Source organism: Grus americana, chromosome 13 (genome assembly GCF_028858705.1).
Source record: "Grus americana isolate bGruAme1 chromosome 13, bGruAme1.mat, whole genome shotgun sequence".
Lineage (NCBI taxonomy): Eukaryota > Metazoa > Chordata > Aves > Gruiformes > Gruidae > Grus > Grus americana.
The window spans coordinates 17744214-18260000 of NC_072864.1; the positions used below are offsets into that span (position 1 = coordinate 17744214).

The 515787-nt window shown below is 38.9% G+C and overlaps 4 protein-coding genes across 17 annotated transcripts; 1 reads left to right on the forward strand and 3 right to left on the reverse strand.

The window, feature by feature from the left end:
• Positions 1-3349: 3349 nt before the first annotated feature.
• AKTIP (AKT interacting protein) lies at positions 3350-17144 on the reverse strand. Of its 3 annotated transcripts, none has more exons than XM_054840215.1 (10): positions 17009-17144; positions 12416-12530; positions 10875-11080; positions 8811-8875; positions 8623-8723; positions 7249-7337; positions 7077-7175; positions 6751-6858; positions 5991-6051; positions 3350-4275 (listed from the first exon to the last, which is right to left on the reverse strand). In XM_054840215.1, the coding sequence occupies exons 2-10, from the start codon at positions 12455-12457 to the stop codon at positions 4165-4167; spliced, it is 882 nt and encodes a 293-aa protein (XP_054696190.1). In that variant the 5' UTR covers positions 12458-12530; positions 17009-17144; the 3' UTR covers positions 3350-4164. The 3 variants fall into 3 exon arrangements, with proteins under 3 accessions (XP_054696190.1, XP_054696192.1, XP_054696191.1); XM_054840217.1 differs by having other exon boundaries at positions 3350-4272; positions 17009-17109; XM_054840216.1 differs by lacking the exon at positions 17009-17144 and adding an exon at positions 12911-13351.
• A 44378-nt stretch (positions 17145-61522) lies between these two features.
• RPGRIP1L (RPGRIP1 like) lies at positions 61523-138304 on the reverse strand. 4 transcript variants are annotated; one of them, XM_054840447.1, is made up of 27 exons: positions 138258-138282; positions 136467-136698; positions 133829-133920; positions 132902-133046; positions 129498-129796; positions 126677-126776; positions 124369-124512; positions 118084-118189; positions 114186-114332; positions 112961-113034; positions 108777-108916; positions 105698-105804; positions 105415-105465; positions 104132-104311; positions 103494-103611; positions 101978-102430; positions 100228-100379; positions 97517-97883; positions 94828-95042; positions 93540-93623; positions 91834-91905; positions 90039-90216; positions 88806-88903; positions 79623-79806; positions 73831-73915; positions 67336-67469; positions 61523-63964 (listed from the first exon to the last, which is right to left on the reverse strand). In XM_054840447.1, the coding sequence occupies exons 3-27, from the start codon at positions 133911-133913 to the stop codon at positions 63861-63863; spliced, it is 3822 nt and encodes a 1273-aa protein (XP_054696422.1). In that variant the 5' UTR covers positions 133914-133920; positions 136467-136698; positions 138258-138282; the 3' UTR covers positions 61523-63860. The 4 variants fall into 4 exon arrangements, 3 of the variants coding, with proteins under 3 accessions (XP_054696422.1, XP_054696423.1, XP_054696424.1); XM_054840448.1 differs by lacking the exons at positions 136467-136698; positions 138258-138282 and adding an exon at positions 135841-135921; XR_008579097.1 differs by lacking the exons at positions 61523-63964; positions 67336-67469; positions 73831-73915; ... (17 more) ...; positions 129498-129796; positions 136467-136698 and having other exon boundaries at positions 124376-124512; positions 138258-138304.
• Positions 138305-138475: 171 nt separating this feature from the next.
• On the forward strand, positions 138476-389694 carry FTO (FTO alpha-ketoglutarate dependent dioxygenase). Of its 7 annotated transcripts, XM_054840452.1 has the most exons (11): positions 138482-138620; positions 182332-182409; positions 186726-186807; positions 187939-188599; positions 197528-197671; positions 206893-206972; positions 208630-208773; positions 216042-216161; positions 249971-250095; positions 292234-292292; positions 386100-389694. In XM_054840452.1, exons 2-11 carry the CDS (start codon positions 182390-182392, stop codon positions 386210-386212), a joined length of 1548 nt encoding a protein of 515 aa, XP_054696427.1. In that variant the 5' UTR covers positions 138482-138620; positions 182332-182389; the 3' UTR covers positions 386213-389694. The 7 variants fall into 7 exon arrangements, with proteins under 7 accessions (XP_054696428.1, XP_054696427.1, XP_054696426.1 ...); XM_054840451.1 differs by lacking the exon at positions 186726-186807 and having other exon boundaries at positions 138485-138620; XM_054840453.1 differs by lacking the exons at positions 186726-186807; positions 292234-292292 and having other exon boundaries at positions 138476-138620.
• A 113529-nt stretch (positions 389695-503223) lies between these two features.
• Positions 503224-507281, reverse strand: IRX3 (iroquois homeobox 3). 3 transcript variants are annotated; one of them, XM_054841017.1, is made up of 4 exons: positions 506611-507281; positions 504937-506065; positions 504297-504363; positions 503224-503568 (listed from the first exon to the last, which is right to left on the reverse strand). In XM_054841017.1, exons 1-4 carry the CDS (start codon positions 506830-506832, stop codon positions 503514-503516), a joined length of 1473 nt encoding a protein of 490 aa, XP_054696992.1. In that variant the 5' UTR covers positions 506833-507281; the 3' UTR covers positions 503224-503513. The 3 variants fall into 3 exon arrangements, 1 of the variants encoding a protein (XP_054696992.1); XR_008579169.1 differs by having other exon boundaries at positions 503514-503568; positions 504537-506065; XR_008579170.1 differs by having other exon boundaries at positions 503518-503568; positions 504560-506065.
• Positions 507282-515787: the final 8506 nt, after the last annotated feature.

A 515787-nucleotide genomic window follows, 5' to 3' on the forward strand; every position in this document is an offset into this window, starting at 1 on the left:
ATCTTTAACTGTGGTGTTTTCTAAACCCCAGCACCAATGGGACAAAGAGCAGCCACCACATCTCTGAACTGAGGTAACACGTACTGGCATTTGCCGGGTACGTGTTTCACCCCCAGCACCACCAGTACGTGTGGGGACACGGTCGCTTTTCTGCCTGGTGCAGCAGCAGGAATCAAGCCCTGCGTCTGCCCTGCTGCAGCCCAGATGAAAGAGCAGCCCAAGATTAGAAGGATTAAACTTCTACGCAAGTCCTTCATCTAAGAGGCTTAGGGAATCTGCAAGTCAGTGATTTATTACAAAAGCTTCGGAATCATCATACAAATAAATAAAGAGGAACTACCACATTCCCATTCAACACCCTAGTCCTGTTCCTGGCCCAGCTGGCACATCGTGCTCGGGCACAATACTCGGCCCATTTTCTGCTTCACACCAAGAGCCCTTTAACTAAACTTTTCTAATGCTAAATCTGAAGCATTCAAATTTCCATTTCAGCCTTCCAAGAAAAGTTTAAGAGAAGTAACAGCAGGAACAGATTAATGTTCACAGCACTTTAGTAGCTACACTCCAGACCAGCACACCAACCCTCAAAAACTATTCCCATGTGCTTTCCTTGAGAAAAAAAACACCACCACACACATCACCACTTCCCAGGCAATCCCAGCAGAGCTTTCAGATCAGTTTCTCCATTTCTGTTTTCTATAGCAAACTCAGAACAGGCATTTGACAAATCCAAGGCACTTGCAATTCCTCATCACCTGTCAGGTGTCCGAAATGCGCAGGCTAACAGGGGCACTGATGCCACACAACAGAAAGCTGGCCAAGGTAAGGGGGACAGAGCCATCGCTGCTTCCTCTGCACTGGGGTACGAGGAAGCTGGCTGACAAGTGCAACCCCATGTTAAAGCCCACTTCAACCGCACTGAACCCCATTCTAGGGACCTCCCTAGCAGAAAAGAACTACTGAAAGCAAGCTGCTTGATAGCAGGGTCATGCTTTACTAAAGCCCTGTATTGGTTAGAAAGGTTAACGACCAGTGGCACATGACATGGAGAATGGAGTGAAATTGAACAAATACCTCTTTAGGATTATCAGAATCTGTTCCCTAGAATGCAAACAACAAAAGCCAGAAACACTATGAAGGATTTTGTTTTTTTAAATAACAATCAGCTGCACAAGCAGCAAGAAAAAGGTAAGAGAGCAATAAAGGAAACATTTTCCAAATACTAAGCAGTTGTTAGCTACCCTGCACTCCCAGAAGTTTGATTTAAGCACAAGACACGAGCCATGGCTGCTGCAAGCGCTCCTCTATGTGTTGTGCTACACATCCACCCCTTCCCATGGGCACAGGAAGTGCAGGGAAGGCGCAAGCTGGATGCAAGCTACTTCCTGCACATTGCCATCCTAACACCACAAATTGCAAGGCACAGCATTACCTAAGAGGTACTAAGAGATATCCAAGAGCATCGGAGGGATCTAGACCAGAGCAAGTGAAGAGCTGAACCCTGCCCAAGCTACGCAGAGAAAGGCCCTTCCCCATGCGCGCTGCCTGCGGGTCTGCAAAATTGCGAGCACAAGAAAAAGCAAAACAACCTCCTAAGTACACTCTTGAGAACAAAAGGTCTTGGGACAGTTCCCTCCTTCAGCCCCGCTCCATGTGCACAAGCACTCGAGGCCTTTGCTTCTACCAAGTATTTCAGAAGTACCTGAGGCAGAGAACAAGCGCAGTCCCACAATACAGCCACTGTTACAGCCCTGTCCTGCACTACCTACGAGCGTTTTTCTGGTACCAGAGGAGGGAAGCTGAACAAGACACCAGTTCCTCCACTATCACCTCCTGCTCTCCCTCCTTCCCTCCGGAGCAGATCAGTAATGAGATCACTCACCTTTCCCACAAGGGGTGGACGTGGTCTTCAATCTCAGCAGCAAGGTCCCAGGGAGAAGCAACCAGATCCGTGCTGGGAGAAGAAGTCCGGAGCTCTCTGCAGAGGCGCACGGGGCCCAGGGAGCTGCGCAGGGCCACGCTGGCCCAGGAGGTGCCAGCACACGCTTAACGTGCCACCTCAGGCAGCACCCTGCACCGGAGAGCGGGCACCCAGCCTGCAGCATTTCCTCTCGCTGATGGAGGTGGGTCAGACAGCTTCCCGTGGCTGGCAATACAGGGTAAGAATGACATCCTTTGCTTTGAAAGACTGAAAAACCAAGTTTCAAACTTCTGTTTTACACTAGCAGTAGTTTCCTAAAATCACTGGGTCAGGAGGACTGGAACAGAGAGGAGCAATGCACCCAGTTATTTGTCCCTTTGCTCACACAGGAGGAAAACCACATGCACACACATATGCACACCCCCTCACACTTTATAGCACTGTTACTCACTAGTTTTTCAGAAACAGCTGCGGCACCAAGCAACTGCTCCAGAAGGTTTCTGCTTCCTTTTCCTTTCCCATGGTGGGTAAGGAAGAGAGGGAAGGGCAGAAAGTCTTTCTTCCTTCTCTACCTTAAAGAAGATCCTTGCTGTCTGCATACCCTCTGCATTCTTCTGTCTAAAGCGGAATTCCAGCAGTACTAGAGACACTCCAGGCAGCTCCAGGAAACAGCTGCATCTAGAAGGCAGAAGCTTTAAAAGGTTTAAAGCAACATCATGCAGTAAGATTTCAACATTACCTAAACCAGAGTAAGTACTTAATGTTAAGTGCTGCATAGAAACCACTCAAGTCATCCTTAACAGTACATTAAATTAATCATTTGGTATATGCTAACATGTAACTTGTGAAGTCTTTATCTATTTCCTTAAGAGCTAGGAAGTTGTTCTCAAAGGGAACAGGGAAAGGTTGCCACATGACAAGTGGCTTTAGCTTCTCAGACAGTAACAAAAGACAAATAAACCCCACAAAACTCAAAACATACATCACACCGCTCCCACCCTCCCCAAACATCGCATCATGTTTATGTATGAAGTCACTACTACTTATTACTGGACAGTGGGGTTTGAATTAGTGCCATCAGTACAGGTATGAGGATCCAAAGAAAAAGCAGCCCAGCTGTCAAGGGTTAACATTACAGGTTTTGATAGGCAAACCCTGTTAGGCACGAATAAGGCATTGTGCTAGGTTCTACCACACTAGGAAGACTCCCGTGAAAAGTAAAAGATTCTGTCCTGAGCTCACACATGCTTGAGAGAGGTTCTCCTGTATGTGGAGCAAAACCGTATTTAACCAGTCTCCTCGGTGCGCCCTGTTATCCCCTAACATCCCAAATACATGTGCAGGCAAGTACACATGTAGCCAGGTGCTTCCATTCTGGTGCCAGTCTTTGCTAAATGTCCAAAACATAATCAGACAGAGGGACAAAAGCTAGATCATGGTTTCTTTTTATTTTAAGATGTCACTATTAACACACATTAGTCAAGCTATCCTAAGTCATCCCCTAGACACCTAGGGAATCTAAAATCCTCTAAGATTTTATTAGCTCAAGAGACCACCATTAAAAGCTTTGATTTTAGTGTTTATGTAATAAAGTCTAACAAGCCTGACATTCTGTTTCACCTTGTCAGACTAATGTGCGCTTTAGTGACAACAGCCATTTACAAATCAATAATACATCATACATCATCCCCAGCTTTACCTCTGGAAAGTGCTAAATGGAGTCAATGAACCGTCTATTTACAATTTCAAATCCTAATATATTTACAATAGAAACCAAAAGTATTTAAAACCATTAAATATAGTGTTTAACTCTGCTATATTAGTTTACATGAACACAGCTTACCTCTGGCATCATATTTCCAATGCTAATATTTCTGCCAGGAATTTAAGATTTTTTTAAAAAATTGCTATTCCTGGAGGGGAAAAAAATAAAAGCTTAAAAACCAACCCAAAACCTCCAGGCATTTCAGAGCCCTGAGGAATAACCCACCCTAGACAGTCTTCAGGTAGAAGTACTGCAGTGTTCAAGAGAGATTTCCAAACTCCAGGCAAGCCTTTAAAACCTAATGCATATGTAAAACATTAAGAGTCAGTAATCCATTGAACAGGTTTACTGGAGTCACTGCTACCATTCAGTTTTCACTAGTCCGTAGTCAAGAAGGAAACCACTGCTTTGCTGTTTCTCCCTCCATCACATTCCCTCCACCCACAGAAAGTGTTTTGTGCACCATCATCCAGAAGAACTAAGTAGGCATCGTCTTCTCCTCTTTGCTGAAAGGCTGAACCGAGCCAGGCTTTACCCACGACAGCCCAGAAACGTGCGTGCTTTTGCAGTGCTGGTCTTCTGGCTTCTTCTAGGTAGAAGAGAGTTAAAGTCAGAATTATGAGATACCCCAAACCCTCTGAAGTCCCTCCCCATCCATTTTACCTTTGGCAAATACAAACACAGAAGAGGCTAGCATCGTTTCCTCTCCTCAAAGAGGAACAGTAAAACGGCTATTGCTTCAATTTCTGTGAATCTGTGCGGCATCTGTAGAACTACCTGACATTACAGGAGAGCTTTAATGACTTAGTTCATGTCTTGCTACCATAAAGATCAAGATACTCCTTGAATAGTGCCTTTTGCTTGAAGGCCATGGCCCAGCACCACTGCACTGCTATTTGTCAAAGTTCTTGGTTCTACAGAAAGAAGCGTCAATCCAAATCAAAACATTTCTGTCCTTATCCTGACATTTTAACTGTAGCATACTACCTCGTGACACTGGGCATACTGTGGAGGAGTACCGCACCCCACTGAAGGCTTCCGAATGCAACTGTGGAGTTTCTTAATGCTTTCCAAGGATGGTCCTTCCCTCCCCTGAGCATTTATCATGGTTAAATGCTTGAACAGTAACTATTTCTACCCACACGATGCAATGAACATTTAAGACTGACTATCGCAATTTAGAAGACAAAAAAAAGTTTCAAGTTGACGGATAAAGGTGCAACTTCAAGCATTTGTAGACTTAAAGTAGTTTAAGAAGATTAGTAAATTAGATACCTACTCTAGCAGGTCAAAGAAACAGAATAGCTTGCAGGTTTTTTGCATACTAGGAACTAGCCCTTCCTCCACACCGCTACAGGCTCATCAGATCATTTGTATGCCAACTACATCAAACCTGGAATGACACATCAAGTTCTAGAAAGGGATAATTAGGTGAGTAAACTTTATCATACTACAGGAAGCCTTTTGCCTGACAAAATAAATTAAGTCAGCAAGAAAACCAGACCTGTACTACTTCTGTCCCTCCCCATGTTTTGTGTAAAAGGTAACACTGCGTGACAGAATTGCCATAGCACATCAGACAACAGCAAACAGGAGGGATCACTTCAGCTTGAGCCTGGCAGAGTAGCACCTGCCCATCACATGCTGCTCGTGGGACATCACCTAGCAAAAGCCACGTGCTCAGCAGGGAACCGGGACATCACAGCCTTTCCTGGACTACAGCTCTAGAACAGCCTAGTTGTTTCCCAAGGCACAGGAATCACACGGATAATGAACAAGGATCCAGGGTTGCAGAAGAAAGGAAAGAGGATGCATGCTTAGGGAACTTCCCTTTGCAAGGAAGGAAAAAAAAAGTTTGGAATGAGAAGGCGGCCCTGAAGCTTTGATTCAGTAATGAAAGATCTCTCAACAGAAGAGAACAAAGTTGAGGACTGTCAGGTTAGGCAGAAGTGGTAACAGTCATGACAAGTTCAGAACAAGCTAATAAGCAGTCTGCAAATCTCCTCTTTCCCCTTCTTCCCTCCTTTCCATTCCTAAACAAAAAAATCTGCCAAGTGTGCCAACAACTGTACCAACAAAGCTTTCTAGCTGGCTAAATGACCGATTGCTCAACACAACGAAGTTAGAACAGTGACATAACTGCTTAGTGAGGAGACCAAATCAGTTTCAGCACGCCTGCTGATCCCAAAGAGGGGTGGAATAAGGTCAGTCTAGTACATGTTCATCACAACGAGACAGAACACCTTTCTTCCCTTATCAGGCAATAAACCCTTACTATAGTGAGAATCTGGACTTTGCACGTACCTTCTGAGTCAACATCTTCTCTCTAGCTTCATCATGTATAGCTGGATTCCACGGAGAAAAGCTATGGAGAAAGTATAGTTATCTCTTACTTTGCATTTTTGCAAACTACAGCATAGACAGAGTAGAAAGCATCAATTGTCCTTGGTTTAGGTTTGTTGAATTTCAAGTAAAGTACAAGTCTGAGTTTTCAGTGTTAAAACATAGTTAAGAACTAAATTCACATTGTCACAATCTTATTCAACAAGAAATATTCAGGTTTTCATTTTTATTTGCAATGAGAATTCAGCAATTCAGCAGGTGTTGCATGAAACACCACTCATATTCACTATGGAGCTGACTGTTCCATCCCCCACGTAGTCAAGCTTAAAAGTATTTAAAAGCATGACGAAAGCTACAGTCATGCAAAATGAGTTCAGGAAAACTTGAAAGCAATATTTACTCCATGGGTATCTCTACTTGAGGGAGGTGAGGTGGTTTGGGAGCTTTTGTTTGTTTATTTGTTCAGGGTTTCGCTGAGGTTTTCTTTAAGTTTTGATTGCTTAGTGAAAAATCAGTAAACACAAGTGTCTGATTATATTTAAGATTCACTCAATACTAAACAGAAAAAAACAAGGGTAGGAATATTCAAAGTATTGCTATAGATATAAGAAAAAAACCCAACAGGTCAGTCAACTTGGCAGAGAAAGGCTTCAAATCAACATCTACACTAACACTTGTTCTCAAAACATTAGGGCATGGTGAATTTGCTCATGGTACTCACATGATTGCATAGGGATCCTCTATTTTAGGCTGATCAAATAAATGACTGCTGCATAGTTTGACACTGTCCACCACTTTACTTTTGAACAGCTGAACATCCTTTTCATACCTGCAAGAGAGAAGCAACATTAAGTATTTGCAAGGAGGAACAAATTTCCTCTAGAAGCACAGACAGACTTGGCAAAGCCTTAACTTTAGTTCCTAGTGCAACCAACTCTAGAGGTAGGGAGCACGAACTGATAAACAATTTTACAGATCTCTTGTTTCTGCAAGTCTATGCAAAAAATCTCTTAGGAGACCGTATCTGTAGGCATGGAAGATACTTACAGCACTGCAGCCTCAGGGTTCAGAGGACTAGTCGTATCAATCTTGTAGAAGACTCTGCGAGCATACATTAATACTTGCCATATGTGATTATGATTTCGCCTGAAAAGAACAAAACACAATGAAGAAAGGAACAAACTTCTTTCAAATTATACATCAATATGTTACCACTAACCTCCATTTTGCAAATGCTCTTTTCACATCCAGTTCACCAGACAAAGGATCTACCAGCGGATGGAAGACAGGCAGATCAAAAACCAAGCGCTGCATTAGAAAAAAAAAAAATTCATTATGACAACTTCAATCCTTATGTTAAAACCACTGGGTGACGGTCAGTCAGATGTTGCTTCCAAACACTAATTAATTGTTACTGTATTAAAAAGAAAGCAACCTGAAGTGATTTATACCAACTGTGAAACTGTAACCCAACATGCCCATGTTACACGCAGGGTCTTGTCCTCTCTCACATGCTTATCACCAAATCAGGAAACCAATCCAGCTAACTGCACAAGCACTAATGCCAACACAGGTAATAATATCAGATAAAATCAGATTAAAGGAGTTTTTCTGGTTTAGCTATTTGTGACTGAAAGCTTTTTACATACTTGAGCTACAATCAATACTGTTTTTATCCTACACATTTTTAAGTAAACTGTGCAATGACACCATGGTGCTTCAGTTCTGTACAGCTAGTTTCCTCTGGTCTTCATGCATTCTTCCAAAGGAAGGTTTTAAAGCCCTATGATGGCTGCATGAGAGACACTAAAGTCTAATCTTTGAAAGAAACTGTTTCCCACTAGGTCTGCCCTTTTTAAGATGACAGCTGTACACAAAACTTGACACCAAGCAGACAGCTTCCTGACACAGCAACTTGTTCTCAGCTACAGCAGTTACACAGACCTGTCCCCCAATCTTCCTCTCATAGAAATTTGGCCAAGAGGGCCGACTGCTCTGCTCCGGAGTCAGACTGCCACGAGATTTTATTTATTTATTTATTTATGTAATAACTTGGATTCTCCCTAAAGAGAAAAGGAGAAAGCAGAGATGGAAGGTAACACCATACTATCTATCTCCCTTTGTTTCACCAACTTTCTCCTCAAGTTCTTTTAGTTCTTTGTTGCAAAGTAATTTAGAAGAGAGACAGGCAAGAAATGCTGTAGTAGTACAGCAAGCACAGCACAGATGTCTGGATTTTATGTCACATTCTATTGCTACTCAGAATTTAGATACTTCTTTAAGCATTTCAACATTAACTTCTTTGTCAAGGAAGTAGGAGATCAAGAGCTGAGGTAAAGAAATGGTTGATTACTTAATATTCTAACGCATCTAACCTCAGGAAGTTCACTCAACACCAGCCTCGGTAATCAGAGCAACATGATTCCTCCACAGATGTTAGTAAATATGTACAAGACGTCGCAAATGAGCCCAGCCAACTGAACAAAACTAGTTCAAGGAAATGAGAAGCTAATTGGTATATTAGCTTTAACAAAAAGTCATACTTAAAACACCAGAAAACAAGAAAAAAAACAAGACACACACAACCACTTACCGGGCAGTCTCCATCTGGGTAATTATCAGGAATATAGACAGTAAATTTAAACACACCATCCTGGTAGAGTCCATGTCTTATGAATATTACACCAAACCACACTGCAAGTGAGAAAGTTTGCTTGAGTGAAAGAATTTAAAAATATATTTTTATATATATATTTTTTAAAAGTTTAAATTTAAACTTACTTAATGCTGATCGGTAAGATGGCTGCACGTAGACACCTGGCAATTTCTGCTTTACAACCAAGGTACTGCAATTGGAATCAGTATTTAGAACAGCTCCACAACTACACTAAATCTACAGCAAGCTGCCAACAATAAACCCAGAATGTATTATCAATAGCTTAACAGGGCACTTCTTCACAAACTTACAATCAATTCCCAAGGGCAGACTGCTCACAGAAGGAAGGGGCAGAAAACTAGTGAAACCATATTCTTTCCCTCTTGCTTTTCTTACTCTTCCACTTAAAGAGATACTAAGAGAAAATATTCTTTCTCCTGATAAAACTGTAAGTAGAGGAGTAGAAATAAATTCTTCCCCCAGTACATGCATGTAATGCGTGTCAGTACTGAAATTTCCACTTATTTGCTGAATTCCCAGTTTCAAAGTAAAGAAGAAAAAAAGAAATGCAATTAAGTAATTTTGAATGCAGATTTGCAGTCAATTGTAGTTAATTCTGAATTGTGACCAAAGCTTTAACTTCCATTTTAGACAAGCAGTTTTCCACTTTTAGATAAAACTATGCTGCAGGTCAAACAGAAATTACACTGGCAACCAACAAAACAAAGTAACAGAGAATAAAAAGGACGGGTAAGAAGCAGGGTATGTTAAAGATCTGGATGAAGTGATTCCAGGCATCTCATTAACAGCATAGGCCAAGCCATTTTCCCAAGCTTGCACTTATTTGCTGTTTCACTTCCTGTGATGATAATCCAGTCACAATCTTCAGTCATCAATGACCAGTGCATTATGAGAAGAGTTTCTCCCTCTCCCTTTGCCTTTTAGGAAAGTCCATTTGATAACCAACAGTACCACCAGGGCAAAATGTGCTATTTTTACTATTTTTCAAATCAATGAACACAAGAAGTTGCCAGTAAGTTTAACCCATTGTAGTTGTGAGGTATGCAGATTCTACTGAACACTACAAATTATAAACCAAATTATTCACTTCATAGGTTTTCCAGTTACTTGGCATAGAGGTCCATTAAACTGAACGCCATGTGCTTGCACAAATAAACAATAATCTTAAAGCAAAATATTAACACAGTTCTCCCCTTACGATTTCTATAATATTTCCCTAATAATTAATTTATAAAGTTTACATTATGATACCAATATATTTTTGCATGCTGCAGAAGAAAAACATCTTTCTTGAATTAAGAAGTCAGGGTCAGTTCCCTGAAAAAAAAAAATTAATGTTTTGAGAGTTCTCACTTTCAATTTAATGGTTAAATGCAAGAATTGAGACTTGGTGTTGCATAAGGACTCCAGGGATTTCATTCCAAAAGGCACTACATACTTGAGAATCCAGTATGTCTGTTACAGAGGAAGTCCCTTCAGCTTTGTAGCACAAGACAGTTTATGTAACTTTATATGACTTGGAAGTTTTGCAGACAAAGAGAGATTTGTGTGCTCCCACAGCAGTCTGCAAATCACTAGATTGGACCAAACGCAACTGATCCAAAGAAAGCTATTTAAATTGCACTACGTCCTCCCTCATAAGTTTCATGTTAAGTATCACTGAAAGACAGGAAAGAATACAGTCTTCCTAATATCCATTTAATAAGCCATGTCAGGCAGCATTCAAGTGTTCCATGTAACAGCTGAAGGAAGCTCCCACATCCTAACTCCATTAGACAGTACCATACCTTCATAACCATCTTCCCACTAGACATCTGCTGGCTTCCATTTTAATATTGGTTTCAAAAAGTCAGTATTTCTGAACAGAAGGCTATTAGGATAACTCGTCAGGATGCCTAAACCCAAAATGCATTATGTGAAGACTGAGATATGTAATAATTCAGAGAATCACATCCAAACACACTCCTTAAAATCTCATTTTCCTCTCCCCTGCTACTTCAGGAAATTGAGACTGCTGCTCCAGAAAAAGAATTTTGTGGAACCTAAGTTTTACTGCCTTCTTCAAGGACTAAGGCAAAGACACCATGGAAGAACTAGATCCCTGCACGTTACTCCCACTGAAGCATAAGCCCAGTGACCTAAAAAAGACAAAAAAAGTTAAAACCTACAATTCTGCAAGGAGGGAATACTCCAAATAAAAAGGCCCATAAGAAGCATGTGTTCCATTTGTCGACTGGGATGACGTGGCAGGTGAAGCAGGCTTGGTTATTGGCACAGCATTCTTTGGAATAGAAGGCAACTGTTTCTTTGTAGAGGCTCGTAGAGGACTGGTTCGCACCTCTCCACTCAAAGTTTTCTCTTCAGCTTCAGGTCTCTGTTAAATTAAAAGAGAACCATGAGATTACAGGTCGTATTTCATAAACATTTAACATATGAACATATTTTAACACAGGTTTAAACCCGAGCTTGCTAATTACAAGTTTGGCCAATGAAACATATCTTGGGTTTTGTTGTTCTGTTGCATGGGGGTGGCGTCTCTTTGGCTTCTGTTTTTAAATAGACTTTTATTCAATCAAACCTAGCCTACAAGTACAAAAGTCATCAATGCTGAATAGGAAATCTGCAGATTAGGACAAATGCTTAAGGAGGCTTATATTTATTTAGAAACTGGAACCAGATAGTATATAACTTCAGCTTAGAAGCCATGCTATTTCTAGCACACAGTGCATCAAGATAAATCATTTCCACTGACAAGCCTCCTCATGTTCTAGACTTCAAAGAGTTTTTAAAAGTAGTGTAGTAAAGCTGAGATGAAATAAGAACCTTCTACCTAAAATTTCATTTATTTCACTTCCTGCCTGTGCTTAAGACACCAGCATCCCACTTGGAGCTGGTTATGTAGTCCATTCCCACTGTGAAAGAATCACCATTTGACAGTGCTATCAAGCCCAGTTTAAATAGTTTTGCTATACCGACCTTTTTATGCCTATGCTGTCTTTTAATAAAAAAGAGAAAACAAACAAAAATCCATTTTCTACTTAGTACAGTGTTCTTTAGCAGTGTAGCAGTGACCAACTACGTACAGACCTCAAAATCATTCTACAGATTGCCAAGAGAAACCTGCAGACCACAGACTTGTGATTACGCTAGTTGTGGTGACTAAAGGCATGATTTAGGCTACAGTGTTTTGTAGCACTTGAGACTTGCACTAGTGACAATACCTATGTCACAATCATCATCATCAAAGTTATGTAATTTGCCCTGGCACTGAACACCTGAGAAGCGATTAACCCTAGAACTATCATGCTTTTATACATACAATCTAAAGTAGCAATAGCATTATGGAGGCTCAGTTTTATCAACACTCGCTGCACATGCAATATCTGGCTAAGGTCTATATAAGACAGTAAACAGATATCCTAAGTAAAAAGTGTTTCAGCCATTTGAACAAGTTTGTTTCATCTTTCCTACTTAAAAGATGCTTGAGATAAGAAAAGTCAACAAGTTCTGGAGTAGACTCCAGCCACAGTCACATTCCAGTTAATGCAGCTCAAAGCTAGCTTACGCTGTTACTGAAGATGATCACAATCCTCGGGATAACACACACACTCCAACTGTATTTGTAGATCATCTGACGGTCTTTTCCAGAACCGCTACTGCCCCTCAATGCATGTTAACACCTTATGGCATCCATCCGTTAAATACCTACCTTGCGCACAGAACTTGTAGACATGCTCCAGAAAGGGTTCATAACGTGTATTCCAAATAAAGGACTGCAACTTCTCAGTGTCTTCAGAGTGTCCTCAGGTCTCTCTGGTTTATTCCTTAAAAATACACAGAATGCATTCTATAAGATAAACAGGACTTAATCTATAAATAGGATTCAGAACTAATTCTGCAGCCAGCTTTATATTTTTGTAACTTCAGAAGAAAACGTCTTGTAGTTAAGATTGACAATAGTTAAAACTGCCAACCAGGATAGTAATACAGTTGTCCATGAACTAATTTTTGTGTGTGAAACCCTGCCTTCTTTCTGCTAGAAAGACGCTCTAGGTTCTGCATTCCACGTTTTGTCTTACTAACTGGAAAAAGAGACCATCTATTGGCTCAGCACAGTCAAAAAAGATCCTCTACACACACAAATATTAAAAAGTTATCACTTCACAACTCAAGTCCAGCTCTGGACAGTAATACAATGGCTTACTCTTGTAGTTATGGTGAAGCGTTGCCCCTCGCACACACTGCTGACTTTGCATGTTTTTGAAGCGCTCCAGTTTGAAAACATCTCCGCTGTTCCCAGTGAAACAGATGAGCCTCCCATCGAGTTTGCATCACGTACGTGTCATTTTGTTTTCAACTGCATTGGAACATCACCAGGAATAGACAAAGCCGCAGAACACAGAAGTTTTTCTGTAGCTTATTTAATGGTTTTGTTATAAGCACTAAGGCTTAGTGCTCTTCAGATCAGCAGTTCAATAACAAGAACTTCAGCAGTATTTAGAGTTTCAGTGTGCCATCTACTGTGTGTGTCCTTGGCTTTCTCACTTTTTTTTTTTTAAGTCTTCCTATTATTTGTGCAAGAATTCTCATCTACAGCACCTCTCATCTGGCACAGCCTATTTCCTCCACTCTTTTTTTCCCCCTCCTGTTCTCCTAGTTTCCCCGCCCCCCCATTTCTGGCTACATTAACTCAGGTTTTGAAGCAATTCACTTTACTCAATTTCTTTAATAGGAAGTTGTACAACATTGACCCAGGCAATTCATAGGATGTCAGAGAAAGAGAGAGAATGGTGCAGGCTTCTATTGAGGTCAACACTAAGTTTTTCTACAGTACACAAGGCACCACCTGTTCACCCATTGATTTGATTAGTTTATAGAGAAAATGGTAACATCATGATCAAAAAATCTTTCTAAAATGAAAATAAATGCCAATCTTGTTAAAAGAAAAAAAAAAAGCCAGACAATTTGTTCGAAGAAAGTCTAGCAGTGGTAAATTTTTAAAAGAAACATTGATAAGAAATTATAGGTATCCTTCTAGGCTATATAGCAGCGAAGCATTCAAAAAATGCAAGCACCATTTACAAAAGTGATGAAAGTTAATTAATTTCCCCACCCCAAAATCATCTCAAACATTCCATTACACACGATACTTTTCCTCTTCAGCAGCCATAGAGTCTCACAGCCACTGAAAACAGAAAGTCAAAGCACAGGTCCTGCGCTGGGGCATGCCCTGTGACCGCAGTGAGATGATGTTTTCACTTTTCCCCATCTCCTGTCTGGAAAGCAGGGCCATGCCAGAGGGCTACGCCATCGGCTTTTTCTCTTCTGTGGAACTCAGCCAGACTAAGACAGCAAGATGCTAGGCTAGGAAGGTACAAGACATTTCCTCAGGAAACTTCAGTGTAACCAGAGGGAGGAGGAACTGACGCACAAAGACAGCACCTGAGTGCTACAGCTCTGACGACGGAAAAGTGCTGGAAGCTGACGTACAGGTTGGAGAACAATCAGCTGGAATCTGGCATGATTATGGGGTTTGAGTGGGATTTTTTTCTTTGTTTGGGCTGATGTTTTTTTAAGACTAGGTAACATAAATTGCATTATTTTAGAACCAGAAATATGACATACAGGAGCTGAGCAGGACAAAGAAAAAAAAAAACCGAGCCTAACCTATTACCAGTGAAACAGGGAACTGATCTAGAGGCATGATAACTGGTCCTAGATGGAGTTCAGTCACTGACTCCGCCTTTCGGAAAGCAGCTCTGCATCTATCTCAGTACACTTCCAGCTTTGTTGAAAAGCTTTTAATTATAGAGATGCCTATTTACAGGCTATTAAGACTGGTTTATATCTCCAAATAAAACATTGTTTTAGCTCTAGTTAAACTACAGAAATTCTCTTACACAGAGATATTTTATGCAGTTGCCTGCCAGTAATAAGGGATACATGGCGTTGTCCTAAACTTACTGTTAAACTGTTTCCAGTCTCATTCACCTGTTAAAATACTATTTATAATGGAGAATTAATAACCTCAGAGTACCAGCTTCCCAGAGGATGGTCATTTAAAAAGCCTTTCAAGGTGTTTAGCATTTGTTTATTTCAAATCACACTCACTTCTTCTAGCTATGCTACGTAACAGTGGAGAATGATTTCAGTACAGGAAACTTACCCACAACTGCTTATGCTCTCTAGTGCCTTTACCTCACAGCTGACTACCCCATATCAATCACAAGAATAATTAAAAAATAATAATCAAGTAACAGCACATTTAAGTTAGACCGCTCATCCTCCTTCTCACTACACAGAAAGTCTGCAGCAGACAAGTAGAGCCAAGACCCAGTATCACTAAATAGAATTTCTAAGCAGTTCAGGCATTCAGTATCACACGGGGTTACAATGTCTACTACAAGGTACCCACTGTTACGGCAGCTTACGGTGCCGCAACTACTGAAACCATCAGCTTCCCAAAGGAACCCAATACACGCTCCTCATTTTATGAAAAGGGAATGAACACACTCAAAATCACCACCCCGCCTCCTTTCACATTGTCATTATTCACAGTGCCTTAGTTAAGAGCAGGCTTAACAGCGTGCCGCTCAGTAATACTTTCTACTAATTTCTACTACTTCAAGAACAGAAAATAACAGCACCCCTCCTAAGCAGTCCTCCTCCTATGGACTTTTTATAGATCTCTTTTTCTCTAGTGCCTTCCTTTGAGTACAACAGCAATTAAAAATACACAACACAGACTTGTGAAGAGACATTACTTCAAAAGCTGCTGCTTCTTCTAACTCCTATACAGCACCGCATTACTGAGGTCCTACCATACCCGGACCAAGCAAGCCACCTGCCGCCAAGCATAACCTTACGTTGATGTTCACCAGCACCAAGGCACAAAATACATGAGAGCAGTGAGAGCAAGTGTAAACTCATGCAGCATCATCACTCTAAAATACATCAAAAAACAGTTATCACTAACAAAACCCAAAGTTTTAAGTACTCCGCTTTTGCGCCTTTTCCTTCTCTACACTAGATATTCTCGTTAAAGCTTACTTCTATTATTTATACCTACTGTCATATCATGTGTCAAATTTTTCCCCTATCATCAGCAGAGTCATTAAACACAACACTAAAGCAATTTGACAAATGCTTTGTGTGCTTCAACAAAGCACTTCTCTAAATATTTTCTGGAAACATAAACAACTCCTCAAGAAGAAAAAAACGTATAGACAAACATACAACACATACAATATAAATTTTTACGTATACATGTTTTTAATGCTTTTTATTCCCTGCCTAAAAGGGAAGGGAACCACTCCTATATGTGAGAATGAACAGAGCTGATTAGGCAGAGCACTAGCCAAGAACAACACATGTTGATCACAACACCATTACATGTTTGTCCAGCGACTCTGCAGCACATCTACTCCTGGTCTTCTCGGGACTCAAGGACTTTGCTAGCCCACGCCTTAACCCACCGGACAACGAGGGAGTCGCTGAAGGAATGCTGGCACTGAACAGGAACACTGACCAGTCAAGCCTGTTCCTCCACAGATGGATTACAGCTTCCCTGCCGACACCTGCTGCTATGACTTCAATCCTCCAACACCCCTCTTAGGGAAATCATAATCTACGCCAACGAAACCGGCCCTTAAACAACAGCTACCAGGTTAAAAGACACAAGGGGACGACCCGCCAAGTTCCCCAGGACAGCCGGGCTTGCAGAGGGGACTGTCAGCTGGAGGAGAACTGGTGGGTCAGAGCAGGAAAAAAAACTAGCCCTGCGGAGCCCCGAGAGCTGAGCGGGGCGAAGCCTGCCCTGTCAGTCCCGGCCGTATTTCACGCCGAAGCCGCGGCTCTGCCCGGCACCGCAGAGCGACGCCGCCTGGAAGGGTGTGGAGGGAGGCCCGCCGGGCCCCAGCCCCGCTGGCAGCCGCCCTAGGGCCCTGGTGCTCGCCCCCGCCGGGCGGTCCCCGGAGGGAAGGGGCCGCGGGGCCGGTTGCCCCGTGAGGGACAGGGCCGTCCGGGCCGACAGACGCTGCGCGGTGGCGGCAGCTCCTCACGGGGCGAACGGACGGGCGCCGCCCGCGCCGCCCCAGCCCCTCCCGGCGACAGGTGACGGCCCCGCGGGGCGCAGACAGACGACCCGCCGCCGTGGCCGCCCCGGAGCGCTGCCGGGGGCTGTCCGCCGCCCTCCGGTGCCGGCGGGGACCGTCTCCCCGCGACCCCCGCTGGCGTTACGCCCAGGGAGGCAGCGCCGGGCCCTGTCGTGCCGCCGCGCTCAGGCACGCACGCGCTCGCTCACCCGCGCCCAGGCTCCCGCCGCTCCGCTGCACGCGCGGCCCAGGCCCCGCCAGCCGCCGCCGCCGCCGCTCCCCCTCTACCCCCGCCACTGCCCCATTTAAAGCCCGCCCCTCCGTATCGCACATCCGGACGCGGCCTTCCCCTCGGCCAATCGCCGTCCGGTTTTTCCGGGAGGGCTGCGCGGGGTGGGGCGGCGGCGGCAAAGCTAGCCACTCACAGCCACCGTCCTCTCCGTGATGCAATAAGGCCGACTGCTCTCCTGTCACGGCGCGGGGCGCACGGCCGCTGAGGGTTCCGCCCTAGGGACGGGGACTGGCCCGCGTGCCTGTCCGTCTCGGGGCGGGCAGACCAATGGGGCAGTGGTGACGCACCTGTCACTCTCTCAGCAGGAAGAAGGCGCTAGGACCGGAGCTTAAAGCAACGAGCATTTCTCATTGGCCGGCGGTGGGGAGCGGGGAGGCGTGCGATTGGCCGGCGGGCCGGGACAGGGAGCAGCCAGTAGCTGGCGGGGGGCGGGCCCGAACGGCTGCTTGGGGGCGGGGCCCGGGGCGCGTGTCCGGGAGGGGCGGAGCCGCAGCAGAGCCGTTCCCGCGGCGGGAGGGGGCGCGGCCTTCACCGTCACGGCGCGGGCCCTGTCAGCCGCGGCGGCGTCGGTCCGTCACTGCCCTCTGTCCGAGCGGAAACCGCCGCTTGTGCGGCGCAGGCGGAGCGGTTAGACGGCCGGACCGTCGTCACAGGGTCCACGAGCTGCGGAAAAAGGCGGAGAAGGGAGAAAGGTGTACCCGGCGGGATCCCTAACAGCCGTTACTTCCCTGCGCACGGCGAGCGGCAGCCTAACGCGGCACAGGCCGGCCAAGGGCCGCACAGCGGCAGACTGCAGACGCGGATCCCTGCGCTACGGGAGCGGGGCGTGCCTGGGGCCCAGCGGCTGAGGAGGGCTGCGGGAGGAGAGCACCTGGCCGCCGTGCGTCCGCACTAATGGCCTCGGTGCCCCCAGACAGTGGGGCAGCTAACCATGCAGGCACGAGGCAGGACCTCCGACCTCCCACTGGGGATGACTTCATCAGCTCGGGACTTCTGCCGCTTTTCTTTAGCGTTCTTCTAAAGATGGACATGGTACAGAACACACTTTAGCTGGGTTTTCCCCCTTTTTAAGTTAATACACAACCAGCTTCTGATACTATCACTGAGAAGGTAGACATACATGCACACTGTTATTGATAGTTACCTATACATATACTTATGTGTACATGCAAAATTTAGGTCTGAAAAGCTGCTGAAGGAGCAAAATAACAAACCTCAGGAGTTAGGTTTTGTTTGTAATTTGAACAGTTACAAAAATGCTATACCAAAACTAAAGTAATTTCTCAAGGTTTGGAAGATGACAACAAAATCCACGCTATCTCAAGAATAAAAATTACACAGAAAATCAAAAATCAATGAGTACCAGGCGGATTTCTTTTGTTCCTAAGCTATGCGCAAAAATACCAAGCTAAGGTTATCACTTTGTCTCAATTATTGTAACTTTCTCCTTTCTTCCTGTCCTCAAAACATCACTTTAATATCTTCAGTCAGTTAACAGCGTTATTATTCTGGCCGAACCAGTGTCTCGCTAAAACCCTTTTGCAGTTTCCGACTCTTCAGCATTTCAAATGCAAGCTCTTTGCCCGTGCCCCTGAAGTGCTGTACAACAGCCGTTCAGGTTCGCACATCCTACATTCCCTATCTGCCCTCTGCTGCTACGCGCAGCAGCGGTCACCTGGCACCTCCTTTTCTTACTTGGGCTCTTTCCTGCTCTATATAATTTCTTTTTTCTGCTCTAAATCTTTTCCCACCATCTCTCCTTTGAAGGTTCTGTTTCCAGAAATCTTTTTTTTACATGGTTACCTTCATCAGTGGGCTTTTCAGACCTAGCCATTCCTCAAAGAGTCTTGCCAGTGTTAGGTCCTGCTCTTGCTAACAAATGCAAGATGATCACGAAATGCTCATTTGCATGTTGTGCAGGTGTCATGGATCTTATACTGCAAAATTCTGTGGCTTGAACAACGTTTTAGTGTTGAGTGAACATGTTCAGGATGTTGCAAAACTGTATCACAATCATAACGTGAATAATATTTTAACTTTGATACCAAGGATTGAGAGGAATACTTTATCGAGCCATGGAACATAACGCTGTTAATCCTCCAGACCCCACTATCATCCAAAGTTTCCTATTTTACCAACTACAGAAATAATACTTCAACAAGAAACAAACTAATTTTTGTCTAATACATTTTCTTAGATTATTTCTTCTGAACCGCTGATAAGGAAAACACTTTTTCTATCATTTTTTACTACACCCAGCTGTAATTAACGTACAATGTAATGATCTACAACACCATCATTTGTGTGAATCCAGAAATGGAATCTGCTTGCAATCTGGCTGCAACGTCATCACTTCAAATAGCGTCTCTGTGCTCAAATGATGCTAAATGTTTTCCTAAAACATCACAGCACTCTGCTTTAGGTCCCTTGATTTGTTGCATCATTTTGTCCTGTGTATGATGAGGTGAGGAAATCTGAAAACATGGCTTTCAATAAAATGCAATAGTAAATCTTTTGGTGTATGCATAAACCTCACGTAGCAGTACTGATTGTACAGCTGTAGTGTAATAAAATCTATTCCTTTTGCTTCTGAAACCCAAAGCCCATCCGAGTAGAAGTCCTCAGGTGAGCTTTACACATCAGGAAAGTTACATAAATATATATTTACATGCTGGTAAATCAATAACAGTTGAATAGCTAAACTTAAACATAATGACTTTGAAGAGGAATGCAGAAAGTTGACCTGGAAGCTGAACTAAAATACAGAGCCTCAAAAGTTTACATGGTAGCCTAGATTCCCTTCTTAGTCATACCAGATCTGAATGAATTTGACTTAAGAAAATCTTTGTATTTTGACCATTATAAGAGAATAATCTGGCCTAGAATGCTTTTTTGTACATTGCTTACCTTATGAAAGGTTTCTTTCCCTATGGCTTGGTGCCTGTAGAAAATATTATAAGGTTAATGCAAGTCTAAATAACCTTTCGATACTTTTTTTTCCCCTACCTTTAGATACTTTATATCTGTTTCACCCAGAAGTGTAAATACAGTAAGGCATTTCATTTAAAACAATGCTTTTAGGCTAGCATAGGAAGAAAGCGGTAGCCAAGATATTTCACAATCAGTATGTTCATACCCCAAACCCGTATATACTCATAATCCAAACCCTAAAATTGCCAAGCACCCACCTACATCTCTGTGGAAGAAGGAAGAGTGCGATGGTCATATCCTTTAAGGCATATTCAACATTACATTTAATTGTTCGGCGTGCAAAGACTCTGGATAGTTCTGACTGACTTAATCTGGGCCAGATTTTCACCTTGCAGTGGCAGGAGTTCCGAGAAGTAATCTGAACTGAAGAGATGGGAGGGCAGCTAAGCGATGACTTGAATTAGCTGGGGGGAATGCCCGGCACCACTAGATGGTGGTCTGCAGCTGTTCCAGTCGCGTATTGTACCCATAGGCAGAGGCTGACAGCAACACTTCATCGACTCAAACACAATATATGCTGTATGACAAAAAGAAATGATCAGGCCTAGTGCAAGCATGCATGCTTATCTCCCACTGAAGTCCCCAGTAGTTCTGTAGGGAGACTAATAAATGAATTTTGAAAAATAACCTATATAACTACACCCGACATTACCTTACTTGATAACTATCGATATTAACATGACTTTTTCTCTCTGAAAATGCAAAGGGGAAAGATGATATTTTCTCTTTTTTCAAAGCTAAAAAGCAGAATTACAAACATGGTTAAAAACCTGAACCCCAAACATCTTTTTTTTTGTACTTTCAAGTGATTTGTATACTAGAAGAACGTACTATCAACACTTTATAGAACGATCTAAGTAAAAATAAAAGCAGTCAAGTAGTCAATTTAGATACATTTTTTTAACCTTTGTGAAAATGGTGTACTCTCTGATGCAGGGATTATTTTAAATTTCTCCATGCTGGTCTCTATTTGCATAATTACTGAATGGTGAATGTGGAATTGCTGATAATAGGGCATATCCTTTCAATGAACCAGGAGAGAGAAATTATCAGATCCCTAAAATATGTTGATAAACATACTAGAATATTTAAAAATGGGTGTTTTCATTTTAAATACATCTATGAAGCAGTAAACAGAAGGAGGTTATTTTACAGTGCACAACAAATGGAAGTTGCCCATAAGGAGGACTATATCATGTCACAGTTCTCCCATCATTACAAAGGACAGTAGTACAAACAATATCTGGGTAAACTGTTTGGAATTGATATTTTCTGGTAAGAAATGTTGAATGTCTCTGACCCTTTTTGCTAGGTAATGCCAGGTATATGCCAGAAAGGTATTTGATTTGGGAAGTCCTCCCTGAAACTTGTCACCCAAAATGCTAGTTCCCATACAGGCCTTCATAGCTTGACAGAAAATGCTGTCCAGATGCATGGTTCCCATTACCTGTGCCGGGGTATGGGTCTCTGGAGCTGCTTTGGCACACCGCTCCATCTGCATTTGAAAGCAAGCACTTTTTTTCTCAGTTTCACCCAGATTTACCTTAGGGCAAGACAAGCCTGTTAACAAAGTACGAGAAAGAAAAGGTCAAAATTAGTAAAGATTAATTAGAAGTTCAGGGTTTTTAGGAACAAGATTGGAAACAAACAGCAAATCAAATACAAACCCGCCTTCTAGCTTACACTTAACAGTGAGATATTTCTCTAGTTTCTTAAAACCAACCATAAGCTGAAAACTTTTTCTTATAGTATTGTCAGTTAAAGATGTTGTACTTATTTTTCCTAATGTTTTTATTACAATGAAATTGCTAGAATGGACGTAGCTATAGATGCACTAACATAAAAATGCTTTTGACTGCACATTTATTTTCCCTGTGGAAGAAAAGAGACAAAACAGGGCTAACTGCATCATCAAAATTTGTTACTTAGTTCTTAGGGTAGAATCGCAGGATCTACTGTTGGTCTCTGCTCAGTCAGAGCAAAAGGGTAAATCTTCAACTGCAAACTCACTATTATAACAGAGGGTCAGAAATACTAAGTTTATTTATTCCCCATAGGAAGCCTCCTATCTTCCTAGACTCACTTCATATAAAAAAGAATACATATGTATATAATATTCAGATGTTTCTATCTTTGCATGGCTGTCAATGTATTTAACAACATGAGGGATTGGCTGTATTAATGGCTCCCAAATAGTAGAAGCTATCAATGACTAACTAAAGATCACACCATAGCCTTCAAACTATGCTTTCTTCAACACCTCATGTTGTGGAAAAACTACATTAAACATTTAAATCTGAATGTATTTCAGATTCCTTAATTTATGAGCTAGAAGCCTTAATTATCGTGAGTCCAACTGTGCAGAATTCAGAACCATGAAACTTCTAAAACTGATTTAAAGTACTTTTTTTATTTGCTTTCCTAGTAGCTCTTATTTGAATGGTGAGAACTACTGTTCTAAGATGACTTTTGATTCTGCACAGTTTGATTTTGGAAGTAATTCTCCATTTTGAGAAGAAGAAGGACTATTTCATCAATAAATTTAAAAAAAAAAACCCAACATTGGATACTTGAGTCTGACTACAGGCTGATAATGTCAGAATAAATCCCACAAAAGAAGTCCGAGATCCCAATTGCACTGTTTTCCTACTTAGGGGAATACTTGCTTATAGGGTACAATATCCCAGAAAAGATAAGTGGTTGAGAAGAACTTGATTTGTTTGTCACACATTTTGAAAATATGTTCCATGGTTATCAAAATCTGTGCCTTGTAAATGCTAACATGTAAAATTAACCTAAAAACAAATCCGTACAACTTATTTATATAGAGACATTTTCAGAGTAAGAGCCTATATTTAATTCTCACCTACGTATGTCTACTGATGAATTAAAATTCCTCATTTTAGATTTTTACAGCCATTCTTTGATGATTTTTCATAAGCTGTTAATTAGACTTACAGCTGTAACTACTATTTCCTTATGAATGAGGTTTTTTTATTATTATTTTTTGCAATACCTTCCTTTCATGGAACATTTGGAATCATAATCATGTAAAACACACTTTCAAAGAAATATGTATGTGATTTTATATTCTCAAGAATAACTAAGATTACAGAGTAATCAGATTAAAGAATATTTTTGAAAAATCAGTTTTGCAGAGAAGAGTCATTAAAGTGCATCTGTATGAGACAACTTTGGCAAATCAGTGAACACAGTCCATGTAAACAACCTTTGATCAGCAGTTTCCACAATATCATTATGAACTCCAGTTTTTCCCGTAATGGTATGATATGATGAGTGAAAGGCAGACCAAAACCAATTCATAACTGTGATTTTCCATCTGAAAATTAATTTGTTGACTGAAAAATACCTACATAATTTCAGAGATGATAAGACATAATAAAGTAGGACTATTTTTTTTCCCACTCACACCTTGAGCCTGATTTCTACACAAAAGTCACTTTCCTCCTTTCATCTTCTTATTACTTTCCTGGTAAAGTGACATATTAAGCAGGTATGTAAGTGGTTGGTAATTTTAAAAAGCTGCATATTTAAAAAAAACTTAGTGTATGACTGATCAAAGAACTGAATATGATGAGTAAAGAATGGAGAGAGAGGGTGAATATGCAAAGGAAGCTATCACATTCAATGGGAAATAGCTATGAAAAGCTACCAAAGACTGTGCCTGCCTAGCTCAACTAATACAGTTCCAAACAGAGATGATTTAGGGCGCTCTGCTGCACAACACATCAATAAGAATTAGCAGGATCTGATACTTAGAGAAATAATGTGGAATGTCCTATATATATAGAAATATATATACATTTCTGGCTTGAACTAAACAGAAATACTGTAGACAATATATAAAGACAACAATTACTACATTTTGCTCTTTCTAAAGCTAGACTGAACCCAAAGAGAAATAAAAGACTAGCAGCCTAGCATTTTCCCACAGCCTGCGCATCCTGAGGTTTGGGGTAGATGTGGTTCAGTCATTCTTCCAATGGAAACAGGCATGTAGGAGCTGGTCATGTCTCAGATCTGTTCTCAAATTTCTAGCCAACACAAGCAGAGCTGATGGATGATGTGGGAGAATAGAGGAACATTTTGGTTCCACTCCATATTGATCCCTTGCACTAAGCAATAGAGAAGCAAGGAGAACACTGACTCAGGTGACTATCTTGGAAATGCAATTGGATTCAGCATCTGGCTGTCTTCAGTTACAGCTGAAGAGCCTCAGAAAAAAGAACATCAAATATCTGCTCAGTAGGAAGCAACTTAAAGTCAAATAAGGTTATTGTTAGCTTCTACTGCATCGTGACCAAGATATAGAAACTTCAGTCTGCCTCCCAATTCTGACTATTCACAACCAATCTGATGAGTCAGAAATTAATGTTTTAGGGATATTACAGACCAATTAAAAGTATTGACAAAATTCCCATGAACTTCAACAAGATTTCAGTTGAGATACTTCATCTATGAATAAGTACTTACGTTGGGAAAAAAAAGTCTTCAATAGAACATCTCTGTCCACATCTGCTTCAAGTCTTTTATTTTTTAGCTGGATTTTGGTAGCTTTCTATGCCATCTGCAACCTTTTATTTGTAGGTTAGTGTAAATTTGTACCTCTCATTCAGTTCTTTCTGTTTCCTCAAGGTACTGTGATTCTCATTTCATTCAGTCCTACCTTCTATCCATTTGACAGTAACCAAAACCACAAGATGTTGGGAAGTTTCATTTTTCTTCTTTTTCAAACGACACAAGTAGTGTCTCTGCAGTTTCGAAACGTGGCTTGGCTGTTTGTGGTTTTCCTTTATTACGTGGCATGTCATTCTAAAAAGCAAGAGTGAGATTAGATTTAAACTATTTCCAAACATCATGAGAATTCCTCTATCAAATAAAACTTCATCTTAATTATCCTTAATAATTTCCACTTTGCAAATATAAGGTTCCTTAATGCCTTTGGAAAATGAAGATTATGAGAAAGAGACTATATGAAGATAATCATGTCTCATTTTGCAGAATTTAAACACCTTCTTTCAGATAGTAACTCTAATGTTAATTAATAGCAAAGTATAATATTAGATCTCTCTCTCTTATGAAAATCCTGGATAGAATGTTCCCTGATGCAGTATTTTCTGTGTTATTTCATCTATCTTTTCCAATTTATAGCAGAGCATATTGCTGAAAAATGTCAAGTAACTTATTCAATAGCCAAGCAAAGAGCTACTGCCATAATTGAATTACTTTTCATTATTTCAATTATAAATTAATTTTTCTTTTTCAGTACCTCTGAAAATCCTGTCCACCAAAGTTTTGAACACAGACAGGTGCTTTAGGTATTTGGGCTGGAGGAAAATTCCCCGTCTTCTTTAATTTATGACAGCCTCAGTCTATGTGTAGGCATATGCACAAGTCTGGATACATACGCATAGAGTGCTAATCCAAACACACCAATACCTAATTTAAGTAATTATGGTAGCTGCACACCAAGCTAAGCACTGTTTTTTTAGAAGAACTCATATTATTTTCATTTTCTGCAATACACGATTCAATATCCTATCAACTTCTAAAAACAATTTGTTTGAAACTAAGATATCTCTACAAAAAATATAGGCAACAATTTCTTTTTAAGGCTGTTGCTATTTCCCATTGTAAATTGCATAAGCATGCTCTTAAAAAGAAACATGCAACAGATTGTATACAAAATGGAGAGAGTGAGCCAACATTAAAACAATAGTAACACAACAGCTGTACTTCCATTGTGAGAAAACCATTAAGCATACAATAGTTAACATCTCTTCCAAACACTCATTACATTTCATAAAGCCAAATCAGCCACCATGACAAAATAAGCCTATTTAGAATTAAGATCTTTTTAATATTAGAGATTAGAAAATATCAACAACCACCATAAGGACAGGAAAATGAAACTCTCCTTCCTTCCTCTCTGAGTGTTTTTGTGATTAATCTGAAGATTTTGTTTCAAAACAATCTTTAGGGCTTGGTGTTGAAGTTTTCTATGACTGGCTTCTTTAAAAATCTGGTTTAAAACCTACCTACCATTTCATTAGCAGAAAATATTTTGAATGTGCTTGTATTCAAAATGGCATGGAATTGGTCGGGCCTAGAATTAGCAAAGTAGATTTGTTTTGTTTAAAAACAATGCCCTCCTAAAAAATGAACAAACAAAAACCCCACAACACCACAAAACAAAAAAACCCAAAGCCAGAAATGAAAAAAAAAACAAAAACCAACAAAAAACCCACAAACAAAACAAGCAATCAGGTAAATTAAGTTCTTTACAACCGGGAATGCAGATTAATATTTTGGTCTCACTATAAAATTATTCTTTACCAAACTATGACAATAAATAATATTACATCTTTATATCCTTTATATAAAGAACTTTTACAAGTCATACGGCACTTCTACCTCATTGAATCACAGAAAGGATGAGGTGGGAAGGGTCCTCTGGAGATTGTCTGGTCCAGGCCCCCTGCTCAGAGAAGGGCCAGCTGGAGCAGATTGCTCAGGACCACATCCAGCTGGGTTTTGAATATCTCCCAAGATGGAGAGACACTGCAGCCTTTCTGAGCAACCTGTTCCACTACTTGATCACCCTCACAAGACCTTCAGTTTCATGATCTGTCTATATAGGCTACTGTGTAGTAGTAGTAACACCTGGTCTGTAGTGAACAGCTATTTGGGTCAGAACACAATATGAAAGCAAAGGTAAATTATGGAAGAGGACAGGATGAGGAACTGTATTCTACAGGAGAAAAAAAAAAAAGCCATGTAAACTCTTAACAGCCATGCAGACTGGTGAAAAGATTTTAGTAGTCTCAACCTTAAGAGAAAAACCTGTCATCTCCCTTTCCTACTCACTAGATCTTCATCTATGGGTGTTTAACTACCTGAAGGAAATTTATATGCTTTTACCAATTTCCTTTGGTGAACATTTTACTATTCAAGAAGGACAATGAGAGTTCTGAGTTGGAATAAATCTACACTGCTATGTGCAATGTAGAAGAGGAGCACTCAAGATCGTTTATGAAGTAGAAGCAGCCTAGGCAAGTCACGTTGTGGCATCTAGCTAGAGTGTGCTTCTGATACCTACACCCCACATTTCACGTTTGGGTATCTCTGTACTACACATAGTCCATTGCACAGACTGTCAGATTTACAATATTTCATATCATAACCTAACTTAGCATGAGAGATCCCACTGCTGGGTTGATAACAGACCTAATACATCTTTCCCTAGGAAATAAAAATTACAGGCATACTTGGATAATACAAATGTTTGATCCATTCCACAGTGGTAAATGATCAAGATACATAGTCAAAGGGTGATCACAACTGCTTCATAGGTATGCTCAGTCAAACAAAAATGCAAACTAAATACTAAATGATACAGTGAAGAAAAAAAAAGAAACCACAGAATCACAGAAATGCAGTCCTTTCTTATATTTATAAAAAAAACCCCTCAGAACTAAAGAAGCTCAATATTAGCTGCCCATGACAATTGCTATGCCCCTCTGCCCCCCCAAAATAAAGATTAATGTTATACCAAACACTGCTCAGATATATGACATCATTGCTTACTTGTGATAAAACCAAAGAGCCATGTACGCATAAAAAGCTAGTGAAATGCCATGTTAAGGGATATGTTAATTTTGCTAACAACTACTGAGAAAGAACTCAATTACAAGACGAGAGAAAACAGAGAGAAAATGCTGGGAGATAGATATCTTTTTAATCTAGTGTGGAGAGCCATAACAAGAACCAATTTCAAACAAGACATTCAGTAAATATTTTAATAGTGAGAATGATTAACCACTTAATCTAACTACTGAAAGGAGTTATTTTATATCCCTTGATTTCTTCAAAGTGAGTTTGAATATCTCACAGTATAAATTTGTTTTATCTAGCTACAGGGCTCAATATCACATTGACTGGATGAAATGGAATAGCCTACCACAAAGGCTGGAGGTGACTTATTAGTCCTTTTTTGGACTTCCAAAAGTTAATAGGCTCTTCGATTTAAATGTGGACGTTCTGAATTCAGGCAGCTAAAGAAACTATCCCCATGTTAATATTATGACTAATCACTCTATATTGAATACTATTAGATCGAGTTTATACAAATAGAAGTAAGTCCTCAAGTTCAACTGCCTTAAAATATTAGTACTTCCTCTGACCTAGCAACAGAGTCCCAGTTCAGCTCAGTGCAGGACTTTGAATAAAAAGAGGGAAGCTGAAGATACACATATTCTCTCATAGGCAATTTTAGACTGGTTTTTCATTTTCTTGAAAAGAAACCCTTAAGTACTCGCTGTTTGGAATATATTTAAAATAGAAGTATTTTAGGCTTCTAATGAGTATGCCACTGAGATGGAATCACCCCCAAAATAGGGGATCATGATTATTATCACATGGCAGTAACTGCTATATTAACTGTGCAGTGAAGGAGCTAAGGTTTGTGTTACACAGATAGATTCCTCATTTTTACTTCCACCATCCATCATAGTAGAATCTACTGGAAAATGGAGTACAAATCATTCACGAATTTACAACAGTAAGTTGAGCTAGTTCTGTGCTATATCATTTCTGGAAGTGAATGCCTTTGTTTTGTGCCCTAAGGGCTGCTCATATGCATAAATAGCCCCCTTTTTTCTGTTTCTGAATCACAGTGTCCAGCCAATACAAAAAAGATTATGAAGTATGAAAACTGCACATACCTCCACCACAGAACAATAACAAGATCCATACTTTGATTTCCTGGGAAATAAAAATTGTAGCTATACTTCCTGTCAGCCCATTCCTTTGAACATGTTCTCTTCATAATTTGGATTTTGAATCGAGTTTAAATGGCAGTTAAAAATTGTATGTGGCAGTACACAATGAAATTTAGCTTGACAGCTTGGACATCAAAACTAAAAATAAATGACTTCACATCCAAATAATAAGTAATAACAATGTTAGCCTGCATAAGAATAGCAGGACTGGATTCAAATACAATATTAATTTTAGGGATATGAGTGACTAGGGAGAGACAGAGGCAAAGAAACAAATCCTTCATATAGCAATAGTCTCTTCTTATCCCCCAGGCAACTGGCTGCCTTTCACCTCAGCGGCAGAGCAATTATGTGGCATAATGACTGCAGTGCAAATAAGCAGAGAGATTTTATTAAACCAAATGAGCAAATCATCTGCGTATTATTGCGATTTGATTGACAGTGACAAGTGTCGAGCAGACACGGATGTGAATATGATAAAGAAGCTTGCAGGAAAGCTCTTGATAATGTTACTCTTGATAAAGTTGCTCGGCAAACCTCTCTAAGTAAATAAAGGGGAAAGAATATGATGCATATTAATTCGCATAGTTTGCAACCTGCCACAGGACTAGAGGAAAAGTTGCAATAGGTTCAGCACATGGCATTTCATATGAATTCTAAAATTGCGTTTATGAGTCTCATAGACTTTACAATAATATATTAATATTAAAAGTAAAGGTCATTCCACATAACAGTTAAGCTGCCTGAGCTTCAACCTTTATATCAATAACAGACTCGGGCTGGGGGCAAGAGGAGGAGGAAAACAAGCGGAATGATCTGAATAATGTAAAATGTTACTTTGAAAGATTGCTGCTTTTTGCTGGGATGTCCATTTACACATTTGTACTTTCAGTGGACAATTACATTTCTGACAGGCCTCCCATCAGAATGATTAAATTGATACCTTTCACATGGGAATGGGATTAATTGGCATGGGCCTTCAGGCCTCCATATAAGACACTCTTACATTAATGACTCCCTTATGACATCATAGCTGCACAGATTCCAAAGTTTCACGTTGTTGCAGTCAGCATGGAACTTAGGATAATTACTTTTGGCACATGGAATCAATTAACCAAGGTGATTGGAAAGCTTTGACAGCAACGCCCATGGAAGAAAAGCAGCAGGGATAAAATCACTTGTGCTGTTATGGCACTAACATCATGAATAAATTTGGGCTTGCAAGTTGAAATAGTTTTAGTGGATAAACCATGTGATAGTTCTCTCTCCTCCACTCCCTTTTTTTTTTTTTTTTTTTTTTACTATTTTAAATTTGAACGTGAACACGCAACAGCATTATGCCACACTTCAGTTAACATTCTTTTGCCATCAAGTACCATCAAGTTGAAGATTTTCACTCTTTGAAAAAGAATTATATCTGAGAGGAAATGTTCTTGTCATATGAAGTACACTGTAAAATGTGGAAACCATTTCTGATTTATGTTGTAATACTGATTTGAATATCTATTTGGACATATTTCAAAGAGACCAGCTTTGCAAGGTTCTGCATACTCTGAGCTGATTTCTACAAATTTTGTGCTTAAATTTAGCAATGCAAGTAAACTTCAGCAGAGGCATTCAAGAGCTGACATGCTCAGAATAACTGAGGCTTGATAAAAAATACTTAATCCCTCTATAACTTACTTACACGAAGGATATCACAGATACATTTTCCACGATGTCAGCCCTGCAAACTAATGAGTAGTCCAAGGGGTATGAACTAAGAAAAAAATGACAATAGAAAAAACCACTTAGTACAAAATCCATTTGTTATAACATTTGTTATAATTTGTTGTATGATCCATTTGTTATAATAAAAATTGTACTTACACAAATATTATGAATTATCATTTAAAAGCATGAGATGACATTAATCCGACAAACAGGAACTAGATTATTCAGTAAAAGAAGTTGCTGTACAAACCTAGCCCAGTTGCTAGAAATTAATTAGTAATTTGTTGTTTATATGAAAATCAGAATGAAATTTCATAGAGATGCAGGTTTTCCACTGTTTTGGAGTAAAATGTAGCAAAAGTATTAGAACACTATCTACACACCAGGAAAAAATTGTCAGCATAAGAATTTCCTGTGGTTTAAAATTACTGGTTGTGGGTTTGGGTTTGTTTTTTGGGTTTGTTTTTTGGGTTTGTTTTTTTTAATACCTTGAATATAATTGTTAACTTTTTTTTTCCCCTCCTTTTTCATAAACAGGTTTAAGAAATAGTAGAAGCTAGACAATTTTAGAGTGCCTAATATTCTTCAAAGTGTATCCAAGCTGATGTACTCTGTTCATTACATATAAAAGTAAATACTCAGGTTACCAGATTTTGATCATCTTCAAAATCTAATTACTGATATGCAGCATTTTTTACCACAAAGCAGCTAAACAAATATCTAAATAAGTCAACTTCATTCTAAAAAAATTAATTTTCCTCTAGGAGAAAGTCTGAAATTTTGCAATGAAATTAATTGTTAGATTTTAAGATTTAGATACGAAGGAAACTATTGATGTTTAAACCAAATATTAACTACTTAAATAGTTTTATGAGTTTTCTTAAAGTCCTTGTGACCCTTCTAGTGTAAATTATAATTATATAATTATTGTCACTTCAGAAATAGTGCATATTATGATCTAAAATGCAAAATTTCTTTTAAGAGACAATTTAGAACCTGTAGGTATTAGAAACAAAAGTATTAATCGCATATTCAAAGTTAACTGGCACAGCGACATTTTCTGAGACTACAGAGAGTGGATTTGAGAAAGTAGTGTTAATCTCTGTTCATTCTACTGAGATGCTGTTAACTGTATGCCAAAAAATTACTTAAAGTTATTATAGGAAATTAAAGCAGTATGGAAATTTATTAAAACATCATACCAATACATTCTCCTGTTGCCATCACAGTGTGGAGAGATATTAAGCTGGGGGACTAAACAGTTTGAAGACTTTACTAACCATTGGAAAAAAAAAAAAACGTCTAATCTGTTGTATTAAAATTATTATCACTTCTGTCACACTTAAAATAGAAATGAAAATAAATAATTCCTCCTCTTAAAAGAACTGAATTTGTTAAGAGTGGTGAAGCACTACCTTCCACTTTCAGTGTATGGCTAGAACTTCACATGTCCCTCCTTAACCTTCAGGGTCCTTTAACAATATCAATGAAATGGGAGGTGTGCACATCTTCAATTTAAGTTTTAAATAATACACACACAAAAAGCTATTATTTTTCTGAAAATTTAGAAAAGAAGAAAAAAAACCAAAGTTTTTACAATTAGGGAAATAGGACTGAGAAGATGAATGAATGATATATAAGTCTTACTTCTTTGTAAAATTATTATCATCCCCTTTAAAAAAAAGAAGAACGTGCTTATAGTGGAAATCTGAAAATTTTGTAGAAGACAACATGAATCTGTTCACTGTAAAGAAACAATTCAATTTTATTTTAAAAAGCCATATGTCTGTCTATTCTGTGCAAAATGGGTATGGATATGCAAGTGTGTGAGTTGAACAAAACCAGACATTAACCTAGTTGTGATTACTGGGCAGATTAAAAGGTTGACTCACTTTGCAACCCTACTTTTCAGGGTATGCAAATATTAGGTAGTCCTTTGGGGATACAGTCTTCATTCCTTGTTTTTGTGGAATCAGAATTGATTCTAATGTGTAGTAAGGCTGGCCTTCCTGGAAGGAAAGAAAAAATAAAAATTTTTTTAAAAAAATCAATCAAACAGAAGACAGATTTTAGACTCTGATCCGAGAGACTCAATCTCTTGAAATGAAGTGTGCAGCAAGTAGCATTTGCTGACCTTACATTTTTTGTGTTATTAAAATCTTATCTCTCTTACTATTTTAACACAATATTTATGAGGAACAAAAATTTGCTAGTAGTCCAGTACTGGAAAAGAAATATTTCCAGAGCTAAAATATGAATGAGAAAAACTTTCTACATTTATTTTCTAAAATAGTACTTCTTAATTATTTTCAGGGATCCTTTGAGGGAGATAACTAGATGTTATGATAACCACTATCATAATGTTTCTCTAAGATAATACTTCAAAGCAGAATTGCAACCTAAGCAATGTTTAAACAATCATGCCAAGCTTAATTAATTTTTTTATTAAATGTCAAACAGCAAGCATCTTCAGCTGCTCCTTTTTTTTTTCCCTGAAAAATTAAACTGATTTACTTAAAAAGTAATAATAATTAGGGACTTACCTTAAGAAAACACTAACATTGGTGTTAATTTTCACATTCAGTGTTCCCACATTTATTCAGTGAAATATTTAAGCACATATTGAAAAGTGAGCATATGCTAGGTATTATTTCAGATTTCTACTGTTCTCAGAAACCTGGAGGATATGCGCTATTGAAAGCTAAACCAAAACATGTTATGGGCTATACGTTTTTATAAACTAATTGATGGCTATAGAGATAAAAAGCATGTATCACTGCACATGTCAGTAAGCATGCAGCAAAAACCCAACCACAACTTGCCAATGCATCTGGCTCTAGATTCTTAATCTTTTAATTAGGCAAAAGCTTTCATTGTTCTGGAGTTCTTACAAAGCTTATTGAGAATCCCTAGCAATCAATTTATTGGCCTTTGTTATTGCTGCTAATATAACTGACTGTGCTCGATATGGGTCTTACCACACTTCTCTATTCTTGTGTTACTTTTCCAAAATGGAAGCTGATAATTAGATGTGAACTAAAGACAGCAAGTTTACTCTTAAAACCAAAAATATTAAAGATAACTGTTAGTGTTTTGGTATAGCACACAATTTCTATTGTGTGTATTAAATATTCAATTTAGGATGAAGATGTTATGAGAAACAGTCTACCTTTAGGATTAAGCAATACCTCTTCTTCCACTCTAAAGATATCACTGCATCAGATAAATTATTTTGTTACGACAAGCCAAATTTTGTTGGTTCTTAAATCCAGGTATCAAATGCCTGTTCAGCTAAAAAGGTTGCATCCAAAATAACTTATTTTTAATAAAAAATCTGAAACAAAGTGTAGTGAGAAAAGAAGTACTCAACTGTTGTTAGAGAAAACTACATGTTGGAAAGGACCTAGCCACTAAATCCTGGGCTGGATTTAGTTTCTCTGGTAATATCAACAGCAGTGCAGCATATAACATAGTTTTAACAGCAGATAGAACTACTTAGGTACTGTTATGTAGTTAAGATAATTAGATACCAAGGTCATTTTTGAATGGGCTTCTTTCTTACCATGCAGGCCGAGGCTGTTCTAACTCATAATTTGAGAACTGATCTTGGTCACAAGAAGATGGAAATATAAATACATTTCAAGTCATTTTTGCGTCATACTATCCAAGCTTAGGATCACATGCTATCAGTTATAATCTGCATTATATATGACAATCTGTCACCTTACTATAGTCATTGTAAGAACTAGGTATTATGTATATAATAATAAGTGCCAAATAAAAATTTGCCATTTAAAAAATAACATAGAAGCATTTAAACCAAATGCTTCCACTGCACTTCAGAAATAATGAGATGTTACAGATAGAGGAGGCACTGATATGAAACCCTCTTTGGGGAGGATCATAGCATTTTTTTAACTGGGCAACATTTTAGAAAAAAAAAAAAGAATCAGTTATATTACAGGACACTTCAGGCAAGTATTATTCATCTGTTCCATGAACTGCGGCTCTGCCTCAGCTCCATATAGTCCAATAATATCTCTAATGATGAGAAGTCACGATTAGTTTCTGTTTTACATGCAAACCTGAAAATCTGAAAGCAAAGTCCTAGGTCAGGGGTTCTATGCTAGCTCAGAGGGTAAAGTGATTCCTCCTTACAGGTATCCCATTCACAACTCATCTCGCGTGACCTGTTAGCTTACGAACTCTGACAAGATCACTGCCTGAGGTGAGGTGGTATGGCTGGAGGCCATAACAAAACGTGTGAGCAGTACAGGCATTCCAGCTAGGCTACTAAATTCTCAATGATGTCCGTAACAAAGAGCACCTTTCTGAAACAGCTAACGCAGAGGTCACAGACCATTTGTAAACTTAATCAAACTGAAATACATCCTGCACAACACAGAACAGTTTGTAAAAACTAAAGACAGTCATGAAACAGAACATCAGATCTTGTCTCAACCCTTTCATCCTTTCCAATTAAAAGGAAATATAGGAATCATCATTAAAAAAAAAAAAAAGCAAACCAAACCCAAGTACTTTAGTCACTCTACTAAAACCTGTCAGTTATTTTGGTACATTCTGTGATACTGGCACTAATGAACTTTATAATAGAGATATGAGGTTTTTTATTTTAAAAAAGAAAATAGAAGGTTATTACACAGAACTTTGGGGAAACTAGGAAAGCTAAGAACTCATACTGCACAAAATATAAACCACGACTACCTCTTTTTAAATTAAGTTTTAAACGTTTGAGGGAAAGCTAGAGAAACAAAGCAATGAATATGTAGCTCAAAATGTCATAAAAAAAGTACATAGACTTATAGAATGGATATTCATTATTAATATTCTACCTCCAGCAAAAAAGGGGGAATATTCTGTGATAGGAGAAAGCAAAATAGGTGAAGTGATTGTGTCTAAATCTCAGCATTGGCCTTGTATCCAGCTGGGACATAGGTAGGGTTCCTGCTACATCTCTCAGTCCCAGTCATACCCCCTGTCCCACCTGATACGCTCCTTCCCAAGTTGTCAAGACTGCAGGATGGCTTCTTAGACAAGTTAATCCTATTTCTATATCAGATAATTTCATGTCAACATGCTAAACTTGTGTTCTATAGCAAAACCCCTTACTATTACCAGTAATATCTCAAAAGAACTGAAGTAGGTGGTTGACAGTAAAAGTGAATTTTTTTTGTTCCTTCAATTCAAACACTCAGAGAGGAAGAAAAACATGCCTCCAAACCAATGAACATGCAATTCTACTAAACCCAGCATATGCTTAGCCAGTGGATGCATTTCTGTTGCTCAGGGTGGCACCAGAAGTTACATGTTATATTTTTCATTCTCTCCAGTGGTAATTTCTTGGTCATTTACCTCCTCAGTAATAATGTTTAGCTGAGTAAAATAATGCTTTAGGCTTTAAGTCTTAAAGGTTCTTCCCCCTTTGCCCCCCTCAGTAGGATGACTGATTTCACCCCTTTAGAAAAATAAGCTTACTTATGAGACATTAGTGGCATTATTGCCTCCTTTAATATTCGTGACAGTCTCCAGCAAATGTATCACAAGTTGGCATTTATTAGTGCTAGGCACAAGTAAGGGGCATGTTATTTGATTTGAATAACAGCTTGGAGCTACAGTTTGAGTCCAGAAATATATTAGTCAGAAACAATCTCATTTAATAACACAGAAACTAATAAAAGAAAAGTATTCCAACTGATTCAAAATTGAATTTATGAATATTGCTTAGCAGGATTAATGATCAAAAACTGAACCTGTTTGTCACGTTATAACAGACTTTTCGATTTAAATGCAAAACTAGAAGTCAATGAGTCCAATGGATTGTATATTGCTTTGAAGAAAACCAGTTCATTTTACACATAAGCTTTGAAATTGGCAATAAACTTTAATTACAGGGTCAGATAATCAAATTATAATCAAATAGCCTCACATAAAATCTATGTTTGAAATTAATGAGATACAATTCTACTAGTCCGTAATATTGTACCTCTGAAACTTACTAAAAGACATTTCATTTTCATTTAAAAGTCACCTTAAGGACTTTTCCCTCAATTTCTTGCGCATAGCTCAATTTTATTTGGAAATGTCTCATTTTTAGACCACACAGTTCTAAAGATTTTTGCATATGGAAAAATCATTTGTTATTTCACAGATTTTTTTTTTATTGATAATAAGAATTTTAATATAGCAATATTAGAAATCTTTCAAGTAGATGCATATTTATGCATTTTTAGAGAAAGCCACAGTTCAGATAATAAAGCTGTATAGTTGTTCAAATGCACATACTTATTAAAATTTTCATTTGAGATGAAATTTTTGATGACTGATCTTAACTTGCAAGTGCAAACATATATGCTAATGTACACTACTGCATAATCTATTTCTTTTCTGGGGTATACAACCATGATAATTTCTCCCTACATGTCTTACCTTATTTAAAGAAGAAATATATCTTATATTTAAAACAAAAGATAGAAAGAATAAATCCAAACCCACTCTGGCTTTCTTAAAGATTTGCTGTGGCTTCAGACAAGTCACATTATATTTTATAGCTAGGCTTTCTCAAGTAAAATGGCAGTGACGTCTTAGTACAACTTCATTGGGTTTATCATGGGACCTTATTAATTGTACTATGATTATCAAAATGGAGATGCAACTTTTTTAGATAGGTAATGTCAGACCTCATTAAAGATGCAACTGTAAAAGTACAGAAAAAAAATCAAATACTTATATAAAGCTATCATTCTAGTCAATGGCAATTTAAATGTTTGATAGCACACAATGTATTTTTTAAAAACCTATGCCAAAATTATCAAACCTCAGCTCTCTCTCCCTTATCAGTGGAGGGCAAATGACCTTTTCTCTCTCACACATGGAGTTTAAAGCAGAAAGCACTATGCAATAACAGGATCTGCAAAAGAAGCTGACTGACAGACCTATAGGTGTGGGGTAGCTTAAGTGTCTTTTGGTAAGTAGCAAATTACTCCCGTTTACCAAGAACTGAGACAATATGCACAGCTTCTTAGCATAGAGCAGCACCTATTCACATGTCTATGTTCTAAAACAGTTCTCTTAATAAGAACATTTTTTCAGAGAACACAAACCTTTAGAAAGTTAAGGGAATATTACAATTCCTGTTGATTCTTCCAGTGTCAGAAGCTATGTCATATCATTTCAATCACAACAGAGATTTTTAAGAAGTAATTGTCACTAGTATAATTGCTCCAAAATTGTTAATATCCCTGACTATTATGAGTCATACTGTGAAATGTTAAGTACTGAGATGGGATAGGAGCCTTTGTCATTCATAGTTCAGCCTTTTTGTCTGTCCCAGATTATGCTTGAGAACATGCACTGTATTTGGAATAGTTTTAAAAACTCTTAAGCAGTGTGGATTCCCTAACCCCATTTGTGAGATTAATCTACAACTTTACACATCTCACTGTTCTTAAGTTTCTTGTCTTTCAGAAGTGCAATCTACTTTCTGTCAGTCTTATCACTTCATAACAATGTAAATAAACATCATCTTTGATGTTTACACAATTGAAATATTAGCTTCTTTCTAGTCTACCACATACAGCTATCATTTAGTCAAGTTATGCTGGCTAATACATTCAAGCCAACCAAAAACTAACCACAAAACAAAACAGATGATAGAATATATATTGTTAAAAGCAGAACTTCCTTCTGTTTGCTGCTAAGCAAGGTCGAAAATGTTCACATTTTACATGGAATCTCTGCCTGCCACAGATACAAATGCCTCATGGTTTCAGTCATAATAAACCTGTGTTTTGTCCTCTTTATTTTCTGTATATGTATTTAACCAGAAAAGATAAATGACAATTAAACTTCTGTCTGTAATACATTTCACTGGAAAAGAGTGATAAGCACATATGCATACTAAAATTATGCTTCCACTGTGGTATCAATACAAATTTGAAGTAAAAATATCAAGCCCAAACTTGCAACTGCTTTAAATTCTGATTGAACTCTGTACAAAAAAATGCTTCCCCCCACTCCATAATGTTTTAAAGCTATATATGTTCCTTCCATCTCTATCAGTTTCTGAGTGTTTTATTTCCTTGCAGAGGACAAAAGCCAATAAGGGCAAATACAACTTACCTACTAAACACCTAGAAAGCTGCAAACAACTTTAATTGAGCACCTGACATGTTAGCACTTTAAGGCAACAGGTCATGAAAGCAGATAAAAGACAAAGTCAAGGACTGACCTTGCTCATGAGACTTCTGTGAATCCATTTGTACAGCAGCAGTTTGCCAGATGCTTTGCAGAATGGAGAGAAGGTCCAGTCAAACACCTTCTGTGTCAAGGCCTTAAGCACTCTCTTCAGATGGACACTTTGCACTCTGATGGTGACAAGGTATATTGATTTGAATCATGCTGGCTAAAGTGTGAATTTTGATGGTGATTAAAATCAGCAAGTACCTCAAGGAATAGAAGTTCTGTTTTTTCCAACTCCAACTTCTCAATTTTCAGTGGGCATTAAAATGAACCAATTTGGTGGCATAGTTTAGCATTAAAATCAGAGTTTTTCCAAGCAGAATATTTAACAACAGTTTAGGGTATATAGAATTTCACAGAAATAAAGCCGGAGAAGAAAGGAATTGTGAAGATCTTGCCCGTATCGTAGTGATCAGTTGAAACTGCAGCTCTATGCAGTGATTGTCATGCAGTCTAAGAACTGCCTGGAGGTTACAGGCAACTCGCTGGTTGCCAGTTGAAGCACACTGACATGTTCATTTTGTACAAAATTTCTTTAGCCTCAAAGTTTTTGAGGGTTTTTTTTTCACCCCTTCTGACTTTTCAGAAAAACATATGTTTTGGATAGGAATCCAAATTCCTTCTCTATGAACGCAACACCAAGTTGTTACTATCGGACATACTATTACCTGAGTTTTGAAAAAACAAACAAGCAGAAAAAAAAAAAAAAATCACACCAAAACCACTCCAACAGCCAAAAGCTTACTAACCTTCGTTTGTTTCCACTTGAAAAGAAACAGATGCTGAAATCAGGTGGTTTTTTCCTTTAATCCTGTGTGTTTATAAAGAATGCACAACATTTTTGAACAGATGGAAATTGTTTCTTTGCTTCTTGCTTCAAAGTCTTTGTTAGTCAGCACATCATACAATCATTCTATTGAGGCAATTTTAGTGAAATCCTTGTTATCACATCATCTATTCCTTATGAACAACTCTGAATAAAGTCTTGGGATCCAATGTATCCCATTCATTACTTCTGGTATACATATTAGTATTTTATTGGATCTCTCAAAGGAGTCCTGCTTTTCTTTCTCCTAGTAGTGTAAAATCATGATTGGAGACATTATAAAAAGTACAGCTAAGTGTCCTCACCTGCTAGAGTATTTTAATTTTTGCAGAAATAAACATTATTTTTATATACAGGTTTTCTACATTATACAATTTATATTTTTTTTCCTTTTTAGGAATTTCATCAATGAGAATAGTATTTCTTTTTCAGTTTACTACCAAACACTGTATGAAATCCTTTGAGGGTATTTACAAAGGTTATGCTTAACCTAGTAGTCTAAGCTCTCTTGATCTCTTCTCTCTGGCAAGAAATGATTCCACCCAAAAGGCGGTTGATCAAGGTTTGGTTAAACTCCTGATCTGAGTCACTTTGCGAGCAACTTGTCTTTCTCTACAGACTAGACAGTTTGGCAAACTTACTAAAGCAATTTAAGTCTTTAACCTCAGCCCAAGGGCAACCAGCTTCTCCTTGGTTTCTTATAGGCCATTTTGTGAAAATACCCAGAGTTATTAGACTGCGAGAGCCTCACTCAGGTCCAAGCATAATGTGCAAAATGCCAAGGTTCCTGCAATTCAGCAGTTTAAAAATCATGATGTTATCTCCTTTTTCTCAAAAAATTAAGTACAGTCTGATGTTACGGGTACCCATCACTGGAGAGGCACAACTAACATAATTAAAATGAGCCTACACTTAGAGGGGCCAGATTCTGTTCATCTTTTCACATGTCCTGTGATCTGACATACCAACCACATTTATCTGTGTACACCAATGCCCCATCCTTACCGTCATCAACTGTTTTTCATCTCCTGTAGAATACTTCATATTTCACATTGTGAACAATAAGCTTTTATTGTGATAGCTCAAAAAGATACTTTCTCAAGAAAGCAGTTTATCAGCTGCTTGTTCATATATAGCACAGATTTAAAGATTCTACTTTCAGTTTCAGCAACTCATGGGTCTAGAATTAAAAAGGCTTTTTTTTTTTTTTTTTTTTTAACCAAATTCACTCATTCCTGTTTATGGAAATACAACTAGCAAGCAGAATGCCATATGAATGCAACATGGCATCACCATGATTGTGTTCAAGTCTGCGGCACAGTGTGGTAGATCTGTAACTGCTTGGCAAGTTTCCCTAAGAATACCTGAATCTACAGAATCATTGAATGAGATGCATAGTCTATCCTGATCATAAATTTCCAACTAAGCAAATAGTCTTTAACCATAGTCATGAGTTACTTTTGCAATAATTTGTCTTTGGAAAACTCCTACCCCCACACGTCCTCCCCCTGACCTCCCACCCTGGTAATAAGCTAGCAATATCTCAAACCCTTTGTGTTCCTGTGTCAACACGATCCCCAAACTGTAAATGTTAGCAGCTGTGCACAATATGAAAGGGTTTTTGAAACACAGGGAGAATAAAACAGGAGCAATCACAAGAGCCTCTTTGACTCTCAAAATGCTAAATCACATACTGCTGATCACTGAAATGGTTTCCTTTCTTTACCCAACTTCTGTAGTGGTTTTGCTGTTCTGGCCAACCTACAAATGAACTTTTTGTAATAGGAGGCCTAAAAACTCTGAACATATGTGAGCATCCAAAGAGTTGGCAAGTTTTGGACAGCCTCAGCTTTCTTTTCATTGTGAAAATTTCTCCTCACTGATTGTATACTCAGAATAATTTACTTGTTTTAAAAACTATTCACATTTCTTTGGATTCAATTTTAAATTCATACTATAAGGTACTGTGTTTTTTAATGTGTTGGTTCCTGCTCATCAAAATTTTGCATGCATCAAAAAACAGTTTAGGTAGGCTGAAAAAAAAAAAAGAGAGAATACAACAATGTCCTGTAAGCCTTTAAAACACAGTGACACAACAATACAAGACAAAAAGCCATCATTTTAAATGACCACAGACCTTGTCCTTCTCTGTAAGGAGGCTCTTTCTTGTCTTCCACAGTTTCTTGTATTTGCTGGTATCTTTTTTTACAGTTCACTCTAGAAGAACAACAGAAACTTGCCACAGTGTTAAAGGTATGATCTACTCATGATAAAAAACAAAACAAAACCCAACACATAAACCCCTTCAAAATTATTTTACTGAATTTCCTATAGTTTGCCAAAGAGCTAGTACTGCAAGCTTTTTCTTTAGTTGAGCTGCGAACACTTTTTATGCCTCTCTAAGAATTGTAAAGAAATTTCCCTTCCCCCTACTGGCAAATGGTGAGATAACTGCACTAACAACGGTTTCTCTCATATTTTCAAACTTGCATTATTAGCTCAGGCTTGTTGATTTGGAGCACTATTCCTCATTTTTAGCCGGATAGTTTCTTTAATAATGTTGCTGTTCCTCATTTAAGTGGGGAGCACTGCAATGACACTACTCTAGAGAGGTATTTTTTGTGCCCACATCCAACTCCCTTTTCTTTACAATATTTTCTTATAGCAGCATCTGCTGGAGCTGCTTGTTCTCATTTTGCAACTCTTGTTTCTTTCCTTAATATTTCTTACTTGTCACAAACATTCAGGAAACAGATACACATCCATTCCAGTTTCAGACCCACAAGGACATTAGCAAATAATAGTTTTGACATACAGGTTACCAGAGGGTACCATCATCTGCTCCACACTAACCATGTGTGAATTCTCGTACTGTACACTACCCTCCAGTAAATAGGAAAGTAGTGTACCTTGCTGCTCTTGAGGTACTGGAAGTAAGCAACTTAAATTTACCCTCAGCAAGCAGCTATTGTTAAGACTTTTGCAACTGCATGGAGCACTGCTGCAAATGGATGTAGAGAAAGCATTCACTTTGTGTGAGCTTTATTTTAGAAGAAAATGCAGAACTGGGTTTTTTTGTGTGCTATTTATTAAAAAGTTAATAACTATTAAAAACCACTAAGGAATCGTTTATCCATTATTTCAATTACTCAGTCTTCCTTTTCTAATTACAAAGTCCAGCGTTCAACCTTAGTTACTAGACAATTGTCACATTCTTTAACACTCTTTTTAGATTCTTACAACTTTTTAACGTGGTTGGTCATGCTCAAGCAAATGCCCACTATTCCATGCATTTCTTAGCTACTATTATGCAGTCGGAAGCTAAACTCTCATTAGTACAGATTAAGTGTTCATATACAAAAACTGCAAGACTGATCTTTGTACCTCTAAGCTTTGTCCTATCAACTTCATGTCTCTATTTGCTGAAGTGTGAGATTTTCAGTAAACTATGTCAAGGCTTTGTGTTGTCCCATGTTTAGCCCTCTTTCGATTGCCATTTTTGATATTTAACTATTTCCCTTAATTTGCTGCCTACTTCTACTTGTTTTACAATTGAAGGAAAAGATTTGGGTATTTTTTGTTTGCTTGTTTTTACTTATATAAGATTAATTATTCAGTAGATTAACATACAGAGAGTATTAGAGAAATAAACATACTTACATATTGCTCAGCTTCCATTTTCCTCATGAGCAGCTGTTTTCTGATTGACTTTTCTAAAGAAATGGAAGACCTAAGTCAAATTCCAATTCATGTGTGGATGGCAAAAAGTACCAAATAAAAGAGCACTATTTCAGTTATTTAGTTATGTTAAGTACTATAACTGTTTCTAAATGTTATCTTAAAGTGAGGGTGAGGATTACATCCAATCTATTTTAACTCAAGGCTATTAGTGGCTTAAAATCAAGAGGATACCAGAAGCCCATTAATACATTTAGACTTAAAGTACTGGAATGGTGCTCATCATATGGCGAATTATGTTCTTAAAGAGCCTCTCAAACTGAAATAGTGAGGGGGCAAGAATCCTAACAATTTTAAAAATGGAACTTGATAAATGTGTGAGTGAGATTATATGATAAGATTCTGTGCCTGCTAGCCATTTGATAATAAAACTATGTGAAATTTAAGCCAAGCCTACCAGAATGCTGGCATATAAGGAAACAGTCAATATAAACTTATTTGCTGCTTTACTGGAAATAACTAGAGATCAGATACTTTAACTGTGGCTGCAAATCAGCTTGAAGTATGCTGACCCAAATAAAAGGAGTTTATGACGTTAAAGATGGTGAATCAGTGAAGCCCCAGAAGCAGATAGCTGCCATCAATGGTAAGATTTTCTTCCTCATGACTGTAGATGGAGCCCTAACATAAGTAAATACACTCTTGGCAATACAACGTCAGAATTTTGTAGCATCTATTTAGAGACTTTTCAGCATTTTTGTATTATTGAGGTTTTAATTTTCAGGAAAAAAAGAATGCGAGAAGCCCACTGTTTTCCTGGTTTCTCAATATTCCAAACTGATTCGGTTCTGTTCAAAAATCCAGAAAGAAAGAAAGACAGTTGTTCAACTTTTATTCTGTCCTGCAATTATCACGTAATCTAACCTTCTCTAACATTTTCTCTGCTTAAGGGTACCTCTAGGGCTGTCAGTCCAGCTGAATTCATTTAGAAAATGAAATCCAAACCTGACTATTCTTATTCATCCCCTACACCCATTACTCCTTTCATAGTTTTATGCTACTGTACTAAAAGGCAAGGCAACAGCACATTTTGTGGATTTTATTGTATTACTTATAAAACATACTGCTGAAATATGGATTGTAGGAATCTTAGTGAGGAAGGAGGGATCTTAGCACCATCTGACTGAAAGATGTTAGATAAAAGAAGAGCTATTTATAGGAGTAAAATATGTCTACAGTTATCACTGTGGCTAATAATACAGGGTTCATGAATATAATTAATCCTTTCCTTCCTATAACTCACTTGCTCAAAACCCAAATATTTCTTGATTCCTTGCAGCAAACCAAACACAAACCTCCACAGAACAAATAAGCAGCAATATCACAACAATACACTCTTTCATCCTTTTCAAGATATTTTGTCTGTTTCAATCACTAAGAAACAACTGGTATCACTAATGTTCTGGAAGTCAAAATATATATGCAGGGACTGTTGGTATTGGGCTGGTATTTGGAATCAGGGTGTGAACACAGAGAGCTGTAACAACCAGAAACACTTTTAGAAAACTACTAACTACTACTACTTGTTATTGTTATTATTATTTTACAAAGTTAATAAAAACCCTAATTTTATATCATGGTTGGCAAATCCCCCTGGTTCTAAAAGCCTCATACCAAAAAGTTGGCATGGCCAAAGGTCATCTGAAAGAGAGAGAAAAGGGAAGGAACATCACAGCTTACAGGTAGAAATAGGGACCCTGTACCGCACTGTGTGTTGGGACTGAGTCACTTCGTTCCCTCCTAAAGCCTGCAGTTTAAGGTAATTACAAGCCCACATATTGCCTTCTATATTCACATGACATAGCTTCTTCACCAATACTCAAATACATATGAACCGCAGGTGATTTAAAAGATAGCAATCGATCACAAATGCTTTATATCCCTTAATTTATGTGAAATTAACAGGTACATGAGTTTATTTTGAGACCGAGGTTAACTTCTGGTAAACATCTGTGAAACTCAGTTTTACATGCACTAATTGTCAAAAAAAAAAAAAAAAAAGTATTTTTTATACATGTTCATGAACGTGAATTTCTGATTGTACAGTGAAGTTGTACAATTACCAGTTTATGTTACATTAATTAATGATGGGACAGGTATTTCTATTTGAACTAGCCAATAATTCCAGGTTCAAGACATCTACATTGAATATAGACAAAGAATTTGAATATAAACTAGAATTCAAACTACTGTTTAGTTGGGTCAGTTACACACCGTATGCATTTCATACAAATTGTATATTTAATATCAGTAATTGCCATGAAGATGATTTTTGGATTGAAAATTATTTGCTGATTCAATTAACATGTTATGTTAATAATAAAAGCACTTGGGAATATCTAGGTTTATTGCATAGTAATGGATTCTCAGAAGAGAAATATAATATATCCTATTTATTATAAATTGTTTCTTTCAGTTGGACTTGGACTATAAAGGTACTTAAGGTTAAGAATATCCTCTGCTGATTTGGAGCTTGATTTTGTTAATTTACCTCATTTTGGAGCTGATTATTTTGTCGTCATTTATAAAATACAAAATTGTCTATAGGGGAGATGAATTTTTTTTAAACCAATGAGCTGACAGTTATCTTCTCATCACTCAGAAAAATTCCCTAAATGACTGATAATAACCCTCTTCAGTTACTTTAATTTCTTTATTCAGTCATAAGACAGAGATATCTGGTAAATTTCACATATGATTTTTTTAACTCCAGGAAAAGCAGTCTGTACAGATGAATGACATTAAATTTAGTCTATCCAGATGCTGAAATCTGCTCCAAATTATATTGTATGAAATATAATAGATGTCTGTGTTTTCTATTTAAATACCATTTTTCAGATTCTAGCTAATTAAAATAAAATTAAGTTCCTTTTAAAAGCTAACCTGTCCAAAAGATGCCAAATAAATTCTTCTGTGAGCTATTTATTGTTTAAATTTGTAATCACTAATACAATACTATTAAATAGATGTAGATACTGTATAACATCAAGAGATCTATTTAACTCTCTTTATAAAGATAAATAAAGAAATGAGCAGAGAGAAAATGAAGAAAATAGGTCAGTTCTGTCCTATGGTGACAGAATCAATATATTCAAACCAGCACAACATAGTTCAGAGAACTCCCTTTACAGCTCCAGTGTTTGAAAGCACTTATTTGAGCTTCTACTTCATGACTTGGATCACATCCAAGAAGTGAGGAAACTGGATTTATCTGCAGCCTCTTTGGCTACCTGTTGACCCACAGACTGAATCATGAATCTGCAAGCTTCTAAACCCTGGAGCAAATACGTTACACAATTAGGTGTAAAAAGATACTCTCATATTTCAAGAAATTCATTAGCCAACTAAAAGAATCCTTTAACTAAAATAGTTATAGCAAATAATTTTATTAAGATCAACGTGTTACGTCTATTTCAGAACTCTGCTAAGGCCTTTTTTAATATATGGCAGTAGAATTAGTTTTCTGGTGTTCTGGCTTATATTAGATAACCATTTTTGGATTTTGTGCAAGACATATGGAAAAATTCATCACTGATTTACTGCACATTTCCACACACAGTCAAACTAATATCTGATCACTATTGAAGAAGCAAAACCCTGCTTGGCAGTAAATACATAAGCAAATTCCCAAACACATGGATGTGTGCAGCCTTGTGCAAGAAAGCCTCTGATAGTCAAAATACAAACCAATACACTGCAGCATTTACTGGGGAAAGATAATGGAAAATTTGAATTGAGATTTATTTTCACTTCAGAAACTACTGCAACCAAACCAATTGCAATAAAATCAAATAAAAATATTGCAATATCTATCGCCAATACTTTGCATAATAGGTTTTGCGTTTTATAGTTTATCTATATGATAACATCTTGGGAACTTTTTCTTATTTTTAATAACTCTAGAAGATGGCAGTTTTGAATGTTAGTAATGAAGATTAATCTTTGGTTATCAATTAAGTATTTTTAATTCCATTAATCCTTTTGGGTGGCAATTTGCAGATACCCGTACTGCTGCTTCCAAGAATAAAAGGTGAATACTCTAACTCAGTATTGTTTTCAACTTTCTGACCTACTTTTTTTCTGAATTTCAGTTAGGCCAACAAGTCTAGTTTTAGTATCGCCACAGCAGGTGGAATGACCTTTACCCCATTCCTGTTTTACTATGTGTTTTGTGACACTCTTGTCTAGTTATTTCAGAGCCCATTAGGAACAATATACTGCAGAAGTTAGTGTCTTCTAAAAGTAAGATTTAATTATTTTCACATTTTATTACAGACAGAGCTAATAATTAGAAGGTGTTGTTTCAGTTAATCAGAAATCCATCCTCTGTTTAAGCATTCATGCCTTTTTTTTTTTTTTTGTGTCCCATTGGGAAAAAGCCCAACAAAACAAAACAGTGACTGCTAATCCTGATTTGGGAAGTATTTAACTGCAGGGCATGGTTCACAGATGGTTTTGTATCCTCAGTGGCTTTATGGGCAAGATAGTTAACTTTAATGATATGAAAAAGTCAAGAAGAATTATCAGGGAGAAAAAACTCAAAAAGTTTTGAGGTTAAATGGCAATAAGGAGCCATCTTTCTTCAAGAAGCAGAAGGAACTATAAGCCATTTTTGATGAGCAGATGGCCCGCTCGAACAAAAGGAGGAGTTCGCTGTAATAGAGTATTTGAAAAGCAAAATCATGCCTCTTGCTAGATATTTTCTGTCATGTGTACATAGTAGTTAATCCATTTTTTAGCAAGATTAGCTGCCAGATTAGCACATTATCCATGCAAGTCACAGTTAGTCTAAACCAAGGATGTGCCTGAAGAGTGATGTGCACCCACATGAAGGAAGGTTTACAGAGGCTGACTTACAACACTGCTGTGGAATGCAAAGCCTGCTTTTTTTTTTTTGCTAATGCTGGCCAGAGCTCTACAAACAGCCATTCTCAATTGCTGTATCATGCTGAGTTGATACAAGCCTTGATGTGGATTTGAACATCCATATGCAGGCCTTGCATCTGCCACACACATCCATGTATTAACTCCAGGGCATATATGCCTCTATTGTTCTGGTCAATATATATTAAGATGTTAAAGAATTTACTTACTCTTTAAATACAGTGTTTTTATCTATTCAAGAGCATTTGACTTCTTCTGGAAAGCCAAGTTTAAGTCAATTCAATTTCAAAATAGAACAACAAGATACAATCTGCAAACAGCGTATTTTCTTATCAATCAAGGGAGCACAGATGGAAGTTTTCAGAAGCAGCTGATAGGTGTCAATATCCCATTTTAAAAACACATCTTGAGTATATGTACCTATTGTTATATCTCTCAGACATCAGGTAAAGAAATATAATAGGAGTAATTTCATCGCAATTCAGTGATGGGCCATTTGGAATAACTCACTTCTGGAGACATCACTTATAAAAGATTGCACTGTAACATGTGACTGCAGCTCAGAGTTAAAGACATTTCCCCCACCAGCATTTCATTTCACTGCATTATTTTACTCTCCACTGTTATTCAATCTGTGGCTTTATCCACCCTTCAGCAGGCTAACAAAGCCCCTTTTTCGCACAGCCTGTATCTGTATCTTTTTATAATCTTCCAAAGTTAATAACCAAGCTAAATGAAGGCAAAGCCTGCTCTGAAACAAGCTTTGTTCAAATACATGAAGATTTGGCAAGAAAAGGAAGCCTTCCTGTGGAAGCTTCTTAGAAGACAAGTCACAGCCAAACATTCCAAGTGGTGTCTGAAGGATCTGAGGCTTTTGTGCATAGTCAATGTTTGCTATCTATAGGAGCAGCTAAAAGTAAAGAAATAATCTTTCGTTTTCTTGCCTTTGGTCATGAACTATCTAAACAGTACTGGCTTATCTTGCAGGCACATGGACCAGCTGGTCTCTATGGGCAACCCCATGTATGCAACAGAGCACAGATCAGAATATGAATGTTATGTGTTTGTAATCTAAGGACACTCAACTGCCATTTGAGTATAGTTCACAGCTACTTGTAATTAGAAAAATCTGTAGAAGTCAGCAGATTTAACTCTAAACAACAAGAAACCGACCCAAAACTTTCTATGTACAACTGTATTAAGGAGCTGAATTCACTCAGAAATGAGCAAGCATCAGATTTTAGACCAAAGACATTAGACACAGAACAGATGATTTCATGCAGTCTTTTGTATCAAAATAAGCTTAAGACAATTTATCAATTCAGGTCAGAAAAGATTCTAAAACTAAATTTTAAAAAATTTGAGGCAAAGAGCATCTTAAATAGAAATTTGGAGAAGACAAGTATTTTCAAGTGGCACATCTAGTCTTGCTTTTAAAGCCAAGTACGCAATGTGAACACGAAATTAAATATTCTTTGTCAAAGCAATGCAATTTCTGATTGCATCAGAGTTGGCTTCAAGTCTTAAGTCTTTTCAATGTCATTAGAAAACATTATAGGAAGAAGCAAGGGAAATTCCAATCAAGTATTATTCCAATCATCCACATCCAGTGCACTGTAATAAGGAAACAGTGAGGTAACTGTCAGAGGCTGACTATTTACAATCTTACTAATAATGAGTTATTCAACAGAATCGACTAATTAAGATGTCCCACCTATTTCACATTCTCTCTAAGTAACAACATCCCAGAATCAATAAATTCAAAAGTAATAACAGAAGCAGCAAACAGGGACATAACTTATGTTCTAAGATTTCCTGAATTCACCAGGAAACTAGAATCCATGTTAAGATCAAGCTGAGATTCAGTATTGTCCTGTAACTTCGGACATTCAGCTGACTAGTAGCTCCTGCATCAAACATTTATCTCCACAGAGAGAAACAATAACTACTAATACTTTTCATTCTTTGTTCTAAAAATGAATTATTGACATAAATAGTATCCCAGTACAAATGCTGATGTCATTTCATGTTGATAAATTAAGGTAGCTCCTGCCCCTTTATTTTAGCTCCAAAGCACCAGTGTAGATGTGGGGAATCATCTGATTTAATGTAGATGATAATGAAATAGCAGAACACCAGATGAGTAATGAAAACTGACAGGTTTTGGTATGTGTTTGAGGTAAGAAATTTTTTTTTTTGGTCTAGTAGAAACATTGTTTGAATTGTTTCTCCTTATTTCATTTTATATTTCAAAACAACATTCTGTTCTAAGTAGACAATAGGAAACAAGGCAAGAAACTCCATTAAATAAAGCTCTCAAAATCTTTCTAACAGGTTTCAGGCTATGCTGTAATTTTTCTTTCAAATACTTCCATGTAAAATCAGATGTTAGCTCTCTGAGTGAACCTATGTGCAAACTCTTTATTCATCAGATTAATGGCTCTGGAGCAACAGGCAACTGAACACATTTTCTCTCACATAAGGTATTCATGACTTTCTAGAAAACTTCACATTATTGCAACTACTTTTCAGTCAAATATGTTGCATCTAGTGAAGAAGGAAATAAATTGCAACAAGGTTTAATGGGAAACTTCAGTAAATGTATTGACACAAGTAGGAATTTGTTTCTTTAAACAGGACCTTGTTATTTGACAGATGGATTTTTGCCTTACTATACATTTGAAAACAAAACAAAAAACAGCTTTTGCCCTGGGATACTTCAGATCTTCAGATTTCTCAGTGCAGTATCTCTCTTGGAAGGAAATGGCAGGCACATGAGTCAGGGCAATTTCAAGCACAAGTACAGGCTGGGCGGAGAATGGATTGAGAGCAGCCCTGAGGAGGACTTGGGGGTGTTGGTGGACGAGAAGCTCAACACGAGCCAGCAGTGTGCGCTTGCAGCCCAGAAAGCCAACCGGATCCTGGGCTGCATCAAAAGCAGTGTGACCAGCAGGCCGAGGGAGGGCATTCTGCCCTTCTACTCTGCTCTCGTGAGACCCCACCTGGAGTACTGCATCCAGCTCTGGGGTCCCCAGTACAAGACAGACATGGACCTGTTGGAGTGAGTCCAGAGGAGAGCCACAAAGATGATCAGAGAGCTGGAGCACCTCTCCTATGAAGACAGGCTGAGAGTTGGGGGTGTTAAGTCCAGAGAAGAGATCTCTCTCCAGGGAGACCTTATAGCACCTTCCAGTACCTAAAAAGGCCTACAACAAAGTTGGAGAGGCACTGTTTACAAGGGCATGGAGTGATAGGACAAGGGGTAATGGCCTTAAGCTGAAGGAGGGGAGATTTAGATTAGATATTAGGAAGAAATCCTTTAGTGCAAGGATGGTGAGGCACTGGAACAGGTTGCCCAGAGGGGCTGTGGATGCCCCCTCCCTGGAAGTGTTCAAGGCTGATCCAAGGCACAATCAATAGAAGATTTTACCTTCTGTGCTATACCAGCTAAGGAATATGTTAAAATTGATAATCTATAGGGTGAAAATATAGAGGAAAATACAAAAAAGTCAATATTCTATATCACATTTGCATTTATATTGCATATTAGTACATGCATTTAAATTTGTACAACATACCTTCTCAAATATACACAGCTATATACAAAACTAATGGTGGAGTTTCACTTCTGATCAGGAACGTGGTAGATATAGACCAGATAAAACATGCTGGTAATGGTGCTTGTGCCACAAGAAGAGCAATGAACTCAATAACATTTGATATAAAGGTGACAATATAAAAGTGAAATTAAGATATGACTCAACATTCAAACATATGATAAAATCCGAACTACAGTAGTAAATGTCAAAAAGCAAAACCTTGGAACTTTGGAAAAATCTCCTCTTCAAATACCTGCTCAACCTTTCTTTAATTTTCCAGGATTAATTTTTTTCTTTTTCTTTTTTTTTTTTTTTCCTGAGAACATCATCTGCAATATTAGCAGATGCCTGCTTTTTAGGTTGATCATTCTACATCCTTTCAGAAATACCTGAATCAGATCTGTTACTTGGTCTGACTCAGTTTGTGAATGTTTACAAATACGATTGTTATGTTGTTCTTTTTGATTGTAATTTAATGCAGATAAATTTACAGTGTCTGTTTGGGTTGCAGTGAAATCTTGTTAAACTGAACATTTTGGGACCACATCACAGTTCAGAAGAGAGGAAGTTCAAACTTGTGCAACACAGTGGTTGCTTGTTCAAATATGTATTTTCACATATACTAATGACTTCAAAGCATACGTACTAAACCCTAAATTCTTGAAATGATAAAAGTGGCTGGAGGAACAGAGATAGCGGCAAGTCAGCAAACCACAGAGTGATAATTTGATTACTGGGTTACAGAATAGTTAAATTACACTGTGACCCCAAACTTAAAACTCTGTACAGTTCACAACTTCTGGCATGCAAAGAATTCCAGAAAAAAAAGAACCTGAGCAATTAGAATACATGACCTGTATTGTGCTTCAGCTTTCATAATGTCAGTTTCCAATTGTTTTTAATTCTTTTTCCAGTTTAGAAGCATCTGCTATACTGTTTTCGCAAGCGGGACTAAGCTGAATGCAGTATACTGTTGAAGAGCTCTTTCAAGCAACAAAGTGGAAAGCCTAACAACCAAGAGGCTAACATATAAGGCCTAACATTTTCAGCTCAGGGAATTCTGAGTCACAAGTAGTTTCTAAGTATTTAGTAAGCCTCCTTGGATTTCTGTTCCTTAAAGTTGTCCTGTTGCTCCGTGTAGACATGCAAAGCTTAACATTTAGAGCAACATCCAAGGAGAAGCTGCCATTCCTGGTTGGTGTCTCCTCAACAGTGCCAATGAATCCTCAAAAAGAGAAACAGATCTTCTACAGAAATTTAGTACAGACAGGAGCAACAGGTACTAGGACTGAGAGGAAAAGAACGTGTATTGCTTTCAGAAGTATACCATTACCCCTGCAATCTCAGTTCTTGTACAGTTGTGCTGCCATTGACATATCACCAACTCCCACCAACTGCCTCCAGGCATTTTTTCCCCTTACTTTTTCTCTTTTCAAAATAATTTCTGTGTGCTACACAGCTTGTGAAATGCTTTAAGGATTCTTTGTTAGAAACTGCAAATCAAAGATTAGATTTGAAAAAACTTATTTCATAAAAATATCCAACAAAAATGGTATCTAAAACTTAATAAAAACAGTGTAATAAATCTTAATAATATCAATGTGATATCGGTTGTCATCTGCTACAATGTTATGTTTGCCATTTATTACTGAATCATTTAAGATCCTTACGTGCAAATTGTTCTGACAGACATAATTTGAAAACATAAACATTGGCAATTGTTTTGTTACCACTGTAGCTGTTTTCAAGTACCATTTGTGCAGTATAAATAGGAACGCATACTCACATTGTGACTAGGACAATGCTTTACAAGCTTCCCAGAGGTTTGGCATTTGTGATTAATTTCTCCTCAGTCTTTAAATTATTTATGCGTGTAATGATTTTGAACTGCCAACTTGCATTGCTGACAAATTCTCTGTAAGCATCCGTAGGTAGTTAAACTGAACTAACTACTACTATTTAAGGGATAAACAAAAAGTAAATTTACAGTATTCTGAAAAGGTGTGTTTTAAAAACTTAAAAGCTTGTATATTTGTTTCTTTCTTAATGTCCACAATGATTCAAACAAACAAAAAAATTACTCAAATTAACCATGTGTGGTTGGTATATCATGGAAGGATACTCTATTACTGTATAATTGAAATCAGAGGTCAGAAATGGGTAGTCTGCAGAAACTAGCTAGAGACTGAAAATGAATATTTTTAAACCAAATCCCTTTAAAGGTTTGTAACACCAGCATGGATACAGATTCCCTCAAAATTACATTTTTTTTAACTCCAAATCTTACATATAGGGAATGAAACACCGATCAATATCTCAATAACATTTTTGTTACCTACACATTTATTTCCGTGTGTCTGTAATCTCTGTTTTCCCCTCCTAAACTCGCTTGTCACCGTTTATCTAACACTGTATGCATTGAAAGGTAAAGTCACACAGTCTAGAAAAACCATGCTATAAATAAATAAATAAATAAATAAATAAATAAAATTTAAATGCCAATCATCTTCACATTCATGGACAGGCCTAAATAAAACTAAACAGATCACTTAATTTTAGTATTTAATCTTTTCACTGCTACCTGTTGGCTTTCACTGGTGCACTCTTTAAGCTTATTTTCTTCCTGTAACATCTGATCTCGTACATACCATACATCCATACGAAATTCTAAAATTCAGACTTAAAATATGTTCTTTAAAGAAACAGTAGACAAATTAATGTCAATTTTTCTGAATTACTATTCTATATGCAAATGTCACATCAGACAGTAGGGGGCAACTTTCACCCACAAGTCGTACTTTATGCATACTGATATATAACATAATGACATGAAGTGGGTACTTTCGATACTTACCTAAGTTTATTGGGTGGTCTATATCAATTTTGTAAAATGGGAGGTTTCATTTTTAACTCCCATTTTGTTCTCCAGGCAGCATGCTGAGGAAATATCTGGTTTATATACTAGAAAAATGCTGCAAGATAAAATAACAAACTACAATCTCAAAGCTCTTGAGAAATAAAAGAGAAGGATCATTATATTCCTCTAGTTTGCTGTCACAGGATTTGTGAGAAACGAATCTCAAAAAGATCATTTTCCCACACTTACATTTTTATAAATAATTCTTCCTCGAATAAGCAATTTATAAAAGCAGTAATTTAACACTCTAAAAACCAGAACAGGGAGTATTATAAAAGTTGATATAAATAGCAAAATATTCATTAATGATATTAACATGCATAATTAGACTATGTTTAACAATAAAACTATATTTAAGAGTAAATTGATGTTCTATATTGTGTGTCAAATTTTGTATCACTTTAAAAAATGAAAGTTTTGCCATGAATAAATGCTAAAAACAGGCATGCCATCAAAGGAAAATCTAGTCAAAGTTGTACTTTTTCCAAGTATGCTTAACTATACAATACAAGTATGATTTGTAGATTAAACGATTATATAATTTATATAATTTAATATGCAACTAACTGATTTCCCTTTAAAATTTACATTTCATTTTTAAAATTATCAGATTGGTGAAAATAAAGAAGGGTAGCACTGAAAGTATTTTCACACCAAATCTGGTCAAGTAGAACAATAATACTTGTAATAAACCCACAAAAGTAGGGCTAGTCTTGCTATAGGTTCACAGAATGAAGTGGTTAGGCCTAGGGTGAATTTTTAGCAAATTTAGGCAGAACCATGATTTCAAGGGAAGGATGTCAAATACTGGGAACCAAATCAAACAGAACTTCATGCCCCGTTTAAGCTTCAAACTTGAGAGTAAAACACACTGGATGTCAAACTGCAGTAACAAAGTGAGAGACTGACTGCAGACCTTTCTTCTAAAGTGTCCTGAAATCCTTCAATAGTTTCAGTAGGTAACTAAATGCAACAGTCTTTGTTAGGGGGTCAGAATAAGTTGTTCTGAATGTCTCATCTGGCTTTAAACCCAAAGAATGTGCACTATGTATTTGTTTTTCTCAGTGATGTAGCTAACAATTATTTCTCTAAACATAACCCCACCTTAAAATATAAATCTCCTGTTTCAGTTAGTGCACTTAAACTGTATTTTACTTAATAGACAGAGCATAACATAAACAAGGATTACAAGATGTGAAAAACATCCACCCTCCAGCAGTTCCTGAAATGAACTTACATTTTCAAAGAGCATGTGTGTAACTAGTATCAACAGTGATACTTTACAAGCAAAACTAATCATAAAAAGCATAGTAAAAACAGCAGAGCAGACATTTTACCACAAGAGATTACTTGAGATTACCTCATGATCCCATAATTTGTGCTGTTTTACAAATTACTGGGTGGGGTTTGTTGTTGTTTGGTTGGTTTTTTTTGGTCTTTTAACCTATGGCTGAGAAGTATCATGCTGTTTTATTACTGTGTTTTGACAGGACTGAACCCCAGGTGAAACCAAACAGTTGATTTCCACTCCTTTTTCTCCCTCTGATGATTTCCTCTCAGAGCACCCTTTCACAAGTTCCATGCCAGGACTCAACTTCCAGTTCATTTGCCTCTTCACTTGTATCCAGGGTTTGATCCTGTTCAAATGGACAGGATGAGATGTGGTTCCTCAGGCTGAGGAGGGTCATCCTGGAGGTTCAGTTGTGTCCTTTCTCTTCCCTTGGTACAAAATAACCTATACGTGACAGACTTGTTTCTGTTAAAACTCCGGTAAGTGTCCCCAAAAGGCAAAACAGCCACAGAGGTTTGTGGACCCCTCCTTTTTCCTAATGTAAACGCTTCAACAAAACAGGCTCAATACTAAAACAGGCAAATGAACAGAGGCAAAGCCAGACTCACGCCATCCCCTGCCTGCTGTCCCTCCAGTGTAAACGCCTGCGGCCCTCCTGCTCCTCTGCATCAGCCTGGTCACACCTGCTGAGGAGAAGCTCGGTATGAAAGCTCACTTTGTACAGGACACCAACTTCTTTACAATATTTACTTCTCTCTCCATTTTCTTTTTCATTTCCTCATCCTATTTCTAATTCCTCCTTGTCTCCCAGGATACCCCTGTGTGACTTCCTCTACCTCAGACCCACCTTTTCCCTCCATTTCCTCACTGACACACAGCAATCCCAAGAAGGACCACATATTCCTCAGGCATTAAAAAAATTTGCCACTTTTGCAGCCACGTGAGGTAGACATAACACTTCAATCTCACAGGTCCTACCTCCACTTTCTTTACCATCCGCTGCCAGGCTGCTGCGTGCCGTCTCCTGCCTGGGCTGGTGAGGGCAGGACAGCGCCTGGCTGGCCTCTGCTCCAGGGCTGCAGTTACAGTGCTTTTCCTCAAACAGCCTGAGCGGAGGCTGGAAAGGTTATGGAAGATTGCGAGCCCTTCCTGCATTCTCCCAGATAACAGGCACTGATGTAGAGAATTAGCGTAAATACAACAGAACAGTCACAAGAAGTTATGTTGCTTCTCTCATTAATTGTAAAGCCTTGTTTCCTCACACGATGAGCATAAACATAGAAGGGAAAGTTCCAGAAAATGGCTTATTAATTTCATCTCTCATTTGAATAAAGCCTGTTTCACCAATATCCCAAATGCTTTTATTTGGCACCTTTTCAAGGATTCTTTCTGTTGGAAGGAAAGAAAACTTTTGGGAAATGGTGGGGTTGGGCAAGGTAAGCTCCATAGGTCCTCTCAGCCTCAACCTGTCTGTGATCCTGCGGTTTGTGAGGCAGTGCTCCCTGGTTACAAAGAGGAGATCTGAAGTCCGTTGAGGGTGCAACAGGAAAGAAATTCTAACAGACAACATCCACAGATACAATATGGAAATCTCCAAATCTGTTACCCTCTTAACCATAAATCAATTCTACACCCCAAAGAGCTTCATCTCTTTGCTCTACATCTTTCTGCACTTTTTTTTTTTTCCTGTCGACATAGCAACTTGCCCAAAGTTCATGAAAATTTACAGCCAACCAAGCACAAGAATTAAGGCTATGGGCCTGATAAGATGTGGACTTCCCACTTACTGAAGTGCAAGTTAAATACAAAAAGTATTTAAGAGGAGTTCTTACCAATTTTTCCCAAAGCCTTTCTATATGTTGATTTTAAAAATAACCCTCACCTTTAATAGAAAAGTCATCCTTCCACTCACCTGCTGTAGGGACACTGTCCCCTACAGAATGATGAAGATGAGAAACAGCATCTCTCACACCCTATGGACTTCATAACAGTCAACTTCTGTACTCTCCCTCAACAGACCAACTCAAAAAGAGAAGATACTGAAGAGTGATTTAACGAAGCGACAGTCATCAGTGCTTTCCACAACACATATGCTGTTGTAGGATCCATTAATAGCTGTACAGGGGCTATATGTTACAGGCTCCTATCCTATTTGTCTGCTGTCGTGGGTGGAAATGTAATCCCTCATTACTCTTACAAACCTCTGTGGAAAACTCTGTTACTAAAGACTTTGCGTAGATAACTGTAAATTCCATTCTAAGATTAATTACAAGTTACACTAACTTGTTTGACTTAAACGTAGATAGGCTACAAACACCCCTCATCCCCCATCCCCATATATTCTTGCTCAGGTTATATTTACTGTATGCTGATACACAATTGATACCGCTTTATAAATAGTTCCATTTTTTGTGTGTTTCATTTAAGATGTAAACTGTACCATTGACATTACCAACCTATTGGAAAGTTTCCAAATGGGTCTGGTTTTGGTATACTACAATAACTACGTATTACAGAGGAAAATGGTTAAAGAATATTTTCAAAATGCACAAAGATTTTCTATATATTATCTTCTAAGTTTGCTGTAGTTTATTTACTATTTGTGTACAGTGTGTTTGGAGTCAGATGCTGATTAGTGTTTCCTCCTTTCATTTCTCTGGGAAAATTGCCCTATATATGGTAACACATTTTCATTTTTTCATTATCATTGAAGTTAAAGGCTATCAGCAATTGTAGCTATTTACACTTAAGAGTAGGTAATCAGAATAATCACTGGTTGCCTGATACTCCTCCTTCAAGCAAAAGAAATTTCACATTATTGGGTTTTGGTTTTTTTAGTAGAAAGACATTTTTCCAATGTTTTTTCAAGGAAAGTTCAATTCTTGCTTTATGCTTTAATGCATAAGGAAATAATTTTGCATTCAACAAGAATGACAGTTTGTTTTACTACTGAAATTTACAGAAAAAATATCTGAACAAACCACATTGTTAACAATAACATAGCTATTTTTTGTCAATTGCTTCACAAAACTGGATGGAAATTTGATGGCACACTGCAAGGCAGTAGACATGAAAGTCAGTACTGCAATGCCTAGTTATTTGCATTTCTGTGCAACATGTCAAATGGCTGAAACAAATGACAAACAAGGTCATGCTTATGTAATCCATAGAATTAAAAAAAATAGGTATCAGATAATATATTAAGTGCAAAAGCTGTTTGCATGTGCTTAAATCTAGATTTGGCTTCCATTTGGATTGAAGTAATGTTTAGAAATGTATCTCCTTTTTTCACCATAAGGACAGTCAAGCATTGGAACAGGTTACTCAGAGAAGTTATGCAGTCTCCATCCTTGGAGGTTTTCAAGACCAGACGACACAGCCCTGAGTGGCATGGTCTAACATTATAGCTAATCCCGCAGCACATTGGACTAGAGACCACCTGAGGTCCCTTCTAACCTGAATGATCCTATCCTGATATAGTACTGTGTGAGAACTACTACTATTAAGAACCAATAAACATTTCCGTTTGAAGGTTCGTAATCACTTCTTTTCTTAGACAAAATATCTTCAACTGGTATCTGATACTTTACAAGCAGCTTTTGTTTGAAATGAAACTTTGCTAGGACTGAGTTAGACCTTGATCCCATGAAGCGTTGAGAACTTGAAGTATGGACAGCAAGGACCTTAGAAATAAGTAAAGCTTTTAAATACCTCTAAAGCCCACAGATGCATGATTTAAAAGGAGCTTGGTGCTTACAAATTAAGACCGAAGTCTCTATGTTATATGTGACTTTCAAGGCCAAGCCCTGTGAGTGCTAAGATTATACTTTAAAAGAAACAAAACATAGGTCAAATTCTTCCCTTGAGAAATTACTCTGTTGAAATCAAGTTCTTCAAGTTACCTCATCCCATTTTAAAAGATGCAAAGAGAATTAAAATTTGTCAGCAATACCAAAAAGGAACTAATGAAAAGCACAGAGCAGTACACCTGTAGCATACTGTGCCAAAAGCAAATTTTTATCACATGCATACAAACGTATCAACTTGAATTTACATTCTGCAATTAATTTCATACAGGCAACATAATGCATTCAATTCAGTAATAGTTGCAGGATTGGGATCTAGTCCAATTACTAAGACCTATATCATAACCAGTAATGTTAAGGAAGTCTTATAAAAAAAAATATTTATTCTCTTGTAGAATATCTTGAAAAACAGATAGATAAATCATTATCATCACCTGCAAAAAGTCCTGTCTATGTAACTGCAACATAAAATATTTCTCTGGTTCCGAAACATGCAATAAAGCTTGTTGCACAATTTTAAATCTGTATTTGAATTTATTTCTCAGTTCTAATACAAAACAAGAAAATTAAATTTAACAGCTAATATTTAGTCTTGATATATTTGGTGAATTCTTGAGTTCTAATTATGTCTTACTATGTCTTGAAATAAAAAAGCATTTTAAAACAATATTATTATTAACTTAAATACTGATCTTCAGTTGTAGAAGTTGTGCGAGGCCAGTTATTATAATTTTTTGTCATGTGATATCTACTCTTATAAGCATATAACAAGATAAGCTGCGACTTACTGTACGGCAAAATTGATTGAGTTCACACAGATGTTACTTCGGTTCATGATGTATTTGCTCTTATAACTTCCATCCCTAGGTTAAGGTTATAACAGGTTAAAAGCAACATTGGGGAAAAAAAAAACAGGTTTCTTGAGCTAAACTTAAGTTTCCATCTTGATAAACATACTTGGGACACCTGGAGAATAGCAGCTATTATATCACAGAAGAAGATAGCACAGCAAAGCTATAAGCTGTAACAATTAATGAGAAAAGATATAAAATAATATCATAATAATCATCTGACCCTGCCCAATTAATCTTATACAGGACCACTGTTGCATCCAAGTAACACCACAGAAAAAATTTATCTATTCCACAAAAATTAATTTTAATTAAGTAACATTTTAAAGCATGGTAGTACCCAGCATTAATAAGGCTCCTTTTTTAAAAATGCAAAAAGGATTGTGCTTACTAACATATTGCACACACAAAAAGGATACTTTTTGCCTTAGGCTAGAGAGTACGTAGATGTAAGTTTTCTTCAAGTTATTCATAGTTAAAATCTGGACAGAATAGTACTAGATTACATTTTCCACTTTCCTTGCGCAGTGCAACATTTAGACTTAGGATTTAAGAGCATGTTGGAAATACAGACTACTTAATGCAAGAACAAAACTTTCTAGTATGTTCGTATGTTTATGTTGCATAAGATAATACAATCCATCTGTTGGAGAAAATCCTCACTGAATATTATATCTATCTCAGTTCTAAACATGAATAGAAATCACGATTTTTTTTTTTTTAAAATCCAAAACTGAGTAATAGTGAGCCTTACAAAGAAATATGTTTAGGAACCTGAGGCAAATTATACATGTTAATGTTGGAGTCACTGAGAACAGTTAACACAATGTAACCAAATGTCAACTGGAATATTTTGCAGTAACTTACCGAAGAGGTCTGTGTTTAATGAATATATGAATGCTCAGTTTAAGTTTTCAACTTCAGATGGTGAAGATTGAGTGCTAAGGGTGTTACTGTAAATGTTTAAGTGAGATGAACATCACTGATTTTCTAATTTTACCACATGGTTTATTTCAGAAGAAAACAAGCACCAGTTACATAGTTCTCCTGCAAGTCAGTAAACAGTCACACACAAAAACTCAATGCGATTTGCTTCTTTGTTTATGTGGAGGATATTTAGTTTGGTTTGCAAAGTATTAGAAGAATAATAAGAACCTCCTGACAGAATACCACAACTAAATTTCCAAAAAGCCACTCAGTTAATCTCAGTGTTGAATCTAGCTGTTTCAAATTATTGTAATGTATAATAACAGTCTTATTGACAATATAGATGCACAGAGCCAAAAAAAGCTAGAAATAGTGGCCAAGATGATGAACTAAGCGCCAACCCAAACGACAACAAACATATGGCCATTAACTGGAGAATGCAGGGGTTTAGGAATGCAGCTGTCTGTGGTCTCCTAAAAGTTCTAGAGGAATGAAATGCCACAAGGATTGGCAAAGTCTGGATGAGAAGTACTACTGAAGATGGTAGGTCCTAAAATGGAGTCAACCATGGGTTCATGTTGGAATTCAGAGATTTCTGTGGTCAGAATATATTCATTCCATTGGCCTCGTAATGTACATCAACAAATTAATATTGTATGGATGTCATTTCAAAGCCTACTGAAGACGAAGAGCCATTATTGAAGCCATTAGAGCACAGATGGTTCAAACTATATGCAGATATTCATACTTGCATTTCTGCATTATAGCTGGGTTTTTTTTTTTTCTGTTGAACTGTAATGAATTGTCTCATAATCTATTCCATCTTCTTGCCATTAGCAGGCTTTGAATGTTCACAAATAGGAGCAAAGAACTCATTTTCCAGAGCTTTAATCACACAAAGAGGGAATGCCTAATTCTCTAAATGAAATGGTCTGTGATCACTGAAGCAGAGATTTAATATATCACGGCAAATTAGGTAGATTTTAATAAATTACTTATCTCTCTGAATACTTTACATATGCTTATGAAGAAACATAGCCTGTTTGCAAACAGTGGAAATCCACAGCCTATAAAATCCTTTAAAGAAAATGACAAATAAAAAAGTAAATTAAAAAATGAAATGTATTATATCCTCGTTCTCAAGAGACAGTCCTTTTGCAGCATTGATTCACAGCTCCATTAAAAATATCAATTAAATCCTTCACTGAGATTGGTTAAAAGCTGGAAAATCAACTTTCCAAGCTAGACACTGGTTATTCAGATACAACAATTCATTGTGTATGTTTGATGTAACTTCTAAAAGTGACAAAAAACAAATGAAAACATAGTTGCCTGTCCCCACAGCTGAAAGTAGGTGAAGCAAAATCTGATACTGCATGGCTTCTTTTTGTGCTTTGACAGATGTTGGCTGAAAGTAAATCTTTTACTGGACAGAAAAATGGTTGTGCCTGCCCTCCCCCTACTTCAAATCATGATAATCATAAACAGCTGATTATAATGTTAGTAGAAGGATAAAAGTTATTTAAAAAAAGGTTGCAGTAATTTAATAAGTCCTGCAACTAGCCTCATTTTTTACATTTAATTGATAGGAACTGCATGCATCAAAGAAAACGCATACTGAGATTTAATGTGCATAAAATGGATATTAGCATTTTAAAGAGGCAGATTAACACATTAATCCAAGTAATTTTCATATATTGCTTTTAATAAAATCTTCACAGTATAAAATTCTTAATGAGGCTAATCACAGGCATTCCATTTAGTGGGGTGATTAGGGATAACATAAAAGTATTTTTAATCAGTTTTCTAAGGCTTATGGTTTTTTTTATTAAAAATTAAAAATTTGACTTGCATTTTTATTACTGTTTTATGTAGGCAAAAATCTTGAAAATGCAAATAAAGCACATCATTCAATCATGTAGGTATTAATTATTTACAAGACGTTGTCCATTGTGGAGAGATTCTTAGCCTTAGGGGGGAAATATAAAAACAAACAGACTGAAAAGTATACAAAACTTTACAACTACAAATCAAGCGTCCTTTTCATATAAATTATACATTAAATATACTGTAAGAATTACAAAGATCTCATCTTTGAAGCACTATCAAGCATGTATTTACACTGCAAGAAGGAACTTCTGTAGGCAAACTTCCCTTTCATGCCTCCTAGTCATCTTTGCATTCCTCATAGACTGCACGCAGCACATGGAGGGCTTCCACTGTTACTTTGAGCTTTCCAATTACTACACTATCATCTTGCGAATCGAAAACTGGAAAGGAAACATCAGAAAACAGCATTAGCAATTTCATTTAAGGTTTTGCTTTTGTTCTCATAATTTTCCTTAGCATTTGGACAGATTAAAAGGCACCCAGCATATGCTTAAAAAAAGAGAAAAAAATAATAAATAATAAAGAAATCTTCCTGTTCAGGCACTCAGCATACTGGAAACTGAGCACTCTAAGAATTAGAATGTACATCAATAAAATAAACTTTGAAATTGTATGGTAATTGCCTATATAAATTATTCTCCGCAATATGTAAATATAGATTTCCAAACTCTATTAAAGACATATGTGCATACTTACAAATAGTTTTAAGTAAAAAAAAATACCAATTAATGCCTTTTCTACACTGTGTGTATGACTGGTCCAAATCAGCCTGGATAGTTATTAGTATTTAAATAGTAAATTGCTTTTTCCAGTTGGTGCAATGCAAAATTAGTTTAATTCCAGACTTCTATGTATTGTAAAATAGCAAAATGTAGACAAAGATGGTATTTCCCCTAGACTAAACTATTTAACTACCTTCATCTTTGTGTATGTGAGTTTTAAGGTAGTATTTAAAACTCCTATTTTACAGAAATTAGCTAACATGATTTAAAATTGCACTCTTCTATAATATCTAAGTAAGCCCAGAGGGCCACAATCTCTGCTGCTGTGATTAAAAACATGCTGCTAACAGTCAAAAATGAGGCTCTTTCCCAGTCCTGCATAAAAAGCAATGAGGCTGCCTAACATGAGTCTAGAAGGAATTTGAATAAAAACAAATAATCTTGACAGCACATCTTTTCAAAGCAAATTATACAGCAGACAAATGGCAAGGTTATGTATTTACTATATAAACTGGGATAAGTACCCTGGGACATGCAATTATGCTGCATGCTACAACTTGCTGGGACAACTCAGAAGAGGTTTGGAGAAGGATGAACATGGGATAAACCTTCCATCATTTACTTTGTTGATGGAGCTATTATAGGGCAGATTGGATGCTATTCTTAGAGATCCAAACCATTTCGTATATCCTTGGACAAATCACTCACTGAACTGTCAACTTAAAGAGCAGGCTTCAGGGGACATTATTCTTTTTACTTATAAGAATGGTAGGATAACTGTAATTAATGACATCAGAAGATAACATTAATTCTATTTTCTCAGTTTAAATATTGTCATATTATCTCTGAGACATACTGTCATATGTCTTGTCTATACACTTTTTCATCCAGCCTCTTGCTTGGCAGTTCACTTAATTGCTTCAAATTTCATGTAGGCCACTTTCACATAATCAGCAATGAAAGGAACAAGATATGAAAAAGATATATGCTTGCAGTCCTCAGAAAGAATGAAGGAAGTTTATGGTATCTCACTTCAGAATGTTTAGATCTTCATGTGTTACTGTCCTATGAATTTCCCTGTGTCTAGGTTTATTCTTTTTCCCTCAAATTAATATCCACCTCAGAGAATGTGCACAATATTATTCAGAAATTCTATTTATTCTGCCATTAAATTTAATTGAAGTCTGTGTCCAGATCTTAAGAAGAGATCCTTTTACAATGACTTTGTCCAAGAAAATATACCAATACATTCTAGTTTTGCCATGATCTGACATATGTTGATGTAAAATTCATTTCAATTCTCTGAAAGTTCTAAATTTTCAGAAAATATGGTTACGGATGCAATTAAAAAAAATAATCTAATTTCTATCGCATCTTCAGGGAAGGGGAAAAGTGTGGGTAGGAATAAGAATAAAAGAGTTTCTATTACTATCACTTTCATAGATATAATGTGCATAAAGTAAAAATTAGTTCAAATGTCTTATGATTAGGGGAAGAAATTCTCCTCGCAATATTGTTGTCATTACATAGTAATGTTACCTGTTAACAGAACAACAACTAGGAACAAAAACCAGTCCTTCCTGTCATAATAATTATCTCAGAAGATGATTAGGAGTTTTAAGAGTTTTGTGAAAGGTGACTTTCAAGGGTACAAAATTATATTTATATCACTAATCGATCTTATCAAACAGGAATTATGACAAAATGGGAATTATGGCCATAAAATCCAGAACAAAAACAATTCTCCAGTGAGAGACTAGGAAATACCTTTTTGGAGGAGATGTGCTTTTGTACAACTACTCTGAGAAAAATTATTGGTGGAAAAAAAGATTAAGTGGTTCAACCACAGTAAGAAATGCATCAAATCTGTATATTATTTTTCCAGGGGATGGAAATTTGATTCTTAGAATTTTCCTTATCGTGTTCCTAGAACTTTGATGCATACTTTGAGTATTTTAGCTACAGCATGAATGCAAATCATGCATGATAATGGAAATGGATAAGAAAACCTATTTCTTTCCCTCACTACTCAGCTCCCCATCACTCAAGGTATGGTAATTAGACACAGCAGTAGAAGTAGCAAAGTCCCATTAGCTTGGCATTCTACTAGGGCTAACTAGAATTCTTGCTATTGCAGAGTGCACTGTGTCTAGCAATTAAGCTGATTCGCTTACCTGTATACGAGAGTAACTGTTTTGTAACAGATACACTCTCTGCTCCTTCACTGAGCTTTACCACAATGGGGAAAGAGGATGGAGAAGAACACGTAAGGAGAAAAATGCACCATTGATAACCATGTCCCTGCTACCTTAGGGAACAGGAAAGTCTAAGCAAGGAGAATATGTTCCTTCACTGTCTATGAAAGGACCGAGAAGCCTTCTCAAGTCTTATCAGCATTATAAAAATGTTGTCATAAGACCAATGAAATGGAAGATTCCACACCTCCTACTCACCTCCCCTTGCTTTAATGAGTCACAGTGAAAGTTTGGTCACAGTCTGTTACAGAAGGGTGCTTACTCTAAACTGATACCTAACCAAAGGCACCAGTATTTCATATTGTCTCAGATACAGGTTTCATATGGAGGATACAAGCTTGAGGTACTCTGGTGATTATAATGTAACTTCAGACAAGATATAGACATTAGCAATACCGAATTACTGACATAAATTTTAACAACAAAATATGTATCTATTGTCTTACTAGCATAAAGTATGTTGTGCAAAATAAAGAATTACAGTCAGTGGACATGTCCTGAAAATTCTTAGGTTTTATAAACTAATTACTATGAGCTGGGAATGGTCATTGGTTTGGGTTTTTTTTTAAACTGATTTTAAGGAATAACAATAGTACACACACAATTTTTGGAGACTTTTGCAAACAAATGTGGAAGCTGTTAGTTCATACTAAAGAATTTCTTATTGAAACAACGTCTATTACTTGCACAGTAAGGCTTGGAGAGAGAAGCAGAAATTCAACAAATAATTTTTAGGTTAAAAAAGGTTACAACAAAGTAATCTCTAAAACTTACCATCAATATCTTGCTCAATGATGTCTCTTCGTTTCTGCAGTATCTCTCTCAAACTAACGTAAGCAAAACCGATATCTTCACATTCAAGATCTTGTTCATGTTCTGGAGGATCACTGATCACTGTAAATCGTAAGCTAAGCATAAAAAAAACCCCAAAATAGATAGATACCTTCAAAAAGGGTTGAAAATTGACTCAAAAATCGGGGTTGGGGGGGGGGGAGGGCAAAAAAAGAGCACTCTATTTTACCAGTTAAGCATAAACCAGAACTCTCTATCAATTATATTCAACATTTTCCATGACAAGAATAGTCTGAGACCCTTTCTTTTAAATCTTCCCTCCTTTAGCGCTATTTAGCAGTACTAGAAGGACAGAGTGGTTGTAACCACAGGTCTGCAGGCTTAGAGAATTTTTTCATTTTTCTCCCCTGCTCCACACCACCCTGTGGCACAATTCTTCTTCATATGGCAGTGACAGAATAGTATAAGGATTAAAGACTTTTTCTCATTTGAAACTTGAACGTTTAACTCAGCTGTTGAATCAACTGTTCAAGTCACTTAATTTCTTTAAATTTCCCCACCCATAGGTAAAAATCAAGATTGTACCTATGTATTTTGAGGCTTTTAGTAAAACTCATTTATAAAATACCTAAAAATATAGTTAGGGGAGTTTTTTGTGGATTTTTTTTTTTGCTTGTTTGTTTTTAATTTTTACTGTGTCGACCATACCATGCAAATTATTTGATATGTCAAAATGAAAACAATTCATAAGCAATAATAGAAGGTTTACATTAAATATAATTATATTTTGTTGGTTAAAACCTTTTAATACCATAAACTTGTTAAAAAAGTTCAACCACTTTAATTCAGTCAGGCCACATAAGATGACCCTGTATGATTATTTCAGCTTTGATGTGGAGTGTGCTTATAAAGTAAAACTTCTCAGTTGTCCCCAATTATGGTGCTTTATTTGCATAGTAGTCTTGGAACACATTAATTGGATTCCTCGTGGACTGGACTAAACTAAACTGAAGATGTGCTCCAGGAGTTCCTACCCCTAATGCATTTCACTGCAATACACATTCAGTCAATAGGATCAACTAGTATTCTGAATTCTCAAAAGCATCCTAAAAATCTATGTACTGTGAATACCAGACCATTAGCAACAACTGCTTTGTGCTAGAGATTCTCTGGTCTGCACCACTTGATAATTTAGATCTAGCCTTAGTAAATTTTAAGCCATGCATTTCCTTGGCTTTACATTGAGTGGTGTGGGAGACAAGAGATAAATAATTGAGAAAGACAAACCGTATCAAACATTTTCCTGATATCAGAAACATTAGCCATATTCAATGAAACAAGTATTTCCAAACACCAAGTGTAAAATATTTAGCTGCAAGTTATTGAGAATTTTCATACCTCATTTAGATACTTGGAGAGCATATTCTAGCCAAGAATACATCCCACAAAAATAACAGGAACCTAAAGGCAGTTGTCTCAAAATAGTATCTTTGTAACATTGTCTTGTGTATTCATTATTTAAAGTTGGACCTTACATAACAATTGTCCTGCACTTGTTCCCTCCAACCAATACATCTCATTTTATCTTCATTATTCTCTTCCTGGTTTACACATAAAAAACTATCCGTGAGCACAGCCTGGATACAAAGGCCTTTGTGTATTTACCATGCTGTCGAAACACAGCCTGTTTGTCCACCCCAAACATCTAAGCCTGACAACTATACAAAATATCGACATTTCTTCTGTGAACTTAAATTACACTCATTGCATCCAAGTATGGCTTTTCTTTTAAACACATAATTCCAGTATTGTGCTGGAGCTGACTTGAGTTAGTGGCTTGTGTTGGGGCCAAAAACACTGAGACTGACAAAATGACAGGAATTCAGAGCTAACTAATTTTTTGGTATGTCTTGGCAATGTTGTTTAAACTGTGAATGCCTGTGAGCTTTACAGCCTAAAAATGTTACAATAAGCATAATTCCAAATAAGTAACAATCAAGTTGTGTAAAATCCAAGTCTACAGGAAAGGATATCTTAGACAAAATATAACCAAATCTTCCTAAAAGACTTTAAATGTAACAACAGCTGCAATATGCTTTTATAGTAGTTTATTTTTGTGCTTGGCTCTTACTAGCAAATATGAGTTATAGAAAACAGATACATAAATAATTGTTTGTCACTAAAATCAGACACCTGTGTGTCTTTAAAAAAATATTTGTGGAGGCAAAAAAGGAAAAATACTGTAACTATTACCAACAGCAGGTGCCTTGATTGAGTATAATGGATCTCACTTAAGATTTTGGCACAGAGCTCAGCAGAAGCAAAACTGCCAAAACTCAATCAAAAACAAAGAAATACTTAGATGTGTAAGATAAATATTTAATAAAAAAAATAAAAATTGTAAGAATAACTTATAAAACTGTTAGGTAATGGGAACAGATCTGTTTTGTTATGATTCAGTGTCAATGTTAAATCAATTGGAGAAACCAGCTTAGCAGTTAAGACAGTGACAGAAGAGAAGGAGATTAGTGCTGGATTAATTTTTATCACTTAAGGGAACCAACTGCTACTAAAATTTTCACTAACGCATAAACTAAAAGCAGGCCTAGTATCATTTGGGACAGTACCTTATAGCCAAATTGGAGAGTCGTTCATACTGGTCCACTTGTTCAAATCGCATGCAAGTATTTTACATGCATAGAGCAAGCTTCAACAAAACAGATCAAAAGAACTGCACCTCTAACACCTTGTAGTTCCAATATGCTTAAAATATCATATTATTGGATTAAATCTTTGTAGCTAATCAGGAAGGAGGAGATTTGAACTCTGGGTCCCAAGAGACTACTCCAACTAGTAGACTGCAAGAACGGTCACTTTTCACTTTTGTATTTTTTAAAAGTACTACAAATGCTTAATGTTTAGAAAATATTTAAATATGATATTCAGTATGCTTTAACTTATTTTCTTCATTTACCAAAAACTGCACGAGTTTTGTTTTCAGGTTGAACTGGCTAAAAAGACACAGTTTACATCGCCTTGGAACAGCCTCCTCACTCTGCTTCAGCATAGAATGCACAAATGTGCAGCTAGTGTCCCATCTTACCTTGACACTGCCTCACTGACATAAGAATCTTTGATGGAAGTTGGAATATCAAATTAATACTAGCATTTCTTACATAAAGCTATGTATAGTGTTCCTCTCCCATACTTCTCTCTAGGAACCTAGATTTTCTGTCTACTTCATTTTCACATTTCTTTTCTGTAACATCAGGTATCAGTATTCACTTCCTTGCAGGAATCCCATGGCTACTGACAGAATAAGAAGAAATCTTGACATCCTGTTGGAAGATATTTGCTAGCCACTGCAAGAAAGACTAGAGAACTAAATGAAACTTGTCTGCTAATAAAGGACCAAAAGAAAAGTAACAAATAATAAGTGCCTGAAGCTTAAAATATGCTTTACAATGAAACAGAAAAACATGGACAAATATTTGTTGTTGTTATCATAATAACACTTAAAGGTGTTATCACCAGCAGGGAATTTAGAGTGCCTGGACAAAGCTGTGAGGTAGGCAAATTTGATTCTAATTCTTTATTCCAGAGATCAGTCATTTTTAAGCAGCAAGGAGAAAACCTTGTGTGTTAATATAATATATTAGTGTGAAGCTAACACTCTACACATGCTTTATACTCCTATAACATGGATGCACATATTTTCTTACTTTGGAGAACAATGACTTCATATCATCAATTTCTTGGAGTAACAATCATTTCATACTAAGAAATGATACACCTGTCAGGATCAGCCTGCAAACCTCTTGCATAAACCTGTTCACTCTTGTTATCACAGCAGGGTGACTCTTAGAAGAATGGATTCCTCCATTCTTCACATATGTCTCTTTTGACATTTGTCAGAAGAGCATATACTCCACCGCCAGGTCTGCAGGCATTGCAAGTACAATCTGGCATGGGAAATCAGGTAAGTTCCTCTAAATGACCCAAATTCCTACACTCTTAAAGTGCTGAAAGGCAACAGTGGAATACAAACAGGATGAAGAATAAAAGATAACTATGGCACGATTACAGTAAGTTAAATGGACTGCCAGAAATGCCTCCTGTTATTAACTGATTGGAAGACTTGAACATGTAAGTAAATAACTATGGGGTTCAAATAATAAAATAAAAGAATAATTTTGTATATTTTTTTGCAAAGTTTTACAAATATTCATAAGTATATCTTCCTAACATGAATAAGCAATGTAATTTGAATCTCTATTATACAGAAAAAGAAACAAAACAAAAAGGTTGCCCATGTCATACAATACAGCTATAAGAAAAAGCAAGTGTTATGACAAAATTTCCATATTAATGATAGAGACATTGTCTGTCTGAAAACGTACAGACAAAGATGCTTGTCAAAAGAGAAGAACCATCTTTGTGGTATGCAACAATTACTAACCTAAACAGGATTTCAGTCTTCCTAGTCTCCTACTACCTCATGCTCAAATATTTTAGATTTTATATTATTATTTAATATTTAGATTTTATATTGTATTTTATTTGTATTTCTAGTTGCAACTTTGGCTTAGTAGTAATTTTATGTATTATATTAATATCTCTTTTAACACCTCAGAATATTTATCTTTTTCAAGGGACATTCATTAAAGTGACTTTCCTTTTAGAAGACAAAAATAGCACGTGATGTATCTATTAATTTATGTTTTAATATGGACCAATCATTTTGAGTATCATTTCTAACAACATTAACTGCGATGGAGAAAGTTCTCCTGAAAACTTAATACACCACTGAATATACATTATACACTATCTATACTCCTATAATCTGGCATAGCACAAACACCAATAAAGTGTCAGGCTAAACCATGTGCAGGCAATTTTCAATGATATTTATATCCTTGATAATTTGGTTTCCTGAGCTTTAAAGCATTAGTTTAGTTCAGTTCCTGTTTCAGCTGAAAAAGCTCTGATATTAGTTTGTAAGGCTTGTGATAGAAAACATGTGTTGAAGATATAACTAGGCCAGGTTTAAAATGCATAGAGTTGAAAACATTTGGTGTATAGGCAAAATCTTTCCATAAATTTTGTTTCTTGGTGGTCCTCTTGCTAAGATAAATTCGGGAACTGGACTACTGATGAACTTCCTGCCTTGCTGTTTAGTCAACACAGAACTGAAATTTCACCACAAACCAAACTAGACACACCAATAAATGTAGAAAACAACCTACCTCGTAACACAAGAGACAGTACCATGACAGCACACGTAAAAAATGAAGGCTTCTGTTGTGGGGAAAAGCTCACTGCTCTTATTTTTACCTTGGGTTTGATAAATATTTAGTATAGAAATCTAAGTATTTATAGGTGAAATTGCAGCCCGCAGACTAGCTATTTTCCTTTGCTGAATTATCCCTCAGGAAAAAAAGAATATTTTGTCTATTGTTAAATTCTTAGTAGAACACGTTACCCACTTTCCTAATCTATATGGTAAAGTAAGTCTTCTGTTTACTTATTAAGTGAAGACTTTTTTTTTTAAATCTCCAAACCTAAGAATGTTTTGGTGTGATATATCCATCCCAACAAGTAATAATTTCATGGTATTCCCTGCTCCATTCCAGTAAAACCTGTTTTCTGGCCAAGATGTGAAATGCAGCTTTAGAAGGGAAATGGAATGAGGAGAAATGACTCTCTTATTGCTGAGTGAATCTGTGATTTGTGACTAAATATGTATTTAAAAGATTTACAAGTAACTCCTACACTTGAAATACAATCAGCAGGTATTCTCTTCTGCAAATTAAATTAATCTTTAAATTAATAATTGTTCATTTTAATGAAGATTGATGTTCAAGAGGAAACAGAATCAAAGAATATCATTCATTCTAAGTAATGCGCATGCTATCTCAATCAAAAAATTTGAATAAGAACACATTTATTGTTATGAGCTTGCACAAGACTAATTTATACTCTTTCTCATATGTATACATGTAATAGCTGCCTGCTACATCTCTATATATAGGTTTTTGGAAATTCTAGGGCCAAGAAACATTTTCTGAAGCTTTTACACTACTTGTAGTACTCTGAATTGAGAAAGCGACAGATGCATTACTCTACCATCAGGTAGATACGTGCTTTTCAAATTCATTACTGCTAGAATGGTGATGATAGAATCTCTCTTTTGCAAAACAAGGTTGCTAAAAAACCCAACCCCAAAACACAGCACAAAAACAACATTAAGAGAGGTTGCAGTATTCCATGCCACACAAACCTACTCAGGGAAGAAAGGCAGATCAATTCCCACATCAGAACGTAGGTGTCATCTCTAGCTGAAACAAAATTTTCTCTAGTTAGTTAGCCATGTATTAACTTCTCAGGGATACCACCTCAATAAAGTCAAACAACAAGGCAAACCATAAGCATTATTTACAAAGACCTTTTATAGACTTTTTCAGCACTCATATGTACCTGTCAGTATGTAGATCTGGCTTTAGAAGCATAGACCTGAGATACTCTCTTCTTGCATGATTATTTGCCTTATCCACGTGTATCACTGCAAAGCAAATTGGAATTAATATAAGTAGTTATCAATTATTTTTCATCTTTTAGAAGAAAGACCATGAAGAAGAGAACAAAGAAAAATAAACATTTTTTTCCCTTGTCTTTCCTAAGGAAAAGCAACACTGTTAGAATTAAATTTGAAAGGTCATGTGATCTAATGGCGTGTCACTGGCAGGTTTATGTGCACACTGTCAAAAAAGATACAAGCAGCATCTAAGCATGCCACATAGCTGTCATATTCTGTTAATGGCAATAGCAGTCATGATTTTAAAAGCCAGTGGTCTTTATTGCTTTGTATTTGAAGTGATTTACTGCATTTTCTTCCACTGAGGAAGCTAGTGATAATGATAATGTATGGCAGAGTGCTTGTCCTTTTTGACAGCCTCAGTAATTTAATCCTCCTTTCCTGCCACAATATTTCAATAAGAGAAACATCTAGACCAATGGACTGGAGAAAATCCACAGCCTGGGGAGTGTGTGTGAATGCTCTGAAAGCCTTTTATTGTTTTAATTTAAAATACAAACACAAGGAGTAGCTTTTAATTTTTGTACCATTAATATGACCTAGAGTGAAAAATAGCCTTGGTTTGGAAAAAAACCCACACCAACAACAAAAGAATGAGAAACGAGGTTTTATGAAATTCTTTAAGAAGTTTTTGGGCATCTTATATTAAGAAAGTAGCTTCTTTCTTGCAAATGGTATCAGCCTACAAGTATCCGTAAACCACTGAGAGATTATAAAAATTCAAGAAGCAAAAATTGAAAAATAGTATTAGAAGAATTACTTTTACTTTTTTTTTTTTAAGTAAGAAATGCAGCTGAAAAATGTTTAGGACAGAACTATAATGAATGCAATCCTCTGAGACACAAACATAGCTCTAAGGAACATTTTTCTTTCTTTTTTTTTTTTTCCCCCCTCCCTGAGGGCAGGAGGAGGAGCTAGAAAATTGTCTGTCTTTAAATTCCAACATCTTTAATATTCACGTACCTCACTGCCTTCTAGTTACTCTGCCACTGTACTCAAAAATGCTCTTTTTATCTCTCCACATCACATTAAGGTTTCCTTTTCCCATGTGCTGACAGTAATCTTTAACATGTTTCATACTCTCTTCTACTACCCAAAATAAACTTATTTGTATAAAGAAAAAATACCAATTTACCAATGAGCAGAGAGTATTGGAATACAGGGGTATAAAAGAGAGATAAGGCAGCTTAATTTCTTGCAGAGGGATTTATTGAGGGACATATCTCTATAAATGTCTTTCTAGGAAGCACACCTTCCAGAGCTACTGGTTCTCTAGTTTTCTCCAAAACTGCTCCTCAGGTCTTACCTGGCCAGCAGAATCACTATCAGGAATTAGTTACTTTCAGAAAACAGCCAGTACTATTGGTATCTGAATCATTCAACCAAAGGAACCTACAATTCAACACTTTTTTCTGTATTAACAGAAAGCAAAGCATTGGTACTCTATCTTGGAATCCTTAGTTTCCACTCACAATATTCTTACTGTCTTAGGTTAAAAGAAGCTGTTACTGCCATCTGCTATTCTTCAGGGCATGTGGATGACTTTCCACATGTGCTACTCTCATGGCCAAGTGCTCCTGGGGCCACCACAGGAAGTGATGGGGAGGCAGCAGGGAGACAGATGGACAGCCAAAGAACTTCAAAGGAGCTGCCACATCAACAGATTCTTCCCTTCCCCATAAGCATCCCAAATGGAATTTCCTAAGTTTACTAATTCTGTATCTAAACCAATTTTAAATGGAAATTATTTACAAACCTAAAAAGTTTGAATTCATTCCACTCAATAGAAAAATTCGGACTAGAAACAAAACATTCAGCACAAGAACTCCATTCAAGTCTGGGGAAAATGATTAACCATAGTGAAAATAAATTTTTAGGTCCTGATGAATACCATGCTTTCATATCACCCCTTAGAACTGCTTGAACTTTATTATAACATTGCTCCGAGGCACAGAACATCTCATATTTGTATCCCGTTAATTGCAAAAATAATTCAAAATTAACCTGTGACAGTTTGCATCTAAAATTATCATTTTAAAGTTTGTCCTAAAGAAGCACTAAAACCTGAAGATTACAATATTTTCTGATGCAAGGCCTTAACATTTTCATTTGAGTTATACTTAGGAATCCACCTTTTAGAATATGGATCTTCAGAAGCTTATTTTTAATTAAAAAACCCAACAAAAAACGTACCCTCTTTCTTTTCCTCACCTCCCCTTCCTTTGCTCTACTTACACTTGTACTTCAAGTTGTTCAAATAACCACCTGGTTCACTGAAGAGAGAAAGCTTTCCAATTAAATGTCATATAAAAATCTGCAAAATTTTGTAAATCTTTCTCTCCTGCTGCTGCCTGTTCTCTAGAACCACTGTATACATTGATAAGGACACATTTCAGAGCTTCTATCAATCTTACTTTCTAGTAACTTTCCTGCCATCTCAGCATTTTCTTAGTTATGTCTTCATATTTAATAAAATATGAATGCTTTTTGTTAACAACATTTGTGAACTAACCTTACCTTTGTAATTTAAGTAATTGTGGCCTTGACCAAAAAAATGTTTATTTTACTGAAATTAAGAGTCAAATATCAAGAGATGCATTTATACCTGAGGAAGACTGGGCTTTGTTCACTTGGGGTAACATGTTTCCCTATGTTTTTCTCACAGTGAAACTGCCATTACTTCACTTTAAAGCATATATTGTGACATGACTGGAAATAATTAATTTCCAGCACACAATTTTAAACTGCATTTAAAAGTTAAAATATTAATTCATTGCTTACTATGACCTGTAACACACCCTAACATCAAAACCAAACCACACCAAAACAAACCTCAAAAAAAAAAAAAAAAAATCGGAATCCTTCCTTTTTACCAAATTGCAGGACAGAGTCACGGTGTAAGCAAAATTTGGCAAGTTCCACTTTTCTTTGAATTTATAGGACTGTAGTGTTTGGAAGCATTCTTGGATATTCTAATAATTCTTTCCACCACTAACAAACACAACAGCTTCTCTCCTCAGCCAGTATGGCCATCGGTAGATGTAACAATGTCATGGGAAATGAACAGTTATGTGGTATAACCCTAGAGCATATTATCCTCCCATTCAAGTTTCTGTTCCAAGACCTTGGAAGAAAGAAAATGATCTTCTAACCATTCCTAGTCAAAAAGTCATAGTCAAAATAAACAATTAATGTCAAGTTACATGCTCTAACCACTTACTTGTGAAAAGGGAAATTCACAGTATTCATTCTTGTAGGTCCAGATCAATGGAGTTCTCTACTATATTGTTTTTCAACAAGATTCCATTAATCTTCTGGTATCTTACATATCAAGCAATGACAGCGAAGGATGTGCAAAAGGTGTGGAGAAACTTCAAATTTTTTTTTAAGCAATGAATCTCATTGAGCCTTCTGTATCAGTTAAGATGTTTTTAAAACACTCAAGCTGTTCCAGTTATAAATAAAATATTTTATTTATAAGAACTATTTTTTTAGATTACTTACGGACTTACCCTGATTTTCTCCATGCAAAAATCTGGAATACCATTAGTTTCCTTCTAAGCTCAAAGTAAATGCCTTTCTACCCATGCAAATACCATTTTTATTAAAGAAAATATTCAATTAACCTCCAATATTCAACATACTCAAATCTAATTAGACATGAATAAGAGATGCAGTAAAGCTATAGTAAACACACATGCAGATTTCATTACTATTATCTTACTGGCTTTCCAGCTAGACATTATCAAACAGCAGACTCATTAGATTTTTTTTGTCCTTTATGCAGTTAATCTTGAGTAGAAATTAGATGACCAATTATCTAAGCAAAACCCTTCATATAACAACCACATTAGTATTATGCTGCAGAATATAATCCTGAAGCAATTAAGACCAAAAACACCTTTTGATATTGATTCGTTAGGATATTTTAAAGTTTAAATAGTTTTGAATTTGACACTTGTGCAGTAAATAGAAAAATTACAGTTATGAAGCCAGGTTTTGACTAGCAAAAATAATATGATACAGCAGTACCAGATTGGAAAGCCTTGTGAATTATAGTCTCTACAAAGCATGATACTATTTTCAAATATCACAGCTTGAAATATATTTAAGTTTCATAATTGTATAAGAATTTTTATACATTCTGAATGCTTCTTATATTCAATGAGAATTCAAGAAGCAAGAGAAATTAAGTCTTAAATAGCTTTTATTGACTTATGGTGTTATTTCAATGAGATTTTTAAAAATTTATTTCAATTATGTCTGCCTATCTAGAACGTTTGAAAAAGCGGTTTTTTTAGCAGCTAGCAAGATGAATATTGTTCAATTCATAAAAAGAATTCTTAGTTATCTGATGTCTTATTTAGTAGATGATGCCCAAAATTCCATTTGTTTGAATGGAAGTAAACCTCAGTGAATGAGAGAGAGTTTCAAGTGCCATTAGTTTTTGTGGTTTTGTTTTGGTTTGGGTTTTTTTTGCTAAAGCCTTACAGAGACTACTGTCTTCCTCAGAGTCACAGAAGTTAACACATTGTGCCCTGTCCTCTATGTTCTCTCTCAAATGGGCAGTCCCACTATAGTGATGGTTGATGTGACATCTACAAGGGATTTCAGTCTTCAACTATGCGGTAATCCAATAGTTTATGAGTATTAGGAGGATATAAATGAGTAAATTCTTTGGCAAGTCTCCTTCTAAAATCAGGTTTCTAGGTGGTAGCAATTTGAAAGATCTGACTGTGACACCGCTTTTGCAAAGCCACTTTTACAAAATTATTTTTTAAAGAATGCTTATTATTAAAGAATGTCTATATTAGTGGTGTGTCACAAATATCAGACTGATTCATCTGCTCCAGGATACTCTCAGCTAAAAATGCAATGCTTAAAGTGCAAGACAACATGAAGCACTTGGACTGAATCTTAAATGAAATAGATCTAACAAGGAAAAAAAAGTTAATTAATACTTGAAATACTATGACATAGCTGGGAGAATAATTAACAAGAGAATTATCAATTTTTACAATAGTTCTGTATATGCTATTAGTGTAAATTACATGGTGTATTGACATAAAGTATTTTCAAATGTTCATTTATTAGACAATAGCATATGGAGCATGCAGGAGTAAGTATTATGAAATAAATAGCAATGTATTAGTATTAAACATGGCTGAATAATTTCCTATTTCAAAAAATTCTTATTAAAGGAACACCAAGTATTCCCAAGTGACGATCAAGTCCAATTACATATTTTCTCTTTTCAACTGTATTTTAGGCATACATGGTTACATGGAATGTTTTTCTTTCACTGTATTATCATGTACTGATAGAGAAATCATTTCATCATGTTCTTTTATGAAGAATATATACGTTTTAGATATGTATAGCCTAATTTTTAAATCTATGTGCTAGCAGCAAGTTTAAATATATTGTAATGTTACCATTTCATACACAAGCCTACTTCAAGAATTCATTTTATACTTGATAATTGCATCCTTACCTCATCGCTTAAAACCAACCTTTAATATTTTCCAAAATATTTGGGAAATAGACAAATACAACCAGTACACAGATAAATGCAACTACAATACATGGAAGAAGCAGGCTTTATTGGCAGACATTTTCATAAGACAGAATTTAAGAGAAGAAACAAGCCTGCTCAGGAATACATCATACTTACCATTGCTATAGTTGTAGTGAATCCTCTGACCACTTGTTGGTTTTGGAAGTGACAGTGGGGTCTCCTCTGCAAGGAAATTGTATAATCTGCATTCTACAAACAGCTGCTGTATTGTTTCATCTGATGCAATTCGTGACTCAGTAAGACAGAGTGATATAATTTCAATCCGGATTTTTTCAGTTGCCTATTTAAAAACAAAGCACAAATATAATACAAATTATTTTGTGTTTCTTGAAGTGTTAACACAAACCAAACATACATACATGTAAATCATTGGTTATTTTCTATGATTAACACTGATTGATTGATTTTGACAGACACGCAATGAGATTCTAAGGCCCCAGGGTTTGCAGTTAAGAATATTGTTGCAACAGATACTAATTTACATTTGGTGTTGAAAATATTTTTGCAATAGTCATACTCTGCTGGAGAAGATTTGGTTAAGGTTATCCTCATGTACAAATCATATCTGAACCACAAATTTCAGTTGCCATTATTTTTAGCTACACAGCAAAGTGATTTGTATCCTGATCCTGTAACTGCTTGAAATAGTCACAGTAATATTAGGTACCAAAGTTTTCTAAATGAGAGGGAATTAATTGTTAGACTCAGTGCCTGCTGCAGACTATACTACAAATAGTTCAATAAAAATCCATCAAGTCACAGAGTAGCTGGCATGTAAAGTAACATTGTATTTATATGGATTCAACTTCATTGACTGAACTTTTCTAGTTAAATCAAATACACATTTAAAAGTTAAAATTAACAATACGATAATAGAAGTAACATCCCAATTGTTCTTCACTAGAGCCTTTTTTATTATCTTTAACTAAAATGGCATTTTTCTGTTGCTTATATGAAATTGTTTCATACTGTTTGTCTATATTATTTGTGTACAGATCGATTTTAATAACCTTTATGTATTTAAGTGGGAATGTCAGACTTGAGAGAAAGAGTGATTACAAAATTGGAGTACGGAGGTGAGCATTCAAAGATGAGATTCTTCAAAGAGCAAACAGAACACATTGGAGTTCAGAAACGGCAAAGAATTTTTTTTTACTTCTTTCTTTTCAAGTTCATAAATGTATTAAAAGTATTTCCCCTATACGGAAATATTTTGACAATTTTTGATTGTAAACTTAAATCATTTGAAGTAATAAATTATATTCAAAAGATTAGCTTTCTAGATTCAGTGTCAGAAGTGCAAGTCAATATTCTAATTTATTATGGAGATAGTTTATATTTTTCCAAGCAAATTATATAATTAATCAAACTGAAAAGCAGGTGTATCCTATTGTAAAAATATCCATCATATAGAACAATTTCCATTGCTGTCAAGCCCTTTCAATATTTGATGAAGTAATTTTACCCCCTCCTTTCAAAAGGCATTTCCTTTTATTATGTATCCTAAGACACTTTAAGTAAAACCCAAATCTGAATATTTCAATAAGGTTGTTTTATTATTCAGTAGATTCATGGAAATTTTACTAGGATGACAGAAAATTCCACACCATTCTGTCTCCACTAATACAGGTACATGGCTTCAGCTGGCAATATTACTGGGATTAGCATAGAATGATGAAATATTTAAAGGAATTTTTTTTTCTAAAATCTAATAAATCAAATGACTGCCAAATGTCATTAAAGTGATGGTCTTTGACTTGAATATGCTTTTCATATTCAAATTTTAAAAGAAAGAGATGAAAGCCTAGAAAGGTTACTCAGTTTCAACTAATAACCTCAAGCACTCTACATTCACATGCATTAAAAATGAAATTGGCTCTATTGTCTAATTTTACTTCAGAAACAACTCTTCTTGCACTGAACAGATGTATTAGCATCTGTAGTTAAAGCAATATGCTGAGTGGTTTTGTTCACCCCAACGTATTTAGCAGCTATGTCAAACTAGTTTGTACACAGACAGTAGTTTATGAATCAAGTCCAAAGACAATATCCTGTATTATAAAGTATTCCTTTTACATATCTTAAAATTTGTTTGACATATTTAACATTTGTAATTGCATACTGTAGGCAAAGAACGTTGCAGTTTTTCAAGGACAGCAACGTAAATCCAGGTATTCTGCTTTCTAACTTAGAAGAAAGCAAATAACTGAGTCATGCTATTAGAAAATTGCAAGAAAAAAATAAATTACTTTAGAGTTTAATAGTCAAGAATACTTTAAGTCCTGGTTTTATTAATATTAAACATGAATACAGCATATACAAAGGAGAACACAAGCTGATTTAAAAAAATATTTACAAATAAAAAATTTAGAACTACTTAAGAAGCTAGCAAGACATATTTCACTGCTAATACAAAAATGCTCATATTATGTAGCCATGCTGAAAATATATGCAGCATCCAATATATGATGGGAATTAATTTTTAAATAACCATATATATTCCTATGATGCAGAGTGAAGTATGTTATTGAAATCTTTTCCTAAGTTGTTTTCTTTTAAACCTTGGTCTCATTTATTAGGTACTATTCAAGTGAAAAATGGATAGTTTGTCATGACCAATTACTTCCCACAAATAATTCTACTTTGATGGGAATAAAATTAGTCTTTAAATTTAGTATTTAAAATAAAATATAGCATGAAATTTCCTCTAGCAGAGAGACTGGATACATGTATTAAAATAAAGAATACTAAATGCTTTCAAAGACTGTCTCTGAGAAACTGGTTCAGTGCTTTCATTTCAAGTGAGGAAAACAAAACATGGGCAAGATACTTAGTCTGTGGCAATATTCTTTCCTTACCATTTAATATTGACTCTTTGTAAATGACACTACCCAGAGAATCAGACTGAACTCCTTCGGTTCGGTTAAGTACTAAATGCATTGGACATTACATCAGAATTTGAAGTCCCAACATAACTTTTCTCCTTTTTCTGAGATTAAAAAAAGCTTTATTCCCATAAGAAGTCTTGACTGCCATCCTCAAGAAGCTGTATATTCCATATTTTGATTTCCTTTTAGGTCACAATAAAATGTTAAGACTTTGATGTGAATAATAAAATTCCAACTGACTCAAATGATCCACAATAGTATCCCACAGAATCAAGTGTTTTACAAAAAAAAAAAAGTTTGTGCTTTGTGCACAAAACAGCAGCATTGAAAGTGCCTTGCTTATAGGAACAATGTAAACAATATTCCTATTTTTTACATCCACAGTTTTAACTAATATATTGCCCTTGCAAAACTCAAAACAAAGAAAACGTCTTAACCGTAAGACCAACTTGAATCCTATCTTTACTAATGCTCAAAAATATTTATGCTGTACTCCTTAATATTTTATGTATTTATTTCCACAGTCCACTTATGCACCTGTTCCCTTCTCTTTCAAGCAAGGAGCATATCAGATAAACTATAAGCTATTGTCTAATAATCACAAGTAATCATCCATTTGCTATCAATACTTCAATCACTATCAATATTACTTGATTGACCAATATAGTAATGCTGTGAGAAATTAACCTCTTCCTCTAACAAGTGCCAAATTCCTGTGATCATCCTATTAACAATGTCAGAACAGAGCTGCAAAGGAATGCGATCACAGGAATGTCAATCTAATATAACTGTTCAGGGACACAAACATTACTCGTTAAGTAATTATGATTAACAAGGCAGCATCTTACATATACATATAAAAATACATATTACAAAAAATTATTCTAGTCCTTAACTGTGTGCACTGACTTTTCACGTTAGGAACAACATCTTCTATTTTTAGATTTTCCCCATAACAGTGTAGATGCGAGAATAAAAATAGGGTTACGAAAATGCTCCTTGTTCCTTCTCAAAATGGATGGGACTGACAAAAGTGCACTTTAGACTCTCCTTAAGACCTAAGGCAAAGGGATCTCTCCTTGTTCAATGGCTCCTTTGGAGCTGGATTTACTGTGAAGGAGGGAAAGGCACATATACTCTTCCCCCAGCATCACTGTTCTTTGCCATGTGCTAGGAGGAGAATGCAATGGTACAAGGTTAGCACCATAAAGGGTTCAATGCAATCCCTTCAGCTCTGTCTAGAATTAAGAGCACACTAAACAAAAACCATCTATTTGTGACAAGTAAGTATGTCTCTGGCCATTTTATCTAGTGCAGAGTCCAAATTAATCATTTTCAGAACATGAATTCATCTTTAATATCTTCAAAAGCATGAATTACTTGCTACAGTTTGAGAAATTCATTGATTAGGTATTGCCTCTTCTATGCAAATCTGTAACGTACCCGTCAATGTATTGTTTGTTTTCAGAAAAGAGAATTTCTAATTCAGTATAAAACACCAAACATTTTAGAAAATACTAAGTTCTTGAGGGATCTGAAGCTTTCCCACCATGACAACTACACATCTCAACTTCAAGTCACATTTGCACTTTGCTCATAATACAACTTTCGATGGCCTGAATAATATAATTTCTTCCTTTCAAATGGCTTGCCTCCCCCACCCTTTCTGAAGAATAAACATAAAATTGGTCAATGTTTCTCCTGAAGTTGAATTGTTTTGAAAGATTTGTTTTTTCAACTTGCCTGTGGCATTGCCTCAACTAACAGCTTTTAAAGACAAACTGTTTCTAGGGATGAATAAATACAAAAAAGCAGATATATCTGGAGCTGTTTGACTGGGGACATAACTTCCTTAACTCTGAGTTTTATTTTCTCCCCAAGAAGTGGGGAAGGCTACATAAGCAATATTGTTACAGTCCTGAACTAAGCTACACCCCTCTCTACTGCAGGTTATCTCAAAGAGGAGACTTCATTTTTTTTAAGTGTTGAAACGCTCACCATTGATTATACCACTAGATAAAACAAAAAACAAATAGCAATTTTATCAAATCTCAAAGCCAGTTAGCTACATCAGTATCAACTAGTCACACAATTCAGTAATTCAAATGCTCTGTAAATTTACAATTACCTTTCATTTCAAAAGGAAGCATGATCCTTAGGATCATCCTTCCTTTAAGCACGAAAGACAGAAAATTTCTTGATAAAGGAGGTCTTACTCTACATTTCAGTATGCTAATACACATCGAGGTTTACTTTACAGAAAAAAAGATGAAATAAGTAGCAGTATTATGTAAAAAACTAAACAAAGACCAATATAATAGCATTTCTAGTTTTGTATATATCTATCCCTGTATTTTTCTATGTATAGATCACAGACTTCTGGTTTGATTGAAAAAATAAATAATTTCTTTTAAATCTGCATTTGAAAGTTATTCCATTTAGAACACCCCGCCCCGCCATTATAGTATTGTGTGGCAACAATATAGACATGCAAAAATGAATGGAATTTGATTCTCTCTCATATTACCCACAGTGTGAAAAAAATTATGCTTTGTGATATATATCACAGCCAATCAAAACTCTAAAATTTAGAGTTTCAAATCCCATCCTTTGCTTTTTAGACTTCCAGTTAGAAAAATACTCCTTTCTAGTTGTAAAGTCACCATAACTTACTTCCATGTCAATAAGTCTCTCAAGTAAGCAAGTGAGGAGCATTCGTATTCATAACCACAAAAAAAATATTACCAGCTACGTTAAAAATGGTTCCTGTTGATGCTTTTCCTGTGGGCTTATGCACTCATCCTTAAATCTGACTTTCTACTTAATATTTGGCCTAATTAGTTTTATTTGCTACCTAAAAAGTAATGGGTTACCTCATGACTTAAGATTCTGTTGTTTTGAATCATTTTAAAAGATGGCGTTTAAGGTTTTTTTGGTATTATTTCTCCCTCTTCTTTCAGTTCTTCCATCAAGAAGAGTGACTTGTAGCACATGCTTCTAATTATTACTTTAAAGTATATTCGACAAGTGCTAGAAGTTGTAAATCCATTGTTTTCATGTACTGTCTATTCAAACTACTGTCATCTCGAACTTTATCAGTGGCAAAAGACAATGTAGTTTTTTCCTGGATTCTTCAAAACTTTCTCTCTTTTACTTTAGTTCCTGTCTACTAGTGACCATAATACCAAACAATCACCTAAAGATGGAGAATGGCAAATGCACTTTGTTAATCTTAGACCCATCAGTAGTCTGTGAAAATACTGACTATAAAACTTTAATAAGTTATGTTTATCTTACTCTGATAAGATAGAACTATTTCATGAATTTTATTTCTTGTTTTATTAAATATGTTGGTGCAGCATTTTTACTTCCACAAATGGAGAAATCTCATAGGAGGAAATGCACTATTCAAGTAATTGGCATAATAAAAGGAAAAATATTTATTGCTTTGCTACACACAAGCTTTATGCTTTACATCTTCCCACCTTTGCACAAACATGTTTCATTGACCAGCAGAACCACAAGTGATTGGTATTGCTTTTTAATGGTGTTTAAGAGGGATTTTCATGTCAAAATTAATTAGACCTCAAGATCTTAATTTACAGGAACTGATAATGCCAGTTTGCAATAAACTGCTCTTACCACAAGATAACGCGCTCACAGTATCTGCAACAAAAAAAGAGAGATGTGAACACACCTATAGAAAAAATGGGACCACCACTGAATAAATTGTTTTTTTCCAGTAATTGCCTTATGGGCACATTTTAAGACAACTTGGAAGCTGACAGCAGTAAATTTTATTGTGATAATTGAATGGTATATTATCTCCTGTAAGAATAAAGTGTAGACATGGGGGTGAAAGGGAAGAGGGGATGGAAGAGAAAAGATGATTTTTTTTAATATTTTTTTTAAATATAAAGACCATGCCAAAGAAAATGCAAATTCCCAGTTTTGATGTCTATTTTGAGGATCTGAAACAAGGCTTTTAATCAATGTATTATACATCAAATTGATAATGTTAACTTCTTATTATTCAAATGTATGAAATATTCATAGAGAACTGTCCAAACTTTTACATTTCTCAGACTTCTTTTCTCTATTAATTATCATGCCTGGAAGCTTTTTAGTAAAAGCAGCAGCCATCAGCCTGACTGAACCTGACAAGCTAGCAAGGCCCAATTACACTGGCACTCTGTGGCACTTTGATGTACTGGAAACGAAAAGAGATAGGGGCAAATTGTATAGCACATTATGTTAATGACTTGATTTAATCCAGCCACTAAACTTTATGTAGCCTGTTAAAAAAGATGCTAACACTAATTACGCCACTTTGGAAAGGAAAGAAGGGGACAAGCATTTCATACCGACAAAGTGAAGCTCATAAATGTTGTAAATGAAATGAAACAAAATGAAGTAATCTATGATTAATTATACATCATAGACAAGAAGAAAAGAGAAAGAAGCAAGTGGTACAGCTAAGTACTGGAAAATCTGCTAGATACCCTTTATGATCAACATATCTAAGAAATAACCATGAACTGTCTAATTTGCAACATGCGAAAAAGAAACAGTATGATCTTAAATGGCTTAAACAGTTTGGCATACAACTCAGATTTATAGGATAATTAGCATAACGATCTCTAAAAATCACAAGTCTTATTTACAGTGTTTGATTACCAGCAGGATATCAAAAGATAAAAGGCACTGATTTTTAATCTTAAAAACATACAAATTCAATCACAATTTTCACATGCTGTATTCTATAATTAACCCAAGATTTCAAATATACCAATGCCTATTTTTAAATTACAATTTGTATCAAACATGTTGCCTTAATAGTTTATAGCTTTTGTTGTCTTATCTACCCTTCTTGAACATGCACTTCTTTAGCAGAGGAACAGATCAATGGACAGAGGTAGAAATTGAACCTGAAATGAACGTACACTCAAAATCCTCTCAGAAGCGTTCTTAGATAATTTTGATAAAACAAAATACAGGATGACTAGAAATGTATACATCAACTATATTATAGTTTGACTTAATGGTGATGGAGTAACAGTTATTTTAGTTCTCAAAACACTGGAAACAATTTTTTAACATTTTACATATAAACAATGCAATGATATCTTCAAAAGTACCTTCTGTATCTTTCTGCACCATATATAAGCGATAGCATTTCTAAATCCCTTCTACAACTTAAAAAAAAAGGAGAAATATTGCTCATACCAAGCATTGCTTCTTGTAGCTAGTTGCTTTGTAAGATGTCACATAGCCTTAAAAAAAAGGTTAAACAACCCCCAAAAGTCAAACTACCTCTAGGTTATCACATTGCAGAACATAAAAAAAATTTAGACTGAGAAGATATAACAGTATACCCCTGGCCCTTTAAAAGAAGGCTAAGACAGACCAGAGAAGTATTAACTGTTAGAAGTATTATAATCAATACTAAGTGGTAGTTTTATATTTTTTAAGATTGTCCAGTCAATGTTAGATCTAAAAGTATGAAATGTCCTTATTTGTTTAGAGAACAATACTATTGAAATACTGTTCAAAATAAATTTTCCAAATTTGTATTATGCTGTATTGTTTTGTATATATGACTTTATGCTCATTAATTGCTGATTTTAAGAACAAGTCAAGAGAATATCATCACTGTATATGCCCAAAAATAACAATAGAAATAGTAGTACACTGAAATGATTAGACACTGTATATGTACAAACTTTATTGAAAACTGATGTTCAGTTCCAAAACCGTTGGGAAGTCAGGAACAAAAAGAAATCTATGTGGATGAACTAGAAAACATATGCAAGGTTTGCATGTTATTAACAACTTCAAGCTTATGCAATTCCCATTTCAACGACATTCAATCAAGTCAACATACTGGGATGAAACACAGTGGATAGCTAAGCACTGTAGATTTACTACAGGCCTTGACAAGTGAAATTATCTTCCCCTTCCTCAGAAACCACTGGAAGAAGCAGCAAAGCACATTTTCCCACATGAAGGCAACAGGTAGGACTGAACAAGACTAAGTTCTTTAGACATTCACATTACAATAACCATTTTTTGTTAGGGAGATTTTGTGCAGGACTAAAATTTGGATTTACATTGAAACTAGTTAGAAGTGTGTATGACAATAATGGAAAAGATGACAACAAATTTCTCCATGAAAAAACCACCTATAAATCACATGCATAATACCAGCAGGCTAACTTTTCTTTTTTTCTGTGAAAAGGCGTCTACCTGAACTGCAAACAGGAAAGCATACATTCATTGAAAATGCCTTAGAATCTGACCTTAGATATAGCAAAGCTACTCTTAGAGGACATTAGGCTTAAAATATATTTCTTAGACTTACCAAATAATTGCCATAAATACTCCAACTCACCTGTTTAATGTTCTTTAATACTGGACTTGAAACAATGCAGTCATCGCTGTCAGTTATTATTGATTCAATGTCATCATTTTCTTGTCTATCAGCTTGATCTGGGGAAAAAAAAATAAATCCATGTAGTTAAGACCCCTGTATTTGTAGTCCGTCTGAGACTTGCTGGACTTGCTGAGAAATCTGATAGCAATATATTTGCTTTTCTAATAAATAAAGTACAAGTGGCATGTAAATCTCTTCCTTGCAGAAGATTAACACTGGCAAATCAATGACCTTAAAAGCTGTCTAAACCGTATTTTTCTGATTTGTTAAAAAAATAGTAATGTTTCCCAGATGAAAGTTGATGACTGGAATGATATAAGTCCTGTGATGAACTGAAGTATGAACAACAGTTAGCTTTATACAAGAACATGGCCTGAATTTGTGGATTTCCTCTGACTACATTTAACACCATGCACATGTAAAGAAGAATGTTGGTTTTTTGTTTTTTTTTTTTTTTTTTTTTTAAAGTATTTCTGTTTGCAGGCAAATTATTTTCTAAAGCATTCAGGTCTTTCTTGTCTGGAGCAAATTACTTATGAACACATCAGAGATTCAAAATCATGTTTTTAAATTTTTTCTGATGAATTCTTATACAGAAGCTGCAAACAACTGAACATAAAATTTTAGCATTCTGCTTGTGCTTTTGCTTTAAGCTTGGTATCATGGACTTGGTTTATTTCATTGATAAATAGTTTAAGCTTTCAGGTGGAACAAGATGACCTGGCTTTTATAATCTTTAAATAAATCTGCCTCTAACAACTTTATGTCACAGATGTGATAAGACATACTAGCCCTCTCACTGTCTGAGAGGATTTCCAATATCAGCATTGGCTGTTATCTGCAGACAAAAAGAGCATATTCATTAAAATAGTCTTTAGAACAGCATAGTTCTAAGGGAGAATATAAAGACATTTAAAATAGAAGCCAGGTTTCGTTTAATATTTTATGAATCTAGGTCAGATACCAGATTTTTTGCGTTCAATTACAATACAGTTTCCATTTGGGCAGAAAATAACACTACCATATCCACCACCCAGCTTCAGCTATAAAGTACACCAGAATATCATTTCTGTCATGAAGCTTCTCATAATGAGGCAGCTCCCACTGCTAGTAAGAAATGCTTAAGAAAATGGAAAGAGACATAGATTTATTAAGAAAATACAGTTACTTATTAATAAAAATGAATGCTACCTTCCGGTTCCAATTCTTCAGTTATTTCTGTCTCATCTCCAGAGGTAATAGAGCCTTGGTCGGCCAACTGCCCCTCTGACAGTTGTGAGAGGTCTTCTTTTTCCTGTTGAATTTCTTCAGCCATCTCCTTCACCTTATCATCTGCTAGCCTTTCTTGTTTAACCTCATGTACCACATTCTAAATAAAAATAGATAAACTTACAGTCTTTGTAACACTCCTTGAATAGTAAAAGTTACTAAAGTTCAAAACTTGAAGAGTTATGGCTCACATTCATTATACATAGCCTTTAAACAATTATATTGCTTATGCAGTGCAGGAAACAATGAGAAGTTGTCAACTGCAGTAACAAATAATTGATACAGTAGAAAGACAATTCTCTAACGATGTACATTTCTGAAAACATAACTATTATAATCATTTGGTAACTGTCAACATATATACAGCCTGTTAGGTTTCCAGATTCATTTATATTTCAGCTCTTTCAGTTCTACAAGAGTCAATTTTTAAAAAACAAACAAAACAAAAAAAAAAAAAGGCAAAAAACAACCAACCACCAAACCCACAAAACAAACCACCACCACCTTACTCAGTTGGCAATTTTATAACTTAAATTATACAGTATTTTCTGTTTCAAAAGCAAGCTAAAATCACATAAGAAATAACCAGCTCTGCTACAAAATACAAAAACATTATCCAAGGTAAAATATCTTTAGTGCATAACTTACTCTGAAGTAATCTTATTCCCTTCTTTCTCTTTGAGTACAATTACATAGAATAATACCTCATCAATCAATATAACATTACAGGCATGGCATCTTCCATGGAAATTTTCTGGAGACCTATGCATTATTTATTATCCAACAATTCTCCTCTAGGACTGAATTTTTCACAGAGACACCTCCCACCCTCAGAACCCATGAGGTAACTTTCAGCTGTCCACAGAACATCCAGGTTTTACAAAACTGGACCTGAAGAGTTATTTCTATTCTAACACTTTCGGAGCTACACAAAGCAAAGCAATGTTAACAAACACTGAAAAGCCTTATTGTATAAATAAAGGTTATTCCTGAAGTTTTCAAGTTGTAGAAAACCGACTTTATTTCTCTTACGCTCCTCCTTGGCATAGATGATATGTCGTAACCACTGCGTTTTAGACAATATTTGGCCTTTTATTTTTTAATTCCTTCAGTGACAGAGTTGCATTTTGTGGATAAAATTTTCAGACGGAGAATACTTTTTGATTATTCTACTTGACCAATACCACCTGATGTGGTGGAAGGGAGACTTAACTTCTCAGTCAAAGCCCCAAATGAGCTTTCAAGTAGAAAAGTGAAAGGAAAATAAGAGCCAGTGATTAGATGTTGTGTTACACCACTAGAAACTACAGTTTGCCAGTCTGCCACAACTTACTTTCACAACCAATTGGACCATTACGAATTACAATATTTAATACTTTTCTTCTCCTTGGAATACTACATATTTAGCAATACTCCGAAGTTACTCCATTTCTTCTTCATTTCCCCCTGTTATATAATGGTAATTTTTAGAGGGAAGACAAAAAAAACTGCATCAAAACATTGAAGGAAATAAGCAGAGATAGTCTTCCCTTTCTAATGACCAAAAAAAGAAGATTGTCGTCACAGTGAATCAATTTTCTCATATTTCGCTGAAGTTTTTGAGATCTTACTTCACTCTAGTTTGACTTTTGATGCATGACTCTGAAGAAATAACATACACATGAAATTCAAATGCAATATATTATATAATAACTGCAAAACTGGAATAATCTCATACCTCTGAAACTCTTGCAACTCTTGAAGCCTTCATCTTCTGTGGAAGTTCCATGTTATTTTCAACAACAGAGTCCTAAGTTATGGGTAAAATAAGGTGAAGCCTTTAATATTTAGTAGACAAACAACACACAAAAGTAAGTATAAATTTACTGGTGGAGAAGCACTTGGACAGAAAATTATGTCCTCCTTTGCTTCCCTTATTAGCATTACTGCTTCTATCCTCTGCTACAGCTTCTACCTATGAGACTAGACCACTCTTACAAATGGTTTGCGCAAGTCAAACCATTCATCCCACCTTTTAGTGAATCTCCTTTTCCCAAAACGACTATTTGCTTTGGCATGTGTCACATTAATATCCACAAATTAGATTCTCTGCTATTCAGAAAATGAACAGGAAAACGAAACAGACTGTTCTTGTTCAATTTTAATCTGTTGAGCTTCTGATTCTCTTGCATGGACACTCTCTTGCCATTTCACCACAAGATTTCGCCATCAGAGAAGCCCCAGCAATTTCATTATTTAGTTCTAGCAGTACTTTTGTCTCTAACCAGACAGCAAGGCTTGGATTTTTAAAATAGCTAGGGGAGCTGCCCACTCAGTAATGAAGACTTCTGATGGAGACCAAGTAGCTGTCTCCCTTAGAAAATCCTCATTTGTGAAAAACTGTCGAACTTTGAGCAGTAACTGTCTGGACAGTTGAAGGTATGTTGTGTGTATAACTATATGACTAACATTTCAGTTTTCCATATCTAAGCTCTCGAAATATTTGATTTCACCAACATTTTACTTTTTTAATTAAAAAAAGTTAATAAGTACAAGAGATCAACTTAATTCTTACTTCCAGTCTATACTGTATGGCTCAAAACAAAGTTCTAGTCACGGTAAACTAAGCAATAGCAGAAGGACCTGTGACTTGAAAACTGATGTTAACATTTCAAAAAATAAATCCAATCAAGGCATTTAAAAATGGGGAAAAAAATAATCATGGCTAGTTTTTAATTAATGAATGCAACATAATATTATTAATAAATAATAATAGTCATAACCTTCTATAATAAGCTGTTGAAGAACCTACCTTAACTTACTGGATTTAATTAAGAGTAAATACGGCCTATTCTTAGTTCTCTGAAGGCAGATTATTTAAGATCATATGAAAATTTACACCATACAGCAGATATCTTTGAGTTAGTTCCATGTAGACTCTCTTTAAAGTCTGGAAGGATGTACACATGATAGTGCATCCCAAGTTCAGAAGTGTAATTGTTTTCACAATGTGTGTAATCTCAGCAGATAAACTTTGTTTAAGGGGTGACTCTGAACTGCGTCAAATTGTGTATCTCATTAGCACACTCAGGATCTGTTTGGATCAAGCTGGTTTCTGTAGAGCCATTTATATGTCTGTGCAAGTGGCACAGAAACGCAGTGCAGAGACACTTGATTGGTCCTGTTAGAATCTGCCCTAAGTCTATGAAAGTTGAAACTTTGTGGATGATAGCAAGCAATTCTGACGGAGTCGCACAAATATACCTGTATTGTATCCCCCACCTGTATGCAGTACTACGCTATCATTTACTGTCTGGGATATCCCAGTCCTGTGCTGCTAAAATAATTGAGTGTTCTCGATTATTAGTTCAGCACATTGTTCATACTGAGACATAAGTAGTCTTTCTTGCTTCAACATGCATGAGCAATATAGTTTAAACTTACTGCTGTCTGTAGTGTACTAAGATCCAGAAAAGATACTTTCTTGTCTGCTTGAGCTGCACGCTGCCTTGGTTTGGGTATTGGTTTCTGTAATAAAACAAGTATAGTTGAAGGCCATTTATTGCCATATTCTAACCATCTTATTTTACAGTAAATTTTGAGGGACCCTAATTTTTCTCTAAGCCAAGTCTAACTGCACTAAATTCAAATCTAAACAGGCAAGATGATGTAGATGCTGTTTGAATAAGCAACTCCCCTCCCCAAATGGAGATACCTTTCAAATTCAATCACAAATGGGTATAAAACTCTACAGAACATCTATGGAATGCAATGGAAGTTCCAGGTGAGAAATAATTGTAGGACTGAAGTCAGTGGTATCATATTTACAGCAGAATGATTTTATTATAATAATTTATGGAGTGCTTGATTCCTTTTCTTGTTCTGCAGGCTTACCATATCTTTGACACCTTTCCTCATCACACTCTCTTTGGAGAATTTTAATACAGAAATAGAAAAGAGACTGGTAGTAGCTGCGAAATTAACAAAATTATCCAGAAATATTTCTGTCATGATGTTGTAATACAAAAGACAAAAAGTAATACAGAAAACGTGGTTTATTACTCTTCATGCTTTACTCTCTTGATGAAGTTATAAATCATCCTCCATTTCTACTGACTTTTATACACAAAAAAATCCTTATACTACTTTTAATTTATGAGTGATTTTTAAGAAGCTATTGGGTATCTTAGCACCGTGCTCCAGGCACCAGAATAACAAAGAGCGTGGTGCAGATACACCTACGTATCTGTACACGTGGCTTTGGCTGGGCTGCTTGAGAATTCTTTTGGCTCAAGGCTACCCCAACCAACTGACTTCTGTCTGAATTTCTAAGAGACCACAGAAATCATAGCTGATTTCATGACTGTCATAAATTTCAACAGTAGTTGCACAAGCATGCAGCTACGTTTTATGTAGGACACCTACACTGGAAAGAGAATTAATAAGCACTAAATTTATAGGGAAGACATTTAATGTTTGTTATTTCTTCTCCTTTTTCTCCCCAGTCTTTTGCTAACCAGTCATCTACCATTATAAAAGACTTTAAAAAGTTCTAGACATTTCAAAGATTTCACTTCCTAAAGGAAGTTGAAGATGGTGGTTATATGAAGTATTTGTACTATGCATTATTTTACACTGAGGACAAATCCTGGTCATCAGGGAAGAACTAAATAACCTGCTGTAATAGGTCTTTTATATCTCTCAACTTCTGTGAGTTTGTTAAATTACTTACTGTCACTGACGAAGTAAAAGGAGGAGACAGGGCCGGAGTCGGCATTTTTTCCTCTGCTATTAATTTAGTTGCCATTGATTTCTCAGTTTCAATGTAATTCATTAAGTCTGCAGCCATTGTTGATCCACTTGGTGGTAAGTAGACAAAATTCCATTTTAATTCAACGGTGATGGTACCAGTAGCATGTCTTTCCGGATCTGTTAGTTCAAAAGTACCTGAAAGCAAAATGCAAACCTTGTCCAAATTATCTTATTCTAAACATATACAAGAAAATGCAATGCAAAACTGCATGGGATTCAGGAATTAAGTAACTTTAAAGACTTCATTTCAGAAGCTGAATAGTGTCAAATACATTGTGTTTTGTAGATCCATATATATCCAATATAACACTGTGGACATTCAAAAATATTTAGGATGAGAAAGGGAAAGGATTTAGAAGGGACTGGATTACTGTGTTCATTCAAGAGGGCTTGTAGGTTTCTCAGATAATCCAATAACAGATAACTAATTATTATTTACATCTTTCAAAAGATCCAACTAAAACATTTCCATGTTTTACTAATACTTACTTTTGCTAAAGAAAAGGGTTTAAAAATCTGTGAGTTGCAAGATCTTTATCGAAGAAGAAACACCCTATATTCACTTGCAAGTTTTCTCCTATTACCCTTTTATACAGGATAATTATAGAATCATATTTTAAAATTTTCATTAATGTCTTATAGCTGACAATGACATAATCATTAAAACAGCTTTTGTATTATAAACACCATAGCAAATTTGTAACTGATATCAACTTGCGGGGAGCAGTTGAGGCACTGAAGGCAGGGCTGCTATTCACACAGTAGAAAAATGGGCTGATGGAAACCTCATGAAGTTCAACAAAAGTAAATGCAAAGTCCTGCATCAGCCCAGGAATAGCCCCAAGCAGCAGTACAGGCTGGGGTTTGACTGGCCACAAGCAGCCTTGCAGAAAAAGAGCTGGTCCTGTTTGACGAAAATAATATAAGCCAGAGAAGCTGTGTCTTTGCAGCAAAGAATGCCAACTGCACTCTGGCCTGTATTAGCAAGAAGGGAAGTTTCTCTATTCGACATTGACATTCTGGAGCAGGTCCAGTGGAGGGCTACAGAGCGCTTCACGGCATTGCAGCACATGGCATAGAAGAGGCTGAAAGAAATTATTTGTTCAGCCTTCAGAGGAGGAGGCGGCTCAGAGGGGATCTTATTGCCACCTAATAGGAGGGTGTGGAAAAGACAGAACCAGAGGTGCACAGCAAGAGGACAGCCAACAGATACAAGTTGGAACATGGGAAATCCTAGATCAGTAAGGAAAATGTTTTTATTATGAGGGTGATCAAACATTGGAAGAGGTTGACCAGACAGGTACTAGATCTCTGTCCTTTGAGATACTCAAAATTTAACTTGGCAAAGTCCTGAGCAACTTCCTCTGTCTTGGTCAGGACATTGGACTAGATCATATCAGGAGTTCCAGTTGACAATGATTCTAAGATTCCAAGTGTAGCTCTTGATCTGTTTTTTTCCCCCCAAAGAGGCTGATTTCTCATGTCAATTTTGCAATTTATTTAAGTGTACGTTAGCCTAAACTAGAAAAGGCAACTAATGAGAAAAAAAATGAAGCCGTGCAGAGAAAGAAACCATGTTATAAATTAGCATATCAGTCCTGAATAAAAGAAGTAGCAGCAACACCAGAAGAAAAGGAGGTGGAAGAAACTATATGCCAGGAAATATTTTTTATCATTAGAACATAAAAAAGGATCAGTAAAAGAATATATCAAATATTTCCAGGTTTCTTTTGAACCAGAGAGAAACACTCGATTTATTTTTTTCAAGAGTTATTTCAGACACCTACTATTTTTGTTTCACAGATATCTTGTCAGTTATGCAAGCAGTAAATTTTGAAAGTCAGCTTGCAGCCACCCCTTCCCTCCTGATGTTAAGACTAATGGGGCCTTTCTACCTAATAATCAAAGATACTCATAATATAGTAGTGTGAGAAATATAACTGATAAATTTGCTAGGCTTCTCAAGGCAAAAAACAGTGGTAAAAGACAGATGCAAACAGATTACTAAGATGCTAACAAAAAAGAAAACAGCAAAAATTGATTAGCAATTACATTTAGTCTGTGCCAGAGTGACACATCATTCCAATTGTAATTATTTATCAAATCATCATTATTCCATACTTGGGCCAGTATAGAGAACAAAAAAGGATTTAAAAGACTTTTCATCCTTGATAGGACCATGATAAATGAATGTTTGGATACCAGGTTCCTTTGATTTAATTATTTTTGTTACTCCTGGATTTTAAAGAAAATATTTACTACTTTCTCTTAAATCTCAGAAAACGTCATGAGGGGAAAAAACCCCTGCTATTGCAATCGACCCTGTAAGGTGCAGGCATTCTGTTCGGATTCATTGCAACACCAACACCCCCAGGTCCTTTTCTGCTGGGCAGCTTTCCAGCCCGTTGTGTTGCATGGGGTTGTTGTGACCCCCATGCAGGACCAGCACTGAGTCTTGTTGAACGTCATACAGTTGGCCTCAGCCCATACATCCAGCCTGTCCGGATCCCTCTGAAGAGCTGAGCTTTAGTTAGGTTCTTAAAGAGATTTAAAGAGATACAAAACAGGAAGTGAAGATTTTGTTAAGTTTAAAGAGGTCTAATTCTTACCTGAGATATATCTGTCATGTGCTAAAGAAATAAGAGGCACATTGGCTTTCCCTACATAAGCACCTTCTTCCATTTCACCATCATCAAATACATAAAAGGTTAAGGATTCTGATTTTAGGTATCGGTCTAAATCTGCATTCATTGGCACTTGGAAACACATATGGTCATCTATTTGTGGGTTGTTGCTGTTAGGAATGATGGGAGTATCATGGTCCGCAAAATCAAAGAACTTGTAGACAACATAAGGATTTGGCTGAAGATGTTTTTTTCGGGATTGCAGATTGTTACAACATTTTATTGTAATGTGGAGTTCATTTAAATTGCCATCTGTTGAAGTGCTGACTTGGGCAGTTCTGAGTATCTGCTGCTTTAAATGAAAAAGAAGTTAAATTAAAAACATTAGAATTCTTATGTTGGTGAACTCTAAGAACTATATAAATAGAACAAATAACTGATTATTTTAATGACACTCCAACTACTGTTTAATTTTATATGTCAAAAATATTACTTGTTCTATAAATTCAGTGACATCTCTCTTGGATTGGTGGTATAACAAAATAAGAGGTTAATCCTTTCAGGTCTGTGATTGCTTGCTTTATTCTTCCAAAGTTTTATGATCTACTTGTCATTTGATTATCTACAAAGCAGTGAAGATCAGTTTTAAGAGTGATTCATATCTAGTGCCACTTTAAAGTTAGGGATTCTGATCTTGACAGCTATTCTCTGCCAAGAAATTTTGATAACTGTAGTCCCTTTTATATATGTACTTCTCAATAATTAAAATTGCACTGTAGATTCCTGTTTTTTTCTTCCTCCAAACCCTTCACCTACATAATAAATTTACAAAAATTAGAAATCAGCATGTGAAGAGTAATTATAAATGCTTGAAGTAAATTAAAAACCTCAATGTTATCACAAATTTTTAGAATTACCTATCAGCATGGCTTGTACATACTGTGGAACACATAGTTGGAAACTGGGAAATTAATTTTAATAAAAATTAAAGAAGAAAACAAACAACATTACTATCTTAAATGAGTAATCCCCATCTATATTGATCTCAAAAGGCTCTCCCTTTTTACTGTAATATGTCACAGCTATTTTCATTAATTGCACATAATTATCCTGCTTGGGGAAGCCAGAGTTCTGTCTTCTGCTATATGGGGAAACATGTATCAATTTGATTATTTGTGATAAAATGTTAAATATTTTGATTAAATAATCCACACCAAAATAGTTAACGAGAAAACCAAACATGACAGTTTAAGTCCTTAATATGCAACCTTAAGACTACTATTTCTCGCTACATACAGAACTGGAAAAAAAAATTTCTAGTTTATGTACAGTTCATATTTCCATTATTTCTGCTGCTATGACAGAACATTTTATAGGTATGTTTAACTTGTGCAAGCTTAAATTTTGGAACACACAACTGAAGCTACTTTTGCAGCTGCAGACTGATAGAACCCTTAACATAATGTAACCATCTGCTATAGCTATATGACTTTTAGTTTCTGCCATTAAACAGTTCTGAAAACTGCAGTGTACCAAAAAACTCTGTAGAAGCTGTTCTTCATTTCCGCCATTTTTCCTATTTTATTTTCTCCCGTATAATCAGAATATTTCAGTTGCCATGTTTTAATTTGCAATTTTACAATAATTACAACAAAACACTCTGTTCCACATGCCTTACCTTTCAACTGTGTTTGGATTGGTAACACAGCTAGAAATAACATAATCAAGAATAGAGAAAACTAAATAACAGATTTTGGCATTTAACAACAGCCAGATTTTGTGAGTTAGCTAAAAATACCTTTGATTCTTTTAAAAATTAGATTTAAAGCAAATGTTACAATGTTATCAAACACAAAGTTATTCTGAAAATGCCTACACTGACCTTTAATAGAATTCATACACTAAACATACTTCTCAGATTACATCATGGAATCCATTGAGATTCTAGTATAATATAAATTTACATTATGAAATAATATAAAACAAAAAAGCTACTCCAGACTTACAGTAATTCGAACTGCTATAGATAAAAAAAAAAAAAAGCCTGTTAGAAACTCTAAAGTGGTTTAATTTACACATTTCAACCTGATTGTTTTTATTTCTTGAATAATTGGTAAAGATGTCTGAAAGTCCCTTCTTTTTCTGTCTGTAACCCTTATTTAAACATGATCATACAGTGCATTATATCATCAGAATTATCTCCATTATCCAGCTTAAAAAAACCCCAGCAAAACAAAACAAAGAACAAACATGAAATAATCTCGATCTCATAATAATCAAACATTAAGAACTTTGAGACCTTTCTGAACAACCACTTGACCTGTTATAATGATCCAACACCACTTTGTTTAACATTCCTGAATATTGTACTAGAACAAAATGTTAACAAAATCTGACACTTACAGGTTAAGAAAATGAAATATAATAATTTCAAATATTCTAGTGACAATTTCAGGAAAAATAAATAACTGAAGTTTAAGACTTTGTCTCTTCAGGAAAGCTGTAATTCAACAGATTCTTTATCTCTTTATATGAAAACTATGTCAATTCAACTGCTAAAGATGTTCTCCAGTTCAAGAACCTTTAACTTTGTTAACCTCAAAGATATCAAGACTCGAAGTAAACTATTTGTACTTAAAAAAGTAATTTTGAACAGTTTGTTCTATCAAAACTATGAAGTACAAACCCAAACATACCTGGGATGGTTGTTCACGTTCCCTAAAATGGGATGTTATATACCCCAGAGCCTTTGACCTCTCTTTGTACAGACTAATAGCTTGATCCATAGGAACTCGTAAACTGATCCAGTATTCTATGGTACCATAATTTTGAATGTTTCCTTTGATTCCTAAGGAATAAATACATATGGGATTGCATTAATTTTCTTTTCAACATTAAAGTACTTAGGTCAAAAGCTAGGAAATGCCACAAATTAAAGATTAGTTATCTTGTGACTATGCATTATGATAGCGTTTGTGACATGAGATGTGCAGTTCATGCTAGAAACAGAAACAACAACTACTCTGGCTGTCCATGCATGATCCAAAAAATCTAAACATGACCATTTTTTCTTATTGTAATCTTCAATATGTACTGCCCAAGCTATAGAGTCAAGTTCATTATTTTTAATCTCTTCAAGGCAAGTAAAGCTTAGGACAGTTCTGTATGTCAACAGTTGGAAATGTCCCATAAAGTGGTATGCAGTTTAAATTACAAAAAATACCACTTTATAATGGCTTATTAAACTAGCTTTTTGTCAGAAGTGGGCAGTTAGAGGTCTCTGAATAAACTGATCTGACAAAATACTTCTAAAAGAAAAATTAAGCAGCACAGAATATTAAGTACTTCTTAAAAAAGGCTTGTCTGGGATATCTTAAAATTATTTTAAAAGAGTGGATTAAATTAAAAGGAAAAAAAATGCACAACACCTAAACCAACTCCCCTATAGATTATGCTACTACATGAAATATTATTAACTGTAATCACTATCATTTCCACCTTTTGGATGCCTTACGTAAACCTTACCAGTTTAAATTACAATCACTGTAACCATTTCTTCCTTTATTTATTGATAAGGAATGAGGGGATATATTTCTGACACTTGGTCCAGATACAAAGCAGTGATGTTTAATAGTCTTATCATGCAGAAATGTTTTTGGTTTTAATTTATATTCTGCCAAACAGAGAAATTGCATTTGCAAAAGTAGAATAATTTAATTTCATTTAAATATATTACGAGACTTCACAAAAATTACTGTATGTTTCGCAGTTGAAGTAAGAAGGGCCCCCTTCTATCAGTAACAGTCTCAGAGGATGAAGGAAACTTGCATTAAGCAACTAAAAGACAATTAATAATATATAAAATAATAAAGCAAAATGAAAAAGAATATCAGACTTATTTTAAAATATCTCTTCTACAGTATTCATAGAGATACTCTAACATATTAGTAGTACCACAATGCAATCAAGTACACCACTCTGTTAACTACTTTTCTCCATGTTGTTTTTGTAGAATCCTGTTGAGTAAGGTGATACTATCTTTCATTAAAATTCTTTACATATGTAGTAGTAACACTTTGCAAGTAACCTTTATAGAAGACAAAGAATCACTTGCTATTTTCAGGCAAGATTCTCTAATGCCATTTCCAGCATGTCACATACTTCTAATGTCATGTACTTCAGGATCACTATATTAACACCATATTTGTCCTCAGCCATTATGGACAAAATTGCACCCATCGGAGCTTTCCCACAACTGTCGGTAGAATCACCAGAACATGCTGCACATCCAACAGGAAATACCATGTTCTGCAAAGCTTTTTTTTTTGTTTTGTTTTGTTTCTTTTGAAATAGTAATACACGAATTACTAATTGGCCAAAACCACATTACTTAATTGTCACTTACAATACTGCATCAAACAGAATACTTTATGATATGTTAATTACCAACTAAATTTGCTGTGCTGTAGATCTTCCCTTTGTCTTCCAAGATTTCATGGAACTTCAGTTGACATGTAGCAACTGTTTCGTAATCTGTACCATATGCATGATGAACCTCAAGCATGATACTGTTTCGCTGTATATAGTGGAAGAAGCAGTCATCAGCCTGCACAACATACTGAGAAGTGAAGTCATATGATGGGCTACACCCATAAACTACTGGGGTAGTCTGAAGTTCGAAGTCATAGAATGAGTAAGTACAAAAAGTTGCAGGTTCATGGTCACCAAAAGCATGCATAACTCCAGAAGAGAAGATCACTTTGCTGATATGAATTTCAAAAAGATTCTCTCCTTTTTCTAAATGTAAAGTTTCATCAAATTCATCCACTGCATCACTTGGCAATATTTCTGGTATGGATTTACGTGGTTTTGTACCATAGACAGTATCTCTTAATTGGGCTGCAACAAAAAAAAAAAAATAAAATAGAGCTACAATATGACCATCTTCTTTAAAAATCAAATATAATTAATGACAGAGTAGAGAGAAAAAAAATATAATTCAATTATATTAACAATGTTAGTTTCTTAAAGACTTTACCAAAAGAGGAATCACACATCCAAAATCATACATCTACTGCTCATTTAGCACACTGACAAGAATCAAGAATACCTCCACAATGGAGCTGCTTCAATATACATAGACACAGGGCCCTAACAATTAGTAACAGATTACAAGGTAATTAACAAGCACAAATTCAGAGGTCTTATGCAGTGATCAAAATAAGTATCACTATAAAATGTAGCGGAGACTTAAGATACATATTTTTGTAGAGTTGAATTAAATTTGCCAGGGAGAGAAATAAAGAATACGTCTGACTTTTAACCTCTGTAATATCTCGAGTGGACAGAACTATCAGCAAAAACCTGTACATGTTGCCTGGCTTCAAGGTGGTAAAATGGTGAACACATCAAAATACACGCTTACAGAATTAGGACATAATTCACCATGCAGTCCTTTAGCACAGGGGACACAACTTGGAGACAAAACATGAAAATTGTTATGACATTGGGGTTAGTAAGGTATCCTGTTTCAGGCTTCCTATGCACCTTTTACACACTGAAGTCATTCAACTAGCATTTTAAATTCATCATATTGAAATATTCTGTACATATATTATACCATGACTTTGGGATTTTTAGCAACATATAAAATGATTATGTAATGAAAGGACAGCAAAATAAAAGGTTGACCATAAACATATGATTTATTTAAAAAAAGTAATTTCTAAGTTTGGTAGTTATTCAGCAATAGCTCAGCATAAATTGCTTTGTTGAATTTTCTTTGATTAATAACTTTATCATTAAGTCAAGGAAACAGCACACAGATAATCTTCCATGAAGGAAGTGACTTTTCTGCAAGTTTTAGTAATGTAAAAGTATTTCAACAGAAGAACAAGTTTACAACATTAATTTCAAGAGAAAAAAATATTAAAAAATTAGGAAGAATATACTTTAAAGATACCTTCTAGTTTTCTGATGCGTGCAGCTCTAATATCAAGAAGATGGACATACTGTTTCAGTTTTAACTCGTAGTCTTTCTGTAGACATTCCATCTTTTGTGTCACTGCTTCTACCTCAGTCTGAAAAAAATTTGCACGTAAAAAGGGCTTTAGAGGCTTCTCTGCACTGATGCCGCACATGCTTTTGGCTACAAATTAAAATACAGTTAGATTTGAGGAAAGAACATTTAGTGTACACAAAAATAGCAATTTTTAATTCAGCAATACAGCAATCAGTCAAAATATGATCTGCAGTAATCCAGCACAAGAGAGTAAAAGCAGAGTGTTGTGGAAAAGGAAGTTTATTTCATAAGTATCCAGCTATTTTTCCTGTGAGGACTGATAAGAGCTCAGAGATAATCCCAAGAAGGCATAGTTTGAGGGCTCCGATCAGGGTGAGTTAAAAGACTAAAGTTACGGTCAGCTGGATCTCACACTTTTTAAACAATACTTTCAACAACAGCAAAGCTTATGTCAGGTTACCTATAAACAGATTGGCTTTGTTGCTGAATTTGCAAGGCTTAATTATGACAAGTTCCAGTGCTACAAATGTTAAAATATCATTATTGGGTTATTTTCCACTGTGAGTAGAGTTTAGTACCTGGTAATCTTTGTTAATTTTGTGCTGCACAATTAACATATTCCTTGTCTTTTCAAGCTCTTGCACTGTTTCTGCATGTGTTAATTGCAGCTCCTGCATGGAGTGTTCTAAATTTTTATCGATATTGTCTTCTACTTTTTCCAAAAACATAAGGTCCCCATTCTGCTGCTGCTTTCGAACCTGGAGGAAATTTGAAAAATTACTAGAACAAACTTTTTCAAAATATTTGGATGTATTTGTACCTGCTTAAATGTAACACTGGGATATAATTTTGAAACAACGGTAAGACAGTAAGCATAACGTTGTAAATTTTGAGCGTGTAGTAACATAAAAAATAGGAATGAGGTAGACTAGTAAGGACTGCATTCAGTAATGTGATCTCATGATTATCAGGAACCAATTAAAACCTGAATTATTATTCTCAAATCTAGATTGCTTCTGTTATTAATACTGACATTTTAATTTTCATCTAGGGTTTTTTTTCCCTTTCCTTTTTTGATTATCAGTCTAGAATTATCATTTGCATTTCAGTAACAGAAAGAGATACTATTTACAGTAAACACTTCTGCAAGAAAATAAAACCTAACACACTAGAACAGTGGAAACAATGCAAACTTATTTTTTCACTGATTTATTCTCCCCACTCCCACTTCATTTTCAATTTTGCTTTAAACATTAAAATTACAATGTATGTGCAAGGAAAGAAAAAAATTCTGGGTATTTTTGTTTTTCTGTTTTAATAAACAAAGAAAAGTTGCTAAGCATTGCTGTATCCCATTTTAGAACTTCCATGCTTATAGTACACTGCAATAAATTACAGAATTAAAACACAAAATTGTTTTTAATAAACATTACAGAAAGAACAAGATGGCGTGATAAGTCATTTAACTGAGAAAAAGTAAGTTTTTTAAAAAAATGCTTGTGAATCTGGTCTAATTCACTTTTGATGTTATAATGAATTATCTACATAACTCCAGATTTCATCCTGGCAATTTTTTCATCTTCCCTTCTGCTTCACTGTAACTGAAAAATGACAAAAGCACACATGTAGGCTTGAAGCATTAACTACTAAAAGATGCACAAATAATTCAGCTCTTGAAAATCCCAGTCATTGTGTAGAAAACATGTAATGGTCAATGAAGGGTTTGAAAAAAAAAAAAAAAAGAAGAAAAAAGAAAAAAAGAAAAAAGCAAAATATATAGAATCATAGAATGGTTTGGGTTGGAAGGCACCTTAAAGATCATCTAGTTCTAACCCCCATATGCTCATTCTTTGCAAGTTACCTTTATAAGCATGAGGGCTTCACTGAGTTCTGCCACATCAATATCACCTTCCTGAAACAGAAATACTTAATGAAAAGGTGCTATCAGATGTGAATGAATATTGAAGAAAAACATTCAGACTAACAAGATGCATTCTCACTAGACATGACATTTTGCTGGATATCATGAATAAACAAACACTATTATATATCTGTATTCTTTTACTTTCAAGAAATACTTGCACTATGCATAAAACATAAAGTGTGGGGGTTCTGCTCATATTCTAAACAGAAATAGAGTTCACCTTGGTCAAAAACTTCATCTGATTTTTCAGTTCATCTAGCTGTTGCTTATGTTCCAGGTAGCGTAACTGCAGGTCTTTGTTCTCTTGCATCAGCATTTCCTTTTGGTCTTAACATAGAAAAAGAACAAAATATTCTGCTTAATTCAACATAATTATAAACATGATAAACTTGCTTTTTCATATTAACTTATGCATGAAAATTTCATTTTAAAATGTAGAAAATAATTTATTTTTAATAGGGAAAACTTTAGTATTAACAAACAGAAAGATGGATGGAGAACTCCTCCTCTTTGATCTGGTATAGGTGTATGAATTAAAAAAAGCAAAACAGTCTTACTTTCATTAAAAGGGAACCTACAGCATCAAAAATCTATACTACGTGCATTTCTAAATAGAAAGATAAGTCCAACGAAGTACAGCTTTCTGTTTTGAGGGTAGGGAGGGAAGAGAGGAAGAGAGAGGACATAAAACTCTCTGTCAATCTGAATGACTAAACACCATTAAACTTATCAGAAGAAGGTTACACAGATTTTACACAAATACCCACTAATGCACAGCTATATCCACAATGATTTCTCAATAAGATGTCAGAAAAAACCTTAAGGATTAGGCGAAATAGTTTAGCTATAACAACATAGCTTCTTTCACATGGAAAAGTTTTAAAAGCAAGCTTTTCTCAAAATCATTGAGGTTTCTAAGGAACAAAAGTACACTTACTCTCTTGATAACAATGTTTTTTCTCCTTCCAATTTTTCCTGTGTTTTTTCAAAGTCCTGAAATTATATGCTCGTACTTAAATACTATGAATTCGTATTTCAGATAAGAATGATATAAATGTTAACTGTCAACCTGACGTGCAAGTATTAGCCTTTGTAATTTCCATCTGCACTCGTGGGACTTGATTGGTAAAACATTACATACTTAGTTGAGAATATATTCTACTGCTTTCAACAAAATAGTCCACAATATCTTTTTAATACTGGAATCTTTTCTGTTGACCCTCAGGGCATGATGCACAACTTAACTATTTTTACAGAACAGCTTTTCAGTTTAGAGGATTGAACTCGGCAGGAAACAGGTGGCTGAGATGCTAGTCTCAAGGGTTTTGAAATGTTTCAAAAATTGGCATCAAGTTAGTTTTAATTTTGCAGAGTTTATATATCAAATGACATCTTCACTAAAATAAATCATCTGTAATGCCATTGCTCCTATACACAGTAGCTTAACTCATGCATGTGTTGGGTCTCCACAAGAGTCACTTTCAATTCAAACACATAATCACCAGTAAGGTTTTAATTCTCTGCAGTTACGATGAAAATGTAATGCATTTGCGCAATTGAGAAGAAGATATAATTGGAAACACTAAGGGCTAAAAATCAGAAAGCAAATAAGAAAACAATTAAAATAAGCCTTGTGAAAGGGCAGAGAAGGCAGGCCTTCATAAAGGTGCTGAAACACGTATCAGCAATTGAGTCTTCTGGACTCTCCCAAAGAATATACTCAAAAGACTTTATACCTTTTGGGAGGTCTCCCACAGAGAAAAAGAGGCCCTCATGTTGATGTTGCTTCTTTTCCCTACAATATAAATTGATATCTGAACTGGCAGTTTTTCCAGGGATAAGGAGCTAAGATATCACTCCTCAAGTACTTCTATCTCATTGTCATGAATTTTCTGACAAAAGCAGCAAGTCAGTCCACTTTTTTTCTAACACAAACTCCAGTGAAGTCTTTGTACACATTTTTAACATTCATTCACACTTTCTGCTTAAAAAGTTAACTTCAAAACTGTAAATGGCATATGGAAAGAAAACTATCTTTTGTTCAGATTGAGGCAATTTCAACAGCTTTTTGAACCAAAATGGGCCAATCTGTCAACAGCACAGCTCAGTTTACCTTAGCACTGTCCACGTTGCCTCTTCAGATTCGCAACAGGCTGTGTTTCTATGATCCCAACCAAAGATAAAAATGCAAGACATGCAGGGAAAGAGGCAGGAGAAAAGGGACTACTTCTGCAATAGCCTTTAGGTAACAGAAGTGACAGGAGGGTCCTGCCATTCAGTTTTCCCATGTAACTACAGTCTTTTTCATCGGGAGCCACTCAAACTCTCTATGGGTTGTTTCCACTTATAATACCATCAGCACTGATTGGAGCACACTTGGCTCAGGGTTGGTGCTGCATAGCTTGCTTCCCCTAATTTAACCCAAAAGCTGCAACTGAAGGAGAAGAGGGGTGAGAGAAGCAGCAATTCTCACACCATTGGTGACTACATCCCACAAGAACACATCATAACAACGTAAGGGTTTTCAGTAGCAACGTTATGACAATAACGGCACAAGAAAGGGAAAAACACTGGCCCAGAGGCTTTGGAAAACACTGTCACAGCAGCTTGCGTGAAAGGCTACACAGCCACGACTAGAAGCAGACTACAGTTGCAGATAGCACTCTGTGTTGATAAGGGCCTTATAAGACCCTTATCACAGATCTAAGGGACTGTGCAATAATACTCTTCTCTGCTGTAATCAAAATACATGTTGTGCCAACATATGCAATTCCATTCAAAATCCGAATTTGAAGAAACTTGCATGAGTGTCTTCCACATTAAATATTTGTACATATTTGCAAATATGAAAATAAGTAGAATCTTAATCAGCAAAAGCCTTCACAAAGGTGACAGTTAACCATCTTCAAGGGCCTATACAGGCTTCATGTAGCTTTGTACAGTAAATAAAATTAGAATAGTGGTTTATAGTTTGAGAGGGACTGTCAGATGGTCCTCTTTTCCATAGGAATTTTCAATGTGGAGGAGAAATACAGTGTAAAGAGTAAATATTAACCCAACAGATGAAGAATGAAGGCAGCTGGAGTTATATGATCCTCATTCAGCACATAACCTGTATTGGGTCAATTTTTGTACTTAAAAGCTAGTCATAACTTAAGCGTATTGTTCAAATGTACACTTAAAAGGCAGCTCTGAAATCACCAACAACAGAAACTACACTTTTCTGGGCAATATACCTGAACTTCCAAGACAGGAGAATCTCACATCATGAGAAAATTATAGTTATTTCAGAAATATACCTCTTTCTACTTTGATCTTGTCAAGGATTTCATTTTTGTCTGCTAAATCAGATTTGATGGCAGTCTCTAGTTTAGCAATTTCCAGTTTCAGTTGCTGTTCCTTTAATATCCATTGCTGTTCATGGGTCATACTGAAGACACTGCAATAAAACATGTGGCATGTGAAAAACTTTTAGAAATCAGCTTCAACAGAAAATAATAAAGAAAAAAGCTTTTAGTGGCACAGAGACCACTGTCATCATGTCTTAGGAATTAAGTAAACATATGCTGGTCTGCTGCTGTTGAAACCAAGGCGCCTTTCTCAGGCTGCGGTTAAAAAACATGAAAGAGTCTGTGGGACGAGCGAAGGAACTGGCCTTAATTTAGAGCTCCAAATTCAGAAAAGTTGGCAGCATGCAATATTTGTGGGACTAGAAAAGGAATTCAAATGCATATCCCAGAGTAATCCACAACTCCAAACCTCAGCAACTGACAACTGACAAAACCATTCTTTCCGCATACAAAACCTCTTAATGTAGAGAACTGGGATCACCCACCTGATTTCTTTTAAATCTGTGAAACATGCAGAGCCTAAAGTCAGTTGCTTGTTCAAAGAAATATTGACCACAAAGTGACAACAGTTTTCTCATACTGTAAAATAACAATTCTGATACTGATTAAGAAGCACATATAAAGTAATCTTTCTCCTACTTTAAGAAATAAAAAACAGAGGTGGGCATAGAAATTAGAATAACTATTTTGCCTCTAAGACAATATTTACTTGTAAACTACCAATCTATGTGCAATAAGGATTGCATGGACACAGAATCAGAACTGCTGAAACCACAACAAAATGTGTAACTCAGATTGAAACAAAATTAAGTACATTAAGTAATCTACAGTATAATTCCCAGTAGGTAAAAAGACAAAGCAACGCAATGTGCTTTCATATAATTTAGACAGTTGAGTACTATGGTCGTCGTCATCGTCTTATTATTCAATACTTGCATTCTTGACTGGACTGATTGGAAAAATGTCCTTCATCTTAGCCAATCATAAATCAGTTTATTCACTTTTTTTTATTCTGTGAAAAATCAAAAATTGTAGTGGTTTTTTAAGCAAAAGAGTCTGTTCCTCAAGTCTTCCCCTTGGTGAAGCTCAGCAGTTAAAAAAGTTATTTTTTACATATTTAAATGTATAAAAAAAAAATCTTCTGATATCTATCTTTTTATCAATCTATCTCTCCCAGAGATCTATGTAACAAAAGCCTCAACCAAAAAAAACACAGAGGAGAAGAAAGAAAGATCACAAAATGGACAGCCCACACAGCTTCGAAGATTGTACATGCTGACTGAAGGAGAACTGCCAGTTTTGATGGCTATGTCTACATAAAGTGGTTCTGAGTACGTATAAGTGCATCTGTATCTAATAGATTTGAAGAATGACCTTAAGATTAAAGAAAAAAATTATATCATGAATTGTAGACTCTAAAGTATATGGCAAGAGTTTATATTCTTGATTTGTGATCTCCATAAAAGCAGTTATATCTGTATTTTGTCTTTTTCTCATACTATATCTATCGCACCTATTTATAAAGTTCTCTAGGCATATACCACCTCATAGTGTGATAGAGTGTCTTTTATAGCATGCATGAACTTAAGTAATGCTTCTAAGTCCTATAGTAATATATACTTTACCCTGCTATAATTTTGAAGATAATATGCAGTGAATATAATGCATGAGCCCACAATAATTTCCATAATGTTGCATAGGTACAGAAAAGACACAGTGTGTTCTATAATTACTTAGATTTACCACTCTTCAAAATTTGATTGGCTTCTGTAGGGAAAGAATAAATCTTAGCGAGAAAAGACACCCTTAGTTTTTCACGCTTGTGAAAACATTTTCAAGTTTTAATAACCATGATATCTAGTTATATGTGCATTTTTTATCTTTAGGTACAATTACTTCACATTAAGATAGAGCTACACATTATTTCAGTTTTTCAAAAGACTATGCTGGCAGAAAAATCATTATCAGTTACTATGATAGTAATTCAGAATTTAGATGTTTAAACGAAGAACAATTTAGAAGACAGGTTTTATCCAGGCCTATATAACGCTAATGTTTATGTCAGTTTGAATTGAGCCCACTTCTGTCACTTTCTTCCTTTGAATTTTAAGATTACTTTTACTTGAATTCGTGTGGAATTTCTTTCACATTTACTGTATTTCACTGGCATTGGAGCCATCTGGGTAACTATAAATGGTCAACCACATCTGGCATCGTTTCCTTTGGAGGAAGTTTAAGCATTGCTAGATTTGCATTACAAGGTCATATGAAAACAATTCCTCCAAACCTTTTATCCAAACGAATTGTTTTCTTGGATACTGACTAAATAGTAAGAGTCAACTGACAAATTCATACTTGTTCTTTGTAAACTTTTCAGATCCAGTTCTGCAGTCTTGGCTTTGGCAAAATTCCCATCAACTTCAAAAGAATTTCAAAAAATAACATTAGCTAAGAATGGGTTTACACCACTTTTCCTCCACTAAAAAGAGAAAGAAATATTTATTAATTATCTGGCCCCTGTGGACACTGGCCTATCCACTGCTAGCAACAGGTAAGCTGTAGTAAAGTTGCATTTTTCAAATGGGCAATAAAAGTTGGACATTAAACAGTAGTTATAATGAAATGATCCAGTTCTCTTTCTAATTTCTTGCTACCTATATAGTTACATGGAATGATGAAACATGAATCAAAGTTTAAATGAGAGTATATGAAAAGACAGTTCTTTTTAGGGAAAAGAAAAGCCATATTGGAGATTACTGGGTTATGAGAGAACCATATTTAAATTTATCTAGTTAAACGCATTTTTAAGTTATCCCACCATGATTTAAATAGAACAGAATATTTCAAGCCAAGATTGTAAGTTGAATTGTTAGTAAGAGTTATTTCTCTGCATAATGATAGAGTAGAAAAAAAATCATAATCAGAAATATTTGTAACATGATCAAACTTCAGAGGAATCTACAGTGTACTTAAGTGAGAGACAACTGACCAACTGCCCCTATACGAAACTCTTAATATTGTGATCATACAGCTGTTACATCTCGTACGTAAAAAAATGCTTTAACCTATTTGTGTTCAGTTTTTTACCACTATAATTTTAATTTCACTGTAGAAAGTACAGAAAGTATAATAAATATTGTATGAATACTATAAACAACATTTGATATCACTCACATTGTGTTTATTCATTAGCGGTATTTTTGACAGACATGATACTGACAAACCAAACAAACTTTAAGAGGATAGATAACTTTTATATGAGGAAAGACTTCAAGAATTTTACCTACTTTCTGAGGCAATTATTGGCTCTAGGAAATTCCTCTTATTTTCTCACCCTCTTCAGTGTAAAAGATCACATGGTTTCACAGTAAAGGAAAAGATCATTTGAAGGGCATTTTTTCCTTTAATATGCTTGTGTCGATTGAGCATAATTACTTCTTTTCTGTACCAGAGAATTTTTGAATCTTATCTGGCAATGTATTTTCATTTGCATTGTAAGCACTGCTGATACAATTTATATAACTTATTATGTATAGGAAACCGTGTAATAACTCACATGAACCCATACAAAAACTTCAAGCAGAACCAGTGCAAGTGAAATGGTAATTATTACCAAAACAAACAAACCATCCCTCAAAAATAAACACTGGAGAAGCTGTCAGATATCAGACTTTATATAGGTCAACTGAGAAGTGGTAGAACAACTTGTACAAGAAGTTCAAACACCATTTTTCCCCAAATAAAAGAAACCCAAAGGAATATACGTCTACCTAGATGTATTCCTTCTGCAACAATAACCTTAAAAATATTAGAAATTCAAAAAACAACTTTTTGCATTGATGTTCAAAATAAAGTGACTTCTACTTATTTTTAAATTACATTTTTTAGAAGAAGTAATCTACTATTTCAAGAGTATTAGAACAAGTATGGAAGCTGTTCTAACAGATGAAATACAGACAGAACACCATAAAAGTTTCCATATACACTTACTGATATAATGAACTGTAGCATGAATATATTTACATGTGTGCACAAACACACAATATGCATGTGCACATTCAGGCCCACAGTATATGAAGACTTATTAAACAGGACAGGAATCAAGCTTTTTGTATACAGAAACCATAACTTACCTGTTATACAGCTTATCGTAGTTTTCCTTCAAGAGTTCCTTCTCTTTTTCTAGATCATTTATTCTTTCCTGTAACTACAATGAAGAAGGAAGTTTCAAGCAATGCACAGCACAAAAGGAAATTACAATGAATATGTAAAGACAGTTAATATTTTGTAGGTATTGACAGGCTTTTATTTGTTCTTTTTATACAATAGCCTCTTAGAAACTTCAAAATAAAACTTTTTTTTCAACACATGGATTTACATTTGGCCCAGTCAGTCTTTCTCATGTTGTTTATATGAAGCTGAGACTAACATGTCGCGGTTGAACAACAGTATCTAATCACATTCTGCCTTATGCAAAAAAAAAAAAAAAAAAATCTATAGCATTAAAAAAATTATTTCTATTTTGGTAGGTGAATATTAGTATTAGCTAGTTAATGGCTCCTGTAAATATATTTTTATTGACCTTATAGAAAGAAGTTCTTGCTTTCAAAATACTCACTAAAGCAGGATATGGTTTTAAAGATACAAGATGCTTTTTATAGTAGTTTAAAGGTTTGAAAGAAATATGAAGTAACCTTGGTAAAATGTGGTTAATGTAAAATACATTCAAAACAGGTAAACCCAGTGGTAAAACTAAACTTAAGCTGTTACAAAATGTAAGATAAAACAAATAAGTTTGTAGACTCTTAGTCCTCGTATACTGAAGAGAATGAGGAATAAACCACTTGATTTTTAGCCCTATGTCTGGGTGACTGTTAATGATGACACTTGAGCCATTAGACAAAGAAATAGAAGTGACTGATTTGAACTGCTGAGTAAGATGTAATTCTACACCATACTGTAACTAAATAATAAATATTTTTTGAACTAATACTAAAAAACTAGCAATATGTGATCAATAAATAAAGTATTATGATTTTTTCTAGGTAACAAAGCACTTGCTTAGTATCAAAATTAACATGAAATCCTATGCTTTAACCTCAAATACTGTCCAAACACTGGTGCAGTGATTATGTGGCATGGGGACCAGGTATCGTCTGTGATTCTATGAAATGCAAGCAGCAGCCGCAAGATTTTCTTTTCAATGGGATAAAAGTATATATAGTAGCAGGTCAGTCTTCTAAACGTGTTTGAAAGTTTTATTCACATCTCTGCAATTAAAAGGCATCCCGTTGTTAACTTTTCCTTTATCTATGTGTCTACTTAAAGCAGATTCTAGCTCTCTTGAACCAGTCTCACCTCCTCTGTCCTTCGGTTTGAAATAGTCACCGACTGCAATTCTTTTTCAAGATGGAGGCATTTTAACCGCTCCTCTTTAAGCTGTAGATTCAGTTCATCACCTTTTGCTATTAAAGCATCATGGCTTGTCTTCAAGTTCCTTTGGTTCTATGAAAAGGAAAGAAAATCCAGACAAAAATTAAAATAAATCATGCATAGTAAAATGTTACAGCACTCTGCATATTCAACCAGTGGTCTCTCAGGACAATATTTAATATATATTCTCAATGTGGTCAACAGGAGACACTCTTGAACTAAGTAACTGAAAGCAACTTTCATTACGCACGGCCAGGAGAAGGTGGCATTCTTGTTGCTTTCATGAACATTAAACCCTCAGTTCCGTCATGATGAAAACGACCAAGAAATACATCTGTTAAGCAATTAAAAGATTCTGCTGTGGTTACAGTGGTTAGACATGCTGACCAAAAACACTGCAGTAGCAAGCAAAAATGAATGTTGACCACAGTTATGTTAATCACAGAACTTGCCGCAGCTCTTTTAACCCTTAATTGTATATATATAATTGTTTCATAATCCTAATGCACTCAGTTCTACTTCCATGCTAGCAGTAATTTAATGAGGGACTTATGATTTCTTTTAGATTTTAATTTACTTCAATGGATTATATTAAAGCACATTTAACCAATTTTAATATTAAATGGCGGTTGCTGATAGAACCTCTATTTCCAGAATATCAGTTGATATTATACTCCCTATATTCCACAATGCTTTAATAAAGCCTCATTCATTAAGAATTTCCATGTAAATCACATTCAAAGTATAACTGGAAACAAAACAGCCCAAAAGCCAATCTCCTGTTTAATAAAATGATTATATGAAAATTTATGTCAAATACATGTATGCGTATAGATAATGTTTAATGATTGCAGACAGAAAAAAGCTAGCTTCATATTTTCCATATAATATTCCTACAAAGTGTTTAAATGACTGTGAATCCTGTACAAATTGTTTAGGTTCACATGCAATCTGAATATCCTAGAAACAAACGAAAAACCCACAGAAAACCCAATCATCAACCTGATCTTCAGCCTCTCATATCTCATTTCTCCATAAGAAAAATATCATGGAGAACAAATAATATTAGCATTCAGTCTTATTTCAGAGAGACAATGAAGTATATCACTCATCAATTTTTAACAGTCTGTCTTCACTGCTCCTCTTGCTCTGTCCTATATCTGTGAACTGTATTTCAATAACTTCAAAAAATGACACCTTAAAAATAATTCTTTTATGCTGTTTTAATTTCTCTTCAAATTCCTTTTCCTTCTTCTCAAAATCAGAATCCTTACAGTCTCTAACCATTCATACTGTCCAAGTGAACTCATCTTTTCTTCCTCGTCTCTCAGCTTCAATTTTTTCCTGAAGTTCTTTTCCATTTCAGTAACTTGTGTCACTTCAACCCACTATATATGAAGGAAAAAACCCCAAACCACTCCACCTTGGCAAAGCTGCCTTTTATAGACCATTTCACTGTTATCTCTTTTGTTAACTTCCAAAACAGTTGAAAACAAATATATCAATATTTATTCTACTGAACCACCTCATTAAAAGCACTAAAAATATCCCCCTGAAAAATCTCCTTGCTTTAACTTCGTTCTAAATCTTTCAGTGTCTCTGCTACTCTCCTGACCATTTTGGATTAACTTTCCTCATTAAGTGGACCATGACATCACCCTCGTTATTTTTTTTTTCCAAAATGCATTCTTCACCTGGATATTCTTCTATATCTGAGTGCTCTGTCAGCACTTTTTTTCCATTATGCCCAAACTGTTTCCTATCCTGCTCGCCCTGGAGTATCCCAAGACTCGAGTCATGGCAACAATTGGGAAGATGATTTTAGTTTAGTATTTCTAGTCTGGAATTCTATTTCTTTGCAAAACATGCCTTGATATTGTTGTCAATTAGAAATAATTAATTTAAAGTAAATGGATATATATGTCCTAGAAATATTGCACAAATGAACATAAACCGCTCTCAATTACAGTTGTGAAGTTGTTGTACTGATTTTTAAGAAGAGAATTAACTCTCTATAATATTTTAAATTGTAGTTGCACAGGTTAGCTTATTTCATATTACAAATCATGAAATCCTGAATGTTCAGTCTGTAATTAAAGCATATAAATATACCAATGGGATCAAATACATAATCCAAACAGTTTCCGGTTCCTTTGTTCTTCTAAGCAGACTGCACAATTCCTTCATTCAACTGGCTACATTAAAATTCTTTACCAACAAACTGTCCTGCAAATGTTTGGTAGCAAGCTCAATTTCAATATCACTAGATGGAGCAGGATTATAGGCTCTTGTCATCCTGTGGTTTCACATTTTGGGCTGACTCAAGTTCAAAGATGAACATAGAAGAATTATATGGGTTTCAGTTGGTAAAAGCTTAAAGTAAATGATAATAAACTCAATAGTAATAAAAATCATCAAGATAAACATAAAAAATACTAAAACCTGCTCTGTTGATAAGTACTTTATGTGCCATCTAGACTAGAAATTTTGGATTTTAGTTATTCACATTTAGTAAACATGTTTCAAACATTCAAATGATTGGAAATGGGAAAACCATTGTATCCATTATCTTGTAAAAAAAAAAAAAAGAAAAAAAAGAAAAAGAGACAGAAAACACACTCATCCTTTACAAAAATGCAGCTTTCACTGTGAATATTAGAAACAATGTCTTCAAATACCAGTCTGAATCCTAGGCATATGTTTCTATTCAGCTGCTGCCAAGATAGAGGCATAAGTACTTGATGTTTGCTGTAAATTACCAAAAAGTCGCATATGATTTAAAATGGAACAGTTTACTTAACGCTTTCTATTTAAGAACACAAAAAGCCATGTGAAACCTGTCTCCCCTAGAATTTACTTTCTACATAGTTCACCCTATGAAAAATTAGATTTGAGCTACTAACAGAAGAGCTGCTGTGTCAGAGAAGATATAGGTATTACACCGAGAAGCAGGAGGGAAGCAAAGTGAAGTGAAACATAGAAGCAGAGAAACACTGGAAAAAAAGAACGGAACAAAAATCTAATGGCACAAGTGTTATTTAGCATGCCGAAATAACAAGAAACTGACAGCAGTAGGAGTTTGCAAGGATATCTACTGCTTCTACCTCATAGGGCTAGGATACTTTATAAAGCTCTATTGCATGTGGCATTCCTACTCACAGGAACTCTACCATTTCTAAGCTATTATCATTCTACTACTGTCTGTATACACATGCGGTTCTCCAAATACACATAGGAAGAAGCAGAAAAATGCTGTATAACTAGAACCTGTACGGAATCTCTACCATGCAGCTGCGTGTTCTGGTGATATTTTCATAAAACTGCTCTTTTTATAAAGAAAATCTGTCACTTACAGTAGCCCTCTAAAATAATTTACATGAACCTAAGAACACAAGTTAAGTCCTAATGTCAGAAGTCTAAATAGCCACACCTCCCCAAATTTATCAAAGATTGATAAAGTAAGGGGGGGTCTAGTACTGCTTCTTTAGTAAATCAGTACATTTCAGCCAAAGTCCTCTTTTTAAATGGTCAGGAATCTCTTTCACTAGCCAGACAACTCAGTTCATTCTCCACAATTTGCCTGGGATGCCTATGCAGATAAAATCTTTAAGACCTGCCAGACCTTTCTGGAAAAAAAAAATAAAATAAAATTTAAGACTAAAAAATCCTACACATTTGGAGTAGCTTGGGTGCAATGTATTATGTGGTTCATTTTCATGTACTCAGCATTGACTCAGAATCAAGAACTGTGTATATTTATTTTCCATTTACGCATGCTTATGTGACAAGAGTAAAGGAATGTTACTGACCAAATTGCAATTACCTCTTGAAGCTGGAGAATTTTTCCTTCCATTGCTGAAAGAGCATTGCTTTTCTCAACCAGCTGTTTACGGACCTTGATCATTTCCACATTGTCCCGAATGTTTAGCCTTCAAAATTGTATTAAAAAGAAATGCATTGTGAACTTAAAGATATAAAATTAGTTCTCTTATTATTTTTGTCTTGAAATGTTGAAATCCTTTGCAAATCAGCTTTCTACAACACATTTGGGAGAAGATTTATTTAGTGTGTAATACCCAAATTAATTTCTTCTTCTATAATCCACATTACAGAATTTAGGTAAATAAACATTCTACTGTATGATGACACAGCAACTTCAATCAATACATATATATCTTTGTTTATCATATCAAACTATATATGACAGGAAAACAATCCTATACCTAAAGAGATTATTTGTTTTCCATTCACTTCTCCGCCTTCCAAAGTACTTGGTGCCAGTAGATTACCATTTTATGGCATTTCCCTTTAGAGTTTAAACCTATCAAATACTGCTAAGAAAAAGTGACAACAATTTATACTATAACACCTTAAGGCTGGCATTCAAACAAGCTGCACGTTTGTCTTAACTACAGGAAAATCACTTAATATCCATGTAGACATTCTATATTGTTATAATTCTAAGATTAATTTGAGAACGTACTGTTTAATGGAAAGGATGGTTAAAATAATCCAAAATTTAAATAAATATTTATTACTGATGTTTTCTGTTACTTCAAACAGTGAAACTAAATCCCATTACTTTCACAGCTTCTTCAAGTACAGGAAGAAAAACCAATTCTGATCTGTATTAATATAAAATATGATAAAATCAGAATAAATCTTTAGCATTTGAAAAGGTAATTTCTCTTCCAATATTTATCTATTTTAGACATATTGGAGGAATTGTCATAATGCCATGCTGGAGCAAGAAAATGGATTACAAAGCTTACACATCTGTAAACCAGCTGAGTACGTGAAATACTTTCCTTTTATTCTGTAAAATATCAAAGCCTATTGTGTTTTGGCATTGCCCAGTTAATTGTCCTTACACAGAAGATAAACACACTCACAAACCTGAGATGTTCCACAAGTAACAGCCCTAATGCAATGCTAAGACTATCATGTGTCTAAAACATGTTATCTACATAAATTAAAGTTGTGGTGAGTATAGACAGCAGCACTGTCTCATGCTAGCTATTTAAAACCTAATGTAGTGGCACGTTTTTATTAATCTTGTTCCACACATCAAACAAAAGGCTCTGATGCCTTCAAAGGCTTTTTCTTTTTCTTTTTTTTTTTCTTCCTTCTTTTTTAAACAGGGGGCCTTTTTTTTTTTAAGCAGGGTTGTTTTTTTTTTCTTTTTAAGTAGAAAAAGGAGCAGACGATAGTGAAATTTATGATGTACAGATGTAAACCCCATGGCTCCTGACAATCAACATGAACTATTTTTTCAACAATGAATGAAAGAACACTTGATTTAAACAGGTTTAAGGTACTGATATTATGAAGTAAATTATTCAAATTCTGAAGTGAAAAATTACTTTTTATTGTGATCAATTCTTACAATTTTAAGAGAATTTCTCTCATGAAGTTTCTAGCTACAGAAAGCACGTGCCATTAATTTCTTATTAGTGCATTACATCAGTCACAATCTCAGCTCTCATTATAGACTAAAGCAATAAAATTATTTCTCTACAGTACTTCCACAATATTTTATTTATTTATTTAAATAAAATATGGCTAAGAAATGTCCAATGCATCTAGGTACCTGACAAGGAGTTTGCTGTTAAAGAACAAAATAATTTCAGATTTTGTGGGCAAGCCAAAGTCAATTGAGGAAGATTCTGTTGGGAAGATTCATTTTTCAATAAATGAAGTCTCAAAAGAGTAGGATAGGATAGAATAGAAATTTATTATCTACACAGCTTCCTCCCTCCCAGGCAGCTGATGTATTCTGCTCCCAGAACATCTGCCCAGGTATTCTGATATAACTCAAAAATGGGGGTTATATACAGATTTGATGGAAAAGCCAATGCTACATTTCACTTACATAGATAATATTTTGCTCAAAGAATAACAAAATAATGTATAAGAATAAAGCTGTACTAAGATAGCTCATTCAATACTGTCTCTATTGCCAAAAAAAGCAAAAAATTCTGCCACAGAACCTGAAGACATGGAGGTAGACCTGGAGCAGAAGTTAGAACAATAAAAGGAATAATATCCCTTTTTGAGGCAGTACCCTAAATTAATGGGCATACTGATTAAGGTTTAGCATGCAGAAATAAGGAACACGAACTCTATCCTTCCACTCTAAACCTCATCTTAAAGCTGGATTAAAAAGTCTGAAATTGGAAATGAAGTTAGGAGAAAGTGACTCTTTAAAAAACTAAGAATTATGTTTGGGGTTAATGTCTAAAGCACACCAAAGAGACATTCTCTTTTCCAGACCTCTTATCATTTGGATTAAAAGCATATAGAGTGGGGTCCCAATAACAGGCTGGGGACCAGCTGTGTGGGAACGGGGGTCTGATAGCAACCTGCACCAGAAGGAAATGATTAAAGAAAGGATCTTGACCTGCACTGTACAAATTTATGCCAGTAAATCCCAGATGGCTAAGCTAATAAAATTGAGGTCTAATTAAACCACATCCCTTGCATCTTGTCTTTACTTCCATATGAGCAGGACATGGATACAATACTGAGACTTAGAGAGTCCTGAATATTGTTATCAACTGAACCCATGGCTCACAAACTTTCCCCATTCACATTCAGAACAAGAAAAACAAGCGAGTAAAAAAATATCACCACCATACGTCTCAGGATCACTTATCCTCTGGCAAAATAAACAAAAGCTTTCTGGGCTAATAGCTCTCAATCACAAATGCATCAATGGCCAAGATATATGTATAGATTCCCAAGCAGAGAAGTAAAGAATAGGACATCAATGTGCAGTACTCTTCTCATTTTACAATGCTCAGGAATTAACAGGTTTATATTCTGATACACATTATGTTCTTTCCTTTACCTCTTATTCCTTATAGGAAATCAAATATAAAGGGAAAAAACCCCCCTCAACAATGTTTGCCTTCTAGTAGCACCTTTATGTTGTAATTGATAGTATATTAGCAATAAGCCAAACATTAACATTGCATGCTGTAGCATGTAAGTTATTAATATTATTTAAATACCAATATAAAATTCTATATTTGTTTGCCTAGCTAAAGAGCTATCTACAAATTTTTAAAAAGCCATGATCTTTAGGGAAACTGGTTAAAAATGAAAAAATCAGATATGGAAATGTAAATATAAGGTTGGTTGGTTTTTTTTTTTTTTTTTATACTAGACATGATTTAGCAAATTCGTACACATGCTGTAGTCTCTCAAAACCTTTTAGATAATGCATTGTGACTAACATGTTCCACATTTTAATCTAGGTCTGCAATGCTATAATGCAAACACAGAAGTCATGAGTGTGTCAGATATGATACTCCTGTCCAAAAATCCACACATTTAATAGGTCTAATTCCAAAGTCATGTTGCAGCAAAAAAAGGCCAAAGGAATTAAAAACTGGCTGGCAAATAAGCTTTTTAATTAAAAAACAACCAAAACACAAACAAACCCCATAAACATGGGCAAAAACCAAGTACCTGTTTCATAAATGCATTTTGGGGTGGCTTTAAAAATGTTTTTGGAAAGTATGATAAGCAATTAAGTTATTTGAAGTTGCAAAATGTGATTGTTTAGACTTAATGTTTTAACTTGCACACCGTGTACCATAGACATCAAACCATGATGTTATTATGGTTTTGGCCATCTTTAAATTAAAACCAGTCAAGCTAAATGCAGTTAAATTTTGTACTTAAGAAAATGTGTTTAGTCTAACAATCCACAGGTCAAGTTTCTCCCTTATATTAGAATTATGTCAGAATTATATATTCCTGAAACAATGCCCAAACAATCTCTAATGAAATAGCGAAAAAAAATACATTGATTGCAGCCATGTTACAACAAGCATCTCGAGGAGTACACATGAACTCAGCTCTGTTATGTAGCCCATGTGTTGTTATACAGAAACTAGTGAAGCTGCAAAGGCAACTTGAAAACGTAACTGGATTTCTTGTGGGTATAGGACTCAGGATAACTAGTAGCTCCCTTCCTACTGCTGATGGAGTGATGATTATTAACTGTAGTTTCCAAGTAGTGAAGCAGCCACAGTTATTTCAATCACAAGAATTTCTAAATCATGTAGTAGAATAAAGAATGTTTTCTTAAAGGTTGAAAGTAACCTAATTGTGTTAACACCAGGCCATGATCAAATGGTACTACAACATGAAGATTGGTGGAAGCACATTTATTATGTCCTTTTGGCACCATACAGTTCCTAAATAATTTCAACAGGTTAACTGTCTTTTGGTAGTAACATAACTAGATGACAGCCAAGTGTATTCTTAAAAAACACAAGAAAAAGCTGCCAGTTGTACCAAAATTCAAAGACATAAGCTACAAAGATGAAATAAGATGACTCTGTCACCCAAATTTTCAATTTTCCCTCCAATATTCCTGTATTAACAGTTTCTTCTCTGCTGATGCAAGGAAGATTAAAAATAAGAATTACATAGAACCTATAAATCTATTTGTGTAGTAAAACAATTAATACAGACTATTTTAGATAGCAGTTACAAACTTCCAAGAAAGCAAGCTAATGAAAATCTGCTAAAGATAGTTTGTCTAAGTTAAACCTAGAGAGAATAGTATCCCTTTAAGTTCTGGCTCTGGTTCATTCAGCACTTAAAAAAAAAAAAAAAAAAAAAGCAACTGGAAAAACAGGGGGATTAATAGCCCTCCATAAAGTATTCTAGTGGCAAAATTATAGTGTGATTGTAATAATCACACTGTTCTAGATATGCAGTAGTGGACATTTTTCAATTTCTTTCCCAGTGTCTTCAGCCAAACACAGTAACTCTTAAACACTTAATATATCTTTTATCCAGTTTCGAACAAGAAAGAGACTATAAAGGAAATAATTCCAGAACTGAACAGAACATGAACATGAATGCACTACTTTTTACAGTCTGACTTTCTTTAAGAATTTTTTAGCTGAATTTGAAGTGTATCTTTACTTTAAAAATGCTTAAAATTTTCACAGAAACATGGTAGCTGACATCGAATTTAGATGTTATGTTCCGTTTCTGACTGCTGTACTTAACACTGTTTATCTATAGAAAAATGAAGCACAGGAGTTCTTTGAGATTTGCATCAGATTATTTTCAAATAATGAAAAAATCTTTTAAATATTTCCTGAATTCACTGTAGGCACAGCCTGAGAAATTATTTATGATAACAACTTCTTTAACCTATTTAAACTATATAAAGGAAACTCTGAACAGGGGAGACTTATGACTCTGTGAATAATTTAATAGCAAACATTATAATGTATTATTTATGTAGCACCACTGATGCACAAAAGAGTGCTCACACATAATAACGGGGTCCCTCTCTTGAAAGGCAGTTAAAGAATTGACCACATATTTCTCATCAAAGTAGAACTTTCATTGAAATCAAATGAGTAAGGAATGCAGGATCCTGCCATATTAGATCCTTAATACAATTAAAAGTAACAGGCTGAAATGGAAACAGTCAAAAAAGGGAAATATATGTAAAGTTATATAATTTTGCATATATTTTTGCAAAAGTGAAAGAAGAAAGAAGGAGAAAGAGATTAAACTAATAGAGGCTTTACTGTGAAACACATTCCGCAAACATGTTTGTTTTCACTGTACCATCTTCCTTCATAAGCTTTGTTTCCACTATAATGCATTCCTTCAAAAATTCGCTAATCTATCCTTATAGGGCCATTATTTTTCTACTATTTGTAGACTCCAAATTATCCACGAGTATTAAAGAACATTAAATTATCCACTATGAACCTATATCTAAAATTTTCTAAGAATTATATTGAAGAAACAATAGATGATTAAAATTTAATGAGTTGAACTTCAATTGAATCTGAATCAGCTGGAAATGAATTCTCTAAAATGGTAATTATGAACCTCTTTGTTATGAAAATAGGTTATTATGTTGTTTCACAAATAAACAATCTCCTTGCTTAGAATTATCCATGGCTATTTGGTAAAACATTTTATGACTTAGTTTCACCAAAGGGAAAAAATTAATAAAGCACACATTTCTTAACAGAACAAGTAAGTTTCACAGATATATATCAACAATATGACATAGCTCTTCTAATGCTTCCACCATGGAGATTTCTATTTTTCACAATACCTTTGGCTTGTTGTTTCTTGCTGTTTCAGCCGTAGGATGGATTCTTCAATTTCCTTTTCTTTCCTTCTTAGCTGACTCACAAGTACCTCTCTGGCATGTTCTAGTTCCTCAATGTGTTCCCTTTGAGACTCAATCACAGTCTCTCTGCAAGTACAAGCATCTTATGTTCCAAAACCAGGTAAGTATTTAATAAAAGAAAAAAATTAAATGAATACTCAAGAAAGCAAAAATTTTAAGAGTGTTCAGCAAAATTTGTATTTCTCAATGATATACATCACAACAGAGGTTTAAAAGTTCAACTTACTATGAAAATAATTAGAGGTCACCACATGAAAAGATGTAAATAGTACAATAAATAGATAAATAATTCAAACACATTATCAAACACAACACAAACAACATAATAATCTTAAAATAAATGTTTATGTGGACTGAATAATGTTTAGCAGAACCTAGCTGAAAACATCGTTTATGGTTTCTTACACTCTATATTAAACGTACCCTCCTCCTAATCCATTAGTACCAAGTGTTTTCTGAAAAGAAAAACATCATTACTAGATATCAAAAGACTATGAGATCTTCAATGGATGGATAAGCTTTCATTCTGAGTTGGGTAACTTTACACACACACAAAAAAAAAATCAGATGATGTGTCTTTAACAGTGGAATTCATCCAGTAAATGCAATTAAAAAAAGAACGGCAGATAACTATAGAGATCAGAGTCCAAATATTTTTAGTAGGCCACAACTTTGCGATTTTGATTTTCTTGACAAGTTAATCTCAGATATCTTTTCCAATAACATTTTTTCTAATAAGAATAAACAATGATTTATCCACAATTTTTCCCACTCTAGAACTTTTGATGCATAAGCTATGGTTCTTCATTACTTCATATACCTATTGTAGGCTTAAAAGTACCTTGAGTGTTTTGGCCAGGTGTTTCCTTTTGTACCCAAGTGCACCATTCTGACCAACTGTGGTTATTTTTTTCACCTTTGTAAAAATTGAAATCTCTGAAATAAATGCAATTTAAATGTTTTCTGCATTATAACACAGCGTTTTTGATCAGTCTTAGGAGAAAAGCTGTCGTGAACATCAAATTTCACGGCAGTCTTAATAAATAGCTATTATTTTCCTCATCTTCAATAGTGATAGGTATAGCAGAAATGGCCTTTCTAGGCTCATCACTATAAAATTACTAAAGGTTTTCTTTTTTTTGTAACGACACTCTATTATAATGCAAATTATTAAAAAAATTGTAACTGTTCAGCAAGGGTTAAATTCAGACAGGATGCTAGCAAGAGTGCAATTTAAACACTGTTAAATAATTTAAATTTGTTTATTAAAATAATTCACAAGATTATTCCTGTAAAATTATTTCCTATGATCCCACTAAATCTTTGTGTTTACAAAACTTCAAGCACAAAATGCATAACTGCACATTAATTCATATATTTGCATACATAGCTTGCCCATTTAGTGAAAATTTAGCATTTATAGATATTGCAGTAAATCTGATTTAGGTAAATAATTACGGAAACACACATACTGAATGCAGCTTTTAGAAAACCAGATGTCTTAAAAGCACCATAGGTTCTGATATACTTTGGGGAAGAAAAATTTTCTAATCAGACCTCAATATCTTTAAGTTAGATGCTAACTACTTTTTCTCCACCCTATATAACACCTCTCTGTTCTCATGCAGTCTCTACATTAAGGATGTTATCAAGAGCTTCCTGATCTCCAGTTTCAGTTAAAACGTGCAACTGGACTACAACCAACTTTCAAAAGGTAAAGTGAATGAAAATAATTTTGCATTACTATCTTATACTGCACTTTTTGCAACTTATCCATAAAACCTGACCACCTCTAGAAAGGAAGCTTAAATGCATCAACGTAAGACATTCAATGCAGTCACCACATGCATGGATTATCCTACACATTTTAGGAGTTATGTTGGTAATAACTTTGCAGCTAAGATTTTTTTTTCTGCTTTTTTCAGTTTTGTCCAGTAGTAAGCTAGGCACCATTGCATCCTAGCAAAAACAGAGGTTCACCACTGAAGATCCATCGTAACTTCCAGTCAAATTCTTATTTGCCTACATTTTGCATTCTAAATTCCCGATCTTATGTTTTCCTTATCATAAAACACTTCTGCATTGTTACCAGTGTTACTGTTGTCAGATCCAACAATTTTACTTTATTTTCTGAAGTAAAAACTTCTGAAAAATGTATTTTTTTTCCTTCAAGAAAACAACAAGTTTCAACAATTATAATGACAAAAATTAAGAAATATGAAAATCATACAAATTTTTTATTTCAGCCCTTGGATCCTCGAGCAGACTCTGTCCATATCTTGAGAGCACAGGGTTAGGTGATCTCACTTCTAAATCCTGAAATCTCATTCCTGAAAACAAAGATAAATAAATTTTTGTCATGCTGAATGAAAAAGCATTTAACAAAACAATAATCTCTATACAGTACAAACACAACTCACATACAGATACCATAAAAGGTATTTTTATATAAAATTCACATGGAAAGAGATAATGAGAGTATCTACAACATAACTGCTGTAAAATTTGAACTATGGGCAATACAGCATGCACTATTCAAGAGAAGTGTTAAAAATGTGTCCTGAAATGTTTTTCTTAGAAGATTTTCCTATTAAAGGCAGAGAACAGAGATGATGTCTTCAAAGATCATCATCATCAATACTATTAAACAGGAACATGGACTTGTAATAATTCTTTCTCTGATAGCACTTTCTTTACAAAATCATGAGTGTCATTTATCTAAACAAGCAACTACAGGACCATATTTAGCAGCAGTGCAAATAATTTCCTTATGTTCTTTAGAAGCATACTAAGTCCCTGGCAAAGAAGAAAACTGCAAAATTACTTAAGGAAGAATTGTTAGTTCAGGAGTAATAGTAATGGTTTCTCCAAATCTTTCTCCTTTTTCTCTTTCTTCAGCAAGAAGAAATTAATGAAGTTTGGAGGCGGGACCAAACTATGCATTAAATTTCAAATACAGCAGTAAGGCTGCCATCCCTCAGTCCCAAAAACTGAGTCACTTAGGTTCAAGGTACAACAATACCAGCAGGTTGACAAAATGACTGAAAAAATTTACCTATTTTGCATTTGTGCCAAGTTAACTTGAGTTAACTTGATTTATTTATATATTTTGAATTTTGATCTTTAAGTGTTATTTTAAGGTATTAGTAATTGTGGTATATACGTATGTGTATATACATGCCTAGAGTATACATTTTTTATTTAATTTTGTTCAAATCGTGACATATCTTAGATGGTTGTACTCAATAAAGTAACGAGAGAAACCAGTGAGTATTTAGTGAACATTCATACTTGACCACAGCTTTTGGATCAACTTGCTGCAGTATTTGTAAGCCAGCCAAACACAAAGCAGATACAGTAAGGTATATTTACTATTTGTGGATTCTTCTTGCCTCTTCATACCCTGGAGACAGCTGAGCTCTCCTGAATTTTTCCAGGCACTCATTTTATTTTTGGAGAATTGCTCTGAATATTTTCTGATCTGCACTAAAAATGTTTTGAGATTCACCCTCATGGTTCCACAGAGCAATCGAAGAATCCCGCAGTTTTTAAAGACAGGAGGCACATACCCTCAATATGTCTAGTATAGGTTACTAGATTTTTAATTATAGTCTTCACCCCAGAAAAGTGTGCTCAAAAAAGTGCGTATTCATAGCACTCAAATTATCAGAATCCCTTCTAGTTTGGACAAGGTCTTAGAACTGAGATAGGCACACTAGAATTTCTGTGAAATTTCTGAACGTTATTATCTGAAGCAGATGGGGGTGTCCCCCCCTTTCCTTCTTTCTTTCCTTCTTTCTTTCCTTCTTTCTCATGTTCTCTTCAGTTTAAGAGCCACTGCCTCAATCAACATGGCCCCAATCCTAGTTCTGCACAGGACATCTTTGATCTGGATCTGTCCTTATGCCAAGAGAAGTCTTCACAGCATGCCATATCAACATTTGATCTTTAATCCTTGAACCAAGTTGTCCTTTTCTCTCTGCTAGAACTGGGCATGAATAAATTTATTATATTTCTACCCTATTTTTGCATTGTTAAAACAAATAAACAAAAAATTTATTTGGGGAATAAAACTGCCTAATTCATGACAAAGTGTGAAAATGTAGGTGTATTTTGAATGTCAAAGCTTGCACTATATTCAAATTAAAGGAGCAAAGTGGTAGAGCCAATTGCTTTTTATTGCATGTCTAAAAACATGAGAATTGTTTCTGTTTTCATATACCTGATTAACCAATGTAACCAAAATAAAGAATGGTGGGAGGGTGAGATGGAGAAAAAACACAATATAACTGGCCATCCGCCTGATCCATAGCTTGTAGAAGTTAAGATGACAATTCTGCTGACTCAGTTTTGAATCAGGGCCAACATAGCTGTCTCTTTTTTCTTTTTTTTTAAACACATTATCTGTACAGTATATAAGTTAACTGAGTACAACTACTTCTACAAATGTTCATATGAAAATAGAAAGATTTTAAAGCGTAATTTCCAAATGTAGCTACCATAAATAAAGGACAGAGTGAGACTGCATTCAGTAAGTCTTGACAGTAAAAAGCATCATTAAAGAAAGCTGCATTGTGGTATTTGCTTTCGAAATGCCACACATGTAATGGATTTTTTCAAGTCTGCAGTGTTGTGCACACATGTATCAAGAGACTAGAACAAATCTTGAAATTAAAAAAGGAAAAACATGTGCAAACAAACTACAGATGTAAAACTTTGTTATAACATGGTAATGCTAAACTTTTTCATATACTATTTTTATAAGCCTTTAACATGTAGAGAAGTTATACTAAGAAAGTCCCATGACTTTAACTATTAGAAAACTTGATTGAGACTTACTTTATTTTCAAATCTGTACTTTTGTTTTACCCCTACCACTGTGAATTCTCAAAATAAGGACTTCAAAGGCAAACAAGTTACCATGACTTCTATAAATAAATACAAGAAAAAGGGGGAAGAACAATCTTTCTGCCTACAGGTACTACTTTGCACTGATGAACAGAAAAAGAGTACCTATATAAACCACTATTTTTAATAAAGGTGAATTATACCTTTCTTTGCGTGCTCCGGCGTGCCAGCAGCCTCACTCACTTTTTTGAGACCAGTGTTAATACGAGATTGAACATTGCTGTACGGACAAGGCCTATGCCCTTGAATCTGGAGCTGCTGCTTAGTTGAAATGAGTTTGCTGCGGAGACTCTCGTTTTGTTTCTCAAGCTCACGAACTCTCTCTTGCAAATGCTCAATCATTTCTTCCAGCTCCACAGCCTGACCCAGCCGCTTGGGGCCGCCACCAACCTGTTCAGACCTTTTTTTATCATTAACAAGCCGTATTAACTTGGTGGCCATTCTGGGGAAAATAATAAAAAAAGATGAAAAAGAATGTGAAAAGTCAGCATAAAAAGCATTCTGTTGAAAGGAACATAATCACTGTGAAGACTTCAGCATAGAACCTGAATAATAAATTTCAGGTTTTGATATAACTATTACTGCCTGTGAAGAACTCTTTGAAGATAATTGAAACCACTGTGCAGCAATCTGCTTTATAGCACTGACAAATAACAGTTTCCTAAGGCTTATCATTTAAGGTTAGTAAAGGGAGGACACATATTTACTCCATATGCTGCTTAAATGTAATTTTTAACGCATGACCTTATATAGGAACCTCTGCATGCTGTTAAATAAAGTTACAGATTTGGGATGTGGTGGGGCAAACTATAAAAGCTACAATTCCATGAAACATTCAACTATTGAAAGAATGCTAATAATATGCAACATACCAATGATATATAATTTCTAGTATTTTAGGATTTAAATACATATTTCGGTTCTAAAGTGGCTAAAATATATAGGTGGAAATATTGAAGAAGGTACTCTGGAAAAAGAGACTTAATAGATCTAATTACCATACTCAATTTTATACTTGGTAAATATTATCAATGCTCTTCAGAGAAGGAACGGTTAGCTGAAAAATATAATTAGATACAGAGGGTATGGTTTTCATCTATCTTTAAAAGGATACAAATTTTGCTTTTGGCATCTCAAGAGTTGTACCTTTGATTTCCTTTAGTTTTGATAAACATTGGTAAGCTAGAACAAAAGGCAGAGAGGGCACATGGAGGTGATGTAATATACAAGAACAGAAAACATACCCAGCAGTGAATAGAAAAAACTTGGCATATAAAGAAAGAAAAGGTGGCTTTGATGAGAGAGACAAGTTCAAGACTTTACAAAATTGGTCGCACATCTTCAAGACCTGTATCTAGTTTACAGGGAATCTATTTTTGCAGGCCCAGAAAAAAAACCTGAAAATAAAGACACACTTCATTTGTTTAAAGGGGCTTGTTTTATTTTTGTATACTTACGGACAGAAGCTTCTACTTAAAAGAACAAAAGTGAAACAAAAAAAAAAACCTATAATAACTTTAGGATGTCACAGAATGTTACTTGCCCGTAAGCAGGTTTTTTTTTTGTTTATTTGGTTTTTTTTTTAAATGTACTTCTACTGCAAATTCATTCCAAACTTTTAGTTACAAGGGTTTTGGCATGAAGGATGCTGAGAAAGAAATTTACCTTGGGGAATTAAGATTTTTCTCTGGCAATCTAGACAAACACCATATTATATATTTTCTGTACCTTAAAATATTAATTTAGGTACTCCAATTTGGACATTCTGTCTAATTTTACCTACGTGAACGATGAGTGCGTTTGATAAGGCCAAGTTCAATAAGGCCAAGTGCAAGGTCCTGCACATGAGTCGGGGCAATCTCAAGCACAAGTACAGGCTGGGCGGAGAATGGATTGAGAGCAGCCCTGAGGACGACTTGGGGGTGTTGGTGGACGAGAAGCTCAACACGAGCCAGCAGTGTGCGCTTGCAGCCCAGAAAGCCAACCGGATCCTGGGCTGCATCAAAAGCAGTGTGACCAGCAGGCCGAGGGAGGGCATTCTGCCCTTCTACTCTGCTCTCGTGAGACCCCACCTGGAGTAATGCATCCAGCTCTGGGGTCCCCAGTACAAGACAGACATGGACCTGTTGGAGTGAGTCCAGAGGAGAGCCACAAAGATGATCAGAGAGCTGGAGCACCTCTCCTATGAAGACAGGCTGAGAGTTGGGGGTGTTAAGTCCAGAGAAGAGATCTCTCTCCAGGGAGACCTTATAGCACCTTCCAGTACCTAAAAAGGCCTACAACAAAGTTGGAGAGGCACTGTTTACAAGGGCATGGAGTGATAGGACAAGGGGTAATGGCCTTAAGCTGAAGGAGGGGAGATTTAGATTAGATATTAGGAAGAAATCCTTTAGTGCAAGGGTAGTGAGGCACTGGAACAGGTTGCCCAGAGGGGCTGTGGATGTGTTCAAGGCCAGGTTGGATGGGGCTTTGGGCAACCTGGTCTAGTGGAAGGTGTCCCTGCCCATGGCAGGGGGTTGGAACTAGATGGTCTTTAAGTCCAACCCAAACCATTCTGTGATTCTATCATCTAACAGAAACACAGTAAATGCCTTTTGGAATAAGGAAACAATTAATTCGTTCCACCATCTTGTATTTGACAGTAGCCTGACAGAAAAGATGGAAGTTATGTCATGCTGGTCAATTTGATCCTGACTCAGTGAATACCAAGTCAAAAGAAAAGAATGTTTTGGACTTCAGAAAAGTATAAAACAGTCCCATCTAGAGAGGCAAGATGCCCTTTCATGAATTGGTTAGTTTCTGACCAGAAGCTAGCTTAGATGCAGCAAGATTTTATTAGCTTAAGTGCAGCACAATGTGAACATGGAGTTTGGGATTAATTAGCCCTTCTGGAATATAGTAATACCATGAACAGTTCTGCTGAGTCCAGATTGGTTTGCCAGCAGAGCACTAAGTTTAATAATAAGTCTAAAGTTGCTTGCATATGTTTGGGTACACTATGTACTGTGCTTCCCATGCTACTTGGGACTTCTTCAATGAAGTTATCTATTACTCTGAATAAAGGAGAGGTCATCATAATTATAAAGATATTTTAGGGTTAACGATGATAAGAAGTTAGATGCTAGTCAACTTCTTGGAAGACAGAGAAGGACAAAAAGAGGGGCAGAATCTCTCGGTACAGGCCATTTTGACTGTAGGGCATAATTCCTGATGAATAATTAGGCTTTTATAGCCTCTTTGTTAGTTCCCAGAACACCTGTTATATTTGTACTCAGACAGCATAGCTATGAACCCAAAGTATTAACTCCAAAGTGGTGGATGGCGGTGTACCTCTCTACATGGAGATCTAATACTGTCCACTGAAAAAATATCCCACATACCACAGAGGCAACCAGAAATCAATACAAAAGTGAATTCCAATGAGTGATTTTTGCTACTGCTTTAAAAAGTGATCTCAGAGAAATCTGGATGAGTTTTAATTTGTTGATAATACTGTAAAGGGCAAAAATGTTATTGGGAGCTGAAATAAAAACATTAAACCCCACACCTTTTAATTTTCTCCTCTTGCTTATTTGCATGCTGTTTGAGTAAGATGTTCTCATCACGTAAACGAAGAAATCTGTCTTCCAGTTCCTCTCGGCTGATTCGTGATACAGCTTGTCGAGCTTTTACATTCTGTGTAGTTGATGATTCTACCCAAACCAAGACAACTTTACATTACCTTCAATACATTTGGCAACATGTAACCCGAAATCTAACTCATTTTGAAATACTGAAAGAAAAAAAGCTTTCAAGTAATTTGATATTTTACACTTGTATGATTCTGTTGATTATTTTTTCAGATTTATTGGCAGATTAATTACTTCCTTTTTCCTCCCTCTTACAGATTAAAAAAAAGTAATTCAAATGATACACCAAACTGATTACCTACTAGGCAACACAAAGGAAATAGTTTAGCAAGTCACAAGTACTGTCAAACACAGTACTTAAACAAGATGGTCATTATCACGGACATGCTTTCTAATCTTTTTTGAAAGTTAACATACTCTCTTGAACCTTGAAAACATTAACTAACAATTCTGTAAATTTACTCAGATACAAGACTAAGCCCAGTAGTTCCATTCTAATAGCAGCTGAGTAACATACCAGAATTGCATAGTACTTTTGGTTCCCATTTTGTTAAATGGGTCTTGCCTTGTCCTCAATACAGCAAAAAAGTCCTCTTTTCTTCTGGAAGGATGAATGTTATAGCTCAATGAGATTTCCAGTTTCTACCATCGCACAGCACCTCCCCTCTTGTAACAAGCAACATGAACACACAATGGGTCATAGTATCTTTCAGAATTTAACCCAGATTTTCAATGGTATTTGAACTTAATTTTGTGAGTGGGAATGTCAGAAACATTTTTAGAAAGAAAGTAAAGAAGCCACTGATCAAAGTCTGTGACTGTAATAAATAGCAGCTGGTACAAACCTTGTAATCCTCCAGTTCCTGCTAGAGTTAGACCTACATCTCTCACAGGCAGGTCCCCCACAGTTTCATCAGCTGGAACAGACATGGCTTATCTACGGATAACAAAATTCAAATGAAATTCTTCTGCAGCTGTAACTTAAACTGTGAGACTAGAATGAACTACAATACATCGTATAAAATGAAGGAAAAAGTAATGGCAGATTCACTCAAATGGCAGACTCATACATTACTGTAAATGCTCCTGCCTCAATTGTATTGCTCAGAGGATAATCTAAACTTTCAAGTTTAACATTATGCCAGTTTTAATCTGTGCACAAAATATGGCTTGTTATGCAATAGCTCAAATTTTATTTAATGTATGTAGAATTAGCATTTTTAAGTTCTAGTTCTGCTGTCCTCAGCAGTCTTTGGGCTAAGGCCATATTTCTAAGTGCATGTGGGAGGGGGACATGGGGGACTTTGTTTTTTTAATTGTTTGTTTGTTCGTTCATTTTAAGACAGATCAAAGCTTAAGGCACCAACTGGTAGATGAGTAATGCCATCTTCCACATTCTGAATGGGACTCTTTGAAACAGAGATGCTAGGGGTTCTGAAGTCATTTCAGTGTTGCCTACCACTCTCTTAGTCTTCTTTCAATCATTGTCATAAGAGAAATTACTTTCTAAGAGACTCTTCTATGACTGATTCTCATAAATCCAAACACATTTATTTCTCGAGGCAACAGAAAGCTTCACTACATGACAAACTGAGATTAGTAAAGTATTAATGTAAGAAAATAGTACGTTTGTTTCAGTGTAATATGTGACAATACTTGTTAACAACTACTGTTACTTTCTTCTCTTCCAATGCAGAAAATCAGATGTTGGCCATAGAGTCAAGTAAGGCTGAAATAGCATGAAAAGAGAGACATGAAGTTCTTCCGACAGCCTTTTTCCCCCCTATTGTTACACCCTTAAGGTGACATAAAACCTTAGTGAATCCAAAAATATCTAGAAAAGCATTGGGAAATTAACAGTGATGTTACTAAAAACCTGCATCAGAGGATAAAAGTGACACAGTATAACCCACAGACATTCTATGAAGTATCTGTTAATTCTATCATAACCAAAACTCCTACTAAAGATATGCCTTTCTTCTACCAGTAAAGTCTTCTATCATAAGCAAGTCTCCTTATGGCTTTGTCCAAAAGGAATTAAAAGGATTAATGGAAGCTTAGTTTCCAATAAATCAATCTTGCTTTCAATCTTTTGGTTTTTCATCATTAAAATTTAGGATAAAGGATTATTTCCAGTTTTCACTGTTTAAAACAACCTGAACACATTTTACTTTCATGTGGAACAAACATTTGCTTGTCATGACTGTTGAAATGCCTACCCTGACCTACACTTGGAGATTAGCAATAAGGTTGCAGTTTCACTGCTGTCAGTCACAGAAACAGAGAGTAATACTTCATGATGTTGAGCTCCATGGCATGCAACCATTGTAACCAATGGCACAAATCTAATGACAGATACATGTCAACTGGAATCCAGCTCCTCAGTGTTCTTAGCTCTTTTTGTTATTCACACAAATCCCTCAAAACTTTTTTTGTAATTTGTTAAATTAGCGCTATCTGCAGTCATTGACTTCACTCAGGCCTAGGTTCATTATTGTGGCAATTATTATATGTCACTGTATATATCACTATGGCAACTGAGATTAAAGTGACACAGAAACTTTCTACATCATCAATCCAAATTTGGTTCATGAGGGTAGCAAGAAGAAGATGCTACTATTATATGTCTTTCTAGAATGTGGTTGTCTTAGTCTTCACAAATCAAAAATGACAGGGGTTTTTGACAAATTTCAGAGAGGTCAAGAGCTAAACAAATATTTTATCAGCACAACTCCACAATGTTTGTGATCCATCAAAGTCAAGCTTAAAAAACTGTAGAAGAATAATAGGCATAGGAAAACATTACTATTTTTCACTATTTGCCACTTGCTAAGGAAACGATGCTATGGATATCTACCTGTTACTTTCAGTGTGAAAGAAATCCATTCATTTACGAAACAAACAACATGTTTGTCCCTCAAATAAACAAACAAACCCTTCCTTGTCAGTAGCAATCCATTATTGGCTGCAGCAAAACACAGTAATATTTAAGTTGTAAGCAAACAGAGCAGAGCTGTACATGAAAAGCCAGTTTTACTGGCAACATGACACGACTTGAAGACAAGTGACAAAATAAAGCTGCTATAAATCTAAAGTCCCAAAAACTTAGGTGAAATTTTCACAAGTAAAAGGAAGAATTAATTATTTCAGTTTCATTAGAAAGTGACAGAAATTAAGTATTCCGCTTTCTTTTCTGTCCTGGGCCACAGGAAAAGAAAATACAAATTAACTGTTTTTATGAAAAAAAGAGTGGGTTTAGGTAGAATTAGTACAAACCTGCCTGCTGGTTATAGGAAGGTAAAATATTATTACAGATTCAGAATTTGGCCTGGCAATTTATTTGTCTCATTCAGAACATAAGAACCACCTATGTCTTTAATAATCACTAACAACCATCGTTTATGCTTCTTTTCCTGTAGAGGGAGACCACTTCAAACAGCAAATCATGCGTTACATATGTTACAGTTACTTTTTGAATATTACCTCAGTGTCAATCACAAACATTTAAACAAAATTACTTTCCTTGCAGTCAACAGTACCAGCAATATTTCCAAAAGCATATGAGATTTCTCCACGGAGTTCCATATTACTTCTTTGGAAAGTATTTCCAAAGCAATTAAATCTCATGTTTTGCTACAAATTGCTACTTTGTAGCAATCGTATACACCTAGCAACATTGCTACAAAAATGATCGCACTGATGAGTTCAGCATTTCCTAAAATAAAGCATAATAAAGCAAAAGATATATAAATTTGTATTTGCATCTGGACAGATCCACATGCCATGCTGAACCTCAACAACTTAAACTAGTTTTTATTTCCAAGAAAGGTTACGCTACAGTCACTTCAGAACTTCCTGTTCCTAAAAAACAAGGGAAAAGAACTTCACATACAAAAAGAAGAAATTTTCCATATCTCTGGGATTAACCTATAAGAATTTCAAGTTTGGTATAAGCAAGAATTTTAGATATAGTTACTGAAGTTAAAGAAACTGTAACTTTCTTATATACTGTACTAACAAAACTGGTGCTACCAGCACCTGTATCTCTCAAATTACTACAAAAAACTGCATACAAGTTTGCAGTGTTATGCAAGACCAGCCAGTAATGAGCATGAATACTTAAAGTATCAAAGCTCATGCTTTAGGTTCATATTCTTATGTAACTCACAGAAGCCTATTCTTCTCCCAGCATCACTCAAATGTAGCAAAACCGAGGAGGGATTACTTAAGTTTCCAAAAGTTCTCAGTCAGTGGGGCTAGAAGGGACAGTTTCTAGTGAAATCTTAAAACTTATAACAATTGTTTCAACATGGATTTAGAATTTCAGGGGTCTTGGCCACAACCAAGATGACACTTTTCTTACAAAATCCTACCCCACTTCTCTGGTAGAGGGAAGAATAAAGAAAAGAAAAAAAAAAGGAGAGAGACAGACCACCCACCTATCTTAGCCTATCACAAAGTATTTCCAGCCTACATTCTTCCTCTATTGATTCCTCAAAGATGAATGTTTGTACTCTATTGGGATTGCTATCTAAAATTATCTCATTTATTACTTGGTAGGAGTATACACACATATCATCTTTCAAATATCATCTGTTGCAGTATTGTGAGTTTTAGAAGATAGAAAGGAAAAAAGAGAGAAGGTATGGAAGGTATTAAGAAACGAGATCACCACATCCTGCTGTGGTCTGAAGGAAGAAACATCTCTCAGACCTGTAAGTCCTACTGCAACACAGAAAAATCAAAACAACCGTGTCTCGCCTTCAACATATTTTACAAGTACTTTCCAAATTTTTCTTCAGCTCCATCAGCTCTGGCAATAACTTACACGCTGGAGGGGGCAGGGAGGAAAGGTAGCGTTTGCCTCACGAAGGAACGCCTACGCTCCCCGCTTTTTCCCGCCCTCGGGCACAGGAACGTAACTCCCGCTTGAGCCCAGCTGCCTTTTTACACACAAACGCAGACTACAGCTGAGGAGGGCTATAGAGCCGCTTTTAAAAAACGGTGAGGTGCCCTGCCTTTTCCCACGGGCACTAAGCTGCGAGCGAGGAGCCTCACAGGTCTGAGCCGCTTCAGGAGCGCAGCGCCGGGCCGGGCTCCCCTCAGCGCGGGAGAGCACCGACCCCCGCCAGCCCCGCTCCTCAACGACCCCGGCTCCCCGGGCTGGGGACGTCCCCCCTTCGGGACATAGCACCACATCCCCCTGGGTAGCTCCAGTGTCGCTGTCCTCCCCCCGCCATGCCCCGGAGGAGGAGAAGCTCCTCCCGTACTCACAGCTCCCTGCCAGACCTATGTCTTCTCTCAGCATTCCGTTAGCAACTGCTTCTGTTGCTAACCAAGCCCTTCCACTTCCGGGGACGGCGAGGCCCCGCGGCCTGCTGGGAGTTGTAGTTCGGGGAGGGGCCGAGAACCGCCTCTGTATGAGGCGCGGGACTACGGCTGATTTTCGCCACCTGCTTCCCGCCGCCGTGCCGCGGTGCGTGTCGGGAGCTGTAGTTGCCCTGGGAGTTGCGTGTCAGGCGGGTGCTGTTTGAGGCGGTGGGGGGAGGACGGTTCCCCCCGTCCTGCTTCGGGCCGGCGGCTGGCTGAGGTGGCACCATGAAGAGGAGAGCAGGGGAGCGGGAGAAAGAATTGAAGGTACCTTCTCTTTGCTTCCTGCTCCCCTTCAGCCCTGAGGAGCGTGCCCATGGCGAGCCCTCTTTCTCGTGGCTGCTGCGCGGCTTGTGGGGCTGTGAGGGGCAGAGCGAGCCCGCCCAGGCTCCGGCGGCTCCGGTGCTGGAGCCCCGTGTGAGTGGACCCCGAGGCCGCCGTGAAGTTTATTGTGAAAGGGAAGCAGCCCGCGCACCGAGCTACCTGCCGCGGTTACACAGCCGGGGGCTGCCGGCCCTGCGCCGCCTGGAAGGAGCGCTGCTGGCGGGCTACGGTCGCCCCGTCCGCGAGTCTCTGCGGCGGCTTCGAAAGGCCGACGGCAGCACCTCCCCGCGCCGGAGCCCTTGCAGGGTACGGCCCAGGCGTGCGGCCCTTCCCGGCCCTTCCCTCGCGGCTTGAAGGCGGCTTCGGTGAAGCGCGCCCGGTGTGGGAAGTAATGCCGGCGCCTCGGGGCGTGGGGCCGGAGGAGGCGATGCCAGGTCGGTGCAGGGGCGCTGGTGGGAGGCCTGGCGGGGCTGAGGTCTGTCTGCCCGGGCCAGGCTGCCTCAGCAGTGCTGCGCTGACTAACCTGGAGACGTTAGGATTCCCCTCTCCCTTTAAGGGGGGGAACCTCGTGCAGCTTCGGCAGCGGGTAATAATAAAGGGTTTTTACTATCTGGGCTTAGATATTTTAATTTAAGAGAGAGTTCTGCAGTGTTACATGAGAAAATCATAGACGTAAATGTGTGTTTGTTGATGTGTTATGTAACTACACTTTTATTTTCAAATTTAAAAGTATTCTTGCTCTAACCTAAATAAACATTTTTAACAATGTTTTTTTCTTGATAGTGTTTAGATGTGATGCTGTTACATGCTTATATTGAAGGTAATTACACTGTTCATGTACGCAGACAGCACTGGGGAATGTTTTGCTGTTCCAGGTGCCTTTGAAGGGCTTGTTTCTACCACATTGTATAACATTTGTCTGCAACTGTTGACGGTTGTTGTACCTCTGCTGATTTTGTTTACAAAATAGTGGTACCGAGAAGCAGTTTCTTGTTTAAAAGCATAATGCTGATTTTTTTTTTGTTTTACTGGTGTTGCTGAAAGGAAGGCTAATTCCATTATAAACTTAGAAAAAGCTTTCTAAGATGGTAATCTGATTCACCTGTCTTTGCATACAGAACATACTGGGTTTGGCATTGCTACTAATTTACTATTTAACATTAAAAGTTATTTCACAATGGTGGCAGGGAAAATGTCTGACTGAAGTTAGCAACTAAATATTTTAATAGAAAAGTAACTTTGAAGCCTATTCACAGTAGTAAGGCTCTTAAAAACTCTTTAAGGCCAACCTGGCATTTTGTAATTGGTCTTTCTGCTATCCCTTGTCGCTGAAGGTCAGTAACTTCAGTGTTTTGTTTGTGTTCTGCTCTTTCTTATATATGTGAAAACACATACAGATGTGAGCTGTCCCATCAAATCCAATGTAATTACATTGCAGGAAAAAAACAACCCTTCCTTTTTTTAGCCTGTGCATTTATGTTATTCATCCAAGTCTGGGTTTGTCTTTGCAATATATCCCAAACATATTTGGGAATCATTTGCATTAGGAGAATAATTGCCATTGATAAGATAATCATTCAAGGGTATGTGTGAGGGAGTAGGAGGATGGAACTGTGAGCTATGCTGGCAGAGGTTGTAGGAGGACAAGGCACTTCAAGAGGTGTCAGAAAAGCAATGTGTAAGAAAAACTCAAGGAAGCTAGAGTGAAAGAGTACTGCCTTAGACACACCTAGATGTTGTAGGTGCACAGAGACAAGGATGAAAATTAACAAGAGATCCATATAGAGAATTTAAAGGTGTGAATGCTTATAGGATGCATTAGGGGCATGTTGTAAGTTAAGTACTACTTGAGAGAAGCTTTGAGTATACTGAAAGTGAAACAAAAGGAGCCTGTAGAAGGTCTTAGAATAAAGAATGCCAAGGGAGAAGGCAGCAATGGGAAGAGGAGGGGTTATACAAGAAGACATGTATGCCTTCTTTTCGTGGGAGCATCCTCATACTGGTGTTGTTTCACACAACTTCATTAGAAGTGTAATCTTTGAGCTTCTGGCACTAAGCCAGCTCACCCTTCAGTCCCTAAGTTTAAACATTGTTCACTAATGTTCCTCACCCAAGAAATGCTGAAGGCAAAAGAAGCATGTATTTATTGTAGTAGTTCTGCCAAGACTTTCATTTAGGTTCTGATCGAAATATTTCATAGCAAACCAAATATTAGTGAGGTTAACCCGACCTCTTCTGGAGAGTAAGATTTATGAGGCCTGCTAATGAGAGGGAAGTGGTTGAATAGAGGAGCTGGTTTGGATTATGTATCTCCTGGCAATGTGTCTGTTCTGGAGAATTAAATCCTGAATAAGAGTTCTTGTTTTGCTATAATCTTGTACAGTTAAATGCTATGTATCAGAAGCCTGGTTGGTTGGCTTTTGCTTTGTAATTATGCAGTATGTTTCTTATATGTGATAAGCTGTTCTCTCTCAAATTTTCATGTGTATAGCAAATTTTGATTGATGCTGTTATAGAAGAACACTTCTGTTCCAAGTACATGTGGTAGAATTTCTTTAGAGTGCAATGCTGTCATACAGCAATGTCTACTTTGCAGATCACTCAGTTGGACTGAGTAAGATTGACTGTGTAGCAGAAATGAAATTGTTTATGCTAGTATTTGGTGTTCCAAGCCCAAGAGAAGGAGGATGCAAATTCATTCTTGGGAAGAGGGTCTGAAAAAAAGTTGGGAAACAATAGCCAGAAATTAATTACTCAGCTGTCTTAAACACCAGGTTGGGGATGGTAATATCCTGGAATATTTCTCTGAGTCTTAAGTGGACAGCAAAGCCTGATTATTTTTAAGTTTCTAAAGACATCTTTAGAAATGTTGCATGCCATCAGCTTCTCTGGTCTTCCCCATAGCAAATGTTACTTCTGTGCATAAAACCAGAGCTGTTAGCTGGAAAGGCATTTTGATGAAACAGTCCATTAGGAGTGTGTTTTGTTTGTTTGTGGTTGTGGGTTGGGTTTGGTTTGGTTTTGGGTATTTTTTTAACTGAGAATTCAGTTTTAATTAGTACAGTTTATAATTATTTTTATTCTTTTTGTCTTTGCACTGTTGGTCAGAATTTTGGTCAGCTTGCAGTAAACTTTTTTTTTTTTTCTGGGTGAAGAAAAGGTACCACATGAAGTAAAACCAAACATAAAGCATAAACCTCTTATTTGGTAGTCTACTTAGACTTGGGAAGAAAGCTGTTTTGCTTTTAGAATGTTTATTGTCCTGATTAATATTCACAGGTTAGCTTAAAAAGTTCATCTTTAATGTAAGACTGTTCTCAAGACTGACTTAGTCAAAGTTTCGGGTTTTTTTTTAAAGTTTCAGTGTAACAGATGCCAAGTTCTAGTAACTACCTTTATATGCTTCCTCTTGCCACTCTTTGCATATTAAGAACCTGCATCATTACTGAGTCTGGAGTATTATTTTCTTTTACTTTAAAAGGATTACATTGATGGGTCTTTGGAATAAACTGCTAAGCCCAATTCACAATTACCTTATGTAGCTGTTTATGCTAATTCACATTACTGTGAAACCAGAACTGACTACAGACCATGTATTTCACAGACATTACTGTTACGTTTGTACAGCTCCCAGCACAGCTGGGACCCCAATCCAATAAAGTTATTGCTATACAAATAATAAATGCATCAATATGCACATATCTGAATATTCACAAGGGCTTTTACAAAGATATTCATGTGCAATTTCACATTTGTGAGACATGTTAGACAAAGTGGGAAAGAAATATAAAGCTTTAAATAATACAAAGCTTTGCATGTATTTTATTTACAAGGAAGAAAAGGGAATATACAGTGTTTTGGCTGAGACTTCAATGAAAAGTCTTATTTCCTGCACCATCCTCATTTTTTGCTGGCTGGAAAATAATATATATTTATGAGATAAAATAGGTTGCTTCAACATTTTAATACTCAGGGAAAAATAGGCAAGTGTTCTCAGAGCTCTTAAGAGCAGGGGAATGATTTTAGGATTAATGCTGAAAAATGTCACACATACAATGCAATGAAGTGTATAAACTTTGACATTGTCTTATAGTTTGTTCAAATATTAGATGAACTTCTTGTTTCCTGTTATTGTTCTGCCTCTTAAGATATACAAACATATAAAATTTTCTAATTGACAGCTTAAATAGATTCTTTCAGAAGTTGTATTTAGGAAAATTAACATTAATGAAACAGCTTAGATGCAGTTAAATAAGCTTCTTGTCATGTCATATTTCTGCTTAGGTAAATGGTGTGCAGGTTTTAGCAGAATCAGCAGCCAATATGCCGGTAGCAATTTTTGTGGTAATCACATTATTGGCCCTTCCCATTATTAATGAGACAATAATTAAGAAATAGTGTTGATAGTCACATAACACATGATTTGTATATTGGAAGTGGTCAGGTAGAAGCCTTGCATATGCAGAATAAAATACAAGAAAGAATGAGTGGCAAATGTTCCTTGCTTTTAAATTCATCACATTGCTGCTGCTTAAATTGCCTCAGCTGCTAATGCTGGAACCATTACAGTAATGGACTCAGCAAATGAAGGAGAACCAAGACATACACACTTTATTACTGGAGGGGTAATTTCCTCTTCATCTGTAATAGCAGCAGTGCCTAGTATTGATCAGACCATCAAGATACTAATCCTCTGTAAAATTACTTGTTATAACTGAAAATGTGTTAATCCAAATCAGTCTGTGTCCTGACTTTCTACTTACTATTGAATGCAGACTATTAGATGGTTTATTTTTTGTGATTTAAAGCCTTTATATTGATAATAGTAGGAGCTTCCTTTGCAAGAGTGCGTGCTTAATCTTAGCTATGGCCCTGGGTTGTCTTTTTGTTTTAACTAGAACATCACCCACTTAATTAAGAAGTGCGTGTCTATCTTGCTGCTCTGAATTATATTGGTACTTCAGGCTCTGCAGATTTATTAAACATGTTGTTTTACATTCAGTCACTTGTTTTTGCTGTAAATAAGAACAGATCTATGCTTCACGTATTAGAATCTTCTAAGATCTTGGAGCTAATGATGTAAGGAGCATGGGTACTGAAAACACTAATTCATGTTTTGCTGATTGTGGCCTGTAAGGCTATTGTGGATGAGAGTAATGTAAGTCAAATGCCAGGAGTCTAAAGGACTTCAGGTTACTTTGATCCTAGTGATCCACTACATGAGACGGTGATATGGGAGCTGTGCATATTCTATGTCCAAATATGCACTCTTGGGAAGGCTTTTCCTTTTTCCTTTTTTTTCCCCTTATTCCTTCTTCCTCATCTTATTTTTTTCATAGTCTTGTATGTTAAGATTGTAAGCTCATGTCTGGTACTTGTATAGCCTCTAGCCAACTGAAATTTTGGCTCGGTTGCGTGCCACAAGTACAATAGCTGTTCCAGGCACACAGTGCCTCGTAGGACATGGCTGTGTGAGATGGTTCCATTAACCCTGACCTTTCATTAGACTTATTAATATGGGCTCCTACCACGTGACAGCCATTGGTATTGTGCCAGCTTAAGGGGAGCAAGAAGTGTCCCAGAAGTGGGACAAGATGCAGAACTGGTTGCTTATTTTAAAGAATCTTGTAGTGTTCCATGCATTTTTAGGAAATTTTTGTTGTTGTAATGTCAATTAGATTTTTGCTCTGGCAAAACGAACAGCATGTTTGTTTACCTAATTATCCTTCTGCTTTCTCTTTTTTGTCATAATTTAACTGATTCAACTTGTGTCATTTAGAGAAGCTTCACATTTCCTAGAAGGTATTGGAATACTAATACCTTTACAGCAATTTTGATTCCTTGTCTGCCTCAGAACACTACACTTTTCCCCCCCTTCTAATAGAGTATGAGCAGAGCATATGTTGCTTGCTTAATTACAATTTCCCTATTGAGCAACCTCTTTACTATAATTTTAAGACAGCAGACTAGAAATGCATGCATTGTCACACAAGATGCTTTGCTGAGGTGATTTGGAGGAGTGCACTTACTCAGCTGAAAGCTACACTGCCAAATGTAAGATGAACTTAAAAGTTTTCTGTTGTCTTAGTAAATTTGCAATTAGACTGTTACTAAACATGTCATATAAGTATGTTCTTAAGCAGCAACACTGAGACAAAGAAAGCCATCATTTACGAATCCAGTGTTAGACATGCAGTGTCTAAAAACATGATGATAGTTGTTTACATTCTTTTTCAAGTATTTCTATAACTTGTGGCATTCAGGAAAATTAAATTTACTCAAAAAAAAAAAAAGAGGGAAAGCAAGTTGTGGAAATCCTTCCTTTTTTGGTTTTGAATGAACATCTTTCTGAAGAGAAATCTTTTGGAAGTTGTTGGCAGGTGATTCAATTTCAGAAAGCTAGGTAGTCTCAGATGTATGTCACCCAGATCCTGTTGTCTTCTGATTCTGAACTTAGTTTATAATCTGAGAAGTTTCATATGGAAATTGGCATTTTTAAAATGAAGCTATACTGAAATGTCCCTGCTGGAAGTGCAGTTCTGGGCCTACTTTCACTTTTATGTATAGATATGGAAAATATTTAATGAGTAATTATTATACTTCCCCTTTTATAGCAGGTAGGATTCAGTTTCATCTGACCCAGGTCCATGAAAGCTAGACAGGCCGAATAGTGAATGCGTAAAGCTTGTTCCTGTTCCCAGTGCAATTGGTGATGGAACGTACACAGCCTGCAGCTGAAGCAGGATTGGGATCTCATGCTTTTAATAATTCATCCATTTCTGAAATTATTTGATTAACCTTTAATGACCAGGAGTGTCCAAAATATCAGATGATCCTCTTCCCTTCAGTCGAGACTAAAAAGCACAATAGTGTATTGCTGTATTCAGTTAGGCTCACTAGTAAAGTGCAAAACATGGTTATGAATTATTGACATTTAAAGTATGGGACAAATTAAACACATCTTTGAAGCCTTCTGGATAGAAAGTGATAGTGCTGTAATTTCAAAATACTTTTTTTAGTTACTGGAGTCTTACTGTGGGAGGAAGCTGTGCTTTACCTTATTTAGCTTAACTTTTTTTACCTTTGTATACATGCTGCACCACTTTCTACAAGAATTACATCTTTATCTCCTAGAACTTGCTCAGTTTCATTTTTCCCTTTTATCTGCTGCTCATCCCACCATTTTTATTTAAGACTGTAAAGTTACTTTAGTGTAACTGCTATTGTCACCTTTGCCCTCAGCTAATCAAATAGTTTACCTTGAGGGAAGCATTTATCTCCCACTTTCATTATTATTATTTTCGTAGCTGTAAAGATATATATTTTATGTCTCCAGAAGGCTGTAACAGTGAAACGAGGTATTGATCTGCTGTATTTGGCAATTTCTTTCCACCTTGCCATCGATATCATGTCAGCCTCTGTCTGTACTGTGGTTGACCTCACAAATAGTTCTTTATGTTCCCATTGGATTCAAATGATATACTATACTCAAAACTAAATCAATGAATGATTATAAAGTTTTTAGTATTGTTTCATAACCCCCAGGCAATTGGTATTTCATGCGGTGAATACTTGAAAAGGTATCTGATTAAAATATGTTGTTGATTCTGTTCTAAGGTTTAAAATTGTATTGAAATCAAACATCCCAAAATAGTAAGTTCAGGGTCTGATTTGCATATTTTTGTACAGATACTAAAATTACTGAGACTTCTGCCTGTAATTCACTAGAGAGACTCCAGTCTACAATGGCAAAAGATTTTACTTGGAGCAAAACCTTCCACTAGAGATGCTGTCTCCTCTGTTTTGAGTGCAAAAATTTCAGGCACTGGATCTTGCCAGTGAAAGATCATGAATGTTACACTGTATGTCCATTTAGGGGAAAAAAATGGAGGTAAAGATCAGATAAGGTTTTCATCTCCACAAAGTGACCAGTACCTTTAAGCAACTTTGGGATTCGAAAACATTGCTATTATTGCTCTGCAGAATCATACACCTCACATATAGTTCTAACAGTTTCACTGGTAAAATTCATGCTCAAATACACATTGAAAAGATTATTGTTTTAACTCTGAATGGGAATAAGTAGGATTTTCACAAGTATTTAAAAGACTTTAGAAGCCCAATCCTATTGATACTGAATGTGCACCTGAGTTGGGCAAGAAGCTTTTAAAAATCTGACTGTTGTCTCAAACCAGTAGGCCTCTTGAAAAGTACATCTGTATTTGGGAAGGGCTGACTGAAGATTGCGTACAAAAGGATAGGTTTATGCAAATTAACTGAACAACAGCTTGTAGATCTGGAAAAACTTTGTATTTGGCTGTATTTTCTTCTGATTTTCTTTTACTTCTAATGTAAATGATGTCATTGCAGCAGGTAATGATGCTCTTGTGTTTAAAGGAAATACTTCATTGTCTGGTATCTAAATCATGTGATGCAAACAACTGTCGATGGTAAAATATTGAACAGTGTGCTGTGGTGCATATGTATGTACCTAATCACAAAATGAAAACAGAACAAATCATTTAATCCAAAGAAACTATGTAGGAGAAAGTTATTTGGGGCCTTCATTATAAACCATGCATATAAACAACAGTGAAATGACCATGTTTCTGGGTTGGAAAGCTGATTTAAAGACAGAGTTTAGACAGAAATTTCTAATAAACTTTTTAAAGGAAATGAGCATTTGTCAAATGTAATGCTTTTGCAAGATATTTACACAGAAAAATTGTGGAAAGGTGTTCCAATGAGATTTATAGTAGAGTATTTCAATTACATATTCTGAGACTACATAAGTGGTGTATTTTAGTATGCAATATAAAAACACTGGAAATTATACCAAGTATATATACCAATGTTTTTGTAAGCCTAGAGTTTTTCTGAAATGTAGAAGAAAAAAATTTTATGTACTGCAGCTATTACTGAATTTAAAAAACCCACTTCTGTTTTCTATACAGGTGTAGGAGCCAAAAGGTAATTTTTACTAAATTCATTATTTCAGGTTTTGTATTTGCTGAATATAATGGAAGTGACCTGATAGGAGGTAAGATCAAAAGGCAGTTCATTCCCCACTTTCCAGCCATTCCTTTGTCAGTCCCTTAGAATAAGATGGGTTGAATCAGTTTTGTGTCTCCTTGCATCTTTGGTAATAGGGAAGAGAAACTTGTTTGGTTTTCTTTGGGTATTTTACTGTGATGACTATTTCAGTAAGCAGTTATCTTTTATGGATGTTCAGTGTACTGGTTGTTGCCTCTGGCATGCGAAATGGAAAAGGTGTACAGTGTTGGTGGTTTTTGAGCTTCAGGAAGATGGTAGTAGTTGAACTTTTCAGGAGGAAAAGTACAGGGACAAATGTTAGTTTGCACAGACTTCTCCCATTCCTTAAAAGAGAAGCTATTAAACTTTTGTGTTGTCAAGCTTAAAAGCTTTCCAGCATGCGCTGTCTTTCATGTCTTGAACTTCTGTCACTGGTGTCTGAAAAATAGTCCTGTAATACAGTCATATGAACACTATCAATCTTAGTTCAATGGAAAGTGTTTATGGAAAGCATTTATACATAGGCAAAAATGAGATGATAGCAGATTGTGAGTACTACCAATGTTTTGATTTCCTAGACTTATATTTCACTTTAAGACTTCAAAAGTCTTTTACTTGCATTAGTAAAAAGTCATATTCCTGGGTGCCTTCCACTTTAACCAATTTTGCTTGGGCGTGTCGTGGGTAATTTCTGTATATTTGGGAATGGAGCTATTTTGTATATTATATCTATCTATCTGATATACTGCACACTCCTTAGATAAGTAACAAACAGGTAATGTAGCAAGAGATCTAACACACAGTTTGGTTCTCTCTCTTACTTTGTTTTTTCTTTCCTCTGGCCAGTATTGCCTTCTCCCATGTTTAAAAACAAACAAGCAAACAAACAATGTGGATCTTTATTTTTTTTTTTTAAATCAGCTTTGTTGTTCTTCTGGGTTTCTTTGCATTATTAGTATTCATATTTTCAAGTTATATTCCATGAGCTTTTCTGCAGTATTCTTGCAAATAAGAGTTGAAACCTGTATGCAATTTCCTGACTCCAGGAACTGAAATTTCAGAAAACTTCTCATAATCACTCTACTGTTGCAAGTTGTGGGGCTTGATAACAGTATATAACAGAGGTCTTACAGGTGTTCTAACCTAAACTCTTACGATATACTGTAGATATTGGTCAGCCTTCCCTGAACTGTTTTAAAAATATCTCATGTTACTGAAGTATTTGTATTATACAGTGTGCTTACCTGTGGCTCCTTAGTGTATCTTCTTACCTCATGTTATTTCATAAGTTTATCCTCACAAAACATCTCTGTAGTAGGGAGGTATTTTTCCCTCTTCTACAAATGGAAGTTAAAGTGCAGAGAAGCTTTAAGTTTCTTATTATCACAAGTAAATCGATGGTGCATGATAGGCATCAGATATACCGCTTGCATTCCTTGTGACTGAATGGTGTGTGTGCAGTAAGTGTCCGGTTTACGTGGCAGGGTTTGGCTACCTGAAATAGCTGGGGGGGGGTTGTGCGTGCGCCGTGCAGCTCATGATGAAAGAGTCGGGAAGAGCAGTATGTGCGCAGTAGCATTACATGCTTCAACAATGAAGAGTGAAGTCAGGACATCCAGAATTTAAGATCTGGAAATCTCAGACAAATGCAGAAATGCTTCTGAAATGATTTGGACCTCATTAGAAGACAGGAGGCACCTGGGGAAAATGGATGTGTAACCAAGCAAGTCCTCTGACAATAAAAGCATGCTTTTTTCCTTTCTCCTACTCTCATAACGTGTAAAACACATTGATGAGCTTTCCCCATATTTATAATTTCTGCTATAGATAGGACACTGTTGCTGATGTAGAAAAGCCTTGAAATTTGTTCTTAAGTCCAAAATAAATTAAACTATGATTTTATGCTTCTGTCTTCCTGAAAGCCATTCATTGTGGTCAGGACAGTAGGTTGGTCATTATCTATGATTTTAAAAAGTGTTGATAAGTATGACTTGTGCAATACACATATGAATATAATTCCTGCCTTAAGAGTTTGGGCTCTGTGTGTGCATGTGTCTCTGTGTACGTGACAGACAAGCGGTTTTATGCTTCACCATCCAAACATGTTCCTCATAAATAATGACGATTCATTTTCTCTTTAGTTTGCAAAGTGCAGTTTGTGAATAGGGTCTTTAATGTGTTGGTATCATGACAGAAATTGGTACAAAGCAGTAATGTCACAAGCGGGATGATACCAGTGACCCAGCAAAAAGAAACAAGCACTTTGCGTGTTGCCCTGTTTTGTTAAAGGGCAGAATTTGGCCCTGTAAGTGCAGGAGAGATGGACTGTTCATGAAAAGGGCATAAAAAGCTAACCCGCATGATCCTTTGTCAGCCTGATTAAATTTAGTGTCAAGCATTCATTCATATGAAAGATGAGCGGCATCACTGTTTATCTAATAAAAAAAAAAGTATTTCTATTTTTCCTGAAGTCTTTTATATGTTAATAGAGGCAAATGTGAATATGATCACATAATTTAAATGTGTAAGTAAAAAATATACATCTTTACTGGTAATGGGTTAAAAGTAAGATGTATATGTTTTATGCAAAATAATGCAATTTCATTGTTAATCATGCTGTTCAAGCCATAACTCCACACATAACAGTGCTTTTAAACAAATAGCAAATACTGTTATTGTACCATTTATAACAGAAATGCTTAGGATATTTGGAGACTGATGCAAAGTATTTATTTGCATGCTTTAATATATGCTCCTGTTGCAATATTAATATACAAATGCAGAATTAAAATTACAGGTGATTGTATTAGCCCTAATTATAAGGTGCCAGGCTCTGCTTTTTAATACTGGAAGAAACCTGAGTATTTAGAAAAAGGGGTACAACAGATGTAATTTTGGAAATAAATGCATGCCATTACAGAAAATGGAAGAATTTCTCGTGAAATAATGGAACTTCTCTTAAATATTCAAAGAAAGGGAAGGGAAAAAGTTTAGATGTCTCTCCCCTCACCCTTCCTACTCTGCCAAATCTGGCTTGCTTAAAACAACTGCTGGGAGTTCTGTTTAACGTTATACTTTGCATGCATTTGTGATTTCAAATAAAAAAAAAGTCAAATTTGAGAGAGACAGTTTGAATGGCATGCTGTCAGTTTGGCTCTTCGTGAATTGGCAGTGGTCTCATTTAGGACCTTCAAATATGTGTCTGCCTGGACAGAATGAGAACATTTTGCATGTTCTTCAGAAGACAACCACTCCTTGCTGCCTCACAGTAGTCAGTGGTGCATGACAGTTGCCCTTCATTGCTGTCTTCTTCGAACTTAACCTTTGACCGTCCACTTAGTCGCTGCGCAACGGTTGGAGCAGGCCAAGATGTTCATGAATGACGGGCATCGGCCTGCAACGTGCTTGTCATTATTTGACTGTCAAAAGTAGCCTGCCATTGGGCTCCATCAAGGTTTGAAACCTATGTGCAGCAGTCCATATTACGTAACTTCCAAGACTGTCAGCAGAACGATGAAATGTGCATAAAAAATGTGTGTTGAATACATCTTTGATCATAATATAGGGAGATATTTTTTGTGTGTGCTAAATGTATTCATATGACTTTCACAGGGCCAAGAGGTTGAATCTGCTGCCATGGTAAAAAGTGAACTGTTATCTCCTGTGGTCTACGTTTCAAATAGCACAATTTAGATTTGAACAGCTCTGCCAGTTAAACTCTCAGCTTGTCTTGCGTATCCTATCAGCTTTTCAGCCAGCAGTATAAGCAGCGAGATACTAGACCAGTGGTGCCTGAGGTTAGCTGTCAAACTGGGATGTTATTTTGGATCTTGCTGTAATGTAATAATATAGGAGGAGGTCAGGCTGTGTGATTTGTAAAGCGGTTTTGCGAACTTAAAATGACTGAAATGTTGTTTATTTCAGGTATTTTTTTTTCTCTTGAAAGAGTTGAAGAGAAAATAGAATTTATCATAAAAAAAGTAAGAAACCTAAGGCAATGTAAAATGGTCATTTTTCTCTTGAGTACAGAATACAGTGCATAAAAGAGCATCAAAATTCAATATGAAGACTCAGTAAGGCTGAAATTCACCAAGTAATAAATGCTTGACGTTGAAAATATTTAACAGGCCAGACGCATTTGTATCTTCTGATAATGAATGCTGCAGACGTTTGGGGCTGAACCTCATACTTAATTTAACGAATGGGAATTGTACCCCTGGGTTAATTAGGAACGTAAGCTTGGTGTGTAGGTAAATCACTTATGCAAACTATCATATAAATACTTTCAAATGCTTTGAATTGCATCATGCTTGGAAGAGTCATATCCTGCTTTAGTGTAATACTTGCTATTCACTTGGGCAAAATCCATCTGTAACTGCAATTTATTTTATTGAATTTCAAACGTGTCTGTTTTCTTCTTTCAGAATATCCTAGTTCCTTTGCATTTGAAATGGTATATCAAAATGACATCACAAAATATAAATATCAGCTTAAAAAATGGAGATTCACTAGAGCTTGTTCATAATGACTTCTATCTAAAGCATAAAAATAGCATTATCTTGCTAACTGCCTTTAATTTTTCTCTTCATACCTAAAAACATCTTCATACTGATTTAGTAAAACAATAAAATCATAGAAAGCGCTTAGTGGTTAGATTCTTTAGAAACAAAAAGAATGTTATTTTCATAATATTTTTGCCCTCTGTGTATATTCTGAACCAGTTTTGTGGTTTGGGTTTTTTTTCTGCTTACAATGTCATTTGCAAGACACCTCAGCTCAGATGCACTGATCTAAAAAATCAGATTGTGTCATGGTGATCATTTAGTCTTTGGTCTCCTTGCTCTTAATGTTAAATGCTGTTGCTGTTTAATAACAGTCTAACTCTTTGATTTCAGTCTTTGCTAACGCATTGATATGTGCCTAGTTTGAAATGGAGTATAAAATGCATGCATTCAGATGTGTGCTTGCATACTTATATGTATCTATGCGTGCCATAAATTTGCAAAATTCTTTGGCAAATAAAGTGGTCTGTTAGATGTTTAAAATCATGTTCTTCTTAATGCTTTATTCTGGTCCTGAAGTTGCTGTTACTAAGTTTTGGGTTATATTTCCCTCTTGTTGTATACCTATGCAAAAGGAAGACTGAATTTTGAAAGTATATATATGCAAATAGGCAATCATTTAAGTGCATTTAAGTACACAAATAAATAACGCGCACTTAAATGATGAGCCATTGGCTTTGTTGATATGGCCTGTGAACTCAGAACTACTTTCTTGGCCTCCAGGGTTTAAAAAAAGAAGGCTACCAAAACAAATAGAAAAATTGACCAGACTATTTCCAAAATAAAGGAATGTTATTTTCCATTTTAGAAGGAAGTTGCTCTTTCTCTTACTGTACAAATCAAGGTTTAATTTCTAGTTGGAGTTAATACTGTTTGTAGTTGTGTTCCTGGGGGAAAAAAGTTTAGAACTGTCAAGCAAAAATCTATTATTTCACTTGGAGTATTGAATACCTGTTCTTTCTCTAACCAGAGGCTGCTCTTCTGCCCACTTCGAGGTAACATTTTACACTTACATACAGAAGAAACTGAGTATCGTTATGCAGCTTATTGGAAATGTGTTCATAAATTTATATTTTTCAGAATAGAAAAAGTCCTTTTGTGAATGCTGTCCAGTCTGTGTAATAACCAAGCAGTTTGTGTTGATGATCTTGCTCTTGCCTGCAGATCTTTTTAACTTACCACTATTTAAAACGATGTGGAGAAACCAGTTTATTAATATAAAATGCAATAAAAAGTAAGTTCTCATGTACAGATGGTTACGTATTAACAATTAGGAGGTGGTGTCTTTTCCCATTGTCTTAAAAGATACAAGGTTCATAGCCATAAAAGTGTTTTCCAACTTTCTTTAGACGTTAGAATCAAATGTTTGAAAGGGAAAACACAGTGAATAAAGACAACAGTAGTTAAGTGTTGTTATTTTGTTTTGTGTTCTGAATTAAGAGTATCCTGACTGAAAGCAGAATGTTTTAATCAAGCAAAGAAACTTCTGCCATCCTGAAAACCACTTCAGGTGTACAGGTGCTTTTTATTTCAACTTCCAAAAGTGTTCCAAAACTGCATACACGTACTTGACAGGTTAACATCTGTGATACTCCATGGTGTTATAGGAGCAAAATAAATCCTATTACCCAAAATAAAAGAGAGGTAGATACCTTAAGGGAAGAGCTTTGTTGCCACCTGTACTCTCTGCAGTACAAATATCAGCTTGTCACAAAGGTTGAGACCTTTGTAGTGCATTCTTTCAGGGTGCAGACCTGTCTCTCTTCTGGCTTTAATGCAATAGCTGTGAAATATCTGTATTAGGTAAAATAGAGGTTAAGGCACCTTAAGGGCACTGAATTCTTATCTCTTTTTACTAGCAGTGGTGTCAACATGTACTAAAATGTGATGACCTACTCTCCTCTTTGATAAAAAGGAAAATGACCTGTCTACTGTGGATGGTGATAGAGTTGCCTGGGGCAGATTATATTGTCACCTTCTTTAGTATTGGCGTGTAGAAAAATAAAAAAGGCCAGGATATTTCTGTTTACCATAGGAGTATTTGACATTTCTAGCTACTGATAAAATATACTCAGGGGTAGAAAGAAGGAACTGGTTTATGCTATTAAATAAGGTTGTGAAGAAATGCAGAGATTTTTATTGTGTGAGTCCTTGGTATCAGACATGATACGTATCAAGAGATTCCTTCTGATGACTTCAGACACTCAGGGTTCAAGTTCTGCATTTAACCCTGCTTTCTACTTGTCAGTGGCGTTTTGGTACACAAAAAGCTGACATCTCTTGAGTTATGTCTTGAAATTCTGATGTACCTATGTACTGTGCAACTTAGTTTAATTGTGCACTTAGGTAATACAAGTAACAATATTTCTCATGTTCTGGAAATGATTGGTGTCCTGTTCAAGACCCTTTCTCTGTAGTGTTCCAAAGCATATATAGTTTTGTAACAATTAATTTAACAGTCACTGTGGCTTGTCATTTACTGTAACTGTGAGTGATGAAATATATAAATAACTCTGAAAGTTGATTTAAACTGTAGAGCTGGAACATCTCAAACTGCTAAATGTACTTTAAGCTATTAGTAATATTTCTATGACATTCTGTAAATGAAATGAAGGTGCTCTTCATGCTAATCAGAAACTGGACTTAAGGATGAAGGAAAGATTTCTGTTCTTTATTAATGTTAACAAAGAGAGTGTGTTTCAGCATTCATTCACACTTTGCAGAATGGCGACGAAATGCAGAAGATGCTTCTTGTGTGAGTTCCTTGCATAATAATGTTGTCTTTGGTTTGAAAGCTCAAAGATTTCTTTCTGAGATATGATGAAACAGGCCCATAAGTTAGATTTCTTTACAGCATCCTATTACAAGATAAGTGTAGTATCTTCCACCAGTGCTTTACTGGGAGTTTTATGGGCTCTATGCCTGAATCAGTCACTCTTATCATTTATACTTTATCAGTTAAAAAAGTCTGAGAATGAATCAGTAGTTTGTTAAAGTAATGAAAATATGTAAAGCTACCTTTATATAGTTTAACTTCTGAAAATTGAAAAATACATGACGAATTCAAAATCTGGCCCCTTCAATGGGCTAATTTGGTACTTGCTGACTAGTGTTCAGAAAAAAGGAAAAAAAAAAAAGTGTTTTTACAAGACTGAGACTCCAGGGGAAACTGGCTTCCAGTTGCCAAACTGGTACTTTGTTTTTCTTGTTACACTAAAGTCTGTGACCGAAATGTGTAATTTTTTTTTTTTTTTGATGAGTGAAGCAAAGCTGCGATATCCATAAAAGTGAAAAAGTTTCCTTAAAAGGCATGGAAGACTTCTAAAGAAAGCATGTTCCAGTTTCTGCCATTTGCAAATGAAACTCATTAAACTATTTGTGTCCTAAAGCTCTAACTATTCATAAAGAAGGTAGAAACCTGTTGTGTTAGGTTGAATTATAGTTGAATAAGATGAAACTAGAAAGTCAACGTTAACTCATTTAAATCAGATCAATAGTGTGTCTTGCTAGATCCTGAAAATTCTGCTATTATGTTCTTCCAAAGCCTGAACAATTTAGCTTTCATTTTCCCTAATTGTTTAGAAATTTTTTTTAAAGCATGGCAAAGAGGAGGTGGCTGTCAGACCATCCTGAAAAAGGACAATAAGCAGACAATTCTTTTCAGCTTATTGAAATGGTACTTATGCTGGGACAGTTTTGCCTCAAAAGCCCACGCTTTCCTTAAAGTTGGTGCTATCCCATGGTACCAAGTTCTATAAAGTTGACTTCCAGTTGAAAGAATTTTGAGTGTGACCAGCTGGTGAATTAAATCAAGTTTATTTTAAACTATTTAAAATATAGCAATATCTGTGGAAATATCAACTTAATCCTTATATCTTTTGGTATAGTTATAAAGTGATATATGGATTAAAAAGTGAAAGAACAGTTAAGTCCCAAGAATTCGGATTTCTCAACTGTTGTAGAATGTTTCTAATGATATCCTAGAAAGGTAGTAACTAGACATGAAGTAAAAGCTTTACAGAACTTTCCTCTTCCAATTTCTACGTGTATATAGAATTCAGTATTACACTGGCTCATACTTGACTGGCCCTCATTTTACATGAGCTTATAATACAAAGAGTGTTTAGAAATTTGCATTACCAAGCCCACTTATTTTATCATCTTTTTTTGTTTGCTTCATAATCTGTGGGGTTTTTATTTTTCCTTTTAAGTGCTTTTATTCCAAGGAACTTAAGTCAAGAACTGGAGATAATCCAGTTCTTAAGAATAATAAATCAGAGAGTGAAGGCAGGCAATGAGCAATGAAGGAATGAATTAAGAACTCAGCAAATAGGGACTTGTTGGAAGAGGGTAAAATATTAAGGCAATGTAATATTTATTTTGGGGGGAAGATTAAATAAGCAGAAAAGTGACACAAAATTGAGTGATGGAGAATCAATAAAACATGAATTAAAAAGCCAGACACCTAGTGGATTCCAGTGTAATATCCCAGCATTTATTTGACTGGAGTGTAATCAGTGACTGTTATGTAAACTGTATATAAATGAATTTACATGTGTGTGTTGCTGTTTAAAAGATTTACTGTCATTTTCTGAAAAGGAGCTGTTGCTGTAAGGACGTGTGAAGGGCTAACGCTATCCAACCCTTATACTAACATGCCTCAAGAGAGTAGGTTGTGGCTGCTGTGCCAAACAGGGTAGGAGGAGCAAGTCTTTTCCAAACCCAGCAGCCTGAACAGGAGGAGAACACTTTTGCTCCTCTTCTACTCGTTTCCCTCCCCTTAAGTGATATTGGAGCTGAATTTTTTAAAAAAGGTTGTGGTTATGCTATTTTTTATATTCAGATTAATTCAGGTGAGGCTGTTTGGTAATGTAAGTGCATCAAATTTTTTAAAAATAAGTAATTTTTTCACTTGGGCATCTGCTAATTCTTGGTTTATGAAAAGTAGCAAGCAAGAGTAATTAATTGACACTGAGGAAAAAATGGAAGGTTTTTTTAAGCATGGAATGTTAACATAGCTACAATAAAAAACAAATTCCAAACAAATAGCTGGGGAGAACATGCAGCCTGCTCGTGCATGAGTACCTGCTGGGACTTGGCCATTGAGTCTTCTAGAGAGGTACCTGGCTGAAAAAGTCTGAACTCCTCTGTCAGAGGAGAGAATGTTTAGGACCTCTTCTTTTATTTTTAGAAAATCTCCTTTGCATGTGGAATCTTCCCTGCTGCTGTGACCCCAGGCTTAATCTTCTCTCCTTTCTAATTTAGTTTTGGAATTCTTTGTTTGAGAATTCCAGATTTCTTCTGCGTGTGCAAAATGGCAGAACTTTGCATGCGTAATAAAAGCTCAGTGACTTCTTGACAGTGCCAGTGGCATGACTAATTCCCATGCATAATATATTCAATCATCCTGTGCATATGCAGGGACAATATAAGCAAAGGGGAATGAAGGATCCCCATCGATGATGTCTGGGAGAGCGCTCTTGTCTTGCTGTCAAATATGTTTGTCTCTTCCTAACTCCCCGTAGATCTTTCTCCTTGGGCTCTATGCCAATTGCAGCATCTTCCCCATCTGGTCAGTACTGAAGCTGGACCACACCTCAACCTCTTTCATCTCTTGCTGGCAAGTTTGTGTGACTCTTGGTGAAGAGAGAGAAAATGCAAGATAGATGGCATTTTCCTGAGGAGCCTTTGTATAATAATCCCTGGTGTTTGCTACATTGAGTCTTTTCCTATTAATAAATTAGCACTGTTTACAGAAAATCGTGCCTGGTGTTTTGACTGCAGCAATTTTGTATCAGATGACTTAGTGCCTCATATCCCAAATATCAGAGCTTTTATTGTCATCATTCTTAGAAATGAGCCAGACTTTTCTTGGCTAACCTTATAGTGTTACTCACTTGTATTTGTAGCTTGTCATGTAGTTTTTTGTGCTTCTACAGATAATTTTTAGACATTACTGCAAGTACAGTAGTAAAAATGTTAAGATATTGGAGGTAATGAAAAGATTTTTAACTAAGACCACCAAGGCTCTCAAACTAGACAATTACCTCAATCTCTTTTCTGATGAGCAGTCGCTCTTGCAGGCTCTAAACTGGGATCACGTGGTGCCTGTAAATGTTAACAAGAAGCCTTAGAGAACTTCTCCTGACAAGCCAGTGTAGCTTTATGACATTATCCTGGCAAAACTGCATATGTCACATTTGTAGCTACATACGTGGAAAGGTATAGTACGTTTTGCTAACTGTAGTTTTTAGGCAGGCATAGTGATTTGATGTCATGCTGCATATATTTCTGTATCTATCTCATTAAAATAATAAATCAAGTAGGTTTTGCAGCTGTGTTTTAGACAGTAACTGGATAAAGTATAATCTGAATTCTGGCTGGTTACCAATGTTTATCAGTGATGAAAAATTACAGCGTAGTCTGTGTTTTTACAATCAGAACATTTACACAATGGATATATTGTTACAGTTGTCGTTTTAGTTCTGATTATTACTCAGTATGTCTGTTGCAATTTTCTCATTTACAGCTGTTATTGAGTTCCATGTGTAATAGATGGAATTACTTTGTCCACCATTTATTTTATGAATAGCCTACAGAAACATCAGTGTTAATAATATTATCCACTTAATGTACACAACAGTTTATAATATGAATAGATGAATAATGTGTTGCACTATTTAAATTTTATTGGAATGAGATAAATAGATCTAGTGCGTTTTTGTTGGTAAATGCAGTGTTAAAGTCGTGGTGGATTTTTAAAAAGTCAGTTCTAAGCAAAGTGATTGCAACTACTCTGTTATCTAATATATGAATAAAATAATTTGGACTTAAAACTGTTTGGGGGGGTTGTTTGGGGTATTTTTTGAACCAGGAGGAAAATTTCCTTTTTAAAAGAAAGAAATGAGAGTGTCAGTCATTCACATTCTTTTTTAAAGGGGTGTATTCTGCTAATAGGTGGGAAAACTTTAGCAATTTGGTTTCTTTGCCGAGTAGCAAGAAAGTGTACATGAGATGTGTATCTTATATTAAACATGGCTAAATTAAATTTACCAGTTTGGTAAATATGAAATATAGCTCTATTTAAATAGGAAAAATAGCAGCCTGTATAGAAAGCAAAGTAGAGCCTTGTCCAATGTACTGTCCCTTCTCAATTTAGGAATTTTGACAGTTTCTTACTTTTGTCTCATTTTTTACTTCATATATATATATATATGCAGATTTGAGGAGCTTGCACAGCAGTGCTGATTCTTTCACAGTTGTTTTGTTAACTCTAATTGTTTGCTTTTTCCCCCACTGCTAATTCACGGTATTAGGATTGAGTACTTCAAGGTGAGACAGACTGGACTGCCCCTCTAAAGCAGCAATTGAAGGTTGGAATAGGGAAATATATCAGATCATAAAATTCTGTTTTATGTTTGGATTGTCTAGTTGCCATTATTAATAGAGGAAGATGGTAAATAAGCAGCTTTGGGACTTCTCCTGTTTACATATAGGATTTGTCCATTTGCCTCCAGCCTTTGATTCACCTTTTGTTTTGTTTTCTAAGAGTAAAAAAATATTTGTGTGTTATTGAAGCACAAGTTACTTTTGCTTCTGATGAATCTCTTGCATCAGAAGGTGGGCATTAATCAAAAGCTGAAATGACTTTTAGGCAGTCAGCTTCCTGGCTCTTCTTGTTCTTTATCTGCTCTTTCGGCTTAGATCAACATAGGAAGGCTTGGTTTTGTAAGCCTAAGAGGAAAATTACCTTCTTTTTTTTTTTTTTTTTTTTCCCCTTTTCTAGTTTTGGGTAATTCTGATTGTATGAAGGAGAAACTCCTTAGCCTGTTTTGTCTGATTAAGTAGAGCTTCTCTAAGTTGACTCTTTAAGATACTGTTTTTGAAAATGTCATTGTATTACACGTGGTAAGGATATGCTTTGGTTTTGTGAAAATGCATTGGAATATTAGTTTAGTACATAGAGGAACCATAATTGATAACTAAAATTGAGGGTTTCTTCAATTATTTTTTCAGAATAGATAGGCACTTAAACAGAAAATCTCCAATTAATGTTATGTACAAGTTATGCTGTTCGAGTCCGAGAAAATGAAGTTCAAGTTTCTGACAGCGGTATTTAAGTATGCAGTGTAAGAATAGCTGTTCTGATACTCCCCTTGCTGTGTTAAGACAAGTTTGATAGGTAGAGGTGTTATACCTATTAGACCAACTTGTAAGGTTATAAAAGTTAGACAAGGCTGAAGAAGGTCTTGTGTGCCCTAAAGCCAGTCTGACTTTGCCTAGGGATTCTGGGTGATGTTATAAAAGACTTACCTACAGCTACTACCTTGCCTCCAACTATCATGGCTACTGTAGCACAATGTACTTTGGGTTAGTTCCTCTACACACGCGCACACCCACACTACGTGTGCTTTGTAACAGACAAGCTGTGCTGTGCAGACCAGTTAGTCTTTGTTGCTGAAGTTGCACGATTCATCTATTGTTTACTCCACAGATCTCAAAAGAACTCTGAGAGGTGTTTGACGTGTTCAGTCTTGAATTTTTAAAAAGTTTTTAAATTATATTTTAACTATGTGGTAAATCAGAGAATGGTTTGGGTTGGAAGGGACCTTAAAGACCATCTAGTTCCGCCCCCCTGCCACGGGCAGGGACACCCTCCACTAGACCAGGTTGCCTAAAGCGCCATCCAACCTGGCCTGGAACACTTCGAGGGAGGGGGCATCCACAGCCTCTCTGGGCAACCTGTTCCAGTGCCTCACCATCCTCAGTTAATTGGTTTAATTGAGTGTGTGCAAAAAACTGTCTGTACACTTACATACATCTAGTGGATTCTTTTACTAAATAAAATATCTACCCAGTCTTCCTGCCATAAGAGGTATATTTTCATACTTGTGTGTTCACAAATTTCTTAACAAATACTTTGTCATTTAAACTCTGTCCATTCTGAGCTACGTTGTAGTGCAGGGATTCATAATGAGCAGTGATCTACTAGAATTTTAGGATCACTGGAAGACTGGGGGGAGCTGTCTGGTATTTTGTTCTAGTCCCAAAAAGTACCTGATATTTCAGTGAAAGGTAAAAAGTGTGCACCACATACACAGGCTTTGCTTCCAGCCAGTTGTACGATATTGTCTTTTTTCTTTCTTGGGAGAATATGTTACTTGTTATTTGTTTGGGTCCATCTATAATTCTGTTGCAAAGTAAAGTTAATTTACTTCCAGCTTTTATGTGATTCTTTTCTCAATAATGTGGAGCTCTTTAGAAGTTATGTAACATAAACCAAATGAAGAATAGCACAAAACTGATACTTTAGCAAAATCATTTTGGTCTCTTCAATATTTACTGTGGTTACTCTATCAATTTCTTTCACAGATTTTTTTTTTTTCTTACTACAGAAAAATTACATCAAATGCAGGATAACAGAACACTGTCAAACTAAGAAGGTTTTATATGGACAGCATTAGACAGGAGCAGAAAGATCCAGTGCACTAATAGGCACGCTCACATGAGCTACCTAGTCCATTGACAGTTTTTTCCTTTGTTCTCCCTCTCGACCCACTTTCTGCCAGTGATTTGTGACATATTTTGTAAGAGATCAAATAAGCCCTTGACACCTGATTGCAATGTAGTGCTTGTTTACAGTTGCATTTTTGAAGGACCTCTAGATGAGATGGAAGGTTTAACTTAATTAAATTTGCATCTGCTCTGTGACAGGAATTTTCTTATGTATGCATCCTGTTGAGCAACTTTTACCGTAATTGGCCAGGAAGTACCAAAAGAAAGATGCAGGTAGACAAAATCATTGTTGCCTACTACTAAAATCTGTCATTGTATTTTGTATGGACTGGCTTGTACGTGGGTTTCTGCCTGGTTCTTTGAAATATAGGAATGCCTACTTTTATTTGGAGGGGGGGAGAGATTTCCAAAGCATTGGCTGTTTCTCTGGGTCCTTTCACACTGCTTGAGTGATGGCTAAAATGTCTCTAGTTACATTAATCTTTCAGAGTTATTTTTGTTTTCTTGAATGTTAGTTACTGTTTTGCAGTTATCTGCCTTTTGGAGGGTTTTGTTTGGTTTGGGTTTTTTGTGGGGTTTTTTTTTGCATGTCTACCTATATCCTTGGGCAGATTCCTGAGCTGTTTGATAGTTGTATAGCTAGGCATTGAACCTGCTTTCTTTCAACATTTTGATTTTCTTGATCATTACAGGTAGATCTGATATGGGGCGATGTAGCTGTGCTGAAGTTGCAACCAGATGTTATTGCTTCTTCTTACATCTGCAGATGTCATTATTTTACAACAGACTATTTTTGTTTATATGCTATTTTAGAGACAAAATTAATATTTGATTGGAATTATTAATGTGAGAGTTTCTTGATATTTTTTTTTTTTTTTTTTAGTCGCGAAACAATCTTGGAGGAAGATAGAGGACTGGAGAAATAAGCCTTAGGGAAACTGATTGATTTGGTCATATTCAAAGCAAGATTAGGAAATTAACACTGGAAATTAAAAGATTCTTCTGGGTCCAGGTCTGTTCTAACAGCATATCCTACTGGTTAGTACTTTGTTATAATGGTAGCAATGACACGGCTCAAAAAAAAATAATCTTTACAAAATCTAGGCTATCACTACAAAACAACAAAAGAAAGTGTCTTTTCATTTGGAGGGTGATTGTTGTTTTTATCCTCTCTCTCCAGCCAGCTGTTACAAATGTATTAAAAGTTTAGTTGTCTTTTCAGAGATTTCAGTAGAAGTTTTGTAATGGACTTTGGTAAGAATTGGCTGCAACTTTTAAGTGTGTAATTGGCTTACTAGTTGACCAGTAGATTAAAAAAAAGGAGCACTGAAGTTCCAGTTAGTGTCCCACAATATTCATCTTATAGTAGCTCTTAGGGGCCCTAAGTGAGATATGACTGAATATGTTCTTCTACATACTGTGCACGTGGTCTCTCCCAGTTCTGTGTAAAATGCTGATGTGATTAAATGTGGCATAGAATTTTTGTTCATGTTGCATAACCCCAAATTTCTCTGGGGGTTATTTTCCCCTTCTTGTTACCACTTAGCTATTTAGTTCAGATGAGTAAGCACTAGGTTGCTGTTAGTTGGCAGAACTGTCAGGCAGTGTTTAAATTCACTTTATTCTAGAACCATCTGCACATGACTTATACTCAGTAGAATATTTTTTAAACAAATATTTTATTTGGGGAAATACTACGTATTGTGTATCCAGTTCATCACCAATTTGTTAGTAGCCCGGTTGTTGTCAGCAGGTTTTTCTTAACGTGTAATTTTGAAGTAATTGTATATTCTCTGGACAGTAGTTACAACTATCATTGAGTTATCAAGTTTAACTTTTTTACTGAGCTGCTGTCCAGTATTGTGTGATTCCCAGGATCCTCATGTTCCCTACCAACATGAGAATCTTTTTTTCTTTTAATATGATAAAGGTCAGTGTTAATTCTTGTAAGTCAGAAGGCAACTAAGACACGCTAAGTAGACTGAAGATAAGTAAGGTTCTTTTCTTACACTGTTTTAAATGTGGACCTTGATTTGAAAGATAATTTAAGCTGATACTTGATGAATAGCATTTTAAAAAGTAAAGAACTATTTTATAGTTGCTTTGACTTTACCATGATTAATTCTTATCCATTCTTTGTGGTATATTATGGCCAAATGCAGCCGGTAGGACGTAGCATAATGTACAATTGATATTGCTGAGATTCCTCCTGTCGGTGAGATTTGAAGTAACATGCCATGATGTTCACCTAATACCATTTGAAGTGGTTTTATGAGGACCAAGAATTATTTGTGTCTTGCATGACCTGTCCTTATTGCTACTTTTGAGTACAACATAGGTTAGAAGAAGTAATTATTTTCAGCCTACTGACTACAAGCGAGATTAATAGCTTTTGAAAGGGCTGTAATGAAAGGCTGACCCAACTGGCTTTTGTATTATACCTTGTTTATCCTGCTCTCATCTCTATCACCTTTGGGCTACAACAAAATGTAATTTATGTTAGCAGTGCTTCATAGAAGGTGAAAGGTCATATTTTTAATGAGGGTGGCCCTGATTGGGATTCAGGTTTTAAAATGTTGTGTAGTAGAGTACAGTCAACAAAGTCCATGTAAAGAAAGTGATTGCAGAAAGGGGCAAGAAAACCCATTATTTGACAGCAAATAAGACCACTTTCTCTTACTAGGCATTAATAAAGTGCAATTAGCAGAAGTTAAATAGCTAGAAAGAGGGATTTAACAAAATACTAGCATTGTGATGGTCAAGTCTAATAAACCTTTATAGTTTCAGTGGACTGTTGGGTTCTTTGTACTGAAAAAAAATATTTTGAAGATAATCAATTTCCTATTTCTTATTTTGGTGCCGTTTGCTAAAACCAACTTATTTTTTACTTGAGCAGGGCAGAAATAAAATCACCACCTGTGCTTGTTCCAGAGAGAAATATGCTGTACAGTGCAACTGAGCTGGTCTGTATTTGGCAAAGTTCACCATAGTACTCAACTGGTTTCGAGTTTTCCCTTTCGAAGGAAAAGTCGCATTGTACTCAAGTACAGTTTGTGAGATTGAGCGATGGTTTCTACTAGTGGTGTATTCACTTTAGTAAAACCGAACTTTTGAGAGTGACATCCTTTAGTGATAGACAATGCTGCTGGGTTTATTTGTTGAATGATGTTAATGTTAGAATTCACTATGTTACTTACATGACTGTTTTTCACAGAACATGCCGCCTTCTCACAGAAGCCAAAATTTTTTAAAGTAGGTTATAACTTCAAGAGAATTCTAGTCAAACAAAACTTAGCAGGTGCAGGGAGAAGTTTTAGGGTGTAAGAGCAGAAGGTAAGGATTGCAACTCGGAGTAGTCAAAAGTTGATTTGAAAGAAGTTGTTGGATTTGAGTTTTCAGCATTCAAAGGTGTACCCTGTGTGACTGCCGCTTCCCATGAAAGCTCACTCTTGTCTTTCATTTGTGTATGTTTCTTGCCGGTGACAAATTGCTTCAGTTATATTCCAGAAATGAATGGGAAGCACTTCAGAGATTTTGAATTTCATTACTATTTGTGGAAACAACTTCTAACCTGGGTTTAGGTAAAAGTTTGCATAGAGAACCATGATGAGTGAGCCACTTCAGTTATTTACAGCCAAACTGTGTTTCATGGAGATAAAAATTATCGAAATCTGAGCTTTTCTTTTTTTTTTTTAACCGTGTGAAAAGTTTTGTGTTAGAGAATAATTGTTAGCTTTCCCATATGACAGCATGGTAACTGATGGTAAACGTAGACTGTGTAACAGTAACCACTATGTGCAAAACCATAAGACATATAGGATTCACTTTGTGTGGGATTTCATGACAAAAGTTTGAGGGAGCAGCAGTTTATATTACCTAAGAGCTGCAAGACTTTGAAGCAGTATTGTGCTGATGTCAGATGCTTCTTTCTCCTGATGTTGCACTATTTTCCTTGTATAATGCTGCATCATAATTAAATATTGGATTGTGCCCTTTTTATTTCGTGATGAAATGTGAAGCAATATCTTGAGACCCTGTTCTAGCAGTTGGGTTTCATCTCCCCAACACTCCCCTCCCACCTGCGGTCGTACTCCACTGCCTTTTAAATTGAGGTCAGCCTTGCCATGCTGTCCTCCCGCAATGCCATTCCACGCTGTTGTCTCCCTTCTTCCCTACCGCAGCGCTCCCCCATGTCTTTGGGCTCCTGCTGCCTGTTGGCAAGGAATAGAGTCACACGTTACTTTGAAGCAACATAATGTTGGGATTCCCCTTCTTTTCTTTGGTGTCAATAGGTCTTGAACTATTAATGCAAATCTTCAAAATGATTCTTTTAAATTTACACTTGTTTTACATTATTTTATAATTAAGTTTTAGTGTTTAAAGAGAAGAAAGGAATGGAAGTTTTTCAAGTGATTAAATATTAATTTGATTCACATTTAACCCTAATTTACATTAAGGATGTTAACTGAAAGGCCGATCTTTTGAATTCAACGTTTTCATTTCCTTCTAGCCTCATTGATGAATAGCTGGATCTTGTCATATGTTCATAAAGGGTGATGGTCCACTGGGATAGAAGGAATAATTGTGCTGCCTTACACTTTCTGTGATGGTCTGTTTGTGAGGCTTACTGCTTCCTTAAAAAAAAAAAAAAAAGCTGACAATTTCCTTTTGTCTAAACTAAAACTGAGATTTGAAACAAAAACTTGTTTCAGACCTTTGGAGAGACCGTCCTGCTTCTCAGCTAGTTATTTTTCTTTTATTTGAACAACAACATTCTCCATAAAAAGTGTGACAGTAATATATTTCAAATATCATCTTGTTAAAGGCTTCTCTTTTGTTCTTTTGAATGAGACTTTTATAAGCTGTCCCTGCTTAGGTGCTTCTGCTTAAATCTTAAAACATTGAACAAACAGACCAGCCTTAAGCACCTTGAAACCCAGTCGCTCCTGTATTGTCCTCATTTGATGTTTTGTATGCAGGTGAAATTAAGGCTATAGATTATGAAATACTATGCTTCATTTTCTATATTTCATATCCAGATTCCTGTTACATACAAATTGAGCGACTGATCTGAAGAGACCTCTTTAATCCTAGGCAAGCTTCTTTAGAACTCTGGCAATTTGTCTTGTCTGTCTTAACAGGACTTCAGTGTTTGGAAACCTGAGTTCTAAGGTATTTTATTGGAAGGTTTGTCAAGTGATAATACTGGTGATAAAATCTTATATATACATGTGATATATCTATTACATACAGTACTATGAATTTAGGTAAATACAAAAATGTTGTGATGCAGGCAAGTACAACTTGGGGTAAAACTAACTGCTGATGTTTATTTTGACTTGTTTTCAGAGAGTTATTTTAACTAAAATGCACTCTGTATACTCCTATTAAAATCTGTATTTCTTACCTGGGCATTTTGGTAACACAAATGTATTTCTGTAATTTACCCCGAATAAAAGTACAGTCTTGGTATTGTATGAACTGCCATAGCCTGTTCCATGCATTTAGTGTGTATGCTTGCACAAGTCAAATGCTAGTTTTGCATACTCTACAGTTAGAGGTTTTTGCAAATGATACAGACCTTTGTGCACAGTGTTTAATAAATTATTGAACTTTGAAGAACCTTTGAGAAGTAGGGCCTGCATGTGACTGAGCAGTAGACATGAATAAATGTTATCCTCAAGTGTATCTACCAGACAGTAATAGATGCTTGAACAGACAATATGAGCACTGAGTGAATGATGGTAATAACATTAAATATTTACATATAGCAAAAGTATCTTGACAGCAGAGAAGAGACTGTCTCTGCAGTAAGGTGCATTAAAACCCAGTGTAATATAGTATACCTTTCTATAGGACAACTTTCTGTTAATAACTAGCAACGTTCCTCTGTAAGACACACATTATAAAAGTAGTTGTTTGGGACTCACAACTACTGTATTTCAGTCTACCTATTTTATACAACACTTTAAATCTGTGAATCTTTACTATCATACAAGACAATTTTCAAGACTTCATCAGTATAATCTCCTGGTGCTGATATCACTCCATACCTACTATAATGTAAAAATCATTACTAAGTTCAAGGATAAGAATTAATAATTGGATAATAATCAAATGTTTCATATTAATCAAGAGTACATTTTGACCTGTATGTTACTAGAAGCTCAGAATCACTCTGTTTTACTTTACCTTAGTTTTACACTGGATTTTCTAACATAGGAGCTGTCTTGAGAATTGTGTCCAAAAGCAAGTTGTACTGTGGCTATACTCAAAAGAATTCATGAAAGCAAGCAGCAGTATCCTTCTCCCTCCTGCCCTCTCCACGGCTGAGCAGTTTCATGGGAGTAAATCCATTTTATTGATATCCAGAGTCCTTGAAGTGTGTGATACTTGTTTATGTGCCCTTGTTTTGGTGTTTGGTCTTTTTTGGGAACCTGTAAATTATGATTGTAGAACAGTTGGTATTGCTTGCACTGCACTTTTTAAAATAGGTCATGCTGGATTTTCCGTATAATTTTAAAAGGAAATTACTGTATCAGAAGCATAGGATAACTTTTAATTTTTACATTGAGTAGATGATTTTTGTTGGAGGTTCTTATGCTTTTTAATGCATTCCAGATAGCTTTCACTTATAGGAAGGAAATAAAGGTGACAGTAAATTTATTTTTTTTTTAAAAATACTCTATGAAGCTTGTATTACTGTGATGAACCTGTTTGCATTTAATCATGTCATGTAATTAAAAAAAATTAACGTTGAGAATGAAGTAAAATGGAGTACTATCAAGCCACTTTTTCGTATATTCATTTTCTTGTAATAGCAAAAGAGAACATCAACAACAATTTTAGATTTTGTTGCTTTAAGTCATTGCTGAGGTTGTTTTTTGTTTTAATATTTAGTGGCAAAGATAATTCATTGGAAGTGGATAGTGGAAACTTTGTTTTACTTTTTTTGCTTAGAATTCTTCCCCTGCTTTTACTGCTTTTGTTGGAAAGATGCTTAGGAATTCATTTCTTAGAGATGGCTTCAGCATGGATAGCTATTCAGTGTTCGTAAGTAATCAGCATCCTTGAGGCTATGAATAATTGTGGAGTATCTAAGGCATACGGTTGAGCATTGGTCAGTCAGTAAACAGGGAGTTACAGTTAGTTTTTGTTGTTAATACTGCCTTCTTACACTTGTGGACTCTACAGTTCCTGTACTGTTATACTGTTCATTGCTTGGTATCAGAGCATCTTTCCTCCAGTCCCCTCGTTTAAGCTTTCCAAAGATGTGATAGCAGTGAAAGTACTCCAGGAAGTACAAGTGCTCTCTTTGAAGCTGGAAGTGTAATTTGAGAAGCCATGGGTAGAATTGTGTATGACATGTAAGGAACAAGATTATCTTTTTTTTATATGCTATTCAAAGTAGGGACAATATTGATTCTTGTGGCAGCAGTTTAAGTCCTAAGGCAGGGTATAGATTAAAACATCTAATATTTACAGTAGAGGTTTCCAAACTTAGTTCCAGTGTCCTACCCACTCACTGAGTGAAGCTTTTCCCAGCTGGTTTTCTAAGGGCTTGTTAGTTCTGCGGTATCTGGGCACTTTACATCAAAACTTGTTGTCTAATACAATAGAAGGTTTAATCCAAGTGGTTGTGTTAACTTAATCTACCCATCAAGGTGAGAATTTTAACTCAAGAATCTTCTTCCATTGCACATCATTTCAGTGGGGTTTTTTTTGATGCAGATACATAAATGAAGATGATTGTTCATCGTGTAATCTTCAAGGTCCAGAACTTGTAATAGTCAGATTCTGAGCAAAAACTTCCTAAAAATCCTGTATTTTGATTTCACTGAGTTTGGGGTGGGGAAATTATATTAGACAAAATCTTTGTGCAAGTGTAGTTCTGTTGCAGCCTATATAATGTTTTCATGAGCAATATTTTAAAAGCCATTATTCCTACCCTTCCTTCTTCCCCCTCACACTTCTCCTTGCTGCTTCAGAATTTGGAGAAATTATTTTTAAAGCAATCTCTAAGCATCTTTAAATTTTGTGATAGAGATTATATTTCAATCAGAATAGGCATTTAGAGTCCTTGTGTAGTAGTAAATCTGCCATGTGGGGATTTTAGATTTTCTTCCAGTTTTTCTTTCTTTGCTCTGTAGTATGCAATTCAAAAATGTAAGAACATGAAAATTAGTCATGAGGTGCTTGAAGTGGCAATTTAATGCCAGTAATAGGAAGCAGTTTTGTTGAGGGTGGTTTTATACTGAAATTAATACTATAAAGTACTGATATGTTGCTATCCATTTTGTGATGATATATATGGGGTTCAGATGCAAAATTTTTAGTTTATTTATATGTAAAATGTCCATAAATAAATGCTGTTTATGTGCTAAATGGCTACTGAACATAAAGACTTTTACTTGCCTTCTCCTGTAAAAATTTTGTGAAAGAAAAATGCAGAGACTAATGTCAGGGATTATATTAGCAACTTGTTTGCAATCTATGCTTTTAACTTGATCTAAGCATGTAAATTTATAATTATTTTTTTGCATTGGTGGACAATTGTGTTGGTATTAAATACACATGTTAATTTATATTCAGCATAATATATATTTTGGCCTCTTCACAGTTTTTCTTGGGCTGGATTGGACTGCAAAGTTTAGTTAGTTTACATCAACCTAAAGAGAGATGTGAAATGGCTGTAATCTCCATTGTAGTGATGATTAATACAGTGGCCGAAGTATACAAAGTGTCAAAATGCAAACAAGGAATGAATGTGCAAAGTTTACAATCTCTAACATGCTTTCTTAAGCTATGAAAGCACTCCAGATAATAATAATAATAAATGAAGTTCATTCAACCAGGGGAAAAAACATCATTTTGAAAATGATTAAGTTGATGGAATATTTTCCTAAAATCAATTTCATAAAACATCCTAGCTATCTGAACCTTCTTGTGCATAGTATAGGCTTTAAAATACACCAGGGTTTGTCCGGTCCTGCAAGGCTTTTCTCTTTTTTTGCCTGTAAGGGCAGATTGTAATAAAAATATAACGCTTTATCAGCTATTTAAGGAAGCATATGTTTGAGTTCTAAAGAAAAGGGAGGAGTTTGTCTCATCGTGACCTCTCTTTGTCTCGGCTTGGCAAAGAGTGAGGCTTCTCTTCGGTACTGTGCGGACTCCACACTTGAGCTGAATTAGCTTTTGAACTTTTCATGTACTATAAATCTTAAGAGACAATAAAGTTAAAGTGCACGTCACTAGGTGGCACTGAAACATCGTTGTATGCCAAGTACAGTCTTGAGCTCTTCATCTGTGCTACTAGAGCTGCCTGGATTTGTAAGTGTCAGGGAAATTGTTTTATTGTTAAAGGGCATAGTGTAATATATTCATCTCCATCCAAGGCAGCCATTTAATGCCCTGAAACATGCCCTCTCACAGCTCTGGCCTGTTGACTATGCTTATTTGGTGTAATAATTAGCAGAATTTCTCACTAACAGCGGTACTTACTAACACCTCACATTTTCCTCTGTGTTTTTGTACGTGATGGATTGTGCATTCTATGAATAAAGTTAAGCGGGTCACAGCCTAAGCCCTGTACAACACAGCTATTTTCTGCACAATAGTTTTGAATAGATATATATTAACTCCTTTTTAATCCCTGTGGTGTGTAATGCAAACAAATTTGAGTCTTTTTGTATTAGGCTATTGAAAACTTGTAAGTACGGAACAGTTAACTTGTCAACTTAAAGAACAAGAGAAATTGAACGAGGAGCTATAGAAATTAGAGTACACCGTCTGTTAACCAGGGCGTGCTTTAGAAGCCTGTTGTAATGCTTTATGAAGTTTGGAACAGATTGCTGTACTTTGTTCTAGAGGAACAATTCTCATATGCATGTTAAAGGTGATCTTTCTGTTGTCATGATGTTCAGTTACTCTGTTTAGTATGAAAATAGAGGTGGGAAGCCAGAGTTAAACATCTCTTGCTCTTTTTTTGGATTTTATTAGCTGGCAATAAGTATGTTGAAAATTGTTCTGACGGAAACAAAAATAAAAGGTCCTTGAATAAATGCTGTGGTAGCAATCCCAGTCATGTTTCTTTCCAAATGCAGTGGCAAGAACAGATAGAGTTAAGGGTTTCCAAAATTATTAGCTAAAAGTAGTCTTTTTTTTTAGTTAAACTCCTAAGTAAAAATCTAATGAAATTCCAATACAATGAATTAATTAAAATAACAGTGATTTGAACCATTTGTCATATTGAAGCTCAGCTCTGCACGGAGACCATCAAACCCTTGTCACTTCTAGTTTAGATGGGAACTGCAGCATACGTAGGGTTAAATGTTTGTCATAAGCTCTTGCAGTTGTCTGATATAATTTAATTTTAAAATCCTTCCTTCCAATAATATTTTTTTAATCCTACATTGTTTATTCTTTTTTTCACCTAGCCCTTCTTGAATTCTAGTTACCGCTGAAACAGTTCCGTTGTAGAAGGGGAAGTAATACAGCATGTTAAGCCAGCAAATAAGAACAAAGGTGGCTCTGGCAGCTTTCTCTTAATGTCAGTTCCTTGCCCTCAGCCTCCCTTATTAATGCATCTGAGCTGCTGTCACTCAGATAGTATGCATGTCTGTGTTAAAACCATGTGTCAAAAAGGATTGCCTAGATTTCTGAATTTTGGGTTGGGAGTACCCCAACATATAAAACCACTGCTTCAAATTATAAAATGGTTGACTCCAGTCCTTGTAGACATTCTGAAGGAAATGAAATTTATTTATTCTTGTCTTTAACATATCCTCTAAGGAAGCAAGAGAGTTTAGAATTTTAAGGTGTCTGCAATATTTTCATTAGGACAGAGACTTTTCTGCATGCCTTTAATTTTATGATAGTGCTGAACAATCTTTCTCTTTGTCAAGTTGTACTTCCATATTAGGATTTTTGTGTGTGTGTGTGTGTCCCTCTTATAAAGGGTTTTTACCTCTCCTCACCATCCTTATTCCTTCCCTTGTACTAATTTACCTGTGGGTTTTTTGAGGATGTTCTTCTGTATTACATACAAATATTTACTTAAAAATACAGTCTGAAGCTATTTGGTGCTTTTTCTTTTATTGGGTCTTTTCATGGATTCAGTTTGGAATGTCACCATTGATTAAACATGTTTGTAATTACCTGTCAGGCTGGTACAGCTCTAGTATCTCTTAGGGATCAGTATGGCTGCCTCTCTTCCTTTTTGTTTAGAGAAAGAATCCAAACCATTTTAGAATGAGCTAGTACTCTTTGTAGGAATTGCTTGTTTACTAAGTTTGACAGTAGGAATATGCAGTAGTATGTGTCTAGGACTTTTTTTCAGCAGATGGGAGCAAATAAGTCAAAGGAGAGTTGTGAAATCTGGAATGTTCTCTCTCTGCCAGCTTCTCTCTTTTTTCACCTTCAGAAATCCATCTTGCATTTGAGAGTAGCATGGAGAAAGGAAGAGATGATTTTTTAAAAAGACTTGTCACTACTGTACTACTTCATATTCACAAAGTGCAGCCGGTGATAGCAGCAAGGCTATCTAGACTCTTAGACCAGTTAGGAATATAAGTGTACGGGGAGAAAGGACAGACACAAGTTTCCCTGAACAAATGTGCACAGAAAAGTTAAATAATTTTTGCGCGTGTCCATTTTAGTTGAGTAGTACTGCTCTGCAAAACTACACCTGCTCATTGCAAGTGAGGGGAAAAAGTTAGCAAGAAATAAGGTCTGTATATGTAAATAATAAAAATGAAAACTAATAAGTATTAGCCTTTGCAAGAGTTAGGATTGCTTTATTAAAACAGCATTATTTGAAAAAGTAGCAGTTCTTAAGTTTGCTCAACAAATGTATTCTTAAGCAAAATGTTGATTTGCATTATGAAATTTGCCTTGGTTTGACACAAAGCAAACCGCTTAACAGATTTACTTTTCGTAGCAGATCAGTGCTCTTGTATTTTTTTCTTAGTATACTCTAAGCTTATTCTTTAAATTATGCAAAGTCAGTTTAAGAATAAAATGTGAGTGAAAGAAAATTAAATTCAAAGTCCTTCCTTTAGCTGCAGTTCTTTAACCTTGAGATAGTACTGTAAGTGTTCCAAGTACTATGAAATACAGATCCCGACAAACTCTTGTCTAAGCGTGTATGAGTTGTGGGGCAGAAGAGAATTTTGAACACCAGCTTCAGTAAAATGCATTCTTACAGGAGTCGACCAAGGTCTCCTGATTCACTGACCACTGGTGACTGGCAAAGTGATGAATCAAAACCAAACTGAGGAATAAGATGCATCAAACTTTCAGTCAGTGTGGCTCTACTGCGTTCAGTTTATTTGGTTAGGCTGTATCTGCACATGGATGATTCATTGCAGACTGCTGGTCTAAACAGTTTGGGAACCACTGAACTAAAATTATCATTTAGAAAAACATCCAAATTTGATATAAAAAAGAATTCCCATGAAGGAGAATTCATCTCTCACGGTGGTGATTTGCTCCAATGGTTAATTATCCTTTCTGTTAAATTGTGCTCCCTGTTTCTGGTCTGAACTTGCCTAACCTTCTTTCAGACCCTGAATTTTGCTAATCGTTGTCTGCCAACTGAAATGTTAAATGTTAGCTTTCTGTTCCCTATGTGGCTTCTTCTGGAGGCTGTGAACAAAACAAAGCCTTCAAACTGAACAAAGCTAACTAAATTTGAATTGTTCACTACATTTGCATTGTTCCCTATGAAGTTTTTTCTTTAAATAATTTTTGTTACAAGAAAAAAACCTTCTTCTTTCAGCAAACCCCATATAGCAATATCCTTCTTGAACTTACATGCCAAAATGCAATGGTGTTTCATTAATAGTTGTCTTAGGAAGTTGAGGCAACAACTGCAGTTGGTAGGTTTTCTAGGTGAGTGTTATCATTTGACCAGTGGTGTAGTTTATGCAAAACTGGGACATTATTCTCTACTATGTTATAAATACAAAACAATGCCTGTGCATTTATTACACAGGTTACTCTTGCCAATGTGTAAAATGTTACAAATTGCACTTTTTGCAACTGAATACTCTTGTACAAATATTGGTACATATGTTAAATTTATCTACATAGTGTGAGCTGTAGTTTTTATGTCCTTGAAAATGATTTGTAAGAAATGATGCAACTGTATTAACATCGTAGTCCTGTGTAGCTTCAAAAATAACATCTCATTGGTTGTGCTGGTTTGGAAATACGCTGACAATTTGTATGACACCAAATTTGTTGTAACCACAATAACAAATCAGTGATGGTTGCCTTTAAATTGTTTCAGGGAGAGGAGGGGGAATTACACAAAGCTTCTGCTCAAAGGCTCCTCTAGTGTGAGAAATGTTTGAAGGAAAATCTGTGTTTATCATGTCCTTGAAAAGGACAAATCACAAAAATTGAAGAGCAGAGGCAGGAAGCAGGGTGCTGCTTCTGCAGCTGAACCCCGGGAGATCCGGCATACCCCTTCCTTCTGGGTATTCGGTCTGAAGTGATTTTGTTAATGGTAGCAGATACTCTCAAGAATTATCTTGTAAATACCTCTAAAATACATCGGCTCTGTATCTGGTGAAATGTGACTAACACAAAAGAAAAGTGTTCCTGGAATACATTTCCTTTTATCTTTAAGGCTTTCAATCATCTTCCTGTCTTTTCATTCCGAAGTAAAGAATACAGTTAAATAATCAAACGTTGTGTCTTGGAAGGCTGTAAAGGTCTTCAAATTTTGCTGAGTTTGTAAGTGCTTTTATACTTCCGTAGTGATATTGTGCTAATAAAATCTCTGGAAAATAATTCAGTTCTGTTAAAAAAAAAAAAAAAAATAGTTCTGTTAAAAAAAAATATCAAGAGTCAACAATTTTGTAATGGCCTACGAAGATGTTCAAATACTATGTAATGGGCATGACAGTTACAGTATGTGAAATTTAATGCTCTAGCTCCTTATTGATCTTCCTTGTAGCCGATTGCATGGCACAAGCATTTGCACTTAGCACCTGCTCTTTCTACATTAACACTGTCTTCAGCAGTGTTATCAAGGGGACTTTGGAAACTGCACTTGATGCTAAACTTAACATATTGAAGGAAATATCTGTATTTTTTTCAAGTATCCATTTTATTTTCACTTTACTTGTGACTGCTGTTTCTTCTGGGTAAAGTTTTAAAACTTAAAATTCTTCCCCCTCCCCCAATTTTTAGGTATCCTTATTACACATTGGATACTTCTACCACTACCTATCAAAATATATATAGACCAGAAATCCTGCAAGGCTCAGTATTTTCTGGAAATGATGTTTCTTTCTGTTTCCTTGGGCCATTCAAGGAGAAACGGCACCATGTCCATATATTTCCCATTCATAAGTGTAGTACGCAGCTCCCGAGGCTTATACAGCTCTAGTGCCCTACATTCTAGTAATAGACTTCAGCAGAAGTTAGGCAACATCAGTAACTTCTTACTGCCATTGGAACATGAGAGGTCTACGGACAGCAATGCCAAATGCATCCTTCTTTCAATGTTAACCCGTGGTATAATCTATGGGTTTATTTTATCTGTTCTTAATCTTTATTTGATCTTTTCTCTGTTAAAAGATTGATGCTTAGTATTGCAAAACTGGTCAAACCCACTTGGTTTCTTGGGACAGGGTGTATAGCAGTATTTTTGCTACTTGTGCAGAATCAATTATTGGTGACGGTCACTAAGGTTTGTGTCTGCTGATCTTTGGAGGTGAGCTGGTTAAGGAACCTAGTTTCTCAGCAGTTATTGGCTATTTTTCAGTGAAACTATTCAAAGAATGGTGTGCAGAAATGACGCGGTGTCTTTATCTGTTGCTTGTGATTCATAAACATGTTGATCAAAGTGTCCACTTTTTAAAACATATTCTTAGGTGCATGTATGCTCTTGTGTCCATATGTATAAGAAAAACCTGACGAACTGGAGATCTAATTGAAACTTGATCTTTATTTTCAAACAAAGTTTGCATGTTCTTACTTCTCACCTAATACAAGTGATCCATTTACCAACTGGTACCTGCTGGGAGAGGATGCACAAATGATAGACGGAACAAGAAATGGATGATGGTGTCAAATGCTTGCAGTGATGGTAGAAGTTTATTGACAGGTATACCGAGGAGGCTTAGAGGCATTTTGTCAGCAAAAAGTGGCTGTGTTTGAACAATTTATCACTTCAAAGTTTTAGTATGATTACTTAAAGTGCTAATCCATGTGTGACAAATCTACACTCAACTGGGTAAGAAAACTGCCAGTTCTGTTCCATTAACAGCCACTGGCCAAAGGAACAATGTTCCTGTAGGTTAAAACAACAATTAAGGGGCCCTTAACACATCAAGGTGGGGAGAGGGAGGAAACCGGTAGCAAAGACATTTTTCACACATTGCTAGGCTGCTTCAATGCATAAATTAACTCATAGTTCGGCTACATCAGTCAAGTATGGTGTGCATATGCATGACTGGTCTGTGTGTGAGTGTGTACCAAAATCTGGGTCTGTTGATTTATAATAAAGGTAAGAGAGGTTGCAATTAGTAAGCGAGGCCAAACAGTACCTTTGCAGGAAAGAATGTCAGTCAGTCTTTTAGACAGCTGCTCAGTTACAAATACTGGTGTTAGACCTGAGGTCTTTGCGCTACAGTAGATTGTCCATTATGTAGGCTTTTTTCATGATCAGATCACTTGAACTGCATCCTACTACTTCTGTAACTAGACTGGTTTGTTAAGTGGAGAGCAAGATACACAACGGTTATATTAAATAACCAGCAAAAGTTATTGTAGTATAGTTACGAAATGGGTTTATGTGGGCTATTAAATATTGTTAGAGAGTCATAGATAACTTTAATGTGAGTTTAGAGAGAGATATATATAAAAAAAATAAAGATGATGCAAGTTTTTGTCCTTAATATGAAAATGTTTTTGGCATATAGTATTACGGGGGATGATGACACAGCACACGACTGTAGTATGCAAAGTGTGGTACAGTATGCTCATAGATCTGCCAGTATTTTCGACATGCTGGATTATAGAAAGAATATAGCACAGACAGAGCTTTTGGTAAGACTTGAGTGCAATGAAGGGTAACCTGGAAATAGAACCTTTTCATGTGAGTAAATGGTGCTGCAAAGTTGGCCAATCCCTTAAGTTCTTTTAATGAGTAGAGTTTACAGAAATAATTTGAAGACAAATATTTCTGAAATCTAGTATATGTGATAATGGAGAAATAAAAGCTGTAATAGTGCATTTAGAATGTATTTTTTATTAATCTAGGTTCATTTCTGACATAACTGGTTTTAGTGAGCTACTTGAATGATCGTGGTTGCTATGAAGATTTAATAGCTGACACTTGGAAAGTGTTGTCATTTAAACAAATGTCAACTTCAAAATCACGTTCCTGCCTTAAGAAACTATCCCAAATTTGGTGTGTTTTATTTATTTATATATTTTAAAATGTAAAAGAATGTTAGGAGGTAAAGTTGTGGAAGTTCCTGTAAAGTGGTGGGGTTTTTTATAGGTAGGGTATTGGTATTGTGTCACAAAATTTTTACTGTCTAAAGTATTTAATCTTCCTCTTGTATAAAGCCACTGGACTCTCACTTCAGAGTACTAGCCCTTCATGCATGACTTGAAAGAAATCCACGTTTTATTGTAGTTATTAAAAAGATGAGAGAAACACAGACCCTAATGTACATTCTTATGGGGGGAAGAAGCTAATAGGAGGGATTTTTGGAAAAGCAAAGGTTTGCATATGAACTTGTGATTCAGATCTTTCTTTCATGACAATATGCTAACCCTGATAACAGGGTTATCTTTTTAGAGGTGAATATTACTTGCACTGACTTAAGTCTCCTTGTGTTAACAAATGCAATTTCTTCAATAAATTTTTCAGTACATTTTATGCCAAGTACTGGGGGAAAAAAAACTTTTGCTGCTTAATATTTTCAGTGGTCTTACATGTTAGACATGCGTTACATGTTATGACATTGTAGCCTTAAATTTGTTGTCAGAACTGATTTCAATAGTATTTCAATAAAATTAGTTTATTATAATACATTGTTTCAGCCAAGACAATGATCTGTAAATTGGAAAATTACTGTTGTCTTCTGACTTGTTTGATGATGAAACTAAGTGGGAATTCAATGGTCTTCACAAGTTTTTATAGCCTAGATATTGAACTTTTGTCTTACAATTAAGAGAGAAATGAAACCTTTTGAGAATGGTATTGACACCCCGCAGGGAAATACGTCAGCTGCAAAACTTTTTACACTGTTATGCTTCTTGGCCAGAAAATGTCATTAAGTCCCATCTTTCCCTTATACCACTTAATTTGAAAATAACAAACTGTGTGTGTAATGTAACTGCATTTTGGCCTGTGACTTTGATGTGCATTAGCTGTATTTCTGTTACTTCTCCTGCTCTGTAACATATAACACATTACTTCTATTGCCTCGAAAAAACTTAGGAAAAAAATAAAAATAAAAATTATGTGTGTAGTGATTGAGAGGTTCCAATTATTACTATGCCACTTGCTGAATTTTACAACCAACTATCTCATTAATAAACCCGTTTATTACTATTAAACGAGCAGAGATTGTTAAGGTCTGCAGGAAGTTCATTGCACACTAAAATTGGGTACTAGTGCTTCTGGTATTCATTCCAGTTATCAGAGTCAGATATCACAGGTCCGTTAACACTCACAGCAGCCTACAAAACAAGATATTTGCAGAGATTTTCTCCTTTCTGAAGGCCCAAGTATGATACTTAACAAGGTTTCTTGAGCAGCCCAAAGGCCATAATGACACTGTAGGGATGGTGCACGTAAGATTGTCTTTCACGTATTGGCACTGCTAATGTATCTATAAAAATCACGTTGTTTTTTATAGTGTAAGAAACAATAGTGCTAGTACGTGAATAAACTGTTACATTGTTAATTTTTAAAATGTAAAAACAGATTTAGAAAAATGCTTTTTAAGATGCCTGATACCTTCAAGTAAAGGCAATTTTTTATTATTTAGGGGTTCATATGTTGGAAGAGCCTATAAGCAGTGCTTAGACTTACACATCAGCCAGCTGGTACAGCCAGATCTTCAGTTTTTCCCTTTTTTTACTTTTTGGAGGTATTTGTGAGTAGCTTGATGTTTTTGACATCTGTGTGACAGCTTCTTGCATAAGAGATGAGCAGCGTGTTATACCACCCAGCTGTGTGTATTAGTCTGTACATCAAGCTGAAGAGCGGCACTTAGCCAGATCTGACAATCAAATGTGAACTAGTACCACCTATACACAAGAGTGCATTTTAATGTTGTGTGCTTTTTGCCAAGCGGCTGGTACTTGACAGAGAAATTGTCAGAATCTCTCTTCTTCCCACCTCTTTTTTTTTTTTTCCCCACAGATGTGAGTCTATGTTGAAATAGGTGGGGGTTTTTCTGCAGTTTAATATGGTTTATCTTACAGATAACAAAGCCAATCTATGTTTTCAGTGATTTCATGTAATAAAATTGTAGCAGGTTTTTTGTAATAAAGAAGTGTTACTGTTTTAGAATACACAGCAAGTTAGCATGTCATTTTTTTCCAACTTAGTCTGAAGTTAGATTATGCTTTGTTTCACTGATGACTTCATGTCAACATACCAATGACCTGTCCCCAAAGAAGACTAGGGACCTAGGGAAATTCCAGTGCTAGGTTGGAAATTTCAGTGCTGCTCTTCTCCATCTCCTCAAGAGTCAGCGATCAACAGATTGTGAATGTGGAGATGAGTGAGAACTACCTGCTCTTATTTTAGTTTGACTGATATGTTAGCTGTAGACCTTATCTTCTACACTTCTTCATGATTTTAAGCCTCTGTCACCTTTGTTGATGCTTAAACTTAAATTAAATTGTCACAGAATAAAATACACAGTAACACTCTTCATAGTTCAACTTTCCTTGTTTGTGTTTGCTATAAGCCAGGAGTTAGTTACTACATGTAATATTTCTTTCTTCCTTTTTTAAAAAAGATTGCCAGAATAAAGATGATCTCTTTTGACCTGTGTATGCAACCCAAAAAGATTGTGAAAAGGGGAATTTACAAGAAAAAAAAAAACCAAAAAACAAAAAAACCAATGGATTCTCTTGTCTATGGAATAATCAATTTGCAATGACATTTAGGTGATGAAATGTGCAATTGTTCCCATATAATTTGGTTTTATGAAAGTGTTAGTGATAGCCTTTTTTAACTTATTCTGTGTTTTCCTTTGTATTACATCCTTATCATTCTTTTAAAAACAGTATTCCATTTCCATCTGGTCTTGCTCTTACAACATACAAGTATTGAGGGAGCTGCAACTTCAATTATTTCTTGTGGTAGTGTTTATGTAGTTGAAAATATTGCAATAAAAATGAGAATTTGAATCCTGTTATCTAAAATATTCAAGCATGATGGTAGTGCAATTTAATGATCTTTGAGTTGCATTTTTATTAGTAAATATTTGTTAATGATCAAAGTTTGTCAAGAAACCACCCTTGCAAGTTAGAGGAAAGAATAAAGGAAAGAGTGTATTAATATTCTAGGCCAATACTTCCATTGTAACAATTTTTACACTGTTGTTAATCTGTACTTACACCATGTTGAGTTAGACTCTGGGTAGATAGATGTGGATGGACTTGTCATGGATAGGGATTGTTTGATTACAAAAATCTGATGGCATGTTTCAAGCATCTCTTGCACTTTCCAGATCTTTAGGTGCACAATTAATTGTATAATGCATATAAAAATTCTATTTGAATTAATAAACCTCTGGAAAATTGGAGGAAATCAGCCTTTTATTGTAGCAATTTCTAAGTGGTCGTGTTGACTAAACATTGGTGGAGATACTCTCAGTCTAAAAGAGAAGTAAAAAGGGAGTTGAGAGAACCTGTTCTTCACAGTTAGCTGGTTCTTAGCACACTCCTAACATCAACCCTGATTTGTGGCTGTCTGCTGGGATGGCAGATCTTGAGGATGGCACTTAAATATTGTCAGGTGTTAGGGCCGTTGGTGTACAGTAGGTGATGTTTTCTTTTTCCTTCATACAGCCATCTCAGGAAACATTTTAGAGCGTGTCCAACATTGAGGCTCATTGTTTTAATAAAGTATATTATTGAGTCATTTAATGGAATATGAGCTTTGTACCATTGGATCCACAAAATGAAGTAGAAAATAAAATGAAAAAGAAGAAAGAAATTAGTGTCAAGGTACAAAGTAGGCATAGTTCTGAAGAACACTAGACCAAGATGGATTTTCATTGGTTTAATAAGGAATGATTATCTAAAAAAGAATTTAGGAGAAAGAAGGCTCACATGCTCTGAAACTACCTAACATGAATTACTACTTTGTAAATGGAAAAGCTCCACTGATTTTTTGCATCCATTTTTCCTTATTTAATTTTCCAGAATTGAAGGTAGTAAGAGAAATAATTGCACATGTTTGTGTCTTTTTAGTACAACTAGTTTTATACCTGGCTGATTTTACCTTGGTTTTTAGTCTAATTTTCTGTTTCAATTTTATTCCTCTAAAACAGAAAAAAAAGCTTCTTGAAGAACTTGGAGAGAAAAGACTTCCATATGTGACACCAGCCGATGCTGATTTCCGTCAATTGGTAATGTATTTCTTTTAACTGTACTTGTTTTAAACTAAAATGGCTGTTTGCACTGAACAACAAATAAATCTTTCTTCAAAGAGACACTGTGAAATCTGATATGAAAAAGGTATCCTGATGGCTGATGATGTACTTCCAGGTGGTGCAAAATAAGGCCTCTAGAATTGGGGTATTCAAGAATGAAAACTTCATGAATTTATTTTTGGGATTTTGCTCTGAGTATCGGTACCCGAGTACTAGGTAACACATGTAACAGTGAATCACCATTTATTGTTCTTTGTTAAAATAAAATACATGTCACCATTTTTTTAAGGTTTTTTGGGTTTTGCCTCCCTTCCTCCCCCCCCCCCCCCCCGAGTTAAGAGAACTATTCTTTAAAATAATAAAATAGGAAAAAACATTTAAAAAAAAAAGGGAAAATATTAACATAGAAATTCAGAACTTTTTGGCTTAATTCTACTTTCAAAGAATAAGTAACCCTTAAGACTTTGCTTACAAAACTAACTGTGGAACCTGGCATGCACGCCTCAAATGAAAACAAATAAAACTGAAAACAGACCCAGTAGCCATGAGGCGTAAACCAGATGAGTGTATAGAAGAGTATCATGACAATAGAATATTCTGTATCTATCCTGGATCTTTCTAGGTAAGCTACAGAACATATGGCAAGAGTTGTAGGTTCAATCAGATCAAATCAGAACACAGTAAGATGAAAAATATAAGAAAGAATCTCATAGTCTGAACAGCTACAGCAAGCACGCTTACGTTGCAGGCATGTCACCTTTCTTGTATTGACATATGGCTCAAAGATGTATATGGTAGCATAAAAACACGTCCAGCTCTTTCCTTGCAAGGATTAATTTCTCTTGCAGGATTCTAAGGCCCAGAGAAGTTTAACACACATCACGCTATAGAACAGGGAAGATGCGTTTATGGGTCAGGTACTTGACTGCGACTCGGAAGCAAGAAGTCCAAACTCCAGTCTTGCCACAGGATTGCAATTGTGCTATTGAACAATCTGTATACTTCCCTCGCCTTTCTCGTTCATTTGAGTTGTAGGATGCCTAGGGAAAGCATGGTCTTCTCTGTGTTCTTACAGTGCTGAACATAGTGGAACTTAGCTCTTGATTGGGATCTTAATAGCTGTAAGGATAATGATATGAAAACGCATAAGTTGCTGGTAACCCTAAAAGCACTGCTGTGGGTAAGGACAAGGAAAAGTGTAGAAGAGCTGGAAAAGCATAGAAGAGCTTAACAGAATGATATTTTTTTTTTCTTTACCAAAAAACCCCCAAATCCAAACACATTCTTTTCAGTCTTAATGTTCAAGAAGCTCTTGCCCCTTTTGAGACTCAGTTAGCTTATTGTTATCTTCTTCCTAGTCCTGTTAACATCCCCTCCTGTTTGTTCTTTTATATGTGTTGCTGCCAAGAGCTGCTATGCCCAGCGTCTTTTTCTTTTTTCCATCTTTGGAAATCCAGTCTCTCGTGGAGCTGATGTGAAAAGAGAAGATGGAGCCAAGGTTGCCCGAGTGGCATCTCGTTTGCTTAGTATCAGTAACCCATAAATATAGAAGACAGTACGAACAATATAAGCAGTGAAATCAGACCTGTTCAAGCCTTAATAGAGTTTAGATATGTTCTTGTTACATCATATAGAATTATACTTTTTGTGTAGTGTTTGTGGGCATGCTAGATATTTTTAAGTATATGTGATAATCGTAAGCATCACAAGCACCTTGTAAATTCTTACGGTGACAATGAAATGTTACTTTAATCACAGATGTAGATATTGCAAGTGTCATGATGCTTAAATGTACTGCAGATGGAGAGGAAAAGGAGGTTAAGAGCTTGGAGACAACAAATTGGCAAAATAAAACATCACATACAGTTGAGTTTTATAGTCTGTCGTTCCTGGAGAGATCTGCCTTACTCCTTTAAGGATCCACCCCTGATAAAGCAGTATTCTTTGAACATGTTGGAAAGGTTAGGTAGGATGCAGGTAAAAAACCTGCAGTGTCCTGTCAGGTATGGAAATGTACAGTCTGAACAAAACTAAGAAACTCCATCACAAGCAAAACTGCACTGACATCCTCTTTCAATGTGTCTTGCCCGCTGAAGGATTTTGGAAATGGGCCCCAAACCATAGGCTGAAACAATGTAATGTTTAAAGCCAGTTATGAACAAGAAAAGTCTGTTAACAAGGTGGTTCACAAACATCTGAAGTGCAAACTGTCGTCTAATGATTTAAGTGGCAGTTTGCTTATCAAGGGTCCTTATTACTGATTTCTAACTTTAGTCTGTCACTTGAGTCATCCTGTAGGGTGATTCTTTGTGGCGAGTACCACCGTTAGAAGTGAAATCATGTGTGTAACGTTCATAGGAAGATTTGAGCATCAAATGTGGGGTTTTTTGTCCTGTAGTTGCCGGTAACGTTCCTGCTTCTTTCAGAGTGAAGGGTGAATTGACCTTTAATACACGCTGTCAGAGTTACAACACAGAGTACATGCTTACTCCCCCTTCCCCATCCCCCAAAACAACAAGGTGTCCAGTGTGAACTCAGCATTCACCCTGTGTTCTGATCCCTTAATGCTTTCCTTATGTAGGACATAGCACAATGACTGGTGGAGATTTAAAGAAGACCAAACTGTTTTCATGTGATGTGTTGGAAATGTGTTTCCACTTCCTGATTTCTTCTGAGATAGCAGTGTGGGGGTTTTGGTTTTGGGTTGGTTTTTTTTTTAAGGTCGAATCCTAAGTATACTGTGTAAAACTTAATGATAAAGTAGTTCTTAAGCATGTAATCTTAAAACACAACCCAAAGGTAACATGCCTCTGACCAAGCTGGCAACAAAATGTGGAAGACATTACCTCTGCAGCGCAGGAGGGGAATACAGTGTTGTCACCTTCGTAAAATCTGTGCGCATCCTTTCTAGTGCATGTTTTCAGGCATTTAGTTCCTTTACATTGTATTGTTATTTCCCTCCTCCTGTTTGTAATAATTGGAATTTCATGTGTGCGATTCATGTCAGAAATTCGGTATATTAAATGATTTAAAAATATGTAGTAATAATGACTTTTCAAATATGCCATAATAGCATATGTAATGTGGTAATTGGTTAATGTGACCTGAGTATGTCCAATATATGGGATTATTTAAAGAAATACTAGGATACTGCTATAGAACTGTTAGTGCTTTTTTATACATATCATTTGCATAATGAAACAAATCATGCAGTAATAATCTTTATATGTCACAATATAGAATGTTCTGTCATTAAGTATGATTGTGAAAGACTATTTATGATTCCCATCAACCTATACCCACACATCTGACTGTAGCCTATAGCTGTAAATCCTTAAAATTTGCAGTTACTGCTTTCAGTAGTTATTCTTTATCAGGATATTTTCAGTGTGCTGTTCAAAGGCTACAGATACAAAGCACTGATTGAAACAAAGGGAACAGTTCAGGACTTCTAAAGGAATCATTTCAGGCTTTGGGCAAGCTCAGGCAAATTACGTTTATCAAGTTTACATTCAGTTCTTTTAATGAAAGCTAGGATCCAGTGTTCTGTGCTGGGAATTGGAGGAGGGACCTTCAAACAGATATCTGGGACTATTTTGAAGCTTTGATATTTAAAGTTAAGCATGTAAATACTATAGTCAGAAATTATTATTGTCTGTAGATACTGTTACGGGATTTTTTTCCTCTCTCTCAGAAGCTAGCTTTTGGCAGCCGTAAGAATGTGTAGAGAAAGGGAGTTAGCTTCACTTTAAAAAAATCACGAGAAATGGTGGCAAGGTTTATAGATAAACTAAGATTTATTATGTGTAATCGTTAGTTTTAAAATAGACTTCCTTTTATGTTCCTCTTTTTAGTAGAAACAAATGATCCTATAAGGCCGCCTCCAGTGTTGTAGGATAACAGCGTGTTATGATGCAAAAGTCTTAACTGTTTTCATGCAGTAGAAAATGTGCATACTGACTTACTGCCTGCTTTGTGTTTTTTAAAGGCACCTTTTCTGGATTTTAAAATTAATTTCCTGAAAAGCAGGTTCAAATCCAACTTGGAAGTAGATAGTACTAGTAAAATGGGTTTGAGTTGTACCAGAAGGAGCCCACAGATGGATCGTAGGGCAGTGTGATGCTGTTGTGCTGGTGACTTTTATTTGTTTTTTAAAAGCACTTTGAACATAAGACATTACATTTGTAAAAGTTTTGATGGATCAGCTTTGTGTATCCATGTGCTCTTGCCTCATTGCCTATTGCCTTCAGATTTCAGTTTACTTTAATTTTTTTTTTCCCCAACACCATCAGTATCTACCTTTTCCCCAGAGTGATGACTAACTTCTGGACAAAAGGAAATAGGTGTAGTGAGTCGTTTGGAGCCTTGCACATTGTAAGTGATACCTGACAGACTCGCATTACAGCCTTGCCCTTATTAAGGGCACTAGTTTGCATCTGTTTCTTTTATTTAGCTATTAATTTTAATGAAATACATAGGAACTTAGTCTCTTTAAGAACTTGCTCTCTAGCCTTTGTCCAGTTTGCCAAACTGTCCCGGTGGTAGTTAAAGCAGATTTACAGGCAACCAATAAAAGGTGTGATTATGTGATACTTCCTTAGAAAACCAGATTAACAAAGTAAAATTATCCAAGCCATCCTGGAGTGGGAAGCAGTGTTTTGCATACAAAGCAAGATACTGCTGATTAGCAGCGTTATACCTTGCTGGGAGTTGCCTCTACACGCTGCTGGATTCTGAACTCCAGCTGATAGCAGAGCTGGTATGGTCAGAAGAGAATGTGAGGAAGAATGATATTGCAGGTGGGGAGATGGGGAGGAAAATAAGTTTGGAAATTTTCTTTTATCTAAAAGAGGAACTTTTATATGAAATAGGAGAGCTAATTGACATGCTTTGAGGAATGTGAAAATAGAAAGGACCAGTATGTCAAGGACTATTTTGAAGACAGAGGTGCAATGCAGCAGGATGTTGGCCTTTTTTTTAAATTTACATTTTCATTTTGTTATTTTTCACACTAAAAATTGATATGTAAAACTATTTCAGTTATTCATGGAGCCCTCCAGAATTCTGTACATCAGAATGAAACAGAACGGTCTTTGCAACCATCACAAGAGGAGAAGTCATTTTGTTACTGTTCGATATTCTATTGCTTATATACTTAGAGGTAGCATTATCTACAGATTCATCAGGGGAGCTTATATGTTCTAGCAATTTCTGCCAGAATCCTCATATTTATTTATTTATTTATTTAGAGATTTGCCCAGGTGATACTCTCTGGTTACAGGTCACTGGTACATATCCACAGTTTGTGCAATATAATGGAATATGAAAATAAAGTAACAAATACTAGCATCTATTTCTTCATCTTCTAGACTCATGCTTGATAACTTGTCAGCTTAGCCTTGTCTGTTCTTGAATATATGAAATACTTTGGTTCCTGTAAAAAGAATAATTCTTTTGCTGTTTTTGTTTTTATAGTTGTTTGTTTTGTTCCCCCCCCCCCTTTAGTGGAAGACCAAATATTCCAAGCTGATTTTCAGAAAATCTGATACAGTACCTGAAGACCTCCATCAAATGGTACAAGAAGGCTTTCTGACCTTGCGAGAACAGGATTGTTTCTTTCAAGATCTTGTAAGGATCAAAGGAAAAGATTTTCTTACCCCAGTGTCTCGTATATTAATTGGAAACCCAGGATGCACTTACAAGTACTTGAACACAAGATTATTTACAGTTCCTTGGCCTACTGAAGGTTATGATATAAAGTATTGCAGTCCTCAAATACACGATGCTTGTAAAGCATTAATCAGACTTAATGACTACTTGCATATTGAAGCAGTCAAGGCATTACAAGGACAAAATTTCTTTGAGACCAAAGAAATTAAAGATACTACTGTAATAGATAGGGAGCAAAATTTTGCTACTCCTCTTACGGAGAAAGGGTCTGTTTCAAAAGATCAAAGCAGTTGTTGTGTACCAGAGGATGACTACATAAGTCTAAAGAACAGAACATCTTATAACTTGACTTTATTAAATTACATGGATCCACTGCAAATGCTGTACTTGAAACAAGAGCCTTATTTTGGAATGGGGAACATGGCAGTGAGCTGGCACCATGACGAGAATCTGGTAGAAAGGTCGACGGTCGCTGTGTACAGCTATAGCTGTGAAGGTGAGTGATGGGAGGTGTGAGTGGACTAGTGATGTAAATGCTTTACATCCCTGAAGCTCTTTTCTGTTTCCTTGTGTGTACGTACATAAGCATACCGGCACGCTAGTCCAATTTTGTCACTTGGTTCTGAATACATTGGCGTACTTTTTGTATTTAAGCTCTATATTTCTAGTAAAACCTGTACAAAATATACTTGTGTTTACTGCAGCTGGCTTATCAGTTGTTCTCTAACTACATTTAAAAATTGGTGTGATTTCACTTTCTGACTAAGAGCCAGGAAATCAAAATCTGTCAAAATACCTACTTCAGGTTAACACATATGCATATTTTCTATCCTGTAAATGTTTCATTGTAGCTGAGATCGCAGTCTTTGTTGTTTCTCATATACAGACTTGCTTCTGCTTTATGCTGATTTTACTACTCTTTCTTTGGAAAGGTCCTTTTAGGTTGGTTTTCTATAAAAGTATTACTGTATTTACTTGGAAGCATATACATTTTGTCCAGGCATGCTGTAGTGCTAATGCATGTTTTGTGGAGGACTTGCCAACATTTCTGTAGTTGGGAAGGGTGGAAGTTTTCCATTAAAAGACCTGTTGTCTGACAGGCTTTGCAGGCTCTTAGTTATGTAAAAAACATTTAAAGACAGTATTAGGGAGGAAAAAGTGTAGTTGGAGAGTCATTAAATATTTAATTTTTAGTTTAAAGTACCTTTCCCATTTTTATCTTTATTTCAGAACAGACATGAGGATTTTTTTTTTCCTAAAAATTTTTGAACAAAGCCTTGGATTTTTTTTAATGGCTTCCATTTCTGCAAACATAAGATTAGAATTTAGACACTTGATTTGAATTTGCAAATGCTCTGTTATGTCTCATAATTCACCACTGAATTTTGGTCCTTTCAAAAACCTTTGATGTTTGCTTCAAAACATGGGAAGAATTCATGTTGACTTCGGTAGGTTTTGGCTAAACACCATGATGTAAAAACAATAGTGTATACTTTCATGTGCATTCTCCTTTTAGTGTTGTTATTAGTTTTGAAACTATGGGTCATGTTGTTAGTTAACGTTCAGCTGAAACAATAATATTTACATTTTCCTGGGCATGCAACATCAGCAGGCTTCACAAACTGACCAGTAGAAGTGTCATTTTGTTCATGAACTTTTTTCTGTCCTATTTGCCAAAGACATTGATATTTTTTGTGCAGTAAATGTATTTTTTCAGTAGTACTGTAGATCAATATTTTTTCAGTAACACGTTAAGTTAGAGAAACATAAACGTGAACTTGAAGTAATAATAGTATGTGTGAGGATTTGTTGTAATACGCTTAAAAACTTTTTACTTTAACATAAAACTTACTTGTGGAGGGGAAGAAATAAGTCCCTATAAGTTCAGAGTGCTATAGGTAAACAAAAAAGAAAGCGGGTATGTTTATTCAGAGGTCATCACTTGATTTTATTTCTTCAAGTTCAGCAAGTTAGGTAAAAATTATGCTGTTTTAAAGTCACTGCAAATTCTATACAAGATTTGATGAGGGTAGAAAGAAATATTTGATATATTACATACATATACCAAAAATATGTATATGTATGTATCTATATTAATTACATATATCTAAGATATCTATATTATATGTATCTATAATAATTTATATATATATTTAATGTATGAGATGAAATTACATAGATATATATCTGTATATAATTAATGTTTTTGCCACATACAAGATTTTTTCGTAAATACACTTATACTTAAGAGTTTATATTTTTTTCTGAAGGATTTAAAAATAGACGTGAAAACTTAAAAAACCTAAGAGTTTTCCAGTGACTAAATTGATCGTTCTATCATTTATATTTGCCAAAAAATTTTAAAAAAATACTACTTCAAATTTTTGTATTTTTACAATGGTTCCAAAAGTTTTTTATCAAATTGAAATTTGATTATATATTGGGGGGGAAGGGAGGAATATCTTGGCAGGAGGTGGCAATATTAAAACCTCAGTGTAGCTGGAGATAGTGTAAAAGACGCTTTTGTGGGAAGAAAATTATTTATGAGGTCACATGTAAATCTGAACAAGATTGAGTTCCACTTGGTAGCTCTTGAGCATGGCTCACGCTGGTTTGCTGAACCTTAGAGGGCGTTTCAGGTGCCTCGCATGGCTCCAGAGCATCGTGAGGAAACGTCCTGTCGTGTACCTTTATGTGAGAACGCCTCACTTGCATCTGTCTGGGGTCAGGCTGTGGTTGTCATTGTATATCTCTGAAGTGAAGCCGTATTTATAGTTGGCCTATTTATTCATAAATTGAAGGCAATCAACCTGTTTGTGAATATGGCATTGTAATGCAAATGACAGTAAATACTTGCGTGTGGTGAAGTTTTCTACCGGCACATCCAAGGAGAGTAATTAGTTTACTTGATTGAAATAAATAGATTGTCTTTTTGCTCTTCTGATTTCCTGCTTATAGCTTTCAAATGCTGCTGGTTATGAACTTACCAGTGCTTATAATACTATTCTTTCCAGTTCCATATGACTTCAATGTGTTGGTGGTTTCTGCAGTTCACAAAGACTGACAATATTTACTATATCTCTGACCAAGTTCTCCATAACTGAAGCATGAGGAAGCTCCACATCTCTTTGAAGACTGTTGTTAAATCTTTGTAGAATTGTGTCTTGACTCCTCGTCCCATTTTCCGTAAACATATTTACTTTTTACACCAGTATTAGTACTTAATCCATTAATTCATTTAGTATTGAGTGAGCATTGAGTTCTCTCTGTAGCGTATAAAGACTATCACAGAATCATTATAGAATACATAATAAAAAGAGTAGAGGGGGTCAGAAATTTTTTGATGGAACAGTTTTTCCTTAGATGATGATGATTAGATGGATTAGTAATTTTCAGGGAGAAAACACTGATTCTGTGGGAAATTCAAACATAAATTGATGTTGATATTTGTTAAAACTAGCTTGATTCTCTTTTCTGCGAGATCTTGTACATTTTTTTTGGTCAGCTCTCTATTTCACAGTCTCTGTGGTGCTCCGAACGCTGAGGATCTGTGGGAGCCACTCAGCATGGGGAAGCTCGGGCTTCCAGAGCTGCATGGCTGGTACCAGTCTATGCTGCCACAAAGGCAGAATCCCCAGGTTTCCAGATTTTGAACAGCAGGAGCCCTAGGAGTCAAGCAATCTTACTGCCTCATAGCAGCTGTTTGTCAGACTGTTTAGAGACGCACAACTCAGGTTATATGGTTTTCTTTTTACTTTAATTGGCATTTTTATATCATTATTCATTCAGTACCTACTTATTTGATTAAATACTATTAACACAGATACTACTGTAATTGAAACAACTTTATTTTCTTGTTCGCTTGTTCAGTGTTTGAGCCATAACGAAAATTTAATGTTTGAAACTTTGATCAGTATTAATTAGAGTAGAAGTAGTTTTTAAAATGCCAGGAAAGAAATTTGAGAGTGAACGTAAAGATATTGGAACAAGCAGATATTCTAATTAGTATCACTGTTTATTTTCTGGTTTCTAGTGTCAAACTGTTTCAAAGCAACTTCAAATGAGGTACATTTCTAACAACAAAATAAGATAGATGTTTTGCTTAATGCTCATCTGAATAGTATTTGCTTTTATTTACATTGAAATAAAATGCATCACATTACACAAGGTTAAAAGTAGGTTATCAAGTGATAAGAATAAGCCCTGACAAAAATTAGGGACATTTCCTTTTAGTGTGTGCACTGCATGAAAGTGCGTGAGTGGTAGTCATGGTGCAAATGCAGAACTGAATACATTACAGAATGTGTGTTCAATTATACTCTCCCTAACACAATTCGGAATTAATTTACTTTTCAGAATTTACCATGGAACAGGAATTCCAAACTTTGACCAATTTAGGATTTTTAATAACACATTAGCTTACAAATATCCTATTGCATGAGAGCATTAAGGTAAAAACTTGTTCAGGATTTTAATATAGAGCGCCAATAACCCATTTTTATTTCCTGCTCTATTTATAACAGTGAATTGCAATCCCAATATTGGTGGAATAAGGGCATTTTCAAAAATTGGATTTTATCCATGAAAATTTCCTAATGAACGGTTTTCCCTCAGGTCTTTCTAAGTTTTGTAGGAAGTTTTATTGCTTAGCAGAGCACTAGTTGGTTCTAAAGATGTTCTTTGAAGTAGAGACTTGGTTCAGTTACCAACTTAAATGAGGTGGAAAATAATGTAGTCACTGGAAGCGTCCACCTTTCTCTTACCTGGATTTCCCACAAACTATGTTTGAGGTTGGATAAGTAGTTTTGTCTAGATTTTTACAGTATCTTGTTTGTCTTCTGTTGTAAGTCCTACTTGCTCTCTAAATCTTCAAAGTACTAGACAACTGGCTCTGTTCCCTCACAAGGTAATGTTGAAGGGTTTAACAAACAGTTAGTTGCAGTGATGACTGATCTTGACGGAGCTTTTATGCTTGTTTCTTTTTTAAAATGCTGTTTGTGTGCACTCTGATATTAGAAGCAATATCCTAGCACTAAACCTGATGACAGCTATTTAATTTCTACAGGAATTGCAAATAAAAATAATTGAGATTCACTACAGATGTATGTTTCCTCACTAGGTTAAAAAAAAATCCTGAAGCTACAAAAGTTGTTCAGAATTGAAATCAATCTAAACTTGTTGTAGTTGACCAATAATGCTGTTTATGCATAGCTTAATGGATACAAGTCATGGAGTAGACACTTGTACAGGATGAGAACAATTGTATTAAGTGGTTTCTAATATCAGTAATGTAGTAGAAATATTGCTTGTTGGAAAAAATAGGAATGGTATGTAGAAAAATATACATTACTTAAGAAACGAATATGTGAGTGAAATGGTCACATCTGTAACTTGTTCGTTCTGGCCAGTTGGAATTATTTTCTGAGAGAATCACAGATTTTTAATGATCCAATTACTCTTATAATAATAGATTTTAATCTCTGTTTTCTAAAAAGAAATCATCATTTGAATTAAAACTGCTGTGGGTTGTTGTTTGTTTTTTTCTTTTTTTAACCACGCTGTCGCTGATTTGATCAAATAAAGTCTCTCCTTCGAGAACGAAGAGACAACAATATTCTTAGTTCTAGTTGTAATGCTTTTGTTCTTGATATATTTGGACATGGTATTCCAAATGTGAATTGGTAAGAACAATGTTGACGAATCTTCTGACTTTTGGGAATGTCAGTTGCAAGCAGAAGTTAAAATGTTAGTACAGTTTAATTAGCGTCTTATGCTACGGCTTTTCAGTAATAAGGCAGAAGTAGTAACTCCGGGTAGATATTCTTTCCCACCAGCTGCTGAAAAGCAAAGCATGCTCTGCTTTTTTCACTTTTTGCATATAATATAAATTTCTATGTAAGACAGAAATAATATATATATGTCATTTAATCACTGAACGCGTGCCCAAATTCTTTTAAATTCTGGAAAAATCAATCAATGAATTACAGAATTTTTTGTTTGTTTATTTGTGTAACAGTGGTCAGTTGGATTTAATGACGAAGTAGATGTTTACAGTCCTGCTTGTTTTTAGCAATGTACTGGCAGTGATTCCTTACATCAAACATGATTTCCTAGATGATGATTACATTTAGGATATAGTTAGGCATTACAATTTGACTTGAATAGGGAACATTTAGGTTTCAGAGTGTCAAAAAAATCCCAAACTCTTCTTGAAGATTTTGGTGCGAAGAAACCTTCCAAGACTACTTCTACTTTCTGTGCTGTGGAACAATAACCAAACTAGATCCAGGAAAACAAGTTTTGTGTTGTTCTGAACCTAACCATGACCCAAACCTGATAAGATCAGGTCTTAGAGCTGGAACATCTCTGAAATTTGAGCTGTTTAGTTAGAAGCATAATGTTGTGGCCAATTTTCTGCAGCTACATTCTCTCTTTCATGGTTCTACCCTAATTAGAGGTTTGATGAGGTATTGTTGTTATGTTGTGGTAAGCTTGTTACCTGGTGGCACCATTTCATTTGGGATGCAAGCGTAAAGGTTTCTTGCAGGCCAAATTGTATAAATCTTTAATGAACGGAATTCAAATTCGCAGACAGTTTTACTATATTTCCCTTAAATACTGCTACATTTGACCATTTCTGTATAGTCTACTCCAAAATAAATACATGTTCTTAAGGTGCTGTGTATGTGCAAGATCCACATGATTTACTCTCAAATACCGATGGTTTAGATTAATCCAAATTGTTTTCCCTTAAATGGGAACTGTAATGGTATCAATGAATATAGAACATTCAGTCATGCTTGAGGTGTGACATACAGAATTTGATAACAACAACTTTTTATGTAAAAGTTTGTCTGTGCTACCTAGAGATATTCCACAAATGTTAAGATGTCTTTTTTTTTTTCTTGCTCTCACTTTGAGAATAGCTTGCGTTTAAAAGCTAGTAGCAGCTTGCTTCCATTTGTTACCAAAATAACATGGTAGGAGCAATCAGTTTCAATTGCTGCTGATAATTATAAGGTGCAATAATTGAGAATATAGAGAAAAGGAGACTGTGAGCTACACTTGAACTCTGTACTTAAGCAATAAAAAATTTATCAAACTGCAAAAAATAAGTCATTTTAATGAGCACATTCCAAAGGTGCTGGATTTATGAGGAGACCCCAGGAAACTTTGATTGAAATTGCTGTCTCTGATTGTAGTTCTATATTTTATTGGTGCCATATTGTGAACAGTGCTGCTGCCAAAGTGAATGGGAAAGCAGCATAACAGAGAGAGTTAACCCAGAAAGGTTACCTCTTTTTATAATATCCATGATGTATTGCATTAAAAATGCCTTGAAAGCCATCCTATTTGCAGTTTTCAGAAAACATTTTTCTTAAATTAAGTTACGATTTATCTGAACAGGGCAGAAAATATGAAAGCCCCTTGAAGACTTTAGTATTGATTTTTCTGAGTATTTGCTAGCTCTTGTTTTCTCATTTGTGTGCTCCTTGATAGAAAGGCCTAGAGCTGCTCCTGAGCCACAGCTTCAGCTGGATGAGAACTGCGGCAGCGGAGGGAGGGGATATGGGGACTGAATTTATAGCAGGAGTTGTAACCAAGAACTTTGCCTTTTTGAAAGGTTTTGGCGCTCTGCTTCCTGAATTTAGGCAATATTTAATTGACATGGAAAATTAAGACAATCTATTAATTATTGAAGGCTACTCCCAACTAAACAAACATGTGAGATGAATGACTTGAATATTTTGAAAATGAATTCAAGGTCACTTTTTATGTCTGCATATTATAATAAGAGTTATAAATATTTTGGTACTTTTATTCTAAAATTAAATGAAGACAAAAGTTTTTAAAATGACTACATGAAAGCGCGTTTGAAAAGAACAGCGAAATGGACACACGCAGTCGCTAACTTATAAGCAATACTGAGACATGCTACATAGTTGGTGATTTCTAACTGTTCACTGGCATTCTCTGCCAACTGCTTGTTAAAACTTCATCCTCCCTCTGTCAAAATGCTCTGTTACTTTAGCCATAAAACTGTTATACCATAGCTCCCAAATACCTTGTTATAAATGCTGACTGTATCTTTCAATTTATACTGCAGTGAAGTAAGCTTATGAAAATAGTTCTGAGGGATTAAGCTCTAAATACTATTTCTATGCAGTGGATTATTTTTTCCCCAAGCTCAACACATTCATGTTGCTTAATGATAAGAAAAATGTTGTGACAAATGTATTGAAGCTTCATTGGCTCTTGCACATGTTATCTAGCATGTTTGACTAATAATTTTGAGAAAAGAATAACAGATATGATTCCAAGATTTGGTCAAATTTGTTGGTCTAGATTGTGGTTTCTGCCCATTATTTCACCTTACTTTGCTCAGTTTATGATTTGGTGAAATTGCAAGTATGTAAACAAATGAAATTGTTCATAAAATGCTTTGGCATCTGCAATTCTTTCAGAAGTTATCTGTTTTTATATCGGTGTTGCTGCATTTTTTCTTTTTTCTTCTATGTTTATAGTGTTAGTAATGTAAAAAAAAAAAAGTGAAGATTAATTAAAACTCCCATTACATGTACTTGAGAACTTCAGAAAAACCCAAATTCGTTACAAACTTTGCCTTGATTTGCCTTTACTTTGTAGTTAACTGTTGTGGTTTAACCCAGCCAGTAGCTAAAACAACCCCACAGCCATTCGCTCACTCCTTCCCTCCTCAGTGGGATGGAGGAGAGAATCAAAAAGGAAAAAGTAAAACTCATGGGTTAAGATAAAAACAGTTTAATAGGACAGAAAATTAAAATAATAATAATGATGATGATAAAAGAACATACGAAATAAGTGATGTGCAGTACAGTATCTCACCACCCAAAGCCAATGCTCAGGTAGTTCCTGAGCCGTGCCACCTCCTGGCTAGCCCCTAGTTATATACTAGCATGATGTCAGATGGTATGGAATATCCCTTTGGCCACTTGGGGTCAGCTGTCCTGGCTGTGTCCCCTCCCAGCTTCTTGTGCACCCCCAGTCTCCTCGCTGGCAGGGCAGTGTGAGAAGCTGAAAAGTCCTTGACTGCTTGGCAACAACTAAAACATCAGTGTGTTATCAACATCATTCTCATGCTAAATCCAAAATGCAGCACCATACCAGCTGCTAGGAAGAAACCAGGACATTAGCATGAAGTTTTTGTCTTGGTAAAGTTGGTTGCAAAAAATTCTTGATCTCATATAGCTTTTTTACTATTACGTACTTTTAAATTTGGAGATGGTGATTATACCAAATGGAGATTATAGAAAGTTTAAGCCTATTAAGATTGTACCAATGTGGGGTATCATTAAGTCTGTATTGTTAGACTAGATTTTGTATTTTATGGTTCTCACCTTGTCTATTGTCTTTGTGGTGTTTTTCTCTCTCTCTCTTTTTAAAGGTTCAGCCATGGAAGAAAGTAATGAACAAAAACTGAAGGGAAGAGACCCAGCTGTTTGGCACGTAGGCTTGAAGGTAGCATGGGACATAGAGACACCTGGATTAGCAATACCGCTTCACCAAGGAGACTTCTACTTGATGCTTGGTAATTTGCAAGGGCTAAGAAGGTGAACTTTCTGTTGCAAACAGAGAAAATGTCACTTGTTTTAATATAAATTGCCATACCTTCCTTTCAGTTAGAACTCCCTCTATTTAGAAAGACATGAGATCTGGCTACAGTGTATAGTAAATTCCTCCTACCCTGCCCACTGCCAGTGTATTTTGGGGAACTTTTTTTTTCCTAATGTTTCTTTCACTTCACAGCTAAAAAAAGAAGATACTCTTTTTGAGCCTTTTCTGTCTGTTTTGCAGTGAGAATTGCAAGTCCAAGTCAGGCTTCAGGCCATAAGCAGAATTTCCCCAGATGTTGTGAGAAGTTGAGCTGTATCTGTCCCATCCTTGTATTTGTAGATGCTGATTCCTTTTTCTATTCTTAATGCAATTTTTCTGAGTAACTGTGAGCATCTGTGTGTCTTGTATTCAACAAAAAAAAAAAAATTCCTGTTCTTGAGTTTGGCTTATAGTGTGGCTACATATTATGTAAGCTGTGACTGTAGCAGTCTTAAAGTTTTCTGGTACCATGGTTCTTGAAGTGTCAACCATTGTGCCAATCTGTGCATGTTTTATTGGTCACCAGTTTTAGACATGACCCTTCTCTCCTTCTGCTGTGCTTTTCCATGTGCATATTCAAACGTACTATTTTCTAGTAGTGGGATTATACTAAGATCATAATGAACAGAGCTGTCATACTCCAAGAGTGAGTCTCAATGTCTCAAGTGTAGAGGATTAAAAAATGGAAAATAAAATTGAATTTATTTACTGGAGCAATTGAGCTCACACACTGAGGTTTTTCCATTGAAAGAACCGAGGCAAGAACTGTGGATAAGGTTTGCTGACACAAAATCTGTTGCTTTCTCTTTTGGCTTGTGTTTCTTTCAGTTATCATTTTTGTTTCAACATATTTAGTTATAAATCACAGAACTCAAAACATGAATAAAGCTTATGACATCACCATGTTTACCAGTTTGGTGACTTGGCTTGACAGACATTGTCTTTGAAGAGTGAGAGCACTTGCAGTGTTCCCTGTCTATGTGTTTGTGACTGGGAAGGTAAACACCATGGAACGTCCGCAGAATGACCTGTCCCACTGCCAACTTGTTGGTCTGAACAGTCTTTTCACTTCTACCTTGCACTTTTATCTTCCAACAAATATGAAAAGTTTATTTACTACAAGCAATACATTTGTGGGCAATCTTAAAAAATATATACCATTCCTTGTTCCTAGTTACCTCCTCAAATCCTGTGCACTGTCTTGTATAAAGGAACTGGACTGTTTGTGCTCTTAAGTATGTTCAGACACGTACAGATCAAGTGTTAAGATGTGAGATACTTTGGCACAGTAGTGTGGATGTGCCTCCCTTTTCTATATTTGTGAGGATATAGAGTAGCAGCCTGGAGGGAAACGGAGACATTTCTTATATGAAAGTTGAAGCTTAAGTGATGGCTAAACATTCCTAGAAAGGCAATTATTAATCCAGATTTGTGCAATAGCAGTTTGGGCATCAAGTAAACTTCATCTATTCCTTCCTGATTGTGAAGTTTGTGCATACATAGCTCTGCTGGGCAACAGATTCAGAAGGTAAGTAATAAAAAAAGGGGTCTAACTTCAGTATTTTTATTGCAAAATACTGTAGATTGTAGTTGACTGAGTTACCAGATCATAAGGACATTTTTTATTCCCCGATGGAATTTATAAACAGTAACTAAAGTATTATCAGGGATGCTATATGAAGGGCAGGTCAGAAAGTTAGTTTATTTAAGACGTAACATCATGATCATGTTTAGATGGAAACAAAGGATATATTAAACATTCTTTTGAAGATGACGTGTAAATCGCTTTCTTATTAATACTTTGTGAAGAGCTACAGATTCGAGCTCTGTAGGCCAGGTGTTTGGTAATCTTTTCTGCATTTCCATAGGCTTTGTAATTTTTTTCTCAATTACTTTAAAAAAAATACTGTTTTATACAGTCTGAGAGAATATTCTCAAACTGGCCCTTTTATTAGGTTTCTGTGTACAGCAGAAGTGCTGTTATAGTTTTCACTTGAAGTGAAAGACAATATAAGTGGACATATACAGTTCTAGTGTATTTTTTTTTTTACTATTCAGCTTTTTTTAAACTGACTTTTAAGATGAGGCATCTTGAGGATGCCATCTAAAAGATAAAATATGAAAAATTTGTATTAAAAAGTAACTTGACAATAAAGAAGCCAATTTTAGATTGATTTATCTTGTGTCTTTATGCTTCATACATTCCAGAACCTCATTTCGGTAAGCAGAGTCATCTTGCTGACATTGCTTAAAAACCAGTGGCAGCAGTATGCAAGGCATCAAGAAAATATAACGTTAAGAGAAGAGTAGTGCAGCTAGTAATAGCTGTTGATGTACAGGGATCGATTGGTAGGACCGTGTACTATTTCTGACTACCATTGACTCGTCCAACTCTGGCAAAAAAACTTAGCAACTCTGTAGGTCTGTTCTTCCAATTGTTGAAATGGTGTAGGGCTTACTGCTTTATATGACCGTTGGAAAATACTCATAATTAGAAAGTCAAGTCCTATCAATTCCTGTACCTGTAATGCCCCAACAATTTCTTAATATCGTACAGACAGATCTTAGATATGAAAACATGGTAACTTGATATTTCTAATAGTAATGTGCAAGTACAGTATCTTGCAAATCCTGATCAATGGGTATATCAAAGGAACAAAAAGATTGGGAGTGCGTTTTAGCATTTCTAGTAGACATTTAGTAATGTTTATGTTCCTCACTTCATTGGCTCTATAAAATGTCTTGTGTTATTCTGGGTACAATTGTAGTAAAATGCAATCCTAAAATAGAAATTGACACCTGCTTTCTCAGAAGTCCTCTTCAGATGAAATCATAAGCCATAATTTAAAGGTATGTTAGTACTAAACATGAGGTGATCAAATCCATCCTTCAGGTAAACTATTGCAATACTATAAATGCATTTTATTTAAACAAAATGCAAAATTACTTTCAGTAAGATTTTTTTTTTTTTAAGGCTCACTCTTCCTGATATGAAGAAGAAAGATCTGCTGAATGACTGCAAATCTGCTGCCTAAAAACTCAAATCTGAACTTTATATCACTCATGAAACGGAAACACTTTAGCTCAATTTAGAATAATATATTGGTCTGCAGAGGAAGTGCATACTGAACCCTGCTGTCTCAAGTACACAGTCAAGGGGTGTCTAATATGAAACGTGTTGGGTGCATGCAATAAATCCAAAACGCGTGGAGGTGAGCAAAGGGCCCCATCTGCTCTGTCCTAGAGCATGCTTAACTAGGGTTGTCATGGTCTTACTATTAAATTGGAATCTTTCCCCTGATCTTTGAGTTAGACATGACCAGATTTGCAAGCAGATTTACAATTTTCACTAATTTTCCTACCATGACTTCAAAACATACTTAACAAAAATACATTCTGGACTTTTTCAAAGGGAGATTTACTTTTCTGCAGCTGTTTCCCATAGATCAAGCTCTTGCTTGAAGGTTAGGGTTTTAAAACAGCATGAAGATGAACTTGGAATCTTATACCCCTCCCCACCCCAGCAAATTATAGTTCAAGAAGCATCAAAAAATTATTTTCATAACCAACCAGAAGTAGGGTGTGCACATTGCAGAGGTTGGCTTGTGGTTAAAGATAAATATTTAATGGAAACACTTCCACATGTATATAGTGGCTCATTAAACTATTTCTAGATATTTAATCTGCTTCTATTTCCACAAACTAACTTGAACCCTCTTTGCTCTCTAGCATCTTGAATGTGTTGGAGTTTTTTAACCCCCCGTTTGTTTTTTTTTTTCCTTGAGTCCACATTTCATCCAAATGCTCTATTCCTTGATTCTTAAGACTTTGAACCCCAGAAATGTATTTGTCATTACCAAACTTTGATCATGAAGTTTGGCAAATCCCAGACTTTTTTTTTTAAGATCAGCCTTTTAATTAATTATGTGTTTTGTTTGTGCACGCTTTTCTTGTTTAAAAACTAAAAATATTTCTTAATTAGGGACAGATCATCCCTCTACCTTTCTGTTATGAAAGTCATATTCCATTGACCCATAATTTCTTGGGGAAGGAGACATACCTTCCTGGTGCTTTCTGCTGACATACCTACAGTAAAACTAGTTTAGTTAGGCTTTCTCCTGTTGAAGCATTGTGTGCAGTTAGATACAAGTAGAATTGGAAATGGTGAAAAAGCATTTTAGTACTTTTCAAAATTGCACTGTAATACAGTTAAAAATAAAACTCTTTGCTTGTGGTAGTTAAGAAAACTAATAGTGCAAGTCCAATTCGCCTTTGTAGGTATTTGTGTTTAGAATATCAAAGCTTTTGCTAGTGCTAGTGCTTTAAACCCCACTGTACCTATTATCTGCTTCATGAAATAGGTGACAAAAAGACAACTGTCTAAAAAGTTCACTTTTTAGTGAAGAACACTCTTTTTTCAAGAACACTTGAAAGAAGATTCAGTGTTTTATGTGATTTGAAAAGACATTATAAACCCTGTTGCTAATTCTGAGAGCATTTTCCATTGTGGTTTGTGTTTTTCTGGGAAGTACTTTGGGTTAAGTAGTAAGTTTGGGGCCGTTAGTCCCTACTCCTTTCTGTAAGGGTTGGCCAAGAATGAATTTCCTCTCTTTCTACCTTGTCTTTGTTATGTCTTCATAGTCTGCAGTGACATGGGTATGCGGTCATTGTTTCTGAGTGCTTCAGCTCCTCACCTCACTGGTGCTTTGATAATTAGTTAAGTAGTAGAATTAGTTAAGTATATGTATGCCAGTTAAGTGTATGTACATGCACACATCCATGGGTTCATTCTTTTGACAAAGGCTATACGAGCACAGGGCTTTCAGTGTTTCTGCTGGTGGTGCCCAGGTAGTTCAGCTGCCTAGAAGAAAGCGTACAGTGAGGCGTGCACAGAGCAGGGACAGGGACTGAGAAGAACAGGATCAGAGAGGAGCTGGCGGTAGTTCCAAGCAGTGGAGAGGACTCTGCTGAGATTCTGTGCTGGGAGATATGTAGTTGAGAAAAGAACAGGATGACAGAAGTCTGTACAGGGGAGGGACAGAACGATCTATGGCATGACCTTGCTCCCACAATTTAAAATAGAATATACAGCGTCCAGATTCCAAGATGTATCTGCTGCCTGTAAATAGCAGGAACATTGCTGAGAAGCTTGTCTGATAGGGGGGTCCACAGAGAGAAGGATTGTCTGCATCTGATGGCAGAAGGGTGGTCAGGTGTTAAAAGAATAGCAGTAGTTTTAGGAGCTGTAAGCCTGGTTCTCTCGCAGAATTTCCACGCAGACTTCGGCAAGTGCCTTCGCCTCTCCTTACCCTTAGGCTTTCCTGTGTCTGTTACCAACCTTACAGAGGCCTTGCACGGGTAAATGTATTAAAGCACCAAGTACCATAGATGGTTCTGTGTTGTTTGGAGTTTGTTTTCTTTTTCTTTTTTCCTGCGGGTGTGAGGAATAGGGATCTCTATTAAATAAAACCTCCTGTTTTTACACAAGGTATGTTATCTGAGTTTCTGTAGCTGGAGGTTGTGTCAAATAGTCGTGTGTATTTGCAGCTAATCAGATCATCTGTGAAATACTCTTGTGACTTCTTAGTACTTCATCTGTAAAGTCAAAATCTGACCTCCAGATTATTTCAACAGACTTCAAGTCGATAACTTTGTTTTCCAAGGTGGCTTTGGCCACCTGTACACAATCATACATGTGATTAATTTCTTTTAATAAATCTTGCCTCGGCTATAGTAGCCCTATAATGGGATCTGGCTGTAAGGTGGCAGATGATTCATTGGGAAGTGACAGGCAGAAAGTAGTAGAAATAAAAGAATAAAATGATCCATTTAAAAGAAATAGAGATTTTGCCATATGACACATATGCAGGAAATAGCCTCCTTGTTTCTTAGGTGCTCCACCTCAGAAAATGTAAGTTATGTTTTTTCTAGCATTCAAACACCAAGTGTCTGTTACCAACCCAGTTGTGTTCCTTAGAATGCAAACAAGCCCTTTACAATATTGTTGGTATTTTGGGGAAACAGATTTAGGCATTATACCGCCTGAAGTGCAAGTCGTCATCCACGCTTGCACGGTGACTGGCGGCACAATGGTATCCTGTTAATACAGGTAAATATGAACAGCTTTAATGCGTGTGATGAGGCGCTCATTGAGAAAATTCTCTGCTCAGGATAGCGCTCTAGCACGTATGTGACTTCATTAGTTTTTCTTGATTGTTTTCTAGAATTACTATTTTAAATTTGGATAATTTGTAGTGGGTTAAATTTTATAAAAAGAAGTGAAAAGCCTGATCAGACTTCAGAAAAATGTCACTGTGCAAGTGACAGCATTTTTCATAGACATGGGAAAGCTTTGGGAGAGGAACAGTCATGTAAGTGGAAAGTTGTAGCGCAATTCTCAAAACTTCTTTCTTACCTAGCAGTTAGTGAATTGCCATATGCATCTCCTAAGAGTCCATGTGGAAGGCAAGACTGTTTTAACAAGAAGGGATTGTGTGACAGTTCTTGCAACTGTACTAAATGCCTGGCTAAGTTGGTGTTAATGGTGATTGAAAATAGAAAGTCACTTCTCATGTGCATTATACGGTTCACATAAGTTTTGTGGGATTTTGGGTTTGTAATAGATATTGAAATGAGATGTCCCTGCCAGAGTTGTCCTGAATCTATGGCAAGATAAGGGCCCGCTGTTGCGTGGCTCTTACCTCAAATTCAGAACAAGTGTAAGTATATTCCTATTTGTATATGCGTGCGTTTAATGTGATGGAGAGGCTGTGCCTTGGTTTTCCAGACCTCCTGGATCAGTGTTTAGTCATGTAAAACTGATGTTAACTCCCTATGTATTGTGTTTTACCTAAAAGCACGAGTGCGCCGCGGTAGTTTTGACATGGGTGTCCAAGGAAGGTAACAGTTTGGGTTTGGCTCTAAAACCAAAATAATAATCTGGATGCAGTGTTCTGTATCTGAATAAAAGCTTTTGCTGCCAAATGGACAATGGCCAATTTAACAGAGAGTGCTTTTTTCTTTTCAATTAATATGTTTTTAGAAGGAAAAAAAGAAAAGCAAATCTTTACTGTAATCTTTTAAGACCTAGAATGTATTTTTCAAATATCCTTTGAGACATACAAGCCATGAAGCTTCAACTATTTTTGTACAATTACAGTTTTAGATTAATTATAAACTCTTAAATTAAAATTACAGGCTTCTTTCTAAGAGTCATAAAGGATTAGAGACAGTTGGAAGCAATTTCAAGGGGGAGCTCTACAATGAAAGATTTGCCAAGGGTTTGAATAAAGGTGCAAATCAAAATGTAATACTTCTAATGCTGTGTTTGCTACGTACACCACACCACAGTGAATGAGCACTGAATGGGGTGATGGAAGTGTTTACATTTGTTTTCTGTCACAATTTGTCTTGAAAGTGATTGTGGTATTTAACTCTTGCAATGTCCAGAGATAATACTGTTCTGTGGCCCTTGCAAGGCTTGGATCTATGCAATTTAACCCTCTTAGGTTTATGCAGGAAATCACTTTTTCCTATGTTCTCTTTGTTTTGGAGTTTTTTTCCCCTCTCTTTTCAACTTCACCTATCTGCAAACCTTATGCAACTAGAAAATAAGCCTCCCATCTAAATTTTCTCAGTGGGAATTCAATCCTGTTTCATACCACTATCTGCCTGTTCCTTATATAAATTGTTTTTCTGATTATCTGTTGTCTTGGGTATGAACTTGGTTAATAGTTGCCTATGAAATTCAATTTAAAAAAAAAAGACACTATTCTTACAACCAGGATAAATTAAGGAATTTTTCTGCGCTTTTATTCATTAGACTTTTCTTAATTTTAAAGTTTCAGACCTCTTGGAAGGTAAAAGTGTTAAAGCATCTCTTCTTTCAGTAATGAAGAGAATACCATTAAACCTCCCACACTGTGTTCTTTTCAGTCTGATAGTCTTGTTACTATGGTCAGAAGAGCATTTTCAAAAATCAGTAGGAATTTGGGATATCAGGTTCAGGGTTTGCAAATATTGATCTCTTAAAGAGAAATTATATTTGTGATGGAAGGATGAAGCTTGATAATTTCTCATCATGCTGTATTCAGATGACTGAAGTTAAATTCCTTCAAAAAATAGATATTGTTGAAAATACAGACTCCAACTTAACTAGCATCTTGTAGGTCTCTATTCCTGTTCTCTTCTAATTCTGTCTATGATGGTTTTTGCTTCGTGACACTTAGGTCACCTAGTTTTGTGTGGGGTTTTAGTCTCTTTCTACTAACTTACAAAACTGTAACCCAGGAGTGATTTTTACAGAAATTTTTGATAGATTTTTCCTGAATGTCTTGTTAAAATTATGCTGCCTTCTCAACCTTAACACCAAAACTGTTTGAATTGAGAGCACTTCATGAATGGTTTTCTATGTAACAGTGAATGTTGTTGCTAGATTTAGTCTGAATTTTTCCAGAGGAAGATGTTTCCTCTAAGAAGTGCTAATAGTCAGAATTCAAGCGTTCTTCAGTTACGATAATTTTGATGAAACTCTGATGACAACCAAGTAGATTGCATCTACAGGGTTTGTGAGGTTGTTTGCCAGTTTGTGAACTCCATGACAGCCCTCTGGCAGGCTATGCGAATGAAGCGCTTTGGAGACAGGTCTTTGAGCAGATTGTACTTTCTGGGTTCCCAGCTTCTTGACTCTGAGCTGAAGGGAGAACTTCAGATAAGTTTCAGGTAAAAAGATAAAATAATAGGTCTTTTTCTTCTTTCCCTTTCTTTGTTTCTTTTTTCAAGAAATGTCAGTGTTGTGTAGTGATTTTTGAGAAAAGAAATTGTAATTTCTGACTAGCCTGTTGTTTGTAGTGAACCTCAACTTTGAATTCATTTTAGTTGAATTTTTCCCATAAGAGGTAGGAAAATGCCACTTCTAAACTGCATAAAGTGGGAGAAAACTAGTATGAATAGAGATCTTTGTAGCACTAGGACAGTGAATAGTTATCATGCTCTGCTAAACACTAGAGCTCTGTGAAGATAGTATTATCTGACTGAATTCTCAATTATTTTTTTCTTAAAATGCTTACTGTAGTGTCTTTAATTCATATTCAGCCAGAATAAGTTTTATTAAGTATAATTTTTCCTTGTACTTAAGGTTTTCTAATCTGTCCCTAGATGATCTCAATATGACACATCAACACTGTGTTCTGGCTGGTTTTTCACCTCGATTCAGCTCAACTCACAGAGTGGCAGATGTAAGTATCAAAAATGGTTTGCTGTTTGGTCATTCATAAAACTAATCTTCTGGTACCGTATATGTAGCATCATGTTGTCTTATCTGGAACTGTGGTTCACAGTTATGCTGTATTTTTACCTCAAATACTTTAAACTTTTTTTGCTGTGTTCATATCCCGATCCTAGTTGAAAGGTAGTATTCATTGTGAGGTAGAAATGCTCAAAGCACGTATGTCAGCGATGTCCACTGGCAAAAATGGCCTTTAGGAGGTCAGAACACCTAAAAGCAGTCATGAGTCTGCTTTAAATTGGATCCTTCTGTGCATCTGAGGATTGAAGAAGCAGAAAAGTGATACAGAGTCCCTTGTCTGAGAGTCATTCTGAGATAACAAAGCTTCAGCCTGAGATTCTCAAGTGCAAAGACTTTATTTTAATTTTATTTTACTAGACTTCCCTATTCCTTTCAATGGTGTTATTGGTAGTTTTGTTTTCTGGTATTCTAATGGGAAAGCATACAGAAAAATAAAAACAGTCTGTATTGTAAAAAGATATTATTTTAAATTACAATTACCACTTTCTTCTTTCATCAAGGTAAAATATACTGCTGTTGAAGCAAGAGATACACATATATCCATATACTTCTTTTCTCCATTGCTCTTCCTAATTTCTGCAGGAATGGAAATGAAGCAGCAGCACCAAACATGAACATACACGTACATATAAGTCGTATTATAACAAAGTGCCTTTATTTCCCAGAGAAATATACACGCTGCTTGCTTGAACTGGGCTTTGACATAAGTGCACTGTATGTTTTAAAACAAATAGTTCTGTATTTTTCCTCTCTCATTTTAAGAGTGCTCTGACCTACTGCTCCTGTCTCTGTGTTACTTTTGCAGGAAAATGCACACTTATTTTCACAGTATGAAAAGCTTCTCTATTAAGTGATTATACTTTTTTTTTAAACTGTTGTGACTTCAAGTTTGTATAGTATGGAAATTTTGTTTATCAATAATATGAGATTCAAGAATATTCCTGGAAATTTAACTGAAGGTGCATCCTGGAAATTTAACCAAAGGTACAGACACTTAATTGAAAATAATTAAAAGATGTAGATGTCTTCTTTCTTTTGTTTGAAAAGGATTTTTACAGATTTCCTTCTAATTTTGGAGGAAACTGAACAAAAACAAAACAAAAGGAGCAGAAGCGCAAATTTGTTTTGTTCATATTATCTATACCTTGTAAGCAAACAACTCTCTTGGACTGGATATGGAACTCCATTTTAGCGTTACTGGGAGCCCATACAACTGGGCAAATACGACTGATTCTGACATACCGGCAAAAACTGGCCAGGAAGCAAGGGAAACTATGGCCATATTTTTGTATGCTGCATTTGTAAAGTAAATTTAAGAGGAATTCTTTTCTTTCTCCTTTCAATCTATGCTGTACTGTTTGGCTAGATGTTTGATGAATTAGACTTTTGCATGATTTATATCAATAACTATATAGACGATCCAGGATCATTATGCTTTTCTTTAAAAGATCATGAAATAAAGTTACAAAAATACATTCGTTCTGCTCCTTTACTTTGATTATTTCAGCAGCGAATAATTTGGTATATTTGAGAAATACATATGTTCTGAAGTGGCCATATATACATTTTTATTTGTGTCTTTATAGTGTTCAAGAGGAACGTTGGAGTACATATTTGGACAATGTGAACTGGCACTCCAGAATTTGCAGACTGATTCCGATTCAATGGCTTTATCTTTGAAATCACTGGAAACTGCAGTTATAAAGCAAGTAGAAGAAATACATAATGAGGTGAGATGATGTGCCCTGAAAATACTTCAGCCAGGTTCCGTGAGGTGCAGTCTGCTCATGGAGTTAATGGCAATTAAGTGTGTTCAGCTACTCATGAGGCATTGCTCTGTAAAAGTTTGAAATGTGTTTTTTATGACTCTCTTACTTGGGTACAATAATTGGGGTTAACTTGGATTGATACTTTCCCACGAAGTTTTCATTTTTACTTCTTAAGATCTCTCTGCTGGTAGAGTAAAAGAGTAGTTTCAGTAATATTGTACCAAACCTGATAGCGTGGTGGACAAACCAAACTACTCGAGCACTTCTCTAACAAAAAGGGAGAGAGAAAAATTAAAGGGAAAGAGCAGGTAAAATTTTTCAGTCGTTTGTCAGGTGTTGAACCAGGTTTTTACAGAATGCCAGGTGTGACAGAATTGTGAGCACGTGCTTTAAAGCATATTCTGAAGAAAATATAGTGGAAATAATTGTGAGGAACATATTTAAGCAGGTTGTTCTGTGCTACAAAATATGCCGGTGTAACAATGCACTTTTGCAGGATTCCCTTGAAGCTGGCAGTGCTTTCTTGTTTGAAGTACAGATCTGGAGTCTTAACAAACACATTGATCTGACAAATGAACTGAAAGTATCAGACAGTATGGGAAACTGCAGAAATAATAGGTAATTTTTCCTGGTATAAAAGTAGGCAGTATCACAAAAAATGTAATTTGGCTTATTCTCTGTTAGTGGATAGAGTCAGGAATGTGACACAATGGACTGGGTCTTCTTACAAGAGTAGTGTTTCTGAATATGGTAAATTTAATACTTTTTTTTGCTTTCTTTTTTTAAAGTTACAGAAAACATAGTAAAGGCTATGCATTAAGAGTTTAAAATGACATTGTTTAGCTGCTCTGGAAAGCTGTCCTTCCTCCTGAAACAAAGCTTTCAGCTATTCCTAACTGTGAAGTACTGATGATCATCTCTGTTTAAAAACAGCTATAGCAACCAGTTACTACAAACTTCTGAACCATTTTTTGCTTAAATATCAGTGGGTTTTTACAGCACCCTTATATTCAGACATTTTGAAGGAGCTGTGCTGTATTTCTACCAAGATAAGTATGATCACTATTAGGAGCTGTATAATACATAGGTAGTTTTCAGTCAAATTAGAATTTGTAAAAACTGATTAAATTGTTATCTGCTAAGGAATAGAAGATTGTGTATTGTTACTAAAACTTTGTAGAACACATTTTTATCTGTATTGTGTTTACAGTTGGTAAAATTGAGTATAGCGATGGCAAAAGACTTGCACCCGTGACTTTTAGCAAAACAGCTCCTAGAGCAATTTAAAGAAGTCTGCATGCAGGCTTTTACAAAACATTCATCAGGCTCAGTCCATAAAACTATACGCATATGTGGTTTGCACAGCGAGGGCCACATGCACAGCTGGTGTAAATTTGCACGGGTCCTTTGACATCAAAGGCATGTGCCGTTTACATCAGGTGAGAGACTAGCCCCTGGTGTTTGCAGTCACCTGAATAATTTTGCTGTGTGACATACAGGGATGTTTCCTGTTATGCATATGGGATTTACTGTAACAGAAATCATTGTTTAACTTGTACATATTGCGCACTTAGACTTAGTAGACACATTGGATCTATATTTCATTTGAAAAGAGAATACCCACTCACCTCTTTTTTTTTTTTTTTTTTTTTTTGGGTGGGGGTTTCCCCCTCCCCCAAGGTCACCTCTTCACTTGAAGGATAAAGTCTGTATGTTAAAGTGCTATTTGAATTTCATTTATTTGCTGCACAAGTAGACAAAATTACTAGTGGCTTATCACTGTGGTAAATGCACATTTTTTCGAACATCACTGAAGTGAAAACATATGGATCTGTGAGGCTAATGCAACTTTTTTTTGCATATAAAAGCTTCCTACCTTCTTTTAGTCACTGTACAATAAATCTTTATGGTTTTGGGCACTAATACAGGGTTTAGGCTCAAATTTTTCTCAGGCAGATGAACAAGAATGTGTTTTATTTCTTTAAAGAATCAAACTGTTTAACTACTGATGTAAATGAGTCTTCTATTTGATCCTTGTGGTCAGGATTTGGTCACTTTTTGCCCCATTGGTTTCTTAGCATTTTTAAATACAAAAGACAAAATTGCACAAAAAGCCAAACAGAATTAATGAAGAACTGCCACCCAATTTTGCCTGTGTATTTCTGTCTGATACACAGCTTTCTGTGCTAGTTCTAAAACTCTTGTGATTTTTTTTTTTTTCTGTCCTTCTGGACCAGAGATGATGAGCTTGAAATTAGGTAGTAGTCCCATCTCTAGAGGAGGTGGTACGGTTGTATTTTACTTTCAAATATTATCAACAAACTGAAGTTCTTCACAGTGTTTAACTCAGATAACTAGATGCAGCCATTGTTCTAGATTCTTTATCTTCTGAAATGCTGTGGGTTGGAGTTTTTTTACCCCTCTTGCTGGCACCTCTGAAGTAGACATCAGAGATCATGAACTGGAACAGAACCATCACAGGACCATCAGGCTGTGTGTGGCTAAGGTAAAATATAGTGGTTTAGCAGAGATTCACAGTCTGTGCTGGAATTAGCTGCTCTGCCAAATGAGGTCTGAATGAATTATCTGTGTCTGCTAGAGGGGAAAAGCCTAAGAGCAAGTCTGAAAGAATGAGGTATGATTCTGTGCCTTCACTTTTGTATTCCTGGGCACGAAAATTGACTTGCTGTGCTGATAAAGTGGGTTTGAACTGAAGATCTGAAGCATAGCTGGAGACTTAGTTTTTTCTATTTTTGTAGTGGGTAGAGAAACCTCTAAAAGGGGGTATGGGTGAGTACCTGGGGGATGTCTTTACTGATGTTAGGTTTCCCAGAGTTTGTTTGTCAGAGCCCTGTCTTGGGTGTCTTGATAGAGCTCTTCCTGTCGAATAAGAAAGATGCTAACCTGAGGAGGTTTTTAGCATCTCTAGCAGGCAGCCAGGTAGAAGTTTAATATTTCTTTAGACTTAGCTTCGATGTCATGGTCTCCCTCACTAAAACAGCCTTCAAAGGAATACCTGAGTAATTGTGAGGTATGTGCTGTTAGATGTGTGAGTCACTTCACTCCCGGTATATACTTTGTAGTTTTAAGTAGAGATACCTTAATTAAGGGTGTTCACGTGCTGCTTACCCGAGTAGCTTATGGGCTTGCAGTCTGAACAAATACTTCACTGGCAGGTTATCCAGTCAACAGAGGTAGCAGGGTGAACAGAAGTAATTACCTGGACGGCTGTGGAGTGCAGTAGCCTAACAATGCACATGTAGTGGTAGAGCTGGAATGGAGTTACCCTTTAAGTAATCAAATTGTTGCTTGGCCAGTAATAATTTATCCTGAAATGATTGATTTTGCAGAGTTCAATGAATGTGAACCTCTTGCCTGTACTGAATCGCACTTGGCTTTCCAAAATATATACAGCTACTGGGTATGGCCCAAACAGAGCTACGGGGGACCTGGGGAAACCCATTGGCAAGGAAATGCTTTTTAAAGCAATAAAACACTGCTGGACAGATGATGTAAATGCTCATACATATAAAAATAAATCTGTAGAAAAGATCATCACTGGCCTATTCTTCACATTTCAAAGAAAATTTGTTTTCCTTGCTCTGAGTAATGCAAAATGTGGTAATAGTTCATGTTGCGTGAGGTAGTTCCAAGGCTTCTTTATTTGCAAACACCAAACTAATAATCGGATGTTGTCTATAAAGTAAAACACTAAAGGAAGTGTTTTAGCATCTAGGGATTATGTTGAAAATGTAGCAGATTTCAAAGTAAGTACTCACGTTTGAAAAAGTAGGGGTTTGTCCTCATCGGAGTTTTTGTGCAGCTGTGATTATCAAATCCTGATTACCATGATTAAAACTTGCGACCGAATTGGTTGCTCTGTCACTTGTGAGGTACAGTCACTTTTGCCTACAGCAAATCTATTTTTATGGCAGCAGTAGATAAATTCAAGTGTGGTGAATGCACAGGGATGTAGAAAAGCCGGGGCTAGCTGCTGAGTTGAAGGTATATGGTGTTCGACGCTGAGGTCACTGCTGAGAAAGGGTAGCAGTGTACGTAGCCAAAGGAAGGTTAATATGTTTTAGCACATCACAGTGAGCTGACTGCATGGTTGGTGGCTGGCTAGTACAGAAGAGAGAAAATATAGATCACCTACATGTGTGGCATTTAATAACCAATACTTTTAAATAATTGACTGAGGAGCACTGCCTCACAAAATGTCAAATGCTACTGTTGGCCTTTTACTACCCAGTATTGACTATAACCTAAAATTGGCCTTTAATCATTGTTTAAAGGACAACTTGAAAATATGTTGAGGTCAGACATAGGAGGCCTGATTCTGAGCTTACTTGCACAGATGTAAGTCATAAGTGAAAATTAATTAGGAGATGAAAATTATTCCTAAAACACTCAGCATATATCATTTCTATGTGTTAATATGTTTAGGCTTTGTCCTGTTCAGTCGTGTAAAGAGCTTTCTAATGCTAACTGAAGTTAGCTCTGATACATGGGAGTCTCCGAATTAAAAATCTTTGACAAAATCCTTGGCAAGAGCTATTAACCCGAGAGCTTTGTCACGGAAGATGAATGTTCTGTAACTTCAGCTCCACTAAGGCTAGAATTGAGTTTTTTTGTCTCTCTCCAGTATTTACTGTTGCGGGCTTTTTTCCTGGTACAGCTCCTCCTGTTTGTGGAAGGAGGCAAGCCAACAGGAGTGTCTTCCGGCTGCAGGAAAACCATTGCTGAATAGAGCTCAAGGAAGGCAGGAGGACGTACAGCTCTGAGGAGAACTTGGAGAGCAGATAGCATATGTTCTTGTTAAAACCTGTACTTTGTAATTGATGTGGTCTAAAAAGTGTTCATGCGTTATTTATAAACACCAAACAAACTTAGCATAACTGAAATCTCTGGAGATTTTTAGCAAAACTAAGTATTTATGCTTGCATATGTCTAAAACAAGGATAGAGGGATAGAGAAATCGTGTCACCATTGCCTCAAGACGACTTCCCCCCCGCCCCGAACCAACAGTTGTCTGTTCAGAGGTGACAGTGCAGAGCAGTCACTTGTCAAGCAGCTTGATGGCTAAGGTGGTGGATGAAACACAGTTTTTTCTCCCCAATTCCCATTTTATTAACTTGGTTTAGAGCTAAACTGAGACACTGTGGGATGAGAGTGGCCCTGAGTAGGAGAGCCCTAGTAAATGGCAGCCCACATCGTTGAACAGCCACACGTTGCAATTTGGTACACTGACCTCTGATGAGACCAGCTAATCCTTCAGAAAATTAACTAGGCTGTTGCTAAACTGTACCTCTTGCACCTAAAAAGCAGCTCTTGTGTGTCAAGTTGTATATTCTGTATAGGATCAAAATACATTTAAAATTTGGCCAGGATGCCAGACTTGGATTGGACTGAAATTGCATGTAACAAAGCAATATGACTAGTCAAAAATTGGATTGAGATTCTTGTTGTGATGAGCCATATTGTAACATTGTAACATTGATTTTAATTTAAAAATGTTTTTTCATTGATTAATGGTCTCATGTGATTCATTTCCTGAAACATGTTTGCCAGACATCATGTGTTTATAGCCCTTTCGTGGTAGAGGCCAGCAAAAGCAAAAAGAAGTGGGAAGAGAAAAAAGTATTGAGTTTTCTCTGGGTGATCTGCCGATATGCTCAACCTTCCCGAAACTCTGTGTACTGATTTTTTTATTTTTTTTTTTTTAACAAACCATAACTTGATCCTTCATACCTCATTAATACTGTAGAGGAAGCAACTTTCCCTCAGTTTTTTTTAGGAAGGATGTCATCAAAGTTCTGTGCTAAAAAGTCTCTAGGCTAGCGGTCAGGGTTTTTAAAAATATTTTTCAATCTATGTCTGCCAACTAATCATGTTGTTATATTTTACCAACAAAGTTGTTTTAGTTTTCTTTGTATACACTTCAAATTTATGTATCTTTTATTGTAATCTTTAACATATATTGACCGAACATTTAGTTAACTTTCAGATTTCTGTGGCCATTCTGTTCACCCTTGCAGGAAAGAAAGCGTTAGGTGACAGCTTTGGGCAGTTTTCTTTATTTTCACCTTGGTGAGTTGTCTTTGTTTGCATCATCAGAGCTGAGCAGGGATAAACAAAAACTTCTTTGTGGTACAAATAACGATTAAAGCAGCTTTGAACTCGATGTGAAACATAACTACCACAACAAAGATAAATACAGAATTCTAAAGACCAGAACTATGGATTACTATTAAAGGAAAAAAGGCTCAGGGGAAATTAAGATAAATGGAATTATTTTACTTTAAAAATATCTTATATATTAATATTATCTTTTAGTAAGCTAATATTTCTTGTCTTAAAGCTGATGGGCCTTCCATATATGAAAATTTTTTTTTAAACCCCAACTAGTAAAGTATTACATCATTTGCTGTTTTTCATATTCTAAATAAAAGTATTAGCTTGTTCCTGATGGAATTTTTATTGCTTCAGTGGAGGATTTGTTTTCTTTGTAAAACACAGTTTCCACACAAGCTTTGTCCTAGAAAAACAGTTGGGTCTGTTGCTTCAGATGCCCCGAAACGCTTTTTGCTGCTGGCACGTGAGCGTTGTTGTGTGTCTGAGGGCTTTGCTGTACGGGCAGATGCAGGAGAGGGAGCAGGAGCGGTGTTGGGACACCCCCCTCTCCCCTGCAGCTCTGCCTGAGCACAGCCCTTTCATCTCTCACCTGGAGATCCAGTTAATCCAAAAGTTATTGGTAGCCGATCTGGTAACCAGATTATTTGGTAAAAGTATGAGCAACTATGATTCCATATAATGCTCTCGTTCCATAGCAATGGACTCGGCTGCATTCTAGCAATTTTATTACTGCAAGTTTTTTCAATCTTTTATATGACTGAAGTATTTTCAAACCCCCAATGTTAATCAAAATAAGCCAGAGTTGGTACATATTTGACTGAGTTGTGAGTAAACCTGAGCTTTTAATGTTCTTTGTACGTGTACCACATGTAAAGAAAAGACTTGGGTTTTGCACCTCTCTAGGTTTGAAGGGAGTAGCTCAGGTCACAAATTCATGTGGAATAGAAATAAACTAAACAGCTGGGTGTAAGGGTGCATTTGGAAATGAGTGCTTTGATAACCTTCTCCTTTTCTATGGGATTCATGCATTACCCCATTCCTGCCCCAAATAATGAACATAGATGTTTATGTTCCTGTATGTGTTTATCTTGCAGGTTGAATTTGAGTGGCTTAGGCAGTTTTGGTTTCAAGGCAGGCGGTATTTGAAGTGTACTGACTGGTGGCTTAAGCCTATGGCTCAATTGGAAGAATTTTGGAGAAAGATGGAGATTATGGTAAGTGCTAGTTTTATAGTCTAAAGCCTCTAGAGCTTAATTCTGAGAGCACTCACAATTATGTTTTTAATTGTACTATAGTAATGGGATTTAAACTTTATTCAGAACACATGAAAAGTAGAATCAGTGTCAGCCTTCCAACGCCTCGTCTTATTTTTCTCCCTCAGTAGCCAGAACAAATGTGAGCAAAATAAGCTCCAAAACCCGGAGATTTTAGTTATTTCCTGTCTTTGCTTGTTTTTAAAGTTTGACAGCCTCCTAACATGGCAGTCATATATTACATCACATCAAACCGTGCATTGTCAGCTTTTTCCTAAACCTCAAGATAGACAACTCTGCCAATGGCAACAATGGTCAATGCGTCCGAGCAAAGTTGAGAGTAAAATCTGATGGTCTGGAGGTACAACTGTCTGTCTGTAGTCCACCTGCACACTTACACCATAGCTAGAACCAACAAGAGGAGCTTAGTTTCTTCAGTAACGGCAGTGACGGTGGTTCCTGTATCCTGGAAAGCACATCCCTGCCTTCCTTGAGAACGGACTCTGTGACAAGCGCTGCTAGCCCGCTTGCTGTTGCTGTCCAGGTGGAGACTCAGTTGGGAGACTTTGCTAGTGTACGCGTTGGATACAAGTGCTGGCATGCCTGCTTCTAGATTTGTTCGCAGAAGGAACTTTATTGACAAACATGTCTTGCTACTATCCTTCTGTCTGCTTTAGAGGCTGCTTCTCAGGCATTTCTGCTGGTCAGCGTGAGCCTCAGTTTGCCCATAGCTGACTTGGAAAAGTTTGTAATGTAGCTGAGGATGCTGAACGTGGTTTGTAGTAGAGGTAGTTTTGAATCCCTGGAGGTATGGTGCAGCAAGACCATGCTCCTGAGTTTTCAGGGAAATGTTGTGACTCCCTAACCTACTCAGACATATTGTAAGCGTTTCCAGCGATGGCTGGTTTCAGACTTGGAAAATAAGTGTGGAAAAGTGGAACTTTCATTTGTGAAATCAGTTGCCATATGGAATTGGTGAGGATTAAACTTTCCTACAAAAAGAGAAAAATTATAACTTGCTTATGTGGGGTTTTTTTTTCTCATTTTTGTGTTCTTATGTGCTCACATTCCTGAATGACCTTTATAATTTAAAAAAAATCTTCTGGTTTGTTTTTCTTTCAAATGACAACTTACTCGCTTGTAACACAGGCTTAGATGAGGTAGAGACAAGAATGTTTGATTGTTATTTTATATCCATTGTGTGTTGAGAACATGGAAAAACAGCAAACTCAGGAATTCTCAAGGGTTAGGTTTTCTGCAATTGGTGTGACATTACCATGTGTCTCTAATTAGAAACACGGTGGCGTCAGTGTATCTCCTTTCAACAGGCCTCAGGATGATATTTATCAGCAAACTGAAGGTTGGGCCAAGACAGAAGCTGCTTCTAATTTAAATTTTAAAAAAATTCTTTAATGTTTTATGACTTATAATGTATTAATCACAATTAATTTCAGCTATTGGAGGAGACGGGAGAGAATGTTAATTGAGAATGTCTGTTTTGTTGAGTCTCTAAGTCAATTTGATGCTTACTGTATTTGGGACTTGGAGGTAGGGTGGGTTTTGGGGGGTTTAACCTACATTTTGTCCTTTACTGTTTCGCACGGTGACAGTAGGGGGCAATGTTGAGCCGCAGTTTTAATGCAACAGCAGGCACCGACTTAATAAAAATACATAGAAATGAGGCATTAACATCAAGAATTATCCCTGTTGCTTCAAGTTAGCTGTAATCTCTGAGATTCCATAACACAGGAAATCAATTGTGGGTTAACAAATTCAACAGCAATTTAACATAAAAAGTGCAGTGTTTTGGTGCACGCTTAACTTCCACAGCATTAAGTTAAATCAAAAAGGTATTTCTGAATGTACCCAGTAGTCTGCAGTCAATGTTTGTTTTTTCTCCAAATTTCTAATTTTAACTGGATGATTCCTAAAAAAAAAAAAAGTGGCAAAATGCTTAAATTAAAAATGTCTTAGAGTTGTTAATCTTGTCTCAGTAGAGATTATTGCTTAAAAGGAATTATTTCTTAAAAGAAAATAGTTAAGCAATGTATTTTTCTTACATTTGTGTGTGAGCTGAACAACTATTGACTTTATATATATATATATATATATATATATATGTCTAGAGTGATACAAAAGTCAGTCTTGGGTTCCCTGTGTGCATTTCCACCCCGCAACCCTCCCTTGTTTAGTAATGCAGCCTTAAAGAAAAGAATGTTTTCCAAAATCATTTCTGCTTCTGTTAATTGTAATTGCTCCAGTGTCACAGCAAAGTATGATACTGCAGGAAATTTAACCCAATGTCTTCAAACCTTTGGGCTTTCTATAATATTTTTGTACGTTATAGCAAGCGCACAATTTTATCATAATGTTTATTCCTGGCATTTCTTTCCCTGAGGATAGTTTTACTTGGAGCTCGCTCTTGTGATGTAAATGTTAAACCTTTCATTTGAATGACATTCTGATAAAACATCACATTTCCCACAATATTACCTCATGAATTTATGAACCATTAAATCCAAAGCAGTTTAACCAATCTTCTTCTCTCTTTCCCCCTCCCTTGAAAATATGAAGGCTATTCAAATGTTTGAGGGGTTTTTTAAAAAGTCATCCAAGATTAACACGTTATCATCTGCAACATCAGGATAAATGCTTGCTGAATTCAAAGGGAGAGTTACCATTTGAAAAAAGCCCGTACAAGCTTTGCTTTCTGGGTAAAGCGAAGTCTGAAAAGCTGAAATCTCATGTGATGTGAGGAAGTCTTGCTGTAGCTGTTCTGAGATTCAGTGGAGAGACAATTTGTCTCTCAGGGTCGGATATCATACAAACCTTGCAATCTGACATTTATTTTAGCTATGAAAATCTTCCAGCACCATGCCAAATCAGTAAGAACTGCAGAAGTCTTGTTTTGTTTATTTGGTTTTAGGCTGAGTCACATTTGAATAAGGAAAATGTAAATCAATGAAATGCTTTTTGTTTGTGGGATGAAAAGTAAACATATATGATTATACTTAAATATCGAATCCTTAAAGACTTTTTTAACATACCCAGTGTTCCTTTAAAAAAAAAAAAATAAAATAAATGAAGACCCTGGTAGTGCTATATGGTGTGAATTGTATTTCCTGCTTTGACAGTCCATTTAGCAATGTAGCAATGTATTTATATGGCAGTTGGCCTTAATAACCTTTATTGACTTTAGTGGGTAAGAGCCAAGACCAGGATTATTAAAATGTATCAGTTTCATTGCAGTATAAAATCACAACATATATAATTATGTTAGGTAGGCTAGGCTCCATTTAATCCCACCTATTTATGCAGGAATTTGGCAAGATGAAAAAAAATTGTAGACCTAAAACGCAGAGAAAAGTACGACTGATTTGGGGTTATATTTACCGGCATAACCGTTTGCCTACTATAAAGGGTCTACTTAAAGGAATGAAACATAGATCTTAAAGAACTGATTTTTAATGGTATAGCCGAAACACAAGAAATTGTTATACCATTTGTTTCACTTTTTGGCATCCTAAAATACAGCTAACGGTAATGAAATGCAGCACGCCTTTTAATTTCTAAATGTAGTGTAAAAGCAGGAGTGTGCACACTGTGTAGGTACTATGGGCCAAGTGGCATTTCATGCAAACTGAAATCTTTATGCACAACTTGCATCTTGATTTGTAAGACTTTGTAAAAACTATTTTTACTAGTCGTGTTGTTATTACTGTTATTCTCAATAGCATACTTTTATCAGTTTATACAACTAAATTGAAATCAGCGAGCAAGGCTATTCTCTTGTAAAATTATTTTTCTTTCCTTTTTGAGGTCTATTTCATTATTTGCTACTATTGCTAGTATGAAGTATGTCATAGTTTCTGCTATAAGCCACTATTGTCAGGGGCTTACAGCCTGACAGTTAGAATTGAGTCTAGGCTGAAACTTGAGCTAGAAAATCTCAGCCCAGGGCCATAATATATTTCTTTTTTCTTTTTCTTTTTTTTTTTTTCCCAAATTAAAACAAGGGTTTAAATATGTATTTAAATCAGCGTATTTCAGTTCTAGAATAACCATGAAAAGCTATAAGACAAAATATGCTTTTAAAAGGAATCCTCCTAGCTTTTGTAGACTTTGGCATTTTAAACAACTAACCAATTATATTTAAAAAAACAAAAAGATAATGGGATCACAAACAGGCTGGTTGGCTGTTTAGTTTTTTTCAGAAAATGCAGAGCAACTTAACTGACACTTGAATTGGTCTGACCTTGTCAGCCAAAATTAAAGAAATTGAGGTTTGATTTTGATTTCTTTTTTTAGCTTTCCGTTGCACTTAGATATTGCAGTGTAACGCTCCTTTATTGGAGGGCCATGCAGTGAGGGGTGATCGTATTTGCCTAATGAGCTGTGAAATGTAGGCACAACGTGGCAGCTCACGGACCCAAATTTTAGCCATATTTCTTGTCTTTTTGGGCTCTTCTTATCTGTTTAGGCCAGATCCTTTAAATAAATGTATTTTTGGCAGGTTATATTTTATGTACACTAGGAGTCAGATGTTTCTGGAAATGTACCTTTTATCTTAAACAACAACTAAACCTGATCCTGAAGACTTGTTTTTTTCTTTTTCTTTTTTTTTTTTTGACACTAATTTCCTTGACCCCAATATTTGTAGCTGTCAGAAATGGGAGAAAGGATTCAGCATTGTGTGCAATAGGATCACTACCAATCTTTAAAAAAGAAAAAAAAAAGAAGAAAAAAAAAAAAGTAAAGTTCTGTTGCACAAAAAATATTTACAATTCTGAGGGAATTCAGACTTAAGCTTCCAAAACAAAGTGTGTGCTGAAAGCACAAAGGACTGTGTTTATGATTCTCTTTGAAGTGTTTTTGCAACAGGATAAGGAAAATTTTAGAAACTGTCTGATAGTGTTCAGGGTAAATACTTAAACCCCTTTAGAGAATTTCACACACAGATACTGTGCAGCAGAAAAAAGGATACTTATGTTTCCTAAAGCTGCTACAGCCTACAGCTTTGTACTTAAAGACAGAGGTGTTGAATAGAATTCTACTGAGGATACATCCAGTGACAATATCTACAGGAACATCAGAGCAAACCAGTGGATAGCACTTTCTATTTTTAACCCTTATGTGAGCTGCTTGAGATCTAAGCTGTGTTGATACGAACCACTGTAACATTTCTATTATACCCTGGAATTGTTAAAAGGGCAGTCTTCCAACTCGTACGGCATACCGTGAGAATTGCGCTGAAAACGTTAAGGTTATGATGTGAACTGGCATAAGGCAGGAAGAATTTAGGACAATTTACGTCCTATGGGGAAGTGAGATGCGTTTCTGACAGCACACCCGGGAGGACCATGGGTGGCTCGTGCAGCTGTGCGTGCCCCGTGGCTGGTGGTGTGTGCCGCACCAGATGGTGCGGAGGAGGTGGGCGTGCTGTCCCATTTCGGTGTCCCTTCGAGGGGGATTGCCGCCCCAGTTCCAAGTCTGCTCTTTGTAGGTGTTCCTGGGCGCACAACTCTGGGTGAGCTTCAGTTTTGGGTGACTAGAATTCTGTTGTCTTCTGCTTAACTCCTGCTGTAATGGGGCTTCTTTCTGTCGTCTTCACTGTCTTTTTATACTGTTGGATGCGTACGATCGTGTGTAGTATGTACATCTACTTGCACGTAAAATATGAAGAGCTCTGTGTTAGTACATACACATATAACACACAGTTACGGAAATCAAAACTGTGCATATAGGTAAGTTGTGCCCCAATCTTGTATTTGAATTGTGTAAATGGTTCTCTGTGTCTGAGCTGAGCTCTGTGGCTTAAGCGGGATTCTCTGTCACATGTAAAAGCTTTCTCATAGCGGATAGACTACCAGAGCTGGTCTGTAGTGTACGTACACGCTTCTACACACAAATACATACTCAGGTATGCTGGGGGTTTTAATTGTGATGATCTTCAAGTTAATTTCTGTATGTAACTTTGGAATCACATCAAGTTCTCTTTAGAGAAAAGCCGTTTCTAGGGAACGGGCACTGGGGGCAGCTGCCTGCAGGTCTCAGCAGCAGGAACAACGTAGGAAAAGAGTGTAGAGAGCATTAGACTGGATTTGGTAGGACTGCAAGTCACCCAGTGTGTGGCAGGGAGGGAAAAGCTCAGATCGTAGTTCCTGCTGCATCCCTGTGGCGCCGGTGTCAGTCCTGGAAGGATATTTTAGAATGTGGCATTGCCTTTGTTTGTGTGTTTGTTAATGGGAACTACGTGATCAATGTCACTGAAAGCAGAGTCAGTATGATGTATAAAATTATGTGCTGTTCCCACCTTTTTTTTCCCCGGAACCTTGGATGGATATATTCTGAAATAATAAAAGATCTTTTTATCAACAGTGTGTTTATCAAGGCTTATTATTTGCTGTGGAAATAGTGAAGTAGTAATATTGTGCTATTGTTTTACTAGTCCAACTATTCTTTGCAAGGCCTTTGATGTTCTTGCAAATCCATTTCCTAGCAGAAAAACTAAAAAAGACCATATTTTACCACTGAGAATACATTTCTTGAAAAGAAATTCTTTTGTATTTTTGAAATTTGTGTATCTGTATGTTATATAAAACTTGATTGATTAATTATTAACTGTAGTTAAAGTGGTTTCTAGTTCTCATTTATGCAGTCATGGAAGTGATCAGATATAGAGCTTATGGATTTGTACATTTGTGTATGTATGTTTATGGACATGCTGCATAGATATAAAAAAAAAGATTTGGTTTGGTGTTGAAACTGTGAGTTACAGTGGTTTGGTAGGAGTAATTTTTGCTGTGATTGCTGTAAACTAGGGGAAGCTGTGATTTCAAATGAAAGTGAAAACAAATGGCAGTATGACTAAAATGTCACCATCTACATCGCTGTATTTATTTACGTAGAGTACAACTAGTATTGCTAAACATGGTTTTATTATTGCTATTGCATTGTAGTGGCTACGTAACCAGTATAAAACAGAATACAGCTAGTTTACTTTCAAATGGCTTTTGTAAGCAGAGGAGGTGATGTCTTCCAAAAAGCTGCCGTTGCTGCACTGATACCTTTTCTTTCCTATCTGATCATCAGTCCTTCTAATTCCTAACAAGACCACGGGTGAATGGTCTTTTTGCAATGTATTTTTTAACGGTTACTTCATCTTTGATCAAAATTACAGCTCTGATTTTATATATAAAGAAATAAAACTTGGCTTCACTTCTTGCCACGGGAAGCATTACGGTCTGACGGATTAGGTGCTAATTCTTTCACTGACCCTCTGTTTAACTTGTGCAAGTAACTTAAGTGTGGTTTTTGAAATCAGTGTGGAGATCAAAATGTTGAGGTCTCACTTTGGTTTTAGATTGCAGACTATTTCTGATCTTAAATTCCTCATCAATAAAATAAGGCCACGATTTTTGCTGTAACTGAGAGTTACTTATTGGCTATGTCCTAGGGACAGAACATTCTGCAGTTGAAGGAACCCAACACATTTCTGCCTCCCCCCTACCGTGATTGGGAATTGTAGAATTTGGGCCACATCGAAGGTTTTTTGCGGTTTTTTGGGGTTTTTTTCAGATGGGCAAGTTCTATCCCTTTAAGTGTGACAGAAGGAGCTTACTGTGTTTTGGCTGACCCCAATTGTCTCCTGGCAGTTCCCCGTTCTAGCTCTCAGGAGCTTTTGAGTGAATCTTTTTTGCACTTTTCTTACTACACATGCTTCTGCTTAATAATCCTGAAGCTGTAGACTTAATATAATGTTTACTATTCTGGCTTCTCTCAAATGTCTCTAGTTAACATCAGGTTTTGGCAGTTCTCCTTGGACTGCTAGTGAATCCAAACTCTCTCTATATAAATTCTTACAGCAGAGGCTCTAATATATAGCAAATCGTGTAAATTAGTGCTGTAAAATAATGTGATTGTTTATCACAATCAGACTAATGGCATCTCTTTTCATAGGACTCATTCTGAATTTCTGTAATATAATAGAATGATTAAGGGAGTGGTGAGGACAGACCAGATTCTTGCTTGTGATCAGGAGTGGCATCAGGGGAGCTATGCTCGAGATGAATCCGACTTCACGCTAGCACGCACTACTCTGCAAAGTGCACTCTTAATAGCTGGGAGTAGTGCACCAGTTCACGTTGTCTCGCTGCCTAGGGATCAATAGAATGCTGTAATAAACTGAAGTGATTCTTTCATTTTTATATGCAGTGTATATATGCATACGTATATATACACGCACTAATAATGATATTTTAGCTCCGTCTTCAAGCTGCACGCTACGTGCTAATGGATTAAAGCTTCACTAGCTAGCTAGAAGGTCAATTGTTTTGTCGATGCTGTGGTGGGACTCAGTTTGGATAAGTGAATTACAAGACTTCTCTTGTAATTCAGGCACATGGCAGAGTAAGCTTACTCATTGTTATCCTTTACTGATTGTTCTCATATTCTGACCAATGTAATGCTTCCTTTTCATGAAAGAGGAGTTTCTGTGCTGAAATCATTTCTGGTAGCTGGACCGCAAAATTCATTCCTTTGCTCAAAACTAATGGTTGGTTACGTTGCTGATGGAAGATTTGGACAGAAATTATTTTAAGGTTAGCCTGTACGAACCAATTTGTGCTGACGCTGTGTAGTACCAAAGTACACAAAAGTTGTACTTCCCAGAATTCCTTGAGGAGATAGAGTATCTGAAAATCTTTCAGCAGCTAAGCTTTCTATTTCTGTCTTCTCTTATGGGGAAGAGGCAAGAGCACCATGGTGTTACATGTATGATGGTAACACATCTATCCCCAAGGAGGCAGGGATGACGTAACATGAAATTAATTCTGTGTTGCATTTATGTAGATGCTCAATGCAAAGGCCAACACAAGTCCTGTCTGTATCTTAGTCTGAAATGTTATGATGCTTTTAAAAGGATTAAAAATATACATAATTAGGATTATTAATATTTCTCACTTTTAAAGGTTTTCTCCTGTAGGTGGAATCTTCATTAATGCAACCTTACAGTGACTGACTTTGCCTCTCAGAGGAAGGGCAGTAGAGAAAGGAGAGGTTACCATGCAATTATAGTTTTACAGTCGAGGCTTTTCAGACCATTATTCCGTTACTGATCTTTTGTTGGCTTTCATGTAGGATATACTTCATACACCCGTATACTTGATAAAACATGTATACATTCATGGGTCAATTCCACTGGTGATCATTATGCTAAAGGAATTGTGAATTTACAGTATCAGAACTTAGCATTCTACTGAGGAGGGGAAAAGATGGCTAAGACCGATGAATCAGTCTGGAAAACTCATAAATTTTGCAAAAATATTGAACAAAACAAAGAGTCCCACTGGTTTCTTTAAAAAATCCAACTGTTAAGAACCAGGATACAGGACTGTTTTGTCAACTTTTTTTCTTTGCTTTTCATCTTCTACATTTTCTTGTTAAATGTAAAATACTATAATTGAATCACAGCATTAGCTGGCTTTTTCCAACAAAACAGCAGATTTAGGCTCTTTACTGCTAGTTTCAAAAGTAATATATATAAAGAGAGAGCGCGAAGACAAAAATTGAGCACATAGATGTATAATCCCAAAGGAATAAACTGACTTCTACTAGACAAGCTGAAAGCTGATTAAAATATTTCTCATCCTTTGGGTATGCAACAGCTTTTGATGATGGAGAGCATATTAATATTCAGCTTAGCTGCTTGTCGACACTTCAGACAGGTCCCAGGAAAGACTCTGATACTGACCAGGTTTTCTCACTCTGCCAGAAATCTTTATGAGACACAGAGCAGCACCCTTGTACCGGCAAAAGCCAAGATAAGAATAATGCTATTTAGCTATGTCTTTATTTTAGAAATTGCTTTTAGACATTTTGAAAGGAGTGAAAATTTTAAATAATTCTTTTAATGATACAAACTCATTTAGGTACAACAAAGGGGAAAGATTAATCGTAATTGCTTTAAAATAAGGCTGCTGTAATCTATTAAATTTTAAATCCGTTTGTCTGAGTTGTTTGTAAACATGCAAAGATCCCAGTAATAATATCAGTGACTGAGATTCTACAGCAGTCAGATCTGAGGCGTTGGGGTAATGCTCTCTTAACTTCATCTATTCCCTTGTAATGTAATACCTACCTTCCAGACAAGAATGAGATGTAAACAGCTGCTTTATCAGCTGATACCTTTTCTGTTCTTCTGTTGGCGTGCTGACATATGGGGTGTTTGCTTTTTCCCCTTCCGCAGTGACTAAATATATACAGTATCTCTGGAAAACATGTCATACGCTGCGTGAGGTGCCTTTAGGATGGCTCCGGGGCTCAATACTTCCTGTAATAGGTGAAAGAGCACGGCTTAATCAGCTTAGTTAACTTAATTAAACTGTGCTTTTTCTCATGGTACAGCCTTAAAGTGTATTTCATTTAGCAACTGTATTTCGTAGTTGTGGATGTAGCAACCATATTTCGTAGTCGTGGAATGACACAAGGTTGGAGAAATCCTGTGGGGTTTTATGGTGGGCTTGAAAAAGGTGAAATTTGCTAGTTACTGTGCAATGTGAAGAGGCAAATTAAAGGACTGTGTCTTTTCACTGACAACTTAAAGGAGACATTCTAATGCAAATTCCAATCTTCTCAAACCAAGTCTACTTTTCTTTTTTTCCCCTTCTATTTTTAACATTTTTGTATATGGGAAGAACTGTCCATGTTCATCCCAACCTCACCTTGCCTGCTTGCAGATGTGTCGCTAGACCCTGTGGCACTACCTTCTTTTATCATTTTTCGGAAGACGGTAAACTAGTGTTGTGGGATTGTGAGGATGTGGATCTTCTCTCTCCTGATCTTTGGGTCTTAGCAGAAAATATGATTACAAATTAAAGTAATTTGAACGGAGCTCTTCCTTGAGATGCGTTGCGCTTTATGCTCTTCATAAGGAACTCCGTGTTAAAGAAAAGGTCTAATTTTCTGCTTGGGGAAATGTTGGGATCCTGCTCCAAGTGGAACCCTCCTATCTGGGAGGTTACAGGAGAAGATTGATTAACAAGGCACAGCTGAAAACAGTAAGTGCTGAGCCGCTCTACATCACATCTCATTTAGTTGGTTACTTTTGCCAGGTGTTTGAAAGAGGTAAGGTGTGGGGGGGGGAAAGCAAGCAGGACAGCAGGTTGCAGGTGGCCGAGAGTGGCAGCAGGTGCTGGTAGTCAGTAAAAACATGGGAGAGGCAGGTTAGGAGCCATTCTGTTCACAGCGTCACACAACCAAAGGCGGTATGAGCCAAGGCTCCTGGGACAGGGATTTCAAAGGGCTGTAGCGGTTGGAAAACTTGAAGCTGGACGTGTAGGTGGCATGGACCTCTGAGTGCGGGGGGAATAGAAAACAGGCTTGGCAGGAAAAGCGGTGGAGCTTGAGAAAGTGGGAAAGGATGGCAAAGGCTCTCGGGCAAAAAGGAGGGCTGTGGTTTGAGAGAAAGTAGGATAGGGGAAGCTTTGCAGTGGGGGAAGTGGTCATGGACAAGATGGCAGAAGGTAAGGTAGGTGCGTGCTTCCTTCTTCACAGCAGAATATTGTGGTTAGCAATTTATTTGATAATGTTTTTAATCCCTTTTTAAAAGTTTGTGTTTTGATAGAAATGTCTTCATTGATGCTGTTGTGCAGTAGTAATCCTGCATTTAATATGCTACTGGGTTATACTACAGAACCAAATAAGGGACAAATAGTCCTTGTTTAAGCAAAAAATAATTACATTGAATGCAGACAGCTACTTAAAGTGTGTTAAAAAGTATTTGATTTTAATGCAACAAACATATAAAATTACCCAGAAAAACCTATGCTTACATAAGCATAGATTTTCAACAATTTTAGAAATGCATGTAATGTTTAAAATGTGTGAATTATTTGTTTGTGTGTTTATATGCAGAAACACGTGTGCACATAGAGGGAAGGAGGTTTATCTGTTTAAGTACTGAGCTGGTCTCCATAATGCTGGAAGTTGCACGATCTTACTGAACCGATACAATATGTTAGTTTCTCATCCTAATACCTCCCACTGCTTGGGCATAATTCTATGGTAGACTTCAGTGTTTCTTGATTATATGGGGTGTTATAATTTCCTGATGACTGGTTATGTTATTTATAATGCAGAGGGTGTTAATCCTTTGGTGATTAACACTCTATTTGAATTACCAGAGGTCAAAGGTACATTCTTTTATTTGGGGTTTTTTTTGCCATGTTTATTCCTTTGATTTTTTTTTTTAAACTAAAGATTTTGCGTATTCTATTTTAGCTGAAAATTACTTTAAGATAATTTGGGGTAGGAGGAGGAGAGGAGCATCCCTATTCCTTAGGTGCCCAAAGTCTGTTGAAGCTGTAGTCATTAGAACATAAATTCTCTTTGCAATTAATAGGTCCTCCAGAAATCTTCCATTTAAAAGTAGTGAAAATCTCTTAGCAGAAAGAAGCCCAGTCAAATGCACATGGAAGAAGGCATTCCCGACTTAGCCTCTGAAAGAGTAGATACCTACCTCTGTCTCATTCGAAGACATTTTTGAGAGATTTATTAAAGAAAAGGTTATATATGTGTATGTATAAATTGTGTGTATGTATACATACATACACTTTATAAGGTATAAATATATATGACTTTCAGGTGATTTGGAGATACCAGAGAGATTCTTGTCCAGCTGTCTCCCAATTACTGTGTTTTCAGGATTGAGGAGCTATTTTAAAAGCCTTCAATTCTTTCAAAGGTGGTGGCTGCACAGAAGTTACCCTTACCCTAATATTTCAAGCCTTTCTCTAAATACCGTGGTCTTTTTTTGCATTTTGCTGAGCTGTGTTCCTTACAGGGCTGGAACTGGTGAGAGGGAAGCAGCGAAGGCATCCAGAACCTCTCTGGTAGTACCTGAATGGGCTCGAGGCCGGTTACAGGAGAACTGGGTCGATACTGCAACTGTTAGGACTTGCATATTGCATATAAATGAAGAAGGTGGTCAAAGAACAGGAAGGGAACATTAATGTTAGGGAGCCAAAAACGAAAGGAGAGCAGCTCACCTGGTGAGGTCGGTATTTCAAGCTTTAGGTTGTAGGATGTTCTTGCTCAGATGACGGTTATCTTGGAAATTGTAAAGGGATGTGACAGCCTGCCTCTGCATTTTGCAATAGAGGCATAACTGATCTTGACTTGGTGTTTTAAGAAAACTCAGCATCAGGCTAGGCTGATCGAGTGTTAACTATGTATATTTTGCAGAGCTGGAACCAGGTTCACTGGTGTATAAAAGCTCTGCTTCAACTCGGTTACCAGCTTTGGGCTTCGTGCCTGAACTGCTGGATGACGTCGATCAATCTGTCAGAAAATTGAAACGTGTTATAATAATCTATGCACCAAATTTGTGGGTGTTTTGATGGTGCTCCACAGCTGATAGGATGACTATTAAGTGGAAGCCCAGAGGCAAGATGCTCCTGTCCAGCTTCTCATTTGATGATTTTGTTTCACCGTCGGCTGTGCGCTCGCCTTTGCGCTGCTTTTCTCTCTGGCGTTTTGCTGGGAGCTCTGTGAGGTGCTAAGATTAGTGCTGGTTTGCTTTTTGTCATAATCTGTCACGTTTGCTGTGACAGATAGGTGAAAAAGTAGTATTTGTTCTGCTCCAGCGTGCAAGGAATCCAGCTCAGACACTGAGGACAATTAGCCCAATGTGGTGGGATAAAAAGCAGACATGCTAAAATTTTAGGGGGACTTTTTTCCTGTACATGCTCCAGGGGGAACTCTGCATGTAGCCCTGTGGCTTCCTACATGACTTTTCTGTTTCAGATTGTTTAACTGCTGTCTGCCATTCTATGGCTGGCCTGTGGTTAGCTTTATTTCTCTTGTACAAATACTAACCACTACACCGGCTTCATTCCTCCTTTTTTTTTTTTTTTGTTCCATTAGTGTTTCACTTATATTTTAATAGTTTCATTTACGCTTAGGAATGTTTTTTCTATTTCTGCAGAGAGATTGTGTGTAGTCTGGCAGCACAAAATGTATGGAAAGCATAAGAACTCGAAGGAGGGTTCAGTAGGAGGCAGAATTAAAGGCCAAGGTGGTTTTGTGAGTGGAGCAGAGAGAGAAATTGGGAGGAAAGAAGTTGCAGGACAGAGGGAGGAACAGGGAAGGGAAACAATTGTAAGGAAGATAGTATAACAAAGTGGGAGAAGGGTTGAAAAATAGAAATGAGAATAAAGATAATGGAAGCATAAAGAATCTTGGAAGTACAAGAGATAGTGTAACAGGAATGAGAATAGTAATAAATTAGAAAGTGTCTGTACTTTTTAAACTTTATTTGTAGTCAGCATAGTGAAATTAATATGAAAGTTCATGCCTCCTCTTTCAAAATTATTTTTCCTTTCCTTCCTGTTACTCCTTCAAGTTAGAAAAACCACAGTAAGTGATAGAAGAGGAAAGTGAAACTAGGCAGATATTTGCTTTCATGCATCAAAAGAACTGCAAGGTATTGATATGAAGATCTGAATTTTTATCTATTAAACTTGTTGGCTGTGGCATTTGATAGGGTGTTTCTCTGGGAATATTAAACATGTAAACTACTAGTAACAAATGATGCAACTAGTTAAAAATGCGACTTTTGTCACACACATTATTTCACTTTCTATGTCAAAAATAGATTTTTGTCTGCTGACACATTTCTGAAGGAACTTTCCTGAAGGAGCGGTTGTATTGTGGCTTTACTGTAGCTGAACATTCAGCCTGAAAGTCTGCAGATAGAACATTTGCAATAGTGCCTGTATGAAGTTTTAAGTGATAAGCTGCCTGATTAAAACCAGAATATATATTTTTAGTAAAACTTGTTGTTGGTTTTGTGTAAATCCTTTTTTACGACTAAAGCGGAGGGGTGGGGAGGGAAAGGAATTAGGGAGCAGCAAGAAAATGCTGACAGAACATACAGCTGAAGGTGTAACTTAAACTTATATAAATATCAACGCTTTAAATGTGAATAATAAGATCTAGCTTGGTAGCTAGATTTGCTTCAGGGAAGAGTGAGCAAGTTGTTCACTGGTTTGGGTGATATAACTAGAACAGCGTACTTAGCAGTTTTTATATTGATGATTATGTTGTGTACAAATATATGATATATTACGATTTTGCTAGTTCTGTTTCAAAGTCTGCTGAAGTCTGCTTGGCTCCTTTTTACATGTGTCACAAACAACTATTTATTGTCTTGAGTTGAACCACAAGTATTTGCAGAAGTGCTGTAACTCTTTTTTTCCAAAACAACCATTTGAAAAGTTGGCGTAACAGACTTCAGTAAATAACATGACTCTCTCACTACGGCTGTGAATCTGTTACTGGTGATGCTCTTTTTTGGTGACTGTCTCCATAAGTAGAAGTTACACAATTAAATTTGTTAGTAGACATTCAAAGTATGCTACTTGAATATCCTGTTTTCATTTTACTGTTATATCTCTCTTTCTCTTACATGGGTACTAACCCAGTCCATAAGCCTGTATGAACCATGTTAACTTTTGCTGTTTCAAGAGCTAATTGCATTTTACAAATATATTTTAATCAAAAAACATTTCAGTGCTTATTTGCACAGTACAACTTCTAAATGTAAGACACTGCTGGGGTCAGAAGATAGTAGGCAGCCTATACAGTGTTTGAGCTGGTTCCCCAGTTCCTGGTTTCCTGAGGATAAATGTGATTGCTCCAGTATAAATGTTTTAGATCACAGTGACAGCTGTGGAAATTAAACATAGCCAGCAAAATCTATTTTCTGTCTAGCTAAGTAAAGGAGAGGACAGATGAAAAAATTCCCTGGGCAAATGAATTCTTATGAGCAGTGATGAATCTTTTCCTTTTGCTATATTAATTTTATTGTATTCTCCAAAAAAAAAAAATACAAAAAGTAAAACTTGGGTTTCTTTATATGTTCTTCATATTCAGGTTTATCATTTCAAGGCGAAAAATTTAGAATATCGTTCCTAGGCCACGTTATAGAACACATTGCAAACACCTCTCTAAACACAGAGCAAATTTACCCTTTAGGATAGTTTCCAGAGAGTTGCAGTGGTCTGTGAATGGAATAGGCTTTAAAATTCTATGAAAATCTGGGGTTTGGGGAGAGGAGAAGGATTTCCAATTTCCCAGAAACTTTCTCCTAATTTACGATGAAGAGTGTTCCGGTTTCAGAGGCTTCAGCAATATTAAGCATTATCTTGTCCTGCTTTAAAATATCTTAAAATGTTGAGTCTTCTATAGAGAGTTGTTTTTTTTTTTTTTTTTAAAAACATGTTCTGATACCTGCTTCAGAGGCTACTTTAATGCAGAAAAATGCAGAATTTTCTCCTATAGACTACGTAGCAGTTTTGCACTGAGAACGAAGCAGCAGAGAGAGACTACCCTGCCGAAAGGTAAATCTTTGAACTGTGTTCATCACAATTTTCTGGTTTTCCTGAGGTATGTTCCTGGCTTCTGTAGTTCTGGAGGATTCATTTTCCCCTCTAGCACCTCCTCAGGCTCTGCCTGCATCTTCACCAAACCTGCTCAGTCTTGACAACTGGTTTGAGTCCAGTATTTGCCCTTGTCCGAGGAGACTCACCGACTCTGCCTTTTCAGGTGGCTCTTTCATTACGGCTTGGAGCACTTGAGCGTGCCGTTGTTAGTAAGCTTACGCTATTCCTCTCTGGGCCAATTCTTTCTTGTTTCCACAGCAACTACTTAAGTAACTCCGTCTAGTAAAGTATGCTTTGTAGCAATTTGCTATTAGAAGTAATTTGATGGTCTTTTTTGTGAACTATACCAGTCACTGGGTATTTCTGTTTGGGCTGAAGGCTCAAAATGACCTATGGAGTGTGCTCAGTTGTTGCATCTATTGTTTTGGGGTTGGTGTGGGGTTTGTTTTTTTTTTTTTGGGGGGGGGGGGAGTTGGGGAGGGTTAGGGAATTAATGTAGGTTGTAGCTCAGAAATGAGGCTATGGAATATTATTTGTGTATATTAAAAAATCAGTATATTGTGATCCTTAAGATATATAGACTTTTTTTGTGGGGGAAAAAAGCTCTCTTAAAAAAGTTTATTGCAAAGTAAATGGTTAAAACGGAGCTGCAGTTACTTGAAAGAGACAAATATACATTCATTATTTCCTGAGTATGTTGTTTTTATGGGAAAGCAAAGGAAGCAATGGCTGGGTGTCATTAAGGAGTAGCTAGTGGAAAGCGGTGAAATGAGCAATGAGACTTGTAAAGTGTCATGAAAACTGAAACACCAGGGTACAAAGTACCGCTTATCCTCACAGATATGGATACCATATGGCAACATGAAGGGAGATGGAGAGTAGGAGACAAGAATCCTATTATTCCTCACGCTTTCATTTGCTTGCTATTTGCTTTGGGCAAATGACTTAGGAAGTTGTGCACGAACCTTCTTCTGGCACGGTATTTATTGACAAGACACCTGTCTTCCCTGTCAGGCTCCTTGAAGTTTCTTTGGTGTCAGTCCAGCTTTGGCACTTCTGATTATAATTTTAGTGTTGTTCTAATAATTCTAGAATGATCTTTTCTTGACTGTTTCTAGGTGGAAATCTATATTCATTTTCTGGTACTATAACCCTTTCTTCTCTTCCAGCATTTCACTTATTTTTTTTGTAAGAAAGGCAATCTGTTCTTGCTGTCCCTTCTCTTTTTTCCTTTCTCTGCAAGCTGCCATCTCTGGACAACTTTCTGCGTCTCTCTTTTATAAATCATTGGAATCAAATGGACTTGAAGACCAGACATTGAAAGGATTTGGCTTCTGGAAAGACAGCTATGTGGTCCATGTGCCTTTGAAATGATACACAGGAGGAGAGCCTTTATCAGCTCTGTAGGGGCTGCTACAGCTGTGAAAAGATTTTTGTCACCTCCTCAGCTGTTTCTTCTTTCCCACCTCCTAAACTACACACCTATCTACTCGCCAGAGTTTTCTTCACCTATAACTGTTTTGTATTAGTTTCATATTTCTCTAAAAATAAAAGATCTTCCTTAAAAATTGTTAAACTAACTCTACCAATATTCAGTACAGTCGCCTTCACTGTAGCAGTTGTTTAAAATGTCAGTTCTGGCATCTTTCACCCTTGCTCTTCTGACTTCAGTGTTTGTGATGCTGCACTTGAAAATTTTCTCTTCTGATGACGTCCCTCAGAGTTAAGGGTTGGTTGTTAAGACCAAAGCAAGGGTGTTGTACAACGTGCAAAGCCAGAGAGAGCGTGCTTGCCTGCTCTCTTTCATTGCTGCTTTCGATGAAACTTTCAACTGTTTTGCCCCGCACCATCTGAGGAGACCATTAGTGTGTTTGGTTTTGCCCTCACCGAAGGCAGTGGAAATGAGCATCTATTTCACTGTGTTTCAGCACGATAATGTGTTTTTAAGCACAGGTCCTTTTGTCGCAGCAGTGGGTGCTATAGCAAGAAAGAACAAGAAAAGCTGCATAGAAAGGTTGTTTGGGAGGGCAAGAAAATAGTGCAGAATTAAACAGAAGATGTTATAAAGGGAGCCCCCGATGCATAAGTTTCATGCTTTGTGTGTTGTAATTCTGAAAGTTAGTGCTTCATGTGTTACATCAGGCTGTTGCGGGCATGTAGTGGTGAAATTACAGATAATAAATTACCGCTCCTCCTGCTGAAGCTATATAACTTTCTCCTCATTTTGGCACCACAAAGAAATGGAATTTAGAGGTTGTCTATGCTATGGGGTTTAGTGCAAATATTTGAACTTTCTGGTGGTCTAGGAAAGCTGGCATTTTAAGAAGTATTTCATAGTTACAAAGATTACCATTACATCACTCTAATGATTTTGCAGTGCTTTGCTCGGTGGAACACTAACCAGTTTGTGGGGAAAAAATGTCCAAAGGACATCCTAACTTTTGTTCTCTAAAGAAGTGCTGAATATGACACAGCATTAAGGGATAGAATCAACCCAATATATTCTCAATTTCAGAAACAGGGAAAAAAATGAAATACGAAGCTATTCCCACTAGAAATGTTGTAAATCTTACAAAATATATAAGCTTTCCTCTTTGACATACATCAAAGGCATAAAACTTGGGAGATTAAAATATGTTTTTAATCTTGGTTTGATGAGCAAAACTTTCACTGTAATATTTATTATGAGAGGCTCTACTTGTGTTGCCTCTTCCCTTTGTTCTGTTTATATATGACTTCCTTTCTTCCAAAAAAGTAGGAAGTATCGCTTTCACAAAGCCGAAGGATACTGCAATGGTTTGTTCATTTAAGCTGAATCGTAGGCCCACGTGGCAGACACAAACTTTTCTTTTATTGTCCTGGGTCCCAGAGGAAGAGCAATGCTTTCTGATGGCTTCCCATGAATGCCTTTCATTTGTGGAGGAGTTTCAGTGGCTTATGCTGACTGTACAAAGATCAAACAGGCAGGAAAATTGTGGTTTTGAGAAACTTGGCCAAGATCTTTGTTATATTCTCAGAAGTTTTTCTTCTATAACCCTATTTTTTAAGGACAATATTAGGACAATTAGTTGTAGTGACTGCTGGAAAAAAGCTCATTCTATCATTTTCTCTTTAGAATTTAAGTATTTTCCTAGTTATTAGAAAATTTGTAGGTACGTATAAAGAAAATACTAACCGTAATTGCAGTCTGTCTTTATTGCATTTGGAATCAGCGGTATCCAAAATTAAGCTTAAAAAAATGTGGCTGCCTGGTTGTGCAATTTGATCTATATTGGGACACCGTGCCTGCAGAGTTCTGCTGCAATCACCCAGGTTTATTTGCCTGGGCACAAAGGTCTGTCAAACAGACTTGATTATGGGATTTGACCTGTTGAAGTCTCTTTTGTTTCAAGGAGAGTTTTTTGGGGTTTTTTTTCCTCAACAGGTTTTCTTAGCATTCTTCATAAAGATTTCCTTTTTGCTTAGCTGTTAGTAAAATTAAGTATTGGAAAGAGATGTGCAGACCACAACATCTTTTTTTACTGCAGCAATGGCATGTTTTGCCAGCAACGCACAATTTTCATTGTGTTCCTCATATAAAACCTCATGTTTGTCATACAAATTCAGTTTTTGTTGAAGGATTATTTTAATAAAACTAAAATGGCTTGCGTTTCTGAAGTAAAACACATAGCAACTTTAGAGGTCAGATGTAGCTGAAACTTGAACAGCTGTACAACATGCATCCTAGATTGTTTTTAATTGTCTTCCCTTTCTCTAACAGCAGTAATTCTTGTTTATATTGTCAAGAACCTTTCCACGGAGCACAAGCGCACCATACTTTAAGGTCGCATGCTTAACCCCACTGCAGGGTTACAATGTAAATGGGCCCCCTTTGTTTTCATTAATGTGTGAGGGGTGGGTGCCAGGCAAGGCTGCTCACAAGGCTTAAATAACTTATTGTAAAAGTGTCTTAAAGAAAGCATATTTTGTCTCCATACCACAGTTGTTTAGCATTACTCTTGTGCATCCAACCGACAGCCAGTTTGGCAATGGATTTTTGTGTGTCGCTTGGTTCTTTTGACCTGTGATACTTTTTTCTTTCTTTGTTTTTTTTTTTTTTTTTTTTAGCTGAGCTAATGGATTCACCTCAAATAAGACAAAACGAAGAAGCTTTTCCTCTTTCCTTTGCTAATATTCTAAAAGTAGTAAACAAAACTGGAACTGCTCTTTTCCATCCAAAACCCTTTACATAACAATTTACCAGTTGCTGTTTGCATGTTGATGTAGAGATTTAAAATTAAGACTTTCTAAAAATGTCACATTGAACTAGTATGCTCAGTGCTTTTAATCAGTTTTAAAATGAACAAAGTATAACCTTTTAAAATGGTTTCAAGAGTTCTAAGTAAGTCTTGTGCTTTTCTACCTGTAGTCATTGATGTATGGAGGAAAAATACTGTTGAAATCGTATGAGTTATTTTGGTTTTGATTATCTAGAATTGGCCTCGAGTCCCAAGATTTTAGGTGATATCAAACCCAATGCTGATTTGTAATTTGTGGCTGGCATCTGTAGGTTTTTTGTAGGCCAAAAAATTTGAAGTCATGCTCTTAAGTAAGTGCTGCACTGTGTCAAAAATTGAGCCCTTTTCTTGGGATATCTCTATTCCAAGTTGTTTGCTTTTATAATATTTGGTTATAATTTTGACCATGAATGCAATTTGATTCATGTCTGGTTTTAAGGCACACAGATTTATACCAGCACACGAAAAGAGTACATACAAGCGGCTGTAATCCATCTGATGTGATGAATTTGATCCAAGAGAGTTGTACGCAACAGTTTCTGTGTGCATACTGAATGTCGAAGCGTGGAGTGAACGAGGCAAGGGGAAACTAGTCTCTCTAGAAGATGAAGCAATAACACGTGCTTATGCTTATCAAAACAGAGCGCCGTTCTGAATACGGCACGTTGTAGCTTAGTAACAATAGTACTTTTGGGGGTTTGAGATTCTGTTAATCAAGATAGAAAACTGGTTTTTGTTTGCCAGTTTGCAGTTGAGACAAAAATAGGGAATTTCCTGAGATGAAAACTCCTCAGTGTAAGCTTGAGTTCAGAGTATTTGGTTGCTGTATTCTAAAACCGAAATGTTGTGACCAAAACATGTTTTCACAAATGATTATCAAAATATTAAGAGTGTAAATTAGTACAACAAAAGTAAGTCTTCCAGTATGCAGTCTTCTTGACCACAAAGGAGTTGATGAATGTGAAAAAATAATCAAATATTGTTAAAAGGAAGCCCGTATCCTAATGAAAATGTTTTAGCTTATTTTTTCATAATCTAAAGTTATCCCTGAAAATTCGATATACATATATTTAAAAGTTGTATACTAACATCTTAAAAATTAAAAAGGAAAACAAACAAAAAAACCAAACAAGACCCCCACAAACTCCAGAATCCAAATATTGAAGAGAGAGTCTATATTTTTTATCAAATGATATGTTTTTCTCTTTAAGAGAAATATTTATATATACCAGGGTAATAGTTTGTATGATTGTTTGTGTAGCCCCTGTGTGTGGACTCTGAATGCTGCGAAGTGTGACTTGCTCTATAGCGTCGTGTTAAAGCAGGACGTGAAGTAGGTAGACGGTAACACAAAATGGAGATTTAGAGCTCTAGTATAGCTCCTCATGATGTATCTTTAAGGGCAGAAGTTTTTGTATGAGAGCACACAGGTCAAACCCTCCTCCACAAACTGCTATTTTCCATTTCCGCAGCAACCCAGGAGATCCAAGAGCTTTTTTAGGTTAGCGGAGAACATCTCCATTGTGGCGTGTACTCGCTACGTGTCTGTTAAGGACGCTCAGCCAGTTTATGTTAATATATCCATCCTTGACGTTGCTTTAACTTTTACTAGTGGATTAACTGATCCTTCTCAAAGAGTGCAGAGGTGATTAGTCGGCCACCTTTGACCTCTCTGTTAAGTTGGACTTTGCAGCTGAACTTGAGAACCCGTATCTTATTTCGTGCGCCTATAGAAGGAGACGTTAGGGAATGGCAAGGCAGGAGCTGCGAATGTCGCGGCGCGGCGTAACAGAACGTGTTGTTACAGCGTGTCACAGAGTAACAGTATTTTCTGTATACCACATCCTGTTGTCATCCTTTGTGAGCACATCATGCAAACGTCATATTTGTTGAATTGCCAGAATCCTCAGCACATGACTTGTTTCAGAGAGTAAGCGATGTGATATATTCACAGTGATCTGTTGATCACGCTGTTTGTTTTCTTTGTTAGGCACATGAATCATATGCAAGTTTATTTTCTCTGACTGAATGCTGTGTCATTATTGAAAATTGTGTATGTAATGATTTTTGATATAGTGAAGCTTTCAAATAGTTGGCTGTTCAAGCTTTAAATTCTTTCTCAAGTATTCATCTATAAATACTTGAATGTTCATGGAAAATGAATATGACAAACTGACAACATTTAGAACTTGATTAGACTCTAAATAAGACTGTTTCCAGAAGAAGTGACAAGAAGTAAATTCTGAAGTTTTCTTAACTGATTTACTTTGCTCCTGAACTACTTCCTTGTTCTTTCCTTGTGTGTACTTTTAATTGTTGGGTTAATTAGTTGATAATCTTCCTTTTAAGGATGAAGAACGAGCCTTTTATTTTCTTTCTCCTGAGGAGGTAAACTAATTACCGAGAGCTTTATTGCTCCCTTCCTAAGAGTGTGAAACAGAAGCAAAAATTCTTCCCCAAAATCAAGTGAAAACAAACCCATATGGGATATCAGGGAATATTAATGGAAGAACAGTGGTACTTCAATAGCACGGATAATGAATATGGTGGTATTTGTCATATCCATATAGCCATAGCATTGGATCTCCCTGATGAAAGGAAAACATGGGCAGAATCCAAATCTAAAGTCCAGGAAGTATAGAGTATAGCGCGGTCTTTTACTGGAACACAACACTATCAGTAGAGTAATCAATAGCCGGCTATAGTTTCCTTTAACAGGTTTATGAAGTGTGGTGTTACAGATGTATCGCATTCGGAAGAACAATAAATAGTGAGAAATATTACTGAGTTCCTGGCATAGCGGAGGGTCACAAGAGGATGAGACCCTCTGTGGAAAGTGACCTGTCCTCGGAAGGGGTGGAGGTCCACCTGAATATACCATGGGGTAGCGCTCCAACTCCTTGATGGCACCCTCCCGTAAAGCGGGATGTGACAAAAACTGGGACGGCAGGTGTGCTGACTGTGCTGTACCTGGTGTGTAAAGACTATACGGGCAGCCACACACAGGATTAGGCAGAGATTACTTTCATTTTAATTTAATCGAGGAGGAGGGTTGGTTTTGTTCTGGAAAAAAGTGTACGTTCTTTTGAGCCTACAGGTTTGTAAATTTGAGCAGACGTATTAATTATGAAGCATTGCCTTATTTATCGTTGTAGATGTACCTGGACTACTGAATTCATTTTGCAATTATCTTTTTTCTTGTAAGTGTAAGATTTGTGTTGCCTGTATGCACTAGTATAAAACATATTCCCCTTTATCACTCGTAATGGGAAATCAGTGTCCATATGTAGGTGGTGCATATATTTATTTTTTTACAGGATTATGTAGCTTTATGCTTTAATAAGTCAGGATGACATGTGAAAAACTTTGTTCCTAAAATAGTCTGAATGCAAGAGAAATAAAAATAAGTAATTGCCTGCCCCCCCGCACCCTCAATGGCAGGCCATCACCTTTGCACATATGAAGTGCCCAGCATGTGTTTTTATGTAAAATTATAGTTACATACGATAACAAAACCAGAGGAGGAGAAGGCACTGAAATCAGATTACCTACTTTTCAGTTGAGGAACAAGCATCATAACTTGCAAAGAAGTTTATTTCCAAATGCTGTTTTAATCATCAACCTCTGGTACTGAGTGGTGGTGTCCTCCTTGCTGCTTGATAATGCCATGTTCCCCATACATTATACATATTCAATATATCAGGTTCCTATGCTCTTCCTGGGGACGTGCTCAAAATTCTTTTTCTGTCCCTTTTGCCATGACCGCTAGTATTACCACTGCACTTGCAGGTTATGAATTTTAAATCTACATAAAGGCGTGCCGTGGTGTCACGGGGGGTGATGAAGCTGTTACTTGAGCCAAATGTGACAAAACTTCATTTTTGAAACAACATGGCGTGAGTCCCGTTCTCACAGGGATGTCCACAGACCTGGTGCCTTTGTAGTACTGGGAGGATGATAAAGGCATTGAAAACCTTATGTCATTCGAAGATACGTTTCAGCTGTATGTGGTTATCTTGCATATATATCTTGCATATGTACTAAATTGCTGTTCTGCTATGGCAATACGTCTTAAAGCATGCCCACAGGCACTTTTGGACATAAGTGGCTTGCTATTTCATTTCACTGTGGCTTGCAACTTCTTCGTTCTGCACTGTTTAACCCATTCTGTAACTTGGCTTTCTGTGGTTTAAATTATTTGAATAAAACTAATGCTATTGGGAATACGTCCCAAACTCGTGCGCAACTATATTTTTACTAGACGTTGTGCTAGGAGGTGTTGTGGCTAAGGCAGTAAGGGGCTTGATGGCAACAGGTAGTGGCTTCAGTGATGGGAGAAAAATACTGGTGTTCTTGGCTTTTCCATGCTATATTGATACTAAGATGTGCTGTTCGAGGAAATCCGTAATGTGACATGTAATTAAACACCAAAAGAGAGGCGCAAATAAAAACGTAATAATGAGTTCAGAATCAACTCACTGTTTTCCATCTTTCTTCATAGTTTGGGGATGTTTAAAAATAATTTTTTGTGTGACCAATAATACTGAGTTTAGTGATTCCAGTTTGCATTTTGAGAACTACAAGGACCAGGTGTCTAGTTTTGGAGATTTTGGTGTCCATAAATATTTTAAGAGAATCTCATATGTAGCTTAGTGTATTGGGGCTTCAGTATAAATTGGATGAGTCAAAGCAAAGCCTTGCTTACATGTAGAATTACTTCATTAGAATCAATAAAATTATATGAGTATTTAATTCAAACTAGAGTTCACCTGAGTGTTTGTGAGGTGGTATTACCTACTTCTGGCTTTGAAGCCCACCGTTTTTTCCTTTCCTCCCTCCCTCCCTAAATCATGAATAATATCTGATGATGTTAATTTTGATATGCTAAGAAAATTATACTTATGGGGTATGCTTTTGTGTTCTTTTTGAATGCATAAGATCGTTTGTTGTTTGATAGATTCTTCAGTGCTTATTAGAACTGCACGTACGTGTTGATGATGAAAATTCTGTCTGCTGGCTAAGTGAACTTGTGCAGGCTGTACTCGGCGTGATTCAGTATTGCAAAACGTAAGCTGTCCAGAGTGCACGTTGGTGAAGTGAATCTTGTATCGCATCTTAGCTCAACCGATTTCTGCAATAGTAAATAATCACTGAAGCGTACGCTGCCGCGCAGTCCTTCAGAACTTAAGTGTTCAGCGTAACTACTGTTTGCATGTGACCAAAATGGGAAAAGGGAGGTGTATACAAAGGAGTGAATTATAACAAAGAACACTTTCTGCTTCAGTTCTCGTTCAGAAAACATATGTTCAGCCATGCAGGCAACAGTTGGGGTAAAGACACACTGTAGGTTTGGAGACAAAAGGCGTGTTCTTTTCTTGCATTCACAATGTTTTCAAACATATTCACTTGTTAGGGACTAGCCTGTCAGCTGGATCTTCTTGCAAGCGTGATTTCTTTTTCCTGACTTCTTTCAAAAGCTTTTTCCCCACAATGTTTTACACTTCATATAATCCACTGTGCATGGTAGGCCTGCTTCAGTCTTTGTGCTATTGATGATTCAGAGGTGGAGGGGCCATGCTCTGGGAGAATGTGGCTAAAGGGTAACCTTTCGCTCACCCATGCATCTGAAGATACTAAGCCACTCTTATTGCAAATATCTTGAGTGGTTTGGTTGCTCTTTCTCGATGAGATGGGTTATACTTCACCTTTAGAACGTTGCCAAACTGATTAGTGCAGCAAAAATATTTTCAAAGTGTTTTTCATCTTTATATATTTTTTCTTTGTAGCTAAGTATTGAAATTCTTTCAGAGACCTATCATAACTGCATTGAATCATCCAGTAAAAAAGGTATTTTTATTTTTTTTTCTCCACTGGAAATTCATTCAGTTTTGGCATGCCAGAGTAACCAAAAATTATTTGGTCATTACTTCTGTTTGGATTCCATTTTCTTAAATATATGGTTCAAGACCCTAGTATAAATACGCTTATATGCACATAAAGGTAATGGTTATTTCCAAATAAGCTCTGCCTGGTTTAATTTATGACCTTTAAACTCATATAGCTAGAAAATGTACTGCTTTAGCTCCACAGGTATAGTTAAATGGTATGACTTTCTAGTGTAGACAAGACCTAAAATTTCTTTGGAAATGTCGAAGTGATCTACTCTCTGTAGGTTTTTCGAGGTCGAGCTACTCATCTATCAAGTCAGGTATTCATCCTTTGTTGTCAGCAGTGAATACCTCAAAGCGAGACAGCACTCCCTATGTTTTAATGCATGTAGACTTGTATATAGAGCTTAAGCATATGTCTGACTTTAAGCATTCTACTCTATAATTGGGTTATGTACTTGCTTAGTTTAGATGTGCACCGTTGAATATGATGGTAGGGGAGAATATATAATCTTTGTGGCAATGGTTTCACACCAGAAACTTGAGCCTCCATTCTTTTTACTCTAAAAAATACAAAAATGACGTGTCTTTCATAAAAATCAGGATTCCTTTATATTTTATTTAAATACAGACATAATACTTGACTCAGACCAACTGCTTTTATGCTGGAAGTGCTCTTTCAATAACCAGAACGGTTATGGAGTTTTATGCTGGCTCGTGGATTATTCATGTATTCTGTTGGAGTATTAATAGTGTTAGCTGAATTCAGTAGCCTGGGAAATTACCACTGATGAATGTCTAATGATTAGGATTTCCCACATAAGGCCCTTCAGACCATGAGGATCATTTAGACAACTAGAAAATCCACAGGCAAGAAAACTCCATGTAAATATTTTCTAATGGAAGGTGCCAGCAAATATATCCTTGCCAACATATGTCAAAACTGCCAGAAGATCTGTGAGGATGGGGATTAACTTTTTAGCACTGTCATCTTAAGAGCCTTGACAGGGAAACATTATTTAAGCGTTTTTCTTTGACTGCGTATGACTGAAAAGATGTTAACGGTAGATAAAACTAATATAAAGCGGTTAATGATACTGACATATATTCCAAGCCTGCACCTCTTTCTTTTCATTGAGCTCTGTGTCAGACATCCTTGAGAATACTACAGCTTTAAAATAAATTGTCCTTCCTTCTGAAATGAAATTTGATGATTTGTCTCCAGTCTGATAAAAGAAAGCACACGCTAGTATATTGCTTCTTTTCAGGAATTTTTTGTTTTGTTTTATAGGCTCTTTAAAAGTAAATTATGTTTTAGATGTTGCAGTGACTTCTCTGACTCTCAGGAAGAAAACAGTTAATAATAATTTCTTTCCTTTCAGCTCCCACGAGCCTACCTTCGTTGTACAGTTTGCATATAACAGCTAGTAAGAGTAGAATGTACTGAACCTTAAACAAATCTATTAGGATCACCGTGGCAAGAAACTGGGAAAACGGCAGGAAAAACGAACAATGATTTTGTAAACTCTCCAAAGGTCAGAAAAAGGCTTTCAGTAAGTATGCAGAGGCTAGAAATCAAATCCCATTTCCTATCATAAGAAACCAGTTGTTTTAGCAGCAGTGGTTAATGTACTGTATGTGAAAGATTTAAGACTAGTTGGAAAGCTTTGCTTCTGTTTTATTAGGCTGCTATTGAAAAGCCAACAGCATAACTTCAACTAGGTGCTTTGAGATTTCTTAATGGGCTGTCAAGGGCAAGACACCAGGTCTGTGCTATACTAGCTCTTTCCTGTACATTAAAACAACAGGGGCCAAATGATCATATACAGAAGTATGAATTACTTGATGCTTTCTCTGTTCCATATGGTCAGCCATGTCTTTGGCAATTAATCATGTACCGAATCAGTTGAGTGCTCTCTGAAGCATTGAAGTCAACATTTAGTTGTACCTGTGCCAGTGGGGGCAGTGGGGGTTGCGAGCGTAAAATAGCAGGATGAAGAGCTGCTGGCGCCGAAGCCAGAGCAGCTGGCTTCTATAAACAACACTTTTTTCCTCTTTACCTTTTTTTTTTTTACTTTCTTTGACAAACACAAGCCATTTTTCAATATCATCCAAAACATGAGGGTTGCTGAGTGAAACTGTGATATCTGGCATAGTGGATTAATAAACAAAAGGCAGAGAATTGGGTTTAATGTGCCCAAATTACTGGGTGATAACTTAAACCATACTGGCTGCTTCCATCGTGTCAATGAAAATGGGTGCATTTGCTCATATTTTAAGTAAAAATTTTAGAAGTAAAGAAGAAATGAGCAGTGGTTTGTAAGCAATTACTAGCTTTTTTTATCACGTAGAAGTTATGGCATGTTAAATTAACATGGCTTAATAGATTTCAGTTGTGTGTGTCGCCCCCCCCCCCCCAAAAGACATGGTGTTCTAGTTTTACAGACTTTCATCAGGATACTTTTTGCACTGAGAGCAAAGTCAAGTCACAAAACCAACAAGATACAGAATGGCATTTAAAATTTTAGCCCTGCTTACAGATTTTACACTTCATTTTTCCTTTCTGTATTAGTTATTGATTATTGAGAGATGACTGCTATATTAAAGTAGAAGTGGTTAGTAAAGGTTCAGAAGCTTATCCTATTTAAACTGGTGGTGAGTAAATTAAATCTTAACTCAGGCTGAAAAATCTGATTTGTTGACCCAATAAAGTGGGACCAAGAGACAAACTGTCCCAAGTGCCACTTCAGTTCAGACTGAAGGCTAATTCCTTTGACAGAACACTAGGCTTCATGTCTCCAGCTATCCTATGTTTCTAACCTTAACTCTGGCTCCCGGAGAGGTCTGTATCAAAGGAAGGAAAATCTAGCTTTAAAAGACTGAAAATGTACCAGTGTGGGTTTTGGAGTGTTTAGAGGTTGCTTTTTTTTTTGGGTCGTTTGTAAACATGTCATGGTATTCACCCAGGATACAAGCAATTAAGCAGGTAGCAACCTATTGATGTTGAAACATAGTTTCTTCTGCTGTGTATCTTAAGAAAAAAAAATATTACTGTAATCCTGTTACAGTCCTGAGGTTAGCTTTGTTAAGACTCGTAAAAGGTATCTAATTTTGAATGTGTGTCCTGGGTGAATAGTAAGACTTGGATATAACGGCTTCTATTCAGTCCTGTGTCACTGGTGCATTTTGTCAGTGGGTATGAGAGGAATATTATATTGGTCTCTTGAAATCTCCTTAGTGCTTTTCTTTCTTACGTAATAAGAGAAAAGATGCTCTGGCGGCTGTTGCCCGATATGTCAGTAGAGCACTAGGTATAGTTCTGCCGCTGTACCAGGAGGAAGGTAAGGGATATAATTTCATAAATAGCGTCCTTAACATAGAAGACTGGATTGGCAACCCCTATATATACACGTGTATATAGCTTTGGGCTTTCTTGATAGGTAGCTTGTGCGTTTGTTTTTAAGACCATGCCATTGGGGATTTGTGAGGAAATGCCCTAAATACATTAACAGATCTGTAAGGAGAAATGGGGAAGATTTGCTGAAAATCTTAACAGTGCTACTTAATGGAGAGACATGCTGGCCAATGAGACAAGAAGCTGCTTCCCCCAAGCGATAAGCAATTTGCGTAATCTCGTTGCTTAGGTTGTCCAGGATATGTTTTTCTAGCTCAGGAAGCTGAAGAAAGAAAGTTTCAACAATTTGTAAACATTACCACCCTCAAGAATCTCTGTGAACACAAGGATGAGATAAGACAGGCTGTAGGGCTGGGTACGTTGTTTATTTATTCTACTGTCCTGTGGTCTCAAGCGTGCTGAAAAACACGGAGTCGGTGTTGAGTCCAGTTCAGAAACGTGAAGTCTTCACTCAGCGTTGGATCTCTGCAGACAATTATCTGTCATTAAAGAACATTAAAAGAGTTGAGACACAAGGTCAGATTTTCTTTGATGGGATGTGCAACTATAGTGATGTTCAAAAGAAGGTCGTTCCTGCCCTTTAGAGCAGGGGTGGTATCGCCTGGGTTTCTGATGGATTTTTATCAGTGTTGATGAGAGGAAATGGCTTTCCCAGCCGATAACATCTTTGACCGAGTTTCTTGAACCCTTGACCTTTATCAGCCAAGGTATATATTGAATCCCCTTGTTAAAAATAAATCCCAAAACAAGTTACATAGAAAAGAAAACTTTTAAAGGAACGTGTTTTATAATATCATTTTACCCCGAATGCTGCTTTATTTGTTACAATTTGGGATTTTTATCGAGATGATAAGAATAGCAAGCTATTAAGAAATGCCTCTATAAAAGCTAAATATCAAGCCCCGCACTCGCGTTCCGGGTAACCTCACTGCCCTCAGCACTCTTAGAAAACAAGTAAATCAGTTAAATTGCTATGTATTGCTGTTGTATGTTTCTTAATAGTACTATTTCACCCTCCAGGTAGCTACAACTGTGCTCACAGGACTCAGTAAAGAAGTGTTTATGATGTCAGTGTCGAACTATGAGTTTGACTTGAACTGTGTACATCACCGCATAAATGAAAGGTGTTAACAGAGAGCTGGGGCAGTATAATTGTTCTCTCAGTAAAAATTAAATTATGTTCAATTTTCAGAATTAATAAGTTGCTGTAGATGGAGGGGGCTTTAGCACGTGGAATGCAGTACCGAAGTTGCAGTTTGGCCATGCCATCGAATTCATGCAAAAGCACTGTGTAATTGTGAGTACTTGGAGGAGTGCTCACCCATTTTCTCTGACTGATAATACTCTAATCACATCCTCTTTTCATCAACCTTAACTCAAAATTCTTTAGGAACTATCAGTTCTCCATGTTCGGCGCTTTGGGAATCACTTATTTAGGGGATCTTGATGTTTGTTGCCTGCAAATAACTATGCTTTCAGCTTAGTGAGGCGTAGCATCGTTAAACGTGGGGCTTTTCTGCAGCCTTGGAGAGAAGTAGACTTCTACACTATCGCCAGTGGATTTCCCTACCCCGTTGTGATTCATAAAGCCATCCAAGGATTCTGAAAGGGAGATCCTGGTGCACTGTGACGTAGCTGTACGGCTACAGTCTGATCATCTACAACGTTTTAGTTTTAGTGCTGTGTCAAGTCTTGCATGTGGTAAATATAAAAGTCGAAGCCTTAATAGATATATTTATTCTGAATGACAAGGTGTGTTACTTCACCTCAGTTAAACAATGTGTATCTCTCTCTCTCATGTGAGTATGTGCTCGTATGCTGGAGTCCTCTGTCAAATCCTGCCTTAAACTGCACAGTTGCTGGAAGTCAGGCTGTAAGAGCAGGATTGTTGAAGTTGGCAGATATTAGAGCTTGTGGAAAAGATGTTGTAGGTCAGTGCAAGGGAAACCCGTGTCAGGGAATCCTTATCTGAAAATACTCTCCGGCTTTTTGTTTGCTTTGTAATGTCAAAGCAGGGTCAAGAATGTGATCTGTATAGACAGTTTTGAACATTTGGAGTTTTTACAAGAAAATGTTTTTTGGGGTTTTTTTATGTGTAAGTCCCATAAGACAGGGTAATGCCTTTTGGTAGGCCAACTGGTTGAGCTGGGAGGTGGGAACGAAGGTGCTGTTTAGTCTTTGTCATCTGATGTTGGTGTAATGAAATTATTTTCTGTCTCTGAACCCTGTTATGCTTGTCTCTTGGAACCACCATGGTGGTAGCAATGTCACTGCTTACTTTACATAGCTGAAGATGTGTATAATCTGCATATTATTCCTTCCTGGAGAGGGTGAGTGACGGGGGGAACAGGGACACCAAAACCAACCTGCCAGACCAAGGATAGATATTTCTATTATCACAAGCTGAAGAGAACAACAACCATTTATCTCACAGAATGCACGGAGGAATTTTAGTGGTTGGACATTTGGGCAGGGCAGAATGTAACATGCAGGTGATGCTGAGGAGGAGGCAGCTATATGCCATGTCTTTTTGTCATGGTTTTCCTATAAGAGAGGTCATGCTGGAGGCAGCAAGTGTGGCTCTTGGCAATATTTGAATTGTTTTCAAACTCAATTCCATAACTGCTCGGGTTAGAAACGTATTTTTTGCCTCCTTTTCTGTGAAAAAACTAGGTTTGTGCAAACATTGTGTCTGTTCAGTCATCCTTCCCAAAAGGAAACTTTGATACGTTTGCAGAACACGTGGCTGAAGGTTAGCATAGCAAAGATAAGTGAAAATCAGTGGCTCGTTAAGGCGAGAAAGGCAAATACGGTATCTCCTCTGAAGGAAAAGACTACAGCATGGACTCCAGATCTCTGTGTTGTGGTTGGACTGCTGCACACCAAGTCAGCGCACGCACGTTGCGTGACCATCGGCATGTGTCGTTTCTTTCCCAAGTTGGCAGACGTAAGGAAGCATAGGGGAAAGACGACGAGAGAATGGTGGGCAAGTTAGTAGTTGAGGGTAAAGATGGAGTTGAGGGAGTTAAGAGTTAGCTTGCTGGGTGCATGAAGGATGATAAGATGACCTGCAGTTTTGTTACATCAACATGTCAACACATTTGGGAAGGCCAGTAACTTTTGGTCTGCAGAGACTGAGTGTGATCCTACTCCACAATGACTTAAATCCATTGCGTATATGTGTGTGTACATGTTTTGTATATGTATGTAAGCAATTTAAAATTTATTCCACAAATGAAAAAAAGGTAGAGTTTTACTACTTGTTTACTTGAAATATTTCGTGATAAAGAGAACATGGGGACATCATCAGAAATTCCTTTCAGGAGGTACAATACAAACAGATATTTTCTACTTTAGCTTCACCAAGGATCAAAGGGGAGGGGAAAATCCCCCAAAAAACCACTGTATTGAGGGAAACATTTCTGATATGATTTGATACAAGAAAATATTTAGAAAAGACAATGACTGTGTCTCAAGAAAACGAGAGCTAGAATGCACAATGTCTTCTGTTACTTAAAGCAATGAGATTTTAAGGTTTACCTTATGTGCCATGTACATTGATTAAATACCAAATATATGGTGGCCATTTCTAACCATCATTTACTGTATTGATTTGTCAGCAGTGGAACCGTAATAAAAAAAGCTATTGATTTACTGTCCTTATTTGCTTATGGGCTTTTTATTAATTTTACACATTGTTTCCTATTTCTAGAGTATAATTTTTATGTGGGTTTTTTTTCCCTTTAAGACAAGCCTGGTCCTCTCTGAAGTTGGAAAAGAGGAACAAACTGAGGAACAAAGGAATGAAACCATCGACTGCTTCTTGCTAGCTCTTACTGAACGACAAAGGCTGCGTAAAGAATGGACAGCAAGGTGAGAAATTTGAGGAAAAATAGTAAGATACTAAAATTAGGAAAACTACATAAAATATACTCCTATAAATCCATTTGCGGGGGGGGGGCAAGTTGACATTTTTTTAAAGACGACAAAATTTTTTACTGTTCAAATAGTATTTTTCCTTGAATGGAGTAGTCAATGTTTGTGCCTCTGATTTCAGAGTTACTTTGAGGGGTAGAATGCTCCCATATTGAGGGTATCTAGTGCAGTCTATTGGTAATAACTTGATAGGTAGCATACGTATTTGAGGACTGCTGTCACCCTAAGCGCCCTAAGCTTTTCCTGTGTTGCTAACAATAGGAACAATACTCCTTGCTGGCACGCCATGCTGACAGATGCCCATCTTGTCGGCTTTCTTGTGATCCTCACATTTTCTTGTGGTGTCCTCCTGGTGTTAGCTGCGTTGTGTTGGGGGACATTAGCATCAACGTACGCGTTGTGAGAGTTTGTATCGTTTGGCTGTTTCATTATACTTGAGTTCTTAAATTGAACTCATTGCCGTGGGAATAAATCAGGTGATGTTCACAATTTTTAAAAGTCGTTGATGTTTTTATTTGAAAAACTTTGTTACTGGAGTGTAGTCAGATGAATGCATTTCAGAAACTACAGATACATCATACTTCTGGTTCGTTCAGACATATATGAATTCCAGAAAGAGAATTTCCACCATAGGTCACCTTGTGTCCTGCTCTTCAGCTGCTAAATGAGTTGATGTCACCTTTCTTCACATCTATATCTAAAAGCTATAGATTTGTACTCATTTAATAATCTCTTTTCTTGTTTATGATATTTACATAAAATATCTAACAGTCTTCAATGTTTTTCCTTTTTTCTACCAAATATACTGCTCTCCTTTAAATCCAGGGAGATGTCCTGTGCCTAAAATTACAGTTTTTAGTCAAAAGTATTTTTAAATGAGATTTTGTTAATCCAAATTAGTGTTTAAATGGCATGATTTTTTTTACCTGCACTAAATGTTCCAGTTAAGGGAGTTCTCCTGTGTTTTGTTAGTGGATAATTTTGGAAAGTTCCTGAAAATTCTGAGAGTTAGCTTTAAAAAGTTAATTGTAGATACTGGATCTGACACTTGAGTGGCTTTGCTGTTCCCAGTAATTACAGTGAGTGGACTTGAAAAAGTGTAGAAGCTTTAGATAAAAATCAAGCATTGTTACATAGTAGCAATTATTATACAAATTAGGGGCTGTGTTTTATGAACCTGCTTTCTGATGAGTCTGGAATGTTTGTTTGTGTACTAATCAGTCAAGATCGCAGAGTGGAAAAGAGCTTGGTAAGGTGGGTCTATAATATGTATTATCACGTGGGGTTGGTTTCTTCCTTTTTGAGAAATTAAAGGGAGTTCTGTGGGAGGGGGGGGTTGCCTTCCATCACTATGCTTAGTAAATAATGCAAATGGTTTGGCTACATCGGAAACGGAGGAAATCACTTAAGGTTTTTTTGTGGGACACACGCACCTTTGTTGTGAACCGGAATAGAGAGCTTCCCAGAGACGGGAAGAGGCTAAACAATTCTAATGCGTGGGGTATCTTCTCAGTGTTCGTTCAGTTTAACCGTGATTTCCTAACATACAAAGGCATGAGGAATCGGGGCAGTCGGGACCCATTTAGCAGTAACGTGGTCACAGTGTTTCTGGCCTCCGCTCGCGCTGCAGCCAGAGATTGCTGGAGCCAGCGGTGCAGCCGTAGACGCAGTCTGGTCTCTGGGACGGGAACCCTTGGGTGAGGGTGGGGGAGGCACAAGCAGACAAAGTGCAGGCCGCCTGAAAACTAAACACCTGAAAGAAAATTTCAAGAGCGTTGTGCCTTGAAAGTTCTGAAAGAAAGTGTCCTTTGAGTATTAAAGATCCATAATCCTTTTTCTTTCCACTTGATGTTTCCCATCCTGGTGACCTATCCGAGAGTCTCATCCATATGATCTGCATAAACAGACTGTTACCGTACACCTCACTTGGCTTCATCAAAGCTTCAGCTAGATGTCTGGAATGAAGCACTGGCTGTGGTAGCCGTCAGGCATACGGTGGTGAAAGTTATAAAACGTCCGCCGTGGTCCTAGCAGGACTGCCCATGTTTTAGAGATCAGTCTATTGTGTACTTTGGAATTACATGAGAAAAATGTGCTTGGACAGGAAATAATTAGCACTTGTCAAAGGGCAGGCAATAGGTTACAGTACTTTACTTTCAACAGGCTATCAGGGGATCAGCTAGATTAGATAATAGAATTTTTTTCCTCTGGAAGTTAAATACAGATGACTCTAATTACCTTACATTGTGCATTAGAGAGCACATTATGAACAGTACAACTTCAAGAAATTTAGGTCAATGAAGGGAGGGCAGCTGGCAAAAACTTTACTCTGCACTTGGTCTTTATAGAGTTATGTAGGCATTCTGTTCTTTCGTGGCCTTTATTTGTGGTGTTGAGACCTTAAATAAAAAAAAAAAAAAAAAATCCGTGCTGGGAACTGTTAACATAAACTGATTAAAATTTTAGAAGTTTAGCCTTTCTCAGAGAAAGGCATGTGAACTGTTTCGATATGCATCCTCTGGGTTAAAGCACGCCCTTGCATTATTTCCTTTAAGTTATGCCAGTGTTTCTGCATGTTCACAAACTGAAATTACTCTTTAAAGTTTTTATTCCAGCTCCACGGTCCAAAACACATGGTAGTGCTCTTAGCATTATAGCTCACAGTTTCACATAGTTTTGACTCAAAAGATGTCATCGGTACCTTAAGTGTCTGAGCAGCTCTTCTAGGGATTCAAGTTGTTCTCTGTTGAGTGGTAGTGATCCAAAATACTTCAGGTAGGACTTGGTGAATGTCCTCGAAGTGTTAACAGAAATGGTCCAGAGTTTCTAAAGCCCGGGATTTGTTTATACTGCATGATAGTGCCTGATGGACAGGTTGTTATAGCTGTTAAAGAGCCGCTCTAGCCCTTTGAACTGACCCCTTCTTGACCTCTGCTTATAGAAGGTCACTGTTCAGCTTCTCAAGTGAGGGGAACCTTGGAGTCTACTGTAACCAACGGAGGGTAAAGGGAACAGCTGTGGATCTTGGGCTAACCATGCGAACCTATATAGGCTTTTTAGGGTCACTGTATGATAATGAAAATTGTTACCAAATTATATGGAAATTTAACAGCAATAGTGGGAAAGAGAGGGTGGAGTCTAATGCATTGGGTTTGATAAATGAAGTGTGAAGTTACCCATCTGGCTCTAGACAGCCCTCTTTTTCTCTACGAAAGGGAAACATTTAAAAATAACCATGGTACATCTAGAATCAATGACCCATACAGAGAGCTGGAATAGATCAAGATTTAATGGTGGCTGTGGAAGAAATTATCATTTGAAAAGTGAGACAAAGGATGAAAAAGTACAGTTCAATATCTGCACCTGATTCATTTTCAAAAAAGGCCTTAATATTTTCACCTCGTTGATGATGCTATTGACATTTTTTATTTTCCTTTTTAACTGGAACCAGAAAAGTTCCATCCTAAAGGGGGGGGGGAAAAAAAAAAAACCAAACCAAATGAAACCCAAAAGCACTTGAATTTCAAGAGAGAATGTTGCACTTTTTCTGATCAGTAAATGCCCAAGAGAACTGGACTATAGTTTAATAAAAATTTTATCTCTTATTTCTCCTAATAGAACTTGTACTGTGTTATAATAATATTGTGTGTAATGCTTGCCTGACATACTGCACTTAATTGCTAGCAGGTTTTTGCTATATTTTTTATATATATTCATATATTCACATTTACTACCAAACTCTTTTGTCATCAATAAATCGACAATAGATTAGTTTAAAGGATAATGTTTAACTGCACTGAAATTATTAACAGCTAGGAAAAAAAAAAAGAGAAAAACAAAACAAAACAAAAACATGATTAGTTAAACCATTACTAAAGTAAGTCTTTTTCATGCAAAAATTTTATTAGTCCAAAGTGGTTTTATTATGACACAGACTCTGCTGTCCATTTTGCTACTTCCCTGAGTGGAATTGCACCATTTCTCTTACCGGAAATTTAGACAGGTAATGGAAAATGTGAACTTTTGGAGAAAAACATAATGAAGCGGATAGTTTGATAGGAAAAATAAAATTATTTATGATGGTTGTATTTTCATAGCTGTGCCACTTGGCCAAACTCTAAAATCTTAAGTTTTCTCTAAGTCATCATGTAATGACAAATTGTCATAATGAAAATAGAATAAACATTCAATAAATAATTTGGACCAAAGTAAACACAAAATTCTTCAGGCTAATGAGACAAACAGCGGAAAAGTGTTAATTGATTGTATCTTGTAAGAATCAATAGCTTAAAACCTTGCCTCATCGAAACAGCACAATGAAAAAAATCTATTTTATGAAGTCATTCTACAACCCATAACGTCTTGTAGATCAGATTGCCGTGTATTTTTACAGTTGTTATATTCTTCCATCTTTGTGCAACATTTCAAGAAAGAACCTCTTACTCATGGCAAATCATATAAGTTTTGGGTTTCGAGTCAAACCTGAGCTATAATTCCTTAGCATTTTTTGCCTTTGTCAAACCCCTTCTTAGGGGTCACAATTTTGACAAAACAACGTAAAGGGATCCGGTTTGGTTTTTTCCTAGCTACAGCGAACACTTATCACGCTACAGAGATAGTCTTACCTCTCAGCAGTGAAATCTGGATGTGGATATTTATACAGGAATTTAAATTATAACTACATAGTGTGACAATTGAGTCCTGATCTGTGATAACACTGTTTGGTTCTACGATAAGAACAATGAGAAATATGAGGGCGGAATCCAAAAATAGTATGCATATTAATTGAGATATAAACAGAAAGATTTTTATATATTTTTATTTTCTGTTTTGAAGAAAACGTTTTGGGTTTTTTTTTCTTATGCCTCTTTATACCTTGGAAATTTAGATCATATCTAAGTACGTAATTGAGGTAGATTTTTACTTTTTAGCTCCTGTAGGAGAAAGTGATGTTGACGTAAGGAAGGAACATATTTCCCTCTGTAACAGAAGAAAAGTCTATGCGTTAAGAAGTTGGCATGGGCTTTGGGGAAAATTGGAGCAGTTTTTTCCTTCTGTCACAGACGTTGTGTATTTTTCAGGAACTCACTAAATGCTTGTTTTTAAATGGAAGGTGGTAATACCGGTTGAAAGATTGTTTGACAAATACTGAAACTTTTACACTCTCACAGGCCTGCCGAGCTGATAAATATATGAAATATTGTGAACTCTTCAGAAACTACTGCAATGGGAGCTACACTAGTTCCAAAGATTTAACAGACAAATTTCAGAGATATCAAAGTCTGACAGAGAGAGGAGGGAAGCATTTGGGTTGTTGAAAACCTTTGTGGTTGTTTTGTGTAACATTAGAATGACAGATTATATTTTTTCATGTTGAGGAATCCGGCGTCCATGTTTCTGAAATTAGTAAGGATCTCGGTACACGCAGCTGCGTCCCCTCCAGTGGGTTTTCTGTAACAGTTGTCCCTTCTGGACAATACGGATGGAATACAAGCTGGAACGGATACTTGGTTAGTTAGCAACAAGCACAGGCAAAAATTTTGATTCATCATTTTGGAAGTCACAGAGGAAAAAAAACCCCATTATATCTGGATTCCTTGATATTCACATTTTGTATATGTGCGTGTGTATGCTCTTTAAAAGAAGAAAATTAAACTGTTCGGCACCCAGTACGTAACCTAAAACAGTTTTTCAGAAAGTAAACGTGCATCGTGGCTGAGCTGGTGATGCCAAATACCGTATGTTAAGCAGGAAGATGCTTTGAGGCAGACTGAAAACCAACCTTGCGGCTTCCAAATGAATGGAGAAAACACCGCGACTTCAATGAAGTTGTCAGGTCTCCTGCTGTAGTTATGCTTAGACATCAGCTGCCTTGATTGACCTTTGACTTCTCTCCAGTTGCTTATTGCCAGTCGTCTTTTGCTTCTCGTGACCCTTCCTGTGTTCCGCCCCTGCCTTTCACCTGTGTTTCTTGTGTCGAGGAGTCTTTGCAGCAGCCAGGCTGGGATCAATAGGTACAAGCGCTCTGCAGAACAATGGAAATGCCGCTTGATTAAATGCTGCTGTTTAACCACCACTGTTATTTCCTTTGGAACTGCCTTGACCCTTTACCCTTGAAAAGACTTTCTGTTTACAAGCTGCGGCTACTTACGGAAACTGCTGCTTCTTACCTTGTGATGTCACTACGTACACGGCAAATATGGTGCACAAAATGTTATTTGGTGTAGGGACTTAAAACAAATGGTATTATAGGGCAGTCTAGTAAAAGTCGCAGGACTTCGGCTCTGTGTGTGGCTTTCACGTGTGTCAGACTCTTTCGTTAAGGGATTGTTTACTCTGAGGGTTTACTTTATCATTTTAGTTTAGTTTGAATGCTCCACTTCTGAAAACCATAAAGAGATGCATCATCCCGTACCTGAATAACTACTGAGTCAAAATTCTTTGACGTTTCCCTTTTTTGATTTCATGCTTTTCTTCTTGTTTTGTTAGATGGATTTTTCAAAAGATGATTCAGTGACACTTCCAAAACTGACAACTGACACAAATGTAGTCCTTATTTATAGTGCAATTAAAGTTTCCAAAACAAAAAGTGATAAAGAATTTTCCCACTCTGAGTGCATTTGATGATTTTTAATTTTTTTCCCTTTTTTTTTTTTTTTAGTTTATTTCACCTGGACAGCCTTTTAAAGTCAGCATGGGTGGCATTTCCTTATTTATGTAAGCTTTCATGATTGCAGTACAGGAAAGATAGTTAGTGTTGTTTTTCCAGTGGTTTGACAATGATTTGCTCACTACCACTGGGAGATCTGAATGCTGGAAACAGAGATTATTGCATTTCTAGGCTGCAGGATACTGGAGATTGAATAGATCACAGAGGTGACAAATTTATAATCTGTGGAGACAAAGTGTTAGCCACATCATCAGACAGTGGAACCACAAAGCAGCATTAGCATCAGCTGTCATCGTTCCTGTAAGAGAGAATGGTGTCTGCCAGAGGCAGGGGAAAAGGAGAAAAGCCCGGAGAATTCGGTGTGGTGTACAGTGCTCTGCAGCTGCCCGTGTTAGCTAAAGACCTGGTGTTATAAACCAGGGACAAAGTCTGACTGGTCCGGAGAATGAAAAATTATCATAGATTTATTTTGCTTTACCCACTGAGGTTTTTCTTCTGCAACATCAATCCATACTTTCCTTTGCCTTCATCAAAACGTGCTCATGTCATGGTATGTAACGTGTCCATAAAACTACTCGCAAACTTAGTATGAACTAAAATTTTGCCTAAAACTAGACATTTAAAATTAAGCAAGTCTAAAGATAGGATTCTCTCTTCTGTAAAATAATAGAAGCCTTATCCAAACAGGACTTTATTGTTAATGTAGTTAGTACGATTATTGTCACAGCTTTATCTGTCATAAAGCTGACCTAAATTAATTTGCAGGATCTGTGTTAATCTGTACACATTACCGCTTGTGCTGGGTTTGGCTGGGATAGAGTTAATCATCTTCGTAGGATCTGGTACGGGGCTGTGGTTTGGATTTGTGCTGAAAACAGTGTTGATAACACAGGGATGTTTTCCTTATCGCTGAGCGATGCTTACACAGAGCCAAGGCCTTTTCTGCTCCTCACCCCACCCCACCAGCGAGTAGCTGGGGGTGCACACGGAGTTGGGAGGGGACACAGCCGGGACAGCTGACCCCAACTGACCAAAGGGATATTCCAGACCATATGACGTCATGCTCAGCGTATAAAGCTGGGGGAAGGAGAAAGAAGGGGGGGACGTTCAGAGTGATGGCGTTTGTCTTCCCGAGTCCCCGTTACGTGTGATGTAGCCCTGCTTTCCTGGGCATGGCTGAACACCTGCCTGCCATGGGAAGTGGGGAATGAATTCCTGGTTTTGCTTTGCTTCTGTGCACGGCTTTTGCTTTACCTAGTAAACTGTCTTTATCTCAACCCACCCCTTTCCTTACTTTTTCTCTTCCGATTCTCTCCCCCTTCCCAGCACGGGGGGGGAGTGAGTGCTCAGTTGCTGGCTGGAGTTAAACCACACCACCAATACAGACAAAAGAAGGTAACATAAAAGGTTTACCTAGCCAAACGGTGTGCTTATCCTGTCTTAGCATGAGGCATGAGTGAGCAGATGCTTACACAAGCTCATGACTTAAGTCTTAAATGCTGTCAACCTCATGTTATTAAAGTTTTTCCACATATATGAAACTCGATGTCTCCAGGGGTTGGTAATGAAATACAAAGCCTTTTGTTTTCAGGTCAGTGGTTCAAATGTGGTTCAGGTAGTGCCAAAGATTGTTCCCATTGGGTATCTGTGTTTGATGGCCTATGCAAAACGCATTGGTTCTCCAACCCTAGTAGGCAGGTGTGTATATCACAGAAAGCAACTGTTACAGCTGACGCTAATTGGTACCCTTGCTGGCGTTTTCAGAGCAGCCAAAAATTAAATGGATGTAGAAACTGAGCAAGATGCTGTCGATGCTCTAAGCTGTCTAGACCATGGTTGTGAGGTAGTGATAAGCCAGTGAATATCATGGCTGACTGTGAGCAAAAGGGGATGTCAGTCTGTTGCGTTGCTCTACAGTTTGCTTGCACTAAAAGTTATGGTAATGTACACATAATCATATGCTGGTGAGAGCGCCATGGTAAATTACTGGACAGTGTCAACAGCCTTGGACGAGAGGGAAGTGCTGGGAGGTCAAAGAATAGGTTGGAAATGTATGAACGAATCAGAGAAACTAAGGTGAACCGGAGAATACAATTAGATTTACTTGCTTATTTTCACTACTAGTGACATCTTTGGGGCATTTTAACAGTTTAATTTGGCTATATTATTTGTTCTGTTTATTTTGCCTGAATTTTCAATTCTTAATGTGTCATTCCTGTGGAATTTTTAAATTATAAACTATGATGATGTTTAAAATAGCTAAAAAAGGAAGTTGGCATTTCTTAATGTGCTGTAAAAGCAGAGAAATTTGGAACCTGCGACATAGCATGCATTGTTTTCATATTCTTTGTCTTATTTTGGTCAATGACAGCAGCCCCAAATGGGAACAGCGATTAAACCATATGCAATAGTAGCAGAAGACAATCCTACTATAAGGTACTTGAATAGCTTAGCCAACTGAGAACATTTCTAGAGGTATGCAACACACCAAATTACTGGTAATTTGCAATACTCATATTTTCCTATTGCTGTATTCTAGAGATTATCTAGTCTGGGTTGGTGGCGGAGCAGATACAGGACTTACGGGTGAGAAGGGTGTTAAAGTAACATCGGTGGACATCAGCGATATAATTAGAAATTGAGAGAAATAATTGAAATGAAAAGGCATCTTGAGATGTATCAAAAAGATTAACTGAGAAGCAGGCTCTCAAAATGCAGGGTTTGTGGGAGAAGCTAACAACAGGCTAGTGAGTATTAAAGTAAAAAGCAGTAATACTAGGAGAAAAGAGGATTCTTTTGGAAAAGGAGAGTTCGGAGAATTTTAAGAGCTACTGTTAAGAGAGCATTCCCCTCTTTCTACGAGGGTAAGCTGAATGGATCCATCAGTTATGCCTTGGATGTGCTGGAGGTAGATTTAGCTCCAAATTATGCTGCAGGGCGTTTTTTTTGTACAAGTTTAGACAACAGTCTTAAATTTTTTTGCCAGTTGTTTTTAGGCAAGTTGACATTTTTTCATTTTTATTTTCTCCTGTTTCATGATGTCAACATTTGATCTTTCTGAGTTCTGAAAAGTGTTCTTATCAGAAGTATTTTTGACCACCTTGTAGAGGTGGATTTGAGCAAGCGCTCGGGAGAGGAAAGGCAATCAGTGTATCCGCTCCACTGTAGATGACTTGCTAGCTGTACGTGTTTATTGTAAGGCATAGTTTACTACATCTAATTATTTTACATTAGGCCATCCTGAAAGTATTTTTGGTATTTGCCCTTCTTTGTATATTTGGAGATATGGATAATCCCCAAATCCAGATGTGTGTGTTAGGGATTGAGGGGGAGGTTGCAGGAGGGGGAAGGAGGGGGAGGAAAGGGATTTGAGAGGTTGAGAGGGTGCAATGTTGGAGAAGGTCTTTAACTGTTTTGCTTGCCTGTAGGTGACACTGTTGCATCATTTATCTGTATATTTTTACCTATCTTGTCCAGGGACAGCAAAAAAAAGTTTCATTAAAATAATTTGAGAGAGATTCAAACAAATACATTACACTAATGAGTCCCTGAGCCTTGACTAGAGCAGAGTCTTAGATACAGGTAGATGAATGGCGTGTTCTCCTTCCCAAAGATGGCAGCAGTTTATAATATTATTTCTGCTTAACTAGCTTGCTAGCATTGCATCTTCAGTTCAGTATTCCCTTGACAGGCAAGATGCTAAAAGGATTGCTCTGCATGTTTCTAAAGACTAATGTAATAAACCAAGATGATAATACACTGATGAAAAAAAAAAATCTTAATTTGCTGCTAAGTTATGGCAATATAAAGTTAAAATGTTTTTCTTTGCTCAAGTCATTTAAATTAATAATGTGTGCCATTAAGTGAAATCTCGCAGAGGATTTTTTTTTCTTCTTTGCTGTTAAGTATGCTGGCTACGGAGAAAATGAAATATTCTACGAGGCTTGAGCAGTCATCTATCTCTAAGCTACAGCGTGCCTGCTGCCAGATGTTCAGGTGCTGGTGCTGCTGCTTTGACGTGTATATCTCTCCCAGGCAAAAAAAACAATATATACATCAGTCCAGGTGCAAGGTGGCCTTGCCAGCAAACCTGCCTCCTCCTAGCTGTGACACTCATCCACTCCCCGTCAGAATGTGTACGTTAGAAGGGGATTGTAATTAACCCCTGGAAAGCATAGGTTTCACTAAAGTGATGTGCACAGTAATGATATTGTTAGCTTCCTTAATTTCCAGTTTCACCATCAATTATGCCATGTGTTTCATCCAGTTGGTGCTACCCTCCCAGTGTTAATTATAACCTACAAGACTGTTACAGTTAATTTTATGGCAAGCATATTGTCTCTTCAAGGCTCCACAGCAGCTCATAAATTATCTTGAAGGTAAAATGTAACTTGGGGAACTAGTTATGAAAATTCCATCCATCTCGCTTAGGAGGTGCAGCTGCTACTGTCAGCTGCCTCGCTGCTGCATTGTGAAGGAATTATGGTGGGTCAGGTTGAGGAGGCTAGGCCCAGGCTGTCACCGAGGAGAAAGGCTGTCCTGGCCCTGTCAGCCAAGTACCTTCTGCCGGTCCCCGGTGGGTTCGCGTTGCAGGCAGTAAGAGGCAGGCGGTGCAGGTGGATGGTCCCCGAGCTGTCTCTATTCATTACTTTACAGAAACTTGTTTTAGGTAGGCAGGTACGGAGACCTTTTCACTGTTGTCATAATGTTAGGCATCATCTGCAAAGTGCAAGATAGATAACGCTATAAATAACTCGCTGTTCCGTTGGGCTGGGGTAGTGGAGGAAAGACGATTAGCACCGTAGACGCAGATGAAATAGCTCGCTGGTTTGTAAAATGACTCTTAGTTTAATTGTAGCAATAGCTTGGTTTGGAAGAGCACATCTGTTCGCTTTTATTTCGCGTGCACAATACGAGGAGGTGCAATTTCACTGCTAAGTAATTTGCGTTGGGAGTTTCATGTTAAATAAATTAGCATGGGTTTATATTGGAATTATTTATGACATCTTTGTGTGTGTCCTGTTATGTTGTGATTTTTTTTTTTTTTGGCTGAAGGAATTGCAAACACTTGTTTTCTTTAAAAAAAGAAGGAGAAGAAAGGGAAAAGAAAAATAAAGCAACCCACCGCTCAGAACAATGAGCTCGGCATTCGGTGCTATTTATATTTTTATAGTACGCTTGTATTATTACTGCAATGACTTATTCTGCTCTTTATAGTAAAAATACAAAACTACCATAAAAATACAATGCCTTATTCTGCTGTCTCTTCCTTTAATATTTAACATTTTTGTAAATGCTGTCAAGCTTTGGGTGTTCCTTTTGGAATGAAACCTTAAGTACAAATCAAATTTCCTGAGAGGCTTTTTTTTCTTCCGCTCTTTTACCTTTTGAAAGGGCTTCTGTGTTTACAGTGTTGTTTCCTAACCTCATTTACAGCTGGGAGGGCATACGAGAAGGAACGCTGAAAGCTGATACTTAACGCATTTCCATAGGCAACCGCTGTGCAGATGTGAATGTACAGACCCATTGTGAATGAGTAAACGTCGCGAATTCAATTGAGGAGAAAATGAACAAACACAATAATGAAAACCAGCAAGGATAATGCATCTAAATATATATTGTTCATTTGTTTTGACAGTCTTCATTCAGTTTCAATTATTTTTGATCATTCATGATACAGGGAAGAAAAATTTTTCAAAATAATGCTGACTTTATAAATTGGACCTTTTATACATTTGCAAAGTAGGGGGAAAAGGCTGATTAGAGAGTGCAAATTAGTACACTCCTAAGGTATGTTCATTATTGCTTTTCCCTTGGAATTTACAGTAAATAAGCCTTGTGGTATCTTTTAGAGGCCCATTCTTTTCCCAGAGTCAACAATACACATTTCGGTGTATTTCAGAGAAGAAACTCCCAAGTTTCAGCTGACGAGAATCCTGTATGTGTTCAGTTTATTTGGAGGGAAGGTGTGCATTAGCCACAGCCTTGGGCAAAGCGAGGTGTAAAACCAGGATCACCTCAAGAGTAGACCCAGAGGCATTGCTCCTCAGAAGCAGAGTTCCTTCTTGCCTTCGTCCTTTCCTTGCCTCTCCCAGAAGAGACAGGGCAAGAACTGTAACTGTTGCTAGCGTATGCCATTTAACGGGGGGTTGCTTCACCTGGCCGTCTACGTCATCACCTCCTACACTGTAGGATGTCAACTGTTAGACAAAGGTTGTCCGTCAGTATTGCCAAAACATTCCCTCCAGTGGGGGGTGCTCCCCATTTACGATTCTGCATCATAACGGGGAGGTATCCGCAGTTGCTGTAGTATAGTTCTTACTAAATTGTTGCTGAATTTGTGTGGGTAGAGAAGGTTTGGGGACAAGGAAGAAGTCTGCGAATTTTAATGTCCCATTCTGGTTTCTAAAGGGGTAAGATGACTGCTGTACATCCAAAAATGTAACATTTTGCTGAAAACTGCGTGAATGTGTCTTGATTATCATTGTTGTCATCATCTCTTCACCAATTCGTTTTACACCATTGCAATAGTGCTGAGTTCAAGAGAGCTACACTTGATTTAAGTTAGTGTAACTGAGAAGAGAATCAGGGCACAGGTCCCGGTAAATATCCTTCCCGTTTTCCTATGATGGAGTCTCGGACTTTTGTGACACTGCTGCAGAAAGACGCATCCGATTGGAAAAGTCTTTATGGTTTGTAATTTGGCATGTAAAATGGTGATTACCAAAGTTCTCTTTTAAATATAGGAAATCTTGTTTATGCATTTGAAGAAGAAAACCTTTTTTTCAGAATAAAGTGCCTTTGTTTCTTGGCTTTTGGCCAACTTCAATAGGAAAAACTGCATTTGGAGAGCGATTGAACTATGTAGTATTGCACACTTCTTTTTTGGGAAGATGGAATAAAGTAGCTGTAAAATAATGGGAGAGAGGACAACTTAGGATTTGGATCCAGACCACTCAGTCGTCACAGGCAGACACATTTAAAAAAATGTTGCTGTTTCTTGCTTAACATGACTCAATATGGTTTTTTATGTCATCAACCCAAGAAGAAAATGGATTTTCAAAATAGCCTCAGTATTAGTCATTAGATTCCACAAAACATTTGGAAAAAAAGGGAGGGGTTATGGCTTTAGAGTCTTATTTATGACATACAGAATTTAGAGCTTTTTTTCTTGTAAAAGTAAATTAAAAGAACACAAACTCTCAAATGAAATGTTTGCCAATTAAGTGCACTGTCAGCCAAATGAATTTCTAAGAATAAAAATAATTTTGTAGCTCAAATATATGTAAATATCAAAGGGATTTAAATCAGTAACAGGTTGTGCAGATCAGTGTTGAAGCTTGGTGCTTCAAAATGTATAAATAAAACAAATCATAATTGTTAGTATTTTTGTAATAGGAAAAAATGATTTTTTGAGTTTTCTGCTTGTTAATAGATAATTGTAAGTTCCACTAACATGGGAGGACCTCTGTGCATGTTGTATCTTGTGAAATCAATGGAGCGCTGCATGCAGTTGACCATTTGATCATTCAGTTCGCCCATGAAAAGAAGTTACCGTTACCGCTGCGCTCTCTTACTGTACTCTAATATAGTACATTTTGATGTGAAAGAATTTTTTTCTTTTATTTCACAATATTCCCATACCGTGCTCTTTTCTTACTCTGAGATGGAAAATCACTGTTCTTCACTGCCATTTTAGGGCCTTCGCATCCGTTTGCTGTCGATGGGTAAGATAACCATTTTATAATTTGCCTTGGGTGAGAAGTTTAAAACTTTCTGAGTAGGATTGGTAGACTACTGCGCAAATTTAATTGCGCAATTAAAGTTACGTGATTAAGAAGCAAAAACTTGATATGTGTTTGGTTCCTGACTCAACAGAAGCATTAAACAAGATAATTTCAAGAATGTATATAGTGTCTTTGAAGGAATATAGGTTGCAATGAAGTAAATAGAATCACTTACCTGTTTGAATTTTCACTTTGAGTGTATGTCTGACTTCTGGCATGGATTTAGGTCCTCTTGTCATTAGTCCTGCAGTTTTACTGTGCACATGGAAGTGCTTTCTTGAAAAGGTGTATTCTTGGTTTGATGGATTTGGACTATATTTAGGGATTTCTCTCTCTCCATGATGGCCTTCTGTAAAAGGAAATCCTCTTGGTCTCTCTCTGGTGAGCCTTTTAAAACAAATGAACCAACCAGCCAAAGGAAACAAACAAAAAAAATCCCCCAAAACAAACCCAAAAAACCCCCTTGAACTTTATAAAGTATCTACATTTATGAAATAACATAACTTTTCTTTTTTTTTCTCACTAGAACCTAAAAGCATATGTGTTAGCATGGTAACATAGTTGCTGATCTTGAAAAGTGCTGACTGACCTTTTCTGCACACTCTTAATTGCTAACTGATATGGAAAATACTAATCCTTCAATTTTTACTACTTTTTATTTTTATCCTACAAAGGAAACCATAAGAAAACAACATACTGTCAAATATCAAAGGAAAAAAGGTTTCATTTTTATGTTTAAGTGCACAACTTTTTAAAATGTATCAATTATTATGAGGTGCAATTCATGAATACAGAAAAATAATTTTGTTTGCCTGCTCATTTTTTTGCTCAAAGCCTGACCTTTATTTAAGCATATTATTTTTCTGTGTCACGCACCAAAAAAAACCCTACAAGATTTATTGGCATTTGTATGGAAAAAATGAAAGGATTTTCATGTTTTGTAAGAAACTTAATACACTCTCACAGATGGCCCAGCTCAGGTGTGATTTTAATTATGAGATAAAACAAAGCCCAACACAGTAGGAAGTAGTCTTAATAAACGGCCTGAAGCTTTTGTCTTCATGTGTCAAAAAGCCTTTTTATTGCGTGATGAAAAATTTTTTTTTACTAGCTGTTTCTAAAAATGCTTGAAAAAAATACAAGGGGTTCCAAAGTTCAAGTGAATTATTTGGTCAAGTAAAAAATAAGAAATGTTTTTCCATTTCTTTTTCTTTTTCCTAATAACTTTAGATTTCTGCTGGCAAACGATAGGAGAAAATTGCATTAATAATAATTAAACCTGCAAGGGCACAAATGCTTTATTTACAAATAAAACCATTTTCTAATTAGATGTTGTCCTGTTTGTTGGTGTATCACACTGCTTAGTAGTAACAAAACCTGAGACTTTGTGAAGCTTGCCTTAATCTGCACCATCAGAAACTAATAATAATTTAAAGCCCACTATGGTATTCAGCCTTCGTTATTAAAGCACAAATAGTATGATCCTGTTGTTAAATATTACTAACATATTCTAATAACGTTGTAGTGTCTTTCCCTTAGTGGGGAATTATGAGGACCTCATGTTAGGACCTCAGTGTCCTGACGTAGTTAATTATCCATAGATAATGGTTTTCAGCAGTAGCTGTTCTGCACATCACAGCCTCACCGTTAAGGGCTTAATAAATATTTGCAGACTCAGGTGCAGAGCACCTATGTACTTCTCTACAGAAGCAAACAGCTGTGGTTGCTTTCCTGCGCTATACATCACGTACAATGTCTCGTTTATTGTGGCAAACCTAACGGTGCAAACGGCAAGCTTTATGTCCCACGTGATACCCTGGTGATCTGTTTGTTGCGGGTATGCTGGCTTATCTTTCATGAGTCGTCTGTCTTTGCTAAACCAAAAACGTTTTAGCTGAAACTATCGGGGTTCATTTCTTGAATGCTGTGTATATTGATAAAATTATTTAAAGCTTCTTTTTGTAGACTGCATAACCAGTATCACCGCCGATGCTGGAAGGTGGAAAACTAAAACCAGATGGTTCACAATTGAATTCCGCACCCGCGAGCTTACTTTTAGGGGACAGTTCTTTGTAGTTCTTTGAATTGTAACTCCTATTATAGGACAGTGAAGAGCAGGAACATAATGAGCTTTTACAAGTAGTATAGGTTAGGGAGCTGTTATTTTTCTGTGTGGTTGAATACATCTCATGGGAGGAAGTACTCACAAACTTCGGGTAGCTGTGCATCACCTTAAATTGTGCCTTGGAATATTGGGTGGTTCTTATATAACCTCCCATCTTTAACTGCTGTTGAATAACGGAGCGAAAGGAGGAAACGCCAGGTTTATGTGTGTGGAACTAAGCCACGTTCAGAACGAGAGGTAATTTTTATGGTCCTCAATGATCAGTAGTCAGTAAGGCTCTCTGTCTCAGCAGAGAGGGACAACGATTTCGGATAGTAAAGGACAGTTTCTCTAGGAGCTCGGACTTGTCATGTCTGAAGGCAGAGAACAGAGGTGGGGACAGCGATAGCTGTGTCTCGAGTCTGTCAGTATTTCGTATTTTCCTCTTAAGGACCTGTGATTATATGTCTCAGCTTTCATTTATTACCGCACTGCTAGGAAAGGCTTGATAACCTTCCTTATAAAAGCATATAAATATATATATATGTGCTGTATGTATGCATTTATAAACCCCCCCACACAGGTGTGCTTGTGGCTTCGGGAACCTGACTGAGTGACAGCTTTCGTAGGCTTAGCGTTGTCAGCTGCAGGGACACGATGGAAAAGCTCCAGCAATTAATAATGGGGGGTTTTATTAATAAGTTTATAAACTAGGCATGTCGTGTGTTACAGTACTGTCTTCAGTATAGAAACCTCTTTTTTTTTGTTTTTGTGGGGTTTTTTCTTATGGAAAGAATTATGTATGCTAATGGTATTTAAAAAAGTGAGGAGATGCGGCCTCTCCTCTGTACTGGCTCTTACCACCTTGTCCAAACTTTTGAATGCATTAAGTTTTAGATAGGGAACTGCATTGTACACTGGTGTAGTTGCTTATATTTGTTTATTCAGAACGTTAATATATCCCTAAATATTGGGGGGGCGGGAGGAGGAATTCCACCTTAATTCAAAAATAAAAATAATGTTACACCATTATTACATCATAGGGTGTAATAATACATAAATAGTATACCTTAGTTTAGAAAATAGACTGTATCTCCTTATCTGTGTTAGATTTTAGAAAAAAAAAATTGTAATTTGTAACTACTCTATTGTATGAAATAGCTATAGAAAATATTTTGAATGGCCGATATGTCACAATAAAAGTAATAGTAGTAATATTTGAAATGTTACTCAAATTGTTTAGTATTCCCTCAAGGGGAACTTTTTTCAGAATTTTTCTGTTGTCTGCTTCCCCTCTTCGTGCCGTCCGTGCATCCTTGGTCCTAATCCTTTTCCATTTTTGTATTTTAAGGATTATATTGTATTAATGCCTCTCTCTTCTAGTCATATTCATCACTTATTATGAGAAGATACACTAGAAGTAGTAAGCTATAATAAATCAATAATATATTTTAAGCTCTCGATCACGTGCTGACTGCGGGAGCATTTGGAACAACAGCCTATGGTCTATGGAACTTGCCGTTCAGTTTTGGCAGGAAAATGCTTCTTGTCTGTCCTGTCCCGTGTGCACCATCCACTGGGATTCTCACCTGATGTACTGTCAAACGCTCCATATCAATATTTATCTTTGCTGTGGTTTCTAGGAAATCAGTTAGCGATGAGTAAGGGTAGGAGGCACAGTTGCCTTGGTGGGGGTGCCCCGACTCGCGCGGATTGCCGTGAGGGTGCATCCTTGGCGCTTCTGGCTGGCAAACACACAAATTTTATTACACTCGCCATAGCGACTGTAGGAAGCTTTCGGTGTCAGTGTTAACATTACTGCGAGCATTACGTTTCAACTGAAGTTATGCTTACGATGTTGCCTATTCAGATACCAGTTATGGCTTTGGTACAAACCTCGAGGAAGGTGTTTTCATTCTGTTGTGCATCCTACGTGCAGTAGATCATGTCTTTCTACTTGTTAATGCGATTCTACCGATTTGACTCGAAGCGAAACAGAAGCTGGCAAGACTGGGCTGTTGCACTCCCACAGATGCTGCGTTCTCCTTCCGCACTGGGTGTGAGTAGCGCTGGCGGGTAACATGGCCGAGCCACGTTAGGGACGTCTGGCTGAGAAGTCATTAATGTCAGATAAAAACCCAAAGTGAAAAAGGGTGCTGGTGACGATGGACTGTCAGTCCCGAGCGTTACGTCTCCCCATCAAGCGGAAGACCCAATGGCAGTGCTCGCTTCCCTTTGATTTTTAGTGGTGCAAACCTAAAAGTTACTTGAAAAACACACACGTGACTTTTAGGATTAAAATTCAGCATTAGATTAATTTAACTGTGATTGTAGACCTTTTTAACTGAGCGCACTTTAAAATTCTGTTGGTAACCTACGCCCCTTTGAGTCTTTAACAAAATGTAACCGATCTTGATCTGGGGGTTTTGTTGGGTTTTTTGTTGGGATTTTTTTTGGGGGGTGGGGTGTGTTAATCTTCAGTATAATCAAGGCAAGAAGCTTTTGGCTCTCAAAAGTAAATCTTTTCGATCCTTTGTTGTCAGATCCCACAATTTTCTTTACAGCAGACTTAGATGAAACAGAAAACTGATATACTGAGCCACTGGAATTGCAGTCTTGTAATTTAGAAATATCCATTTTATCCCTTATAATTTCTTCACTAAGATTCTTCAGTCTGAATCTGATATAGGTAGGAGCCAAGACAAACAGTAAGCATTTATAGTCATTCAGACCAGTTTGGATTTCACTAGAATGTAAAGCCAGAGAGTTCTTGGCTTTGTTTCATGTGTCTTACAAAGATAGAAAGTGCATTTAAATTGTAGTACTCACCATAGCTGCGTGTGTCTGTAACATCTGCAAGCTTTTATTTTCAATGTTATAAAGACGTGAAAATACTCGTGCAGCAAACTCTCTTAATTTACCAGTTGAAGAGCTTGATGGTCCTTTGACTCTTCTAGAAACAGTGCATACAAAAAGCTATCTCCAGTCCTTCATCAGGAGCTAGAATGCAACGATACCGGTGATGCCACACGTCCACTTGTGTGACGGAAAAGGCAGGCGCGTATCTGGGCATTGCCCTCAGAGTGCTGACACGTATTAAGAGTTTCGATGCTTCAAAACGCTTCTGAATGCACAGCTAACTTGCTGTGGTTTTAAAGAGTGCTGCAGCAGATCACGTTTGGAGGACCGAGCCATAAAATTCCTTTTGTAATTTACTCGTTTACCTGTTCTAGAGATATTCACCAAATAGCTAGAATAGCTTATAGTGAGTGGTCCAGTTGTATGGCACAAAACCATGGAAAATATATTTATTTAGTTCCAGTAGTTCCAGTAGTTTATTTAGCTCTAAATATATTTAGGTCTAAATATATTTATGTAGTTTAGGAGTCTTAGTCATAGAATTATAAAAACTATCAAAATAGGCTCTTCCCCTCCTGTTAGTATGTCATTTCCCTACCACCCAACACGCGTGTGCATGCATACCTCGTTTCCTGGTATGTATACTGAATTGATACAGAATGAGTCTTCCAGTAAGCAGAGTTTGCCAGAACATCATTCAGAATTTGTCTTGTCTTGCCCTGGCCTCCTGCATTAAACATCACTTGAGATGCAGAGCAATGATTTAATTGTTCTGGACCTCCAGAAAGGTCTTTTCAGTATAGCTTAGCCTATTTATTCTACCTGATATAGCACTTTGAAATCCCTGGATGAAATTGCTCTGTAATATATATATATATATATATATATATAAAAAAAACAATGAAAGAGAGGGAAGTCTCACGTTTGCAGAATCCACGCTGAGAAAGCAGTATGGCCAAGCGTTGTAGTACTGAGTTCTCTGCAGTTGTGAAAGTTTTGCACGTTGTCGTTCTCTGTTGCCGAATACCTTTGAAATAGATGTATGTAATCTACAGAAAAGTGCCGTGAACAAACTCTGTGTAGACAATGTGTCCCCCACCAGTGTGTGTTTGAGGATGGGACTCTTCTTGTGGGTAATCAGTTTTGAATCAAAATAGATGAAACAACGATCAGAAACATCTAGTTTAAATGCATGTCACAGAAATACACATTGCCTATTTTTCTCTGCCAAAGACTGCCGTGCTTATTTCTTTGTGCAGTAGATTATTATCTAGTTTTCTCTCTTATGCTTCTCATAAAAGGTTTGCTATGAATTTCAACTCCCAGTTGCTGAATGGAGTTCCAAGACCAAAATACTACTGACTTTCAGTACTTCCAAAAGCCACAGCAGTGCTTTTTCTGTGTAAATGATGTAGGAGATGGAAGGATTTGCCTCGGTAGAAAGATACCTTGTGTGGAGAAAATTGCAAACCGGATATCCCATGAAATAGCTGAAAAACACATAATTTTTCTGAGATGGCCACTAATACTAGTTATTAAAGAGGCTGTCCTAAAACACGCATATCTAGAGTCGGGATGAAGATGACATTTGAATTTGTAGTCCAGCCAAACCCGAAGTTTTCACAATGTCACTGCCTAGTGACTCTTATCTTTTTACAAAGTTCATTGGCATGCTTGCTTCACTCCCGCATTTATAGCTACTCTTGCCTATAAAATTATATCTTGAGTTAGAATTTAGTTCTTTGTTCTGTGTTTCAGGTTGTCTCTGAGGAAAGCAGCTAATCGATAAACAAATAGTTTAATGGACTAGAGCAAACAGCTGCATTCTGGATAACTAAATTTGGAAACAGTTTCACAAAAATCTCTCCAAATGCAAGAAAAAAAAAATCAGAAAGAGTTTTGAAAGAATATAGATATTGGCTTGCATTGTCTTGTTAACTTAGAGCACTCTAATTCAATATAGAAATAATCAAATAGTTTATAAACTAAAAAATTAATAAACCTTTTAGTTACCGTACGCGTTTTACTCTGGGGATAGATAACCTTAAGATGACCTTTCCACATCTGGGGTCAAGTGCTAGCAGCAAAAGTTGTCTTATTCTTCGACTTCATCTGGGCTGGCATTTCTGACAGACGTGTAAACAGATGCAAGCGTAGTCGCTAATGACAGGTGATTATAAGTGGCATGGGTGCCAAGGTAATTAAACCATGCCTTGACAGGAACATTTGGTGAAATGGTATTTCAGCATTAGAAAAATTGTTGCAACACATTTTTCCCTGCTAGGCTATAGACCGGAATATCATTCATTTTGATTCTTTGGCCATAGCGCTCCAAAATCTGCTCGCTGCTTTATGTATAGAAGTACTCAGTGTAGGGCAACGGGCAGGAACAGGGAGTTGAATCGAGCCGGTACATGTGAGCGGGGTTTTGGAGCTTTGAATTGAAGCCTCTGGTTCTAAGGAGGCTTTTAGCATATAAACACAGTCTAAAAATCCAGCACGGAGGGATTGGAGATGTAGTATCTTGTCATAAAGTATTATGACAAAATAACAGTTATTGTGCCAGATTTATTAATGGCTGAATTATTGTGCTGTTCTTTGTCATATATTTCTTATCGGACATCTTAACTGCTTTTCCTGCTGCGAATTGTAGTTTCTAAATCTATTTAAGATTTTTTTTCTGTGAATGTACTTCACAATGAAATACTGATTATTCTCAAAGTGAAAATAATGGTTGCTTTAGAAATAATGTACTTTCCTTAATATTCAAACACTTAATATTAGAACTCTTATGAACTTCAGGCAGTATATTCTCAGATTGTCATGGAGCAATTTCATAGCTGAAGATGACTTTGCCATTCAAATTTCTTTTGCTGATAGTGAATAATGCTGAAGTTCCTTATTGATCTTGGAATTCCTAGCAACTCCTTATTTAAAATTAATCACTTGCATATTGCATGCAGGCTGTGAAAAAATTTGGTTTAATCCTATAAATTAATCAAAATTGATTTCCTAAAATGTGAGACATCTAGTTTAAGGATATTTTTCCATTACTCCGTGTGAAATTCATTATGATCCTAGGATGGCAGCTAACTATTCACACTATTGATGTTCCTTTGGTATTTGCTTCAGCCTTGAAGCTATGAGTGTCAGCTAAAATTCTGAACTTCCACCAAATTTGGGAGAACAACTTAATCCTGTTTATTTTTCATTCAGGACACTCAGGATGGAAAGAAATTATTTCTCTCTGCTGGTCGGTCTGGACATCACTAAAGCAGTACGAGAAAGTGCTACAAACAGTAGATTACAGCTAATACAATCTTAATATTTGGACTGGGTACCTAGCAAAGGGTCTTGGGAATCTAGTAACTCTTTTAGTTTAAAGCTGGTTCTCAGAAATGAAATTTTAAATACAGTGAAATCAATTGTCACACCAGTTACTTGAAGAGATTCAGTTAAATGACTTGTTAGATACCTTGCTTCCACAGTCTTACAAAAAGAAGGTGAAATTGAGTTAAACCCATTAAGATCACAATGAAATTTTCAGTGTCTTTTGTTGCCTTCCCCCCTCCCATCTCCCAGTCCAAGTCTCTCAGCTTTCCATCCACTGTTTCTTCTAATGAATGTGCTAATAGAATTTTAATATGCAATTAATACATTTGTAGAATTTTAAGCCTCTAGACTGAGACAGACTCTGGCAAAAATTTGCATGGTCCAAGGAATCTGGGTTGGAGTGGAGCGTGGTGGTGGCAAGTGGTGTGCCTGTCAAACGCGGCAGAGGTGACCTAACAAAGTGTAGCAATGCCTCTGTGGAAAAAAATAAATTAGGGGATCACTTGTACGGATTATAAAGCTGAAAAGCAGGAAGATAACTTTGGCATTTTTGCTTTTAGAATTTCTATGTACCGGAGCATTTCAGAGGTTTTCAAAAGCTAGGGTGTGTTCCCTCATCCTCAGCGTATTGGGGGGAATGTACATCATACTTCCTGATACTGTTTGCAACTTATAAGTAAAGAAACTGTAGAAGAAAGAAAAGGATTTGGATGCCCTATAGTTAAGGGAGGTGTAATATTTGCAAAGCCTATCAGAAATAAAATCAGTATTATATTTGGGTCCAGTATTAAGTGTGTGCGTTCATACCCGTAGTACAGTATGTAACTTTTTCTAAGGGTTTTATGTGCGAGTAACCTTGGAGCTGCCAGTTTGTTTTATTTCTGATGTTGCCTGCTAGTCCCTGAAGCAGATAAACTATGGATTTTTTTATTTTTTTGATCTTCCATTTGCTAGACTTTCGTTATATTGTGGTTACAGTCACAATGTCAGCACATAAAATGTTAAACATCGCTGGTCTGAAAGAAGCTTCCATTGTCTTCTACTTCTGGTGCCTGGGGATCCTTTCTAGTCTTGCCGTGGTGGTTCTGTCAGTGTAATATGTCATGAAGCATTTCTCAGTAATGACAGACATTGAATATGAGTGACAGGAACTCTGACCGAGTGAAATGGGTTCAATTACCAGAGATGTAGGGTTACCTGAGATAAAGCCAAATGGTCCAATTGTGCTCGGTTTTGACCCTTTGACTCCCAACTACCCAGCAGCAAAGACAAATGGCTGATTAACCATCCCCTAACCCTCCTTTTCTGTAATAAACTTGTTTGGATTTCCTTGTCTGAATAAAAATCTAAGCGTGGCATGTTTCTAAAAGGAAATATGATAGGAAAACAATGGGTACTGGTGCTAGTGATTTTCTTCTCTTACCGACACAAAACAGAAAGCTGTCATTCTATCTTGGAATGTATCTAGGACATAGTGTCCAGAAATCAATACAAGATAAACGATTGCTCTCTTAACCTCACCTTTCTTCTGCTGCAGCGGTTATGTTGCTCCTGTTCACCTGCAGCCAACCTGACGCCAGAATAAATGAGAGAACCTGCCATGAAAAGTATCTTCTTGGGGGTTTTTTTGTGTTGGAGGGTTTTTGTTGGCTGGGGCGCAGGGGCCGCTAGTCAGTATTGAGTGCAGTTTTACGCTTGTTCTAGTCCAGTGCCTACAGCTCCCAGATAGAGTTATAGCAAGCTCCCTAATTAAACTGTCGCTGTCTGCCCTCACTTGACTGCCTTTACAAAGTCATTTAACTAACAGACATTCCTGACTATTAAAGCTGGGAGCAGCATGTCTCCAGTACTGGAGATAAAATGAATGAAATTTGTTAATCTCCACTGACACTTGATCCTAGACGTTGAACTAATGCTGTTGCACCTGAACTTTTTCTTTATTGTAATTACTTCTCGTGTTATTATTTCATATAATAAATTGGAGGGAAATTTCAACAGGTATTAAATTATTCAAGTTGATTTATGGATGCTGAGTGAATATGACATTCATCTTGTGCGTTCTCCAAAAGCACATTTTGGTGGATGTTTGGAAGTGGATTCAAGGATTGCGCTACCAGAATCCTATAGTAAGAGGATGTATTTCCTTCGTCTGAAAGGAAGGCCGTTTTTAAGTCTATACCCTTTAATAATGAAGACAAATTTTGCCTTTGTGATTTTATCCACTCTTAATTTAAACAAATATTTTTGAATGAAAACTTAAAAATTTTCAAATAGCACATCAAAAGAATTGCATGCCATTGATAAAATTAAGAGGGCTCACATTACAGAGTAGAATTCAGTTCTGTTTGAAGGAACAAGCATTTTTTAACAAGATTTGTAGTTTATTTTTCACCTCCTGTACTTGTTTTGTGTTCTTTTTCTGTGATTCAGAGATTCATAGAGTTTAAGGCCAGAAGGGACCATTTGATCATCTAGTTTGACCTTCTGTATACCATAAGGCCTTACATTTCACTTGGCTGTCCCTGTATTGAGTCTGTATCTGTCTTTGGGTGTAAATGCATCTTTCAGAATGGTGTCCGTTGGTCTGAGGATAATGGGAAATGGAGAATCTACCACTTTTCTGGACTTTAATTCAGTTGTTAATCAGCCTCGCGATTTAAAAGTTCTATTTTCTGTTTGAATGCTTGGCTTCAGCAATCTTTCAATCTTTAGTCCTTACTATAATTTTCTCTGCTAGACGGGAAAAAACCCGTTAGTGTCCAATGCTTTCTGCCTACAAAAGTCCATATAACCAGCAGTCTTTTCACTTCTCTCTCTTGTTTCTGAACAACTTGGCAGACTGAGATCTCAAAGGCCGTTTACCTCGCCTAGTAAGGTCACGTGCAGAGCTGCTGCCTTGGGTTAAGGCAGCTGGTACACGCTGAGTGGAACCTCGGCTCAAGGCTCTGCACCACCTCCGGTTGTGTGCTTTTAGGCCTGTACTTCCAGTATTGGGACGTTTCTGTGGGATGTCAGTGTTTATCATCTAAAAGTGAACAGAAAGGGGAAAAAAAAAAACCAAACCCCAAACCCAAATCTTCTCTTCTTGCTCTTTAGGAACTCTTGGATACCTAGTTCATTTTACAAGCTTATACTTAACAGGTGATGCTTTCTAATGCTTTTGATTCCTAGTGAACTTTTACAAGTTCATCGCCATCTTCATCACTAGGTTGTGCTGCTTAATTCCAGGTCTGAGAGGTGCGTTTTGAACATTTCCAACTTTTCTGGCTAGTGTACTAATGAGGGTATAACTGCTAGGAGGCCAAATTGAGCCTAGGAGCTCTATTTCAGCATAATTTTTCTTGCAGGGATGGAAGGAAGACGTTTTCTTAAAACACCTAAACACATTCTCTCTTCCATCCTAGAGAGACTTGCTTTAACTTCCTCTGCAAAAAGCAAAGAATAATGCCACTAGAGCCTGACACTGCAATTTGTTGAGCTAAATCAATGGATGCGATTCCTGAACTCGGGACATCTGGCTGGTGACGTAACTGGTTAATCGTAGCTGGTTACAGATAATTTATTTTCTGTGAAGAGTTGTTTTTTTTTAAAAAAGTTCAAGGTGGGTTCCTTTCCAGGTAGATTGGTAGTATTATTACGTTGTTTCTAAGTGACAACTGAAAGTTGTAGCACAAATTTACTGATACAAAAGAAGCTTGCTTTTGAAGGCTTCTTGCATGTGCTGGATGAAACAGTACCGTGATTAATTTTTAATCCTGGAGGTAGTGGATAACTATGAAATACCTGAGTCACATCTTTCGTGTGTGACTGGCAGTGTATCTGATGCAGTTTATTTTGCTTTATAAAATTGTTCATTGTTTTTCTGTCCACAAATACTATTCCTACCATATATAAACAGAGTTCTAGAGAACTGCTGATGGCTAGGTATTATCTGCCCTCTGTTTTTAGGGTTTGTCCTTTACAGCTAACAGCAGCCAACAAAAATACCGTTTTCTTTCTGAAATAGTATTTTGGTCATAGAGGATTGGATTTCTTGAAATAGATGGGTCATGACCAACTTGAATTCTGTTTGTGCCAGAAAAAGCTTAGATACGGCTCTTTTTCTGCTGTATTTTTGTAAGAGAGATTAATACTGAACTTCAGAGTGACTCAGCAAAAAGCTACGTGCCTATCTACACAATACGCAGGAGGAGACACCTACATCTCCAGGATGGTCTCCAAATCTTTCACCTTGTCGTAATAGTTTAATTCCTCACATCTTTTAATGCCTGTGAATTTGCATCCCCCATGCAACTTTTGTGTCCTCATTGTGCCCACCGAAGCAGCGGTCTTCCAGTTGAACGATGTGGGGCTGCAAAAGGAAAGTGCAGTAAGTTTGGTGGAGTGTATTCAGAAATTGGTACTGTTTATTGTTCAAAGAAATAAACTGTCAGTTTCTTTTGTCTAGTTGGTGCAAAATCTATCTCATGTTGTGTAGAATTCACTCTGTTTTAAGCAGACATGTTAGGCAGATCTTTAGGACTAGTCACAGAAATAGAATATTCTACAAATTAGTGTTTGCAGCACCAAGGCATTGGACACCAGCACCAACAGCCAGAAACGGGCCAAAGTTAACAGCGCGAGTGGTTGATCGATGGATAATACACAGTTCCGTGCTTCGGTAGCACCTTATCCTAAGGCAAACTTTTTCACCAGCTCAGGTCACAAATCGTGTGCTATGCTATGAGAAATTTGGAAAAATAAACCCAGTATTTTGGTATTCAGAAGATTTAAGATTGTGTGGGTTGAATTGTTTTACTCTATTGTGTAAAGAGCAGTGAGTGTGGAGATAGAACTATATATCTCCATGTTTGGGGGGGGCAGGGGGAAGTGGAAGTTTCCAATGGTATATTCTCAAGACATAAATACGGGCTAGCAAAATCATCCTTCAGTTGCTTACATGTCAATTATACTTTTGGAAGGGCAGTCTGCATATTGTGCCGTTGCCACTATTTGGGGGTTTTTTACCTGTTGGTCTTCACTTCAGTATTTACAACAACTCTTGTATTAAGTTCAGTGTTCTGACGTAGTTGGAATCTATTTCACAAGTATGAAAATATGCATAGGGCAGGTTTTTCTCTCAGCTCTTAGGGATGCGTATTTAAAATCAAACCAATCAACCAAAACAAGCAAAAAATCCCCACCCTCTGTTATTTCTTAAACTACGTTTTTAAAAAAATCATGAACAAGATCTGCAAAAGAAAGCACCGCTTAATGCAAGTGTCCGGAACATGGGGGATTTACTACATTACTGTAAAAGGTACAGTGTATAATCCCTTGTGTGGCTGCCAAAGTCTATTAGTCTTTGTGTGTGTCTCAGGAGAAGGGGGTGGAACTGTGGAGTGAAATTTTTTGTAGAGATTCATTGTACTGAAAAGCTGAATTTTTTTTTTTTTTTGCAATCTGGTAAATGGTCATCTACCTGCAAAGTCAGATGACCTTTTGGGTTTCTTTCACTCCATCCTCCTATAGAGAGGCTGCCACAGTCAGGTCCATAGGTTTGAAAATACAATTCACAAAACAATCAGGAAAAAGAATTTGTTAATATATTTTCTGGTTCAAATGACAAAATTAAAAAAAAAACCCCAAGCATATGATGAGAAGTGAGACTTAAGTAAATATGATAGGGAAGTTTAAAAAAATCACGAAGGAAGAATGCTTCCGTATTTTGAGAGAGGGAAAGCAAATCAGAAAATTCCTGAAGTACAGTTCACTTGTATAGGTAGGACTTGGGTAGGAATGCAAATGCTTCTCTTTGGGAGGGGAGTTCTTCCACCTGTGAATTCATGCCAACAGTAACATTTCACAATAAAATCCAAAGCTAACTTCATACGTTTCTTAATGTACATCTTCACCCAACAAACCTTGAACCCAGAATAACCTTAGAATGCCATAAATGAAACTATCTGAATTTAAATATCTCATAAAGTTAATTTTCCAATGAGTCCTACTCGCTTGTAAATATTTGCAATCCATCTTTCAGAACCGCCCTCAGGACACCAATTCTATGCCGTGATTGCTGATATGGCGAGGAGGCCTTTCGGTGCTTTTATTAAGGCCCAAAAGGTCCAAATCAGCAGATCCAGGAGGAGGACTGCATGGACAGACATCTGTCTAAAGATTAGTCTTGCACAGTCCCTATTCTAGCATAACGGAAACTCTTAGTTGTAAATAACATTATTTCTTCCCAGACTGCAGCAGTAGCTTGATCTCACCCGAATCACAGGGGAACCCTTCTTCCAGTTTTGGCTTTGGTCATGTTGCTGTCATAGCTTTTACATGTGGAAAAGAGAATGCCCATACTTCGCAATAAGTATATGCAAAGATTAGTAAAAGCTTGTAATAGTTGCACGTAAATATGAAAGCTTTGAGAACGATTCAAAGATTTTATGGTTCTACAAGGCATCAGATGCTAACCTGTCTCTTAGTAGGCAAGTTGCATCCTATTTAAGAGGTTTCAGGGCTGAATATTAAAATGTAAGAATAACATACTTTTTTTCCTGGGCTAAACCAGGATCGTTATCTTCTATTGACAGTGTCTTCTGAATTCAGCTAAATTTTTCTGCCTTTGAGGTATTGAGAATTTGTTATTTGTCCTAAGAATTTTCCTTAACAGGCTTATATTAAAAGGTAATAACTAGTCCTTGGTTTAAATGTGATGTACTCTAACTATAGCAATTGACTTTTATAATTCATCTTCTATATAAAGGGCTAGAATGGGAAAAAATGTCTAATCAAGCTCTGTGCAAGTTGTTATATTTGGGTTCTGTCCTATAAACTTACATCAATAAGGTTGACTAATCTGGAACTATTTTCAAGAGATACCTGCCCCCTCATTCATAGAGCATTAAGATTTCTTGTTTGTGGCATACCCTTCTTGGTTGAAATGTTGCGCAGCCAGTTTCGGCAGGCTTAGTTTTGTTCCCAGTGAAGTCAGCAGCAAAAATTCTTTGGCTCTTGTGGAAGTCAGTCCATCACGTACCAGTTTAAACATGGAGAGAAAATTGAAGGAGCGTTACGCTGATGGGATAGATATCTTTATACAAATACCATATCGTGCTAGTTCATCAAATGTGTGTTTGAGAAGGATGCAAATTTAAAAATGAAGTGTAACCATTAGGTAGAATGATCTGGCTTTATCAGCGAAATAGATGCCTTGGTTCTTGGAGTAACTTAAAATATTTTTTTTAACTACTGTAAGCTATTCTGGAAATCTGTTAATTAAAATTTACTGAATGTCAGTGCATACGTCTCATTTCTAGACTATGTATATGCCTATAGTAAACTTTTGTGAAAAGCAACATGAAGCCCATCTTTTGGAAGCTAATTGACATAATTTTGATATTAATATTCTTTGAATTATTAGAAAATAATCTCTGCATTTTCTTAGCACATTTAGTGAGAGTGAAGTTTGTTTCACAGATTCAAAAGAAGTCACGTGGCCTTAGTAAAAGTAGGTGCTTTATTAGCACTTCTGTAAAGTTGAATTCATTTCATTAAGAGAACACGACTTTTCCTACGTTGTAAATGTATTCTGTCTAACCAGGGGGCTCGGATAGGACAGGTGAGTATTTTCCCTCCCGGAGACTTTGATCTTCGTAGGTCTGCAGGCTGAAACAGATCTCGGCGTAACGTTCTTCTGTGGGTATCCATAAGCACAGGTAATTCTGTTAATTTTAAAATTCTGTTGCTTTAAATCCGCAGCTCTCGTATTTCATCTGTGTAAATAAAGCTCCTCCTGCAAGCCAGCCAGGAAAACATATGATACCATTTGTGATTGCAGAATGCGGCATGCTGTTCTTCTGTAATTATAATGGCCTGAGCAGTGAGGGGTTGGTTAGCCTTCCTTAACAATCATTAATCTATCGAGTCTGAGTTACAGCGGCCCATCTTGGAGAACAGCAGTCCTTGGCGTGAGGCACCTTGGGCTGCGAGTCTGTTCGGAGCGAGGGATAGCCTTGTTTGTTACGTGCTGCTGCTCGCCGGTCCCTCAGGAGCCTGGGAGGGGGCTTCTGCCTTGGCTTGATTGCTGCTTGCCCTCTCCCTCGCTCTCTCGCTTGTCCCTTTATTTCTCCTTGTTGTGGAAGTTTCTTTCTGTGTGACTGGGAGTCTGTTTAGCAGACCATATTGCAAGTGAAGGTGCATCGTTTGTTGCCTGATTTTGGCAACGCCGGGCAGTCAGCTGGGATGTAATTAAGACTCTGAGAACAGGCTGTCTTCTCCACGGGAAGGGCATGTTAGATGTTGCTGGGATTTGGGGCTGTCAGTTTGGCCAAGGCTGGAAACTGAGAGCTAGGGACAGTGATCTTTTCTTTCATTTATAATCCCTTTATGTACAGTGTGTGCACTTGGCAAAGTTTACGTATAACCTAGTGGCTGGAGCTCACAAGCCAGTGCGGCTGCATTAGCATATGTTACATGTATATTTTAGTAATATTTTAAAGCAAGTGCAAATTTCCAAAGTGAATTATGCATGTACGACAGAAATAGGGTTGTGTTGCATTGGGTGTCAAATCCCACAACTTTTTGTCAAGACCATGGATTTTACATTAAAAAGGCAGAGAGACTAAACGAGGTAAAACAGTTTTAATTTTTAACAGTTTGGTCCAGCCCAAGGAACTGCTCTCTGACAGTTATAACTGACATTTGAATAATTGGATTAATTCAGAGAGGGGCAAATCCTGTATTGATGACGGTGCTTGTTCTATATATTTTTTTAACTGAGGCACGGAGCCGAGTGGTTTAATTATTTAAAGGGCACTTCGTGCAATATAAAATACTGCCGTTTGGAAACTTTGGTCTAAATTGGAGAAAAAAATATTTGCATTATTTCATTCTTTACATTTAAAGGCTTAAGGAAAAAAACTATGAAACTTATTGTTTTGGGGTTTTTTAAGCCAACGTAAAGAAAACTGGGAGAGATGGAAATTATCATTTGTGGCCCAAAGCACCAGAAATGCAGATGAGCATGATTTAGTCAACTAGCTGCCAATCTTTTTTACAGAAGTGTAAACCCTCACTAATAATCACGTTACTCTGCAATTGCAGAATATTCAACCAATGCTATTGCAAGAAGAATCTCTTCTGGTTTTCTTAAACCAATATTAAACTCTTTTATTCAGACTCTTTTTTTTTTATGAGAAATTGAATATTTACAAAAGTGGTTTTATTGTGCCGAAAACCAAGGGTAGGAAGGCTAACTATTGTCAGAGCCAGTTTAGAACACCGGCTTGGTTCTGGCTGTTTACCCAGCAAGACATTAATAGTATTAACACTCAAGGAGAAAGTGTTGATTCACAGCTTCCGATATTAACACCCTGTAAGCGAAGTATGAAACACCCCTATGAAAAGCCACGTGCATCTACGGATGCATGTATGATTGCAGACAAGTGCTTTTTTTAAAGGATTATGGAGTCTGCTTTGGTTTTTTTATTTTATTGAAATGTTTCTATGTGGCAAAACAAGCAAACGACATCTTTCCTAGGCATTCCTACCTGCCATACTGCATTTACATATTACATCATCGTAAATTCTGCTAATGTAATTTTGTTTCCAAAAAGGGTTTTTTTAGCAGACTTTATATATAAAGAACCAAGTGAAATTTGAAAGTGTGTGAATGAATTCTAAATTTGTACGATTAGATGACAAGGAAAGATATTCTTTAAGTTAATTTTGTACATTGTCGTCCTGAGGAGTTTCTGTACATTCCTGAAATGTTTTATCATTTGCTTTGCAAACAAGGCAGTTCAGATTTCCTGTATCCAGACTAGCATTCCTTTGGGAATTCTTAAAGCCTTTTAAAATTATGGGGGCTTTGGTGTTGGTTTTGTTTTGTTTTGGGTTGTTGGGTTTTTTTCTGGGGCAGTCTAAGGAAGTCCCAGGAGTGAAGTTGCCATCTGTCCTCTATATTAAAAGAATCTTCTATGTTATATACCTGATGTTCTTGTCCCAGAGATAAATGTTGATAATTAAAAGGACAGCATTTGTCCTTTATTCTCAATACAAATTCTTTCTTATAAACAGTTACAAAACTTATGAAAAATTGTTAGGTTCTTTTAAGCTCCTATTTTCGAGTCTGTTACACCTTTATTTTTCATTCCAGAGTTTTGATAAGTATTGGCAAGTAAATGGAATAGTTTATTACTCCAAGCGTGTGCATGTATGATTTAAGGACGTCTTCAGCAAGGCTGAATACGGTGGAGTTGTATATAAATTATTGTTATAGATAAGTCTGTCTTGCGGCAGAGAGGAGGGAAGGCAACGGGTTGAGAACAAGAGATTTACTTGAGCCAGACACCTATTTTGGGATTGTTTCCTCCATAAAAATTGCAAGCGAGAGACTCCACCTTCCCCCTTCAGGAAAGCAACCTACTTCATCGTATGAACTTCCTTCCCCAACACGCGTTTGCCCAGAAACAATTCTGCATCTTTACACTTCAGCTGTAGCTCATTAGTGCCCGTAGTTGCTCCCAGTGGTCCCTCCGTTCAGTGCGTATCAGTGCACGCGTGGTCTGAATACCAAGTACCTATATTCTGAATATCATATTTATGCAAGTCAAGATTAATAATGTGTAAGTAGCGTCCTTGTTTGTTGTTTTAGTACTGTCTCCATTTGTGGTTTTAATACGCTAATGTGAAGAAGAACGTGCCTATCAATAAGAAGAGTGGAAAGCAGAGTGCTCAGGTGTTGCTGTAATAACCTGTGGTGCTGCACTCCTGCCCCCGTGGTAAGCGGCACCATGCCAGGTCAGACCAAAGAGCTTTCTGGCTCCGCGTCGTGCCGGGCAGCAGCAGATAGCCAAAGACAAAAATGACAGTAAGGGAAGTGTACACTGATTCTTTCTCTGGATTTCGATCTAGCCCCAGAAATTTGTGGCTAACAGAATTTCCGATGCAAAGGTGGTATCTTTGCGTTTAATGGTCCTGCATAGATACTTCTTTTCAGTGAATTTATGCAATCTTTTTTTATTTATATAGGCTTTTGATAGCCTCAGCATTCTGTTCTGAGCAGTTGCACCACGTACTAAAGATTATGACCACACCCTACTCCCACCCCAAAAAACCAAACCAAAACACCCAAACCAAAAATCCCACCAAACCAAAAATCCTATATAAATCATATAAGTTGATTTTTCTTCCTAGTTTGAATGATCTTTCTACTTCTAATTTATCCAAAAGAGCCTGTGTCCTTTTTGTGAAGCGAAATGTAGGAATTGACATACTCATGATTAATAATTATTATTTTCACAACAGAGTAGATATCTAGCATCTACTATTCAGATATAAAATTGCATTTTCATTTAATTGTCTGTATCATTACACATACAAGGTGGAACTGATGTCAGATCAGAGTTTATTTACCTGCCTTGGGTGAAAGAATGAAGACATTTATGATCTCTTTGTCACGTAGAATACTGGTGTTGAGATATCAGCGTCCCTGTGAAGGGACTTTACAAGTTTCTGTTCTAAACTGAGATTATATTCTGTCTGGAATACCTTGGGTATAGAAGACTTATGCAGAAGTTAAATTCAGGAGCTGTGTTAGCAAGCCTCCTTCTTATAAATAGGCCATGGAAGAGGTATATAGATCTTTATATTAATATCTAGTTCAGAAGGCTTGTTTGCATACAGTGTCTACCATTTCATTTTAGTGCCAGACGATCAGTAATCAGCTTTCACAATGACTCTCAGAAACTTCTCCTGTGCAGCAGTTCTGTGTATTTCTGTCACAAGCCAGCCTTTTGTTGTGAAGTTTTAGCAACTAAAGATTTCCTTTCAGTAAATGTCCGTCTGGTTTTGTTTTTCTTTTTAATTATATACTAAAAACGTTAGTGATTTGTAAGGCACGGAACGGTATTAACGTTCACTGGTGCTTTCTTAGCTGTTCTGATTGCCTTGTGTAGTCAGTTACTAAATTTTCAGTTAATCGCTTTGTCTTGTATGAAGGCAAAATATTTTGCATGGTCCTTAATGGCATAATAATAGTCAAGTGTATGCTGTATATAGATCCAGCTATTCCAACAGAAAATGATTGACAGACAGTATGTTTAAAATCCATAGCCCTGTGCCACCTGACAAAGAATGCAAAATAGCACATGTGCCAGCCTGCGCCTTCTTTATACAGCCAGGGCAAGAAATAAGAAAACTAGTTTACTCAGTTTACGGGGGAGGATGCATAAACTGTGCAATGTACCTTAAGCTGGATGTTGGATGGGTCATGGGGTTTGTAAAAAATTCCTTAGGACTTTTTAGGACCTTGGGATATGATTGATTTTTGTTGTTGTTGTTGTTTGGTTTTGGGGGTTTTTTTGTTAGGCCAGATCTTTGGTTATTTGGGGAACCATAAGTGAAGGCTAGTCTGGTTTGTGCCATCAGATGGAGATGCCTTAAAATGACTCTGCGTGATCGCAGCGGTACCCTGCCACTGCCCAGGTCGTGTGTAAGCCTTCAGAAAAGCTTTGGTGGAACTTTTTAGGAGGAAAGGTGAATGTCTGTTTGCTGAGTTATTGTAGGGTTATTTGTTAGATCAATCTCCACCACCCATCCTTCAAGTCAATAAGTCTAAACTAATCTTAGAAGCTCTTTTAGACGCCCAGGTTTGAGACTGATTTTAAATATCCTACACTGGTTCTGCAGTTTACATCTTGGCTCCCAGGATGCAAAATGGTGAATGACCTTCCAGAGTGTATACAGAATTGTTAGTCTCTCTCTTCTTAAAAATCATCCTTTGCAGATTTTCTTTTATACAATATGCACCTATTTGATGCTATAATCTGTCTGAGTATAGAAAACTTTAAAAAAAAAAAAAATCCTGTTCCCCAATAGCTACTAATGCACTAGGTTTTGTTACCTTAACATTTTTCTTTCATTAATATTGATTAAACTGTAGAGGGTTTCATTGCCGTTAATAGGGGCCACGTTTTAAATTTTAAATCATTAACATTTAAATAGATTTTAATTGTTAAATATAACAAATTTATGCAGGTAAAGATTCAATTTCTTCAATTAATTTACATTTACACATTCAGAGATCTTTCACTACGGCTATTCTCATAAAACTTTAAGGGTCCCAGAAGGATCTCTCTATAGTTTTATTCTTTTCATTTTATCCCTGCTACTCTCTCCATATTATGTCTTTGAAATTGCTAGGCTTTTTTCCATGTGCTATTTAATAAAATAACATTTCTTTTAGCCTTTTAGGCATAGGTTTGTTTCAACAGATTTATATATAAAGAACCAAGTGAAATTTAAGTATGTGTCTGAATTCTAAATTTGTTTTACAAGTTTGAGAATTGATCGTCTTCTCTGTTATGCACACATGGGAAAAATAAGTATCTGCTTGTTTGATGTACCATGCAGATCAGTCAAAGGAACAGTTCCTGGGAGTACTTTTGCATCCCCACAGGTTCCAGAAGCCCAAATGTAAATTGGTAAAGTTGGTTTGGTATTTTATCTCATCCTCTAGAGGAAAATTCAGAAAGATTGTATTCTTGCGTATTCCTTGATCTGGGTCTGGCATTTCTCTGGAAGCGTATTATCTTGGATGTAGCCGCTTTATATTTACATAGCATATGAATATATAGGATAAGTTTCTAATAGCTCGGTAAAAAGTTACATGTTTTACTTTATCAGACTAATACTTTAATACTGACTTCCATGATGTCAAGATAAACCACACTACAGAGCAAGGACAAGGAAGACAGGTGAGGAACATCTCTGACTTACAAACAAGAGGAGGAGTATGTCTTGCAATATTAAATTTCACAAAGAAGGGTGACAAATTTCTTAATTTCTTTTGAAAAAGCCTTATCAGCTCGTAATTGCATGCACATGCTCACAAATAAATTACTAGTGAAGATTAAATGTAACACGTTTTATGTTACTATACGTTCATTGTGTGCTGTGAAGCAATTTTCTGAACTCCTTAACCCAACATGCAAAAACAGGGACTGAAGGGAGCGTAGAAGATGGATCAGTCCTCTAAAGTTTTTAAGCTGGTAAGAAATTCACAAAGACACGTCAGGGACTTGATGCGAGTTTGACAGTGGGGTCAAATCAGTAGTCAGCAAAGGGTTTAATATGTTGGAAAGGAAAAGTTAATAAGCTTCCTATGAAGGAACTGGTCCTTTGAAGAGTTGAGTGGACCAAGAATGGCTTGTGGGAGGAGAAGGACCTGCTAGAAGACAAGTGGAACAGAATATCAAATGAATCTTAAATGCTCAGACACAAACAGATGTCAAGGGTGGTGGGCACAGCAAGATTAAGGCGATAAAGATGTAAAGGAGAATGGAAATGGGAAAGGCTCTAAAAATTTTCAAGGAAAGTATTACAGTGTTTAGTGGAAGCGATTTCTGTGGACAAAAGGTGGTGCAAGCTGAGGTGATCAGAAAGGAAGTTGAGAGGAACTTGACACAATGGTAATAAACTGACATTCAAAGCATATAGGAGCAATAAAAATTGCAGTAAAGATTGAAGCATAAGTTGAGATCTAAAATACCAGGGTTGTTTTCTCATTATAATAAACATCAGTGTTTTGGGAGGGCTTTGCCAATAAGGAGTGAAAAGGTGAGAGAGAAAAGAGAAGGAAAGATGGGGGGGGGAAGACTTGAACATGATGAAGGGGGAAGTTAGTAATTAGTTGACACAAAATACGATCAAAAGGACACGGTCCTGGAGTATACTGACCATTAAGGAACAAAAATGTATACATATCTTGAGGGTAACTTGACTTGTTCTTGCGTTATGAAAGGCAGCTGGTGTCAGGAGGTGGAGTGTTTTTCTTGGTAGTGATTTATCCTGTCAGGCAGTATTGATTTTAATTGTGTAGAAGGTATTACAGGAGAAAACGGCAGCTCCACTACGCTGGTGCTGACCACTTCATGGTTAACAGATTTCTATGCAGAACTGTTGACTTCAGTTCTGGCAGCATTCGGAAGTGTAATTATTGTTTCTGAGGGAGACAAACTCACTTCAAAGTGTGATGACTTGGTAATTGGAAAAAAAAGTAATAGTCTTCACTGGGTCACTTTCTTGACTTTCTGATAATCAGTCTTCTATGTGCCCCCCTCAAAAAAAAAAAGTTACGGAGCTATATATTAAGAGAGGAAATAGAGCCAAGTTGGAAAGTGATGTCAATTATCTCAAAGCATAAAAACAACAATTCAAAACAAAGGATATTTCCCCCCCAGAAACAAGAATATAAAGTTTATCCTCAGCATTTCAGTGAAGAATTTGCATTTCCATGTTTCTGATTCTATATCTGTCCCTCACCAAATGCACACATGGTTTTACACCTTTGATTCTAAGACAGGAGAAGACAATCTGATTTCCAAGAAGGAAAGTCTTTCATATTAGAGCATCATGTTAGTCTTGGGCTTCTGCTAATGTGAAAATAAGAATATTTACTGCTGAGGGACTGAGATCTACACATAAAATATCTATGAAGGAAATAAATATTTTAAAATGCAAGCACTGAAGTTCTATTGGCACTTCAAAATAGGGTCAGAGGCTGGTTCCTCCTTTAGAAGTGTCAGTGTTCTAATGCGTACGACTGCATACACTGAACCTTTCATGATAAAGTAACTACTGTTGCTTTCTTCCAGTGGAAAAAAAAACCCCACACAGAATTCTTTTTTTATTTCAAAAGATTTCAAAAATTTCTGTAAATAGTAATATAGGGCTTCAATATTATGCAAAAATGGAAGTTTTCAGAAAGATGGTTTATTCTAGCCAGACCGCACAGAAGAGACCTCCAGATAAGTTAATTCATGTTTCTTTTAATGAAGATAATTTCTTTAAAATGAGCAAAAAAAAAAAAGCTGTACTTCTGCAAGATAAATGTATCTTTTTTCCCAGTTGATCTATGTCTAATACCAAAACATGTGAAAATGTACTTCAGCCTGCATGCGCTTGGCCCTAGCGCACAGAGGAGAGGCGGCAGCAGTACGCGTTTGGAAGCCAGGCGTTTCTGCCATCTCAGCAGCCTGCTGTCATCAGCTACGGCTCCTGTTTGTTCTAGGCAGAGTAAAGGAGACCAAACCTTTTCCTCAAAAATGTTGGTGATGTTACTTGATCTACCTTTTTTAAGATAGGCTGCTAATAATAGGACTTTCCAGTAGTCCTGTTTCCTTCTGATGTGCAATGGCAGCAGGGAGCACTCAGATCAACTTTCTGACTTTGCGTGTTCCCCCAAATTGTTTTGTGCCTTAACGGTAGAGTATGTTTTGGTTTCAAGGTCAGATCTGTGTACAGAATCAAAGTGCATTAAGGAATTGTCTGTAGATATTGAACCTCTGGTAGCGATGTCTGGATAAATAAAAGCAAGAGAAAAGTAGACAATAAAATAGAAATTAAGGAATATAGATTTTGAGGACCCTAAATGGGAATTTCACTTGGATCCTGAGCTCGACACATACTGAGTGCCTGTAATTAAATGCTGAGCAATCTGAACTTCTGTTGACCTGGCTGGGAACTGAAGTTGTTTCAGATGTGTCTCCTATCACTTTAACCACCGCCAAGTTTCTGTTGCAAATTACACATGGTTTTGTGTAAGTGGGAAGGTTAAATAGCTTGTGCTCTTTACTTAACTTGTTCTGCCTTCAAACTGCTGGTAGATGAAACACATGTTCAGCTGTGCTGTTCCTTAGAATTTGCTATAATTCAAGATTAAAATTCCAAGACAAATAATGAGAGGACAAGAGGTGTGGTTTATCAGGGAGTGGCCACCTCAAGTCAGACTGGGATCCGGTTAGACTGCTGCTGCTTGCGGTGTCAACAAAACCATCTCATAGAAAAAAGGAATTCCTAGATGGAATTTGGATGTTTGTAGATATTCTTTTGAAGTCAATAATAACTTTAGAGAACGTATGAATATGCATATGCAAAACAGAGTTGTGAAAACAGGTGCTTGCGTTTCCTACTAAACTGTTTTAAGGGGATTTGTTAGGGTCTGCCGGATTAGGGGACAACAGAATCATAAATTCAGGTGGTTTATAACTAACTATCTAAGAGGCAACTAAAACAGAATTAAGATCTCAGGAAAAGTGAAAATAATGTGAATTTGAACATTACAATAAGTTCCATGGTGCTGAAGAGCTGCTACCTCTATTGCGTCATTGTGCGAGTGTCATTCTGCGAGTGTCATTCTGCTGTGGTTTTGTGACAAAGCAGCAAGCCCACGTCAGTCTTGCCCCCCCCCCGCCCTTGTGTTTCTAAAGAGGACACAGTTTAATTCAAGTCAACCGGTAATAAGTGGCCTACAGGTACTGAAGGCATCAGTTTAACTTGAATGTTTACATTGGCATTATTCTGAAAAAATATTCAGTAATATCCTTAACTGTTTGTTTCATATAAAAATAATTTCTTAGAAAGAAATTGACATGCTTTTGCATGTTCCTTCAAAGCTCTGCTTATCAGCTGGTTGAACCTTCATCAGTCATACGCAGTGTAACAAGTAAACAGAAATGTAATAGGATACGAAGAACAGTCTCTAGCAAAGTGTAGCTATACATACAAAGCCTACATAATAGCTGCTTTATGACAGTAGGTATAAAGTTTGCTATCTTATATCCACCTACAAAATCTGTATAATTGGCTTGGAAAGACGAGCATGCAGGAGAACTCTATAAAATACAAAGTGTGAACAAATAAGGTAATTAAAAAATAGGATTTATTGCAGATAACATATGATTGGTTTTCCCCTAAAGTGGTACTCTAATAGAAGTCACGGCCATTTGCACGTAAGGGAAATACATTAATACAAAGTTTTACCACTCTCTTAAGTTCCTGAGGGTGACGGTAGGAATACTGAATCCTGCATTCGTACTTCCTTTTCCTGACCGTCTCACGCTTAAATGTGCCTTACCAATGCAAGTCATCCTTTTGTATTTGTGTCCAGACTTTGAAATTTTAGCCCTTTCTGGTAAATATGTTTGAATGAAAATTAGATTTATTTTCTCTTCTTTAAAGACCCAGGAGACTTGATTCAAGTCTTTCCACTGCACTCATTATATTTTGATTAGTCCCCCAATTGTAGCCCTAGTGAACTTATGTTTGCATAGAGAGAAATAGAAATAAATATGGTATCTCTTCTGAAGACTGCAGTTCTCAGCCAAAAATCAAAAAGCACGCTCTGATTGCACTGTTAGGGCATGATTTCTGAGTCCAGCCAGTTCAGACAGGTCTGCCTAAAACTATAATCAAGTTGATTGTATTGCATTGGTATTCTAATTTCCAGTTTGGGATTTTGCTACATAATCTCCAGTAGAGTACGTCTAATCTTTATGAGACCCAAAGTCTTTGTATAAACTCTCTGAATTTTCCTCCATGTGTCTCTGCTAAACTGAGATGTGTCTTCTGGCTGAGTTGTAGAGACATTAAATTACTGAGTAAATCAATACAGCGCTGTTATGTCACTGTATCTTTTTCAAAGGCCAGCTCAAATTTTGTATGCTGCAGCTTTGATCCCTTTCATTTAATTCTAAGTACACTTGTTATTATAGTAACTGTTGTTTGTATGTTATTTTAGCTTTTTACTTAAGTAGCTATTTAGCAATTTAAATGAAAATGTAATTAGGTTACATCTGTTTTACATGCATGTAATACCACGCAGATGTAAACTTATATTAAAGCCATATTTTCTTTTTGGCAAAAAAACCCCCGTAAGAATAAAATTGTAGCAATCGTGCAATACATCTTTTTTTTTTTCTTTTTTTTTTTTTTAATAGTGTACACAAGATGTATTCCAGTGTTTATGTTGTGATGGTAACAGCCCTTTCTATTTTTATGAGAGACAGCACAGGGAGCTAACTGATACAGCCTTTTATTTTAGTTGTACAAGGACAAGTACGCTGTTACGCTGGTGTAAATCCAAAGGAACTCCGTTGAAGTCAGTTAAAATTCCTTACCAAACTCATCAGTTTCAATAACTGACTCTTTCCGGAGCCAAATTCTACTCTAAGGATTTCCACTGAAATAAAGAATCTTTGTGGGTTTACACCATTATGAATGGCAGTGATATTTGGCTTTCAATAGCTTTATTTTAAAGAAAGATGAACTTCTTGCTGGCCTGATCTCACAGAGTGCTGAGTGCCCTCAGCTATTGTTGGCTTTGATAGGGCTTTTTCTGTGCCCTGCAAAGAGAGATAAGAGGTATGGATTCAATTCCAGCTTTCTGTGAGTCTTTGTAGAGGTACTTAGGGAAGGTACTTGATGGCTCTGTACTGCTGTAATCATAACACAGAATTTCTCCTGCCTCATTTGTCCTTCCCTTTTTTTGACCGTAGGCTCTTCGTGGCTGATTACTACTCTCTGTGTATATGGTGTCTAGCACAATGTCAGGACTGTGAGTAGCGTCCACTGATGCGGGTATAAGTCAAGCCCAAAGTGAAATATATAAGTGAATTAGGGTACCTGGCAGTTCCCTAAAGACGATTAGTATCTTTTAAGACGTTGGAATAGCTAGCTTATCTATCGGTAGGCTAAAAATATTAAGCGTTAGTATGTTTATTCTGTAGCGTAGCACACAACTTTTTGATAATGCAATGCCTCGAAACCTGCATTAATAAGGTAGGACTTCTTACTCATTTAGTTTTACTTTTATAGGCATAAGTTCAAAATAAACTATGTATATTTTACTTGGAGCAAGGATGTATTTTAGTAGACTTATATTGTTTCAATATATATTTCTGTTCAATAACTCTGCCTTTTTAGAGAATAATTATGAAGGACATGTAAGAAAACTGTTGCATGTTTTTCTTCTTACTTTTTTCCTATGAACATTTCAGACTCTTATTCTACAATTGTGAACATAAGCATATGAGACTATACGGAGACAGAATCAGAATATAAATTTAAATTTATTCTAGTTCCTTATAATTAAATACTTTAGGGCTTAATCTTGCTGCTGTTAAGTGTGAATTTGGCCCAAATAAGGACTTCAGGATTGTCTCTGAGGAGTATTTATATGGGTAAGTTAATGCAAAGATGATAGAAAGCCACAGAGAGTCAGTATTATGGTATTGTTTCTCAGTCGTGCCTGATAGCTCTGCTGCAGTTTACGTTTGTTACAAGGGTTGTATTTCAGGAGTATGTAACAATTATTCTGAGCAATCCATGATGACCCACTCAAAACATTCTGCAAATCCATAATTTATTTGTTTTCCCTCATTTATTTAAATTGACTAAGAGACTTATCCATGAAAAATCCACAGTCCAAGTCCTGGTTAAAAATTATTACTAAGTAGGTTTGTAAATATTGGCAAATCTTACTATTTTTGTAAGCATATGGAGTATTTTAAACATCTGGTTTTAAAGTCCTCTTTCCACGTACACTGTGAAACTCCAAGCTCTGTCATTTCATGGAATTTATCTTTTGCCTTTGTGTTAACCAGTCTGGCCCAGTTAACTCTGCTGTATAAGGTACTCCAAATTGTCTTCATTGCTTTGCCAGAGAAATGGAGGGATACAGCAATCTTTGCTTCTGCCCCGCAGACCGCGGGTGGTTGGTTGGCTGTTATGCAGGGTTATACATACGGTATCTACGTAGGACAGTACTGTTAACAACATGGAAAGACGAAATACAGAGGGTTTTTTCTAAATATTATCAGGCAAAGACTGAAAGGTGGGGTGCTGAACATATTTTCCCCCTCCTCTTCTTCCGTTCTGCGTGGAAATATTTTTTCCCCCTTTTGGGAAATCGGTGCCATTCTCCTTTCTCGTGGACTGGGCTGTGCGGTACCTGCCCTCGATTTGGGATAGTGATTTAGAGAGAGAGGTATACAGATGTGTAAATATATATAGAGAGAGATGTATATATGCATATTTAAAACCCCTTGAGTTTTCAGAGCTTTTGTGTGGCCCACAGCCATGTACTCGGTGCTTTAAGAGCTGTCTCGGTTTTCAGACTGCTGGTGCCAAGGGTAGCTGAGGGGCCGCTGCGGAGCGTAACTCAGCTTTCTGCGCCTCTCGGTACGCGCAGGTTGTGCGGGTAAACTTTGCACACGATGATTCAGTGGTAGCTTACGTGACGACCGGCTGCGTGATTTATGGTGACTTTAGGTAGGAACATACTCTGTACAGTGGAATCTTTCTATTTCTGTCTCCCGGGCAGACGTTTCTCCATTTGTTGCACGTAAAACGCAACTGCCCGTGGTCGGCGGGGAAAGCCGTCTCGGAGATGCGGTGGTGAGGCTTATGACGCCCAAGTGCTTTGTCCTGGATCCACGGCTGGCCCGGCCGCGCTACTCAAGTGTTCCTTCCTCTCTTGGCAGTGCGGTGGAACATGCTGTTCGTTGTCCCTAACCTGCCCTCCTACGCCGGTATGATGTAATGCCGGTGGTAAATAAAGTCCTTGCAGTTGAGTTATGATTCAGCGTTAACCGTGATTATTGACATCTCTAATTGACTAAGATGGGTCTCTGATTATTAGTATTTTAATAGTTTAAAAATAGTCTTACAAACTGAAGAAACTGAATATATTTTAAATTCAACGTAACGCGTGGAGGGGGAGAACACCGCTACAAGATTAATAACAGTTATTAAAGCACTCGATGTAGCATGTCACATCTTTCTCTTTGTGTTATGGCAGCTTTCTTGGCTGAAGAGGTAAACGAGTGTCTGTGGTGACTGCCGCAGCGAGGACGGAGCACTGAAACCTGGACTCGGTATCAGATCATGTTTCGCTAAGAGAACAAGATTGATTTATTGTGTTACATCGGGGTTAGATGGACCTAGTACTGCTTCACCACATGCTATTTCATTCCCTTGTCTACTAAGTATGCAAGTACAAACAGCTTTAACACAATTCTTTACCTAGAAACAAGCCTGAGGCTTCATCCAAATACTTTTAACATATGAAAATTGAGCTGCTTTGAACTTGTATGTTTTTGATAACTGCTTGGTATGCTTCCTGGAGGATCACCTGTAGGCTTTTCTTTCCAAATCCTAATCCCTTTGATTAAGTGCCAGGACAGATAGCTCTCATTGAATAACTCCAGTCTCATAATTCTTCCTTCATTCAGAGTTGAAAGGGAGCTGCTCAAGCTTCAATAGGTAAATCCTCAGATTTAGTTAAAGTAATTCAGACACTTAGAAACTGAAATTGTTTTGTTCTGAAACAGGGTTCAGATGGGCTACTGAACATTTACATACCACTTGCTGCCAGAAGCTGTAGGATGAAAAAACAAAACGAATTTTTTAGCAAGAAGGATTAAGAGTAGGAAAACTTTGAGAACCAGACATTAAAAGACAACCTGGCATGGAAATTTAGACCAGAAATAGGAACATAGTTACTTTGCTTGACTGCTCTTGTTTTCTTTTTCTGCAAGATCAGACTGTGGTGCTGGGCTAAACGTTTCCGTTCCTTCCTTAGCCCTTCTTTGCGTTAATAACTACAAAAATAGGGAGTAAGCAGGGGAGAAAAAAAAAAAAAACCTCATTCTTTTTATCTTTACAAGTATGCCTGCTGGGAACAAACCTGAGCCAGTTCAGAATTCTTCTATTTAAAAGTGTTTGTGGCAGGAGAGTATGACGGAGAATTAGAAATAAACCTGTTAGCTGCTGATATCTTGGGGTAATAGAGATATCTATTGCATATACATTTTTACACGCGTCACTTTGCGTATGTGCATAATGAAGTAGTTTTCTCTGTGGAGGACTTATTTCTGAGGTGAGCGGTATTTCCACATGAATGATTTGCCTTGGTTAATTCTAGTACACCCAGAAATGGAGCAGAACAGTTGGAGAAACTACACTCGGTTCATGTGACACAGACTTTTCATGGCTTCTTCAGCCTGAAAATTTGTTATCTTTAGTAGAATGCAACCTGCCGAAAGAGTACGCAAAACTGAGTATCGTAGCAAGTGCTAAAGAGCCAGCCCATTCTGTGAACAAGAGGTGGTGCTTCCATGGCTCTAACCACAGTTTCTGGTTAGACTTGAGCAAAACCCATGGGGTGACTGCGCACCTGGCCAGCAGTTGAATTTTAGTCAAGTCCTTTGGCCTCTTTGCTGCCAGATTGTTCCAAAGCATCCATGTACGTGTAATTTTATTTTTTATTTTCTACCCTCCATCTCCTTTATTTGTTGCTGCCATGGTTGGCAATAGTCTTATTTCTGTAGCGCTTTGGCAGGTAAACTCTGCTAGCCATTTGAAGACATGGCTTTACCATTAAAATAAACCACGTTTGGAATTAATTACGGACCTCAAAATCTAGAAGAGTAGATTAAAAATTAGGAAATACGTAAAGAAAGCCAACCCCCACAAATCTGGGGTAGTTGTGACTGTTCAGATCACTTTCCACTGTGACAATAAAGTTTAACTTGATTTTTTTTTTCCTTAAAGAAGTCTGTTTTTTCAAATCATATCCTCAATATCAAGAAACTTGTAATTGAGTTGCAGTTCAGCTATGTCAATACAGTTAAGTTTGGAAATAAAATGGAATGGTATCCACCTGCAACTAATAAGCAAAAGCAAGTAGGCAAGATGGCATAAATGAGTTAGAATTTTTAAGGATGCAAATGCTAATTTCTTTGATCTAGAAAATAATCAGCTATGTTAAATGATTAGGATTTTAGTCTTTTCTGAGAGATCTTGCTGCAAACAGCATAGCAACACCTATTGTCTTGAATCAGCGCTAACTCTGTATTACATACAGATGAGGTCATCTCCGACTAATATCAGGAGGTTTTATAAGTTCTTAGCTCTAACTTATTATTTGATTCCTTAACTAATTGGATAAATGAATGCAGCAGGTCTTCAAATTATTATTAGGGCAATGACAACTTGAGGGTTCTGGTTAATAAGATAATAACAAAAGTAGTTTGGTTAAATAAACTTTGAAGCAGAAAGCCTCTTGTTATGACCTCGTTAACAAGAAATGCCATTAAGTTGTTGTTGTTATCCTGTAATGGTTCTCCTTCTTATCACTCTTGCATTCTGATCAGCAAGGATATTTAATCAAATAGCGATAAATTTTAAGAAATTACATGTACCCAAGCAAGACTACAAACTAAAAATGAAACCAGAAAGATTTAACATTTGAACATACGCTTTTGAAACGGAGAGAGATTCTGCGTGTTCTTACGACAAAGCTTTGGAATGAAAGCAAAAGTTTATGACACGTTTTATTACACCAGTAAATCTGAAAGCTTAGCTATAGTTTTTAATTTTTATTTTACCACTATAACTATTTTTATACCCTTTTTATAGTTGACTGGTCCAAGGTTTAAAATAAGTTCTGCTGGGAGTCTATGCCCCATTAGTCTTCTATAATAAAATGTGAACCTGGCTAAAATAAAACATGATGCCTTAAGAGCAATTAAGAATGGTCTTTTGTAGATAACTGTAACATGAAATACAATCACTGTTTTTATTAATGGTTTTGGGAAAAGGAGCTCAATGATTTATAGCAGAAGAGTGGGTTATTTTACATTTTTATTTCTTTTATTTTATGTCTCACTCTTCAAAAAACCTTTTAAGACCCCTGAAATAACCAAATTCTGTGTTTCAAATGTTTATCATTTAACGTGAACCTCAGTATCTGTTTTATTTAGGTAGTGCTATGATGTCAGTTAAAAAGGTGTCCTTTTTTGGCTGTTACTCCAATCCAAAAAAGTGTTATTTTTGAAAGAAAATCTTGTTGAATGTTTTATAAGAGCGATAAAATGTAAAAGCTGTGCTTTGTACTTTATAATGGCAGGATTTGTAGGACACGGACATAATCTACTGGGCATTGTCTGAACAAAAAGCATAGCATCTCATTAACGCATAGTTTCTTAAAAACTATAAACATAGTTGACAGATGTTTCTCTAATAGTACAATAATAGTTTCTTTGTGATTATTAGATTAAGCTTCTAATAACTTGAAGTCATGAAGATCGGTATTTAATAAGGTTGGAAATGGAATCTGCGCTGTTAAACTTGGCGAGGTTATAGTTCTTATGTTTGAAACATTCAGAAAGACTTCAAGGACATCTCTCTCCTGTTTGGATTTTAATTGTACTTAACGTGCTGCTCGCAAGCAAAAAGCTTAAATTTGGTGTCATTATGAATGAGGGAAGGAGGACAGGGAAGTGAAAGGAAAGGCCAAAATGACCAATATCTTCTCTCCTCTCCTTGAGACCGTAAGCGCTGTCGGTAATATCGGGAGGCCCTGGTTTCCGAAGGTGGCCTGAAACCACCTCCTGGGCTTCTGCTGACAAATCAGTTAGCTCGAGGGGTTCTATACACGTGCCATTTGCATCTCAATATCTGTCTGTGGGGACTCCCAAAATCTTGAGGTAGCACCATCTTGGTTACACAGATTTAGAAGCATATTTTCTAGACTTTTTACTAGTATATTTATATCTCAACTAAGAAATTGATTCCTATGTGCTGGTGTGAGAAAATGTTTGAATAAAGGTAGCTCACTGTGTCTTGCAAACCTGTTTTTCTACAGCAGAGCTGTGTCAAAAAGCCATCAGCATATAAAGAGAAGGGCCACAGCGATATTCCACGGTAGGTGACTGCTGGCAGTTAGCACATGCAGGATCACGGTAGGCAGAACATATGCCTGGCGAATGGTGGAGTTGACACTCCTCTAGGCTAGGTGAGTTGGGAAGCCTAAGTTCTAACTGATAAAACTGAACAGAAATTCGTGTCCTATATTGACATTTGGAAAAGCAATCAAAATCACTTTAGCTAAGCTCGTCTTAAACTATACGTATAGTGTTTGTGTGTGTGTGTATATATGTATTTGTATATATGGGGGGTATTTTAGTGTAGAAGAGGCTCTTTGTGCTTCTGAAGAGTAGTATGAGTATTGTCACTGGCCTCATTTTCCTTTTTGTTTCACCTGCCACAAGAAAGAGCAAGTTTTAAATGAAGTTTCTTCTACAGGAAATACTGCTTCCACGACTGTGTGGAAATACCCAATAAAAATCAGTAGCCTAACACTCCTGCACGTGCAGTAAAGTGTAGTTGTAAATGAAACGGTTAATTTGAGTTGTAAGTGCATTTGGAAATGTTGTTTTGACGTCCTCCTTGTTTACACCGCAAAATTTGCGGTAGCAGTGGATTCTGGGGCTAGACCTTCTGGCCCAAACCTAAGGGGTGCCCTTAACTGTTTCTGCATGCTTGGCCCTACGTATTATTTGGTAGAGACAAATAGTAGCCGACATATACCGTGCTAGTAATATCCTCTGTCTGCTGTAACCAGATCCTTCCCCAGCCCCTGCAGTGCCCTATTTTTGGAGCGTGCTGGCTGGTGGTGCGGAGTGGGCAGTTAGTCACCTTGGATTCCTCCCGCTTGACTTTCGGTCCCCAGGGACTGGCTCCGCGCTCGGTGTTAGCTGCTGTTGGCATCGGCCCTAGAGCGAGTCAAAACTCTGGTCATTCCTCAAGATAAGATCTGAAATAAATCTTCCTTTTGAAAACTTGTATTGTTGCCATAGGCATAAGGATTCAACCCTCATTTAAAATCAGCAGCATATCAGAGTCACTACACGAGTCTTTCAGAAAACGTTATGTGGATTTATCCAGAGATTCATAGTCTCGAGAATGAGAGGCTAGGACATGGATTTCCTTAGCTTAACCTACTTCAGAAAGGTAGCAAAGAAACGTTAAAGACTAAGTCAAGAAGCTTGAAAGATGTGTGTGGGAATCCAGTGTTTAGATTTTCTTCGTAAATGATAGGATCGTGCTCTGAACTCATCTCGTACAGCTCTGAAATGTACCACGGAAAGTCTAACAGGGCTGAAGGGTAAAGCAGCCTGAGGAAAAGTGACTGTATGGAGAGACCCAGCAATCCACCTGTGCAGCAAGTCCATATACCCCAAATCCACCTCCAGAAGAGACAAATGAAAGTCAGAATGGCTAACAGGTATTCTAAGAGCTTTAGAAGGGTCTTCCTGCTGCCTGGAATAGTTCTGCAGGAGCGAAGGGGTTGTCACAGAGTGCTACGTGAGCTGGGGCGTTTTGCTAGAGAAAGAACCGAGTTCTTCATGGCCAATCTAAATATAATGGCATTAATCGAGATGATATACACAGAATGATCCCTACCAAATTCACGCAGTGAGAGAAAAAGTAAAGAAAAATATTCATTTTGGCATCATACTACAGGAGTATGAATTTGCTATATTACTGGTTTACAGAAGTTGTACGTTAGATAGTTGGGTTTTTTCTCTCTGTATGGGTCTGAAAATAATCATTGAAACAAATGATAACTGTCACTTTGCTATAGCACTTTGTCTTGTATTGAGTTAATATTTTTACTCAACTTTTATTGCTAGTATCACCATGGCCAATTTCCAAGGTTTTTTTCCATGGTTAACTCTCTGTTGTGAAAGTGTACTTTAATGTGATGTTTCTCTAACTGAAACTGTCAACACAGTTGGGAGATCTGCCTGATAATTTAATTACCACTGTTTTCTTTCACGTTAAAGCAATTAAGAGCAACTTGCAGAACAAGTCAAACAGTTAACTATGCTCATACAGGTTAAAAAGAATTCTTGGAGACAAATAGTTCGTATGTTGGAGACGGGAGTGGCTGTGGTTGAAGAAGTGTGTGGTTATTGGTATTCACAGAAAAAAATTTCTTTTTCTGTTTTTTTCCTCTTTGCTAATATAGTTGTTAAATAGTTTTTATAAATGCAATAATTAGTCTTGTTCAGCTTTTAGAATTTTAAAACACTTCATGCTTTCTTGAAGGGCAGTATGCAGTGGAAATACGGTGGATTGTATTAAACAAAAAGGATACTTAGGTTTCTTAGTAGTAGTATTGACTTGAGAGTGAATAATAATGAGATTTAAGATGCACAAATCCATTCAGGGCCTTTGCTTGAGAATTTGCGTTGCTGCGCTTCCCCATGTAGTTTCTTCACTCTCCCTAGCTGCTGCTCAGCCTTTCATCTTCAAAACAGGCAATATGATTCGGAGAGTAGCCCTGCATTTTAGTCTTCACGGGAACTTGCCGTTTTTATTCATATTTTGCATCGCTGGAGTTTCCTAATATGAAGACATTCAGGGCCACGTTGATGTCCGTGAGAACTTTGCTAGTAACTGCAGCAGACCCAGGAATTCATGCAGGAATTTCCTAGAGATTTGGCTTGTTTCAGGTGCAGAGCTACAAACACCATCTAGGATTGTAGAGAGCGTATATATCACACTTCAGAGGAAGTGACCTAATAATCTTATGGAAAATTAGGTGCAGGCTAGGGATTAATCCTATAGAAATGGATGTGGGTACTGTTCAGGTTTAGAATTAGAATTCTAGATACTTGGTTGCTTTTTTTCTCTTAATGTATATAGCTAGCCAACACCATCTAATAACTGTTTATGGCACGATTCGTAAGGTGGCTATTCACAAACTTGTCAACAAAACCTGTTATCGCCGCCGTGCATTCTTGGCATTCCTGTTGGCATTTATGTTCTCTCTATAGACTCTGTTCATGGTGTGGAAGTATTTATTATGGTATTCCAGAATTATTTTTTTAAGGTAACAAAACAAAATAGAGGATCATAGGAAGAAATAATGTTTACTCTTTGGAATCAGTAAATACATTTGTATATTCATCGGGGTTAGTTATATTTTCAGTTCTGTTGCTGTGGGATATTCTGTACTGAAAAAACATTTTTGTACTCCTTATAAACAGACAATAGGTAAGCAAAACTTAGTTTGACTTTGATTTATAGGGCTCATCACTGACAGTCATCGCTCATGCACAGTTACACATGCCTTCCTCTCCCTCTTTACGTACAATAGATGTTCAATTAACACTGTGCTAATTTGGACATCTGCAGCAGCTTTATCTTCAGCCTGCTGTATTACCGCTCTTAACTCTATAACTGTCACGTGTGGTGGGATGCATACCGTTTTAAATATTTGCAAGTATAGAGTATTTTGGGTAAAGCTGAATTATTAAAATTCATATGTTAAAATTGTTCATAAAGGACCTATACTTCCATGTAGGAAACTGAAAATACACATTTTCCTGTCCACTTAGTTGTTGAGTAGAAGTAGCACAAAAATAATTTTTAATCAACTTCTTTCAAGTCTTTGTATTCTCTGCTAGGAAACCCTTTTGCTTTTTCGTAGTCCGTAGAAGTTACCTTGTGCTCGTATGTGCCAATGTATGTGAGGCTCAGTTCTGCGCCGATTGCACCGAGACACCTAATGTTGTTGATGTTTTCCTCTTAAATACTGTAAGTGATATGAAATATGCACAAAGGACTTAATAGAGAGAGAAATACTTCTTTAAAATTTACTTTACAGAGTTTTGGGACAAAGCAGCCCACAGAGTGGTTGCTGAGATTGCAGACAGACAGTTGGGCTTTCCATAATTTTTAATTGCTTTTTAAATTATGGCCTAGAAGCTGTTTGATGTATTGAAGAAGGCTGAGTCTTTCTGTGGTCTGTGCTCTGGTTTGGAGGCTCTGGCTGAAATTTTGTAAACCTTTCAGGAATTCCCTCAGTGAGTTTGGATGAGTCTCTTCGTGAAGTGTGAGAAAGCGTTCGTTAGCTAACTGCAACGAGCAGCTTGCACAGACAGGAGAGTAGACGTCTCCAGCCTCCGTGCGTAAGCTATATTTAAAATCACATTTACTCACAGGCTGAATGATATGTTTGCACTACGCTAGCGTGTTATGTTTAAAGGATGCTGGGAGCAACGCCAATAATCCAAAGATGGTTAGTGAAATGGGTTAGTGCATTGAGGCTGGGCTAAGACACTCTGCTACGAATGTCCTCTCAGCAGGAGATACTAAGCTCGTTTGTGTTCCTTCGTTAAGGACAAATGTCAGATCATCTTTCAGTAATGCTAGATCTTTTCTCTTTTCTTTTTTTCTTTTCTTTTCTTGAGCAGATAATGTTGTGACAGTGTTTCAATGCTGGTGATTTTCCCCATAAATTACATAATGAATGAAAACATTTCAAAGGCATAACCTGTTTACTATAGAGGTATACTCCGCTTACCTAAATCCTCGTATTTCCCTTGCAAAATTTCTTTGAAAGTCTGTAAAATCATTTTGTGTATCATCTGCAGACTATAAAGAAAAAAGGTACCATGTTTGCACAGAAGAGGGGAAAAAAGAGCATTTTTATTTATTACATAATTGAAATGCTTATGTTCTTTTTGTTAAAAAAAAAAATCAGCTCTGTATATTTTAGAGCATATTAATAGTGTGGCATGCTGAGAGGTTTTCTGCACAAGGATTAATTTAATCTTTGTGTTTTCTTGGCCACTGCCTGCACTGGTTTTGAAAACTGTTTTTGGAGAACATAATTGCTTCAAGTCAGACGAAAAGGGTCCTGAGAATGCCATAACGTTGGTACAATGGAGTTCTTGGGAACACTGCGTTATCCCTGCTTGTGAACTCCTAGCGTTTTGATCTTCTATCAGAATAAACAAGGGTGGAAAGATGACTAGTTCCTACTGATTATGTGCAAAGTTTATCGCTCAGCTGTTACCATCTGAAGTCTTGTGTAAACAGCTGTACCGCAGCGGACGTTCTCTAAATCGCGAGGTCTTCCTGCTTGGCTAGCACAGAGGGGCGACTGCAAGGCAGCCCTTGCCAGCTCCTGTTAAACCGGACCCCGGCCCTGTGGCGGGCCGTGGGTTACAGATACATCTCTCTTCTAAATCAAATTAGGCTTTTTCTGGGCATCTGCTTTTTATCACCAAGATTTCTAAACTGCTAGCACTCATTATCATGAATGGAGAAAGTCGTCTTACTGGAGCGCTAAGTAACTGCATATGGGTTTTATAGGCTTATGGACGTGTTCCTTCCGTGCCGCATCTACGTGGCTTTGAGGAAGGAGGCGTTTTGTTGTTCTGCTTGGGCTCATGTTTGTACAATTACTGCAGAGGCTTTTAAGAAGTAAGATTTGCTTCTGATATTCCCTTAAATTTTGAAGTTAAGGAGACTTCTTTGCCCCAGTTATAAAATTTACCGTGAGATCTACCTGCTAAAATTGCTGGGCGGGACTGGCAGAGGAAGGTACAAGACAGCAAAGTTTTGTCTGTTCACCTCAGACCCTGTGGGAAAGCTGTTGGAAAAGAAGCGATGTAGTGGCATAAAGGTCCGTGGTGTTCTTAAGAAATAAAGGCAAGTTTAAATATGTTATAAAGAAGTTAGAATAGGTTAAAAAAAAAATCAGTGTAAGGAAATGAATAAAAACTAGGGTTTATATTTGAATCATTCTGGTTTAAAATAAATATGCAAAAATAAACACACCAGTGTTAACGTACAGACTTCTTAAGATCGATGAAACCCATTTGTATTACAGCAATGACCAAGCAGCACCCTTGTTTATAGCTGAAGTTTTAAAGAAAGTCAAATGACGGAGAGTGTTAAACACTTGGAGCAAGCCTGCCGAACTGCGGAGCTGGCTTTCGGCAGCAGCACGCAGAGAGAGTTTTCCCTCCGTTAGGGCTCAGGTCAGTGACTAATTCATTCGAAGCTGGGAAACCAACTGAGCCTCAAAAATGCAGGAAAGCTTATTTTCCTATTCTAATCTTTAAATATATTGGCCTATAAGAGGACTTGAGCTACAAGTTTTAAATGCTTGCTGGACATGAAAAACAAAAATAAAAGAATTAATTTTTGTAATATATCCAGTGCACTAACTTTGTTTTTATTTCAGTGAAAAAACAACTATTCCAAAAATGATCATCCTGTGCATTTTCAATTCTTTTCCAAATGTAGACCTAAATCACACTTGTCATTTTTACTAAATGTTTAAATAAGTCATAATGATTTCCAAAGTACTAAAATGTATAGAATTGGCTAAATAGGTGAGTATAATATAGAATTGACAAAAATATGTCTGTCAAGTGTTGTAGTTATCGTACTGAGTTGTAGAACAACTTTTTTAAATAGTTACTAATCAATTAACAGTATTTTTGTAAGAAAACAACAGGAAGTTGTAATTAATATTTCTCAGCTTCTTGCAAAGAATCCCTTCCTTTGGTGGCTCCACTTTTGTTTGCTGAGTGGAGGTTGTCATTCCTCCGGGCTAAGGCCGTTCTCCCATGACAATGAAAGGTTCACGTGTGGGATCTGGAGCATTTACAGACAGCAATAACTGATCTATAAACGTATCTCCGGTTTCCCTATATGAAAATAAATAGTTCTTTAAAAAGACTAGCGGTCATATATGTTTTGATAAATTATATTCTTTTGTATTTTTCCTCTACTTGTTAAGGCAAGTTTAGACAAGGAAGAAGTCCCATGTATATTCTCAAAGGAAACATAATATAAGCCCACTTCCTAATTTGTTGAATGTGTTTGGGAAGTTTGGAACAGAGGTTTAGAAAAACAGATGGACTTAGAGAAATGAATTACAGGAGATACTCGGTTTGAGGTTTTAATTTTAGTTTTTCCTCACCTTTTGATTCTGGAACTCAGACATAAGTTAGAATATTTTTAATCTACTATCCATTGTTTGACGTGATCTTAGAGTCACCTAAACAAGGTCTTAAAGCAGAGTTCACAAGAATACGTCAAGTACTGGTTGAACAAGATTTCAAAGGATTTTATTTTTTAGAGAATTGCAATTATAGATAAATAATTTTTCTACTTTGTTAAGCTCTGTTTCATTCTTCTATAATTTCAAATTTCACAACCTTTTCCCTCTTATTTCCAGATATATTTTGAATATGAAAATATCATGTCAAAACTTAGCTCAGCCCTTCATCAGGCTTTTTAAAACCTAAGTTAGAATTCTGTTTCTAAGATAAACATATTTGGATCAGAAAGATTTTCAACCAGCTAGTGTTCATTTTGGCTGAGAGTTCAAGCAATGTCTTTAATCATATTTTTGTTGATTATTTATTAGCTTCTGTGGGAAATCAAAGGACAGACAACCTAAAATATGTCTTCCATAAGATGCATCTTGAATCAGAAGCTGTAGCAAAGAATTTCGAGGAAGCGTCTTTCATGTACCGATAGGAACTGACTGAGAGATAAAATATACATCTTTCGGGTGTGTGTAGAACATGCAAATGAAGGCTGACCCAAAACTGGAAGACTCTTCTATGTGGCTGGAGTAGAATTTATATTCCATTGCTCGAGTAAGGAAATCTGTCGTGAGAGAAAACAGTATTTCTGTTCTGTTCCCTGTCATCTGAAGGATGAGGGTTAAAACCAGTGCAAAACACAACAGAAAATTGGCATGAAAGTGCAAGTTAAGAATACGTTGGCTACCTTTGGAAACTGCAAAATACGTGTTTCCGTAATTGGCGTGTACTTGTGTGGGGTAGCAATAAAATCTGCCATGGTGCAAAGCCAGCTGTGAGACCCCAGGCGCCCTGCGGCGGTCGCTGTGTATGCTCCTGAACGGTGACAGCCGAGGGCCAGCTTTACCTCTGGCACTCACTGGGAGAAAACGGTATGTTACTGCGGGAATGGAAAGGGGGCTGGGCGGTTTGTTGCAGACAGCAGCAGTAGGAAAAAACATCAGTTACTTGAAAATGTGATTACGTAAAACTAATTCTGGATTTTGAATCTTCTGCTGGAGGAATACCATTGTAAGATTTTCACAACTGCAGTGACCCACATGTCATTCAGGAAGCTCTGTAGCCAGCGAGAAGCACCATTGTCTGACATTACGACTAAGCAGCGCTTAGCTGGTTTCTAGCTGACAAGTCACGTCCCTGAGTGAGCTTTTCTAGCTTCTTCAGCTTGCAGGGGATTTCTGTCTGCTTCTCCCTTCCTTCCCTTCCCCAGTCCTTCTGCGTGCGCGTTATCTAGGTTTCCTACTGCTCCAGTAACAGCGTACCTGTCATCAGCGGTGTAAATTTTTACTGCAATAATTTGTCGATACGAACTGAGCAGACAGAATGTCCATCATCAAATGCTATGGCAGGATGCTGCTGCCTGCCGAGAGGAGGAGGAGGAGGAAAATACTGAGCAAGTGACACGCGGTCCCCAGCAAGAGTGCTAGAGAAGAAATTCAAATGGCAAGCAGATTTGTGCTGAATTTGTAGAGGAATTTGGATTTTCTTCTAAAATCTACTGACAGTTTAATAAAAATAATTTAAGCTTTTAATTTAATCATTCAAAAAAATTATTTTTATCAGCTTTGTTTCCAATTTGAGTGGCAAATACATTTTTCTTTATGTATACAAGTGTGGCAGTAGAAATCATTCTATTCTCTTCCCCCCCCCCGCCAGGATAACAGAAACCAAAAGACAAATGTAAAATGTTTATAAAGTAAATAATATAACATTTTCTCCTTTTTGGATTGCAAAGCAATCAAATATCTCATAAGAAAAAATATTATTCTTCTGAAAAATGTACTGAGCTTTTTTCAAAAAGCCCTTGTTTGTAGGGGAAAAAGTAATGGTTTCATTTAATTCTTTAGCGTTTCCTTTAGAAGATTTCTGAAGGGCGGAGTCTGCCAGAGTATTAAACCAGAGGTTTAGTCCCGTACTTGGGATTGGGTGGTATTTGGCAGTCTCAGTATCAGTGCTGCCAAATATAACGTGATTCACACACCACTCGTAGTTTCTACTTAGTGTGAGACTTTGTAAATGTCTATGGAAATTGCGCAATACTCATTTTTGGGAGATAATTTAAATATGCAAACACAAACTGTGTCCTCATTCTGTATCCTAAGGCAAGATCTCCAAGTAAGAGAAAGTACAAGCCACCAGCCAAAACACACCATAGCTTTCATTTTGAGACCAGTCTTGTCTTCAGCGTAGAAGATCTGCCTGCCCAAACAGTGAACCCCGTTACCTTGTGCTGCGTTTCAATCCAAGGAGCCAAATGCTTGAGGAAAGTGTCAACTACTTATTGTTGTCTTTACTAGAAAGAAATTAGATGCAGGCTTTCAAACTGGGTTGCCCGCGCAGCCCTACGTTTGCATGCCTTTGTCCCGAAGGCGAGGGATGTTTCTGCAGTTTTTTTCGCTTCTATCTCAAAGTTAGAGCAAAGCCTGTTGTCGTGTTTTCCCCTACCCTTTTCATAAATTCTTCTTTTTCTTTCTTTATTGAAGGTAAGTGATTTAAGGACACTTGGGAGCACGGATTTTGATTTTTTTTTTTTTTTTGATAGTCATTATTTAGTTTCTAGATGTATTGGTGAGGAAACAAAGATTACCTTGTTCATGAGGGAATTGGTGCCCCAGGTTAATGTCCAGGTGTTCTTTCAACTGATGTCTGAGACTAATTTCTTCCTGGCCCTCTGGTAACCAGCTGAAGCAGGAGACCAGCTGGTATGTCTTCACTCTTGCATACCAACATCTTTCACTGATTCACAGATTTCCTTATATCCTCAGTACTTCCTCTAGTGCTTAACCATCTTTGAACAGTAGTGTGAATATAACTGCTGTTGTGCTTTGCAATGGCTGCATCTGAATCAAGGAATTAATGATTTTTGTTAAAAAAAAAAAAAATCTCATAATGATCCTCGTAAGCTCCATTTGTCAAAAGGTCATAAATTTGAGAACCCATCAAAGGTTTGCTATAGAAATGCTTAACACTGAATATTATCTGGTTTGAATCTTGTGAGTTTGGATAGCATTTCAGCAGATAATGCTACAAAGAAGAGTTCCTAATATAGTTAATTCAAAGGTTCAGTTTCCTATATTCTCACACACGCTTACCTGCTGTGACCCATCAAAGTTCACAATTTTAGTTACTTTTTGCCTGCTACACATAGACATCAACTATATCAATCTAAAAACACACTGCGCAACAGAGACATCTGATGTTTCTTTACTGCGTTCTGAACTTTATGATGCGTATATTGTGTATTTCTCTTTTAAGCTCCCGTGCAAGGTTTGCAGATCTTTCGTATTCACCATTTGGTGTATGACCCATTTGAATAAGGGAGGTAGTAAATGTAAGATGGACAGCAAAGGGGCAGCCATCAAATTCAGCTGCATCTTAGTAAAGAATTTACTTACCCTGAGGGTACGTGGAAAGTGGAAGCTTCAGAATTGGAGTTTCTTGTGGGAAAAGATGACAGACAAAGTGATCTCTGCAGGTGCTGTTGACCCGTGAAGTAGGAGGAAAGCATGTTCTCTATGTACGTGGTGGAAAATGTTAGGTGGGAGTACACAGCGTAGAGAAAAAGAAATTTAACCTCATATAGTAAACCCCAATTTGAGGAAATAGACTCTGAAGACCATTGGCAGGGAAAACCAGTGGAGTCACACGGGATTCACCGAAAGGCTTAAGTCTGAAGTAAAATAGCTTCAGACTTTTCATATAAGACAGGACAAAACTTCACAGTTCCAAGTGCTTCTTGTTACTACTGTAGATGTATTGGTGGGATGTTACTTGTTTGTGTACAATTGAATCGGACTGTGAGAAAACAGGTTATGTACTTTTGGACATTTAGACCAAATAATTGAATTCAGAGCAAATAACAGGTAACCGCATCAGTTGCGAAGGACTGGTAATTAAGATGTGGAAAGAGAAGGTAGCCCTTATTCAGAATGTCCATATCACTCCGTCTCTGCTTCCCTTGTAGTCATCGTCAGCGCTGCCAACGCTTAAATCACTATCGGCACCTGCGGAAGAGGGAAGGTAGAAGCTACTTATAATGGTTTGCATAAAGGATTGTTGTTCGAACAGCTCTTTTGAGAAAAACTCTGAAACAGTTCCTTTTGTATTGTCTGTAAAAACTAAAGTGGAGGTTGCTGAGTTATGTTAATTATCTCGTGTATGTGTACGGTATCTTCTGGGGTTTCTTCAGTTCCACAAGGACCTTCACAGCAAAACTGCATGTTCTAATTATATAATCGCACATTTACACCACTTATGTCATTAAGTGTAATTGCACTTGCTATGTGATAGAGCAAAAATTACTTTGAGAAAAACGATACCACAGAATTTTAATTAAAAGACCATTAAGTACGTAAGACATGCTTACCAAAATACAGTATATACTGGGGGCTAAAAACTCCCCTGATGCACGAGTATTTGCAGTCTTAGTGCTTTCTTACGCACGCACTTGTGAGACCTTTGCCTGAATTCAGATGCAATTTTTGTTGTGTATGTTAAATGCATCCGATGTTTGTGCTACACAGAAATAATGCTAGGGGTTGAGAACAGTAGTTCTGGACGTAGTCAGATGAACCTTTGTGTGTGAGTTCTACCGTGATACTTACCTAAGGAAATAAGAACTAACTGACTTGATAGTTTTTAAAGACTGAACTACAGAAAAACATGATGCAAGAGTGCGTGGCGTAAGTCTGCAGGTGGCACTCTTCTTTCTGTTCCTGGTGTGGGATTATCCCTACAGAGGTATTTGCGTGAGTCCAGGGACACTGGTGGAACAACGGTAGTTTGGATGAGGCAAAGTTCTGTCTTTGAGGTATCGTGAAGATGCCTAGCATGTATTTCACAAGCACTCTAGTGAAGAGGAGGGTCTTTGTCCAAATGGCCGTGCAGCAGATAGCCATGTTCTGACTCAGTTCCCTGGACTATTTCATTTGAACTTAGATTTATCTTTCCCTAAACCTGTTGGTCTGTGTTAAACAGCTGCTGCCTTTTATTCAGACCTGGCTGGAGTTCCGTGATTTATCTTTGATTGTGAAGCTAGTCTAAGGCAACTCATCGAAGGCTCAACAAAAACAGTTTCTTAATGGGAAGTAATTTTCCAATCAATGCATAACAGAACTGTAGTAATATGTTGGAGTATCCTTTGATGTAGCTTAAGACATACGGTTGCCTGATAAGAGTGCCCAATTGTATAGGTTTCATTGCATCTCACTGAGGAGCGATTTTCACTAGCTTCTAAGGTATTATGAGATGCTTTTGACTGAAATTAATTTAAAAGATGATATATAATGAAAACGGAGACATGCTGCGTTAGCATAATTATATCTCTCTAGTTGTAAATATTTATATAACAATACTGCAAAGACCAAATATAGTTATGTGCTTTTATTCCAGCTGGTCCAAACATTCAAGAAAAACTAGTTCTTCAGCAGTTCTAGGAATAGTTTACTCGTCAAGTTATAAATAAGTTTTTAGAGGATTTAGGCTTACCTTTCTAACATGGATTTTTAGGGGTTTTTCTTATTTATTTGTTTCAAATACTGCACTCTTGTTTTTTTATGGTATCCCATGAAATTTCTTGTACTCCTAACAACAACAACAAAGAAAACCACTTTTCTGTGAAAGTTTCTGTTGGAAAAACATGTTTTTAAAGCTCACCTGTACCTTTCTTTTAAATTAGAGGCCTGGGGAAGGGACATTGTCTGCTAGGTATCTCTCTTAACATATGGGCTGAATTACTCAGCAAAGAATTGAACCACACTGTTTCAGATTGGTTACGGTGGTAAAAGCTGCCTCGCGCTGCTCTGCAGAAGAGGGATGGATAAAATGCTCTTTGAACAGTCAAGAGTTTTAAAAATGTCAGTGCAGAGGGCTTGCATTTGTATTTGGCTTTCTAGACCTGCCTCTTGACCTTCTAATTACTTTATTTGAAACAGCACTGAGGGTATAATAAAACTGGAGGTTGTCTCTCGTTTGCTTTATCATAAATTAAAGCTGTTAGTTTGGTGAGGTGAAAGTAGAGGCAGAGTGTTCATTACTGCTCAAGTGACGGCTTGTCAATAGCACTGCCTTTTAGTTTGTTCTAGTCAGCACTTGCTGTGCATTTTGTTGGACCACTGGGAAATAAATACAACAAGATTATACATTTGGAATACCACAAGAGTTCATGAAGGGGGAAAAAAAAAAAAAATCCCAAATGATAAATTATACACTTGGTAGAAAGTGACATGCTATCTTGTGCTATTAACAACCAGAGATAATTGCAGCGAATTGTAATTGCAGTTTGCAACTTACAGTACAGTGTGTCCAACATCAATCTTAATAGTGAACAAAGCAATTTATATTAAAAGTTAATTCACTCGGTAAGTTTGGGCTGTATACAAGGGAGCTAACAGATGTAGCTTTTCAGAAAGTTCAAAGGCATTTGGAACATGGGGAGAAATGCTAATGTAGTAAGCCTTAGAGAAATATTGCGTTACTACTTGTAATGAAAACAAATGTATGCCATTAGATCCCAGTTTGTGTTTATTTAATAAACTATACAGTTCTGTGCATTGAAGAAATTGTGTTTCTGAATGTAACAAAACCAGATTTTTACTCATGGATTACACAGGAATAGCAATTATATATGTATAGAGTAAACGGGGTCTAGATTTCCACGTATTTGAGTCTACGTTCAATTTTAACTTAATCCTTTTATGAGACAGCGCTGAAATGAGCGTGCGTATGTGTTTATATACATACATATGTATTATTGGAATTTTTACATCTAGGGCTTTATTCTGGAATTGTTTACTAGTGCCACGGGTATTTGGCGAGGTTGCCTGGTTATAATTACTCTAGATTTTGAGCGATACCTTTAACCTGGTTTAATTAAAATGAAACTTTATTTTGTGAAAGCCTAACACCCCTTCTAATGGAGATGATAATCTTACTTCCACTGACCACCCCGTGGTGCCCTAATGTCTGCAAGGGATTCTGCATACCACTGGCCGCTGTGGTGTGGGCTGCGTCGCGTTGGCTTTAACAGGTATTGCCTTTTTCTCAGCGTTGCGGTCAGTCCTCGGTGTTCATCAAACGACAGAGAATTCCCCGAACTGCAGAGTCACGATCTAAACCCGTACTGCTCTGCTGTGGGATCGACTGTGTGTTTGTGGACGACCGTCAATGCAGTTTGAAAATGCGGGGTGAAAGTGCTGACTTGTGTGGATAGTTATTTGTCAAAGTCTGAAAATCTCCAAATTAAAACATACTTAGATTTGCCTAATTGATTAATTGCTGCCTGGTTTAGAATGGGGAAAAGACTGGGGGGGGAGGGGATTGAGGAGGAAGTTTTCCGTACTGTGTCACCTTGTATACCCAGACCTCATTCAGAGGATTCGTCCAACACAGGAAGGAGTATCGTTCTTCACTGGAGTACCACCGTGCTTTGTCACAAACCTCTTATCCTCGTGAGAGAGCAGCGTTAGCTGTTCCTGTGGCAATCCCGCGCAGATTCTCCCCTGGTATGAACTGCTGTAGTTCTACTGAATTCAGTGGAACAAAGACATTCAAGACTAGCTAGTGATTGATTCTTACAGGAATTTTGGGACCAGCTGAAAAGCTGGACCGAGGCTATTGTTGTTCTTTATGACATTTTCATCGGGTAGGGGAAAATGTGTGTTTCAGAACCAACAAACTTGCTTAGGTGTCTGGCGTGAAGCTTCACTTGTCTCTGCTGAAGGAGATCCAGAGTTGTACGGAACTTCATCTCTCTTACACAATGTACCCATGTGCTCCAGCCAGGGGTTCGGTCCAGGCTTCAGTAAAGATTTTTCCTATTAAAAAGTACAGTCTTAAATTATTTGATCATTAGTGTTATAATGGGGAGATAAACTAGCAATATTTAGTAGAAGGCTTTGAAATTTGGTGGTAAATGCTTGGCTGCAATTCTTAGAATGGTATATAAAAGATAAAAAAAACTTCACTTTTTGCTGGTAATGAATTTTCTCCTGTAAAACAATGTACTATATCTCACCTAAATTGGCAGGAAAGGTAATTTGAGAAACTCAGTTTGGAAATGTTATGTATGGTTTTTCCATTTGTTTTAGCAAAAGCCATCTATAAATCTAAGGGGTGTTTTGACAGCCAGTCATTCTGGATGTACAGTATTTAATTCAAATTATATTTATTTTGTGTACTTTTCCATAGGTAAAAGCAAAATTATTAAAACTATATAAAGTTATTTTGCATTTTACTTATTTGGATCAGGAGCAAGCCTCTCTGCATACGTGAATTTATTTTACAGGGAAGGGCACGTGGTGCTTCCTGTATATATTTATAGGTCCTAATAGGAATTGAGTTCTTTCCCTGTTTCTCCTTGGCTTGGTGACTATTAGCGCGTTGCTCTGTTAACAGAACGCCTACCCGAAAAACCCTGAACCAGTTTAATCCTGAAACGTACAACTAGTCTGTAACGCGTTTTGCAGTGCCGCGGCAGAGCAGAGGGCAGCTGGACATGGCGATGCCCAGCCCCGCTGCTGCCCGCCGGAGGCGGCGAGGGTGACCTGGAGGTAACGCGGGAGCGGTGGTCTTAGCGCAGACCCTGGAGCCATCAAACTCTACCTGTTCCGGGTCTGAGAGCGGCCACCTGCAGATACCCAGGGAATAAGAAAAGGGCAGCTATAAATGGTTCTTTACTCAGCCTCGAAGTGTAAACGAAGGGGATTCTTATCTTTTATGCCAGGTGCCCCAGGGCACGCGATGCCGTACCTGTGCCGGCGTATCAGGCGGGCAGGCGTGCTGAAGAAGCCCTGTAAGGGTTCACTCCGGTGCTGGGCGGTGTGGAGGCGGTTGCACCAGCGATACGCTGGTGGTGCCGGAGGCTGGGTAGCAGTGTCACAGTCTGGTGTGGAGGAAGGCTGTCCTGCAGGAGAAAGGATGTGGGAAAATACAAAGATTCAAACTTTTTAAAAGCTCAGCAATTAACACTTTCCATTTAACAATCTCATTAAAGGAGACAGGTTTTCACAGGAGTTCCAGTACCATGTATATATTTACTCTGCTTCTATGTACATTCCATAAAAAGGCGTGCCTATCTTTTTCTCCAGGCACTCTTTGAGAAATGTCAAAAGTGCAATTACACAAATAGACTACTCGGGACCCTTCGTTCACCCAGTAATTAACATAAATCACAATCTGGCAACACACCTTATTCCTAGTCTTTATCATCTCCCACCAGAACAGTTAAATGGCCAGACATTATTGAGCCGTTAGTAACTCTCCACTTGAAACAGAATTATTTTTTCCTACAAATGTTTATCTATCTATACAAGAAGAATTTCTGAATATTAGTCTCATGAATCGGATGTGGCTTAGTATTACCCTTTCTTTACATAAAGGATGCCACTTTGTCAGTTAATGAGTAAGTTTAGCATTCATTTGTAGTATGTTTAGCACCTACTACAGAGAAAAAGTTGCAAAGCATTCACCAAAGAAACCTAGCGTCAGGAATTTATTAATAATGGAAATGAGCAATATGAGAAAAGCCTGAAGAATTCTATCAGCTACTGTAATGGAACATGCCGTGGGATACCTTTAAGGTAATCGACATGATGTACAGTATTCCTGAAATAAAAAAAAGTAACAGAAGGAGCCGGTCTGATATCCTCAGGACTTCTTCAAAACCGAAATATATTATGGATAAGGAGAGGAACAGAAAGCAGAAGACATAACAAAGGTTAAATTGAAGACTTACAGAAAAAAGATAAAGGTCACAAAACGTGCATGCGGGATGATCTACTTCTAGGAAAGAGAACTAGGGAAAGAAAGGACTTAAAAAGAGCTTCCTACAAAAGAAATTTTAATAAAACTGTAAAGCCACTGACGTAGAATACCGGAGAAAGCAGTAAGAATCTAAGGAACTTTGCAGTCATCAACACGGTTTGAAAAATCACTTCACTTTTTCTTATTCCTTAACAGAGCCACAGTAAAAACTGTATGTTAAATGACTGAAACAACGCTTGAATCACTTGGGCATGTGAAAATAGTCGGATCTGGATGACATGCATTTTGTAATCATTACTGGATTTGACTAGCAACTCCTTTTTAAATACCAGCGTACTAGAACTAGACAAAGTGATTTCTAAGTGTAGTTTGGAAATGAAAGGAACAACTTGTAAATTCTAAGTTCATATTACTACTTTGCAACATTCAAAGAATTTGTGTGCGTTCAGGGAGATACTTGTACGTTTTGGTACAAATTCAGTACCTTTTAAAATGCAGCTTCATATTTGTATTTTGTGTTGACTAATACAACCGTCATTACGTTAGTCCTTCCGTCGTACTTTTTGGCAGTAGATCTCTGAATAGTTTACAAAGACGTAAATGGTACTGTCCTTCAGGAAACCAATGAGCAGAGCAACGATCCAAACTGACTTTGAAGTATCATGGTGCCTGTCTTTAACATTTTTCAATTATTCTTTCAAACAGTAAACCCAACAGTCTGGTATTTGGGTGGCATGCCATGTAACATTGTTTCTTGTATCACCTTTTTTTTTTATTTACAAGTTTGCAGAAGCCATTGTCTGAAAACAATTTGCTGAAAGCATTTCGGCCATTCTTGCAAAATAAGGAGGCGTTTTTAAAAATTGAGATTCCTGTAAAGAATTTTAATAAGATCCTTTTCAAACTTGAACCTAATTCTTGGGGGCAAGGGAAAAAAGAGTGGGAATCTGTTTCTGTTGGCGAATTTGTTTAATTTTGGTGCAGTGATTGTCGAAGCTGTATTTCCAGTTCTTAGGGCTTTCAGGAGGGAGAACAAGTCTGGTTACATCAAGACAAAAGAAACCCGGTCGGGAAACTCAGTTCCTCCATCTCTATAGTCTGAAAATGAGATGGAGCCTGAACATTTGGTGCGATGTCAGTGCCAGGAAGAAGCCTGAACAATTGTGGTAAAGCAGTGAAAACAGGACCCTTTTGTGTGTGTTGTGTGTATGAAAAATGCAAAACTGGTGATATTTACTGCAGTGCGTTTGTTTTTCAGGATCTCGAGTAGCTCTCTGATTTCAGGCATTATAAAGGAGATGTCTGCAGGGAGGTTTTTTCAAAGTAAACATACAAGTAGCACAATTAAACGAAGAAAAGTTTAGGTTATTAAATAAAGTTCCAACACTTCTTACTTGCTCAAAATATTTGCAGCAAGTTCTATGAAGTAGAAAATGAAGGGAACGTGCCACGCAATTTTTCTTTAGCCTTTTTGCAATGCAACAGGGCAATCGATACAAATCTTTGCAGTAATCATATATTGATTTTCCTAGAATATAACTCCATTTAAAGCATTTTTATCCCCAGGAGTGAAAGCATTGGAGGCTATCAAAGGAGGAAGTAGCTTTCCTTGACCCCATCTGCAGTTCACATTGATTAACAGAGGCTAGGTAAAATAAATAAATATGTGTGAGAGAAGAAAGAAAGAAAAGAGTCACAGAAAGGTTAATACTGGCTGGGGAGAAACATAATTATAGTGCATTAGGGTTTTTGTAAAATTATTAGGTCGGGATAAGCTAACAAGTGACTTGGAGAAGGTAGATTCTTCATTAGGTCGGAGCCAAATATTACAATACCTATTTTTCACTGACTGTGCTGCAAATTCACATAATGGGGAGCTTTCTAATGCTCTACCCGCGTGCACATGCAGGTATCAGGACAGCAAAATTGAGTTGAAACTGGTAGGTTTTCACTCTACCCTGTAAAGGAAGGTCTGTTATGATATACTGAGTCTGGGGCACATTCACAGCGAGCGTGCAGAGGCGGCATTGAAAGAAGTTTGAGAATTCCATAGCACGGCATTTTCCTTAGTCGTAAAAATGCCATTGCTGTCGATAGTTTTAAAAGCCGCAGAAACACGATAATTTGTTTTGTTTATTATTGAATTTTATGACATTGTAATAACGCAAGATATTCTTTTAATATCATTTTACTAACACTCAAGCAAGTCCCTTCTCCTAGTGTAATGTGTTCAGGACAGTTTTCAGGTTTTAACCACTTGTTCCATTCACTGGAAGTGCAACGCAGATGACATCATATCTCACGCTAGTGGTGTGCTCTGTAGTGTATTACTCCTACACGAGAGAGTAAAACCAAGGTGATGCAGTAGGTGGAGGCCATGTGCCATAATTTTGGAATCAGATTCTTGCTCTCCGCCAGGGATATTTGGATGTCCTGATTCATACTGGATGCTGTGGAAGCCCCTACGGCCCGTCCATCGCAGCTTTCAGCCTGGCGGCTTTACCTCCTCTCCTGCCCTTTACTTCTGTGATTTCCTGGCCCTCATTTCCTATGTTTTTGGAGCTGAAGCTTGGTTCTCATAGATCGGCCTTTATTAAATTAAAAGGTGCCTGTAGCCTCATTACCCTTCTCGGCGTGTTGTAGTTGATACTGTTGATTTTACCAGCACTTCAGAGCTTTTTTCTTCAGACAAAGCAACTACTTCACATTGTCAGATAAAGTGCCTTATCTGTCAGCAGCGTTCTTGTGCATTAATCATAATTCAATAGGCTTACTAATCAAGATTTGAGATGAATGTTTTGATAGAGCAATCAGATTTGTCTAATCTATCATTTCTTGACAGTTGCTTTAGGCAGAGTGCTAACTTGGCATTAGTACCTGGTTTTGATCAGTTTGGCATGACCCCACCAGTCAGTAGCACCAGTTATTGCAGCAATGGACTTCTGCATAGATAGTAATTATAGTTCTTTTTCAGTTTCAGGAGCGACTGGGGTGAAGCTGAGATCAGGCAGCTCCCACCTATCCCGTAACGCATTATCCAAACAGTTTTGAGCCCGGAGTTCACTTTGTAATTTTCACAAATACCAAAAGTACTCGGAGCTTGTTGACAAATCTGAGCCATGATTTATGGCAGCATATGCAAACGTTGCTCAGAACTGAAAGGGTCACTGGAATAGAAAGGAGATAAACTTAATATATTGTTAAGTGTTGCTAATTACGAATCCAGTCACGTCCGATGTGACTAAAATTTGTTCTCTATTTTGCCCAGTTAAACATTCTTGGGGGTAATTTACAACATAGCTTGCAGCAGTTTGCTCAATTTGAAAGCATAAATGAAAGCTTTCATTGTATATTGACATATTTTTCTTGTTAAGCAATGTTTAAAGGACTGATACAAGGTGCTGTAATAGTTGGTTAGACTGCAAGTGCAAGTTTGGTACACTGTAGTCAATAATGCATTAGTGTGGGAAAATGAGGGAGAGAATTGATGGTTTGTTGTGCTGTGGGGTTTTTTTAACATGGGTGGAGTCTTGTCTCCATGTAGAGAAAGAAAAAACCTTCGAGCATCAATGGCTAAATATAGACCTTTCTTCCCATTTAATTTAATTTTAGGGTACATGTCAGTAGTATGAGCACGATATATATGCGGACCTCTAGTTTCATCATCAACTCAACATGTATTCCTTCTGTCGTGCTAATCTTATGGTACTTGTGATTTTTGGGTTCAGATAGCATTTCCACGTTAATGTGGTGGGAAATCTGCTGTGCACTGTCTGTACAGATGGTGGTTATAGGTGACGCTCGTTCCTGTGCAGCAGGCTACCATGAGAATTATGTACCATTTAAGTTCTGTTGAAGCTTTTAACACAGAGCTAAACCCAATCCCCTACCAGCAGGATGTGAACTCTTCTGCGTATGTACAGTTTCTCTCTCAATCATTTGAAAATTTGAAATACGTTAGGTAAAAGCAGCAGCCAAAAAGTACTAGTTCTCATATATTCACCCCTGAGCCCAGAAAACAAAAACGTGGAGGTGTAACATTTTATATAACGAAAATTAGTGTCCAGATGCCTTTACTGTTCTGGCTATGAAGGAGTTTAGTGCTGCGTAGCAGCAACTTGCACTGCTAATATTTTGCTAACAACAAGATGGGATAGGAAATAGACTGTCACTTAGTGCTGAGCTCAGAAGACATCGTACAAATATTTGTATTCACTTGAGGTTAAATAAGCAACCATGATGCTAGATGTTTGCAGCCATGCCTTAGTTGCTTTCCTGCGGTTATCTATGAGCTCAAAAGCTCACTAACTTCCAGCACGCCTGCGCGGAGGCTTTCGGGCATCCTGGTGCAAACGCTTTGTGAAAACTGCTACGGAGTAGGGATGCCACTAGCACTAACAACTCAAGAGTATCAGCAGGCAATCTGGGTCAGAGCCCAAGGCTCGTCTGATCTGTGTTGACTCTATTGCAGACAGCGAGGACAGTCATTCCTCTCAGTAACGATCAAGGAGATACTTTCCTGGTTAACTTCACGAGGGAAATGCCTTCAGTATCTGCTGCACGTCAGAGAGAACTTTTGTGTGCCATCCGGTAATGCAGCACTGGCTGGTTAGAAAAAGTGATGCTCAAATGCAAAGAAAAATATACTTCTAATTTTACCTTTTTGGTTTTTTAGCACAGCCTGGCAAATTTAAAAAAAAAAAAAAACACCAAAAAAACTAACCCCACCACCTTATGACTTTTGTTTTAATAAGAATTTTAGTATTTGTGCCAGTCACCACTCTGCTAAAAGCCAAAGTGAGTATTATTTGTACTCACTGCTCATAAATACCACAGGCCTGTTTCTGTGCTATGGAGTGATGAGAATTACATTGACTTTGCCACCGCAGGATTCCTTCTAATATCCTGTCAACAGTCTCATGCCCTGCGTATACTGCTGTGCTCAAATCCCATCTCTCCATAACATTTAAAAGGAATAATGAAAGGGCATCCTCTCCGATATCAAACTACTCTGTTGTTTCATGTGCGCACTGAACTGCTGTTGATTACTTTGCCAGTTCCCTCTACCTGGTAAACTGGGCAAGATTTTTTTTCTGAACAAATTTAGATGAGGAAAGCTTTTTGATGATCAATGAAGTACCGTGTATGTAAAGTGGTTGATTAAATTTCCTTGCTTCCTCCATCAAATTCTGCAAGTTAAAAATCCCATTCTGAGGTTTTCCACTCACTCAAAACCCTGCTGCCTTGACAGCCACCTCTGACTTCATTTTCTTCTTGATAAAATCTATCATGACACGCAAGAGTGCCTTGCTCGTGTGAGATGAATGATGGTCCTGCATGCTTACTACAATAACATGAGATTAACATAGATCAAAGATTTGCTAGAGTTATTAAGACTAGGCAGCCTCCACATACTTCATCTGGATTTTTTCCCTTTTGCTAGTTAACATATCAAACTAATAAATAGCAATGAGTCATTCTGTTTTTTTCTTTAGAGTGCTGATAAAGGTATTTGAGTTGACAGTTTTATAATGGTGAGGAGATAAAAAAATGTTCTTGGTAAAAAGATGCTCCGTGTGAATCCTTGTATGCATTTCTGTTCACACGGTCATATATGTCACACCTGTGTGATCCCTCAGGCAATTCAGTCACTCATTTTTCCTGCCAATTTGCTTACTTCATTTTGATCTATGTTTGCTATCATTTGTCAGCCGACACCTTTAGCATGTTTTCACATCAGTTGTTTTGAGAACATGAATGCTGATAATTGCATCGGTACTGCCCCATTGCAGGAGGATAGACTAGACAGTCACCTGGGACTGTTTTTTAACAGTTATTTAACAGTTATTAATTTCTGATTTGCATGTGTTGCAACACTGCTGGTTGCTTATCCATTTCTCTCATTGCTGATTTGTGGGCAGTAACCAGAACTCCTTCATTAAGTGCACGTCCTCATGGCTTCGGTATGGTGGCCGGGCGTTTTCCCCGGCTGTATGTGTCTTGCCTCCCCTCGTGTAGATGTCGACGACCTAACGAATAGTCTCAGGTTTCCTGTGCCTCAGTTACTCTCAACTTCCTTAGCCTGGAACAGAATTCCCCAGAGTTTGTGCATGTACACGACCACCATCTCTGCATTACCAAATTCCCGTGGAAGACCAGTCTACCTTTGTCACGACTTACTGAGATTCCTTAAGGGCTTCACGCAAATATTCCTTACGTGTCAGGCATTCCTTATCAGTTCTGCCTCTCTGTCATCACCACAATAGTTCCGTCAGCTGGATCCAGCTGCTGGTTGCTCTTCCTTTCTGTGAGGGCAGTCTTCTCTCTAGGACTCGCATCCATAAAGGAGCATAGGTTAGATCTTGACGGTAGTAGTGGTTCCCATTCATGTATGGCTTTGCACAAACAAGGTATCCCAGAAGACTCTTTGCCAAAGTTAATTTTTATTTTAGTCAACCGATTCACCTAGTTTTCTTCCCCAAACCTTATGCTCTGAGAATGGAAGCGTTTGACGCAAGGAGTAACTTGTCTTTCTGTGTACATGGGACTAAACGTTTCACCCAACTGTTGTCTTTTTATTTAGACAAAGATCTGAAGACATCATGAAATAAGCCAGAAACTCATTGAAACAGAATCATGTCATCTTAACAGAAACACATTTCATATGTGTAACCAGTAGGTGAAGCTCCATAACACAAGTCTTAAATAAAACAAGACTTGTTCCAGTAGCATTAAACAGTGCTACTGCTTTAAAAGAGACTTACCCCAAAGGGCTTATTACCACAGTTTTCCAGGTCTTTAATTTATTACGTGCTCCATGTTTTACTACCTTTCCCAGATTTTAGTTATCTCAGCCCCACTTTTGAGTGCTGAAAGGTCAAAAGGTGCACTGCAAAGGCACATCAAATGCTAAAATGTTTAGACTACTTGAAATCAAGGGATAAAATATAAAGCTGTTTATTTCTCAAGTGCTTGCGCATATTTTAGAATCCAGCATAAAGCCTCTTTAAACATTATTGTGCATAATTAACATTTACCTTTGTATCTATGCTTTTTCCCATAAATGTCGGGAACAGGATTTAGTGGGAGTTTGATATGGGTGTTACAGCAAAAGGTCTGTCGGGTTTTCAGCCTGAAATCCAAATGTGTGGGGTTTTGGTTTTATTTTTGGTTTGGTGGTTTTTACTAAAACTTCTTTTTCAGTGTCTCTCCCACAAGGAGACAAAGTGATAAGGTATTCACAACAACAAAAATAGGCTTTTTATGCAATCTGCAAAGATCTAGATGCACGCAATTCACAAATTTTGTTATTTAAAAATACACACCTTACATTTCTGTAGCACCTTTTATCCCCAAGGATCCCAAAGTACTTTAGAAAACCCTTAACGTATGTTGGATCATCTAGCATACCACTAGAGTTTTGGCACCTGTGGTACAGAACACAGTGGCCTTTTAAAGAAGTAAAATTCTTGTAAAAAAATATAGATGCAAAAGACAGTAAGCGTCCAGGTCAACTGCCGCTAAAGTGTTTCCATTGATTTTGATGGGAGGTACACAAGAAAAAAAAAAAAATCAGGAAATGTCACTGTTTTATTTGGCAGATTAAAAAAGAAAAGCGCTTTCCATTTTTTCCCCCAAAAAATCTGTAGTTTTACAGAATCACTTGCATACGATGTTTGATTTCAGATCCTAAAGAGGCTTTTTAAGCCATTTCAGTTTAACTTCAGCTGCATGTATCTAAACTCAAGAATATTTTCTTTTGTAAATGAGTAGGACTTCAGTTAGTGAAGAAACTGGAGTTTGACTAGGAGTAGAATGGATGCTGTTATTGTGCAGAAAATACCAGTATACTTTTAAGACCCAATCTTGTTTGCATTGGCAGCGAAGAGAAATTATGGTGAGAACTTTGGGGTTTGAATACATAAATTAAAAAATTAACATTTGTTAAAATACATGAATTTTATCTGCCTACCTATCTTTCTCCCTTTAGATGTAGTTCATGGTGATATGCGTAAGAAACACTTCCGAGATTTGTAGAGGGAAAGAAAGTGGAAATAGTTTTCCTCCTCCATATTAACCTCAGCAGTTTCCTTGTTCCAGTCCTGCGTGCCAAGGGTCCTGCACAGATCCTAGAAAGCTTTTTTTTTTTTCCTTCTGTTGCTATTTTTGGATTGATCTAACTTTCAAAAAGACAGACGCCCGAGCTATACCCCTGAATGCACGTGAAAAGCGCTGTAGCGAGGTGTCCGAAGCTAACATTCACCCGTACGACACAACGGCTGCTGGTTTCCACCCGGAAGCAGAGATGCCCGATGCTGTTAGTGCAGCAGGGAAAAACCCCAGTCTCAGTTCCAAGTCCTGCCGTTTCACGTGTAAATTGCTCGGAAACCAAACCCGTGGTCTTTGACAAGGATCTGCCCCCAAAGTTTTTGTGTACGCTGTCCAGCTCCTGCCCGGGGTAAGTGCTGGGCGCTCCGGGCTCCGCGTTCCAGTCAGACCAAGGTGGGTTTGTCTGCCTGGGGGGGATTCTCTGCGCCCTGAGCAGCTGGCGGGTCTCACGCACCCTGCTGGACTGGGAATGCTCTCCGTGGGTTGTTTAGCACGTGAATATTTGCAGCCACAGTTGCTGTGTATAAAATATTTTGTAATTCTGAGTCATAATGAGTACTGGAATATGTTGTGGTAGATCAAAAAATCATCCTTAGCGTTATCACCCAATGGTGATACAAGCGGCGTTAACTCTTTTCTAGAAAAAATGTGCTTATATCCTTTATCAAGAACACATGATCTCAATGAAGACCTCTGATAACAGACAGTACATTATCATTCTTAAAAACATATTTCACTTTAATTATTTGTCATAATAACAATTTGCTGGAAGAGACCTGAAAAATATTCTTCTCAAAGTCCAGTGGCTTTATCTTAGCTTTGAGAACCTTGGTACAGACAGCAACGGCAGCCAGCCCGTGCACGTTTTTAGCTCCTGGGAAACATCTCAATGAAAGAGCTTTTTAATTTCTGATCTAAAGTTTTGGGTTAAGAAGCATCACTTTTTTTGGCGGTTTCATGAATGAGTTTAATTTTTATATCTAAAATACTTTGATTAATTGGTTTCTTTTGACTAAAAATGTCAACAGCGTTGATTACATTTAGACCTTTTTCAGTCTAAAGCAAGCAGTAAATATTTTTGTAAATGGTTCATCTGTTGTTAAGCGAACATATGGATGTAAAAGAAAGCAGAGTTAATTTGTTTCTTACCCCAGTGACTGTCCTGCTAATATTCACCCTCACTTTGTAACGTGAGTCACGAAGTATCTAGGAACTTTAGGTCTGGAAAACCATGTTGGCTTCTAACAGATTCTTTTTTAAATAATATTTGGCTTGGGAATGTTTCTCAGCTTCCATGCCCAACTTCCCTTCCTCCAAAGAGAAGAAGTTTTAAATCATGATTAGTCTTTATGGTTTAATGTGGTTTTAGTTGCCTTTGCAGCCCCTGGATGTGTTAGCAGAGTGGGGTGGAAGTAGAATAATTACTTAATGTTATTAAATGGCACATAAAGAACCAGACTAGGAACAGTTGTGATTCTTTTTTTTGAAATCCTACTCCTTACAAAAGCCGTGTGTGTGTGTATGTGTGAAATAAGGCAGCCATTGCTATGGTAAATAATTTGAGAAATATCCATAATTATGCTTTATCCATTTCATTGATTTCATGCAAACTAATGGCTTTTGTGTGTATGTTTTTAGTAAGGCTGGATGGGTCTCATAAGAAATTAATATGCTTTGGAAGATGTCCAAAACTTAGATAATGCTTCTTTTTTTTTTTTTTTTTTTAATACTAGTTAATAAATATTCTACGGTTAAAATAGCAGCTGAGTGTTGATTAGGGTAGGATAAATCAGAACAAATATTAATAACTTGCTCATGTTCTGCATGGGCAAAATTTCAAGTCAATAATAAAATATTGTTAATCAGCGGATTGATCTGACCATAAAGCAGTTGTATATCGACGCGACTGAAGCATTAAATTTGAGCGTTGTCATCTCTGGGTGTGTCAGATCTGAAGGCTACGTTGAATTCCCCGGTATTGATAGTAATCAGGGAAGTGGATTTTTAAAGGAGATATCCACCCTCTACAGAACGGGAAGGATAAAAAGTTCCCTGATGAGTCTGATGCAAGATGATCAAAGCAGGTCATCGAAGTATTGCAGTGGCTACTGCCCCAGCCCTGCCCGTGCTACTGCCTGCCTGTCACTCAGCGGTCGAGAGAGGGGGCGGAAAAGTAGTTTGGGGACAAGGTAATGTGGCGAGGAGATGATTTGCCCAGGCGCATTCATGGTATTCGGGTCCCTGGGTCATATCTGAAACCGTAGGTTGGAGTATTATGCCGTAATTTTAGATGTATGGCTTTTACTGAGCTAGAGGTTGTAGTTCAGGACAGAGGTCCAGGTTTAATTCTCCAAGAGGTACTACTTGGCGTAGTGTTTGGTGCATTCATATTAGCCGTACCTTGAGTCAGAACCAGACGCTTTGTCAGTCGCTGTGAACAGCTGATCTTCTCCTCTTAGCCGTGGGTTTTCACCAAGGGATCTTTCATGATGAAGAAATTAAACTGAGATTAGAGGACTAATTTTTAATTTCAAAATAAAAGGACATTTGAGTTTGGGCACAAGGGAAGATGTCTTCTCTTTGCCTCTTTAGCACCACTCCAATTCATTGGAATATGTTTATGAGTTCTCTGAAGACTGAAAAGGCTTTGAATTGTCAGTGGCACATGTACTCACAGGCAGAAATCTGAGAGAAGCTGAAACTTTTTTTTGTTTTGACTGGCACTTGCAAGACATCAGCTAAGTAAAATGCAGCATGTAATGCAGTATGTAGCTGTGAACAATTTCCTCCTCCTTTTTTTGTGTTCATATTTTATTTACTATATCTTGCTCTCAGTGCTCCACATAATCTTAAAATAAATCTGATCCTATTTGATAAGACAACCAACAGTTTCTACCCTTCTCTCTTCCAATCAGATCAAATACCTTATCCCCCAAAACAGTAATCAGAGCAAGTCTCTTGAGAATTCCCCACGGCCACTACCTGGCTTTGCCCAGAATGCTTCCTCACCCCTTAGGGAGAAGGGAATGCCAGGGAAGGGAAAACATGCCAATAATCTGGCGTCACAGAAGGAGATCTCTCTCACTCACCAGCGTTGCTTCTCTGAGGCATTCCTTCTCTGGGCAGTTGCAGCAGTTGCTGCTGTGGGCAGCTGAGAAAGAGAGAAAGGGCATTTTGACAGGTAATCTCCCTCTGGTTTTAGAAACTTACAGGACAAGCTGCATTTTCAAATGTGCTTAGTAGTCTGCACTAAATATAAATTTCCATTGCACCAATTTGCAATGTTTAGAGAACCATCACTTGGCAAACAAATTGTGCACTGGCTACCGTTTCCAAATAGACTTATTATAGATATGAAGCATTATGGGACTGTCATTGCCATGTTTTCTATGGTAAATGAAGTAATCATTCAGCAGAAAACAAAACCAAACCAAAGCAGGTGGTGTGGTGTCCGTTGCTAGCTAGGAAACAATTATGAAGCATGCCAGAGCAGCTTTAATAAGCAGAAAAGTTCTGTGATATCTTAACCCAGTAATGTTGTATTGCATGGTTACACATCTCAAATAAAGCCAGAACAATTAAAGATTGAAAGACTGGTTTTTAAATTTTTTTTTAAATCTATGCTCATTATAATAACATCTAGAACTCCATCTCTAATTGGCGTAACGTTGTGTATGGTGATGAGCAGATGCCTAACTGCCTGAAATTAAATGAAATGAATGGCCTCTTCTATAGTCGCAAACCATAAAAACAAGAGACAGACTTCCTGAAGGCCACGTAGCGAGCTCCTGGCGATGCCCGGGTGAAGCGTCACCATCTCCGGCGTCTCGGTCCGGAGCCCTGTCTGCTGGAGCTCGCTGCCTGCCTTGCGTGGAGAGATGCTCCAGCTTCCTACAGGCCAGCGCTTTCGTATCGGAGTGGCACTGTAGATGTAGGATGTAAATTCTTGTGGTTTTAATGTTATAAAATCTAACTCAACGAAAGACGTGACCTGAATGTGAAAACTAGCCATTTTATTCATGGGTGCTTCTTTCCTGGTTTGGGCTCAGTAACAGCAACAGGGAGGGCCAAGTGATTTGTTCACCGTTAAGTGTAATAATTTGTCTGAAATTACTTTCTTCTGGTTCTGAAAACAAAACAGAATCGGAAGAGGGGACAGTTTACACCTGCTTTTAATAACTCATTGTAACATTGAGACGTGAAAGCAATTCTCCATTTGAGCTCAGGGGTTGAAAGCTATGTCACAGCAAAAGGAAGCGACGTGTTTGCTCTGGTTTCTTACCCCAGAGCGTTTAAAGCAGCAGAGACTAGATTAATAAAACTGCACGAAACAAATACAAATGTATTGAAGGGATTTGGGAGATGCAATTTGTGAATGAGTCTATACGAGGACAGAAACGGGACCTGTAGTATTTGGGTAGAAATTGCTCCTTAGGCTGCAAGCTGCTTTTAGGTCCACGTGCTTCTGTCATCCACGTGTGCAAAGGAGTCTGTGCACGGCGGGGAGAGAAATGTGGCCCTTTGTGGTTACTGAATCGAGAGCTCGAGCACGCGAAAACGCTGTACTATTGGCACGGCCCAAGACCAAAGGTACTGCAAATTAATTGAGCAAAAAAATTGGTGTACAGTTGCCACGTCTGTTCTTAGATGAATCAGAGGGAAGAGTTGGGCAGAGATCCTTTTAGGAAGAAAAGAAAAACATATGTTAGTTATTGTATTGAGAGGATGTTTTTATGAGGAAAGGGGATGCTGCTTCATTAATAACTCTGACATGTCACACCAATTCTAGTAGGTCTGATAGATTAAACATGAACCTCTCATTATTCAAGCGGCTGAAATGTATTGGCTGCTTTACCCACCTAATATTTATTCCTTGCACAGTATAACTACAAAATTGACATCTTCTTTTAAAATTGTTTGGCTGTAATAAATATAAAACTTTCACCACTAATGTAAAGCATTGCTAGCTGGCATCATTTCCTATCCCTTTTTAATTATTCTTGACACTGTGGAGAAACATCTAATATAAATCTGTAATGTGCTCTGATGACAAACTACACGGTTGGAAGACCATGTAATCTCTCCACAATTAATTAAAGTGCACAGAGCCTTTTTTTCCCCCCTTTTTTTTTTTTCTTTTTTTTTCTTTTTTTTTTTTTTCTTTTTTTTTTTTTTTTTCTCTCCAAACCCCAGCAACCAGATGCCACTGACTGGCTCAAATAACATTGCTGTCAACTGTAAAAAATTAAGATCCAAACCCTAAGAAAGGTATTTAAATAAAGAAACCAGATGCCAGGTTATTTTTTGATATTATGGCATACATCTTGGTGGAAGGCACTATTGTTCAACATCTGTAGCTTTACATACTTAATTACTCACATAACTTAGCAAATCTGTCGGCAGTTTGTTTCCACGAGTATCTGTCACTTCAGCAAATCCTTGATTGAAAATTGAGGGATGCTGGTCAGTGCGGGGAGTCCCCCGGCGCTCCTCGAGCGGCTCCGGGGGGGAGGACGTGGCTGCTGTTTGGTCAAGGGGCACAGCCTTTTGGTTTGGGCTGGGCGTGAAGCTGCTGCGAGGAGCGGTTAGCGATGCCGTCAGGCTCGCAGGGCACGTGGAGTTGATCAAATGCAAATTAATAACGACTCTTAGGCGACATAAGAACGTTGCTGTAACGTTTACTGACTGTAATAATACTGTGGATAGAAGACAGGTTAATAAAAGATGTTTGTTAAATATTACTGTACCACCGTATGAGATTTGGTGGTGAAGTCTGTAGCCACAGGAAACTGCAGGTGCAGGTTAATTTGCAAGATAGCAGCAGAAGTTCAGATACTATTAATTACAGCTAACAAGAAAAAATTGCATAAACCCACTCTAATTTCTTATTGGCATTGCAGCATGAAAAAAAATCACCTCCATGTTGTTATTTAACGTGGATGTTTTTGGCAGAATTGTTTGAAATATGTTAAAGTATTTTCTGCTCTTTCTGTGAAAATAGAATAAAAAGGATGGTGAGCTGGTGTCGGTGGTTTTCCTACCCGCCTTGCAAGTGGATTTAGATCAGTAAAGTAAAATGTTTTGGGGTTACGGTTATTTGGAAAACCTCCACTATGCTTCGTTATTTCTCAGTTAGGATTGTTTTATCGCTTAAAAAGAGATTTTCAAGCCGCTCGTTGTTAGCGGGACCTTTCGTGGGTGGGATGAGCAGCCGTCGTGGGAAGCGGAGCGAGTCGCCCCTCGGCCCCGCGCGCTGCGGACCTGCTCTGCGCCGCTGGGTGCGCGGTACTGACCGCGGGCGGGTGGCAGGGCGCTGCATCTCGCCAGGGCTGGGAGCGCCCTACCATAAATATTTGGTCACGGAAGGAACAATAAAGATGTAACATAGCTTGGTTGATTGCGTAGCGCTGGTGGTTTAGGGTGCAGTGGAAGGTCTGGGGTTCTGTCGCGTTTCGGAGAGGTTTCTTTTTATGAAGTGGCGTTAGTGTTTGTAAACCGTCCTCTAACTCACTAACTTCCCAGTGCACGTTTCGCTTGTGCCACCCTTCACCCCCTCCTCACCGATACTATAAATCAATAGATTTACAGTACGCTTCCTCGCTGCGTGGCGTATTTCTTAAAAGAGATTCACTCCTATTGCCAGAGACGGTGGATTTTTGCTTTTTCCTGCTGTTACTGGATGGTTGGCACAACTAGAACCGAAACTCCGCTGTAGTTGTTAACGCTCTTGGAGAGAAAACGCCTCCTTTTTAGCAAAAAAAAGTCCTGACTCATCAGCTTTGTAAGCATTCTGATTGAGCGCACAGTGTTTCCACTGAAACGTTTTAAAAATAGAGCAGTCAAAACGACAGAGCAGTTCGTAAACGGGGAATGTGGATGCAACGTGCTGCTTTAAATCCATATAAAACTGATACAAACAACGTATAAGCGTCTCCGTGCCGATTATTTTTGCTGTGTTTGTTAACATATTTTTGTGTTCTGTCAAGGGGTTTAGCGTAGTCTCAATGATTACATTTTTTAAATTATTTTATTTGGGCTTATATACAACACAATCGTGTTATTTATACGTGCATTATAGTTGAGGGATTTGAAACTGTGTTACAAACTACAGATCAAATTTCACTATCAAGTACCTCCAAGAAATCCCATTAGTTTCACCCATTTTAACGGGCTGTAGCTGAGCGAGCACGTCGAGATCCATAGGAAGGCGCTTCCACGCCAGGCGCTTCTTGCAGCGATTTGAACGGCCCGGAGCAAGGTCGCAGCGGGCCGGCTCCGCACCGCGCGGCGCAGGGCAGGCGGGGAAGTCCGCTCTGAAGACAGGAGGAATAAAGCTAGGTGGCATAAAATCTGCGTACTAAAAACATTCCAGTTGGGGCAAAATCAACATCCGAAGGGTACAGCGAGCGCCGGGGGATTTTAGTGACCACAAGTGGTTGGGAACTTGGTTTTACATCTCGTCTGACCGATGGTTTATGACGCGCTGTGGTTTTTGCTTTTCTGTAACAACATGTTTCTTGGATCGTTTAAAGTATTTGGCTTGCAACACCTCTGAGGCATGGGTTAGCTCGCAGTAATGCGTACTTTGATGTGTCTTATTGTTAAATTATATAGTGCATACAATATTTCATTTTATTTCATACAAATCATTTTTATTTACTTAAAAGGAGCAAGCTGTCTTATTATATGCGTTTGGCTTAGAAACAAAGGAATTATGTTCTTTTAAGAGGTGTTTTATGTTTTATGGTTACTGAGAGAATACATGGCCTTTTAATAGGCATTTATATAAGTGGGATCCATGTCTCCACTCTATTATATATTTTCAAATAATTAAAAGTGCTATACAAATGCCATATGATAGCCTTACAAAAAAAGAGGGAAAACCCATGTGGTTTAAGATGTCAGGGGGAAAAAAAAAAAAAATCCTGTTTCTCGGGGAGGGGAGGAGGCAGAAAGGTTTATTAGGGTAATTTAATTTCTACTGATGCTACAAACATGCACGGGATGAGGACGTGGGAGTTCAAATGTAGGCGCTGCTTGTACTGTTCCCTATAGCGACCTGTTCTTCATTGAGACAGTCAATTGACACAGACGCCAGTGCATTTATTACTGAGTCTACTGTAAATGAGACTTTCAGTCCTGCCAGGGATAGATATTTTTCCTGTGTTCACCACTATCACACATCACGTTCGAGAGGGGGGAAAGGAACTTTTAAAACAATAATATCAAACAACTTGGGAAAAAATGTTAAATATTACCATATGAAGAACTGATTAAATTTGTATGGTTTTCCTTCAGTAAAAATTGATATGTGATGAAACGCAGTGCAGCTGGATAACTTGTTTTGGCTAACGTTCCAGTGTTCTCTGATCTCTTTACCCAGCTATATATAAAAAGAAACCGTATCAGCGTTCTCGTTCCTATTGTACAAGCTCTGACATGAATGCCCCCTTTTCATTTACCCCTTACCATCTGGACTGTAAAAAACTGAACATGAGTTTGCCAGTGAGGTAGTTTATCTACATATCTTCTTCATATTCAGACCTACTCTCAAATATCATTTTTGTAAGTCTACTCATCGCAGTTTTCATGCATTTAATTTGAAAAACTACTGTGCTTGGGTATTTCCAATCCAGCGATGCCAGGGAACCGGCGAGCAGACGCTGCTCGTGTTTCCTTTTCAGTGTAGCCCAGAGGCAAGTGTGTTCTGATCGCTGGGAACCGAAGGCTAGGTCTCGTATTTAGAAGTTGTCTCGTTCTGTCCGTCAGACCCCGCGGGCTCTTATACAGGGTCATTAATTAGTGAAAATGCCGCAACGTTTAGGTACCTCTTCCTGGTTTATTGCAATGCTTTGGTTGTGTATATACTGGGTTGATGATGGTGGTATTTTTAGTGTGTTGAAGAAACTCAGGAGCAGTTCTTCCATGAGGATAACGTTTTCAAACAATCTTCTCAATTTTAAAAAGCATTTTTAAAAAGCTCTGTCAAAGTCATAAATTTCTGCTTGTCAGTATGAGAGGTGATTGTAGAATTCGTATTCCTTATGAATATTCCTCAGTACCTGAAATGCAGGAGTGTGAATTTAGGCTAGTTTGCTTATTTTAAATTCCTTTCTTCAGCCAAATGTCCTTATATTGCAGGCTCTTTGGCTGGCACAGGAAGATCAGACTTCCTGCTCATTGATGTAGATAGAATTTTTCTTTTATTTTGGGAGTGGCAGGGGGTTGCTATAAAGTTTAATTTTCCATTTTGTTAACTAAGAACATATGCCAAGGGTCTTGGACTCTCTGAAGTACTGACTGACATAAAATATAATGGCAATCCAGCATGGGCTGGGGCTGGAGAATCTTGGATATTGTCCCACTAGATACTGGAAGACTGCAGATTTTTTTAACTGGGATAGATAGCATGGGTAATTTGCTCTTCACTTTGGCACGCTCTGTTTAATTGCAACTACAGCAGAGCAAAACCATCTGCTAAAGTGATCAAGGTCGGAGTTTTTGAGTTATGAACGTTAGAGAAAGTCATAGATACAGTTCTTCTTGTCATTTCTTGTGGTGGAACCCCACAGAGACGTACCCCAGTCTTGGTACATAGCGGTTGTCTCTGCTGTTTGATAAGTGCCAACCATGTGTTCCATCCTAGTGCCAGTCCTGTACGACCGCAGCTGCTAGCACGCTGTGTGCTTCTGCTTGCCCTGTTTGTCAGCGTTGTTCCTAACTCTTCCATATTTTTCAAGGGTGTTTGACGCAACGCTGAGCTGGAAAATAGGAAAAAACTAAGAAAAGTTTCATGACCATTGTAGGCTCTAGTTAGGGACCGCACAAACTTGGACCATCTAGAGCTATGAGGTTTTCCATACGTTGTAGCAACAAAGCTCTATTTTAGCCCTTTTAGTCAGCTTTTGCTGCTGTCGGATAGAACTTTTCTTATCAAAAGTCTGTGCCTGTGGAAGCCTTGGAGCATCAGTGATGACTGCAGAAGGAATGACTTCTCTGTTCTTGTGTTTACCACTGTGCATCACCCTGTGATAACTTCCAAACAGTTCTTTATTCTAAAGCATAAGCTCGCCCTGCAAACCTCTTCACAGATTTTGTTTTTCTTTTTTTGTATTTACAATACTATACTTTTATGGAAAAGAACACATCTTTCCTTAAAAAAAAAAAAAAAAACAAACCCAAAACCAAAACTATAAGTCCCTAATAGAGAACTAAATAAGAGTAAGGATTTATATCCCTGCAAGAATTATCTAGATTAAAAAGGAAATACCTGTGGTTAATATACTATTAACACTCTAATTCTACAGCAGCCTTTCCATTCCTATTAATTTAATTCTCAGTAAATTCTAATGAACTTTTATATAAAAAAAAATCATTTTTCTGCTTCAGGTGAAGAGGGGTTATTATTGTTTACTGAATGATAGGGCAGAAAAGATTTCAATGTGCTTTTTCTCCCCAAAATACTAATGGTAGGATTCCGATGTTCTGACGACGTCCTCGTGTTTAGCCTTCCTGAAGGTGGTTGTTCTCTAAGGATGGTACACCTCCCTTTTGTTGCTGCTGGAACTGCACAATTGTACACGGATGGGTTCTTTACGCTCAGAGTTCATACTGTAAAACTCAGGAGTGTTATGGAACCTACCTTTCTTCTCCAAACCCTTGACTGTGGAAATGAAGGCTGATATCCTAAGAGGAGCGGTCAGTAACTTCTACTCTTTGAACAAAATTCTGATCCAATTGTAGGCATTTTCTGTGCACATAAAGAAAGAGCATGGCCTTTTATGCCCTTTAAAACTTGCTTGTTTCGTTTTTCTATCTTATCATTGCTACCATAGCTCGCTCTCTGTTCATATCAGTTAATGTCACATTTGCGTTGCCGACTTAACTTTCTAGGGTAAAGAGTATCTTAATCGTAAGAATGTAAAAACTGCTATGAAAGTTCAGGTGAAAGGTCCGCCTAATTTGGCAATCCGAGTTTTGAAAGCTTAGTGAAAGAGTGGAGGGACATGGTGCTGGAAGGCAAAAACTGGTTTTCCACATCTCAACCTTACTGGACATTTATGTGGAGAAGATCTGATATAACTAAGTGGGAATTAAATTTGTTGAAATCCAATAGGACATTGTAAAAGTAACTTTAAAATTCACATACAAATCTGTGCCCGTAATTTAATTCACATGTGCATGTATTAATTCTGATTTCAGCGTGGCTTGATATATGGGCTAAGTTCTGACTGGCAGCCTAAAATTAGAGTTTTGGTTTGTACAAATAAAAACAAATGATTTAATAGATGTACAGAAGTGAGTAAGCAATTATATATGTTCTGCGATACCCTTGTTCACACAAGAGGAATGCTGTATCATGTTCTCTATATTAAGGTTCGCTCTTTAGATTTATAGGACAAGAAATGGACTTCATAAAGTCAATAATTTTCGCAAGGCTCAATAGCTTCTTTCTGTAAGAGCATTGTCTGCTCTGTAAGCAGTAGAATGTAAAAGAACCAAAAAATCCTCAGAATTACTGCCACCCCCAAAAATACGCTCTGTTGCCCTAAAACCCAGCCAAGCAAAGTACTCTATGCATGTGTGTATGGAATGGTATGTTTTCATTGGAAAAGAAAAAGGGTTCAATTTTTAGACTCTCTTAGAATACATTTTACATTTTTTCCTTCAAATAACATCAGTCCATAAGTATAACTCATTGGAAGGAACATTTCTGAAAATGGTACTTATGTGGTGCTTAACTTCTGAGAAGTGGCTTCTGCCTGGGCTTTGTGGCTACTACTTTTTTTATTCTAAAATACTGATTCTGACATGACACAGAGACAGCAGAAATGACCCGGAGAAGGTATGAATCAGTTAAAACAAAGGAAAGCAAGTGCAAGGAAATGGTAAAAGAAGTATTCTTCAGTCACTTCAAAGTCATGTCCATCTGCTCTTAATTTATCATCATGCAGAGGTTGGATCTTTCGCTGCTGTTAGGCCACGCTATGAATCAAATCCTGTTTCCTAATTTCCACCATTCTAAGTTATGGTCCTCGGAAATGGAATTCTGCAGTTTCTTGCCTCTCTTCATGACAGCTGGAGGAAAGGAATGAGGTGAAGAGAGGAAGATGGCAGTGTAGACCTTTCATTTGGAACCTACCTGGGTCCCTAACTTGGGCTTGCGAAAGCATTGGCTTCTTGTAGGTCTTTGTCAGCTGTTAGGTACGGGCTTTCCGTAGACATTCTATACTGCCTTTCTTTGTATATAAATCTGAGGAAATTGTCCTGGTTTTGCTGGATGGTATCTAATATCTTAATGGTATATCATAGAAATTAAGGTGAAAGTGTTCTATGGCTGAATAAAAAAGAAAACCCAGATGGCTTGCTTCATGCGTTATGTAGCCACCCTCTTCCAGTGAAGTCAAAATTATATGAAAACCTCAGAGTATCCCTTCTCAGATTTTATGTGATGATTTCAATATGCCTGATGTTGTGGGATTAAAAATATATACAGTTGGGTACAATTTAAAATAAAGTTTGGGTTCAAAAAGTCTCCAAACCAAGTTCACAGAGCTGCTTGAAGATGAACTGCTTCTCATAAGATGTGAGAGGAGTGACCAAGGTCCAGGTATTAGGCCTGTTCTAGAGGTGAGGAGCCCAATTCCGTTGTGCTCCGTTGTGTTCTGCAGGTGTCCGTGTAGCAGGATATCAATTGCTGCAAAATTGGAGTGCTCGCTCTTCACGTGCGCTGACTGGGCAACGTGCACAAAAAAATAATGCGCATTTAAGATATTTTTGGGATGGCAGAGCAAAGGAGGTTTTGGCAGACGGTGTTCAGGTCTGGTTGGAGTGCCCGTGTACGGTAAGCGATTCCATGAAGAGTATGTGATGCTTATGTATGGTTTCAGCCTATAATTATTTGATGAGGTCAATAGCTGATACTTTTAGTTTCAACAACTATGTTTTAAAATATCGATAGCTTGATGGGCCAAATTCTGGACCGTGTGTCACTCCACAACCCAATCCCATTTGAAGGAAAATAAAGGCTGCACACAAGAAAAGATTTTGTGTTATGTTTTGCAGTAAAGTATCGGCTACCGTGAAATTACCTTTATTTATTGCGTCGGATGTCTGTAGGAGACTTCCTTTCCCCAAAAAGCGTGCTGAGAAGATGCGGTTGTCTCAACTCTCAGAAGAGCTTTCCAAATTAATTTTTTAAAATTTAAGTAATTAATTTACTTATTCCATTAAATTTATGTAAGCTGTTAAATGTAAATGCTTCACTTTCAAGGGGGACCTAAATCATTTGTACCTTGTGGTGTAATCCTTTCCTGTCAGACCCAGAAGAGTTTACGCCGAGGCAGGGCTTTCTCCCACCCGCTCCGTCTGCAACCCCTTTCCTTACGCGTCCTGGGGTGGGTTTTTCCATGAACACTTTTTGCTCTTTAGTTATTTGTTGTAATTATCAAGTTCATTTTTCTCTAATAGATGTGATTAAGTATATTTAGCACTGTGTAATGAGTTTTCTGCCTGGTTGCGTTCTGGCTAATAAGGAATTCCTCAGAGTCTCTTCTGACAGCTGCTGTGGATCCCAGGTTTGTGCTGCCACAAGAGACCTCTTCCATGAATTGCTAACATTAGAGAAATTAACTCGGTTAGACTAACCATAAAATCTGGGCTGAAATTTGATTACTAATAGATCTCATGTTAGCTTTCGGCAGCGCAGATATTGTGGTGTTCTCTCGCACGGCAAGACCTGCAAAAATTCGTCAGAATTCAAAACCACTTTTGCATTCGCACACAGTGAATAGGTAAAGTTCTTTGTGGAGGAAAAAAAACCTGATTGAAAATAATTCCAGCAATAATTGATCAGTGTTACAGTAGTCTCTTCTTTAGTTCTTACGATCCGTCTGCTAACTCACCGGTCTGTGGATAGTACTTCTGTTATCCGTACTACTTCCTATTATTGTCATACCAGCTCCCAAATTTGCGAGGCTGAAAATGATGGGGAAAATCTGTAATCGGTGATGCAGTGCTGTGGTGTAGTTGCTTAGCAACAGTCGCTGCAGCCTCTTCGCCGAGTCTCCGGAAGGGGGATACAGAGACAGGAAGATGAAATAAATACAGGTTCGGCGTGGTTGACTTTGTAAGAGAACGATAAAGGTTGTAAGTTATTTTTCTGCTAAGCGCCAGTGACTGTGGGAAAAGTCTTCTGTAAACAGATCCTGCGAGAAAGGGGAAAAAAAATAGAAACTGGTTGCTTGACTTTCTGAATTACTACAACGGAATGAAGATATGGCTGTAAATATGTTTTCTCGCTAACTGTGAGCCTGCGATGTATCGTGAGGTATTTTCTGCAGTGGTGCATAATCGTTACAGAAAATGCATAATCCTAACCGTGTGTCTTCTGTCTATCACGACAATTGAGTACCAAATTCATGGAGAATAGGGATTGAAAATTAATGCCAAGTACCTCTTAAATTCCCTGCTGGTATGTTAATTACATAAAGACTGTTCATAACAGGGTTAGTGGTAATGTAATAATTATGGATGGGTCTACAATTTTAAATTCTTTTGAGATCTGAACAGCTCTACGTTTAGGATCACGCAGTATTAATTGCCGGGAACTATATTTCAATCCCGTTCTGTTTTATCCAGCAAAATATTTTTACAAAGACTCGCGTGATTACTGAAGTATCGGAGTGTTATTTTCAGCACCGTACAGCCCGCACCCTGAAGCCTCTGGAAAGCTGCTGTGCTGGAAGCCTCTCTGTAGAGCGAGGTATCGCACTCGGCTACGTTATGTAGTACAAAATCTCAGCCTTTCGAAAGCATGAAATGTAAAAGGGAGTAGGAAGCGAGCTGGTGCAGATATATCCAACTTTGTTAAGGGGCCCTTATCTACAGTACCCAGTAACGCGCGGGGTTTTTCCAAGCGCGAGTTATTGCTGCTAGCCGGTGCTGCTTTGCAATTAGTGTTGGAGCACCTCGATAAGGCGGATGTATAGGAACTGAGAGCAGATAACATAATGCAAACAACAAAATTTAAACCTTTTGACCTCCTTTGTACGTGTTTTTCTGAATTGAATCTTAAGCAAAAGAGCAAAAAGGGATTGCATTTCGGTATGTTTTCTTTTGGGGAGAAGTATGTTTAGAAATTTAGAAAGAAACCCCTAATTATGTGAGAGTTTGTGTTGTTTCACTTTTACATTGATGTCTTTTGCAAATGATGCTGCGCTCATCGTAAGCCTGGTCCTAAAATTGGTCATAAAGACACTGCATATCATAAAAAGCAAAGAGGTTTTGATCTAAGTGGGAGTCTGCTGGTTCGTTTTTGGAAGGTCAGATTGATAGACAATATCTCACAGTCTAGATAGTGACTCTATCAAAATAATTCTTAAACACATAGTAGTACAATGAATTATTCCTGTCTTGGAAGTATGGTTTATGACCTTTCTGCCCCAGGTATTATTGCTGATTATTATCGGAGAATGGGTAGTAGCATGTTTTTTGTTTCGTCGGGTTTTGTGTCTCTTTTTTTTTTTTTTTTTTTTAATTTTAACTCAAGATGTTTTTTTAAGCGAATATGTTTTATGAACCATTTAATACAGCAGATTTCTGATAGAATAAATTTCTCTTATAGCATGGTAATAAAGAAGCACTCTTCACCTTTTTTTTTTCTCCTAGAGGTTATTGTTTAAACTAATATCTCAGGTTGTGCAGATAAATATTTCTGTGACCTTTTGTTTTCTGCTTTTTTCACGCTGATTTGCAGAAAACTGTGAGCATTTTGGAATATTTATTTTGCAAAATCTGCACTTGCTAATTGCCAGCTTTTCAAGAACAAAATGGTAGAATTTTTCATATGAGGCTGCATAAAAGATGGACCTATTTTGTATATAGAATATTGCCTGTCCTTTAGATCTATGTGTTTTGCTTATGGAATAAACCAAAGTAGGAGAGATAAACTAATATTTTGTATAAGCTCAGCCAGACAATACACATGATAAAGATGTTTCATCTTCTTATGTATGCAGAAAATATGAAAAATTGTAGTTTACACATATTTTCTCAATTCAAGTGTAAAATTGGGCCCCCGGATTGCCCTGGGCCACGGTGGTTGTGTTAAAGAAGCACTATTTACCTAGCAGCTGAGTGAAAAATGATCAGAATATTAGACTCATCTAGGCCACATTAAGGAGCCATTGCATTTCCCGACAATTTTATGCTATCTCAATATGAAAACAGAGCAATTTCAGCTCATATCAGGTTATGATCGGCAATTACAGTTGCATAATTCACCTAGTCGTCTCTTTTCAGGGCCTTTATTTTCCCTCTTGGTGACATTCCTGAGAAAGTGCCTGATAAAAATGTCATATATCATCCTGGCTTTAAAACTCGTAAGGGGGTAATCTGCTATGCCTTGCTGAGCCTATATTCATCACTAGATTTTTGACTCGGAGGGGTCATGACACTCATAATTTCCTTTTTGATATTGTCCTCACTAGATATGACAAGGGGCTGTGAAAGCTCCGTTGTATGCCGTGGTTAAGAGCCGTTCCAGTGGGGCTCATCACTAGCAATAACAGTGCATTACCGCGGATTGTGCGGTAGTTGGCCGTTTCGGAGATAATTAGATTTGATGTCAACATTTCTTTATCACCTGCATCCTTTTGTGCATCTGCGTGTCAAGTTGTTATTTCCGGATTTATTAGCACCCTCAGAGCTACTATCTATCTGTCAGCCTGTGCGGTGTTTGTGTTGACAGTTGTAAAGTTAATTACTAGTACTAATGAGCACCGGGCTTTTGGTGGACATGGCATTTTGGGCATTTAAAACTGTAATTAGATTCCCCCCCCCCCCCCCTTTGTGTACAGCCACAGGAAAAATGCCTAAAAAGAAAAAGAAGCCCGAACCAAGCACCCTGACCTCAAATCTCTATCTCCAGGCTGACATTGTTTACAGTATCTCTAATTCAAAAAACCTCAGAAAGGCAGCTTTGTTTGCTTTTTACTATTTTTTCTTCTCATCACTAACTCCGTGAATATTTGTTTTACTGTGTCATCCTAACGAAGATCTTTAAAAAAAGTTTTATTTTCAGATGACTTTGTAAAAAACATGCCCAGATAGTGTACGTATCAGTCATTCCCTTTTCTGTAAAAGTGTTTGTATTTTAGCACACAGTCAATATGAGTATTGTGCTTAAAAATAAATTTGCAAGGACAGCAAAATTAGCCCATCTCCCGGATCCCTCTCAATATAGTAGTGTGTTAAACCCGGTGAACACAGAGACGCTTACTGTTTGGTACACAATTGTAAATCCAGAGTAATTTCAGTGAAGCGGGATTAACACAGGTGTAACAGAAAGAAGGATTTTGATGCTTATTTGCCTTGCATACATGCCAAATTCCCTATCCTGTAAATCGCATTACCAGATCTTTTACGCGATGTTCCAAGTAACATATAACTCATAGGATTTAGAATAATGGCACTTATATGTGACATATACTTTATGTAAGTATATTGTTTATTCTACTGCTGCAACTAAGAACCACTCCCTTGCTGCTGTTTCTATTTACTTTCTATTTGTCATTATCTGCCATTTTGTTAAACAACTACCCTTCCCAGACATAAATCATCTGCAAAAATACTCTGGCTCAGAGAAAATTTCACCCTGGCACTGAAATGATGAGATAACCATTTTCATCTCTTGTTGAAGCATTGAGATTTATTGGGCTTTGATGGGCTACAGACCAGACATCATTCTCTGCTAAACAGACTCCCACTTGCATTTATTCTTATTGCATTTAGCAATTCAAAACGGAGCTCCCTAAGTCCCCGCAGAGCCCCTTCCCGGCTTAGGTGGGGCACGGGACGTCGCCGTTATTACTTTATATTAGATAAGGAAGGGACGCATGCTGGAGCATGCGGTGATTCAGATGATTTTTTATTTCCGTTTAGCAGTGATGACAGAATGTCATAGTGAAATGACTTCAAAAGTCATTTTTCCCTCTGCCCTGGTTCTGCAGCCTTGTCCCTCGAGGGCACTTCCATTGTACAGTTATATTAATTCTGCTAACTTTCAGACTTCATTGCTGACAATAGGCCTTTTGGCTTTCTCAGACTATTACATTAAATTTCCCATCAAACCATGTCAGCCTCTGAGGTCAGAGATTCCAGCAGAAGCTTTCGATATTTTGCCTTTTGACTTCATGGGCAGGTATTTCTTAAATTGCTTTTAGGTTTGTTTTTCCAGTGTCAGAAATCGTACTGAACCTATCTGAAAACGCGGGCGACGAGCGCTCATCGAGGTGAAGGACAAGTGGTCCGAGGGGCGGGGAGGGTGCACGCAGACACCCCGACACATGTCGGCTTCTGTCCTCGCTCCCGTCCTCGCTCCCGTCCTCGGCCGCGCCGCTGTTAACACGGATCAGCCGCCCTTAGTCCGGCTCCGTTTCGCAAGGCGGCAGAGTTTGACTGGGCGTTTCACGCGCGCGCCCCCCGGTCGTTCTGCGGAGGTTCGTCTGCCAAACAAAAGGCTTTGCTTTTCTCTCGGTGCACGCCTGGCCTTAACTACCTTGGCCGCTGCCCGGTTCGTTTGGCATCTTTATGAAAAAATAGGTGTCGTGTTCTTCAGTTCCCAGTTAGGGAAACCGAGGCACGGAGAGGTGAGCTGTTTTAGCAAGGTGGTGGAAGCACAGGAGCGTCTCCTTCGTGGAGTCCTGCCAGCTGGCGTTGTCTGGAAACAGTTACCTTGAAGGCATTTCGGGGAATTGAATCACGGTGGACTCAAACAAAGCAAAACTTATTTACATAAAACACGGTTCATGTGAGAATCGTCGAAATCCTAGATTGTTCTATGTGACCATGAAATAGTTTTCCGATTATTGAGCAAGCTTTGCTGCTGAAGCATTCTTTTTTTATATATTCATCAAGATTCTCAGCCTTCTCCAAATAACATATAAATTGTTTTAACTCGATAGATTCTTTTCTCCTCGGAATGGTTTTACATGGGGGAGAGGGGAAAGGGACGTGTATTTAAACCAGCCCTCGTCGAATAAGATTTTTCATTTATCGCAGATTCACACCCAGCGCTGAACTGGAGAAAATGTTATTTTAAAAAGGGTGTTACTGCATGAAAATACAAGTAAGTAAAAAACGCAACAAAATTATAGGAAGAAAAAACACCAGACTTTGCATGATAGAAAAACATCAAGAAACTAAGAGCTTGGATGGCATGTAGAATTCAACAAAATTCAGTATCTACTGAATTTTAATTAAAGAAGCTATCTTGGCCGCTATTTTGAATTTGTAATCATTGTTTCTGTATTTAGAAAACAGGAATTCCACAGTGTTTTCTATCCCCCCAAACTCTATTATTTAAAAATAAGGCACAGCAACGGACTTTTCCGAGAAAAAGATTTCACCCTCAGAACAACCTCTGCTCATTTTTTTTGCGGTAATTTTAGAGGACCCACGTTAGAACTGTGTTAATCGTTAACCGAGAATTACAGACGTCTAGGAGACCGCGCGCACGTGTGTGCGGAGTAACGGGCGGGTGGCAGGACCGGAGAAAGATGAGCTTAGAAAGGCAGCGTCGATGTGTTACTACCTGCTTGCAGCCATAAGGCTAGGGAATCATTTGTGACACTCCGGGGACGATTTTGTCACCCTGACAGTAATGCTGTTATGCACCAACTTGACACACAGGAAGAATCCATAAAGACAGATAAGTAACTGCGAAAGTGGCTGGGGAGCAGCCTGAGTGCTACCACTCACCTGCAGTGACAAATAGACAGTCGTGAAGGATTGAAAATCCTGCCCGACGCGGGGAGGTGGCAGTCCAAAGCTGGAGCACTGCGCGGTTACACGAAGGTTGTAGCAACAGCGCACGCAAGCGTGCACGCGGAAGAGCCCCCGGGCGTAAGTATGAGAAGGTTCGCTTCAAAGTATATTAGTTCTCATTTGTAGCATTTATTTTTTTTTTAGAAGAATACTTGATGTCTTTCACAATTGGGCCGCTTTCTTATATTAATTACATTTGATTGGGCCGATTCCTGCGATTTTAATTGAAAGCAGAGTATGTTAACGTTGACGCAATGAAAATAAGAATTTGGCCAATGAGGTTTTTGTGGGAGCCAACGGGTCTGTTCCAAGGTGTCGTTCTTTTAGTAATTATTTTATACCAATAGAGGTCCCCATCTGCAAATCGAATGAAGAAACTTGGGACTTGACAAACACATTCTGCTTTTTAAAAACATAGCGCTTTAGCTGTTGCAGTCAACCATAGGTGCTAAAAATCGGTGCCAAATCCTTTGCTGGTTTTCGTGTTCAAGAATGTCTTAATTCCTACTGCAAATGCATCTTTGGGGGAAAAAAAGTACTGACTTGCAGATTTTAATATATGCTTTAGAAACTTAATGACGGTTTTAGGGCTTGCTTTGTTTGTTTCATACAAAGGGGTGTAATCTAACCTTGAAGGCCACTTCTGAATTCAGTCACTCTGTGACCTTCTTTACATTATTTATATTTGATAATTTGAAGTTTATTTCTCAGGAAAGAAATGAGTTACAGCCAAAGGCAGATGGTGTGCTTGGGGTCTGATTTTTAGTTTATAATCTCTGCTTTCCCCCTTTCTTCTCAGTCTGTCCACTGGCTTTCACTGCTAAGAAACTGTCCTCTGGAGGCAGCCTCTGAAGTCGTTTTGATCCCTAGGATACAGAGCAAAAAGAACTGCCAGCCTTAAGTTTCCATACACCCCACACGCTCAGGGTTAGTTTTTTCCATGATTTTTTTCTGTCTTCTTCCAAACTGGAAGTTCATTGTTGCGTCCTCAATTCCCTTCCACGCCACCAGCTTCAGGATAACTCCTGCAGCGCGCTGAACTGGTGCTGACTCCCCTCGCCCAGACACCTTGACCTGGCCGGAAAGCAGCGGGGTGCGACGGGCCCGACGCTCAGCCCCAAGTGCCGATCCCAACTCCCTTGCTGAGCGCTGACATGCACCACGTACAAGCCCCATTTAAGTATTAATTTCATACTCTTCCAGTTTCTTTTTTATTCTTTGCCTCTCTGCTGGACGCGTTTTCTGGGTGATTTGTGCAAAGTGGGCCATGGCGGTACATTTGGCCACCTCCTCACAGGATCTGCGCTGACCTTCCTCCAGTCGCCCTCGCCCTGAGCTGCGGTGGCATGAACGTTCTCTGGTCCTGAGGATGCTCCCTCCTCTGGAGGTCCTCACGAATTTGGGCTTGGGTTACCTCAGGAGCCTGTCCCAGTAACGACAAGCCACAGAACGAGCTTTTGTCCAGTGATGCTGGTCGTCATTACCAGCGCTTTCAAACTATATAACAAATATCTGGCTTGCTTCTCCGCTGTCGTATCTTATCTGAAGCACAGAACAAACCCTAAGAAAGAGATTATGAAACTGTTTTCTGCCTTGCCGCTCCCTGTCTCAAGTTCCTCATCACAGAATACTTCTTAGGCGTAAGTCAAAATATCTATGGCCCCCAGGATCTTCCCCCTTGCATTCGTGCGCTGCTTTAGCCTTTTCTGTTGGTTTTGTTCTTTTATTTTCTGATTTTGCCTATCTCTTGCTGTAGAGCTCCTTCAGACAAGCCTTCCGTTGCTCGCAGGTCTTCGGTTGCGAGCTACCAGCCTACGTGAGTGGGTTCATTTCCTTGATCCACTTGCTGCTTCTTGTCCAAGGCTGTAACAAGTTTTGTCTTTGTTGAAAATCGTTTTATCATAACACAAGGGTTTTTCCTAATTCTTTCCACTTTATGGAAAACTGAGAAAACAGTTTTACAGTTAAAAAAAAAAAAAAAAGCCTGGGGAGATAAATGAACATAGATATTTATAAACTTAGGTTAAATACACATCGGTTTATCTCGCAAGTGTTAAAGATGATGCCTCCCACCCTATCATTATTACATACATTTTTAGATTCTAAAAGACCATTTCTAATGTGTTTTCAGCTTGTCTTTTTGAGCAGGTAGGGTTTGCATTTCTGTGGCAATCTTGAACATTAAAGCCTGTTTAAAGCAGAGGTTAAGATTTATGTGTTATCCAAGCCCAAGAATTTCTTACTTGATAAAAGTGCAGCAAATACTGTGAAATTTTTATTAGTGATAAGAATTAGCAAAGCACTCTCTAACTTCTTTCCCATTTTACCATATTTTTGTGGATACAATTATTTCAGCTAATCGAAATTAAGGTCCAATCCTTTTTCACCAAAAAGTGCAATTTTTAGAAAGCTAAATCTTTCTGTGGAAAATATCTCCATTTTATTAAAACAAAATTTTTATTTAATTTTGTATGAGTTTGATCTGAAGTATAATAGTTCAGGTTTCTGATTCAAAAACATTTTGGTTTGTGTGATTTGAAACTGTCTTCTGGAAGTGTAGATTAAACTCCCATTTTGTTCTGTTTGTTCAGCTTCTTGGCAAAAAATAGTATATCTTTGATGTATTTTGGACTTTGTACGATGAAGCCGTGTAACGGCCTGTAGGAGTTAAATGGCTGCTGAATAAATTATAGGAGATGTGGTCTCCCATAAGGGATGTCGACTGTAGTGTGAATGTGAACGTCAGGCTTACCTGCCACAACTCCCATCGCGCTCTATGTCACCATGAAGAATACAGTTCAATATTTTACTGACTAAAACCCAAGTGTTTCAGCTCAGTTCCACAAATCAGAGTGAACATTGCAATTTGGAATTATTTGGGCATTATTTGATTAAAAAAAAAAAAAAAGAAAGAAAGCATATATGAAAAAGCAATGGAAATTTCAAAATTTCCTCTGGCACAGAGATTTGCGTTTTCACTCAGCTTATGTGCAAAACGCCATTGGCAAAGCAATTCTCTCCTATAGTCAATTGCTCCTGTTGGTTGAACTGAATGCTAATGGAGCGGCTTTTATCTCATTCGAAACATATTAGTCAGAACCCGGAGAGCGAGAGGATACTGCCAAAAGGTGTCTTGCATTGACAGCAAAACTTCTAGCTCTAGAGCTCGTCTCTCCCATTTCCATTCTAATCTTGGCTCTGAGTTGGGGAAGGAAAATACAGTTATTTTCTGTCACCGCTTAGAAATATTTTTTAAAAAAAGGTTTGTTTCTCCCTTTCCTCCTCTTTTTGTAGTGCCTTTCACCCCGAAGGTACAGGATGACTGCAATTCTTGTGCTCGGAAAGCAGTAGTTGTGCTTTACTGCCCCGTGGATTTGCAAAGGGAATCGGAAGACTTTTTTTATACTTTTCTACTCTCTTCCATGTAATGATTCATTTATTTTATATATTAGCTACAGAAACATATTAGAAACATTTTACAATATACTTTGAAAACTGATAATGGGATGTCTGTATTTCTAATACATTTCTTTGCATAACGTTCGTTTTGCCCAAGCGTTGTGAATGTTTTCAGTTTACATGCCCATATCTTTCTTGTGAAAAGAATTTTGAAGCTATGTTGACCCGTCCCTGCTTGACATATAATCTATGCATATGTAAAATAGGTGCATGATGCACAATATAAACATTGCTAATAATGACCTATGTATTTTCATGTATATCCTCGTTGTGCACACTGGTGTAATAGAAACTTTTTTAAGACTTTAGGAGTTGTCGTCTTGAATTAATCTTAGCTAACCCTACAGATTTTGCTAGGAAATACATTTTGTACTCACGACTTACATTTTTAGCCTGACTGTTTGATGATGCCAAGCGAAAGTCATAGTCTGACCGAACCGACTTCTGCAATCAAAGGTCCAGCACTATTTGATAGCCTACAAAATTAATATTTTGTTTAGCTGAGATCTTTTTATTAATGAAGTATGAATCTCACTGTGAATACCTCTTCAGATTGGACTGGAAATGAATAGAACGATGTGGTGGTTTGCCATCAGGAGACTGAAAACGATAGGTTCAGATAACCTGAAATTGAGTACGTATGGTGATTACTCCTTCTCCCTTCGTTAACCACAATTATCATGCGTTTCCTTGGTGATTGCAAGCAGATTACTTCTAGTTTTGTATTTTCTTCTTTAAAAAAAAAGTAGTGTATCTTCTTTTTTAGAGGAGGCCCATGCTAAACTCATATATCCAGTGCTTTAGCTGGTACACATTCTTCAGGCAAAGTGTTAAGTGGGGCTGATGGGAAAACTGAGTACAGTCCAGGAAAAGAATTTCATCTTTAGCTGACTTGATCCCGGCTAGTGAACGTTTACTGTGTTCCACTGACTGCCGTGCCACTATGTGAATTTATGTCATTTTACTGTCACTTTTGAGGTTACTACAAAATCAAAAGGGAAAAATATTTTGGTTCCTCCCCCGCCCCACCACAAAAAGGCAATTTATTAGTAATTTTGTGGCAGGAGACTTATAAGGCTGGATAGTTTTCCATAACACTCCAGATTTTGTCTTTATACATAAGGAAATTATACCTCGAGCTATTACACTTAGTCATCTGCCGTGAAGCTCAGTATCCAAATTCTTCACTGGGCATTCTGAGCTAGGGATCTCCCCAAGAAAGGGAAGAGGCACAGTTTGGAATCAGGAAAATCTGGGTTATATTTACTTCCAAACTTGTGATCATTTGAATAGTTCAAGCTGCTGCATCGGCCATCTTATGAAACATTTTCTGATAGACACCTCAAATCAGAAATTCTTAGCTGGGTAGTCATTGTCTACAGAAAGTACTGATGGGGTCACAAGTGGCAAATGTAGCAGATTTGTTTGTAAAAACAGCTGATTTGGTATGTCAGTTATTGTAGGCCTTTGTGGTAATAGTTCACGATTAGTAAAGTAATCATCTGCAGAAAGTTTCTACTAAGAATGTGCATGGAGAGCCAGTATTTGTAATTGCATTATGTCTGGGTGTGACGCTTTAAGTCAGGCGTTTCTGCATCAGGATGATAGCAAGGTAAATATTTTTTCATTGCACGAAAGTAGAGATACGTGCAGAGGAACTGTAAGGGTCCATTTGGCTGAGTATCCATCTCCAGCGGTGGCCACACGCAGATGTGTAGAGAAGAGGAATACAGGGCAGTTATTTATGATATTTATTATATTGTTTATGATATTTATTCCCTCAAATATCCTCCCTAATCATTGTACGGTTACATTCTTCCCGTTCCTTCAGCCTGGTACACCATACGCTACAGGAGAGCAGCACTGGGGAGTTCTGGAATAGGGCCACCTAGCTGAAAACCCTGGTTAAATTTACAGTGGAGTCATCTTTTAGTAAATTCATTGCTGGAAAGAAATGGACTCTCCCTACTACCAGTCACAAGAGGTTGTGACTTTTAAAACCTGAGACAAGTCCCCTCGTTTATGGTATGAGAACCATAACGTTACGGTAAAGAACTTAGGGCCGTGGTATCCTCTCTGTTTGCCTTACGTAGGTACTAGAAAGGGCAAAATCCCGCTCCGTTCTTCAGGAGTGATGATATTGGGTGTCTGCGTAAGAATACCTAAGCCAAGGCTGTATCATTTTGTCCAAGGGGAGGGAGTGGAGAGAAATCTGGCTTTGTGGGTGTTTGGGTGGCTGCAAATTCAGGACGAGTGCTTTCCACTGAATAAGCAGCGTGGACACAAGGAATTGTCTCGTGGGAATTATTAATAGGAATTGAAGTAACGAGACACCGTACGTATTCTTCTGCAGAGAAGCCTTGGGTTGTGCACAAAAGCAGGAAAGTCACAGTGTTACTAGAAGGGCTCACAAAGGTCAAACCCTCAATTACAAACTGAATAGATTGTAAATAATACACGCAGGTCACAGACATATCTCTTTTTCCTATGGTTAATTATGCAAATCTGGTATTCTGTCTCAGGTCAGATCTATGACCATATAGTGTGTTCCTTTTTTTGTGGAAAATTTCTGTGTTCTACTCCCTCCTCCCAAAAAGGAGCCTACTGGTAGAGTTTCAGAACTTCCAAACCGCGTTTCTTGCTAATTTATTTCAAGCAAACTGTGTTTTATGGGCTTATCTACTAATTCTTTTGATTAAAACACAAGCAAAACTCAACCAACTTGAACAGGTTGAATGCCGCATCTGTGCAGAAGTTATCAGCACACTTATTTATGGCTCAAAGAAACAGAGTCTAAATTAAAGCGGCTATTGCTACAGAGTGGATAAGCGGCCATTATGAATTATCCTTAATTATAGCGATTTCCTAAACTAATAAACCTGCTAAATCTTTATTGCAAAGGTTAGTTTACACAGTGCATATAAAATCCGCATGTGCTACGCATCAACCACCAGCTGTCTGACAGTGTGTTGCTATTGCAGTGAGTGCTCACATAAATTTTATGTTGGTTATATTAACAGTCAGTCCATATCACTACCCACAGATGCCAGTAGACATAAAAATTGCTCTCCAGTGAGCCTAAATATCCCTAGAAGCTAGTTGTGTCTAATGTTCCATGTAGTATTTGTACGTGAAAGCAGCAGATTGAAAAGTTATTTACAGATGAATATTTCAATCCCGTTAGTTCATATTGGCCTACTTAGGCTTCTTTGCTGGTTTATTTGTATGCTAAATAATTCACTAAAGGTTCTTGTTTACTTTCAAAAGTAGTTTCTATGAAACACAAACAACGGAACCAACTTTAGGCGCTCGAAAGGCTGAACAGCCCTGTTTTAAATGCAGGTCGGAGCTACGGGCAGCATCTTGCAGATGGGCTGCCGCTCCCAGTTTCACCCTTTTAGTTGCTGGGGTTTGAAAGAATTTACTGAGATTCCACGTTTTCCTATACATTTTTGGCAAGAATGGGTTATTTTTTCTTAATCTATCCTTTTTCACGGACAAACGTAAAGTCCTTCAGGGTCTTCCCGTTAAGCAGAGAGCGCTGGCAGCATGCAGCGTGTTGTGGGCTATCAGATGGACTCTTGACAGTGCACGGGACCGGCAGGTGCAGCAGATATGCGATTCCTCCTGCTGTAGGACATAAATACGTTTTTGCATGAATTTCTACGGTACAACGTTTGCATGCCATTTGTGGTATACTTTGGTTTCTTGATTAATCGGAGCACCGGACAAATTCAGCCGCTGTCTGTTCCTTTACTGAGATCCAGGAACTTAGGAACGCTTCGAACTCGGCACTGTCTAGATCTCAGAGTTCATCTATGTGTTAACTTTTTATTTTATAATATTGATTTTATCATTTTTACTGTTTGTAGTAGGAGTCGCTTTATTGATATTTACTCAACCCCTCTTTGTGCAAAGGCAGTAGAATACTCTGTTGCGAGTATTGACATACATCTGCTGGTTGCTTCACCACCATCAGCTTATTTCACCCAAATGGTATTCAGATGCTGTAATTGTTTCTTGCTATTGATTTTAGCTTGCGTTTATAACGTGCTTCCGAAGACCACAGCACACGTGCCGTGTCTGGCTAGAGCTTCGATTCAGCCTTTTCAACAGGAACATGAAGCACACATATTAAAATCGCAGCAGCATAACATTTTGAGTCCAGATTTGTTTGGCAAAGATCTCTCAAGAAGGATCGAGACCAGTCAGTTCTTGCGAGATCGTGAAGGAGTATCTTAACGCTTCCTAAAGAGCAGCTGGTTATTTTTGCAGGCATCCTGAGCTATTAATGAATATTCTAGCATCGTTCTAGGCACGCTCTACTGTCAATGGTGACCTATTTTTGTACAAATACGTAGTTGCTCAGGCTTAGGTTCGCAAAGACGTTTAAGAGCCGGTTATTTTTTGCCTGCGTGTCCTCCCGTTTGTAAAGTGAGGACTTTTGGGCAAATTTCATCTTCAACAATTGCTAGACGTGGGAGTATAGTGCAGAATACCTTCTGCAAGCATTTCTTTACAGAACGAGTGATTTCCCTGGGTTTATGCTCAAGTCCCGCTCAGTCTTTCCACAGAAGTTTTTATTAATGAGTTAACCTGCCAACGTGCCGTGGAGGCACGTGCCTCTAGTGGCATCCCCGGAGAATGAACACTCGGAATGTAAAATTAAAGTACTCACACTGGGAAATACCCAAGGATGAAGTAGAAGCCTATGATGTCACCTAGTAAAATTGACCATTAGAACATCTATAACATATCTAGTGACTTTTATCAATTAGCGTTGGGGTGGGGGTTTTTTTAGCCAACAGCAGTAGACTATAATCTCTATCCTCAGTTTACATAACATTAGGAAACCTGACATAACCTTCTGAAAAATCAGAGTAAAGTAGATGCTATAAAGTATAGGAAAATTTCTTCTCTCAAAAGAACGTGCCTCAGAAATGTGAGCTAATTGCCGAATTGTTTCTTATTTGACTGGTGGTGCATTTTGCACGGCAAATGCTGCTGTTACCCTGCTGGTTATAGCATTAGATATCTATCAAAGAGATCTCTTTGAAGAACTGAATAGTAGTTTTTAAAATTAATTTGCATGCTTATTTTTGAAAACTGAGTTGCACTCTGTTTAAAAAAGAAGGGTGGTAAATTGAATACTGTTAAATACAGAACCCCGGGGAAGGTGAATGGGGATTTGCACCAAAAGTGTTTGGGCGGTTTTGAAAATTTCACTTGCCTAAAGAAAAATTTAAAAAGTTAGAATATTACATAAACATGCGAGAGTGTATGTTTATGTGGAGGGCAACTTCATTCCACGGGGAATTAGTTTTCCCAAAAGGAGCCGTGTTCAACATTGTTAGGATTAAAATACAAACCCCAGCTACATTTGCCAAAATATCAGCAATCAAATTCAGTCCTCATGTGATTGCATCAAATAGAAAACTTGGCCCCACGGTGTCAGCTGTGAGTAAAGACAACTCAGCAGTACTTCTACGACAGACAAGCAGAGGAAAAAGCCGTTACGAAATGTTAGCGTGCGTGATGATGTGAGACATCAGTATTTTGCAGAAGCTGTCCCGTTTGTCAGTGCTGCCCTAGTTGCTGTAGAACACGCATATTTAAGGAAATTTTTCTGTGTAATTTTTGTGTGTAAAAAAAAAAAAAAAATCTGAATTCATTGGAACTCATGTTTAGCACTGAGAAAGAGGAAGTTTATGAAAGGAGTTAAATTACATATTGTATTTTGATGAGAGAGTGTAAACGCTTTGCAAGTCTACTCAATGTTTGGAATGGAGCGTTTTACAGTGGAGAAATCGTGGCATCTTCAGACTCATTCTCAGCTTCCTGTGGACTTTTCCTGAATTTGAGGGAGGTTTCCTCTGAGCACAGAGCTCAGGACTGGGCTCCGTTGTGGTCAGTTAATTGTGCGGAAATCTGGCATGGGAGCGTTTGAAAGCAGCGTGTGAATGAAGGCAGACAGGGATCCCGCAACAGCTAATTCACCCACGTAACACATCTTTGAACTGTCTGAAGCATACCTAACTGTTTACACGCTACCAACAAGAGTAAATACTCTGAACAGAAGGAAGAGACAGAGTTGCTGTGAATAAAGAAAAAAGATTACAAGACAGCCCATCTGCCAGAGAGTACCTGTCACCTCCGGTTACAGCCCTACCTCAGAGCAACCAGAGGGACCAGTTTGTTATTCAAGCAGGCGAGAGGAGGAAGCTAACTTAGACCTCCACTTTCTGTCTGATACGATGTCAAAACATCAGTTTCAGGGAATCGCGTGGACAGAATAGTGAGGATAAGTTGAGTCTAAACACTAACAAGAAAACAGCTAAAAGAATCGCCAGCTTCAGCGAAGCTAAATGGCTGTCGTCGTAAGAGCTGCGGAGGGGACTGAGCACGCTGGCTGTCGGGGGTGCCAGGTGGGGCGAAGGTAATCTCGTTATCCTTAAGAACCCTGATTATAGTCATTTAACAATTAGTCATTGCACTGTAAGGCTGACAAAGGCGCTTGCAGAGGGCCTCAAGTCCCCTCGTTTTCTTTTCTTTTTGGAACACCTATTGCTTACGCATCTATATTACACAGTAGGTGCTGGAATGCCTATTGTCTTTGGAAACCTATTGTTTCTGCCCACAGCCCGATCAAGTTTCACTCCTTCCGTTAACATCTTCAAGGTCAGGTAGAGTGGTCACAGTCAGTTTTCACTGCTCTTATAATGTTTTTGTTTTATCTGGTATCCCTTGGAGAACAGACAAATTGGGTGCATACATGTAGCAGGCCATCTTGACATTGATTTTTGAAGGTTCATTAGATAAATGCTGACATCATAGATTGATGTCTCTTTAAAACAGTGCCTAGCACAGAACCATTGGGGGAATCAAAAATATCGACTTGCCATGTTTGTGCAGAAGGCCCACTGGAGATCTCCTGCATTAATGGGTCCATCAATTTAGGTGTTCTTTAATTATTCTAATTGTACACCTTGCAGCTGGAAACTGACTTTATTAGGACTTCTGGCTGGGTCATTGCACCTTTTGCAGAGAAGAAATGGCAGTGGATAATAGTGACTTTTGTCTACTTTGTCATCACATCTTGAATTGTTTGGTAATTTATTTTTATGTTTTCTTTATTATGGGCTAATTCGCCTGTGTAACATGGCAGTAAAAATGAACAGGGATGCAGTGATGGGCCAATGCAGAGGCCAAGGAGCTGTACGGTACTTTAGAGAAATACATGCTGGTAAAATAAAGTTGATGGTTTTGTTCGTGTTTAACCCCTCACCCTGCTACCATCAATAGATTGAAGACATCATTTGTATCTGCAAGTGTTTGTTTAATTAAGACCTCCTAAAAATCTTTGCTATTGATTCATTCCATTATCTTATTGATTAACTGCACTGGATCATGTACTTGCTCTTTCGTGGAAGGCAACAGTTTCAGCCTGCTGTCATTTACCCACAGATGTGAACAGTAAGCAATGTTCAGCATCCATGTCTGCCAAAGTGTCTTGTGTTTTAATGAAGCACTGGCTGCAATTCCCTGTATTACATGAGAAAAGCCAGTTGTCTCCTGCTGGTGGTGTGACCAAGCATAAAGGTTTTCTTCCAGTTATTCATAAAGCAGCTGCTTACCAGGGAATGTTAGAAAGTTGTGCTTTGCATTTCTGTGTTAAAATCTAGAGGCTTGAGTCAGAGCAGCAAATTAACACCGATGACCTGCATATTTCATCTCCACGCTTTTGTTTTTTGTTTCTCTCTGTACTGGAAAATAATGTAAACCAGGATTTTTTTTTTTATAATATGATGTCCTATTTGTACCTTGCAGCTTCACCTTGTGGAGTTTGCTGCGTGACCTAGTATTAATATATGTGTATATCTGATAAAAGCATCCCACCGCTGCCTCTCTGAAGATTTTTCTCAGGAAAATAATTCAGAAGCAACATTCTGACTGCTCAAGAATTGGACTGTGTGGCTACATCTGTGCAGCCACATGTGCCCTTGTTTGTCAGCTCTTTGTCATCTTTTCTGTAGAGAAAAGTCCCTTCCTTATACCAGCGTGATAGCAATGTGGCACGTAGTGCCTCATTTTACAATTCCAGAAATGCGTTTCTGTGTTGGAAGTGGGAACCTGACAAGTCAGACCTGCGGGGACCGGCCGCCACGAGGTCACACGAGTGTGATGTACCCATCTGCCTGCCCACCCCTAGGTAGGCTCAGCGCTGGGTTTAGAAACGCTCGTGCCGCCTCTCGGATTTTTAGGGGCTACCATTATTAGCAAGAAAGAGGTGGTGACTGACAGTAAAATTATGGGTAGGTTTAAAGCAATGGAAAAAAAAAACCAAAAACCTAGCCCGGCATTTTCTCCTTCTGTCCTGACACTTGAGTGACAATCCAGATTGGCCCAGAGTAACTGCCAATATTTCAGTGGAAAATTTTAAAACATTATGCATGCCATGTTGAAGTGTTTCATAGGAAATAGGGCATATATTCTTTATTTTCACATGCAGCTCGCTCTTGACGTTTCCAATATACTATACGTGCTGTGGGTGGTCTCCTAGCGAATGCCAGCGGGTTCGTTGTTGCCATTGTGAAGGGAGGGCTCAGAAACTCCCCCCATGACAAAATCGCTACTTTTTTCCTCCCTTTTTTATATAAAAGGAAAACTTCTCCACTTGGGCTGTTTTAAAATTCTAGCTCAACTGAGACTTTCGTATTTAGCTAAGTTTATATATCTGCTGGCAAGCTTTGTTAATTTAAGCCAAACCCTCAACTTTACCTTGGCAGAGACACTGATTTTGTTGGGTTCCCAGCACCCTGTTAAATGAGCTAGTACCAAAACAACATCCAAAGGACAAATGACTCTGCTCTGATTACTTTTCAGGGTCTTTGATGGCAGCAGTAAGTCCTGACTCAGCCTTTACGATACCTTAGCATGGCAATTTTGAATGCCTCAGGTTATTTGTAACTGCATAAATGCCGAAATTAAATCACAAAGAAAAAGTTCTTTAAGTTATTGTTAAGCCAACTCTGAGAGCATATCATCCAACTGGTTTTTTTATTCCAGAATCTGTTTATGTGCAAGTAGTAGGTTCTTCTGTTTGCTATCATGAGTAATTGTAATATTTATGATATAAATATGTAATATGTATCATATATGAGAAGTTACTAGCCACATTCTGGAATTGTGCAGGACAAAGTAGAAAGGACTACCTTGTTGCAGGAATCTCCTTTCCTTCCTTTCCAAATCTCTTCTGTTTGTTTAACCCCAATGACTTCATCGCTTTGGGGTTGCTGTCGTGGGAGATCCTGGGAATCCCGAGGTGGCTGGCAGTGTCCTAGAAGGGTTTGTCTCAGAGCAGACTTTGGACTGAATTTTGTGTTTCGTGGGGAATCGGAGTAGGAACACAAATCCTCACCTGACAGGTCCATGGAAGACTGGATGACTAAGGCAGAAGACTGCTCTAGGTTTTAGCAGCAGACTGCGGGGTGGGACAGGACAGGACTTGGTCCTTAGTTTGATAGGGCTTTCTCAATTACATGGTCTTGGCACCAACGTGATATTCTTTCTATTCCATGTCTGGCTTGGATTTTTTTGCTTAGCTTCAGTCTGCTTCTTAGGTCCTGAGCACTTACCGTGATTAGAGGACAGAGCAAATGCTCAGCCAGAATGGGTTTGGTCCAGTTCTTTACCAGTAATTGAAATGATGGGAGAAAAGCTCCACGTGTCCCTTCTTATTTCATCTACAGATGGGCTGGTTGGACCCACTGTTTGCAAATTACAGTGCAGTGCTGTAAATTCAGTTGAGAGAGTCAGACCCTGGATGGCTTCACACGAAGTGCAGTTGGGTACTGGTGAAGCATAACGTCACCTTGTCGAGGTCCCGCTTTACTTTGTAAGATCGAAGCCATCATACGTACTGCTCGCTGTTACCTAAGCTGTTAAGCGTATCCTGGCTAGCTCAGGGATCCTTAGAGGAACTAGATCGCTTTATTAGTTTATATTCACAGAAGTAAAGAACAATACAGTTTGGGCACGTTACTGGAAAACAGATTGGGTTTGTTTCTCCCTGTTCTAAATTCCAATTACTTTGTAATCTTAAGTAATTCACCTACTGCTCTACAGGAAAATGTAGATAGTAGGAATCAATATTGATATAAAGGGTAGATGCGAGTCTCGGGAAAAACGGCAACGTTTTAGATACTGTCTGTAAAGACAAAAAGTCAAATTCTTAAAAATTTACTGTAAGACACTTTAGCACAGGCTAGTAAAAGTATTTTATGTTCCCAAAGCATATATGAGTTTTGAGAGGTGTTTTGGATATATTTAGCTGAAATTTCCAAGTGGAAGTTACTTGTTTTGAATATGTTGAAAATGAGATTTATTTTTTTTTTACAATTTGGAAATATCTTTCCAAAATATCTTTGAAATGTTTAATAAATTGAAACTGACCTTTTCCACCAACTTTTACAGTTTCAAGAAATTAGGTTTTTCTGGGGAAAACATGTTTCATTGCAAAGAACCCAGCTAAATCTATTGAAGATTTATTATTTATCATGGACCAAATCTTGCTTTCTGTACCTACATAAATAGTTAATGAAAGTGCTTCCAAGCATAAAGCATGAACTATTTGGACCAATGTTATAAAGTGCTTTGAGCTGGGAGAAGTAGAAGCTGGAACATGGAAGTTACATTATAAGCAGAGTTATTTTTGTTCTATAGAAAAACTTTTAATTGTCAAAGACTTCAAAAAGAAAGTCTCTTTCTTTCCCTTTTGAATCCTACAAGAGTTAACTTCAACACACATTACTGGCATTTTATTGCAGTTGTCAAAAACTCAACACTATTGTTTGGATTACTGAGATTTAGGCAGAGATCAATTGAACAATTAAAATCTCCAAATAAAATTTCATGAATTGTCAAACTGAGCATGAGCTCCCACTGGAAAGGACTTATTTTTAAAGTTGAAATTTTGGTGCATAATGTCTTTACCACTTTTCAGCTTTGACTGGAGCATAGAAAAGTATTTCACAAAGCATGATCTCTGGTCTTTTATGGATGGTGCACTTACTACGTTCATATAACAGGTATCTGAACGCAGGTATCATTGTGTAACATCAATTAAAATAGGTTATTTTAGAAAAAATAACACTTGTAATTGCTGAAACTGGCACATGTGTCTGGAGTTACTTTGAAATCTGAATAGAAATAAAAGAACACTTTGAAGTAAGGTCTACATTAAAAAGCAATGGTAATCCAATATTTTGGGGAAAAAAGTATAGGGTTAGTCTTGCTGGCATATTAATATGATTTCTCAAAAAATTTGCTGTTTATCCTTTGAGATAGATTAATTCAAAGCATGCTTCCTATGTAATACTGAACGCTATATCAAAGTGAATGTGAGTCTTGTCCGAATAAGAACAGCAGAATAAGACTGTATACGTTAATATGAGGCATTGCAAACTCACAGAAATATGTTTGGGAAAAAGTAAATTAAAGCTTTATGAAACTTCCTTGTTAAGTAGATCTAGTGGAAACATATACAAGACAGCTTTCTCAATAGATAGGGACCACCGGTAGTAAATGTAATTAGGCAAAACGTGTCGAAGAGCCTAAGTACTTGGGAAGTAATCCTATGCTGAGCCCTTGGCTGCTGTCACTATATTAGCAATTTCCAAGTTAATTTTCGTGTGGAATGCTGTAGAATAGAACTATCCTAAAATAGATACTTCATATCCACCCATTCCTTCACTTCCTATATAACCTGTACAGTTCGAATGCAAACTATGACTACCTTTGTGTCTAGCATGTTAGCCAAAAAATGACATAGAAAACTTCTCTGCAAATCAGAGAAGTCAGAATTTTCACTGACGTGAGTGGGTCTTTGTTATTTGCTTGTATTTGCTTATATTATTGGTGAACTTGGTCTTCCAGCAAAGAGTTTGGTAGGTCGTTCCACGCCAATGATGAAAAAATGCACAATAGCACAGTCTAAAAGTAAATAAACAAAAAGCTCTGTGGAACTTCTGCTCCATAAAACATTGTCTTGTGAAGATTTCTTTTTAACTTCTCTTTTTTGCCCTCCATCTGAGCCCAGATATATATGCCCGTTAGGATTTCTTGGAGTCTGTAGCAGGCTAGAACAATCCCTGCTGCGATTGCTGGTACACACATGTTGGTTCTGTCCCTTTTGTCCTACAGACAGTAGTGTAGATTTTTCTGAGTCTTTGTCCAGGGCTACCCCAGCAATCCTTTGTAAATGGGAGACACTTACTCCCAAGAAGGATCCAAAGGTATGGAAATGCATGCTGATTTTTCACTCACCCCAAAAGTCTGGACTATCTGTATTCTTCCTCTTGCAGTTACCCCATCTCTCTGTGCATAGGCAGATGTCTTTTCACCTGGAAATGCAACAATGAGCAAACTTGTATGAATGGCTTTTGTTTCCTGACCACTTATTGCTAAAACTCTGAAGTTTACTTTTAATCTTGTCTATACTTTTACAAAATCCCTAGGGAAAAGGAGCTGATTTATGTACAGCTTAGCCTGAAGCACTTGCGTCACTGTACAATTTTGTATTGCTTGCTTAATAGACCACAAAAGTCAACATCTCTTTGGAAGAACAATTTGTGCTTAAAGTAGTCACAAATTCCAAGAGATCCTGTTAAGGCAGGATGTTGTGAGAAACCCAGAGTTGGAACAAAACCTCTTGTTTCCTAATTATAATGTTAATACTTGGGAAACCTTAAGCCACTCTGTCTTGGTTTATGTCAATAAAGGTTTGGTTTTTCTTCTTTCTTTCTTGCCTACCCTGCTTTGAGAAGTTGGAAGTAAGTCAACACTTTTAGCTGCAACATAAGAAGGGTTCAGTTGTCTTCTGTTATGGAAGCGGATGCTAGGTTACATCTCTGAAGAGAGACAGACAAACTGCATTTAAAATATCTTTAATAAAATGAGGTGGAAAACTTCACAGGTTTATAGGGTAAGTGAGGTTGGAAGGGACTTCGGGAGTTCTCTAGGCCAACGTCCTACTCGAAGCATTAGAATTGGTGAGGTCAGAGCAGATTGCTCAGAGCTTTAACCAGTCGGAGCTTGAAAACCTCCAAGTCTGGAGACTGCGCAACTTCTTTAGGCAACCTGTTCCACTGCTTGGCTGTCCTCATGGGAAGAAAGTTTCTTCTTCTACCTGGTCAGAATCTCCCTTGTTGCAGTTTATATCTGTTCTCTCTTGTCCTCCTCCTGTGCAGCACTCTGAAAAGCCTACCTCCGACGTTTTCTTGCTAACCTCCGCATAGATACCAGGAGGCTGCTGTCAAGTTCCCTTAAAGCTGCTACTTTTCCAGGCTGAGCAAGCCCTCAGCCTCTTCTCACAGGGCAGGCGCTCCAGCCTCCAACCATCTGTGAGCAGCCCTCTGCTGAACTTGCTTCAGTTGATCAACATCTGTCTTGTACTGGAAGATCTCAAACTGGACACAGTATTTAGAAGTGATACAAAATGGTCGAGTAGAGGGGGGAGATTACTTCCCTTCATCTGCTGGCCATGCTTCCATGCGCTGGCTCACGTGCAGCTGGCTGTCTACCAAAACCTCCAGGTCCTTTTCAGCAGAGTTATCCCCTGACCAGTCCTGTATCATTATTACTTCCCACATGCAGGGCTTTGCATTTTTCTGTGTTGAATTTCATGAGGTTCCTGTTGACTCGTTCCTCCAATCTGTATGGGAGCCCTGCCCTCGAGCATCATGACTAGTAGTCATGTCCCCCCACACAGTTTGATGTAATCTACCAACTTGATGAGCATGCAGTTCTTTACCTGCTCCAGATCATTGATGAAGCCATTAAATGAGAGGTTCTGCTGTAAACCTCTATGGTACTTCACTTGCTTACTGACAACCAGGTGGAGTGCAAACCATTAGCCACTGTGATCTGAGCCCCCAGTCATCAAAGCAATTTTTTTCTTTTTTTTTTTTTTTCTTTTAACCTTTCTAGGTGTCCATTCAACCTGGGATGATCTTTTTTTCCTGCAGTGGTTATTTATAGGTGCCTATATCGGACAAATCCTGCATTTGGTCACACACACAAAACATTTGGTTGTTCAGTGTGTTAATTAGGTTCTATGTAGGTGAAATGCAATTAAATCTTTAGTCTTACAAGAGCATAAAAAGTGATGTATAGCCATATGCATGCCAAGTTTTAACAAGCACTTTAAAGTTTTCATATTTGAAAGATTAAAACAATAGCACTTCTACGTTGCATCCGTATAGTTTGCAGCATGAGGTCACTTATAATAATCACTGTTAAGAGCCTGCCAGTGTATATTGTACATCAGTCTAGATTCAGTGTTCCACAGACCTGGAGTAGGAGTTTTGTTAGGTTCAGTTCTGAACGGGTTTGTTTAATATGAGGGATGAAACTTTTTTTTTCCTTAAAATAGACATTAGTTACGCAAAAAAGGTATGGTATAACATAGCTCATCTTGATCACTTTGTTCATGTTAACTTCACTATATTTTCATGGGATGTGGCATATTCTCTTACAGAATGCACAGCATACGTTTACATAAGAAGTTAAGCACTGAAGCTAATAGAAGATTGATGAGAAAAAGCATGTCACAGTATTACAAGCTGTATCAGATTCACGTGTCCAGCATTAGGCTTAGAGGAAGTGCATGAAAACCAATGTATGGTTGCCTGGTTTCCTCTTGAACTATCAAATACAAAGCCACACATGAGCAATTTTGAGAGATGAATGTAACCCCCCTGATAATATCAAACTCTTTGAGTTCTTCTGACAGCCACTGATAAAGCCAGCTGATTTGTCGAATAACGCATTGCCTGTTCCTTCAGACAATTGAAATTACTGTCCTCACCTGGCCATATTGAAATTATTTCATTTTATTTCTGGAAAACCTATTTCTAACATCATACAGATTTTTAGCAGTTTCTGTTGCGATGGATAATTTTACTGATTTCAAGCAGCAACTGGAGATTCTAGCCACCTCCTCCAGAAGTCATGAATTGTTCTATGTAGACTTTCATGTCAACATTACATATATGTTACATCCCACAGGTGGCTAAATATTCCAGGTGTACTTATGCAGGCTATATGGACGTCTGTGTAAGAGAATCAGTTATTCTGCTGAGACCCGTGTCTGAAGATGAGTGCACATTGAGTGACTTTGTTGAGTCAGAACCAGAGTATACAAAATTTTGTGGGATTGAATTAAGTTTATTGAGGGGCAGGGCCAGTAAAATACTTCAGTATGCCTCAGTAAAATGTCTTTATTTTAATCTTCAGTCTTCCATCAGAAAATCTTTCTGTAATTGTTCTTACACTATTTTTGAAAGGGAAAAGAAATACCAGCTTTTAAAAGACGGCATGACCAAGTATCTTAATGTATAGGTATAAACGGTCTCGGCAGCTTGTCTGTTCAGGTCTTTGTTGTGAAAAATCTACATGTTGCCATCTTCCTAGAAGATAGCCATCTGAACTGCAGTTAATCTGCTAGATTTTTGCTGTAATCGATATACGCTATCGTGTCTTGAAATGAGAAGTGTATGGTTAATCTGATTGACATTAACCTCCTTCTGTACATACAAATACCTTTTGGCTATTCTTAATGTAAACATGTAACATTCTTCACAAGCATATCTTATATTCAATGAAAATATTTTTTTAAACTGGCCCATTGATGTTGGTTTTGCACTATTTCTTTTGTCTATATTAGTATCACCATCATACAGGTTAATTTGAACATTCCACTTTGGAAGGCTATCATGTATCAATTAACAACTTCATTAAATTTTTACCATACTTCATTTGCTCATTCTTTAGCAGAAGGTGTATTTTGATGAAGTTAGTGCTGTGATGTTTTCCTTTTATTCCCCAATAGCAAGTCTGTTCACTGATGATTACAAAGCTAGTAATTGCTGAGCATATAGTGTCACTTACCATTTCCGACATTGGAGCCAAAAATGTCATCCGTGTTGGTAAAAAGGAAACTAGTTTTATCGTGTAAGGCAGCATAAGCACCCAGATAATCATGGTGTATAGTTTACGTACGTAGAAGCATTAACTGTTAGGAGCGATTTAAGGAGAAGATACGGCACCATCCAAGCGACAGTGTGAGTTTGTCTCTCGCTTTTACCTCTTGAGAATTTTTAGTTTCAATTACCAAGGTAAAACAAGCTGAAGATGTGCAAAGCTAATTAAAAAGAAAACAAAAAACCCTGTTGTTTTACATCTGTTTGAGGCCTCAGCACTTAATGGTAAAGGAAATTGAGCAATCCTGTGGAATAAAACATCAAGACACATTTTTTGGGTGGAGAGTGATTGATGTAGTAAAATATAATAAGGAACTGTGGGAGGTGCGTAAGGAAGCGAGTGTATGAACATGAAACCAAGCATATTTGAGGCCAGAAGAGGTAGCAAAAAGGTCAAAGAGACCAGTTAAGTATCTTTTGGAAGCTCATTCTTTTGGGGCTTGATCTTATGCCAACCAGAGAAGAGGGAGCAAAAGTAATTTAATGAGTCCTAAGATACTTACTATGACTTACAGCGATAGGCTAAAGATACTGCTGACATAAAGTGGGGCAAATTAGGAGTGCGGCTGAGGACCTTTAGGGTTCATAGGGCCTAGCAGATTTTTTTTTTTTTTTATTTCTGGTAATTCCTGTAACAACAAGCAAAATTTTTATTATGGACCATATATAGTAACCGTTTCACCAACAATTAAATCCATTATCTACATTATTATAGGGTACACGGAAGGGAGGAATTTATAGAGGACTTTATAGCAGATATGACTTATTTGGTCATTCCAAGAATCTGGGATCAAATTTGAAAGCAGCATCCTGCTCAAATTTCGCTTCTAGCCCCTTGAAAGCTGCCTGGTATTTCCTACCCATTTGTTACAGTATCCCGTTCTGGGCAATATGCCTGCTATTTAAGGTTACTTTCATTAATCAGCCATAAGTTAATTTATTTGCAGGCAGAATCTCTGATCTCATTATGTTGTCTTTAAAGCTGAAGGCCTCAGGTGTTGGGTTTTTTTTGCTTTGATATCACCGTAAAAAGATATTCTTAAGTTAAAGGACTGTGTCTCTGGGGACGCATTTGGTAGTCTTTGAAAAAGTGGCAGTTTGGGCAATCATAAAGCAATATTCACATTTTTATTTAAAAGTTGCAAAATTCAGTGACTGATGCAGCTGTGGAATGTGGATCATGTCCTTAAAATAACCTGTGCTCCATGGATTGCTTTGCAATGGTACGTAGAAGAATTATTCTCACAGGCTGCCTGGTCTCAGGGCTAAACTCACAATCAAGTCAGTGGTAACATGACAAAATCATTTTTCCTGCCCTGTGACATGCAATTCTTTTTCTCGGGGTTATGTGCGTATTTTAGCTAATAGCTATGACTCTCCTTGTTGTACTCCTTTCTGGTTTTGTTTTATAGCAGCCACACGTTTAAAAGTTTATATACTGATCCGTGACTCCTGTGTAGTACATTTGTGCTTTGAGGTGTTTCTTTTCAGAACGCTTTTTTTCTTTTATTCTTTTTTCTTTTTTTTTTCTTTTTAAGATAGATGGCCATTACCAGTACATGAGAGCAACAGTCAAACTTGATATGTTGCATATACTATGACTTTAATGTTTTTTCCATTGCACTTCATTTCCCTAACGCTACCTGAGGTATTTCGAGACACATGCATCCCTGTCTTCTGTCTTTCAGAGTTAACTTCAACTTGAGCAATAAAATCCGGGTGCTTTTTAGAGCATTAAATCTGGCGAGTGGAAATTTGTCATGATGTCTTTCAGGACCACCAGGTGTATGTCAGATAGCAGGAAAGTTGCTCCACAGGTAACTCAAATCTCTGTGAGCAAGCCTAGTACATGAAGAAGCCATTTGTATCCCACTGAGTCCTGCAACGTTGAGCACGTTGCTCAGATTTACACGACTCCAATCTATGCAAGTGATAAGATGGCTGCAGCAGGTATGACCCGAATCACCGCTTCTCGTGCCTCGGAGGCTGTGGCACTACTGGGGGTTGCGGGTTTTTATTTGTTTTGGGTTTAGCTGGGCCAAAGCTACCGTGAAGGGTGCATTTTATGAAACTAGGCAGCTGGAAAGCGGTTAGATGGAAGAGCTCAGGAAAGGAAGCCACGTTGTCTCTTGGGCATGGAGTGGAAACGCTGGGTCAAAGGTAATATATCAGAAAAGGCCCTGAATGCCTGTTTCCGTATCTTACTTAGGGTTGCCCCAATGTTTTTAGACGGAATTATCGTCAATAGTATTGATTAGATGTTCTGATAATCGAGCAAGCTTCCTGATGCGTTAAATTTCCTTCTTTCGCGTGGCGTTAAGCGTGGAAGAGGCGTATGTAACTGCAGAAGTACCTCTCAGTGGACACCACCGCAGTATGACTGCTTGCCAGCAATCGTGCCGCGCGTGCCAGTTCCCATCAGTCGTTTGCCAGTCACTTTTAACACATTCCGGCAATACTGTGTACCCCTACTAATACACCGTGTACTTCTAGAGTTTTAGTTTATGTTTTTATCACAAGAGATTACACAAAAAGTGTTATTTTCATCAGACATAAAAAAATATCTGAGTCAAATTTCTGCTGCACTTGCAACATGAATTCTTAAAAGTGTATATTCAAACTCAAAAGTGGGCAAAGAAAATACGAACTCCAGGATAGCAGAATTTTGTATTTAAAGCAATTTGTCAGAACAGGAGCAAATGTAACATTTGAACTTGGAAGTTAAAATTTGAAATGCATCTTGGAAGAAAACCTAACTTCATGTAAACTTCTGATTTCTTTTGCATAGACACATTGATAGTAGTTTTATGAACAAATTCTTACTATGGAAAATATTATCAAGGTTTCAATCTACTTTAGCTTGTGCTTTGAAGCAATTCCAATGTGAGAGGAAGGGGGTGATTTTTCAAGACCTCTTCCTTTCCATTGGCGCGTACGGTAACAGCTCCAGGTTTCCCGTTTTCCGTCACTGCGAGCACCGAAGAGCTGTTGCTGCAGACCAAATCAAGATCAGATGTCGTCACTAGTTTTGCCTAGAGGGTCTTGTCTGACGCCCCACCTAATCAACAGCTCCTCCCTTGCTGCCGTAATGGAGGACGGTGGTAGGGCAGCCTGTGAGCCCCGTCGCAGCCCACGAGACGGCGCCCCAAATTCCCGTCAGTCAAAAGAAGACCTATTACAGCAAGAAACGGGTTAACGATCGTATCTCTACTTCAGCAAATGCACAATAAAGCGCTAGATTAATAGAGATGAAAAATTTATTGCAAAACTGCCACAGTATTATGAAAAACAAAATTATTTCACTAAGCAGTAGTTCTGTTACTATAATCCTAACGATAAACTCTGTTACAATAATAATAGGAGAAAAACTAATTGCAGCGAGGACAGAACAAATCTTTTTTAATCCTCGTTGTCATCTCAACTAAATCCGAACCTATTTGTATTAACCTTTGCTGACAGAGTCACATGATGGACATAATTTCTTGTAATTTACCAGCAGTAGATCTAACCTTTCTTCATCAAATATTCACAAAGGCATGATTCTCAATGATTTTCTGTCTCTTTTCATATTTACAGCTTGTTGTCTTCTTCCTTTTTACTATAATTCGAACACAATTGAAGTCAGATGGAATTAAACTTAAATTGCTTTAATGGCTACAGTACCTGAAAGCAAAGAATAACTAATTGAAATTTCTTACGAGTAGAGATCATGCCGTACTGTGCTGTGACTGCATTAAGCAGTCCCTGGGTCCTTGCCTTTCGAGGGGAAAAAACCCCGACCCAGATTAAATGGCATCAGTTCTTGTCACTTCATAACCGTTTAAAGCGTGTGTGTCATGTATCTGCATGAAAACACACACTGAAAATACGTCGTTTTACTGGATCCTTGGACAATGTATTTGAGTCTCGAAAAGAAACGCTGTGGGCTTGATTCCTATTTAGGTGTAAATAAGAACAACCATTGAACTCAATTCAATTATGCTAGTGTAAAACTGATACAAAAGGTTGAAGAGAAATAAATTTGATTAAAGCAGTGTGGAACCGGTATGAGACTTGGACTATGCATCTTTTTCCATCTAAGAAATTTAAATCTGAAATATAATTATATACCAGCTGTAGAATGACCACGCTTCTAGTGGATTTGTTTAATGAAATAAGACTCTTTTAATGCAAATGTAAGGCATAATAGCAAATACTAAATAGAAATTAATATACTTAAAATATTATAATATGAGAAATTATCAGAAATACTTTAAACTGGTATATTTGAATTTAAGATGACTAGGTAATTGTCGTAAACATTCTTTGCATCATGCTATGAACAGGAACCATGCTTGCGAGTAGCTCTAACAGACAATTTAGTATCACCGCGCTCATTCTCTCAGGACAGATTGTGGATAAGAGGAAACAATATAAATGATTTAAAATAAGCATAGCTTTTAAATGCAGTGCTTTTTAAGTAAGCATAAAATGCAGTGCTTGCTTTGTCTTCATCACTTTGTTGCCCAGTTCTGGGTGCACGCCAGCCAGTAACTGAGATCTTAGAACCCTGCTTAACGTTTTTCAGGTACGGCTGTCGTTCCTTCCGCGAGCAATCCCTCCTGTCTAGTGCGATGAGCTGCCGAGAGCCGTCATCTCCCGTTGTCGTCACCGAGAGCGGAGTGCTCAGCACCTTTCTAGCATTAAATCTCTAGAGAGCAGCGGGTTCGAGCGGCTCCTAAGTAGCGAGATACCGCTGCAAATTAATGAAGAAAACGTCTTAAAGATTTGTCATCACTTTTATTTCCGTGGAAAAGTAGAGAGGGTTCTGTTGTTTGTGCCAGGTTCCTGTATGGCGACGGTCAGATGAGGATTACTGATGAAAAGCATTTCTTTCCTCAAACCAGTTGTCACCTGCGAAGGAGAGGCATTAACTGACCGAGCACTTTCTGAACTTTGAAGGAAGTGTTTTAAATTCATTTCATCACAGAATTACATTTCTGGAACTCTTGCAGGTATGCTATAAGCACACCTGTAATCTGTATTTCCTTAAGCTTTTCAGCGTGCTTCTTCTTTGCCTATGGCATCCTGTGTAGGGTGGGATTCCGAATGGAAAGTGCACGGCCTGTTACTGCCAAATTAAGAGGGATAATGGCATGGTGATAAGTAAGTAGTAGTAGTCTGATGGGAAGGAAGCTTGCCCAGTGGATTTAGGCACCATACTAAGATCAGTGAAGTTTTTTCAGCTCGTGACGAGTTGTTTCCCATGCACTGAGAGCACAGCGCCGTGACACCAGAAGGGAGGTGGGAGGTGCGTGTTCACGTGGAGCAGTGATGAGGCGTAGAAAGTAGTTCCATAGGCCTGAGAAGCACATGAGCTTACAGGTGAATACCGTCTGCTGAAGCAGTTGATATGCTTTTATTGCAATGTGAAGTCTTCGTTTTAAATTTGGTCTGTTTAAAGTTAGGTGTGGAGGTTTTAAAGAATTTCTTAACTGAAAGCAAAAGAAATGCTACGGAGAAAAATGCAAAAAAACTGTCTTGGAAATAGAACAAGTTATTTAAAAGGCATAGAGAAAGTCGTTACTTCATTTCAGCTTTGCAGAGGATTAGAGCAAATAGTATGTATGACTTCAGTTGTTCTAGCCTTAGTCAAAGGAAGCACCTTCTATATCCATGATAATAATGAAATTAAGGGGAATTATTCCCAATAAATGAAATATAGGCATATTTGAAGATTCGTATTATAATTGCTAATTCACAGAAATAGAATTTAAAAATTACCAAAATGAAAAGCTAAATTCTCCGTTGTTTTAGGATAATACTGAATTAAGTGCACTTATTTGTATGTAATTAATTGCATAGGGATTTAAATAAAACAATTTTGCAGTAATTTGTAAAACTCCATTTCCTTTTAGGTGGCAACTTTAAGCATTACAGAGAAAAATGTTTCCAAACTCGATAAGTAGTATAAATGGCATTTTCGGGTCTCTCCTAATTATCTTTAGAGGTATATCCAGCTGAACATTTTAAAGTGCAGACAGCTTTAAAGAACAGAAAGCCAAACAATTAAACATAACTAACATCCTCTCATCAGTTTTCGATATGAAACTATGGTTTATTCTTTACAGCTCAGAAGACTGAAGAAAAATGAATGAATTTTTCAGAAGAAAAATCATAAAAGACACAAATGTATTCATTGAGTGTGTCCATATTGGTAGAATTCTACTGAGAAAATGATGATAAAAATACTGTATCTTAAAGATGACCAACATAGGAGGAAAAATCACAGGACTTTTCATAGGTTCACGACAAACAAACATAATACCCTCAAAGGGCTTACGGCAGACACGGAAAGAGCCTAGTCCTGTTCATTCACCAGTAGGTGGGATGTAACAAAGAGAATCTGAAACCAAGTATTTATGTGTGGAAAAAATGGTTACAACCTAGAGAGTTTTTTCCCCCATTTCCATATCGCCTTATTTTATGAGGCACTCCAGTTCTACAAGTTTAATATAACCTGTAGTTGATGCAGTGAAACGTTCTCCAGCATTCTAACGTAGCTCGTTACCCAAACATAATAAAGATAAAGAAAGAAACTGCACTGGGTTCTCACACATTTCATATTATATATGTAATTTGGTTTTTGTAGTAAGCTGGTTATTTTTTAATAGGTCAAACTGTTTGCTCTCATGGGAATGTGATGGAGGATTCCGTAACGGGAAAACGCACAGGGTTCATAAGTCGTGCACATATTGCAAGCATGGGTTTGGTCTATTTGTATTCTAAAGAGAGTGCTTACAAGTGTCTGGCTTGTGGTTACAGGTCATTTCCAAGCAAACTTACTTCCTGGTGATACATTCCTGTCACCTGATTTATGGCACCCAGGAGGAACGGGACAATTAGAAGTTACTATGCCAAAGTTACGCTCTTCTTTAGCAGGCATGAGTCTTGACATAAAATTTGAGTTTAGACTGTCTTTGTATGTAGAGAATTTGTGATTATCAGCGCAATTATAATGCTCATGGTAATTCCAATAGACAGTAGTGAATACCGTCGTGAACACTCTACAGCAACTGGGACTAAGTGCTTCAGGTGAATCTCAGACACTTCCGGTTGTATCACCGTTCCTCTGAAAAACGGGAACACCACGTTAGCAGCCTGCTGAGAAACTTGACTTTCCCTCGGTGCCTTGGCAAGGGCAGGAGGTTATTGGGACTAATCAAGTCGGTCTCGTGGATAGCCGGTGAGACCTTACGGTTCCCCAGGTGACCTTGGTCATGCGCTGTAAGGGACTGACTTTCTCCATTAGTAGTGTGTTTGAGAGAGCTGGCAGGGCGACTTGTAATACAGCTGCTTTTGCCTGATTCTTCCATAATGACATTTTGAACAAGCAGATGATGTCCTTCGATTCAGTGTGACCTTGTATGTTTTAGTGATTCCAGGATGATTTAAGAGCAATGAAGTAAATTAAATTATAAACATTTTTTTTACTTACATTTTTGTATCTTGAATATTTTTCATGAATTACATGTCAAATTACATATGTGTGTGTACATACCTTTTGGCCAATTCTCTTTTCATTTAAACCTATGTATACAAAAGAGTTAGACTTATACTTGTCTATAAGAAGTGCAAGAGAATGGAGAATATGGATGCTTCTAAAGGTTTTTATTCCCTGCATCAGGGTTTTTCCTCTCCATAGTGGTATCGGGTTCAAAGGCTAAGCTGCTACTTCGGGGACTTCAACAATAGAAGTCTTCTCTCTTCTTTCATTCTCCTGGAATATCCATTCCAATTAGAATGTATAATTTTACAGCAAGATGTATTACAAGGAATTTTTAAAGTCTCACTCAAAGTAAGCTCGTTAAAGAATGGTTGTGTGAAAGTTTGAGCATCGTTGTATTTAGGATTTTTATGTCAGCTGTTTTGACTTCAATCAGAAGTTTCTAAATTTTATCCTTTTATCCCTGTTCTAACTGTGTAACTGCATGGTTTCCAGGCAGGAATCTTTTCTTGATTTGAAGATGTCAGAAGTGAAGAATATTCTGTTCCTTTAATAGTTTGTCCCAGTGTGTGATTGACTTCATTGTAAAAAACAGGCATATTTGAATTTCTCTGGGTTCTTTTTCAAATTCCAGCTTCCCCTGCTAGACAAGAAAGCTCTTTCATACAAGATATTTTCCTTCAATCTATCAGTTTTAAATCTGATAAGTGAAGCAAATTGAGTTAATCATTATCGTGTATTTTCCACCTGTCTCCACAGCCTCTTCTCACTTCAATGTACTTCTAAAAAGCTGGAAACAAGGTTATTCCATGTTACTCTCATATTTGTCTACCTAGTGAAATACAGAAGAATTAGGTATTATACTGAGAATTCATTTTGAGCTGTCCGGGATAATAGCTACGTTGTTTTCAGATGCAGTGGTTTTGAGCACAAACTCATCAATTTTCCAGTCGTCCTTTTCGCTGTCACTGCGTATGGTTCTATAACACGCGTGGTCCTGATCATTAAGTGACCTGGCAGGTCTAAGTCCTGTCCACGTGTGCTATCCACAAAAATTGTCAAGTAGCTGATCATTGCCATTTACTTTCAGAATACCGACAAAAATGTGACTACTACTGGCCACCGTACTGGTCTCTGGAGGAATCCCTTATGAGAGTCACCACTCAGTAATGATCCCCCATCGATGTTTATCATTATGGTACTCGATGGCCATTACTTACTTGTGGTGTATGTTCTGTTGACATTCAGTGCTACTCGGGGAAAAAAATCATTCACTAGCTAGCGTAAATCAATTCATCCTATTCCTCCATAGTTTCTTCTAGTAACTGAACTTGTCATCTTGAAGGGTTTGCCCAACAAGATTTGTTTTCCAGAAAAAAACATACTGATTGGTGTGCTTTATATATTCCTATTATCTCTCAGATGAATCCTGTACCGGCTTTTCTATTGCCTAATGACATGCTACAGGGCCTGCTGATACCTGGATCACGCCATTTCCTTTGTCACGATAGTAGCACTCTTACAGTCTTTATAATTTTCCAGAATTCAAATCAACATTATTGGGCCACAGAGTTCTTCAGTCTGTTTTAAGTTCATAACTACAGCATAATACCAGACATTAATATCTCTAAGAGGGCTGGCTGTATGCAAAGACGGGTACTGTTCTTTTTTGTGTGTGTTCTGGAGCAAGTGGAGAAAAAATTGGGGCTGAACACTGCTAAAAGCTTCCTGACTTCTACCAAGAGGGTTTTTTACACTGGTAGAAGATTATTTGATTCCTAAAATCCAGACGTGCAGAGAATAACACCCTTCGTTGTTTCTGAGTAAAAAAAATACGCAAGGCAGACTGGCAAACCAGAATTTTTAGGCCCCAAAGTTTTCATAATGCAAAGGTGTTCTCTTGAAGGTATTCTAAACCTTCCAATTAAAAAGGTCACAAGTATCTCTAGAAGATCGGTACCTGGTTCAAATTATGAGACAAATGTAAATGAACAGTATTTTTCTAATATCTTGTCAGGAGGGGAAAAATGGGGGAAGAAGTGCATGGATCAGTCCTCAAGGACTTGAAAAGAACCTGCAGTTACAGTGTGATTTCACCAGTGCTTCGCTCCGGCTAGACAGACGCACCAGCATTGAGTAAACTGAGCCTGGTGAAGTCATTAAGACTTGGAAAAGGGAGATCAAATTGGTATCTGTTAACGGAAAGTAGCTAACCCTGGCCTGTCGCTGTTTGGGCAGGCAACAGCGTTCTACATGCTCGATGGTGGTGAAATGCTGGAAAGGCTGAAGTGAAAATGGAAAGGACAAACTCTGGAGGAGAAGGTCTAAGAAAATGGGATTTTTGTCTTGCTGAGGAATGTCATTAACTTCCCCAGATGCTCTTAGTGGCACTTCAATAAACAGGAGAGCGTGTGAAATTTCCCTGTAGAACTGCACATATCTGAGAAATACGAACTACAAATTAATAACTCCTCAGGAGTACTTAGGAAAGGAAAAAAGAAGAAAGGACACCTCCTGTTTGCACCAAAAAGAGGAGGATTATGTAGCTATTGCCAAAACCCTTAAAGTTTACATTAATTCCTTGTCATTTAGACAGGTTGGAGTAATAGCGTTTCAGTAAAGAAAAAGGTGAACGCATACTTTGCATTTTAGATTAATATAATCACAATATTATTTGAAAAAGCAAACTAAGCAGGAGGGATATCAGGGCTGTTGCATGCTCAGGGCAGTAGCGTTTCTCGTAACAGGAAAAGAAGACATTTCATCGGCAGTTCATTGAAAGGAATGACTAACGTAGCTCAGCTGGCAAGCAATAAGCTAGGAAAAATGGAGTCTGAAATACAAAATTCATAGACACAATAAAACATATGGAAGGCCAAGACCATCCACTTTTCATAAAGTTTAAATAACTGTTCTTTAGCAGGCACAGATCAAAGGAAGATAAAACAGTAAGTCTCTTGTAAGAGTAATGAAATGGACACTTTTCGTTATGTCTATCTTGATTTCCCGTGAATCTACACAGACTATGGAGGGATGGGCAGCTTGTGGCACCCAACAAGAGAAGATTTCTGTTTCCTTTGTCTCAAAAAATTCCACCATTATCCACAGAATTTGAACCTGACAGCGTGGCTACTACGCAGGTTACTCGGCAGAAATCCCTGACAAGCGCTGCTAGGGCGTTATTGTGGTCCTGCACGACTTCAGGTAACACGTGGAAGATTCATGCCTGTCGCATAACGAATGAGAGAGAACGAGTCCGTGCCGTACGGGGACCAGAGACTAAATGCAAGGATAGGGGCTGGGGTAGGGGTTGGATGGCTACCTCAAGGTCTTAAGACAAGTTGTGGTTAAGCAAGTCTATGTGTATGGCTGTGCGCGGAGCAGCGACGTAGAGAACGTCTCTGGGGACCCTACGCAGTGACGCTTTTAAGCTCGTGCTGAACTTGAAATATATTTGAAAGTTCCACTGAGCTAAACAAGATTTAAATATGTGACTATGCATTTTTCTCAATCCTGATAGAAGGTTGAATCAGGTCCTTAATTAACTGTACGTAAGAGTTCTTTGGAATGCTGATGTGATGTTTTAAGAGGAATTATGTGACAAAATGACGTGAGAGTAGCGTTGCAGGTCAATCAGCACGGCAGATGTCAGCATTAACGCACTTCAGGGTTTGTAGCCATTTTATAATAAAGAATTAATCAAGAGAAAGCACATAAATGTTTGAGAGTGAATTTGAATTGTGCTTTGCAAATACTAACAAAATAAGCCAGCTGAACCGCTCTTAAGGCATTGGCACCATATACTTTATTATCATTAGAGTGCTCCTCACGGCAATAACTTCATCCAAGAAGAATTTCAAGAGTAGTCGCATTATCTGTTGAAAAGCAATTTTTTAGTTTCTACTCAGGCAAGATAGTTTTACGAATAACTCTGAAGTTTACTCCGAAGGCCATTTCAATCGTCCGTAGATCTTATGATATTATGTTACCTTCATTCGTTTCAAATTCACAGCATAAGAAAGAAAAAAAATGACATAAATTGGATGTTAGAAGAGTTCTGAAGATAGACATCAGAAGAATTCAAGAGTAAGAAGAGAACTCAGCATTATTTGTTATTTTCCATCCTAAAGTAAAAAGAGAACAAAGCATCAAAAGCATCAGTAGTGAGAGCGAGCTCAAAGCCAGGACTATATATCATAGCATATAAAACAAGTGAGTTGGCACCACCGAAAGGTCTAAAGTCTTAGTCTGTGGTTTAAAGTCATTGATACTGCAGTCAGAAAGATTCTTTACACTATGGAAAATATCAATATGCATTGGCTGCAATAGACATTTTACCTACTAGTAGCATTTTGGTACTTGGGTGAATAAGTCCTCGTGGTGCTGAGAGCATCCAAGTCCACTGATAGAATGTTACAGATTGGGATCTTGTGCTTTTTTGTAAGCACTTGTGGAAATAATGTCTGTGCAAGTAGGGCAGGATCAGATGCGTGTAGTTTATCGTGTGTTTAAATTGGTCGAATGCAATCGTATTCCATAAAAGAAAGTGTATTCCTGTCTAATAACTTTAAATTCCAGTCTATACTGGAATTTTAGTTGGTATTAAAAATATTGCAGAATTACATTAATTGCAAAATTTTGAGGTCTAGTGATGCTGAACTTACACACGGAATTTCTTCTATTAAGGCAGTTGGAAATAAGTGAAGAAATACGTTTATTCACATGTATTTGGGCAATGGTAATTATTTACAAGTTAAAGTCGAAAAGGATATTTAACATCTCTATATAATCTTTTCAGTTATTTGAAATGCAAAGGGTAAATGTAAAAAAAAATCTGAGGTCTTGTTTGGTAATCAGAAAGATTTACTCCGCTTACAGAAGTAGAGAAGCAGCATGTTGAGCGTATATTTGCCATATGATTTTTATTTGTGCCTGGATGTACTGTAGCATTTCCTGGGACATCAAGCCTGTTTCTCTGCTAGCACTGGAATTTTTTTTTTGGGGGGGGGGGGGGGGTATATTTTTATGGTGATGTATCCATAAAATATCTCTGAATAAAGCAGCAGCCATGGCGAAATTCTGCAGTGATTGACACATGATTAGTTACATGAGGCTTTCTTTTTTATTCCTAAACTTCTTTTTCTTCCTTTTTCAGCCTCTCTGCCTTTCTCATATCTGTTTTCTCATTTCCCTATTATTTGTTCCCTCCTGCTTCTGTTTGGCCTCGTGTTGACCTACAGGAAACTGTGTTTTAGTCCATAGGATTGCATTGCTCTTATAGTATTAGTTCCAATATACGTTAGAAACATTCTGGTTGCAGGCTACAGCCGAGGCGCACAACACAGGGATGACAATGTAGTTCTGCGGCACGATAAACCATTTTTTTTTTGCTTTGTTCCCACGTAGGAGTTCAGGGCGATATCTCGTGGTAGAAAATGTGGCGTAAGCTCTGCTTATATGCGTGCGTGTATAATATGTACCTATCTTATATGTATGTGTCTGTCTAGAGAGATTTATATATGTACACGTAGGTATTTGTATCGCAAGTTACAGTGATAAGATATTAATTTCAGTCTGCAAACAGAGCGTTAGTCTTGTGGCTGTTTGGCTTTCCCGCGTGGCGCTAGCTGGCAGTCTGTCCGAGTTCCCGCCTGGGAATGGAACACGCAAATTCACTGACTGGTCCAAAGGTAGAGAGCGCTGCATTTGTCACACAGCAGTTGCCTTACGGAAAAATGCACCCTCCACAAGGAAAATGTTTTAGCTTTCTTGCAGAAGGCAGAGCCTGCAAACTCTGAAGTGCTTTGGAAAATGGGATTGCTTACTTGAAATGAGGGGACGTTGAACGGAAGGGCCGTCCTCCTGCAGTGGCACGTAAAACCGTCCTACCTTGACATTTTCCCTTGGCTACGTGACATCCACACAAAAGGAGAACAAAAGCTAAAGGGGGACAGTAAATGATGCTGGTAACGTCGTTAACTTTTCTCGTGACATTCTTTTGGAAAATACAGGCTCTTTCAAAAAATGTGCCGTACGCGTGGCTCAGCCCCAAATCTTCCCGCAGTCTAATACCGGCAAGGGAGGGCATCTGTAGCCCCCTGGGAAGCGGGCTGTGGAGATTTCCTTTTCTCCTCTTTGTTGGTTTTTATTTCCATTTCCTTTTCCTCTCTTTTTCTCAGTCATTTAACGCCATTCTGCACAACAGAGGGGAGCATCTGGCCCCACGTAAACACCCAATAAAATAAGTGGGGGAAGTTCACAGCTCCCTCGATGCTATTGCGTCCGTCTGTCTGGTTGTGGACTCAACAAGATAACCATGCATCAATTTACATTGTCCAGGCTATCTTCACAACCAGAAGTGCTTGAAACCTTATTTTAATAGAAGCTTAGATTCTGGAGAATACTGTAAAACCTCTCCAAAGGCTCCGAATCAGCAATTCCATCTGTGTTTCTGCAAATGTAGAGGAACAATGCCCCAGCTGATTATGCAAACAGAATGAAAATAGTTATTTTAAAAGTGCATAAAATCAATACTTTGGGGAAAACAAGTCAGCTGTGTTTATACTCAGCGTATAGCAGACATTTTGTTTCTTTGTCTGAAAAAATCATAGGAAAGCAAGGATCGCAAGTGAAATAAAACAGCCGATCGTACAGTGCAACAGAGGGGACTGGAGCATCAGATGCCTCAGCAAAGGCTTAGAGCATTTTAGGTTCCTTTTGAGGGAATATAAATTATATTGAGGTTGATATGTTTCTACATTGTTTGAAGTCAAAGCCAAATATTCTCAGCACAGAGGGAATAACTCACATCCCATTGCCGATCACGAGAAGTGTATAACTAAATCCATGTCTGTGGTGCTGAAAATTCCCTCCTAAGTGCTGTCTCTTTTGGACTGATGGGATTCTTTGCAAGTATTGATATGAAGGGGTGTGTGCATAAATATGTATAAAAGTGCTTCTCATGCAGTCAGGATACATCGCTTTTATACGTACTGTTCTAAAAACAGGAGGCAAAAGCATCTGAGAAACAGGGCTGAAAGGGAACAATTTGTAGACCTACAGGTTAAATTGGATTTAACTTCATCTTTCAGCAAATGCTTTGTTATTTATTCAGTGTTTCTCTGGGGGATTTCCCTACCCCCCCCCACTTCATAGAGAGTAGTGATGTTTCTTAATTAAAAAATTAAACAAACATGGAATGGAGGCTGCCCCACACAGCCGTTCTCCTGTGGGAATAGGAAGCACACTGCACTGATTTTCTCCCGGACAGTCTCTGGGTCTGTTGGACAGGGGCCACAACGGAGAGGGAAGGCTCTGTCTGGGGAGGTCAGGTTTACACCACGCGTTCCATGCCAGCAGGGCGCTCGGTGCCTTTGCAGTTGCTGCAGTGCCATCTACTAGCACTTCCCCTCGGACAGGGTGGAGTTGGTGGACGTGGTGAGGAAGGTCATTGACAATCTCATCAGAAGTGTCTTTTGGGCAGGTTCCTGTTTATTACCTCACCCATGGTAGACATGAAAATATTAGATAAATTAGCTTCTTGTGTTCTCTTTTCTTCCGTTCTTCCCACCCAGAGCTGGAATGTTTCTGAGGTTTTGGGGCTTTGTTGTACAATTCCCACTCTGTAGCTGAAGATCCTGTGCAGCAAATCTTTATCCTTTCCCATAGTTTGTCAGCTAAAGGCTGAAATATGTTTTTACAGATTTCAATTAGTATTGTAGTCAAAAAAGTTGAAAATTAATTTTAAGTTCTCTACAGCTAAGGCAAAGCAAAACATTCTTTAAAAATAGTTTTGTGATTTTTTTTCACATATTTCTACAAATACATGTGAAACACAATGGTGCATCGCTTGAAAACTCCTCACCGTTGGACTCCACCATTGCTTTGGTTGCTGTTATTTCGACATTTGCAGGGTATTAACAATTTGTATTTTTCTCATATTTACTTGATTTACAGTTTGGGTAGTAATAGAAGCTCTGGCATTTTCAAGTTCATGCAACTGTCTCTTAAACCTCTTTAGTGTCAGGTTCATTGCTCTCTCTCCTACCTTTCTGTGGAACAGCAAAAGGCACTCTGCAGGCCAGTGGTAAAAGATGGACTCTGGTACAGATTCACTTTGTAGAAGTACACCCGAGGATAATGCTGGCTGTTTTCAGGCTATCCAACTGTGTCACCTGGGATGCCTCAGGATATTTCAGCAGCATCCTCATTTCCAATGGAATCGGTGCCTTTGGAGGCATAAAGCTCTTGGGTCAGTGACTGTACACTTCGGTTCTGTAGTAAGGGCCAAATGCATCAGCGACACATTATCAGCTTTTGAAAGAAGGAGAGGAAACGTCTTCTAACATGCCATCATCTGTGTTTGTCCTTGCATATTTGTACAGCTGATACTAAGTTTTTTCTTGGATTAAAATTTAACTGATATTGCCTCCATCCCTCCCTAAATCTGGCATTCTCTTTTCAAGTTCCTTCTCTGGAAACAAACTCATTTTGTCCCTTCTATAAACGCAGTCCTGGTCTCAGCCATTGCTTATGGCTGGCCACACTCTAGTTACAGCAGATGAAAGAACATCAGCAGTGACTTAATGGAAATGGGACAGGCTCCTTGGGAATACACTGGGGATCAGATGTTCAAAAGAACGAAGCACTGCTCTCTTTCCATCTGGCCACTTCATTTCACTGCCTGGTTGGGACCAGTACTTCTGAAATCTAGTTTGCAAAGTCAAATATTGATGTAATTTGTTTTGTTCTTAAAAGGCAGAGTAAATCTGGGGAGGTTTTAGCGGTGCAGAGTCAGGGTGGGGACAAGCATGGAACAACAGAAAGGAATACTCTCTGCCAAGGTTGACAACTTTCTGGCTGGTTAATTAAAAAAGCTAACAAAATCTTTGGTTTAAGATTTAGATGGAAATCAATAACTTTCAAAATTCCAGTTTTGACACAGAAAAATAGAACTTTGTTGGAGATGAATACAAAGCATTTACAGCCATATGAAGAAAACATCTTCATATTGTTACATTTCAATATATTTGTATTTTCTGTGTCCTTTGCTTTTTCAGTAAACAGTTTTTAGGGTACAAATGATGAAAGTTAATCATAATACCAAGTGAAGGATTTGTAAATTATTGGCTTGATTATGTTTTGCAGACTTGAAACAAAGAGATCAGAAAACATTCCACCCTGAAGTTGTGTCATGGTGGAGCATTAACTAACGCTCATTTTCCAAACATCCTTCCATTTTGGTGAAGTTCCAGCTGAAGTACTGGTTTTGTAGATGCTATTTCATCTAAAATAAGCCAAATAGAAGACAAGATTTCAACATTTTTTAACTATAAAGAAGTTTAGCTCCGGCTCCCTATGTAAATCTCATGTCTTGGAGTAGGTCTCCAGAAAAAATACTCCCAGGAGAGCATAGGAATGGTTTCCCTCTGACGTAGCTGATCCAGGCCGGAGCTCTGTCCGTGCAGGATGAGGGTAGCGGTGACGTAACAGCTGTTGTACGTTCTGCTCCAGATGGAAGAGCTGCCATTTCTTCAACTGCGTCCATTTTCATTGTTCTCTGAGAACAATGTGTCCGTTCTCCCGAATGGCAAGGACAGCTACCGTCCACCACTGTGAAACCACGCACCTTTTGTTTTGTACGTTCCTGCAGTTGTCTCGGCTTTGTGCCGAGCCCTGGAATTCGACTCTGGGTACGCTGAAGCTCTAGCAGGGTTGCCTCAGCTATGACATATGTAACGACCCTCGCCGTTTGACCTCCGTAGGCAGGAGCAATGCAGGCGTCAGGTGTCCTCCTCCAGTGACCGAGGTCAGAGCTGAGCAGCTCCTAACTGGTCACCTGGCCAGGCGCCCCATTCATCACCGCTGGTATGTAACGGACATGCTGACACAGAGATCTAGGTATAAAATTCTTCTCAACAGTCTCCCTGATGGCCTTAAACCCTGGTGGGAAATTTTCACTTGTTACCAGCTGCTGTGACCAAACAGGTGCCTGCAGTAGAAGAAAACTTAAAATTAGGCATATTGTAATTTCTGAAATTGCTGGAATGGGCACCCACCTGGAAAGCAGCTGCCCATTCCATTTTATCATGAATTACGTTTATCCCTTCCACCTTTTCATTTTTTCATGAAGATAAAGGGAAGTTCAGTTCTTCAAATAACAGGGCTGACTTTTTGAGTCCTTTGGGGGACTTTGTCCCAATCTCCTATCCATGTCCAAAATGAAGGAGACTGTGTATTTACAGCATCACCTTGAGTTTTTACTTTAGAGTTTTTCTGTACTTTACTGAGCAATTCAGTTTGATAAAACAGGTATTTTTTCTTTCTGTGCCAACTTTGAAGTTACAGAACATCACATCTTATTACTCCACATTGTATCAGCTGACATACAATGCCAGTAATTTAACCACCATTGTAAATGGATTAAAAATTTAAACTGAGTATCTCTTGCTAAACTTCAGTTTGAGAAACCATATACAGCCTATTTCATTCCTTCCATAGTTTCTTTTGGATAGTTTTTATTATTATGCTTACTAGCTCATGTCTATTGTGAATGGTTTCTGGAAAAGCATTTGGATTGAAATCTTGGCCTTGTTGAAATCACTGGAAGTTTCAGCTTTGACTTAAGTGGTATCAGGTTTTAATCGTGATGCATTCGGCAGCAGAAGTAAATTTGTCATACCTGTCAATGAGATAAACTATTTAGAAAAAAGAAAAAGTTAACTTATTTGAGTAATTGCTTTCATGTAGATAATCTCTTATTTTCTCTGTGCTTTGCATAACAATTCAGATGTCTGAGAACGCCCTGTATTCTCTTGTATGTGCTTTGGCAACTAAGAGTGTGAGCTTGAAATGACATGGGATAATCCGAACACTGAGATTAGAGTAACTACACAGAGACTGCATAATAATTTCCAGGCAGAGGGAAGGTTTGAAAGATGAGGATGAAAAACTCCAAACCTGCAAGCAAAACTCCACGTACCAGGTACCTGCACTATTAGGATTTGCGTTCACACAGCAGAGCTCTGTGCTGGGACAGTGATAAGCCATATTTGATCAGACCCAAATGTGCAAAGTCATTGTGAATCTTAAGAACGGAAGATGCTGTCGAAAGAAGCTACTGCTATCACTCTTACTCAGAACAGCATCCGTGTGATACAACAGCAGTGTTGTATCATTTTAACCAATGTCAGTATGGGATTAATGAATGCGTTTGTGTTAGTAGGGTGATCCAAGCCCTGTTTTTACCTGGGCCATTGTTTTGAAAGATACTCTGAAGTTCTGAATAACAGCTCAGTAAGACCTTTATTCTAGCATGAATGGAGGGAGGAAACAACTCCCACATAAAACGTAGTAATTTCAGGAATGCTGGAGTAAGCATGTATGGGTGAGTGTGTACTTCCGTACACGGAGAGCAAATATCCATCCTCCCTTTCTGACCATATCAGTACATGGGGAAGACGGCCAGACCCATGTTCCTTGACTTGCCTTATGAAGTTCCACGTGATCTCCACCGGTCTTTGGACTGCCAGGCGTAGGCAGCTAAATTAGTACCATCTAGGAAACTGGGCTGTTCATATCGTCTCCTCACTCTTAATACGCCTGTGCCGTCCGAGCCACAAATTGGCCCCTATTGATCTGATTTGACTACACTTCTGTGGAGCAGACAAACAGTGCAGTAGAATCCAGGGACCCTAATTCACAGCACCTTATTTAGGTTCCTAGGTAATAATTCTTATTTGCATTAATCACATTCATCAGCAGAACCCGAGGCCACCTCCTGGCTAATAAGCATTCCTGTTCCTGACAATGGAACAGGAAGGTATCTGCTCTGAAAAAAAGAGTGTTTTGATACTTAACAGTTGCAAAACTTAACTGTTAGAAGGACTGTTTTTCAAATCAATGGCTCATGCATTACTGTAAAATATATCGATTAAAAACAAAGCATAATGTTAGTCATTTAGTCAGTAGAGTGATGCAATACTGAAATAAATTTATCCTTTGACTTTTGCATTAACCTTTTATTGACTGCTTGCATACTCATAATTAACACATACTTTAGCTAGCTTGGTTAATTTTAGCGCCGTGATCAGTGTCCTCTAATGTAGCTGACACCCTGATCATCAAAATGTCAGCGCAGCCCAGGGGACCACCACCAGGCAACCGTCTGTCTCAGTGCAGGTACACCTGCCCATGGTGAAATCGGCCACCTTCCAAGGGAAGGAGCCCTGTATCGTCATACAAACAGTCACACGGTTATACAAACGTTTGTCGTGACTTGGTCGAACTTACATTGATATTCAGCTATTGGCAAATATTAATGAGCAAAGTCCATTTGGCAAAAAGGAACGTAAAGGGGTTCAGAAATACCATGCATTTAAAATGAAGTTTGCAGGGGAGAGGGAGTGAGAATGTGCGCTGTAACGCTATCTAATTGTTCCTTAAAAATGGGCTTTTTTGATCGAAACTGGCACAAGTCTTGATTGTTTTAGCAAGAAGGTAGGGACCGTGGAGTTTTGTGCATTCTGCACATCTTTAGACAAATCATCCTTTCTTTAATATGTTGGTGAACGCGTATTATCAAGGTGTTGGAGCTAACTTGCTCTGAAGTATATCATGGCAGTTTTTCTGTTCTCCTGCTGCAAATAAGGTCTGAAAGACGCCTCTTGATTTGGCATCTGTTCTGTATCTCAGAGAATGTGTTATTTCCGCTCTTAAGACATTTTGTGCACACTATATACACCGATTAGATCTATTTTCTTTTGGAGATTTGACATTAACAACGCAACAGTTTTTAATTAATATATAATATTTTAATTAGCTTATAATATTATAAATCTTGGTACTTTCCCACTACCACTATACTTAGATGTTTGCAGTGTTTCCCACATGGAACTTCATAAATTCTTTTGTATCTGGGAAAAGATATAATTTCTGTTTATTCTGAATTATCATCGCTAAATTTTGTTAGCTAACTTTTCCCAGACACAAAGGAATTTGAAATAATTGTGTGCAATTATTTAAGTGCCTTTGATTGTTCTGCTTCGGTTAAAGATGTTGCTATCCTTTTGCAGAATCTTCAGGTCCATTACTGTGCTACGAATTAAAGAGCATTGTAGGAACAATTTCTCCCACAGAAATTTATTAAAATCAATAGTAATATACTCATCTGGAAAGGACTGTTCTTGCACGCTAACTCTGGGTCAGAAAGCACGTATTTGGGGGACTGCAGTCAAGCTTGTGGATGCTATTCAGGTGAATTGCTTAATGAACTGCCAGGCGCAGCGATGACTGCTTAGAACCCAGCCCCACATCTTTACATGTGAGCAACTTGAGTTCACTTTGATGTCAGCGGATCCAGCGCAGGGATTGTAATTTTTTGGTCAAAATACGTGACTCAAAATGTAAAAACGAAACGTTCACTGCTGTTCTTGCTAGTGATATAAGGCAAAGCAATAGAAATCCCGGGCAGAAAGACAAAGGAGCTATGGGCTTGCAGAACTTGGAATATTAAGGCACTGCTTTCCCCTTTTTTATACTTTTGCAGTTCACTGATGGATTTCTGTCATCAGAGTTGCACAGGAAGTCCGAGGACCTTGACACACTTCCATTCCTCTAATCCCTCACATGGAATATGAAATAGCTAAAACTTGCCGAGAGCGTGATTGCCTGGAAGTTAAGGCACGTGCTTAGTTGTGGGGTGACCTTCCAGAGATGGCTCTGCTGGCAAGAAGAGCAGAGAAGGGAAAGGAGCAGCTAGAATAGCTGCTCACGGGGTCTTCAGTCACAGCATCGCTGTGACTTCTGGCGCATCTACAGTGACACCAATGCCCCAACCCCAAACGGGAGGGAAAAGCCGGTCAATCCACTTGCGTGAGAGCGCAAGGGAAACAAGAGACATTTAAGGTAGAAACAGGGCTCTGACATCATGAAGAAGCAGAAAGTTGGTATGTTTTTCCTCTCGATGAAAATTCTGTTGTTAATAGCAGGTGTGTGAGAGAGAGAATGTTTATTATTATAAGTTGAGTTTTGCAGACCACGTAATATGCCTGCAGTATTTACCAGCTGAGCTTCTTGATTTGTCATCTGCAATAATCTCTACATGGTTAATTTATCCACTTTTAGATTGAAATGCTTGAACTGGAATATCTTATACTACCCAGCAAATTGAGCGTATTATTTTGTGCCAAGACAGAAAATAAAGCAAGATTTTAAAAGCCTTATAGAGTTATGCTGTAATTAGTTTCAGCTTCCCCTGCATATTAATTTTCTCCTGTTCCTTTATATAATTTGGAACATGATGGCACAATCAGTTAAGTACCTCTCGGAACTCATACACTAAACTGCATTTGCTCTAACAACTATTATAAAGCAGCCGGCAAAACAAATCCTCTGTTATTCTGTACAGTGCAGCTTATCAATGCAAACAGTTTAATATTTATGCTAAGAGGATTGTCACAAGTAGCTTCTGTTCCTTTAATTCTTGTTTTAAATAAATAATGAGAACATTTAAACACATTACTCTTCCCAGGGCCCTGAGGTCGGCTAATCTTATTATTTATGAAGTGATGTGCTACATAATAGTACTTAGTGCATGTTAACAGATGCTATTATCAGGGGCTGATGTGGAGAGCTGAAGATATATTGGAATGTTATGTGTTAATACTGTCCTTGTAGTGTAATGTACGATGGATTGAGTGCCCAGGATGCTGGTGCAGCAATTAACCACACACCAACATGGGTGTAAAGCTGAAGTATGTTTTCTCATGGGGATTACGCTGCCATTAATAATTCCCAAGAGAAGACGACATCTCTCATTTGGAAACAGTCTCTTCCAGAAGGCCGACGGTGTAGACAAGGAAGTTGCGTGTGTCAATATTTTTTTAGGGTTCATTTTACAGAGATGAAGGACACGTGTATGTTTAAAACAACCTTAAAATTGTTACAAGAATTATATGCTTTATAGAACACAAATTTTAAAAAATGTCTTACAAGAGATAAAAGTATATTTCTACAATTTGCTTTTTATGTCTTTGGAGAACTACATAGACCTGCAGTATATACCAAAAGTATAGTAACGCTCTAGCATTTTTCTTTGTCTTGTCCCATTGCAAACATTAAGTGATTAATCAACAACGTGCAAATGGTTTGAGGGAGGGGAAAAGAGAGGGGGAGAAATCCTCCCTGAAGTGTGACAATTTGTTTGATGCAGCATGTTGTATTATAGCCTAATCTTGAGAGATGTGATGGTTGCCACTTATAAAACTTTCCTCTGTAGGCTGCAGGTCAGTTGAATATTATAATTAGACTTCACTAGTATTGATGAATAATCCATTTAATAAAAAACACTGTAATTTAAACATTTTCTCTGGGGACTTACATACACTAACCTCTTAATTTAATTTTATTGAAGTTTTGCCCACCTATTCATCATTGGAAGTTGTTATTAACCTCCATTTCCATTTATCTTTATAGAATTTTTCTCTTTTTATATTGCCTTTTTCAGAGCTAAGCAGGTTGATACACTTGTAAATCTCCAGGATCTACAAAGCTAGTCCGGCTTCTTTAATATTGTTTAATCTATCCCCCCTGACCTTAATGCAGTAAATTCAGTTTAATCTTTCTCAATAATCTAGTAATACATTGGAAACCGGCAAACATTTAAATCTGATAATGGTTTAATCACATACTTTAAATAACAGCTGAGATAATGAAAAAATAATTCACCATATAAAGGTACACTAACTGAGTTTTCTCTGTGATTGGCTTTTTGAGAAATCCCTATAGAAAATACAAAGCCTACAACAGAAATCAACTTCACTGTAAATGAACAATCCATTTGGTCAGAAGACACGGTATTTCTTTTTTATTATCATCTTTCTCTTGAAATTAATGCACAAATGTATCCTCGCTGAGTATTCAGTTTCTTGATACAGTTTTACTTAAGTAGTTCATCTGCTTACCCTGCTTTTCAGATGCCAGTCAGAAGCAGCAGAGAGCTTGCCAGAAGACCAGAAACCAGAATGCCATCCCTTCTGGACAGATGATGAGTGTGATATGCCTCTGCCATACGATCTTGAAGAAGTAATTGCTAATCTACAAAATCTTGTTCAGTGAGTAGAGGAACAGGTGACCTTCCAGCCTGGAATTATTGATGCTTATCATTTGGAGAGAAGCCTTTTAGTTTAAAATAAATCTTTTCAGCTTTGTGATTCCTTGATCATGTGTTATTTTATGTGTCAATGCAGATTTTACCAGTCTTCACACAGTACCTTAGTTACTGTTCCATGATAAAAAAGCCCAGGCCCCAAATCTACAGAAACAGGTGTCTTTTAAGACCTGAAGTCCAGAACACCAGCCTCACTTCTTTCCTCCTCCACTCTAATTCCCATCGACCCTACAGCGCATGGATATCTGTGTTTCCACAAGTTCCCTTGACGTCTAAATTTCAGCTTCCACAAGTGCCTAGAACTGCCTCTGGCTTGGCAGGTTTGAGCAACACACGGCATAGCTCACACCTGTGACGAAGCAGAATCCATGATCTAGGCATCCTAATGAGGCCAACTTGGGGTGAGCCTGCTGGATGTCGCCAGGATAGAGCTGTGCACACAGTACAGTGACTTCTTCATCCACTAAAAGAGACAGAGGTACAGGAGGTGGTGGAGAAAGTCCTTTATGCAGTGGCTCCTTGTGAGAGCATGTTTTCAGATGAGGAACTCTGGAGGAGCATCCTGACACAGATCCCAGGGCTTTCTTGCTGTTTTTCATCATGGCAATTGAGTAGTACTGGGAGAGATTTCCGATGTGACTCTGTACCTCCTGGGCTCCCTGGAAGTCAGAATTTGGTTCCTAACCATCGCTTCATTTCCGCATGTTGCTAATCCTATTCTGAGGCCATGTTTCCCAGTGCATTCTCTAAAGAGCTGGTGGACCTAAGTAAGGGCTTTCATTTGGGGTGTTGGGTCCCCTGACAGATTAGATCTAGGTTGTCTGATACTGGGCATTGCAGCATCTCTGTTGATCTAGTGAGATCTATGAGAACAAAACCAGAAGGCTATGACAAAGCTCTTTGTGATCTGTTTTGTAATAACCTGCTATAAAAAGAACAATTCTATGTTGGACGATAGAGGCCACTCCTGAAGGAGAGATTTTTCATTTGGTTAAGTTGCTATTTTAACTAGAGCTGGTGTACGCCTTTTCCTTTGGCATAAAAAGCAGAAGAAAATCATTTTATGGTGAAACAGCACTCAGTCTGTGTTACCACTACAAAAGAAACCAGTAAGACTCAGAGCTTGACGTTGCCACCAAGAAATGAATACGCCTCCTGTGTTAATCTTCTGTTTAAAATCACTGTTGAGGCCAGGCTTACCCAGCGCACACCAGTTTACCGTCTTGGCAAAGCACTCTGTGCGCGGATGAGGCTTGTACTGCCGAAAATTGTACTTTTGACAGTATAACATATGCCAGACCTCCCTGGAGCTAAAGAAGCTGTGCTAGCAAAAATTCAGTTTTAGTGGTATAAAACTGTGTCCACACCTACCCGCTTCTGCCAGGACAATTATAGCGAGTGGAGATTGTACCTCTTAACACCTTTGACGTAGCTATGCCAGCAAAAGTACAAAGACCCGCATCAAGCGCTTTCATTGTAGTCCTGGACTTCTGCTAAAACGGTTAGCCACCCTGCAGAACATAAAGACTCTCTGAAGAATAAATTATTATTTAAAGTAGGTTCGATTATATTATAACTTTGATCCCCACATCTGTCTGTTGTCTCTTGTGCCACAGATGTCTTAACATTTTGAAATACTATGTTATGGGCATAGCTTTTTCTTTCCTGCACTAACTAAAGCTGGCTTTACCAATGGGCAAATAGCATATATTTGGATTAATGCCACACTAAATACTGTTTGCTTTGGAGATCACTTAGAGAAAAGCTAGCTGAAGATGTGGGAATTCTGCTTTTGAAAAGGCAGTTCTCACAGAAACAGATATTACTTTGGAAATGAGCAACATGAATTCAGACAAGCTAATGATGTAACACTGTTAACACAGCATTTGAGGGGATTGTTTGTTTGTTTGTTTATGCTGTTACTTTATGATTATTTTGTGTTTAATTAAGCGCTGCTAGAAACCATGGGGATCACAGTATTGAAATAAATCTGACAGCCATTATGGGTAGAGGAGGCACATCAGTGTTGTAGTTTGTAGCTGAAGTGGAGGCATAGCTGTTAAAAAATGATTGGCAAATAATGATTTCCAGCAGTAGTGAAAAAAAATGGTTTTTTCTTGTATTAGGAGACTGCAGGCAGCAATAATAGATTTTTTAAAAATACATGATTCTAGGTTTTGTCTGTGCTGAAGATTTAAGCTCGTGAATTAGTGGAACTCATACTAGGCTCAGCACAGTCAGATAGCAGTCATTTAAGCCATGGATGGCAATGAAACGACCTGGACAAATGAACACCTTTGGAATGGATAAGACCTAAGATTCACTGGCAAAATACCAATAATTAAGTGGTTAAAAAGGATTAATGCTCTGTGTTGCATTCCAGTCTCACATCATCTAAATCAGTGTAAGTTGATTGATTCAGCTGAAATACAGAAGTATAAGAAGGTTTCATATCTCCAGAGCTCACAGGAGTTGATAGCAAAGACCATGAGTAAGTTTGATGGAACCATTTGACGTATGTGGTAATGCCAAAGGATACCCCAAGAGAACATGTATAAATGTAAATATCTATTAAAAAAATGAGAGATCAAGTGTGAATTATTGCTGCGTTTAGATTACATTCTAGAAGATGACAAATACTTCAAAGTTTGCTTTATTTTATTCAAATAGTTATAATTTAGCCCATGTTGCAATGAGCTTTAACAATCCATTTATATCCCAGCATTAGATAAGCCATTACCATTTTGGATGAGCTGAAAAACACAGCCTCTAATGGATGTTCTGTGTATAGCAACTGTTTGCCAAGCCTGGATGCGCTAGAGGCATGAGGACCAAGGTCAGGTTTTTTTCAGGAAGAGGCGAGAGCATAGATTAGCTTCTACCATTAGATTCAGTGATTCTTTTTAAATGGTGAAGTTCACGACTTTGCTTACATTTACTTTTCATCAGCCGTGAAAGAATTAAGGTAAAATAGTTCACTTGCACGTGTCTGTCAGGCTAAATGGATTACAGAAGATACAGATCTGTTTGCCTGTCTGCACTTGCCTTTAGACAATATTCATCAATTTTACAAAAGCTACTAACTAAACATGGAACCAATACAAATGAAATGCTCGAGGCAAGGGCTTTCTTTTAAAAATCTGATACAGAGGTGGTTTTACACTGATAGAAAGAAAATGTTGGCAGAATATGAAAAACTTTTATTGTTTCTGTAATTTGGGGGATGAAAGGTAAAGGCCGTTTTTAAGTATTTGATAGAAAACTGCTGTGTTGTGCCATGTAATTAGAAATGTTTTTTATAATTCTTTATTCATATCTCCGTATGTAAAAATATTTTATCTTGTAGGTCTTTTCTTCTTGTTAAAAGGTTATGTAAATAAAAAATATTAATCTGAATACAGCAGATTTTAAAGGCATCATGCTTATGCTCTGAGCTTTACAGCAGATTCTGATTATCTAAAGTGTAAATAAGAATGTCGTGAGTAATCACCGACTGGAAACTGTCCAGGATGGGTAACATGCAACATTAATAAATACCCAGATGAGTTGCTTTATTATCATCCAGTTATAGTTTTAGTTTCACGGGTAATGATGCAAGATGTACTTTAAAATCATGCTGGACTTCTTAATGCTGTGGGACAGACTCAGGGATTCCACTGCCATAACAACATGAAAAAAAGAAATGAAAAGAATACCAAAATCCATCACGAAAGGTGGCTAAAATATTGTAGTGTGTTAAGAGTGAGTATTGCTCTTTTCTCCATTATTGCAGTGCAGTTTCTGTGTCATGCAGTGGAATTTGGGCTGATACAACGGAGATTAAACTAGCCCAGGAGCTGATCTCTAAGCTGGGATGAGAGGAGGGGAAGAGAGATGAGATGAGATGCACGTGAGATGCAAGGGATGTGCTTTCTCAAGGCCACAACTTTATTAACTTAACTCATATGGGAGTCATTGAGCGGTAACTCGTACAGTGCAGGTCAGGATCTCTCCCTTAATTGTTACCACCTGGTGCAAAGTTAATGTTGGCTCCTTAACCCCCCTCATGCCCCCGACAGCTGGTCCTCAGCTTTTTGCTAGGAGCTGACCACTATCTTCTTGCACCACGGCTACAGAGTTGGGAAGAGTGGTTGTTCCACTGTGGCAACAGGCGTGAGAAACCCTGATCCCCAGCTTCAGCCTCCACCTCTGTCCTGCTGCACCTTCAGGGACTGAGTACCTCCACTCAACATCTGTTTCCCGTTTGAGATTCACGTTGCTGCAGCTCATCTTCTGAACTATCCCACTGGGACGGTGAGCTGCTGTGGGGAAGGGTCAGACAAACAAACAGAACGCTGTTCACAGTGAGGTTCCTCATCTGAAGACAGACAACCACTGCACTCCCCACAGCAGAGTGAAAAGCTCAGCGCTACGCTAATCTAGCATTAGAGGGTGGGAGCTGTTGGGTAGTGATGAAAGACTCGGGCAAAATCGCCAACGTTCAATGCTTCTGAGGACTCCCAACCTTCCCGATTCTGGCTGTCACCGCACCCCACCTGTAAGGGCAGAGGCAATCCTAAATAGAACCACTGTTCTCTTCTCTTCTCAATCCAAACTGAGACTCATCACCTTCAGCGTGGCTGGGCTTGCATGTCAATTTACATTCATCTGTCCTCTTCACCTTAGCCTGGGGGCATTCACTGAACAAGAGAAGATAATTTATACAATTGCAAAAAGACTGAGCTTAGTAAGGCTGCAGAATTGGCTAAATAACATGTCAAATAAAAGCCCACAAATAACTGACAAAATTATTGCATTAAAATGCTGATGTTTGGGTGTGAGCACTCCACACGTGACACGAAAACTATGGTTTATCTTCTTGTCGCTTTGGAGATAGCATTCATAATTCACATGATAGAAAAGGATGCACTATGCTATGGTTCACATCCTCTAATACTCCCCTGGTTTTACAGTGCTTGTCCATGATGAATCAGAATTTGGTCACAAAAGTTGTTCTCCTCCCCCTCCGTATCATCAAATACTTGCTTTCATGCCAACACATCTTGGTCTGATTAATCCCCTTGATTAGAGGCTAAAGTAAAAAGTCAGGTGTATAGGATTCCCATTATCCTTTATTTCACTGCTTCTAAGAACAGGTCAGATAGAGTTATTTCAGTGAAAATGTGAACAATCAACTTCTGTTTACCATTAACCTTCAGTTTTCTTTTCTTAAAATCAAATCAGGGCTTGGTAGGCAGTTATTTTCATACATGTCCCTTGATCAGTGGAACAATCTGTCAAAAGCCATTAAAGCCTCTATTAGGTTGAATTGCATTCAAAGCTAAACTATCGAATCATTTAAAGCGCTGTGATGATTGTTTTTAATACAGTATACATTTATTTCTCTCTCTGAGTAATAACATAACTTTGAAACTAAGCATGTATGACTAGGACTTTTTGCTGTCCAGCATGTCCTGAGAAGCTTGGTTTCTTGTGGAAGACGAATGTCTGTGTAAAAAAAGGAAAAAACGAGTGCAGTGAAATCACCTGTATATTCTCAGAAGATTTTCCTCCATTTTTTCCTATTTCATTGTATCCATCAAGGTATAATGAGAACGGGAAGAAATTTTCCAAGGTCCTTTGCTCAAAAGCTGCACTGAAAAATTGAACATCTAATTGTAGTAATGTTTTAAAGTGGCTTTTTTATCTTAGAATCTCAGCGTATTTTACACAGAGAAACTGAGGTAGAGGTCAAAAGTGCAGTTGTGTACTGACTGCAGACACTGGAACCGAGCATACGTAACCCTCCATCGCTGGCATGTCTCGATTACTTCCCGTTAATCAGCTCAGTTTACAGATTAAAGATGCTCTCATAGAACTTTGTTCTCCAAAGATATATCTGAAAGTGGAGCTTGAATCTGTCCTCCTCGCGTCATATTTAACATATTATTTAATTGCATAACATACAGTAATACCTCCCATGTAATAAAGGTCTTTCAGGCCCCCTAATGTTTGATTAAACTTTCCAGTGAATCTTTCAGTTATATTCCAAGTCCCTGAGCTCTCAATGAGAAAGGTAAATTTTGTTGGAACTATTAAATTATCCCATGGAGAAGATGCAGATATGCAGTATACATATAATACAATACACACTTTTATAGCTGTATTTTAAATATGTTCACTGGCCAGCCCCACAGGGTGGTGTAACTGTTGTGCGAGGAAACTCTTAAGAAAACACCCTGTGGGTGTGTGGGTGCTATTTATCAAGGTGAAGATGCATTGCTGGAACAAACTGAAATGCTGCTTGTGCACCTGTTAGCATTTTTGTCTGGTACCTATTTGGTAGTCTGGTAGTACTTTACTGAGAGCACCACTTTCCCAGTTATTTTGATGAACATCCTAATAATTTATTACCCAAAATTATCAAAGCATTCCACAATTCTCTCATTGCTATTATTTGTCTTCTATCCACCGATGCCCTTTCTTTCCCTTTTGTCTCAGTATTAACAGTAATGTTATTAACAAGTTTTGTTCTTTGTTAGGCTGACATGACTTTAAAGTGAGAAAACTTAAAAGCTACGGATCAGGTAACATTCTCTCAAGTACATTTATTTTCAGACCAATTTATTAGCATATTTTTGTTCCTTGCTTATTTGGTACTGCTACATGTAATTTTTGTTAAGGACTATTTATATAACACCGTGAGATATATGGTGATATTTAAATTTGTGTTATGTATTTGCTAATTTACTGACATTTATAAAATAAACCTCTTAAGGAATCTGTTTGTCTGTCATTTGTCCTGTGGAAGGTGTTAGGTCTGGTCTTCAATACCTGGTTGTTGCAGCACATGGAAGAAAAGGAGTGTATTTTTCACACCATCTAACTTCAGGTGCCTACATGAGAAACTTAATTTCTGTAAGCTTCCTATATGCTGGATAGTGAGAGGTAAGCTTCTTAAAGGAACAAACTCAAAGGTGCTCTGAATCTACTCTTCAGTGGGACATCTCTCTCTACCTGAACTGTATTGCAAGTCCAAGTTAGGCTGCTTATGCTGCTAATTTAATAATGGTAAATAGATAAAAGAGATAATGGGGAAATTGGTGTTTTTCTTGAAATTAATGGAATTAAATTCTGATTAAATTGCAAATATTCTAGTAAAGAAGGCAGATTAATTCCAGTTTCTTTGGTAAGACTCATACTGTAAATAGACATGACTGAATTCTAGCCCCTGCAATTCTGTTTCCTTCAGCGCAAATTTATGGCTCTACTATTAGGTTTAGAAGATATTCTTCTGGCTGTGCAACCCTCCGTGTTTGACACAAACTCTCATATTACGTGAGTAGTAGGAACCCAGTGCCTACCAGCACTGCATCAACCTGTTTGAGTGTATAAACTGTTTGTTCTATGTTTGTTGCAGTAAAGCTTGCAATTTAAAACACAGGCAGTCATGTTAAACAAGGCAATAGCAAAGAAATGTCTTGCACATAGAGTAAAAGGTGGTGAGGTTTGTGGTGCCTGTTGTTTCTAGGGAATTTCATTTCAGTTTTATCTCCAACTCGCAGCAGATTTTGTGGTGGGCTCTATTGTGTCAAAGGAATAGTTATCATCAGTTGTCTGCGTCCCAGGGCTGTGAATAGCCTAAAGTCCAAGGTACCCCAGATTCAGGTCACAGAGCAAGGCAAGGCCCAATACTGCAAATTTCCTTTGATACTCTGAAGGGTACCATTGTAGAGTACAGCAGAATGATTTGATGTGCACATGCCCATGTTGCTGAGATGCACTGCAGTGTTCTGTATTACGTGGAGTTTCCTTAATGCCAAAGGCTGTGTGCCCAAGTTATTCTGCATTGCTAGATTCCAGCCAAGAGGTGACGAAAGCGTGAATAACAGAGGCCAGGTCACTCGCTGCCAGGCTGGAATGAGGTCTCCAAGCCAGAAAGAGTTGACAGAGAACATTATTCATAGATACTCCAGCTTAGAGTCAGCAAGGCATCTAAGAGGTAGGAAATTTGATTTCTTAGCCTAGAACATTCTTTCCTTGGCTTTAGAAAAAGTTTAATTGATTTAACCAAAAGTCAGGATACAGGCAACGGGATGGAGAGCCATTTGCGAAACCAGTATTACTCTGAAACATTTCTTACAATTCACTGTAACATATATTACACATATCTAGAAAGACCAAAATTAACATCCCTGGGATCTAGAGTACCTTAAGCTGTTGGTTTTTTTCTGGTTCTGTCAGAGCTAAAGATGTAATCACCAGGGGCCCTTTTCTGGAGGGGTACAAGCACAAGGAGACTTCACTCCTCTTCGCTCAAGAGTAGGCATCTTCTGGGGTGGATAAAGGCACTCTTCCAGTCCCTGCACTCAAGAGAAGCTTGTATGAAATGAGGCCGAGACTAGTCAGGATGCATTGCTTTTTGAATTTTGCATTTTACCCTAATTCCATTCTTCGTATAGAAAGTCTGTCATAAGAACCTAAACTCTCTTTGAGGGACTTGTAGTTGTCCATTCATCATAAAGACTCTAGGACCCTGCTACATACAGTTATCACCTCACAAATAAGAGTTTCACAAAGGTTATATGCCCTGCTATAGCTAAAAGATATTCTCCTTTCCCTTCAGTGATAAGACTTTGTTTCTGAACTAAAAGGTCTCAAGTTATATTGCTGAAGTTGCAGGTGTACAATTTATCTGCCAGCCAGTGTCTTTATTCTGCAGAAATACAGTCATAACTGGAAATGTTTCTACTAAACGTTTTCTAAAGTGCTAGGGTTTTTATTCTGAGATCATTCAAATTAAAGAACTACCATCTCAAAATAGAGGAACCACATTGACTTTGCAAATAAGTAAAAAGTAGTAAAGGAAGTTTGTATCACTCTGGATACTAGTTTTTTCAGTGAGAGAAGAGTACGATTTTAGAGTTTGTAACTGAATCATCATCTTTTCTACTAAAGATAGCATACATGCAAGTTTTCGTCTAATCTACACGATATCCTCTTTGCACAATTATATTTCATGTCAAGAGGTTTGTGTGAAACTTATTGCATAACTATCACTAAGATTTTGGAACTAACTGCACTTCATAAATTGGGCTTCTATTATGATCCTATTCCTAGCTGTATTTTAATTGTTAGGGTGAAAATAAAGAGCACTCTTTTATAAGCCTTCATATTTTCTGTTTACAAGGATTTTACTAGCATCTAATAAATTTAATGACCTCTAATAACAAGAGGAAGTGAAATCCTACTTAGCAAATTCATAGCTTTTCAATGTATCTTGTGGCTTTATGGCATTTCAAACTGTAGGAATGTAAAAGCTGTTTAAGGAGCTGTTGCTGGGTTCAACTAGCTGCAGAAACTGTTAAGTTATTTTTGTTTCTCTTTTATTGCTTAATCTCTGGGGCCTGACTCTGGGCTACCTGATAAAGCAGTCATTGAGGAACTTGAAACCATACAAGCTTTGACTTGATAGACATAGAACAAGGTCTTGTGTTAAACATACAGTTTAAAAACATAATTTCAAATCTGGAAATTGATTGTGGCTTGACCTACTTATTTTGAAGAGCTCACTGTTCCTTACTTTCTTTGCTTTGCTGATATTATTAGATCTATTGTTCTTTTACCAGAACTCCCAGCTGATAGAAGAAAAATCAATGTAGTGCAAAGCTTGTTGGACAACAGCACTTTCATTAGAGTCAGGGCCACAATTAACTAAATAAGACTAAGTTATGACATTTCCACTTTTAAAGGTTACAAACACTTGTATTATGCAGGTTCCAGTATTCTCAGAGGGGCAGAATCAAACATGCATGAAGCAAGCTGGGAACAGAGCAGTCTTTTAAAAAAAATTCTGTATTACACAGTAATTTTTAGTACATGCCAATATGGGAAATATAAATCATGCAGAATTTCTTTCCAATGATGATTTTTAAACAAAGTGTGTGTCCAAAGCAACATTTCTCAGCATTTTTTATTTATCTGCATACCCTGACATTCACTCACTTCAGTCACTTTTTGGGCATACTGATCTATCAGCTGCCTCTTGCAATGTGCATTTGGCACTTGCCGGTGTGGTACAGAGTGGCACGCGAGGGATCTCTGAGGATGCGTTCCTTCTAGACACGGTAGCCTGAGCTAGCTCATCTTGGATTGAGGATGCTCAGAGGTCTGTAGTTCAAACACACATCTGCCCAGCTAATGGGGTCAGAACATCTTCTTCCAATAATGGATTGGTTCTCTCTCGGGTAAAGTGTCTCTAAGAGAAATTGAAAGGAGATCCATCCTTAAATAAGATTTGATGCAGCCCAGGAGAATGACAATTACAGCTTTTACTAACACTATATCTAAGGCAAAGTCAAGCTTTGTAGGAAACAGGATGATGGAGTACTCAGGGAGCTTTTTTAGCGTGGTGACTAGTAGTAGATAGGTCCATACAATGGAAAAGTTTTGTGAGAGAGAAAATGAAGCACACGTAAGTGGCTCTTCTGTTGGAGACAGTGCGAAGCGTCCCTGTGTGCGTCACCCTGGTAAAGTCTGGGTTATTTTCTTCTTGTGCTAAGTGCAGCTGGTGATGGCAACAGATATTTTTATCCGGCAAGTGAAAAACACGAGAGCCACCCCTGGAGTTACAGTTGGGGGAGGCAGCCAAGACGTACAGTAAAAGGGGCATTCAGACGGGGCTGCCAAAGTGAAGTTAGGGCTGCAGCTAGGATTCAGACCTGAGCAGTCCTTGGCTGGGGCCTAGCGCGTCCCATGGCCTAAGTCTCGGCTGGGGGGCCGGGGTAGGGCCGGGCCCAGGTGGTTACAGGGGAGACAGCGGGCTCCATCTCCACCTGAGCTTTGTGACTCTGTCCCTTCATAGGTACTATTTCCCCCTGTGCTGCGCAGGGACCGTGCACACGGTAGCAGCAAACCTGCCTCACGACTCGCCAGCGCCGTTGCTGGGCAGTAGCCCTCAGTGGCAGGGAAGGGAGATCCTGCCAGCTAGAGAGCGCTGGAGCCGCCACTGAGCTCGCGTATCTCTGAACAAAAGCAGGGTTGGCTTGCTCGCCCCTCTGGGGTTACTGATTCCCAGATAGTCCAAGGCCTCCTGGAATTTTCACCCATCATGCTTGAATTCAAAGCCTGATTTCCGTGGCAGGTCAGTGGCTGAAATATAAATTGGAGATGTGGGCAGTAGCTGAGACCTTGCCTGTCTCTGACCACTTAATTCTCGATTTTGTAATTCCACAGCCTTCTGCACATGCCGGTTTTCCATGCAAGATGTAACAGTAGGCTCTCCAGTCATTGCTCCTAGCTTAACTGACATCAGCCATCCATTTTGGATGCCCAGGACACTTGCGTAATACACCTGGCCCAGACTCCTACGGTAGCAGTAGTTCGTCAGGAGATCAAGTTGCACGGTGGCACCGCAGCCCCTTCAGAAACGTGGCTGCGGGCCTGTCACTCCCACCTTCCTGCTGTCACCCGCTGTGGGAGACGGCACAGTCCTCCCTCTTACCCTCTTTGCCTCTCCCCCTGCTTTTCATACATGCTTGCGCTCACTGCTGGCCTCTGCTATGTGGTGAGAGTCCCTCTCCTTGAAGAAACACAACTCAGCTGTGTGCTATGTGTGCTTACCGCGGCAGCTGTCTTTTCAGATGGCTGGTTAGACTCGCCGCTCTCCTCCACTCGCGTCCCGCAGCCTGACTTGGCCCTAAACGCACCCTGTGTAATACCTACGGACTCCAGGTATGTCGGCGTCCCCCCGGTTGAGCGTTTAACCAAGGCACGGAGCACGGGTGCGGCAGGAGCAGAGCAGCCGGGCAGCAGCGCTCAGCGCCTTGTTGCTGGCATGTTCCCCTTACCTCACAAATAGGTATGAAACGACATCTCGAAGTCAGGGATGCCTTTGCGAAACGGTTTTGCACAACGTGGCATGTTGAACTGTAGATAATGTTTTAGGGCTTTTTTTTCTTCTTTGAGAGCAAACAGGTAGCTCCTTATTAATGGCTAAAGAACAGGAGGAGAAGAATCTCTCCGGTTACACGTGCAGAAGTTTGCATTCTGTGGCTGAGGAGGCAGTTAAATGTACAGTGATCTAATGTGGGCATAAAACGGTTACAAAGACCTGCAGAAGCAGATCAATATGCATGTGGCTCCTTACCCCTGCAGAACCCCAAAAGAGAACAAAAAGGGGCTGATCTGAAAACAGTTACAGGCTGGGATTTTCACACACCTCTAGCGTGCCTCTGCCAGTCTGCCATTGCCGCTGCCACTTGTGTTTAATAGTTCTATAACCTAAATCCTCTGTTCCCTTGAGTATTGCTGGGGTAAACAGTACTGAAGGAGTAGTGCTTACCCAAGGCAAACCCTCCGACTCTCCCCAGTAACCACCTGAGCAGTGTGCGCTAATTACCGAAATGGCTGTGTCATTCCTTCTTAGCTCTTATTTACTGTACGTACCTTTCGGAGCCTCATGGGGTAAAAGATAAAAGAATACAAGCTCCTGTAGTGTAAATATATCCCAATGTTGAGCAGCAATGAAAATGCATTTCCTGAAATGTGCTGCAGTATTTTTTATTATTTAGAAACACTGTACATCATTATATTATGGAGAAGTAAAACATGTAAAAACATTTCTGTACAGTTCTTTTCTAAAGCTAACACAGAAGCTCTTTTTTCCTTTTTTTTAAAGCAAGCATTTAATGAAGTCTGACACTTAGCAATGTTTTGAAATAATTTTTGCTGCTCTGCCAGCAGTTGGCTTTGCTGTGAATCTCTAAAGACAAATCCATCTACAGTGAATCTAGCAAAATTCAGCTCCGTGTTGTATGTCAGGGTTGAGGACTACTTGTCAGCTCTGGCACTGTCAGATTTTATCTTTAAATATGACAGGCAATTTGTTCAGGGAGCACTTCTGAATGACAAGATATAGTGGTGTTGTAAAACATGGCACCTGTGTGGTATGCCCTGCCTTTGTGGACATCAGAGGCTATTGTTTCCTTTGCTATTAGATAGCCACAGTCACACAATAAGGTGTGTAAAATGTTCACAGAAACCTTTTAAATAGAGTAGCAGGGAAGTAGATACCCTCCGGTCATTTAAGTCAGGCCATTTATCATTTTATCTTATAAAACACAACATTCGCTAAAATATGATGTAAAGAGAAAACCAAATGCTCTGCTGAGCAACGCTGGTGCAAGCCAGGGGTTTGAGCCATGCTGTAATAAAAGGGTTTTATCTTTAAAGTGCCAGGTAATACAAAAGTTAGGATTTTAACTCCTTCACAATCAGACAGGTAGCAAGAGCCACTCAGAGGGCTGTTGTTGACATATGGGATGAGTAAGGTCCCACTGAAATATCCACCATTTACTGCAGTGGGGCTTCCTGCAATGGGGCAGTAAGAGCAGATGACGAAACATTAATACACTTAATGTGTTTGGTTTAAAAATAAATAAATAGGGGGTCACAGTGGATGATTTTTACAATAAAGAACAGATCAAACTAGCAAAATTAAACTGGAGACGTACCGTGGGTGTGCCACTGCCAAAGTCAATGGAGGGGTTTTCCACAGTGCAAGAGCCATGTTTTCATGGGAGTGGTACACAGAACACAAGTGTAAAACTGAGTAAATCCAGAAAAATGTGATATTACAAAGACATTGTATGCAAGCATATCCCGGTATGTCAATTCTTGCACAATGCTAATGCTCTTGCCCTGCTTACAGCGAGCGGTGGCCATCTTCTAGATGAAGTGGGAGGGGGCCAACCAATTATTTTAAAAGGAAAAAAAAAAAATCCTTTTAGACTCTGTTTTCAGTGTGTTTCTGTTACCTAAGAAGTGGCCAAGGTATTGCTGACTGCACACCTTCTGCTCCTGCAAGTGCATGTCAGCAAGGACCATGCCGTGCCTGTCTGGCAGAGCTGCATCCCGCTTGTACCCTTTGCATGCGTGAACCAACCCGTTCCTGAACCCACCCCGTTCAAACCTGTACTACTGCCAATACCCCCTGCTGTCCCTCCTTAGCTACAGACACCTGAAACCGCTTTAAAGGCAGGGGGAGAAGATACAGGTCCCCTCTTATAGAGATGAACGTATTTAATCTATGACGTGCATTTCAGTTGCCCTTAGTGGCCCAGGCAGGGACTAAGGCTCTATTAGACCTGTGACATGGGAACTCTGGATTATGGCCGCTCTGTGTAGATTTTCTAAATCCGAGAATAAGGGAAGTATCAAAAGATAGGGGTTTGATTTGCAGTAACACTGTGATCAAATCATATTAGCATCCTCTCATCAGTTGGAAGGCATACAGTATTTGGTATTTTACTTAAAAGTCTCAAGTCCTGGAAATTAGTGATTCTGTAAGAACACTGGTTTAGCTTTCATACAAGAAGCAAGTATCTAGGCTTTCTGTTTACAGCTGAATGGAATAGAAGTGAGCTCTGCAAACTCAAACACTAGGTGGCAAATACAGAAATCCCAATTAAAAACGTATATTAGTAACAAAACTGCAATCTCCATTGCTGCAGCCTGCCCCGTTAATAGCATTTAGTGGTGGTAGTACTGGGTGTGCATGTAGCATTAGCGTGGCAGCTTGAACAAAAATAAATCTAATACAAGCCGATGGGCGATAGGATGGGATCAGTGGTTAAAAAGATGCAGCATATGTGCAATTGGACCCCTCAATGGAAGGATTTAGCATAGTTTAAATACTCTTTTGTGTTTCTTATTCTGGATAGAAATTAAGTACTGTCTGCTCATCTAGGTGTAACTACTTTAAAGGAAATTCTGCAGATGAAGAGAGGTAGCCTATGCTATTTCCTTTGTGAGAGACAAAAATATTTGTTATAGTCAGTATAATTTCCTCATCTTCAGTAGAAGAATATGATACATTTGTTTTTAAAATAGCATAATTGTGTTCAGATATTTATTAATTCCCCTCAGATATTTTTATCTGTTTCTTTTTTTTACATACAAGGTTGCCATAATTTTAGAACCACTGGGAAAACTGTCCATTCATCTTATCTAAGCAAAGATCTTTTGACAATTAGGTCCATATTCTAGGATGGTTTCCATAAAGAATGAAAAGCAAGAAGCAGCTCCAGAGAGTAAATCATTCCACCTGTTGTTGGTATTTATTTCAGGTTAGGATGAGCTGTCTCTGAAGAAGCCTGTCTCTTCCCATGGACTCTAGGGAGAGCTAAGGTAACTTGCTTGTCTAACTTTCAGGTAGCTAAATTTGGTTGAGGTAAGTCAATCTTTAGAAGTCTAGATAGATCACAAAGGTGTTTTTGAAGAATGTTTGCGTTCTCTGTGTTCACAAGCACTTTACCATCTGTGGTATGTTAACTCATAATGGAATCTAATTCAAAGGGCTTTTAAAAACAAGGAAAAAGATTTTATTGTAACTAATAGTGATGGATGATTGGTATGGTCACACAGAGCAACATAAATCTTTGTGCCATGCCCAACGCTAAAAAGCAGGCAAACTCAATAGCTCAGGGAACTCATGTACTTAAGTATAGGAAAGTCATACAGGGAAAGGTTTTCAGACCTCACGTCCATTAGGAGGGCAAATAAACACCCAGTGAAGTAATTTTGCCTGCCCATCACCGAATAACACACTCTGAAATGAAGTGCTGCACTGCAGTTCCACTCTCCTCGAGCAAGTGGCCTTGCCAGCAGTTTTAGAGAGAATGTAATTAAAGAGAAGAAAACCCCTCAAACATTAATGAGGAAAGAGCATACATCAAAATGAACTGCCCCAAATAATAGAAGCAGCTGTGTGTAATTATCAGTTATCTACCTGCTGATTTTCATTAGGTATTTGATATAAAATACTTAACAGATCTTTCAATTGTTCTGTATTTGCTGGGGTCTGTGTTGTGCAGCTGCATAAAAAGGATTGAGATTAAGGAGCAGGATGGACTTTTTTTAAAGGTGAAAATTGAGAATCTGGGATAGAAGTGAACTGATCAGCAGTGAAAGAAGACATAGGCTCATCTCACAAACTGTGCACCAGTGTATAATCTTTTGCTGTTATAGCAGTTTCTCCTCTAAAATACTGTAATTTCAATATTTCTGTTACAGGAAAACTGAGATGTGCCAGCTAGGAAGGAGTAGTTCATCAGTATTCTGCACTTTACAAATGTAATGCACTGGTGAGCATACTTTAGTAGTTTCTTCTGTAGATAGTCCACAGATAACATTTAATGCCATCTGCAGTAAAAGTATTTGGGGTGGTTTTAGTGGAAGTAGTGGGGTTTTTTGCTTTAGTGGGCTCCTTGTGTCCACAATTTGTCTTGTGTAAGCCATGAAGGTGGTTATTCTGTAAGTGTGGGCTTATATAGGGATCAAAATAATGGCATCAGATACACAGGAATGGCTTCCTTTGGCAGGGAAAATTGCAATTCATTGCAAGATGGTACAAGATGCCACCCTGCTCTGGGCCTGAGACATGAAGGACATGGTTATCCATAGCTGTAGTAAGTCGGAGGTGACAGGATATGGAAGCAAATATGCTCAAGCTGCATTTCCTTTCCCAGCTGCCCAGGAGGAAGCCTTGAATCTGTGGCAACGGGGTGAGCTAGAAATGTGATGGGCAGGAACTCAAAGAGGCTGGAAGAAGCTGGTAGACATGCTTGAAGGAAGAAAGGTAGGTGGGAGTGTTCCTCCACAGGGAGTTTACTATGGTGTTTTGCAGAAAGTAGTGCTTTTGGTAGAGTAAATAAGTTAACACTTTCTGTGATTAATAGAGGAATTGAATTCAGGTATGGAAATTTTTCAGCATGGCTGTTCCATCTGTAGGAACAAGGCTTTGGTATCCCTGTGGACCAAGCTTGGCTTGGGAAGACAGGTTCTGTTGCTTGCTCTGATGCTTTTTAACTGTCTGCTAAATGGGGAGAAACCTCTACAAATGCCTTTTCATCATGTGTTCCTCTCTGAGTTGTCCTACTCCTGACTTTTGAATTTATGGCCAACTTTAATCAAATATGAAATAAAAATTCAAGTCTCAGAGATGAAAGTTCAGAAATTTTTGTGACGTTTGGAACGTGGCAAAAGAAGGGAGATGTATAAATATAGAGCAGTGTCTCTTCTGAGGAGGAACCAGAACATGACCATCACTGTCCCTTTGCAGCAGCCAGTTGGTCAGTCAATCACAGCAAGGTCTGTGTCCTGGGTAAACACTAAACAACGTGGAGAGAGCAGGGATATTGTGGTGAGGGGGATAGGGGCAGGATTTTGGTGACAAAGAATTTGAATCCATGGGAAATTAGGCTTTATTAGTTCTGCTGCTCACAAAACAAACTGCTTTCTGGTAACCCTGGGAAAACCAGGGTTTTCTCTGTTTTACATTTACAAATCAAGGGTAATGTTGTTATTTAAAGTGCTTTGGCTATATAAAAACTAACATTTTTTTAAGCTTCCAAGAATTACCTACAATGGACACACATTCTTAACTCATGTTTGCTTGTAATAGTCAGTGTGACACTGAGTAGAATCGGGCTAGGTATTAAGCTTTTCAGCCCCAAACCAGCAAAGCACTTGGGTGTATTTTTAGATTTAAGTTGCATGAGTTTCAGTTGAGGAAATGTGTGAGTACGTTGCTGGATCTGGGCTGGTGCTGGATCCAGGCTGGTGCTTCACACCTCAATTTTCTAAATTTTTGAGCAGAGGTTCAGAATATATAATTTGACATGGTTTCCTAAAGAAGTATGATGTTTGCAGTTGCGCTGTATACTCAGACACATATGTTTCTTAGTTCTGTACCCTAATCATCCAAGGACCTATTTAAACCAAATTTAATTGAAAGAGAGGGTAAGTTTCTGCAGATTTCATGAGAAGATAATAAAGTCATCATTAATACCAGTAAGGAAAAGGCTGTTTTGAGAACTCAGTCTTATTAGAAATCTGCTAACCTACACAGGTGTGAAATCCTGAGACAGAGCACCACAGCAAGTGAGAATATATGGGTCAGATGGCTCAGGGAGCTACCTGTGGTTTTTTACTCTGATGAAGCTTTAAAAGCACGCACCATATTCAAAACAGCTGTTCAGAATTTTTAACCCAAAGTGGGGATCTTTTTCTTGCTAAGGGACACATGCGTCAGGCTGCACATCAGTACAGACCAGAAGCTACACAAGCGGTCTCCGTGGCTGTGCAGATGTTGGGAAGTTCAGCTGCTGTCTGGCCACAGGCTCCCTCCCCTCTTCACCTTCCTAAACTCACAGAAGGGGAACATTGAAAAGAAAGGTGCTCAGGCATACTAATCTGAGTCCTAGGATGAAGAGCAAATAGCTTGTCAAATCGCAGTATTATGTGAGATAATGTTTCTGTTATTTCTACAAAGAGTTGGCAATTACATTGCAGCTTTACTTTGTTTTGCTTTGCTTTAAAATCAACTGAATATCAATCTACAATCAATAAAGTAAGTTGCCTATAGGCAGTTCTACCTTCAAATCTGCTGCATGGATCAGCTGCTGGTAATTTATACACAGTCAATAAGACACACTTCAAAAGTGAGTTTTTTCTCCCAAAAGGCAAAATGCTCTAATTTACAGCTGGATATGAACTGGGCAAACGACATACACCTGGAGTAAATGTAATTTCTAATTTACAAGAAACTCCAGTGAAAGATTAGATCTGATCTACTCTCTATGCAAGTAATCTATGGATATTTATATTATGATAAATGGAGAGCATAAATTGCTTTTGTTTTTCCTTTTGGGTATCTTTTTCATTTGTTTGTTTAGCAAAACCTGCAGGGGAAACTAGAACAACTATAATTACAGTCACAGTTACAAGTTGTGGGGTCTGTAGATAATAAGCTACAAGGCATTTTTATTGTGCTTTTTTATTATTATTTAGTTAAAGAATGCTTTTTTCCCAAGACAATCCATCTGTATTTTGTAGGAAGGAGAATCAAAGCAATTGCTGTCAAATATCAGTGAGATAGCAGATTTACAAATTAATCCCATTGCTTGGTATTTCCACAAAGGTTGAAATCTATAATTGGTGCTAGAAACTAAAATTAACTTATTAGAAGCACTCAGGCAGCTAGGTGTGCAAAATGGCAGCAGGTGTGTAATATCATTAGAAATACTCTGTATAAAAAGCACCTCTGAGTTTTATCCCTTTAGTTTCACGCTACCAGCTGCCAATTTGATTGGTTAAGTAGTTTTGGGCCATGCAATACTCTTTCTTTTGGATTGATGTGTTTATTACTTTTTATGACAGGGGATCCCAAGGCAGATGTTCAATAAAGAAACAAGCTGCTACAGACCAGAGTAAAGAGATAGGTGGTGTAGATGCAGGAAATTGGGAAAGTTATCATATGCGCTAAGTTGTTATTGAAGATTTTGCTCCCAGCATTTGTAGCAGTTGTGTTATATGCTCTTCCACAGACAGTAATCTAACAGGGAATTATTGAAAGCCAAGTGCCAAGATTTCAAATTGCACTATATGATCTGGAGCTGCTACTCAAACAGGGAGCCGGAGCTTTGAAATTATAAAGACGTGGCCATGCCATTTTTAGAACCGTGTGTGAACGGTTAGAGCTGCTTTGCTCGTGCAGAGCCTTTTCTCACCGAGATGCACAGCTGCAGATCTTCTTTTCCTTTGCCCCTTATGCAATCGTTTACATTAGTACAAAGTGAGTGAAAATCATTGCTGCGAAGGAATGCAGTTCAGAATTTGGATAAAGGGTGAACAAATTATAGCTGTATACAGATCTGACTTATGGGTCAGTCAAAGCCAAATTCTGCTCTGTCTTCACCAGTAAAAATGCAGGATCGTCACATTTAAACAAATGGGAACATACAGATGGGCACGTGGGGAAAACGAAGGAGAGGCAGGTCTTTTAATTCCTAGAACTCTTCACAGCTTGGTTTGAGTTTTGTTTAGTCTTAAAGGGGAGAGAAAATACAAGTTTCTTTCATTGCTTTCAGAAACTTTTGAACACTCCTGTAGGGAAAAAGCAAGTATTTGCTAGAGAGACTTCTTGGCATAAACCAGCTTTTCCTTTTAATTGTTTTAAAAGGAAGCAATACAATGTGATTGACATAAAAATCTCCTTTTTAATTGATTTAGTATATTTTTCTGGGTTTGTGACTTTATTGCAATCAGATATGAGGAGAGCTAATAATTCATGAGATGTTATTTTCTAATTAGATTTTTGTTAATGCCCCTAAATCCAGAAGCAGAAGCTAGCCAACAAATTTGAATGATATTGAGAGCAAACTGTTCTGCTCCATCCACGTTCTTTGATCTACTGCTTTCCTTCAGTTTCATGGTAGCAAGTATTAGTGTCATCCCTGAAATAGTATTCTTCCACCTGTGTTTTGAAGAGATGAGTATCTCCTTCTGCCTTTCACCACCACTGAAACGCTTCCTGTCTTTACCCCTGTAATCTCTTCTGACCTTTCTGAGGCTTAGGTGTTCCAACTCCACTGGGCACAAAGTGCTGCCCTGCCTTCTCTTGCAAACAAGAAGGTGTGGCAATGCCATCCCAAATCTTCCCGCTCCCGTGTGTCTTGGCAGTCACTTGAAACCTCCTGTCTTTGGTTATGAGACTGCGGCAGACTGGTTCCAGCCTGCCCGTAGGCAGTGCCTTTCTGAGTTTTCCTACTTATTTATAAATTATGGCACGGGCTACAGGAAAGAAAATGGAAATGTCTCTCTTGGTCTCTGTGGGGGAAATGCTGTTCAAATTCAAACAGTTCTGAGGGCTGCAGGACTTCCCATGGCCTGAAACGGCAGATTTCATGGACTGGGACAAGTATTCTGGATCCCTTCAGTCTCCTCCGAGTGGAAAGCTATTGAAGCCTTGAGATGGGAGGAAAAAGCTCAAGATGTTATTAGAATTAGGGTAATTATTAGACTATTTATCAGACCAGGCTAAACAAGAAATTATATATGCTACTCAGAGTTTGAACTGCTGATTGCAGTTCAATTAGCAGTAGACACTGAGACAGGTCAGGAAAGGCTAACCTGTGTGGAAACAATGCAAAGAAATGCCAAGAATGCATTAAACATGTACGGCAGAAATGAAAGAGTTGTGACAACAAAGTTGTATTAGAGCAAGGTGTGAACATAAAACTCGAGAGTACTTTCAGTAACGGGATGTGTTTCGTCGGTGCGTCTCAAAGCACGAACAAAGGCGGTTGGAAGAGACAATACAGACCTCTGGAGCTGAGGAGCAGAGGAAGAGGGGAGAGGAGAATCATGCTAAAAAGCAATATAAGCAGTTGTGGGAAGTGACGTTTTTAAAACAAACCACTGTGGTTGCTGCATTGTACAAACCTAATAAGACATAGTGAAAAATATTGGATTTATTTTTACAAGTTAAAAGTGACCTTGTTGGCCTTATGAATGGATTCACTCCTCACAGTACCTCTTAAGGGCATTAGGGTTATGACTAACTCATAAAAATAAATCCAATATTTTCCCCTTGGCCATGTCATATCCAGTGTTGGAATTCAGCTGTGAGAACTGGTGGGGCTCCGACTTTCATTTAGTTTGACCTCCCATTATGAGAAGTACCTAGCTCTCAATCCTGGTGGGCTGCAGCATAATTCCAACAGCGGTCATATCACATACCAGGTGGAAATAGAGAAAAAAATCCAAGAAGGCCTAGAAAATAGAGGGTCGTGCAACAGAGTATGTAACTGAAAACAACATATGAAAGGAATAAGTGTTTCAAATAATGATAGGAGGTTTTCCTTCCCTGCTTTTCATTTGACCTGCATAACAGATCAAGGCAGGACTGTCAGCTTAGTCATACACTGTATATTGGGGGGGGGGGCGCGGTGTGGAATCTAAGCTAATGGCTTAGCTCATACAGTTGTTCATTTCTTTTGGAGTCAGAGGAACTTAACAAACCCAGTGAAGAAAATAACCAGAGAACAAGTGGTTTAAAAATTTAGTTGAGGGATTTGAAGGTGATAGACACACCTATCTAGTATTTGTGATAGCACAAGACCTCTACTGAGTAATAACCCAGTCCAAAGCAGTTGGAAAAAATAGTATAAAGTGTTTTCAACACCCATGGATGTCTACAGCTACAAATCTGAAGCTTTGTTCCTGCACCTTATTGGGCTCTGTTGGTCACTGAGAGCCTATATTGGGTCCATGCATGCAAGTGACTTCAGCGTAAGGTAGACAAACTGTAGTCACTGTGATGTGTAGATGAGGAAAGGTTCATTGTAAGTGTATACCAGATGTGCTCTTTTCATAACCCATGTTTTCTGCATATCTGCTCTACTTGATAACCATGCCCTTTCTAACAGGCTCGGATGAGTTCATCCTCCTCTTGGCTGAATAACTTTTAAAGGTCCAATACCTGCATCTGGGCTTGGTCCTGGGCAACCAGTTCCAGGTGGCCCTAATTGAGAGGAAGGGTTGGACCAGAGGACTTCCAGAGGTCCCTTCCAACCTCAACCATTCAGTGATATCATTGTCTTAAATCCAAGCTGTAACAACACAGACCTCTGTATAGGCTAATTTACTCTGTCAAGAACTGTAAAGTGGGCAGAAAAGCAGTCAGTAACATAGGAGTGATGGTGTTAGGGGGTTAACGAGAAGGTTTGCCAGTTACAATTAATTAGGCCAAGCTAAAAGAGAAGCAGTATGAGATTAAAGATTTTCTGCATTGTGACTGTCCTTGCAGGGGTAAACCCTTAACTAGTGTAATTTGGGTCAAACACAAACTCTGGTGCAAAGAACATATAAATCCATTTATCTGTGTTTATCTGAAGCCAAGATGGATTCCAGCCTTGGTTACTGCAAGGTTAATTTTGCCATTGTTCGGTGTTGCCCTTTCTCCTCACAAATTTTCTCTCAACAACTTGAGCAGCATGCTGAATTAGTACTGTAGAAAATCATGAATGGCATGCATATGCTGTAGGCATTTTTGAGGTTGCAAGGCTAACAGTAAATATTCACACTTAGAATATTGAATTTAGGTTTATATGCCATGGAAATGTTGAGTACCTTCTTTGCTTTGTTTCCTCTGCCTCTGCTTTTCCCATGATTCTTTTATTACACTGAACAAGTTCCGTATCTGTAACATCCAGAAGTTGATGAGTTCTCATATTGCATTTCCTTATTTTCTCTGAAAAGTTTCAATGAGTATTATTTTACCTGCATTATTTTGGTGTCCAGAGTATTCCCATAGGCAGATCAATCATGGGAAAATTTTCATTCCCTAGAAACGTACAGGATCCAGAGATACGGGGTTCCCTGAGTCTGTGAGATTTCAGCCCTGCTCTGGGCTGCTCTCCTGTGCTCTGTACCGCAGATGAACGGTTGGCTTTCCTATGGAACAGCCCGTGCTCCTTAGTACTAACTTCACACCCCAGGCCAGGCAAACGCCATGCTCTGAGAGTCACGGTCACTTCTGCAGTAGCTACCGCACGCTAAAAAGGTGTGTTGGCAGGTAAGCCATAACCACAGATTTAGCTTTCCTTTATGAGACAGCTTTGTCAGGATTTAAAGGCGTTTTTCCTAAACGTGACAAATAAGCCTGCTGAACCAGCTAAGAACTCTTATTTATATAAACTGGCTCTGATGTTACCTTGTGTAAAATGCTTAATTTTAACCAATGCATATTTGAGTTATAGTTTCCATAAATATTTGTGAATACATTATGATAAAATCTAAAACCTTGGCAACAGTTAAGAGAAGAGAGTTTGCAGATAAAAATCAATATTGCCTGCAGTATCCCAAGAGAACATACTGCTAGTGAAGTTTAAATTAGCTTTGCCCTAAAATCTAAGACATTCCTGCAGCACACTTTAAAGCATCTTAAAGTGTGAAGGAGTTAAGCTAATTACTGTAGCATTTGAAGACAAGACATTTGTAAAATTAATGGGGTAAAGTCTGCAGTCTTTCATTCAGCAAAAATTCCTACTGCAATTGTGTATTTATTATAGAAGAGCAGCAGAACTTGGTTCCCTGCTTTTAAACGGTGGCATTTGTCAAGAAAATAGCTCAAATATTAGGGGTTTTTGTGAAATTTCTGGTTATGCAGTGAGAAGAGGGGGAAGTTGGACCATTTAGCTTCAAGCATCACTTGATGTTATCTGTCCATGTTCGCAGGACCTCACCCCAATCCCCTGCAGAGACACAGCCTCACATCTCTCCCACTGAGTAGTTTTGGTCTCCTGATGTCCCTGGGTCCACGAGGCCAAGCCTACATGAGGAAGTCATGCAGCCCCATCGGAGCAGCTCTGTAAAGTCAAGCATGTGGTGCTAAAGACCCAAAGCCCATGCTGCAGGTGTTTCAGGGAAGTCTATTTCAAATTAGCTCTGGTCTGCTCCCATACACCAAGTGCTTGCCCACAGCTGGAGAACATCAGGTTTAGTTTCACCTGAGAGGATCCCAGTTTGTGCGGTGGCTTTCTGCTCCGCAGTGTAAATCAAAGCACGGGAAGCGGTGGTGATTGGGAGATTCACCTCAAAAGTGTGCTCGTCGTCTGTACTAACATACTAACGTAGATGTGTCCTGATAAACTAAGGATACCCACAGCAGCTGTGACTCCCACTGGCACCAGGTAGCGTGGCTGCTCTGCAGTAATGCTCCTGGGAGTACAGCACCACCTACTTGAGTGCAGTGAAAGTAATGGGATCTCAGGCTCTGCTACTTCACCTTTCCGTGGGCATCTGTTGAGATGTGATGTCCACATCCTGCACAGAAATGAGACTGGTAGAACCCTTTGGAAGGGACGTTGCTGCGACGTTGCTCTGTCTCCCTGCGCACAAGAGGGACGAGCAGAACTAGCTGGTGTGAGGACAGGAATGAGGTTTGCCTGGGATTCATGAAGCCCTGCGTTTGGTTTAGGCATGAGCTCTGTTCAGCAGATTTGTTCTTTCTCAGTGTTCAGGTTCTCACACAGGGACATGACTACAGAATACAGATAAATAGGGAGGGATTCAGTTAACAGTTTCCTATGTGAAGTGTTAGAAGGATGCAGCCCTCTGTTAAAGTATTTATAGGGCAAAGCACTGGTCCACTGCAATTCATTGGCACTGTTCACTGTAAGAAGCACTGACCTCTGAGCTCGGGCTTAGGAAGGCAAGTTGTTTGCTATTCAGGTTGATCCAAGTCTGTTTCTCCTCTAAACCAGCCCAAGTCAGTAGTGCAATTACAGAGAAGACTGAAAAAACTTGTGTTGCCCCCTTAACGACAAGTAGCCTTGTTCTTTCCAGGCTGCAGAGACATTTCTTCCACATCTGTTTTTTAACTGAAGATTTTTACAAGGCATTCACAAATGGGGAAAAAAAATTAGCTTATTATGTGAGCATTTGCCCAGCTGCATCTTGCCAGGCTTTATTTTGGCTATGGAAGTTGCTGGCTGGAAAAGGGTCAGTATAACTATAACAGACTTCTTGGTTCTTGTTGTTCGACTGAGAGACTCCAGGCTTCGCTCACCTAAAAAAAAAAAAAAAAAAAAAAGCCTTGCTTTGGTTTCCTGACTGAGGTAGGACTCAATTAATGGAAATTAACAGTTGGTCTGAGATTGAGGGTGAGTGGCTGGGTGGGGGAGAGGATTGCTGCTTGAGAATTTATAGCACGGACTCTCAGTTGAAAAATGTTAAGGGATGTTTCACATTTTTATCTAAATATAATTGCATTACGGAGTGTTGGCCAGATGAAAAGAAACAGTGCACCAGATGCAATTTATACACACACACACATATATGTGTATTTCTCTGCCTTTGATCTTTATAGAAAAATATTGTCCTTCCAGTAGATTCATTTTCAGATGAGTTTGCTTGTCTTTTTCCAATTCCAAGATGTAGTCAATAACTGAAGTTAGGCTGGCAGAGATGGTACAGAAAATTGTTCAGACTCACGGGAAAAGTGCAATAATTACACTTTTTTATAGCTATCATCCAATGCAATTCAGTTTCACTGGACCGGCAACTGTTAGTACATAGTTTCTTCCCAACTGCTATTTGAGGAAGTTTTTTAAAATAAAACTTTCTAAGTGTTCCTTAAACTTCTGCAATGTTCTTGTAGTTCACTGCCATTTCCCAAGTAACAAGCCTTTATTATTGCAAAACCTACATTAGAAATGCTTATGCAGTAGCTATACAGCTCATCAGCTTTTTGCAGGGCATCTCCTGTGCCTGCGCACTTAGAAGTTTATTGATTTGAACCACATTCTGAATCCGTCCCCTGCCTTTAAATTCTTTTAGCATTTCTCAATGCATCATTGACCTGTGAGTCTTATACCTTTTATATTGCAGCTGCTCAGTGTCTCAAGCACCTTTTTGGCATGTAGTAGGAGCCTTCAAACTTCTTCCTTTAGATGCTTGTCTGTAAGCTGGTAATAGCAAAGCCTTGTGAGCCCCAAGCCTTGGCAGGCAGGACTTTCCTGTTCATCCCCAGCAGCTGCCCTTTCAGAGCAGGCTGGAGAGCTCGCAGTCTCCTTGACAGACTCCAGAATGTCCTTTCTAAATTGTTTCTTCCCTAGGGCAATCTGAAGGAATATGCCTCAGATGACCGCATTCGAGCAAATCTCACCCTTGCGTTTCACTTTAGTCAATTTAAATCTCACACTTTATGCTGTAGCCAAAGCCATTAGCCCATGTCATCCTTCACTGTAATGCAGATCTGCTCCTATCTCATTACAATGTGCTTAGCTCTACCACAGGGTCTGATATACACATACGGAGCTATACTGAATTATTAAGGGTTTCACTTAAACCGGCAAGGCTCGGGAAGTTTTGAAACTCTGTCTTTAACGTGACCTGTAAGGTTTAAGTACTCGAGATGTCTCTCAACAGTTGATGTTTTTAACACACTCTGTGCGGCGCTTCAGATCTGTATAATTGCATGGATTTCAAGATAGATATATGTATTCTGACTTTGGACAACTCTGGCTCTATTGCAGCTTGGCTGCAACAAAAAACTAAAGGCCTTTTCCTCTTATGTACATAAACAATGAAATCCTTAAATCTTTCTTGTCAGAGGAAAGCCTGGGCATTCCATAATAATATTTTTCATGTGCCTTACAGTAGGAATTATTTTGAGTGTTCAACTTCGCCTTAGTAGGTCAGAGATGATATTCTTTTTATACAGATCTTTAATATAAGCAATATTCTCTCTCACCTCTGACTCATAATACAGCAGTTTTCCTTCAAAGCGTAAATTAAAGTGAAGCCACAAAAGGGTCGTTAATGGACTTAGTAGAGTCAATACTGAGGGTATCATGTACTGCCTGTTTAATATTGAAAGCAAAGTCAATGGAAGTATGGCCTTAATATATACGGGCTTTGTGAATACCAGCGAGACAGAGCAGAAAGTTTAAACTTAGGAGTGTGCAGAGAGATGAAATAGCTTGCTATGAAGCATAATGTTGGGGGTCATTCCTGAAAACCCAGGAAAATATATGCCTGCAGCTAAAGGTCAGAAACTATTAGTGAAGATTAGGATGGTGTCATCCACTGTATTTCATATGTGGAATTTTAAAAAATTCTAATGGAAGCAAAAGATTTGTAATTCCAGAGCCACTATTTAAACAGTAATATCCAAATCATTGGCTAATCTTTTTTCCTTCAAAGTAATGAACAGAAAGGCCAGAGCGGCATAGCAAAATCCTCTGCAGAACATACTTTGCGAGAGAGCTAATAAGACACACAGTATAACTTCATTCCGCTTACAGTATGTGAGACTTTTAGAGGACCAATTAAAAGAGACTTAAAATGCAATTAAAGTAGAAATCACTTGGCAACAAGGCATTAGCTATCTCTCCGATCAGCACTGCATTAGCAAGCCTTTAGCAAGAGATTTGCTGGCGGATAAAATCTTTGTGAAGCATAAGAGTGGGGCTGAGCTAAAGCAACTAACTGATCGGAGGTTAGAGCGAAGCTGGCCTCCAGGGAAGGGCCTGGGACTGCCTGCTCTCGCTGCGCTGAGATGTAAATGGTGGCAAGCGATGGGAAAGAAAAGCAGCTTCTGAGAGAAGGCTGCACTGGAGAGCAGAGGGCACAACCTGCGGGAGCTCTTTCACCCTCCTGATAAATGGTGCTGGAGCAGGGAGCCCATCTGTTTCTACAACTGACAGTGCAGATTTCTTTTTAATACCGGTCTGTCTTTCCTTGGGAGGAGGCAGGCGGTATTGCCGTGACTCAGTTTTATCTCAGCCGATTGCTCGCCAGATGTGCAGGGGAACAGCTAGGTACAGAGGCGCATCAATGCGCCATAGGCCAGCACGTGGCTGGCCCTTCTCCTTGAAGTGCGCCTTTGCACTGGGACAAGGTGATGTTTCTCATATTACTTCAAGTTTCTGTATGTTGGAATCTGAGCCTGGGAGCCATGAAATAGAAAATTCTGCAGAAGGTAAGAAGAGCTGCTTGTACTAAGAAAATGCCAATGGCAGAAGAAAGATTGATTTATTTATTTATTAAGGAACAAGTCGGTAAGTAGCAGGTTTGTGTGTGTAAATCCAGAAAAAAAGAGCTTACTGTGAAATTCACTTTGTGAAGTTAAGAGTTGCGGCCGCAGAGCTCAGTTTAAGACCTGGAGACCTGATCCAGGCAATGCTCCTTGCCTGTGGGAGGGACCACTTCACCAGGGCCTTAGACTAAATTATATCTAATTTTCCCATTAATATTAGGTGACAAATGGCACAAATGCAGCTATATCAGTAGATGAGAAATGTCATTTTAAATATGTACATGCTGCCTGGGCAGTTAAAGCTAAAACGTATGTCTGCGTGGGTGCTTTGCATTCAGAAACCTGTCGCTTGCCTTGTTCTGTCAGAGGTACTGCTCCGCTTGCGCAGCCCTGTGTCATACGTGTACTCTGCACAATGCAAAAATAGTTTTAATTGTCTGTAATGTATGGCAACGAGCCATGACGACAAACTGCTTCCAAATGTCTCATGCCAGAGCTGATCCCTGAACAGTTACAACTGACCGTACTTCCTGCCCAGCACCGGGTCGTGGACTAACAAACGCCGTCACAGCTGCTACTGGTGAGTGGTGGCAGTGCCTGAGACGCGATTCGTGTTAAAACAATCAAGCCGTGAATTGAAAGGCTGAGTAATTGTTCTGTGTTACTGGCAAAAAGAAATCCGAAACAGTCGATCCCGGGATCCGTGTACTTCCTTTCTCCCTCTTAAGTAGCTGTTAGCCACGTGCAACTACTAACAATATGCAGAAATGAACATTAATTCATTTATTTTTCCTTTCCCGCTGCTGATTATGTTTGAGAAACAACTTGGGCATTTCTTATCAAAATGGCTTCAGATTTGCAGAATTACAACTGCGATGCTTTTTTCAAATTTTAATAATGCATAGCTAGATTTTTTTTTTTTTTTTTTTTAATTCAGGGAAATAACCTTAAGAGAAGGCAAAGCAGAAGCTTGGCCAGTTTATTTTGAGCCACAGTGCGTGGACAATAAAGAATAATTAAATCATCCACACCTTAGCTAAAATGAAAGAAAGGCTGTATACTATTGCCTGCCCCTCCACGCAGCAGTCCTGAAAGGCCACTTGTTTAACCAAAGCACCGCGGACCCCGAGCTGCGAAGCCTCGCCATGAAGCGTGGGGCTGACATTCCGATTCAGAAGCATCACATTAAATCTTAATCAGTGCAACCAAATTAGCAGAGGGAAGCTTTTACACCATGTTCATTGTTTACGCTTATCATTTTTAATAAATTTTAAAATGCTTTTACAGGTGTGGAAATAGGCCTATTACCAAGATAATTTTCTTAATCATAGACATCTTAGATTGAGATGTGACATTCGCCATAGTTCCCTTGCTCTGTCCCCACAGCTTTCTCAAAGCTATCTGGGTTCCCAACACCATCTCTGTGGTAGAAGTGGTCTCTTGACTGACATATCTCCAAATAAGCCTTTGAATAGCTTTCCATATTGGCCTTGAAGTAATTCAGATGTCAAATTACCTCCTGCCAGACTTCCTGACTCCACCAGGCACCTTGAATATGTTTTTTAAAGTATTTAGGAGGAAAATATTAAATTTTTCTAAGCCGGATCAGAGTTCATAGCATTTGCTAATAAAGAGGCAGGCAAGGAAGATATTTACTTGGGGAAGGCTTTGAGTGTATTCTGTGCAACAGTTGCAGGTTAAGACAGCCTTTGGTTTGTGTTTCTGAGTTTGCATGCTTCCAGCTTTTGGCATTTTGCATTTTTCTCCTGTTTTTCTTTCAAGACAAATAAGGAAACAATCTTAGTTTTTTCACACCAAGCCTTTCGGTAAGGTCCACATATTCAAACTGCAGGTTGAACCACTTGTCAGTGTGACAAGGAACATACTCCAGCTTCTCATTTTGTTCTCTTTAAAGTGCCCTTACAGCTGAAATGCTTTGAGAAGCGTAGAGCACTTACTGTCCCTGTGAACACTGGTAGGCTCCCATCAGCCGCAGCATGCTGCATGCTAGCAGCATTGCTGCTCATCAGCAGTTGCTCTTCGTAGCATTTGTCTGATGGAGCTAACCAGGAGAAATGATTCTTGCTGCTGCTTTGGTGTACGGAGACAGCTCTGTTTGTTTAAAGATTGTCCCAATTACTGGTTTGTCTCTCTCACTGGACATTGTTGGAAATTCCCTATTAACGTTGTTCTGCCCATGGGCCAAACGGTAAGGTTGTGATATTGTACTGCCCATGAGTCAAGTTTTGACCTTTGGCAAAAAATCCCTTTTATATTTTGGAGCACTTTGCAGCGGTGATGGAAAATGACCTCTGCCTTTTTCTTTGGAGGATTAACGCAGTATCTCATTAACACAGTAGCTCCTCAGTTACTCCTGCTGCAAGGGCTCTTGTAGAGCGGCTTTGTGTATCCACATCAGTTGAGTAACACGAGATTAGTAGGGAACGGGAGCTAACTGGCCTCCTCCTGCTGTGTTATGAACTACCTCCTGAGAAAGGTACATTGAAATAAAAACTTTTTCACACTGGTCCTCCTGGATGGCCTCGCTGTGGCCAGTTCCCTTCCGAATCCAGCACAGGCTCAGGGGTTGTCTGCCAAAGGACTTGGTGGAAAGCAGGGCTTTCCCTTGTAATCACTTGGTAGTTGTCTCAAAATGCTCCATCCTTTTGGGTTTTGTTATTCTTATGCTGGAATAAGATGATGAAACCAATTAGTTTTACAAGGACGTTGTTCTCCAGCTCAGTGGTGTCACTGATGAAACCTTGCAAGTGGGCATGCAAGCCAGGGTGTAGAAAAGGCAGAAGAAATTCAACCCTGGTTTCATCTTGTCTGTGTTAAGTTCACGACAGATACTAGCAAACAAAATTTCATCAAAAGCTTAATTATCTAGAATTAACCTTTTCCAGGAAAATGACAACAAGGTTGCTAGTTGATTTAAATATTTCAAATCTGGAAAGAAGCTTAAAGCTCCAAATTTTTTATCCCTGCAACACGGGACTGAGCTATGCTATGCTCAGACAGAAGCTGCTGCCTAGATTTTTAATAAAATGAAAATAAAATGGTACCGGCAGTGCATTTTCTTCAAATAATGCACTAAGAACGTGAAAGTGAAGCAAAGGTAACATTGAGTTAATTGTGTGAAGTCGAGTATAAAATTTGGGGTTTGGTTGGTTTTTTTTAAAATTGCCCTTATTTTAATAATCTACAGTGCAATTATACATGTGGAAGGAACTGTGCTTATTTGCTATCTACATTATTAAATTGGGTATCCCCTTAATCAGGCCCTCTATCTGGTTTGCCCTGTGTGTTTCACTTCTACTGGTTGTTTCGTATGCCAGAACCACTTGAAAAAGCGGTTGGCTGCAGCTTATCGCTATTAAGAACATGTTTGCTGCAAGCACGTGATATTTGTCAGGTGGTACAGAATTTGTTGCAGAACCATCGACCTAAAATGCCCACAAGTATTGTTTCCTTTAAAATAATTTCTTAGCTCTAGCCTTATCTTAGAATGTAGACTCAAGTACTCTGAAAGGTAAATAATCAAAGGAAAGTTATTACCCAAGACTGCTTTACAGTGCTTTTAAATCCAAGTCTCTATGCAATGTTAAAGATGCTGTAGTTAATTTTAGAAGCAAGCATGTGACAATAGTTACACACTATCAAAAATGTTTAAATTCAATGATTATAATCAAAAAGTAATTATACACTGCATTCAAAAGAGACGGTTCAATGCGTCTCAGAGATCAGTTACAACCAAAATCTGTGAATAGAAGCAGTGAGCTTGTATGACTGTCACGCAAAGCCCTACCAAATTACTATTCACTTCGATTAACTTTCAGTGACCGTGTCTATAGGCTGCTTGGTTAATGGTTTTCTGTCAATACTGTAAAAATGCTAACCTGTCTTTACATCTAATCAATTTTGAAATGGCTCTTTACATAAATGGTCTATTCCTTTTCTTCATTAAAAAAAGCAATCAAATAGGATTGAACTGAACAAGCAGTTGTAAAAAAATACAATAATTAATTTTGAGTCTGTGTATTTTGAAGTAGTTGTCCTTGAGTATTTTCTTCATCACCATTTTTTAAAGGGCATTGAAAATCAATGTTTCACTTTACTATCATCCATCTTTATATAGTAATAAATTAAGTGGAAAGTATTGATATTTTTGACTGAGCTTTTAAAATTTACATACTAATGACAACTGTACCCTTGTGACTTTTGATTTCTGTTGCTGTTTACTGACACTGACTAGAGGAAAATTTCAGTCATCTGGGGACCATTTTTCCTCTGAAGGAATAAGACGGTGTCATATCTCTGGTAATATTATGCTTGAGATCTTAGCCAGAGCATCTCTTGCTGGACTTCTTTTCAAAAAAACAACTTAGGCAGTGAAAATGGTTGAAACGCTTATCATGTCGTCTGTCTGTGTGTGTTCCAGCTAGAGCGATATACATTGAAAACGCGGCTAATGGACCTGCAGGAAAATCAGTGAGTGCAGTGGGTGACCGCAATAAAAATGCTGTTGCCAAAGTAGCGATGCCTCAGTGTGCCCTCAGTAATGCAGCTAGCCTTGGGAGGAGCAGGATCGCATCCTGGCATGTATTTGGAAGGGGGATGAATGAATATGAAGGTAGGACTGTCAATCCAGTCTCAGCCTTTCTGGCTATTTTTCCTATGTGTGCTAGTCTCATAAGCAGTGTCTGGGTTGTATGATAGCTAAAAAAACCCCTAAATCCAATGCATAAAGGAAGGAAGCCTTCATGGATTCTGTGATCCTTTTAAAATTTATTATTTCAAATATAGCCCACTATTACAGCAGGAAGCTAAGAGGGGTTATTTTTAGCGGTGTGCGAATACGTGAAAAAATTATTTTAGGAGTGTTATTTCAAATGAAAGCCGCAAGTCACTTTGACAGTATTTGCTCCATCTTTGTGCACTTCCTGGGAACATTATGAGCTCTCTTCCGTGCACAAAAACATTTGCGGAAAGAACTCATGTGATTAGAAATTGCTGGTGCCAGAAGTAGGTGGTCATCTTGCGCATTCTTTGCTGGCATGGGAATGGGCTAACCCCCTGCAGCAGGGAGAGAGGGAAAATGCTGCGTGACTTAGGCGAGGAAGTGCTGAGCACAAACCGTTGATTGCCCGGAGAACATATATTCCAAGTAATAGTTGTGGTAAAAAACCTGCCAGTAAAGCACTGGCAGCAGTTTGCTGACATGACCCATTTGCTGAGTAATTCTAAATAGCAAATAGATACACAAGCTCGCTCTCTATTTGCAGATAATTTGCAAACAAGGAAAAGGAGTTGCATTTGTTGAATAACTTGTTCATTGCAGGTATCTCAGTTATTTTCTATTGTTTATCCTCTACAAAATAAATTCTTATAACATTTCTTCTGCTTACCACATGATTTGTTTAGGCAGGCAATATTTATTTTCACTTTTGAACACCGGCTTATTAACATGATGCGTATCAATGCTTGGTTTATTGACTACTAATGTCCATTACTGTGTTAGCTCTCCCCTTTAATAACATACAGGTGGAAAACAAACTACTTTGCACCGAGTGATAAAACCAAATATTGACAGGGCAGCCTTGTTGGATTTTCTGCATGCAGCAATATGTAAGTAGGTGTGTGCATGTAAGAGTGTGTAAATACCGTACTGGAATACGTTAAGTGAGTACAAAAGTTAATGACAAATAGTATGCCAAAGGCCAGATTCTGAAATGCTTTGCCATGCATCTTATTCCAAAAATCCGTCTTACTGAACTAAAAGGCTTTCCTGTGAGTTGCTTGGAAAGGTTTCGTAATTTGGGTGGAAGGAGTCTCAGGAGGTCTCTTGTCCAACCTCCTGCTGAAAGCAGAGTCAGCTGTGGGCTTTGAAGTGGTTGCTCAGGGCTTTTTCTTGTCGGGTCTTGAAAACCTCCAAGGACAGAGGCTGCACAACTTCTCTGGGCAACCTGTGCCCCTGCTTGGCTGGCCCCCGGGAGAAGTTTCTCCTCATCTCCAGTCCGTACCTGCCTTGTGTCGCCTCTTGCCCGTTGCGCCTCATCCTCCCGCCATGTACCACTGTGAAGAGCCTGGCCCCGTCTCCTCGCTAACCCCCTCGCAGGTCTGGGGGCTGCTGTCAGGTCCCCCAAAGCTTTCTCTCCTCCTGGCTGGACGAGCCCTGGTCCCTGAGCCTGTTCTTGCAGGGCAAGTGCTCCATCCCCAGCCCTCTTGCTGGACCTCGTCTCTAGCCTGTCAGGGCTTGGGCCGGCTGACGGGGCAGAAGCAGGGACCATCTCTGGGGACGTATCAAGCACCAAAAGCACCCACTGAGCCCTCCCGATGGTGGCGGCAGCAGCACCCCTGCTCGCCCCTGTAGCAAGCTCCTCTAGCCAAGAGGATAGGAGCAGGCTCCAGTGCAAAAACCTAAAAAAAAGATTCTGGGTCCTTCGTAGTGCTGAGTCGCATTGTGACTCCCTCAGGTGGGTGCTAAAACCTCCAGAAAAGAACCCCAGGACCCAAGTGGAGTTGCGGTGTGCTCGCAGCAGCAATTTGTTAGGTGTGCTGTACTCACACCAGCTGGGGGTTTTTTGTTGGTTTGATTTTTTTTCTTTTCCTGTGAGCAAACAGTAGTTCAGTCATAAAGGCTAATTTGCACAGTAATATTGATTGCCTGCAACACGCTCAATTCTAGTTTAGATTCCAGAGGATAAAGACACAGCAGCACTGATGTGGTTTTTCCCTCTGGAACTTGAAGGGTGCCGGAAAAGACAAATACAAAAGAAATTGTGCACCAAGGTACAGACAAACCATATGTTAGCTGCAGCTCTCCCCAGGGCGAGGTGCTAAGTTTTGTTTACATTTTGCCAAGACAGCAATAAATTGCTTGTTTACAGATGACAGGCAGAAATGGGATGTCTTTAAAAGCAAGCTATGCACGGGGATGCAAACAACACGCAGGCAGATGCACATCTTTAGGCAAAGTACAATTAATGCCCCCTTTCTGGACAGCCCTGGATGGGGGGGAGAGGAGGGTTAGCCAATCCTGGGGGGCGGGTCATTATCCAGGATTATAAAAATATTAAGGCTGATGAAAGTTTGCCTTCTCCAATTTCCAAGCGAATGGTGCATTACGCTATTAGATCCAACTGACCAGGATGTGCCTCGCAGCCCTGTCTATGCGCAGAGGACAGAAAATATGAGAGGTGTGGAGAAGGACTCACTTTCATCAAAGTATCAGTTTCCAGGATAGTTTGGAAGCCCACAGCATTATTGTATTACACGTTGCACAGAAGCGTGCCTTGTTCATTTTTTTTAGTGTTTTAGAAATAAAAGACTTTTCTTCCAAATTGCGCTGGGAGGCAAATTCTTCAACAGTGTAATAGAAAATGTTAGACAATATTCCTTACTGGAGCTATTGACATTTTTGGTAGTCGTGACACTTTGATTTTTCTCAAAACATATGGATCAAGCCTGAGTGTGTTATTGGACAGGAAGACCTGATGAAAGGCCTTCCTTTATCTGTCTTTGTATTTTTTTCCCCCCTCTGTTTGTTCATGGCTTTCTCTCTGAATATAATCGCGGTTTTCTTATGCTGCCCAGGGAGTCGTTATTGCCTTACTAAATATTTTATAGTGCTCAGTGCACCATACCTGCCAACTGGTTATTATTTGTTATATAAAAAAATAAAGGGGTAGCATGTGAAAAGGAGCGTGTGTTAAAATTTCAAAACTACACACAGAATAATTTTAAACCCTTAAATTAGATGTCAGGCTGGTTTTGGTTTTTGGATTTTTTATTTGCTTGAAAAAGGTCTGTTTATAGTTTGGGGTTGATTATTTTTTTTTCCCCCCTCTCTTTTTGGTATGTGTTCCTCTCTATGATTCCAAGCACTTGTTTCCTCACAGTTTCGCTTCCTATTTGTTCAAAAGGGAAAAGTTCAAAGCCACTCTGGCAGCTGAGGGAAAAGCTTGCTGAATACTAACCCTCAAGTGTCTGTCTTGTCCTGACCTTGAGAAAGTAGCAGTAAACTGTTCTATTGCAAACACCACATGTGTGTTTTGTTAGACCAGGTTAGGAGGGGTCAGAGCTCACCTGAGGCTTGGACTGCAGATTTAGACTGCTTTTCAGCAGCGTAATGTATTTTTAAAAAGGGACATTCTCGCCTTTGTATGGGCCTAATATAGGCTCTGTTTAAAAACCTGTCAAAATCCCAAGCACACACTCCATAAAATATAAATAAGTACTTACTGTTTGCAGATGTTGCTTGTTTTTCATAATGTTTGTATTTGAAGTCCCGAATCCCCGCTTCCTGTCAGAGCCAGCCCTGTTGCTTTAGTCCATTTATTTCTGAAGGAACGGGAAGAACTTCAAAATACAATTTCTCAATGAAGACACTTTCTGTCAAACCTGTCAGCGTTCGCAGCACAATTACCTTTTTTCAGACTAAGGCTTGCGTTTATGACTTTGACTGCATGCACAACCTCTCTTCCCCCCAGCTCAGCTAAAGCAGTTGCTGGTTTTTTTAAAAGGCTCCTACTTGCTATAAATTGTGGCTTTAGGTTCTTTCAAAGCAACAGGATAACTTAGCAGACCTTTCTCCTATTTGCATGTTTTAATTCATTTGATAACCGATACGAAGGATATTGTAGGGAACAATTCTGTCCTGGGAAAAGGGATAGATCAGATTTTTTCACGTGCAATCTATCAAGCATCTCCCTCGGTAAGGTGAGCTCTGTCGAGCCATTTCTCAAAAGAGGAGAGAAAAGACAGGGAAAAAGAATTGTTTCAGAAACACGGCTACCAGTTTGCCTCGAAAGAGCAGCAGCATTTTCTGACCTACTCTCTGCCTGAAGAGTAGATATAGATCATTTTTACGGGACCATGGAAATTCCACTTAATCCAAAGAGAATTTTCTCAGATTTGGATTGAGCTTTTGTTCTGCCCACATTATAAGAAATAGCACTTTTGATGGATAGCTTATCTGAGATTATTTAAGGTATTATGTGGGTTAGGTCTCATACCAAAAAATGAGATCATCTGGACGGAAGACCTCACAAGTACTTCTTTTATTTAAACCTTTTTGGTATAGGCGAAAGTGTTTTCCATGTGCGATGGCATGCGCGGGCCGATGAGAACAGCACAGCAGGTAATTCCTGGGCATCTCACCGCAGACGGAAACGATGCGCTGCTCAGCCCCCCTCCGTAACCCCAGGGCATTACAAGGGTGTCTTATTTGGAATATGCATTTCCCCGTTTGCTTAGGACGCCTTACCTCCGTGCGCCTGCTTTAGTCACCATCTTTTTAGATGAAGTTTCTTCTCCCTAACTCCCTCCTCCAGCAGTTTAACCTCTCCGCCAACGGCAGGCTCTTTAGTGTGCGATGCCACTGCACTGCTGGCAAGGAGAGGGGGAGAAGAAAAGCCTCTCCTTTGTATTACAAATTCAAAGGGTCATTATTCCGTCGTTCCCTATGGACGAATGTGTGAAGATTATTGTGGGAAGTTAGTATTTATTCTGAAGCCCTAATATGATCCTCTTGAACATTTTAATAATGCATTCTCTGGGGTCCATGCTGCAAGTGTTTAAAGGAAGCAATATGCGCTAGCACTGGATGGCTGCTGCTTTGCTGAAATAGTCTAAGTTATGGGGTTGCTTTTGATCAGTCCCTGCTTTAAAAAAAAAAGCAAAAGTCCCTTTGCCCCCTTCCCCACCATCCTAGAGTTCTTTTATCAGTTACATTGATCTAGAAGCAAGGACAAGGCCACAGTATTATATGTCCACATTTGTTACACTGATTTACGAGTTTCTTAATTCTAAAACCCTTGCCTTATCAATGGCCTCAGGAAGTCCTAAATCCCTGATATTAAGCAGAGAAAGAAAACATTTAGAATCAAAATAGGTGGGTTTTTTTTCGTTGGAGACAAATGTAGGATAAACAGCGTTCACTTGCAATTTGCTGCTGTCCCCGTAATTTTAAAGCTTCCCTAAGCATGCATTGTTTCTGTAGGGGCTGATTATAAACATATGCGTGGGACAATGCGCATACACGCTTGGATCAGGTCAGTGGAGTTTTCTTCATCTTTAAAGCTCAAAAACCATAAATCAAGATGAAAATACTCCAGCCAAGAGCTTTACCAATTGATACAATTTTAAAATAGGCCGCTGCTAAGGCTTGGGGGAAAGCTGACATGATGACTTTTATAATAGCAGAACGTTTAAGGTTATAGAAATAAAAGGAAGAGGATGAAATCAGTCGCGTTGATCTTAGCCTGCAGGCTCTCTCAGCTAACTCGAAGCTCCAGCAATTATTTCTGCTCTGGCTTTTCCCCCTTTTTTCCAGCAGTCTGTTTGAAATGAAGCAGAACCAGGCATGGCAAGCTTATCAGTGTCGTTAGCTGACAGGGAGCACATCACACCTGCTTTTACTTGCTAGTTTTTCAGGCACTTTATGCCACAGAAGAATGTTGATTTTGTTCTTATAATGTGTAAAGATTCATTTATTTCACCTTTTGAACTTGGCAGAGCCACTCAATTTTGATGGGAGTTTGTTTTCATCCTGGCATTTGGAAAACCCTGGCAATTACTGGACTGTGGCCCAAGGCTACCGTGATGAAATGTAGAGATGATCAAACCCAACAGACTGTGGATCTGGCCCAGCTAAAAAGCCCAGCCTGCTGGAACCCTGCAGGACTAAGGAGAGCTTGAGGGTGGCTGAGGCTCCCGTGTGCTGGTGTCACCTTGGTCATTTGTAGAGCTGTTCTGGGGGACAAATATCCCACAAATACAGCATCAGGCAACGGTACGGATTTTCAACCCTGCAGTACCACTGGAAGAGTCCCAGGTAGAAATGATATCAAGGATAGGTCCAGAAAGCTTCTCTTTGTACTTATTTGCCGCCTTTGGGGGTTTTAGTCATACCTGGGTTTTCTAATTTCTCCTTAGAGAAAACCATGAGCATTACGCTTATTGCCGGATGATAGTTGTTCTAGCAGCTCCTGCCCACCTTGCTATGAAATTGTGTAAGATTAGGAGGATCATAACCCATAATAAAAGTCCTAACCCATCTTTTCCAAAAACCTGTTCCCATCTGTGGTACAGATAAGTCATTCTTTCCGTGCCTTCCAGCCAGGCCCGTGCTCAAGGAGCAAAGGAATTCATTCACCCAAAGGGTCCCATTACGAGACGTTCTGTCATCTCCATTTTAAACCCGTGAAAGCCTTATTTCAAGTACTGCTGCCAAATGTGATAACAGGAGTCTTGCACAGCTGAAGAGAGCTCAAGTATCTGGGATCTGTGCTGTGTAATTGTTCTTAGACAGACCTACTTTCACTTGCACAATGATGCTTGCAGGATTTGAGCTTGTAGCATTGAAAGCAGTAGGATCCTCTCCGCTGACTTTTAACGAGAACAGCTCAGACCTTCACTAAAGCAGGCACTCAGGCAAAAGATTTCAAATGTTTCTTGCAGCTATTGTTTTTTTCTAGCCAAACAACCTACCAGTGACAATTTTGTAACTATCAAATACTTGCAGACCACTGGCTAATAGACAGACATGTCACGTCTGAATTCCAGGTGCTCTTACAAAGCTAGTACCGTATCAGAGCTCTGCGCAGGTGATCAGGTTTTGAATATATCCTTACCAATGTGTTCCTGTTTTGTTTGGTCTTTGGGCATGATTCTCATAGAAGAAATTCAGAATAAATCCAGACCGTGAGCCTATAATATGAACCTACCCAATCACACACTCTGACTTTTGAAAAACAACAGCCAGTGAAAGCGCCAGGCGTAGAAGCATTTCTGGTAGCTATTTACAGAGAGAGCAGCTAAATATTATTATACATTTAAATTAATTTGGTGCAGCAGAGATGAAATCCTCATCACAATACATGCTATTTTAATGAGTTCCTGCAATCAAATCTAAATTGCAAACCGAAGCGCTCAGGATATCCCTAGAAGCGAGGGGAACTGATCCAGGGCTGGACTGTCCCGTTGTGTCGCCTTGAAGGAGACAAGGGGGGAGCCTGGCTCCCTAAATCGCCTTTTCCTTCCTCCGCTTTACTGGAGGCGTAGGCTGTGACAGACCCTGTCGCAAGGTATGTTCTCCAGAGGGAGAAGCCTGGAGCTGTAGGTACCCCTTGCACATCATCAGGCTTTGCTACGCTGTGCGCAGTCCCTGTCCTCCTGGGCGAGGATGGAGAGGAGAGGAAGGCTTAGACCTTTATTTTGAGGCAGGTTTGTGGTATCATAGAAAACAGGGCTGGGACTGACCTCAGGGAGGTGCCTATTGAAAAACCCCGGCTCCAGGGTGGGATGCCGGAAAGGGATGTGCTCTGTGTGGGCAGCAGTCTCCCCTTCGTCTTAATTTGAGGTGACTCCACCTAATGCTTGTTTTCCTGAATCCAGTGACAAACATCTCAAAGAACTGTATGATAGACGCGCAGCAGAGACAAGTTAAGTGCTGCTTATAATATCATGAAACAAAACCAGATTCTCTGCGAGCTGTTTCCTTTATCAGCTCTTCTGGGAGGATTTTCCTGTGTTTTGAAACACATTTCTGTTTGTTAAAGTGCCATACAAACAGTTTCTAACAAACCTAGATAATTTACTGTTTTATTTGGTTAATTGTCAGGATCAGGATCTATTTTAAAAGAAAAAAAAAGACTTGTTTTAACAGATGATCATTCAGCAGTATTACTGAAATATTATTATTCAGCAGTATCACTGAATGAATTATTTTTCTGTTTGTCAGGTATTTTTAAGTAATTCAATCTGAAACAGTTAATCCAAGAATATTTGAAATTGCACCATTAAAGATGTGATTATGGATGAAACATAAACTTTGAAAACGGGAATTCCAAGGTTGCTTGTTTTCTGGAGCTTTGCCCGTCCTCTTTAAAGAATGCCTCGCGAAAAGGACTGGGGTGAAAAATGCACAATTTTTACCCTTTCATTTCCCCACAATTTATAAGGGTTCAGATTTTCTAGACTATGTGTAAGGGATAAAGAAATTGTAAATGTGCAAGAAAGCTTTGTAAGATTGCTACTATTTCATGATCAGCTGTAACTGTCCAGCATAATACATTACACACAGCCATAAAATATGCTCCTATGTGCCTTTATGGATTATGTGTTGATGAATATTTATTATATCTCATTATCGCAAAATGTTCATGCGAAAGCATCTGATTGACAATTATTTTATTGCTGTTATTTGTTATCATTTTTGCTTTGGAAGGGGCTTTAAAACTGACATGCATTTTCCTATCTATATTTGGCTTCAGAAAGCTTCTGAAAATTGGTTGAAAACGTATAAATTAAAAAAAATTACCCAAAGCAAAGTAATCTTTGTTTGACCTTAGGTTATGTTTTGTGGTATCCTAATACCACCTCCATTATTCTCTTTGGTCTTTAGTTTATACTAATGGGCTGTTATTATGCTGGGCAACTTTAATTAGGGTGTCTATTGCTTAGCAGGCAGCTTTTTTGCTTTCAGGCAAGTATGACATGCTGTACAGTACAGACTTAATTCCTGTTTAGGCAAAAACCATAATACATCTCAGTTGCCAAGTGCATAGTGAGCAACCACTCTTAGGAGAAAAAAAAAAAAAAAAAGAGGAAAAAAAGGTATTCTCTCCTAGATACAAAACACCCATAATCCCATTAATGTAAATGAGTGATTACACATGTGCATATCACTGGGAGAATACATTGTCAGGAGATGCCAGAATTTTAGATGTGATAGAAATAGCACATAGTATATCATCTAATGAAGACCCCAAATATTCCTGTGAAGGAAGTTCTGTGTTACCGTCGAGTCTGAATCTCTGGATTTTTATTTTTATAGTCTCATTAGAATTATAGGAAAAGTAATCTTTAAGGCTCTATTGCTATATTAATAATTTTTTTTTACCTTCAGTGTTCATTTCATAGCTTTTTAGATTTGCCTTGCAAATGCAAGCGCAGATTTACTGTAGATGACTGTAATGAAAGGTGAGTTTGTTAGATGACATTGTGGGTGCACATATATTTCTGGAGATATTTTGTTGAAATGTTGCAGTCCCTAGGACACATCATACAATTCAATATCAGTCTTACTGACATATCTGTGAAAACAATCACAAAGATAAAGAAGGTGCTCCATCATGTGTTCATTTCCATCAAATTAATAATACATGAAGTTCATATAGTACAAAATGTCAATTATTTATTTTTTGTATATGCAAAAAACAAGAACAACTGTGCAGGAAGAATTCTTCCTGCCAGAAAATGAGAATGTGAATTTAAAAGATTCCTGGTAATTGTTCCATTTTAAAATAATTATTATTATTTTTACAATGCAGTAGAAGATACTATGAAAATATTTGTTTATACTACATTCAGTTGGGCATTTTGTGAAAGCAGACTGAGATTTATACTTTAGTCCTTTCAGAATATACATTATAAAAAATTAAGGTATACATTACCAAATTCCTAACCTTTATATGAAAGGAATAAAGATGGAATATTTCAGTAAAACCAAGCAGTGATTTTTAAGTTATAGTAAGACATTAAGACTGGGAAAACTCAGGTGAAAAGGAAAACACTGTAAACATAATGAAGTTATTGATTTTAATTTTCTGGCTTTCTCATTTGAAGAATGAAGCATCTGTACAGGATAGCTGATAGAGAAAAGTAAAGGAATTGTAAATCTAGAGCAGATCCAGCAGAGGAGGGTTTTTTCAATAGCTTTAAGATAAATAAATTCCATTTTTTCATATGCTTGACTGGGAACAAAAAAACCAACAGACAGATAGCATTGACTTTGTTGTGTTCCCACAAGTGTATATGTCTGGACATATTTCTCACTGGTATCCAAGCATATATGTGTCGGTCAGTTTAGCCCATTAACCAGTGAAAACGAGTTATTCTGAAAATCCAGACTCCCATCCCTGTTCACAGATGAGAACAACCACACAAAATCATGCACCTCTGGAAAGTTGGGGGGTTTGTGGGAATTCAGCGACCGTGCCCTCAATTCCTGTCTGATTCTAATCTCACAAGTTATTTAGTATCTTTATGCCAGTAAAATAACAAAAAATTTCTTGCCTATAGGTAATTAGAGTTGCTGTAAAGTTGGTTTTACTGCAGAAGCCATTACTTTTTACAGTAAAATCCTCAGCAAAATCATATTTTGCTTTGGTAGCTGTGTTGTCAAAACCAGAACTGGTTGAAATTGTTGTATGGAAAATGCTGACCAAACCAGTTTCTTCTGGATTGTAATAGGATTTTCTGTGGAAGTTCAGTATTCTGTGCAATTGAAAATAAAAAGTTGCCCATAACAGTGAAAATTTTCACTTCCCATGTATTAAAAAAAAAAGCTATGAAAAAACTTAAAATGGAAATGCAAACAAAAAGCCCAAGCTGCAACGTGGACATAGGAACATGGAGGAACTGGAAATTCTGGGGTGGTTTTTTCCCTTTTTTGCTGTGTCTCTGACTTAAATAGCTATTTGCTTTATCTCTGTGCCTTTGTCTTCTATCTCTACAGTAGTGCTGTGAAGATTAATCCATTAATGATTGTAAAGTGCTCATATTAGTAGTGTTGTTGTAGTAGTGATAGCCTTAGAATAAAAGTGAGGCAAGATATTGAAGAAGATTTAGTATCTCCTATTAGTTATAGGCATTATAGACATTATAGTTATGTGAGACATAATTGTGGAAAAACAGATAAGTATTTGGGCGCGCAAGCCCGTTTTTCAGGTCTGAAGTACAAGCAGCAACCTTGATGCATTCAGGTGAAATGTTCTGAAATTCATCTGACCCCCAGCCATCCATCCAGCTCCTAACTCTGCTTTCAGCCAGGAAAAGGACCCGGGTTGCTGTGAAAAGCTGTGGCAATACACAGCATCGCTACTACCAGAAAGTTCACAAACCATGGTGTAATAGTCCTGGTAGTATATGAGCAAGAAAAAGACAGCAGGTGGCAAGTTAGGGATCTTGTGCTACAGATTCCCGTGGAAGTGAGAAGCTAGACCCACTCGCTAGGGACAGGCAGTGGAAAATATTGCTGGAGGTAGTTCCTGTTGCTGTACGCAGGAGGTATTGTTGCCAGCACTGACAAATGTTTAAAGCAATTCACTGCCAGCAAGAAAGGATGACTGTGTTAAGTGAAAATGTATGTGCATTTGTGTGGGAATCTGCTGTTGTACTTACTGTTTTGAGAAATATTCCAAAGTTTGGATACTCCTAAGGAGGAGAAGAATATCCTCAAATGAAGATCACTTTTCTTCTCTTAAAATAAAGGAATGATACTTAGTGGGTCTCTGGCAAAAGGGATTAAGGCAAGTTGTCGTGTCTTATTTACAGCATTCTAGTGTCGAGGAGCTGTAGTTCTGGACTAAAATGCTTCACTGGACTTGAGAACAGCATTGTGCTTGGCGCTGTACAAACACATGGCAGTGAGGCAGAGGTCCTATGAGCCAAGAAAACAGAAAGATGCAGACAGCACTAAGGGTCAGAACGACGCGCAGAGGTTTCACCAGGCTAAGCCACCGAGGAGCTGTCACATTCTGTACGGGTGCGACGGCAAAGAACGGCTTTGGGAAGGAATTTGAGGGAGACCTCTGCTATTTCATTGTTCTGAAGGTGAGCTGGGTGCTGTGTGGGTGAGGAATTTTTCATGAGTGCCTAGCATGTAGCACTGCATGATTAATGAGGGGCGTTTGGGGTGGAGGGGTTGCACGTCGGGCTCTGACGACAAAGGTACAGCATCTGCAGTGACAGGACGCTGCGGCAGGACAGCAGGCAAACCTAGGGCAGGGAGGAAGCCACGTACGGACGCTGCCTCCAGCTCCTCTGCCAGGTTCAGTTCTGCCTCTGGAGGTTTAAGGAGCTGATCCTATAGAAACGTGATGGCCCTTTAGGTACTGAAGCAACTGAAATAACTCCTGGTTAGTTATAGGTTATTCCAAGTTCAGCCACAGGATCCAATCCTGCAATCTTTCCTCGCCCAGCTAATCACGGCTCCATCCAATGGGACAGTTGTGAGCAGGACTGCAGACTGGCCACTCACTAGTTGGTTGAACGCTTGGTGGTTTTCATCAAGTTTTTTGTGTGAAGGAGCATGGCATAGTAACGTCAGGGATTTGTAATGCAGAGAGAGGGAGACAGCACAGCGTCGCTGAGCCTGCCCAGCTGCTTTGAGGGTAGACATCTCGGGAAGCTGTGAGTCACTCTGAAAATAGGATTCATAAAGTCGTGATGGCTTTGGAGATGGTTGAAAAGCTTTTAGTTGCCAGCTCTTGTGTAGAGACACTGAGCATAATATATTAGTGATGTGGAACTGATTTTCCTTAATAAAGCAACTTCTTGGTAGGACGCAGCAGTGTGGTTTGGAGTAGGTGTTGGAAAGGGCAGAGCTGCTGGATGAAGCAGAGTCCTCTTGCAGCATCCACGCTGTCATTAGTGAAACGGTGTTTCAGCAAGATATACAACATCCCATGGGACTTCTTTCATTACACAGTGAGTCTCATTGCCCTTCTTAAGTACTTTAACTTGTCTGGAGCTGTATAACTGTGCTGTGGTTGAGGGAGGACCCGGCTTAATTCCTTACTCCAGTCGTGATGGGTTTTCTACCTACTCATACTGTTCTTATACTGACATGTCACCACTGAGTTCAGTGAGTTTCTTCTGATTTGTACCATTGGAAAAAGAGAAACAAATCTATAAACTGATACATCTGGAATAATTTTAAGGAATGCTTCTTCTGTAAAGACTATCTCTATATATTCAGAAAACTTGTGTTCCTAGATTTTCAGAATAACCTGAATTAGAATCTGTAAAATTTTTAGACTTCTAGTAATTTCACTTTTTTAAAAAACACAACCATCACTATTGAGAACCAAACTGAAAATACAGTTCTCTTACAAATGTTGGCATGAAACTATAGGACTGAGAAAAGTACCATTATTTTTTTCTGAGTAAGTTACAGGTTTTGTATGTCAGATTTTCCTTTTTGTTTTTTCTCCTCTCTCTCTTTGATGCTTGACACAAATTATCAGGATCCATGATCTCTGACCATGCTGATTCAATCCAAACCACCCACCATTTCAAACACTGTAATAGGCTGGCGCAGAGACGAGCCGAGAGGCTGGAACGGACCCTCCGGCCCTTTGGGAGTGGAGCTCAGGCACTCACTGTGACAAATATCTCCAGCACAAGCGCTTGTGATCATTTCCTACAGCCTCCATCGAGGAAAATCTTTTGCATAGCAAATTGTTATTAACACTTCAGCTCCACAGAAAACAAACAAGCAAATTAAAAAAACACAAACAAATTTTAAATCTAATTTTTAAATCCAACTTTCATCCACACAAAATTGCCCAATTTATCAGCAGGATACAGACTTTCAAAGCTATTGATAGTTTTGGGTGGTGAGCAACTTAAAAATTATTAACAAGGAATGAAATATTATGGATTCTTTTTACATACCTATACTCTTCAAGTCTCTAAGGTCACATTTGCGAGCTCTTTATTCTATGTGTTTGGACAAGCTATAATCTGGAGTCAGGTCATCAGATAATTTACATTTTCTCAGCTGCAGAGTTCTAATATGAAAAAACTTTTTTCTTAAATGAACGTTATAATTCTCAGACAATCCTATGACTCCAGACGTTGAACTACAAGAACAACAAATGTGGCGAGCCCCTTGATAAAATGGTAAGATTTCCAATATCTACTTAATCTCTTTGTTTGAAAACGTAACCTGGCTTGGTCAGAGCAGCATCTGTGCTCTGGATCCTGAGCTTTGCTGAAGACAACGGCAAAGCAGCCCACCGGGGCTCAGCAAGACCCCCTGATAAATTCAGGGTACGGGTGGAAAGGCAGCTGTGATCTGGAGCATGCATGCTGATGAAGGGGGAGGGCAGCAGCGAGCTCAGGTAGTCCTATTTCTGTCCAGGATTTCCTGGACTGAAATATATGCTCATGTGTAGCACAGATGGCCTATGCATTTGCAGCAAATCCATGGTACGCGAGACCTACAGCACGTGTCCTGTACAGTTGATGGGTGCTCGTGCTGTACAGTTGATCTGTACTTGCTTGGGAGCCATTTGTTTGGCATTTCTGGATGTCCATCAGCTTGGCAGGAGTTACTGCTTGGACTGTGTTGCCAGAAACCCTGGAACAATGTCCAGAATCTTTAAATTCAGCCCAGGCAAAATTTCCAGGTGGAAAAAAGAGGACAAGTCCATGGCAAGACCATCATAGCCTGACATAAAATCTTCTAACACCTGGTAAATCTGTTCATACTTTTAATATATTATTAGTTTTATGGAGGCAAAAAAACCCCACAGTGAATTTTGCAAAGATAACCTCCTATGCGAAAGAAAAACAACTTTTTAATCTGAAATGACCACATAGAGTGATTGTATTTGTGCTTTACCTGCTCTCAAGGGACAGTGTGCCAGGCTCTGGTGCACATTCCACTCTAAACTTAGCTGCAGCAGTGATTTGGGGCTTCTTACTTGAGAAATTGCTCTTTCCCTCCCCCCCAAAAAACCCCAAAAGTTTTCCCACGATTTCGAGAGGATCTTTTCAATCCAGAATGAATGGGTCTTTCTGTAATACCACTAAATTGCCTCTGAGTGTCTCTATAGTTCATCTCCTTCTAGAAAGCAGCCAAGCAGGAATAATGCGAGAGAAATGAGTCACTGAAATTTATTGGTGTCAGCTTTGGTTTTGTATTCATAACATCTTTTACTGTTATTTTTAAGGATATTGCAGATTGAAACAAGGGAGGATCAAGTGTCCCAGTTGTGTTTAAAGGAAGTAAATCTTTAAGAAATGATTGTGGAACAGATGTTACATAAATGATTTTGAGTTAAGAACTGTGACAGAGCAGTGTACCTAGGGAGATTCTTTAATAGCAAAAATCTTTCTGTGACTTAGACCTATGGCTGATAAAGGGAAATCGGACTTTTTTATTGTTATAACTACATAATGCAGTAATTTAACACAAAAGTAGAAAAATGGATTGTTGAGTCTCCAATATGAATATGATTTTAAGCCAATGATCACTTATTTTACGAGCATCCTAATATCTGTCAGGCCTGTCAGGTGAAGAGGTACATTAAGGATTTTGGAATTTCAGTGGCTTTTGGTTATACACAACACTGAGATGGCTACGTCCGTAAGAGTGGGTAGAACTGGGAATTGTGTGTACCTTTATCAGAGTGGAAATCAGACTTAGAGAACGAATATTCTACTTGCTATCTGGCTGTTGATGAGGCTTTAATACACACAATATTTATACAAAAAAGAAAATATTGTGCGCATGTATCATTTCCAGGAGTGACCTATACATATGACTGCACAGAGTAACATATAATTGAAGTAAATGGCCTAATGAATGAATAACCAAACTCCTTTTTACAGGGGCAAACCCCAGACACAGTAAGGAGGCACGGCATACTAGGTTTTATCTCTGAATTGCACTGGTTCTTGTTAGTTCTACTCCATAATACACATATCCACACACATGTAAGAGTTCACAGCTTTGAAACTGAAGTCTTGCTGGCTTTCAGTCTTACATAAATAAGTTTATCAGGAAGACATTTCACGACCCTCCTGCTTCAGGGCAGTTCAGTACAAGGGCAACGCTTACGTCGTCAGCCGTGCACATACCTTGCACCTTACGACTGAACTGGCCATTCACAGGCATAGCAGCAAATCTTTTGTTTGTAGAGGCAACTGAAATATTAACAAAGTGGAATTTCTTTTTATTGAAATGTTTTGTTGCTGCTGTATTACATACTGACTCACTTTGGTGTCATAAGTTGTATGCAAAGATCGCTATGGAGAAAAATGAAAGCTGAATTTGCGTTCCTTGGTCTGATGTTTACAGTAGAAATATTTCCCAACCTCAAAAGCGAAGCCTCTCATGAACACAAAGAACAATTAATGCAGTCATTCAGACCTGGAGATTGTAAATACTTTTGTTGTTAAAGCTAAATGAATAGTGTTATGGCATAAAGGGAAATACAAATCCAAAATAGTTTACCTTTTGCATGGTAGCAACATTGGCTACAGTATGTACAAAAAGAGAGGGGAAAAGATGGAGCTTGTTCCACCATGATGATGAAGGTTCAGAACTTTCAGATTATATGACAGGATAGCAAATCATTTTAAAAATAAAAAACTACGTATTCATTCCTCCCAAGGAGAGTTATGTACCCTTCAGTGAGGGAAGTAATTTGGCCTGTAGTATATAAAAAGATACCTTGTTCTGCTCTCTTTGAAAGAGCACTTGTGTTCATTACTTGAGGCAGGGATGTGTTCCTTGCATTGATAATAAATAATATGCATTGATAATAAATACGATGAGGTTAGACTCGTGCTAACGGTTTGATGTACAGGTCATAATGAGAACAACAATATGGCTGAAGAAAAAGAGATTTTAGAGTCCCAGGCCTTAGGAAATGATTTTGGTTTGCCCCTATCCTGCACCCAGTACATCTCTGCACGTAAGAGAACTTTGTGGAGTTCTCAGTGATCACAGAGTATTGCCTGTCGAGATCAAAATACAAGATTTTCTTGTATTAGTGATACCTCCCATCGCACTGGGCAACTGTTTTCTCCACCAGATCTCCTCTCTCAAGGAATTCATCCAAGGCTGTAGGCATGGTTGGCATATCCTCCTTCCTGTGATGTCCCACAAAGAGACTGCTGCAGGGCATCAGTGCCAGGGGACAGAATCTGCTGAGGAGTTGAAGTTGTTACTTTTGCTTGTATAAACACATCTGTCTTGGCAACGGTCTCTCTTTCTGTCCCCAGCACGGATTACTTGTGCCTGGAGAAGAGGAGCCTGAGACCAGAAAGGCGGCTCTGCAGCAGGCTTCTTGCAAGTGCAAGTTGAGTAAAGGTCCACCTCACTGCTGAGGTGTTCATGTGCATGTTCTGTGGCTGGTAAAGTCCTTCATCCTGGCTGATAATGAGTGATACCGCTCCATCACTGCTTCTGAAGTGTAGCTAGGCAAAATATGACTTGCCCTGGGACATGCTCGCTGCTTACTTTAGACTGCAGGAACAACCAGGGCCATACCGCAGCCTGGCAGATGTACGTGATGACTTGCAGAACAGAGGGAAACTTCAGCACGAATCCATTGGAAGTATCCTGTGACAGCACAGCAAAAAATCAGTGTTGTAATATTGTGTGCATTTGAACTTTTCCAAATGTAGTTGCGTTTATTGAAACAATAGCCCGCACGCATCCTTTTCAATGCAATTTGCCTAATGGAAAGCTGTAGTTTGCAGATGACCAATCGCTTAGTCACCTGCGCTGTGAAGAGAGTGGTGTGTGTACTTTTCGGTTGTGTAATGCAGGTACTAAACATCGTGACTCAGGCGTGGACTTGAAAAGGAGAAAAGTGAATTAAGGGTATCTGCCAGACAATAACTGCTTGTACGTGCCTATTGGAAAAGACTTCCCCATGTTTTCAGAAGCCACCAGCTGTTGATCAGCTCTGCTTAAAATCTATGTTAAGCATTTCTGAGACACATTTGTAAAAGTCCTGAGCACTAAGCTCTCCCACTAGAGTTGAAAACCACTCTTTAATTTATTCTTCCGTGGGAAATCTTCATGTGCGCAAATACTGGCGTGCGAGTTCACAAGCGGTATTTGTGAGAGCCAAGTGGCAAGTTAGATGTTCAACTCCTTGACATGCACGTGTGACCCAACGGCCCTGTCCTGCACAGTGCAGAGGAGGGACCTTTACATCCCAGCTTGAATGGTTGCTGAAAGCGATGAGAAATGTGATGGATAAGGGGCTTGGCACTTCAACACAGGAGGCCTAATTTGTGCACACGATGGCAGTCGTCCAAAAATTAAGCAAACATATCAGAGATAAAATTTGCAAGAAGCAAATTGTAAAATTGAAAAAAGGATTTCCAGGAGCACTCATATATTCTACAAAGTTAAAAAAAAAAAAATCAGACACAGACTGCAAAATTAAAATTCATGCCATAATAATTTATATTCTACTACACTATGATGCAAACTATCTTTTTCTAAAAATGCAAAAAGTACATACAAAATAAATCTGCAGAAGGAATTAATTACTTGCCAAATTTCAAATTTTGATTACAAAAGAGCACTTGACGCCACTGATGTATCTTATTTGCTTTGCTTTTGCGTAATTTAAGAACCCAATTGACATTTCTTAATTTGCTATTTTATGAAATTCCCTCCAGGGCCAAACACTTTCCTTCCCGATTCCCTCTAAGTACAATTTTTTCTATGGCAAAGTTCTAAGTTCTTGACACAAGTTTAACAATAGCAATACAAACATGTTACTATAAGAATCCCATTCCCTTTAATTTTTCCCTTTCATCACGTCGCAAGCACAGGCAGAAAACATGAGCCTCTCCATATGGCATTTTAAAGAGGCAAAGATGGAGCCATGTCAGAAAAGATGCTGCCGAGGGCTGAGGCACTGGGAAATCTCGGGGCGAGCATGTGCCCCAGCTGTTTTGAGAAGGCACTTCAGGCCTATGAATTTTAAGTTTTGATTTCATTCCTCGGATTTCCTCTTTAGATCTGAGCAAAAGGTGACTAGACAGAAGCAGCTGACAATAATAGTGGGATCATATGAAAAAATAGTGTGAATCTTAGTAGCAATATTGCAGCTGTCATTGAGATATTCTTATTTATTTGGGCCTTGAAGAATTAGTTGTGGAGCAAGACCTCCCGTTATGGGTCGGTCTGAACACAGAACAAAACGGAAGTTCCTAAAACTGAGAGTCAGGAATGAGTGAATGCTTTTTTCAAGATTACCTGCAGCTGGCTCTGCTGACTTTTTTCATCGTTTAATGTTTGCTCGCCGTCTTACTTAGCTGAAATTAGTATGCAAGAAAAGATGCATCAAAGTCAGCAATTAAAGTGACTTCATCTAACTTGTTCAGACAGCTGAAGTAGCCGCGTTTGATTTTGCTTAGGAAATCATTAGCACCTTAACAGAAGGCAGGAAACTTTGATCAAGATGTGATAGATGCAGATCAATATAATGTGTAAAGATTTTATTTGGCTGTGGTATTGACACCTGGTAAAAGAACTGGTTTATGGGCAGCTCTCTCGGAAAGTTTGCATAATTGTTCAATACTGGCCTACTGTTTTACATGGGAAATAACACTAACAGCATTCAGGTTATGGTTTATATTACTTTTTTTTTTTCCTCCCTTCTGCAGAGACTGTTTATCTGTATTTTAAGGGATTATTTATGAGCAGGTACATAACCAGATCCAGTCGGTGGGATATCCCGGTGAGCATAGAACTGACCAGGGACATCTGGTGTAAGAAGATGAAAACAGCCAAGTTGTGAAATTCAGGGGACACAGCTGGGCAGAGCCAGCTGCGCCGTCCTGCTCGAGCTGAGCAGGGTTAGGAGGTGCAGGAGCTTCCCCCACACACACATACGCTCGCCTTACTAAAGGTCACTGTCTGTCATATCTCCTGGCACACCGGTGCTCGTTTCTCAGTCGTATTTTGTCAGGATTATCTGGTTTAATTTAAACACTTTTTATTTTCCTAAGTCGATGGCTTTGACAGAGCAGATGAGGGAGCAGGCAGAGGGCTCAGTGGAGGTGAGCAGCACGGGGGAGACACCCATCACCTCCTAACCCGTCTCAGCTGCAGCCAGGGAACCAGACACTAAAAGTGCTGTTTTTCTAACTAAGCTTAGTTCGGTTGCTTTGCAATGCTGTAGCAAATTAAATTCACATCCTACCTTAATCCAGAATTAATTCCTTACTTTCTCAAGTTGTTTTCAGATTTGAACACCAGACCATGGATTGCATTGCCTGGCTAAAAGATGCTCACTATGTGTTCAAACTTTCCGTCTCTTGCTATCAGATGGGCACAGACCTTTCCCAGTGGAAGCGCATAGTTTGTTTCCTTTCCCCGGACTGCAGAAGGAAAGGTTTGTGTGTGTTATAGCTGGGATAAAAGGGCTGGAGCTGCCAGGGCCCTGAGGGTACTCAGTGGTCTCAATGGCCCTGGCCAGTCCCACCTGGGCTCTCCCCACACCCCCAGCCCAGGTGCTCTGGTTCAGCTCAGGCCGGTCAGTCCTGCCGGAGCTTTGCTGCAGGAGTGCTGAGCTCCAGCTCAGCTGTGCTCCTGCCTGGCCATGGACCACTGATCCAGAACCCAACCACTCAACTGATTTCCTGGCCTGACCTTGGCTCCACCTTGTCGCCTTGTCCCATGGGATGAGTCCTGCCCTGCCGACTGTGTGATCCCCATCTCTCAGGCAGCAGCTGGCCTGCACCCTCCATGACAGGCATGCTGAGATGACCCCTTCTTTTGGTCTGGGCGAGAGGTAGCTGTACCATGTGACGACACTGTTGGTGAAGGGGCTTCTTCTTTGAGATGATCTGTAAGTAGCCTTGAGGGAATAAGCAGTAATTTTCTTCATTTCAGGCTGGAGTGTCTCTGTGTGGATTTGGTTTGGGGTGCAGAAGGTGGCCTGGATGAATATCTGACCAGTGGGTCTGCACTGGGTGCAGATAGGTGGCTGGGCTCACCACCACCCAGACATGCATTTTTAGCTCTGCACACCCAACTTTGCTTTTACCCTTCTGATGGAGCTGCTAATGCAAATATTCTGGTGGATATAAAGGGATTTTGGTGTCTTTAGAGTGGTAGTAGCAGTCTCCATCACAAAAATGTTGTAGGCTATGTTCATAACTTCATTGTCCTTTGGTGACTTTAGCTTTATCTTTTCTACTGCCTGAAGCTGTGAGAGGTTTTGAAAGGTCCTACAGTGCTACCTTATTACTCAAATCTTACTTATGCAGTACGCCTGTACCAAAATGCTGAAGGTATTAGTTCATCCTGAGGGTAATAAAGAGAATTTTCTTTTTTAAATGCACTTTAGAATCTTTTAGGATGTTTGAGGAGGGACAGGGGACTCTTGAATACCATCTCATTTTGTCCTATCTGTATTGCTTTAAGCTGTTCTCTTTTGTCAGGATCCTGTTAATGTAGTTCCCTCGCTGCACTAGATCTGTACGGCATTTCCTTTGGAAGACAGGCATTTGCAATTCTTTATTTAACTTAAAGATACGGTCACATAAGAGTGTTTAGTGTTCTTAAGGGAAAGAAAGCTTAAAAGGAGGATAGGTTTAGGTGAATAAGCAGGTTGGCATGAATAACTATAGTATTTAATAGAAGAGAAACTTTAAACACCTTAGCAAATGTGTCACTGTGTGAAGTTATACAGCGGTTTGACGACTTGTTCGGGGTTGAATTTACGTGAGGCTCAACTCTGCAGAGCATCGCAAGGGGGTGAAACTCTGGGCTCGCTGCAGTCAGCAGGAGTTGGAGACAGCACTGCTCGGCTCAGTAGTACACACATCTTTCTGGATTGAGCCCATTCCCACTACGTGAAGATAATACTATTTACTCAGGTGGATATTGCAGTGATTACTTAACATTTACAATGTACTTTTAGGATAAAGATTCCAGCTTTGTTAACTTCCATGTGTTTCTCTATGTCTTATGATAACTGATGGTTTTCTTGGACCACAGCTTTAAGATCTCATTTAAAACACACGCAAAAAAAATTGTAGCCTTATCTAAATATGGAGAAATTTGTAAAATAATTCAAGTGTAACAAAGTTAGCATCAGAGAAAAGGGAACAAAATCCAGAACTAATTTATCTTTTTTCAGAAAGTTTTTTTAATAGCAGTGATTAAAGGGAGGATAGTGGTGTTGCAATCAACAGAATCCAGATACTGCAACGAGTATTGCTTAATATAGGGAATCCATACATCCATATACTTAAAGACTAACTAGTACCTATTTTGAAAGCATGCTCAAAGGAGCAGAAAAGCTCAATAATTCAGTAAGCCTGACACCTCAAAGAGGCTAGGAGTAGGCTGAATCTCTCTTCTGTAGTAACTAAAAGGAGGGCTTATATGCATGTATATTGTATCTTTTCAAAGCATATTACAGCTCAGCTATGATGTGAGCAGCCTGACCCATGAAGAGGGGATAAGGATCATCCACACCTCCTACTGCCCAAAACAGGAAGGCTTTCAAAGCCGGAGCAGAGAGCCCTGAGTTACCCCAAATCCAGAGTCCTAACAATCAGCGTTAACCATCACTTGGAGTGAGAATGGTCCCATCTCTTCCAAATCTGTCTGCATTGGCTTTTCAACCTGAGTAGGATCCAAGGCTCAGATGGAAGGATTCAGAGAATGAAAGAAAGACCAGAAGTTTGTTAATTAACACTCCCTGCCCACCGCCCCTCCAGTTTTTCTCCCATTCCTGATTCACATCCTTTGAAGTATTCCACTTTTTCTCCCTTCCCATAAAAAGCACTGGGGATAGAGGAAGAGCAATAAAATATTCCCAAATAACCCCTCACAGCTACAAATAATAAATATTTAATATTTTGAGTTATTTATGTTTTGTGTGTTCCCAAATAGCATTTAATTTCTTCCTGTCTTCCCCCCCCTCTAGCTTTAATTCTCATCCCTTGCCTGTCAAACTTTGGTGTCCCCTTTGTAACAGCTTGCTTCCAGGTGAGTTTTCCTGGGCTAATTCAGCCCTTGTTCTGCATGTTAAGAGATCCTTTGTAAGACTCTCTCTGCAGTCCAGCTCTGACCAAGTGATTAACAAGGAATTTCCACTTAGTGCTTCTCCCTGACTCACACAATTGAGCTAGTACAGAATAAAGTAAAATAAATATGAAGCAAGCTAAATCATTCAGACGAGGGATCTCAGTTTGTTTTAAGTGTCATCTGCCTTGTATCTGCTATGAAAACGGTAGGTGCAAATTCCAGCTTTAATGTGCAGGCTTCCCACGCACTGAGTTTTATTTCTCTGTCATTTGGGAACAGGTTCGTCTCGAGCGCTGAGCCTGCTCCTTGAGCTGGAGCTGAGTGTGATCAGCATCTCCCCAGCTGGTCGGAGCTGTTGTGGCTCAGGGCCCCCCAGTTCCTGTGCTATCTCTGGAAAATTCCCACCATTCATTATAGAGGGAGTTTGGATTTGCAGTGCTTTCAATGATGGTACGAGTCAATAATCTCTACTCATCTCAGTTAATTGTATATCAGAAGGTATTCCATAAAATGGCAACTGAATTTTTTCCCTGTATACTCCACAGTGGAGAGTCAATTTTTTCTTATACAGTAACTACTTGATATCTCCATGGAATGTCTTTGGGGTCAGGTTCTCGATGGGGTCAGTGTGTTTGCTCTCAGCAGTCGGACAGGTGTAACTGTACGTGTGAAATATAGGGCTTTGAACTAAAGTAAGCAGGATGCTTCCACGGGGAAAAATTGCCATATATAAAAATACAGCAGCTTGTATTGTGATTGTACTTCAATTCAAAGTCTTTCTTTAGTCCTAGGTGGATAACCCTGTTTCAGATAGCTTCTACCCAGTCTGCTCACTGTGCTGCAGCACACTGACGCTGTGCAGCCTCTTCCTTGCCATGTTTTACAAGTTTTTTTTAATCTATATCAGCCAGTTCAGACCTCTTAAAGGAAGGACCCCATCTGTGATTCCCATGGGTGTACGAAGGGAGTGGGAGCAGGGGGAGAACATAGCAGGGATGGAAATTGTTGACTAAAATTCCATTTCTCTTCCATCTCCACATGTTTCAACCAACTGGGGTCCAGAAGTCCCCCTTGTTCAGAGCCAATGTTGGGCATGGTCTCCTCTTAACAAATTTCTGTCACACGTGGCTCTTGGAGGTAAATGCTTATACAAAGAGGCTGTCTTGCATCTTCCCCACACTCTATTTCTTCATTCCTCCTTGGGTGTTGCTCCAAGTAATAGTCTAGTGAAGTGAATGCATCTTTCACTCAAATATATTTTTCTCAAATATAAAAGAAAGACTCAGTTTTCCAACTCGTGTTTTGAACAGGCCTGTCTGGGGTGAAAAATGGTGTAAGATTGGGTCAAAAAAAGAGCAATCCATGATGGGCTAGCCTGTATAGACTGTAGAGTTGTAAGTGGGTAGTATTATTTATATGACTTACTGTTCTATATTGTACATTACATGCTACATTAGACATTAAGACTTCTCAGTATCTTTTTGTTGAAAACACCCCCAATATTTTTCCTGATTAAGAGCTGCTGCTCTTCGTCACAAGCTCTTTGTACCTCTAATAAAGCCTCTTTCTCCCAGGCAATCTCGATGCATGCTGGGACCACGCAGACGGCCGTGTCCTCTCACTCCAGCACTGGCCTATGACCTTACAAGTAGGGTCAGTCAACATGCTACAAAGCTTTCCTTGCCGTTTATCAAATAACAAAGCGAACCAAATTACATAGTTTCTATAGCAGGCCACTACAGTGTGTAAACTGCAGAGAGGGCTTACACTGCTTGCTCATTCTGCGGTGCCGACAACATGAAAGGCCCTTTCGTTCCAGTGCCCGGAGCCCGTATTTGCCTATCTCACCTATTACCAGGCAACAAAGGGGCTGCAGAGGTTGAGCAAGCAAATGGAAAATGAAAATGGAAGAAAAAACAATTGCCTGGCTTTGAAGAAATGTTTGTCTAAAATGTATGCCGACATGTCTTGGGCAGTTTATAGGTGCTGAGGGCCCCTTTTGCCGGCTGGGAGCTGTTCTCCCTCTGCGGTAACAGAGTCAAGGAAAGGTTGAGGCAATGTCTCCTTTTACTGTATAATGTATTTCTCCTCCTAACTGGGGAAATGTTCAATAGCTGTCACGATTAATCAATTGCATTAGTGTTTCATCTCAGGCAGTCCCAGCCACACATGTCACTACAGACATGTTTTCAGAGATGTGCAGCAGTATTGCCACTGCTGCCAAAATCAGCTTCCCTGGTTGTGGAGTGATGAGAACACATCATCAGGTGAAGTTCATCACTAGTCTGCTCAAAACTGCTAATGAGTTAAGCTGTGGAGAGACCTCCTCTTCAAAATGTAGCTGCCTAGCTGAAAGAAGCTGCTGCTCCCGGCTGTGGATTCCTGTTCCCTGTCCATTCCCAGACCTTACCACCTTTGCTGGCCTGCCAGGGGCTTGGGTCACATCAGGTGAGCGTGACCGGATTGGCATAGACCAGTCATGTAAAGTGTGTAAGCTAGTCCTGTTCCTTTTGCATGAGCTCTATCGAGTGCCTGTACCCTCTGCTCGGGGAGTGGTCACAGCATTTCGGGTTAGTCACCTGTCTGCTAACAGAGCTGACCTTGGAAGGAAACGTGTGCCCACAGCCTAGAACCTGGGTGTTGTGCTGGCTTTTGCAAACAATAAACTTACTTTGCGAATGGTGGTAACGACCTGTGTTCCCCCTCTGCTCAGCAGTGATGAGGCTACATCTGGAGCGCTGTGTCCAGTTCTGGGCTCTCCTGCATGAGAAATGTGGGCATATGGAAGTGTCTAGCAAAAGGCTACAAAGATGATGAAGGGTTTGGAGCATCTGTAGTATGAGGAGAGGCTGAGAGTGCTGGGATTGTTTAGCCTTGAGAAGAGAAGGCTCAGGGGGACCTCATCAGTGTGAATAAATGCCTGATGGCATGGGGAGTAAAGAAGATGGAGAGCCAGGCTCTTCACAGTGCTGTCTGGTGAAAAGATGAGATAATGGGCACAGACTGGACAAAGAGGACATTCTGTTTAAACATAAGAAAACCATTTTTACCATCAGGGTGATCAAACACTACAACCAGAGAGGTTGTAGAGTCTCCACCCTTGGAGATATCCAAAAGCCGACTGGATGCCCTGCTCTAGCTGACCCTGCTTGAACAGGGGGTTGGACGAGATGATTTCCAGAGGTCCCTTCCCACCTCATCTGTTCTGGGTGATTCTGTGGTTCAGCAGTTGCAAAGTGGCACACAGTGAGCATGGAATCTCCTCTGACTCTGAATTTCAGTGCTGTTGAAGATCTTCCAAGGGTGGAAGAGAAGGAGGACAAACATCCTCCCTTTGAAAAGGAGCAAGTATGTAGTGGTATGAGGATATCTGCATACATCCACAGAGAAACTTTTCTGACTTAGTTTTTTTGAATCAGCAAAACAATTGTTTTAATGGAAGGAGCTTATCTAGGCAGAAAGTAGAGAATCCTTCCCAAGGAAACAGAAGCAAGGGGTGAGTGCAGCAGGATGAATGGTGATTGCACAAGAGTTGGCAAACGCAACTATTTCCAAATATAATGGCATTAAGTGTTCATTGTGAAATTAGATTGGCTTTTTAAGAGCTGCGGGGTGAAAAAACACACTATTCAGCTAATTAGACAAAGTTAAGAGATAATGTTAAACACTTTTCCTTCAAAAAGTATTTGTCTGCACTACCATGCATTTTAAAATAGAACTGCTTGAGATGGCAGTGTTATCAAGTGATCTGCCATTAAAGGAATTATAATTCAGGTCTTTTTAATTCCCTATTGTGGAAATCTTTAAATTAGAACATATCTAAACTGTATAAATCTGTAGTTCTCTTAGAACAATGCTGACACAGTTCTCTGATGTTCATTAAAAATTTTTATGCCTTGATTTCTATATAATGGAACGTGAGGAAATTTAACTATACTTACTGGGTTTTGTGCCTGATCCAGCTAATTACTAAAGCATCTGCCCAACTTTAAACATGCACGTAGTTTAATCAAAGTTGGTAAGGCTACCGATATGCTTGATGAACTGAAACTCTAGTTGCCATTCTTCATTTTGAGTGTCGTGAGTCAAAGGCTACCACTTTTAAGAATACGAGTCAAGTAGTTAGTCATCAAAAGTATATCAAGTTGAGAATATTAAAACTGACATCAAATGAATGGTTACTTTTGATAACTTACATCTGTGCATTTAAAACCAGGCCTTACTCTTGCATATGCTTATCGGCTGTTAAAAGCACATTGCTCAGCAACTTTGAGGCTCTTTTATAGACTCCAGCAACAAGAAAGCTTGGTGATGAACCTCCTTTGTAATTAAAAAACCCTCCTATTAATCAGAGACAAAAATGTTCTGTACTTTCAATAGATATTTTATAATCTTTCACTAACAAAACAATTTGAATATGTTTTGGGGTTTTTTTTCCTGAGCCAAAAAAATGTGACTTTAACTACTGTAAGACAAATAATGTTACTGAGTATACGCTTTCATTCTGTTTGGCTTTTAACTTTTCTCTCTCTCTCTTTTTTTTTTTTTTTTTTTTTTTTGCTAAAGCTCTTTGAGATTGAAAGAATTGGTGCAGGACTGGGGCATAATTTGAAACAGGCATTTGGTTAGTATTGGAAGTTTATCATCTAGGGTTGTGGGATTTTTTTCTAGTTTGGATAAGATTTGCTGTCCTTCTCCTAAAGATATGCATCCAAATTGTCTATTTTGCTCTTCTTATCCCAGATTCTGGTTATAAAAAATAATAATAATAAAAAAAATCTAGTGCTTATCCTTAAGCACGTGCTTACATATACCCTTACGTAAGGATGTGAGCGTGTACTGGTGTAGCTTGTTGAATTAAGGGCCAGAGCATATCGTAATTTGATTATAAAATGTACTTGTCTATCCCTGGGGGCCACAGGCATGCTTTCAGTAGTTAGTATAATATTTTCAGTATTTGCTACAAACATAACCACCACAAAACAAATCTGAAAATAATTCCACAATTCATGCCACATGTCTGCGATTCCACACGTAATCTGCGCATGGGGAAGCAATGAGCTGCTCCTCTCAGACCTTCTAGCACGGTAGTGCTCAGCCTTGGGGACAAATCTCTCTGTGCTCAGGGTCACCCCATGTTCAGGGCTTTGAAGAAGGTGCCTAACTGTCTCGCAATCTGTGTGCCATAAGGAGCTACTGAGATGCATTTGTTCAGATAATTAAAAGTATGTTTTCAAGCAGTAATTGTGAGGTCATGCACTGCCATTCAAATATTTGATTTCATATAATTAAACAGTGTGTTACTGTTCCTTACAAATACAGTCTATCTTAAGAATTTTATCTTCTTGCTTTTATTTGGGACGTATCTGGAGAATATTGTGCCTGGCATGGAAGTTAGCTACAAGCTTACTGGAGCTCTTTTTTTTTTCCAGAGTTGTAAGGGGATTTTCTTAGCCTGTCTTAAATTAACAGAGTGCACTTGAAAGAAACTCGCAGTTCTGTCTTTGTCTGCTGATGGAAAGACTCCCACAGGCTTCTGTGGAAGCTAGTCTGGGTGTAGAGATGAAAAAGATGTTAATGCTGTGGGAAACCTTGCGTATATGGAAAAAATTGAAGAATTGACTTGGTAAAGGATCTTCCCAATGCACTCCTGACTAAATTGGCCCAAACATGACTAATGTTACTAGTCAATAACATCCCAAACCAATTGTCAGTATTTTTGTATTATTTTCTATCTCGGAACAACTGCACAATAATTTTCCAGTCTGTTTACATATCAGAAAAAAGGAATGGAGGATGAAGCTTTCTTTATTTTTTTAATCTTTATCAGATACAATCTTTAAGGGAATTATACAGTATTTTCTGAAGAAAAAAAAAATAAACATGTCGTAGACAAATGGCACTTGCTTTGGGACTGTTTTTGTTGTTATTAACATAACAAGTAAATAGAATCAGTGCTCCATGAAATTTCAGTTGGAAGCAGAAGAAATTATAAGAATTTGCCTTTTTACTAAGGCTAGATTCTATCAAACTGGAAATGTTTTCTGATAATGTGAAAACAGCGTAATGCAAACTTGCACAGTGTATGAATAACACTTTATTAAGTTCCTCTTTTCCTTTTTAAAGTGTCTTGTCTTGGACAGAAGGGCAAATTCTACCAAGTGGAACTATTTTCACCTTTGCATGATATGGATGTAATTTACTGTAACCCTAAGAGTTCTTCTCGTGCTATTTATTTAAAGTATTTATACAAGAATAAAAGCCATTGAGATGAAACATCACATAGCTAGAGTAGCCTGTCTGTGGTAAGACTAATATTGATTGCTATGGCAGAAAACTGTGATGCCAGGTCACCTTCCAGCCATTGATTGTTGATTGTCTTCTTCCAACCTGCCAATGATGACTGCATTAATTGTGCTGCTGAACTTAGCAATTTCTTATGTTTTTGCTATTTTACCTCCATCCATTTTCCTAAAATGATTGAAAAGTAATAGCCGTAAAAAAGGCTAGAGGAGCTAGAGGAGTTTAAAAGAAAAATGCTTTTTAAATGCTGATCGACAACATTAAATAAAATTAGTGTCATTACATTTCCCTTGGCAAGACTTAGTCAAATTTGAGACCATGGACAGAAAAATACAGTAAGAACTGTAATGGGCTGCTGAGGAAAGATTCCTGGAACATGGCAATAAAAAAAAAAGAGGAGTTGGTCTGCAGCCCTATGTTAAATGTTTTATTTTGGCAGTTTGTTTCAGTTAAGGTAAGGCTTGCTGACATTTACCTGCCTTTATTTATTGCATACGTACTTACATGCTTACACACCTGCTCTAGGTAAGCTGTTTTTATTTACACACACACACACACGTGTGCGTAGATATACACATACCTCAAATGGATAACACCATCACGGCCTGTGACTGAAAGATGATGTTTTTTCAGTTTCTGAAGTAATAATGATAAATGAAGGGCTGTATATTCTTTCACAGTTTGCAACAAAACGATTTTTACAGCAGGGAGGTATGGCTGGGGTTCTTAGAAGCTTTGTAGCCAAAGTCTTGCTAGTGTTTTTTTAAAACATGTATTAAGGAATAAGGCTTTTCAGATTCCCAAATCTTAGGTCCTTTTATGGGTTTTAAATCTGGATTGTAACAGTTGAGCATAAGTGTCAGCGTGTGGAATGGTTTTCCAAAGAAGTATGATGAAGAAGGTCTCCCAGAGCTTTCCCAAGGTTTGCTTAAACCCACCGCCCAACTATGAGAGTACTTGTGTCCTCTCCTCAACCCTCTCTCACCAAATGGAATTGCAGTATGCTACTTCAGGGCTCGGAATGATCTTTAGTCAGACATATCACAGTCCACACTTGGCAGCATTTATTTTCTAATGAAAGATAAATGTGCTGCAAGAAGATGACATCTATTCCTCTGATCTCAAAGCACGCGTTGGCAAAATTGTAATGAAAAGCGTTATTCACGGGATACGCCCATTTCTGTCATTTTCTTGCTTCTGAAGGTCTATACAATAAATGAAGGGCAGAATCCTCCTTTGAAAAGATTTCTTGTACCGCTGGCCATCAGGTAGCACAACGTGGCACAAAATATGGGACCTGGATTTGCAAATGTCCTTGTAACTCCTACACAAGTGATGCGACGTAACACATCTTGTCCAAAACAAAAAATCTCTAAGTTGGATTGTGTAGAAACCGGCCTGGAATATCTGAAGAAGAAAAGAACATAAGCAGTCATAATTTTAAGTAGTAGGCAACAATGGTCCTAGGAGAGAGAGGAACTGAGATAATTTATATCTAAGCATTTCCTTTTGAGCTCTGTATCCCTAGTTCTGTTTAGAATAGATTTACCTCAATATGCATGCGGACGCAGAATAAGGATTTAATGGCAAATACGTGGAGTGATTAGATGGAAATTCTTAAATGCACAATGTGGCTGTGCAAAGCTCTGTTACTGAAAGATTTGTTTCTACGTCCTTGTATTAATTGCAGCAATTCATGCTTAATAGAAGTGCCAACAAAATGAACAGTAAACAAAAATTTTGCAGGCGTTTACCTTTCCTGTGTGAAAACAGTTGTAAAGTTGAATGAATAAAACACCCCAGCACAGAGTGCCACGGCACACCTGGCCTTTCTGAGGGGCTGGACGTTCCATACGCGTTTCAAAAAACAGGGCAGGCATTGCAAAAACAATTCAATAATTACAAAATAGAAGGTAATTACAAAATAGGAGGCTAAAGAGCTACACGGAGGCATGAGACTTGCAGGCTGAGATCCTTGGTGAGCTCTTCCTCAGTGAAAAGAAAGGATGCTATTCTCCCTGGCCTGGTAATTCCTGAGTGCTTTAACGTGGCACGGGTGGTTCACTGCATCCACAGCCGGTACGGTCGCAGTTCTCTGGCTTCTAATGCCGAACTGCAGCGTCCCTGAAGTTCTGCTGTAGCAGGGGATCTGAGCACTCGGATCCCTCATGAGAGCGAGTTTTAACTGGGTAAACATAGCAATTTCCAGAAGGTGAGAACTGAGCTTTCTCTAGATGTATGTTTGTTGAGCACCTGGTGAATGATTTAGAGTGACCTTCTCGTTTCCAAGCTCAAGAGTTGAATCAACAGAGTTGTTAGGTACTCTCTAGATAATTGTCAAGGTTTCAGTCACTGCTCTGCTATTTTTATTTTTTTTTCTGCCTTTTAAACATACATGAACAAGATGATATACAACTATGTGACTCCATTTGTGTTCTTTCTGTGACTATATAGTGAACATTCACATGCTACTGACCTAAGTAATGTTCTCAACCTGTGATAACGCCCAAATATCCCAGCTGTGATAACAGTCCTGTTGTACCACATTGCATGCATATATTCAGAGATGCCTAAATTCTAGCTTAAGATACAATGAGAAGTTGTAATTATGCGCAAGGGGAAAGGGAAAGGAAAGGTTTCTTGACTGTTTTCAGCAATCTAGCCCATCCACAAATCTCTACAAGCACGTGTATGGACTGTATGTATGGGCAGCACTGCAGAGCAGAAACCCCTTCTCGAACTGGAAGAGTGCCATGGAGGAGAGGCACTGAGTTTTCATGAAGGAAAAGCTGGAACATGGCAAGGCTCCAGGACATATCAGAGCAAAGGGTTGTTCACCCTTATCTCGCCTTAGTCCTGACATTGGCAGTTTATATGCTCAAATTGAGGCATTTGTCTGGGTCTGTGCTTTTAAAGCCTGAATTATCAAGGTCTGAACAAGCCACCGATAGCTGGTTTATAGCCGTCCTCTGGTCCCCCTCTCCAGCCCGCCTGCAGCACTGCACTTGTTCTGCTGTCCTCAAGTGATCATCACCTCCCCAGACAAATCTGGAAACTAGACCTTTGTCTTTATTCCTCTTTCAAACTCTCAGCTTATTTCAGCTGTAATAAAAGCTGGTTCCCAAACCAAACAAGTACTATTAGATAGCAGCAACATTGACAAAGTGTCTCATTTGAAAACATCGAGGCACTCGTGATTCCATGCAGCAAAATAAAATCCTGAATTTCTTTAGCTATTGGTTTTATTGAATTATGTACAATGTAATATTGATGTTGCTTGTTACCCGGTTTCTTAATGTAGGAGCATTTGACATATATTTTGTAATACTAAATGTGCTTATGCAGTGATTTGATTCCTAATATATTTAATGGTTTGCAAAATAAGGATGATAGAAAGTATTAATTTTTCTTTTTAAATGTATTCTTACGTAGAGGCCAGGCAAGATTTCAAAGAGAGCTTGCTATGCTAATAGCATCAGTCCAGGCACCTTACACATGCCAGAAAAAGAGCATCTGTAAATGTTGTTACAGTGAGATAGATGTACCATGAGGTTTCAAAAGCCTGGAGAGGCACATGGAAACTGCCTCTGATACTACAGCTGACAAATTAACAGTTTCGGGGGTGAGGCTTCCCCCCCCCACCCCTTCTGGCCACAAGGATTTTGGACATGTGGAAAAAGTAGAGTTAAAGAGCTGATAATTCAGGTTGCTGCAGTAACAATTGCAAGACGCAATTTAAAAGGCCACCTCCCCCTTAAATGGCGTGAAATGCAATACCTTTCATAAATGTGATACCTTTCATAAATTGAGTGGGAAAGAACCAACTGTCCTCATCCCTGCCTTTGACCAGGTGGACTGTTCCTTAGGGAATTTGTCCAGTGAGGCTGGTTTCCAGGCTGGTGCTATAGGCCAGATCTATCTGGTTTATTGACATCTTTTTCATTGTCTTTTCTCCATTGATCGTAACCCAAATGTTAGCACCTTTGTATCTAGCCTTCCGCCAGGCAGCTGCAGCTTTGGTATGCTGTCCTGTTTAGGTACGGTAACAGCCGCCCACGTGTCACAATTTGCCTGTTCCTTCAAATTATACACACTCTACGCAGAAACCATTCTTTTCCTTTTTTTGACAGAGGTTTTATTAAATAAAAATGAGGATGGTAGTATTGTTATCTGAGAAGATCAGATGTGTCATGTAAGCTGTAGAGTCGGGCACCTGCATCCATCAAATATTTAAGACAACATCTTAGGATAAAATGTAGCACAATTTTTTTAATTTTAAAATCCTTTCCTACAGTACAAAACCCATCCTCATAGATATTTTGTTTATAAAGGAAAGGAGACTTAAAATTACATTTAATAATCAAATTTCTCACCGATGTGCTTGCTCTTTAAATGTATATTTAAAAATAAGCAATAATACTTTCCCCAAACTTCAGTAGATTTCTTACCTTTCTAAGATATTTTTTCCACTACTCAACTACTTTCTATATTCCTTGAATTTTTTACAGCCAACAATTTTGTGCATGGATAAAGTACTAAACAAGTGTCATTATAGTGTTATACATCCTGCTCTACGGAAGCATAAATTCAGAATTAACATCATACTAAAGAGAAGCTGAATGCATTTTCATAAATGTCCCCAATGACTTCGGTGTCTAGTAGCCAGACAGAAACAAAATGCATACGCATTACAAGACGTTATGAACCTTTCTGTCAAAAGCAATAAACGGAGTTGTTAGCTAAGGTGGTTGGCTTACATTTTTACTCAGAAATCTGCAAAACAGATTAGACTGGGGAGAATATAATTCAATAGTCCTGTTCAATAATGTCTATCTACTAATTGCAGCCAGTTAGGAAGAAGTAAAAGATCCAGCTCTGTTTCATCTGATTGTGTAAAAGAAGCAGAAGTGGTGCGTGATTTTGATATAGAAGGACATCTGTAAATGACGAGAGGTTTACTGAAGTATTTCATTTCAGTTGCAGTAAAAAGAGCCTACCACTCAAATCGTTAACTGGCTAAAAATCTAGCATTCTTTGGGAAGACTTTACAAGTTTACATTAAGCACGCTTTCAGTTGTCAGGCTCCTGTTGTGACATATTGTTTGAGTCAGGCTTCATCAATCTACAAAGCATTACTTGAGGTCTGATGGCATGTGCGTACACCCAATATACTATGTACAAATGGAAGTGATACAGGATTCTGTAATTACTACATTTCTTTTTAACCCATAAATATTTGGTGCGTTAAATTTCTGCCCTGAATTTTTCAGAAAGCAATTAGTTGGTTGCTTTATCTGCACAAAGTAGATAAAATATCATGGTATTGATGATTTTTTATGTGCAGATGTTTTGCTTTTAGCCCATCTGTATGCAATAAATCTATTTTCTGTGTAGGAATGGTATTTTATTATATGATTTAATATGGAATCCTAAATAAATAATTCAGATTGAAATTCTTTCTTTGGGAGCACACCAGAATCATTTGCAATAGTTGAGCACACCGCATGTATCCTTTTTTGCACATAAATACGTTACCCAATTGCTTTAAAAAAGCAACAGTTTTACTAATATTACTTTATGCATAAATGGATAAATGTAAAAAAATTATCTTATGTCTAGTCTGCCTGGACTTTAGTTGTTTCTGATGTTTCTCTTATTACAGAGGTGCTAGCCTAGCAGATTGGGTTTGCAGCTAGATTGTGGCCTTGGCTGTAAGGAATAGAAATGAGGGTGCACGGAGGGAAGAGCGGGAACACTGGCTTCCTTCTGTCCGTCCGTCTTCTGTCAGTCATCTGCGAGGTGGGGCGAGGCAAATGCAAAGCAAAGCCTCCTTTATTATAAAACCTGTGTAAATTAGTCTCTAAGGACAAATTTTGTACATTTGCCTATATGTGGATTTCTGTAGAGTGGAGCAAGCGGTTTACACTGCCCAGGCAGAACGTTGGATTGGTGAGGAAAGTGGCTAATCCGCACCCTGGTAGTTCACCCAGGAGTAACCAAGAATGGGTTTTGATTAGCTCTTCACTGTAATTGTAAGTACCAAACACAGTAAGGTTAAATCATTAGGCTGATGCAAGAGGTGAAGGATGCGGGGGCAGCGCGGGAAGATGCTGTGTCCCATTCTGCTGTAGGGTCTCACTTCACAGAAGCTCTGGCAGAACTGAACTCCTGCAAGCTTTTTGGTTCAGGTCCCAGAGCCGTCACCTAAGCCGTGCTAAAGCAGCCGCATGACGGGCCTTCCTCAGCAGCAAAATCACAGGGTCCATTACCCAATTCTCCACATCAAAAAGAGAACCACTCTTTCTGGCGAGGGAATCTGGCTGTAACGATGGATCCATGTGAAAGGTACCTTCTCCACTACCAGTCCTTGCAGTTCTGTCCACAAGAAAAGCAGGATAGGTAAACGGCAAGTATTTTCCTTTCTTCAGTGATTTTTGTTTTCCATTTCAAATAGCTAAATGGACAATGTGGCTTTTTTTGTAATATCTATGATCAGTGGACAACAAATTGTTTCCTGACCACGTGACCATCCAGCAGGTAGCTATGTGAATGTTGTGTGGGGTTTTTTTGGTTTTGTTATTTTTTCTAGTCAGCTGCCAAATCTCAGCAGTCAACTAGTTAATGTTATTACCAAACAGAGCACTTCTGTATGATTATGGATGGTTCAGAGGCTTTGGCGCTTGTTTCTCCCATTGGTCCATCCAAATTTGAGGATTATTGGGCAATAGTGCAAAGGTTCTCTATCCTTTACCTGTTTGCCTGTGAGGGGTCATTGTTGGTTGTCTACGTATATATAAATATGTGTATGTATATAAACAAATGTATTCAGAGCTGAAAGATATCTATTCAGAGCTGTTCATTTGCTGGGAGTTTATAGGGTCAAGTGTTTTCTAAAATATTTTATACATAGTGTCTGTGTCCTGGTGCAGCCATAGTAAGTATGTATTATATATTGCAAATATCTATTTCTAGACACTATTCCAATTTTTTAAGCAATGTCCTAAATCCTTGTAAACTGATCGCTGGTAACGTATTCAGTAGTAACCCTAGGCATCAAAAGTTGCTGTTGTTTTTTTTTTTTTAATTACTGGTTTAAAACAGAAATGTGCACCACTTTCCAATTGGATGGTGTTACCTAGTGCTATCAACATGACCATTCTGGCTTTCATTCTGTATGGCGTGAGTCCGTGTATCCGTGTGCATGTTCTGCCTACCCTGAGAAGTGCTGTCTGTGAATCTGACCACTTCCTCAGCTGAGCCACAATAAAAAGCAAGTGATATTTTCGGTCATGGCCGAGTGATTCTACGCTATGGTCGGTGCAGCATGTCCCAGGGCCAGAGCACACGAACCATCAGTACTGGTTGTGCTTCCAGCCTTGAAGGCTGGGGTTTTGTAGGTTTTGGTTGGGTTTTTTTTCCTCCACTCTTTGCCCCCATGACCAGTCTGGGACTGGGCAATAGAAGCCAGACTGGGCAATAGACTGGGAGCCCAGGGGTTAGGAACGCAGCAGGAGCAATGTGTGGCCTGGCACCAGCGAGGTCTTCTGGCTTGTGATCCCAGATGTAGAAGGAAACTCCACTGGTTTTGCAGGACATTGCATTTGCTAATATCGAGTGCAAGAGAAGCTTTAAACTGTTTTGAGAGAGATAAAATGGTCTAGTAGGTTAGGAGCAAGGTAAGTCAGCATTCTTGGTTTCTATCCCTGGCTCTGCCAGCTGCTTGCTGTGTGACCTTGGGTGAAGACTTATTCTCTCAGTCTCTCAGTTTACGCATTAGCGAAATGAGAGTAATGATACTTACCTATCTCGCTGGGGCTTTTTGAGGCTTAATTAATTGATGTTTGTAAATCACTTTGCGATCCTCTAGTGAAAGTTGTTAGAGAACTGCCAAGTATTTAGCCTCTCTGTTTTTTTTTTCCTCCTGCTAGTCTGCACTCATCCATCTAATATCTAAAAGCATGCTCACAGCAAGCAACAGATACTAGCCAAATTGCTCTTAACAGGAGATGTATGGAAGCTTTTACAAAATTACTTTTGCAAATTACCATGCTTTTTGAAGTACCATGTGCAGGGATGCAGTGAAACACAGTGCAGACAAGTGTCTGTGCCGCTCGCTGAACTGACTGTGGTTGTGATTTCTCATGTAATATCTTTCAGCGGATCCAAATGCGTAGGGCTGTTTTGAGTTTCAAGTGTGCCTTTCTTTTAATTGATTTGCCTTTGGAAAATTCTTTGGGGCTCCTAAATTTTTTCGTATGTTTTTGATTTCAGGTAGAGTTGGAATGTATGTGTCTCAGATCGGGGCAGCAGATGAGCACGCGGATTTATTACCATTACTTATTTTGCAGTTTCCTCTCAGTCTGGGAGGAGCTTACAGACTGTGTCCTGCAAGAGGTGTAGGTTGGGCAGACCCTTCAAGTGTTATAAAGCCTTGTGCAAGTACAAGGCTGCGTCCTTATAGGTACAGCATCATCATAAATTCAAATCTTCGTTTGCTTTGCCAGTGTAAAGGAACTGCATTCTGCCCTGGGTTACAGAACTGAAAATGCAAATGTGAGGAAATGCAATCCACCCCTACTCAAAATTGCCTTTTCAGAAGCAGGAGCGTTTCTCCACCCCTGCTCTGAGTGGGCTGCGCTGTGCCTGGAGACCTGGCAGAGCGCAGGTCTGAGCGCGAGGGCGAGAGGTGAGAAACTGCTGCTCAGAGTGGTGGAGCTGGACGTCAGAAAGTGCATCTGAAGAGCCTTCAAGGAATTTGAATATTAGATGTTGCAATAAGGTGGGAAGTGATCCAATTTAAACATAAACTAAACTTCCCAGCCTTTGTGTTTCTTGTAGAGATCAGCACCAGTCTTAACGAAGGATATAATTTTTGCTTCTAAAAATACTGTGCCTCTTTAGCAGAAGAAGGTATGCATGTTGCTGCATTATGTTGATAACGTATGTTCTCGTATGGAAGTATAAGGACAGGCTCTGGGAGGAGTGAGGAGGAAAAACGCTGCTCCACCCTTGCACCAGGCGGCCTGGGGAAGCCTGCGAGCCAGGATTCCGCTCCTCTGGCCCCTTCCTGCGCTCCTGCTTTCACCCTAGCCCGCGTCGTGCACCTGGTGTGATCTCCATTTCTTCTTTAGCTCATGAGGTCTCATTGTGGAGCCAGGCCTTGGAGAGGACTCGGACCGTGGTCACTGGCTGGGAGCAGTGCCCGTGTTCATCACGGGAGGGCAGGAAGGGTGCAGAGCTCCTGATACACCAGTCGTAACCAGCACAAACGCGTGCCCACCAGTGAGCGTAAAACAGACGGGCGCTGTCCCGGGGCCAGCCGTACCACCATATAGTGTCTTTACGCTTGTTTAGCTCAGCGCATGCTAGTATTGTGAGGGGGGAAAGCTCAACAACACTGAAATAGGAAAACCTGTAAAAATGGAACAAAAGCCCCGTCCCCGAAGCTCTGAGTGCAGCCAGACCTTTATGAGCCTGCCCAGCCTCTGCAGCCTTCCCTTCCCAGTGGTACAGCTCATCTCCTCGTGGCTTTCTTCTTCAGCAGCTACAGCTGGAGGAAACAAGAACATGCTAAGGGTTTTATTTCTCGCTGGAATTAAATGTAGAGATATTGATATTTCCTGTTAGAAATAAAGTTAGAGAAATAAGATCAACACAGTGTTCCCAAAATGAATGGGACTGCTCAGCTACCCTGGCTTCAAGTCGCTTCTTGGCCTTTCCATGGCTGCAGGAAGCCCCCAGCTCATGGCTGCCTTGGGGGCATGTTTTTCCTGAATTTGAAGCAGCTGAGGGCTGAACACCCTGGCAGATATCCTTGAGACCTGTGTGTTGCACATGACATTGAGCAAGAGCCCAAAATTTCACGTTCCCTGCTCTGGTGTGAGCCTGCAGTGCTCTCTCCAAGACCTCCCCGGCTCCCGTGCTGTATGGGTGGTAGAGGTGTCCTGGAGCAGAGATGTCCTCGGTGCCGGGCCCCAGAGCACAGCATGCGGCCTCTCTGGACCTGGAAAGTTTGGACTCCTCCTATTTTAAAATCTATATGCTTCCACAGAACATTTCTTTTTCTGTCAGTTGGTGTTTTCTCATGAAAGACATCTCACTGGAAAAGTCTTGGCCAGCAGTAGCACGGGGGTCCATCACTCCAGTGTTCCTTTCTTGTGTTTCAGGAGCATCTCTGCACTTACCAGCTGAAATCAGCCCTTATTTCTAGAGGTGTTGAAGATGCTCATTACAGCAAATGTGTAGGAAGAAATGCAGAGGAGCCTAGCAGGGGATTATGGCTGTTTATTATTATTATTGCTGTTTATTATTATTATTGCATTCAGGAGTTAGCACTAGAGAAAACAGCAGTTCTGGCTGCAATATAGAAATATAGATTGTCTTTGTTATAATTGCGGGTGAAAATAGTGAGTGTGAGAATTCAAGCAATCTGATTTTATTCAAAACCACATCAAATTCAAGGGTCAGCAGAGTTCTTGTAAATGACATCTGTTATCTAATACTGTATGCGCTGTCCTGTCCTTTCCTCCATGCGAATCTTTCCTTTCTGTTTGTTCACTTTTTTTTTTTTATTGTTTGAAGCTTCCTCCCCTTCCTGCTTTGAGTCCCCTTTGCGCAGGAGTGCGTTCGTAGAGCCCCATCTTGCTGTTGCCTGCGTGTGCCAGCTGAGCCCCTTTCACGTGGATCCCTTCGGCAAACCTGATCATCACTGACCACCACTGCTGACCACCAAGGCGTGCGGGGTGGCAGTCTGTTTCAGGTTTAGGTCTCAGTATGTTTCCTCTGGTGCCAAAATGCTTGGGTTTTTAACTTGAATCATTTCAGTGATGCAGCTTCGGCCTCGGCACCGTGTATGGATGAGTTTTGCAAACGCGCTGTTGCCCGGGGTGCGAGCGATCAGCTCGGGAGTGATGGGAACTCCTTACGTTGGCTTTGCTGCTGCTGGAAATCCATTTTGCAATTACACTCTCAGAAAACTGTACGTAGAATTAAGTACTGCTATCGACAACTGAGCTGTTGGAAGCTTTTTTTTTTTTCTCACCACTGCTGGTATTGCACTGTATAGATTGGAGACTGGAACGTGCACAAAAGGCCTAGTTTTATCCAACAAATTGATTCATTTAAATATTTCTGGAGTTTGGAGAATATTCCAGTGACTGATAACAACAATGGGAAGAGCACAAAACCCACCCAGATAATACAGCATAATAAGAATGCTATTGTCTGTTGTGTGTTAATACTCCTGCCACTGTTGGTTGCACCAAAACATAGTGCAAGTTGGAAGAGTTCCCAGGCAAGTCTAGAGCAGGTAAATCATGTGCAACGTTTTAATTTTCCGATGCTAAATAAATGGCATTCAGATGAGTGAGCAGAAATGTAAATAGCAATCTGGTAGCAATTTGGTGATTGATTTTTAACTTTGACTCTAAGCGTACACTTTTGGAAATTTATACTTTATGAAAGTCTTTTATGGTAGGGGCAGTTTATTGGCCTTCTTAATGATGGCTGGTTTCACTGCAGAGAAGAAACAAAAGAAAAACAGACTTGAGCTGCTCTGGAAAATAACTGGAAGGTAGGAATGGACAAGAGAAATAAAAAGTCCTAAATAAATAACAATACAGGCGTGACCGAACTATTGCTTCCATTTAGAAAGAGGCAGAATGCAAAACGTTCAGAACAAGCCCTCTGAAGCTGAGCACGCTGAGATATATTCAAACCTCAGACTGCGCAAAGTAATGGAGGAAATATACCCGTGTTTTATAGGTAGTTCTGCTGGTTTCCATTGCTTTAGTTGTCTGCTTTATAGGAAGTCTGTGTCGCACGGCCCAATGCGCAGAGTATACCCTAAGTGTATTTTTCCTCTGTATTATTGCTTCAATAATAGCCTTGTTACATACTGCTTATGTCACCATTAGGCAAATTTTTCAGATGATGTTTGGGGGCTTGTTTCTTTTTAGAAGAATGCCTGGGATAGGACTTTAGACTGAAAATAAGAGTTTGCTTCATGGTCCATCCATGTCAGTGGAGAACTCCCAACCAGTTGATTATCCATTTCCTGATGAGAAGATAAGGGATTGACTCTCCTCAGGAGATGCTCATACCCTGTGTTAGACCTGGATCTTTGTGCATCCAAGTGAAATTTCCATACTTCACAAAGGGACTTTGTGTGCACGTGTGTTTGCACGCACAATGGTATTAAATACCATACAAAACTTTCCACAAAGAGATCTAAAAAAGGTTATCCCAACGTATCCCATGATTATTGCAATGTTTCACATCAGATTTGATAGTCAGGAGAAGTCTGTGAGGGAAGGCCAAGGATAAGGGTATTTAGTGACTTAGGCTGAGACATAGATAGACCATGGACAGCTATACAAATAAAAGAGCCACTCTCTTGAGATTTCTTTCTTGTCCCCAAGTCTTTCTGTATCTTGATACTTTTTGCTCACAGAAAAGTCATGGGAGGGTCTGAGCTCATGAACCTGACCGCAGGACTGAAGCCCAACCTTGGCTAGGGCCAGTCAGGTACTCAGCAAATATCTGTTGTTGTCATATCTGGCCCAGTATCTAGTTATAACGTATTGAAAATAAACACTCTGTGAGAAATGAAACAGGATTTTTATCTGTTGAAATTTATGAAGCAAATAGTGCGTCTGCGTGTGTGCGCGCATGCAGGCTTCCCCAAAGAGCCCTGCTTAAATGACTGTTTACAAAGTTGGATAGCTATTGGGAATTCATTTGGAACTAGGCTTAAAATACAATTAGCTTGCAGTGCAAAACCCATCATAATAGCTTTGACGCTTCCTTATTGACAGAGGGTAGCAGTGAAATTATAAAATAAATCTACAAGCCAACTATGAGTGTTTATTGAAAAGAGGATATTCGGCTACAGTTCTGAAATCAGTTGCACTGAAGTACTTGGGCTATAATTAGTGGGGTCCTAAATGAGATAAGCGTGGCAATTTCATTATCAGATAACTTTAACATATGCTTAAAAGGATTCCAGCTTGATAAGAATTGTGATAATGTTTTCTACTCAGTGAAAATATCAACATCTAAATATTTAATACAGTCACAGGAAATTTAAATGAAGTAAATTTCCAGAGAGAGAGGAGGCGAAGCGCTTCCCACAGCAATGTGGTTGAGACGGGGTTTCCTTTTAATTTTTGATGAGTATTTGTTCTTCTGAGGGTTACATAAGCGATATCACAAAATACTAAGCCCTCTTTTTCCCTTCCTCCGTGGTACAACTAAAGGCGCAGTTAGCTTGCATGTTAATTCAGAAATGCGCCCGACTGATAGCCCTACTTCACAAAACCATGCTGCAACTTTACGATGTGAACCAATCTGCGAGCGGAGAATCCTCTATTCGTTTTGCTCATGAAATCCAGCCGTACTTTATATAAGAATGCAGAGAAGAAAGACAAATGGTTTATCCTCTAAGCCACCCAGCATCCTGTTCTTGATATTTCAGTAACATATGCTAACATATGCTTTCCTCGAGAACTTCAAAAACATGCTTTTAGCAGCAGGGAAAATAGTACCATACATCGAATTCAACTTTAAACCTCATAGTTTACCTCTAATACCATTACCTCATGTATAGAAGAAAATGTAAATCTAAAATATGCTGGTGATTATAACCTTTCTTCCTGACAGACACTGCAATATAAATGCACATAAATTGAATTTCTTCTTTAAAGAAATTTGAATACCTTTGGAGCGTTTTAGCAAATCATCTCCAGCCCTTATGGCACAACTTCAATGGACTGTGGAAAAGTGCTCTCCCTATGGCATGACTCCTGCAATAGAAGGACATAGCAAGGCAGAGACATGCCAAGAAAAATAGAATGTACTCCATTGATATTCAAAATTTATTTTATTAAACTTGCACAAAAGACTGAAAAACTGGAAGCTGGTTTTATTAGAAAAGGCATTCAAATATTAACTCTATGAGTGCTGTTTCCACTGCTTGTCTGGAAAAAATAGCAATTGAAGATATACAGTTTGAAGAGTTTGACTTTGCTCCCTAGGATAGTTGTTTGATTCCTTGTGTTAACCATTAAATCAGAAACTGTAAGAGTGGGTAAGTGGTGAGCAGGAGATCCTGATGCATCAGATGAGAATTCATCAGAGGGCTTCTCCCTTGGGGGAGAAATGAATGTATTTGGGCGATATTGTACTAATTAGTAAATATGCCAATTGGCGGGTAACAGCCATATTTCAGAATTCCATTTCTAAGGGAACATATGGCAATGTTCCTGAATACCATCAGCTGTCAGTGTTTATCTTAGAGTGGGGATGGGAAATGAAGATGCCAAAAAAAGTATTTTTCAGAGGGGCAAATAGTAATATTTCCATAATATGTTGGAAGGATAAACTAACTGAAGTTTAGTAAGTGTTTGATTGAGTGGAGAATGGCCAAGTTTGCTCTAAATTGGTAGGATCACTTTCCTGTTAATCAAAACAAGGCAGGTGTTTACTTTAGCAAGGTGAGATGCTTCAGTGTATTAAAGATTTTAGCCGCGTCTGCATAGTGCGATGCATTATAACTTATGGTAATCTTGGGGATTGAAAGAACTGCTTGTTGATGTAGACTTGCCACATGATATATTTTAAGATGATCTACTGCCAGGCAAATTCATGGGTTAAGAAAGTTACCTCAGTGGTGAAATATTGCCCTTAGCCTTTGGCTCCACATATGGTACCGACTTTCCAACTTCAGAACTTTAGGAATTGGTAAACGCTGTAACTTGTCAATAAATATGATATGTGTGTGTATGTGTCAACACTGCCCCAGTCTACCATTACGGTTAGCGGTCTGTATGTGTTTTTATTCCTACTATAACCACCTATTTTCAGAACATTATAATTTATGCATAAACATTTCCTTATGACACAGATCTGGGATGTGGCATAAGGCAGAAAAACTTTTCTTTTTTTTTAAACAAAACCTGTTTCGACACAAAGTTTACAAGTAGAAAGGTATTATTTATATTCTGAAGAAGTAACTTTTCATAGAAAAGTTATGAATAAGGACTTCATTTATTCATTTTTCTAAGTGACAATGCATAGACATCCAAGATGTATGTGAAGCAGGGCTATGGCACTGGACAACCTCAGTGTTCCTCTAGAGTCCCATTCCACTTGAGCAGGATCTAATTTTTCATTATAAAATATGTCACCATCTTCTCCATTTCTCCCATTTAGTTAGACAAGGGAGTGAGTAAAAGTTTCAAAGCTTCTCAGTGACTTAGGGCCAGATGAGAGTTAAGACTCTAAATGGCCTTTAAAATCTGGTCTTTAGGCTCATTCCCAATAAAGCAATGAAGGCACTTAAGAGCCTGAGTCTCACTGAAAGTCACTGGGATTCAGAATCCTGTACACCAGAATTAATGTGTCTAAAGATTGAAATAGTCACTTTAATTGTTTTTTGAATGCACGTAGACATTTTTCTGCTTTGGGAATCTGACCCGGAGACACATCTGAATGTCCTGTGCTCAAAATGTGAGCTGATACCTCATGCCAAGTCGGCTGGAGCAATGCATTTGTCTATGCTAGCAATTTAAAGTAAAACCTGTTTGAGTATTTGATGTGGCTGTTTAAATCTCAGTTAATTCCCCATCCTAACTATAGCAAAGATGGAAGGAGATGAAGCGCAAATGTTTCAAGCCAGTGCTCTGCATCAGTTGCTGCAAGGAAACTGCTGGTGGAGACGCAGCAGTAGTGCTGCTATAATCGGGGGCCTTCAATGCAAGCAGGGAAACCCACTGCAGTAGGTGAAATTGTGGAATCGTCCTATCATCCTGCACTCGCCAGGAGAGCGGGGACCAGGCACGCTCAGGGCTGTGGGTGGCCCGAGATGCCAGGACCGTGAGAGAGACTAGCACAGAACTCCGATCTGCGTCAGTCCGTGGTTGAAGCCAAGCGCAGCCCACAGACAATAATCCATAGTCTATGGCCCAATGACTGTTTTAATCCAGTGAAGCGCTGCAGCCGTTGCGGGGCTGGGGGGGCACAAGCTACGCAGAGCTCCAGGTCTGCACTGAAAGCGCTGCCTCTCAAATTGTACCGGCCGAGAAGAAAGCACAGCACGGCCAGCCAGGAGTGCTTGGGGAAAGAAAATCATAGTGTTTGGAAATGAAGACGAGAAATTGTTTGATGAAATGGCTACTTTTGTTCTTCTGACAGGTACAAAAAACATAGAATAACCTAGCATATAGTATGATACAGGGCTTGCAACTTTCTTGACTTTATCATGACTCTCATTTATGTAGGTCTATCTCCTAGATTCAAAGGATGGTGTATGCTTTAGTTAGTAAACGTATAGTCCATACAATGTCCAAGAAAAGCTTGATAATGTTGAAGTTGATAGCTTAAAAAAATGGAAAATATAAACATAAAATTATCTCTAAATTTGTAATCTTTAGGTCCCATGTTCTTAAGGCGAGCTGCTAATTTTGGGGCCCAGGTCATGATACGTGAATGTTTGGAGTTGGTGGTAAAGAATGATAAAGTCATTTGAGCATCTGTCTGTCGATTCTCACATTTGAAAGATCAATTCTTCCTGGAAGAATGCTTGTTCCCTTCCAGTATTGATGTATTGATTAGACTGCTGTGTCTTTGGCAGTTTATTGATTCTTTTGGAAATCTGAAATATGTTTTAAAAATAAATACATAATCTCCCCTTTCCCTGACCCCTGTAAAGATGGTTATCAGGAGATAATCTTTAATCACAACTCTAGGCTCCGAAACTGGGATTTACAATAGAAATGCCAACAAAATTTTAACTGTGCCGTAAAACAATAGTTATGTAAATACAGTACATAATGTACTTAATATGCTAATCTCTAAATATCAGGAAGCAAAATCTCACTGGAGCAGAACTCAGCTATGGCCTTAACAGCCTTTCGCTTGCAGAAAGAAGGAGAATGAATTGCAAAGCCTGTAAGTGTGAGCTGCTTCTTCTGGTTAGCCCTGGCATTTCTGAGAGAATGAACAGCACTTCTTAATTTTCACTTCAACCACTAGCTGCTTTTTTTTATGGTATGTCCTGCCAGCTAGGCTTGATTCTGCCATGTTTTTGATGATTTATTTTTGTTTGACAATAATGTAAAACACAAACCATCTGATGCTAGGTTTTAGCTCCATTAGCTGGGAACCACAAACCTATGCCATGTCACTTTTTCTTTTTATAGTGCTGTTTCAAACTTACTGGCATAATTGATCGATCTTTTTTCTTGTCTGGATTAAATGATGGTTTTGGCCAGCGTTTCATACCAGGATGCCAAATTTTCTTACTCTTATGACTCCCATCTCCGTGTTGCACAGGACTAACTATATAATATTCAAATGCCTCATTTGTAAACACACAATTACGTACACAAAACATGCTTCTTAATGTTTCCCCAATTTGGCTCTGCTGTTACACTAGTGATGGCTGCTGGCACGCAGACTAATTTTTGCCACGCCAGCACTCCAAAAGCGGAATTAAATTGAGCTTGGATAATGTACAAATACTGCAACCTAATATTTTTAAAAAGTCAATCCCTAAAGAGCACGCGTGCAGATGGGTTTCTGTCAAATACGTGTATCTATGCACGCACCTCTCATGCCAATATATGGATTTTAGTGAGGATCCAGTTAACAGAGATGTTGGCGCGTTATTCCTGAAGTGGTTCGTCCATTACGTAATGGAGGTCCCTAGATGTAACCAAAACAGCCCTCCTCAAACTTGTTGGACGAAGAAAGGGATCCCAGCCAGCCCTTTCCCTCCTGTAGGCTGCTGCATGGAGGCACAAGGAAGAACAGCCTGGCCTACGCAGTGCACCCGTGTCCTGCCCGTGGAGTCGCACCCTGAGATGGAGCCGTGGGAAGGTGCTTCGCAGGAGCCCAGGGGCCGTGCACAGGGCTGCAGCCGCTCTGTAAATGCAGGCTTGCGAACCCGCGCTGTCTGGCTGCAGTAGGCAATTTGTTTATCGTTGAATGGAAACAGGCAGTTTCAGCAGCTGGGAACATAGTATTTCTTACCTTGACGCGGGTGGTTTCTCATATCTAGCTTAGTACGGTGAGATAGATCCTTTTTTGAAAGACAGTAACACCTTTTACCCGGTGTGAACCGTAACACGCACGTCTGGTCAGCCGCGTGCGATAGCCCCTTCACACTCCGGAGCGTGAAGCGTTAAGCCACAGTGGGTCAGAAAGAGTTTCTTGTGTAAGCAAAGTGTCCTCAACCTACCAAAATATGTCATGCAACAGAAAACACTTTTAATCTTTTTTGGAAATAATTTTGTCACTAAGTTTGTGGTGGTGTTTAACAGAGCCGGGTGTTTCAGGCTGGCCCCCTTCAAGCCACAGAGGAGATACCAGAGGGGGGCTCTGTCTTTCCAACTGTCTTAGCCCAGGTAGTGCTTATTCACGTATTTTTTGGATCCATGCACTCAGATACTCTCTGTACAAATAAAAGAGTGGGAAAATAAAAAATCTTAGTGCACAGCAGAAAGAACCGGAACGAAATCAGACTGTGAAAACACTTTTTCATGTTTTAAACCTTCTCTTCACATCTGTGGGCTGTTCAGATGAGTTAATCACAAGCCGACTAATGTTTGCTGCTGTGGAAACTAATAGGATGGATAAAAGATCTGGAGGGGATGTGGAATGAAGTAGCCCTGATTATTTTAACCTTGCCAGGTTTCTGAAGAGCTTTTTTAGCAGGGGAGGCATTGGAGGCGGTTGCCATTGCTGCGTGCTCGAGGGGAGGAGGGCCGCTGCCGTTTCTTTGTGGAGAACCTGGTGAGCTGGTTCAGTTTATGCAAGGCTGCAGGTTTTGGCTAATTCACAAAGCAAAAAGTAAAATCAAAAGGAAATATCATTTCCTCAACTACAAGGTATTAATATCCTGTTCAATTTAATTTCTGCCTTCTGCTATTGTGAACCCTTTAATATGTAGTGTCAGCTTGGCAAGGATTTTCCAGCAGTATCAAAAGAGAATTTGCCCTGAAATATTGTCACAGGAATTACCGCAGCTCTCAATAACGTAGTCTCCCAAGAAGCAGCAATGGAGATGGCTGCTGCAAGGAGAACAAATCCCCCTCGGGCGAGGTACAGCCCCACAGTCCCCAGCAGTCTAATCATAATTTCTGAGGGGGCAAATTAATATAAGATGGATCCTGCAAGTTCCTAGTCGTGTGGATATATAGCCCAGGCCGGAGGCTGACCAACAGGAGCAAGGTGAGGGGTGAGACCTGGGCTGGGCACTGGTGGTTTCAGGCTGCGTGACCCTCCTGCACGCAAATGTGCTGAAATAACCTGGCCTTGCACAAGGAAGCACGACAGTTGTGCAAGGAGGCTGCTTATCCAATGCATAAATATATTTCTTTGTGTTGGGAGGTGAAGCAGTTATGAATTAGTAAACCAGAAATGCTATATTTAATAAGTATAAATATTTAAAAGATAAATATTCTCCCTGATCAATTCATATTGATTTTTCTGATTCAGTAAAAAAGGCATTTTCACAAAGATACTTCCTGCCTTTAAAATATCGTAGATCGCATGTTCAATTGCCCAGCACTTTTTTTCATGAAATTATATTGTTGCTGCATGTTTGCTCCTGCTCAGAGGAACCACAGATGGAATTTGCCTACTTTCAGCATGAGATAAGACAAAGTCTTACATTAGTCATAAAACCACCAAAAAGATTTTATTAAACTGAGATTTGAAAACAGAGCTGAATTCCTCCTTTTTGCGGTTTTTAGATTCCAAATTTTGGGTTGTTGCTGGTTTATTTGCAGGACACTAGAGCCTGCAGAAATTGCCTTCTTGGGAATTACCATCAGGATAAATGATAAAACATCTCAGTGCTCATTCGTATTAATTTAATGAACAATTTCTAAATTGTTCTCCCAGTGTTGACAAATGGAACCAAAACAGAAGAAATTGAGGATAGAAATGTTGATAATTCTTATCTCTTTCACAAATCCGTTTGGCTCAGGTATGAGATTTATCTTTGCAGTTGAATCCTGGAGAACCAGTAAATCAGTGTTCCACAAAGGCCTTTTTCTTCCTACTTTATTAAGATATTTCCCCACAGTGGTGCTTTTTCCTTATATCATTAAAATATTTCCTTTGGAATTATCTCCATTTCAGAGATGACCTGTGGCCTCAAGTCACCAATTATATGACCTTAGCAGCACCTTACTGCTACTGAATAGCAGCTGAGATGATGTAGTTTTCATGGCTCAGGTATTTAGTGTTGACTGACTTTCCCCTCCATTCACCATCTGCCTTTTTAAAAATAATAATAATTATTATTGTTGTTGTTGTTATTATTACAGGGTCTCTGTCATTGCAGTGGCCAAACCACTTTTAGTATCCGTTATTGTTTCCCTGCAATGAGTTTACAGGATGTTGCAAAATATTATGAAGATGCAGAGCTCCGGTTTCATGCTGTACGTGAATAGTGTTATACAAGTCATGTGGCAGCACAGACATGTGTTTTGAGGTTTTTGGTGTGTCACTCAAGCCCCTTGGCCCTGTGTCCTTTGTATGGCTGGATGATGAATTTTATACTGGCAGAATATGCTGTTTGTGGAAAATAGATTTTGTGTGGAGGAGCTGCCAACATATTTCCTTAGACTGACATCAAAATACAACAAATGCTGTCAGGGAAGCCTTGTTCTAAAATGCATGCTTTTGTGCATGAGTGTTTGTGTGTATCTGTGTATGTATTCAGGGCTTTTCTAAAAGTTAATAATAATAAACTACTAGACATATGTATCTGTAACTCGGCGCGCTCTCTTTGCCCCAGCTACAGCCATCACCTTGAGATCTTTCAGCTCAAGCTCGTGACAGTCGTGCCTTCAGCAGTCAACAGTCCCTGACAAATTCCTGGAGTTGGCCAAGAAGACACAAACCAGAACTCCTAGAAATATCCAATATTGTTCTGACTTTTGGCATTATCGTCACAAGAATTGTTCATTTTAAATTCTGTTTGGCATCTCTGAGAGCTTACGATCATATGACAGGATCAGGTTCAGTATGAGCATTCCCTTAATTTCAAAAGCATCCAGTTTTCAGCCAGTTTCACGTTTTAAACCTCAAAACAAATATATAACCTCACTGATTCTCACTTGCCATAGGACTGTGCAGCAGCTGCTTTAATTGCTTCGTGCCTAAACTTACTGTAGATTAAAAAAAAGATAGTACAATTTGCATATAATGGAAGTGCTTCATTTTTAAGCACTTTGAGCTGAAAAATGTTATTTTAACTACTTCACCCTGCTTCAATATTTTATCATTTGAAAATATAAATTGTAGGGGCACTCTTATACTAGCGACTTTGGAAAGTATAAAATCAATGCCTTCTCTATTTTCTGACTTATTAGCCTAAGAGTGGGAGAGTATAACATTTAAAAATACATACAACCTATTTTTTTTCTTTGGGCTGTTGAGAAAGCTTTGCTTTGCTTTATCCCAGAGACATGGGAAACAGTGATGGATAGTCAGAGGGGGCAACCCAGCTCTTTTATTCCCACTGTGCTCTATAATTTGTAATCCTTATTGTGTCCAAAGCTAAACCTGAGGCATTCCAGAGCCTAGATGCTGCTTCCAGCGAGGTCCAGTCAACAGTGCTCTGGGCTGGGGGGCAAAAGACCTGGTGCCGGAGGTCAGGGGCTGAGTGGGGAGTAGGAGCCCAGGGATCGGTCCTCTGCCGTTCCGGAGCTTGTGCAGAGCTCTCCACCAAAAGAAATGGAGTATAAAATGCTGCCAAGGCAGAGCAAAAGCCTCATGCTTTCACTCTGCAGTGGTAAGAATTGCTGCAAGAGGCAGCAATCAAACCCTTCTCGTTGCGACCGTGCAGTCATCCCCCTGCGCTGTTTCCCCAGCAGCCAGGTACGGATAATGATGCTTTTCCATGCTCGAGATCTGTGGCTGAAAATTTAAGTGACTTGTTAGTGATGTTTCTCTGATTTTGGATCCTGCGTAAATAATATATTGATAATGGTTTGTTATTTTGCTTTGGTTTCTTCTCAAGCATTGTCAACTGTTGTTCTGAAGTACATTAAAATGCAGAAGGAATATTTTGCAGTCAGGTACGGCTCTGTTAGAGAGAGGTAATGGGGAGAAACAAGCATCAACAGATAGGCAGGCAGTCATCTTGATTGTACATATGTTTTAACTTGTGGAAAGACAAAAATAGTCTTCACGCCAGAGATGTCTGAAAACTCACTGAGTTGTCATCTCGATAAACTATCAGTGAGGACCTTTGTCATTTTGTTACTGTCTCTTGTGTGGCTTTATTCACCTCTGCCTGCACTTTATTGTAGGGGAAGTCAAAAAAAGTCCTAGGTGTCTTTTTTATTTGATTTTATTTCTATAGAGCCTTAATCTGTTTTACATCTGTGTGTGACTGCAGAAAGGCAAGAAAGGGTGAAAATGGATCAATCCACAGTAAAGCAGTGGGAGAGCTATTTAGTACTGTTGAAATAACGCCTGTCCTATCCTGACAGATCTCAGCGCTTAAGCTTCAAAACCCCTAGCAATCCTACAGAGTGGGGTTTTTTTAAGTGAAGTACTAATATTCCCTCTTGATGCATTTCTGAAACTGTACATATGTAGGTTTGCTAGAAATATTTAGGAGAAACAGCTGGACATTACAAGAAAGCTGTCTTTTGTACTTAATCTTTTTATATGACCCAGCATATTTATAGCATATTTTCTTCAGCTTTCCTCCTTCTAGCCTGTCTCCTCAATCTTCTGTATTTTACATTTGCCTCTGAACAGGCTCTCAAATGAGAGGTCAGAAAAGATTGAGCGCAGAATTTTGTCAGTGCTACGGGCCTGATTCTGCACTCCTAATAGCCAGCAGTCCAATAATCAAAACTATTGCCGGGATGGAGAACCAGTCTAGCATCACCGCTCTGGGAGAAACCTCAGGACTTCAGCCTGCCACTTTATACTCGTATTTACATAGGTAAAATATGAAGACTTGTGGTTGCCTCGTTTGTGCCACAAATGTGTTTGCAGCCGTCTTTGAATTACCGCTTTTGCAGCGTTACTGGATGCCTGCTACGAATAGCCTCCTTTAGGATAAAGTTACTGGTACAGCACGGCCTGGCCCAACAGAACATCGGTGATACGCCGTGTTACCTCTGAGTCACTTAACTGGGCTCACAGCAGATAAACAAATAGCCCCAAAGTCACTGCTGTTATTAGATCATTGTCTGGCCAATGTGTAGAGAATATGGAGAGTCCTAGGAGGATTTTGGGTTTTTTCCCCCTTATTCTGTGTTTCAATCTATGGGGCTGAACAGTTGATTCTAGACTTGGACGGAACTGAGCATTTCAATAACTTGTATTTTAATCAAAATCAGACGTGTGTGTGTGTATTTTCCTGCAACCAGCCCAGAATACTTTTCTTTAGGGTATTTTGAAATCATTACACTTAACGGGTGATGTGGTGCCTTCTGACGTTCTGAGACAATATTTATCTTCATTATAACAAAATTATGTCATCATTGCTGTGCTCTAAACAGTATAAACTAATCAAGTGATAGGTTGTTACAGAAAAGCTGTTAGGAGTATCAAGACTGTAAGGATAATAAATGTCCATATTTTGCTGAAGAAAATGCGTATGATAAAAACCAATCCCCTGTCTCACCCTCCTTCATAAGAATTTACATTCTCCCTCAGTCCCTGAAGCTGCTGTTTTCTTGTAAAGCACAGGCTGCTGAAGGTCACTCACCCACGCCTAAACGCTTAAAATTTAGTATATGCTTGAGTATGAAAATTGTGTCAGCGTCTTCTGTGATGGCCATAGCCATACATGTGTGACATGATGAGACAAAATGAATTGCAGCGAAGCAGCCTTTTCTAACGGGGCTGATCTAACCCCATTGAGTCAAGAGATCAGCAGCTGGGGAATTATCGTTCCCCTTTCACTGTGATGCACAAAGTCTTGGGCTTTCTGAGGGGGGAGATGCTCAGCCCAGCTGGCTGGGACTCACCAGTCACAAGGCTGCAGCTTAATTAAAGAGCCTGTAGTCCAAAGCAGCCTGAAGAGCACGTCAGTATGATAAGCTCTCTTTTGCTTCTCGGGTTAGAAGATGAACGTGTATTTTCCTGGTGAACTTGTTACGTAGCCCAGGTTATGATAATCCATCCAGAAAATACTAAAGACAAGAATGTGGGGTTGTTATTTCAGCAGGAGAATCGGGAGTGCAGAGATTACTTCTGCTCCAGTGCTCAGTACCAAAGGTGGATTCAGTAAGGCCCAAAAGCACCATAATATTCTAACTGTCCCGGACAAAGAGCCCTGCAAATGAAGGTGAGCCTGCGTACTCTTTCGTTCTTCCAGTGTTTTCTCCTTTCAGCCGGTATTGGCTTGTTGGGCTGTGTTTTAAGCCAGCTGTTCTTCATCCAGATTCCACTCTCCCTCATGCACTAAGAGGTCTGGAAGACAGTGCTGGCTGTGCGGGATGAAAAGGATATGTCTTGGCATATTGCTGGGCTATTAGTCCGTATCACTGCACAGTGGTCCCTAGAGATGGCAAATGATAAATAGACTGGACAGTAGTTAGCAAGTTAGAGCAAACTGGGACTAGCCAGTAGCTAGGGAGGTCACTGGCACTGAACGCAGATTTCCTGAGGATGAACCAGGCTGCCTCGGTCACAGCTTGCGTACTCGCCTTCCCAAACTTCTGTTCCAGATCCAATAGATTTTTTTTTTTTTTCCTTCTTTTCTGGGATAAATAAATCATACAATTAGAAGAAAAATCAAGCTGCATATAAATTCCATGAGCCAACAAGTGGAAAATCTGACAGAGAAAACTTATCTATTTGGGGTTTGTTTTTAACAGTAGCAGGACTTTCCCTCACAAATACAGTTAATCCACCGGTCTTCAGCTTTTCAAAACAGAAAACCTGCGATGTCTCTTAGGATGACGTGGTAAAAAGATTTCTTTACTTACCTTTGCCTGCCAATGTCAAACCACACCGTGGCAGGCTTTGCGTGGCTGTGCAGAAGTCACTTCAGAATCTTCCCGTGCCACAAACGCACCACCCTGCAGCTGTACAGAATACCTCCCAGGAGTGGGATGGAGACGTGTGTTCCTGCCCTTTCTAAGAGGGAAAAGTCTCTGCGTTAGAGGTTGTGGATGCAAAGGTGAGATTTGGAAGGATTAGTGCTAGAATAAACTGTTCATTGACATCTCTAACTGGCCTGGGACAGGAGAAGGCCAGGCTCGCCCCTTTGAAGCTCCCTTCCCTACACATGCCTTCTGGAGCTCTCTGCTTGACACTTATCCCCCTGGACTGGGTGGTGGCATGAATGCCACAGGTTAGCTCTTGGATAACATATGGCTTGTGTCTAAGCCGCTATTAGATTTAGAAAACAGAATCATTTCCCAAAGCCCAGAGGGAGCAGAAGGGGAAGCAAAAGAGAATGGTTCTTTAAAAGTCTTATGTTTCTCTTTGGAAGAAAATTACCATCATCTATCTTTCCTTCCTTGCAAGCTCCTGGAACCTACTAGTAGTGCCCTGCTGCTGGATTTTCAAACTTCTATTTTGCTGAAGAATATCTCTCTGATGCAGGTGCCAGTGTCATTTATCAGAGGATGATGTCAACATTCCTGTGTCATACATGACAAATGACAGCAGAAAGGAGTGCCCCTTGAATTCTCTTACTTTCACATGGCTCTTTTCTCTCTCCAGTTAAATGACATTTTATTTCCTACAGTGTTTCAGTTTAGACTTCTGTTGCCTCTAGAGAGAGGGACGTTCAAATTGACTCAGAATGAATGATTAGTACCAGGCATTGAGCTCCAAATTCAGTATTAGTGTAAATACAGTCGCACGGCCATGGACGTAAACTTTGCTTTCATGCTTTTGGGGCAAATTCTGCCTCATCTTACACCTCAGAAAATGCCAGTGGGCTTCTCTGATGTATTCCCAGCGGCAGAGCTGGATGGATGTGAGAGCCTCTCCCTCATCCTCTGTTTCTAAGGCTTTTAAAGAGATGACAGATTTTGAGTTGATGACGACCGTCATCTTCAGAAGCGTTTGCTTCGCAAAACAGTTACCTGTTCCGGTGGCAGTGGGCACTTGGCAGCAGAAGCTCATGCTTTGACCCTGCCAGGGCCTGGACTCCAGCTCTGTTCTGCATGTGCGCCTGACTGGATGGGTAATACACAAATTAACTGGATGAGCATCCGGTGGCACACTCCGTAAGTAGAGCAAAGCAAAATAAAAGCTTGGGAAGAAAACAGGGAGGACAGAGCACATATGCTGTTTCTAATCCTGTTTTTCTTCTGCTTCTTTCTATTCTTGCTGGAAGAAGGGATTTGGACTCTTCTCTCTTAAGCCATGCATGTACAAAAAGGACTTTATTTTTAACTCGTGTTAAAATCCTTTCTTGGACTAGGCAGCTACAGTTTTAACATGTTAGCTGACTGCGATAACCCAGAGGGGGGAGCTTAGGGTTTATCTTGACCAGCAAATGCCTGTTAAACTGCTACTGCTTTGACTACCGCTTGTTAAAATATCAGTATGGACAACATGTGGTTTTAAAACCCCACACCTGTACTCCTAATGACAGCGAGGCCTTGGGGGAGGATGTGATTCACAGAGCCGCTGCTCCCTGCTCTTTCCACCCACTCAGCGTTTGATTATAGTGTATTTTCCTCTGTTCAAGCACGCACGGGGCTGCCAACCCTGTGATTTTTTTTGGTACCAGGCTTTTAAGCTAACCATGAGCATGGCTTGTCTTTGTTCAGCACCCAGTGAAAGGGCTGGATTTTCATAAGAGCTCAGGATGCAGCAGCAGCCAGGGCACGGTTTGACATGTGCTTAAATAGCATCCCAGAAAAGCAAGCTTTTCCCATCCAGCTCTTGCCTTGCACTGCACCGGTCCAAACACTAACACAGATAAACAAGGAATCACTTAGAGAAACTGATCCAGCTGAAGAGAACCAGAAATAACTTGATTTTTCAGTGGTACTGCCGTTTAGTCATCGTATTTCGCACTTTCCGTCTAAAATCAATAGAAACAACAAAGCCGCTTGACTTGTGGACTTTGAGGAGTTCCTGGATCTTTTCTTGGAACAGAAGCCGTTATTATTTTTTTTATTCAATTATCTTACAGATGTTCCAAACAACCTCCCTGAAAGAACAGACTTGTTCCCAAGATCTGAGGGAGATTTGGGGGTAGGGCAGTGACAGCAGTAAATTAGATGAACCCCATTCATTATATGCTCAATTTAAAAATTATGCACAAGTTTGCATTTAAAAAAAAAAAAAAAGTGACTTCAACAGGAGAATATTTGCACAGTGACTTGTACCGAAAAAATTGATGGAACTAACTGAAACTGGCAGAGTTCCTGGGGGAAACTGGGAGTAAGGCAGCCCTTCCTGGCATTGCTGGTGAGGGTAGAGGGGATCACTCACTCCTGGATGCAGAAGTGACTCAGATGTTTTCATACATTTATATTTTCAAAGGCTTCTTCAGAAGGAATAGATTTAGCAACATACCTCTCCTTTCTTTTTAATATGAGAACTGAACTTTTTTTTTCTGCACACTTCTAGTTTTTCCCCAAAGCAGGGGTCCATTAGCTCCAGGCTCCACCAGTCCCAAGGGCTGTGATCTTATCTGAGGCTGCCAGAGATCATTATACACATCACTGTCATGTTGCTATGTTGTTGGTGGGGTTTTTTTACTTCTGTTTCATTTTATTTGTTTTTTACGGGGAGAAGAAAAAAAAAAAAAAGGAGTTAGTAGGGTTTTGCTAGCCCTTAGACATGTAATCTGAGACAAAAGGCCTCAATTTCTCTCACTCTTCTCTTCCAACTCTACCAGCTGAACTACTGTTTTTCGCAGGATGAATTGCTGATATTCCTGCTTACGCAAACTAAGAGCAGAAACTGAGTCTTCCAGTCTGTAACTGTCTTAACTCAGACAGTACCGACATTAATATTCCTAATGGTAAAGCTTTAATTTTGGTTTCTTTTCCATGATCTAAGATATATTCTTCATTCTCTAGTTACTGATATATTTCTGATGTGCCCAGCAGGTAACTTCTAGGAGTCACGCTAGGTCATGCTTACTTTTAAAAAAGGGAGGAAAGGAAGAAAACTGTTAGTTTCTTATATCATTTCTTATGGTCTTAGCTTTACTCAGTATTTCTGAGTGGTTTTTTGGGCCCACAGTAGTTTGTTTAGTAAAGCCTGTTTACCAAAACTACCACTAGTTTCCTTTGCTTTTTATGTGGCTCAACACAAAAGCGACACAGACTTTTTACAATTAGTCTGTCCTAGCAGTTTAGCATATACATTTGTTTATCCCGATTCCTTAGGAAAGCTTTCACGGCTCTGCTGAAGTTCCTAGGGAACTGAAACTCTTGCATTGCAAGACGCATATGGTATTGCTGGCGAGGACGGCGGTGATAGTGAGGAAGTGGTCAATCCTCCTCCAATTTACAGGCTAGACACCAGAATTTTCCCATGGCTGAGAGGCACCGGTCAGGTACATGCCTTGGAGACACACCGGCAGGTTTGCAGGTGCAGGGTGATGGAAGCTGCCCAGGGGGATCTCAGTTTTGCAGTACCTAATGGGGTTGGAGTGAGCACACAACTGCGTCCCAGCGTACTCCTGGAATACCATTTTGGGCAGTTCTTGCTGACTTACAGCGTCCCACAGCTAAAGATATGAATTACCCAGAAGGTTTTCCACCAACACAGTCCTGGTGCCAGACATGTGATGTAGGTTTAGCATGGGAGCTATGCTTAATCTGCTTATCAACATCATGAAGCTCAAGTGTCACAGGTTGGCCGTCCCCATGCTGGAGGGTAGGATTTGCTTTCTTACGTTGTTCCTTATGTATCACCACTGCTAATGCTGTGCCTGAGCATGTTCCCCTGCTAAGATGAGGGTGTAGAGGGATTCAGCCAAGTCAGCTGATTTAAAGCAACTTGGAGTAGGAGTCACAGCAGCCAGCACACTGAGTAAGGAAAATTTAGGAGGTGCTACAGAGAGCTCTTCTGGAGTTGTGCCCTTCTTGGGAGTCTACATACCTAACAGTCAGATCAGGATTTAAATCGCCCAGGCTTGAGGCCCAAAGTACCAGAGCAGGGTCAATGCTCCATGGAACACAGCCTCAAGAGGAGGCAGATGTACGTCCAGTCTTGTATAAAACAGGCTGATCATTCGAGTGCTCTTCTGAGGTGGGTAAGATGTGGCATCTGCTTGTCTGGAGGGGTTCAAATTAATATCTCGGAACTGTCCTACCTAGCAATTATGCCTTGATCTAGTGTGAGCAGCATTTTGTTCTTTATCTCAAAAAATCCTTGTGTTCAGTGCAGTGCTAGGGGAGGGATTCAACGACCAAGAACGGCTCATCTCGATTCAGCCTGCAGTGGTAATACCATTTCCTTTGGCTCTTCAGTTTAGCTCAGTTTGTCGCCTTAGTCTGATGTCTGCAATATGGAAAAGCAATGCCATTATTTAACATAAATTAGACTTTCAGCAATGAGCAGTAATGAGTGCAGAGGTGTATTTCCTCACCTGTACCCCACAAAGTCATGGCGATCGTAGGTGCAACTGTGCTGATGCTGGTGTGTTTCTTGGGCTGGAATGAGGGTTGTGACTGGCAGCACCATCTGTTCCTCACCATCATTTTTATTATTTTCAAGAGTACCTAGAGGCTTCATCTGAGATCAGGGCCTCGACATGTTGGACAAAAACATAACTAGATGTTGGCTCCTCATGTGAAGAACTTGTGCTGTAAAGAAGCAAGACAGACAAAAGTAGGAAGAGAAACAGAGCAGGGGAATGATTTATCCAGGGTCACAGGGCAGGTCAGTGGCAAAGCTAAGATCAGAGTCTGTATCTCTTTGTTTCTGCTAAGACATCACGTAGAACATGTCCGCAAAAAAGGAATGTTTTAGATACCCACATGAAAATTGCAGGAGTTCACTAGTATTGGAAATATTTCCATTTAGAGCAGGAGTGTTAAAGATTAACCTCAATAGCCCTCCTTTTCTGCTGTCATTCAGTTCCTCAGTATGTTCCAAACCCTTGTACAAGCCACCAGCTCTTCACGCTGGGGCTTTCCTCTGCTTGTTAACGATACAGGGGCTTCCACAGGATAGTAACCTCTTAGGATAGCAACCTTTTATTTGCCCACATCTTCAGCGAGATGACAGATAATGGGAGGAAGTCAGATACGTTTAAAATATACTTAGTTTTAACAGCACTGAGACACTTAACTTGTCAGCAATCCAATTATTAATCAGATTAATGGACTTTTATAAATCCACTGCATCCTTAGGACAATTGCCTGGTTTATGTTTCATGCATACAGAATAAGGTTTCTCATGAGCTATGAGAACTTTAATATGAAAACTAAAACTGAGAAGTAATCCTTAGCTTACTCTGCTACCACACCTTGCATGCAAGAATGCTGATCATTGCCTGCGTAGGAGCATCATTTAGTTATGTTTTTTTCACTTCTGAGCTTAATGCTATTGAAGAAAATCCATCAGCATTTAATTAAAGACTAAATACAGTCAGCCTTTCTAGCTGGTTCAGTACCCACTTAGAAATATATTTGATACCTAGACAGCCAAAAATGATACCAGTGGTAACAACATTAAAGAAGGTTTTGGAAGAGAATGGGAATCTAATTTGTATCTGGAAATTAAATTTATATCGGAGATTTTTCAAAACCATTTAAGAGATATTGAGCCCCCATCTGTATTAGGAAGTAATGGGAATAAGTCATCCAGTGAGGTCTTTAGCTTTCTAGGGGAAAGAATTTTTTTCAAAATAATTTTTAAAGTTCCCCATTTTAGTCCGGGGGTGCTCCATGCCCCTGGAACATATTGCAGTGAAACAAAAGCAGCTCATGCTACAGCATTTTCCTATTGGCTTCGTGCACAACTTGACATGCCCATTTCTGATTGAGCAATGCTGTATTCTGTGTACAGGATTTAATTCTAATATTCTACTTTATAAGCTAGGACTTTTAAAATTAATTTTGTAAAATTCAGGTTTTCAAAAGGAAGCTAAGAAACAAAAAACATGTGAGTTCTGACCCCCACAAAGAAGGCAGGTCCAATGCAAATTAGATGAAAGTAAATAAAGACTTAATTAGTTTCAGTTAATTTTAGATCAGGTCTGGAGCTCGCTGTGTTCAGAATAGGACACCGCAGAAGTCACTAATGTCAAAGTCACGATAGCATTTTCCCCTTGAGTGGGGATCAGGAACAAATGAAATTAACAGAGGCTTTAATATTGATTTAAGAAGGTGCAGGGGCTCTAAGGGCTGCTTAATGTTAAGCACATGCATAAGTGCTCTCCAGCAGAATTTTCCCTTTTTTATGTCAGACACTATGTAAGTAAAAAGGAAAAGCATATTTGTGTGAGAATGAACTTGTTAGGTCATAAAAGCAAAGAACTAGGAAATACCTAGTTGGTCAGAGACCCCTGAAGGGAAGCAAATAATAGAGGTTATATTGGTAACCTTTTCAGATTACCACTTTAAAATTAATTATAACTCTGGTTTTACTTCAGCATTGTGCTGCTGAAGCCTGCTTGTACCCTTTTATGCACGTGTCTCGTTCTGTATTTCACAGAGTTGGGGTTGTTACCCGAAGTGTAGGCTTGCTTTCCTGCTGAACGAAGGCTCGCGGGAGCTTCCAGAGCAAACGTAATAAACAACTGACTTATCTTAAGAAGCCGTTGGACTTTTTCCTTGCTAGATGAAGTAAACAGGTATTGTACCCGAAAATGCAAAGTCTTTGTCAAGTTTGTGTGTGTATATGTGTCTTTAATCACGATATATATTTCCTCTGGCATGATTTATTAGTTTCCTTTGTAGTTTTGTCAGAGAGTTTACTTGCCATTTCAATCTGAAATAGCCATTAAATCTTTTTTTTTTTTCTTTCCCCTTCTCTTGGCAAGAGGTAAATCTGTACTATTTGCTGATTTGTTTATTACTGTCTGGAAACTTAATCCTGCTCAAAGTCAGAGATTTTAAATATGTCAGATCATCTTAAAGCTGCATACTAGTTATATGGGTGACATTATATGTGTTCAGAGAAATTCATTTCAAGTACTACAAATGAGTCCTTTAGTAATACCCAGGAGTCATAATGTCTGTGACATAATGAACCCTCCTAAATTACAGCCTACACTAATTAGATCAGTTATTGCTACATTCCAAACCCTGAAACAATTTGCTTAAAGTGGTAGTTACCTGTAATGAAAAGACACATAGCTGACTGTCAGCAGCCCTTTGCCTTCTCCATGACTTATCATACGGACTATCTGCGCCCCAGTGCTAACAGTCTCGTCGCATCGGTGTCTCCAGTGAGACCGGCTATCATCAGGGAGGTGGTTTATGACGTCTAGAAAGTACAGTGATCCCCTTGGGAAGGGATGGTGGCCCCGTGGAATGAAACATTTAGATGGTTTTGATCTTCTCTTCCTGTTTTCAGTGTCATTTACATGCTTATTCTTCAGCTACTTCTCCATGTAGCAGCTTCTGTCTCTTCATTATGTATTTAATTTCCTTTAGATGCTCAGTGATTTTTTTGTTATTTTTTTTAAATTCACAATTTGTCCTTGCTCCCTAGTCTTTGTGCTCTCTCCTGCTCATGCAGCAAAAAAAAAAAAAAAAAAATAGTGAGCTGGGATGACGCTTCTGACCGAAAGGCACGTGAATCTCAGTGGGGAAAAGCTGTTCTGGACTCTGTGCCTGAGCAAACTACTACCAGTAACTTTGCTGAGAATAGATATCAACAGGAGACCGCTTATCTATTTAGACGTGGGTTGGGTAACTTGATTTTTCACTGTGCTGATTGGTACAAATCTATAAAGAGTACAAACTGCTTGCTAATTACTTGATATTGCAGAATTGGAAAGGGGAGCAGAGAAATGTAAAAGTTTTTTCACAAATTTATTCTACCAAGGGAAGATTTGAAAAACAAAAAAAATCACAATAGCAAATTGTGAAAAATGCTACGTGCATGTTTCGAAATACAGCAAAAATGCCAACAACTGAGAGAGGCCACGATCCGGCCTAGCGCTGCTCTGCCACGTAGTTGGGTCTTAAACCAGCTATATTGGGAGGGAAAAAAATCGCGAAACAGCTATGAGTGGAGAGGCCTGGCTGCTTCCCTGGTATCGTGCTGAAGAGCCCCTCACAGAAATCCTCGCTCACTGTTAGGGTCGCGGCCAGTGGTTTCCGAGAGACTTGGTTCAAAGTCAAAAAAATGTTCTTCAGCAATGGTCTCACTTCATGGAAATTGCAAAACAGGCTTGATTCTTGATTTAGGCTCTTTCGCTCTTGCCTCACGTACCTATATGTATGTAGCAAACATGTTGTAATTCAAACTATATATCACATTGTCGTAATACAGGGACCCCGTGAGCTTAGCTGTGAGCTGTTTACATCTGCCTTGCTTAACTACGCAAGTTCCACTGGCTGGTTTCCCAAAGCCTGGACCACAAAGTGGTCTGAAATTCACTTCTGCACCCATCTCCTTCCTAATTGCAGACCTGTGCATCTTTCTTCTTCCCTGCAGCTGGGCATACGGGGCGCTCCTTTTCCTTAAGGAATGTTTTTTGCAGGGAGGACACCTCCTTTCCTCCTCTCTCTTGTCATTTTTAGGCATTTCTCTTTTTTTATTTAATGATGGTTCTTTGTCCCTGTTTGCTCAGCACATTAAGTGCATCAGGAGGGGAAAGAGTAGAAGGCACATAAAAAAAAAATGGTGCTTTTTTTCACTTTATTTAAGATCAGCTTCTAACTGGTAATTTTTGCAGGCCATCCCATGGCCAACCTCTAAACGTTTTGTTGAATAGAAAGCTCCTTGCTTTTAAACATTTTACTAATGGGAGGTCTGCTCTTGTTGCTAGAAGGGGTCGCAAATTCCCCTGGATAATTTAATCAAGATCTTATGATTTTATTCAAAATTTACTCTGCAAGCAACCACGACTTCACTTCTTCTGTCTTTTTGATTTGTAGGGAAGAGTTTTCATGTGAGTAAAAAAAAAAAGCTCTACCTGTTACTACTTGGCACATGACCTGTTTTGCTGGGCAAACACTGCCGAGTGTTACGTCCAAGTAGCCAAAGCACCATGGCGCAGTTTTGTTTCATTTTTCCATTAGCTTTTGTAAAATAACTAGCAAAGAACCTGCAATACTTAATGAGGCTGACAGGCAGGGAAAGGTCAAAAACAAGCAGGAGACCTGTTCTGACTCATTCCTCCTGGACTTATAACTTGTTTCTTACAGACCAAACAGTACTTTTATTAAAAAAAAAGAGGGGGAAAAAAAAAAAGAATTAAGAGATGACAGGCTGAAACTGCCTACTTTCCTTTCAGTGTCAGAAGACATAAATAGTTTTAGTCTGCAGTGGTTTCTGATTGAATATCCTTTTGAAGTAATGATAGCTATAATTTAAAGCAACAGTTACCATATTTTCTTCTCTCTCTGACATTCTTTGATGCCGTAAGTATAAATCTGCTTAAAATAGCTATAGCTATGCCTGGGTATACTACCAGGATTTTTGGAGGTTCTGCCTCTAATTGCCATCATATGTAGCTAATATCACAAACCTAACTGCCTAATGACAATGTTGCTGCAAATACTTTCTTGACATAAGAAGAAAGGTAAATTCAGAGGTGCACATTAAGCTTAAATTGTTTGCTAAGACTAAAACTTTTGCAAAGAAATTCTTTTTAATTAACATAAATACTGTTCCAGGGCTGCTTGGCCTCAGCCGTATGTTCAGCTGGTAAGGGGTATTATATTATGATCTAATACAGCATCAGAAAATCACTGACTTTTAGGGACAATTACAAAAATATTTTGGTATAATATCATTCCAGACTTTGTTGTTGCTCACATAAATATGTATATGCTTAATCAAGTAGATTGATTTTTTTTTTTAAAGAGTTGATGCTACCCTAAAAAATATATACAATTTGAGAGTAAATGGAGGTTCATGGGCATCTTTATCTGTTATGTTAAATATTTTTCTATCTGCAATTCTGTTAGCTCCTACTTTCCATTCTGTACTATTGCAGTTAGAATAGAAGCTGAGCCTCTGAGTATATTCACTTTAAGAGCATGTCAGTATTATCCTGGTGCGCTATGTAATATAGTGGAAAGACACAATGCATTAAATATTAAATATTTCAATTAACTTATGCAGTATTTTCTGTTTCAATAATAAGCCTTTAATTATTTGAATGAGTTGTCATGTTTATCTTTTGGCATAAGGGAATAGGAATTTATTTAAAAAAAAAAAAAACTAGAGAGGCACCTCCCTCAAGACCAAGTGAGGAGTACCAGCTCGGAGAGGAGTATTTGCATGGATGGGAAAGCAGCTGGACAGATGGTAAAAGGGAACAAGACAGATGAAATTAATTACAATAATGTTGTAAAGCCCATCAAGATGAGTGTCACAGCCAACCGCAATTTTTGTAGTTTATTGTTGAATACACTTCCTCCTTCCTCTGGTTCTGTGTTGTTCCTTCCAGTCAAGACTACCAACTCCTGCTTGCCTCACTTGGTAGGACATACTCTGCATTTTTATGATCTGATGCTTTCTCCTAATTACATGAAGTTCAAATCCGTGATAGCTCCACTGACTTCAAAAGTAAATGTATAACTTTATAAACAAGGTAGGTCAGAAACAAGAAGCAATCTTGCTGCAGCAGCATACTTCTCAGCAAGGGGCAGGTTCTTTTCCTTCCTTGATAACTAAAATACAAGACAATTTGCAGCAGTATCACTGCCACTCTCATAAGCACTCCAGATCTCCGGTGCCTCTCACCCCCATTTATAACAGAGCAGCAGCAGAATTATACTCCTAGTTGATTTGGTAGCGTAATGAGTAATTCTCATGCACAGCAGTGGAGAAGTCAGGCCTGAACTTCTAGAGTATAAAATTACTGATAAGCAATTCTCCCTTTCCTTGGCTCTCAGATGTAACTGAGATATGGAGGGATGAGGTTTCAGCTCCGTGGCTCTGTTCCTGGACTCTGGCCTCTCACAGTATGCAAACTCATGATCTTACCACTCAGGGAGTTGATTTCTTCAGAAATTCTTCAGAGATTCAAAGTGCAGATAGGACAGCGCACTGAGTCCTGTGCCTGAACTGATTGTGGACAAATTCAAGTAAGTGGATGGGAAAGTCTTTAACTGCTTTGTTTGCTTCCAAAAGGCATTTTGCTCAACCTGGTGTGATGAGTCAAGAACTGCTTTTATTGTTTGGACAAGAAATCATTCGCCCAGTTCTTAAAACCTCGTTTCAAGAGACTCAATCATCAGTCCTGCCCAACAGCAAGGTAAGCGTCAGCTTCAAGACTACACGCAACAACGGACAGGTTTTGGTGTCTCCTGGCACCTTCTGGATCTATCTGGAGAAGGCAGTGGAGAGAACCGTGATGGCCAAGACCTCAGGCTAAAGGCAATCTGGCAATCTAATGGTAATCTGAGGTTCACTGATGACCTGCCGCTCTGGGAAACGCAAGGCTTGTCAAGCCAGGGAGTGCCCTCCGTGGTACCAGGAAATAATTTAGACTGCACATCGTTGTGGCTGGGGCAATGTTTCTCAGCAGAGGAAAGAACTGAGCGGGACTTAAACTAAGCAGCGACAACGTGGGTAATGCAGATTCTTATGCTGACGAGAAAGCCTTTCCGCAGAGGAGTTCAAGTCAGTAAGGGGAGATAATAAAGGATAGTCCTCTATAGAAAATTCAAGCTGCCCAAGATTTATTTATTTTTAAGGATGGTTTGTGTAACAAACATGGACTTTCAGGAAGATCAACATGTAAAGGTTGCTGACCTTTAAATGAGGTATTGCAGATGGTTGAGTAAAGTCAGCCAGTGAAACCACATCAGAAATGAGACAATCGGAAAACTGATAGGTACAAAAAAATAATTGTTTGATGCATTTTTGAGGGGGATGTTCCAGCTGTTTAAGCATCTGCTTGATGAAGGAGAACCAGCTGCTTGAGACCAAACTTGCAGAGGGCAGCGGACCAGAGGCTGCTTGTGCAGGAAGCGGGCAGATGATGCCCCACATGTGCAGCAGAGACCTGGCGATGCTGCAGGTCGAGGGACGAACCAGACCCCAGGAGAACATCAGAGTTGATGCACAGCTGGCTCCTGCAGCCATTCGTACTGCGAGACAAAGAAAGGCAACGGCTTTTCCACAATGTAAGTCTCTTCTGGGAAGGTGTTTTGCTTCGCTTTTTAACAACCAGTTTCACTCCAAAATCCTCCTGTTTCTCAACAACATCAGGCACTATCAATAAGACCATTTTATTAATCTGTTGTATATATTTCATCTTACAGCACACATTTCTAATATCTGAGAACGTGATTCTGAAATGGCAAAATTAGTAATAAATTTACAAAAAGTTACAGCATGAATGTACATCCAGTACAGTTTGTCTTAAAGGAGTAGATTGAAAAGCAGTTACGTGGCTGCGATAACACAGAAAATGCAGAGGCTGTGAAACTGCCGTGAATCCCTGATGACTGTGTGTACCCTCTCCCTCCAAACAGTGAAATAGTTAATTGTTTCTGAGTGAGTAGATAGAACAGGCTGGGAAACTTTTGGGGAGCTGACGGTTGCGCCTGCGGAGGTGCAGATGTGGTTGGTGCTCTGCACCCCGTTTGCTGCTGCAGCCGTTCCCTGAAGTTACACCCTGCAGCTCTCACACTGGCAGAAGTTTGTCTGCTTATGATCACAACGAAATCAAACGTTCCAAAATCCCAGCACGTTAAAGAAAACACTTGTGATTTTCACGGCCAAAAATTGTGGGCAATAATAGCTACAGAGGAGCAGAAAGAAAAATACCGTGCAAGTCCAGCAGGACCCTGTGCCTGGGTCCAGTGCTGACCCGTGCCCAGGAGCCCGAGGCGCAGCCCTGCCTGGTCCCGCTCAGGACATGTTGCTCGGCTGCTATTGCAGAGCCTGGATGGTGATTTTGTTGAAGGCAACGGGAAGACTATCTTCCATGGATCAGAATCCGGCCTTATTTCTGCTGCAGGCTAAATGGGAAATTATCCTTGTCTTTTTTTTGTTTGTTTGTTTTGTTTTCATGTTCCTGAAAGTTCTCAAGCCAGCATTGTACGGTTTTCCTCCTTATTTCCTTTTGTTCCTATTTGAACATCTGTCTGAAGTAGTGTATTACATACTAATTTGTTTGGAGCTTTTTTTTTTTTTTGGCATGGTTGGGTGTGATTACAGTCTTCCACTTCATTTTCATTAATTTGCTTCATTTATTTGCTTTTGATCTTTTATTGGTCCTTATAGTATCTGCGTGTGTGAGAGAGCGAGCACGCGTGTGCACGTGCAAACAGGAAAAGATTCTGCCTTTATTTCTTTTCAGACCGACAGCAGTCCCCAGATACAGCACGCCGAGCTGCCAACGGGGATCTTTGGTTACGCCTGGCGCTGGTAGGTGGGCCCCGATTCCCCGCACCGTGTGGCACGAGCCAGCGCCGTCGGCGGGGTGCTCCCACCCCCGGGTCTGACTCGTTCCCTAGATGCTAATGTGCTGTAAACAAAAAGTCATGCAGTTTTGACAGGAGCTTCATGTAAGCAATTATTCTTGACAAGATCGGATAGAAAGAAATTCTAATTATTATAGCCAAATGAACTAGAAATGTTTTAATGGAAAATAATATCAAATAGTTTAGCAGCGGGTTGGTTGCTGTCAGTTGGACTTGATTGGAGATACAATTAAAATTATGACTTTGAATATTATCTAATAAACTAATTGCTCGTTGTTTTGATGAAGGAGTGCAGGTCTCGGGAACAAACTGTTATTCACTGAAGCTACTTTTGTTTTTTTAACTGGTACTTTTCTGGTGCCTTATTGAAAGTGAAATGTGGAGTCTCTTTATTTTGCTTCACTTCCACTTTGAGCCAAATGAAACCAAAACCGCCTCTGCGGGCACTGAGGCAGTCAAAGAGGGTGACGCCACGGCGCTTTGATCCCAACCAGCCTGGCCCTGCGGCGGGAGTCAGCACGACGGCACCGCGACCCTACGGTCCAGAGCGGCCTCTTGACTTCATTGTTCTCACACCCAGCCATTCTTTAGCCTTTCTTCGGAATAAAAATATGCCAGATCACAAGCCACAGCGCTGGAAAGCTTGGGATGGGAGAGTCTGCTGTCCTTGCGGTGTTGGGAGGGTGATGGCCGTGGGCGGGAAACGCGGTCAAGCACGAGCCCTTTCGGCGTGGGAGGGGAGCCATCAGCCAGGCGCTCCCTGCGCACCGCCCGCGTTCCAGAGGGGACTCCAAAAAACCTGCTCGAAGCAGGACTTCTGTGTGCTACTTTTCTGCAACTCTGTGGGCTGGTGGTTGTGGTTAGGGGCTGGTGGTTGGCTTCCAACATCGGCGGTTGTTCAGTGCTTCTGGAGGAGAGGCTGCCGTTCAAACGTGTCCCGTGACGCTCTCTTTGTTTCATGGTATCTTCAGGCTACAGGAAGTGCTGTAAATATATATATTGCAAATTGAAATAAATACATAAGTACTACTTCTGGGGATTGTTGCCAGCAGCATCCAGCCCTGCTCCGTGATTCCCGCAGGCACGTCGTGGCGATAGGAAGGCTCAGTGTTCCAGGTGCAGCCCCCAGCATCATCCAGGACGCAGGGGCTGCTCAGCTGCCCTGCTTGTCTTCTGCAGAGGGACACATCTATCTGCTTCTCTTGCATTAGGTTCTCCTCTCTCCTGATACCATCAGCATGGTGATGTGGCTGTGGCAGAGGATTTCACCTTTCATTCCCTACCCCTCTATCACAGAGGATGTTGATACATGTGTTTTGCCTAGATCCCTTCCTGTAAAGGTGGAGGGTAAAACTCTCCATCACATGTCATCGGTGTCTATAATTACTGTTCTGTCATTGTCCTGGAGAGGAGCTGCTTCTGTCACCCCATCACCAGCTTTCTTCTCATCTTTTTGAAGCTTCACTTTCTCTTGTAGGTACCCAGGAACAGGCTGATGATAGACTCTGTGATGTTTTTTGATCTTTCCCCTCATCCCCTTGGATCTTACTCACCAATCTTCCTTGCCTTTCTGTCATTGCTAATAAATTTTCTTTCTGTTAATGTTATCTGTATGTTAATATCCCTACTGGAAAAGATACTGTAGTAGCAAATACTAATTCCAGAGACAAGTGACATCGTCTTGGTTTGGCCGGTGTGTGTATTTTTAGCAATGGCAGTCCACGCAAGTCTCCAGGTACAAGTCTTCCCTCAAAGCCATGTTTAATGGGCAGTTAAATGGAATGACGAATGAGATGTTGCTCTTATTTAGTAACAGGTTTGTGTTTCTAATGTAATTTTTATTGTCCTGTGCTACCGATGGATTCATACATTGTTAGCTCTATGCAGCTGTGGTCAGTAAGATGCATTCCGGCCCTGCTGTTGTTCTGTTTCTCAGGCAATGTTTTTTAGTAGTCCCTGTTACTCCTTTTTCTTGACATATTTTATATAAATATTATAAGAATATGTTTGATTTGTACCATCTCATCTAGAACCTTTTAAAATTCCTTCTCAAACTAAAAGCATACCGCTGCTTGAAGAAAAATAAGCACAGTACCCTTATCACTCTGGTACTGTTTTCTTCTGAAATATCTCCCATTTGGAAGTCTTTACTGTAATAACTGGGATATGAGCACAAAGACTGGAATTTTCCCAAATAAGAAAGCTTTAAGCCATAATTTCTTAGTACAAAAGCTTCTTTTTTTGTTAAATTATATATAAGTATTTTCAGCAGGACCTCCTATGCACAACTATGCGCTGAGCATTCGCTTTTGCAATATCAGCTGAAAAGTATACCTTCAACACCAGTTATATTAACGTCACTGTTATAAACAAATCTTGCTTTTTTTTTTTTTTTTTTTTAGAGGGTGAGCTGGAGGTATGTAGTCAGAGATACACGCACAAAATGTGTATCTGCTTTTTATTTTCAGGATCGCCACTCTCTGGTCTCACTTACCTCTTTTAAGACCTTTGAAGATCGCTGTGCAGGAACGCAAACTCTGAATTGCAGTTTGGATAAAAGCACAGGTTGGACGTGAATGCAGCTCACAATCTATAGATTTTCCATACAAATAGGGACACATTCATCCTTTCAGTCCCTGGTACTGACAACTCTGCGGACTCGGGGTCTTTCCATTTTTGCCCCCTTCTGCACCTTTCCATCCATGTTAAGAAGAATGAAATCCATCCCATTCTTCTAAAGAAAACGCTGCTGCTATAACTTGTCATTAACAGCTACAGCTGAGATTTTTCAGAGCAGATTTCAGTGGGATTTGGGTGCCTAACTGCCCTAAATTCTTTTGGAAATCCTAGTCCGATAGTCCTCTGGGGGAGTGTAAAAACTGCCTTCTGTGAGGGAATTTTCCTTTTCGTTTTGCACCTCTCTCCTAGGCCAGCCAGGACAGAGCCTCTCCAGCAAACAAGACATGGCATTTCCAGCCTCCCCTGCTCGCCGAGGGACACCTTCCGCTCCCCCCAGCAGCGCCGGTGCCCGCTGGCTCCAGAAGAAGAAATCTGACGATCGCGCCGCTGCCCGGGTCGGTAGCGCGTTACACTGCCCCTGGTTTCTTTCGAGCCCTCTCTGAAATATTTGGGTTTGCCTTACCATTGGCAGTGTTCCTAAAATGCTGATGAGACTGCAATTGCTAAGCACTTTATAGCTCTAGTCTATATAAGTTAGGTGGGTTTTTCTGTGAGTTTCCCATGAAATTTTTGTAAAGGGTGTGTAGGAAATGCCTGATCCAATGAAGAAAATACCAACTGATACGTTTGCTTTTCGGCATAGATGCAGAGTTTAATTTAGCATAGAGAAGCAACTAAGAATCAAGTATTGTTATGGTAAAACACGTCCTTTCATCTGGAGTTATATGTGATCCCGTAATAACTCCAAATGCGCATGATTTTTTGTCAGAAAGTGAAAATTTTAATTAACAGTGTGGCTAGTACCAAGTTTCGCTCACTGCCATTATCCCGGTATATTGGGTTTTGTGTAACATGAGCATTCAGAAGCAAAACCTGCATGAAATCTTCCAACTGTGAATGCCTTTTCCTTGTAAGAATTTGGTGTGAATCTCTGGAAACTTGTTAAGTCCCCCGGGGGATAAGAATTCACAGCTCTAACTAACCCTGAGGGTCATGTTATCACACAGATTAACTATTCTCAACCAATTTCTGAAATTCATTAGGCGGTTAAGGCTTTCTATCAACATTAGTAATGTGTACTTTCTTTTTCTACCTATTTGTCCTTAAATGTATTTATTAGGTCCCTGACACGCAGTGGCCTCCCTTCCCCTTATTAATCAGCTTCTCGCATGTCCTTGAAGAAGCATCTCAATTTCACGTGTTCAGCTAATTATTCTTCTAATTATTCCTTTTTTAAAGGAGTCAGTACACAGTACCACAAGTTTGAATACCTAATGCTATTCCACAACGTTGTATTTGGATGAATAGTATCGATAAGTATATTTTTTTTCAACCCAGACAAAGTTTTATGTTTTGTAGAATAAAATAAGAGGTGTAACGGTTCCCAGAAGCCAGCAATGCCAGTGATTGTGTTATAGACTTAGCTTAATAAGCAAAGCCAGGATTCTGTAGGAAGTCACTGAGAATCAAATGAATCAGAACAAGGATTTTTATGATATCTAAATCTCAGATAAGGTCTTCCCTGGTTAAACTGATATATACCATGGACAATGGTTGCATATGAAGCTGGCCGACGTATTTGTGGTGAACTCCATTAGCTACGTCTTTTCATGAAAGTAAAGCCTCATGAAAGGGTTGCCTGTGAACAAAAGACCGGAGGAGGCGTCCTATCTCTGGTTAATACAGACACCGTATCATGTGATGCTCAAATTTACCAAGCTGATCTGCAAGTGAATAAGGGCTTGTTTTGGTTTGGGTTGGGTTGATTGGGTTTTGGGGTTTTGCTGTTGGTTTGGGGATTTTATTTTTTTTTGCTGTCACAGAACTTCCTTATTCTGATGGTTTAGGATCTTCTTTTAGTTTCCAGATATTCGTGGTTCATTTACATCCGCTGCTTCTTATGCCAACGTTGTCCTGTAGCTTCTATACCATGAACTGAAACACCAGCTGTGGGAAAAGCTGAACTCGCTGGCCCTGTAGTGAGGCAAAGGTTGAAATGTCTCTGGGTACGAGGAGTTGGAAGGTGCCTGGGAGGGTGGCCCAGGTCACCCTCACTCTTATACCTAGGGAAACATCTCTGAAGGAAAGTTTTATTTCCTTCCCAAGCAGCTAGGGCATAAATATTTTTCTCTTTCAGAAAGCTTCTGCAAAACGATAGTCTGCTCTTACACCAAACCATTTAATAAGTTTAATTAAATGGAAGCTTATGATAATTAAACCAAAAGCCTAAGGGCCCTGTTCTGTGAGGACTTACTCCTTGCATAAGACCAATTTCCATATAATTTAGACAACAAAATAGCGGAACAGTGCTCTGCCATCTAATTTATATGAAATTGGTATTCTCCAACCCAGATTTATATTACACCATAAACATGCTTCTTGTATCTTAGCAGAAGTGAGATAGCTCGAGTACAAGTATTAGAGCAGAGGAAAAAGAAAAGATTGTTAAAAGGGAACCCTCCCTTTTTAAAGAAACCTGAATGTGCAAATTAAAACTGTAATCTGATAAACTCTGCATGAGGATCAAATATCCCTGAACAAATTCTCTAACATAGGCGGGTACTTGTAGGTTCTTCTTTCATAACAAATTTGCATATTTGCTACTTCTGGGTGTTTTCTTGAACTAATGTTTGTGATCACTGCTAGAGAAAAACCCACGCTCCGTATTTTGGAATTCCTTACCGTCTCCCCCGTGTCCCAAAGGAACGGTACCGTGCATTATCTCCTTCGCCACCTGTATTTTTATTGCACTTCAAAACAAAGCTTCAGTACTACAAAGAGTTGGTGGGGCCTGATTCTTCACTGCCTTACTCCAACTTTGCACAGCCCGCTGCAGACAAAGCCCTTCCTCTTGCTTACAACTGAAATGGTGGGGAAAGTCCCCAGCCCTCCCCGCCAGCGTGAAAGAACAGGAGGTTTGGGTCCTCTCCCAGCCCGCTCCTGCAGACACGGGCACTTGAAACCCAGGGAACCCCCGTGGAGGGGGAACGGGGACCCTTTCTGTTCTCCTCTGCTCCCACGTGCAGCACGGCTGATCGCTGAGCCCTTGGTATTTGGTGGCTTTTCTGCACAAACTGCTCTGCTTTGGGTGTTTTGGGGTTGGTTGGTTGGTTGTTTTTTAAAGAGACTGGAACTGGTGGGTTCCCCTTACAGAGGAAAGTTAATTTTGTGCCAGTCCTTTTCCCCAAGGAAAGCAGCGGTCCCACTTTGAGGGAAGCTATAGGTCTGACAGCTGTAGAGAAGGTGAAAGCATTCTTTCGAACGGGCTGGACACCGAACGCTCCCGTGCACTGCTGCTCCCTGCGAGATGCTGGTGATTAATTGCGCAGGGCGAGAAGATAACCAGGTCAGAGCCTTATGAGATACACACTTCCCAGTGACAGTCCAATAGTAGGCACCCGTATCTAAAGGCTATTTGTAGAAGTAGTAGGGAGACATCATCTTGTGTACCGTAAATTTAACATCAGTAAAGTTTATAATGCCTGTGCCTCTGTTTCTAAACCTTCAAGACACTGACTGTCCCAACTGTGACCTGCTGTTTTGCACTACAGAGTACATGCAAGGCCCAGGGTTGAAACTCAGGCCAGATGAGCCAGAATTATTCCCTGTGAGACGAGGCATCTGGAAGATCTCACCCTGCTGCCGACCGCTCTACCTATTGGTGGGCTTTGGCCCAAGCGCACAGAGAAGCGTTTGCATCCTGAGGGTCATTTTTGACAGCGTCAAACATGGAAAGCTCTTTTCTTTACAATCTTCAAAAGTGGCTTACAAAATACCTGAAGTATTCAAATTCTGTGACCTTTGCTTGCAGGCAGAGACTTCATCATGGTGATCTATGTCTCTGGCCTTAAGGTCAGGTTACTACAACGCACCCCCCAAAACCACCTGCGGGCTGGAGCTCTGGAGAGGAGAAGCGTGACTGCTCAAGGGCCCTCACCTGGGGAAGCTGGCGAACCCTGCGCTCGGCAAACTGCAGTAGCAAGTACGATTCAAAGTCTATTTAATTATTTAATTATTAATATTTAATTATTGGTATTTAAAGCCTAAACCAGTTCCTCAGACTCTCTGAGGAACCCGCGCATCCCGTCACGCCGTGGTGTTTTTCAGGGGCGATTACTTATGGCCGTAAACTACAACAAACGCGCGTGAAACTGGCCCCTACTGTGGGACAAGGGTCTCGCTCATCTGGGAGGGACGCGAAGGTGGTCTGAAGGCATGTCTCCTCCCGCGGGGACTGTGCGGACCAGGGCATCTGGGTGCCTGGCTGTACAGGGCAGCGAGGAGAGAGGGCTGGAAAGGCAGGTTGTGCCGCCCAGCCAGCTATTCTCCATCTCCCCCAAGAACAAGGCCAGGAGTTAGGCAAGCTCAGCCTGTGCCTAGGAGGGTGATACTGGCTCGTAGGCTGCCAGCTGGCCCTTTGCGGCATCTGTGACGAGCCTGGGGCTCAAAACAGAAGCGTGTTGTTTGGGTTTCACGAGGAATTTAAAATAAACAAATAGAAATTGTCAAAGGCAGAAATGGAAGGGTTGCATTAAGTTCCCGAAATGATTTCCTCAGCAAGGCATTGGTCATTTGCCATTGCGTATTTCCTAGGGTTACGTCAGAAGGTACCAACGGTACGAATACTACCATTTTTCAGGGGAGTCAACTCCCCACCCTGCTATATTTACAATTAGGATAGCTTCTTAATGTTATTAGCAAGTTTGCCTTTTCTTAACTAGACTTTTACATTTTTAAGATTAGAAATGTTCTTGGCGTAGACCAGCATATTAGAACCTAAACCCATTTTAAGGTTTTGTACCCAAACCTGAACGTAGATCTGTATCCCACAAGTCCTCCTCCTTTATTACAACCAAAACGAGAGCACACCATACCCAGCTGCACGTTGAAATGAATCAGAGACCCCAAAGCTCCTGGAGGGCTTTTAAACAATGGATCCAGTTTGAGCAGACTTGGAATTCATCCCAATAATGGGATGAGTTCCAGAAAAAATTCAGATGATTCCAGATTGAGGGAAGGTACAGAGGAATAGGAAGGAGTCCTCAGCTTTTGTGTGAGGCTGGGGAAGATATTCAGCTGTGTGAAAGGGAACTAGGGGAGGAGGGTGAGGAGAAGGTTGGAGAGGTAGTGCTCTTCCCGTGGTACCTACTGCAACGCTGGCTCACGTGAAATTTGTTTGCCGAGACCTCTGTACGCTGTGCTGAATGCTACAGACGCAGCGTTCCATCTTCTGCATCCATCATGAGAAACAGTAGTAGTAATTTATTGTAAGCACACTTCTGTAGAGGTCTGCGCTGGGTTTTCATGCTTTTGAATAGATTCATGATTAGGAGGAACTTTCTGCTACAAAATTTGTAAGCCCTAACATCCAGAAAACACAAATCTCTTAAGCTCCATGCTGCTGTAGACGTGGTCCTAGGACCCCTCATAAACTCCATAGAGAGCAAAAAAGCTATTTGCACCTCTGTTACAAAACTCAGAAACTTTAATATTCCTCCCGTGTTTTGCTGATGATGGAAGGTCCCCCTTTCAGGCCGGGCTCAGGCCCCGTGTAAGGGTGTATAACTTTCAGGGACACCAGTAGTATCTCCCCCCTCTTACATCAAGTCTGAATTTGGCCCACAGCATTCGTTGAATGGCCCAGAAAAGCACCAATTTACCTTACAAGAGCAAAGTATTCCGATACAAATAAAGAAACAGAGTCGAGAGTGAGCGGGGATGTACAGAGCCGAGTTTCTGGACAAACAGCAGTCCTGCTCACAGCCTGCCTAGCTCCGGGTCTCCCCGTCCGGTCTCACACCTACTTCCTTAATGGTAGCCTGTCAAGGAGAGTAAACAAGATGTCGTCTCAGTTCACACGCAGCGCCGAGATTCCAAACTCCAATGATAAATAATGTACAAAGGTGCGAAAGTACAACTGTGTGTGTCCTGGGCCTCGCGTTGGGAAGGTGCGAGGGACGAGGAGCAAAGTGCTGCCGCGGAGCTGCCGACTGCGCCGGCGTGGCGAGGCACCGAGAGCGCCCAGGCGGCCACTTGGCCAAACACCCCGCGTGCCACCGGCCGGCCCCAGTCCCACCACACTGACCCTCTTTCATGAGAAGCGTTTCACGTTCCAGCACCTCGCACACACGGAGCCTCTTTTCTAGGACGTCGTTACCTTGCTGTTATTTTACACTTCCTTCCCAAAAAAGCTTCAAAGTCTATTTTTTTTTAACATATATTTATTAAAACTTTCTCGCAGTAGTCAAAAGAATATTTGAATGGCCACTCGAAACCCCGCTGCCTAATGACGGCCGACTTGCTGAAGAAAGGAGGCGAGGGAGGCTTTGCTTTGGGGCGGGGGGGGGGAGAGAAAATAAAGAGAAATCGGCCCAGCTTCAAAGGGCGCATTTCCATAATTGCCCTGTAACTTTGGCAAAATAAATCTGAAGGGCTGAGAAAAGCGCAATCTCTCAGATGAGTGCACTACAAAAGCCCCAGAGATCCCCAGTCCCACTTGTTACCATTCTAATTCAGTGAGAGAATTCGGTCCCTAACCTCGGTAACAAAAGCCATGAAATCACCGTCCTCCCATTCCGATAGCCCATTCCCAAAGAATAAGACCTTATCCAGCCTTTGTCTCCATCCTGCCCACGGACGCTGGGTACGAGTTAGGACAGCATTAGGGGGATGAAGGTTTTCCGGACCGACAATTTAAATGCGCCGTCTCGGGTTCTCAGCTGCAAAGATGCGTGCGCCTAAATGGCGGGGGGAGATGGGGTCCGTCTCTGACCTCTTACCGCAAGGAGCCTTTTTTGTGGTATATATGTCATTGAATTTCCGTACAAACTGTTTGGCTAAACTTCTCAAACGAAACAGGCACACCAGAGTTACGCAGGCATTTTCCATCGGAAAAGGGGAAAATATCCTCCACGACTGCTTTTAGGATTTAACGTTTGTCCTCAGTAGTACACGATCTTTACAAAAGCAATAATAGTAATTATAAATAAAATTTAAGGAGCGAGCGTCTAAAATGGCTTTGCTGGTGCGGCCGCAGTCCCAACTTTGTAATTCCTTAGTGAAAAACTGACCGCCGAATGTGAATAGTAGGTCTTTTACAGCAAAGGCCCAATCTCCCGTCATTTGGCCCCTCTCTGACTTTTTTATTTTCTCAATAAGACAAGCTTTTGTGGCGATGTTCGGTATGGACAATCAGGACAGCCTTATAAAGGGATTGAGAAGGGCACACAAAGGGCCGCGGCAGCATCAAAGCGAGCCCGGCAGCACAATAGAGATGACATTTTTACATCCCAGGGCTGGGGCGGGCAGGGACTGAATGCTGTGTCCATAGCAGTGTCAGTAAACAATGAGCAAAGTGGGAAAGGGGTGAAAACACAAGTCAAAATCTTTTTATCGAAGCCCCCTACACATTCATTGGGCATTTTCAGCCCCGCATTTGAAAGCTCTTCCATTTACTTACTCTCCGGATTCTCCTATTTAACTAACTGACTGATGATGGCTCCATTTTGATATCCGAAGAAAAGAATGGGAATTCTTCCTGAAGTGAATATATTAATTCATGAGATTTAATTGCCTTTTATGGGCAGTAAAGAAAATATTAGCTGCGTGGTGCTGTTCTTAAAGGGCCACTGCCATCTTTAACACCACATTTACGAAGCACCAGCCTTACCTGCAGTGCCAGTCCTGCCTCTGATTCTCGGAAGCGATGTTTTTCTTTTAGTTTGCCAGTTTCCTGCGTTTAGTTTATTTATTTATCTTTTTTTTTGCATAACAAAACCAGGCTGGGGCGTTGTGTTGTTCCTAGCTGGTTTCTCGTTCCATTTCTCGTGCCCAAGCCCAAGGTCTCGGTGTGGTTCAAAGTACCGGCATGGAAAGTTTAAAAGCGGAGGATTTAACCCCGATCGTTTAGCAGATTCAGCGACTGCACCAGATGCCAGGAGGGCAGCCATGAGCACTCAAACTTGCTTTCCCCGGCATTTTTTTTCCTGGACTTACAAGGAACCGTTTCTGTTAGTATCAGGCTATGATTTAGTACACTAGAGGAAACCTGTCTATCAAGCATAAATTTCTGACGTTGTCTTCTGTAGGAATCACTTGCGGAAGTCTCCATCTGCGAACGCCGGCACTAGCGCCGCTGTTCGATAGCCATCTCAAATGTCCTTTTTCATTAAATTATTTTGGAATGGGGCTGCTCTAATCTCCTAGTGAAGCTTTACCTCTCTTGGAAGCAAGTTAGACTGTAACAGAGCAAATCGATGTTTTACTCCTTGTATCCAATTTCACATTACATCCATGTTTTTAAGCACTTAAATTTTACTGCTAAGGTATCCTGAGTATTGCATAGTCCAGTGTGAGTTATACTAACGATCGCTGAGAAATTCAATAGAGTGACTCATATATTTGAGAAAGAGAGAGACATATTTTCCTTTCACTGTTTTGCTTGAAAATAAGTATAGTATTAATGTATTAAAACCTCAGTTTTATGCATACTCGGTAAGTAATTTTATTCCGGCCCGGCTAGCTGGCCTACTGACATGTATTTTCACCACTGCTAAAAATAATGAGGAATCCAAGTGACACACATTTATGGCTAGGAGTGCCATCAGATCCCTTGACCTAATTGAGCATGCCTACACACCTTAGAGTGTTTTGCATAACCAACTTAGACAGCAGGAACATTTCCAACCAGATTGATTGACATATTTTATTTCTACCTTAAGCTTAATCATGACCAAGAATGATTCATTTATACCTTTCAAACTTTAGGAATTGACACAGGAGACAACCAAGCCGCAGACTCCAGTGTAAGCAATCACGTAAAGGAAAAAATATATATTAATATAGGTTATTAACCTACTTAGCTGCTGAGGCTGATGTAATAAAATGGATTAATTAGCTGGTAGGAGAGTTACTTTATTTTATAAAATAAATGTCAGACTAGATTTTTTTCAGGAAAGGTTTTCTCCTAATTCACTCCTCCATTCTAAAGATTTCTCTGAAGTAACGTACAGAATCTAGCGAAGGTACCCTAAGGTGCGGTTTGATTTTTTTTTTTTTCATTTTTTCATATAAACCAGTTGGAGAAGAGCTCATCTCCCAGCAATAACCACATTGACTCTCAAACCGAGAGAGTTCTCGGCTTTTAAGGCATAAAGTACCTTCAAATAAATATCAGCGGTTTCCACACGCCATGCCTTAAACAGGAACAAAGCCTAATAGAATAGACTGTAATAAAAGTGCTATTTCCAGCATGCGTGTATGCGGCTGCTCTACGCTGAAAATGTCCTTTAGCACTTTTTAACCATATTCTCTAGTGTGTCAGCAAAGAGACTCCATCAGAGTATTTAACATTGCTGGGAGCAAAGGAATAAAGTGGAGTCACTGTTGATTATTACTCATTAGCCACAAGGACATCCACTTAACATGTGAATAAATGAATGACACCATGTCCTAATGGAAATGGCCTCAGTGTACCTTTAAGCAAAATGTTGTTTAATATCTTCCATTTGCTGAATAGCAAAGAGGCCTGTTGGACATGCATAGTTAGCAAGCAGCCATTGTTGCTTTGTTCCAATTTCAGCATTTAATAAAAAAAGATGTTGTCTTGACTGCAGCAAAGACGGGCCTCACGAACCCCGGGTGGCGGCACAGCCTCGTCCTCATTCTGCAAAATTCAGAATTTCACCGGCATCCTAAAACCCATAAAGCAAACGAAGCCTTAGAAGGTACGTGTTCTTCATGATTCTGCTTTACATTCAAACATATGAAACAAAGAACATCTGATATCTTTATTGGTTTTCTTAGATAAAACACAAGCAAGCTATAAGCCTTAATTTTCTTATTCCGTTTGTTAACAAGGAAGATAACACTCTCAAAAGTACTTGATTAGGACTCCCTTTGATTTGTATCTTGTTATGATTTCCAGGGCATATATTTTTGTATTATTACTTTAGTACACTGATCGTTCTGATCAAACTGATAAAAAGAGGTATTTTGAAAGTGTAAATATTAACCGTACAGGTAAACCACATAATCTGAGCAGCATCTTGAACGCTGCCATGCTGAAGCACGCTTCGGGAAACAAATCATAGCTGAGATACACGCTCCTGTCTGGAAAGCTGGTAGGCTGGGCTGGAGGAGCCCTTTTGCCCTCAGACCCTTGCAGCAGTAACTTAGATCGTTCGCAACTTTTTCCTTTTATTTTTTTACAATATAGCCACTAAGAACAGCTGCAGGTATATTTGCTATATCATGTATCGAAATACTCACGATCAGAATCCATACCAGAATACATCTATTCCTATGGGAATAAACCAGCTTTAACTATCTCAGGAAAATAAAAGCAGGCGCATTAGCTAACATGAAGGATTTGGGGGGATATTTTAACGCACAGTCTGACGCCCGATTGTGAAAACTGTGCCGGATCTTTTCCTTACTCGTGTAATTTTGTCTGCGTAACAGTTAGCTATACTGGAGGCAGCTCACTGCTATTTCGCAGCTCACGGGGCTTTCTCCCGTCTTATCCCCAGGCTGTGATGGGCACTTTGGCTGCGGTGAATGGGAAGCCCGACACGGCCCGCTACGCCCGGCGAGCGGCTCCCAGCAGAAGTGGGTCTGACAAGTTGGAAGTCTCTTTCTCCTGCCTCCTCCTCCTCCTCCTGGCTGGCGCTTCCTCCGGCCAGCCCCGCGCAGACAGGGAGCGAGCGGGAGATGATTACATCAATCAGTGTCAGGTCTGGGAGCTGTGATTTATGAATATGCATAATGAGCTCTCACCTTTGAGAAGGACTAGCTAGGGAGATAATTGATTAGACAGGAAAAGAGCAGCCAACAGAGAGGGAGAGGGAGAGAGAGGCCTCTCTGCGCCGTCTCGGGCAGGCCTGGCTGGGGCTCCAGTGAGGCTGTCAAACTGCAAGAGTGATTTCCAAAAAAAAAATAATACGAGTAGGATTTTTAATGTTTTGTTGAAACACGCATAACAAAATGTTTCCTCACAAAATTAATGGGAATTTTCTCCACATTAGGGAAGCCGGGCAGGCACAAAGGCTGCTTTCCCCCCGCAGGGAAACCAAGTTCTCACTTCCAGAAGCCAAAGGGAAGCCAAAGGGGCGGCTTTCCCATGGCTGCCACGCAGCCGCCGCTGCTGCGAGAGCATCCTCGCCGCTCAGGGCGAAGGCAGAGGGCTCTGCGGGGACGGGGAGCTGAGGGGCTCTGCTGCAAAGGCAAAGGAGCCTTTAATGGAGGTGGAAAGCTGGGGATGCAATTGTTTTCCCATCGTGGTCTCATTATTTTCTTCCATCCCCCTTAAGCGTCTGTCTGGCCACTGTGTGAAAGTTTCTATGGAAAACCCACCAGGATGTCCAGAGGAAGGGGATGTGGAAATTTGCCTCTAGCTTTCTCTCCCCCCACCCCTCCCATTTTACATGCCATTAATCTTTTTCTCTTTTTTTTTTTTTCTTTTTCTTTTTTTCCCTAGCAAGAATTGGCTAAGGAAAAAGCAGGGATACAAAGTGCAGAGAGACTGGGTAAAATTTACATGAGAAACAATCCGTTTTCTAACCACCCACCCACAGAGTTTCCCCTCGTTTCAGGAGCCTGTCGGAGCAAAAGAGGGGGAGCGGTTCCTGGCAGAAGGACAGAGCTGCAAGGGCTGCGAGGAGGCAAATGCCGTTTCCAGGGCGAGCTGTGGCCAGAGAGGACGTACAGGGAAAGGAAGGGGACGTGGTGGGGGGAAATATTAAAACAGGTATATAAAATGTGTGTATACACACACACATATATAGTGTAAACATATATACACATCTTATCACTTACAAACGCCTAGGATTTAAAATGTAGTTTATCGGCCTAGTGCAACCCAATCCTATAAATAATACATTCCTATCACTATGACCTCAAAATGTCAATACCGCGCAGCCCTGCACATTTGCATATCTTGTACTGTCTAAACTTGAAGCATGTCAGCTATGTGCTTCTGTTTGTACTTTAACTTCATTTTAACTCTTCCTTCCTAGCTCCAAGCACCCTCCCCCTCCGTAGGGTCTGTCACCAAAACGAGAAAAGCACCAGCTATTTAATCACCACCCCCGTAATTATGCCATTTCCAGAACTGTAACGGAGGGGGGGAGCACACACCCCCCCCCCCACATCCCCCCCCAGGAGAGATATTAAGGAAGAGCCTGGGAACAAAAGCAGGAGGGAGCCGGCCTGCGAGCTCTGCCTGCCCGAGCTGCCCGCTCCAGCCGCGGGTCGCGGGGATGAGCGCTCCAGCCGCGGGCACCGGCTGCCGAGGGCCGGCGGGGGAGGGCGGGGGCAGCGGCCCCCGGCCCCAACAACAGTCACCTCGGGACGGCTTTCAGCTGCTGCCGCCGCCGCTCGGGGCGGCCGGACCTCGCCCGGATCGGGCCAATTTTCAGCACTTTGCCGAGGAAATGAAGCTACAAGTTCTCGAAGCCGCTGCTCGGTTTTAGGCGCGGCGGGGCAGTTGCAGCTCCCGGGACCGGGGGGCGGCGGGACGGGCAGTCTGCCCGGAGCGGAGCGGAGCTCCCTGCCGGCCGTGCGCCGCCGCGCCTCGCTTCTCGGTGCCGCCGTTTCGGTCGGTAACTCCCTCCCGGATGCGAACCCCCGGCAGCTGGCGGGGGGGACACACGGGTCATCCCCGGCCCCGCCGCCGGCTCCGCGCAGCCCCGCGGTCTTGGCCAGCCCCTGGCCGGCGCCCCGCTCAGCGGCACAGCGGGTCCGGGGGGAGCCTCCCCCCCCCCAAAACTGACCCCTGGGATGCGGGAGGGGAATAACGCAGCTCCGTTCCCGCCCCGCAGCGGCACTGGCGATCCCCGAAGTTTCCTTCCAATTAACCCCTCCCGCGCTCCGCGGGGCCCGGGCGATCAATAGCCGGCACCCGGTAATAAGGTCCTCGGGGGGCCATGGATCACCGCCGGGCCGGTGCCGGCTGCCCCCGGGCTCCCCCATCCACCCCCCCCACCCACCCCCGGCGCCGTCCCCCGCTTCCCTGGGGCAGGGCGCTGGCCCCGGACCCGCACACGGGCTCGCACACCGCGGCCCCGGCCACCACCGACCGCCGGGCACCGGTACGGGGCGGCGGCGCCTGCAGGGGGCGCTGCGGCTCCAGCGTTCGGCCCCGCCGCCGCCGCCGCCACCGCCGCAGGAAGGGCCGCGCGCCCGGCACGGCCCCGCCACCCGCCCGGCCCGGCCGCTGCTGCCCGGCGGCGCCCGGCCTCGGCAAAGACCCGCTCCGCCTCCGGGCGGCCCCGGCACCGCCGGCCCGCGGCCACCCCGCGCTCCGGCCGAGGATGCGCCGCTCCCGCCGCGGCCCTAGCGCGGCCTCGGCTGCCGCGGAAAAACAGTAACCGGCGGCGGGAGGGAGGGGGGGGCGGAAAGCTGGGACCGGGGGGGGGGGAAGAAAAATAACTCCAGAGGTGGGAGAAGAGAGTGTAGTCAAAGTGGCAACAGTTTATTTATTAGCCAAAAATATATACTTTCTTGTACAATTTGGTTCACACATATGTACATTTTTACTGTATGTACAAAAACAAACAACAAAAAAAAAATCAAAACACCTAATTCTCACTGGACTTCCAAAAAACCTCACAAACTCAGCTAATCCAGATGATAGTACAGAAGCAGGTATTTTTTTCCCTTTTTAGTTTTAATATATGGACATGCTTACAAGTTGTAACTATACAGAGATTTCTTTTTACAATCATTACAACAACAATAAAAAATTAACTATGATGATGACAACGCCGATAGAACCATAGCGGCATCAAGTTGGTTCTGGGGCCTGGAAAAAAATGACACAGAAAAAAATATTTAATAGGATCTCTAGTCAGATTGGGCTGGCACAATATTTTTAATTATAGGTAGCACTAGTTTTGTTGTTGTTGTTGTTAATTTTTTTTTAAATAGATCTCTAAATATAAAAAGTTTTCAGAGCGACTTATAGCAAATTTATTTAGCTACAAAAATACCACGGGCCCGATCCCCGTGGTTTCAATCAATCAAAAAGAGTAATTTATTTCAGTGACTGCTACGCCAAACTCAGGACAGCAAGGCTCAGCCTCTTAAGTTTTCACACTAGCTGGGTCGTTGTTTTTGGTTTTGGTTTTTTTTAATTTTATTTTATTTTTATGTATTATTTTGCCACTGCCGCTGTATTTCTCCCTCAGGCTGGGCGACGCCGGCGGGTTGCTCTCGGCGTCCCGGCGGTGCTGGGGGAAAGGCTCCCGCCCTGCCCGGCCAGAGGCGACCCGACCCCGAGCACGGCAACCGCCCGGCCCCGCCGCCACCGATCGCCGCTCGGCCTGCCCGCGGGAACCGCTCGCCAAGGCCACAAGAGAGAACAGCAACGAAACAAACAAACAAACAAAAAAAATCAGAATAACCCACCACGCACGCAGAGGAAGAACAAGAAACCGCCCTGGAAAGGGAACTAAAGAAGCGGAGAAAATAAGCTAACCATTTACAACTCCCTCTATATATCCTTAGGAGACGGAGGAAGCAATCTCTTACCGCCTCTGCACTGGCTGGAAAGCTGTCTTTATTAACTTTTTCTCTACTTCCAAGGCACTAGATCGATCTAAAAAGAGAAAAAAAAAAAGAAAAAAAGAAAAAAAAAAAGCGTTCCTTTATAGTCCCCGTTTTATTCCCCACCCCACCACCCCCAACATCCCTGAATTAAGCCTCTGGACTTAAGATCTCTCTTAGCAAGTTGCAAATACGACAGAACGACTGCTTTGCTGCAGGACTGACCGTCAAAAGGAAAATAAACCAACCCCGGAGCAAGCCTTACGGCCGGGTCCTTCTCACAAAGACGATTTGAGCAGCAACAACAACAGCAACAAAAATTATCTCCGTCGGAGGAAGGTAATTCTCGGGGTTTTAGACCAACGTGGCGAGGAGGGCCCCCCCTGCCACCGCCGCCGCCTCCGCCGCCCCCGGGGGCCCCGCGGCCGCCCGCCCGCCGCCACCTGCGCCCCGACGGCTGCGCCGCGCCGAGGGCACCGTGAGAAAACCGCGGGGCCGGCGCCCCCCGCCTCGGCCCCTCGCACAAGGTCCCGCGGGGCCTCCCGCGCAGCACCGCGCAGCCCCGCCGAGCCCCCCGCGGTGCCTGCCGGCCCGGCCCGTCCCCGCCGCGTCCCTCAGCGGTCACCTGCTCCGGCGGGCTCCGCGCTCTGCGCCTGGTCCGCGGGCCGCGGGAAGGCGGCGGCGGCGGCGGCGGGGGGGGCGGCGGCGGGGGCAGCCCCCAGCCCCAGCAGGTGGGGAGTGTTCAGTAAGGCCAGCGGGTGCGGGGGCGGGTGGTGGTGGTGGTGGTGGGCCGGGAAGGCGCGGTTGGTCCAGTTGGGGAACTTGCCCAGGGGGCAGGAGGAGACGAGTCTGTGGGGCGGCGGGGGCGGCGGGGGCGGCAGCGGCTGGGGGGCGGCCGCCGGCGGGGAGCCGCCGCCGGGAGACTTGCGGGGGTTGTCCGGGCTGGTGGCTGTCTCGGCCAGCGACCAGATCTTGGGCTTCGGCAGAGTGCCGGCCAAAGCGCCGTCCGTCGGGGAGGAGGCGGCGGAGGAGGAGGCGGAGGAAGGGGGCGAGAGGTGGTGCGGAGGCGGCTGGAGGGGCGGCTTGAGGGGCTCCAGGCCGGCGGGGACGGCGGCGGCGGGGAGCTCGCACTTGTGGTGGTGGTGGTGGTGGTGATGGTGGAGGTGGTGGTGGTGGCGGAGGTGGTGCGGGTCCCCCTCGGCGGCCTTGAGGTAGCGCTCCTCGGAGCCGGGCAGGTCCTCGAAGCCCTCGGAGCCCTCCGAGTCCGTCTTGGAGTCGGAGTGCAGGAGGTCGGCGTCCTGCAGCTCGTCCTCCAGCTCGTCCTTGTTGCTCTCGATGTTCTCGGTGTCGATGTTCTCCAGGTCGATCTCCTCCTCGTCCTCCCTCTTGTCCTCTTCCCCCTCGTGGTCGCTCCCGTAGGAGTTGCCCTCCTCGTCCGTCCTGCTGCGGGGGGCCCAGGTCATTTTATTCTCCTTTTTGAGCCGCCGCCGCGCGTTGGCGAACCAGGTGGAGACCTGGGTGAGGGTCATTTTGGTGATGATGGCCAGCATGATCTTCTCGCCCTTGGTGGGGTAGGGGTTTTTCCGGTGCTCGTTGAGCCAGGCCTTGAGGGTGCTGGTGCTCTCCCGGGTGGCGTTCTTGGGCCGCGACGGGTCCCCGAACTGGTACTGCCCGTAGGGGTAGAAGGCGGGGTGGTGGTGGGGGAAGGCGGCATGCTGCACCCCCGGGCTCTCCTTCAGCTCGTACTGGGCGCCCTGCAGCGAGAGGGAAGGGGCGGCCCGGCTTGAGACGGCGCGCCGGGCCCGGCCCGGGGCCCCTCCGTCCCGCCGCCGTTACCGGAGGCAGACCCCGCTCGGCACCAGCGCGGCGGCCGGGCCGAGCTGCCTCCCCGCGCCGCCGCGCTCCCCGGCCCCGGCCGCTCCGGCCCCGGCAGCTCGGGCCCCGCCGGCTGCGCCCCGGCCTAGGCGGGCGGCCGGTGCCGGCGGGGTGCCCGGGAGGGAGGACCGGCTCCCCAGGTGCGTGTGCGCGGCGGGGCCGGTCCCCGCAGCCGTCAAACCCTGCGGGCGGAGGGGGCGGGGGGGGGGGGGGGAAAGCCGCGGGGTCGCCGCTCCAGCCCTGCCCCTCTCCGGCGGCTCTCCCGGGGCAGGGCAGCGATAACGCCCCGTCTCCCCCGAGAGCCCTCCCGGCGTCTTCCCCGGCGGTCCCCCGGGCCGATCCCCAGCGCGAACCGCGCCCGGGCCGGCCCCATCCCGAGCGTCCCGGGGCGCGAGCGGCGAGCCCCGCGGGGGGGGCCTCTTACCAGCTGGGGGAAGATGGGCAGCTCGGCGGCGTAGGGCAGGAAGGCTCCGTAGCCCTGGGCGGCGGCGGCGGCGGCGTAGGGCGCGCCGTACATGGAGGAGAGCACGTTGGAGAGGGTCCCGGACGGGGCCAGCTCGGCGCCGCCGCGGGAGCCGCCGCTCCCGGGGCGCTCCGCCGGGTAAATCGGCCTGATGTACTGGTAGCCCAGCTGGGGGAAAGACATGGTGGGGGAGCGGGGGCAGGGGAGGGGGGGAGGAGGAGGAGGAGGGGGGGGGGAGAAGAGAGGAAGAAGGGAGAGAAAGGGGAGAAAGTAGCAGGGCCGGGAGCGGAGGAGGGAGCCGGGTCGCTCGCCCTCGCCGGCCGCCCGCACTTTCAGCGCCTCCCGCAAACTCCGGCGGACATGGGGGGGGTGGGGGGGGAGCCGGGGGTGCGCGGAGGCCGCGGGCTCCCTCCTGTCCTCGGCCGCCGCGGTAAACGATCCGATCGCTTCTTTCTTCTCTCACTTTTCCTATTGATCTGAGTGGACCCAGGTCAGGTCCTAACAGATTGCCTGAGATTATTGGGACTCTGGGCTCTGATTGACATTTCTAGTCTCTCACAAGCCCCTCCTATTTCTTTTAAGTCTCTCTCTCTCCCTCTGCCTCCCTCTCTCTCTCATGCCCAGAGCTCGCTCTCGCCGGGTTTGTCACTAGCTGCCTTTTTTTTTTTTTCCTTCTTTTTTTTTTTCTAAATCTGTTTACTGACGTCGCGATCTTTTATTTGAGTTGCTTTCAAATCTCGTTTTAGCGATCGCCAATCAGTTGTGTGTTTTACAAAGGTTTAACCCTGCCTCATGGTATTCTAATTATATAGAGATAGATTTAGATATAATTTCTTTCATAGCCCCCCCCCCCTCCCCCGGAGCATAGGAAGCCGGGGTGTCAGCTGTGAGCGGCACACGAGAGGGACAGGAAAAAGTTGTGACATTTAAAAATAAAGCCCCCCTCCCCTAGCCCCCCTTTTTAGGTTTTCAAATTTACAGCCTTTCCTTGCCCGGGTTCATTTTGTTTTCTTTATTAAGATATTCCCTCCTTCCCTTCCCCCTCTCCGGCCCTGGCGAGGGTTACATCTCCTAATATAGATTTTAAAGGCTATTAGGTTTATTTTATTTTATTAAATTTGCGTTTGCAGAGCTACCTTGAAAAATATCCTAATGTACTGAATCTTTAAGGACTTCTCTACATTTTGTCTGGGCTAACAGTGGGCAGATACAGTGGAAAAGCTAAGTTAATTTTCCTCCTAATAAGGGACTTCAAAGAGTTGTAGGTCACAATTTTACATCAAAGGCAGAAAAGAAGGCAAATTAAAATCTTAACAAAGGAGAGACGGGAGCAGCCCTCTGGGCCATTAGTAAATAAGTGGTGTGAAAAAAGGGACAATGACAGGCACTGGAATTAAACTCATTAACACCTTTTTGTCTTGGTGCGAAATCTCTAATTAGGAAATTTATGATCATTTTGCTTATTCCCTCTGTTCTGAATCACTACAAGGCTTAGAAGGAAGTACCTGGTACGTGCAACATTTGCAAAGGGAGCAGTGGCACGGGCTTGTAAGGAGCTATTGGGAAGGAGTCAAGATACGTTTTAATTACCGAATAAGATTTTTTTTTTTATGATCAACACATTTTAAATTACAGCTTGCTTTTTTTTTTTTTTTGCCCCCCCCCCCGAAACCAGCGTGTGAGTTGCAATTTAGCCTTTTAAGAGCAGTTAAAACACAGTTCAATCTCGGCGCGTCTCTGGCAAGCGCCAGTGCGCCCTGCTCCGCTACTGCCGTGAGGAGGGAAGCGTAAAAACTTCCTCCAACCCGGGGGGCTGTGATTGCGGGCACGGGAGAAGGGACCTGAACTTGCCATCCTTATCTGCTTTTTTTAAATACTCGGTGCTTTTTTGTTTGGTTTGGTTTGTTGGGGTTTTTTTTCCCAGAAAAAAAAAAAGTTTGTAGAGTCTTTTGAGGAGTTGAGACTGGAGGAGAGCCGTTTAACCATATTGCTCTCTCTTCCTAAATACTCTCTGGATTTATTGCCTTTAAAATATGATTTAGGTACAATATAACCACTGTGCCCACAGTATGGATTTTTATAACTACATTTCTTTAAAAATGAAATTCATGTCAGATTATGCAGTTAAAGGAATCGACCTTGATAGCTTGCTATAATAAAACTATATCAGCTTGTAATAAATGCGGATTATAGCAAAGCAAGCTCCAGAATTAAAATTCCCTGAATCAATATATGAAAATCTGTAGGAAACATCTCTAATCGTATTAAGTTCATCTTTATAGCATTTCCTATCTGCTAATCTAGTGCAAAAACAACTCTGGGTTGGAGGAATTTATTTTCTTCTCTTCGACGTTGCTCCTGTAATAGCTTTTGATAGTATAATGCAATGGAGATAACAATATTAAATTCAGTTATAAGTTTATTTCTTTTTAATTCAAAAGCAAAAACAGGCAGCGAACCCCACGCCCTCATTTGCTTTAAACTTTTCTATAGGAAGCGCTCGGCTGGGGCGATGCGATGTTCAGGGGGTCGAGGGAGACTTCGGATGCAGACCACAACTTTTAAAAATATGTGCCTCGGAGAGAAAAGGGAGGAATTTGGAAAATCGGACAAATCCGTCGCCGTTTGATGCGGTCATGCTCGCCACGCTGGTGGTACAGCCGGGCTGTGCCCCGCACGGGTGGGCACGGGGGCACACGCGTGTCCCGCATAACCGGACCCGTCTTTTTGTGACTGCGGGACTGTCAAAGCTGGCAGGATTATTTGGTGATTTTTAATCAACAGCACGATCAATATGAGTTCGTCCCCCGCCGGAGCCGCCGGCAGTGGCGAGCAGGGCTGGGCTGGGAGCAGCCGGGGCGATGCGGGAGCGGGGGGTCCCCGGGGCCGTGGGGGGGCTGCCACAGGAACGTGGCGGTGGGCAGCCAGGAGGGAGACACGGGAGGCGAGAAATTTATGGGTGCGAATGGATCCGGGTGAGGGTGAGGGATGGTTTATTAATGGGAAAGGAACGGAGAGGAAACGTAGCCGGACCAAATGGACGGGAGGAGAAATCTGCAGGGGTGCAGTTCTCGGCTGAGGGGGAGGAAAAGAAGCGGAGAAGAAAGACAGCAAACTGTGGGGGGAGAGGGGGGAGAGGAGACATCTTCCCGGGGGCAGGGCGGGGGTGTGGGAGCGATGCCCTCGGCGAGAAGCGCCGCACGCCTTGGGCAGCGGGGTGCGGGGGAGGGGGGGGGGTCGCTGCGGAGAAGGGACGAGCGCGGGGCTGGGAAGTCGCAGGGTGCGAGGCGAGGAGCGGAGCCGGGCAGGGCGAGCGGGGGGCGGTGGCGGGAGCGGAGCGGGGAAGGGAGCAAAGCAGCTTCCCCGGGGACGGGGAGCGAGCGCGGGGAGGGGGGGAACAGCGAAGCCGAGCGGGAGACGCTTTGCCTGGCTGGAGCCGAAGGGAGATGGCGAAGGGAAGGCTGGAGCCGGCTCGTCCTCCGGGGCGGCCGGGGGGGAGCCGCGCGGGGCCCGACGGCCGCCGCCCCCGGGGGAAGCCGCGGCGGCGGAGCGCTGCTCGGCCGGACAGACACGTGTCTTCTGGCCGGGACCTGTCAAAGCTGGGAGAGCGGCTCCTGATTTATTACCCCAAACACACACACACACCCCCCCGCCAGCCCGCCCGCCCGCCCTCCCCCCGGCCTCGCCTCCCTCCTCTCCCGGCTGGCTCACACCGTCGCCGAGCTAAACCCAAACCTCCCTCCGGCTGCAGCTGGGCTTCCCCGGGTTCCGCAGCCGGCTCCGGGGCTGCGGGACCGGCCCCGCCGGGAGGAGGTGTCGGGCCGGGCACTGTCCGTGAGCAGCATCGCGCCCGCCCCCGGGACCCCGGGACCCCGGTCCCGGTTCCTATCGCCCGCGCCCCGCCGCGCCCCTCTCTGCCGGGTCACGGGAGACGGAGGGGACCGGGACACACGGCCCGGGAGGTGGCCCCGGCCCGGGGGTGTCTCTGTGCCGCAGGGCCCGGCTGGGGAAGCCGGAGGCTGCCCGCTGGGAGTTGCGGGAGAGCTGTCGGCGGGGGCTGCGGGCTCAGGCAGGCTCCTGCCGGGCCGTGGGGTGCCCGGGGTCCGGGCCGGGGCGGGAGCTGCGGCGTGCCGCAGCACACGCGGGGACGGGGCGCAGCCACCGAGGGAAGGGGGATAAACAAACAAGTGGGATTAGGAGAAGGACCGCAGTTAAAAAAGAGTTAAAAAAAATAGAGGGAAAGATCAAAGCGCTGGGTAAAAGACTCTTCAAATTACACGTTTGAAGCTTTTCCATAATTCCAAGGCGACAGATAGATAACAAGCTGCACATTCCTTATCACATATGGAATCAATCTGAAAGGAGTCTCTTGATCAGAATCTGTTAATTGCAGTGACATATGATTTGGAAAGAAAACACAATTAATGACCCTTCATGTTAGGGCTTTCGGACGAGGCCGCAGACAATCCGCGCTCTGCAGTCAGCGTCAACTTTTTTATTATTATTGTTTTTATCAGTAAACTATTAAAGGGAGACATTCCTCGAGCCTCGGCGACTGTTTTGTCTCCGTTCCTGTTGCAGGTTTCTTCAGAAGGGGGAGGAGAAAATAAGGGGACGGGAGTGCGTGAGCGCCTTTCCTTCAAGGTTTGGGGAGCTAAAATGATTTAGTACCTTGTCTGTAAATCTAATGACCTAAGGTGAGAAAAAATACTTCATCTTTTATTATTACCATTTGTGGTGAGCGTTACCAGGAAACAGCAGAACCCGTTTGAAATGGTAAATATATGTATCCATTTAAAACCCATTATTGCAGAGATTTTCCCAAAGCGAAATAAAGCAAATCTCCCCAATCCCATTTTCTAGCGCCCTCTGTCCATGGCTCTCCTTGGCTCCGCCGCCTCTTCCCGGGCGCTGGGACCGCTGAGCCGCGGCCCGGCCTCCCTGGGTGCTGGGGGATGTGTGGGGGGGGGGGCAGCAGTGGGTGCTCCGGGGCTGTTTGTGTGACGTGTGTCCTGTAACGTTAGGAAAGGAGGGAGCAACATTTTAAAAAACCTTTACTCTCTCATTAAAAGGTATTGGCTTTGTTTTAGGAGGGAGAGGGAGAGGTTCATTTGAAGGTTATAAAGCATACACTTTAATAGAATCGAAGTGAAATTAGTTAATAAGAAAATGCTGGCCAGAAGCTCTCCGGGCTTTTAAGTGCTCTCCAGGCCATTTAGGGAAATTGAATAAGAACTGACTCCGTTACCTGCAGCCCCAACTATTATCTCCAGTTCTGCACAGAGGCGAGAAGGGAAAAATAGTGCCTGAGAGACCTGAAGTCCCGTACACCTCCTGCCAGCCTATTTCCTCGAGAAATAATGTCCCCTTTCTGCTCACAATCGTGTTCTCCTCCTGCTGCTGCTGCTTTTAAGCAGACCAGACTGCACTGCGTACCACAAGGGGGTAAGCAAAGGTAAGGGGCCACCAGCAGATGCTGAAGGCTCCGGGGGCAGCTCTGAACGGCAGCCTCATCCCCGCTCGGGCAAAGCTGGCCTCTTGGTGTTATTTTTTCCCTTTCATTTCTCTGAGGTTTTTTTCCCACCATTGTGGTGCTCTGCTGATTTGCGTTCGGACCGTTGCCAATAGGTCAGTATATTGTGTTACCTAACTTCCTATCCGCTCCCTTTCTCCCTCCCTTTAAACTTTATAGTTTTTAGAGGTGTTAATAAAACCTTTCCTTTGGTAAATCGTTCATTAGAAACCCCACAGAAACCTGGAAAGACTTCAGAAAAGAAACAACAGCGCTCAGGAATGAGAGGCTGGGAGAAGGCTTTTGTCCAAAAAACGCATAATTGCTGTGAATCTTAGGAAACATTAATCTTTATAGGAATTTGTGATTCATATCTGTGGTTTGACCGTTTAGGTGATTTATAATCTGTTAGTGCAATTCACTAATTTTATGCCAATATATTTTATGCACCCGGTTAGACTTTCCATCGTCCATCGGAACGAGCGGCTTTTGTGTCTCGCTGGTGTCAGAGCGGCTCTTTGCCTCCGACCTCCGGCGGGGGACGTTCCCGGCGCTCCTCGGGAGCCGAGAAGTGAGCAGAAAGTGCACGCAACTGTGGGAAACTTCCCCTCGCCATTTTCCGTCACATCTTTCCTCGCTCGCAGTCCCCTGGCGCTTATCGGCCGGGCAGGAGCCGCTCCCGCCGAGCCCCCGCCTTCCTCCGCGGCCGCGGGGATGTGCGCGGCTCCGGCACCGGCTCCGGCGGGAGGGCTGCAGCCTTTTTAAGTCGGAGACGGGGATGTCCCGGGTTTCTCGAGCTTTACCAGCGACTTTAAACCCAGATTATTCCCCTCCTGCGGCTCCGTTCCCCGGTACGCCCTCGGTGGAGCCTCCGGCACTGTGCAGCGGGGAGCCGCGTCCCCACGCCGCGGGGGACTCACGCCGCCCCGGGCACTGACCCGCCCCCCCGGGGCCGCCGCGGTGGGACGGTCCCGACGGGACGGTGCCTCTCCGGCTTCCCCGGCCGGGTACCCCCGTCCCTCTTCCCTCGTCCCCAGCCCGCCGGGAGGTGCCTCCCCCCGGGATGGGCACGGTGCATCTGGGGGGTGTGTGTGTGTGTGGGTGGGTGGGGGGGACACGGGACCCGGAGGTGCCGGCGCGCCGTGCGAGGGAAACGACGGCTCTGGACGCTTTTAGAGTCTGCGTGGAAGCAAAGTGGGGCATTCCCCGGGTGAGATGTTTCAGCGCTCTGCGGCCGCCGCATGGGAGAGCCGGGGATGCGGACAGCTTCGTGTAATTTGTAACTGGGTTTATTAGCTGGAGGGGAAAACGCAAGAAAAGAAAAGGAGCAGCAGCTGCACTGAAGATAACACTGCGCAGAGCCTAATCTTGTGACACAATCATTAATTACTATTGTATTAATTACTATTTTTCCAAAACAGTCCCTGCCCGGAAGAGCTTACAGCCCACATCTGCTCTGTAATGATACTCTGGTTTAGAAACGATTCCCCCATTAGGTCCCAGGTAGCGCTTACAAATGGCAACACCTACAGTATCAAAGCCCGTCATCTTGCAGCCTGAGATTTTCTGTCCCATCGGCCTGGGTAGGATGATTTTGATGCCGATAAAATACATTTAAATATCAAAGTCTTTATTCACGTACATATTCCGTCCGAACTTTTAGATCGCGATGGCGTAACTGCTTTATTTGCTCTTCATCCCACGGATGCTGCCTTATATCAGTAACAAACAAGCATTGATTTTATGGTAAAGTCACTTTGGGATGGGAATGAGTAACTCCAGGCAGTGCTATCACTGTATTACATGGAAATGGCCCAGGTAACAAGATGAACATTGATTCAGCATTATGTTTGATCAATAATGAAATAAGTAACTTCAGGGCCAAATTAAAATGCAAGCTGGCTTAACGCTGCCAGCTTCTGGGCTAAGTGACAAGGCTAATTCAGCAGGGAAATGGCAATATTTGCATTAAAGGCTGCATCTGTTGTTTGGTGGAAGAGGCTGGATCTGCAATAACGCTGGATAAAACTGCAAGGAGCGGGTTTGAGGGGAGCCCTGACGGTGCCCGGGCCGGTGTGCCCGGGCCGGGGGGGGGGGGTACCACCGCCCCACCGGGGCAGTGCCGCTTCGCCCTCGGCTCCCCTTGGCTTTGGGCCACGACGGAGCTGAGCTGCAAAAAATACTTCAGGGCGGGTAACAGAAACCCAGCGTGCTCCGTTTCGCAGATAACCAGATGGTGTTAGCACTTAGCGAAGGAAATACGCTTTTACAAACTCCTCGGCGCACGGGGGCCTGGGCCCTGCCTGCGCCCCGCGTCACCCCCGCCCGGCCCCGGGGAAGGCTCCACGGTGTATTTTGGAAGTGAGCGGGGAAGGGGAAGTGATTTAGGAGATGAGTATGGCTAGAGCTCCCTGTATCGGCCGCCTTTGGCCCGGTTTATCCGCTGTTTTGTCCATGGCCGGTTTTTACAGCTCTGCCATCATTACCGGGACGGTGACGTGCATTGATTTCCAATGGCGGTTCTCGCCTCCAGCTGGCCAGCACCGGCACCGGGGCACCGGGCGAGTCACCGAGGGTAATTCCTCGGTTAGGAGGAGGAGGAGGAGAAGAAGGTGTAAGGTGTAATCCCGTGCCCAAAACCGGAGCTGGGGCGGTGCGGAGACCCGCAGCTCCGCTGTGCCGTGCCGGGAGGAGGTGTTACCGTCGGGAGAGCACGAAGCCCCGGGGGGATGCGAGGCGGCTGGAGCTGCCGGTGTGTGCGGGTGAGGAGGCGGTGGGCAGGCACGGGAAGGCAAGACAGGCAGCCGGCGTGCGACATAAACTGGGAACACCTCGTCTTGCGGCATTTTTCTAAGTTGTTATCTTTTAGGACAATCTTTAAACATTTATTCGAATGTGGGGAAAAAATAAAAGAAAAGGAAGTGCTCTCCCCAAGAGAACAGGGAACACCTCTCAGCGCAGCCCGGGCTAAGCGGAGCGTGCCAGAGGCGTGTGTGCCTCTGCCCCAGGCTGCAAACAGGCAGAAAGCGCGGCTTCCTTTCACCGGGGAGGGGACACCAGGTCGGCGGGGCAGGGGGGGACCCCGACGGCCGCCCCAGCGGTGGGTGGGTTTCTGCCCGCCCGGCACCGGCGCTGCTGCCGCCCCGGTGCAGCCCTGAAACCCGAGCCGTGAATAGGGCCCAGTGTGGCGGAGGTGCGGCTGGAAATGGATGATGTGGTGGGTGAGGGATGGCCCGGGGGGGCGGGCGGCAGCGCGCCGGGGGACAGAACCGAAGGGGCCGCGGACGGCGGGAGCTCGGCGGGGCGGGCAACGCATGGGGAACGGGGAATGGGGGGCCGCGGGAGTGCGTGGCGTGGCACTGCATGCGCCCCCGCCCCTCCCGGGCGGCAGAGGTCAGCTTCCCCCCCTAGGTTGCTGGTACAAGCCCGGAGAAGGGGTACAGACCGGGGGGGACCGGGTGGATTTAGGCCAGGCAGAGTGGGAGCCCGGTGCAGCCCCCATTCCCTTTGCAGACGGTGGGACATCCCCCCCCCCCCCCCCCGCCCCGGGGGAGTGCAGGCCCGCCGGGAGAGGGCCACCGGGGCCCCGCCGCAGCGCTGCGCGGCCGCGCACCCGGAGCTTTCGG

Coding starts and splice junctions, on each gene's coding strand:
- AKTIP (XM_054840215.1), bottom strand. CDS start 12,457: ATGAACCCTTTCTGGAGCATGTCTACAAGTTCTGTGCGCAAG. Junction 6,052..6,750: donor GAGGATCCCTATGCAATCAT/GTGAGTACCATG, acceptor CTTTCTCCATAG/CTTTTCTCCGTGGAATCCAG. Junction 4,276..5,990: donor AGAAGATGTTGACTCAGAAG/GTACGTGCAAAG, acceptor TCTTCTACCTAG/AAGAAGCCAGAAGACCAGCA.
- RPGRIP1L (XM_054840447.1), bottom strand. CDS start 133,913: ATGTCTGTTCCAGCTGATGAAACTGTGGGGGACCTGCCTGTGAGAGAT. Junction 129,797..132,901: donor CAAGAGGAGAAAATTAAAAG/GTGTGGGGTTTA, acceptor TATTTTCCCCAG/AATGGCCACCAAGTTAATAC. Junction 67,470..73,830: donor CCAGATCTACATACTGACAG/GTACATATGAGT, acceptor TTTTATGCTTAG/CTTACGATTTACAGTGATCA.
- FTO (XM_054840451.1), top strand. CDS start 138,582: ATGAAGAGGAGAGCAGGGGAGCGGGAGAAAGAATTGAAG. Junction 206,973..208,629: donor CAACTCACAGAGTGGCAGAT/GTAAGTATCAAA, acceptor GTGTCTTTATAG/TGTTCAAGAGGAACGTTGGA. Junction 292,293..386,099: donor TCTAGCACAATGTCAGGACT/GTGAGTAGCGTC, acceptor CCTGCTTTTCAG/ATGCCAGTCAGAAGCAGCAG.
- IRX3 (XM_054841017.1), bottom strand. CDS start 506,832: ATGTCTTTCCCCCAGCTGGGCTACCAGTACATCAGGCCGATTTACCCG. Junction 504,364..504,936: donor CGCGGAGCCCGCCGGAGCAG/GTGACCGCTGAG, acceptor TTCTCTTTTTAG/ATCGATCTAGTGCCTTGGAA. Junction 503,569..504,296: donor TTCCAGCCAGTGCAGAGGCG/GTAAGAGATTGC, acceptor ATTTTTTTCCAG/GCCCCAGAACCAACTTGATG.